This window comes from Capricornis sumatraensis, chromosome 2 (genome assembly GCF_032405125.1).
Source record: "Capricornis sumatraensis isolate serow.1 chromosome 2, serow.2, whole genome shotgun sequence".
In the NCBI taxonomy this organism is placed as follows: domain Eukaryota; kingdom Metazoa; phylum Chordata; class Mammalia; order Artiodactyla; family Bovidae; genus Capricornis; species Capricornis sumatraensis.
The window spans coordinates 72,717,462-73,205,048 of record NC_091070.1 but is presented as its reverse complement, the minus strand read 5'-3'; the positions used below and the strand labels follow the sequence as shown (position 1 = coordinate 73,205,048).

General features: G+C 40.7%; 1 protein-coding gene and 1 non-coding gene across 3 annotated transcripts; both read left to right on the top strand.

Moving 5' to 3' along the window:
* Window positions 1–21,323: 21,323 nt before the first annotated feature.
* FMN1 (formin 1) lies at window positions 21,324–455,777 on the top strand. Of its 2 annotated transcripts, XM_068965008.1 has the most exons (18): window positions 21,324–23,184; window positions 118,908–119,086; window positions 142,765–142,882; window positions 195,734–195,795; window positions 233,451–234,217; window positions 239,838–239,988; window positions 274,843–274,930; window positions 292,018–292,079; window positions 294,228–294,316; window positions 302,463–302,592; window positions 304,032–304,178; window positions 305,261–305,320; window positions 309,751–309,871; window positions 360,719–360,811; window positions 421,336–421,387; window positions 427,209–427,358; window positions 454,448–454,532; window positions 455,698–455,777. In XM_068965008.1, exons 1-18 carry the CDS (start codon window positions 21,324–21,326, stop codon window positions 455,740–455,742), a joined length of 4,260 nt encoding a protein of 1,419 aa, XP_068821109.1. In that variant the 3' UTR covers window positions 455,743–455,777. The 2 variants fall into 2 exon arrangements, with proteins under 2 accessions (XP_068821109.1, XP_068821110.1); XM_068965009.1 differs by lacking the exons at window positions 21,324–23,184; window positions 118,908–119,086 and adding an exon at window positions 139,926–141,281.
* LOC138074636 (U6 spliceosomal RNA) lies at window positions 69,703–69,809 on the top strand. The gene has a single exon (XR_011144468.1). It is a non-coding gene; the product is annotated as a U6 spliceosomal RNA (small nuclear RNA).
* Window positions 455,778–487,587: the final 31,810 nt, after the last annotated feature.

Below are 487,587 nucleotides of genomic sequence, written 5' to 3'. Positions count from 1 at the left end.
ACTTCCCATTATTTCCTGGAGCCTCATATGTGCTCGGCCATCAGACTAGTCATACTGTCCTCCAGCCTTGTCCTCACCGCACCTTGTCTTTATTCTGGCCTCTTCTGCAGGAACCCTCTGTTAAAATGACATCCTGTTGAGCACAGGAGTTTTCTGTGATGGTCTTTTTAAGTTCCCAGGCCACCGAAGGAGATGATGCATGAGAAAGGACAGCTCCTTCTCCACCCCAGCCATGCTCTCTCACCTGGGCCCTGAAGCAGCACTGATTGGTTTCATAGTCGTACAAAGTCTTTTATGAACACAAGGAATTTCCCTGCCTTTTTTCCTGTGTGTGTCAGATATTGTCCTTTTCTGTCCATTGTTCTCTTCTTTATCTCCACCTATCCCTAACCCACAATTTCCCCTCTCTCACCAGATTCCTGCAACTAAATAGGTCCCCTTCTTGCCTCTTGTCCTTCCAATCCTCAAAACTTCTGCTGTGTATCTACACACATAATAAACTCATGAAGGGTGCCTTGTCTGTCAGTTTCATAAAAAGGTAGACTAGATATTCTAGGCCAGTGCAGGTAGATCACTCTGCTGCATGACAACTTTAGACTGGTGTTCCTCAGCTGCTCCAGCATTTTCCTGTGGGATACACGATGTTGTTCTTTTATTGAAAAATCTCTGGGAAAGTCATTCTTGTACTATCTGCATTATTTCAGTGATGTGACTCCCCACCCACACCCTATTCTGTTCCTCCTCAAAGTCACAATCATTCATTCTCCATCCTTTATATTTTCCTCCAGCTTTATTGAAATGATTTGCTTTCTCTTTTCCTTTTCCACATGTTTGATATCCTTTCTAATAAGCTAGAGGATTGAGAGCCAGTCTTCAAGCCTCTACTACTCGAATTTTCTGTACTGAAAGGACTGTGGACTTGTGTTGAAGCCCAACTCTACTATGTCCTTCTGTGAACTTCCTTTATTATGATGTATAAAATGAAAAACAACAACCTTATGGGGCAGAAGATAAATGAGATAACAAAGGCAGAATTTCTAATTCAGTATCCAACCACATAACCAGTATCAGTCTCCTTCCCTGTGCCATCCCATCGCTTGGTGACGAGTTACAGTGTGCTGTGCGCTGGCTGTGGTCCATCGCTGCATGCTGATCCACAAAACACTCCTGGCAATACATCGAGTGCCTTCCTCATCTTGCCGTCCTCCTTCCAGGCTACTCAGTATACCAGTGGCCTCTGCATCAAGTTTGCCATGGAACCTCAAGTTAGTATGTGTCTTGATCCTTTGGTCTTTGTACCTTAGTTGTTATTGTTGAGTCACTAAGTCATGTCTGACTCTTCTGTGGCCCCATGTACTGTAGCCTTCCAGGCTTCTCTGTCCATGGGATTTCCCAGGCAGGAATACAGGACCGGGTTGCCATTGCCTTTGCCAGGGGACCTTCCCGACCCGGTGATTGAACTCACGTCTCCCGCTTGTCAGGTGGGTTCTTTACCTGGGAAGCCTAGGTGTATAATTCATGTCACCCATTTGAATCATTGTGTTTTGCACACTATGCAGATCCATGCAGTGTGATGACAGCTAGTGATATTAACACACAATTGTATACATGACCACACATCTAACTTTATTTGTGAATGTGTTCATCATACAGATTCTACGGAAACACCTTAGAATTGGAGAACTAGCTGTCGTTAAGGCTGTAAGAGTGACGTTTTGAGTTTGGAAAGGCAGTTGCCACTGGAGAAAAGGAACAGGGAAATGTATCTTGTCTCCCAGAACCATTGGTAGAATTAAATTTGCATGCCCAGAAGTTACTTATTATAACATGTTGGTGTTTACTGAAATATTTAAGGTCGCAAAACAGGCTTTTTAGAAGAAGAACTTGAATGCTGTAAATCTGTTTCGCTCACATCGGCCCCCAGGGCAGCCAAACAAATGCTTCTCCTGATGATGTCAGGCCCTTTAAGAAGGATTTTCTTGGTAAATCCTTATCTCTTAATCCACACAGAATTCTCCCAACTGAAAACTGACTTATCATGCAAGTACATGTCTACTTTAGAGTACGTTATTGCCTAATCTGATGATAAAGCATTTAAAAGCCTTATCTGATGCACAGATTCAGTCTGTAATTTGTATGACAGAAATGTGTGTCAGTTGCAACTTTCTATAAAAGGCTTTCAGATCATGGTGCTGGAGAAGACTCTTGAGAGTCCCTTGGACAGCAAGGAGATCAAACCAGTCAATCCTAAAGGAAATCAACCTTAAATATTCATTAGAAAGACTGATGCTGAAGCTGAAACACCAGTACTTAGGCCACCTGATAGGTAGAGCTGACTCATTGGGAAAGACCCTGATGCTGGGAAAGATTGAAGCCATGAGGAGAACGGGGCAACAGGGGGTGAGATGGTAGGGTGCCATCACCAACTCAATGGACATGAATTTGAACAAACTCTGGAAGGCAGTGAAGGACCGGGAAGCCTGGTATGCTGCAGTTCATGGGGTTGCTAAGAGTCAGACATGCCTGAGTGACTGAACAACAGCAAAAAATTACAGAAGCCCAGACCTTCATGTCCTTCTAATTCTGCATTCTTATTACCATCACAGGCCTGTTTGCTGTGCTTATTATATATTTGCTTTTGAAACTTGTCACAGACAACGTTAACTCTTTCTGACATCAAAACTGTGCTCAGAGTTCTTGAATTCCCAGGAGTTCCCTTGTGTGCTGGGAAGGGGGAGAGAACTATCACAGTTTCAGTTAGGAATCAGAACAATGGCCATTTGTTTCAAAATTCAATTCCTGTTTTTTTTGGTGGCATGTATTTATGTAGTCATTCTACCAGAGTTTTAGCCATCTCAAATTCAGGAATGGTCTTATTAAGTTGTTTTATGTTTTTCCTAGATAGTGAGGGACAGGAAGGCTTGGCGTGCTGCAGCCCATGGGGTCACAAAGAGTTGGACACAACTTAGCGACTGAACAACAACAAATATTTTTCAAAGGATTATTTGGGGATGTTATTTGAATTCTAGGAACACAGGAGATTTCTAGTAACAGCATGAGACTGCTATAACAGGGTATCTTGGGTAACCATCTGTACCTCAAAAGTTTGGCTTTTCCATCAATTTCATGAGTCTATACTTATCTTCACCTTTATTCTGTCTAAACCTGCCATTTGGATAGGTGCAATCTTTGACTTCTGATACACAATATCTTTTAATGTTTCTGCCTTTCAATTGAGGTCAATTAACAGAGTTTTGAGACGGAACTTGTGAAATCATCTGGAAATGCTTCTAAAATTGTGTGTAAATGGTGTGAGAACTGTTAGACACCCATGGACATATCCAGCTATAGGAATTGTGGACACGAGCATTTTGCATGAAGTAGTGATATTGTGAGTGGCAGTCAAGTGGGGAATTCTCAGAGCAGCCCAGTTTATTAAAGGAAGGCTTGTTTAGCGCCTGATACTACTTTCTTTGCCAAACCTTTGGGTCCAGCTATACCTGCTGTGACATGGAAGGTGTTTGTCTTAGGACCTGTTGAAATTAGGGATGAGACTTTAATTCTTTTCAATTCAGGTATCGGAAGGTAAAAACTAGTTAGATATTGTTTAGACATTCCCATTACAACTTTCAGGCTTCTGCCAAAGGTGGAATGGATTTCAGTGTTTGAGTAGACATAGTTCTAAGTGTCCATACCCACAACTAAGCTCCTGCTCACAGGGGGGCTGTTTCAAAGTCTGGGGGTGCTCTGATTTTTTTTGTTACACCTACAATCAAAGCTTATTTTTAAAAATTTATTTGTTAATTTATTTTTTTGGCCACACTACATGGCATGTAAGATCTTAGCTCCCTGACCAGAGACTGAACCCTCGCCCTCTACGTGGGAAGTGCAAAGTCTCAACCACTGGTGGTGGTGGTGGTGGTGGTTCAGTCACTCAGTTGTCTTGGCAAAGTAATATCTCCATTTTTTAATATGCTATCTAGATTGGTTATAGCTTTTCTTCCAAGGAGCAAGCGTCTTTGAATTTCATGGCTGCAGTCACCATCTGCAGTGATTTTGGAGCCCAAGAAAATAAAGTCTGTCACTGTTTCCATTGTTTCCCCATCTATTTGCCTTGATGTGATGGGACTGGATGCTATGATCTTCTTTTTTTTCATGTTGGGTTTTAAGCCAGCTTTTTCACTCTTCTCTTTCACTTTGTTCAAGAGGCTCTTTAGCTCCTCATTGCTTTCTGCTATAAGGGTGGTGTCATCTGCATATATGAGGTTATTGATATTTCTCCTAGAAATCTTGATTCCAGCTTGTGCTTCATCCAGCCCGACATTTCACATGATGTACTCTGTGTATAAGTTAAATAAGCAGGATGACAATATACAGCCTTGATGTACTCCTTTCCCAATTTGGAACCAGTTTGTTGTAACCACTGGACTGCCCAGGAGGTCTCCGAAGTCAAAACTTATTAATATTCAATCATAATTCTGTTAACTTCACTTAAGCAGATTTAATGGTGATGTCCAATTTTAACCATCCTCACCGCTCTGGGGCATTGTGAGACAAATCTTTCTCTAGGCCCTGGTGAAAACATTAAACTGAACCCTTGCATACTTTTAGAACAGAGAAGAATTCCTGGCAGGAATTTTGTAAACATTACATGTGCTTTTTCCTCTCTGCCAGATGGATAATTAACATGCTGGCTAAGGGTCATGTAGATCATGGCCTTACTTGCGTAATTGCCATAATGTTTTAGCCATCAACTGTCTTTGTGACCCCATGCACTGTCCATGGAATTCTCCAGGCCAGAATACTGGAGTGGGCAGCCATTTCCTTCTTCAGGAGATCTTCCCAACCCAGCGATTGAACCCAGATCTCCTGCATTGCAGGCGGATTCTTTACCAGCTGAGCTCCCACGGAAGCCTTAACCATCAAAGAAGAGAAATAATCCTTATGTAGAGGTGTTAGAGGTCTCCTGCAAGTGAGATTTATTTTCTCTCCCCAGTGTGTGCATGCTCAGTTGCTAAATTGTTTCTGACTTTCTGCAACCCCAGGTACTGCAGCCCTCCAGGCTCCCCTGTCCAGGAGATTTTCCAGGCAAGAATACTGGAGTGGGTTGCCATTTACTCCTCCAGGAGATCTTCCTGACCCAGGAATCAAACCCATGTCTCCTGCATCTCTCGTATTGGCAGGTGGATTCTTTACCACTGTGCCATCTGGGAAACCTCTCTCCCTGAAGTTTTTGAAAATGCATTGTTTTGTAACTTCTATGTGCAAATTTTTAAGATGTTTAGGCTTGGATTCTATTTCTAGTTCTTGTGACTTTGTGTAAGTTACTTAGGCTTATATGGTTCTCATGGGTAAAGAGCGAGTGTTGTTGGTACTCATCTCATAGATCTGTGAGAATTAAATATATGAGGCATTGGAGCAGTTAACAGAGGGCTAGCAATGGTTACGACTTCATGAGGTGTTGCCTCATCTCATCTTCCTCTTCCTTCTCTGCTTTCTTTCCTTCCTCCTTCTCAACTGGATATGAATCCACCTATTTTTAATATTCATAGATTCTTATTGTCTTTAAAATGTTACTTTCCTGGCTCCTAGTCAACCAAGGAAAATGAGCTTGCCAGACAGCAGTGGAGATTCCAGCTATCCTTGCTGAAACAGACATTGACACTGGGTTGGAGTGGAGTGGTGGGTTACCCTATCCCTTTCTTGGGAGATCCTTCTGTTTAAACATTGCTATAGAGAGAGTTACTGGTATTGTGCAAAATTCATTTCAAAATAACTAACTCACATGGCAGATTTTGTGAACTGACACTAGATTTAAGATGAATAAGGGCCTATCTTGATTACCATGGTAAGCATTAGGGTTTGTGAATCTTTAATACCAATATGTCTTCTTCAAAAGCAACAACACAAAAAGGAAGCAGATACACCTTATGAAGCCATTTCCTGTAAATTATTGACCTCTGTAGGATTCTGAATATTTAATCAGACATAGACCTCTTCTAAAGAGTTCATACTTACATGAGAAACCCTTACCAAAGACTGGCTTTGAGCCCACTTGCTTCATCCTGTGTAGTACGTACTACATTGCATTTAAAAGTCTATCCAGCAATAAATTTTTTATGGCACTTTTTAAAAATGGTTTTCAACTATAGTAGAATAGTAGAAAGGCCACCAAACTGGGAATCCAATAACCCGGATTTGAGTCCCACTTCTGTTCCTCACTAGCTATGTAATCAGGGGCAAGTCACTTTAAACTTTCTGGTACTCTTTAGCCTCTCTGTACTAAGCAACAATGACAACATCTGTCATACTGGCCTTGAAGAGTGGTTGTATGTTTCCAATGGAAATTGGAGCCACACAAATTCTTTTACAGAAGTTTATACAAATCTCATATTATGGTGATATATGCCAATGCAGGAGACAAAATAGATGCGGGTTCGATCCATGGGTCAGGAAGATCCCCTGGAGTAGGGCATGGTGACCCGCTGCAGTATTCTTGCCTGGAGAATCTCATGAATAGAAGAGCCTGGTGGGTTTCAGTCGATAGGGTCACAAAGAGTCAGACACAACTGAAGCGACTTAGCATGCACACATTCGTGGAAGTATTTGGGAATGTTTTATAAAATTAGACTTCCCTGGTGGCTCAGAGGTTAAAGTGTCTGCCTCCAATGCGGGAGACCTGGGTTTGATCTCTGGGTCGGGAAGATCCCCTGGAGAAGGAAATGGCAACCCACTCCAGTATTCTTGCCTGGAGAATCGCATGGACGGAGGAGCCTGGTGGGCTACAGTCCATGGGGTCACAAAGAGTCGGACATGACTGAGACTTCACCTCACCTATAAAATTAGAATGCATAATGTGAGACAGTTTCCCCCCCCCCCCCCATAACAGAGGGACTATAGGGGAAACAAGAGAGATGGCAAAGTTGCTTTATCTCTGAGAGTCCCCGTCCTTCTCCCTTCTTCCATGAGGTCTGTGGTCTCTGGTGGATCTTTAAACAAGAGAGTGCCCTTAAAGCCCCCTCCCAGGGTCTTTTCTCCTCTATAAAATGTAAAACTCTATTTTAAATCCTTTATTCTGTATAGTTGGAACGTCATTATTCGAGAGCAGTGTCCTTAATTAGGAAATGCAAATTTGACTTAACACATGCAATGACTGTTCCTGATTTAAACTTCTCATAAAAGCAAACTCCACATAATGGGTTCACATATTTAAAAAGACACTTCTGATTTTTTAAAAGAAAGCTATGCCTGTCTTAACCAAGAATGTGCCAAGCCCATCTTTATGGGATGCTGTGCAATCATACACTGACCTTTGAAACTTAAGTATTCAATATATAAGTATCTCATATGTACAGATTCTTTTTTAAAATCACAAGGAAGGGGTTTCTTCCCTCAATATACCCATATACTTCCAATAAATGGCTATATAAACCAAGTAGAGGCATGAGCCCAGATATGTGTTGAGGATCTCGATATCTGATATTTTCTTGGAGATCATGTGGTAGGCTGGAATTTATCTTTGTGTCATAAAGTTTTAAAGAGGTAAGACAGGTGAAGAAAAGATTCTCTGAAGTCTTTGGGAGAATCTTCAATGCTCACACCTTTTAGCACATATGGGTATCGCAGTGGCTTGGTTCATGGAAAAAAAAAAAAAAAAACCAAACAGGGTTTTCTGGGTGGCTCAATGGTAAAGAATCTGCCTGCTAATGCAGGAGACACAGATTTGATCCCTGATCCAGGAAGATCCCAATGCCCCAGAGCAACTAAACCTGTGCACCTTAACTATTGAACCTGTGCCCTAGAGCCCATGCTCAGCAAAAGAGCAGCCACTACAGTGAGAAGCCTGGGCACTGCAGCTAGAGAGTATCCCTCACTTGCAGCTAAAGAAAAGCTCATGCACAACGAAGGCCTGGTACAACTAAAAATAAATAAGTAAAATCATGTTTAAAAATAATTCACAGTACGTGAACTGTGAAATTCTAGATGTTCAAGCTGGATTTAGAAAAGGCAGAGGAACCAGAGATCAAATTGCCAACATCCGCTGGATCATCGAAAAAGCAAGAGAGTTCCAGAAAAACATCTACTTCCGCGTTATTGACTATGCTAAAGCCTTTAACTGTGTGGATCACAACAAATTGTGGACAATTCTTAAGATGGGAATACCAGACCACCTGATCTGCCTACTGAGAAATCTGTATGCAGGTCAGGAAGCAAAAGTTAGGACTGGATACGGAACAACAGACTGGTTCCAAATTGGGAAAGGTGTACATCAAGGCTGTATATTATCACTGCTTATTTAACTTATATGCAGGGTACATCATGAGAAACGCTGGGCTGGATGAGGCACAAGCTGGAATCAAGATTGCCAGGAGAAATATCAACAACCTCAGATAAGCAGATGATACCACCCTTATGGCAGAAAGCAAAGAAGTACTAAAGAGCCTCTTGAAGAAAGTGAAAGAGGAGAGTGAAAAGGTTGGCTTAAAACTCAACATTCAGAAAACGAAGATCATGGCATGTGGTCTCATCAGTTCAGTTCAGTTCAGTTCAGTCACTCAGTCATGTCCGACTCTTTGCGACCCCATGAATCGCAGCACACCAGGCCTCCCTGTCCATCACCAACTCCCAGAGTTCACTCAGACTCACGTCCATCGAGTCAGTGATGCCATCCAGCCATCTCATCCTCTGTCGTCCCCTTCTCCTCCTGCCCCCAATCCCTACCAGCATCAAAGTCTTTTCCAATGAGTCAACTCTTCACATGAGGTGGCCAAAGTAATGGAGCTTCAGCTTTAGCATCATTCCTTCCATAGAAATCCCAGGGTTGATCTCCTTCAGAATGGACTGGTTGGATCTCCTTGCAGTCCAAGGGACTCTCAAGAGTCTTCTCCAACACCACAGTTCAAAAGCATCAATTCTTCGGCGCTCAGCCTTCTTCACAGTTCAACTCTCACATCCATACATGACTACTGGAAAAACCATAGCCTTGACTAGACGGACCTTAGTCGGCAAAGTAATGTCTCTGCTTTTGGATATGCTATCTAGGTTGGTCATAACTTTTCTTCCAAGGAGTAAGCGTCTTTTAATTTCATGGCTGCAGTCACCATCGGCAGTGATTTTGGAGCCCCCCAAAATAAAGTCTGACACTGTTTCCACTGTTTCCCCATCTATTTCCCATGAAGTGATGGGACCAGATGCCATGATCTTCGTTTTCTGAATGTTGAGCTTTAAGCCAACTTTTTCACTCTCCTCTTTCACTTTCATCAAGAGGCTTTTTAGTTCCTCTTCACTTTCTGCCATAAGGGTGGTGTCATCTGCATATCTGAGGTTATTGATATTTCTCCCAGCAATCTTGATTCCAGCTTGTATTTCTTCCAGTCTGGCGTTTCTCATGATGTACTCTGCATGGAAGTTAAGTAAGCAGGGTGACAATATACAGCCTTGATGCATTCCTTTTCCTATTTGTAACCAGTCTGTTGTTCCATGCCCAGTCCTAACTTTTGCTTCCTGACCTGCATACAGATTTCTCAGTAGGCAGATCAGGTGGTCTGGTATTCCCATCTCTTTCAGAATTTTCCACAGTTTCTTGTGATCCACACAGTCAAAGGCTTTGGCATAGTCAATAAAGCAGAAGTAGATGTTTTTCTGGAACTCTCTTGCTTTTTCCATGATCCAGCAGATGTTGGCAATTTGATCTCTGGTTCCTCTGCCTTTTCTACAACGAGGTTGAACATCAGGAAGTTCACGGTTCATGTATTGCTGAAGCCTGGCTTGGAGAATTTTGAGCATTACTTTACTAGCATGTGAGATGAGTGCAATTGTGCAGTAGTTTGAGCATTCTTTGGCATTGCCTTTCTTTGGAATTGGAATGAAAACTGACCTTTTCCAGTCCACTGCTGAGTTTTCCAAGTTTGCTGGCATATTGAGTGCAGCACTTTGACAGCATCATCTTTCAGGATTTGAAATAGCTCCACTGGAATTCCATCACCTCCGCTAGCTTTGTTTGTAGTGATGCTTTCCAAGACCCACTTGACTTCACATTCCAGAATGTCTGGCTCTAGATGAGTGATCACACCATCCTGATTATCCGGGTCGTGAAGATCTTTTTTGTACAGTTCTTCTGTGTATTCTTGCCACCTCTTCTTAATATCTTCTGCTTCTGTTAGGTCCATACCATTTCTTTATCGAGCCCATCTTTGCATGAAATGTTCCCTTGGTACCTCTAATTTTCTTGAAGAGATCTCTAGTCTTTCCTACTCTGCTGTTTTCCTCTATTTCTTTGCATTGATCGCTGAAGAAGGCTTTCTTATCTCTTCTTGCTATTCTTTGGAACTCTGCATTCAGATGCCTATATCTTTCCTTTTCTCCTTTGCTTTTCGCTTCTCTTCTTTTCACAGCTATTGGGAAACAATGGAAACAGTGACAGACTTTATTTTCTTGGGCTCCAAAATCACTGTAGATGGTGACTGCAGCCATGAAATTAAAAGACACTTGCTCCTTGGAAGAAAAGTTATGACCCACCTAGACAGCATATTCAAAAGCAGAGACATTACTTTGCCAGCAAAGGTCCATCTAGTCAAAGCTATGGTTTTTCCAGTAGTCATGTATGAATGTGAGAGTTGGACTATAGAGAAACCTGAGTGCTGAAGAATTGATGCTTTTGATCTGTGGTGTTGGAGACTCTTGAGAGTCCCTTGGACTGCAAGGAGGTCCAACCAGTCCATCCTAAAGGAAATTAGTCCTGAATATTCATTGGAAGGACTGATGCTGAAGCTGAAACTCCAATATTTTGGCCAGCTGCTGTGAAGAACTGACTCATTGGAAAAGACCCTCATGCTGGGAAAGATTGAAGATGGGAGAAGAAGGGGGCCACAGAGGATGAGATGGTTGGATGGCATCAGTGACTCAGTGGACATGAGTTTAAATAAACTCTGGGAGTTGGTGATAGACAGGGAAGCCTGGAGTGCTGCAGTCCATGGGGTCACAAAGTCAGACACAACTGCGTAGTGAACTGAACTGATTTTGTAAAAATTGCAAAAAGGAGCCATTTTTCTTAGTCTTTGATTACCAGCTTTGACTTTGGCTAGAAATTTATTGACCAAAATAATTCTGCTGAACATAAGTTCGCCTCTATATAATTATTTCAGAGATTCTCCAGTATCTTTTAATAAGGCCCAGCTTGGAATGCTTTTGACTCTTAGTCAAATCAGAGTTTTAAAGGTAGAGGTTTTGCTTCTATAGAATAGTCTAGCATAGTGCTGTCCTTCTTGTGACATTGTAGGAATACAAAGAAAATCATAAAATTGTAGTTTTTATGAAGAAAAAATTCAATGAGGTGATACATGTGGCATGCATACGTACTCAGTCTTGTCCAACTCTTTAAGATCCTTTGGACTGTAACCTCCCAGGCTTCTCTGTCCATAGGATTTTCCAGACAAGGATACTGGAGTGGGTTGCCATCCCCTTCTCCAGAGATCTTCCCAAGCTAGGGGTCGAACCTACATCTCCTGTATCTCCTGCACTGCAGCCAGATTCTTTACCAGTTGAGCCATCGAGGGAAGGTGATATGTAAACTCTGTCAGTTTCACTACTTTCTGCTTGTCATTATCTTTTCCTTTTAACTTAGACCTACTCTTTGGCCATGAAACGATTCTCTTGCTTGTTGAGGCTGATCCTCCTCATTTATCCTCAGGCCCATGTCTTCATCCTTTGGGGCCTTCCTTCATCTATTGTTCCATACTTTATCCCATCTTTCACTTGTATCATCAATAGCTCCCTCTTCGCTACTACTTTTTCCTCAGCCTAAAAACATGCTCAAGTTTCCTTTGTCTTAAAAAAAAAACAAAACCAAAAGTAACCACAAAGCCATAATACTTGTACAGGTTATTATTTATTACCTTCCCTTAACTATCTGCCTATCTCTTGCTCTTTGCAGCATATTTTGGTGTTCTATTCTTTGCTGAAATTCCTATCTAAAGCTGTTCTTCTAATCACCCCTTCTAGTTGGTTTCTTTTTCAATTTCTTTGCAGAATTTTCTATTCTCCTGAGTTCCTCATTCTTGATGCTGTTTCTGATCTCTTTCTACTCTATTCTGTTCTGACAATAGTGCCAGATTCATCTTTCTTAAGTTGAACCCTGGGCATATTACTTTCCTGATCAAAACTCACCAGTGGTTTCCAATTTTTTTAATGAAGTTAGCATTAATTTCCTACCAATCTGGATTCAAATTTTTTTTAATGATGTGGCATCACTTCATACATCCTGATACACATCTAAAAAAGAAAGTCATTTTTCCCTTTGTGCATGTTAGCAAATTTCCCAGTCTTATATAATGCTTCTCCTCTTATATTTCCCCTTTCTTAATCTCTACTTGTTGAGATCTTACCCTTTATGAGAGGCAGTTTCAAATGCTTCTCCTGAGGGATTTTCTGATCCTACAAATCTAATGTACTTTCTCCTTTCTTTGACCTCCGATTTTTTGTTTGATGTCTATTGAATGGATCTCTTTCTGCTTAGTATTGTAGTCATTTGGTTGTGACTCCTGTACTCCTACTCTCGCTGTGTTTAGATTCTTTGAAGAAAAATTCCTTCAGGGAGAGAAGAGCTAGAAAGCTGTTGCAGACCTACCTTGAGTTTGTATCTTCTATCTGAAGAACAGTGACACTGTCCTAACCTAGGGTGGGTAGGAGGTAGACAGGCAGGCACTAAATGGTCCAAAATCACATGTGAGAGACAGAATTCAAAACTGCCTAGGCCTGGATGAGCAATGGGAGGGACCAGGAATGGTATCCAGAAGAAGTAACTGTAGCTGAAGGAGGACTCCCCAAGAGCCGCTGTGGTCTTCATAAGTAGAGGACCCACCTGTTAGAAAACCATAGTCTAGGAGGGAGGGAGCCAGGGAGTAGATATCCTGACCCTTTTCCCATTCTGCCTTCTAACCTGGTACTACAGTGGCTAAACCTAGTGGCTAGAGAGCTTGTTGATGTTGTTGCTGCTGCTGCTGCTGCTGCTAAGTCGCTTCAGTCGTGTCCGACTCTGCGACCCTGTAGACGGCAGCCCACCAGGCTCCCCCGTCCCTGGGATTCTCCAGGCAAGAACACTGGAGTGGGTTGCCATTTCCTTCTCCAATGCATGAAAGTGAAAAGTGAAAGTGAAGTCGCTCAGTCGTGTCCAACTCTTGGACTGTAGCCCACCAGGCTCTTCCGTCCATGGAATTTTCCAGACAAGACTGAGTCTGGAAAAAAGTCAGTCTCCTGGTGCTTAAATTGTTATGTAAAAGGACAGAGTGTGAATCTGTATAGAGATGGACAATTTCCAGTTAAAAAATGGAAGTTATAGATAATCTATCTTAGTAATATTGGACTCAGATGGAGTCACAGGGCATGGCTGGGCCAATGACTGAGCAAAAAACGATTTTCCATTGGCCTTTTAGGCCCAGAATCAATTAGGAAATCTACAGTAAACAGAATGACTGCAGCTAATTCTTGGATCTAATTTTAGGCATTGGTGAAATAATGTCATGAGCATTGACTAGCATCTGCTAAAGGCAATAATTTCCTGTTATGATGAGGCACAACAGATCTTTCCATTTGGGGTAGAGAAAAATCATGTACTTGCTTACTGGAAAAAGAGTCAGGGAAGAAATCAGCCCAGCAGTGTTGTTTTGGAGAGACTGCCTGGAGTTTGCGAGAGGAAATGAAAGGCCTGAAGACTTACCAGGGAACAAAGTGCTTTCACAGTGGGCACAGCCAGAGAAGGTCACTTGGTAGACCAGATTAAGATGTATAATTTAGTGTGTGGCACCTGCAGAGCTGCTGTGTTTTAGTCAAAGCAGAGTGAGGCATTGCTGCTTGAAATAGGCCTATGAACTCAGCATGGAATTATATATAATCCCACTTCATAGTCCTTTCTTTATTATTTTTTTAAATTTTATTTATTTTACTTTTGGCTATGTTGGGTCTTTGTTTTGCTTTGCAAAGGCTTTTTCTCGTTGCTGTAAGTGAGGGCTATTCTTTATTGTGGTGCACAGGCTTCTCATTGCAGGGACTTCTCTTGGGGTGGAGCTCAGGCTCTAGAGGTGCAGTCTTCAGCAGTTGTAATACACAGGCTGAGTTGCTCTGTGGCCAGGTTTAGCTGCTCTGTGGCATGTGGGATCTTCTGAGATTGAACCCATGTCCTCTCCATTGGCAGGTGGATTCTTATCTACTGTACCACCAGGGAAGTCCCTTTCCTTGTATTTTGCTTTTTTTCTTTTTTCCACTCCTAAGATTTACGGTTCCTTTTCTCTGGCTTCTCAGATGGAAAATACATGAAATGATTCAACATTGTACTATACTCTGACTTGTTAATGGATTGTCCCAGAGAAGCTTTTGCCCTGCTCAGAAGCCTTCTTTTGATGTGGAGCATCCTGGAGTGCTGAGGTTGAAGTTCATTTGTTCAGGGCAGACTTCTGCAAAAAGGAAGCATTTTGTAGTTTTTTGGTCCTCTTATAGGTATCACCAAGTAGTATTTTCAGTTAGTGGATTGGAAGCTTAGAAATTAAATCTTTCGTGTCACAGAGGATCTAAAATTTGAAGGAAGAAAGAACATGAGGTATGTTTATCCAGATCCAGACACTGGCAGGGATGCTAGACTAATGGCTGAATTCTGACAGTCTGTTCTTGCCTGAGAGAGGGAGATTTAGGGAGAACCACAGATAGTTTTTCCATGCTCCAGAGCAGTTCTATAATTATTCACTGATGATAGTAGAGGATGTACACAATGAGTTTGTTTGATAAAAATAATTTCAAACTGTGGAAGAGAATGGGGAGTAAGTTTGAAAATGTTTGTATTTCTTTGCAACAATCTATCTTAAATTTGGATGTTCCAATGATTCTAAAATTCATCCTTGGACCAGAAAACATGAGATTATCTTTTCTTTTCCATAATTTCCTCTATGCGCTGTGGCTTTTCCATAATGCTCTGTGGTTGCCAAATTCGAGCAAGTTGGATTGTCTTTGTGCCACTAGTATATCAAAACTTGTGTTCTTGTGCGTTCAGTGGAAGCACTTGTTCTTTTCAACTGATTCTCCCTTGTTATTAATCTATTGTTCTCAGTCCCTACCTTCCACTGCAGATAATGTTTTTCTGCTTGAAATTTTTTGTTAAATGATAAGGCCCAGAGAGAAGAAATACGAATACCTTCTCTATGATCATTGGAAACTCAGGAATTCTGAACACATGGTATGAACATTTGCATATGGATTTGGACCCCCAGAATCTGGTAGAATAGTATTTCATCTTGGAAGCAGCAACACCTCTGTGACACTAAAAAAAAATTTTTTTTCGGGACTCTAAGAATGGAATTCTTCTCTTTGACAATTCATGGGGACTTATTTTTGTCGAGTATCCTGCCATGCACCACAGCCAGTGTTGAGATCTATAACCTCAAAGTCACACCTTTCATTTTCTATGCCCTATGTTTTGGTCCCTGATTGAAATGGTCTCCATCATGGTATGATACCTTGTGATTTTTTACTAATTTTATGGTATTTCTTGCAAAAGAAATGTAGTAAGGATAATTGTAGCAGAAAATGTAGCAGGTCTTTGAGAAGGGATGATAGATAAAAGTTGAAGCTAAGAATTTATGGATGCAACTGGATATGTGACTTCTGTTACTCTCAAAGAAGGGAGAAAGAAATTTTGCCATTAATAGGATTGGGTGGCCAAAAATTCAGTCCGTATTGTAGATTTTTCCATAACACCTTAACAATATTATGGAAGCCCTATGGTTTAATATTGGAGAAGGAAATGGCAATCCACTCCAGTATTCTTGCCTGGAGAATCCCATGGACAGAGAAGCCTAGTATAGCTTTAGCTTCTGAGATGTGGGTTTTGGTCTCAGTTTGGCTACACTGATCGAAAGATTTAAATCTAGAGTTTATAAACATAATAAAAGCATAATAATTTAGACTATTGAACTTCAGTTTATTTAGATACAAAGTCTGGGGAGTTATCTTACTTCTTATTTCTTTCTCAGCCTCTTTTGAGGTTTCTTTTTCCTCCATTTATTTCTTTAATATCTGTCTTCCCAGTACTGTACTCCGTAACCTTTTCTCAGTCTGCATACTCTCCTTGAGTAACTTCATCCAAACCCGTGACCCATCCAGACTCCATACTGCTTGCATCCTGGTTCTTTGCATTGCTGAGTAGTTTCAAGTTGCATCCTGAATATTTGGAATATTATACACTCTTAGTAATGTTTTCCCCTTTACAGGCAGCCAGCCTGGTTTAGTTCAAGCTAGAAGTTCCGATCAGTCTTCTGTTGGTTGTGGTTTTAATGTCAACGTTCAGAGCTTTTGCAGTGTTCTTTGGGGCTTTCCCATGCATGTGCTACAGTTGCACCTGTAGGAGGGTAGCATGCAGGATCTTAGTTCCCTGGTTCAGTTCAGTTCAGTTCAGTCCAGTCGCTCAGTCGTGTCCGACTCTTTGCAACCCCGTGAATCACAGCACGCCAGGCCTCCCTGTCCATCACCAACTCCCAGAGTTCACTCAAACTCATGTCCATCGAGTCGGTAATGCCATCCAGCCATCTCATCGTCATCCCCTTCTCCTCCTGCCCTCAATCCCTCCCAGCATCAGGGTCTTTTCCAATGAGTCAACTCTTCGCATGAGGTGGCCAAAGTATTGGAGTTTCAGCTTCAGCATCAGTCCTTCCAATGAAAACCCAGGGCTGATCTTTAGAATGGACTGGTTGGATCTCCTTGCAGTCCAAGGGACTCTCAAGAGTCTTCTCCAACACCACAGTTCAAAAGCATCAATTCTTCGGCAGTCAGCTTTCTTCACAGTCCAACTCTCACATCCATACACGACCACTGGAAAAACCATAGCCTTGACTAGACAGACCTTTGTTGGCAAAGTAATATCTCTGCTTTTGAATATGCTATCTAGGTTGATCATAATTTTCCTTCCAGGGAGTAAGCATCTTTTAATTTCATGGCTGCAATCACATCTGCAGTGATTTTGGAGCCCCCAAAAATAAAGTCTGACACTGTTTCCACTGTTTCCCCATCTGTTTCCCATAAAGTTCCCTAACCGGGGATCAAATTGAGACCCCAGCATTGAAAGAATGGAGTCTTAACCACTGAACCACCAGGGAAGTCCTGGAGGTCTGTCTCCTAGTCCGAAGGTCTGTCTGTTAGTTTTTCGTTTATTTTTTTTCCCAAAGTCTTTTGCATGCTGCTTAGGATCAGGTCCACACATACATAGGGTGAATTCCGGAGTTCATAAATCACTGATTGGGTTATTTTCTAAGCTCCCTATATTTGGGGGACTCTCTGGGGATTTTCAGTCTTCTGACTATAAACCTGAGACTTATCCACCTCTACTTCAAACTTCCTGGAACTGTACTGACATCTGGGGCCAAGGAGGGGCAGAACAAAGAGACAAAAAGGTAGAAAGGAGCAGAGATTTGTCCCCACTGTCATGGGACTCCACTTTCTCTGATCAAAGAGGGACATTCTTTTCTTTTAGAGTTTTAGGTGCCAACGGGCTCCTACTGCTGCTGCTGTCACTGTCAGGAGATCTCTTTTCTACTTCTGATTCTGTACTAGAAGATTTCCTCCAGAACTTTCTCTGTTTGTGCTGTTACTCACTTTCATGTTGCAGGGTGATCTGAGTCTAGTCTAAGGGGCTGGCTACTGGAGGGGAAAATGGACGAATTTAACTGTGATAAAGCAGTTGGATGACACTTCAAGGTCCACTCTTCTTCACCAACTGGCTTGCTACTGTTGACTTTCCAGAGTACTCAAATAACTACTCCATGCATTCTGTGTAGATTTTAAAGGTGTATTCAGTGGTTGAATCAGGATGGAGTGTGATTATCTTGCATAGAACTTATATATGATATGAAAGTGAAAGTGTTAGTTGGCTCAGTTGTGTCTGACTCTTTGTGACCCCATGGACTATAGCCCACCAGGCTCCTCTGTCCATGGGATTCTCCAGGCAAGAATACTGGAGTGGGTTGCCATTTCCTTCTCCAGGGGATCTTCCAGACCCAGGGATCCAATCTGGGTCTCCCACATTGCAGGCAGATTCTTTACCATCTGAGCCACTAGGCAAGCCCAATAACCCTAGTCTTAGCCCTTCTTGGTCTAGTCTCCACTTTGCTTCTGGAGTGATTTTTCTATAATACAAATCTAAACAAGCAGCATGCCTTGCTTAGGATTCTTTAATGATTCGCCATGGCTCCTGGGATGTTCTAGCTCTTTAGCCTGTGTTCAGTACAGTCGTTTAACACACTTCTAGTCCCCAGTACCCAGATTGGAGAAAATGTAGTTTCCCAAGAACATGGGACGAACTCCTGTTTCCGGTTTTTTTTTTTTCCCCCTCTCTCTGTTCTGCGCCTCCCTGGCCTTAGACATGGGCACCAAAAAGAGCATTCTGTATTGAAATTTCTATGTGGAAGTGTTTTTTTAAAAAATAGTAGCTTCATGCCTTGAATTGTGGTTTTATTGCTATAAAATCCCATCTCATAATTTCCTAATACTTGGCTTTAGTTTCCCAACCATGACTAATATACATAATACTAACCATGACATTTTCTCCATGTGTATAATCAAGACTTATAAAGACAAGGAGAAAAAAGCAGTTAACCCTATAAAAGAGCACTATATGTCTATAACTTTCACAAAAGATATAGCCTTCATATGAGTCTATTCCTCCTTATTTTTCTGTATTAGAATTTTCAAGAGTTCTACTTGACAGATACAGATGCAGTGAGTTTCTGGTGCCCTGACCCTGAATTATATTGCTTAAGGGACAGCCTTAGAGAACAGCATTTTGTCTGATCAGACATGCCAAAACACGAGTTGTAAAAGTAGTGAGATGTGAGACATATTTGAAGAAATAATGTGAGTAATACCAAGCTAGCAAAATAAAGGAACTCTTCTATTCAAATTTCTTGAAAAATTAGTTCAGCATTAGGAGGCAGTAAATAAGGAGCCACTTTACCTACAAAGCCATGAAATGACACGGATCTAGGTTTTATTCATCCTTCTTTTGAGCCATATGGCCGTAGACCAGGGTCCTTAATCTCTCTGAATTTCAATTTCTTCATCTGTAAAAGGGAAATATGTTTGTTAAATGAGATAGCAAAATAAAAGTGAGCACATGTTTATATTCAATGCATAAAATTCCCTCTCTTAGGGCATAGACTTTTAAAATAGGCAATCATGGTTTCATCTGAAATCATAGCATGAACTTTGTGCTGCTACTCTGAACAGATTATATATATATAAAAAAAAACAACTTTGACTCTTCCCCTTTTCCCACATCACACACTTCTTCTAATCCAGGGAAACTGAGAAGATAAGAAGAACTAGAGGGGAGTGATGCTTGAAGGCAGGACAAGACCTTTCCCATCTTTGTGCAACTTAGGATAATAGCACTTCAGAAGCTTCACTTCAGTTTTTTTGACAATTCCTAAGTTGAACTCTCAATGCTTAGCATCATGAAGAGTGGGTATTGGCAGCTATGCAGTTGCTTTTATAACTGGTTGTTTATGACTGTTTTACCACTTCCAAACAAAAAAACCACCTCCAAAATGTGTTCTTAAATATATTCAGAGAGTTTGTACTATTAAGAATCTATACACATGGGCACCTTTAGGAAAGGCCAGGAATGAGCATTTTAGACAAGTTTTAGAGATATTATAGTTGAATTAAAACAATCCCATAGAAAGCTGTGAGAGAGGCAAGGCCTCAGCTGGCCTCCCATTTCTTCTCTGCTTCCTGTCTTCTTGCCCTTTAACCCCTGTGAGTACCCCGAGTCCTTCTGGAACTTCTGGGTTGACCAGATGGTTGCTTTTTTTTTTTCTTCTTTTCTTTTTACTTTCTTTTTATCCCTCTTATTTTCATATGTCTTCAGTAAGGAGTCTCTGTTAAAAAGCTCTTCTTCCTTTCTCTCTTCCTACTCTCAAAATGTAGTTTTATGTAGAGACCTGAGATATCACTGAGGATATCAATGGTTAATAAATGGTTATTATGTTACCCTCCCCAGGGGATTTCTTTTTAAGCTTGGAAGTCCTGAAGACTGGGCAGTGCCTTCATTTGAGAAATTAAGTGTCATAATATAGAATTCTAAGCTCATGATTGTGTGGAGGGATGTTAGCCAGAGAGACGCCCCTGGGATACTTCACATCACAGGAGGGAGCAGCTGCCTTCCCCATCGATGTGACATTTCAGCCACTTCAGCCACTTTGACGGTGAAGTCATTGATTGAAAGTCCATACAGGGCCAGCAATGGCTTACAGATTTTTCCTTTTTCTCTGGCATTCCATTTGACTTTAGATAGGCAAGAAGTAGGAAAACAAACAAACAAACAACAAAAAACAAAGAGAATCTGATTAAGATGCCTGAGTTACTTCTTTTAAATTTAAAATTAACCATTTTCACTTTTAGCTCTTTTAGCAGAATTTATGAATTGTGTCCAGAAGAGACATCAGATTTGTGCCTAATATCTTTCCTCCGTATTTCTTTAAGTTACATAGAGTGTGTGTTAGTTGCTTGTCATGTCTGACTATTTGTGACCCCATGGATGATAGCCCACCAAGTACTTTGTCCATGGAGTTCTCCAAGCAAGAATACTGGAGTGGGTTGCCATTTCCCACTCTAGGGGATCTTCCTGACTCAGGGATGGAACCCGGGTGTCTTGCATTGCAGGCAGATTCTTTACTGTCTGATCCATAATCTCAAATCTTAGAAGGTGCTTCTTGGAGAGTAAAAAGGTTTGACTCATTTTTGCAAAGTAACCTTCCAAATCCGAGTTACTAAAATGGCTATGTTTTCTAAGGATCTCAAAGTCCCCTCTCCTCAGGATTTCTGGGAGGTATGTTAGCTCTGCTTTATAGAAGAACCTAAACGAAACCTTGAGAAGTTGAGAGACCTGCTTAGGGTATACATTAAGTTCCCGCATAGGGCAAAGGGACAAAGGGACTTTTGTCTTGGGGCTAATATTAGAGCACTCTCCTATTCTCAGCTGTAGAAAAGCTTTGCTAGTCAAGGGTGGGCTGGGAGTGGGGAAGAGGTTACAGTCAGCCTTCTGGCTGATGTCTTGAGTTGACTGAGCAGCCAGAGAGGAAGAGTAAGACCTTTCTGTCGGTATGTGATTCCTGCAGTCTGTTAAGACTAGCTGCTTTCCTCCCATTTCCCTCACAGGCAGTCTCGTTGCTGGAGATGACTGTCAGCTGCTTTCCCCACACTGCCACCATCACATGCCCCACCACTGGAGCCTCAGAAGCCTGACCACAGACCAGCATCTCCGAGGCATGAATAATTAGGTAGGCATAATGGAAGGCACTCACTGCACCCTCCAATTGCGTAAACCCATTACCGAAGTCTGCTACATCAGTTTCTATCTTCCAAGGGGCGAAGTCAGAGGATTTTCGTACAAGGACACTGTAACTCTAGACAGAGCCAGTAAAGGGTTTCACAACTGCTACCAAGTCAGGGAGGGGTCCGACCTCCACAGCCTCAGTCTGCAGCCAAACGAACATCCAGGCGACATCTTTTTCAAGCCGACTCCCACGAAAGACATTCTGACTGAACTGTACAAACTCACTGCCGAGAGGGAGAGACTGCTGGCTGGTCTGCTGAGCTCAGGCCACATCCTGGGGATTACGATGGGGAACCAGGAGGGGAAGCTGCCTGAACTCTCTGTGAGCCTGGCCTCCGAGGATGACTGTTTCCAGAGTGCTGGCGACTGGCTTGGGGAGCCCTCCGTGGGCTGTCTCAACAAGAGGAGCTCCCATGGGAACAAAAAGGCCCGGAGGTTTGGTGGAAGGAGAGAGAGCTTTGAGGGGCTCTCTCAAAGCTCCCTGCAGAAGAGGACAAAAAGAAAGGGGCATGGAGGACAGGAATTGGCTCCTCTGCTGGGGAAGGACCAGGTCTATTTCAGCAGTTCTCTTCCTCTCTCTCGAACAAGGTCTCATCTTTGGCTTCTGGAGGAGAGAGGCAACTTGCTCCTCAATGGGGAGCTTACTTCATCCCTGCAGAGGAGAGAGAGATGCACCCTAAAGGTCCCCAGGACACTGGATGCTGACTCTGCCTTGGGAAGCATCAAGAAGCCTTCTGAAGATGCGGGGCTAGGAAGAGGCGGGCTGCCCCCTGACTGCAGCTCCACAGAGCCAGGGGATGATAGAGCTACGGAGCTGAAGAGAACCCCTCGCAGGCTGGTGCATCAGCAAACAGGCTTGACTGAAAGTCACAAGGAGCCTGAGAAAGAACCAGCGGTAGAGAGACGCCGGAGAGCGAAGGCTGCTGAGTGGACTCATAGGAAGAAGCCTGTCTCCAGAGTGGTGGCCAGAGTCCAGGATCTGTCCACTCAGGTACAGCAAGTAGTCAAAACGCATCCTGAGGGTGAGGGAAAGATTGCCCCTGGCCTAGCAGCCCCAGCTGAGTTCACACCAGGTGCAGACTTGCTCACCCTCCCGGGAGCTGAGGCTGCGGCCTGGGGAGCCAGGGGCCTGGACCAGGAACAGCAAAGGGACAGGTCATGGCAGCCATCAGCTGGGGAATGCCCCCCAGCCAGCACTGAGGGGGCTGTGAACAAGGTCCTCCTGAAGGTGATAGAGAGCGAGAAGTTAGATGATGCTGCTGAGGGCAAACGGCTGGGCTTTCCCTTTGGCACAATTGGCGCCCACACCCTCCCAGAAACCAGGAGCAGGAGGGGAGCTGGGCTTGGAAGAGGCAGCCGCAAAACCTTGTTTCTGGATCTGCCCCATGGTGGCGTGGACCCTGGAAGTGATGAGAAAAGGCTGCCCCCACTAGCGCTGGCTGCTCTTGGCACGGTAATTAATAATTCAGCCTTTCCACCCAGCACGCGCAAACGGATGTCACCTGTTCCCTCACCTCTCTCTCCAAGGCTCCCCAGCCCTCAGCAGCATCATAGGATCCTCCGGCTCTCCTCACCGCCTGGAGAGAGAGAAGCCGCTCTTGATGACTCTCTTTCTGGAAGGAGCCGTGCTTTCTCTGGGTCCCTCTCTGCCGACACCTTGGAGCCACCATCCTCTGCCAAGGTCACGGAGACCAAAGGGGCCAGCTCGACCTCCCTCAGAGTGGGCCAACCTCGGTTGGTGCCCGGGGAACCTTTGGAAAAGACCTTGGGGCCCGGGAGGACCACAGCTCAGCCCCAGCACCAGTCACCTCCAGGTTAGTCCCAGTTTAAAATGCTTTACGTGTGTTCACGGGCGACCCACAGGCAATCTGCTCATGCTATTCAGAGACTGGCTAATTAACAATGAATCGATATTCCTTGGCCAAGTCAATTCACCTTGTAACACTACAGCTGGGAGTGTTATTAAGGAGTGTGGAGGTGGTGTTGACTTATGGGGTTAGGGGTGTAGTTGCTTCTAGAAGCAATATTTTGTAAATGCCTTAAATTTTTTTCGTTTGTTTGTTTTGGCATGCTCTAAAGCTGCCTCCATGGTTGCTGAACACAGGACTCTCTCAAAGGAAACAGGACTGGGCAGAGGGAAGTAGCAACTTGTCACTGCCTTTGATGCTGATTGGCCCCTTGACCTAAATTCTGCTCTTCACACTGCTGGGGTAGCCTAGATTGGTTGGGATTCCCTAAGAGTGGAAGCATACTGTGTCTTTGCGCCTCTCTTGTCAGAGGTTTCAGGTTTTGGTTTTGCTTCTTTATAGTGATCACTTTTGTAAGTGGTCTTATTTTATGACAAAATAATTTTTTTAAATACTAGAAGAGGGATGAATTCCTTCTAACTTGAAGAAACTTGGTTCAGATTTTCTGGGTTTTTTTTTAACTCTTTTTTTATTTCTCAAATAAGCACAAAGTACTGTTTATCATGAAGTTATGTTTTATATATGGGTTTTTGCTGTTACTGGTATAACATCGTGTCTTATGCAGAAAGTGCTAAAGAGCTAATTTGGCTTGTATGTTCCATGTGATTTAAAATTTTACATGAAAATAGTTCTGGCAGTTCTATAAGTGGGTTCGATAAGACCCAAAAAGTTTATTAAAGTGCCACTCCTGAATTCACACAATATTCCAGTTCAGTGCAGCCAGGTACCCAGGGTATTGCATGCCTTTGTGTAGGTAATAGGTTCTTTTTCAGTAGTCATTTCACAGCATATGGTCAATGCCTTGTCTAGGCTTGTAATATAACACAGAGTCCCTTAAAGGTGAGAGGAAACATCATGTGAAATTTTTGAGATAAAAATATCTATCTAGGAAAGAGGAATTTAAAAAGCTTCTGTTCATTTTGGACTCTTGCCATTTTATAAATTTCTCTAAATCACTGATCCAGGGTGTGATTCTTTAAAGTGTAGTAAATGTTCTTCATTTTGTGTTTGTAGTATACTGCTCTCAGTTTGATGAAACTTGCTACTTCCTAATAGAACCAAACTGCTTCATCAGCGAAGTCATATAATTGTAGATTTTATGTCATGTGTCATAGAACCCTAGTGATGAAAATCCTTTCTCTGTGTGGATGCTGGAGCTTTCAAAATATGGAAAGGAAGCTCTCTGCAATTATTAGACAGAGACTTCTAGAGACTGGGCATACAAGAGCCACCACAACCCCAAAGGCTCTTTTCAAAAGTCACACTAAATCCTATGACTGGGTGTGCCACTTCTCCAGAAACTACAATAAGTACACTGAATTTCAGTAAATGTCCCCCCATCCCAACTTAGAATTATGTTTTTATTTTGTTGTCCTTTTTCTATTAAAAAAAGATGTTATAAAAGTTCTATTGCATCTGGGTCAAGGTAGGCACACAGAGGACATTCAGTTTCTCTGATGACTGACCTTGAACTCACTGAAGGGCCAGTTCAACAGATGGTCACCCTTTCACGAGACCTCTCCATACAGTTGCTCAGAACCATTCCCTTTTCTTTGGCCCAGCTTTCTGCTTGGATCTTCACAGCACTATAGGATCCAGTCATTAAAATCACGTGGATTCCTTGGCAGGAAGACTGCCTGTGCTCCTAACATTGTATTCAAAAAAAAAAGGCATTGGAAGGCAGAAAAATGGGAGCAGGAAAAACCTTGTTTTTCTGGCATGGGTAACTTCTCTTTTGCTGGGACCTTCCTCTGGGACATCCAAACATTGTTTCTTATCATCATCCTTCTTTGAAAAGTGTGAAGGGAGGGAGTTCTCCAGATACTATTTTTCATCTATATCTTGTGTTCCTGTCTCCTGTCTCCCATCAGTCCCCATTCTCGGTGGCCATGATCCTCATTGTTTTATGGATCCTTCAGTGACTTTCAGCAGCTGGTGGGTCCACACAGGGAGAATTTTCCTGCTTCCAGCTGCCTTTGTGTTTCATTTCACTTCTCCTACCTGCATATCCCAACGGAGGCCTCAGACAGCCCCATGTGAGGGTGGATCATTCATTTACCATCACCCAACAGTAGCCCTTTATCTGAGTCCAGTTCCCACCTTTCTCCCACGTTAGCTATTAACCAAGTTGAGTTTATGGTCTGTAGACATTTATTTCCTGTGGAAATAGCATCTGGGCATTTAATTGAAGTGATGCGATTAAGGTTATTGAAAGCGCTTATTAACTACTCAAGTAAGAGATTAAGTCTGGCAAAATAATGAGATCTGTTTCCAGTTGGAGGGCTTTTTAGTGTTATGGGCAAGTAGTAATTCCCAGGAAAGACTGAAACCTGGTTCTCCTTCTCACAAGACCAGGCAGTGAAAGCCAGCATTACCATCCACACAGGAAATGGCATGACCGCTCTTGGTCCACCTCCTTTTGGCTTTATAATTTTCCTTACTTTTCATTCCTAGGTCTGTGCACAGGAATTTCTTGTCTGATAGTGATATGATCAAACAGAGAATATGCTAACAATGGATGGTGGCCAGATTTGTCTTCTCTGGCCCTCCTCTTCCCACACCCTCATCCTCACCTCACTGCCACCCTGGTTTTATGGAAACTGCTGTATGTTATGTTCCCAAGCCTTTGTGGAATGTAATATTTTCTCAAGCCTGAGGGACTCTAGTTATGTTAACCTGGATAGTGATATCCTTGGGGCTGGGATTCCCTTCTGTTTTTCTGGCCTTCTTTTATCTTTGATCTGAAATAGACCCTTTTAATGCCGGAAGAATCACATGGAACTTGGGTTACCATACTCAGGAAGATCCCCAGTGCTGCAGTGCTCTGCTCAGCAATCTCATGATCTTTCTCCTTTGAAGTTACTGAGGTGGTGATGGAGCCACATGCCTCAGGCATAGTTCCTTTTGATATTGTGAATCATTTGATCAGTGCTTGTGCCCATCAAAAGATGTAATTAATGTCAACTGATTAAGGATTGAGAGGCATATTTATAGTAGATTTTGTTGTATTTAATGCTACTGTCAAAGCTTTGATTTCTCTTTGGACAGCATTATGGGAAGTAGATATCAATTCCCCCTGTATTGATATTGAGGTTTGATAAATCCCCAAAAAATTTTTAAGAAGCTCCACAACACTAATGGCTATATCCAGCCATTGAAGCTGACTACTAAAAGTATGTAACACTTAGAAAATTATCTGTAATTTATGTTGACAGAAAGTAAGATCAGGGCTTCCCTGGTGGCTCAGTGGTAAAGAATCTGCCTGCCAATGAAGGAGACACAGGTTCAATCCCTGATCTGGGAAGATTCCATGTGTAATTGAAACTATATGTAACTTTTACCTACCAACCCTATTTTAGGACTTTAGGTCACAGAAATAGATGCACTAGTAAGAATATATGTATAAGGGTGTTTATTGCAACATTATGTGTAGTAGCCAAAGCAGCTGGAAAAAAAAAATGAAGTGTCAATCAATAGAGAAATAGCTACATAAATTTAAATATATTTAATCTCTAAAGAATGGAACTAGATATTTAGTAAGTTGAAAAATAAGGTAGAGTATGCTCTGTTTTTCTAAAGACTGAAAATCACACTCCTTTCTATATATGAGTATATATGTTTGGTATGGGTTTGTATATCATGGAAACAGTGTAAAGAAAGATAGTCCAAGGTGTTCACATTCTATATCTAAGGGCAAGGCAAGGTGAAGGTGAGTGAGGGGAAGGGGAAGGAACCAGAAGTACTGGGGAAGAGCTTTGACTTTGCTTTACATATTTTTACACTGGTTGTAACAAATGTGTCACTTTTATGATTTTTAGAGTTGTTGTTGTTCAGTAGCTAAGTGGTGTCTGACTCTTTGTGACCCCATGAACTGCAGCATGTCAGGCTTCCCTGTCGTTCACTATCTCCCTAGATTTGCTCAAACTCATGTTCTTTGAGTCAGTGTTGCCATCCACCATCTCATCCTCTATTGCCTTCTCTTCCTTCTGCTCTCAATCTTTTCAAGCATCAGGTTCTTTTCCAATGAGTCAGCTCTTCACGTTAGGTGGCCAGGTTATTGGAGCTTCAGCTTCTGCATCAGTCTTTCCATTCAGGGTTGATTTCCTTTATGTTTGACTGATTTGATCTCCTTGCTGTCCAAGGGGCTCTCATGAGTTTTCTCCAGCACCATAGTTCGAAAGGATCAGTTCTTTGGTGCTCAGTGTTCTTTATGGTCCAACTCTCTGGAAAAAACATAGCTTTGGCTATATGGATCTTTGCTGGCAAAGTGATGTCTCTGTGTGTGTTTTTTTTAATTTATTTTTTTTATTGAAAGGTAGTTGTTTTACAGAATTTTCTTGTTTTCTATCAAACCTCAACATGAATCAGCCATAGGTATACATATATCCCATCCCTTTTGAACCTCCCTCCCATCTCCCTCCCCATCCCACCCCTCTAGGTTGATACAGAGCCCCTGTTTGAGTTTCCTGAGCCATACAGCAAATTCCCATTGGCTATCTATTTTACATATGGTAATGTAAGTTTCCATGTTACTCTTTCCATACATCTCACCCTCTCCTCCCCTCTCCTGATGTCCATAAGTCTATTCTCTATGTCTGTTTCTCCATTTCTGCTCTGTAAATAAATTCTTGAGTACCGTTTTTCTATATTCCGTGTATGTGCATTAGAATACAATATTTATCTTTCTCTTTCTGACTCACTTCACTCTGTATAATAGGTTCTAGGTTCATCTATCTCATCAGAACTGACTCAAATATGTTCCCTTTTATGGCTGAGTAATATTCCATTGTGTATATGTACCACAAATTCTTTATCCATTCATCCATCCATGGATATTTAGGTTGCTTCCATGTTCTAGCTATTGCTGCAGTGAACAATAGGATACTTGGTTTCTTCAGGATATATGCCTAGGAGTGGGATTGCTGGGTCATATGGTGGTTTTATTCCTAGTTTTTTAAGGAATCTCCATACCATCTTCCATAGTGGGTGTATCAATTTACATTCCCACCAACAGTGCAAGAGCGTTCCCTTTTCTCCACACCCTCTCTAGCATTTACTGTTGGTAGACTTTTTGATGATGGCCATTCTGACCAGTGTGAGGTGATACCTCATTGTGGTTTTGATTTGCATTTCTCTAATAATGAGTGATGTTGAGTATCTTTTCATGTGTTTGTTAGCCATTTGTACATCTTATTTGGAGAAATGTCTGTTTTTCCCACTTTTTGATTGGGTTGTTTGTTTTTCTAGCATTGAGTTGTACGAGCTGCTTGTATATTTTGAAAATTAATCCTTTGTCAGTTGTTTCATTTGCTATTTTTCTCGCCCGTTCTTAGGGTTGTCTTTTCACCTTGCTTAGAGTTTCCTTTACTGTGCAAAAGCTTTTAAGTTTAATCAGGTCCCACTTGTTTACTTTTGTTTTTATTTCCATTACTCTAGGATGTGGGTCATGGAGGATCTTGCTTTGATTTATGTCATCAAGGGTTCTGCCTATGTTTTCCTCTAAGAGTTTTATAGTTTCTGGTCTTACATTTAGGTCTTTAATCCATTTTGAGTTTATCTTTGTGTGTGGTGTTAGGAAGTGTTCTAATTTCATTCTTTTACATGTAGCTGTCCAGTTTTCCCAGCACCATTTATTGAAGACTCTATCTTTGCCCCATTGTATATTCTTGCCTCCTTTATAAAAAATAAGGTACCCATAGGTGCATGGGTATATTTCTGGGCTTTCTATCTTATTCCATTGGCCTATATTTCTGTTTTTGTACAAGTACCATAGTGTCTTGATGACTGTAACTTTGTAGTATAATCTGAAGTCAGGAAGGTTGATTCCTCCAGCTCCATTCTTCTTTCTCAAGACTCTTTTGGCTATTTGGGGTCTTTTGTGTTTCCATATGAATTGTGTAATTTTTTGTTCTAGTTCTATGAAAAATGCCATTGGTAATTTGATAGGGATTGCATTGAATCTGTAGATTACATTTGGTAGTATAGTCATTTTCACAATATTGATTCTTCCTACCCAGGAATATGGAATAGCTCTCCATCTGTTTATGTCATCTTTGATTTCTTTCATCAGTGTCTTATAATTTTCTGTGTACAGTTCTTTTGTCTCCACAGGTGAGTTTATTCCTAGATATTTAATTCTTTTTGTTGCAATGGTGAATGGGATTTATTCCTTAATTTCTCTTTCTGATTTTTCATTGTTAGTGTATAGAAATGCAAGTGATTTCTCTGTATTGATTTTGTATCCTGCAACTTTGCTAAATTCACTGATTAGCTCTCGCAATTTTCTGATACTATCTTTAGGGTTGTCTATGTACAGTATCCTGTACAGTATCTGCAAACAGTGAGAGCTTTACTTCTTCTTTTCCAATCTGGATTCCTTTTATTTCTTTTTCTTCTCTGATTGCTGTAGCTAGGACTTCCAGAACTATGTTGAATAATAGTGGTGAAAGTGGACACCCTTGTCTTGTTCCTGATCTTAGGGAGAGTGCTATTAGTTTTTCACCATTGAGAATAATGTTGACTGTGGTCTTCTCATATATGGCCTTTACTATGTCGAGGTAGGTTCCTTCTATGCCCATGTTTTTGAAGAGTTTTAATCATAAATAGGTGCTGAATTTTGTCAAAGGCTTTTTCTGCATCTATTGAGATTATCATATGGCTCTTACCTTTCAATTTAATATGATGTATCACATTGATTGATTTGCATATATTGAAGAATCTTTGCATCCCTGGAATAAACCCAACTTGGTCATGGTGTATGAGCTTTTTGATGTGTTGCTGAATTTTGTTTGCTAAAATTGTGTTGAAGATTTTTGCATCTATGTTCATCAGTGATACTGGCCTGTAGTTTTCTTTTTTTGTGTTGTTTTTGTCTGGTTTTGGCAGCAGGGTGATGGTGGCCTCATAGAATGTTTGGTAGTGTTTGGTAGTGTTCCTTCCTCTGCAATTTTTTGAAAGAGTTTTAGAAGGATAGGCATTAACTCTTCTCTAAATATTTGATAGAATTCTCCTGTGAAGCCATCTGGTCCCAGGCTTTTGTTTTTTGGGAGATTTTTGATCACAGCTTCAATTTAAGTGGTTGTAATTGGGTTGTTCATAATTTCTATTTCTTCCTGGTTCTGTCTTGGATGATTGAACTTTTCTAAGAATCTGTCTATTTCTTCCAGGTTATTCATTTTATTGCCATATAATTGTTCATAATAGTCTCTTATAAGCCTTTGTATTTCTGCACTCTCTGTTGTAACCTCTCCTTTTTCATTTCTAATTTTGTTGATTTGATTCTTCTCTTTTTTTCTTGAGTCTAGCTAAAGGCTTGTCAATTTTGTTTGTCTTCTCAGAGTACCAGCTTTTAGTTTTATTCATCTTTACTATTGTTTCTTTCATTTCTTTTTCATTTATTTCTGCTCAGATATTTATGATTTCTTTCCTTCTACTGATTTTGGGGGGTTTTTGTTCTTCCTTTTCCAGTTCTTTTAGGTGTAAAGTTAGGTTGTCTATTCGATATTTCTCTTGTTTCTTGAGGTAGGATTGCATTGCTATAAGAAGTTGTCATGTTTTCATTGTCATTTGCTTCTAGAAATTTTTTTATTTCCCTTTTGATTTCTTCAGTAACCTGTTGTTTATTTAGAAACATGTTGCTTAATCTCCATGAGTTTGTTTTTCTTACAGTTTTTTTCTTGTAATCGATATCTAGTCTCATTGAGTTGTGGTTGGAGAAGATGCTTGATATGATTTCAATTTTCTTAAATTTATTGAGGTTTGATTTGTAACCCAAAATGTGGCCTATCCTGGGGAACGTTCCATGTTCACTTGAGAAGAAGGTGTATTCTTCTGCATTTGGATGGAATGTCCTGAAGATGTCAATGAAATCCATTTCATCTAATGTATCATTTAAGACTTGTGTTTCCTTATTAATTTTCTGTTTTAATGATCTGTCCATTGGTGTAAGTGAGTGTTAAATTCTCCTACTATTATTGTGTTGATGTCTCTGTTTTTATTATGCTGTCTAGGTTTGTTTAATATGCTGTCTAGCTTTTCTTCCAAGGAGCAAGCATCTTTTAATTTCATGGCTGCAGTCACCATCCGCAGTGATTTTGGAGCCCAAGAAAATAAAATCTGTCACTGTTATGATTTTCAAAGTGTTACTCAACTAATTTTTAAAGAAAAATATACACGTATACACCTATAGGGGTTGTATGTGTGTATATATGTTTTGGGGTGGGTGGTGAACCTATACCACAATTTTCTGTGTCTTCCCCATGTTCTTTAAAGAAGCAAGAAGCTCAGTGTTGAGGGTAGAGCACTGTTACAAAGGCATATGCCCGTTGCTAGTGAGCTATGACAGCCATGCTCCAGAAGGATTAATCAGGAAAGCAGGATTAGATGAAAGGGAGCAATATCCAGAAACCAAGAGAAGAAGGAAGTTCAGAAAGGCTACTGAATCTCCTACACTGTTGGTGGGAATGTAAGCTGGCGCAGCCACTGTGGAAATACTATAGAGGTTCCTCAATTCAGTTCAGTTCAGTTGTTCAGTTGTGTCTGACTCTTTGAGACCCCATGTTCTGCAGCACGCCAGGCTTCACTGTCCATCACTGACTCCCGGAGCTTGCTTAAACTCATGTCCACCAAGTTGGTGAGGCCATCCAACCATCTCATCCTCTGTCATCCCCTGCTCCTCCTGCCTTCAGTCTTTCTCAGCATCAGGGTCTTTCCAATGGGTCAGTTCTTAGAATCAGGTGGCCAAAATTCTGGAGCTTCAGCATCAGCATCAGTCCTTCCAATAAATGTTCAGGACTGATATCCTTTAGGATGGACTGGTTGGATCTCCTTTCAGTCCAAGGGACTCTCAAGTCCAAGTCTTCTCCAACACCACAGTTCAAAAGCATCAATTCTTTGGTGATTAGCTTTCTTTATGGACCAACTCTCACATCTGTAATGACTACTGGAAAAACCATAGCTTTGACTAGACAGACCTTTGTCAGCAAAGTAATGTCTCTGCTTTTTAATATGCTGTCTAGGTTTTTCATAGCTTTTCTTCCAAGGAGCAAGCGTCTTTTAGTTTCATGACTGCAGTCTTCATCTGCAGTGATTTTGGAGCCCCCCAAAATAAAGTCTGTCACTGCTTCCATTGCTTCTCCATCTATTTGCCATGAAGTGATGGGGCTGGATGCCGTGATCTTTGTTTTTTGAATGTTGAGTTTCAAGCCAGAGGTTCCTAACAAACCTAAAACTAGATTTGTGGTATGATCCAGCAATCTCACACCTGGGCATATATCTGCACAAAACTGTAATTCAAAAAGATAAATGCATCCCTGTGTTCATAGCAGCAGTATTTACAGTAGCCAGGACATGGAAACAAGCTAAATGTCCATTGACAAGGGAATGGATAAAGAAGATATGGTATGTATATGCAATGGAATACCTTTCAGCCATAAAAATGAATTAAATAATGCTATTTGCAGCAACATAGATTTGATAGATTTTATCATATTAAGTGAAGTAAATCAGAAAGAAACAAATACCATATGATATAACTTATATGTAGAATCTAAAATATGACACAAATGAAGTTATTTGAGAAACAGAAACATACCCACAGATACAGAGAACAGACTTGTGGTTGCCAAGGGAGAGGTAGGGTAGGAGAGGAATGGATTGGGAGTTTGGGATTAGTAGGTGCAAACAAGTATATATAGACTGGGTAAACAATGAAGACCTATTGTATAGCACAGGAAACTATATTCCTAGCCTGTAATAAACCATAATAGAAAAGAATGTATATATATATATATATATATATATATATATATATATATCATATATATATATATATAATCTTTCCCAATTATCATATATATATGAAAAAATGTATATGTATGTGTAACTGATCACTTTGCTGTACATCAGTAATTAACACAACATTGTAAATCAATTATACTTCAATAAAATAAATTATTTTCAAAAAGAAAGTCTTCTGGGTTAGACAGGGTCCTGACAGGGAACAAATACCCAGGCCTGAAGGAGCAAGGGAAGTGGGGCTCAATGGAACCCAAACAGGGGAGCTTAAAGGGGAGGGCCACATGGCAAGAATGGTATCCTATTGCAGAGGTACTTAGCAGAGAGGAAGCTGTGGAATAAATACCATGGCCTCACTTTCTGTTTGTCTTCTGCCTGAACTTCCTCCAAGTGAACCACCCAGAGGGCAGAGTGTAAGGAAGTGGGTGGCAGTCTCCAAGCTCAGCCTTCCAGGGCCCAGGGGAGGATGGAGAAGGGTCCGAGTAGATCTGGAGGGCAAACGAGAGACAAGGTGATGCAGATAGGCTGCACCATGAAGACTAGGAAATGCAGAAAAACAGAGAGGAATTTTAAAAGGGCAACAGGATGAAAAAGAAGGTGTGTGTATGTGCGGTGTGTGTGATATAGAACCATGGTTATCTTCATAATAAGTGATTATTACAGCATTTCATTTCTTTGTCATATGACCTTTCTGCCTCTAAAGTACAAACTAGAGGAAGTGAAAGAAATAATTGAAAGATTTTGTGATACAGTTTTCAGTCTGTGGATTGAGAAAAAATCATCTAGGTTTTAAAAACAATTAACGTCAATTGATAGCCCATTGTGCTTGATTGCTTTCTATGAAAAGCACAAAAGGAATTTTAAAATATCTTCCCCAATTATCTCAAGTTAAGATTAGCCAATAACATATGAAATACAAAATGGATTTTCTACTAATGAATAATTTGTATTTTGAGGTCAGCTTCCTTGTAAAATAAATGCTGAGTGTTTCCTCTCATTTAAATTTTGTTTTTTGAAAGGGAATAAGTTTCCAAAGCCAGGACCATGACCATGATCTGATGTTTTAAAACCCCAAGCTAGTTCTATATATGTGAATTTTTTCCCAAATTAAAGTCCAATTGTGCTTTGAGGATAGCACCTTCTGTGAAGTTGTTTTTCACTTGTCTCTTTTCTATTCTTGGAGTCAGAGCACAATATTTAAAGCACGGGTGGTAATCTGTGGCCCTACCTAGGCCTTATCCATCCATCTAAAGTCATTCCTAAGATGTGGAAATGGCAGCATTAATAATGTGATAAAAAGTTACAGCTGCTGAAAAATCTTTATAAATAAATAGACACTAAATTTTGAAGAAAATTTTCTTTCTTCTGCCCTTTCTTTCTTTGTCCCTCCCTTTCTTTCTCTCTTTCTCTTTCTTCCTTCCTTCCTTCCCTTCCTCCCTTCCTTCCTTTTTATAACTCAACCATTCTATCTCATAGCATCATTGGTTGTGGGATATAAAAGACTCGAAATTTTTAAGTTGTAATTGGATTAGAAGCATTTTTATCAAATTGATAAAGCAGAATTCTGAATACTGAGATTCTGTGTTTTATTTCATTCCTCATGGGCTCTTCTGGAAGAAGGTATGTTTGGAAAACTGTGAAGGCTACTCTGGGCCACTCTCTCCCTCTTGATGGCTTTTATCAAGTAGATGACTGTTACTGCTCATCTTCTTTCATCAAATTCCTCATTATGTACAAGAAAGTAGCTTCTGTTAGATAGTTCTTAAATGTGCTTAAATCCATATTTAGTACATTTTTGTGGCCTTAGGCCTGTGATATTGGGCCATACCATCCTCCTGGAGTTCCTCTGTGTGGCCTGGCAGCTCAGCCTCCTGCCACAGCAAGGTCTGGAGTTCCTTCCTTCTCTCGTTCCTGGATTGTTCCACTGCACTGAACCCGGTGCTTTTTATCTGGCCCAGAGCCTTCCAAGACAGAACTAGAGTTGGGACTCAGATATGTATAGGGTGGAGAGGGACTTGTGGGAACCTTGAAGGCTATTGAACCATAGGGAGGAGCAGTGGACAGTGAAAGAAGTATCACAAGAAAACAAGTCTGGACCAAAAGTCTGTGTATAGACATTTCCTCGTTCTCCCGGACTTCCCTGGTGGCTCAGAGGTTAAAACGTCTGCCTGCAATGCAGGAGACCCGGGTTCAATCCCTGGGTCGGGAAGATCCCCTAGAGAAGGAAATGGCAACCCACTCCAGTATTCTTGCCTGGAGAATCTCATGGACAGAGGAGCCTGGAGTGATATAGTCCACAGGGTCACAGATTCGGACACGACTGAGCAACTTCACTTTCACTTTCACTATACTCTAGGAAGAAGGAGCTTTAGCATGAAGGGAATAAAGAACTTTGAAAGCAGGAGCCCAGCAGTTTCACAGAATGGAAGAGCTACTCAAGAGAAGCAGGACGTTTTTTGTTTTAAATATTTATTTTATTGAAGTATAGTTGATTTACAATGTTATGTTCATTTCTGCTTTGGAAAATGCAGAGTGATTCAGTTATTCATATGCATATTCTTTTTCATATTCATTTCCATTATGGTTTATCATAGGATATTGAATATAGTTCCCTGTACTATACAGTAGGACCTTGTGGTTAATCCATTCTGTGTATAATAGTTTGCATCTGCTAATCCCTAACTCCCAGTTCTGCCCTTCCCCGACTTCCCCACCAGCAACCACAACTTTGTTCTCTATGAGTCTAAAGAGACGAAGAAACTTTCTTGTTGGCCAGAAGCAGGGTAAAGCCCCAGCCTCGTGTCAACTCTTTATAACCCCATGAATTGCACCACACCAGGTTTCCCTGACCTTCACCATCTATCTCCTGGATTTTGCTCAAACTCATGTCCATTGAGTCAGTGATGCTATCCAACCATCTCATCCTCTGTCATCCCCTTCTCCTCCTGCCTTCAGTCTTTCCCAGCATCAGGGTCTTTTCCAATGAGCTGACTCTTTGCATCAGGTCCCCAAAGTATTGGAGCTTCAGCTTCAGCATCAGTCTTTCTAATGAGTATTCAGGGTTGATTTCCTTGAGGATTGACTGATTTGATCTCCTTTCAATCCAAGGGCCTCTCAAGAGTCTTCTCTAACACCACAGCTCAAAATGATCAATTCTTCAGCACTCAACCTTCTTGGTCCAACTCTCACACCCATACATGACTACTGGAAAAACCATAGCTTTGATTATATGGACCTTTGTCAGCAAAGCAATATCTCTGCTTTTTAATACACTGTCTAGGTTTGTCCTAACTTTTCTTCCGAGGAGCAAGCATCTTTTAACTTCATGGCCTCCATGGTCCCAAGTTATTAGCTAGCCAAAGGCACCAGAGTGACAGAGCAACAGAGCAGAAGGATGGCAAGGGCAGTAGGCCTCCACATGCAGAGATCTTGAGGGGCCTCTGGAGGGCATAAGTGGGGAGGAAGGTTCTAAGGAGAGACGGGGCTCCATGCCAAGTGAGTGAGGAAGAGCTTCTGCACGGAGGTCCAGATGTTTGTGCAGCATATGCCACAGTCTTACCCTGAGGCAGTAAGTTGGATCATCCAGGATTCACACATTTTTCCTAAGATATTCTGATGTGGGGTTTTTGTCTCTTTGAAACCTAAGTTTTGAGGTGGAATTTTGCATTTGGAGGAAGAAACCCCTAATAATCCTATGGCTGATGAAAGTTGTTGATTTCCAGTTTAGCCCAGAGGAATTGTGGAGAGAGTAAATACCACATGAGGCTTGAGTATACGCATGGTCTCCCCGGGATTCAGACAAGTCTGGGCATGTCCAAATCATCAGATGGTTAGAGCTGTCCTGAGTCTTTTGCTCGAGTGCCTAAAGGATGGTCACTGGGCAGAGCCCCTCCAGAGGAAAGCAGGATTCAAGGCACAGGAGAGGGTACCGAGCCCGGAAGAGGAACGGCGCTGGAAGTAGCATAATGTGTCCTCCTGATGCCCTGCTGACTTACACCTGGCTTGGAGGGAGAGAGGACAGCAATAAGAAAGTAGTGTGGAAATTTAAAGAGTAATTTTGCTAAAACATCCGTAAGACAGTGATGAAGGCAGGGTCTTCATAAGAGACTGTGTGTGAAGGGGCCCTGCTCCTGGTGCTGCTGAGGCAGGATGTGACCGGGAGCACAGTGTGGGGAACTGGATTTGAGCTGGTTTCAAGGAGGAGAGGGGAGGTGGGGAGGTGGGCAGGAGTGCGTAAACAATGCACCTGGTACCTTCGCTGCAGCACCCCAGCAACAGTTCTAGCAGCATCCAGAGGCACCTTCAGCCTCTAGACAAGTGAGGATGGTGGTGTCAGTGAGGGATGAGGGGGATTAGGTCCATGCATGCTTGTGCTTCCTGGAATGATTTGGAGACATTGGTGTCTAGGGGGAGGGGAGCCCCTAAATTTGTCGAGCCAGAGAAATACTGACTTTGCATGCATGCGTGTTAAGTCGCTTCAGTTGTGTCTGCCTGTCGGTGACCCTCTGCACTACAGCCGGCCGGGCTCCTCTGCCCATGAGACTCTCCAGCAAGACTACTGGAGTGGGTGGCCATGCCCTTCTCCAGAATATTGACTTTACACTCTGTTATCACTCCCTTGGCTGCATTTGAAGGATGGAAGAATATCAAATTCACGGGGTTCTTTTGAGAATCGAATGAAATAATGTTGATGAAAATACTTCCTAACATATTAGAAAATGTTAGCATTATTACAGATACAGACCATTACTGGTTCATTGGGCAGAAGGGATTTCAATAAGCTGCTCCCTCTGGTGTTTTCCAGTGATGAAATGATGCTACAATAATAGGTCACAATGGGTTATTCTATGTGAATTTCCCTATTTGCTCTCAAAGATTCTACATTTGCCTCTATTTCTTAAGCCACATGCTATTTTTAAAGTGACATTGTTCCCTTATTTTTTTTCTTCGTTTTATTGACATATAATTGACACTGTATAAGTTTAAGGTACACAGTGTAATGACTTGACTTACATACATTATAAAATGATTATCACATGAATTTAGTGAACATCTATGCAATGTTAAAGAAATAGAAAAAAAATTTTTTTCTTGTGATGAGACTGCTTAGGATTTAACAATTTTCATATATGATATACAGCAGTGTTATTAATTTTTATCAAGTTGTACATTATATCCTAGTACTTATTTATCTTACAACAGGAAGTTTTGACTTTGGCTACCTTTATCCAGTTCTCCCATTTCCCACCCCTCACTGTGGTAACCACAAATCCGGTCTCTCTTACTCGATTTTCTTGGTTTTTGAAGTGTAGTTAACCTACAACACTATGTCGTTTCCTGTTCCTCAGCATAGCGAGTCAGTGTGTCTCTGCATTTCAAGCTGATCACTACCCTAAGTCTAGTTATTATCTGTCACCATACAAAAATAATACATATTTACTGACTATATTCCCCATACTGTACGTTTCATACCCTGGGCTTATTTTGTACAACCTAATCTCTCTCACCTGTTTATTTCCTCCCCCATCTCCTTGCCGTCTGGGAATGACTTGTTTGTTCTCTGTATCTATAACTCTCTTTTGTTAGTTGGATTCCTTTCTGTTTTTTTGTGTATCTATTACAGATTTTTGGTTTGTGGTTATTATGAAGCTTACATATAGTTATCTGTTGATCTGTCAAGATCTATCTGATGATTTAAGCCAGTGATCTCTTCATTTCAAACACATTTTAACAACCCTGCATTTTACTCCCCTCAAACTACGTTTACTGTTTCCTGAATCATATTTTACATCTAATTGTTTTGTGTATCCCTTAACTCTCTATTGTAGTTACAAATTATTTTATTCCTTTTGTCTTTTGACCTTCCTCTTTGTACATGGGTGATTTATTCCCTTTACTGTGTATGTTTGTTTACCAATGAGCTTTTTCCTTTCATAATTTTCATGTTTCTAGTGTGACCTTTTTCGCTTAGAGTAATTCCTTTAACATTTCTTGTAAAACTGGTTTGGTGATGCTGCACTCTCAGCTTTTGCTTGTCTGTAAAATTTTCTATTTGTTCATCAAATCTGAACAGCAACCTTGGCAGGTAGTTTATTCTTGGTTGAAGGTTTCTCACTTTCATCACTTTTAAATACATTGTGCCACTTCCTTCTGGCTTGCAGTTTCTGCTAAACAGTCAGTTGATAGCCTCTGGGAGTTTCTATGTATAGTTGTTGCGTTTTCCTTGCTGCTTTTAATATTCTCTCTTTATCATTTTGTCGTTTGTTTATTTGTTTCTCTCTTTATCTTTGATTTTAATTAGAATGTGTCTTGGTGTGGTCCTTTTAGGTTAATCCTTCCTGTGCCTCTCTGTGCTTCCTTTGGTTAAATGTCTGTTTTCTTTCAGGTTAGGGAACTTTTCAGTTATTATGTCTTCAAATATGTTCTCTGCCCTTTTCTCTCTCTTTTCTTTCTGGAAAATCTGTAATGTGATGATCAGTATACTTGATGTTATCCCAAAGGTCCCTTAAACTGTCTTCATTTCTGTATTTCTTTTTATTCTTTTTTCTGTTTATCTTCAGTGATTTCCACTATTGTGTCTTCCAGCTTACTGATATATTCCTTTGCATCATCTAATTTTCTGTTGATTACTTCTAGTGTATTTTTCATTTCATTGATTGTATTTCTTGTCTCTGTTTGGGTCTTTGTATTTTCTAACTCTTTGTTGAAACCTTCTAATTTCTCACTCTGTTCATTTAGTCTTCTCCCAAGAATCCTTTGTACATATTTCCCATCATTGTCTTGAGCTCTTTATCAGGTCGATTGCCTGTCTCCCATTTCATTTAGTTCCTTACGTGTTCAGTTCAGTTCAGTCGCTCAGTCGCGTCCGACTCTTTGTGACCCCATGAACCGCAGCACGCCAGGCCTCCCTGTCCATCACCAACTCCCAGAGTTCACTCAGATTCACGTCCATCGAGTCAGTGATGCCATCCAGCCATCTCATCCTCTGTTGTCCCCTTCTCCTCCTGCCCCCAATCCCTCCCAGCATCAGAGTCTTTTCCAATGAGTCAACTCTTCGCATGAGGTGGCCAAAGTACTGGAGTTTCAGCTTTAGCATCATTCCTTCCAAAGAAATCCCAGGGTTGATCTCCTTCAGAATGGACTGGTTGGATCTCCTTGCAGTCCAAGGGACTCTCAAGAGTCTTCTCCAACACCACAGTTCAAAAGCATCAATTCTTTGGTGCTCAGCCTTCTTCACAGTCCAAACTCTCACATCCGTACATGACCACAGGAAAAATCATAGCCTTGACTAGACGGACCTTAGTCGGCAAAGTAATGTCTCTGCTTTGGAATATACTATCTAAGTTGGTCATAACTTTTCTTCCAAGGAGTAAGCGTCTTTTAATTTCATGGCTGCAGTCACCATCTGCAGTGATTTTGGAGCCCCCCAAAATAAAGTCTGACACTGTTTCCACTGTTTCCCCATCTATTTCCTATGAAGTGATGGGACTGGATGCCATGATCTTCGTTTTCTGAATGTTGAGCTTTAAGCCAACCTTTTCACTCTCCTCTTTCACTTTCATCAAGAGGCTTTTTAGCTCCTCTTCACTTTCTGCCATAAGGGTGGTGTCATCTGCATATCTGAGGTTATTGATGTGTGTTTGTATGTATTTGTTAGGTTGACTATGTTTCTTGACCACAGAGGAGTGGCTTTATGTAAGAGCCTGCCAGCAGCACACTCCCCTCTGGTCACCAGCACTGCATGATCCAGGGATACTCCCTGTGTGGGCTATGTGGGTCCTTCTGACGTGGCGGACAACTGTGGGTGGTCTAGTAGGCTTTCTGGCCCCCTAGTTTGGTTTGTTGCCAGGCCCTATCTTATATGGAAGGTGTTTTTACTGGGCTTCCCTGGTGGCTCAGCTGGTAAAGAATCTGCCTGCAATGTAGGAGACCTGGGTTCAGTCCCTGGGTTAGGAAGATCCCCAGGAGAAGGGAACGACTACCCACTCCAGTATTCTGGCCTGGAGAATTCCATGGACTGGATAGTCCATGGGGTCACAAAGAGTCGGACATGACTGAGCGCCTTTCCCGTACTTCACTTCACTTCTGCTGGGGGGCAGGGCTGGGTCATGAGGCAACTGGCTGCTGAGCCCTAAGGAATCCCAGGGTTTGTGCTGGCTTATTGGTAGGCAGAATCAGGTTCTGGGGTGCATAGCCGTGGGGCTGGTGCTTCTGGATCTGTTGTTGGCTTGCTGATGGGTAGGGCCAGGGTGTATGTATGGTGGAGGGAGGGTGTTGCAGGGTTAGTACTTGCTCACTGATGGGTGGAACTGGTTGGTTTCTTTGGTCTCTGCAACATGACCCTGAGGGTCCCAAACTTTGTGTTGCCTGCTGGTGGGTGGAGCTGAAGTTCAGAGGATTGTGGACCCCACGCTGGTGTGTGGTCCTCTGGTGGACCCAGGTCTTGGGTCGTCTGGTAGACAGGGCTGGGTCCAGGGGTTTCTGTAGGCTCAGAGAGTCTTAAGATAACAAGCCTGCTGGTAGATGAGGCTGTGCCTCTCCCTGGCTAGTTGCTTGGCCTGAGGTGTTTCAGTGTTGGTTCCTATAGGCTGGTGGGCAGGGTCAGGTCTCAGAGCTAACAAGCTGGAGGGAGGATTCCATAATGGTGCTTGCCAGCGCCAATGTCCTTGTAGGAGAACAAGCTCCCCCGAATGGCTGCTGCCAGTCCTCTTGTCTCCAAGGTGAGCTTCAGTTGCCTTCTGCCTCTCTAGGAAACTCAAAGATCACCAGGTAGGTCTGACACAAGCTCCTTTCAAATTCCTGCTTCTTCCCTGGGTCTTAGAGCATGTGGATTTTGTGTGTGCCCTTTAAGAGTGAGGGGCTTCCCTGGTGGCTCAGAGGTTAAAGCGTCTGCCTGGAATGCAGGAGACCAGGGTTCAATCCCTGGGTCGGGAAGATCCCCTGGAGAAGGAAATGGCAACCCACTCTAGTACTCTTGCCTGGAGAATCCCATGGAGGGAGGAGCCTGGTAGAGTCGGACACGACTGAGTGACTTCACTTTCACTTTTAAGAGTGGAGTCTCTATTTCATAAAGGCCTCTGGCTCTCCTCAAAGCAAGCCTCACTGGCCTTCAAACCAAATATTCTAGGGGTTCATCTATCTGATGCAGGACCCCAGGCTGCGGGTCTCAATGTAAGTCTCAGATCCCTCACTCCTTGGAGAGAACTTATGCAGTTGTAATTATCCTCTCATTTGTGTGTTGACTATCTGGGGATATGAGTCTTGACTATACCAGATCTTCACTCTGCCCACCCTTCTCATCGTGGTTCCTATTTTTAATCTTTAGTTGTAGAAGATCTCTTCTGCTAGTCTTCTGGTCTTTCTCACCCACAGTGTTCTGTAAATAAACAGTTGTAATGGTGATATGCTCATGGAAGGAGGTGAGCTCAGGGTCCTCCAGCTCTGCCATCGTGGCCGCTCCTCCAGCCTCTTATTGTTTTATGAACGTCAATCATGAATTTTCACCTAATTTGCAAAAGAACTTGAAGGTGGTAATCATGTATGATACCTGTGCTTCACTTCCCAGAATATAGCTTAAAAATAGTCCACTCAATAGCTTTTGAATTAGGGAAGTTTTATTTTGAAATTAATTAACAAAGAAGTTGAAATTGCATTTCCAATATTAATTGCACTCCAATATGAAATCAAAAATTAAAGAATGAAATCCAAAAGAAAACAAAGGTCCCCTTTCTTTCTACCAATTACTTCTGAATCACCTGAAGTCATAGCTTTCCGCTACTGAGCTTTTTTAGTTTCTGCAACTAATAGTAATCTTGTGCCTCCTGATTTTCATGTCATATTTTTGTGAAGACAGTAGGTTTTGGACCTCTATTATTTGCATCTTATTATGTTACTACATATATATTTCATAATATCTCTTATTGTTCTGTATATCAATCTTGAGTTCCCATCAGGATTTTTCCTATTGTATACTTTGGTTGGAAGATTTGCAGTTCCTTAAATAGCATGCCGCAAGGTAGTCAGCATGTATTAAATAAATTTTTATGGTTGTTGACTTTAATTAAAAGCAATTTTCAATTTACAAGTGACAAGCAAGTGACTGTGAGTGACAAATTTCCCTAAGACTATGACAAATTTCCCTAAGACTAGTTAGAATAGTTGGAAATTCCTTCAGCTGGTGTGTCATATAACATAGCAGAGTGGAGTGGGTTTGTCTATGCCGTTCTCTTGGTGTCTCATCTTCATTTGGAATCTGTTTCTGCTGATGATAGAACATGTCAGAATTAAAACAGATGTTTCCTTATTTTTATTTTTAAAAAAGGCTTCTCAAATTTAGGAAAGGATTCACATTTATCATTTCCCTGGAATCAGGTTTAGTAAATGACATATGGCATGTATTCAGTGAATGTTTTTATTGAATGAATGAATACATGAATGAATGAAAGATGGGAAAATTTGGTCTGAAAACTGGTAAGAGGGGTAAATTTTTCCCATTTATCTCAAGTTAAACAGAATGAAACTGGTTTCATACCCTATTTTGTGATTACTATCATATTATTTTGGTAGATGATTTTTTTTATTTTTAAAGTAACCTTAAAACTGCTAATCTCTGCACAGGTTTAGGAATCTGAATGTACTCAGAGGACAGGAATGAAATTAAATGAAACCTGGATCCTCAAAAGCAAATGTTTTTGTGAACAAATAGACTGTTATTTTTATTGGAATAACTTTACATGATCAGTTTTACCAGAACAGACCTTTTTTTGTTGTTTTAATTTTAACTGAGTCTTAACTTTATTGTCAGAACTAGTTGCTTAGAGGTGGTCGAGTGATCAAACCTGAAATGGAAGCCAGAGGTCGCTTACTGTTTCGTGTATTTTGCTGGTCACAGATTAACCATGTTTCATTGTGCATGATCAAAGGCCAGCACATTTGCACCAAGATACACTTTATTGCCTAATATATTGGTGAGCTAGAAGGCTGGACAGGTACAAGTCACTCTTCTAGACTGTGATCCAGGGCTCCTAAAAGACCTGCTTGCTGGGTGTCTGATGCCCACCATTGAAGTTTGCCTTAAAGCTTGAAACAGTGAAAACATTGTTGCTAGAATAGTTGTGTATAATACACATGTAAGTGGAGCCCATGTGATTGATTTCCAAAGCTAGGCACAAAACTGAAGAGATTAATTTGCCCATAAAGCTCCTGGTATCACCTAGCAAAACAGGTTTCTTAAAGGACGAGTTATAGAATGGGGTTCCAAAAATGGAAGCAGAAGTCAAGGCCAGAGAAGAAATGAACAGACCTAGAAAATGACATGAGAACTTGAGACCCTGAACCAGTGGGCAATATGATAGCACCAGGGACCTTAATTAGACGAGTAAATTCCTTTGCCTTTGCTATATAACTTAACTGAGTTGTGGATGTGATATGCCGTTATCGTCACAGGTTCTTTCCTCATTCAAGGAGAGGGGATTATTCTGGACAGGTCATGCAGGAGACAGAAATTCTGGAGACTAGTTTAAAATTCTGCCTACCACAGTATCCTTCCATTGTCTAGAAGCATCCGTTCCTGTCTCTTCTTGTCTCTTGCCTCCACTGTCAGAACCCTGTCCCTACAGCTTTCCCGCATGGAACCTGATCCATATCCACAATAGATTCTTCTTACTTCTGGGTCATAATAATCCCAGTATATTGGTTAAGAGTGTGTGTGCTAAAGTAGAACATTTTAGTTCTACAATCTAAAGGGCTTGGCACAGTGTCTGGCATATAATTTTCCAAAAATGTTTAGATATAGTTCTTAATATATCCTATATCAATGGTTTTATTCATTTATTATTTCTATACATTAGATACCCTAATAGAGTCCTGTGTATCCTTCAAAATTCATCCTAACCTTAACTATACAAAATGTCAATGTTTGCACAATGCTCGGAAGTTGAATGAAGTGTATAGGGGACTCTCTATTTTTCAACTTTTCTATAAGTCTAAAATTATTGTAAAATAGAATTTTTTTAAAAAAAAGTCCTAAATGTTACCTCCCTTATAAATCTTTCTGATCCCCCTCATTGTAGAATAAACACTTTCACTTTACTTCTATGGAACTTTACATATGATGTTTGTCACATTCTATCACATTATTTGTTTACATATCTTTCCAGAATGTAAACTCCGTGGACGCAAAGACTTAGCTTTATTCATCTTTTTTTCTCTAATGTATGGTATCACATCTGATATTGCTTAAAGCACAAATTACATAAATACCGGCTCAATAAGTAATTGTCTAATAAATTTTTATTAATTGTGTACAAGAAATTCACCAGTAGCAAAATGAGCTATGGTGATAGGAACTTACGGGAAGGTCAGCGTGGTGTAGAACAGTAGCAGGATTATTAGCCACAACTGGCAACTTGTTAAAATGCTGGTCCCTGGGTCCCAGACCTACTGAATCAGAAATTCTGAGAATTAGACCCAAGCTGTCTGTGCTTAACCACTTTAGTGGAAACCAAAATTAAAAACATAAATTATTTACTACTGTATTGCTACCATATGAATTCAAAATATTTTAGGTTTGGTCTTTTTAGAGGGAAATGATATAGATGAGTTACCCTTGAGAAATAACTGAATTCCCATTTAGCCATTTCTGTAATGGTTTTGAATAATTATTATAGAACTTATCAGATATAGGAGCCTATATACTTATAAACATGAAAAAATTCTTAATATTCTTTATTAGCTTCCTCACAAACCATTCTTGTGCATTGCTTTAATACAGAAGGGTAGAATGCTATTCTTGAATACTGCCCTGTCTGACATTTGTTGCTGTGATCACAACTTTTTTCCTGTTAATCATAATATTCACCATTATGGCCTCAATACAGATGTCTTCAAATAACTACTGATGCTTGCCAAGGACCAGCTGCTGTCATGCGGTCCAAGACGCTGTTTCTCCAAATTGTATTTAAGTGTCCATTAGATTTCAGTATAGAGCTTTTGTAACCAGTTTTATGATTTCAGCAAATATTTGTGGAGTTAGAGGGTTTCATCTACTGAGTAATTAAGATATTACAATCTCACATCTGCCACTTGATTCTAAAGAGAAGCACTACTATTTTGTTGCCATCTTTCTAATTCCTTTAAGAGAAAATGTCTGAGAAAATCATATGATAATGTATGACTAATCTCACAAAGAGCCTGAATCAGGAAAGCATTTGCCTCTTGGCGGCTAAGTCGTAGCCTCTGTGTTATTGGAGGAAAATCACTTCCTTATGTCCTTTGGGCAATATTTTCCTTTCAGAGACTGCCTGTTCAGGACTCACCTGCCTTTTGATGCCTTTTTTCCTTCTCCTGCTAAACAGACCATAATTCCCACAGCTATTTGGTTGAGCTGGGCTGGGGAAGAAGACCCTGCCTTGGAATCAGGAAACCGTTGTTGAAACCTTGCCTCTGTCGATTACTAGCAGTCTGACTGTAAGATACAACCTCGTCAAGTCTCATACTTAACAATGGATTAATAGCATCATCCTTTCAGACTTGCTGTAAGAATTAAGTGAGAAAGCATACATGGGAGTGCTTTATAATATAAGGAATTCTTTCTGTAATTACAAATAGCTGCCTTGAAAAGAGCAATCACTTTTCATTTATCCTTAATGAGCCTAGTAGTCTCTATGCCAAAGAGGCCCAAAGTTAAAAGGACATTCTCTGCTGACTACATCCTGGGAAACTGCATTTATTTTCTTATTCTCAGGGGCACAATTTACTGTCATTTCTTCCATTTAAGGAACCCATAAAAGGCCATAACTTTCTCAGTTCAGTTCAGTTGCTCAGTCATGTCCAACTCTTTGTGACCCCATGGACTGCAGCACACCAGGCTTCCTTGTCCATCACCAACTCCTGGAACTTGCTCAAACTCATGCTCTAACTTTCTCAGCTTTGTATTTTAAGGCAAATAGGCTTCTCAGTAGTGAGAATGCGATCAATTGAAAACAGGTAAGAATAAAAAACTATCAAACAGGTAAGAATCAAGGCAGAAAGAGAGGACACTGAAAGAGGAACTCCCCAGGTCAGTAGGTGCCCGATAAGCTACTGGAGATCAGTGGAGAAATAACTCCAGAAAGAATGAAGAGACGGAGCCAAAGCAAAAACAGCACCCAGTTGTGGATGTGACTGGTGATAGAAGTAAAGTCCGATGCTGTAAACAGCAATATTGCATGCTGCTGCTGCTGCTGCTAAGTTGCTTCAGTAGTGTCCAACTCTGTGCGACCCCATAGACAGCAGCCCACCAGGCTCCCCTGTCCCTGGGATTCTCCAGGCAAGAACACTGCAGTGGGTTGCCATTTCCTTCTCCAATGCATGAAAGTGAAATGTGAAAGTGAAGTCATTCAGTCGTGTCTGACTCTTAGCGACTCCATGGACTGCAGCCCACCAGGCTCATCCACCCATGGGATTTTCCAGGCAAGAGTACTGGATTGGGGTGCCATTGCCTTCTCCAGTTAGGTCCATGAATCAAGGCAAATTGAAAGTAGTCGAACAGGAGATGGCAAGAGTGAATATCGACATTTTAGGAATCAGCAAACTAAAATGGACTGGAATGGGTGAATTTAACTCAGAATGCCTATATCTACTACTGTGGGCAAGAATCCCTTAGAAGAAATGGAGTAGCCATGATAGTCAACAAAAGAGTCCAAAATGAAGTACTTGGATTCAATCTAAAAAATGACAGATGATCTTTGTTAGTTTCCAAGGCAAACCATTCAGTATCACAGTAATCCGAGTCTATGCCCCGAGCGGTAGAAGAAGCTGAAGTTGAACAGTTCTGTGAAGACCTACAAGATGTTCTAGAACTAACACCCAAAAAAAGATGTCCTTTTCATTATAGGGGACTGGAATGCAAAAGTGGGAAGTCAGGAAATACCTGGAGTAACAGGCAAATTTGGCCTTGGAGTATAGCATGAAGCAGGCCTAAGGCTAATAGAATTTTGCCAAGAAAATGCACTGGTCAAAACACCCTCTTCCAACAACACAAGAGAAGACTCTACACATGGACGTCACCAGATGGTCAATACTGAAATCAGGTTGATTATATTCTTTGTGGCCAAAGATCGAGAAGCTGTATACAGTCAGCAAAAACAAGACCGGGAGCTGACTATGGCTCAGATCATGAACTCCTTATTGCCAAATTCAGACTGAAATTGAAGAAGGTAGGGAAAACCACTAGACCATTCAGGTATGGCCTAAATCAAATCCCTTATGATTATACAGCATAAGTGAGAAATAGATTCAAGGAATTAGATCTGATAGAGTGCCTGAAGAACTATGGACGGAGGTTTGTGACACTGTACAACAGGCATGGATCAAGACCATCCCCTAGAAAAAGAACTGCAAAAAGGCAAAATAGTTGTCTGAGGAGGCCTTACAAATAACTGTGAAAAAAAGAGAAGTGAAAGGCAAAGGAGAAAAGGAAAGATATACCCAAAGAATACCAAGGAGAGATAAGAAAGCCTTCCTCGTGCATGAGACAGGGTGCTTGGGGCTGGTGCACTGGGATGACCCTGAGGGATGGGGTGGGGAGGGAGTTGGGAGGGGGGTTCAGGATAGGGAACACATGTATACCCATGGCAATTCATGCCAATGTATGGCAAAACCAATACAACATTATAAAGTAATTAGCCTCCAATTAAAATAAAGGAAAAAAAAAGAAAGCCTTCCTCAGTGATCAATGCAAAGATATAGAGGAAAACAATAGAATAGGAAAGACTGGAGATCTCTTCAAGAAAATTAGAGATACCAAGGGAATATTTCATGCAAAGATGGGCACAATAAAGGACAACAATGGTATGGAACCTAACAGAAGCAGAAGATATTAAGAAGAGGTGGCAAGAATACACAGAAGAACTATACAAAAAAGGTCTTCATGACCCAGATAATCACAATGGTGTAATCACTCACCTAGAGCCAGACATCCTGGAATGCGAAGCTGTGGGCCTTAGGAAGCATCACTACGAATAAAGCTAGTGAAGGTGATGGAATTCCAGTTGAGCTATTTCAAATCCTGCAAGATGATGCTGTGAAAGTGCTGCACTCAAAATGCTGGCAAATTTGGAAAACTCAGCAGTGGCCACAGGACTGGAAAAGGTCAGTTTTCATTCCAATCTCAAAGAAGGGCATGCCAAAGAATGTTTGAACTACCACACAATCGCACTCATTTCACATGCTAGTAAAGTAATACTCAAAATTCTCTGAGCCAGGCTTCAACAGTACATGAACTGTGAACTTCCAGATGTTCAAGCGGGTTTTAGAAAAGGCAGAGGAACCAGAGGTCAAACTGACAACATCCGTTGCATCATCAAAAAAACGAGAGTTCCAGAAAAACATCTACTGTTTTACTGACTATGCCAAAGCCTTTGACTTAGTGGATCACCACAAACTGTGGAAAATTCTGAAAGAGATGGGAATACCAGACCACCTGACCTGCCTCTTGAGAAATCTGTATGCAGGTCAGGAAGCAGCAGTTAGAACAGGACATGGAACAACAGCCTGGTTCATATCGGGAAAGAAGTACATCAAGGCTGTATATTGTCACCCTGCTTATTTAACTTCTATGCAGAGTACATCATGAGAAACGCTGGGCTGGAGGAAGCACAAGTTGAAATCAAGATTGCCAGGAGAAATGTCAATAACCTCAGGTATGCAAATGACACCACTCTATGGCAGAAAGTGCAGAAAAACTAAAGAGCCTCTTGATGACAGTGAAAGAGGAGAGTGAAAATGTTCCCTTAAAACCCAACATTCAGAAAACTAAGATGGCATCTGGTCCCATCACTTCATGGCAAATAGATGGGGAAACAATGGAAACAGTGATAGACTATTTTTTTTTGGCTCCAAAATCACTGCAGATGGTGATTGCAGCCATGAAATTAAAAGATGCTTGCTCCTTGGAATAAAAGTTATGACCAACCTAGACAGCATATTAAAAAGCAGAAACATTACTTTGCCAAAAAGGATCCATCTAGTCAAAGCTTGATTTTTTCCAGTAGTCATGCATGGATGTGAAAGTTGGACTATAAAGAAAGCTGAGCATCAGAGAACTGATGCTTTTGAACTGTGGTATTGGAGAAGACTGTTGAGAGTCCCTTGGACTGCAAGGAGATTCAATGAATCCATCCTAAAGGAAATCAGTCCTGAATATTCTTTGGAAGGACTGATGCTGAAGCTGAAACCCCAATACTTTGGCTACCTGCTGAGAAAAACTGACTCATTTGAAAAGACCGTGATGCTGGGAAAGGTTAAAAGTGGAAGGAGAAGGGGGCCACAGAGGATGGGATAGTTGGATGACATCACCAACTCAATGGACATGAATTTGAGTAAACTCCAGGAGTTGGTGATGGACAGAGAGGCCTGGCATGCTGCAGTCCCTGGGGTTACGAAGAGTCAGAGATGACTGAATGACTGAAGTGAACTGAACTGAAGAATCAAACAGCTCCATGATGACCTTGGTGTTAGTGGTAACAAGGAATAGATTCCAAAATAAGTGGACTCAAAACTAGATGAATTTGATTGGATTTGTAATTTAGGGAGGAAACAGAAGGATCACTAGAAGGTTCCTGCCCCAAGTGACACGGAAGATAGCTGCTCTATTGAAACTCAGTGGGTCTGCAACCAGATGAACAGTCATAGCGTATTGATGAATGCACCTATGTCAAAATGTAGAGAAATACCACTGTCATGTCATGGTCTCGTCACTGCTCCCTGTCCTGTTCAGATCTTTCCTCTTCAACATCTTGTTGGCATTCATAATCAACTTTGGAGACAAATGCAAGTGGAGAAAGGTTACATGACAGAATCAGGGTATGTTAAATTTTTCCTAAGTTAAATGGAACAGGATTCAGGAGGATACTGGAAACCTCCTCCATTTAAAGTAAAATATGCTTTACAAGTAAAGGACACAGGAGAATTCGGTTTCAGCTTTAGTCGACAACATATTGATGTTGAGCCTGTTGGGGAAGGTGGCTATTTAAAGTAAAAAGCCAGGCTACATTAGTGATAGATATTCGTATATATTTGTATCAAGGGAGAAAATGGGCTACCGTACCCTTTGCACGCGTGTGTGCTAAGTCGCTTTAGTTGTTTCCGACTCTTTGTGACTCTGTCGACTATAGCCCACTAGCCTCCTCTGTCCATGAAGATTCTCCAGGCAAGAATGCTGGAGTGGGTTGCTATGCCCTCCAGGGGATATTCCCGACCCAGAGATCCCACCCAGGCCTCCTGCATCGTAGGTGGATTCTTTGCCAGTGAGCCACCAGGAAAGCGTATGGTGTGATCAGATGTACATATTTGAAGGGGGCTTGTTTGAAGGAGGCTGTCGACATATTGGATGATACGCAGGGGACCAGGAGACAGACCTATCTGGAAATGTTTTCGTAGGAAAAAGAATCCAAAAGAAGAGTGAGGCAGTAAAATGGGAGAGGAAGTCCATGACAAAGGCCATCTAGTGAATGCTGTGTGTGTGCCACACAGATCCCCCTGTCAAGATCAAAGCCCTGGTTCCCTCAGCTACCCAGATGCTGGAATCATAATGGGGTGGATGACAGCTGAGTCCCTCCTCAGACCCTGCCCTCTGCCTAAGGGAGCTGCCTCACCAAAGACTCCACCCACTCCGCAGGGGCAGCCCCATCCCATGACGATGACAGGTCTGTGTGTGAGGGTACCAAACCCCAATCCTCGTCTCGTGCGGGAAATGACTCTGAAGAGCCATCCAGCTTCAGGGCTCGCTGTGTGACCAGCTGCGGCCTCTGCTGTGACTGCAGTTCCTTCTGCCCAGCCCTGCATCCTTCACTCTCTAATAGCACACTCACTAAAGTTTCGGAGAGGAAGTCTCCTCCCAGTAAATCCTGCCTGCAACAGCTGACGTTACAAAGACCGGGAGAGGATAAATTATTCAATAAACGTTGCTGGGCCAATTGGTAAGCCATATGGAAAGAAAAAAATAAATCTTGCGCCGTGCACAAAATCTATTTCAGGTGGCTTTAGAACTGAGATGTAAAAAGCAAAACTTGAGAGCTCTTAGTAGAAAATATGCAAAGATAGGGAAGGGATGCCTAAAAACACAAATCATAAAGATTATCAGTCAATTTGTATTAAAATAATCTGAAATTTAAAAATTTAAATGAAAATCATTTTACTATGACAAATGATATTATTTTAAAAAGTAGTATGGAAAGCTGTCAGAAGATATTTGTGGCACTTATGACTAACAAAGAGAATATATAAAGAATTCATGTAAGTTAGTAAATAAATGACAAACTAGAGAAGAAAATAGTCAATTCACTTAAGATAAAATTTGAATGATAAGTGAGTTTATGAATGAGTAGAAGTATGCTTAGTCTCATATGCAGTTAGGAAAATGACAACGAAAATAAGATCCTGTTTCATATATGTCAGATTGAAAAAATATTATTTTAAATTTATTACACTTTTCCTACTCCCCTTATTTTCCTTCCTCCCTTTGTTTCTTTACTTCTGGGCCTTTGCATGTGCTGTTTCCATGAAAACCTACCTACTCACCCATCAAGACCTAGCGCAAATGTCATCTTTTTCACAAAGCTCTTCTAACCTTCCTAGTTAGAGTTAAGCATTTCCTATTATATATTTCAGATAGTGCATTGTGTTTCTTTCATTTCAAAACACTTGGCATTGTCATGATCATTTGTTTGCATGTGAGTCTTGTGAGCCCCTGGATGGCAAAACTCATAGGATGTTTGTCTGTGTACCTCTCACATTTATGGTAGTGCCTGACACTTGACTGGTAAATATATATATATTTATTGTTGTTGTTCAGTTGGTAAGTCATGTCTTACTCTTTGCAACTCCATGGACCACAGAACACCAGACTTTCCTGTCTTTCACTATCTCCCAGAGTTTGCTCAAATTCATGTCTGTTGAGTTGGTGATGCTAGCTAACCATTTCATCCTCTGCTACCTGCCCTCTTCTCCTTTTGCCCTCAATTTTCCCCAGCATCAGGGTCTTTTCCAATGAGTCGACTCTTTGCATTAGGTGGCCAAAGGATTGGAGCTTGAGCTTCAGTCCTTCCAATAAATATTCAGGGTTGATTTCTGTTAGGATTTAATGGTTTGATCTCCTTGCAGTCCAAAGGACTCTCAAGAGTCTTCTCCAGCACTACAGTTTGAAAATCATCAGTTCTTTGGCACTCAGCCTTCTTTATGGTCCAACCCTCATGTCTGTACATGACTACTGGAAAAACCATAGCTTTGACTATGTGGACCTTAGATAAATGAATGAACCAGTTCCCTGCCCCACTGGCTTTCTCTGAAGATCAAAACCCTTCAAAATGAGGGCTGAGAAGTCAAATGCTCTGCAGTAGTTACTTTGCTTTCTTTTTGATGTATCCACTAAAGTGAATTTGAGATAAACTCTACTTTTGAAAAGACTTTTTGATTTCTCATTACCTGCAGTGAAGCATATGGTTAAATGTGGTCTCCACCCTCAATTTAATTGAAGAAGATAGCAGATAAGCTGGTTCTTTCTACCATACATAGAAAGTTGCACAGGGACAAACTAAATGTTATTATTGTTTGTTATTTATTGCTTTTGTTCTGAGCATTTTGCTGCTTTAGTGGTACTACCAGGACTTATTTTTCAGTTCAGTCACTCAGTCGTGTCCGACTCTTTGTGACTCCATGAACTGCAGCACGCCAGGCCTCCCTGTGCATCACCAACTCCCAGAGTCCACCCAAACCCATTGCCATTGAGTCAATGATGCTATCCAACCATCTCATCCTCTGTCGACCCCTTCTCCTCCTGCCCTCAATCTTTCCCAGCATCCGGATCTTTTCAAATGAGTCAGCTCTTTGCATGAGGTGGCCAAAGTATTGGAACTTCAGCTTCAACATCAGTCCTTCCAATGAACACCCAGGACTGATCTCCTTTAGGATGGACTTGTTGGATCTCCTTGCAGTGCAAGGGACTCTCAAGAGTCTTCTCCAACACCACAGTTCAAAAGCATCAATTCTTCAGCACTCGACTTTCTTCACAGTCCAACTCTCACATCCATACATGACCATTGGAAAAACCATAGCCTTGACTAGATGGACCTTTGTTGGCAAAGTAATGTCTCTGCTTTTGAATATGCTGTCTAGGTTGGTCATAACTTTCCTTCCAAGGAGTAAGCATCTTTTAATTTCATGGCTTCAATCACCATCTGCAGTGATTTTAGAGCCCCCAAAATAAAGTCTGTCACTGTTTCCACTGTTTCCCCGTCTATCTGCCATGATGTGATGGGACTGGATGCAATGATCTTAGTTTTCTGAATGTTGAGCTTTAAGCCAACTTTTTCACTCTCCTCTTTCACTTTCATCAAGAGGCTTTTTAGTTCTTCTTTACTTTCTGCCATAGAGTGGTGTCATCTGCATATCTGAGGTTATTGACATTTCTCCTGGCAATCTTGATTCCAGCTTGTGCTTCTTCCAGCCCAGCGTTTCTCATGATGTACTCTGCATAGAAGTTAAATAAGCAGGGTGACAGTATACAGCCTTGATGTACTCCTTTTCCTATTTGGAACCAGTCTGTTGTTCCATGTCCAGTTCTAACTGTTGCTTCCTGACCTGCATATAGGTTTCTCAAGAGGCAGGTCAGGTGGTCTGGTATTCCCATCTCTTTCAGAATTTTCCACAGTTTATTGTGATCCACACAGTCAAAGGCTTTGGCATAGTCAATAAAGCAGAAATAGATGTTTTTCTGGAACTCTCTTGCTTTTTCGATGATCCACCAGACTTATTTTTAATCCTGAAGAAATGAAAGAAATTTACTTTGCCTAGAGAGATAAAATATTTTGACATATTTTAAAAAATAAAATGTCTCCCTCAGGAAATCTAAGTCTTTGGAAGTATACACCCTCAAAAGATTTGAAAATTTTCTTATTTCTTTTATAAAAGCCAGCAGCAATTCTACAAACTCTACAAGGGTATGTAAGATTTAGTTGGTATTTGTCACCTCTAAACAGTGATTGTAAACTACTAACGCTGGGAAGGATCCTTGGCTTAGTGCGTTCATGGCACAGGAAAAGAAAGTGAAGTTCCATCTGAAGGGTGGAAGCTGTTTAGTGATAGAATAGTCCAGATCTTCTAACTTCAATTCTGGTTCTTTCCTTTTCTCCAAATGTTGTCCCCACCACCGATTTGAAGGTAACAAGAAACTTATTTGGATTTTCAGGGAATTTGAGTTACAATAGCTACTTAAGTATTTGCTTTGGACCCCTTGAAATTTCTCCAATAAGCAGCTGCCTGGTGACCTTTGTTCCATTAATAACTAACTTTCGTTAGCACCCAAACTCAAGGGGATAAAGCCACTCAGTCCCAGAGTACTACAATTATTTAGGCTCATAGAGTTAAGAAGTAAAAGTTGAAAAATAAATATATATATTTATTTTAGAAAAATATATAAATATTATAGAAATTATTTAGGCTATGGAGTTCAGAGGTAAAAGTTGAAAAATAAATTAAAAATTTACTTGCTAATTAAGGAACTTATAATAAAGAACTTGTTGCATATAATAATCTTATATGATAATTGAAATATAATTAGTAATGTCCCAGGAGTTCCATTTGCTCATTGATAAAAATGAATAACTTAGGATAAATCTCTGAAGACAATTTGAGGATCTTTTACCTCTAAATATTGTGATTCTCTGAGAATTCACCGAAACGTTGCTTGTCTTACAAAGTTAACTGATGCTTTAAGTGTTCTTTTGTTTTTGTGCTCAGTTGCTGAGTCATCTCCAACTCTTTGCAGCACCCATGGCCTGTAGCCCACCGGGCTCCTCTGTCCTTGGAATTTTCCAGGCAAGAGTACCGGAGTGGGTTGCCATTTTCTCCTCCAGGGTATCTTCCCAACCCAGGGATCGAACCCCAGTCTCCTGCACCTCCTGCTTTGACAGGGAGACTCTTTACCCCTGAGTCACCTAGGAAGCCCTAAGTGTTGCTTAATAAAGCTTTTCTTCATTTTATTGTTTGGAAAAGTGATTTATGACTACAATGCTGTCTTATCTTTCTGAAAGATCCCTAGGAATCTCATTAATCAATCACATATACATGTTTTCTGTTTTTCACATACTTGGTAAGACTATGATTTACAGAAACTAGATAAATTATAGTTGTTCAAACCATGTGGTACTTGAGTTGCTGGATGTACAGTTTGAAGGAGGCATCGTGGAAGAACGTGGGTAGCCACATTTATACTTGAGTCTGAACTCTGCTGCTGTGTTCTAATGAAATTATACTACCTCTCTTAGTCTCAGATGCAATTCACAGGGTTCTTAGGAAGAAGATTCCAGGTGCAATCAGGCATACTGTAAGCTATCATGGCATTGAGGTGTACCAAAAGAAACTTTCAGCTAGGAAAATTTTTCTTTTTGGTGCTGACATCTACCTTTCCTATTGATCTCACTGAAGCTTTACTTGCTATTACTGTCCTGTGGTGTGTGTTTTCAAAAACTTACTTTTTGATTGTATATTCAAAACAATTGGTCATAGTTTGATGTGCTGGTGGATAGGAGTGTATGGTTCCCAGTTCCACAGCAAATTCCTCTGCCTTTTTTCCCCACCACACTTCTTTATAGAAACAGCATAGCCAAAGGTTTGTTGGATTTCTATAAAAGTGTTCAGAAAAGAACAATGGGTAGATTCTTTAGAAGTTGGAATCAGTATACTGTGAATTTCTTTAGTACAGATTCTGTCTTTTTCATATTTGCGTTCCAGTACCCAACCAGCATGAATAAATCCAGTAGTGAGTGAGTATTTTATAGAGCATATGGGAGAAAGTAAACTTCCTTCCAAATTCTAGTAAAGATTTGGTACTTAACTGGCACTTTAATCAGTTTCATAAACAGAAACTGATCATTTTCTGCCCATATTTATAATGTTTCTGGTATAAAGGAGCAACTAAAACCAGTGAAGGCTTGTATGGGACCACAGCACTGCCGTGCTGGTGGTAGTGCTTACATGCACTGATCATAATACATGAGCAATGGGGAAAGTAGATTCCAAAGCAGATTTGACCATAACTGAGACTCTTCTCTTAGACACAGTGGTGATGGGTTTTCAAATGATTTTTTATAAAGAGGATTTAGAACTTTCCATCAAAACCCACTGTATCATTTATAATGTATTACGTATATTTATGCAACTGAATTGTATAGAGTTCTTCATTGGCAGTTAATTATTTTATTGTCACCACAAACTCATAACTTAAAGAGGAGCTCCGGCCCTGGGCAATGTTATAACAGATTGAGACCTTACGTAATTATTGTAAGTAATATTTTGATGCCTAAAACAAGTGAAACCAGAATAAACAATTGGTTTTATAGAATGCTGTTTTAACAAGGATTATTTCCAACCAAATATGTTATGCATTACATCAGTACCAATTTTTTGTTACCGCATATAAAAATATTTTTTAAATGCTGATAACAAAGTATTTTTTTCTCTAGAAGCACTGATTACTGGTTCAACAAATAGTGACCTTGCATTGCTGAAGGATTTTCATTCCTGCCCATGAAAATTCTTATCTAAAATGACATTTTTGATCAATGCCCCACTGCTGCTCAGAGTTGATTATTACAACTCAAGGTTATTTTTTTTAAATGACTGCACAAAATATCTCCAGCATACACAGTTTATTTTATCTCTGTTTACACTGACCAGTGTGTCCTCTCACCTCTCCTATTTCTCCATTTCAACAGAAGAGATTAGAAGAATCTATTTGTCAACAACCAATTGACAGCCAGAACCCAGTTCTTCTTTATCCCATCCCTAAACATAGAATTCTAGATAATTCAGCCATAATGTTCATAAAAATAGAATGAATGAGACATGGGGAATTAATGTTAATTACAGCATCCCTAATTGTGCTAGACTGATTACATAGAATTTCATTTAACCCTTAGGAGTGTGTGCTTGTCCCCCCATCTTACCTCTTTATGTGAAAAGCAATGAGCTTCACTGAAAGTACAGCTCTAGTACTATATAATATGGACTTCTGTGTATTTATCCTTTGAGTTTTTAAAAAACTGCTTAATTAGGTAAGTGTTCCTTCATGACTGAGAAGGTCATTTTGTCAGTAGAAAACATTCTGATAAATGTCTAATCTGCCTTCAAGAGCCATCTATGTTTTTTAGATGTTAGGAATCCAAATTTATTCTCAAGAAGAATTCTACTTGCTGGCCTATTCTCAACGCTTTTATTTGTTAGGTCCCTTTTCATCCCCAAACAGCCCGTTTTGTTTTTGCCTTGGCTCCGGGCACCATCAGAAGAGCCCCCTGCCTGTTGATTTGAGAGATGGGCTCCTCCTGTTTGGTGTGCCAGAGGACACTGCTGATGGCATCTGAGTGGCTTAGAGGTGGATTTCAAGACAAGTAATACCTACAGATAGCCACCTTGGTTGTTTAGCAACTAAATGATTTTCCTTGTCAGGTGGCAGGCATTTCATGGAATGCTTATGTACGGTTTTATTATACTTGGATTAAATGGACCAGAGTGGTCAAGAACTGGGTCCCAGGTGTGTGGCTTACTGAGGAGTCTGAGAACTTATTTCTTTTCTTCAGGGAAAAACAGGATCCATAAAGGAGTTTGCTTTAGTATAAAGAGCATGAATTATTATAAAGTGGTTTAAAAACAGATAAGGTGGGCTTTAAAATGTACGCTCCAAGTGTATAAAAATGTGTGTGCATTCGTGCTAAGTCACTTCAGTTGTGTCCAACTCTTTGCGACCCTATGGACTGCAGCCAACCAGGCTCCTCTGTCCATGGGTTTCTCCAGGCAAGAATTCTGGAGTGGGTTGCCATGCCCTCCTCCAGGAGATCTTCCCAACCCAGGGATCGAACCAGCCTCTCTTGCATCTCCTGCATTGGCAGGTAGGTTCTATACCACTAGCGCCACCTGGGAAGGCCCGTTAAAAATGTATGTGTATATTCAGATCTGAGTTTAAAGTGTAAACCTTGCCTTTGCCATGCATAGCCCTGTCTATGGGGTTATGCCATTTTCTTTCCAGGGAACTGCATCTATAAGTAATCAGACATTCAGGGCTACTTTCAGTTCACAGGAAATACGGAAACTAGAGGAATAAATTAAGCAACACCATGAGCAAGCAAACAGAAAAGTCCATAGGTGGGGCTATACTGGGTTCTTTATTTTTTTAAATTGAGATATAATTGACATAGAACACTGTGTAAGTTTAAGGTGTACAGCATGTTAGTTTGATATATTTATATACTGCAGTATGATTACCACTGCAGTATTAGCTAAGACCTCTGTCGTATCCTATAATTATTGTTTCTGTTTTGTGATGAGAACCATTAAGATCTGGTTTCTAAGCAACTTTGATTCGTTTATAAAGCAGTAAACAAAGGAGACAGGTTTAGTGGGGGAGGGAAGATTGATTGGTCTGGCAAATATATATAAGAAAGTTAAGAGACATAGCAACCAAATGTAATGTATGAACTTGGAAATATGATTGAAATAAGCCATCTGTAAAAAGGCATTTTGGAGACAAGCAGGAAAATTGAATATAGATAGATATTTGATAATACTGTGGTATACTGTTAAACCTGTTAGGTTTGACAATGGCATTGTGAGTATATAAAACAGTGGTTCTCATTGTGTGGCCTTGGACTGGTGTCTGTCAGCAGCATCACCCAGGAATAGGTTAGAAATGGAAATCCTCAGCACTGCTCCCAACTGAGTAAATAAGGAACTCTGGGGAGTGGGGCCCTGGAAAGCTCTGAGAATCACTGGTATAAGACAAATATGCATTTTTCTAAAGGAGATACATACTGGGGTGTGCAGGACTGAAATGAAATTATGGAATAGTTTTATAATATTTGACTTAAAATAGGTTAAAGGTTTGATGAAGCAAGTGTGGCAACATCTTCATAATGGTTTTGTCAGGGGTCGTGTGTTTATGTGGCTGCATTATTTGGTTCTCTACTTTTGTGTATATTTGGGAATATTCATTAGGAAAACTTTTGGAGACCTTACAACACACACACACACACACTCATGGAGGAATGTGAGAAAACAAACAAAAACTTGGTTTTAAATTTTTTAAAAGCTTCCAGTTTACCCAGCGCAAACTGGCTTTTAGTCTTGACTTGGCCACTGATCACTTTGCTGGGTGGTCTCAATAATTCAGTTTCCCAGGAATCTCATCAAACAGGCTCAGTATATGATCTGCTGTGAAGGCCCTCCCAAGCCTGCTGTTCTTAATTCTCTGAGCATTCAGGTGAGCAGTCGGACTCCTCAGTGTTTCTCAGGGCTGCACTGGGCTCCAGGGTGAGCTGTCTCTTCCTGCCCACCCTCCTCCCACGCACTCCCTTTCCTCTGGTTTCCATCCACTTGCCATGTCAGAGGACAGCGACGTTCTCTGGGATGACAGAAGCCCACCCTCTGACAGAGTAGATGAGGTGTGGAATTTCATGAAGAAGATCTCTGGGGACTTGCAGTGGCAGGTGCCCTTCAATCTAGGTCAGAGATGGCACAGGCCCAGAGCAGAGCTGGGACCTGCACTCCTAGCATTGGGCCTGAGCCCCTTCTCTTGCCTCCCCAACTGCTGTGGCTGTCACCTCCTCGTGCAGGGGCCACTTAGCCATAGTGAGGTAAACTCTGAGTGGATTTGGGAGCCCTAATTCATAGCTCTTATACTTCGAGAGCTCTGGGGATTAGAATATCAAAGCCATGTTCCCAGTTTGACAGACAGAAGTGGTGTCCTCACTGCGAGGTGGAGTCAGGTTACCCAGTAAACCATGAAAATGCAGAATTGCCAGGCAGATTCAAGGTCCTGTGTCCACTTGGGAGCTTGAGACAAGAGGAAGGCAGGAGGGAGGCTCTGGGTGGGAGGGTGGGGCACATGGGTTGATCTTGGGGAGGGGGTGGTAAAGGAGGGAGTGAGGGGAACATAGGAGCCTAATGTGTGCACAGGAGTGAGGGGAACATAGGAGCCTAATGTGTGCACAGGCTGCACGTTGCATTGGCAAGACGGAGGAGGACTGAAACAAGAGTAGCTCACGGGGAGAGGGAGCAACAGCTGCAGGGTCCACCGCCAGCCGAAGGTGATACATCCTCTGCCTCCTCCCCTTTAGACTGATTACCTGATAGAAACCCAAGTCCACAGTGCGAGTGATCAATAGATCATGTTCCCACCAGCTGAGCCATTCCTGGAGGTCTTTTCCCAGTATTGGCTTTTGCTTATTTTCTCTTCTCATGTTCCTCCATCCCTTTCATTTTCCTCTCATGGTCTTGGCCCTTCCTGGGCCATAGCAAATGGAACATGGACACTGGCTGAAAACAACGGTAACTGCAACAATAGTTTGGTTGAAAACTTAAGCACCAGCAGCTTCCCTGGTGGCACAGAGGGTAAAGAATCTGCCTACAATTCAGGAGACCCAGGTTCAATCCCTGGATGAGAAAGATCCCCTGGAGAAGGGAATGGCAAGAATGGAATCCTTGCCTGGAGAAATCCATGGACAGAGGAGCCTGGCTGGCTACAGTCCATGGGGTCACAAAGAGTCAGACATGACTGAGTGACTAATACTACTCAGCACCAACCACTGAACTGGATGCTTGATAAATATTACTTTTAATTCAAGCCACAATATCTACAGTAGCTGTTATCCCCATTTTACAGGTGAGGGACAGAAAGTCAGAGAAGGGAAGCCAATTAGAGTCACTCAGCCAGAAAGTGGCAGAACTCAGAGTTAAACCCAGATCTGACTGGCTGCCACTGTTGTCCCTCATCAGCCTCTCTCCTTTCTGGCCCTTCTGTCACTGGTGGCAGGGAAGGGAGTGGGAAACTGCAACCAGCACACTAGGGCAAGCTCCTGAGTGGGCCATGTGGTGGTGGTGGTTGGGGGGGGTCCTTTAAGAGGCTGCGGTACTGGGGCTCTGCTACTTTCCTGAAGACCTTGATCACGTGGAGAAGTCACCCCCAGTGTAAAGAAATGTGCGAGCATCTCACATGGTACGTGGGAAGGAAATGCTTTGTCTACCCTTAGTGAAGTGAAGTGAAGTGAAGTCACTCATTCGTGTCTAACTCTTTGCAACCCCATGGACTGTAGCCTACCAAGCTCCTCCATCCATGGGAATTTCCAGGCAAGAGTACTAGAGTGGGTTGCTATTTAGGGACATTAATTTCTGGAGTGGACTATGACCAAAAATCAGAATTTCCTCTGATTCTGATTCTCTGATTCCTCTGATTCTTTCCTTTCCTGGGAAGAAATATTGGATGCTAGGACAGTAAACATTGTCCTTGGGCTCATGAACCGAGGACTTTCCTGATTGGTGCCATACTCAGTCTTTGGGACCAATATTAGTTCAGAATCATGTTGGTTTCTTTTTTCTTCTTTGAAATGTGGAGCTATCCCTTCTCATTCAAAATGAGCAGAGAGAAAGAAGATAGAATTCTGGAATGCTTCTGAAACTCCTACCCTGCCTGTCTCTGCCTCTCACCCGAAAGAGGGAAGCAACTTCGGTGCAGGGTGGTGGTGACGGTGAAGGGGCTCACTGCAGCAGAGAAGGCAAGGGTGGAATCGGCTAAAGAGAGCTGAGAACAAGAACCACCAACTGCAGTCACCTCTGTGGGTACACGTGATTGCTTACACAGAATGTCCATGTGCGTTATTGTCAGAACCTCATAAAAGCCCCCATGAAATGGGTGGATACATTTTTGTCTTTTCTTGGTTTAAATCATTTTTTTTTCCTACTTTGTCCCAGAAAAGATTTAAGGGAGTTGCATTCAGTGTAGCAGATAAACTACATTTAGCATAGATGTGAAGAATCAGAGCGAAAGCACTTTTTTGATAGAATTGTATGCTCCTTCCCAAATTTTGAATCCGAAACAGTGTGGAACCCTTAACATGACCCTTGCTCTATTTTCAGAAGGAAATAACTATAAAATTGTTCATCAAAGAAATCAATTGCTTAGACACGTTCATCCTAAAATTTCACCGTATACAATTAGGAAGCAGCAGTTTACGATCTATTCCAGAGACTGAGAAGTGGGTAATTTTTATTCCTATTTGAAATGATTCCCAAACCCTTCCATCTTGGTTTATGCTCATGCTTCTGTCCTCGTCTATGTGGATGCACATTATGTGTGCATAAAATGTGTATTTTTTGTACATTCCCAAGAGATTTCAACCTCTTCAAGACTATGTGCTTGTGGTGTGATTCCTGACAGTCCTGTTCCCGAAGCAGGGAGTTTCTTCTCCCTTTGAATGAGGATGGAACTGGGACTCAGAGAGGGTAACTTGCTACGTAAATGGTACAGAGAAGACTTGGTGTTGAATCACCTGTCCTCCCGCTTCACCACATTGCTATGTCCCTTGTTGGCCATGGGCCCATCTTCTCTCAACTGCGACGGTGAACACGGCTCTGTCGCTGTGGTAGTTTGTATTTATATCTGGGAGGCACTCAAAAATCATTTGTTCACTCAACAATATTGATTAAATACTATCATGGATTCATCACTGTTCTAGGTAATGTGGACATAGCAGTGGACAAAAACAGACCAAAATTAAAAGCTAATTCCAGTTCTTATAGAGCTTGTATCCATCCTACAAAGGTGAGGACCCGAATATAAGTCATCAGTAAATTCTGTCCTATGTTTGCAGGGCCTGCGTGTGATGGGCAAAAACGAGGCACCTCAGGCAGTTATAGAGCCCAAGTCAGCTCCCTGTTTTTATGGTCCATAGCAGAGGAACTTAGTATCGGTATATAAAGCACCATGAAAATTCTGTCCAGTTTTAAGTAATATAGACTATTGCATCACTCTGGGAAGATAAACTAACTGATTGCAATACTGTTGCATGGAGAGAGTCACTTCTTACTGCAGCTAAGCTTTTCAGCTTCTCAGCTGCACTCACCTCTGCCAAGAGGCCTCCTTGTTCCTCAGGGAATTGCTTTCTCATATTTCAGAAGGACAGTGCAGGCTTGTATCAGGTGTGAAAAGAGTCTTTCCTGCTTGATGCCAAGGAGAAGAGGCACCAGGGAAGGCCGACAGACAGAGCACGCATTCTCCTCCCTAACTGGGTTATTCTTTGCTCTGCTTATCTTCCAATGAGATCTTCCTACTGCTGTTTGGTTTGTACCAACATTTAAAATCAATATTCTGATTTTTCAAGGACACATCCCTACAAAAGAGGACTTAAGGAAACAGGGGCAATTCTGAAAATTCTCAAAACTTGACACTGGCCTTTAGAAATGAAAAGTATATTGAGAAACTTCTAGGACAGGGTCCTCAAATAGTAAGTAGTTTCTTTAACATCTAAAGCGCTTATTGGTCTTGGTGTGTATGGGTCAAATAGCACATTGTTTGGATTTTAATACTTAAAAAAATTCCTTGGGAAAAGTTGGGGGGGTGGCAGAATTAGCAGTTTGGAATTAGCAGTTTGGAATTGACATATATATACTACTATATATAAAATAGATAATCAACAAGGACCTACTGTATAGCACAGGGAACTCTGTTCGATACTCTGTAATAACTTATATGGGAAAAGATTCTGAAAAATAATAGATACGTTTATCAGTTCAGTTCAGTTCAGTCGCTCAGTCATGTCCGACTCTTTGCGTTTATCAGTATAACTTAATCACTTTGCTATACACCTGAAACTAACACAACATTGTAAATCAACTATACTCCAATGTAAAATAAAAACTAAATTTAAAAAATTCTTTAAGGGATCAAAAAGAAGAGGGGGGAGCATCAGAAGGTAATTTGAAGGTAAAAACTTAGCAAGCAAGATATTTCAAATGCATAGGCTACCTTTATTTTAGTGTAAAACCTTGTGACTCAAATGTGTTTCCTTTCTAAGGTGTTTTTAGGACAAGCAGGATAACTGAATGTCAGAGGGTTAAGCAGTTCTTCCAGGGTCACAGTTTCCATTTTCCTTTCAGCGTGCTTCCACTTGACCTTGTGGCCAACAGTCCAGTAGTTGGTCATGAAGCTTTCTCCAGCCACTGCTGTTTTCCCTCATGTCCTCAGTGGATCCCAAAAACATGGATGAGAGTAGCCAGGTGCATGGTAGGCTGCTGAGGCTGCTAGAGAACTTGTTTAGTAACTGCACGTGTATGGCAAGCACACTCTTTTTATATTATTTATTGCATGGTTTGGGGTGCTGTGAGCTGGAACTCCTAGGTCAGTACTACCCTTTCCCTCTGCTTCCAGAGCCATATTCAGGCCACCCAGGCATCTTTACCATTGTTTGATTTCAACTCTTCTTCTAAACTTTGTGTCAATTCCTACAATCCCATTTAAAATGAATAGAGTTAGTGATCTGGTTTGATAATTTATTCAGTTCAGTTCAGTCGTTCAGTCATGTCTGACTCTTTGCGACCCCATGGACTGTGGCATGCCAGGCTTTCCTGTCCATCACCAACTCCCAGAGTTTACTCAAACTCATGTCCATTGAGTCGGTGATGCCATACAACCATCTCATCCTCTATTGACCCCTTCTCCTCCCGCCTTCAATCTTTCCCAGCATCAGGGTCTTTTCAAATGAGTAAATTCTTTGCATCAGGTGGCCAAAGTATTGGAGTTTCAGCTTCAGCATCAGTCCTTCCAATGAATAGTCAAGACTGATCTCCTTTAGGATGGACTGGTTGGCTCTCCTTGCTGTCCAAGGGACTCTCAAGAGTCTTCTCCAACACCACAGTTCAAAAGCATCAGTTCTTTGGTGCTCAGCTTTCTTTAGAGTGCAACTCTCACATCCATACAGGACCACTGGAAAAACCATAGCCTTGACTAGATGGACCTTTGTTGGCAAAGTAATGTTTCTGCTTTTTAATATGCTGTCTAGGTGGGTCATAACTTTTCTTCCAAGGATAATTTATTAGGTCTACATAATTATTCACAGGGGCTTCCCAGGTGGCTCAGTGGGTAAAGTATCCTGTAGTGCAGGAGAGACAGGAGACTTGGGTTAGATTCCTGGGTGAGAAGATCCCCTAGAGGAAGGCATGGCAACCCACTCCAGTATTCTTGCCTGGAGAATCCCATGGACAAAGGAGTCTGGAGAACTACAGTCCATAGTGTTACAAAGAGTTGGACAAGACTGAAGTGACTGAGTATGCAAGCACACAATCATTCACAGAAAGCAGTGGCTTCCTTGCTGTTTTGTAGCATGGCTTATATAAGCTCTGGGATTTGATGGTAGTGCCTTGGACTCATGTCTTGTCCACTGTACAGGTTGGAAGGAAGCGTATTTGCTTGAGCTCTTCTGAGCTCTAAACAAGAAGTTTGATGTATTTATTCTTAGCTATACTTATTATAAAACAAGTGGAAGGTTAATGGCTCCGTCCTTTATCCAAAGATGTATAAACACACCCCCATGGCTTCAGGATCCTTTGAAGAAAGTATCAGTGCCCAGTTATCATTACTCATAATTATAGAAACTTGCAGGTTGAGAAGCTATAATCTTCCTACTGAGATCATCTAGCTTCATCCTTATGCCAAAGACAGGACTCCAGAGAGATGAAGTGACTTTCCTATGGTCAAGTAGCTAGTTCCCAGACTCAGGATTAGGATGGGGTCTTCAGCATTCCGGTGAATGCATTTTTCCTCTATTTCTTGAATCCTGTTTGTGCTCTTTCACCTGCTTATGTACAGTTATAGACATTATGGGTTCATACTGTGAGAGACTCCTTTAGAGATCATCTCTTCTAACTCTTTCACACGAGGGCAGGGGAGCCCAGAGACTTTTACATGTCTTGCTTAGCATCACAGAGATTGTAGGTGCTAGAATGGGAACTAGAGACCAGCTCCTCTGACTCCCAGCCCAGGGCTCTTTCAACCAATACCTTGCTTCTTCACTGATGGCTGCACCTTGGAGAATGTTTCAACTCCGAGACCTCCATGAACTCAGTCATGCAGTCGTCTGTTCTTGTGAGTTGAACTGTTGAAGAGCACAGGATAACAATGGTGCAGAGTTAGAGTTGTTGCCTTCAGTTCCTTCTGTGATTCTGTTGGTTTTTGTCACGTCTTTCTCTTGTGCAGAGGTGAGGGTAGTGCATTGGATGTTTATACTGGAGAATTCTGTGATCCTTTCCCAACTGTATGTGTGTCTTAGTGTTTTGTCCAGTAGAGGGGGGTGTGTGCTCACAGACTAGCCCCTTGGGCTACTCCAGGTTGGATTATTGTGGAAACACCTAGAGGGTGTAGTGTAGGAGCTGCAGATCTGGGCAAGACATCATGTGGGAGGAGGTGGAGACAGTGATGGAAGAACTGGGAGTTAGCGAAGGAAATTAAAGGGATCCCTAGAAAATAGCTCTCCAGGGCCCCAGAAGTTCTTTTTATGATAATACCACCAGGAAGAATGATGAACTGAGAAGCTCCCGGTTTGGATATTCCCGTTGCCAAGTTATCCTCTGCTCTTAGGTATGGTGAGTACCCTGGGAGTAATGTGTGTGTCTCATGCTCGTTCTGGTCTACGGCTCCTTTTCCAAATGATACAATGAGGCTGCCTTAGGCGGAGATAGAAGATCTCCTTTGGACACCCAGTTGGACACAGGCAGCTTCTGCACCCCTGAAGCCTATGAGCTGAGGCCTGAGGAAGACCAGCTGATTCCTTCATGCTTAGTAAAGATGGTAGATGGCCATGGGTCAAGATAGAATCTCAAGAAAAAAAGATGAACACTACCGTCTTCCTTTAAATTTCTGCCTATTTATTACCGGTTATCACTGGTTATGATGATCCCATCATAAAGTGAAAAGGAAATAGAACTATGTAGCATGAAACTATTGGAGAAGGAAATGGCAACCGACTCCAGTGTTCTTGCCTGGAGAATCCCAGGGACTGGGGAGCCTGGTGGGCTGCCGTCTATGGGGTCGCACAGAGTCGGACACGACTAAAGCGACTTAGCAGCAGCAGCCGCAGCATGAAACTGTTCTCAGGCCCCTGTTGCTTTTATGTTTGTTGCCCCCATTTTCGTTCACTGCCTCTCAAAAGACAAGCAGTAATTTTTTTAAAAAACCTGCTTTGATATAAAAAAAAAACAACAAACTATGAGACACCTACTTCTCTTGAACAGAGTATGGAAGAGCAGGAAGGAGACTGTCATCTTAGCTGGAGAAGCTGAAGCTGTGGAATAATTTTGGAGAAGTGTCGTTTTATTGAAAATATTCAGCTGCTCACGTTTTGGGCTATCAGAATTGAAAAAAGTATTTACAGCCAGGAGAGAAAGAGGGAGAGAAAGGTAGAAAAGGAAGGAGGGGAAGTTTGAAAGTTAGAGAGGTAGTGGTGGTGGGGAAGAAAAAAAAGAAAAAGGAAACTCTAGACGTCCTTCTTCTGACCCAGCTATGGAAAATGTGATTGCAGGTCCTTGCCTCCGGGGTCTGGACGATGGCCCTGGATGCCAGAGGCAATCACAGGGCACTTCTGGGGTCCTGGATGTCCTTACCTCCATTATTTCTTTCTGAGAGGGTCTGTGAAAATCTTGATAGCATGCTACATCTGATCAGATCAGTATCTTTCTCCTGGGACCTGAAAGAGCTTTTCTCACATCTATTTAAATAACACTTAGCATTACAGTAGAGGTGTTTCTGTCACTTGAAGCTGGATTACCCCCAGGGGGCTTTTACCTATTAAATGTTGACTGCATCTTCCCCTTTTGTCCATGCTCTGACCTGCCAACCTTCATGGTTTTCCTGATGACCTGTCTTTTCTGGCCACTCAGGCTTTGAGGAGGTGACTTACAATGACTTATCATCTGCCTATATAACACTCACATTGGTCGTGTGTCTGTGGAGAGTATTTCCTGGGGTTGGCACTTGTGTATTCCATTCACAGACTATGAGAATTTGTATGGAATATATGTGACCGCTGCCCCATAAAAGTCTACCTAATGTGGTCTGGGCCACACTGACACGCACTGAACAAATACATTGATGACCAGTTATGATTAGAGGTTTTTCAAAACCTATTTCCATCTTCAGCTGACATTGACTTGTTCAGAAACAGCACCATCTAAGTCAGTAAAAATAATAACCCTCCTCATCCTCATTTTGCTATAGCTTTTTGTAGTTTGCAGTGTACTTTCCCGCACACCTGATTTCATCTTCCCACCCACCCTGTGATGGCCCCTGCAATTATTATTTGCCTTAAAGGTGAAGAAATTGAGGCCCAGAATTTAAGCAAATTCCTTTGAGAAATATGGCTAGTAAGAGATGGAACCAAAATTTGGATCTAGGTTTTCTCAGTACAAGTGTAAGCTTTTAAACTGATAACAGTTTGTTGATGTACGATAGAGCTAATGTGGGTAGTTTGGTTCTAATAGTGTGGTTGAAAGAATCAGATAATTTCCCAAGCCTTCTGGAAAAAAATATTGCTTTTCTCTCATTAAAAAATGTATGAGTGTGTATATATCTATAACTATAGTAATTATATTTATAATTCTAGAAAACTTTGGAAACATAGAAATTATTTTAAAAATGGATAATTAAAGCTGCATCAATTTTGTAAGTAAGCCTGTAGTAGCCACTTAATATTTTGAACTTTTAAAACTGCATATCTAGTGCTCGCTTCGGCAGCACATATACTAAAATTGGAACGATACAGAGAAGATTAGCATGGCCCCTGCGCAAGGATGACACGCAAATTCGTGAAGCATTCCATATTTAAAAAATAAAATAAAACTGCATATCTATGGTAACAAAATTATGAGTTTATATTGTATCACAACATTTTCCCATGCGATTAAATATTCTTAAGATCAACTTTAATATTTGCATATATTTCATTGAATAAATTCACCATAATTTTTTCAACAAAATTCACATTTTCTTTAGGTTGAAATAAACTATACAAAATTGATTTTCTTCACCATAATTTTTTAAATTACTCTTTTCTTAAGTTCTTAAGTTGTGTCACCCTTTACTATCAGAGACCAGTGCACCACACAACTCATCTAAAATTTTGTTTCCATTTCAAATACTTTCATAAAGCCCATTCCCGGACCCAAGTATTTAAAGGGCATATATGTTTAGTTTTTGAGGTAGAAACAAAATACTAGCAGAGCAGGAGCTGATTGGCGTAAGAGGAAGGTTTTCTGAATTTGGAGGAATTGCAATCAAGAATAGAAAGATTTTTGGTCAATGGAAAGTGGAGGCTCTTCTTTGACATCACCTTCTTTAAAGTCTTGCTGCCCCATCCTAACTCCGGGAGATAGTGGAGGATAGAGGAGCCTGGTGTGCTTCAGTCCATGGGGTCACAAATAGTCAGAGAGCACTTAACAACTGAACAACAACATACACACCGCATATCAGATTATAGGAGCGTCTCACGTGCCCCTGGCACTCGGCACCTGCTCTTGTTGTAGTGCTTACTTGGCTCTGTTCATTTTAATTGTTTGCTTCTGAGAAGCCCCTACAAGACTGCACACTCTTGAGAGTGGGGACCCTGTCTTACTTATTGTAGCGTTCTTGCACGGGCACAGTGTATGGCACATCGCGGGAACTTGTGTTAGTCTGCGTCAGGAGCCGTAACAAAATGCCGCAGGCTGTGTGGCTTAAGCAGCAGACAGTTTCTTCTCGCAGTTCTGGAGGCTGGAAGCCAAGATCAAGGTGCTGGCAGGAGTGATGTCCTCAGGGCTCTCTCCTCGGCTTGCAGATGCCTGCCGGGGTCCTGTTGCCTCTTTACATGGTCATCCCTCTGTGCCCCTGTGTGCCTCTAGTGTGTCCTTATCTCTTCTTATCAGAACACCAATCAGATTTGGTTAGGCCCCATGCCAATGACCTCTTTTAAACTTAATCCTCTCTTAAAGGTCCCATCTCTAAATACCATCCCATTTTGAGGCACAGGGCACAGGGGTGAAGGCTTCAACATACGAATTTAGAGAAGCATAATTCAGTCCCTTCCATTACTCTGTACATATGTTTATTGTAACATATTTGACATGCTTTGTAGATGCATAAGAAGATAACATTTACATTCCAGCATCCTACCTTCTGGATGCTAGTCAACTCCTGTCTGGCCAGAGGTAGGAACAGAGGCAGCCTGGTATGTTACAGAAAGTGCTAGACTAGAAGTCAGAGACCTGAATCTGCATCCTGGTCCTGCCAGCTCCCAGCTGTATGACCTTAACCGCCCCGAGCATCAGTCTCCCCATCTGGAAACTGGGATAATAACGCCTACTGCAGTAGACCATTGAGAGACTAGATGAGGTCATGCACGTGGGAGTGCCTAGAATATCGCATGCCACGAAGTAGACCTAAGAAAGTGTCGATTTGACCTAACAGTTGAAAGGTATGTTGGAAACAAGAAGTATTTCCATTTAGTCGTGAGGTGTGGCACAGATACTGAGAAATCTCTGACAGTTACTGAGTTTTCTAAAATAGAGTTGCAGTGATCTCACCATGGTTATTCATACACACTGCTACTCCAGCTTTACATTTATTTCAGCTCAGTTAAGATGTTTTATCTTTTATATCTTTGTAGTGTTAAGTCACTCAGTCATGTCTGACTCTTTGAGACCCATGCACTGTAGCCTGCCAGGCTCCTCTGTCCATGGAATTCCCCAGGCAAGAATACTGGAGTGGGGATCTCCAGGGGATCTTCTCAACCCAGGGATCAAACCCAGGGATCGAACCCAGGTCTCCTGCACTGTAGGAAAATTCTTGACCATCTGAGCCGCCAGGGAACAGTTCAGTTAAGATGAGTAGTTTACTAATCTTTTCTCATTTGAAAAAAAACGACAGATTATTTATGTGTAAAGCACTTATTTATGACTGACAGTTTCCAAACTTCACTAAGTAATCTCAATTCTTGCTCCAAAATTCTAGTAGCTCATTACACTGTGGTGTTGTCTAATTGCTGTTTTCACTGAGAGTTGTGTTACTCGAGCTTTAAAATATGTCCTTACATAAAATATGATGCCTTAGTGTAATGACCATGATGACTTCAGTGAGATGTTTTATAAATGGACTTTGAAATGTCACAGCAACATAAATTCTCCATTTAGGACGTGGAAAGAACATTTTCACTGATGAGCAAATGGAAGGCTGTGGGACTACAGACAGAGACTGGTGAATCTTTAGGGCCCTTCAAGAATCAATGGTCAAAAATCAGACCCCTCATTGCTGTCTTGTCTAAGCAATGGTCATGACCAGATTCTCCCTTGACCTACTTCTCATTGCCTGTCTCCGTGGTTGTTTGAAATTGTGGTCTTTATTTGTTCACTAATCTGCCCTTTACTCTCTTTTTCCAGGGCAAGTTGTTTGCTATCCTTGTTGCCCCATCCTACTTCCCTTATGCTTCTGTCTTGGTCCCATCACCGTGTCCTCCTCTTCCTTCTTCCTTCTGCCTCATTCCTGGATTCTGTTCCAACAAGCCTGCAGCCTCCATCTTTCCTTATTCCCTTTCTTCTGCCTCCAGACCTGCCTCCATGTCTGGGCATTCTGCCATCATCTGCTTCTCTCATTTTCTCTCTCTCTCCTGTCCTGTTGCTGCCTCTTCTCCTTTTCTCTCCAGCTCCTCCCCTCGAATGAGCAGAGGTGTGAGATCACTCCGCGGCACATCCTTTTTATCTTCAGGAGACCTGCGGAGAGGGTCTTGGAATTGTGGCACCTACTTCTCCGCAGACACTGCTAGTGGACCACTAGCATCACTATAATAAGACCTTTCTGAAATCATCTCCTGGGCTCGGCATAGCCTACATCCGAGGAGGAAGCTCCACAGCCCCAGTGGGGAGCTTGATCAAGTGAATGAGAAGGGAGTTTTGGTGGGAATGGAGCTGCGTTTGATTTGAAAATATTTTCATTTCCACTTTTATCCTGGTTGAGTCACTTTAGGATACTTGCAGATTTGGCTTCTATTTTAAAAGGTTCACAAGTGTTTGAAAAAATCTTTATTCCCTTTAATAGAGATGGTCACACTTGGATTTCATTTAGTAAGCAATAGTGATTTGTTTCATTATTTTGTTAACATATTTGGATTCACTTATTAACTCAGCTTATTAGTTGTTCTGGCCCCTCCCTTGAGACTGTGGTTTAAGTTGATGGTCCATGTGAGGACGGAATCACATTGTTAGGAGGTCTCAGGGTTTGGGTTGGACCCAGATGAGCATTGACCATGGCATTACTGAAAACAGTGGCTGTTTGTGGTTGGTTAATGATGGTCCAGCCAACCATTTGATACATTTTGAGACCATAGTCCCAAAGGAAAGCAGATCCAGCTTGACCTCCTATCTATTTGAGGGAATGTAAGAAATGAGAGTTGGACTGTGAAGAAAGCTGAGCACCGAAGAATTGATGCTTTTGAACTGTGGTGCTGGAGAAGATGCTTGAGAGTCCCTTGGACTGCAAGGAGATCCAACCAGTCCATTCTGAAGGAGATCAGCACTGGGTGTTCTGTGGAAGGAATGATGCTAAAGCTGAAACTCCAGTACTTTGGCCACCTCATGCGAAGAGTTGACTCATTGGAAAAGACTCTGATGCTGGGAGGGATTGGAGGCAGGAGGAAAAGGGGACGGCAGAGGCTGAGATGGCTGGATGGCATCACTGACTCGATGGACATGAGTTTGAGTGAACTCCGGGAGTTGGTGATGGACAGGGAGGCCTGGCGTGCTGTGATTCATGGGGTCACAAAGAGTTGGACACGACTGAGTGACTGAACTGAACTGAACTGAAGATGTCAAGTCTCCTCTTTGCCCCTTGTTGACAGGACTGTATTTTGCTTGCCTCTCCCCACCCAGCTCCTAATGCTCCACAAATCTTTTTACAACATGCGTCTTGGAATTTTCTTGAACTCCCACATGTAACCATGTAGGTAACCTCTCTGCAGAGTCAGCCAGTCACAGTTTTTCTTTGTCAGAAAAACCACTTTGCCTTTAATCAAGATGAAGTGTTTATCCCACTCTGCACTTACACAGCCAGTTATTTATGGGTATCAGTTTTCCTTCCCAAAGTTTCGGAGCCAGAGGACTCTCCAGGAAGGCGGACCCAGAAGAGTTCAGGTTTCACAGCCCTGCAAATTGGTGGTTGCAGTCATTTGTCTTCCTCCCTTTCCCTGGTCTCTGCTCCAACCTGCCTGCAGCCTACATGGCTCCTTTCTTGCCTTCCCTTCCTGTCTGCTGAACTGCCTCCAGTCTGGGCATGCTGCCAGGGTTTGCGGCTGTTTTTAGCCCATTTCCAGCTCTTCCCTTTCTGTCTCAGACCTGCTGCAGAATGAACAGAAGTGGTGTAAGAACCCTCAGCGAGATTCATGGACCTTTTTAATGAGTTTTAGAGGTTGATATATGATAACATTGAGTATAAGTAATATACATACTCAGTGAATAAGAGTAGATGTAGGGTAGATGTCCTGAAAGAACTCTGGACATTCTAGGCATCGACCCTTGATCATCTGTGCCCACCTTCCTTTCTAGCTTTATGTCACACTCACTTCCCTGGCGCAGACTGTGCCTCAAGGCTTCCTATTATTTGTGAATATTCTGTGCTGCTGTTCACACTGCCTGTCCATGGTACTCGTCTACTTCTCCATCCAAGTCTTGCCCATCGGTGAGGTGGAAGCCCCCACCCTGTCTCCTTCAAGGTGTTACTTCCTCGATCATTCTACCTCCTTGTCCTCCTCTGAATCTAGAACTGTTTATACAATATTTCTTCATGGTGCTTAATCACACCCAGTGTCTCTAATGAGGATGAGTGCTCCTTATGACCAGGGATAAACTCCTTTTAGTCGGCAGTTATTGCAGCAGCAGCTGCAAAAACATAACATTTACATGGTGTGTTATCATTTGTAAAGCCCTCTCATCTATGCTATCTAATTTGATTTTTCAGAATTGCACTGTGAGGTTGGTATTATTATTATTTTTGTCTTGTATACAGATCTTTACAAGCAGCTGTCCCAGCTTAGTGACTTATTGCAAAGGAGAGCCTTTTACCATGAATTATTAAAAAGAGATGGTTTTTAGGAAGAAATTTGGCATTTTTCAATGGGCTATATACATAACCGATCGATTGGACTTAGGAAGTTAAACATTTAAATGTTTAATTGTAATGAAACACTTCCTTGATAAACTCACATGAAGACAGCCTCAGCCACTAAACCTGTGGGAGCTTTAACAAAAATTTCACATATGAAGTTGGTTACTTGTCATCTAATGAACCCTGTTCTTACTTTTTAACTATAATTAATTAATTGCATATTTGCCTCTGACATGTAACAGCTTTTGGTACTGAACCTTTTTTCCAGACAGTTTTTTAGAGAAATTTTAGGTTCACATTAAAATCAAGGGGAAGATAGGTTTCTCATTAACTTGCTGCCCTCCCACATGTACCATCTCTTTCCCCACTGCCAGCATCCCCCACTGGAGGGGGACATTTGCTACAATTGATGAACCTACTCTGATACCTCATGATCACCCAGAATCCACAGATTACCTTAGTTCATGCTTGGTGGTGTACATTCTGTGGGTTTGCACACATGTATAATGATACATATCCATGATTAAAGTACCTTACAGAATAATTTTACTGCCCTAAAAATCTGATTTTTATGATGATCAGTTTGCCTCTAACATTTAACAGTGTTTCTTTAAAAAAATTTTTTTTAATTTTTGTACAATTTTAAAGGTTACTTTCCATTTACAGTTATTACAAACTATTGGCTATATTTCCCACATTAGATAATACATCTTTGAGCCTATCTTATACTCATTTGTTTTACTTATTTAAAATTTTTTATTTATTTAATTTTATCAAGAGCTGACTCATTGGAAAAGACCCTGATGCTGGGAAAGATTGAAGGCAGGAGGAGAAGGGGACAACAGAGGATGAGATGGTTGGATGGCATCACCGACTCGATGGACATGGGTTCGGGTGGACTCCGGGAGTTGGTGGTGGACAGGGAGGCCTGGTGTGCTGTGGTTCATGGGGTCACAAAGAGTCAGACACAACTGAACGACTGAACTATCTGGGCTGGGTCTTTGTTGCTGCGTGTAGGCTTTCTCTAGTTGCAGCGAGCAGGGGTTGCTCTGTAGTTGCCGTACGCAGGCTTCTCATTGCAGTGGCTTTTCCTGTTGCCAAGCACAGGCTGTAGGGTGCATGGGCTTCAATAGTTGAGGTGCATGGGCTCAGCAATTGTGGTGTATGGGTTTTGTTGTCCCATGGCATTTGGAATCTTCCAGGACTAGGGACTGAACCCATGTCCCTTGCATTGGCAGGTGGATTCTTAATGAACTTCACTGGACCACCAGGAAAGTCCCTCTTATACTCAATTAGCTATAATTTATATATTTAAATTCAAGAACTATTTGTTTGAACAGTAGACATTATTGATTTGTAAACCCCATTTGATATTTCCTTTGAATATTCATTTATATTTACAGTCCTAGTCTCTTGGTATTTACAATCCAGGAAGACTCTAACTTTCTTCATTTAGCACTAATCTTCAAGATTGGATTTTAAAAGAAAATTTCTTTCCCAAATGTAATAGCTAACAATTATTGACAACTGATTACATGTCAGATGCTTTCTATGTATTTCTAAAGCCTTCAGGAGCCTTTGAGAAAGGTTATTTATTGTTTCTATTTTATGAATGATAAAACTTAGGCTTAAGTTAACTTTCTTAAGCTGATTACCTATAGGTAGTCAATGTTGGATCATGGATTTAAATTTTACATTCCACCAAAGCATGCGACCTCCCTGGCTATAATCTTACTGTAGGGTGTCATACTGTCATGAGAATCCCATGGGCAGAGGAGCCTGGTGGTTGCCGAGTCAGACATGACTGAAGTGACTTAGCATGCACGCACACTGCTGTCATGCTGTTTTAGAAAGACAGTGATATAGGGAAACTTGGTCCCTTTAAATTATCTCAGAATCCTTTGATAGGGCAGAAGTGGGATTGAGAAGGCATTTGGTATATTCCAGCGATATAACCTCATTACATCACTTCTGATTTCAAAGTCAGAGCCTCAGTAGATGAGATAGGTACATAGGAACTCTAACAGTTTCCCTTGCTCCATTATTTGTTTCTCTTCCTCACCCCCTAAAAATCTAAGAAATAAAAACTAAGCCCACTTTTGTCCTTCTCTCTAGTACTGAATTGATATGGTGCAAAGACATAATGAGGGGGGCAGAAGAGTGCTGGTGAGTCCAGTGTCTGACTTATGGATGTTACTCCCTCACCCTCCAAACTTTGTGGATCAGTTTCTGAAAAGGGAAGCAACCATCTCAGATCTGTCTTTCAGAACCCAGATTATTAGACTAGATGCTAGTGGTGAAGAACCCACCTGCCAGTGCAGGAGATGTATGAGATTCAGGTTCCATTGCTGAGCCAGAAGGATCCCATGGAGGAGGACATAGCAAAACACTCCAGTATTCTTGCCTGGAGAATCTCATGAACGGAGGAGCCTTGCAGGCTACTGTCCATAAGGTCACAGTCAGACATGACTGAAGTGACTTAGTACACACAAGCAGATACTCTAAGAGTTAAGCACTATTTGTGTGTGTTGATGGTGAAGACCAAAGTCTTTATACTCCAGTGAGTCTCCACCCTGGCTACATAGTAGGTTCAGGGAGCTTTAAAGAATCCCAGTCAGCCCCAGGTGCCATGTCAGAAAGCCTCTGTACTGTGTCCTCGTGCCCCGTAGTGGGGCCATGGAAAGCATTGCTGATGTAGAAGCAAATGACGGAGGCGGTGAAGTGTGCAGAGAGGTGCCTTCATTGGTCGGAAGCCATGAGTGACACAGGGAAGCTGTAACAGCAAAGTCGGAAGCTGACTGACTCTGACTCCTGTCTGAGTGTAAGAACGTTTATGGTCAGCTTCAGTGTGCTTTCTCACACGGTATCCTTTGTCCATGTTTCCCCTTTGTCTAGTAATAGTACTCACTTTTCCTTTGTGGACCTACTTCTACTTTCTCATGTTATGTGGTAAGGACGAGGCTTATCTCCTGGATCTAGAATTTAGAGCAACATCTGGAAAGCATTTAGCTCAGTGTCTGGGTACAGTGTTGTTTAGTCATTCAGTCATGTCTGACTTTTTTGCAATCCAGTGGACTGTATCCTGCCAGGCTTCTCTGTCCATGGGATTTCCCAGGCAAGAATACTGGAGGGGATTGCCATTTCCTTTGCCCAGGGCATCCAGGGAATCTTCCTGAACCAGGGATTGAACCTGCATCTCCTGTATTGGCAGGCAGATTCTTTACCACTGAGCCAACTGGAAAGCTCCTGGTACATAGTGCATGCTAAATAAATAATTAGTTTCCTTTATTAGAATTAGAGAGCTTGTACCATGCCAATCTTTTACCATCCCTACATATAAGAAATATCAGCAATTTCCTGTCCTTTTAGATTATGTAGCAAAATTATGGCAGCAATTAGAACAAAGACTCTTCTTGACTCTTTGGAGAAGCATACTCAGAGTAGGACAGTCCAGTAGGGGTCAGTTTGGCATTTGTGGATTTGACAGAGACATTAAGATTGCACTCTCTCGTGTTGTGCATGTTGCTAGTGGCCATTAGATTTCAATATTGCTGGACTGTGCTTCCCCGGTGGCACAGTGGTAGAGACTGCTAATGCAGGAGATGCCAGGAGACCCGGGTTGAATCCCTGGGTTAGGAAGATTACCTGGGGTAAGAAATGGCAACCCCTTCCAGTATTCTTGCCTGGAAAATTCCATGGACAGGAGCACCTGGTGGACTACAGTCCATGGGGCTGCAAAGAGTCAGACATGACTGAGGGACTAAGCATGTGTACATATTGCTGGATTATTGAGCAGAACTATTTAGGTGATAACAGGATTTTGACCTAGTTGCTTAACCTGTTGTGTGTTATAAATTCAGGACACCTAGATGGCATGGAAGAAGTTTACTGTGAGATAAGCATTTAAAGAGTGAGCCTAATGTGTATATTCTAAAACCCATATGCATTTTATAAAACCTCTTCTGAACTACCTCACCTTCCCACTGTATAGTATGTACCTTTGGGGGAGAAATCTGTTAATAAATAACTACATTAAAACATCTTTTTTCTTCTCGAAGAGCACAATTACTTTTTTACTTGAACTTAGAGAATACAACAATATTTTAAGAAGGGAAGGAAACAAATAGAATTGGAATATGACAAGAATATTCATGTCTCAGCTTATTCACTTTTTTAATGAGAAGAGCTAAGGTTTTTTCAGAATCTTTTAGGCTTCAGATGACCAAAAACACTGTACTTCATTCTGTTGGCAAGACAGTTTTGTTTTGTTTTGTTTAGCTTCTCTGTGTTCAGTTCAGTTCAGTTCAGTTGCTCAGTCGTGTCCGACTCTGCGACCCCATGAATCGCAGCACACCAGGCCTCCCTGTCCATCACCATCTCCCGGAGTTCACTCAGACTCACGTCCATCGAGTCAGTGACACCATCCAGCCATCTCACCCTCTGTCGTCCCCTTCTCCTCCTGCCCCCAATCCCTCCCAGCATCAGAGTCTTTTCCAATGAGTCAACTCTTTGCATGAGGTGGCCAAAATACTGGAGCTTCAGCTTTAGCCTCATTCCTTCCAAAGAAATCCCAGGGCTAATCTCCTTCAGAAAGGCTTCTCTGTGTAGTTAGCTATAAAAGTTTCCAGGAACCCTTTACTGAACTTCCAGAATGTTAATTTTTCTTTTCTTTTCTTTTTTGCCTGTTTTGTTCACCTGACTCTACTGTCTGCTCCTTTAAAGCAGAAATTGTATCTTACTCACGCTGTTTGCTTGCAGTCCATATTTAGTAAGTAAATAAATAAATGAACTAACAGGAAAAAAGTGATGGTGACCTAGTTATGTTTTAGATTTTTCTTGTGGCTCTAAGTCTATTGATTTCTTTTCCTTCATCAGTTTTTAAAATAGAAATCCCTGTCGACTATGTACTTTATTGGGAAGTAAGATAACAGACAGGATATCTATGTGGAAATAGATGAGACACTAGTGTAAATTCCACTAGAAATGAAGGAGGAACGCACTCCTTTGGGCTCTCACTTTATGGGCAATCCAAAATGTTGAAATGATTTCAGTATTGAATTTCATATGACCCTGAATCTCCCATGTGGTCTGCGGGAGCAGAGGCACAAAGTATCCAGTCACATGAGCACTCAAACTTGGGCAGATGATCTAAGTCTTACTGGTAAAATACTTTTTGTTCCAAAACATAGGACCTACCACTCCATCTGTTGGTAAAAAGCCGCGTTTTAGATTTCTGTTGAACTAAGGCCTTGGAGAATGTAGGCTGTGAGTCATAGATGGGTCATTGTAAATTGTTTTCTTACAGAATCACCTGGCTCTCCTTCCATTTGCCCCACATGGATGTTTTCCAGTTTACTTTTTGGGGTCATATGGATAGAGGGTAGTATCCTGCAGATAAAGCCAAAACCTCTGCCAAGAGTGATAGGAGGAAAGAGGGAAACTGAGTTTTCCGTTCAAGGCTGCAGGCTCACAATTGAATCAGCAGCTCAGTGAACAGAGCTGAAACTGTTTGGTGGTGTTCCTGGCTTCTCAGGTGGCTCAGTGGTAACGAATCTGCCTGCCAACGCAAGGAGACGCGAGACTCGGGTTCTATCCTTGAGTTGGGAGGAGGTCCTGGAGAAGGAAATGGCCACCCACTCCAGTGTTCTTGCCTGGAAAATCCCATGGACAGGAGCCTGGTGGGCTACGGTCAATAGGGCCACAAAGAATCAGGCATGACTGAGCAGGCACGCACTAGGGGCTCCAAAGAACTCCTGGTACCACAGTCCTTTATGTCTCAGCATGGAAAGAATTCAGTGAGAAGCAAAGTGATAAATAAGAAGTGATTTATTAGAATAGGATGCTTGTGAAGCTTGCAAGAGGGTGGGCAAGAGAGTGCCCGATCCTGAGGGTTTACTGTGCTACAGTTTTATAATCAAAGGAAAAGTGGGAAGGGGGAGAAGAATTTCCTTGTCTTTCTTGAGTAGACATCATGTTTCCATCATCAGCTCCTCCTCCGGGTTGTGCAGGGGAGTTTGCTTGTCCCTACACTGTCAAGCTAGGTCCTCACATTATTGTATTTTTTTTCAAAAGACCAAATTTATTTATTTTAATTGGAGGTTAATTACTTTACAATGTTGCATTGGTTTTGCCATACATCAACATGAATCCGCCACAGGTATACACGTGTTCCCCATCCTGAACCCCCCTCCCTCTTCCCTCCCCATACCATCCCTCTTTATCTGCACAGAGAGCATGTCCTGGGGATCGTTAACTTATTGTGCCCACTGGGCACAACATGGGTCTCATGCCACCATTGTTTGATTGTTTAGGGGCAGGTCCCATGGTTCTGTTGCATGGTTTTGTTGCTAAGCAAGCCTACTTGGTTTTGTGGTTAAGGAAACCTGCTTTCTTGAGTAATCATTAACTTACAGGGGTCTCCCATATTTTTCCTACTTATAGTCTCCTAATGGGATTAACTAATCACCTACTTTGTCCCTTTACTCTGTCCCTATCAGTGTGGCATATATATTTTCATAAGTGAGAGTTCTGGCTCATGTAAAAATAGGTAGTAGATCCAAAAGACATATTTAAAAATTACATGAAATTATACACACAAAGATATTTATTACCATGCATAAGGTGGAAAAACAAAGGGTGTACCCAAATGTCCAGTAGAAAGGGAGTGAGTAAGTGCATTTTCGTGTGTTCTTGTGCATATTTCCGTAAAATGGACACGTAGCCACTTAAAGAATGATGTAGATGTGCATGCACTGACAAAGGGCAGTGACTGAGGAATGCTGGGAAATTAAAAAACAATCAAACAAGCTGGAGAACATTGTGTCTGGTATCACTACATGTGCCTATTTATACATCCCTGCACTTAACAATGGTAACCTCTGGAGGTGGCAATATGAGATTTTTTTTTCACTTCCACATTGAACAGTGCCATACTGTTTGACTGTCTTACAATGAACATGCACACAGTGGCCATCATCGACAACTTCTTTGCCCCAGTGCATGGAAAAAAATGCACTGCTGAGTAAATATTCTGTGTGGAGAGAGTGAGCACCGTCTGTGACCTGGTCCCTTGATGGGGAAGATGATGGTGGCCCCTGGAAATGATAAGGAGAGGAATAGAGTGACTGGAGTTAGCACATCTGCTGGTTTTCTCACCTGTGCCATAACTTGCAAACATAAAATAAGTTTTATTTGTCTTATTTTTATGTTCTGTAAAGCCTTAGAACAGAAGAACAGAGTCTTTCTGAGAATTGAATTCTCATTTCCTCATGAAGCTCTCTGTTGGTAAGTCAGGTATGTCCTTGGAAAGCAAGGTCAGAGTCCTAAATCAAACTTGTGGCATTGTGGCCTTAAATTGAGTCATTTAAGTGCTAACCTCTCAGTTTCCCCACCTGTTAAATGTGATAGTTGTAATCCTTACCATCACATTCTTGAGCAGGGTGTCATGAAGCTTAGTAAGACCATGTTAGCCAAATGCTTTGAGCTCTTCAGATAAAAATGTGATGCAAACATGAAGTCTCATTAAGATAATTATACAGTAATTTCTTTTTCATAGTATGGGTTTACATTCAAGGTCATTTTATGGAGGCAGGGAAGGAGCTTAGCTTTCAAAATTTGAAAATAAAATTCTTAACCCATGTTGAAGACAAACAGAATCACTAGTTCTAAGAATAGGAGGGCTTTGTTTTGAATAAAAAACTTAAAAATTAAGAAAGAATCGTTTCTGTTTAACTTTGAAATGTCTTTAAAAAGCAAAAGGATCACTTCTAGCCCCTGAAAGAAGAAAATTAAAGGAAGCTCTTCAAGAATATTGTTGTTGTTCAGTCGCTGAGTCATGTCCAACTCTTTGCAGCCCCATGGACTGCAGCACACCAGACTTCCCTATCCTTCACCATCTCCTGGAGTTTGCTTAAATTCATGTCCATTGAGTCAGTGATGCCATCCAGCCATCTCATCCTTTGTGCCCCCTTCTCCTCCTGCCTTTTGTAAAAAAAAACAAAACAAAACAAAACAGTATCACCCATACTACTGTAAGGTGGTGAGACCTGTCTGGCCCACTGTGTGTGGGGGCCGAATGCTGACTCATTCATGCTGGGCGGAGTTTCTTCCCGTGGCTCTGTACCAGTTGCTCCTACGATGGAGCAGGGGCAGTACTCCCTCTTCCCACCTGGTCCTTCTTCTCCAGTGTTCCTGAGAACCCATCATGTTTGCTGCAGGCTCCCCACCCTTTGGCACCATGGGTGCTTGCTACTATTATAACCCAAGACATGGACAGTCAATTTCAGTCCCCAAGATTTGGAAGTGCCGACACAGGAGGTCAGTAATCCCAGAAGAAGGTAAGCTTGCAAGCAAGAGCCCATGTTTTGGGTTGAAGGTGGAGAAATAGAGAGAGATCTAGTTAGATGATCAGAGCTGATGGGCTAAACTATGAAAGAAGACTTTTTGGTGAAGGGTCATTGTTTGGCACCTGACATGTTGGTTCAGGTGTCTTCCAGTTGTAACCTGCCAGGCTGCTGACCTCAAATTTTTAAAATCACGTAATCTGAATTTTACGTATCTATGTAAAATGTGAATATGTTCATTTAATTTATGTTGAACAAAACTAAGGATTAGCACTGTTTATTTTTTTAATTTTCTCAGTAAAGGAAGATTTAAAAATAGTGTTCCTCTAGATAAGTTATTTTCATCATAAGGGCTTTGGAGTATAAATGTGACAATTTGTATTTTTGAAATATGAAGGTTTCATAGAGTTCTTCAAAGATGGGTTACTGTAATAAAATGCTATGTAATAAAATGTCAGATAAATTTAATTTAGATTATTTAGCCAAAGTAAGTGAAAATACTTTGTATCTAATCCTTATTATGGACATTGTTTAAATAATTCTCTTTACATTTAAACTTTAATATGGACCTTGTTAGGATGTGAGAGGTTTTGACTTTCTTCTTTCCTACAAGAACTCTCCCAGTTTCCTATCAAACAAGTTTTGTGATAATGGGGTACTTTCTAATTTTATATTCAAATTAGAGAAGTTACTGAGGAAAGATAAGTTGTGTAAAACAAAGTAATTTCAGCCTTAAGGGAGATACTGACCTTTTTTTTTTTTTTCTTTTTCTCTCTCTTGTTTTTACCTGCTGGTGCTTAGTTGATGCCATGATCTCTATTTTTCTGGTTCATTGTAACCTTTTAGATGGACTTCTTAGTATGCCCTTGAGAATCTCTATCTTTAGATTTGGGATTATCAGTGTTTCCAAATGGAGTCAGTGCTAAACTATGAGGAAAGTTGTTAGTAAAGCAAATGAAAAAATTCTTTCATCATAATTGCTTAGAGAGAACTAATAATTAAAACAGAAATGGCTAAAGTTTCCCACAGAGGATATTAGGCAATGAATCAAATAATTTTAAGTTTGCAAGCTATATTTTGTGATACAAACGTTTCTTAAAGAGATACACACACAGGTATTCCCATTTACTCAGAATTCATATGATTTCATCTTACAAAATCAGAATCAGCTTTAGAAAAAGTCTGTCCAGATTCACAATATGTTATATCATTATTTTGATTTAGGATGGCAAAGATTTTCTATTTAGGAACAGGAAAGAGAATATTGTTCATTCTTCTTCCCCACTACCATCCCATCAGCAACAACCTAGAATAGATGAAGAATAGGCTTTGCAGTGCAGGGTAAATCCAAATTTTATTTCTACTTCAAACACTAATTTTATATTTGACCCTGAGTATGTTTTATAACTATTATTTGCTTTAATGGTTCTTCCTTTAAAGATATAAAGTGTGTCCTATCTCATCAGAATGGTACAAAAACACTATTTGTAGTGTGATGATTATTTTTAGTAGATGTAGGTGAAACACATATTAAATTAAGATTGTTTATGTATGAATCACTTGCAAAACATTAATTTCTTTTTCTACGAATCTATAAACTTTCGTCTCTGAAGTGGACTCAATAAATTTCTCCAGGTGCAAGAAGCAAACATTCAGCTCAATCCATAGCTGAGATTTTCCAACAGCAGTTTTCAAGGTTAAATCATTTGTTTGGGGGAAAAGAAGTTCAAAAGCATATCCTAGTTAAATAAGAATACTCCAAGAACTGAATGCACCTTGTAAGTCTCACAGCCTCTATATTTCCCAGAATGCCAGTAATCAAAATGCAGCTATGATTTCTTCAACCTCCAGATTTTAAATTTCTCTCAAGTAGATGGAAGATTCTGCATTGTCTTCTTTATGGCAGGAAATTACAAATGCTTTTGTTGTTATTGCCAGAATCTGAGGGCGTATAGCTTCCAGCAGTGGCACCTGGGTTTGTTTTCTTTCTCCCTCTTTGAGGGTTGGGGGTGGGGGCTGATGAGAGTTCATGGAGGGTAGTAAGCTCTTTGCCAACATTCAATAGTTAAAACATTTTTCATGTATTAATCATCCAGAAACTCTACTAGTAAAGACTTGTCCCCTTTGAGTGCTAGAATAGTCCCCAAATTAAATCTTCTGTTCTCTCCTAAGACTACAGTTACTCCTCCAGGTATAAATGATATACTGGGATCTAAGACTGACTTAAATTTCAAATAGAATATTTCTCAGTCCCTGTAGTATAATCCATTAACTTATCTTATAGTTGGGTCATTGACTTTAGTGCCATATTTCATTGTGGTAGTAAAAGTAATAGTAGTAGTATTGATGGTAATAAAAGTGTTAACAACCATTTATTGAATGTTCTATAAAGTACTTTAAATATTTCATCTTGTTTAATCCTCACAAAACTCTTGGAGGATCTCTGTTATTTCCATTTTATAGATGATGAATTTGCCCAAATGGATGAATAGTAACCTTTCTGAATCCAAGGTCTCTACTTTTCTCACTTTTCTATTTGAGAAAAAAAATCATATCTGGTATTATTTGTCTTTGCAGCTTATAGTCATGTTTGGACTTCAGTATGAATTCTCCCTCTGTTAACTGCTTTATCATAGGCAGTTTTTCTGGGAGAAGTGGAATGGAGTGCTGAATAGTGAGCAGAAACAATTAACCCTGGGAGATTTTTCCAAGTTTTATCCTTGGGTGAAGCAAGAATGGTGTGAACCAACTGCACTTTACAATAGCTAGAGGGTTTTCCCAACCAGATGTAAAGAAAAGTAGAAAGTTAGGCTTCCTATTCTATAGGTTGAACTCTAGTGAGAACGTTATTCTAGCTCTCCATTTTTTTTCTCTATAAAATGGGTTTTTAAATGATACTAATAGGGCTAAAGGGCTTCCCTGGTGGCTCAGACGGTAAAGCATCTGCCTGTAATGCGGGAGACCTGGGTTTGATCCCTGGGTCAGAAAGATCCCCTGGAGAAGGAAATGGAAACCCATGCCAGTACTCTGGACTGAAAAATTCCATGGATGGAGGAGCCTGGTATGCTGCAGTCCATGGGATCGCAAAGAGTTGGACACGACTGAGCAACTTCCCTGGTTCAGTGGGGCTAAGGAAGATCATAGCACCAACTAGACAACAGGGACAATAGCTAAAATGTGAGCTCCCCTTCTTTATGGTTAGATCTCTAGTCTTCCTGAATATCCCTTTGAGGTGAGAGCCTATAATCCCCATTTTCTCCAAGAAAGTTCTTTAACACACCCCAGGGCCACTAAGAAGCTTATTGATACTATTTTTGTAAGCCAAGTGGTGTGTTAGAGAATTCCTTGAAATGAATAGCAGTACAGATGGGTCGGCTTGGTAAGGCCACAGGTTAAGGTGGAGATGCCTGTTACCTGAGGAGAAGGCAAAGGCAACCCACTCCAGTACTCTTGCCTGGGAAATCCCATGGACGGAGGAGCCTGGTAGGCTACAGTCCATGGGGTCGCGAAGAGTCGGGCACGACTGAGCGACTTCACTTTCACTTTTCACTTTCATGCATTGGAGAAGGAAATGGAAACCCACTCCAGTATTCTTGCCTGGAGAACCCCAGGGATGGCGGAGCCTGGTGGGCTGCTGTCTATGGGGTCGCACAGAGTCGGACACGACTGACGTGACTTAGCAGCAGCAGCAGCAGCCTGTTACCTGAGGACTCCCCAGGTGGCTCAGTGATAAAGAATCCACCTGCCAGTGCAGGAGATGCAGGAGACTTGGGTTCAATCCCTGGGTCAGGAAGGTCCCTTGGAGTAGGAAGTGGCAACCACTCCAGTGTTCCTGCCTGGAAAATTCTATGGACAGAGGAGCCTGGTGGCTACAGTCCATGGGGTCACAAAGAGTCAGACATGACTGAGCAGTTGAGTGCCCACGCACACATGGTACTTGAAGCTAAGGTTGATAAAATCACCTGCCCACAATGAGCTAAGAGCAGCCGCAGTTTGTTCTCTACATCTGTGAATCTGTTTATGTTTTGGACATACATTCATTTGTATTATTTTTTAGATTCTGCATATAAGTGATACCATATAGTATTTGGCTTCTTCTGTTTGACTGATATCACTGTGGCTAATATTCTCCAGGTCCATCCATGTTGCTGCAGATGGCAGTATTTCACTCTTTGTTATGGCTGAGTGATACTCCATTATGGGTATAATACCAATCTCTTTAGCAAGGCTGTGTGCAAGGGCCTTGACCACCTGGTCCTTGCCTGCCTCTTCCATGAGCGGCACGTCTTCTAGTCACATTGAAACACGTGCTATCTGCCGAGCACATGTATTCCTTTACACATATTGTCCCATCTGGTTTGCTAGGTTAAATATTATTCATTTTTCAAGCATCAAGTATTATTTTCCCTGAGAAGTAGCCCATTCCTGATGAACCCTACACTACCCTTCCCTTTAGGACTGCGTTAATTCCCTTAGTAGTCTCCTTTGAATACTTGCAATCCAAGAATTTATTTCTTCTTTTTCCCTATGGGATACTGGACTCCTGGACTTGTCTTAGTTATCTTTGTATCACACAAGATTCAGTAGGTGATTATTCAGTATTTTGACTGGATAAATGTTTCAATGATAGTAGACATGTTACTTGTGAAATCTATACACTGATCATACATTGAATTAAAGATGAGTGCAGGTCACTTTCCTTCCAAAATATGTTCAGCAATCACATCCTTAAACTTTCCAGTGACTGGCTGAATGGTAACCATAGGGGTTTTGCATCTTTTTAACCTCACACAAATGGCAAAATAAGGGAGAGAAAAAAGGATAATTTCCAGAAGTGAAAGATCTTCCATTTAGCAGCTGATGTGGGATCATTTTCATTCTTTAATTGTTGTACTTTATGGGCATTTGGGATGTGCATTCAAGACAGACTTAATAATTTAGGTGAGACACTGCAGCAGCCATTACTCTTTATTTACTGGCTGTGTCCAAGAAAGGAAGCATTGTTGCTCACGTGGCAGGGAGGGAAAGCCTACATGCTTTTGTCATGAGACAGGGAGAGACTCACATTTGCGTGGTATCCTTAGGGTGTATACATACAAGCAGCTGGATGATTCAAAAGGTTGAACCAGCAATGATTTGTTCCAGAACAGATGTGACAGAGACAGACATCTGGGAGTCGAGGACCACACATTACATACTCAACTCTTTTCTGATCATTGCTTGAAAAATATTCAGTTTTTCATGATTTCTACTTATTTATGTCAAGGTCCAAATGTTCAGGAAGCAAGAGAGCAGTTATCTCTGCTTATGTCCTTGCCCTGACATCAGGTGCTTCGGATGCTTGATTTAATGTCTTGGGCCTCTTGATTCTCCCTCCTTAGATAACCAGGGACTTCCAGGGATAATAGCCACAGGCCTGGCATGGGCTTCCCTGGTGGCTCAGGTAATAAAGAATCCACATGCAGTGTGGGAGACATGGGTTCGATTCCTGGGTTGGGAAGATTCCCTGGAGAAGGGAGTGGCTACCCACTCCAGTATTCTGGTCTGGAGAATTCCATGGACAGAGGAGCTTGGCAAGGCTACAGTCGAAGGGGTCACAGAGTCGGACACAGCTGAGTGACTTTCACTTCACTTCACACAGAGCGGGAGAAGCCTCCTGTCCACACTTGCAAAGCATCGAGTTGAAGGGCAGGCACTAGCAGGAGTGTCCTTCGGGACTTCCAGGTTCAGAGTGAAACTAGGCTGACCTTCTAAAACAGAACTGCAAGAAGGGAAGGAAGGCAGGAAATCAGTTTAGGAGACCGTGTATGGAGAGCCTCGAAGGGAGGAGCTTGACTTGGTCCTGAGGGGCCAAGCCTGTAGCAATTCCTGAGCTGAGGAGCAGGCAGGTGGCGTTTATCTGATTTCTCACACTTGGCTGTCAAAGCGTAATGAGAGTAATTAAAGGGACAGTAGAAGCAGTTTTCTGTGGGCGTTTTATTATTACAGAAGCCTCTGCTTTGAAGTCAGCTGGTACCTCAGGGAGATGGTCTGGAAGGAATCCAGGCTGGAGGGACTGACCTGGCCGTGGAGCTGATTATGAGGTAGCGTGACTCGTGTCCAGTGTTAAACATAATGTGGCAAATTTGGGTTTGACTGTGGCTCGTGTCATTATCCAAGGGGCTCCCATCTATAAGGGAGAGAGGAGTGACAGCAGGTGGGCAGTGGTGCGATTTAAGTCGGAGTCGGGGATGGAGTGTGGAGGAAGGTCCCTTGGGGTATTGACACAGGGTGATTTTTCTATTTCCTGCAGAAGCGCAGGTATTGACTGGAGGTGGGGGAGCACAGTTGTGCTTCATGGAGATGCAAACTCTCACTGAAGACTGGAGACTTCAGAAGTGTGTATACCCTATGTTCCTAGCTATGTTGCTTAAAGAAATAAACAAGATACCAACAGAAATTTTACATAGAAAGAAAGCCTAGAATAAAGTCCACTGAAATACTGTGTCGCTCAGTTGTGTCTCTTTGTGACCCCATGGACTATATAATCCCTGGAATTCTCCAGGCTAGAATACTGGAGTGGGTAGCCTTTGCTTTCTCCAGGGGATCTTCCCAACACAGGTTTCGAACCCAGGTCTCCTGCACTGCAGGCGGATTCTTTACCAGCTGAGCCACAAGGGAAGCCCAAGAATACTGGAGTGAGTAGCCTATCTCTTCTCCAGCAGATCTTCCAGACCCAGGAATTGAACCGGGATCTCCTGCATTGCAGGCGGATTCTTTACCATCTGAGCTGTGAGGGAAACCCTGAAATAGTGTGATAGTCATTCCTAAATAGAGGGACTGTGACTGCCTGTTTTTCCTTCTACTCATAGATATTTTAAAATCTTCAATATAAGCAAATTCTACCTTGATAATGAAGGACAAAACAATACATTTAATAAAGGATAAATGGGAGGGATCTTAAATTCACCTGCCTCAAAGCTTTGCTTCATTTTTATTAAGTACTAGTTGAAAGGATAAGATGCTTGGGTAGTTAAAAACAACAGATGATTCGGTGTATAGTGGATGTAAGTCATAAGTACTTGGGAACGCTCATTTTGTTCAATTCCTTACTGGAAGGAATAATTTAATCCATGCAAAGGAGTCAGCTGTCCCTTGGGAAAGAATATGTCAGAAAGTAAGCAATCCATTAACAAATGATCACACAGGATACGGGTCAGGCTTTGGGACTGAGGCATGTACACCAGTACAGTGATCCTCAACTTTTTGGCACCAGGGGCTGGTTTTGTGGAAGACAGTTTTTCTACAGACCCAGGGGTGGGTTAGGGATAGTTTCAGGATGATTCAAGCACATTACACGTATTGCGTACTTTATTTCTATTATTATTACATTGTGATATATAATGAAATAATTGTACAACTCAACATAATGCAGAATCAGTGGGGGCCCAGAGCTTGGTTTCCTGCAACTAGACGGTCCCATCTGGAGGTGATGGGAGACCCTCCAAGTGTGTTGTTTATATTCAGTCTACTCTGTAATCTCATTTTGGTTGTTGTCACTACAGAAAACCCTGCTTCACAAAGATAGGATGTTAGAAATGGAAGCAGGCATTAGATTCTCATAAGGAGTGTTCAACCTAGGTCCCTTGAATGTGTAGTTCACTGTGGGGTTCATGGTTCCATGAGAATCTAATGCTGCTGCTGACCTGAGAAGAGGTGGAGCTCAGGCAGTAATGCAAGTGATGGGGAGCAGCTGTAAATACAGGTGGAGCTTTGCTCACTCACCTCCTGCTGTGTAACCCAGTTCCTAACAGACTACGGACTTGCACCCCTATACCAGTAAATGCAGGCATTTAAAACATAACTTACTTAACATTTGGATTGTACTTTACTCATAAGAATTTTGTTCCCTGGTGCCTTGTACACTCTGAGGCACTGTGACTATATATATGTGTATATATATACACATACGTATGTGTATATATATAGTCAATGTACTGAAAAACGAAAGCTCTATTAGTGCAGCTTTGTCTTCAGGTCATTTCTTGCATGCCCTGCTGCCCACCTGATGAGGGCAGCCGTGATGTGGAAGTTAAGCCTTTCTGACAGGGTAAGCGCAGTGTGATAGCCCATAGGATTGCTGTACGTCTGCTCTCACTGCGCTTGATTTCCTGCCGTCTCCACACACCACTTCCTGGCTAAGCACGTGCACGGCATCTTTGTGCATACTCCTATTACTCAAGTATTAATTAAGTATTATGCTATTACTTAACTTCAGGTGTGAGCCCTAAGAGAACGAGGATGACATCTTAAGTTTCTAGTGCTGGAGGAGTGATGACTGTTACCAGGTCCTGGAAACAGTCCAGATAAACACTGGCAAAGACGTTCCCAGATGGATAGCTGGAGTGTGTGTCAGTCACTTAATGAACTGGAGTTTCCGTAAGCAGCTTGTTGCCCTGAATATCACTGGATTGCTTTTTTGTTACAGTTTAAACATAGATGTCTGAAATTCTCCCCCACGTGTACCCAATGGTCTTTCATTCGGCATCTCCAAGGAACTTTTTAATTTTATTGTATTACTGTGCTTACCGCTGGCTTAATGGAGCAAAAACAATTTCAGGTTTTTTTTAAATTAAAGGGCTTATATAAGAAAACTACTATAGAAGACAAAAGGACAGCAATGAAAATCTTCCAATATCTAACCACCTCAACTCTTTTCATAAAGATAGGTATTTTTAAATGAGTAAGTCTATTTTAGATTTTACATACTTCCATATCTACCTAAGATTATTTTTGAACTTTTTATATTTCTGTACAATATTCTTAATTATAATTTTGTAATTTTAATGGATAATAATATTTTGTCATAGTGATGAACCATAATACCAAATCCATTGTTAGTTAAATTGTTTCCAGGTTGAAACTAATATAAAATACTGTGGTTAAAATCTTTCTTCACATAGCCTTTCATTTCCTTAAATGATTTCTTTAGTGTAAATTCATATATTAGTAAAAAGGGATAAAGACATGAATAAACTTGTTACTGCCACAGTTCTTTCCCCAACATTATATTAATATATCAATAAATCATGGGTGTTATCTTTTTTTAAAAAAAGCTTTATTGAGATGTAATATACATGCTATCTAATTCCTCAGTTTTTACTATATTTATGGAGATGTGCAGCTATCACCACAATCAATTTTAGGCATTTCATCATTCCCCCAAACTCAATTCTCATTAGCAATCACTTTCCATTTCCCACAGTTCCCTTCAGCCCTCAGTTCAGTTCAGTTGCTCAGTTCAGTGCAGTTCAGTCACTCAGTCGTGTCCAACTCTTTGCGATCCCATGAACTGCAGCATGCCAGGCCTCCGTGTCCATCACCAACTCCCAGAGTTCACCCAAACTCCTGTCCATCGAGTTGGTGATGCCTTCCAGCCATCTCATCCTCTGTCGTCCCCTTCTCCTCCTGCCCCCAATCCCTCCCAGCATGAGGGTCTTTTCCAATGAGTCAACTCTTTGCATAAGGTGGCCAAAGTATTGGAGTTTCAGCTTTGGGTCCAACTCTTTGTGACCCCATGGACTGCAGCATGCCAAGCTTCCCTGTCCATTACCAACTCCCAAAGCTTGCTCAAACTCATGTCCATCAAGTCGGTGATGCCATCCAACCATCTCATCCTCTTTCCTCCCCTCTCCTCCTGCCTTCAATTTTTCCAGCATCAGGGTCTTTTCCCATGAGTCAGTTCTTCACATCAGGTGGCCAAAGTATTGGAGGTTCAGCTTCAGCATCAGTACTTCCAATAAATATTCAGGACTGATTTCCTCTGTAATTGACTAGTTTGATTTCCTTGCAGTCCAAGAAACTCTCAAGAGTCTTCAACACCACAGTTGAAAAGCATCAATTCTTCAGCATTCAGCTTTCTTGATAGTCCAACTCTCATATCCATACATGACTACTGGAAAAACCATAGCTTTGACTAAACAGACCTTTCTTGGCAAAGTAATGTCTCTGCTTTTTAATATGCTGTCTAGGTTGGTCATAGCTTTTCTTCCAAGGAGCAAGTGTCTTTTAATTTCATGGCTGCAGTCACCATCTGTAGTGATTTTGGAGCCCCCAAAACTAACGTTTCTCATTGTTTCCCCATCTATTTGCCATGAAGTGATGTGACCAGAGGCCATGATCTTAGTTTTCTGAATGTTGAGTTTTAAGCCAGCTTTTTCAGCTCTAGGTTTCCACTAATTTACTTGTTGCCTGTGTAGATTTTCCTGCCTGATAATTATATATAAGTGGGATCATTCAATATGTGGTATTTGTAACTGGCTTCTTTGACTTAGCATACTGTTTTCAAGATTTATCCTTTTTATTGCCAGATAACATTCACTGTATAGATATAGCATGTTTTGTTTATCTATTTGGAAGTAGGTGGGCATTTGGGTTGTTTTCTATGTTTTGGCTGTTAATAATGTTTCTATAAACATTTGCAAATTTTTGTGTGGACGTATGTTTTCATTTCTCTTCTCTTAGTCTCTAAGTCATGTCTTAGCTATGGTGACTCTTGCTATCCCAAGGACTGTAGCCTGCCCAGTTCCTTGTCCATGGGATTCTCCAGGCGAGAATACTGGAGTGGGTTGCCATTTCCTTCTCCACTTGGATATATACCAGGAGTGGAATTGTTGGGTCATATTTAAATTCTTTATTTTACCTTTTGAAGAAATATCAGATTGTTTTCCAAAGCTGATGGCCATTTTACATTCACACTAGTGATGTATGAGTCTTAATTTTTCTACTCCCTTGTCAATACCTGTTATTATCTACATTTTTTATTATAGCCACCCTGCTGGATGTTAAAATGGTATTTCATTGTGGTTTGGTTTCCATGTCACAGGGCCTGTTAAATTTTTTTTTTGGTGTTTTAAATTACCTGTGTAGTGTTCAAAGCAATTTACAACATAGACTTAAAAAAAAAAAGTATAATTCATAGAGGGCATATACCATGCATATACCATGGGAAACATACATGAGTGAAACAGTTCATAGATTGGGAGGGAAATATTCCATCAGAAATACATAAAAGGGAGAAATGGCATGGCACAAGAAATTTAAAACTATTTGAATAGCAGTTTATAATTATATGGCACTTATTCATACATATTATCTCGTTTACTCTGAATAATTATTATTTTAGATGCCATACAAAGACAACTTTAAGAAAATATAAAGGGCTTATTTCTAAAACTTCATTAAGGTTAATAAAAATATACTGTATGGCCAAGGTATTAAAAATTATTTTAATATAGACAATTTTAATTGACCAAAAATACTGATAAGTTGTCTCTATATTCATTAATGGTGAATGGAAAATGGCTAAAGGTGTGGCAGAGGATTTTGATTGAGATTTAATAAACTTTAAAAGAAAAGAGTTGTTAATCATCAAAATGCCTGATTGATGTTTATTTATAAAAGTCTATCCAGAATATTCCACTGTATAATCATAAGGGATTTGATTTAGGTCATACCTGAATTGTCTAGTGGTTTTCCCTACTTTCTTCAATTTAAGTCTGAATTTGGCAATAAGGAGTTCATGAACTGAGCCACAGTCAGGTCCCAGTCTTGTTTTTGCTGACATTATAGAGCTCCTCCATCTTTGGCTGCAAAGAATATAATCAGTCTGATTTTGGTGTTGACCATCTGGTGGATGTCTGATAGACTAGATCTGATAGAGTGCCTGATGAACTATGGATGGAGGTTCATGACATTGTACAGGAGACAGGGATCAAGACAATCTCCAAGAAAAAGAAATATGCAAAAAGCAAAATGGCTGTCTGAGGAGGACTTACAAATAGCTCTGAAAAGAAGAGAAGTGAAAATCAAAGGAAAAAAGGAAAGATATACCCATTTGAATGCAGAGTTCCAAAGAATAGCAAGGAGAGATAAGAAAGCCTTCCTCGGTGATCAGTGCAAAGAAAGGAAGGAAAACAATAGGCTGGGAAAGACTAGAGATCTCTTCAAGAAAATTAGAGATACCAAGGGAACATTTCATGCAAAGATGGGCACAATGAAAAACAGAAATGGTATGGACCTAACAGAAGCAGGAGATATTAAGAGGTGGTAAGAGTACACAGAAGCACTGTACAAAAAAGATCTTCAAGACCCAGATAATCATGATGGTGTGATCACTCACCTAGAGCCAGATATCCTGGAATGTGAAGTCAAGTGGGCCTTAGAAAGCATCACTACGAACAAAGCTAGTGGAGGTGATGGAACTCCAGTTGAGCTATTTCAAATCTTAAAAGATGATGCTGTGAAAGTGTTGCACTCAATATGCCAACAAACTTGGAAAACTCAGCAGTGGCCACAGGACTGGAAAAGGTCAGTTTTCATTTCAATCCCAAAGAAGGGCAATGCCAAAGAGTGCTCAAACTACCACACAATTGCACTCATCTCACACACTACTAAAGTAATGCTCAAAATTCTCAAAGCCAGTCTTCAGCAATACGTGAACTGTGAACTTCCAGATGTTCAAGCTGGTTTTAGAAAAGGCAGAGGAACCAGAGATTAAATTGCCAACATCCACTGGATCATGGAAAAAGCAAGAGAGTTCCAGAAAAACATCTACTACTGCTTTATTGACTATGCCAAAGCCTTTGACTGTGTGGATCACAATAAAGTGTGGAAAATTCTTCAAGAGATGAAAATACCAGACCACCCGACCTGCCTCTTGAGAAATCTGTATGCAGGTCAGGAAGCAACAGTTAAAACTGGACATGGAACAACAGACTGGTTCCAAATAGGAAAAGGAGTGTGTCAAGGCTGTATATTGTCACCCTGCTTATTTAACTTCTATGCAGAGTACATCATGAGAAACGCTGGGCTGGAAGAAACACAAGCTGGAATCAAGATTGCCGGGAGAAATAGCAATAACCTCAGATATGCAGATGACACCACCCTTATGGCAGAAAGTGAAGAACTAAAGAGTCTCTTGATCAAAGTGAAAGAGGAGAGTGAAAATGTTGGCTTAAGGCTCAACGTTCAGAAAACTAAAGTCATGGCATCTGGTCCCATCACTTCATGGGAAATAGATGGGGAAACAGTGGAAACAGTGTCAGACTTTATTTTGGGGGGCCCCAAAATCACTGCAGATGGTAATTGCAGCCATGAAATTAAAAGACGCTTACTCCTTGGAAGGAAAATTGTGACCAACCTAGACAGCATATTGGAGAAGGCAATGGCAACCCACTCCAGTACTGTTCCCTGGAGAATCCCATGGACGGAGGAGCCTGATGGGCTGCCGTCTATGGGGTCGCACAGAGTTGGACACGACTGAAGCAACTTCATTTTCACTTTTCACTTTCATGCATCGGAGAAGGAAATGGCAACCCACTCCAGTGTTCTTGCCTGGAGAATCCCAGGGACGGGGGAGCCTGATGGGCTGCCATCTATGGGGTTGCACAGAGTCGGACACAACTGAAGCGACTTAGCAGCAGCAGCAGCAGCAGACAGCATATTAAAAAGCAGAAACATTACTTTGGCAACAAAAGTCCGTCTGGTCAAGGCTATGGTTTTTCCAGTAATTATATATAGATGTGAGAGTTGGATTATATAAAGAAAGCTGAGTGCCAAAAAATTGATGCTTTTAAACTGTGGTGTTGGAGAAGACTCTTGAGAGTTCCTTGTACTGGAAGGAAATCCAACTAGTCCACCCTAAAGGAAATCAGTCCTGAATATTCACTGGAAGGATTGATGTTGAAGTTGAAACTCCAATACTTTGGCCACCTGATGCAAAGAATTGACTCATTTGAAGAAATCCTGGTGCTGGGAAAGATTGAAGGCAGGAGGATAAGGGAATGACAAAGGATGAGATGGTTTGATGGCATCACCGACTCAATGGACGTGACTTTGATTATACTCCGGGTGTTGGTGATGGACAGGGAAGCCTGGTGTGCTGCAGTCCATGGGGTCTCAAAGAGTCGGACATGGCTGAGCGACTGAACTGATCCTGAATATTGTCAAACATTAGAATGAAAAAGAAATGAGAAGAGAAACCCCAATGTGATGGGTTGTGTGTACTCGTCCTCTTGATGTTATCTGGAGTACATGACTGGATAACTCCTCAGAAAGTGATCTTCCTATTCTGTTAAAATAGAATTTTTTTAATTTAAATTTATTTATTTTAATGGAAGCTAATTACTTTACAATATTGTATTGGTTTTGCCATACATCAACATGAATCCGCCACGGGTGTGCATGTGAATTTTAATTTTTACAAAAATTATAAAAATATTCTATAACCATTATAGGAAAATACTAAAAGATTTGTAGGCATTGAAGAAAAGAAAACCTTCTATCATCACAGTCCATAGAAAAATTACAGTTAAACTCTATGTTTCTGTTTAATTTTTCTATTACATAAATTCCTACACTTGATATATAGGTTTTTTTTTTTTGCTTAACATTTTATAAACCTTTTCCCATATTTTTAAACATTTTGTAAATATTGTTTTAATTATCATGAACTATTCTGTGTAGAGAATTAGGTCATCCATTTACTATCATCTACCTAATTTTGGATCCTTGGCTTATAATTTTTTGATGTTTGAATAATGTGACAAATATTTTTGCATAGCATGTTTGCATTCTTAAAGAATTTCTTTATAGTGGATTTCTACAAGAATTACAGTATCAAAAGTATGATTGTTAAATGTGCATTTTAATACTTATTATCAAACTGTCCCTCCAAGTTGTGTTCAGTATTCTCCCACCAGCAGAGTAGGCATGGACTTATTTCATCTATTTATTCAGCAAATACTTAACAGAAACTTGCTGTATCCAGGTGCCATGTGAACTATTGGGGCTGACCTAATGAATGTGGCAGGCACTATGCTGGTTTTTTAAGAGAGGAGTGCCAATTTTACTGCTCTGTTACCAACACTGAGTATTTTCAGAGTTTCATCTTTCAGACTTGATGTGAGAATGTTGTATTTTATTGTTCTTCTAACTTGTATTTCTTTCTTTACTGGTGATGTTGAACATTTCTCCATATTCATTGGTCACTTTTCTTATTTGCCATTTGCCCATTTATCCATTAAAGTCTTTTTTTTTAAATACATGAAAACTCATGGATTTTCATGTTGTCTTTTCACAGGGACTGCACAAGTCTTATTTACATTAGAGTGGTTAGAGACACATTAATTTAAATAAAATATTTTAGTCCATTTGTTGCTAAATCGAGTACCCAGCTTCATCTTGAAGGAAGCGCTGTTAAAACTGAGTGTTAGTACTCCTTGAATGATCCCTTCTTGACTTTGGGGGTAAGAAATGAGATGTAAATGGTGTTAGAGTTATGGCAAGTTTACTAGGTTATTTGGTTTTCTCCTTGGGCTAATTGTGGATCTTAGGACCTCTTCAGTATTAGACTAGATAACTCTTTCCTTGTTCTGAGAACTGATTGATCATCTAGAAGATTCGTATTGGGAGGCAGAAAGGGTAATCAATACTGTAGGCTGAGGTCACTGACAGGGGCCAAAGACGATAATCTGTGAAATTTAGGATAAATCGCTTTGGGGTTTTTGCCTAGATTTACTAAGACAGAGGAGTTGTCTGGGCAAGTGATGCCTCTTTGGCGTCTCTTTGAAGTGGCCATGTAATGAATCAAGAAGAGGGCAGTTAAATCCCTCTCGGTGAGAAGATCAAAAGAGGAATGGGATACAGTTACATGTTAGGAGCCAAGGGCTATCAGTTGACCTTTCTGAAACCTGGGGAGAGGAGTTTGGATAATTGGGAAAATTTTTTGTTGCCAAAGGGAGTTTTTTTTATCCTTTCATCCCTTTTTCCCTTTCTCCTTATCTTCAGTTTTTCCAGGCCTGTTGCTTAATTTTCAAAATTGTATCATAATTTCATCCTTGAATCTGGCTTTTCTTGAAGAGCAAGGAAAGTAAAATAATCACATTCTCTTATGAAAAAAATCTTTGAATTCATTCCCTTTTCTCCTGTTTGCCATTATCTCCTTTCCCTACTTACAAGAGTTAAAAGGTATTGGGGGGGGGGGTTGTGGAAAAAAAGGTATAGGGGTGATTCACACCTACTGATGGTTTCAGCATATCTTTTAGCTGTCCCCACCCCCATCAAATCTTTTACCAAAGACTGAGTTTCATATGTCTCCTGTTTTAGGTTTACAAGGACGCCAGTGAGTATAAGCTGCCCAAACATGAGCTGACAAAAGAATCAGAGGGCTTAGTCAAAGGATGGTCAAACATATGGCGCCCTTACCACCACTCTTCCCTCCCATGTCAGGAAAAGCAGTGCTAATCAGCCACAAGACCTTTTCCTACTGAGCCTGAACATGGCCTTAGAATTCTTGCCAATGTTGCACTCTAGTCATTCACTCCCAGTACCAGGGCACCCAAGCTGAAACCTGTTTTATTTTTTTAATGTAAGATCTGGCTCCTTAATGTAAGATCTGCTTTTGAACTGTGGTGTTGGAGAAGACTCTTGAGAGTCCCTTGGACTGCAAGGAGATCCAACCAGTCCAACTCAAAGAAAATCAGTCCTGAGTATTCATTGGAAGGACTGATGCTGAAGCTGGAACTCCAAAACTCTGGCCACCTGATGCGAAGAACGGACTCATTGGAAGAGACCCTGATGCTGGGAAAGACTTAAGGCAGGAGGAGAAGGGGATGACAGAGGATGAGATGGTTGGATGGTATCACCGACTCGATGGACATGAGTTTGAGTAAACTCCGGGGTTTGGTGATGGTCAGGGAAGGCTGGCGTGCTGCAGTCCATGGGTTAACAAAGAGTCGGACACAACTGAGCGACTGAACTGAACTGAACTGAATGTAAGATCTACAAACAAACCTCTAGGGCTTTAAGTGTTAACTAATTGAGAAGTAACCTACATAAAATATCTTTCATATACTAGCATTTCTCTTTTCTTTCTCTTAAAAGAAGGACTACCATAATGCCATCTGTAGAGAATAAAATCTGGTCTGAAAACTGGCGTTGCTAAAACCAACTTTGTCTGAGACTTACTTATATGGTTTCAGGAAATGCTAAGTGTTAAGGATAAAATATTTCAAAGAGAAAATGTTGGCCAAGGGGCAGTGACAAGAAATCTTCTCTGTTGGAAGTATATTTGAGCATATATCTGAACGATGTCAGGAAAGAAATGATGTGATGATCTGGGGGACAACATTCCAGCAGAAGAAACACCAAGTGTAAATGCCATAGGCAGGAATGTGGTTGGCTTATAGAATGGCAAGAAGGTTGAAATGGCAGAATGAATGAAGTGAATAGGGACAGGTGGGTGGAGAAAGAGGTAGGCAGGGGTCAAATCAGGTGAGGTCCTTTAAAGCCAAGAATTTGCCTTTTCTTAAAACTGTGATGGGATGCCATTGTAAGATGTTGATTTGAGGAACTGTATGACATTTTAAAAGATCCCTTGGATGCTTTGGAATAATATTATGGGGAACAGGAGTGAAGAAGTGAAAAGAGCTGGGAGATTATACCAGTTGCTCATATGAGAGTAGATAGTGGCTTGGACTGGTTGGTAATAATATGCCAGGTGATCAGATAGAGGGTACTATTTAATACCTGATCAGATAATTCTTGTTCCTAACAGTAATGTGGTATGTGGGAGAAAGAGAGGATTCAAGGATGAAGCAGGTTCTTAATTTTAGAAAGACTAGATATTGATGCCATTTGACTAAGTGTGAAAGACTGAGGAGGAGCACGTTTAGGATGAAAATCATGAGTTTGGGATCCATATTTCATGCAGTGAGTCATTGATGCCTTTCTGAGACAGGAGAGTGATAGGTCTGGCTGGATACATTAATTTGGGAGTCATTAGAATTTCAGTGGGCCTTCCCTGGTGGCTCAGATGGTAAAGAATCTGCCTTCAGTGAAGGAGACCTGTGTTCTATCCCTGGATCAGGAAGATCCCCTGGAGAAGGGAATGGCTACCCTCTCCAGTATTCTTGCCTGGAGAATTACATAGACTGAGGAGGCTGGCAGGCTACAGTCCATGGGGTCGCAAAGAGTCAGACACGACTGAAGCAACTAACATTTAAACTTTTGAGGCTAATTGAGGTGATCAAGGGAGTGGGTGAAGATGGAGAAGAGGGCTCAGTACAGATCTTTGGGATGCTGAAACATTTAGAGCTTTGGTTCTCAACACAGTAACATCTGGCAATGTCTGGACACATTTTTAGTTGTCACAACTGACAGGAGAGAGGAGGGCGAGGTGCTACTGGTAACCAGTGGACAAAGCCCAGAGAGTCTACTAAACATCCTATAGTGCACAGAACATTCTCCCACGATGAAGAATTATCTGACCCCAGATGTCAGTGGTACTAATGTTAATAACCTGGAGGTAAAGTGGAGGTCGGGGAGCAAGAAGCCAGCAAGAGTGAGTAGTGAACTAAGAGGAAAATTGGAAGAGGAATTTATTTGGAAAATACGATGGTATTTCATGAAGTTAAGGAAGATTTGAATAACTGAGGCGTGGGCCAGGTGGCAACCACAAAGCTCTGCTTGTAAGCAGGATTTCATAGGTCTTTCCTATCATTTACATAGCCCAGATCCAATGACTTTAAGTCTCTTTTAGTTTCTTGTTCCCTTTTTTTTTTCTTTTTGGCAAAAAAAGAAAATACATTGACATTAACTTGGGTCAGGTAGCTATTTGGGGCTTCTCTTGCAGCTCAGATGGCAAAGAATCTGCCTGCAATGCAGGAGACCTGGGTTCAACCCCTGGGTTGGGAAGATCCCCCAGAGAAGGGAATGGCAACCCACTCCAGTATTCTTGCTTAGAGAAATCCATGGTCTCAAGAGTCAGACACGACTGAGCAACTAACACACACACACAGGTAGCTATTTTATGACCAGTCATTTCTGAAAAATCTCGACCACAATTGCTGTTCAGAGGCTCCCCCTTAGATTCTGGGAGCTGTTCCCAGAAAAGGGAGAAGAGTGAAGGGACAGGCCAACCTTCTAGAGATGCCTTCTAGAAATCTCTCCTTTGTGCTATAGATGTAAACATCTGTACATCCAGGTAGGTCCTTGACAGCTTTGCTCTAGTTCTATCGTGTATAATCACAAACACTTCCTCCTTCCCTGGAGATAACATAGACCGGTAGTTACTGGATCCAGAAGTGATGTCATGGGAACCCTATTCTTTGAGTTCACAGTCACTGGATAGTGTTCATTTCTCCTCTTGTCCCGTCATACTCTATTTAAATGTTTTGCAACTTATGAATCAAATGAATATTTTTATTGCAATGAATATATCATGCATATAGAAAAGAAACCCCTCAAAAAGGAGGGGGGAGACAAATAAAAAGTTAACAGTATTAACTGAAAGGATAAATAGGAAGAATTAATCAGTCTCTAGATATCCCAACAGTATGTTAGAAAATAGAGGTTTAGTCAAGATTCCCTGTTTACCTAATCACAAGGTCATAAACTACACTGAGTCTTTCCCCATTCATTTCCTGTTTCAAGTTATTCTTGCCTTCAGCCAGCATTCCAGCAGGTCTGAATTCCTCTGGGGTCTGAACCTTTTTTTCTGAGGGGTCTCAACCTTTGCCAGTACAGCCTAGATAACATTACAAGAGTCACCTGCTAACCTGTCCCCCAGATTCCTCTTATACCCACAGAATCTCCAGCAATCCTGTTTCCATCTAATGGGATAAATCATGCTGGCTGTTAAGCAAAACCCTACCACCTTTTGCTTGTTTTTTTCCTGGTAGAAGCTTGAAATGGTCCAGAGAAAATATGTTTCTAATTCTGGGAAATGACTCCTGCCCCGGACACCTGCCTGGTGCATTTGGCAATGAAACAGTCTGAGCACTCAGACCTTTGGGCCTAGACTCATTTATTATGAACCCCTCAGTGCCTAGTCCCCTGTATGGGCAGATGTGAGGCAGCATTTTTTATCGATCATCAGAACAGAGCATGTACTTGGTGATTTTGGACAGCTCCCCAGCTTACAAATGCTGCCTCTTAGGGCAGCTCCACTGTCTGAGAATCTTTGGAGAGGGTCTCACTCATTTAATACAGAAACCATCACAATGAGATTTCTACATTCTTACTGTTTTTCTTTTCTTTTAATGGAACAAATATTAAGGCTCAAATTCACATTGTTTTAAAAATAGAAACTATTTTTTAAATTTCTGCAGAGAAAAACAGTATAAAATCCCATCAGCAGAGTAACACCTTTGTTAATCTAAATAAAGTTATCCAATTTTTCCTTTACTGTTTTCTCTTTTCAGTTAATTCACATTATCCTTGATTCCATGGCAAATTATAGAACTATTTGAGAATTAAATTAGCTGGTAGACATTGCTGCAGGAGTGAAAGTGAAGTCGCTCAGTCGTGTCCGACTCTTTGCAACCCCATGGACTGTAGCCTATTAGGCTCCTCCGTCCATGGGATTTTCCAGGCAAGAGTGCTGGAGTGGATTGCCATTTCCTTCTCCAGAGGATCTTCCCGACCCAGGAATCAAACCCGAGTCTACCGCATTGCAGGCAGACGCTTTACCATCTGAGCCACCAGGGCAGCAGATACATATTACTCGTTTCCCTAGTAATTGTGTTTTCATTTCCTTTTATTCTCAAAGGCTGACGCCATCATGGGTATATCTCATGTTTTAATCGTGCTGAATTTGGTTATGTATTATCTCACCTAACCTCATACCAGGGTGGTTGTGCCTTTCCCTAGGAATTTTCTGCATCACTATCATTGACAGATATGGCTGTCATTTCAAATGAAAGACAAGAAATGATTTGGTGCTTTTGCTCATTAGCAACAAGTTGGTGCAGTGCCTCATATTATTTTAAATCATAAATTGTGAAAATTTGTCAAGAAAATCTAGATCTGTGTTTGTAAATAAAATGCAAACCGCAGTAAAAACCTTACACCTGAAATACCTCTCAGCACAATTCAGTCTAATCCTCTTGTCCTTCTGAAGCCATTATTGACAACCTTGTGCTTATTTATAATTTCTCAGCAGTGCTAGACTCAGAGGTTCCAATTCTATTATTTGTTTGGTGGAATCATTCCAGGGAATATCTATCATGAACTTGAGTATATTGATAAGTTCTTCTTAGGTGAAAAATATATGGCGAGCTCAATTCTCTTCTTAATATAGATTTAGCCCACTTTATGGATCAATTGCTTTCCTGAAAGATTTGCCAATGAAATTAATTTTCTTCTATTAAATTGATTTTTCTACTGACATGTGTTTTAAATTGGAGCTGTGTTTTCTAGTAAACAATAGCCCTAAGGCATAGTAAAATCACATTTGAGATTATAACAGTCTCCTCGTTGGGGGGCGGGGAGGCAATTTTCAGATAGTGATAAAATATGAAAAACAAGTTATTAAATTGAAGATGATTAGGATTAATTTTGCCTGGAGAATCCCATGGACAGAGGGGCCTGGTGGGCTATAGTCCATGGGTTGCAAAGAGTCAGACACGACTGAGTGACTCTGGGCTGGGTGGGATTAATTTTATGTCTTAAATATAAAGGAAAAGAAACTATGATAACTTAGCCAAACAAACCATTTTGAAAAGACCCTGACTCCTATAATACTCCATTTGAAATTCTTTTCGGTGGCTTAGGTTTTGTTTGCTGCTGCATGCTTTTTTTTTTTAATTTTTTTTCCTTTTGGGCATATACTAGCTTGAAGGGAAAATGAGAAACAGCTGAAATATTTCAAAATGAATCAAATGGAACATGAAAACATATTATTGAACCATTCATTTGAATTTAAAAGTGAACCCTTTGGAGAAATGGAGTTCTGCCCCATTCTTCCTTTTTGCCTTGTGGGGTCTAATTCAGCACCAAATAAAGAGAAATCATTCTAATAGCAAGTGTGTATGTAGTGTTTACAGCATTTAGTTCCTCAGTTCTTAGAGACTGCCCTGGAAGTCCAGTAGATAAGATTCGGTGGTTCTAATGCAAGGGATGTGAGTTTGATCTCTGGTTGGTGAACTTAGATTCTACACAGCTTGGACAAATAAATATTCTCCTTTTTAAACTATAAATTATTCTTTGATGGATAATAGGTCTTTTGTCTATTTAGTTTTGGCTGTGCTGGGTCTTCGGTGCTGCATGGCCTTTTTTCTAGTTATGGAGAATGGGATTCTCATTAGGGCTTTCCTGGTGGCTCAGAGGTTAAAGCGTCTGCCTACAATGCGGGAGACCCGGGTTCGATCCCTGGGTCGGGAAGATCCCCTGGAGAAGGAGGTGGTTGCCGTGGTTTCTCTTGGTGCGGAGCATGCGCCCTAGGGCAGGCGGGCTTCGATAGTTGCATCACATGGGCTTGGTAGCGGTGGCTCCCCAGCTCTAGAACACAGACTCAGTAGTTGTGGCGCATGGGTTTAGTTGCTCTGATGCACGTGGGATCTTCCCGGATCAGGGATCAAACCCATGTCTCCTGCATTGGTAGGCGGATTGTTTCCCATTGAGCCACCGGGAATGCCCTCTAATAGAGCTTGAATAACAAAATCTATCTTCTAGGATAGATTCACACAAGTCAGGATTTAGTGATTAAACGATAAGGACGTGTTTAACATTTTAAGTAGGTAGCAGCTAACCTTTTCTGTCAAGAGTCAAGTAGTAAATATTTTTTGCTTTGTAGGCTAAGACTTCTTCTGTGCGGCTTCTTCCTCCCCCTACTCTTTTGCCCCATTCTCCTCCTCATCCACTACCTCCTCTCCCTGCCTATTCCTCCTCCTTCTCCCCCTTTAAAAATGGGGAAAAAATGCAAAAGCCATTCTTAGCTCACAGGCTGTAGGAAAACAAGCTGTGTGCTATATCTGGCCCTTGTGCCAGAGTTGTCCACCCCTGTTTCAGATACACATTGCCAAATAGCTTATCAAGGATGAACACCAACTTACTCTCTCACCACGGAATTTTTGAGAGTATTTGTTTCACAGTACATTCTTTGAATCATTTTAATATTGATGTGAGGACATTCACTGTAGACTATTTTTCAAAATGTGCAGCTTTAACATTGATTCCTGTTTCTTTGATTGCAGAAGTTTAATATTCTAGGCCCAGTTCAAAATATTCTATTGAAGACATTCACTTGGTGAGGCACTGAAATAAATTAGATGCATCTTTAGTGTGTGAAAACTTAAAGTGGTCAGGGAGCCTTCTTAGCTTTCTGTCCAATGCACCATGACTGAGTTCCCTTGTTGGAAGCCTCCCTCCTCTGGGCACTAAGATCTCTGAACCCAAGTCCAATGTTGCAAGAATAGGAAGTTAAAATTATGCAAGCAATTTATTAGGTCTAATAATGTGAGGGGGCCCCTCTCACTTCTACTTTTGGTCTCCAGACCCGTATGTTCTGGGAAAAAGAACACCAAATTTTTCCTTCTAGTTGAAAGCATATACTATATCTTTGGGGTAATTGCAGAGATTTGTGACACCATCAAAGCTTTGAAACATACAGGGGTGGTGACTCATACTGCACTTCCACTGAAATTCTCTTTTGGCTAGTGAGAAAACAGATGGTTTTAGAGAATGTCTGGATTATTCTAAACTTAATTACATGGGGATACAAATTGCAAGTGATATTTCAGATACGGTATACTTCCTGAGTATATCAACACAGCCTGTGGGAGCTAATATTCATTTATTGATATAGAAAATGGTATATTTTCATACCAACCAATTCATCTTCTTCTGGAAGGGATAGCAGTGTACATGTCCCTGCCTTACTTTAGGGTATGACAGCTTACCTTTTCTCTGTCATAAAGTCTGAAAGGAGTTTGATCATTTTGATAGCTCTTAAAATATTATGCTGACCCATTACATTGCTGCTATTATTTCATCTGGATATGGCAAGCATCAGATAGTAAGTGCCCTAAATGCCTTAATAATACAAAAGCATGCTAAAAGGTAGGAAATAAACCCCATTCCTGATTCTAATTACTCTATCAGAGTCCTGGCAGAAAACAGAGGGTATATATTCAAAAGTAAACTTAATAAAGAGATTATGTCCAGATCAATTAAGAAAACCAGCATGAGTTTGTGAGGTTCCTAGACACTAGCAAAAAACCATTATCAGCCCTAGGTGGATGAAGGGGGAAATGGCAGAGACAGTGTTATAGTAAGCTGGCAAGAACTGGAGGTATGGAACAGGGCCAGGTGGCAAAGATATGGTTGCTAAAAAAAGCAGCCACCTTTAAAAATCTTGATCTAGCAGGTCAAAAGTGACACAACCTCTTTCTCCTTTTGCTCCCACGTCCTTGCTATTTACATGAGATGTCCTCAGCTGTCTCACAGTCATTGGTTGTCCATGCTAAGATCTGGAGATGTAAAAACTTTTTGAAAGTTCTGAGTGCTCGTGAAAGTTAATTTTTCTTTAAATATATTCTGTCTCTCCTAGACCCCCGCTCCTAATTTTACATACATTAGACTACTTGACAATGTCCCATAGGCCACTGGGGCCCTTTTAATTATTTTTCAGTCCAAAAATCACCTCTTAGCTATGAGCCTAGACAATTTTGAGGCTCACTTCATTTGTTGTACCTCTCTCAAGGATTACAGTACTTGCATTGCTTGCTAGCAAATATCTAAAAATAGTTATTTCCTATATTTTGCTTAGTTTTCAGTTGTTTATGGCAGGAGGCTAATTCTAGGCTTTGGGTTCAGAACCTAATTCTCCTACTTGCTGTTTGACCCTGGGCAAAGTTAATGTCTGTATTTCATTAGTTTTACATCTAACTTGCAAGATTATTGTGAAGATTCTCAGTAATGTGCAAAATGTATAAAGTGTGTGATGCATAGTAAACACCCCATATGTAGGACATAGCTTACCCTAAGGAAAGTGAATTTTTGGAGAGAGAAAGTGATAATCAGGCCTCAGCTAAGGTTGCTGGGATAAAGTGCTGGGCTTCTCTTCAGTACTAATGCCTGGGGGAAGAAGGGAGATAGAAAAACTCTGTTTCCTAAGACACAGAAAAAGGGGTTCATTTAAACAAACCTGCTGTTTCTAGGATGCTGCTATTTAGCTGATCTGCTGAAAAACTCATTGCTTCAGTTCCAAATCATTGAGTGGTCAAGATAATCTCCAAAGCTTTCTGGCTAGAAGGACAAAGGTCACTGACAGATAACTAGACCAGCCTGATTAGCTCTGTGACGTCAACTATTGGTCTAACAGCTGAGATAGGGCTAAGGCTCAGGTGTTGTTGTGCAGTTGGTAAGTAATGTCCAACTCTTTGCGACCCCATGACTACAGCATGCCAGGCTTACCTGTCCTTCCCTATGTCCTGGAGTTTGCTCAAACTCATGTCGATTGAGTCGGTGATTCCATCTCATCCTTTGTCATCCCCTTCTCTTCCTGCCCTCAGTTTTTCCAGAATCAAGGTCTTTTCCAATGTGTCGACTCTTCGCATCAGGTAGCCAGAGTATTGGCAGTTCAGTTTAAACATCAGTCCTTCCTATGAATATTCAGGGTTGGTTACCTTTAGAACTGATTGGTTTGATCTCCTTGCTTTCCAAGGGACTCCTAAGAGTCTTATCCAGCACCACAGATCAAAAGCATCAATTCTTTGACACTGAGCCTTCTTTATAGTCTAACTCTCACATCTGTATATGACTACTGGAAAAACCACAGCTTTGACTATATGGACGTTTGTTAGTGAAGTGATGTCTCTGCTTTTTAATATGCTGTCTAGGCTTGTCATTGCTTTTCTTCCAAGGAACAAGCATCTTTTAATTTTGTGGCTGCAGTTAGTGTCCACAGTGATTTTGGAGCCCAAGGAAGTAAAAGCTGCCACTGTTTCCACTTTTTCCCCGTCTGTTTGCCATGAAGTGATGGGACCGGATGCCATGATCTTTGTTTTTGAATGTTGAGTTTTAAGTCAGCTTGTTCACTCTACTCTTTCATCCTTATCAAGAGGCTCTTTAGTTCCTCTGCACTTTATGTCATTAGAGTGGTATCATCTGCATATTTGAGGTTGTTGATACTTCCCCTGGCAATCTTGATTCCAGCTTGTGATTCATCCAGCCTGGCATTTCACATGATGTACTCTGCATATAAGTTAAATAAACTGGGTGACAATATACATCCTTGACATACTCCTTTCCAAATTTTGAACCATTGTTCCTTGTCTGGTTCTAATAGTTGCTTCTTGACCAGCTTATAGGTTTCTCAGGAGACAGGTAAGGTGCTCTGGTATTCCCATCTCCTTCAGAATTTTTCAGTTTGTTGTGATCCACAGTCAAAGGCTTTAGCATAGTCAATGAAAACAGAAGATGTTTTTCTGGAATTCCCTTGCATTTTCTATGATCCAACAGTTGATGACAATTTGGTCTCTAGTTCCTCTGCCTTTTCTAAATCCAGCTTGTACATCTGGAAATTCCTGGTTCATGTACTGTTGAATCCTAGCTAGAAGGATTTTGAGCATTACCTTGCTAGCATGTGAAATGAGCACAATTGTATGGTAGTTTGAACATTCTTTGGTATTCCCCTTCTTTGGGATTGGAATGAAAACTGACTTTTTCCAGTCCTGTGGCCACTGCTGAGTTTTCCAAACTTGCTGACATATTGAATGGAGCACTTTAACAGCATCATCTTTTAGAATTTGAAATAGCTTAGCTGGAATTCCATCACCTCCACTAGCTTTGTTTGTCGTAATGCTTCCTAAGGCCTACTTGACTTCACCCTCCAGGATGTGTTCTCTAGGTGAGTGACCACACCTTCGTTATCTAGGTCATTAAAACCTTTTTTTTTTTTTTTTTGTATAGTTCTTCTGTGTATTCTTGTCACCTCTTCTTAATCTCTTGTGCTTCTGTTAGGTCCTCGCTTTTTCTGTCCTTTATTGAGCCCATCTTTGCATGAAACATTTCCTCTGTATCTCTGCTTTGTTGAGGAGATCTCTAGTTTTTCCCAGTCTACTGTTTCCCTCTATTTCTTTGCATTGTTTACGTAAGAAGGCTTTCTTCTGTCTCCTTGCTATTCTCTGGAACTCTGCCTTCAGTTGGAGGTATCTTTCCTTTTCTCCGTTGCCTTTTGCTTCTCTTCTTTTCTCAGCTATTTGTAAGTTCTCCTCAGACAGCCACTCTGCCTCCTTGCATTTCTTTTCCTTGGGGATGGTTTTGGTCACCACCGCATGTACAATGTTGTAAACCTCCACCCATAGTTCTTCAGGCACTCTCTCTTAAATCTATTTGTCACCTCCACTATATAACCATAAAGGATTTGATTTAGGTCATACCTGAATGGCCTAGTAGTTTTCCCTACTTTCTTCAATATAAGCCTAAATTTTGGAATAAGGAGCTCATGATCTGAGCCACAGTCAGCTCCCAGTCTTGTTTTTTGCTGACTGTATAGTGAGTGAAAAGGCTTAGGTGGGAATTCTGTAATCTAGCAATTTCTTTCAGAATTTAATATTAGAAAAACTTTTGTCTGCCCACAGAATTAGTGATTCTTCTTTTTGGTAATAGAGGTGAGATAACTAAATAGTGCTTCATTCTTGCTTTATAAGGACACTCAAAACTATATTTTGTTCTTAATATCTTAAATGTTTACCTCTAGAATTAGCATATAGGCCTTCTTTTTTTCTTTGTATTGCTGTTTTATGTGTATTCTTTTTTTGTGTGAGTTTCTTAAGATCATTTCTTTTTAGAGAGATTTTTAAGAAACGTTGATTATATATTTTATCATTCAAGGCTTAGTTTTTGTATAACCTTGGCTATTAAGATAATTAGCAATTATGTCATATCTCTTCAAGAGTTGGTTTCCCACTGGTGGAAATATCCCCATAATAACTGGGGCAATGTGACTAAAAAGAAAAAAAAAAGGGTTATTCAAATTTATTTATAATGAATACTGTAAGAAACACATTTATTCTTGTTCTTCAGTAATTTTTTTTTTCAATAAGCAAGTATATTCCTCGTGACCAAGCAGACCAAAATGTATTGATAACCTAAGGCATTTGAAGTACCAATATCAGTTTCTTTAGCATTTACTACATGCGAATGGACAGAGGCTCTTAATATCTCAGTGAACCTTACAGCCTTCCAGATTTGACCCTTTCTTGATCTTTTCGGCACCAAACCTTACTTAGGTTCTCCTCCTCCTCCCTTGTATCATTTCTAAAGCAGAGTGACTCGGCAGCATTTGTGCTTTTTTAAATACACGTCGCTGTTTTCAGGTGTTAAAATATCCAGTATAACTATAGTCACGGTTCAGTTTCCTGGAGTGAGTAATATTTGCCTCTCATCTAACATTTGTATTCTCTACAGGAAAAGGTCACGGAAGGAGGTTAATGTAATAATCATAAAAATAGATTTGATGTGCCTCTTTAAAAAGCGATTTCATCTATGGCGACGCCTATACATAGTTTCATTCATGCTCTAGTCTCCTGTGTTTGAACTTCAGGAAAATGTGTCATAGTGTGTCTATGAAGTGCCCCGAGGAGCTGCACTTTCTAGAGATGGTCAGCCACTTTCTGAGAGCTATTGCATTTGATGATGTGAATTCTATTTTTAGAACTTGAACAGATTTGGGATCTGCTGCACTGGAGTGCTACTGTGAATTCTTATGAGCTTAATTTTTCTTCCCTGTATCTTCTTTGACAAAAAAAGAATAGTCCTTAACATAAGTATGTGATGTGTAATATGCTTCTGTTGTAAACAGCTTTCTTCTTCCTCTTCTTTTTAAATTAAAATAGGATCTTGTTTTCATACTCCATCAATTGATCACCCTGAGTCCATGAAAAGGTTTCCGCAGGAAAACGACTTTGAGCACAGCTCAATATTAGGCATATTTGTATTATGTTCATCTTACTAATGAGGAAATAAGGATTCAAGGAGGTCTCGTAGTTCCACTAACATCAAACAATTAGTAAAGGTCACAGTTAAGACTCGATCCCACCTATCAAACCATTCACATCTCCTTCTTCCTCAGACTTCCGTATTCCCATCTGGGAATTGACAATAATGCCCTCCTCTAAACAGCATGAAAGATTTCCCTGGAACCTGGATTTTAGTTCTGCCTTTCCCCACTATCTGGGTATGTCAGGAATGTTACAATCTTCCTGGGTTTCTATTCTCTCAACTATAAAATGAACAATCGGGAGGGGAGATAAATAACTCTAACTCTAAATAAATAACTCTAACTCTAAATTATATTTTGTTTGAATTTGCACATAATCTTAATGATCCAAATAACATTGCATTTGTTCGATGGAATTGGATGCTTCATAGATTCTGAGATTGATACGCCTACTCCTCCATCTGTCTAACTTCTGGATCTACCACAGCCTTCTCTGCCTCTGGACACTGTCCACCTGTCTGTCTGTGCTCATCATTTCTCTCTCTCTATGTACTTCTTATGAGGAGAGTTAGAGGCTGAGCTGGATTAGTAAGAGACTTTCTCAGAGTTGTGTCTGCCTGGCTGGTTTAATGACATTATATCTTTAAATATTACAAGGAATGAAAATTGGGACAGTGGGATTGCCTAGGGTTGATCTCTAATTGACAGATACCAGCCATGAGACTTTTGCCAAAACTCCATCTTCCTAGACATAGACATGAATAATTACACACAGGCACACACCTTCTTTACAAGTACTTAACAATGTCACTTTCCATTAGCTGCACATTTAGATAGCTGTCTTTCTTGCTTGTAAGTACATGTTTGAATAACATAACGGAAGACAATCTGTTTCTCTTTACATATCAGTTCTGATATTCACGGTTGAGAAAATTTCACCTCTTTGGATTTATTTTAAGTCAAGTATGATGGATTGCCTTGGGAGCTACAGCATAGGAACAAAACTAATGAGAGTTTCAGGCTGAGGGTTTTTTCTTTCTCCTCTCCTTTTGGAGGCATAATACTCCATCACTGCTGTCAAGTGAGGGCTCAGTGTGATGTGCAAATTAGAGGAGAAAGGCTGAAAGCCACTGTAATTTTGTTCCTTAGAGATTTTTGTCCAGATCTGATTATACAGTATGTTTGCATACTTCTCTCTGGACATTGGTGGGTGGGGGTGTGTGTGTGTGTGTGATAATGAAAACCAAATGCCTGGTAAATAAGGTTATCATTTTAATGAAATGTAGTTTGTGTGTAGATTGTGATATGAATAAGGATATGGGCATGCTGTGATTTTTCACTTGATATTTTCAAAACTTAATACAGTGAATATTTTCAGTACAAATTATAAAAGAAGCATATTGTAGCCTTTTAGTCCTCTTAGCTGAAATGGTTTGATTTAAAAAAAAAATAGGTATGGTGTTTCTGGTGGGGACAGATGATAGAGTGTATAAGGCAGCTATTTCAACATACAAAACTCAAATCTTGGTGGCTCAGAGCAAATATTTATTGTTTTCGTTCATTGGCCTAAGAGTTGGCAAGGTTCACTTGATCTGATCTGAATTCAGCTGTGCTGGCTCACAGGGTTTGGGTCTGCTCTGTGTCTAAGTCCAGGCCCCCTAGACGTGCTTATTTTGTGGTAATGGCAGAAACACAAGGCAGCGTGTTAAAACACACAACGCCTCTTCAGGTCTTGGCTCAGGACTGGCACACTGTCACATCGGCCACATTCATTTTCCCCAAACAAGTCACAGGGCCACATCCAGCATCCAGGGACTCGGTGTCCATGGACCTGGGGAAATATATGACATCTACATCAGTGGGAGAAGCTACAAAAGCAACTGGAAAGGCCTTGGGTGAATAATCACAGTGAAGTGAGAGAGTAAAAGATGTGGGAACAATAAACCAGTATGTCTTAGGTAGGGAGACTCACGCCACTGGGGAAGCTGGGCCGTGGAGACTGCCTCCAGTTTTAAATGGCACATCGCTTTTCCTTTCCGTCTGCTTCCTTTGTACTGATAATTGACAGCAAAATCCCAGTTTGATGTTGTAGGTTAGCATCAGGAAGTGCAGCTCATATGGGAAAAACACAGACTTTCAAAGTGGCCCCAAGGTAAGTTGCCCTTCCTGTATGGTGACTGTGCTGTATGTTGTATTAACAGACGGTCAATTGTGGAATTAACCTGTGTGTGTATGTGTGGCCCATCAAGCTGCTGAAGTGATTTTGAGAAACAAAATAACTAATAAATACTGAGGAAAAATTAGATTTATAGTCTGTGCACATGAAAGGGGGAAGACATGATTATGTTGATAAGGCTGTTTTAAGCTTTTCGTAAAATGTTCCATGAAAATCTAACACCTCAAAATCTATTTGCGTTAGAAATTTAAGTGATATTTGACTGTTGTGACAGAATATACTTACCTAATTTCAGATAATTTTTGTCTCTCTTTATTAAATATATTCAGTTGAAGAGAGTAGTATAGACGTGCCTATTTTAGTGGGCATAGACTTATGCTTTATTTTTGACTGTTCAGAAAATGAGTTGATATTATTAAAACTTTCCAAAGACTTAAGTCTAATATACACCACACACACATATATATATATTATTTTTTAATATTCTTTTTCATTATGGCTTATCATATTGACTACAGTTCTCTGTGCTATACAATAGGACCTTGTTGTTTATCCATTCTATAATATATATAATGAAATCGGAGGTTGGGGTTTGCAGACCATTATACACAGAATGGATATGCAGATCCTACTGTATAGCACAGGGTCCTTACTATATTCAATTTCCTGTAACAAACCATAATGGAAAAGAATATTTTCAGTTCTAGGCAATGAGACTAAAGCAGAAGCCTGACAAAAGATTTTTAGAAACGTTTCTCTTTCCTGCTAAATGGTAACAACAGCTCTGGCACTGACTTTTCTCCTCATGCCTAGAGATGGAACAGGCATCTTGGAGGCAAGAAACAAAATGCCAGCCTGTGATGATGATGTAATAGAAAGCCAGAAGGATGAATCCTTAAGCCGTTTATCAATGCCAGCAACCAACCAACCTCCCTGCAGTTTTCCTACTATAAAAAATAAATGGGCCATCCATGCTGGCTCAGCGGTAAGGGTTGCGCCTACAATGCTGGAGGTGTGGGTTCGGATCCCTGGGAGGAGGTGGCGACCCACTCCAGTATTCTTGCAGGAGGGTCACAGGGACAGAGGAGCCTGGCGGACTGCAGTCCATGGGGTCGCAGGGAGTGGAACACAACTGAGCGCATATACATAAATAAGAAATAGATACATGGCAGATTTGTGAGACATCTTAAATAGTGGTTCCCGATACTTGTAAGTAGATTCAAACTAATATAATTTTTAGAGTATATGAAAATGCAGTGTGTTAGCTGCTCGGTCGTGTCCAACTCTTTGTGACACCAGGGACTGTGGACTGCTGGGCTCCTCTGTCCATGGGATTCTCCGGGCGGGAGTGCTGGAGTGGGTTGCCATTTCCTCCTCCAGGGGATTTTCCAGACCCAGGGGTCAAACCCACCTCTCCTGCTTTGGGGGACAGGAGCGAATTCTTTTCGTCTGAACCGCCAGGGAATCCCCGGGGATATTATGCAAAAACAAATAAGCCTATAACCATAGAAGATAAAATCAGTGAGAATCTAATATCAATTAGCTGGACAGAAAACAGACATTTCAAGAGTGTTTTTATATGAATGAATAAGAAAATAGACGGTCCAAAATAAAAATTTGTTCTTCATTAAACTATTGTCTTCTTTGACAAGAAAAAAAAAAGAGAAAATATATACATATATGAATAACTCAATCACTTTGCTCTACAGCAGAAATTAGCACAACATTGTATATCAATTATACTTTGATAAAAATAATAGAATTTATTAGTTTATGTCCTTTCCAATGGTGAATTTGTCTTGTGTCCTCGCCTACTTTGTCAGACTTTTGAGAACTGTTTTGTTACCTATTTCTGCCGTTGGTCTTTCCTGTCCTAACAACCTTTCCCCAGATTACTACCCATCATAGTTTTACCCTGAGTGTTTGCTTCATAGGGATATTGTCTGGTTAAAATTAGGTATTAAAAACTGGTCCTTCATAATTAAAACTGTTTCTAATATGAACTTACTTTCCATTGTTTCTGCCTAAACTTCGCATTGTCTTTCCCTCTGCATAAAGTGAGCTAGATTGCACCCCACACCTGCTTCATGCAGTGGTGGACAGCCACGAAAGGTGTGTAGGTGCATTTCCATGGGCGTCTATATTTTATATAAGGACACGAGGTCCTTATCCTTGTGGGAATTTACCACTCTCATATACTTAAATGATGAACCACTCACCAGACAATGTGCCTTTGATGATCAAGGTGTCTTACCTTAGTTGTTGCACAGCATGTTCTTTGTGATGTATACAGCATGTTTTATGTTGTTTTGTCAAACTGTGTAAACTGTACCCAAAGCCAGAAGCTATTCCAAAATAGAAGTGGAAAGTAGAGGGGTTTGAAATGAGAGGTGTGATTAGTAATGAATACATTTCGAAGACAAAGGAACTAGGTTAGAGTACACCATAAATTTTAAAAGGCTTATTTTCTCTTTTCTTGCTAAAAATGAGGGGGGATGAGCTAAATAAATAGAACTTACCTAAACAGAAATATTCTAGGAGAGGGATAAGCTTTATAAATGGAAATGAAAAGGGGTCCACACTTTAGTCTCTTCATCTCTTAAAGCATGGCCGGCATTGCCCTCTTATTGGGGTCACCATGAGTATACAGGAGGAGCTTAGTAGACAGTCTCCTCTCTGAGGTTCTTTTAGGCATTATTCCTCCCTGTCTTCTGAGCAGGAGTGGGGGCCACTCTGGAGCACATGAGGCCCTCAACAAGAGCCCAGAAGAAAGTCTGTCTGGAGACACTAGGTAGGAAGAGGCTTGTGGAAAGAATGAGGCCAAGCTCCTGAAAAGACCCTCATTCTAAGACACCTAACTCAGGTGAAGAAAGAGCTTAGTTGTAGCCTTCTGGATGCACATGTCTGCAGAGTAGATGCCCAAGGCCCTGGACCTTCATTTTCTTGGTTTTCACTGCAGTGTTTTGGGGACAGCCTGCCAGAGGGCAACTGTAGAGACACTGTGACCTGTATCATCTTTCAGTTTTAAAGTGTGATTAGAAACCAACCGACCCAACAGGCAAACAGAAAGCAAAACCTTGGGTGTTTGCAAATTTTCTCCTGAAATGCTACTCTAATATACTCTAATATAAAGTGTGTTATCCCACAGTCCTTTTGTTTGCTGACTTACTCTTGGCTCAGATTACTTGTAAGTCAGGTGTTCAGCATGGCTGAAGTCATTGGGTGGCATTGGATCCCTGCCAAAGAGACACTGTTACAAGGATTATGTGTAATAAACACCCTATCACATATCCAGCAGTCATCTCTATTGCAAAAGTACACTGAGCCTAAACTCTTAACTTCTGCCTGGTTGCTTAATATTTTGCCAAGTTTGCTTACCAGGAACTAGAAGAGGTCTAGGAACCTGAGAGCCCTGTGGGACATTATGGCTCGTTTCCAAACTCTATTCAAATGGAACACTGGTGGCTTGTGACATGTTTAACGGGTGTCCCTTTAATTGGATTCTGTGGTCAACTAAGTTTGGAAAATGCTATTATATAGAGTTAAGTTTCTTTACTAAAGGACATCTCAAGGTCTTTAGTATTCTAACATGAGTCGTGGCTCTGGGGATAAAAGCTACATGCTCACTTGACCACAAAGTCCTTTTATTGTAGGATAGGTATCGCCATCTCAAAAATGTCAGGCAGAGACCATGGAGTCTAGTCATTAAGAGCACACCTGCCTGTATTTGACTGCCTGGGTTCAATTCCTGGCTTTATCATTTACTGATCTTAAGCAATTCGCTGAACATCTTTGCACTTCAGTTTTCCCATCTAAAATGAGAACCCTAATGATACCTACCTATAGAGTTATTTTGAAAACCAAAGAACAGGGTTAAGAACCGTGCCTGACACATAGTTGACTATTATCGCCCTAACATAATTCAAAGGAGAGCTAGCTTAATACTCTCATTCTGGAGATAGGAAAGTGAGTTCCAAGTAGTGCACTCACGTGGGTGTCACTCATTCAACACACTGACCAAAGGCCGGCTCTCCCCAGAAATGAAGATGAAGTGGATGCAGTGCCTGCCCTCGAAGAATACACACTAGTGACTTGGTTCAGGTGATACCTTTGCAAGTAAAGCCAGCTTCTAAGTCAGGAGCCCAGGACTCCTGACTTCTGTCCTGCAGCTCGTCCTCTGATTCTGTTCTCAGAGAGAATGATCTGTATAGCCTGACTGGTAAGCAGGAATAGGGAGCACTGAGTACAGCGAACAGACGTATTTTTTATATGCCTTGGATACGAGGGCATATATTTTAATTCATTCTGAGTGTCAATACTTAAGATAAGCAAGAATACTTAGGATAAGCAGAAAGAATACTTAAGCACTTTTGGAGGAAAGCAAACCCTAAAAATATAACCTAGAAAGGGAAGTAAGAGGTAGTATGCAGTGGCCCACATAAGAGTCCCCAGAAATGGCTGGCTTGATGTATTGTCACCACTGTGTCACTCATGGTCTTCCCTGCTTTGGTCTAGGCATCTCTTCTGAGGGCTTTGCCCGGGACGGCTTCAGTGAGCAGACAGCAGCTAAAGACCTTCCCAGCAAAGATGGAGGTGCATGGGTCCTGGCTTACAGAGCAGGGCCAGCCTGTCCATTTCTGCTCCATGAGGAAAGAGAGAAACCCAACAGAAATGAATTGCACTTGGATCTCCATGTGAGTAGAAACCTTTGTGTTTGTGCTATGACTCTTTGTATATAATAGAGACTCATTTAATACGCATTTAACATATGTATCTGCGAGACTGCTAAAGCTGTCTTTTGTGTGAGGGTCATTGTCTAAAAATCAATCAGCTGCAGAAAACAGATACACGTTGCTGATTTGAAATTTGTGCACTAGAAAGTGTAAATATCTGAGCATTTATAGAGTACTCTGCTAACACCACTTTGTGGCCTAAACCTTATTGTGTGAGACACTATTTGCCACTCCTAATAATTTTCTAAAAATTTGATAACATACAGTAACTGACTGATAAGATCTGGATCCTCCAGTGAAATTCAAATAGCCTGTCTTCCACATTCCTACATCTTCCTTTCTCTGCAGCCACTCAAATAACAGGTGAACAGTTTGGCAGGAAATCTGCCAAATACTGGATGACCTGTTAAAAAAACAGCCTTCTCTTTCCCATTCTTTTACGGATTCATTGACACAGAAGCGCTGACTGACCTATACAAACCAGAGGGCTGGGTTTTACCTACTTCCACATTGTTCAGTTCAGTTCAGTCGCTCAGTCGTGTCCGACTCTTTGCGACCCCATGAATCACAACACGCCAGGCCTCTCTGTCCATCATCATCTCCCGGAGTTCACTCAGACTCACATCCATCAAGTCCGTGATGCCATCCAGCCATCTCATCTTTGGTCGTCCCCTTCTCCTCCTGCCCCCAATCCCTCCCAGCATCAGAATTTTTTCCAATGAGTCAACTCTTCTCATGAGGTGGCAAAAGTACTGGAGTTTCAGCTTCAGCATCATTCCTTCCAAAGAAATCCCAGGGCTGATCTCCTTCAGAATGGACTCCTTGGATCTCCCTGCAGTCCAAGGGACTCTCAAGAGTCTTCTCCAACTCCACAGTTCAAAAGCATCAATTCTTCGGCGCTCAGCCTTCTTCACAGTCCAACTCTCACATCCATACATGACCACAGGAAAAACCATAGCCTTGACTAGATGGACCTTAGTCGGCAAAGTAATGTCTCTGCTTTTGAATATGCTATCTAGGTTGGTCGTAACTTTTCTTCCAAGGAGTAAGCGTCTTTTAATTTCATGGTTGTAATCACCATCTGCAGTGATTCTGGAGCCCAAAAAGAATAAAGTCTGACACTGTTTCCACTGTTTCCCCATCTATTTCCCATGAAGTGATGGGACCGGATGCCATGATCGTCATTTTCTGAATGTTGAGCTTTAGGCCAACTTTTTCGCTCTCCTCTTTCACTTTCATCAAGAGGCTTTTTAGCTCCTCTTCACTTTCTGCTATAAGGGTGGTGTCATCTGCATATCTGAGGTTATTGATATTTCTCCTGGCAAGCTTGATTCCAGCTTGTGTTTCTTCCAGTCCAGCGTTTCTCATGATGTACTCTGCATAGAAGTTAAATAAGCAGGGTGACAGTATACAGCCTTGACATACTCCTTTCCCTATTTGGAACCAGTCTGTTGTTCCATGTCCAGTTCTAACTGTTGGTTCTTGACCTGCATACAGGTTTCTCAAGAGGCAGGTCAGGTGGTCTGGTATTCCCATCTCTTTCAGAATTTTCCACAGTTTATTGTGATCCACTCAGTTAAAGGCTTTGGCATCGTCAATAAAGCAGAAATAAATGTTTTTTTTTCTGGAACTCTCTTGCTTTTTCCATGATCCAGCAGATGTTGGCAATTTGATCTCTGGTTCCTCTGCCTTTTCTAAAACCAGCTTGAACGTCAGGGAGTTCACAGTTCAGGTACTGCTGAAGCTGGCTTGGAGAATTTTGAGCATTACTTTACTAGCATGTGAGATGAGTGCAATTGTGCGGTAGTTTGAACACTCTTTGGCATTGCCTTTCTTTGGAATTGGAATGAAAACTGACCTTTTCCAGTCCTGTGGCCACTGCTGAGTTTTCCAAATTTGCTGGCATATTGAGTGCAGCACTTTCACAGCATCATCTTTCAGGATTTGAAACAGCTCAATTGGAATTCCATCACCTCCACTAGCTTTGTTCGTAGTGATGCTTTCTAAGGCCCACTTGACTTCCACATTGTAGACTGTCACAATTGTTACCGCCCCCCTTCACTTGCCCATTTTCTGTCAGAGATGGGAGTGAGCTTTAGGAATCCAAGAGACGCTTCCTCACCACAACCGCCCCTCCTACCCCTGCCATTAACTTTAATACTTACTACAGTTTTGTGTTCCTGATTTCATTTAACACCTTCCAATTCATTACTTTCAAGCCTGGAAGTATGTCTTTGACAAGTTGTGGCCTGTAATATTCACATGGGTGACAATTTTCTCAGGCATCCAAGAGCACAGGAACCTTGTACTTTTCATCATCATAAAGCCACAGTCATTGTATGTCATTTTAGAAAAACATGGGACATCTCAGTTATTGTAAAAGGAGGTTTGGAATGAAGCTGAGGGATGTAAAAACTACAACCCTTCATGAGATGAACTGGAAATTTGTAGTTTTTTTTAACCTCAGTTCAGTTCAGCCACTCAGTCATGTCTGACTCTTTGTGACCCCATGGACTGCAGCCTGCCAGGCTTCCCTGTCCATCACCAACACCCAGAACTTACTCAAACTCATGTCCATTGAGTCAGTGATACCATCCAACCATGTCATCCTCTGTTGTCCCCTTCTCCTCCTGCCTTCAGTCTTTCCAGCATCAGGGTCTTTTCAAATGAGTCAGTTCTTCGCATCAGGTGGCCAAAGTATTGGAGTTTCAGCTTCAGCCTCAGTCATTCCAATGAATATTCAGGACTGATTTCCTTCAGGGTGGACTGGTTGGATCTCCTTGCAGTCCAAGGAACTCTCAAGAGTCTTCTCCAACACCACAGCTCAAAAGCATCAATTCTTCGGCACTCAGCTTTCTTTATAGTCCAACTCTCACATCCGTACATGATACTGGAAAAACCATAGCTTTGACTAGACAGACCTTTGTCAGCAAGATAATGTCTCTGCTTTTTAATATGCTGTCTAGGTTAGTCATATCTTTTCTTCCAAGGAGCAAGCATCTTTTAGTTTCATGGCTTCAGTTACCATCTGCAATGATTTGGGAGCCCCCCAAAATAAAGTCTCTCACTGTTTCCATTGTTTCCCCATCTTTTGCCATGAAGTGAAGGGACCAGATGCCATGATCTTAGTTTTCTGAATGTTGAGTTTTAAGCCAATTTTTTTTCACTCTCCTCATTCATTTTCATCAAGAGGCGCTTTAGTTCTTCTTCGCTTTCTGCCATTACGGTGGTGTCATCTGCATATCTGCAATTATTGATATTTCTCCTGACAGTTTTGATTCCAGCTTGTGCTTCATCCAGACAAGGGTTTCCCATGATGTACTCTGCATAGAAGTTAAATAAGCAGAGTGACAGTATTACAGCCTTGACATATCCCTTTCCTGATCTGGAACCAGTCTCTTGTTCCATGTCCAGTTCTAACTGTTGCTTCTTAACCTGCATACATATTTCTCAGGAGGCAGGTCAGGTGGTCTGGTATTCCGATCTCTTTCAGAATTTTCCACAGTTTGTTGTGATCCACACGGTCAAAGGCTTTTGACATTTTTTTAAAACCTCACTTTATCTAAAAAGCAGTTGTGTATCTTGCTGCTGCTGCTGCTGCTGCTAAGTCGCTTCAGCCGTGTCCCACTCTGTGCGACCCCATAGACGGCAGCCCCCCAGGCTCCTTTTTCCCTGGGATTCTCCAGGCAAGAACACTGGAGTGGGTTGCCATTTCCTTCTCCAATGCATGAGATACACTCAAAGCAAGAAGTGTAACAGTGACATCTACTGGTCAGACTAAGTTGCGCTTGCTGCAGCAGGAGGTCTGGCATGTCACAGTGCTGAAATGAACTTAAAGTCTTTCTTTCTCTTCTGTGTTTTTAAAAAATTCTGGGTTTATGTGTTTTTTAAGCCATTGGCTAAACTATATATTCCTGGTTTTCCTTTTCCCTGTAAATTAAATTATTTCCTATTTTTACTTTATTTCAATTATAGAAATCATATATAATCCTTTTAGAAAATTTGAAATATGAAGTTAAATTGAAAGAAATTAAATTAAAAAGAAATAATTCATAACCTCAGCAACCAAAGACAGCAACTGTAAAAATTTGATAAATCATCTTTGTATTTTTCACCCTGTATGACTTATTTTCAGTGAGGAATTATTTTTAACTTGTAAGCATAGATTTTATACCTTTTTTTTTTTTCTCCTTTACTTATTACTCTTACATTGCTTGTTCATGGTGTTACAAATTCCTCTGGATGTATTTTAAGTTAATGTATAGTATTCTTGAACATTGTATCCTAAAATTTATTTAATCATTTCTCTATTATTGGAGTTAGAGTTGTTTTTTTAAAAAATTTGAATTAGTACTACAACTTGGAAATAAATAGCACTACCACATATATAAGTTTTCTTATACCCTTCCCTGCCAGTATTAGGGTAAACTTTGCTTTATTGTCTATAAGTATTTTTAGGCTTTTGAAACATATCATCACATAAACAAGGCCTTTATCTTGAACTAACCTTTAATGGGGTATATGTGTTTGTGTATATATATATATATATATATATATATATATACACACACATATATATATATGTGTATATATATGTATACACACATGTTTATACATATTATACTATAAATATATTCCTATATCATATATAAATAGCATGTATTTTATATAAAATTTATATAAACACACAATAAAATATATAAATATTTACATGCTTCTTAGTTTTTTAAATTATAATTTTTAAACATTGGGATAGTTCCTTTAGATTATTTTCTGCATGAGCAGTTTTTACACCTTGGGCCATAAGTCTCCCCACCTCCAATCCTCCCCCTTCCTTAGATGCTACAATTTGATTCCTATGTTTTGAATATTGTTATTCTAAATAAGATGTCCATTCAGGAGGAAGGTTCTACTGATTTAAAGTTTGCATCTTGTTACTGATTCCCAGCTCGCACTGGTGGTAAAGGACCCACCTGCCAGTGCAGGAGACATAAGAGACATGGGTTCCATCCCTGGGTCCAGAAGATCCCTGGAGGGGGGCATGGCAACCCACTTTAGTATTCTCGCCTGGAGAATCCCATTGACAGACGAGCCAGGTGGGCGGGCTACAGTCCATAGGATCACAAAAAGGCCGACTGAAGTGACTTAGCATCCACGCATGCGTGCACTGACCACCATACCAGCTCAGAAGGCTTCTTTCCTCTGGGGGTTGTGAACACTAAGGTCAGGGTCGAGGGCAGTGCTGCATGATATTTTGATCAGCCTTAAATGTTGCAGGACTGTTCTGTTTTCAGTTTTGAATCTGATCTGCAGTGTCACTCTCAAGAAGTTACTTTAATCAGGCTTTTTCAGTGGAGATGTAGCTTTTCATTAGTATGTAGGGGTGATAGCTATAACATTTACTAATTGGTGGAAATTTGGCATCCACAAATCAGAATGACCCCAGGCATTCAGGCTGGGACTGCTATTAAGGCCCTTATTGAGCTGCAGATTAATTTTTTTTTTTTTTTTTTGAGCCAAGAGCCAGAGAGGAAATATTTTAGGCTTTTGGGACCATACAGTCTCTACTGCAACCACTCTGTTGACAAAAGTAACCATAAAGAATACATACATAGTAAGTGTGCCTGTGTTCCAGTAAAAGTCTGTAGACACTGAAATTTGCATTTCATATAATTTTCACCTATCGAAAACATTGTTCATCTTTGATTTTTTTCCTCCACCATTAAAAAATGAAAGGATCATTCTTAAAGAAGTCATTCAAAAACAAGTGGTGGGTCAGATCTGGGCCCCTCTGCCTTGGACCAGGAGGTGGAAATCTCATTTACTTCACTTCTCCTGCTGACTCAACCACTAGCTATGGGACTCTGGGCACCGCCTTAAGTTGCATAGGCCTCAGTGTCTGTATCAAACGTGTGCTGATAGAATGGGACGAACAGGAACAGATAAAGTTCCTTTTTGTTATAATATTAAATTTCCTGATTCTATTAAAGGGGTATAAATCAACCTAAGCAATGTGATGTATGGAGAGTGGAAATTATTTAAAAGAAATGTAAAGAAAGAAATGGCAATTATTTAAATGGAAGACATGTTAATATTCTCAATGTGAATTATTTTAAAATGAGGAACAATGTCACCACTCCGATAGCAAGACCAAAATTTATAGTCTCCTAACTCTGAAGGCTCATACCACTTCTGTTTCTCCAATGCTATCCTTTTTTCCCCTCCCATTTTACTGAGGTATAATTAACATGTAATGTTGTATAAGTTTCAAGTGTTGATATACATACATACTGTAAAATTATCACCACGATAATGTCACATCTTATCACCTCATGTAGTTACAATTATTTTTCTTGCAATGAGAACTTTCAAAATCTACTCTCTAAGCAACTTTCAAATGTACAATATAGCATTGTTAGCTATAGCTACCATCCTGTACTTACATCCCCAGGACTTAAAAATCTTACACTGGGAGTTTGTACCTTTTGATCACCTCACCCATTTCCCTCCGTCTTCATCTGGCAACCACCGATCTGTCTTCTGTTTCTATGAATTTGGCTATTTTTAGATTCCACCTATAAATGAGAGCATACAGTACTCATCTTTCTCTGTCTTATTCCACTTAGCACAGTGTTCTCAGGGTCCATCCATGTTGTTGCCTGTCACATTCATCATTTAGTTACTGAACTGTGAGAAGGTGCAAGGGTTCCTTGGGAGAATGGCAGGAGGTGGTGCTGGTATAGGATAAATACCAGGGAGGTTCTGAGCAGCATCTTTTGCCAACCAGTATATATTTCAGTGTTTAAGTGACCATTGCTGCCAACATGGTGCCACTTGGCTGCATGTCAGCCAGACTGTTATGTAGAGAGGTTCTGTTTGGGTGATCATCTTGCTGTAGCAAACCATGTAGACCATTCTGGGTGATCTAGAAAGTTCTCAGAAGAACCTGTTGCTCAGTCAGTTCCACTTTTAGGTCATGAGGTTGCTAAGACTTAAGTATTATATAGCATATACTCATAGTGAAAAATTATTTATTGTTTGTCTGAAATTAAAATTTAACTGGTTGTCCTGTATTTTATTTACTAAATCTGGCAACCCTAGGTATCAATTTGGGAGCACCATCCAAATAAACCAAATGTGTGAATTGCCTTAAAGTAGTGTCTGTGCATGATAAATCCTCAGTCACCCAAGAGTGCTCATTTAGAGCAAGAACATTACACAGTTTGCCTTAAACGGCAGTCTCTTAAATTCCACTATAGGACTCTATCATTAGCTATGCTTCTCATTTTCTAGTGCACTTTGAGCCAGACATGTCAAGGCAACTGAATCTGAACAGACTAGAGAGCAAATGGAGTCTAACTTCTTATTACAGGTGCAGTTTCTTAAAGATTCCATTTGAGATGACTTTTCCCCATGAAGGATACTGTGTAAAATGTGTGTAAACAAGGATATGGGCAGGGTTGAAAAAAGATGCTGATAGAGGTGTGGCCTGAGATGGGCCACAAGGTACGAAAAGCAGAAAAGGTAAACAGTCCTCGAGATTCTGTATTGGTGGCATGAATTCTGAATGTAGGGTTTCGCATGCAGTTTTTAAAACACAGACCTTGCACTCTTCTTGGAGATACTGGTTTCCAAGGACCATCTCAGTCACCCCACCTGTGGGGCCTGGAGTTCTTGCTGAACTGGGTTCATTGTCTGGGGAGGACACAACATCAGGTTCCAAGTAGTTACATCTGACGAACAGAAGGATATAATTACCAACTCCACACCCAACCTTAAGTGTCTACACCAGTGACAAAACTGCCATGTATTGATCACTGGCTCAACGCCAGTCACCACCCTTTGTACCTATTGTACAAGTTAGGAGAGAGTAAAGTATGGTGCAAGGATTTGAACCCAAGTCTGTCCGAGTATGGACCCAGGTGCTTAAATGGTAAGCCTCTCCACCTCTCTATTAGTTGGATGCTTTGTTTGTTTCTGTTTTGTTTCTAATTGAAAAACCAAATTCATTGTATAGATATGAGTTAGTCCCCATAATCAGTGAGAAGGCTTGAGAATTAAAACCACAACCAAAATCACCCCACGGAACTCAGTCCAGTGAAGATGCTGTAACGTATCCTCACATGGAACACTGGATGCCTTAGACCTTTGGTCTTTACAGCTAATGGGGGAACACTGGTGGGAACATGAGCAGATTTCAGTCCCTCCACATTCCTTCACTCCTAAAAGACAAACTCCACAGCCATCAGTAGCTTCAACCACAAAGAATGGATGCAGAGGGCTCTCTGTATGCTGTCTTTGCAGTGCATGGGCTTCCCTGCTGGCTCAAGCAGTAAAGACTCTGCCTGCACGCAGGTGACGCAGGAGAAATGGGTTCGATCCCCGGGTCGGGAAGATCCCCTGGAGGAGGGCATGACAACTCACTCCAGTATTCTTGCCTGGAGAACCCCTCAGACAGAGGAGTCTGGTGGGCTATATAGTCCGTAGGGTTGCAAGAGTCAGACACAGCTGAAGTGACGGAGCATGCATGCACGCAGCACACGGAAAGGACCACGTCTTGGTCTCGTCTTTCATGGAAGCCAATGAGAGCCTACTGCTTAAAGCTAAAGGCCACAGGTGGACTTCCCCAAACCAGTAGCATGTTCATGACAGTGGGGCTTATATTTGCAAGTGAAGTGAATTCAGAATTAGCCATCTAGTTTGTTTTCTGGAGGAGTGTGTTTATTCACATGTGTGAGTACCTATGTGTGAGTGTGTGAAAGAGAGACAGAGATTGTGTATCTGTGGGCTGTATGATAAATGATCAAGAAATGATTTGGGCAAAAAGGACAGTTGGAAGGGATGAATTATTGATGGAACTGGAAAATTACACTTGCTTCTTATAAACTCCTCAGCACTTTAAGTCATGACAAAGCAGTTGAAAAAAAGTTATCTGGTTTTATTCCTAAAGCCCATGAAATTTAATCAGTTATCTCTTTCAAATTAGTTTCAGTTTTGCAACTGGTGTGGAAGGTTGGTATACATTTAAAGAGAAACCCTAGTTTATGCAAGTCATAAAGCTCAGTTCTCAGGCCATTTCTCACACTTCCCTTGACATGTACTTGTCTTCTCCATAAATGGGAAGATCACAACAAATCTAGTAACATCCCAGATTTCTTTATAAAACAAAAAGAGTAAGTTTGACTTAACCATTGGACACCTTCGTGGTTAATGGAATTGTGAAATTCACTGCTTTTTTATCTTGATAACACTTGTACTCATTTTCTCTGGCTGTTCTGACATTAAACAGAATAGCTGTTCGTGTAAAACTGGAGTCTTGAAGTATCTACATAGACACACTTATACTCTCAGACCCTGAAAGACCACAGATTAGAACTGAGTTTTATAAAATCTGTGAGAAATGTGTAGATGAATTTTATTTAAATGATTGGAATGTTGCATTGAGATAATTCATTTAGCTTCTCTAAAATTCAAATGATTGCTTTTTTTGTTCCCTTAGAATGGGTTCCATTTTTTTACGCCTCCCTTTTGTGCCCCCAAAACTGCAGTTTTGTGTGCATTGCTTAGATGATGAACTTCACATTATTTCTTTAAAGCTGGTCTCTCTACATGTATCATTTATGTTCCGTGTGTGAATTTTGGAAAAGTATTTTCTGTCCTTTCTCAGATAGAAATGGGAATTTGTGGTTAAAAAATTACATCCAGTATGACCCATTTAGAGTTCCCTGGTGGCTCAGAGGTTAAAGCGTCTGCCTGGAATGCGGGAGACCTGGGTTCAATCCCTGGGTTGGGAAGATCCCCTGGAGAAGGAAATGGCAACCCACTCCATTACTCTTGCCTGGAGAATCCCATGGAGGAAGGAGCTTGGCAGGCTACAGTCCATGGGGTCGCAAAGAGTCGGACACGACTGAGCAACTTCACTCACTCACTCAATGACCCATTTAGAATTTGAAACACAGAAGCCTTTGCCTAGAGAATGTCTGAGAGTACGCCTATGCTAACATAAGGCTCCAGTTTTTATGACCTGATTATTTTTCTCTTGCCTTTTGATTTTTACATGTTTTAATTAAGCCATCTAAATATATGATTATTATTGCTTCTGAATTTCATTAAGAACTGTAGCACTATAACTGTCCTGAGTATGAGCATTATAAATGTCCCTTTCGAGCTATAGGAAGTAAGTGACCGTGATTCTAGGAACTGTTGTAACATTTCTCCAGAATATTTCATGATAATTCTTAGAATGTTGACAATGACAGTAGCACTATATATACTTGTTTGGTTTAAGTCCCAAATTAAAATAGTGTACAAAATGGAGGCAACAGTGACTATATTTCAAAATTATCAAAATATGATTCTTTTTTCACTTTATTGATCTCTGCAGCTATACATGTCCCACAGTAATAATGGTCACTATTTATTGAGCGGCTGTGGTGAACTGAGCGAGCACTGGTTTAGGGATATTAACACATTTAATTCTTAGAACAATCCTATGAGTTATATATTTTTCCCTTTTTATATATGTAAATACTGATTCATAGAGCTAAAGAACTTGCCTAAGTCTCGCAGTTTGTGTGTAACTAGTAAGATCCTGTGTTGAACCCAAATGTGTTTCACTTAAAAGCCATGGCTCTGCTCCCCTCTTTTTTCCTTTGTCCTCTCTTAACTGTGGTTAAGAATAGGATCACAGTTGTGAAGATACCCTGGAGAAGAAAATGGCTATCCAATCCAGTATTCTTGCCTGGGGAAATTCATGGACAGAGGAGTCTGGTGGGCTATATAGCCCATGAGGTTGCAAAGAGCTGGACAGGACTGAGCAACTAGCACCTTCACTTTCGTGACAATGCTCAGCTTACTTTCTCCTTTGTAATTTTAATGCCTTTACATCGGTTTCAATATTTTTCTTTAAAAATGACTAAATGATGTGAGTATTAACTTCAAGGAATCAGTAATGACTCTGTGTCCTTTCTGCTCTCTGCCAACTCTTTCTAACTGCAGTGGCCAATGGGTCTGGTAACCAGGTGATCATCTATAGTACTTGCCCCCATTCTGATGTTTCAGTGTGAAAGAGAACTACTATGAAATTCTATTGTTCTTTGACTTATTGTAATGATGAGAAGGTATGTTTAGAATCAGGCTGATCCAGTGCAGATCCTGACTCTGCTACTCACTGGTTGTGTAATTTTAGAAGTGTCCTAATTTTTTCTGAACACTGGTGTTAACCTCAAAAGCAGTGACCAAACAGTAGTCACTAGCCACCTATGGCTATCAATTAAGATGAAATAAAATTTAAAATGTAGTTCCTCCGTTACATTAGGAACATTTTAAGTGCTCAAAGACCACCTATGGCTAGTATCTGCTGCATTGCATGACACAGATATAGGGCTTTTCCATCATTACAGAAACTTGCTATGAACAGCACTAATAAAATGGGGTCACTGGCACCTTTCTCCTAGAGTTACTGGGAGGATTAAGATACTAGAAAGCTTGCATAAGGAACCTAACATGGTGCCTACTTGGGACAATGACGCCCTAAAATAACGCATGTCCCTAATGCATGTCTTTGTTATCCACCTTTGTTTTGTATCGGGCAAATCCTCATCTTCCCTATTTTTTCTTTTTTCTCCTTTAAAATTTAAAAACATTTTAAATTGATAACTAGATCTTTGGTGTTGGAACAAGTATTCTCAAGATAACTTTTACTTCTTAAAAACTAAGGAAGGACAAAAAGATACCTTGTTATAGTGAAGCCAATGGCTGTCTAGCTTCATACCCAGAAAGAAGGAGAATAAAAAAGCATCAAGAGATGCATATGGTTTGTGAGAGTCCAGATCTGTATCTACAACTTGTATCATGAACAACCTTAGGTACAGCGAAATGCTTTCTCCACGGACCCCACGCCATCTGTAGTGGTTATTTCTGTGGGACAAAACTATTAGTCATTTGGGGAAAATACAAAACTCTTTGAAAACCTGTCCTAGAAAATTCTGTACCTTAAAGTTCTTTTTCTCTTCCTCTCCAGCTTCAGAAGTAAGTCACAGCCTTTCCTTTTCCTTACAGTATTTTATTTTGTCATGGACATTGAATCCATTTCTAAAGAGTCTTTGATACTGCTTATTGGAATCAATCTTAGAAATATCTGACAGTAAGACCCTAAGCAGGCTTCCCAGGTGGCTCAGTGGGTAGAGAATCCACCTACAATGCCAGAGACGCGGGTTCAATTCCTATGTTGGGAAGATCCCCTGGAAGAGGGCTTGACAACCCACTCCAGTGTTCTTGCGTGGAGAATCGCATGGACAGAGAAGCCTGGCAGGCTACAGTCCACAAGACCACAAAGAACATGCACACACACATACACATGCAAGACCCTAAGCAGTAATGCAATAACTATTTCAAACTTGATTTTTGTAAGAGTAAGGACATTTTCAATGAAGTCGGTACACCTCTGAAGTATAATGCGTTGGCCTAAAAACAACAACAAAAAAATGGTCCTTGCCCTGCTGTTGACACCTTGGGCAGTCTCCCTGGCCAGTCATTGTCTGGGAACACCCTTCCCTAAAGGGAGGGAAGTCTCAGTGCTAAGGGAACACACAGCATCAGCATGTGTCAACAGACTCTTAAGCAAAGGATCTTCTGGAAAAAATCCAAATTCATAGATTTTTTTCACCCTGAAATTATTGAGCTGATTTAAAAATCACTGTGGAACAGAGGAAAAGTATTATAATAAAAACAGGTGAACTTTGTCACCATCTAGAGTAGCCACCTGGGAATATTTCAAGCTAATTGTTCTCTTCACGTGGAAAAAAAACCAAAACCAATCCAGAGAGCACTGGCCCTGAAACACCCAGAGGGACCCCTTGAAAGAATTTTCTCTGGAGCTCAACTCACTCATGGCACAGATATGGTATGGGGAAGTATGGTATTTAGTAGGCCTATTTATAAGGAAAGACTAGAGATCTCTTCAAGAAAATCAGAGCTACCAAAGGAACATTTCATGCAAAGATGGGCTCGATAAAGGACAGAAATGGTATGGACCTAATAGAAGCAGAAGATATTAAGAAGAGGTGGCAGGAATACACAGAACTGTACAAAAAATATCTTCATGACCAAGATAATCATGATGGTGTGATCACTCACCTAGAGCCAGACATCCTGGAATGTGAAGTCAAGTGGGCCTTAGAAAGCATCTCTATGAACAAAGCTGGTGGAGGTGATGGAATTCCAGTTGAGCTATTTCAAATCCTGAAAGATGATGCTGTGAAAGTGCTGCACTCAATATGCCAGCAAATTTGGAAAACTCAGCAGTGGCCACAGGACTAGAAAATGTCAGTTTTCATTATAATCCCAAAGAAAGGCAATGCCAAAGAGTGCTCAAACTACCGCACAGTTGCACTCATCTCACACTCTAATAAAGTAATGCTCAAAATTCTCCAGGCTTCAGCAATACATGAACTGTGAACTTCCGGATGTTCAAGCTGGTTTTAGAAAAGGCAGAGGAACCAGAGATCAAACTGCCAACATCCGCTGGATCATGGAAAAAGCAAGACAGTTCCAGAAAAACATCTATTTCTGCTTTATTGACGATGCCAAAGCCTTTAACTGTGTGGATCACAATAAACTGTGGAAAATTCTGAGAGAGATGGGAATACCAGACCACCTGACCTGCCTCTTGAGAAATCTATATTCAGGTCAAGAAGCAACAGTTCGAACTGGACATGGAACAATAGACTGGTTCCAAATAGGAAAAGGAGTACGTTAAGGCTGTATATTGTCACCCTGCTTATTTAACTTTTATGCAGAGTACACCATGAGAAACACTGGGCTGGAAGAAGCACAAGCTGGAATCAAGATTGCCAGGAGAAATATCAATAACCTCAGATATGCAGATGACACCACCCTTATGGCAGAAAGTGAAGAGGAACTAAAAAGCCTCTTGATGAAAGTGAAAGAGGAGAGTGAAAAAGTTGGCTTAAAGCTCAACATTCAGAAAATGACGATCATGGCATCTGGTCCCATCACTTCATGGGAAAAAGATGGGGAAACAGTGGAAGCAGTGTCAAACTTTATTTTTTTGGCCTCCAAAATCTCTGCAGATGGTGACCCAGCCATGAAATTAAAAGACGCTTACTCCTTGGAAGAAAAGTTATGACCAACCTAGATAGCATATTCAAAAGCAGAGACGTTACTTTGCTAACAAAGGTCCGTCTAGTCAAGGCTATGGTTTTTCCTGTGGTCATGTATGGATGTGAGAGTTGGACTGTGAAGGCTGAACACGGAAGAACTGATGCTTTTGAACTGTGGTGTTGGAGAAGACTCTTGAGAGTCCCTTGGACTGCAAGGAGATCCAACCAGTCCATTGTGAAGGAGATCAGCCCTGGGATTTCTTTGGAGGGAATGATGCTGAAGCTGAAGCTCCAATACTTTGGCCACCTCATGTGAAGAGTTGACTCACTGGAAAAGACTCTGATGCTGGGAGGGATTGGGGGCAGGAGGAGAAGGGGACGACCGAGGATGAGATGGCTGGATGGCATCACTGACTCGATGGACGCGAGTCTGAGTGAAGTCCAGGAGTTGGTGATGGACAGAGAGGCCTGGCGTGCTGTGATTCATGGGGTCGCAAAGAGTCAGACACGACTGAGCGACTGAACTGAACTGACTGAACTACAAGGAGGGCTTCCCTGGTGGCTCGGTGGTAAAGAACCCTTCTGCCAAAGCAGGAGAAGATCCCACAGTGGGAAGCTCTCCTGGAGGTGGGCATGGCAACCCTCCCCAGTATTCTTGCCTGGAGGATCCCCATGGATAGCAGAGCCTGGCGGGCTACACCCCATCGAGTCACAGAGAGTCGGACATGCCTTAGCGACTGAACAACAATAACAATAGTGTGTAGGGAATAATCTTTTTCAGACCAAATGGCTCCTCTGTCCGGGAGCATAGGTAAGAACAAGCTGGGCGTGGCAGTTTCCTGCTTGGGCCTTCATTTCATGGGTAAATACTTGCTTCATATTGACGAAGTTAAAAAACATTGTTAGATATCAGTTGATGCCCTTAAGAAAGTTGTTCCTTTGTTCTGAAAACATATCACATCCATATGGGACTTACTTTGTGTCAGGCACTGATGGAATGCGAAACACATATTCATTTATTTAATCCTTCTAATAACCCACACAGAAGGAGCCTTTCTTATTCCAAGCTTTTAGGAGAGGAAGCTGAGACACAGGTTGCTTATATAACTTCCCAAGGTAAAGTTTCTTGCGGGAGTAGGGTAGGATGTGAGCCCAGGACCCAGGGCCAGGTTCTTAATTCTTCTACCACTTCACGAGTATGCCTTGGCCTCTCCTCTTCCTTTTCAGAGGAGAAGGGAATGTTTGTTACCAACATTCACAGAAACTTTGAATACAGCTCAGTGGAACCAGTCTTAGAAACATTTAGCACCAAGATGGCTCGACAGAAAAAGGCCTTAATCCCTGAGTCCGGTTGTTGCTGTCAGCAGATGCAGCCTGTTTTGTTTTCAATCAGTGAAAACAGCTGCTAGCTTTTCTGAGGCTGAGCTAGAGGGGCTGTTTGAAGCCCTGCAGTAGATAGCAGGGGGATTTCGTGTAGTGAAGCCTGACAGAGCGCTGCCTGAAATGGAAGAAGAAGCCTAAGGGAGGCCTCCAGTTCTGCCCTTGGTTTGGCCTCATAACTCCATTTTCAAGACGTAGAAAATGAACTTAAAGAAGATGCTGTATTCTGTGGTTGTACTTGAGCTTCGTGAACTGGTACGGTTAGCTAGCTTCTCTTGACTCCAAATGTCTCCATCTTTAAAACATGAATGTTGAGCTGATTGATTTCTAGTCCTTCTGAAGTCCTCTTAAGCCTCCCAACAATTTGATTCTACCCATCCTCTTCCATTATCTTATACTTCTTTCATCTGACACCTTGTATGTCCTTATTTCCTCAGAGCTCACTTGGTTAAGAGTCACTTTTTTAAAACATGCTTCCTGAACCTCCAAAACCCCGCCTCCACCCGTTACCTCACGTATCTTTCTTCACAGTTTACTTACTTACTTTTCCCAGTCATTGCTCTAAACACTTTTCTTCCACAGCAATAGTCTCTACAATCTTACATACTCTTACTGATTTTAACTTCTACTTTTCTTCAGCAGTCATTCCATGAACCTAGTTGAATCCCTCGAAGCTGGAAGCAGTCGTGAAAAATCAGGCCCAGAACTTGGAGCATATTGGATAAGCAGAAACATGAGAAATTTAGCCTAATACCATGAAATTAATCTCATTTTTCCCTTGCCTTTCTGGGAGAGCGCTCGGAGAGGGTTTTATGAGAATATGTGTGGGAAGGAATTCTCTAAGCTGAGTGACATGGGAGAGCGCTGCAAAGAGTGTGTGAGGTGGGGAGCAAGGGGCTTTACAAGTTTTTGCTTTAGACAGTGTGCCATTTCTGCAAATTGATTTTGAAAAAATTTTAACGCTCATTCCTTTCGTTGTTATTAGACTCAAGAAGCTAGGTTCTACTACTTCCAGGAGATGACATCCCTTCTTTTTTGTTTATTACCTTTTTTTAGGCTTATCTCACCAGGTGTTGTTTATTGGAATGATGTTCTTATTGCCATGAGGTTCAGTTAGCTCCAGCCTCAATCTGAGGAGATGGTGAGATGGGAGGAACATGGAGAATTCATTAGTAGTAAATTCTCCACATAAATTCTATATTCAGTTTTCACACGCTGGGTACCGATTGGTTGTAACAAATAGTTTCAAAGAGCAACATGTGAGTTATCCTACCTGATATTGCTCATGCCTATTTCAACTAGTTGTCCAAAGTAGGTAATTTTTAATCCGGCCTTTTGCACAGGTAGCTATTAGAGGACTTAAGTATCTTGAGGTTAGAACAAAAGAGAATCAGGTGAGGTTGTAAAGGAGAAAGTCTTGGCTGTTACTTGGCTGTTTTTGCATAGTAGGTACTTTAAAAGCATGTATCATAGAATAAGACAAAAATAATGTCCAACAGAGGTGATTCTTCTTCCCTCTGAGAATGTTAGAGCATTAAATGGATGAATTTTTCAAGACTGCCCAACTAAGATCAGACTTGTAGGCTACTTATTTGAAAATTACTATGGTCTGAAACATTTTTCCATTTCCTAAATGACCAGATAATGTAACATTTCTGATGGTCATGAGAATGAGTGTCCTGAAAGAGTCAATATTCAAAAAATCTCTTTAAATTACCATGCTGCTCTTTCTTACTTATCTTCATATTTTTATGGTCATAACTTGCTTTCATTCAAAATTGTCTTAGGTCCACCTATTGCTAATTAAACTGAGTCTGGAGTATAAAGTACTACGTTACAGTCTCTGAACAAGAACCACCTCTTTCTTGTCTGATTTCCCCTATTAAACTTCATGTTTCATCAAGGTGGAGGGCTGGAATTTCTTCATCTTTATGTCCCGGCAGCCTCGTACAGACTTAGTGCTTGACCATGATTGTTGGATGAACGAATCTTTGTGATAGCTCAGTTTCCTAAATGAAGGAGAATTGTACAGGTAAACTGGAAAGCCTCTTGATAAATCTGAGTCGTGAGGATTGTGTGTCTTGTCTGTGACCAGTAGACAAGCCAGCTAGGGAATTTTTGCTTGATTTTTCTAAGTAACCTGTCTAGATTTCCCCTCTAAATTTACAAGGGAAAAGAATGGTCCCGCTCATATTTTTTTCTTCTCATGAAGTCAGTCTTTGGTATCATTTCAGAGGGTAAAGTACAATACGTGCCCTAGTGAGACCCCACCACCTAACCGGGTTGACACGCCTGCACATTTTAAGGTTCAGGTGGATGTGGAGTCCTATTATGGCAGGAAGCAGGACTCAGAATTTAGAAGAGTGACTGTGGATTCTGCGGCCTGATTGCCTTGATTCAAGTTCCAGTTCTTCTTGTGAATATGAGCAAGTTACATCATCTTTCCATGCCTGTTTCCAAACATGAAAAAGAAAGTAATACCAACCTCATAGTAGATGTTGTTGATATTTTGTTGCTAAGTTGTTCAGTTCCTTTGTGACCCCATGCACTGTAACCTGCCACATTCCTCTCTACATAGTATTTCCCCTGCGAGAATACTGAAGTGGATTGCCATTTCCTTCTCTGGCGGATCTTCCCCACAGAGGGATCAGACCTGTGTCTCCTGCTTCATGGGTGGATTCTTTACCACGAAGCCATCAGGGAAGCCCATAGTTAGATGTACTAATCAGTTAATACACATGGAGCAACTAGAACAGTGCTTGTAAACACCTAATAAATGTTACGTATTATTAGCATCATCCACTTATTAGCTGTGTGCCTTTGCTTGGTTGCATTCTCTTGGCCATGGTTGCTTCATTTTTAAAATGAACCTAAGAATACCTTCTCCACCCTAAGCCAAGAGACTGGAATCAAATTGTCTCCCTGGGACCCAAGATTCCCACGACATTGTATTCATGTCCATGGGTATTGAGAAGGTGCTAGAACTTTGTATTTCCACTCCATGCTGTAGTGTAGAAGAGCTTTCTAGTTTATGTCCCATTTTGCCCGTATCTGCTGAAAATGCTTAGCAACTTATTTTGGAAATCAATAATTATGTCTGAGAAAATGGAGCTTTCTTGGTTAAAGAACAACAAATATAGGCCATGTCTCTTCCCCTCACCCATATGATGACTGGTCTACATGGTTCTTCAGAAGACAGATCTTATGATCTGATGTAATGATTCCTTTTTCTGTCCTGAAGAAGCAGAAGTATGATTTTATCAACAGGCATTTCCTTTAGATAGGAAGCTTGTTATGAGGCTTAAACGGCACGAATGAATTTTCCTGAGTGTTGTGGTGGCCTTTTGATTAACCATGCCCTATTTAATAATCTCAAAATATGCTGGGATCAGGAGCAACCAGAAAAGTATCCATTTAGATACAAGGTCAAATCAGGGATGAGGAAGCACTGTTTTAATTTTCCTATAAGAGTTGATGGGCTATAATCACATGTACGCTTTTTGTGTGAAGGTTTCTTTTGAACACATTGCACTAGAAATTTATTATTGTGATCTGAATTTCCCAGTGGAGAACACAATTCAAGTTGGCAGTGTGGAAGCCATAGCCATTCCCTGCTGCAGATAAAGAAAGACAGCTGTTTTGCTTATGGCTACAGCTTCTGTTCTGCAGAATAAATTTGTTTGCATTTGATCTTCTCGCAGCTTTGTTCAGAGAGCTGGTGATTACTATTAAACCATGATGACTATTAAGCCAGTTTGGCTGTCTTGATCCACATAGTGCCTTATCCATTCCAGGTGCTTACTAAATGCCTGCTGACTCAATACGATCTGGTAAACACTGAGACCTTCAGGTACAACAGAAAGCTGCCCCAAGAGGCAGGTATGCTGCTAGGAAACAGAGCTGCAATTTTTCCATGTCCTTCATTGCCAGGTTCCCAGCTTGTACAGCATTGGAAGCTACACTGAGGTGGTGTTTGGTGGTGGTTTTGTCTTTCCTGTTTTTGTTTCAGGCAAATGGGTCTGTGACAGAGCCCTGATAGAGACCTTTCAGATGTTTTTCCCTTTAGGGGAATGTGGCTCCTTGGGGATCTTTTTAATGAATCGCTTTGCCTAACAAGGCAGGTTGTGTGTTACTTTGTACCATGCTAAGTTTCAATTTGTTGGTTGGATGGCTGAGGCACAGAGGGGTGCCCTTTCGCCAGCAGGATTCCTAAAAAAGCTAGGAAGTCAGAGCTGCTGAACAGAAGCCCAGGGTTAGCCCAATAGAGTGGAGGGTTATCATTCCTCCCTGACTGGGGCTGTTTACTCTACCACCCAGAGGCTGGTGGACAGTGGGCGTGGTGAGCGTGCTGGCCTAAGTACCTGTTTGTAGAACACTATGACAGCAGGGCAGAGCTAAAACAGCAGTAATCTGAAACCAGTCCTGTTGGTTTTCCTTCCCTGGAAGCTAAAATCTGCATTCCAGATGAAACCTGCAGGGAAGCGGAAGAAAGCACTTAAAAAAAAAAAAAAAAAACCACGAAAGAAAAAGCTTCAAGGGTAGTAAATTAACAGCTTTTGCGAGTCCTTGGCGCTTTGAGATGATCTGTTTCTTTCTTTACTTTTAAATATTTCTTTGCTTCGGGCTTTGTAAGCGGCTGTCCGTCTGTGTGCAGTGCTAGTTTTGTTTTTGTTTTGTTTGCTTGGATGGCACAGGCTTCTGACCGTGATTTAGATGCTGAAAGAGAGCCCGCAAGAAGTATTTCATTTTCTGCTGATTCACTTGTGAACTTCCTGGGCTGCTCTGGGGTTGGGGGGCGGTGGTTGAAGGCTGTCAGGAACAGCTTGCCCGCTCAGCACTCTCTGGAGCCTCCCTTGCTCACCAATGAGGAAGTTGAAAGCCACCAGGAGAACCGCTGGCACTAGGGCGGAGCTCGTGGCAAATCCTGGGCTGGGATGAGTGGGGGCAGGCTGATTTTCCCTACGACAAAAAGCCTTTTGTCCCCGGGAATAAATACGGAAGTCCCAAAGGAGCAGCCTCCCAGTCCGTGTGTAGTAAGGTGCGCAGCCTCAGCTGCGTCTGGGCATAAAGCCCCGTGGACTTTTTACAGTTGCCCGGGGCACCCCATCCCCGCGCAAACCGGAAGGAGGGCTCGGGAGGGACCAGGGCCGGGCCAAGTGTGCTCGCGCTGCGGCTGAGTCCACCGGCCGGTCCTGTTGCTCTCCGTTCTGGAAGTTAGGAGCCGATGGAGTGCAGAAACTGAGAGAGCAGGGGAAGGTATCAGAAGTGAGAACTGCCACCCAGGGCACTGCTGGGACATGGAGGAAGTTGGAAACGCTCTGAATGGCAGCGATGGCTCGAAACCAGTACAGCCTGAAGCTGGACTTGACCCGGCGCTGTCGATCCTTACCAAGTTCTCTATGAAATCCCTCTTTGGGTTCACGAGTAAATTGGAATCTGTGAAACCCGAAGAGGAAGATGCGGTGCTGAAAGCCTTCCATAATTTAGTGGTGGAGCCCAGTAGAGGATCGGATCTGCAGGAGGCAGAGGCTCAGGTTCCACTTGACCATGGAAACGATGGGAAGACAAAAGTGGAGACGCAGACGGAGGAAAGTCCTAGGGGAGAAGCAGAGGTCGGGATTTCTCTCCCTGGACAAGAGCTGCTTCCACTTGCTGCTTTGAATGTGAGCCAAGACAATGTCATTTTGGTTCGAGGGACCCTGGTGAACACCACCAGTGATTCTGACTCTGATGATGGAGGCCAGGAACCAGAAGAGGGAAGCAAGAGCAATAGCCCCAGATCCCCTGGTGGAGTTTTATCTGAGCCATCTGAGGAGCCCCAAGAAAAGCCAGAAGATGGAAGGGAAAATACCGCCCCTGGTGACAGGAGTGATGCAGAGCTCAGTGGAGAAAGTCCTCAAAGAACTCTGCAGGAGATAAGCCACAAGTTGGAACCTGACAAAGGTGGCCTTCAGACAGAGCACAGCCATTGCCAGCGAGAAGCGGGAGAAAACGGCCCCATAGCTCCCCCTGTGGTAGCAGACCAGGACTCAAGTGTTGGTGTCACTGAGAACACCTCTTCTAAAAAAGAAGTCCCTGGAGAGAAGTCCTTCCAGCTTCCAGCTTTTTTCAGTGGGCTTCGTGTGCTGAAGAAGGGAGCCCCAACAGAGGGTGGGGAGACCATCACTGAAATTAAACCAAAGGATGGGGACCTGGCTTTGCTCAAGTTGACCCAACCAGTCCAGCGGTCCCTAGCACAGGCAGGGCCTCCAGCAGTGAAGACGGGAGAGAAATCAAGCTATCCAAAGGCCACTCCCACTCTCCTGGAGCAGCTCTCTCAGCTGCTCAACATTGACGTCCCCAAAGCCGAACCAAAGGCAGAAGACCCTGAACAGCCCAAGGGGGAAGAGATGGGCTGTGGTGCACCTCAGGAGAGCCAGAGCGACCCCGGAGAAGCCCAAACCCAGGGAGGAGAGGTCAAGCCAAAGCCGCCAGAGACTGCCTTGGAGGCCTTTAAAGCCTTATTCATCCGTCCCCCCAAAAAGGGGACCACGGCTGACACCTCTGAGCTGGAAGCTCTCAAGCGCAAGATGAGGCATGAGAAAGAGTCCCTAAGAGCTGTGTTTGAGCGATCAAGGTCAAGGCCTGCGGATGGCCCCTCAGATTCCAAAAGCGTACGTAGCAGTTGGGTTCTGTGATTTGTCATAAAGTGTGATGCAGCCAAGTTTCTTTTCAGGTTTCCTGTCAAAGAGGATCTTATTACCTACTCTTAGTGACCTTCCTCTAGGTGAAAGATAATATAATCAAGTGGTCCTTATAAGGAGTTTGGAGTTGGACAGCATTTTGGGGTTGGAGCATTTTCTTTCTTTCTTGTATTTCTCTGGGTTGTTGTAAGAAAAGTGTTTAAGTAAAGATGTGCAGATCAGAAAGGGAAACTGTCACTCTGAGTTTAAGCATTAATAGTAAATGTGCTTCTAAAAACCAGGCAGCATCAGAATCAATGCAATATGGAAATGTAGCCCAGACTTCCTTCCCACTTAATTATACCTCTGTGAAAACTATATTTTTCTTTTGAAAATTGGTCACTTGGCCAAATATATGTTTGTGATGTGATTAAAATGTTCTGTGTTGGTTACAAGGCATCCTGATTGAGACCTGGGTTTAGAATGAGACCTGGGTTTAGAATGAGACCTGGGTTTAGAATGAGACCTGGGTTTAGAATGAGACCTGGGTTATAATTCTAACTCCACCAGTTACTGGTTGGGGGACCTTGATCTTCTTTGAGCCTCAATCTCTTCATCAGCAAAATGATGAAAATAACCTTTATTTTATATGGTAGTTGTGAAGAATAAATGAAGTTAGCACATGGTAACCATCTAATTAGTGAAAACTGTTACAATTGTTTTAAAAAGTATTCAGGAAATTTGTAAGGATGAGCAAGCATTTGTTCAGTGGATCTTAAAAGTTCATAATGGCAGTGAGTAGAATTTTTTGCTTAGTTTCACCTTAAGAATAATTATCATTCCTTCATACATTTGATCAGTTAAAATGCTAACTTTAAGGTCTTTAGAAAAATTAGCTTGGGTTGCAGTTAAAAACTAAACACAATATAGCATTCTTCTGGTTGTAAAATCAACCTCTGTAAAAATAGCTTGAATGTGAAAGCCATCTCATTCTTTTTTTTTTTTTTTTTGTAGAAAAGAAAAAGAATTGATCAATGTGAATGTCTTAGAGAAATGTTATCTTGACCTGGAACTAATGTTCATGGAAAGTGCAAAGCTGGCTTATATTTTTAACCCTGGAGTTATTTGGCCTATATTTGTAAACATACCTATAAGTGTACCAAATTATAGTACATTTGTATCTTCAACTCAGAGTGTATTTATGGTTTTTTTAAAAGGAGTTACATGCTAAAAATCACTTATTGAAGGTTGTGTAATACTTGGCCTTAAGTTGTTTCATTTTTCCACTCCAGCTGATCACTTTACGTTTCTGGAAAAGGATTGTATTGTAGTGAGTTGTTTCAGTTGCAGCGAGTGAGAGCAATATGCAACTGGCGATTAGAATTCATTTTGGAGTGAGTGCATTCTCAGGGTTTAGTTGGCTGTGGTCACATTTTATTGAACTTAAACTTTTCTCTGCCCACTTTTCCCACAGCCTGACCACAGCCCCACTGAGCAGGATGATAGGATTCCTGGCAGACTCCAGGCTGTCTGGCCACCACCGAAGACAAAGGACACCGAAGAAAAAGTGGGACTGAAGTACACTGAAGCAGGTGATGTGAACAGAAGCCAGGTCTCACTCAGGAATGAATCTCTCGCTGCATTGGCTTTCAGTTCTAGCTGAGTGGACTCCGAGAATTGGAGTTTTTGTTTCATTATAAAATGCAATGCTTCGCTTTTCTTGTTGGTTTCGGTGTTACCCTGAACCCTGGCTCACTTATCAGGAATGAATCTCTTAGAGATGAAAGGTGAGCTTAGTGAAATGAATGAAAGGGGGCACTTGTGAAAAGGAGGAGAACCTTGGGGGAACTAACGGAGAGGGTAGATTACAGATGCTTCAGGAAGCAGGTGGTTGGCCCTCAGAGAGTGTGTGAGCTGTCAGGGCTTCTGGCAGAGGCAGAGTGTGAGTCTGCAGAGCTGGAATAAGATTTGGTTTTTGTCTTCAAGTAATGCTTTTGAGCCGCAGGAACCTTGTGCAGAGTGAATGTGCAGATGCCATCAGTTACTCTTTCACTTTTGTTAGACAAAGCTTCATTTAATGCATGGCCAGTTTCAAAGCAATCTAATTCCCTGGAAATCTTCCCCAGAGCTTTGCTTGAATGTATTTAAATAGAATGGGAATCTAGATATTTTTTCTTTTTAAGTGAAGTGTTCACATGAAATTTAAAAAAAAAAGAAAAGAATGGGAGGAGGTTATGTCTTAATTGTATATATATGTGTTTTTATGTATCTCTGAGGAAACCTCTTTGTCTTCTTCCTGATATTTGAAGATTTCTTACATAGGCTTACATTTTGTTGATTGTCTTAGGTATCTGTACATATTACCAGTCTGTATGGTTATGCAAAAGAAGTACTTCTTTCAGTTCTTATTGGTTGATTGGTCGACATAAGTGGATCAGAGTTTGGATGGTTTAGTAATCCACAGGCTTTTTGAAAGATGATCAAGTTACAATCAGTAAGTGATGGCACGAATGAATCTCAGTTCTAGCCTCCACGTACACAGTTGCAAACTTCTGACTACCCCCAAGACAACTACTTGATGACGTTTTTTTCTCACCTGCTTGACTTACAGAGTGAAAGCTATCATGCCTTGGTGAAAATGTATATTACTATTGCATTCTTCTTGACTACATTTGATTTTTCCAAAATCAGAATGCTATGACTGCAATACTGACCACCTACCCAGTTGTCTTTTCATAATCTGGCACAGTTTGAACAGTCAAAAGTCCTGAAGTTCCCATTAGTGAAAAACCAGAATCCTATGAGTTCTTATTCCTAGTATGTAATGGGGTGGCAGTCTTTCATCCTACGTGACTTTTCAGTCTATGTCAAATCGTATTTGGGGGCATTTATACTCTATAGAGATTCCCAAGTCTTTGCTTTCTCTCCTGTTCTGTTTCTAGAAGCTCAGAGGAGTCCTGTCATTACCTTGCTGTGTAATTACACCCAAAGTCAGTAGCTTTCCAAGCTCTCTCTCTTTTTTTTTTTTTTGTTCATGAAATGTGTGTTCTCAGAGCAACCTAAGGTCTGGGATTAGATGAGGGGAAAGGAGGGGGGAATCAATGAATAGTAACAGTCCTCTTGGGTGCATTGTGATGGCACAAGGACAGCTTGCTACAGAGAGAAGACTGACTGTTGTCTGGAGAAGGCATCTCGGTCCCCAGCTGGTTCCCATGGGTGGCAGTCCTGTCGCTCACTTTCTGTGCTCCCAGGTCTGGTGCTTATTTTCTTATGAACCTTGTAGCAGTAATTATTCTGCTGATAACACTTTACGGAGTATTAAAGCAGAATACCCTATGCCTGCAGGAAACTTCTTTTTACTCCATGACTCAATACCAACATATGGTTGCCTTGTCATTTATTGCTAATCTTAAGGAAGCTAACATTTTCCTTGTGATTTTAAGTTCTGTTGTTGAGAAATCTGGAATCTTATAAGCACGTAGTTTATAACTTAATACATTTTGTGGTATTTCCATTGGTTTCCCTGCCCTTAGGGAAGTAGGGAGCACAGAGATAGAAAAATTAGATCCAAAATATTTCAGGGTGTTCGAAGTGCTTTTAATTTTTCCTGGCATGTATAATTCATTAAGTTAGTGAAATGGGATAGCTGGAGTCTAGCATTCATATTTCAAGTATGCTATTGACTCAAATGATAAAGAATCTGTCTGCAATGCAGGAGACTTGGGTTCCATCCCTGGGTTAGGAAGATCCCCTGGTGAAGGGAATGCTTATCCTCTCTAATACTCTTGCTTGGAGAATCCCATGAACAGAGGAGCCTGATGGGCTACAGTTCACAGGGTCACGAAGAGTCAGACACAACTAAGCGATTAAGCACACAGATGTAAGAGTTCTGTGCTGTCAACATCGGAGCCCAGTACTCAGGAGGGCTGGCCCAGAGATGGGTTTTTTTCATCATGAATCTCTCACTGTCCTTGTGCTGCCCTTGGCTACTTTGGATGTGCCACAGCTTGTGTTTCCCTCTGTTCAGAGTTCATCGTCCAGTGATGTCTTTCTGAGGGCTTAGGCGGTCATCTGATATAGTCAGATCACTTTTGTTCAAGGATAAAAAGAAAGAGCTGATCTAAGGGAAGCTGTCCCTTTAAACTATGGCTTCTGGAGCCCTCGTAGCCATGTGAGAGAAGCTGACTGCTGTTGCTGGTGCCAGCTGTCAAGGATGCACTCTTCTGCCACTGCCAAAGCCATCAGCATCATGTATAGCTGCTGACACTGCAACAAACTCACTCCCTTGGCAGCTGAAGCTTTTGGCTCCCACTGGAGCCTCTGATGCCATTCTGATGACGCTGCATCCACCATCAAGGGCCCTTCCACTGCCAGTCTCTGAGCTCTCAGAGCCCAGGTGATGTGCCAGTTGAGAGGGGCACTCGCGCTCACCAGAGCTGTCACTCAAGGGACAGGTGCTGGAGTTAACCTCTACCAGGGAGGGTCCCCTGTGTTCACTCACACAGTATTTGAATTGCTCTGCTCAAATGAGAAAGAATCCCTTTTCCCAAGCCCTGTACTGTCCTTTTATACATTATTAGCAATGCAATTCTGCTTTGCGCTTGGGATGCCTCAAAGCTATTATGAGTGAAAAGAGCATTCTGTCTCCCCACCCCCAAATCCCCTCCCCTCCCCCAGCATTCCTTGGAATTGGACTGGGGACTACAGCCCTCATGTTCACAGAATTGTCTTTCCTCCTCCTCCTGAGTACAGGAATTTGCTCTCGAAACAGGCTTCTGGGATAGTCTGGCTTTTTTTTGGAAGAATTTTTCAGTGGGCTCATCACATTCTTAAATGGTTAAGTCACATTGAGTCCCTGCCACTTTCCTGCACTGCAGACCAGAAACATCTGGGTGGAGTAAACTTGATTACCTTGTGAAGCCCAGGGCTAAGTGAAAACCAATCACAACCAAGTGAAAAGGTGTGAAACAATACAGGGGGAGCCTAAAAGAAAAAAAAAGTCAGTGTCTACCTTTAATGCCTTTTTTTTTTTTGCATTTCTTTTCCATGGGGATGGTCTTGATCCCTGTCTCCTGTACAATGTCACAAACCTCAGTCCATGGTTCATCAGGCATTCTATCTATCAGATCTAGACCCTTAAATCTATTTCTCACTTCTACTGTATAATCATAAGGGATTTGATTTAGGTGATTGGTCTAGTGGTTTTCCCTACTTTCATCAATTTAAGTCTGAATTTGGCAATAAGGAGTTCATGATCTGAGCCACAGTCAGCTCCTAGTCTTGTTTTTGTTGACTGTATAGAGCTTCTCTATCTTTGGCTGCAAAGAATATAATCAGTCTGATTTTGGTGTTGACCATCTGGTGATGTCCATGTGTAGAGTCTTCTCTTGTGTTGTTGGAAGAGGGTGTTTGCTATGACCAGTGCATTTTCTTGGCAAAACTCTATTAGCCTTTGCCCTGCTTCATTCCGCATTCCAAGGCCAAATTTGCCTGTTACTCCAGGTGTTTCTTGACTTCCTACTTTTGCATTCCAGTCCCCTATAATGAAAAGGACATCTTTTTTGGGTGTTAATTCTAAAAGGTCTTGTAGGTCTTCATAGAACCATTCAACTTCAGCTTCTTCAGCATTACTGGTTGGGGCATAGACTTGCATTACCGTGATATTGAATGGTTTGCCTTGGAGACGAACAGAGATCATTCTGTCGTTTTTGAGATTGCATCCAAGTACTGCATTTCAGACTCTTTTGTTGACCATGATGGCTACTCCATTTCTTCTAAGGGATTCCTGTCTGCATTAGTAGATATAATGGTCATCTGAGTTACATTCACCCATTCCAGTCCATTTTAGTTCGCTGATTCCTAGAATGTCGACGTTCACTCTTGCCGTCTCTTGTTTGACCACTTCCAATTTGCCTTGATTCATGGACCTAACATTCCAGGTTCCTATGCAATATTGCTCTTTATAGCATTGGACCTTGCTTCTATCACCAGTCACATCCACAGCTGGGTATTATTTTTGCTTTGGCTCCATCCCTTCATTCTTTCTGGAGTTGTTTCTCCACTGATCTCCAGTAGCATATTGGGCACCTACTGACCTGGGGAGTTCCTCTTTCAGTATTCTATCATTTTGCCTTTTCCTACTGTTCATGGGGTTCTCAAGGCAAGAATACTGAAGTGGTTTGCCATCCCTTCTCCAGTGGACCACATTCTGTCAGACCTCTCCACCATGACCCACCTGTCTTGGGTGGCCGCATGGGCATGGCTTAGTTTCATTGAGTTAAACAAGGATGTGGTCCTAGTGTGATTAGATTGACTAGTTTTCTGTGAGTATAGTTTCAGTGTGTCTGCTCTCTGATGCCCTACCATCAGAGGCAACCTACCTCTGATGCAACACCTACCATCTTACTTGGGTTTCTCTTACCTTGGGCGTGGGGTATCTCTTCACCTCACCGCTATTTCAGCAAAGTGCAGCCTCTTCTCCTTATCTTGGATGAGGGGTATCTCCTCACTGCAGCCTCTCCTGACCTTAAACGTGGAATAGCTCCTCTAGGCCCTCCTGAACCCACGCAGCCACCGCTCCTTGGACGTGGGATTGCTCCTCCCGGGGGCCACCCCTGGCCTCGGGCGTGGGGTAGCTCCTCTCAGCCATTCCTGTGCTGTCGCAGCCTGGCACTCTCAGCCGCTGCCCTGACCTCTGATGTGGGGTAACTCATCTTGGCTCCTCGGGCTTGGGGTCCTCCCAGCTTCTGCCCCTGACCTCGGACTTGGGGTAGCTCCTCTAGGCCGTGCTATGTGTGCCGGTCACAGCTGCCTGCGCTTTTTTTTTTTTTTGCAAAAAACAAAATGGCTGTCTGGGGAGGCTTTACAAATAGCTGTGAAAAGAGAAGCGAAAAGCAAAGGAGAAAAGGAAAGATATAAGGATCTGAATGCAGAGTTGCAAAGAATAGCAAGAAGAGATAAGAAAGCCTTTCTCAGCGATCAGTGCAAAGAAATAGAGGAAAACAACAGAATGGGAAAGACTAGAGATCTCTTCAAGAAAAATTAGAGATACCAAGGGAACATTTTATGCAAAGATGGGCTCGATAAAGGATAGAAATGGTATGGACCTAACAGAAGCAGAAGATATTAAGAAGAGGTGGCAAGAATACACAGAAGAATTGCACAAAAAAGATCTTCAACCAAGATAATCACGATGGTGGGATCACTCACCTAGAGCCAGACATCTTGGAATGTGAAGTCAAGTGGGCCTAAGAAAGCATCACTACGAACAAAGCTAGTGGAGGTGATGGAATTCCAGTGGAGCTATTTCAAATCCTGAAAGATGATGCTGTGAAAGTGCTGCACTCAATATGCCAGCAAATTTGGAAAACTCAGCAGTGGCCACAGGACTGGAAAAGGTCAGTTTTCATTCCAATCCCAAAGAAAGGCAATGCCAAAGAATGCTCAGGCTACCTCACAATTTCACACATCTCATATGCTAGTAAATAATGCTCAAAATTCTCCAAGTCAGGCTTCAGCAATACATGAACCATGAACTTCCAGATGTTCAAGCTGGATTTAGAAAAGGCAGAGGACCAGAGATCAAATTGCCAACATCTGTTGGATCATGGAAAAAGCAAGAGAGTTCCAGAAAAACATCTATTTCTGCTTTATTGACTATGCCAAAGCCTTTGACTGTGTGGATCACAATAAACTGTGGAAAATTCTGAAAGAGATGGGAACACCAGACCACCTGACCTGCCTCTTGAGAAACCTATATGCAGGTCAGGAAGCAACAGCTAGAACTGGACATGGAACAACAGACTGGTTCCAAATAGGAAAAGGAGTACGTCAAGGCTATATATTGTCACCCTGCTTATTTAACTTTTATGCAGAGTACCTCATGAGAAATGCTGGGCTGGAAGAAGCACAGGCTGGCATCAAGATTGCCGGGAGAAATATCAATCACCTCAGATATGCAGATGACACCACCCTTATGGCAGAAAGTGAAGAGGAACTGAAAAGCCTCTTGATGAAAGAGAAAGTGAAGAGTGAAAAAGTTGGCCTAAAGCTCAACATTCAGAAAACGAAGATCATGGCATCTGGTCCCATCACTTCATGGGAAATAGAAGGGGAAACAGTGGAAACAGTGTCAGACTTTATTTTGGGGGGCTCCAAATCACTGCAGATGGTGATTGCAGCCATGAAATTAAAAGACGTTTACTCCTTGGAAGAAAAGTTATGATCAACCTAGATAGCATATTGAAAAGCAGAGACATTACTTTGCCAACAAAGGTCCGTCTAGTCAAGGCTGTGGTTTTTCCAGTGGTCATATATGGATGTGAGAGCTGGACTGTGAAGAAAGCTGAGCACTGAAGAATTGATGCTTTGAACTGTGGTGTTGGAGAAGACTCTTGAGGGTCCTTGGCCTGCAAGGAGATCCAACCAGTCCATTCTGAAGGAGATCAGCCCTGGGATTTCTTTGGAAGAAATGATGCTAAAGCTGAAACTCCAGTACTTTTGCCACCTCATGCGAAGAGTTGACTCATTGGAAAAGACTCTGATGCTGGGAGGGATTGGGGGCAGGAAGAGAAGGGGATGACAGAGGATGAGATGGCTAGGATGGCATCACTGACTCGATGGATGTGAGTCTGAGTGAACTCCGGGAGTTGGTGATGGACAGGGAGGCCTGGCGTGCTGTGATTCATGGGGTCGCAAAGAGTCGGACACGACTGAGCAATTGAACTGAACTGAACCTTTAATGCTGCAAAAGCCATTTGTCTTATCAGAGATAGATCCCAGGGATCTCTTCTGTTCATTCTCTAACAGGCTGTCCTATCTGTGTTGAGGTTACTTAAGGGTTTGTAACAGGCCCAATGTCTTCTATTAAAAAAAAAAAAAAAAGATTGGACATAATAAGGATCTAGGTATCACAGAATAGTCAAATCATAGAGGTAACATGGGGTTAAACTTCTATCTCAAACTTGAAAGAATTTTCTAGACCCTATTAGGCTACTTTTTTTTTTTTCTTTTCAGTTTGCTTTATGGAGAATAAATGCACTTAGCTATACTTATTTTGTCTTTGGATAATTCTGTATAGTATTACTGTATCAGCCAGGGTCTTGTCAAGGATCAAGTGGGATGATTTGACTGACAGTTTGTTGGAGATGGTTTACAAAGGTGTGGATGGGGTTTGGGAAAAGCAGTGAGAGATGGAGCAGCTCTCTGGGGCTAGTAATCATGGGAGGTGTTTACAGCCCAGGCAGGGTCAGGTGAAGCTGCTGGAAAACCCAGAATGTCAGAGGGAGGCTGAGTGGTGTCGAGGGGGCTACCCAACAGGAGCTGTGGCCTTCAGTGGAGGCATGCAGCCAGGCCATGGTGACCTGCCTGTGGCAGGGAGCTGGGGGAATAAATGCTCTGACTTTCTTCTCCCGCTCTCTGGTCTCCTGCCATCTCTCCTCTTGGCCAAATCCAAAGACAAGTTAGAGGACTGGGATCAACTTTAGGCCAGACAGCAGAGCCTGGAAAAAGACCCAGAAGGGGCGAGAGTGGATCTGGGAGGCAAATGAAAGATACCCAGCACAGTTACACTGCTGGCTGACTCCAGGTGAAGGAAGGTTCTGAGGCCCCACAGTCTGTGCAAAGAATTGGCACACACGGACCACATGGGGCGTGAAGAAAAGCTCCTGCCTTGTATCTGGTGGGAGGGTATGTTTTCTACTCCAATTAGTTCATAGAAACAGACAATGGCTGTTACTCAGAGCCTTGCCCTGTGCACACCTACTTCACCTTAGTGTAGAGGCTTTGTTTACTGATCTCAGAAAATCTTCCATAGGCTCTCAGTGGTTTCCCAATGTTACAAAATAAAACATGTTTGGAAATATCTAGAAATATCACAGAGTAAAACAGAATCTCTAAATTGTGTTTCGTAGAGATATCATTTCCACCATTTTGAATTGTGATAGTCCTGTGTGAATTTAATACTTAAAATTTTTTTTATCACACTGTACAGACGGCTTTTTATACTTGAAAATGTGACTTTGATTTCTGCATTGAACAATGATTAATTTGTAGATTTCATTTTTTGAAATATATAATGATGAAAACATAAATATTTTTATCAGTGTTTTCTTTATTTAGAATACATTACTTGTGCAATGGCTAAATGAAAGTACATATGCCTTTTTCAGGTTTTTAGGAATGTTAATTGCCAAACTTAATTTTCTCATCAAAAGTTGTTCAGTATGAAATCAGTACTTTTAAAACACTGAAATTATTTTTCCCTCTTATTTGCTTTCTATTTTACTTGTATTTTCTGGTGTATAGAAATTTTAGATGTTTATATAATCAAATCTACTCTCATTTTATTGTATGGCTTTTCTTTTGGCTTAAGAGGACTTCCCCTACTCAAATATCAGCTTTATATTTAAATTTCTTAAGTGATTTCTTTCTACCTCTTCTTTCCTTCTCTTCTTTTTGTCCATTTCGTATTGAAAACTTATTTCAGGGCCTAGCCTGCAGTAGAGAGCCAATGACAGCTTCTGGTTTTGTAAGCAGCTAATTGTACAGCAAGCTTCTGGAATAATTATTCCTCTCCAGGATATGTTTAGGACAGTCTTGAGCTTTCTGTTCTCTTTGTGTTTGTATTTTGTACCAGTATCTTCATTATTGTACTATTATAATACATCTCAGAATCTGTTCAAGTTCTCAGGCATACGTCCAAAAATTTTTTTGTTTCTTATTTTTTTCTTCCAGAAAACTTTAGCTTACTTAGTCTTATTTTGAAAGAATCCCTTTCGGACTTTTATTGGAATTGCATTATTTATAAATTAACGTGAGGGTGGGAATGAGAATCAAGATCTTTAAAATGCTTGGTATTTCTTACCAGGAACATATCTTATTTAAGTTTTCGTTTCTGACTTAATAAACTAAATACATGGATACATAGGGGTATATCTTATACTTTTCCTAAATGTATTCCCAGGCATGTTATTTTTTTTGGAAAAAAAAAACAAACAAAAACTTGATATGAAACTGTATCTTGTGATTACTTTTCCTTAAAGTCAAATGCATTCCTTCAAATCTAGTGAGTCACACATACTGAATACTCAAATCTTCCTCCTGAGGTCAGGGCTGGCCTGAGTGAAGGGCGTGTTTGGACCATCTGATCTCAGGGGTACTGTTCCTTAGTTTTACTCTGGTTGGTGATTTTTAGTATTCTGAGACTCCTTTAAAAGCCTAATGATGATAGAAAGCTATGGAAGAAGACACTGCAGTTAATTTTGCATCTACAGCCTTTCAGACCCTCCTCCTCACCCCACAACCATCTGTGGACATCCTCTCCCACCTCTTGTCACCTCCCCAGGCTTAGATGAAGAACCTTTGCTGCAAATGCTTAGCCTAGAGCTGGGCCTCCTTTCCTCTTCATCTCCTATTTTGTGTTATAATGAATGACCTGAAACATTTCATTCTCAATTACTTAAGTATTAGGATATTTAAAAAGTATACCGTCATACTGTGTACTTCAACATCCGAGGAGGAAATGAAGCTAATGTGTGTGAGATTAACATGGTACCATTTAGGAAACGGGCAGTCACTTAATTACCAAAGAAAAAAATGGAGAAAAAAAGGACAAAGAAGGGAAAGCCTTCATGTTTTCCCAAAATAAAATGAACTATGCTTCTTTAGTTTCTCTTTCAGCGTGCATCTGGAACTGCCCTTCTCTCCCCTGGCTGTGCCTCAGAGCTGGCCCGGGACTGGGGCTTGCCACAAGGACCACCATACTCAAGGAACACTGTGGCTTATGTAGTAAATAGAACCCAACAGCAGGCATCAGGATTACTGTGAGTGGGCAAGTTGTCAGTGTGTATGGCATCTCTTTAGGCTTATTCACACCACCCAGAACCTTGGAGTAGCTCAGGAGCGTCCCTATTTGGAGTAATTTAGGTAACCTATTACTCAGCTTGATAATAAAGATCCGCCTACTTTCTGGTTTGTTTCTAACTTAGGTTCCCTTGGTTATAAAGTGATAGAGCTGTTTGCCACCCTTCCTGGTGAGTCAGACATTCTTGTCTCCACCAGCCAGGGAGAGCTATAAATATCTTGGAATATTTCATTGGCCTCTAGTACTTTTAAAAACTTCATTCATAGCTAACAAGCTATGTTAGCCATGAATGGATTTTCCTTTAATATCATACGTCCATTCAGATTTTCCTAAGTGTCTTCTTTCATGGTCTAGGCAATAGGTTAATTCATTGTATATTTCACAGGACTTTGTGACATATTACCATCACTTGCATGGAGTTAGGGTGATGGTCCAGAAATTGGAAGCTGTGCCAATGGCCCAGGAAAACTTTGCATCTTATACTGAGAAACGAGAGGCGACACAAGTGTTACAGGCTTCTACTGTGTATCTGGGAGCTGTGGGGGAGGGAGACTGACTTCCTGAACACAGATGGGAACTAAGAATTGATATTAAGCAGAGGGAATTCCAAAATGTGGACCAGCGACTCAGGAATCATACGTTGTGTCCTAGGAAATATTAGTAAAGGTCTTTAGCTCAGAGGACTAAAAGCAAGAGATTAAAATATAGAATCTGAAATTTTAGAATATTAAAAATTTAGAGCTGCAAGCATCTCAGAAATTGTGTGATTCATCCTATTAGTTTTACAAATGAGAATCAGAGAGGTTATGACTTACTGAAAGATACATGTAATTAATAAGAGCTAAAATGACAGCAGAAAGAGAAGAACCACAGCTTCAAGTCAGGGATGGAGGTGGGGGAAGGCATTGGAGAGTGAGTGATGTTGGTTTTTTTTTTCCTGCCAACATACAGTAATTAAAGCTCCAGCAAGGAAAGGGAGCTTTTCTTGGGGTGGGGTGGGGGGGGGGGGCGGGGAAAGCTCCTGGGAACAGGAGCATTTAAGAATTATGCTGATTATTTAAAAAAAAAAAGTATTATGGCACTGGAGTGAGTCCATCTGAATAATAAAGGAGAGATATGGGTACCATGCCAGCTCACCAGACACATCCACAGAAATTAACTGGGTCATTTCATGCTGCTTTTTGACTCATAAAAATTGTTGACATGAATTTTAATGGTATCTTTAATACGATCTAGTCTCATTTAAGCAATGTAAAGTAAATAAAAATGCTTCTGGTTTGTGGATTCTTGCAAAGTTCAGGTGGGGCTCATGGGGCTCAGTTTGTATGCTGAAAGGCAGGGTGCATGTTATTTGATTTGAGGAGGTACAGGAACAAATGTTTTTATTTTAATGGTTGTGTATTTCAGTAGTCTTACGATGTTTTAGAGAAAATAAAACAAGCACTAAAATCCACTTTGAAGCTTCTTTTGGGGAGGTGAGGCTGAAGTTTGATAGGCCATATCCTGTGCCACATTTTCACAAATACCTCCTTTCACTATTTTTTTTTTCTTCTTTCTACTGAAAATTTCTATCCAGGTGACCTCGTTTTTCTTCTCTTCTTCAAATCTATTGCTGCCCAGTGCTTGTTCTCTGGATCCTCCACCAAGCACCACTCTACCATTCCAACCTCTGTACCCTCCCCCCCCACCACTCCCCCCACAACACACATCTTTATCTTTCACTTGCATCGAATTCTTTCCTTCAGGCCACCTGTACTGTTCTGGGATCCCCCACCAGCTCAGCCAAGAAAGGGCACTCGCTCTTTCAGATCCCTCCTGCCAGAAACAGCAGCTGGGACATGGTGAATGTTTTCCTCTTTGATAGAAAGGACAAGTGGCTGTATTTCTGACTAGTAACTAAAGCAAAGGTTCCATGGCTAAATTCTTGAGCACTCTTTCCCAGAAGAAGGAATGAGAATGTAAGATGGGATAAGTAGAAGATGATCTCAGAGAGAAAGAAACTCAACCAGGGAAATCTTAGGGATGTGCTTAAGTTTGGTATTTCCTTTACTTTGGGTTTCATAGGTTTGGGCATCCAATAGAGTTGAGTTTGAAGCTTGGCTCTTCCATCTACTAACTGTTTAAAAAGAGCAATGATGATAATTTAAAATAATTATTGTAAAGATAAAATGAGATAATATATGAAGTTCAGTGGCATCACAGCTAGCTTATTATGTTAGGTTTTGACCACACCAAGCAGCTTGCAGGGTCTTAGATCCCCAACCAGGGATTGTACCTGGGTCCATGGCATGAAAGCATGGAGTCCTAACCACTGGGTCACCAAGGGGTGTGTGTGTGCATGCGTGTATGCTCCGTTGTGTCTGACTCTTTGTGACCCCATAGACTGTAGGCAACCAGGCTCCTGTGTCCATGGAATTTTACAGGAAAGAATACTGGAGTGGGTTGCCATTCCTGCTCCAGGGGATCTTCCCGACCCAGGGATCAAACCTGCATCTCCTGCATTTGTTGGCGGATTCTTTACCATTGTGCCACCTGGGAAGCCTGGGTTGTCAAGGAATTCCCACAGTTGGCTTTCTAAAAAAACAGTTTATGTTGAAGTGTAGCATACATGTGGAAAATTGCTCATATTACAAGTGCTCATGAAAAAATCACTCAACCTCAGAAAGAAATGGAAAATTTTATTTGAGCCAAATTAAAACTTAAAACCCGGGAATAGACTTTCAGAACTCTCCAAGAACTGTTCTGCCCATTAGAAAGAGTACTGGATCTTAAGTCATGACCACCTTACAAGATTAAGGAAGGGTGTTCCTAAGGAGTAATCTTGTTGATGCTTGGAGAATGTTGTTTGTATGGTTGAGTAGTTCTTTCTTCTGATGGAAAGGTTTGGTCAACGTATAATGCATATACACAATATACAGTAGAGGGGAGAGAGGAAGCCAAAGTCCAAAGAAAAAATGTAAATTTTCCTTGACTTGCTTTAGAATACAGGTTTTTATTTCATCACAGATAATATAATGGCTCCATAAATTATAACAAAGTGAACATAACCACCATGCAAATCAAGAAATAGTCCATTGCCTACAACCCTGAGGCCCCTATCTTGCCCCCTTCCTATCACAGCTACCTTTTTCCTCCAAAGAAACCACAATTCTGACTTCTAACACTATAGTTTCAGTGCTTCTGAACCTAAATGGATTCATTTTGTGTCTGGCTGTTTTCCTTCAACATTAAGCTGTGAGAACCAAACATGTAATCGTAGGTACCTGTCATCTATCTGTTTTCATTGGTCTATACTCCTTCACTGTATGAATGTATTGCGATGTGTTCATTCATCCATGATGGACCTTCATGTTGTCCTCACTTTGGGGCTGTTACGAGTATGTTGCGGTTCATTTTCTTGTATGTGTCTTTGGCACACAAAGGAACACATTTCTCCTTGGTATATCCTGGGGAGTGGGATTTCTGGTCATAGGATATGACTGTATTCAGTGTCCGTTGTTGCTGGTCAGTTGCTGACTCATGTCTGCCTCTTTGCAACCCCATGGACTGCAGCACCCCAGGCTTCCCTGTCCTTCATTATTTCCCAGAGTTTGCTCAAACTCTTGTCCATTCTGTTGATGATACCATCCAACCATCTCATCCTCTGTTGCCCTCTTCTCCTCCTGCTCACAGTCTTTCCCAGCATCATGGTCTTTTCCAGTGAGTTGGCTCTCCACATCAGGTGGCAAAAGTCCTGGAGCTTCAGCTTCCACACGAGTTCTTCCAGTGAATACTTGGAGTTGGTTTCTTTTAGGATCGACTGATTTGATCTCATTGCTGCCCATGAGACTCTCAAGAGTTGTCCGCAGCACCACCATTCAAAACCATCAATTCTTCAGTGTTAGTTCAGTTCAGTTCAGTCACTAAGTCGTGTCCAACTCTTTGCGACCCCATGAATCGCAGCACCCCAGGCCTCCATGTCCATCACCAGCTCCCAGAGTTCACTCAAACTCATGTCGATCGAGTCAGTGATGCCATCCAGCCATCTCATTCTCTGTTGTCCCCTTTTCCTCCTGCCCCCAATCCCTCCCAGCATCAGGGTCTTTTCCAATGAGTCAACTCTTCGCATCAGGTGGCCAAAGTATTAGAGTTTCAGCTTTAACATCAGTCCTTCCAATAAACAATCAGGACTGATCTCCTTTAGGATGGACTGGTTGGATCTCCTTGCAGTCCAAGGACCCTCAAGAGTCTTCTCCAACACCACAGTTCAAAATCATCAATTCTTTGGTGGTCAGCTTTCTTCACAGTCCAACTCTCACATCCGTATATGACCACTGGAAAAGCCATAGCCTTGACTAGATGGACCTTTGTTGGCAAAGTAATGTCTCTGCTTTTGAATATACTATCTAGGTTGGTCATAACTCTCCTTCCAAGGAGTAAGCGTTTTCTAATTTCATGGCTGCAGTCACCATCTGCAGTGATTTTTGAGCCCCCCAAAATAAAGTCTGACACTGTTTCCACTCTTTCCCCTTCTATTTCCCATGAAGTGATGGGACCAGATGCCATGATCTTTGTTTTTTAAATGTTAAACTTAAAGCCAACCTTTTCACTCTTCTCTTTCACTTTCATCAAGAGGCTTAGTTCCTCTTCACTTTCTGCCATAAGGGTGGTGTCATCTGCATATCTGAGGTTATTGATATTTCTTTCTACAATCTTGATTCCAGCTTGTGCTTCTTCCAGTCCAGCGTTTCTCATGATGTACTCTGCATAGAAGTTAAATAAGCAGGGTGACAATATACAGCCTTGACATACTCCTTTTCCTACTTGGAACCAGTCTGTTGTTCCATTTCCAGTTCTAACTGTTGCTTCCTGACCTGCATATAGGTTTCTCAAGAGGCAGGTCAGGTGGTCTGGTATTCCCATCTCTTTCAGAATTTTCCATAGTCAATATTGTGATCCACACAGTCAAAGGCTTTGGCATAGTCAATAAAGCAGAAGTAGATGTTTTTCTGGAACTCTCTTGCTTTTTCGATGACCCTGTGAATGTTGGCAATTTGATCTCTGGTTCCTCTGCCTTTTCTAAAACCAGCTTGAACATCAGTGTTAGTAGATGATACCAAATACTTTTCCAAAATGATGGTATCAATTTATATTTGCATCACAGAACATCACAGTTCTGATTGTGCCATATCTTTGCCAACATTTGGTTTGGTTGATTTTTCTAATTGAAGCCAGTCTGTTGTTAACTGGTGTTTCCCATTTAAGCACTTTTTCATATGCTTATTGACCATTGGATATCCTGTTTTGTAAAGTGCCTGTTTGAATCACTTGTTCATTTTTAATAAGTAGATTCTTTTTTATTATTTTACACAGAAGTTATTTTTATGTGCTGGATATTAGCCATTTGGTTAAATATGTTTGAAGTATTTTCTCTTACTCTCTGGATTAGCTTTTCATTATCTTAATGGTGCCTTTTGATCAATAGAAATTCTCACTTTTATTATAACCATTCTTGTCCTATCATTAGGGTATTTTAAGCCTTCTTAAAATAATCCTTTCCTAAGTCATGAAAATCTTCTCTTATGAAGATATTAATGTTCTTCTTTTGTCTTTAAAGTTACAATATACTGGGCATTGATTTTTGTGTACAAGTTGAGGTGGAGATCAAGTTTGTTTTTTCTATATCAAAATTATCTGGAATTATTTACTGAGAAACCCACCTTCCTCCCCTGGACACTGTATTCTGTTCCAGTGTTCTCTAGATTTATCGAACCTTGCAACAGTGTAGCACTGTCTTAATGACAGCTATAATAAGTCATGATCTACTAGAGTGTGTCCTTTAACCTTGGTTTTTCTCAGCGGTTTGTATATGCATATGCATTTTAAAATTATTGACTTGGACATTATGGTTTTGATTGCATTGACATCTTTACAATACTGAGTTTTTAATTCCATATAGTACATATATCTTTTCTATAAATATTTATATATTGTCTTTTCTCATTTCTCTGTTCAGTTTTCTTTGTGGAGGTTTTAATTTCCCTTAGATCGTTTCCTCAGTATTCTAAAATTTTGATGCAGTTGTGCACATTAAAAAAAATTCCATTGTATGACTTTTTGTCAGAATATCTCTCTCAATAAATAATAACTGTAATTATTGGACTGTTTCCTTATTAATGAACCTTTTAACTTTTAGAATCACTGTTGCAAACAGTGCTTTAATGAAATTATTATATATCTATTTGTGCATACTAGTGAGTGTTTCAATAGGATAGAAATGGAATTTTTAAGAGTTCCTGCCCATTTTAAATGCTGATAGATACTACACAGCTGCCCTCTCAAAATATGAAACCCATTAATCCTCAGCTAAAACAAGAATGTCCTTACTCACATTTCACCAATATTCATTTAATTTATGCCAGTCTGAGGGGTATTTCTCTGATACTCGCATAGCTGGACGTCTTCTCATTGTCTTTTGTGACCTGTTTGCTTGTGTTCTTTGCCCTTTGGTAAACTGGGTCATTAGTCTCTATTCTTACTGATTTAATAGGAGGTGCTTATATGTTTATAAGTCCACCAGGACTTCCCTGGTGGCTCAGATGGTAAAGCGTCTGCCTACAATGCGGGAGACCTGGGTTCGATCCCTGGGTCGGGAAGATCTGGAGAAGTAATGGCACCCCACTCCAGTGCTCTTGCCTGGAAATCCCATGGACGGAGGAACCTGGTGGGTTACAGTCCATGGGGTCGCAAAGAGTCGGACACGACTGAGCGACTTCACTTTCACTTTTATATGTTAAGGGAATTAGTCCTTGATTTCCTTATATATACAAGTGTAAATATATATCATAACCCTAGTCTTTAGCTTGCCATTTCTTTTACCTTTTGCTGTCATTCATTGTTTGGAAATTTTGTTTTGTGTAGTCATATCTTTTCAGGGAGTTGTTGTTTTTATTGTTGTTGGTCTTAAGGAAGCCTTCCCCAACCTAAACTTGAACAATATATGTATTTTAACTCATATGCATATATATTTAGATTTTTATTCAGTCTGCAATTTATTTCTGTGTGTGGCATACATAAAGATATGTTATGGGTGACAGTGTGCTTAGCTTATAGAATCTGTTTTTTATTTTGCTTTCATCTTAGTTCTAGTGTTTCAGTTGAGAGTCTTAGAATTTGTTTTTATAGACAAATGATGACAATTTGAATTTGTTATAAAATAGATATAAAATTTATCTTAACCATGAAAATTTTATCACTTACTCAAAACATTTTTTAACACTCTATATGGAGCACATATGGTTTACCTAAGGGTGAATAGATGTTAGCCATTTTAAGTAGAGTTCAGTAGTGTTAAGTATATTTATGTTGTGTAACAGATACCTAGAACTTTTTCATTTTCATGCCTGAAACTGTACACTTTAAGCAACTGTTCATTTCTCCTTTTTTCCCCACACTCTGGCAACCACTATCTTATTTTCTATTTCTATGAATTTGACTATTTCAGGTGCCTCATATAAGTGGAATCATACAGTATTTGTCTTTGTGTGACTGGTTTATTTCACTTTGCATAATGTCCTCAAGATTCATCCCTTTGTTAGAATGTATCAGATTCTTCTCCATTTTTAAGGTTGAATAATAATCTGCTATATGGTCTGTACCACATTTTCTTTATCCATCCATCAGTAAACACTTGGGTTGCTTCTACTTTGGGTTGCTGCTATTGTTAATAATGCTGCTATCACCATAAATGTACAAATATTTCCTTGGGACGCTGCTTTGAATTCTTTTGAGTATATACTAGAGGTGGGATTGCCAGATCATATGGCAATTTTATTTTACTTTTTGAGGCACCTCCATACTGTTTTTCATAGCTGCTAAATGATACATTGCTACTGTATTGTGCAAGTTCCAAAATATCCACCTTATCAACACTTGTTACTTTCTGATTTTTTTATTTGTTTAGTAGTAGCCACCTCAATCAGTGTGTTGTCTCATTGGGTTTAGATTTGAATTTCTCTAATTATTAGTGCTGTTGAATGTCTTCTTATGTGCCTTTTGGTCACTGGTGTAACTTCTATGGATGAATGTCTATTCAAATACTACTGCCCATTTTTAGTCAAATTTTTAACTAGGAAAAAAAAAAACAGATTGTTGCCTATCTCTTTTTATGGACTTTTTCTATTGACTAGAGCCTCCAAAACAAAGATAGAAACGTAGCAATTAGTAGACTTCCTTGTGCTATTCCTGATTTTATTAGACTTCCATCTAATATTTTCCAGTTAAGCGTTATGTTGATTGGACATTTTTTGGTCAATAGCTTTTAAAAAGTTAAGGAATATTGTTTTTATATCTGGGCTTCTAAGTGTTGAAATCGCAAAAAGTAGTTTGAGTTAAATATGTGAGGGATATATTTATTGAAATGACTGTGTGATTCATGTTATTTTAAAAAATCGGAATATCCAGTAATTGCATTTTAAATTCATTAGTGTGGAATCTTCTCTGTACTGTCTCATGATGAAAGGCTGAATTTGATTTGCTGATTTTCTGGTCATTTTAAATAAAGAAAAAGTCTTAGCCAAATGTAATAAATTTTGTGTATTCACGATAAGGTAATCTAAAGGAAACTCTGGAGACATTCTTCATATTTTAAGTAGCAAAGTGTGTGGTGACTGCAGTGGAGCAATGGATTTGTTAAGATGAAAACAATAACAAAATGGGTTTTAGATCTGCTCCTTGTGTTTTTCTCTGATGTTATTTTTTCCTTAGCATTAAGATTCCTTCTTCAGTGTACTACCAATCAAACTAAGTGGAAGTGAACTTTGAAAAGCAGCTCTATTGTGTGTTAAGTTACATGGCACAGCTAGGACAACTCCTGGGAGATTTCCCTTGACTTAGTTAGAACACATGTTCTATCTTGTATTGTAATCTTAGAAGTTGCAGGTAAATGGCAATGAAATCAGAGTTACTGTTGCTTCTAGATCATATCTAACTCTTATTTAGTAACATCTAGCACATTGTAAGTGTCTAATTCATTATCAATTCCACTATTACAATTAATAATGTACGTGCATTTATTTAGCAAATATTTACTGAGTGTCTGTTATATACTGGTAAGTTTGATAGATGCTTGGAGTTCAAAGATGAATGAGGGAAGACCTTTCACTCAAGCAACTCGGGTAGTAGGTAGGTGACGGAGAGTAACCTAGGGGAGAGAGAGGTGAAATGTATACAAATAAGTGCAATAAAAGAGTCTAATGCTCTTATTGAAGTGTGTCTAACATATCGCAGAACACAAAGGAGAGCATGATCAATCCTATTTGGGGAAACTAGGACAGGCCTCTTGCGCAGACATGGAGAATAGTAGTCTGGATAAGTCATGGGGAAGCAAGGTAGAGGAAAGATGGAGCAGAACTTGTTTGAAGAATAGTGGATAGTTTATTTTGACTGATAGATAAGAGGTAAAGGGAACGATATGCAAGGACATTATGCCTGTAAACTTGGAGGAGGCCAGGTCTTTAGGGGAGAGAAAAATATGGTGTTATGCTGTGCTGAGGACCTCGGGCCATAGATCTGGGGAGAACTGTTGAAAGGTTTTAGGCAGCGGAGTAACAGAACCAAATGCAAATATTGTAGGACTACTTTAGAGATATTGAGGATGAGTATGGATCTGGGAAGGAGGTGAGTGGCTACTGAGGGAAGTAGGGAGACCAGTTTGGTGTGATCCTTGTAGTGACCCAGAAGATAGATGATAGAAGCAATCAATGATTTCTACTTTCTTGTGAACACATACATTTAAAAAAATGTTATTTTTGATATTCAGTGATAATGGAATCAGAGTTAATAAAAAAAATTCTAGATACTCTTGGTTGCATTTTTGGTGATGGCTTATACGTTTTGCTAAGCCCTAATAATTTGAATTCATTGCCTGCCCAGCCTGGAATGAATGTGTGACTTAGTAGCAATATATAGTTATCCTTATGGCTTATTTGGTGGCTCGGTGGTAGAGAATCCACTGATTATGGATTATCCAATACATGGATAAAATATGTGTTCGGCTCTAGGTCAATTTGCTTGAAACAAACATACAAAACCAGTTGTCTGAAACCAGTTTACCTGGATTAGTATTAGCAACCACTTATTTCTATCTTCGGGGCTTCCCTGGTAGCTCAGCAGTAAAGAATGCCTGCAATACAGGAGACTCAGGAGACATCGGTTGGATCCCTGGGTCAGGAAGATCCCCTGAAGAAGGAAATGGCAACCCACCCTAGTATTTGTGCCAGGAAAGTTCCATGAACAGAGGAGCCTGGCAGACTACAGTCTGTGGGGTCACAAAGAGTCAAACACAACTGAGCATGCGCACACACACACATTTCTGTCTTCAACAGCAAATAATTGTGTTTGTAACACTCAAGCACAGTAGCCTACTGCCGACCCACCAGGGACTCTCTGTGATGAGTCACTTACTTTCTGAGGACATCAATGCCTCCTTCCTGGTCAACAAAGTCAATACCTTACAATCAAACTTGGAAAACCGTTAACCTCTGCTGCTTTCTCTTCACATTCTACCCGTCCCTCCCCCAGTTCCAGAAAGCCTTTGACTATCCCACCCTATCATGAGTGCCTCTGAATTCCTTGGTCACTAGGTACTACCTGTGATAGGTCTTCTATTGTTGAATTTTTATTCAAATCATACATCATTTAACATTTTATGTGTTTGTTTTGTGTCCCAGTTTGTTTCTCAGTCTCTAGTGAGACAGGAAGTAATCTGGGGAGCCTGTTAATTCAGGTAATACCGATATCTGGAGTCGGGTCCACGACTCTGCCTTTTTCACGTGATGCACAGGTACTTTGAATATGGTGCTAGATCAGTAGTCTTCAAATGGGGGATGCAGAAGGACCCTCCAAGGGGTGGGGGAGGCATGGATAATTTTGACCAATTTACCTTCCATATCCTCAACTTTCCATAGTGTTTTCTTTTAAGTTTATCTGTCCATTTTCGGCTGCACTGGGTCTTTGTTACTGCTCAGGCTTCTGCAGTTGCAGTGAGCGGGGGCCACTCTCCAGCTACGGAGTGTGGACTTCTCATTGCAGTGGCCTCTCTGGCCACTGTGGCCATGGCTCCTGGACTCCCAAGTACAGGCTCAGTTGTTGTGGTGCACGGACTTAGTTTTTCCGTAGCGTGTGGGATCCTCCCTAATCAGGGATTGAACCTGAGGCTCCTGAATTGGCACATGGATTCTCTACCACTGAGCCACCAGGGAAACCCTTCTTAAATTAGTACTTTCTTAATTTAAATGGACCTCTAACCAGTTTATAAAGAGAGAGTATTTAACCTATTCCAAATTTTGCTCTACTTGCTCAAGTGTAAAGACCACCAGGGTGTCAAAGGATAATGCCAAGTAATGGTTTCCATGAAGCCCTCTTCATTAGAGCACCAAAAGTTTCATCCTCTCCATTCCAATAAAAGTTATATTTCCAAATACATTTTATTGTTTAATAATGATCATATTTCAATATGTTGTCATAGGTTAGATACTAAAAATTTTTGATAACTTAGTCCAGAAGTAACCATAAAACTGGACTTCTCAGATGACTCAGTAGTGAAGAATCTGCCTGCCAGTGTGGGAGACACTGGTTTGTTCCCTGGGTTGAGAAGATCCCCTGGAGAAGGAAATGGCAACCCACTCCAGTATTCTTGCCTGGAAAATCCCATGGACAGAAGAGCCTGGCAGGGCTACAGTCAGACATGAGTTAGTAACTAAACAACAAAACCTAAAACTGATTGTGATCAGAGGAAAGTTTTAAAATCATTTTTGTATTTGTATTCCTTGAAAATTATGAGGGTGAATGATAGTCATTCAAATATAAAAAAAGCTATTACTTTTGTTTTTTTTTGGGGGGGGTTCCTTTTTTATTGGAGGATACTTGCTTTATTACTAAATTCTGTTAAAAGTAACTGAAATATTTAAAAGGAAGAAAAAGAACCAGGTAAAATTTCTGAATGTTAAAGCCATTTGTTCACAGACTTTTAAAACAGATAATGCTGAGTGGCAAATTATGATATTATTAGATTCCATTAACTACATTTAAAAAATTAGTAGTTTTACTTTTCAGATCAGTATTTATAAATTGTCCTGTTTAAACTTACGGTGACAAGTTTCAAATGTCAATTTAGAATGTGTGAGTTTATTATTTTTAGAGAAATTGTAGTGGGTGCGTGAGCAAGAGTTTGAAGAGGACTGTTCTAGTTTGTACTTTGAAAAATGCTGCATCAGAATCACCAGTGACCATGTAAAAAATGTAGCTCACTGGGTCTGATCCAGGAATGATTATGTGTGTGATAATAGCTGACATTTATTTAGTTCTGTGTGCCAAAGCAAGTGAAAGCGGCAGGTTCCTTTCTACAAAACGTGTCAATTCTGTTTGCCTTTCCTGAGGGCATGGCAGAGCTCTATTCCTTGTGGCTTACTGCCTGGTTCTCAGTGGCTATAACCAGAGCCTAAGGTTACAGAGGACACAGCCAATTCCCTTAAGTATGAGCCTGCTCAGAGAACTTGCTCCCCTCCCTTCCCACCTGTGCCCTTGTGGAGTCAGCCCATCTTTAGACAGTCTCGGAGAAGAGGCTTCTGGACTCTTTCTCCAACCTCCTCGCACCTTTCCCCTTCTCACCCAAACTCAGACCAGCTGAAGGGTGTTTGAAGGAGAGTGGGATGGTCAATGTCACTACCAGGAACAAACAGATTCTGTCCTATTGTGCTGTACCTGGAGGAGCGTCCCGCTTCTGCGCCAGGTATGAGCTGAGCTTCCAGCACTCTGAGCCAGATCTCTGGGGGATCAGCGAGATCGGAGTGTGGTCTCTGTCTTGCTTTGTTCCTTTTCTTTCTTTAAAGTGGATCACTGCTTTTATTTATTTGTTTGTTTTGTTAATTTTTTGAAGTATAATTGATTTAAAACACTGTTTCAGATATACAGCCGTTATTCAGTTATATACATACATATGTGATTTATATATGTTGGTATATTTACTGTCTTTCATATTATTCCCCATTACAGGTTATTACAAACTACTGAATATAGTTTCTTGTGCTATGTAGTAGATCATTGTTGCTTATATGTTTTGTTTATAGTAATTGTTGTTGTTCAGTTGCTCAGTCATGTTTGACTCTTTGCAACCCCATGGATTGTAGCATTCCCGGCTTCTCTGTTCTTCACTGTCTCCTGGACTTTGCCCAACTCATGTCCATTGAGTTGGTGATGCCATCCAACTCTCCTGCCCTCAGTCTTTCCCAGCTTCAGGGTCTTTTCTGATGAATCAGCTCTTTACATCAGGTGGCCTAAGTATTGGAGCTTCAGCTTCAGCATCAGTCCTTGCAATGAATATTCAGGACTGATTTCCTTTAAGATCGACTGATTTGATCTTCTTGCTGTCCAAGGGACTCTCAAGAGTCTTCTCCATCACCACAGTTTGAAAGCGTTGATTCTTTGGTGCTCAGCTTTCTTTTTTGTCCAACTCTCACATCCATCCATGACTACTGGAAAATCCATAGCTTTGACTATACGGACCTTTGTAGACAAAGTGATGTTTCTGCTTTTTAATATGCTGTCTAGATTTGTCATCGCCTTTCTTCCAAGGAGCAAGCATCTTTTAATTTCATGGCTGCAGTCACCACCCACAGTGCTTTTGGAGTCCAAGAAAATAAAGTCTGTCACTGTTTCCACTTTCCCCCCATGCATTTGCCATGAAGGGATGGGACCGGATGCCATGATCTTAGTAGTTTTTTGAGTGTTAAGCTTTAAGTCAGCTTTTTCACTCTCTTCTTTTACCCTCATCAAGAGGCTCTTTACTTCCTCTTTGCTTTCTGCCATTACCATGGTATCATCTGCATATCTGAGGTTGTTGCCGTTTCTCCCAGCAGTCTTGGTGGCAGCCTTTGAATCTTTCAGCCCAGCGTTTTGCATGAAGTACTTTGCATAGAAGTTAAATAAACAGGGTTAAATATACAGCCTTGAGGTACTCCTTTCCCAATTAATGTGTATCTGTTAATCCCCAATTCCTAGTTTATCCCTCTCCACTGTTTCTCCTTTGGTAATCATAAGTTTGTTTTCTATGTCTGTGAGTCTGTTTTAGTTTTGTGAGTTCATCTGTATCACTTTCTAAGATTCTACATATAAGTGATATCATATGATATTTGTCTTTCTGTGATTTCCTTCACTTGGTCTGATAATCTCTAGGACCATCCATGTTGCTGCAAATGGCATCATTTCATTCTTTTTTATGGCTGTGTAATATTCTGTTGTATATATACACCATATCTTAAACCAATTATCTGCTTATGGGCAGTTGGGTTGTTTCTGTATTTTGGCAGTTGTGAATAGTACTGCAATGAGTGGTGGTGTGCATGTATCTTTTTTGGAGAAGGCAATGGCACCCCACTCCAGTACTCTTGCCTGGAAAATCCCATGGACGGCGGAGCCTGGTAGGCTACAGTCCATGGGGTTGCTAAGAGTTGGACACAACTGAGCAACTTGCCTTTCACTTTTCACTTTCACGCATTGGGGAAGAAAATGGCAACCCACTCCAGTGTTCTTGCCTGGAGAATCCCAGGGACAGCGGAGCCTGGTGGGCTTCTGTCTATGAGGTCGCACAGAGTTGGACACAACTGAAGTGACTTAGCAGCATGTATCTTTTTGAGTTAGAGTTTTTGTCTTTTCTTGATGTATTCCCAGAGATGGGATTATGGGGTCATATAATAACTGTATTTTTAGTTTTTTAAGGAACCTCCATACTGTTATTCACAGTGGCTGCACATTTTTACATTCCCACTAACAGGATAGGAGGGTTCCCTTTTCTCCATACCCTCCTCAGCATTCATTATTTGTAGATGTTTTGATGATGTTCATTCTTACTGGTATGTTTTGATCTTTGATTTCATTGTAGTTTTTATCTTGTCACATGCCTGTTAACCATCTCTCTGTCTTTGGAGAAATGTCTATTCAGATGTTCTCCTATTTTTTGATGGGATTGCTTGTTTTTTGATATGGAGCTGTATGACATGTTTGTCTGTTTTGGAAATCAATTGTCAGTTGCATTGCTTGCAGATATTTTCTCCTGTTCCATAGGCTGTCTTTTCGTTTTGTTTATGGTTTCCTTTGCTATACAAAAGCCTTAAGTTTAATTGAGTCTTATTTGTTTATTTCCATTACTCTAGGAGACAGTTCCAAAAATATATTGCTGCCATTTATGTTTTGCCTATGTTTTTCTCTGGGAATTTTATAGTATCCAGTCTTATATTTAGAATGTTCATCCATTTTGATTTTTATGTTTGTGTACAATGTTAGGGAACGTTCTAATTTTATTCTATTAACTGTCCAGTTCTCTCAGCACCACTAATTGAAGAGACTGTCTATTCTCTATTGTATATTCTTGGCTCCTTTGTCTTAGACTAATCACAATAAGTGTGTGAGTTTATTTCCGGGTTTCTATCCTGTTATATTGATCTGAGTGTCAGTTTTTGTGCCAGTGTCGTGTTGTTTTGATGAGCATAACTTTGTACAATAGTCTGAAGCCAGGAAAAGTGATTCCTCCAGTTCTGCCCTTCTTTCTTAAGATTGTTTTGGCTATTCAGTATTCTTAATGTTAATAAGGATCAGAAATAAGTCAGTTGCTACGAAGTTCAAAATCATTTTTAAAACTAGTTGTGGAATGGCTACAACCCTGATAAGATATACAGAACAAAGAATAGAAGGAGTACAGTGGTGCCTCAGAGGAGTGGATTTACCTGCCTCCTAAACGATAATTCTTAAATATAAGCATGCTTGTATTGCTTTTACAATTTAGAAATCTGTTCTAAATTATCCTTTCTAAGAGGTGGGATACCCGTCACTCATAAGTGACACAAATGACTACTCTGTCACTTGTTCTCCAAGAGAATATTTCCATTTCTCAGTGATAACTGCTAATAATGTATCTGTTTTACATCTGCCAAGCCCTATGGAAATGAACTAAATATTACACGCAGAGTAGATAACTATAATCCATAGTATAATGCTACGAGGTAGATCATTATTCATAGTTTATTAAAGAGGATACTGAAGCTTAGAAAAAATTATGTACTTTTCCTGGGCTTTGCATAGCTAGTAAAGAGAGAAGCTAGTATGTGAACCTTGGTAGCTGGTTCCAAGACTACTGTTTCGCATCATTAAATTGACAGACATGTCAGCTCACACCAGCTGACACCATGCTCCATCCTTTCTGAATAAATATAGGAACATTTCTAGGAACTGAAATGAGAGCTCAGTTTGAAATGAATGGAAAAATATATTGGATATGGCATGATGATGAATGGATAAAATCCTCTAACGTGTTCCTACATGAAACTGTGTTTAGAGGAGGTAATTCACATAATAAACATTCAACGTTAATTTTAGTTGAAATGCAACATTTATGTAAATGACATTGCCTGAACACCTCCTACATGCTGGGACTTGTTTGAGGTATTGAAATACATCAGTAAATCAAGAAGAAAAAAGTTCAGCCTTCTAGGAGCTTGCATCTGAGGGAGAAGGGGAGCATGTTAGTGGTGAATACAGATAGTGAAGACATAAAATAAGTAGATTGTGTACCTAGATGGTGATAAATGCTATGGAAAAGAAAAGCTGGATAAGAGGCACTGGGATTGTGGTGTAAGACTTGGTTACCATTTTAAATAATATGGTCTGAATAGGACTCCTTCAGACTGTGACATTTGAGCAAAGAAATAAGAAAAGAGAAGTAAGGGACTGCAGGGGAAGGGAACCACCAGTGCAAAGTCTCTGAGTACAGAATGGGTGTAGTATGGGCTGGGGAGCTGCAGCTGTTAGCCAGAAAGGGAAATTCAAGAGAAATGCAGTTAGAGGCTTTTAGCCTGGAGTCTGAGGACCTCTAAGGAGTTCAAGGATAAAATTCAGGGAGTCTGTTAATTTGGATGGGAAAACATTCCATCCAATTTTTTTCATAATAACATCTAACTGGAATTTAATGTTTTTCATCAGGTCCCAAACCTAGATAATAGAACTGATGACCTTGTCAGCAATGGAAGTCACAGATATTATCATCACATGATGGTTGTTGTATACCTCTTAAAATATGATTATTTTCATCACCATATCACATCAAAGTTTCATTAGTCATTAGACCTGCCCCTGGATCCTATTATTTAATGTATTAATAAAGGAGTACATGTATTACTATTATATATCACAATTAAAATAACACTGAGTTGGTTTCCTCTGTAATCTATGGTATTTCATTTTATGCATCTAAATATATTCTTTGCCTTCCTCTGGGGCATTTGCCCAACTCAGGGATTGAGCCCTTGCTTCTTATGTCTCCTGTGTTGGCAGATGGATTCTTTACCACCAGTGCCACCTGGGAAGCCTGAAGGGATCAGTAGGCATTGCCACTGCCAAAGAGGCCTGTGGCACAAAAGTCATGGAGGAACCTCTGATGAACAGCTTTGCAGGCCAGTGTTGAGGGTGAAATTCGGCCTCTTTGTTGAGAGTGAAGTAGGGAGCTGTGAGGGAATTTTGAGCAGAGACTTGACATGATTTTCTTTGTGTCTAGAAAAGCCCACTCTGGCTGCTGTATTTAATTAGGGACTAGGGGGCAGGGAAGGGGGGTGTGGGGCCCAGTAGACCCAGGTTGCAGATATCAGATTGTTATGTTATCATAACATAATATGCAGGGCAGGAGACCCCAGTTCAATTCCTATATAATATGCAATGCAGGAGACCCCGGTTTGATTCCTGGGTCAGGAAGATCCCCTAGAGAAGGGATAGGCTACCCACTCCAGTATTCTCGGGCTTCCCTTGTGGCTCAGCTGGTAAGGAATCTGCCTGCAAAGCAGGAAACCTGGGTTCGATCCCTGGGTTGGGAAGATCTCCTGGAGAAGGGAAAGGCTACCCACTCTAGTATTCTGGCCTGGAGAATTCCATGGACTGTATAGTCCATGGGGTCACAAAGAGCTGGACACGGCTGAGCAACTTTCAGTTTCACCTTCGTGGTGATCCAGGCAAGAGATTGTACTTGCTTAGGGCACAGTGGCATGGACTATGGTGGTAGAAAAGGAGGCAGTAAGAAATAATCAGATTTTGAATTTGTTTTGAAGGCAGAACTATTGGCATTTCTTGACTAGATGTAGGGGAGAGCAGTCAGGGATGACCAGACTTTTTGACTTGAGCCATGAAAGGATGAAACCGCCATTGACAGGAGGAGAAGACTGTTGGTGGTAGGGGAAGGATGATGAAGCATTACTTCTGAGATGTGAAACTCCAGGTATCAATTTGACATGCACAAGGAAGTGCTAGCAGGCCTTTGGATATTGTATGAGTGTGAAGTTGGGGTGAGGAGGGCTTCTGAGCTGCAGATGTTTATTGGGGAGTCATTTGCACATCTAAAAGTTGATATTTAAAACTCAGATTGGTGAGATGCTGAGTGGAGATAGAAAAGGGCAACCAGGAGGACATGACCCTAGGGACCTCCAGTAGCAAGAGATTGAGGTGAAGAGGAAGAATCAACAAAGTAAACTGAGGATGCGTGTCCAGTGAGGTAGCCAGCAAACCAAGAGATCGTGGAATTCTGAATGCTGAGTCCAAAAAGGAGTATGAAGGAGTGGGGGAAGTGTGACAAATGTTAGAGCAGAAAATCGTAAGCATTGAGCATTGACCATTGAATTTAGAAGCATAGAGGATCCTGGTGGAGGGGCTTGGGCAGAAGCCTCATTCTGAGTGGCTTTAAGAGAATGACAATCAGAGACAATATGTGGGCAAATTTTTGAGAAGTTTTGCAAAAGGAACTAAATTGGGGTAGTAGCTGGTGGGGCCTGTGGGGCCAAAAGAAAGGTTTCATTTTGTTCTAATTAAGATGGGAGATGTAATAGCTCTTTTGTGTGCTAGAGAGAAGGTTCTTGCAGAAAGGGGAAATTTGAGGTAAGAAGAAGGCAGGCTTCCTGGAATGGTATGTTTGAGAAACTGATGTGGATAGAGATCTTAGGTACTAGCAGAGGGGTTGGCTTTGATAGGAGTATGAAAAGTCATCTCCAGTAACCAATCCCAAGAGCAAAGAATATGGGTATCAATGCTGGTAGGTAGAATGATGTGGAGGTTCTTCCAGCAGCTTCAGTTTTGTCAGTGAAGTAGGAAGCAAAGTTATCAGTTTGGAATGAAAATGAAATTATTGAAAGTGAAAACATCATTTTTTAATAATAGTAATAACAGCTGAAAATATGTGTTATACACCTATGCCGCAAACAGTGCTATAAGTACTGTACAAATATTCACTCATCTTTTAAGCAACTTTGTAAGGTAGGAATCGTCATTATCCTTATTTAAGGATGAGAAAACAGGCACAGAAGGTGAAGTAACTTGGCCCAGATGCTACTGCTTGTGAGTGCCCAAGCTAGGATGCCAACTAGATATCCTAGGTGCAGAGTCTGCTCTCAGTGTCTATAGCGAAACTGACCTTCTCAAAGATAGTACCCACTTCACCTTCTTAACCAGTGACCCTCAGTGTCCTACAAAATGAAACACTAGAATGTCACCCTCTTAGGATGAGAGAAAGTAAGGCAAACCACTTGGCACAACACCCGATTCTCAGAAAACAGTCAATAAATGTTCTAACAGCAGTTCATTTTTGTTGATAAAGGTGTTAACGGTTTATGATTCTGTTGATTGCTTTTTAGACAACATTATATTTCATGGTTTGAAAATGATTTCCAACTAGAGGAACGAAAATGGTATCTTATGCTTTATTAATATTTATTCGATTACCAGCAAGGTTGAACATTTGCTCCTCCGTTTAGAGGACATGGAAACAGTGACTCTGACTTTGTATTTCTGTGACGTCTGTTGCCACAGTAACTAGGGCAGTGAACCGGAGAGGGAGTGTGTGACTCCACGAGCCTGGCCACCAGCTTGCTGGTTGAGTGAGCCAAAGCGGCTGGCGAGCTGGAAGCTGTAGAATCTGATGGCTGATGCGTCTTGGTACTTATTCAGTTGTGGCTTCTCTATTAGGAGCAGCTGGGAACGTGGCTCCGAAAGTCGCCCTCACAAAATGAAGCACATGATGGTAGTTGGAGGAGGAAGAGTCAATATTACTAAAGATGAATGGGTGTAGTAATGACCAAGTGGGAAAAAAACCTGTGGACGTGTGGGGATGAGTTCGTGCTGACTAGCTGGTACCATGAGGGCTGAATTTCAGGAAACCACTAACTGGGGTGGATCCTCTGCAGGAAACTGGGCCTGAGTCAGATCTGTTATGTGGGATGAGTCCTCCGAGGAAGTCCGTGTCTGCAGGCTGAGTCAGCAGCAGACCTTCCAGAATGCTGGCTCCTTCTGGTAGTGAGTGGAAAGCTTGGGTTGGTGTTATCATGATTAATTTTTGTCTTCATCAATGAATACTTACAGAGCTGGACTAGCAAACAGAGTATAGCCAGGCTTCCTGGGTTCAGATCCTGGCTCTATTCCTTATTATCCCTGTGAATGTGGGCAAGGACTTCACCTCTCTGGGTCTCAGTTTCTCTCTAAAATGGGGGTGTGCTTGTGTGTGTGTGCTAAGTGGCTTCAGTCTTGTCCGACCCTTTGCAAACCTATGGACTGTAGCCTGCCAGGCTCCTCTTTCCATGGGATTCTCCAGGCAAGAGTACTGGAGTGGGTTGCCATGCCCTCCTCCAGGGCATCTTCCCAACCCAGGGATTGAACTCACATCCCTTACACATCTGCATTGGCAGACAGGTTCTTTACCACTAGCGCCACCTGGGAAGCCCCAATATGGAGGCATTAATAATACATCTCACATAAAATACATATAACTTTATGAGAATTGAGTTAACATATATTACCAAATGTCTGATGGACATTATCTGCATCTAAAATGACAGTTTTGTAATGGGCATTATACAATCAAAACTGGCAGCATTTTTTTTCTTTCTTCAGTTCAGTTCAGTTCAGTCACTCAGTCGTGTCTGACTCTGTGACCCCATGGATTGCAGCACGCCAGGCCTCCCTGTCCATCACCAGCTCCTGGAGTTTATGCAAACTCATGTCCATCGAGTTGGTGATGCCATCCAGCCATCTCATCTTCTGTCGTCCCCTTCTCCTCCTGCCTCCAATCCCTCCCAGCATCAGGATCTTTTCAAATCAGTCAACTCTTTGCATGAGGTGGCCAAAGTATTAGAGTCTCAGCTTTAGCATCAGTCCTTCCAATGAACAATCAGGACTGATTTCCTTTAGGATGGACTGGTTGGATCTCCTTGCAGTCCAAGGGACTCTCAAGAGTCTTCTCTGACACCACAGTTCAAAAGCATCAATACTTCGGCGCTCAGCTTTCTTCACAGTTCAACTCTCACATCCATACATGACCACTGGAAAAACCATAGCCTTGACTAGACGGACCTTTGTTGGCAAAGTAATGTCTCTGCTTTTCAATATGCTATCTAGGTTGGTCATAACTTTTCTTCCAAGGAGCAAGAGTCTTTTAATTTCATGGCTGCAGTCACCATCTGCAGTGATTTTGGAGCTCAAAAAAGTAAAGTCTGACACTGTTTCCTCATCTATTTGCCATGAAGTGATGGGACCAGATGCCATGATCTTCGTTTTCTGAATGTTGAGCTTTAAGCCAACTTTTTCACTCTCCTCTTTCACTTTCATCAAGAGGCTCTTTAGTTCCTCTTCACTTTCTGCCGTAAGGGTGGTGTCATCTGCATATCTGAGGTTATTGATATTTCTCCCGGCAATCTTGATGCCAGCTTGTGCTTCTTCCAGCCCAGAATTTCTCATGATGTACTCTGCATAAAAGTTAAATAAGCAAGGTGACAATATACAGCCTTGATGTACTCCTTTTCCTATTTGGAACCAGTCTGTTGTTCCATGTCCAGTTTGAACTGTTGCTTCCTGACCTGCATATAGGTTTCTCAAGAGGCAGGTCAGGTGGTCTGGTATTCCCATCTCTTTCAGAATTTTCCACAGTTTCTTGTGATCCACACAGTCAAAGGCTTATAGTCAATAAAGCAGAAACAGATGTTTTTCTGCAGCTCTCTTGCTTTTTCGATGACCCTGTGAATGTTGGCAATTTGATCTCTGGTTCCTCTGCCTTTTCTAAAACCAGCTTGAACATCTGGAAGTTCATGGTTCACGTATTGCTGAAGCCTGGCTTGGAGAATTTTGAGCATTACTTTATTAGAGTGTGAGATGAGTGCAATTATGCGGTAGTTTGAGCATTCTTTGGCATTGCCTTTCTTTGGGATTGGAATGAAATGGAAAATAATCTGAAGACACATATGTTGTGTATATATAATCTGAAAAAAATATATGTATATGTGTGTGTATATGTATATAAAACTGAATCACTTTTCTGTATACCTGAAACACATGCAGTATTGTAAACCAACTAAGTACTTCAGTTAAAAAGCTGCACATTTCTGTCAATTGAGCTGATATCCTTTGCATGCTGCTCAGATTGTACACTTCTAGAACGATAATCTGGCAGGTTACGTTGGGTTTACTAGTAAAGTGGAATTGACCAGAAGACCTTGCCATTTTTATTCCCATCTGCAGTCCCTTCTATATCATCCTGCCTGCCCTTTGAACATTACTTCAGGATGCTAAAATTTCAGAGGAAATACGGGAGGGCAGGGAAGAACCCAAGTCCTATGCATTGGCTGTTTGCTCATCAGCTTGGATGGAGGAGAGCTTGGAGTTAGCAGCAGATGGAGACACATGCTTTTTACAATCTAAATATATGTGTTACCTTCTAGCATCCCCCAACAACAGTGTTTGAGGATAACCCTAACAATAGCTGTGGTTCTCAGCTTTGGCTGTCTGTCAGAATTACCTGGAAAACTGTTAAAAAATCCAATGCCTAATGTGCATTTCATACCAACAAAATCTATCTCTGGGCTGGAATTCATGCTTCAGTGATTTTTCAGCCTCCCTGGGTGATTCTGATATGTAGCCAAGGCTGAGAACCACTGAATAGAGGCTTTACAGGGAGGGATTCAATTGGTTGGCTGATGCAGAAGTTTGGCTTTTACAAGTGAGCTGGTCGTGTCTCCCATTTGTCTTGGCTGATTTTTGACTGTAGTAACACTGGAGCAAGCTCGTAGGTGGGCAGCCGGGCACAACTGACTTTTCAGAAGAGTGTGTTTGAGGGGTGCAGTGTTTTGCATGTTGAATCGCTGTATTTGTCTTCATATGCTCTTAACAATGGCATTCCTCTCTCTCTACAAGAAGGGAAAGAGGGTGATGTGTGCATTTGTGTTCTCTGTGTTACCTTCATTTCATGTCATTGTTTCTTGTGTTCACTGTAAAAAGTAGATATCTGACTTCCTTGTGATTTTCAGTGAAAAATCATATGAAAAGATCAGATTACTTGGGGGAAAAAACAAAACTCAAACTGCCATTATAAAACGAAAACAACAAAATCCAGGAGATTTTAAAGAAAGCAAGCTCAAAGGAAATGTCTAGAATCAGTGTTTCTAGGTAGCTAAAAGATTTCTACTATAATTCCATCTGTGTGCACGCACAATCTCCAGTTTTTAGAAATTCTTGACCTGTTGTGCATAGTTCTCCCTACGAGTGCCAAGAGATCCTGAAGTAGGGTTGCCAGACAAAATATAGGATGTCCCATTAAACATGACTGTCAGATAAACAATAATTTTTTAGTGTCACATATTGCCTGAGTGGAGAAGGCAATGGCACCCCACTCCAGTGTTCTTGCCTGGAGAATCCCAGGGATGGGGGAGCCTGGTGGGCTGCTGTCTATGGGGTCGCAGAGTTGGACACGACTGAAGCGACTTAACAGCAGCAGCAGCATTGCCTGAGACACATTAACACTGAAAAATGATCCGCTGGTTATCTGAAGTTCACTTTTAAATGAGTTATCTCGAGTTTTTATTTTACTTTTTTGTAATTATATATATGTATATATTTGTTTAAATTTATTTATTTGACTACATCAGGTCTTGCTTTTGCAACAGGAGGGATCTAGTTCCCCCACCAGGAGTCAAACCTGGGCCCCGTGCATTGGAGGTTTTTCTTAGATGTCTAATAGGTTTTCTCATCTTTGGTTTTAGAATTGAGAGAGACCTGAAAATAGATATCTACGTGAAAAGTCAGTTCTTAAATTCTGACGGGAGAAGCAATGCAAGTCAAGACTTTACACTTAACAGGCAATAAACACAGTGGCAGGTGTAGTGTGTTGCATTTTGGAGTACTTTTCCACCATATGGGAGAAACAAGTGTCACGTTGCCTTTAGAAACCCGGGCAGGTAGCCTGGCCTCCTGGGTACCTGTCTGGCCTGGTTTACTAGAAAATTCCACTCTCAGTCAAGTTAAAGCTGGCTGGCTTTCACCTGCCTCTCCAGGGACTGACCTTCCTCTCCCCTTCTCCTGAGGTTCCCTTTGTTGGCTTTAAAGGGCTCTGACAGCCAGAGAGTTCAGGCACACGCTGAAGAGTGAAGAACTTCTCCCAGAGTTTTCAGTCAGACCATCTCATGCTTGTATGCGCCGCGTGAGGAAGGTGTTTTCACTAGGACTCTGTGGATGCTTTCTAATTTTTCTCACTGACTTTAAACCAAGTTTTAAGTAGAAAAAGTGTATGTGTGAGGTTTGGAACACATTCGTTTTTATCTTTTGTCGAAGAGAGTCCTGCATAATTTCAGACTACTAGGAAAATAGAGAAGTCGAATGAGCAGTTATATATTAATCATCTATACTCAAACATTTTGCCACAGTTTCTTCAGCCTTGTGAAGCCGGGGCTGAGACCACTTTCATAACCCCTCTTAATCCAATTTCTCCACTTGTCTCCCCAGCCACTTTCTGGTTTGTGCGGGGGTCACCATCATTACAGGAAAGTCAGTTGTGAATGGCATCATCTGTGTAATCCTATACAGTATATAGCATGGGTTTTCTAAACCCTGTATAAATGGTATTGCTGTATATACTTTGACAATCATATCACTGTAAATAATACCAGTATTGTCTTTTCCTTTCCAGTTTTCACATATCATTTCTTACTGCATAGTTAGTCCCAGACCTCTAGTATACATAGGAAAACATGAGTGACTGGGTACTCTTAAGCTGGCTTCCTGAGGTTTTACTATGACATGTGAAAAATTGCTGAAAAATTCTTAATGTCCTGAATTTGATTTCCTTCTATTCTAAATTAGCTCAGAGTCTTTTTCTTTTTAAAATGGAGGGTGACTTGAGCTTTATCAGGATACTTTTTTGTTTCATTCTGTATCATTTTGAGATTTTGAGATATGATGCCTTTTCTCCTTTACTGTGTTAGTATGTTAGATATCACTGATAAATTTTCAGATGATATATAATTCGTACATTCTTAGAAGAAACCCTTTTTAGTTACATGGCTTATTTTCATATGTTGTCTAATTAGATTTGCTAATTTTAATTTTCCTTTTTAGTCTATCCTCTTATTGATTTTAATTGTAGTATAGAAAGTGAACGTGGTCTGTATAATAATATTTAAATGTTTTGGAGCGATTTTCTGTGATCAATTTTAGCAGATACATCATGTGTCTGAAAAGGATGCATGTTGTTTTTGTTGGGTTCTGGGATATAGATAGTAAAGTTTGTTTCTTGTGCCAGTCACTTGTGTTTTTATTTGCTTGATGTATAGTTTCTAATAGAAGGGCTCTGCTTATCTCCTATCATTTAATTTATTTTGTCAGTTTTCACTTTATGTATTTTAAGGCTAAGATGTTAGTGACATTCAAGATCATTACTATTCCCAATGCCTTAGTTAAGAAATAAAACATTGGAAATACATTTGCACCCTGCTGTGTGGCTTCTACCTTCTCCTTATGTGAAACTGCTTATTAATCCCATGTACTTCTTTAAACTTAGGTACGAAATCCCTAAATATGTATAATACAATTGTGTGTTTTAAAATTCTAAAAGTGACATCCAACTGTATTTTTTGGCAACTTTTTTCCTCTCAGAATTATAGTTGCTAAATTAATCTGTGTTGGTATGTATAGTTCCAGGTCATTCATTTTAATGTCTGTATAGTATCACTTTGGGTGAATATATTGTTCAATATTTATCTGTACTGCTGTATTGGAAATGTAAGTTTCTTCCTATTTTCCACTAGTGGAAATGGGGTTTCCTCAAGTGTGCTGTTAAACATTTGTGTTCATAGTAAACACCCCACTTGGGTTAAATTTTACAGTAGAATTTCTGGTTTTATTAATGTGTACCTTTCAGCTTAATAGATGTCAAAATGAATTTTAAAGTGATTGTGACAATTAATACTGTCATCAGTAGAGTGTGGAATTCTTATTTCTCACCAGTAGTTAGTATTAGCAGTCTTTTTAATATTTTCAAGTTTGTTAGGTGTGAATTGACATCCCACTGTAGTTTTAATTTGCTTCACCCTGAGGATAGGTTAGATTGCGTGTCTTTCTGTATGTTTAGCAGTCTTCCATGGATGTATTGTCCATTTTTCTATCGGTTGCTTTTCTTATTTCTTTCTACTTGTTTATTCTAGTCCTCGATTGCATCAATGCTCAACTTTTATTGTTCATATTTTGCAAACGTCTTCTCCAGGAGTGTGGCTTGTCACTTTCCAGTGGCATCTTTTAGCATAAGTACTTTTGGTAATTTTAATGAAACTGAATCTAAAACATGTTTTCCTTAAAAAACAGAAAGTCTTAAGAAATCTTTTCAAATTCCAATGTCATAAAGATATCCTAATGTTCTTCCAAAGTGTTTTTTCTGTTTTGGTTTTCATATTTGGATTTTTTAAGCCACAGGGATTTATTCTTGTGTATGGTATGAAATATAAATATTTTTCTTAAATTTGGATTTAGAAATAGTCTAGGCTTCCGTCACAAATTTCAAAACAGGCTCAGTTCTCACATTAAGTTTCCATATCTGCATGTCTCTATTTACAGACTTTGTTTTCTGTACTGTTTTATGGTCTAACTTGTTATTTATGTACCAGGGTCAGAGTTTCTTAATTTTGATTCTTTCTTATCCTTTTTGGTTTCATGCTGCATTTTTAGTTATATAGTATTATCTTTTATTCACAAATTCTTTCCTTGACAGTGCCAGACTTTATCCCACTCTTAAACTTTTCAATTACTACATTTTACATTTCTGTTATTTCTTGTTTGTTTTTTAATTGCTGAGTTGTGTTCGACTCTTTTTTGCGACCCCGTGGACTGTAGCCCACCACGCTCCTCTGTCCATTGGGTTTCCTGGGCAAAAGAACACTAGAGTGGTTTGTTATTTCCTTCTCCAGGGGATCTTCCCAACCCAGGGATCAAACCTGCATCTCCTGCATAGGCAGGCAGATTCTTTACCACTGAGCCACTAGGGAAGCCTTCTAAAGTTTGTAGTTACCTATAGTTACTTCTTTTTATATATTCTTTTCTTAATATTGTTTATATTACTTTTCTCATTATTGTTTATATTACTTTTCTCATTATTGTTTATAATGATTGTTATTCTTTTACCTTGGTAATAATTCTAAACACTGCTAAAATATTTTAAACATTTATGTTTAAGATTTGTATTAATGTAATTTTCTCTTCCAATTGTTGATTTTGTTGTCTGTCCTGATATTCGGGTTTTGTTTGGTTTGGTTTGAAGTCTCATGGTATATGGGATGCTTTTTTTAAAAAAGAAATTTTCCCTTCCCCATGACACTTGTCTGTTTTACAGTTGGCTTACCTGGTCCTTACAAGACTCCCAGACCAGAACCTAGTTTAACAATGGTGTTTTGGGGTCCCCAGCCCAAGATGTGGTTGGGACGTTGCAGCTCTAGTCATTCAGAACAGGGATGGATATACTTGAAATCTGGTCTCAATTCTTGTCTATAGCCTCCTATTTTAAGCCCCCAGGCAGCAGTTGACAGCAACTATTAATACTTCTGGATTCTCTTGACCATTTAGGAACACCACCCCTGTCCCTTTTTCTAAGCCACAAGCCTGGCCCTGATTTCCTGCCCCACAGAGGGCCCTGTTAGCCCAGCTTCTCTGCAATCACCAAACTCCAGGCCATCATGCCCGTCACTGGAACCTGAGCTCAACCAGCCCAAGCTTCAGGCCCAAAGCACTGCTGTGCTGCTCTAGTCCATTTCTGTTTCTCCAAGGTGTTACCCTGTTTTAGTACTCACCAGTGACTTTTAATTTTCTTGCTTTTTATTTCAGATGTTGTTGTTACACAGGTTAGGTCTGTGCTTAGTCACTCAATCATGTCTGACTCTTTGTGACCCCCATAGACTGCAGCCTGCTAGGCTCTGCTGTCCATGGGGATTAAGGTGGGAACTAAAAAACGTGAACCTATGACAACTGAAGTCTATTGGGTCTCTCAACTTTTTGGAATTGTTGTTCAGTCGCTCAGTTGTATCCGACTGTTTGCAACCCCATGGACTGTAGCATGCCAGGCTTTCCTATCCTTCACCATCTCCTGGAGCTTGCTCAAACTCATGTTCATCAAGTCAGTGATGCCATCCAACCATCTCATCCTCTGTCGTCCCCTTCTCCTCTTGCCTTCAGTCTTTCCCAGCATCAGGGTCTTTTCTAATGAGTCAGTTCTTTGCATCAGGTGGCCAAAGTATTGGAGTTTCAGCTTCAGCAGTACTTCTAGTGAATATTCAGGACTGATTTCCTTTAGGATTGACTGGTTTGAGCTCGTTGCAGTCCAAGGGGCTCTCAAGAGTCTTCTCCAAACCACAGTTCAAAAGCATCAGTTCTTTGGTGCTCAGCCTTCTTTATGGTCCAGTTCTCACATCCATGCATGACTACCGGAAAAACTATAGCTTTGACTAGATGGACCTTTGTTGGCAAAGTAATGTTTATCTGCTTTTCAATACACTGTCTAGGTTGGTCATAGCTTTTCTTCCAAGGAGCAAGCGTCTTTTAATTTCATGGCTGTAGTCACCATCTGCAGTGATTTTGGAGGCCAAGAAAATGAAGTCTGTTACTGTTTCCATTGTTTCCCCATCTATTTGCCATGAAGTGATGGGACTAGATGCCATGATCTTCATTTTTTTAATGTTGAGTTTTAAGCCAGTGTTTTCACTTTTCTCTTTCACCTTCATCAAGAGGCTCTTTGGTTCTTCTTCGTTTTTTGCCATAACGGTGGTGTCATCTGCACATCTGAGGTTGCTGATCTTTCTCCCTTCAATCTTGATTCTGGCTTGTGCTTCATCCAGTCCAGCATTTCCTATGATATACTCTGCATGTGAATTAAATAAGCAGGCTGACAATTTACAGCCTTGACATACTCCTTTCCCAGTTTTGGACCAGCCCATTGTTCCATGTCCGATTCTAACTGTTGCTTCTTGACCTGCATACAAGTTTCTCAGGAGGCAGGTCAGGTGGTCTAGTTTTCTCATCTCTTGAAGAATTTTCCAGTTTGTTGTGATGCACACAGTCACAGACTTTAGCGTAGTCAATGAAGCAGAAGTAGATGTTTTTCTGGAATTCTCTTGCTTTTTCAGTGATCCAGCGGATGTTGGCAATTTTTCATCTCTGGTTCCTCTGCTTTTTCTAAATCCAGCTTGAACATCTGGAAGTTCTCGGTTCACATACTGTTGAATCCTTGCTTGGAGACTTTTGATCATTACTTCGGTAGCGAGTGAAATGCCTCTTACTTGTTCTAATTTTTCTCATATAGGTACCATATCCATACTAGTCCATCTTTTATGGCAAAGAAGAATGTTCATTTCACAGTATTGACCCACCTTCATCGCCCCCATCCCCTGACCCCCACCAAATCTTTAAGGCATTATTTGTTAGCAGGTTTCAAGTTTCCATATGAAATATGACTGCCACCTAGTGGTACTCATTGGGTACTTTCAGTTGAATCCTAAGTTTTAGGCTGACAAGTTGGGAGCCTCTGGATTTTTTTTAATGTGTGTGTGTCTTTTAAAACTATAGAGATAGGAAGGGGGAAATAAGGTTTCAGGAGTTTGTGTCCCTGGAGTTCAAAAGAGCTTGATATCTCCATTTTAATAGAACAGAAAATAAGGGTAAGAGAAAAGGGCAAAGTGAAAAGGCAAAATTTCCAAGCATTGGCAACTGGAATTTGAACTGACTGTTTTCCCCTCGGTGAGATGCCTATGGTGCCTGGTACTAAATACCTACCTTGGGAACCCAGGTACTTATCAAAGAAACATAACCATAAATTTACTGACCTTTGTACCTATTTTACATTATCACCCAAAGACATAGAGACGCAAGTTGTCTGAGCTCATTTTTTGTTTATGAAAGAATGGAAATGTGTGTGTTCCTCCCCACCATTTATCTTTGCAACCTGAGCCCTCTTCTGTCTACGTTGGTCGGTAAGATTACATTCCAGTTACTCAAAGCTTCCAAAGTGGTATGAGCCTCTAAACGGTAAACTTGGCTGGAAACGTGTTCATCAGCTATTGGCGCAATACTGCTGTGTAACAGACCTTGCTGACATCCAGTAGTTTTCAATAATAAACATTTATTTGCATAGGTATAAAAGTCAAGTGTGGTTCTGCTAAGCTAGTCTGGGCTCTCTCAGGCTGTGCTTAGACTGGGCTTGGCTGGGGACTCTGGCAAGGGTTTAGGTCTGCACCAGCTCTCGCTCTCTGCAACCCAAGCTGAGTCAATAGTGGCTGTGTAGGGTGCGTCTTTCTCGTGAAATAGCAGGAGTGCCAGAAGCAAGCCAAACTGTGTGCCAGCAAATGCAAATACTCTTTACATCCTGTCAGTTCATGTTCTGCTCACCAGAGCCTGGAGCCCTGGGAAGTATTCTGCATCCCAAGCAGAAAGCGGAGGTGGAAGTGGATGAATATTTGCTGAATGCTACTCCAGTTTTCCACACCTACCTTTAAAATAATTGAATGAAATCAAATGAAGTCATTTACAAAAATAAAGTCTTAATGTATGAATACTGAAATTATAAGTGCTAGAAGTTTCTTAGACATTTCAAAGATGTACACCTTGAGAAGCTTTTTAAGGCTGGAAGTGTGTACCATTTGTTTTCTTTTACCTAATGCTTAGTTCAGGCTGGGCTTATCGAGATACTAAACACATGGATGAAAGAGTTCCCAAGCAAACTGGTGGGATTGAAGAATTGGGTTTTTCTCCCATTTTTTTTTTTTACTATTGGCATTTGTATATTTCTGAGAGATACTGGAAAATGATAATTCTAAGGTCATGGAATTTCTGTTGTCAAATCTTGTGTTTTTCTGACATAGGAACTAGTTGTCTCCCTTCTGTGTATATATAGAACAACATAATTACATAGATCCTTTGATTTACATGACTTCTACATGGCCTTTTTGTGGTGTCCCGTGGATGAAAGACCAGAAAAAACCAAGGACAGTCTTGGAATGCATGAATCGATAAAACCAAGGAAGGTCTTAGAATGCAGGAACAGAAAAAAAAAAAAAAAAACACAACAGACCCTTATTGTCCTTCTCTCCCCCTTGTTGTAACTGTTAAAGAATTTCACGTGCTCCTGAGCAGTATAACCTGTCTCCCCTTCTGCCCCAGACGGTTTCTGCCTTACTGTTCCCCCACCCAGTATACATGCCTCATCCAATCCGCAAATGACCCACAAGACCCCTATCCTGCTCCTTGTACCCTGGCTATAAAACTGGACCAAGGACCCCTGTTCGATGTCGGTTCTCCCTTGAGCTGGCCAGCGTTCTAACAGCGTCTCCCACTCTAATAAACTATTTTCCTCTCATCCTGTCTCATGTCTGGAAATTCTTTGCCAACTGACGCGGGGACCATGACACTCTTCCTTTTGAAAGAGGCAGGATGGATCTTCTGCCTGAAATTTGATTCAGATGCCAAGATGATTTTGCCTCTCTCTCTCACACACACACGCATGCACAGACACACACGTATGGAAAGGTTTATCACTAGCATAATGAAACTTTGGGGGAGAGTAGGGCCGGGCCTCTCAAGCTGACTGAGGAATGCCTTGAGAGAGGAAGGGCAGGACAGTGGCATGGAGTTTTATGATGTTCAGGGTTGGGGGCTAGGAGTGGGCTGAGGATTCCTCTCATGGGCAGTGGCTTGTGTGTTCAAATTTCTTGCCAGTCGTGAAAACTTAGTAACCAGAGTGCCAAGATATGGAGCACAAAGGAAGAGGCAGAGGTGAAGCTTAAAAACTGTCAGCAATTAAAGATTAGAAAATGAAGTTAGACTCTTCATTATACTTTTCCAACCACATGTGTGATTGTTGATGGCTCATTGATGGAAGGCGTTTTATTGACATTGTGTTGTGTGGACTGGCTGGCAACTGCAGAAGTTGATTTCACCCAACTTTGTTCTCTTGACTTCTATTTCTGACGAGTACGGGCAGCCATCCCTGCTCCAAATGGTATTGTTTGTGCGGAGTGCATTGTGGATGGGTGTCTGGTGATAAATGGATGTGGAGGATCTACTCTGCACCCAGAGCAGGTGGCACACTTTGCTTATTAAACATGAGAGCTCAAATTTGACTTTACTTTTATATTAGGGCTAATGATCTGTGACTTTGCCTTCCATTCATGTGAAGAGACAGTTGGAGGAAGTTCCTGCGTTTGTTCATGGATGAGTTTGAATGTTTATCAATCTGTCAGTAACCAGCATGTTTCCCCAACACATCATCTAGCATGTACCAGTGTTACCGACCAGGGTTCTTGGCCTCCTTAAATCAGTAGAAATTGATCAGAAGCCAGATGAGAAATTCAGGCAAGTCTTGACTGGGACACGTGCTACAACATGAGGGAGTGAGAACGAGTGACATGTTCCCTTGCTCTGTCTCTAGGGGTGGTGAGCTGGCGTCTTAAATAGGGTGAGGGAAGGGGTCGACTGGTGCGTCAGGCTGCAGGACTGGCTCGAGTGGTCTGCCCACCGCCTGATGGTTCCTGTTTTGTGCAGGGTACATGTACAGGGTCCTGCTTTTATTTCTGACTGTTTCAAAGTGGCAATTGGGTTTTTGGTCTTTTTGTATCTTGTTCATAATTTGCCCCAACTGGGCATGTTCACAGTTATTTTTAGTCCCTTATAGTTTGTTTGTATTCTGTTGCTTGAGGAGATGTTTGTCCAGGTATAAGCACCGTAGCCCGTCTTCCCAGGTGGCTCAGTGGTAAAGAACCCGGCTGACACTGCAGGAATTGCAGGAGACTGGGGTTCAATCCCTGGGTTGGAAAGATCCACTGGAGGAGGAAATGGCAGCTCACTCCAGCATTCTTGCTGGGATAATCCCAGGGACAGAGAAGCCAGGTGGGCTACAGTCCATGGGGTCACAAAGAGTTGGACATGACTGAGCGACTGAGGATGCATGTGCTCGAGCACTGCACTCGGGGGTCCCACATCCCAGCCTCTCCCCAGCTCCTTAATTTGGGGTATATCCTTAGACTAGTTTTATTATTTTTTAATTTCTTCTTTAACCCAATTGATTTTTTTGTTTTCTTTTTGCTTAAATAAAATTAACTTTATCTTAAAGCAATGATTCTCAAACTTTAGCATGCCTTATTACTTGAGGAGCTTGTTAAAGTGTTCTCTCAGTTTGTTAATCAGTAGGTCTAGGATAGGCCTAAGAATGATGATTTCTAAGAAGTTGCTTTCTAATTATGGTGCTGGAGAAGACTCTTGAGAGTCCCTTGGACTGTAAGGAAATAATCAATCCTAAAGAAAATCAATCCTGAATATTCATTGTAAGGACTGTTGCTGAAGCTGAAACTTCGATACTTTGGCCACCCAATGCAAAGAGCCAACTCACTGGAAAATACCCTTGGGAAAGATTGTGGGCAGGAGGAGAAGGGGGCGACAGAGGATGAGGTGGTTGGATGGCATCACCGACTCAATGGACGTGAGTTTGAGCTAACTCCGGGAGATAGTGAAGGCCAGGGGGGGCCAGGCATGCTGCACTCCATGGGCATTGCTAAGAGTTGGACACGACTTAGTGACTGAACAAGAAGTTCCAGGTGACACTGATGCTGTGGGTCCAGGGACTAAACTGCATCTTCTAACAGTGTCTTATGAATGAGCAGTGTCTTATAGCAGCAATACTCATAATAGCATGGGCTTTATGTGCTAGTTTGACTTTTTTCTAATGCACACGAAATAAGTATTCAGCTGTTAAAGTCCAGCTGTCTGTTACTGAAAATATGACCTCACTGGTGTGTGTGCAAAGCCTTGGAACACTGAATAGTTTCCAAATATAATTCAGAGGAAGCATCCTTTCTGGTTAAAACTGAAGATACGTACTTGAACATGTTTCTGAACAATATAAGACAGGGGGCAAAGCCACTGTGAGATACACGCAGTGCACACATTAGAGTCTGTGGGCAGAAACAGAGCTGTGTTTTTCATTTTGGGGGGAAATCAGAAAGTCTCCAATTCCCCAGCTGTGTGCATAATCTAGTTCTGTCTGTGTCATGTGCGTATGTTGGGGAGGGGCTGAGATATATTGGATGTGTGTGTACAGAGAGTATAAATGAAAACCAGATTTAACCACAAACTGGTGACTGTAGGCTGGGAAGTCCCCAAGGAGACGATGAACGGCTCAGTCATGTAACTTGATGGAACCAACCATTGTAACTCACACTGTTTATGTTGACCCCACACTCATCAAACCTCACTGTGATTAAAAAGACCCCTGCCTCTTTTAACAGAGAAGGCAATGGCACCCCACTCCAGTACTCTTGCCTGGAAAATCCCATGGACGGAGGAGCCTGGTGGGCTGCCATCTATGGGGTCGCACAGAGTTGGACACGATTGAAGCGACTTAGCAGCAGCAGCAGCAGCCTCTTTTAAAGAGTTAGGGAAAAATTGTCCCAATTTTACAAGTGATTCTTGAAATTGGATAATGTCAACAACCTTTAAGTTCTCAGGCATTTGGAATTTTGTTTATACCTGATGCTTACCCAACCATAAGAACAATAGTAACTCACAAATAAACAAAATAAGCAAACAAAACTCTGTTAAGGAAATAAGACAGGTTCTTTGGACTTGAATGCCATCATTGGTACTGACTAGCATGTGGTCTAAGGGTAGTTGTTCAACCGTTCACCTCAGTCCCTCCATCTGTAAAATGGTTATTGATATGATAAGATCTGCCTTGTAAGTGTGATGTGAGGATGGCATGAATTGTGTAAAGTGCTTAGAACAGTTCTTGAGAAATAGTACTCAATAATGTCACCTGTACTTGTGTATAATGTATGTGATTAAGAGAAACTCATTCAGTCAGTGATAAACTGTAGTAGTGGCTACTACCCCCATGTTAGAGAGGTCATCTTTAAATTTGTTCTTGGTGAGTTGAAGAATACACTCCTGTGATGGTACCTGCAGAAAGTACATTTTGTGGTTGGGAACTGATCAAAAAGAAAAGTCTGTATAGTAAAAGGGGTTACTACCAATTAGACAAAGTACTTGACTAGAAAAAGCTCTGTTTTTATGGACGGAAGTTCTTATCTCCTCCCAAAATGTTGAATCCTGCAAGTCAGGATCCTGTTTCTGTCTTTCCATATCATTATTCAGACATTATTCAGACTGCTGCTTTTGTGGGCTAGACTATTTAAATCCATTTGTTAATTTCCATTGAGGCTAATGAGGCTTCAGAAAAGTCTACCGTTTTCAAGCCCTGATAGTTAGAACCTCTATTCCTCTTTTTCACACATTGATTAGAGTCCCAAAGCTACTGAATTTCAGGGTCAAGTTCTCTTTTTAAGAAACAAAAACATCCTTTGTGTTGCACAGAGACCACTGCCTCCCTATTGTCACCTCCAAGAGACAGGGAAGATTTGCCTTGGTCTTCTACAAGGTGTTTGCAAACCCAAAAAATGTGGAGGGAGGGGACTGCCACCAACAGGGCACAGTTGAAAACCACCAACCATAATTCATTATTCTGTAACCTTTATACTCTCTTACCATTCTCTTATGAACCCTCAAAGGGAGTATTCCACAAGCAAGGGTGTTAACTTCCTCCTTCTGTGTGCCGCCCGCTTATTATATTTTATCATCTTTGTCACGAATGGGGATGTATTTTCTTGCCACCTGTCACACTGGGACTGTTGGCACAAAACTGTGTTTGATGAGGAGATGAATCAAGATTTACTGGGTGTTAGCTTTGCAGTGATCTTCATCAGTCTGTTGATTAGTCAGAACTATATGTCACGCCCTTCCAGGTACAGTTTACCAAAAAAGAATAATTTCAAAATATATTCTACATAGGTTCTCTTTAGGATGTAAATAGATATTATTCCCAAGGGGCATCAGTATTAAAAGAAGGTTGGTTTGACTAAGCTTCCTTTGCCTACTTTGTGGAGACTTGGAATTGATTCACGTTTAAATGTTGATCATCACTTTGGTTAGGGCTCAACACTTACACAAAACTCACACTTAAGTAAATTGTTCTTATTTGATCCACCTAGAAGACTCTTTTAGGGGCTTCCCAGATAGTTCAGTGGTTAAGAGTCTGCCTGCCAGTGCAGGAGACATGGGCTTGATCCCTGGGTCTGGAAGATCCTCTGGAGAAGGAAGTGGCAACCCACTCCAGTATTCTTGTCTGGGAAATCCCATGGAGAGTGGAGCCTGGCCAACTACAGTCTGTGGGGTCGCAAAGAATTGAACACGACTTAGCGACCCAACAACAACTGTCTTATACCTATATGATACTTTTTTATGACATGGTGGTGTTGTTCAGTCGCTCAGTCATGTCCAGCTCTTGGCGACCCCATGGACAGCAATATGCCAGGCTTCCCTGTCCTTCACCATCTCCTGGAGCTTGCTCAAACTCATGTCCATTGATTCAGTGATGTCATCCAACCATCTCATCCTCAGTCGTTCCCTTCTCCTCCTGTCCTCAATCTTTCCCAGCATCAGGGTCTTTTCAAATGAGTCAGTTCTTTGCAGCAGGTGCCAAAGTATTGGAGCTTCAGCATCAGTCCTTCCAATGAATATTCAGGATTGATCTCCTTTAGAATTGACTGGTTTGATCTCCTTGCAGTCCAAGAAACTCTCAAGAGTCTTCTTCAACACCACAGTTGAAAAGCATCGATTCTTCAGCACTCAGCCTTCTTTATGATCCAACTCTCACATCCATACATGACGACTGGAAAAACCATAGCTTTGACTAGACGGACCTTTGTTCGCAAAGTGATGTCTCTGCTTTTTAAAATTCTTTTTATGGCATGTGAAGAAGCTAATAAATATAACCTTAGCAATCTTTTTCTTATACTTTAATGCTAGGTATACATAAAGAAAATGATATAAAAGACATAGAAGCTAGTGCTAGTGCTAAGTCACTTCAGTCTTGTCAGACTCTTTGTGAGTCTATGGACCATAGCCTGCTAGGCTCCTCTGTCCATGAATTCTCCAGGCAAGAATACTGGTGTGAGTTGCCGTTCCCTTCTCCAGGGGATCTTCTCCACCCAAGGACTGAGCCTGCATCTTAACATCTCCTGCATTGGCAGGCGGGTTCTTTACCACTAAAGCCACCTCGGAATCCCTATGGAGGCTAAAGAAGATATTTTCATTGAAAGGCCTTCTCCCCTCATAACGCATCTCAACACCTCTTCTCCTGGATGGCACCATTATCCTGATTTTGTTAACATTGTTTGCTTTTATTGTATAGTCTTTCATTTGTGAACCTAGATATAGAATTTTGGGATAAGGAGGTATGGATATCTTCAACTTTATTAGAAGTTGTTGAACATTTTCCATAATGATGGCACCAATTTGCATTCCTACTGCAAGGGCTTGAGGGCTTCCATTGCTCCACATCCTCACCAGCAGTCAGTTCTGTCTAACTTTCTTACTGATTGCTAAATGAGAATAGGCACATATAATGTATCTGATAGACAGAGTGCCTGATGAACTATGGACGGAGGTTCGTGACATTGTACAGGAGACGGATCAAGACCATCCCCATGGAAAAGAAATGCAAAAAAGCAAAATGGCTCTCTGAGGAGGCCTCACAAATAGCTGTGAAAAGAAAAGAAGTGAAAAGCAAAAGGGAAAAGGAAAGATATAAGCATCTGAATGCAGAGTTCCAAAGAATAGCAAGGAGAGATAAGAAAGCCTTCCTCAGCAATCAATGCAAAGAAATAGAGGAAAACAACAGAATGGGAAAGACTAGAGATCTCTTCAAGAAAATTAAAGATGCCAAGGGAACATTTCATGCAAAGATGGACTTGATAAAGGACAGAAATGGTATGGACCTAACAGAAGCAGAAGATATTAAGAAGAGGTGGCAAAAATACACAGAAGAACTGTACGAAAAAGATCTTCACGACCCAGATAATCAGGATGGTTTGATCACTCACCTAGAGCCAGACATCCTGGAATGTGAAGTCAAGTGGGCCTTAGAAAGCATCACTACGAACAAAGCTAGTGGAGGTGATGGAATTCCAGTGGAGCTATTTCAAATCCTGAAAGATGATGCTGTGAAAGTGCTGCACTCAATATGCCAGCAAATTTGGAAAACTCAGCAATGGCCACAGGACTGGAAAAGGTCAGTTTTCATTCCAATCCCAAAGAAAGGCAATGCCAAAGAATGCTCAAACTACTACACAGTTGCACTCGTCTCACATGCTAGTAAAGGAATGCTCAAAATTCTCCAAGCCAGGCTTCAGCAGTACATGAACCGTGAACTTCCAGATGTTCAAGCTGGTTTTAGGAAAGGCAGAGGAACCAGAGATCAAATTGCCAACATCTGCTGGATCATTGAAAAAGCAAGAGAGTTCCAGAAAAACATCTATTTCTGTTTTATTGATGATGCCAAAGCCTTTGACTGGTGGATCACAATAAACTGTGGAAAATTCTGAAAGAGATGGGAATACCATCTCCTGACCTGCCTCTTGAGAAACCTATATGCAGGTCAGGAAGCAACAGTTCGAACTGGACATGGAACAACAGACTGGTTCCAAATAGGAAAAGGAGTACGTCAAGGCTGTATATTGTCACCCTGCTCATTTAACTTCTATGCAGAGTACATCATGAGAAACACTGGGCTGGAAGAAGCACAAGCTGGAATCAAGATTGCCAGGAGAAATATCAATAACCTCAAATATGCAGATGACACCACCCTTATGGCAGAAAGTGAAGAAGAACTAAAAAGCCTCTTGATGAAAGTGAAAGAGGAGAGTGAAAAAGTTGGCTTAAAGCTCAACATTCAGAAAACTAAGATCATGGCATCCGGTCCCATCACTTCATGGCAAATAGATGGGGAAACAGTGGAAACAGTGTCAGAATTTATTTTTTGGGGCTCCGAAATCACTGCAGATGGTGACTGCAGCCATGAAATTAAAAGATGCTTACCCCTTGGAAGGAAAGTTATGACCAACCTAGATAGCATATTAAAAAGCAGAGATATTACTTTGCCAACAAAGGTCCATCTAGTCAAGGCTATGGTTTTTCCAGTGGTCATGTATGGGTGTGAGCATTAGACTGTGAAGAAAGCTGAGTGCTGAAGAATTGATGCTTTTGAACTGTGGTGTTGGAGAAGACTCTTGAGAGTCCCTTGGACTGCAAGGAGATCCAACCAGTCCATCCTAAAGGAGATCAGTCCTGGGTGTTCATTGGAAGGACTGATGCTGAAGCTGAAACTGAAACTCCAATACTTTGGCCACCTCATGCGAACAGCTGACTCATTTGAAAAGACCCTGATGCTGGGAGGGATTGGGGGCAGGAGGAGAAGGGGAGGACAGAGGATGAGATGGCTGGATGGCATTATGGACTCAATGGACATGAGTTTGAGTGAATTCCAGGAGTTGGTGATGGACAGGGAGGCCTGGCGTGCTGTGATTCATGGGATTGCAGAGTCAGACACAACTGAGCAACTGAACTGAACTGATCTTTACACTGTGGAGTCATCCAAAACATGATTTGCTTACTTTCCATGTCTTTCTTTGTAATACATTTAAATACAGTGTTTCTATTTCCTCATATGAAGTCTTGCATTTTTCGGTTAGGTTCTTTTTAAGTACTTTATATTTCTGGAGGTACTTGTAAATGTCAAGTTTTTTTCTTTAAACTGTTGGTGATATCAAGATTTTTGTATTCTGATTTTACATCCATCAATTCTACTAATCTCATGTATTCTAATATTTTACCTGTAGAATCTTTTGGATTTTTAAAATATACAATCACAGTGAATAATGAGTTTATGTCTCCTTTTTATATGTGCGTGTGTGTGCGTGCACGTGTTTTTCTTTTTTTGTTGTCCTACTGCATCTGCTGGTACCCTTAGGAAAACAACGAATAGAAGTGGTAGTAACAAGTATTCCTGTGTTATGGTGACTCTCCTAGGGAAGCATTCAGAAGTTAAATATTTGTAAGTTTTAAAGAATTTTAATGTACTATAGAGTTAGCTTTTTCCTTTTTAGTATAAGAATTCTGATTCTGAGTTTTAACCTGATGTGTAGATTCATGTAACCACCACCATAATCACGACCGAGAATAGTCACCCTCAAAATTCCTTTGTATGCAGCTCCATTGTAGTCACACATTCCCCTTTGTCTGACTTCTGGCCGCTGCTGCTCTGATCTGTTCTTCATCTGTGTGGTTTTGCCTTTTTCAGAATGTTATATGAAATTAAACAACAGTTAACCTCTAAGGCTGACTTCCTTTACTCTGCATAAGAATATTTGTCTTTGTTGATGTATTGTTACTATTGTTGAGTAGTATTGAATTCTGTGGACATGCTGCAGTTTATGTATACATTAACCAGATGAATTATGCACGTTTTTTAGCTATGCACGTTTAGCTACGCACGTTTTTTGCTTCTTTGGATAATGAAGATAATGCACCTACATCATAGGGTTATTGTAAGGATGAAATGAATTAATCGCTATGAAATACTTAGATAATTCCTGATGTATAGTACGTGCTCAATAAATACAATCTGTTATTACTGTCCACATTATTAGTAAAGATTTTGAAGTAGAAAAGAACTTGACAAGTTCGGCGACTAGGAAGAGAGCCAACGTGCCTGGTGTGTAACGAGAGGGGAAGGTGGCATGTAGAAGGTGTGTAGGAGCAGGGTCAGACCTTATGGGCTACAGCCTGGAGTTTTTATTTTAGTCCAAATACAGTGGAAAGCACAGGGATGAGACGTGATCTGGTTTATGACTTTAGCAGATCATTTAGGCTGTGATGAGGAGAATGAGTTATGGAGGTGGTGGGAGTGAAAGCAGGTTACCGTGGTAGTCCAGAGAAAAGACGGTGGTGGCTTAGACCACAGTGGTGCTTATGGGGTTGGTGAGAAGTGGTTTGATTGAAGGTAGGGTTTGGAGGTATAGCCCACGGAACTTGCTGAGGGATTGTAGTTGAGTGGAACACATTCTGCTTCAGAGTAGTGGTGTGGCTAGTGGCTAGTCTTAATTATCAACAGCAACACTGTTTTTTCTTATGGCTTTCCTGAAGATTTTCCTCATCCATTAAAAAAAATACATTGGAATATAGTTGATTTACAGTGTTGTGTTAGTTTCTGCTGTTCAGCAAAGTGCATCAGTTATGCATATGCACATATATCGACTCTTTTTTAGATTCTTTTCCCTCACCAGTCATTACAGAGTATTGAGAAGAGTCCCCTGTGCTATACAATAGGTTCTTATTAGTTATCTATTTTATGTATAGTAGTGTGTCATCTACTTTTGAATTGAAACTTAAATTTTCTTGCCCGATTTCTGGAATCCACCTGAAGAAATAGCCTGCCTTTTCAAACACTTTTACATGACATCTGATTTCTTTCTTACTCATAATCACAGTCTCAAACACATTGGTAAAAAAATAAAGAATAAAAACGGAAACTTATCCCACAACAGTGTTTTCTCCGAGTGTTTTTCTTTGTGGTTCTCTACAGCCTGTGCGGTGCTGTGACCCCACATTCTAAGTCATCCTGCTGGAAGGAAATTTGATTCACCAGTGGGATGGTAGTTTTAGTGGTTGGCAGGAGTTCCTGTGTACACTTCGGACTGACTGTTGGAATAAACATTATTAGACTCAGACTAAAATTGGACCAGAAATTTATTTTCATCCTCCTTTCAACCTCAACTCACCCTCGAGTCTCTCATCCACATGACAAATGGTCTTGACTTCTTGAAGTGATCTTAAAGATTAAAGTCAGCCCTGGGTGCTGGCTTATTAGTCTTGCATTCAAATGGAGATTTTTTTTTTTTTTTTTGAAACAGTTAAAAATAGAGTTCTCTGATCTCACATGGAGACATTTTCTTTTATTTCCTGTGTGTCTCCTCTTAACATGACTATATTTGTTCTCTATGGGTCTTTAGCTTCCAACTCCTTCTTAAGACAAACACCTGATCAGTCTTTATCTGGAACACTCATTATGTCCTTTAAAAAAAAAAAAAAAACTCCATCCTATCTGCTTAATTTTGGACATCTCATATTTCAGGATTTGCTAAATCGGGGGGAAATCTCCCTTCTATCTTGAGTTTCTAGTTGTGTTTTGCCCCAGTTTTTATCATCTTTTGCCAGGTTAATGTCCAACTATGGTATTTATTTACTCAGTTGACTGGTAGGAGGGCTTATGGAATCTTACTCATTAGAATTTTGTGCATAATTTTGTGCTTCTTTGTAATTGACTTCTTTTGTGATCTTACAGAATACCAAGCTGCTATTTTACACTTGAAGAGGGAGCACAAAGAAGAAATTGAAAACCTGCAGGTATATTTCTTTGATTCTACTGAACTTGTTATTTGAGACTGATGCTTGGTTTTCTCATGTGTTGAAGTAAACACTCTGCTTTTTTGACACATTTACCCAGACAGCATCTCCACTTTGTACCTGCCACCAAGTCTTGAGTTTATCCTGGGGATGAAAGTCTTGAATGCCATTTTAGTAGAATTGATTTCCTATTTAAAAAAAAAATACCACATTTGGGGAAAGATTTGATTGGAGAAAATGATGGTTTTATTTGGAATGCAGGGAAGAAGATTGAGTATTTAGACTTTCATTGTAAATAAGAAAGCTGTGAAATATTGTTTCCTATGCACATTGCAAATTATTTTGTTGGGCGTCTTCCCAGCCTTGTGTTCGTTTCTGTGTGTTGCTTAGACATGTCTGCAATGTGATGTCAGGCAGATTAAGGCAGTTAAGGAAGTGGTCCTAGTAGGAGAAAGAATTGTGCTGGATCAGCCATTCCATATCCCCAGAGAGTGCTTGGACGCTGCTAACTTGATCTCCTTTGTGAAGTCCAGAAAGTCTGAGGGATCGTTTCCTTTGTCCCACTAATTATCATTCCCTGATGTTTGGTATTTACTTGCTGGGCCTGTAACAGGAAGTTTCACAGTCATAATTTCACATAACTAAATATTGAATCAGGCACTGATTCCAGTTTACTGATAACTGGGGTTGACCCCATATCTCAGGAGAGAGAACATTAGTGAAATTGAAATCAGACTTGGTAATTGTATAGTGCTAGGTCATTACATGCTAATTCAGTGAGTTTGTGGATCAAATAGTCTTTCCATTAGGTGATAGTATACTTTTTTAAATAACTGAGAAATAATTGAGATTGTATATTTGATTTTATATGAAACTACTGCAGGTAGCAAAAAGATGGCTTAATAAGTCATATGTGTGTGTTAGTCACTCAATCATGTCTGACTCTTTGCAACCCCAGGGACTGTAGCCTGCCAGGCTCCCCATCTATGGAATTCCCCAGGCAAGAACACTGGAGTGGGGTTGCCATTTCCTACTCCAGGGGATCTTCCCAACCCAGGGATCAAATCTGAGTCTCCTGAATTGCAGACAGATTCTTTACGGTCTGAGCTACCAGGGCAGCCTTATGGGGTATGAATTCAGGCCACCCCTGAACAGCTTGGTTTAAATAGTCTGGGGGAGGGAATAAGTCCATTTCACAAAGAAACAAAAAAGTGGAAAAGTACCTCTGACTCCTAGGGGACAAAGATGGGGGAGGGTGGGGAGGGGGGGCCATTATCTCCTTTGTTGCAAAATGCTCTACAGAGACCTTGCTTTTCCGCTTTGTTCTGATGTGTAAAAGATTGCCAGCTGTCTCAGAGAAGCTGCAGTGGGAGTATATTAAAGAAGCGGATTGCTGAAGAGGGTGGTACAGAAGTGAGCCCGTGAGCAGAAGCACTCTCTAACAACTCAGCCCTAAGAATTAACACAACCTTCCCCAAGTTATAGATCAGCCCTCGGAGTACTTTGACAGCTAATAATACTCACAGGGACCTCAGGTACTTGCAATCTTGGGGCTCTTCCTTTGTGCCAGGCATTTTTCTAGGCATGTTACATATATTCTTTCATGTCTTTTCATCTCCCTCCACAAAAAAGTCTCATGATCTTACATCTCAAGGTGGGAGAAGTTTTGAGAAGGGGAAGGATGAATAAGTGGGAAGGAAAAAAAGTATATTGTAATCGTGATCTCCATTTAAAATAAAGGTTAGACCAAGGTATGCTTAACAATAGTAAACATTAAAAAAATGTTCCTAGTTATACTTTAAGCTTTCTTTAAGTATATCTGAAATAATTATCTGTTCTTTTAATATGTCCCATTTTTTTTTCAATTTATTTTTTATTGAAGGAAATTGCTTTACAATATTGTGTTGGTTTCTGCCATACATCAACATGAATCAGCCATGGGTATACACGTTTCCCCTCCCTTGTGAACCTCCCTCCCCATCACGCCCAGCTAGGTTGTCACAGAGCCCTAGTTTGAGTTCCCTGAGTCATACAGCAAATTCCCTTTGGCTGTCTCTTTTATACATGATAGTGTATATGGAAACTGGCAACTCTTACTCCTCATCTGACCTAGAGACGTGTCTTGTTGGCAAATAGAACATTTTAAAGATTGAGTTAGAAATAGTTTAAAGTAGGGAGAGATTTCTAGCTGCGTCTACAAAAACAGTTGGAAAAACTGGTAATGGTGCACTTATTTTCCTGTCTGACTTGAACCTGCTGGGGTTGAGGAACAGACAGCGCTTCCACTAGGACAGATGGTCTCTAGTTTGCCGCTGTCCCCATTCTGGGCCATTTCCCCTGCCTGGTTCCTTTCACCCCTGGGAGATGCAGAAAATAACTACATGTATAGCAGCATAGACCAAGTCAGAAAAGATGCAAGTTCATAAATCTATAACCCCATTTGGCTGTACTTGTGGGCACTTGCTGAACATCATCCCCACCTGTTTTATTCCACTAAGTGACAAAGTCACATCTGTTGTCACGGGACTGGTGGAAGACAATTGGTGAGCAGCTCTTTTGTTGCTCATTTCTTTATATGGGTTTCAACTGGCAGCCTTCACGGCCTCTTCGATTTTCTTTCTCTGCTTACAGGTCACAGAGAAGTCAGATTTGTTTCAGGACCTCTTCAAAACACCTTTCTAGAGTAAGAAAGAGTCTGTGCTTAAGTACGTAGGGAAAGTGATTCATTCTGTCACCATATGTAAGAATTGATATGTGTCATATTTAGTTTTTTGAGATGTTTTCATAGACTTAAAAAAAAAAAAAAATGGCCTGACTCAGCAAGTGGAGAGCCTAATGTCAGCTTGCTATTCTGTTTTTGACTGTAAATTCATAGGAAGTCATTTAATTGTTAAATTCCCCCACCTACAAAATAGAATCCTTTTTGATTGGAAGTTGGAACTTTTAGCCCAGAGTCTCAAGGCTTATAAAAGTGGGGAGTTTTTATCTCAGACATGCTCTGTCGCCCACATTTGTGGAAGGCTATGATCTAGAAGGGGCTTGGTCCTGGGACTGGCTTTTCAAAATGTGTAGCAACTCAGATACATATCCTTCCTGTAATTCAAAAGCAGAACGTTATTGATGACTTGAATGAATTCATTTCCAAATTGCATCAATTTATATATACCTTTTACCCAAAGCCCTTGACTGACTTTTCTACTCAAATCTCCAGTAGGAGAGTTGTGGCAGGTCCAGCATTTTCCATGGCTTAGCTATCTCATTTATACTAAAACCAGCAAAATTCTTAAATTTTGTTCAAATATACCCTTCACTTAGCAAACTTTGCCCTAAGAGTTATTTGATCACTAAATGATATTTAGCATCATCTAGTTCATTTTTCAGTTCTGAATAAGTCTGTGTTACTGATTTTATTTTTGAAAGAGTGGCACCTTTACAGATATTTATTTGAGAAAACTTTGCCTGTGGTAGCCATTGCACAACAAGTTCATGATTTATGTAGAAACATAATTCACACCTGCCCTTTCAAGGCATGTGATAAAGCTAATTCTCCCATGGTGTAAATAAAGATTTTTTTGCTTTGAAATTGTCTAGGAACACGGTTTGAAAATCACCATCACAGCTCTTGTACAAAATCTTATATAGTTGGTTTTTGTCTTATTGTAGTCAGAGAACCAGCTGTGATGATATTTAATGCATGATGAGAGTATGAAAGAATTCAGGTTTTTGAGTTAGGATTCAGTTCAGCTCCTTGCACTGTGCCATTAGGAAAGTAATCAACTTCTCTGGCATTTGGTTTTCTCAGTTTCAGCATTTGTTCAATAATAATCATATTGATGCCCAAATAACAAGTATTGGAGAAGATGTGGAGAAAATAGAACCCTCCTACACTGTTGGTAGGAATGTGAACTGGTGCAGCTACTATGGAGAACAATATGGAGGTTTCTCAAAAAACAACAATAGAGCTACTATATGAGATAGCAGTTCCACTCCTGGGTGTATACCTGAAAAAAACAAAAACACTTAATTTGAAAGCTATATGCACCTCAATGTTCATAGCAGCATTATTCACAATTACCAAGATATGGATGAACCCTAACTGTTCATCAACAGGTGAATGGATGAATATAAATAAGCTACAAGGATATATAGTACCATGCAAGGAACATAGCCAATACTTTACAATAACTCTAGATGGAATATAACTTTTAAAAATTGTGAACCACTGTGTTGTACACCTATAACAGAATATTGTACATCAACTGTAGCTCAGTTTTTAAAAATGTAGTCATTTTGATGATGTCTCCATTCTAGGATTGTTCAATATGACATATACCCGATTATGAGCACATGTTCAGTAAATACCATTTCTCATTCATTTCGCTCTGCTCAAGTCTCCTTGTAATTAGGCAGCTTGAGTTTAGAGCAGTCCTCAGGTCCTTTTGATTGAGGACTTCTTTGGGACTTTGGCATTCTTTCCATGGTCTTCCAGCTGTCCACTAGCCTCTGTGCTCTATATCAGGGGGTCTAAACAGGCTTTCCCAGAGGTCATTATGCTGAACAGTGAGCCTCCAAAATGCTCCTTGACAAAAATATTTCATGGTCTAATAAGTTTGAGAAATATCTTGTTCCCCTGTTAGAGCATTACCGTGGATAGAGAGGAGCAGAGGGAGGGAGGGAAGAAGGGAGGGCTCTATAGCTTGTTTCTCGTAATTCTTTTCTTCCTCCTAGTAACCGATGTTTCTGAATACTGCTCTGTGTTGATCTGTATAATCTTATCTCAGTGTACAATCTACTTTCTTAGTCTTGAGTTCTTTGAGTGATGTTATTACCCTTTTCGTGCCACCAAGGTCCTGCTTATTAATCTGATTGTAGGTACCTGGGGGGAGCAGTTTTTTTCTCTGTTTGTGAAAGTACCTAGTAAAGTTCTTGGCACATCGATGATGCACAAATATTTTTTTAAAATAACCTATGATTGAAAAACAAGTAGTTTACTGAAAAAAAAAACAGACAAGTAGTGACTAAAATGTATGCCAACCTTTGTTCTGTGCATTTGGTACTAGTATTAGAAAGAGTAAATGTAGAAATGTAAACAAAGATTTGTCCCCATTTTCAGATTTTGCAACCTGAGGCTTTCAGAGTCTGTGAATTGTCAGAAATCCTAGATTAGTATGTGTGTGTGTGCTGGGTCTCTCAGTCGTGACCAGTTATTTGCAACCCAGTGGACTGTAGCCCCACTAGGCTCCTCTGTCCATGGGATTATCCCAGCAGGAATATTGGAGTAGGTTGCCAGGGAGCCTGAATTTGAATCCATCTAGATCTGTCTGACTTTGAAGCCAATGTTTTTCTATTAATCAATGCAACATTAATGGAAAGAACATTGGATCTAGAAATACAAGGTCTGGAGTGTGGTCTCACTTTGGGGACAATGAACTGTGTGACCTTCAGACAATTTTTTTGAATCATTTTTCTAATTTACAAAATGAAGAACCAGGCCGTATATTAATAGCAGCTTTGGATTTTATCACTGGTCCAACCACACTTTAAAAGATAAATTCAGTTTGTCCACCACATTGTCCTTTCAGCCTTCAGTTCAGTTCAGTTCAGTCACTCAGTCGTGTTCGACTCTTTGTGATCCCATGAATCGCAGCACGCCTTAGGGTTACCTAACTCAGCATCTGTAAACCCTGCGTTTTATACCTCTCCTTATTTTCCTCCTCCTTCTGGAGGTTCCCCTTTCTAACCAGGGGGGTCTCTTCTCAGCTCTCCTTGCTTCCTTGGGACACTGTCTTCTGTTCTCCCAGTGCTGATTAGGATGCCTGACTCAGTGAGGGAGCACAGCTCTCAGAATGGCAAATGCAGCTTCCATAGGAGGGCCAGCTCTGCTTTCTGACGGGAGGGAAGCATAAAGATGGGTAGGACTTCTTTGGCTCTCTACTTCCTCAATTTTGTAAGTGGAGGGGGGAAAAAAATGCATGCCCCATATCTGGCTTTTGAGGAGCTTGGATAATGTAAAAATCCTGTTTTTGACCAGCACTTTCAGCGGTGCAGAAGTAAGTGCCTTAGAAATGACACGTTGTTTTATCAGTTTGTAACGAATGTTCTTTGAGTTGTGAGATAGAAGAAAACTAGCCAACAGTCACATTTCCTTTACCGGAACCTTTTCCATTTACCCCATTCATCACAGCCACGGTCCTCACTGAGGGGAAGCTTGACTGAAAACTGGCCTCTAGCAGGCCCCTGCTCATTGTGCAATGCAGGCGCATTTCTAACATGGTAACTCCTACTGTGAAATGATCCAGGGATGGGTGCCAAACTGGAAATTAACTTACGTTGTACCTGTGGGCCCCCAGAGAACTAAATGGTATGTTGACCTCCACTAAGAGAAACTTGTAGATGTCCTTACTTTCCTCTCTCTAACCCACCCCACTGGTCCATTTCTAATAGTAAACACATTGCTGTTGAAACAAAATTGAGTACAAACTACACTTGAGCTGATACAGCTAAGTTTACAAAGACATGCACACCCTGATCCTAGCCCATTTGTTATGTTCTTTACTATCAACATAACACATTTAAATCTGTTAATTCCTGGCGAATACTTTGAGGGAAGGGAAATAATTTGTAGATTGATAAACAAAACTTTTGCAAATATGAAATATTTCATTAAACCCTTATGGCATTCCCCTAAGTGCTGATATTTCATTACTGAGATGCCAGGAAAGATGAGAGAGTGTTGGGAAATATCTTAATTTATTGTTTCATTGTGTGCATATAGTATAATGTTAGGAGTTTAGTGGATTTGCTGGTTTGCCCCTGGTGATGTGTCTTGTAGACTCCCTGGCTACATAGAAGCACGCAAGTAACTTTGGGACGGAACTTCGATGAAAAACAAAAAGTGATTAATTCCTTGGCTGACTTAGCTCAGGAGCCCTTTGTCTCAGCCTTCAAGATGCTGTCTCGCCCCATATAATTCCACTATTTTTTCAAGTTGCATTTGCTGATAGAGGGAAGCTGGTTGGAGAATGAAGACTGTGTGCTTTACTTGAATTCGTATCATTGTTTGCCTCCTTCAGGCACCATCGGCTCCAAACATCCCCACTGTGTCTTTTTTTTTTTTTTTTAATTGAAGCATAGTAGATTTGCAGTGTTGTATACAACCTCTGCTGCACAGCAGAGTAGTATTTTAAAATATTGTTTTCCTTCAGGGTTTATCCCAGAAGATTGTATATAGTTCCCTGTGCTATGCAGTATGACCTTGTTATTTATCCATTCTAAATGTAATTGTTTGCATCTACCAACCCCAAACTCCCAGTCCATCCCTCTTCTCACCACCCCTCCTTGGCAACCACAAGTCTGATCTGTGTCTGTGCATCTGTTTCTGTTTTGTAGATAAGTTCGTGTGTGCCATATTTTAGATTCCACATATAAGTAATATCATATGGTGATAACGTATGGTATTTGTCTCTTTTTTCTGACTTATTTCACTTAGTATGATAATCTCAAGTTGTATCCATGCTGCTGCAAATGGCGTTATTTCATTCTCTTTTAATGGCTGAGTAGTATTCCATTGTACGTATGTACGACATCTTTTTTCTCCATTCATCTGTCAGTGGACATCTGGGTTGTTTCCAAGTTTTGGCTATTGTAAATAGTGCTGCTGTGAATCCCTTTGAGTCTTAAACTCTGAACTTGAGTCACTCACGTGAGCCAAGATGATGATTCTTTTTTATAGTTTTTGATGGAAGGGGACAAGCAGATGCTGAAATGGTGACTTTTTGAATGTTGAGCCTTTGCTTTTTAAAAAACTTTAAAATTTGAAGTATAATTGATTTACAGCATTGTGTTAGTTTATAGTGTACAGCAACATGATTCAGTTATTGACCTTTGCTCTTTTGACTTTTCATGAAATATGAGAAAGTGAATGAAGTATGTTAGATCCCATGGGGAGTGCTTCCTTCTCCCTTGATATGTCTTACTTTGCTCAGTAATGCTGTGAGTTTGTTAGTCCTTGGGTGAATAATGGATTCTGTAGCAGTAAAGTAGGGAGAAGGCGATGGCATCCCCACTCCAGTACTCTTGCCTGGAAAATCCCATGGACGGAGGAACCTGGTAGGCTGCAGTCTGCAGGGTCTCTAAGAATCAGACACGACTGAACGACTTCACTTAAACTTTTCACTTTCATGCATTGGAGAAGGAAATTGCAACCCACTCCAGTGTTCTTGCCTGGAGAATCCCAGGGACAGGGGAGCCTGGTGGGCTGCCGTCTGTGGGGTTGCACAGAGTCAGACAAGACTGAAGCGACTTAGCAGCAGCAGCAGTAGCAGCAATAAAGTAAGAGTATAGAACTAGGTAGTCTATGTTTTCTTCTGAATTATTTCTGGCCCGGTGAGAGTGGGCCCATGTGTCTGCCTCAACTCAATCCAAAAGTCTTTGAGATACCCTGGCTCCACATTGCCTGAAGCAGTGCTGAACGGCGAGTCAAAATATAAAAAGTTATTGAGTGATCTGACTGGATGTTGCCAGAAATTGCTTCATGATTCATGGTATTTAAGGTTTATTTTATTTTGAAGATAGCAGTGGGAGGCCAAAGAGTTCTTAATTTTATGGCGCTGTCAAATACAATCCAAAGAAGTTTGTTTGATCATAATAATGCTATTTAAAAAATCACCCTTCAATCAATTTAAATGAACACCTGTGGTCTAATTTCCACAATGCTTCCCCCACTTCCCTGTCATCTTGTTGATGTTAGTTGCCTGATCCTGTAAACATCCATGTTGGTGACTCGATACTGAGCTGGGAGAAGCTGAGTAAGAATGTCCTCATCCTCTTTCTCCATGGCCTCATGAATAACAAGCAAACATCCCTTTTGCTTTTATAACTTCGTGGACTTTTATATTTCTTTTCTCTTCCCTCCTTTCCTTTCTTTCTTTCTCTTGTCCTTCTCTGAAAGTGTTATTGATGGAATAGAGAGGGCAGCTATGTTGGAAAGGTGAGCAAAAGATAGTTCTTAGGGCAGAAAATTGAGTATCATTGGTGTTCTATTACATTTTTAGGAATGTTCTACTACATTTTTGCTTTATTTTTCAAAATTTAAATGCTGAGTACCCTTTGCTTTCTGACTTTAATTGGAGAAGAATATGATCATCATTATTGAATATGAAGTACAAACTTCCAGGCATTCTGCTCGATGCTTTATTTGTATACATGGTATCTAATCAGTTGAGGCTCAGAAGTTAAGTGCTGTCCTGAGTTTTCATAACTAGCTAGTATAATGGCAGGGTCTCCTAACCAGGCCTGTCTGGTTTCTAAATATACTTTGTTTCTGCTGGTCAATTTATCAGCTGCTTTGATGCACTTTCTCTAGTACAATAGTTTTCTAACTCTTCAGTTTCCCTCTTCCCTTCATCCTGTGACAAACATCTCTGCAGATCATCCCTTATTATTATCCTATACAAGCTATTTATTGGGTAAGAAAGATGGAGACATTTCTATGATGTTTATAAACAAAAAATAGCAACAGAGTTCTCTTATCTCACAGGTTTCAGAAATGACAAGCCGTTCTTCCTACCTAAGTATAGAAGAAAATAGCACGTTGAAGATTGCCCTTTCTAACCTCATTTCTCATAGCACGTCCTGAATCCAGCTTGAGGAAGAGCCTCTAGTATTTATCACCATAATCTTGATAGTTGTCTATATTCGTCTTAGAGATCTGACACCTGAGTCTCAGACAAATTAATTCCTGAGACCATTGAGAAAATACAGTGGCAGAACTTTTCTGCTTCTTGCCAGCTACTCAATTCATTGATTTCTACAGTTTGAACATAGGAGTTCCTCAGCTGTTTTCAGACTTTGCCTTCCCCAGTGGAGTCCCAGCGTTACTGATTGGTTAAGCAAATGGGAGATGTGACTCTGCTCTGTGCTGTTATCTGTTTGTAGGATGGGCTCACGTGTGATAGGTGGTGCTTTAACCTCTTCTAACAAGCCCAGCCTTGTGTGGGCTTTGGAATCCAGAGTGTGAATTTATGACGTCTGTGTGTTTATGCATTTTGACCATTTCACTGCCACTGATTCTCATGAGGGTTAATAATAATCATAGCTGCTATTTAATGATCATTTACTATGTTCCACTCTTTTTGTATGAAGATTAAATGAGTTATTATATCAGCCTTACGAAGTGACACTCAACATCTACACTGAACCTCTGGAAGTTCTTCCACGTTGAACGTCCTTTCCTAGAAAGGATTTGTGACGTGACCTTGTTTCTGGACTGACTTTTGCCTTTGATCTCTCCTTGGGTAAAATATCAGTCCTTAAGAGCAGTGTACCTTAGCAGCAGAAATTGCTGAAGAACTAACCCACATAATGACTGTAAGTAACCATTCTCTGGATGAAATGTAATGCAGTTCTAGGCAGAAGAACTGAGTAGAAACAACAGAGTGGCTGTGCAGTCTCCCTCGGGTTGAATCCTGCATGTGTTCAGTCGCTCAGTCATGTCCAACTCTTGGCGACCCCATGGACTGTAGCACGCCAGGCCTCCCTGTCCATTACCAACTCCCAGAGCTTGCTCAGACTCATGTCCATTGAGTCAGTGATGCCATCCAACCATCTCATCCTCTGTCGCCTCCTTCTCCTCGTGCCTTCAATCTTTCCCAGCATCAGGGTTTTTTCCAAGGAGTCAGTTTTTGTCATCAGGTGGCTAAAGTATTGGAGCTTCAGCATCAGTCCTTCCAATGAATATTCAGGACTAGCTTTCCTTTAGGATGGACTGGTTGGATCTCCTTGCAGTCCAAGGGACTCTCAAGAGTCTTCCCCAACACCACAGTTCAAAAGTGTCAAGGACCTGTGTGTGTGGTCTTGAACAAATTATCTAAACCTTTCTGAGCTTCAGTTTCTCATCAGAAACTGTGATCATGGTGGCACTGTAACTTGGTTCATAGGATGCTGATGGCAACTGTAGTGATAGTTAAATGGAGGAGGTGCAATGGCATTGGTAGATGACCAATAAATAACTATTTGTTCTGAGGATCAGCATATTTAGTTCACTTTAAGTCAGTGGCTGTTGATGTGTATTTTTTGGCAGTGAAGTTTTTTTTTTTTTTACTATAAACCATGTACCTATATAAAGGAAAAATATTCTGTAATTAATGTCATAATGTTCCCAAGAGCATCGCTTTTAACATTTTTGTGATATAAGTATGATGCTCTTATTTCCATTCCTGCCTGCTAAGGAAAATATTGCTGCTGCCATGATTTAAGAAAAAAATATCATGTGGGAAAACATCCCAGGACTTAGGGCTCCTTAAGTTTGTACTCTGAGATACTGCATTTCAAATGTTTTATTGCCAAAAAATGAGAAACTTTTTGAAATACAACTTTATATACATAGCTGTGGTTTTTATACTTTTTAATAATACTCAATACTCATAGAGCACCTTTCAAATATGAAATATGCCAGAAATAAAACATTTAATAACAATAGCAGCTAACGTGTATTGCATATTACTATATGCCAGATACTCCAGTTAGCATATACCCTGGATTATTTAATACTTGCGTGGATTCTGTTCTCAGATGATTTACTGTTTAGTTAGAAAATAGAATTTATACCATAAAGGCTAGATAACAGGCCGTTTAAACTAAGTCCCTAATATTACCCAGATACTAATGAATGGAAAGATTCTGTGAGTGTTTGCATTTTAAATTATCTTCTTTTAATGGAGCTTGCAAATTTCAGATCTTAGATCTTAACTAAGAGAATGCTCAAGTTTCAGATGTTCTGATTGTCTTAAATGTGTTTAAGTTTAGATGAAATATTTTTAAATGTTTTAGAGATTGTTTTTGACTGTCTCTAGAAGCTGCTGTGGGTGTCTCTGTAATACAGTTCTGCTTATTTTCTGTTAACAGTCTGTGTGACATGACCCCTATCTGTTTAAAATATATATAATACACATAATTTAAAGTGTTAATTGAGAAAGCTGTTTCGTAGACTTGTGGATTTGTGTGATTGGTAACCTGTGTACACTGTACAGTTATTTTAGAAGTCATTCCCCAATTTTACCACTGGAGGTCAGCTTGACCCTTTTTCTCTTAATAAAGCTCCAAGTTTTTTGTTGATTATTGAAAGAGCTTTCCAGTTTAGAGCTTTGCCTTAAATACATGAATAACAATATAACTCTTAGTTTCTTCACAGAACAGCTTACACAGATATGTATGTATAGTTCTGTACTCATAGGCATACACTCATAGGTATGTATAGTTCTATACTGTATATAAATGTTTAATGTAATTATAGAAGCAGTATGTCATGTGTTTATGTCCATAAATATGCATGCATATTCCATATGTCAAAAGACAAAAAGCCACCAGAAAACAATGCCTTTTGAAATGGATCGTCCATGCTTCCTCTAATAATGGACTCAGCAAAAAGAAATTAGAGTCCTGCCACTTGTTCATTCACTATATATAAGTAAGTGGCTACGAGGTGTCAGGCACTGTACTAGGTGCTGGAGGAACCAGAACAGACATGGTCCCTACTTTCTTGTAGGGAAGCCTATAGTCAAGTTAGAGACAGATGTTGATAAAATAACCAGTTGATATAATATGATGGATGCTGTTAGGAAAAATACAGTAAGGGGTGCTACAGATAGGCTATAATTTAGATTTGAGGGGTCAGGGAAATATACTTTAAGGAAGTGGCATTTAAGCAGAGATCCGAAGGGTGAAGAGGAGTGTGGTTGGTTTGAGAACTGTGAGGAGGTCAGTGTGACCACAGGGTAGTGAGTGACAAATAGCAGAGACTTTGGGGGTGAAGCTCTGGCGTAGGATTTTTCAAACTTCTTCAGCTGCATCCTGGAATAAGAAATGAGTTTTATATCAAAATCCAGATTAAATGTTTGTGTGTGACTGTATGTGTGTGAAATAGGAGTTCTATTAAACAGAAATTATTTCATGTGATGTATTTTGGTATATTCAATACTCTTGTTTTAAATATGCTGGTGATAAAGCATAAATCGACTTGTTATCCCACTTGCGATCACACACCACAGTTTGAAAACTCTAGCTGTGGAGGAGAGCAAGAGGCCGGATTCTGGAGGGGCCTTGGCCTTGTTGGTCTCTTTAAAGTTTTCCAGTTTCACCCTCAGTACATTGGGAACCTACTAAGTTTGAGCAGAGAAGTGTGTGACGTGAATAGGTTTGTGTTCTCAAAAGACCCCCCCCCCCCCGGCTGCTGTTTCAGCAGATCGATAGTAGTGGGGCCAGAATGGAAGTGGACGGGATAGTTGCGAAGCATGGCCATCTTGCAGGTAGGAGGTGACACTGACTTTGATGAAGGCAGGGGCATGGGTGGGAGAAATCACACTCTGACAGAAAGCATTGACTTTCTCCCGGTGCTGATTGATTGTTGCTTCTGCTGAAACAGAACTACTAAAGCTGCCACTGTTGCTTCTCTGCTTTGTACAGCTTGATTTTCTTTTCCTTGGCTACCTAGACCACTATTTGAATGTAATGTGCTGTTCTTAGTCACTCAGTCGTGTCTGACTGTTTGTGACCCCATGGATTGTAGCCCACCAGACTCCTCTGTTCATGGGGATTCTCCAGGCAAGAATACTGGAGTGGGTTGCTATGCCCTCCTCCAGGGGATCTTCCCAACCCAGGGATCGATCCAAGGTCTCCCACATTGCAGGCAGATTCTTTCCCGTCTGAGCCACCAGGGAAGCCCCAAAATACCAGAGTGGGTAGCCTGTCCCTTCTCCAGGTGATCTTCCCGACGCAGGAGTCGAACCGGGGTCTCCTGCATTGCAGGAGGATTCTTTACCAGCTGAGCTACCAGGGAAGCCCCATTTGACATAATAAGTACACAATAAATATTTTTTCAATGAATTAATAGAGTGGGAGAAAGGTGCTGACACTCTGTTACCCTTTTGAGCATGACATGAGAAAGCTCTTTCTCGGTATCTACATACTCTTCTCTCATCTAACTCAATATATACATACAACCAGGACAATCACTTTTCTCAACAAGTCAGTGACAATTACCTGTATGGTCTTTGGAAGCTGTTATGGATTATCTATATAATGTTCTATTTATTAATACTGCATATAGCATGACCCCTATCTGCTGCAAATAGCCATAATACACATATTTAAAGTTTTCTCACATAATACAGAAAACATAGAACAAAGTGTTTTGTTTTTTCTTTTCCAAATTTAGATGGCGCGTATAAGTTGAATCATAGGAAACTGTTGATACTTGGTCACTTTTGACTCTAAAACAGCAGCTTTATATGGCTTAATCTGGTGTATTAGCATCAGAAGTCATGGGGGTGAGTGTGTGCTGAAGTGACATTGCTCTGGATGGGCTGTAGGCTGAGTTGCTCCCTGGGGTCAGCAGGGACTGTGAGACTACACTGAAAATATCCTAAGGCATTGCCTAAAGGATTTGTTGTTGTTAGTTCCCAAAGGATAGTGATCTGTATGTTCTATGGCAGTTGTTTTAAGTGAGACCCATTGTTGAGAAGTGTCATGACTCTAGCGCTCCTGTCACTTCCAGAATAATCTTGGTGAGCAATTTCCCAGCCTTCAAGCAATCCATGAAAAAAAAAATTTCTGACAACTGTTTATCCAACTTAAATTAGTATTTCCTGGTCTAGTGAACAGGCTAAAGGTATCATGATTCTTCCTAAGTGAGCCCAAACTGATGTTTTACTCCCTAAAAAAATGAATAAAGCTCCCCCACCATTGATCATGTTGGCCTCCATAATGCAGGTCTTTGAAGAGTTATTTGTATTTTGGCTCCCTCATAGACCTTTCATAGTAAAATGTTCACTTCTAAAATTAGAAGTTACAAGAATATTATATTGTGGTACAGACACGTTCAAAGGCAAATGATTAGAAGATTAGGAAGGGAAGTGAGTTAAACATCTTAAGTTTAGTTATTGCATGTCTTTTTCTTAAACAAATGTTTTGTTGACTGTTTCCTTAACCTCTTCCACAGATACCAGGTATTTTTTTTTTTAGGTAAATGAAATTTTAAAACCAAGATATGATCTATCACTCATTAATAAATAATCTGGAGGTTCTTTTGATTTTTTTTAAAAATTCATTTTCAATTAGTCCTGCTGGAAATTTATGGATACTAAAATCTGATCGTATTTTTCCTATTTTATGCTTGTAATTCTCAACCACATCATATTCTAACCCTCTTAGGTAATGAAAATCTGTAATCGTTTTCATGCAGAAAAGGGTTTTTCGTTTTGACATTTTCAGCACATAAAATGACATTCATTCCAATGTTCATATATTCATATTACAGAATCATTTTTTTTCCTGTGAAATTCCCATCCTAGAGTACTGTCTCAATTGTGAGGCTTTATTATTGCCAAAACAAATGGAAACTCCTTTGCTTTTGCTATAAAATAATGGTGGATGGGCCTAAAACTGAGGAGGGGAGAAAACAAGATTGCATTACAAATCTGGCAACATCAGCCACACTAGTAAAATCAAATCCAATGTTGTTTTATGACTGAATTTATGTGAGTGCCCAGGATCAAAGGGCTCGAATCCCACTGGACCACAAGGTCCATAGTTCATGGCAAAAACTCATCAAAAAGAGCATTTTAGTCGTTTAAGCTTTTCATTTTAATCAGCCACAGTCATAAAAGAGCCTTTAGGTGTCCAAAAACATTTTGCAAGATCAAGAGGTTGTTTTCTCGCTCGTAGAAGCAGCTTTCTTATTGGATCCATATAATGCCTGTGGCCTGAGCGTGTCAAAGGGCCACCGCCTCCACATTGTTTGCCCTTGTGGGATGGTTTCTTTTGGTTCTTCTAACTGTGTATTATGTGACAATAAATTACGGTGTCTGACGGAAGGACCATAAAATTTTCACACAATCTATCAAGCTATTTCAGCCATTTAAAATTTGGCCTCTGACAGCAAGCCAGGTACTTTGTAATGTTTGGACAAAAACAGTCTCCTGCCGGCATCTTGACAAGCGTGTAGAGACAGCTCTGCACAAGAGAAAGAACACAAGGCTTGAGAGTCAGACCCAGCCTTTAAGTCTTAGCCCGGATATATTGTAGGGTCGTGGCTTTGGACAGTCCGTAAAATGGGGATGCTGCCTTCACCATGGTGTTGCTCTGCTTATATAGGGGAATGGTTGTGGAGCTGATCTCCTGTGGTAAGAACAGACATGCACTGGGCATCGAGCATGTGGGGAACCAGTCTGAGCAGCCTTGCATTGTCAACAGGAGACCTGAGTAGGTAAAGGGAAGAGCCTGGCTGGAGAGCAGCAAAGGGATGAGAAAATGTTCCTGAGAATGTGACAGAAGGTGAAATCAGGGACCCAACAGGCTAAATTAGCTCTAGGGGTAAAGGGGGAACTTTTTTCTCTCTCAGAATCTCATTTATTTTAAAATTGATTGGAGTATAGTTGCTTTGCAGCATTGTGTTTCTGCTGGACAGCAGAGTGGCTCAGCCATATATATAGCACTATAGTGGCGGGAGGGGCACTTCTTTTAAGACAAGAGGAAAATAGAGATTGAATGCCTTTGTCTCTAGACTATTAATGCCTCTATTTCTTTGCCTTTTTTCCCCTTTTTCTTTTTAAATTTCGGCCACTGTAGCTAGGAAAAGAAACTGAGACCCCTGATATTTTTTCACGCAGCCCCACCTCCCACCTTCTGTGTTATTCTCTACCATCTTTTCTGCACTTTCTCTCCTTCATTGTCCCGTTTTTGGCAGGTGCCTTCCCCCATTTGTAATAATATACTCAGCTCTCCTCTACTTTAAAATCTCTTCACTGACTCCTACATCTTGGAGTTTCGATCTGTCCCTCCCGATGGCACAGTTCTCAAACACTGATTACATGTCTCAGGTTCTCTGCCACGTGCCTTCTGCTGCCCTTACTGAAGAAGCTGAGACCACGGAGAAGTGATCATGTTCCTGGTCGCCTCTGGGTCTCCATTGGCCTTGATTTTAGTGTGTCAGTGCTGAAATCCTCAATCTCTTCCCAAAACATCTAAGACACTGAATTCTCATTTTTTCCTCTTCCTCTGAACGTGTTTTCTTCATCTTCTTTGCTGCTGCCTTAGCCTTGTCTCTGCAGCAGTCCTAAATGTGATCCTCCAAAAGGTGGCCTTGAGTTTCCTGGCTTCCTGTATGCTGTCTTTAGAGATTTCATTAAGCTGCAAGTTTATATCTATGTAAAGGCTTTTCAGACCTATTATTCAGATTCAAGTGTTAACTCTAGTTCTAGCTCCAGGAAAGTTCTAGTCTTTGCTGGAAATCCTAGACTGGGAAATGTCTTTAGTATAATTTTTCAAAGTCTTAGCATCAAAAATGTCAATAATCCCAGTGTTGAAAGGACTCATCTCCTTGTCTGCTTCTGACCTCCCCCTATACAATGTATTCAGTAAACACAACACAGAACAGTCTTTTCTTAGCTGTCCTATTTAAGGTTCCACTGTTCTTAAAGTCCAGACTAGAAATCTTGGGTGCATCTTTGCAGCTCCTGGATCCTCAGTTTCTGCGTCCAGTTGATTGCCAAATGATGCTGATTTTTATCTCAATGATCCCTTGACACCATGCCGCCCTTGTCCTGATTCATCTTATCTTGCCTATATTCAGGCCGTATTATGAATTGCTTAGAGATTGTTGTTTCTCTCTTGTTGTTCAGTTAAGTCGTGTCTGACTCTTTCAACCCCATGGACTGCAACACACCAGGCTTCCCTCTCCTTCACCATCTCTCAGAGTATGCTCAAACTCATATCCATTGTGTCGATGATGCCATCCAACCATCTCATCCTCTGTCACCCCTTCTCCTCCTTCCCTCAATCTCTCCCAGCATCATGGTCTTTTCTAATGAGTCATTTCTTCACATCAGGTGGCCAAAGTATTGGAGCTTCAGCATCAGTTCTTCCAATGAATATCCAGGACTGATTTCCATTTGGATTGACTGGTTTGATCTTATAGTCCAAGGGACTTGCAAGAGTCTTCTCCAGCACCACAATTTGAAAGCATCAATTTTCTCTCATACATACCTTTAATGGCTTACTATTGCTAATTAAGTTGAGTTTAAGCCCTTGGCATGGTATTTAAGACTTTCTGAAGTCAGATTCAGTCTTACAGCTTTAGTTAGCTTGCTCTTCTACTCTTTCCTAATACTTTCCCATCACTCTGCCTTTTTCTTTCACTTTGATTGGTTACAAGCTGCCCCACTACCTTGTCAATCCTTTGTGGCCCAGCAAGAGTTCTTGTTATACATGAAACTTGTGTCTCTTAACTTCCAAAGGTTCCCTCTTTTGAAACCTGAGGATCTTTATCTCAGACTTAGCCAATTGGCAGCCTCTGCTGTTATAATCATGAAAGCATAGGTTCTAGCCCCTTCCCTCCAACCCCCAGTGCCAAAGCCCATGATAGAGAAAAACCTTCAATGAACAGCAAACAGTTGAATCTCCCATCACAGTGACACATACATCAATGCATATATTAACCACTGGTTGATTTTCTTTTTCCTTCTCTGTAGTGGAAACTGTGTTTAAACCAGAGTGATTTTACAGGCAATATTTTTCAGATTCAAAGACACAGGAGGACTCTAGTAGGAAAACTATGTTCCCACGAGGATTCTTAAAGATAGTTTCAAAAGTTTATGACTTTCTACTGGAAGAATGGTGTTTATTTCTCATCGTCTTAAATGAACATTTAGCAGACTTTGTATGTCTAGACAGGTTATGGTGATTGATCATTTGTAACAGTTTAAGTGAAAGCAAAATGGACTCATTTGAATTTTTGGTAATTCGTAAACCCCTTTCCTTTTATAGATGAGTCTGAAAGCCTGAAAGAACTGATCTTTGAATCAAGCTTAATGCTTTTCAGCCTTTTCTTCCATAATGCCCTTAAGGGAAAAACATGCTCCCAACAGGACAAGGTTCCTTATACCAAAGAAGCTGATCACCCATTGAGACTCACCTTCTAGGTAATACTTACTAGCAGTAATAGAGCCCAAGCCCATGAAGGCAGCTGATAGATGCACCTTGACTGGAAGTCAGGTATTTTCCCAATCCAATGGTCCATCACTTAATCCATACACAGAGCGCTCTGCTAAAGGCAGAGCAAGTGTTAATTGAAATTTGCGATAGGCAGTGTAAACATCATATATTCCACAATGGTGTGCAGTATCAAGCATATGCTCTGAGATTTAACATAGCTTGTTCAAAACCAAAATCTTTAGGCACATGAGCAAAATTAAACACAATTCTTTCAGAAATGTACAAATCAATTAGAGCTAAATAAGGCCACCTCTTCCAAATATTTTCATTCAATTTCAACTTTTTAAGTTGTTTGCTTTTTAAGTTCAGAAGGTTGTCTAATGCTTTTTTCTCCTGTCTTCATTCCTTATCTCTGCAAGGGTAAGAGTTGCATTCAGGATTTATAAATAGGAGCTTGAGAGAGAATTTTATTATTTTTGAATGAGATAGTCTAGTTTTGTAAGATATGGATCATTGTGTCCAGATGGACTCTGTTCTATTATAACTTAAACTCAAACGTTGGACTCCTACAGCATCACTCATTCTTTGCTCAGTAGCAACCTAATTACCAAAAATAATAATAATGATGATGATGATAATGATAATAATAAAGGTTGAAACATAGAGGCTACCAGCTGTCAGAAATACCTCTTGGAGTAATTTTACATTTTTTACTCTAAAACCTGCAACCATGCCCCACCCATACCAAAGGATTTTTAAAAACACCATAACTGTGAATGGCAGTTTTAAGTGTTACTAGAGGATTTTGTATGGCTAACTGCCCACCTCCGCCCCCCAGCCCAGCTTTTAAAACTGATCACACCCAGAAGTAAAGTTAAATATTTCCTCCTTTATGAGACCCCAATTTTTTAGTACTGGTCTGTTAACTGTTTTCCTTATAGGTACATTGTGTTTGGATTTAATTCTACATTTTTAATCTTACCTGTGCTGTTTTGATAGCAAAATCTGAAAAACATATGAGAGAAAAAAATGTAAAAAAGAAAATGATTCAAAAGAAAATAGGCATTTGCTTTTACATTTGGCAACTACAGTTGAGGTCAGAGTATGTTTAACAAAGTAAATTTGGACCAAGAAAAATGATCTTTGCGTCAATCTCTATCAAAATCAAAATTCCTTCCTTTCAAACACCTCAACCATTCTAATCCATTTCATATGTGTATTAATTTTATGTTCAAGGACATGCAATCACAAAGTCTTTCATTGCTCTGAAGTGCAGTGAAGGAAAGGTGATGGTCCAACACTGAGACTCCTAGTAATCTAAATATTTAGAATGTAAGTATTTTGTAATTATTTAGAATGGATGACTGGTATAGATACTTGAGCCATTCATTTCTTCACGAACGGTGCATGGCACAAAATTGGCACGTGTAAGCTCTTGTAGCAGACAGATTCCATGAGACAGCAGCATGTTCATGAAATACTGCAGCAGGTATGTGGTTTGATACAGATGTTATATAGCTGGTCCTATATCATCATTAACCTTCATATTTAGTTATTAACTTTGGAATGACTTATGTAGAAATTATGTATGCATTTTTAGGTAATAGTGCCCCTGTCTTTTCACACTTTAGATTGGAATAGCTGTAACATTTAACATGGAAAAATTCTTGGAGAGAAAAAATTATAGTCATCTATAAACCTGTGTCAAACTCAATTCAAAGTGACATTTAAACTTTGCGTAGAGTAGTTAAACATTTATTTTGAAAACAATTCGTGAATTATGTTCCACGTTTGATCAGCTAGGAAATAAGACTACTGATTTAAAGCTGTATCTTCCAATTACTGGAAAAAACTGAAAATGTAATTCTTGTAACAATTATCCTTTCAAAAAGCACAAATTACAGAGATGAGTATCAGTCAAAAGTAATATAGTTTAATCTAAGGGGGAGAATGCAGGAAGAAAACAAGAATGTGGTTTGTCTGTATTCCAGGAGAAAAGAATCAAGTCAAAATGAGATCTGATCCTTTCCAAGTTATTTTGTGTGCATCATACTTGAGTGTAATTTCACATGCATCTTGACGTTCCAAGTATCATTAAACATCTAGTAATCAGAACAAATGTTCTGCCAAATTCCATTTATTATCTTAACTGTTTAAGGCTTTGAGCACCCCAGATTTCTAAATATATAATTAAAATCCATATTAAAAAAATAAACCTAGATGGGGGATTTACATTTTTCCTAATTCATGTTTACACAAAGAAGAAATCTGTTTTTAAATATTACATCAGATCTTCGTGAGCTCAAATAAATCAGTGTGATGCTTTGCCAAAACTTTCCAAAAATGATGAGTATTGATGCCCTGTGGTCAGGAAACTTCCTTTGTGAAGTTTTAGAATTCTCTAGTTACTCAAAATGAATATTAGTTTGGGTCTCTCTGCTTTCAAAGGTATGGAGCTTAGGTGCTACAGACGAACTTTATCACTTGTATACTGCCAGTCCATCTACATCCTCAATTGCACATATTCCGAATGTGGAAAGCACAGTTCTAGAAATTTCAGCCTCTTTCTAGATGGATCTGTGACTGGAGATGTTCTCTAAGTCTGACTGCTTATATAGTCATCCTTTAGTATCTGAGGGATTGGTTCTAGCACCCCTTCAAAATAACAAAATCCATAGATGCTTAAGTCCCCTATGTAAAATGGTACAGTACACTCAGCCCTCCATATCCATGGGCAGATACAGGGGATGACTATACAGAAACTCAAAAAAGAGGCCTAGCCATTATAGAGAACAAACTGGTCACCCACATTATTATTGGTGCTGTTTCAAGGTTCTTTTTTGTTGATCAAGGCATTTCTGTGGACCCAGTTCCAACCATTTTAGTGTGTGTCCCAGTAAAGGAAGATGAGGAAATAACTTATAATACTTGGATACACATGGAATAAAACATGTTTGTGGGCTCCCCAATTATTTTGAAATAGAGATTTGTTTGGAACTACAAGAATCCTTTACTAATAATAGGTATTCACAATGATGGTATTATGAATGCTTTTGATGTAGAATGTTTGTTCTGACTCACTTGGGGTCAGTACAGTTGTTAGCTCTCATCTAGGCCCTGTGTGTATAATAAGATAACTCAGTTTGGAGGTCCACTGAATGAAAGAAACTTACCAGGTCTGAATGGAGATACACCTGTGACATTGGATTTACGAATGCTTGTGAATTTCATGAGAGTTGTTGGAAAGAATGTGGTCTCTAGCTCTGCCCTTGTCAGCTTGGACATCACTGAAGGTTTAATAGCAGTGATTAAAGACATCAGAAGGTTTGTAAGCATGCATGTCAATAGGTTTTATGTAGGTACTACTCAATAGCTCCTCCCCATTGTCTTCCTTTTGATAGCTGGACATGGTAATCACGGGCACAATAGCTTTAAGGACTTCTGAGAGTCAGTTGCGTGTGTGCCTGACTCTTTGTGACCCCAGACTGTAGCCCACCAGGCTCTTTTATCCATGAGATTTTCCTGGCAAGAACAGTGGAATGGGTTACCATTTCCTCCTCCAGAGGATCTTCCTCACCCAGGAATCAAACCCACGTCTCCTTCATTACAGGCAGATTCTTTACCACTGAGCCCCCGGGGAAGCCCTTGAGTCAGGGATCCTGAAAAAGGCATGCCTCCATTCATTCAACAGCTGTCTGGGGCCCTACAGGCCAGGTTATACTTACGGTTCTAGCAATGCACTGGTGAACAAGAGAGACAAAAACGTGAGCCCTCATAAAACTGACATACTTAGAGGAAGGAATGGGGAAAGCAGGTAGGTAGAGAAATCACAAAGGTGGGAAGAGAACTACGGAGTGATATTGTCAGAGAAAGCAAGAGAGGCCATTTTCAAGTTCATTTGCAAAGTCACAGAGGAAGAATGAGGACAAATTCTCTGAACTGGGTAACTTAGGAAGCCGTTAGTGATTTTGCCAGCATTTCCAGTAAAATGGTGGCAGCCTAAACCAGGTTTTTGAGAAATCACACAAAGGTATTATAAAGATGCAAAGTAGCTAGCTGCACATATTTTAGAACGATGTTTGTCAGTGAATATAATGGGAGATTTTTTCCTTGAGGAGGGGGGCAGAGTTAAGCCAATTATTCTGATTTTTGTTGGGGGGATTAGTTAGAGGTGAAAACAAAGGAGAACTTGAGCACTTTTCAGGTAGAGGGTAAAAAGGCAAATGAGGTATTTATCGATGACTATGTTTAAATTGCTTGAGAAAAATCTTGTCATAAATATCAATGTATCTTGTATATAAGTGATAGCCTAACTTTTATTGTATGATACCATGCTAGTTTATTTTTCTGTGTATTCTCGTGGTATATGGATCCCACTTAATGCAGTTTATTTAGAAGAAAGGTTGACTTTAACCACATGATATACACTCTGTCCTCTAAAGGTCATTTGAATGTAGATATATATTTACCATGGGGAGCTGTATGGGTTATGTTAGTAGTTTCCAACTGACAGTATGCTGTAAACCTGACTAGTTGCTGTTATTTCTATCCAGTGTCTTAAAATTCTACATTGTTTTTCAGTCAGCATATTTCTTAATTTGTTCTGAACGTATTATTTAGTTCCTTTTATTCCCGATGAAAAATATATTAGGAATAAAGACAGGTTATATCATCCTTATTTTACAGAATAGGAACCTGGAGGGTGATATTCAGCTTACAAACACTGATAGAATAAAAAAGGTCTCCTGTGTCTTGGAGACCCACTAGGTATAGGAAGAAACTGTTCTAATTGCACTGTGTAACAGACCATCTGTATCGATAGGTCGTTTCTCTGCAACTAAAGAAAAGAAAGAAAACTGTCAATATATTGCTTCAAAGAAAATGAAAATCCAAGGCAATACTTTGATCCTTGCCTTAGAGACTGGCTCATGAAAAACATAAAACTCTCATGGTAGCCTAGGAATAGATGTTAAGTACTTTTTTTCTTACATAAGTAAAAAACTTAGAACCCTGTTTCCTTGGACGTGCTTATTAATGAACAGCTATGAGGAAGTTGGACTCCTTATGAGTAATTAGATAGAAAGTAGGCTGTGCGAAAGCACCAGAGATGTGACATCACAGTGTTCAAGGCACCGTAACATCCTGCCTAGGACTGTGAGCTGTCAGTCATTCATTCTCCCCTGGCCATCTACTTCACAAGCTGCAAGTTTCGAATGCTGCTGAACGTGGCCATCTTGGATGACTGCTACTCACTCCCTCCTAAGCCTGACCTTGGGAGAGAAAGCTCTGGAAATTGGGCCAAAGAGGTGAAAATTCTGTAGCATCAGTGAAAAAAATTTAAACATTTGTCTTAGGAAATTTGGACACTTGTGTCTTGTTAAGACCTGGGCAACTCTTTGGACATTTAGGGGACTCATTTCACTCTACTGTCTGTTGACATGTGTTTCCTTAAAAGAGAAAGATTTGGTTACAAACAAAATCTTGTTTGGAAGTCCAGTTGATGAGTGGTGTTTTGTTTATAATGCATTTATTTTGCAGTTTTAAATCTATAGAAATGTGTGCATATGACTTACCATAATGTCAGTCTTCAAGATGCTTTTTTCATTGAGATAGAATTTTGTATACAATAAAAAATCACTCTTTAGTGTATGAGTTTTGACAAGGCATGCAGTCACATAACCAAACCACAATCAAAGCATAGAATATTCTCATTACCATAGAAAATTCTTCTGTGTCCTTTGGAAGACAGCTCCTCTTTTGAACTCAGAACCCTGTCCCCACTGCTGATACTTTTTCTGCCCTTACAGCTTTGACTTTCCCAGAATGTCAAATAAATGGAATCATACGGTTTGCAGCCTTTTGAGTCCAGCTTCTAGCACTTAACCTAATACATTTGAGATTCAACTGTATTGTTGCATTTTCCAGTGGACCATTCCTTTTGTTTCTGGTTAGAATTCCTCTTTGTGCAAGTGCCGAAGTCTGTTGACCCTTCAGCAGCCGAAGAACATTTGAGTGGCTTTCAATTTGAGGTAATGCATTAGTCTGCATTCTCCACAGAAATGAAACTAATAGGGTTTATATATATATAATGTGTGTATATATATATATATATATATATATATATATATATATATATATATAGAGAGAGAGAGAGAGAGAGAGAGAGAGAGAGAGAGAGATTATAAGAAATTGGCTTACACAGTCAGGAAGCCTGATAAGTCTCAAGATCTGTAGTGTTAGTTGGCAGTCTTGAGACCCAGAAAGACCCCATGCTGATATTTCAGACCTCAGGCAAGAAAATTAGCTGATGCCTCACTTTAAAGTTATTTAGGCTGGAGAAAGTTTTTCTTAATAATGTCAGCTTTGTATTCATTCAAGTTTTTAACTGATTGGATAAAAGAGAAGTCACTCAGTCTTGCTGCCCTATGAACTGTAGCCTACCAGGCTCCATGGGATTTTCCAGGCGAGAATACTGGATTGGATAAAACCTACCTGCATTAAGGAGAGCAGATTACTCAAGCTACTGATTTCAGTTGTTAATCTCATCTCAAAACACCCTCACAGAGGCACCTAGAATAATATTTGGCCAAATATCTGATCACCCCATGGCCTAGTAAAATTAACCATCACAGGCAATTAAACATAAAGCTGTTAAAATATTTGCATATGGATTTTCATGTTAACATACATTTTTATTTCACTTGGGCAAATAGCAGTGAGATTATTGGGTGATACGGAAAGTGTATATCTAACTTTCTAAGAAACAAACTGTCTTCCAAAGTAGTTATACCATTTTACATTCCTGTTTGCAAACTGAGAGTTCCAGTTGCTCCACGTGCTTCCCATTACTTGGTGTTATCGTATGGGCCAGTTTACCTCTCACTCTCTCTCTTCCTCCCTCCCTCCCAGTAAGTATGCAGTGGTATCTCATTGTGGTTTAATATGTATTTCCCTAATGACTAACATATTGGGCATCTTTTTATGTGTTTATATATCATCCATGTATCATTTTCATGAACTGTCCCTCATATCTTTTACCCATTTTGGGAGGGGAGGTTGTTTTCTTATTTTCATTTTAGCGGAGTTCTGTGTTCTGGGTACAAATCTTTTGTCAAGATACATATTTTACAGCTATTTTCTGCAAAAATTTGAGCACAAATTTATATTTAGGGATTTTCAGTGTCGACTCTTTTATTAGCCACAGCACCCAATTACTTTCTATGTTTTATTTTACAAACAAAATCTCAAAAACAACATTTTACAAAATATATAGTTAAAAAATGGAAACAGTTTTTGGAAAAAATTCCCTTACTATCCTAGGGTTGTATTCAATTAAAATAATCCCTAAGATTGAAACATGAATTGTAGGAAATTTTTACTTTACAATTGAACCAGTTCACAATTAAGAACTGTTGGAATTAGTTTTAATCATAAACATCACTCTGTCAGAAAGCCCCAAGTATAAAATTAAATGCTAAAATCATCTGTTACTCTGCCCATTCATGTGCTTGTCATATTTTTGCCAAAATAGGGTCCTACACAGAGCAGATTAGCCTGAGCCTTGGCCATGCACAGTGGAATATGATGCATGTGTGCCGTAGAGTATACTTACATGTATATGTGTGTGTGCGCTTAGTCTTGTCTGACTCTTTGCAACCTCATGGACTGTAGCCCACCAGCTCCTCTGTCCATGGGATTCTCTAGGCAAAAATACTGGAGTGGGTAGCCATTTGCTTCTTGAATGTGTACAAACCTGAATTTAAAACAAGGAAGGGAGGAAGAAAGGAAAGGAGAGAGACTAGTACAAAGTTATTACTTTCCTGATCAGTGAAACATTTTCAGATCATCTGAATAGATTCAGAAAGATGTCAGAGAAAACTCTGTATTTCAAAGGCTCTAAAAAACAAGCAAACCAAAAAACTAAGTACTTTAGTACTCAGTGTGCTGGTGGTATCCACATATGTAGGTTTTGGTGTAACTTTATGTATTTTTAAAATCCATTGTTTTTAAGGTTATTTAAAAATATCCTTTTTAAATTAAAACAACAACAACAACAACTGTTTGCAGAACTGCTGAAATACCTCAATGGATCCCTAGAAACCTGATTGGTAAGCTGTTGATCTTTTTCTGAACTGTTTGTTTTACAAATGAAGAAGATGGCCAGAGATAAGCAAATTTAAGGTCATACAACAGTCTTATGCTGAACTAAATCCAGTCATTCTGATTACTATTTTAGTGTTTTTTCCCCCCATTAGCTTGACCTGGCCTTTCCAATTGGAGCAGAAAATATTTCTCCTTAGGTCCATTACTTAGAGAAATGAAGATTATACTCAATTTTGTGAGCCCTTTTCTGGCATCTCAACTTATGTCTTGTATAATGAGTGCGTCTCTTGGCTGGGGTGAGCAATATTTGGAAATTTAAGCCATTTCCCTTCCTAGCTTCCTCCAAAGGAGGCGTCCTAGGCCAGAGCCCAGATCTTAATGAAAAACACGTAAACCATCTTGTTTGTTTTCCCTGTCGATTAGTCTATAATTTAAAACCCATTCAATGGCAGATTTATCAAGTGACTAATCCCCAGGAAGACTAGAAGTGGCCAGGAGAAGGTGATTGTGGCTAGGCACACATCATCGGTCATTTGTTCAAATATTAAGGTGGGAAGCCAAATGCCTCCTTACTTACTCATGAAAATACGTTCAGGGAGTGGGCCCTGAACTGACTCTTTACTGGGTAATAAAAGCAACACAGAGAACCGGGGATGTCTTTGCCGGATAAACTGGCCTCTGTGGTCGTTGGTTTTCTTCAGTTATCAATGAAAACGTCATGTTTGAATAAGAGTGTAAAATCCACACCAGCTCAGCTTTCCTGAAAATTAGAAACAACTCAGACGAATACCTTTTCTCAGCTGGAATTTGAGCCTCTCAAAGTCTGACTTGTTTCTATATATATATATATATATATACACACACACACACACACATTTGCAAGATTGAGTGCATTGTAGATGCTCATTAAATCTAGATTGAAACTTAGATGGTAGAGAGACCAGAGTCTCATCTCATTTGCTGTAGTGAAGACTTGTTCAGTGTCTCTCTAGTTCATACAACATCACTATGAAAATAAGCCTACAAATAGGAAATTTATTACAGCCACTCCCCTGAACTACTTCTTGCTAGCAGAAAGCTTTCTATTACATTGGTAAAAGATGTGAGACTATTTTTCTAATAGTAATCCTACAGTATTAGGCATAAATTTCACTTCTAATGCCAGAAAGAACTCAGCAACTAGCCCCTTCTTACTTGCTCCTACTTGGTAATGCAATTTAAATGACGTTTTTTTAAATTTCACCCCCCTTTTCAATTAAAACCAGAAAAAGACAAAGTTGAGTATATGTGAAGCAACCCTAGTTGAGGAACCTACTTCACAGTTACTTACAAAAATGATGCTAGTGGACAAATGGGCACTGGCCGTAGGGTAACAACTCCTCATAGACAGTGAGTGAATTGAGAAAGAAACAGTAATGTGATTGCTGTGATTACTTGAAGAACCTCAATTTGTCACAGTATTAAGGACCAGGGTTTAGCATCTGTTGCTTCTAAATGCATATGTATTCTGGAATGTGTCATACATACCTTATTGAGCTACATGTAACTTCATTAGTGACAATAATGAAGTGAAGTGAAGTGAAGTCGCTCAGTTGTGTCCGACTCTTTGCGACCCCATAGACTGTAGCCTACCAGGCTTCTCCGTCCATGGGATTTTCCAGGCAATAGTGTTGGAGTGGGTCGCCATTTCCTTCTCCAGGGGCTCGAACCCGGGCCTCCCGCATTGTAGACAGACGCTTTACCGTCTGAGCCACCAGGAAGGTGACAATAGTAACACAACATAAAACTCCCAAGTCCTCTTTCCTAGTAGAGAAGGAATTAGTATGTTGATTCTTTGCCTAAAAGTATGCAGTCTTGGATTTGGTTATTAGATTTCAAATTATTTTTTAGAGGAAAAAACCTTGAAAGCCATTTCCATGAATGTCCCAAGGTATACCTGTTCTGTGACTTACACTAATTTAGTGATATTAATAACTTAGGAAGAAAACATTATTAGAATCCCCCATGAGTCATGACTTTATTTCTTTTGTTTCACAAGAACACTCTAGCCATGGTGAGGTTTTATCTTGTTGCCTAGGTAGGAATTTGAGTACAGATTTCAAAGATTTATCTGTTTGACTTCCTATTTCCTTGGATGACTATCCATAATTTTATTTGCTTATTTTCAGAGTATATTTCAGAATCCTGTCTAGAATAGCTATCACATTTCAGAAGTAATGCCCAACTTTATCTGAACTGCAGGCTGAACCACTGGTATGATTTCAGAGCCCTAATGAGTCTGCTTGACCTCCCATGTTGATTTGCATTCATGAGAGCTGGAACTCTTTCTTTGTGTGGCTTAGATGATACTGTGCTTTGCCTCTTTATACAGCTTTCATGAGCAGGACTGTCTGTATTATGGAAAGTTGAAGAGAAAGAGATAGGGTGAAGTTGTGGCTGTGGAAATTGCTACTATCTTGGAACTTGCCTGAAGTGATGCAGTTTCATTGTGCTTCTGTGCAGTCCCTTGGAATTGCTTTCCTAACCTGGAAGAATTTAGAATTTCCAAGAGTCCCTGGGAAAAGTTGACTTAGATTGTATAGCAGATAACCTGAATTTTTAATGGCCCCTGGCAGCACTACTGGGAGAGGATGTTCATAACAACAAAATGTTAATGGGTGATTTTTGCGCAGTGCCCGGCACCACCATGATGTCTTTCATCAGTAGGTGCTTTTCCAGTTCTTTTTGGCAGACATATTTGTGGGGCCAGGCAAGCAAAGTCTCCCTCGTTGTTTGGGTTTCAGGACAGTGCGTTCCTTTGATGATATCTCTGAGCAGTGGTAATGTAGAGATATTTTTTAAAAAATGAGAATTTGGTAGGGGAAGGGAGGACCAGTCCCTGGGGAGACTGCAGGAGTTGCCTGGAGCCCAATTCCTAATCAGATTAGAATGACAAATACTCTTGGATTCTACTGCATAGTTCACTATACTTATGGGAATAACCTTTAAGCTTATTGTGAAGAGAACACTTATCGACCCTAAATATTTTGAATTGTTAAAATTAAGTAGTATCAATATTAATTTTTAGACCCGCACTTAAAAAAATCTTCAGTTCAGTTTAGTCACATCGCTCAGTCGTGTCCGACTCTTTGCGACCCCATGAATCGCAGCACACCAGGCCTCCCTGTCCATCACCGACTCCCAGAGTTCACTCAGACCCGTGTCCATCGAGTCCGTGATGCCATCCAGCCATCTCATCCTCTCTTATCCCCTTCTCCTCCTGCCCCCAGTCCCTCCCAGCATCAGAGTCTTTTCCAATGAGTCATCTAGAGGTTTTATTTGAATCTTCTAGGTAATAACAACAATGAAATCTCATAGTTTATGTTGTGCTTGTTTTAGTTGCTCAGTCATGTCCGACTTTTTTGCAACCCCATGGACTGTACCCCACTAGGCTCCTCTGTCCTTGGAATTCTCTAGGCAAGAGTCCTGGAGTGGGTTGCCATTTCTTTCTCCAGGGGATCTTCCCAACCCAGGGATCAAACCCTAGTCTCCCACATTGCAGACAGATTCTTTACTGTCTTAGCCACCAGGGAAGGACGGGGACCACATGTCTCTCTGTTTTTATATTTTCTTAGGCTTTTGAGTCTAGTTGGTTGGATAATACAGAGGTACAAGGAAATCTTAATATTTAAAGCTAAAGAAATAATTCAATTCAATAAGCATTTAAGGATCACTAACTAGCCAAGTTGTGCGCAGTGTTCTGAAAGTTCAAGCATGAATAAAGCATGGTCCCCAACTGCCTGGAGCTTTTAGATTTGCAAAGAAGATAAACCTAAGTGACTGTAATGTGATGTGAACCTAGGAAGTTCTTTGGCAACAGAGTCAAAGGAAAACTTTTGTCAGGAAGAATCAAGATTAGTTGAAGCCAGAAGGTTCAGTTGCAATGGAGTGAGTTTTCCTTCAGGGCTTTCACTAGGCAAAAATGGAGAGAAAGGGTGTTTCACAGAGAGGAAGCAGCATGTGCAAAAGCATAAAGATGTGGGAGTTAATGGGATGTTTGAATCTGTACTGGTGCAACATAGGGAAACTATAAAGAAATATCTGCAAAAGTAAGCAGAGGGCAGGTTTTAAAGAGCCATGAGTGTCATGGAAAGAATTTAGGCTTATCTGCTGCATGAAATAACTATTCTCAATATGGGTAATGAAGAGATAGTCTCTTTATAGGGATACATCAGAATTACCAAGGGACTTTTTCAAGTAATACGTATTCCTTTGGAGATTTTGCAATGACCCAAGTTAAAAGTCATTGCCCAAAAAATCCCACCAATATTGTAGTGCCATACTATCTCAGCTGTATTTGGAGCAGAATAAAGATTTAGAACAGTTATTTCTGGTTTCAGCTCTGGCTGCCCAGGAATCCTTTGGGGGAGCTTTAAGGACACCTGTGTAAGAGCACCATCTCAGATCAATTGAATGATTATCTTTTGTGATGGCCCCATCAGGACTTTTTACAAAGCTCTCGAGATATTTCTTTTTTTAATATAAATTTATTTATTTTAATTGGCGGTTAATTACTTTACAATATTGTATTGGTTTTGCCATACATCAACATGAATCCGCCACAGGTATACACGTGTTCCCCATCCTGAACCCCCCTTCCTCCTCCCTCCCCGTACCATCCCTGTGGGTCATCCCAGTGCACCAGCTCCAAGCATCCAGTATCATGCATCGAACCTGGTCTGGCAATTTGTTTCATATATAATATTATACATGTTTCAGTGCCATTTTCCCAAATCATCCCACCCTCTCTAGGTATTTCTAATAGGTAGCAGCCTGAGAACCATTACCTTAAACAGATAAAAAGTATCAATCAAGGAAAAGGGTGATTGGAAGTGTTTCAATTGGGATTGCTCTCTTAAAGATTGTGAATTTGCATCTTGTTTAGAAGAAAATGGATATAGACTAATAGACTATGGCAGGTGGGAAGAGAATGTGATTGAAAATGAAAGTAATTGAAGCAATCAAGTTAAAAATAATGGAAGATAGATAACAATGCAGGTGCAATTTGGAGATAAAACTTAGGGGAGATTGGAAAGATGTCAAAACTTAGACCTGCCTCCTTTCAAATGATGTTAGGGTAAATGGGGAAAAACAACAGACTTTTAGCAGAGAAGGTTGGGGAAAGGGAAACTTGTAATGCTTCCTGTGTCCTAAAGAACATTTATTTTAAAATGATTGGAAGGTTTGTAGTCATTTTGTCTACTGTGTATAAACAACATGTTCCGTGCAAAAGTAAAGGAGACTGAAAGGAGAGTCAGTAGGGTTTAAAAGCGTTATGTTCCCTTGATCCATCCTTATCTGTAATTCTGACTGTGAGGGTCTGAACTTGACATTTCATAAAGATTTCCAGGGTCATGCCTGGGAGTACATGATTATTTAACAGAAAATTCTACTCTGTGTATTTGATTCATCAAATCATTAACAGTCCTTCTAGCTATGGCTCTAGATAAAGGAGGGAAAACCGTATATGATTTCCAGGTAGAAAGTAAAAGTGGCACAGAAAGTAGAGTGAAAAAGTGTTAAAAGATACTTTTCCTGAAGGCTTGGTTTATGATATGCACAGATTTGAGATGCCTATTTGTAATAGTGCTTGCTTGCTCATTTGTGCGCAACTCTTCATGACCTCATACTATAGTCTGCCAGGCTCCTTTGTCTATAGAATTTTCTAAGTAAGAATACTGAGTGGATTGCCATTTCCTGGTCCAAGGGATCTTCCTGACCCAGGGATCGAACCTGCATCTTTTGCATCTCCTGCATTGGCAGGCACCACCTGGAAAGCCCCATTTGTAATAGAGCCAATAACAATTTGAAATAATTGATAGGATATGTATTACTATGTATAGGATATGTATTACTGAATGCAAGTTTGTGTGCCCAGCACACAGTGAGGCTAGACATGTTTAGATCAAAAGTTTAATGCAGGACCATGCAAGGAGACAGACAGCTCATGCCCCGAAAGCCCCAGATTCTCCAAAGGGTTTCAGCAAAGCACTTTTATAGGCAAGGTGAGGGAGGGATGATCAGTTGTTGCAAACTTACCGGTGTCAGAATCCTTTGTTCTTGCCTCTGTCCATGTAGATTAGGTGAGAATGTTCCTGTAGACCTCCAACAAGACAAATGCTATTCTTTGTTACTGCAAGTTTTTTTCTGTTTATGAATGGACTCGTAAAGGTCAGATCCCTGAGAACAAGCTGTCCTATATATTTCAGACTATAGACAGCATTCTTTTATAAAAGATACAGAGCCAGCATGACTAAGCACAGGCAACAGAGCACACAGGTTAAAGCAAAAGGAACCGATCCAATATGGAGTCAGATTTGTTCTTCCCTATTACATATGGAGGGGCTTCTCTGGTGTCTCAGTGGTAAAGAATCCACCTGCTAATGCAGGAGACATGAGTTTGATCCCTGGGTTGGGAAGATCCCTGGAGGAGTAAAAGGCTTGTTCTTCCCTATTACATATGGAGGGGCTTCTCTGGTGTCTCAGTGGTAAAGAATCCACCTGCTAATGCAGGAGACATGAGTTTGATCCCTGGGTTGGGAAGATCCCTGGAGGAGTAAAAGGCAACTCACTCCAGTATTCCTGCCTGGGAAATCCCATGGATAGAGGAGCTACAGTCCATGAGATAGCAAAGAGTAGGACACAACTGAGTGACTAAATGACAATTACATGTGGACAGACACAGAATGAATAAGGTGCTTATTACTTTAATCACTTCAAATTACTATGGCATGTTGAGCTTCTGCACACAAAATTGAAATGATCAAAACGAGTTGTGAAACAGGGAAGAGCAAAGGTAACTGGTTTCTTTATTTGGGCTATTTGGGCATATTGATATGGAGTACAAAGAAATTTAATGGTTCTTATTTGGTTATTCTTTATATTAGTAAGTACACTTTGTCAGGAAGCCAGCATGGAATCTCTGTTTGGTAATCTGTCCCCTTACCTTGGGTGTTTGCAGCAGACAGTAGAGGTGTTAAGAGAGGACAGTATTTGCAAAGGCCATGTGCACGAGTATGGTCCTGGGAGAGAGGTTATATAGAACTGGAATCTAGGGCATGTTTGGAGAAGAGGCAGGAGCCAAGAGTGGACAAAATGGGCAAACACAGAAGAGTTCTCAATGTGGCCATGCTAAACAATTTTAATGTTAGCTTATAAGTAATGGCTAGTTGTTGAAGGGATTTTAAGGAATAAAGATATGAATTTAAAAAATGAATGAATGTGTCTAAACCAGGATCAGGAATATTATTGAGGTGACTCTTGTCACTGTCCAGGTATCTAAAACCCAATGAAGAGCTGAGGCATTGGGGGTAGAAGGTAAGGAATGAATCAGAGAAATAAGTGAAACTCATCGATAATCTGTTAGAAATGAGAGAGAACAAGGAATCCATCATGATATCCAGATTTCTGAAAGGGATCGTTGATGCTGTTAATTGCAAAGAAAGAATTTCAGAGGAGGAGGAGACCTAGCTTTGACATCATGAGTTCATTTTCAGACATACTGACTCTGAGGTGCTGATTAAAAATATCCAGGTAGACCAGTTCCAGAGGATAGTTGGAATTATGGTTTTAAGATACCAGTTTGGAAGTTGTGATAGAGTCAATGACTGTCATTTACCTCATGAATATGCAAGATGACCAAGAGAGATTGTGTAGTGTGAGAAAGGTAAAATGGGAAGGAGCATGCCTGGGGAACAGCATTTAAGGGATGAATGGAGGGAGAGGAGTCCACTGATTGGCTGGAGAGAGCCAAGAAATAGGAAGAAAATAGGGCTGGGTGGAGAATTTTGACGATCAGGGATGTAGAGAGAAATTCAAGGCAAGGCAGCAGTCAACTTTAACAATGCAGCCGAGAGGGCAAGAGGGAGGGTGAGAAAAGAAAGAGCAACAGCTACAAGGGACTAAAGAAGGATTTTTGTATCTTTATTTTTTGCTTTGGAAGGATAGAGCGTGGTGCTGGAAGACATGCTGAGAGCTGAAAGCAAGGTGACATGGCCACTGGCCTCCGTGGTCTGTCCGGCAGCAAAGAGACAAAATAATACCAGTGTATTATTACTACTATAAGTGGTAATAGCATTGGTAGCAATACCATTAATACTACCATTGTAGCAAACTTCGATATTTCCTCTGAGACACTCCCCTCTGGTTTTACATATATTAACTCACGTACTTCTCGTAACCTTGTGAGGTTCTGTTATTACCCCCATTTTCTGTATGAGAAAACTGATGTACAGAGAGGTTAAGGAGCCTAACCAATTTGTGCTCTACCCACTACACTAAACAGATGAATTACAGAGCCATCAAAATGGTCTGTATAGATGAGTTCACCAGATTCAGCCAACTTAAAAGATCATTGGTTGAGAGGTGGGAAATGGGAGAGATGGGGACCTTTGTGTAGATATCATCCAGTTGTATGAGAGAAGAAAGTTGCCTTTTGGAGCATGTCTTTGTAACTCTTTCATATTATTAAGAAGGTGAAGATTGTATAAAATTATTGGCTCATCAACATTATCTGACTGCTGGGGCTTCCCTGGTGGCCTGGTGGCTAAGACGCTGCTCTCCCATCGACCAGGGTTCAATCCCTGGTCAGGAAACTGGATTCCACATGCCACAGCTAAGAGTTCATGTGCTACAACTGAAGATCCTACATGCTACAGCTAAGACCTGGCGCAGCCAAATAAATAATAAATGAATACTACCTGACTGTTCACCTTCTTAGGTGAACAGGTTCGTCAGGAACAACGTTCAACCTTTAGTTTGCTATGGCAGAACCAAAGTAGGCACTAAAATGAAATTTAAGTATTGGTGATAATTTAGGATGGTAATCAGGGCTGAAATATGGGTGGAGGTAGGCAGAAGAGGGAGATGGAGATGGGTAGAATGTCCAAACAAAGATGATCTTTTTTAAAAAAATTATTTTATTTTATTTTCTGGCCATGCAGCGTGTGGGATCTTAGTTCCCTGACCAGGTATTGAACCTGTGCCTGCAGCATTGGGAGCGTGGAGTCTTAACCACTGGACCAGCAGGGAAGTCCCCAAAGATGATCTTGATCACACAGTTGAATGAAGCTTGAAGTTCCTTTCAGATAGTAGAACTCATGAAAGATGGATGGACTTTTGTATTTGTAGGACATTGTTCATCCTGACTGCTGAAGCTTTCCTAGTTTTATGCCTATGACTCCACCAAAGATGGCATTGTTTGGAAATTCTTAAGAATGATTAGAAATCTATTCGTCTCTTCCTCTAATATTATCCTTAGCAACAGTAACACTTACTCAGAACTAATGTTCCAAACAATGCCACCGTTTGCTGTGTCATAACCTTGACAGACTAGGCCATTGAAAATATTTATGCACCTTTTTAATGTAAGATATAGCTGTACCTATATATCCTTTGGTGTTCTAGATATTTGTGGACTGAAAGTACAGTGAAGAATGTCTTATAAGCCATAACAAAGGCTTTTGGGACAGTGACTGAATGTAACTATTACAGTGGTTTTTTATCCATCCATCGCATCAGTACCGTGTATTTGCTGTTCTAGCTGCTAGGGTACAGAAATAAAGGCACAGATACTGCCCCTGATTTCTTCTTGTGGAGTTTGCAGTCTGATGTGGAAGAAAGAAGTTAAATAGGTTCACCAGAAGTATTTAATTACTATTAAATTGAATTTTAGAAAAACCAATAAACTTGTAAATGATTGCCTCCCAGTTAACTGTAAAAGGCTAAATAATTTTGAATGCTGGGAAATGGACTAGTTAAGAACCAAGAGTATGCTAGTTTGTGCTGGTAATGAAAAGGAATGGATTCAAGGCATTGACATAACTGAAAAGATAAGCATTAAAAAGACAGGTATCCTATAAAATACTTTAAAATATAGAGTATATTGATAGCAGATCTTAATAGGTTCATTTTCTTTGCACTTAAATTGTTTTTTTTAATTAGTATATTATGAATGATTATAAACAGACACAAATACTAATCATGGGCAGCTTTGATATGGAAACTTAAAAAAAAAAGCACATGTATCATAACTTCCTCCTGAGTTTTTTCTTTCTGCTGTGTTGTTTTGGAAACTCCAGAGGGGAGACATTTTATGGCTGACCCTGAGAGTACCAGCTCCTAGCCAAAAGGATCTCCAGACCTTTTTTTGTTCTTTTTCTCAAACCAAAAGTAATGAAAGGTATATTCAATCATGTTCAAATCTTTATTAAAAGTTTTCTTTTGCATTTGATACTAAAACCAGTAGAAATTCTTAGAAGACTATTTTACTTTTATCCTTAATCCATGGTTATTGTTGCCTGTGAGCTCAGATTGGATGAAATTGTTTTTTCTCCAGCTATTTAAATCCTGGGAAAATTCATAAGGTGAAATTTATATCCTGTAGGATTCTCAGAATGACTCTTGTCTTTCCACGTCTGTGCAGCCTTATGCTTTGGTGATATGGGGATGCTATTGAATATTTTATTTCTGATCATTGATTTTTTAAAATAAATTTTTTGCTTCCTTTCCCATTGATATCTCTACAGGCTCAGTTTGAACTTCAAGCCTTTCACATCCGGGGTGAGCATGCAGTGATAACAGCAAGACTAGAAGAAACCATTGAGAATCTCAAACACGAGATAGAACACCGATGGCAAGGAGGATGCGAAGAGATGAGAGATGTATGTGTCTCCACGGATGATGACTGCCCTCCAAAGACTTTCAGAAATGTGTGCATCCAGACAGACAGAGAGACTTTCCTCAAACCCTGCGAAGGTGAAGGCAAGACAACCAGAAGTAACCAAATAATACCTAAAAAGCTGAACATCTCCTCTTTAAGCCAACTCTCTCCCCCAAATGACAACAAAGACACCTGTGTACCACCTGCGGAAGGCAGCTCACTGAATCAGCAGAAAGCAGCTCCTTCCCCTCCCCCGCCTCCTCCTGCCCCACCACTACCAGCAGCCATCCCTCCCCCGCCTCCCCTCCAACCTGGACTTGGACCTTTGCCACCAGCACCTCCGCCACCACCTGTGAATACTGGACCGCCACCACCTCCCCCACCTCCTCTGCCTCCAAGTGCTGGACCTCCCCCACCACCCCCTCCCCCACCACCCCCTCCTTCCATCCCTCTGCCCAACAGCGGGGGTCCTCCTCCTGCTCCAGCACCCCCAGGACTGGCACCCCCACCTCCTCCTGGACTCTTCTTCGGAGTTGGCCCGTCTTCCGGCCAGTGTCCTCGGAAGCCAGCCATTGAACCCAGTTGTCCAATGAAGCCTCTGTACTGGACTAGGATACAAATAAGTGATAAGAGGTAAATTAACTCCCTGGTCCATTCTCAGCTTGTGAATTTGCAGGATTTTGCACAGGTGATGTTGTATTCTTACGAGTTCAGTGTCTTTGCAGTGTGGCACTCATTCTCAAACATGGTAGTGAATGCCTTGGATAAATGAGGCTAGAATGTTTTGGGAAGAATGTCCCCACCAGGTCTTCTCTGTGTTCTGTATGGACTGATGGCTGGGAGAAATGACATGTTCTATATTAGACCCTTCTTAAAGGCATATATTCATTTGCTAGGTTAGAGAAGAGCCCAGAGCTATGTTAGTGTTTCCTCCTGTATCCCTGAAATTAGTGAAAGATCATAAAGACACCGAGCCTGAGTCTATACTTCAGGTTCACTGAAGATTTTTAGAGTATCTGTCTTGTTTTAGGATAGTATCATCAGCCCTATGATGTGTATGGAGAAGGCAATGGCACCCCACTCCAGTACTCTTGCCTGGAAAATCCCATGGATGGAGGAGCCTGGTAGGCTGCAGTCCATAGGGTTGCAAGGAGTCTGACACGACTGAGCGACTTGTTTCACTTTTCACTTTGATGCTTTGGAGAAGGAAATGGCAACCCGCTCCAGTGTTCTTGCCTGGAGAATCCCAGGGATGGCGGAGCCTGGTGGGCTGCCACCTCTGAGGTCATACAGGGTCGGATACGATTGAAGCGACTTAGCAGCAGTAGCAGCAGCATGATGTGTATATTAAACAAATAGCTGTAATTTTTCATTTTGTATTCAAAGAACCAGACATAGCTGAGTCATTAACTCTTCAAGTCAGTTCAGTTCAGTTGCTCAGCTGTGTCCGACTCCTTGCGACCACATGGACTGCAGCGTGCCAGGCCTCCCTGTCCATCACCAACCCCCAGAGTTTACTCAAACTCCTGTCCATTGAGTCGGTGATGCCATCCAGCCATCTCATCCTCTGTCATCCCTTTCTCCCACCTTCAATCTTTCCCAGCATCACAGTCTTTTCAAATGAGTCAGTTCTTCATATCAGGTGAAGTTTCAGCTTCAGCATCAGTCCTTCCAATAAATATTGAGGACTGATTTCCTTTAAGATGGACTGGTTGGCTCTCCTTGCAATGCAAGGGACTCTCAAGAGTCTTCTCCAACACCACAGTTCAAAAGCATCAATTCTTTGGCACTCAGCTTTCTTTATAGTCCAACTCTCACATCCATAAATGACTACCAGAAAAACCATCAATAGCTTTGACTATATGGACTTTTGTTGGCAAAGTAATGTCTCTGCTTTTTAATATGCTGTCTAGGTTGGTCATAACCTTTCTTCCAAACAGTGAGTGTTTTTAATTTCATGGCTACAGTCACCATCTGCAGTGATTTTGGAGCCCCCCAAAATAAAGTCTGTCACTGTCTCCAATGTTTCCTCATCTGTTTGCCATGAGGTGATGGGACCAGATGCCATGATCTTAGTTTTCTGAATGTTGAGTTTAGAGGGCAGTATTAAATTATCAAGTATCTCTGTTTGAACTCTGATACCCCTCACCACTGAGTGCCCTCACGTTTTTATACTTTGTTGCCCTCTAGAGAAAGTGCCAATGGGTAGGTAGCTAAAAAGCATCTTCCATTTGTATAGGTTGTTATGGTGGGTCTGTAAGGCAGCAAGAGATGCTCACTTGAAAATTTCCACTCAAAAAGATCTGACTGGATTTCTTCTGCCTCATTTTGGAGCCCATCAGGAGGACAATTAGAAAGATATTGATTGGCTTCTTGACTATTCTTTAGATGTGAAGTTCATTTGTTGGCAAAGAACAGCAAATATAGAATAGATTTTCACACTTAAATTTTTGAACTTATTCCCCAAATTAAGATGTGGTTTTAAATTTTTCTATTTCTGTAACATTCTGCTTAGAAATGGCAGGATATTGAACAAAATAACATGCAATTCGGTGAGCAAGTAAATGGAAATCACTCTAGGAGGGATGGGGCACACCTTGACACTAGCGTATGGTGAACCAAGTTGATTGTACACTTTGTATTTGGCCCCTTTCCTCTCATCAAAAAATAAGAGCCACAAATGTTTTTTTTTAATGTTAATACTCTATATTTAAACTTCCCAAATGAATGATTAAAACACCATGAAATAGTCCTGAAATAGCTCCTACCATTAACCAATGTACTAGCATTCCTCTTTTCCCACTCAAGGCTCAGCTGACATTTCCTAAGAAACTATTTCTCAGAATATTTGGAGCCGTGTTCCCTTATTAGTGTTCTCAAATTAATGTGCAGTCATTCCAGGGTGATGAAGCTCACCCGTCAGCCCTGGCATTGTGTGTTCTGAGGGCACACAGAGCTGTTCCACACTTGGGTCTGCCTAACCTGCCTCAGCTTCATCCCCATAAGACTTCATGAACAAATAATAGCCTGGACCATATCAGTGGCGTAATAGTAACAACTAGGAGATGTGAGTCCTTCAGTGTTTAAGACAACAAAGACAAGCTGGAGGTAATCATTGCATTTTTCCTGTCCTTATGTAGTTGGACATTTTGAGAAAGAAAACAGTTGAATGCTCCAGTTCTTACCACCTTCACCATAAATCTAGGGCTTCCGTTTTGTTACGAGTTGAATTGCTTCCCCCCAAATTGATTTATTAATGGCCTCGACCCCTCCCCCTTACCTCAGACTGTGACCTTACTTGTAAATAGGCATGTTGAAGATGTGATTAGGTAGGTTAAGATGAGCTCAGCCTGGAGTAGGACCGACTTCTAATCCAAAATGACCAACTTTCTTATAAAATGGGGAAATGTGGACCCTGCCGGCTGCAGAGGAAGAGTCGGCTTATGGAGGTTGAAGTCCTGCTGCCCCCAGCAAGTCCATTTTGAGCTATATTAAAAGTTGGATGTACCCACTTTCCCGACCTGGGACTTCAGGAAATCCCTGCTTGGTGAACATGTCAGCTTTGAGCCTGAGTTCTAGCCACAGGGGTTTAGTCTCTTATTATGGGTCCCTCCGAATATCTTGGTACCTTGGAGCATGACTACATCTTTTAAATTAAAATGGTCTGAAGGTGCTGCGTACTACTCATTATGGACAGAAGTAAAATTATTTGGAAAGACATGCTATTTTGTATCACCAGAGGAGCAAGTACTTCATAATATACGTGACAAATTTTTATCTTGGTCTTCTGAGGAATTAGGAATAAAAAATGAATTTTCTCTATTATATACACACTGCCTCTCCTCCAGCTAATGGGATTTTAAACTTTCGCTGGTTTGCTTTCTCTGATGTCTGTTTTCTGTTTCTCGAGTAGGGAAAAGCCATTTATTTTATTTTTTTTAAAGAAAAACACTCATCCAGCCACTTTGTTGGGCTTCCTCATAAGTGCCTTCCTAAGGAGAAAGCATCTTTCCTCACCCTCTGCCCTCTTCCTGCCCCAGCCTCCTTCCTGCTTATGCCTGCATGCTTCCCCGCTCCATTATCGCTCCCCTTACCTCCTCCTCCTCCCGCCTTCCTCTTCCTCTTCTTTCGAGCTAAAATTGATTCAGTGGTCAGGAAAAAGTTGACATGATGGCAGACGGTCCGTTGTGAGAGCAGTTCCTTGTTACTGCCCCACCAACCCAGTTGCCTGCAACCTGCTAAGAAGTAGTATTCCGAAATTCTGTCATTCATTTTTGGAAATGCCTTTTCCCATAGAAATAATGCTGGAAATGGTCATGAGCTGCTAAACATGACTGCCAAAGCCAATTTACTTCAGTATATGAGTGAGGTACTGCCCTCATCATGCTGACCTGAGCTCAGAGTCCTTGGAGCTGGGGCCAGGTGGTACAGGTGCAGGAGATGGGGGGATGGGTCTGAATTATCTTCCTTGTGCATGACATTGCCTGCCGCCTGGCACCCTCTCCTTAGCTTCCCAGAACCTTGCTGAGGCCCTGTCCACAGTTCTGGGGCAGCATGCTCCACAGTTTCCTGGTTGTCTTCTCCCACCAAGAACCCCTTTGCCAAGAGCAGCTGAGAAAAGCATTTAACATTAAAGGTGTTCATGTTTTGAACTGAAGTTAAGTGAGTGTGGGCAGGAGCGGTGCTGAGGAAGGAGCACACGCAGATGGATGCACCTCACTGGGAGTGTTCTAGCCCTTGGGTGACGATTTCACAGGTACTCACTATCTGTCATACATTATAACTTACATATGTCACATATGTATTCTTACATGCCTCAAATATTACGTTAGAGAAATGGTAAGAGGAAAACAAAAAAAAAAGTGGAGAAAAGCAAATGTTCAGTTTTGTTATGGGCAAGAACCCAAATGTCATATTTCATAGGAAAGGCAGACACATAGCAAAATGTGAACACTCAGGCCTGAAAAGACAGGGTTGCCAACAGTTTCAAATACAAAAAAAATTGTCATTTAGTATCAAAAAACTGTACGGACCACACTATGTAATAGTGGTTTCTTTCCTTTTCATTCACTGGGAAAATATGTATTGAAACAAAGGTAAGTATTTTTAGATATTATGGATCATAACAAACATACACATTTGATGTGTCTATTTGATGAGTAGATAAGACTTTTTTTTTTTAAACCATCTTTGGGCATTAAAAGTGGTTTAAAATACGGTGAGAAAGTAAGTTAAGAAAGTAGATATTTAGAAAATACTTTCTGGCTAAAAGGAGCCTGAGTAGTAATCCATCTAAGGCCGTTCTCAGAGGCGGTTCTTTTGAACTTGATTTCCCATATCTTCTTTCCTTCCTTTGTTTCAAAACTAGGCTGTACCTGTTTTTAGAGAGAGAAAAAAGCAAACAAACAATACAGTCTCTGCATGGGTGCTTTAGCTGATCTCTGTGGGGGCTGGTGCATGGCATTGTTTGTTTTTAATAATACTATTGTTGAGATAGTGTATTTAAAATCAAATATGTCAAAATGAGCACAGCCTATTCATATATATGTATATATACATATATGGGTCCTGTACTTAGCTGATGTGAGCTAAACCCAAAAACCATATTTGAAATGAACAGAAAAAAATCTACAAGAGGATAAATCCTCGCTTTATCACTCCACTTTCGTTATATTTGGGAATTATCCCACGGAATGTCTCAGAATGGTGGCTCAGATGGTAAAGAATCTGCCTGCAATGCAGGAGACCATGGTTCAGTCCCAGGGACAGGAAGATCCCCTGGAGAAGGAAGTGGCCACCCATTCCAGTATTCTTGCTTGGGAAATCCCATGGACACAGGAGCCTGGCGGGCTACAGTCTGTGGGGTCACAAAGAATCGCAAAGGACTGAGCGACTAACACTTTCCCTTTCACTTCACTTTCAGCCTTTATACAAGGCCCATTTTTACCCATCATGAAAATGCCATAGACTGAGGGAGGGGCAGCTTACACACCCCAGGAGCTCTGGCCCCACGGGGTTTCTCTGGTTCTTTCTCGAAACAACGGGTACTCGCACAAGGACCATTCTGTTTTGGAAATCAGTTTGCTTTAATGCTTTGTAGTATATTTTGATTTTAAAATGTATAATCATAAAAAGCTTTTCTTCAAGCTTCATTAGAGTTTTTAAAGGAGTTAAAAAATGAATTAAGGATGTTGCTGTATTCTGTTCTATTTTGTTTGGTTCTTACCTTTAACTTCCCATTTTCTCTTTTAAGCCAAAATTCTACGCCAACTTTATGGGATTCCTTAGAAGAACCTGATATTCGGGATACTAGTGAATTTGAGTATTTATTCTCCAAAGACATACCTCAGCAGAAGAAAAAACCTCTCTCAGAGACCTATGAGAAAAAAACCAAGGTCAAAAAGGTATTGCCTGGCTATAGTAATCATAACTATGTCACTGTTTTTTGTCCTGCATGGGGTTTCATTGTGTGCTGCTGGTTTGCTTTCGCTCTGTTTTCAAAAAAATGTTTTGGAAGGTTTTGAGTCACGGATGACATCAAGGAGCCAATAGTTTGAGAAATCTGAACTTACTATTTTGGTCATATTGTCTGAATTTTCAAACTATTTTCTTAATCTGAACTTTTTTCCAGCTATTAATTCTATTGAAAAAAAAAAAAAGCTAATTTAGTGAAAAGTGGTCTGTAGGCTATGTGGAAAATATGCCTTACTTATTTATAAATTCATTCATTGAACAACTATTTATTGAGAGTGTATTTGTGCTAGCTTTTGTTTTAGGCCCATGCTATCCAGTAGGGTATTCCTGAGCCACATGTGACAAGGTTAAGTCATAACATTAGATAAATTTAAATATTTGGTTCTTCAAGTGGCATTTGCCACTTTTCAGTTTTATTCTTCTGGCTAGTGGCGCAATGGCACCCCACTCCAGTGCTCTTGCCTGGAGAATCCCATGGACGGAGGAGTCTGGTGGGCTGCAGTCCATGAGGTCACTAAGAGTCGGACATGACTGAGCGACTTCACTTTGACTTTTCACTTTCATGCATTGGAGAAGGAAATGGCAACCCACTCCAGTGTTCTTGCCTGGAGAATCCCAGGGGTGGGGGAGCCTGGTGGGCTGCCGTCTATGGGGTCGCACAGAATCAGACACGACTGAAGAGACTTAGCAGCAGTGGCTACCAAACAGCAGATTGAAGAGCATTTTTGTTTTTATAGAAAGTTCTATTGGATAGCACTGTCTGAGCACCTGGGTATGTTGGTGAAAAAACAAAACAGAGTATATTAACAATCAACATCAAAAACAAAACATTATATTAACAATAACATCAAAAAGTCAAGTCATGTGATAAGAGCAGCGTAAGGAGGATCATCTTTGGAAGGAGTGGGAGGATGGGTTACAAGTTTGAATACAGCGTGTTCAGAGTAGTCCTCATGGAGAAGGTGACCTCTGGGCAGGCTTGAGGGCTCAAAATCTGAGGCCATGAGCCACCCATCAGAGAGCAAGATCAAGCAGTCAGACAGGTGTGGAGCTGAGTGACCAGTGTGCCTTGCGCTGACTGTGTGGCCCAAGTCAAAGTCCTTTCACTTGCCTTGTCCCGCTATCCATTTCTCTAAGAAAGACTCGAGTGAGGTCACTTACACAGTGTGCCCCCACAGTGCCTGGCACCCAGGCAGCCCCCAGCCAGTGCTCGCTGCTCTCGTTCGGCCACTGTTGCTGCCACGGCTGCTGTCTCTCTGCCTTTGTGTCACGATGACAACATAGATGGTGTTGAGGAAAGTCAGTTGGCCCATGAGCAGTGTGAGTTCGAGCTGCACGGGTCCACTTGGATATGGATAGTTTTCAATAGTGAATAATAGAATCCCAAACAGTCCGTGGTTAGCTGAACCCATGGGTGCTGAGGGCTGACTCTAAGCTATATGCAAATTAACTCCTTTGTTCAAGGGTCAGCTTTGCAGTACTTGGTTCTGCTGTTGATTTACAATGTGATTTGGGCAGCTTGTCTCACTTCTTCAGGCCGTATTTTCCCTTCTCTTTAAGACAGGATTAACAATATCTGGGTCTACCTGAGCTGTCAGGTTGTTGTGAAATTCAAATCTAAGAGGATTGGAAGAAGTGTTTTGAGAGTGTCTAATATCGAATGAGAGTTTCATCAACTCTTCATTCTTAAATTATACACTGAGGTGCATACATTGGTATCTCAAATAACATTATGATTGAGAAATCTGCTGTGCCTCATAGTGGGGGAAATGGCAGAAGTCTGAATGCAATTTTCTGTTAAATCAAATTGGACCACTGACTTGAATTATACATGAGAATCATGATCAAAGTTTTTTACCTCTGAAGTTTGATGGAATTTTTTGTTTTGTTTGATGGAATTTATCAGTTTTCCTGATAAAAAATGTGATCCCAATTATAATTAAATATCAGAACAAATCTTTTAAGAGGACATATTGCATGAAACAACTTAGTTATAGGCAAGAAGTCAAATGATAGACTATGAAATATATACATGTGTGATTGGAATCCTATGATATTGAAATAATGTGCTTTAGCAGGCCGGCTTGCTTTTTAAATGCCATCTATAGGGACAGAAGACTACTTGTTTCTCTACAAAAGGCAGAACCAGAATCTCTGTATTCCAAAGGTGGCATCATATTGCCTCTTCCAGGAAGTTTTCTCTGACCATCCAGGAAATCCATTGAATGTTTTCTTACCCAATATCACATAAAATTTACTTTTGTTCTCTTTTTCTTTTAAGATTGCTATTACTCCTTGTGTTTTCCTCTCTCTGGATGCTTGATTACATGTTATTTATTCATAAAGCTAGTTCTTGCTATTTTGGTGAATGGGAATTTTTAAAACATTGAAGCGTTTGTTTTTTGAAACATGAAAGCATTATTTTTTTAGTTTATTCTTATTTCTTATAATTGGTTGCCTCGTCAACAAAGGATTTTTCACTAAGGCAGTTAGTACTTGATGTGTTTGCTTTTCTGAGGGGTAAAATATCCTTCATGCAAGCTCTTTAATCTTTCTGAACACTGAGGTTGCTGTTACCCCCAAAGAATCTGTGCACGTGTGAAGTCACTATTTTTTCTTTAAAGGTAGGTACTGGGCTTTCTTGGTGGCTTAGTCTCCACTTGCCAAGTAGGAGACATGGTCGATCACTAGGTTGGGAAGAGCTCCTGGAGAAGGAAATGGCAACCCACTCCAGTATTTCTGCCTGGGAAGTCCCATGGACAGAAGGGCCTGGCAGGCTACAGTCCATGAGGTCGCAGAGCCGCATACAACTTGGCGACTAAACAATAAAATGACTACAGGGTTTGATGGTCTTGAGGCTGCTTGAAGTCTGCAGAGAGCTTGTATCCCACCTAAGAGCTGAGATATTCTAAGTTTTAAAGAAAATAATGAGTTGAGTCAATGCCAGAAAACTCTGAACCTGCCCCCTATACGCCTTCCCTCTGTGCCCATGACCAGATCTCCAACATCAAGATGGGTCCCTCAGTCTCTTCTGAAAGTCAGATGTTTTTGTTTTTTTCTTTTCTCTGAGAATGAGGATGAAAGTGAATTTTAGCGATTGTGAGCAACTGGGACTTTGAGCCCTGGAGGCCAGCTTTGTTAGCCTAACCACAGAATGGTTCCCATACAATATGACCAGGAAACACTTGCCAGATACATCTTTTTATGGTGACCAAAGGTTGAGTATATGTTGGAGTTTCAAAAATTCAGCATTCTGAACCTTGGCCTCTGAGACTTTGCTAGAACTGAGACATATATGTGAGCATCTCTTAAGTAGAGCTGGTTTGCATCCATCTGTGTATCCCACATTTTTAGTTGAGAACTGTTCAGATTTTCATGGTTCTGCTAAACTCAGATACGAGTTTCTACTTCCATCTTTTATAACAGTTCCCACCACTGGCACTAGTTTTAAGTAAAGAGATATATAGCTTCTTTCCTTTTCTTTTTGATACATATCTTCTTAAACTGGGCCAGGATCCTGTTTTCTAGTTAAACACAATCTAAGAATTAGAAGAAGCCTTCCTGATCAACTGATTCGGTACCTTCATTTTGGCCCATAAGAAATGAGATCTAGAAAGATAAAGATGACTTCTAGGGTTTGTACGCTTTTCACAGGAAGTCATCGATAATGACAGAACCTTGGGAGGATGTAGAAAAGCCTCAGTATATATCTCCACTTTTCCTTAATTTAAACAGTAATTCGCCATACTTAAAGATGATAGATTTTACTAGGGTAATTGATTTTGACATTTATAAATGAGAATAGCCATTGTTAGAATTATCAACAGGATTCAGCTACACTTGTGCAAATCTAAGATGTGTCCTACATGGTGAAATTATCCAGGATTTTCTTCAGGGTCTTTCAATAGGAATCCAAATCTTTGAATAAAAAGACACTTTGGGTATAAGTCCAGCTATAAAATAATATGGAGAATTGGAACTGTTTTCCTTTGACCCTGACTATGACAAATTCTTCATTGCATACTCAGACATGAGCCTTCCTCATTTGTGACCTGAGACCATTGTGCCACGACAAACGTAACATTTACCAAATTGAGAACCAGAGCTCAAAACATCATCTCTTGTCTGTACCACCAATGCTTAATACCACCTCCTATTTTTTTTTTTTTGCTCTCTGACAGCTTTCAGGAAAGTCGTATAACTTGTACACACTAATTCTTTCTCTATAAAATAGGGAATAACAACCCTTCAGGGTTGTTCTGAGGATAAAATGAAATCATGATTGTGAAAGTACTTTTAAGTATTCTCTAGAAATGTAATAATCTGTTAGTTTATGAACCAATATAAAAACTTTGCAAAGAAATTCTTGAACATCACTGATTCCCACAACCTTGTAGAGCAGGCGTCCCCAACCTCCGGGATCTAATGCCTGATGATCTGAGGTGGGACTAATGTAATAATAATAGAAATAGAGTGCACAGTAAATGTAATGTACTTGAATTATCCCAAGCCCTGCCCCCACCCCCCACCCCCAGTCCATGGAAAAATTGTCTTCCACGAAACCAGGTCCCTTGTGCCAAAAAGGTTGGGAACCACTGTTAGAGGGCCTTCAAATATAAGTGTGTCCTTTCCTGAAGCTTTGCAAATGGTCATCTTTAGATCATTCCTGTTCTTCAGTATTTGTGGAAGAATTCCACAGCTTCCTTTAATGGCACATACTGCAGACATCTAATAGTTCATCTTACAGTGGTTGATATGTCTTTTTGCACTGTGAAGTAAGAGTTTTCACCGTCAGTATGCCCATATTTATACTATCTCTAAGTTACATGTATTCTGGGGAAAGGCAGGTCAGCGCCTTGACAAGGAGACAGAAAGCTGCTTTCATCGTCTGAGATTCTTTGTCCTGGTGCCTGTCAGAGAAGTAGCTACTCCGATAAATTTTCCAATTGCTTTCTAAACTTGCCCAGCTGCATTCAGAAAATCAGCATGACCTGCCAATGTTCTTTCTCTGCTGAAATGGCATGATCTTACTTTGAATTAGGAATAATGTCCGTGCCTGTTCCCTCCTCTGTAAGATGCATAAAGATCATTCCTCTCCCTCAGCTGTTTTAATAGAGATTTCTTAAGAATCAATGAGAGAGTGGCTATTCCCTGATCATTGGTGGGGGTGATGGTGTAGGGAGGGGTGGTGATGGTCCCTCAGAGGCTTGTCTGTTGAAACTTCCTGGAGCCAAAAGCTTTCAGTTGTAATTGGGTCACTTTGGCCAGGATTGTAGCTGCAACTCTCAAATCTCAGACTTGGTGTCTCAGTTTAGTGGGGAGGGGAGAATAGTGGAAGGAGAACATCATTTGGAATTCTGAACATAAATTTATAGGGTTTTCATAACCTGTTGCCTTCCAAGTTTATATAATTTCAGCTTTTGTGTACAAAGATCATTTCTCTGGACCGCCTTGGTAAGGTATGTGCCTTATTCCCCTCCCCGCCCCCCTCCGCCCAGGAATGGGAATGCATTTGCCCAGCCCTTTCCATTTCTCATGTGTTTGAAAAATGAGCAGCGAGGTTAGGGGTTATCATCTATAGCTGTGAGTGAAATCACTTGCCCCATGTGTTGATTACACCAATATATGACCTTGAGGTTATTAGTGCTATGTCCAGATTCTTTGAGTGATATCTGGAATGATCTGGGCTTTCCTGCTCTTTAGTTTAAAGACCCCTGACTGGCCAAATGTACTGAAAGCAAACGGGAGCTTCTATTCCATGGCAAGCACCAGCTTACAAAAATTCTGTCTTGTAAGTTTTATTTGGAAACAAGACAGCCCAGAAAGTTGAGTTGTACTTTTACTTTATTTACTTATTTTTTTTAATGGTTGTTAGAACTTGTCAAGTATGGATATCAATGATTCTTTCAGAATGTTGAATTTGAGTATTATTCTTGGAGTTCAGCTATGTTTCTCTTGTTGGCTGTTAAAACAGTCACTTAATCTGGGTTTATACCTCAAGCCAGCTCAAGGATTGTAGGGTGTTCAGTTCCTACCCACACCACAAGAGGGCACCTTCGAATGCTGAGCTCCAGAGCTAAAGTGGCTTCTATCCTAGAGCTGGGGCAGTAGAACCTACAAGAGTTAACTGCCCCTCAGCACTACCTTTCTTCTTGTTAAATTTCTTTATTTTGGACCATGAGGCCAGATTTCACAGCAAATTATCCACTCAAAGTATTGGGAGCCAAATGCATACTAGAAAGACTTATAGGTATTAGTAGAATAGAAATCGTTAGTAGGCACAGTTCCAGTACTTAGAATGAATGACAGCAGTATAAAAACTTATGAAGTATTAGACTTAGCCCCTTTGAGACTGATTCTGGGATCACCTTCCTTCTTCTCCCCCGCCACACACACAGCGTTCTTTACATTGTCCATATCTAAAGGGAGTGAAGATGTATTTAAATATAGACTCAGGGTTCTTTGATTGGAAAATAAAGAAATTGATTAGATGTTACAAGATGTACTATGAGAGAACACTTCTAAATATCTTTTTATTTTTTAAGTATGTTATCCTTTACTCCTAGTAGAGTAAAATTTTGGAAATCTCACCTGTATTTTTCTGGACCTCATTCATTTATACTTAACACATATATATATATATACTTAGACGTTTTCTAAGATTGTGACTGGCTGGAGCTAGACAGTGGTTTGAGAATGAGTGTTAGTGAAGGTACTTTGATGGTGTCAGTGATCTCTCTGGCCTCCAGTGCTAAGCTAAAAGTATGTGAGGAAATACCAAGAATGAGCAAAGATGTTATATGTGTGTTTAGGTCACAAACCCAAGTCACGTGGATGCTTGCAAAACTGAACACATAAATGCTTTGCAAAGTATACACATCTCTGATATAGTCAAAGGTCAAAACAGCCCCCATGCCACATGCACACACGTGTGCACATTAATAAATATGTGCTTAGTATGGACAGAAGCCTTAATAATCTTGTATTTATGTAGAATTTTTCAAGTGAAGGTGACAAGATTTCAATAGTAATAACAATGGTTAATGCTCCTAGCGTTTGTTAACTTATCCAGTTGTCGTAAGAACCCAGTGAGATCTTTCTATGATTATTCCCATTGTGTAGGTGAAGAAGCTGGAGCTTAGAGGTTTATGTAACTTGCCCATGATGAATCCACCAACCATCCCAGAACCTGTGCTCTTGATGACTTGACAAAAGGTCTGTTGGTCTGAATTTAACTACAAGTGCTGACTTTATATTCACTTGGAAAAGCCTGAATTGTATTTTCTAGTCCTTGTTTAGTGAAAAGAGTGCTGGCTTTGTTGTCCATAGACCTGATTTCTACTTACAGCTCTGAATTTAGCCAACTATGGAATCTTGGGCAAATTCTTTAGCTTCTCTGGATCTTAGGGCTTTCATCTGTCAAAAGATAAAGTTTGATTAGATAAATTTCAAAGATACGGTCATTACTTTTCCTTTGCAGATGAGGACATTATTAGAGGGCAAATGGACAAATGGAAAAGACCCTGATGCTGGGAAAGATTGAGGGCAGGAGGAGAAGGTGGCGACAGAGGATGAGATAGTTGGATGGCATCACTGACTCAATGGACATGAATCTGAGCAAACTCGAGGAGATGGTGAAAGACAGGGAAGCCTGGCATGCTACAGTCCATGGAGTCACAAAGAGTCAGACATGACTGAGCGACTGAACAAGACAAAGGCATGTGATTCAACATGTTTGTGCTCAGACCTATAGATCAAACTGGTGACACCATAAGCACCATGTTGTATGAGCCACAGGTATATGGGAGCTCAGGGAATAATTGTTAGGGTTTTAGTAATCCCCTAATCTTAAAGAGGGCCTTTCCGGGTGGTTAAGTGGTAAAGAATCAGCTTGCCAATGCAGGAGACATAGTTCGATCCGTGGGTTGGGAAGATCCCCTTGAGAAGGAAATGGCAAATCCGCTCCAGTGTTCTTGCCTGGAAAATCCCTTGGACAGAGGAGTCCGGCAGGCTAGAGTCCATGGGTTCACAAGGAATCGGACGTGACTAAACGACTAAACAACAACAATGGTCTTAAGAGACAGAAACGTACTGGAGAGTTATTTTAAAATAGTTTCTCTGTGTATTGGGGTTTTGAAGGACTGGAAATCTGATGGGGGAAAACTGCAGTGGAAGGGCTCCAGTGGTCTGGTCTTGAAGGTAACTGGTTAGCCACTGTGTCCAATCACGTAACCTCTCTGGCCTTAGTTTTGGTAACTCTCATGGCCTCTGGAGCAGATATTTCTAAAGATGCTTTCCAGATGCAAAGTATCAGGTCATACCTGTATGTGGACACTTTCACACATACATTTTAAAGCTGAGTCTGTACAAGTGTGTGAGTAGAATGAAACCATGAATTTGGACCTGGTTTAGTCAATGAATAACATGGATCTACTCCTCTCAAACACAATGTTTCTTCCCCCAAAGATGCAATATTTCCCTTCTCACACTTGTCTCCACTTAATAAAAAATATCTTTGGTGATGGTAGCCAGTGGCTGAACTGACCAGCTCCTATCAGCTGGTGTGGCCCTCCAGCCTCCCCTCCATCTTCTGATAGAGTTTCCAGAGTACAGAGGCCAAGCCCAGAGTTCAGGTTACACCAGACAAAGCCATCCACATGTTTCCTAGGACAGTCTGGCTTGACCCCAGGACTATGGCTACACTTATGATTTTTTATAAAATACCCTTTGTCCCAGAGCTTGATTTCCTTTAGCCTGACCAGATTTCTCTCCAGCTGAGGCTTATTTGCATGGCTGTAAACACAACCCAACAAAGCTCACCAACTGTGATAAAAGCAAAGGAAACCTGAGACCATTGGAAATTCCAAAATCTGCCTTCAGTATCTGAGCCTGACTCACAGTCACGCCTCAGCCCAGGAGGCTGCCAGCGTGCGGCAGCTAAAGAAATGTTATTCTGATTGATCTGATTAGGGCAACAAGGTTAGCCATGGTCAATTTACAAAGACAGTATGAGAAGAAATCATGTGTGTAGGCAAGTTATGGGTCAGCGAGGCCCCTGCCAGAAATTTTGAAAAGCCATGGCTCTGCCAGGACCATTATCAGATCTCCTCAGTGGGGTACAAATGGGATTGGAAGGCTATGCCCTTCCAGCGCAATGGATGGCAAAAGGGGTTGGGTTGGGAAGGGCTGGGGAGTGGTGCTTGCTTGTAGCTGATTTCCTTCACTGCCAAGCCCCTTACATGAAGTTCCCTGTACGCGGTGAAGAGGACTGCCCCAGCCCCTCGTCGCTGGGGAGAGAAGGTGGGGAGGCTATGGGGCTCTAGATTGACCCACAGGGGCAGCCAGATGGAACCTATTGGGCATTTTGATCCCTTCCTTCACCACAAGAGTGGTTTAATTGGGGTCTGGCTCCAGGCCCTGGTTACTAAATAACCTGAGTCTTAGTGTTTTCATTTTCATTCATTAACTTTTATGCTAGGTACCGTATTAGTCACATTAGACATTTTGCATGTGCAAAATATCCTAGGAGGTGAGAAGGTGGGAGGGCTCTTTAAAAATGGTATAGAGCTGCAAGGACCAGGGAGTTAATTCATGACCTAATTATCACATCACTTTTGACTCTCTTGTAGACCCTCTTGTACAGCTTCCTTAGTTTACAGCAAACACAAATACTGACTTTTAAACTTCACTTTCAAATGGTTATGGTGTGCGTACTGATTCTGAAGATCTTGGATCTTTCACTCTGGGTGTGGTTCTCTTCCTCCCTGCTCAATTCAGAAACATAAATTAGTGTTACTTACAACCCTAGGCTAAGGTACATTAATTAACAAAGAAAGATGTATTTACAATGAAGCCAACCAAAAGCCACAGTGCTTGAGCTGGGCCTCATCATAAATAGTTCACTCTGTACTATAATCATCTTACTAATGGAAAAAATGAGACACTGAGATGGTTGCTTAGAGAATGTAATTCAGAATAGCAGCAAGATGCCTAAAGCATGCAATGTTTAGAATGATTTAGGAAGCCATTGGAGAAACTAGGCCATGCAATGTTTTTGTTGTGTGTTACTTACGCTCTTGGGCTTAGAGGTCTGTCAACTTCAGCTGTGTAGGACACAGCCGTTCATTCACCACCAGTGGAAGGGTTGAGCCTCAGAGGCTGAAGGTATGTGGAAAAGAAAGTTCAACTCACAAACCAGCATAGTAGATCACACCAGTTGGCTGAGATCTTGGTGTGTGTTTGTCTCAGAGCCACCAAGAAGCCAGTTTCAAGGGTTTCCAATCAGTTGCTTCCTCCAGCAAACCCAGGGCACCAAGAGTCACAACTCATCTAAGTATGGAAGGTGGTAGTGTCATGGTTCGGCAGGGGTTTCTGGAAACCACATAGGCTTCACTTTTTCTTTTTCTTTGAGTCATCACTTCATCCATGGGGAAAGTCCCTTCACCTTTCTAAGCTTCCTCTTTTCAGCTCCCTCATCTGTAAAGTGAGAATAACAATAACAAATAATCTATTTCAACAGGTGATTGTGAGAATTAAAATAATCTGTGACGTGTTTAGCTGCATGTCTGATGCATACATATCTGCTGCTGCCACCGTACTATTGCCACCATCATCAGGACCATCAGGAGTAGGAATAAGAACAATGAAAACTCCCTAAAAGAGAAGGGGAGGTTGGATTCCAACCAGAAGCCTCATCTCTCCTGCAGGGATGACTCCTGAACCCCCAGAAGGCTGGGAGAGATCCATCTCATCCTCTCGTGTGTGTGTGTGTGTGTGTGTGTGTGTGTGTGTGTGTGTGTGTGTGTGTGTGTCCATGTCCTGTTGGGACACAGCTGTGTAATTAAAGTAAATGAATTTAAGCTAGATGCTCAGAGATGCCCATCCTCAAGATGTGCCAAGAGAAAACTATGCATTAGAACAAAAAGATGATACATTTGCCTGCATTTTCTAGTACTATTTTTATTTGGCTTTCAGAAGTATTCTATGTTGGTAGTACAGGTTTTCAGAGAAGGCAATGGCAACCCACTCTAGTACTCTTACCTGGAGAATCCCAGGGATGAGGGAGCCTGGTAGGCTGCCGTCTATGGGGTCTCACAGAGTCGAACATGACTGAAGCGACTTAGCAGCAGCAGCAATATACAGCCTTGATGTACTCCTTTTCCTATTTGGAACCAGCCTGTTGTTCCATGTCCAGTTCTAACTGTTGCTTCCTGACCTGCATACAGGTTTGTCAAGAGGCAGGTCAGGTGGTCTGGTATTCCCATCTCTTTCAGAATTTTCCACAGTTTGTTGTGATCCACACAGTCAAAGGCTTTGGCATAGTCAATAAAGCAGAAATAGATGTTTTTCTGGAACTCTGTTGCTTTTTCGATGATCCAGTGGATGTTGGCAACTTGATCTCTGGTTCCTCTGCCTTTTCTAAAACCATCTTGAACATCTGGAAGTTCACGGTTCACGTATTGCTGAAGCCTGGCTTGGAGAACTTTGAACATTACTTTACTAGTGTGTGAGATGAGTGCAATTGTGCAATAGTTTGAGCATTCTTTGGCATTGCCTTTCTTTGGGATTGGAGTGAAAACTGACCTTTTCCTGTCCTGTGCTCACTGCTGAATTTTCCAAATTTGCTGGCATATTGTTGGGGGAATGATAAATATGCAATTTAGAAAAATGGTCCCTTTAGAGGAAAACTGTAGGGGAAAGTAGAGGGCCTTCAAAGGCGTTAACAGTTCTGTTTCTTAAGGTGGGTGTCCATACATTGTTTACTTTCATAGTCCTTTAAACTATGTATGGTTTCTCTGGTGGCTCAGCAGTAAAGAATCCATCTGCCAATGAAGGAGACTGGGGTTCAATCCCTGGGCTGGGAAGATCCCCTAGAAAAGGAAATGGAAACCCACTCCAGCTCTTGCCTAGGAAATCCCATGGGCAGAGGAGCCTGGTGAGCTACAGTTCTTGGGGTGGCAAAGAGTCAGGCACAACTTAGCTATTAAACAACAACAATAACAAACTATGCGTACATAAACATGCATGTGCTCAGTTCAGATCAGTCACGCAGTCGTGTCTGACTCTTTGCAACCCCATGGACTGCAGCACACCAGGCTTCCCTGTCCATCACCAATTCCCAGAGCTTACTCAAACTCATGTCCATTGAGTCAGTGATGCCATCCAACCATCTCATCCTCTGTCATCCCTTTCATCTCCCACCTTCAATCTTTCCCAGCGTCAGAGTCTTTTCAAATGAGTCAGTTCTTCGCATCAGATGGCCAAAGTATTGGAGTTCCAGCTTCAGCATCAGTACTTCCAGTGAATATTCAGGACTGATTTCCTTTAGGATTGCCTGGTTTGATCTCCTTGGAGTCAAAGAGATTCTCAAGAGTCTTCTCTAACACCACAGTTCAAAAGCATCAATTCTTCAGCACTCAGCTTTCTTTATAGTCCAGCACTCACATCTGTACATGACTACTGGAAAAACCATAGCTTTGACTAGACGGCCTTTGTTGACAAAGTAATATCTCTGCTTTTTAATATGCTATCTAGGTTGGTCATAACTTTCTGTCCAAGGAGCAAGCGTCTTTTAAATTCATGGCTGCAGTCACCATCTGCAGTGATTCTGAAGTCCAAGAAAATAAAGTCTTTGTTTCCATTGTTTCCCCATCTATTTGCCATGAAGTGATGATGCCATGCAGACAAGGCAATGGCCCCCCACTCCAGTACTCTTGCCTGGAAAATCCATGGATGGAGGAGCCTGGTAGGCTGCAGTCCATGGGGTCGCAAAGAGTCGGACACGACTGAGTGACTTCACTTTCACTTTTCTCCTTCATGCATTGGAGAAGGAAATGGCAACCCACTCCAGTGTTCTTGCCTGGAGAATCTCGGGGATGGCAGAGCCTAGTGGGCTGCCATCTATGGGGTCGCACAGAGTCGGACACGACTGAAGTGACTTAGCAGCAGATGATGCCATGATCTTGGTTTTCTGAATGTTAAGTTTTAAGCCGACTTTTTCACTCTCTTCTTTCACTTTCATCAAGAAGCTCTTTAGTTCTTCTTTGCTTTCTGCCATAAGGGTGGTGTCATCTGCATATCTGAGGTTACTGATATTTCTCCCAACAATCTTGATTCCAGCTTGTGATTTGTCCAACCCAGCATTCCCCATGATGTATTCTGCATGTAAATTAAATAAGCATTTTGACAATATACAGCCTTATATTAGAATACCATATCCTTTCTTGGATTGTCACTAAGAAAGCTACAAGTCAGAATGACACCCAGCCCCCAGAGTCAGGGGCCTGGAGAAATTCCACCTGGAAAAATACATACTCCTTTCCCAGTTTGAAACCAGTCTGTTGTTCCATGTACAGTTCTAACTCTTCCTTCTTGACCTGCATACAGATTTCTCAGGCAGGTCAGGTGGTCTGGTATTCTCATCTCTTTAAGAATTTTCCACAGTTTGTTGTGATCCACACAGTCAAAGGCTTTGGTGTAGTCAATAAAGCAGAAGTAGATGTTTTTCTGGAACTCGCTTGCTTTTTCTACCATCCAGCTTGATCTCACGTTCCTCTGCCTTTTCTAAATCCAACTTGAATATCTGTTAAGTTCATAGTTCACATACTGTTGAAGCCTGGCTCGGAGAATTTTTAGCATTACTTTGCTAGCGTGTGAGATGAGTGCAATTGTGCGGTAGTTTGAGCATTCTTTGGCATTGCCTTTCTTTGGGATTGGAATGAAAACTGACCTTTTCCAGTCCTTTGGCCACTGCTGAGTTTTCCAAATTTGCTGGCATAGCAAGTGCACCACTTTCACAGCATCATCTTCCAGGATTTGAAATAGCTCAACTGGAATTCCATCACCTCCACTAGCTTTGTTTGGAGTGATGCTTCCTAAGGCCCACTTGACTTCACATTCCAGGATGTCTGGCTCTAGGTGAGTGATCACACTATCGTGGTTATCTGGGTCATGAAGATCTTTTTTGTATGATTTTTGTATGCATGTGCTACACTTCTCTAAGTATTTCACAGCTTTTAAAAGTGTTAAAAAAGATTTCCTGTCCACCTCCCGCCACCATTCCACTCTCACCCTGCCCCCTGCACACCGGTTTTCAACACCTTTGGGCGTTGCTTTGATACTCTGCTATCTGTTGTGAATAGAGTTTTAGACAGTCACCATGTGCTTCCTATTTTGGGAGACAAGGATTTTTGTATTTCAGAATTCTCTATGATTGCATAAAAGCTCATTTTTAAAAGAAATACAGTTACCTTTCTGAAGTTATCAATTACAGTTTCTTCATATTTTGTTTTGCTTACTACTTTCCTTCTGTCCCTTTTTCCAAGTTTCTTTTGTATATTTCTTGGTTGTGACCTCTGTGTTTCATGTTAGAGGATTATCTCAAAGAATTGGTAATCCTTAGCTGCTATTTTATATACAGGATCGAAGCATGATAAACTCAGCATGGATTAATGATATATGCCCAATGATGGGGCTCACAGTGGGGTAAACAGTTGCAGACCAGCCATTTCATTTGGGTAGGCTTTGAATGACAGGATCTTTTTATCTTTGCTCTTAGATTGATCTATTTTTCCAGGTGGAATTTCTCTAGGCCCTTGACTTTGGGGGCTGGGGTGCCATTCTGACTTCTAGTTTCCTGAGTGACAATCCAGGAAAGGATATGGAATTCTAAAAATGACTCTGGTTCAAGACAGTGTCTGATGTCTGAGTCCCGAATCTGTCTCATTGAATTTGTCTAAAAGTATACACTTGGCACTCAGTTGCACTCATGAACCAACTTTTAAATAATCCCCTAGGTTTTAGCTCCTTGTCTCACCCTTGCCCAGCACATGGTGACTCTAATTTATGTGTGCAAGGTTGTGCCTTCCCCTGCAGATTATTACCTTTGTCCTTCTGTCACTCTGCCATGTAGTTTACCATTCTTCCAATGACTTCTGCCTTCACATTTCTATTTTGAAATTAAGAAGAGTCTGCGAGTTTCACTGGGCTTCCCAGGTGGCTCAGTGGTAAAGAATCTGCCAACCAATGCAGAAGACACAGGTTTGATCCCTGATCCTGGAGAGAGAAATGGCAACCCACTCCAGTGTTCTTGCCTGGAGAACCCTATGGACAGAGGAGCCTGGAGGGCTACAGTCCACGGGGTCACAGAGAGTTGGACATGACTGAGGAACTGAACAACAATAGCTAGTTTCACTGCAGGTAGATTTCTTGTTTCTGAGTCTTATCATTTGAGGTGGATTTTTTTTAAGAAAAGGAAGTGAACAGGCCTTTACTTTGCTGCTTTAAAACTCAGAGTAGTTGTGATCTTCATATTTGAGAGGCTGTTGCCTTGTTGTAACGTGATTGATGAGGCAGGCACATCCTTGCTGGGATGAGAGGTATTGCTACGGAAAGAACACAGGACTGAGGTAGGCCACCTGGAGGACTTTGGGCGAATCACTTACCGTGTGCTTGTTGCTGTCATACTTTCAGAAGGTGACTTGTCTGTATGAGAGAACCTCAGGGAACATATTTATTTTCTCGATTCTAGACAGGATGGATGTAGAGGCTTACTCTTCATAGATGATGGCGAGTAAATAGTTTGGATCACAGGGTTACTCTATTCCCATGGATGACTGAAGAAGATAATATGCATTTGCTTTCCATGATAGATGGGCTGTGAGAGTAAGGAGGATGATAAAGACTAATTATAGGGGAAATGTGCTGGGGTATAGACTAAAAGCCCTAACAAAAACTTGTAGCAGTTTTAAAATCTGTGTATACAGTGCTCTTTCATCTTTCCTTTCTTACTAACATTTCCTGGAATCGTCATTTTATGTTTATAGAAGGAGCTCAGGGAGCCTCCTTGAAACAATGTGGTACTTAAGTCAAATGTTGTTACTCAGAAAATTAACAGGGTAGAATGACTTAGGTTGTAAATAGTATATGTTACAGCAATGGCTGCCAATTAGAACTATGTGCGAGGTTGTTCTGGATGAAGTATGCCCGTAAAAGGAAAACTGAAAGTAGCCTTAGGTGTCTTTAAAGAGGAAATGTTTCTCTTTGAGTTTTGTCACAGATTATGCCATCCAGTGGCTCTAGGCCCTGAAGCTAGGAGTGCCCACTGTCACTGGCTGTTCACCTTCCGAGCAGGAGTGAGAAAGAGCCAGGTAATTTGCATCATGGTACATGCAAAATCAAAGGCCATCCATCATTTCTGATACCTTGAATGCAATGATTATCATTTCAAAGACATGCGATGACATTGAAGATAATAACTTTTCTGTTGCCCATTATCTCTAACCAGCTTGGAGTAATTATTAGCATGTGTTCTTTTCAAAAGCCTAACACTCTAAATTTTGGAGAGAGAAGCCCTATTTGAGCCACCAAGTATATGTAACAGGCTAGATTCAGTGGTTTAATACCAAGTGAGAAATTACATAGATAAGGCAGGAAGTCCATATGCCTGATAAGTTTTGTTATTTATAATCCTTCAGAGGGCAATATGGCTATCTGTATACCTGTGATTGGCCTTATATGAGAAAGCTGTACTCCATGACTGAGCACATAGCTTTGAGAGAGGATTCCATGAATACTGATAGAAAAAGGGTACATTTTCAGTTAGTTAGCAGAAAAAATTCTAGGAATTAGGGATTATATAAACATACAAGCATATATCAGGCACTGTTCTAAATGTGAGTGATAATGAACAAAGTACTTCATTCATTTTTTTGCAGTCACCTGACTACTCAAAAGTGTGATCCATGTACCAACAGCAGAAGTATCACCTGGAAGCTTATTAGAAATAAAACATTCTCACTCCTTTTATTAGTTTCCTAAGCCCAGCTTAAATTACCACGAACTGGGTGGCTTAAAGCAACAAAAATTTATTGTCTCCACAGTTCCAGAAAGTCTGAAATTAAGGTGTTGGCCAAGTCATTCTCCTTCTGAAACCAGCAGTGGAATCTTTCTCCATTTCTACTGGTGGTTTGCTGGCAACCTTTGTTAGTCTCTGGCATATAGCTGCCTTCATCAACACATGACCTTCATCTTCACCTTGTGGGTCTCTGTGTCCTCACATAGCCATCTCTTAAAGGGATGCCAATTATACCGGATTAGAGCTATACTCTACTCCAGCTGGGGCCTTCCCTGGCGGCTCAGACAGTAAAGAATGCTGCCTGCAGTGCGAGAGACCCGGGTTGATCCTTGGGTTGGGAAGATTCCCTGGAGAAGGAAATGGCGACCCACTCCAGTATTTTTTCCTGGAGAATTCCATTGACAGAGGAGCCTTGAGGGCTACAGTTCATGGAGTCGCAGAGTCAGACACGACTGAGCAACTAACACTTCACTACTCTACCCTAGTATGGTCTTCATTACATCCGCAGTGACCCTATTTCCAAATAAAGTCACGCTGTGAGGTGTTGGGGGTCAGGACATAAACATCTCTTTTTAAGGGGGAATACCATCTCATCCATACATAGTGAATGAAATTTTGTATTTTTATTGAGGGCTCCAGTAATTCACAGGCACACTTAATTTCCAGGAGAATATCCCATGAGTTGTTCATATGTACCATAGACAGTTTTTTTAGTGTCTCCACCAGAATTCTCTGAGGGCTTTGCCTACAAGATGTAGAGGTATGTAGGATAGAGATGTTTCCCATGCAACTTAGAGTACTGGAGAGAAAGCTTTCCCTTTGCTCCTCAGTGGTAGGTTCAGTAGGGTGGAAAGGGGAAGAGAAAGAACATTTCCTCTCCCAGTCTTCGATAGTCACGCAGATTGATTACTGAGCCAGGAATTTGAAGTGAGATTGTAATAAAGAAATGTAAAATAGAAAACAAGTGAAACACGACTCACAGGTCCCATAGCATCATACCTCTGGTCTATCTGGAGTAATGAGCCACTGTGCTCCCATCCCTCCTAAAAGAGAGTACATAATTTCTTCCTCCTGCTGTTAAAGTGGGAGTTACATGTATGGAATAAGTTCCTGGCTTTCGGAAGGTTGAGTCATGATGGTTGGAGACCATGTGAAAGTGTGGAACTGAGTTTTTCCAGATTATCCTGGTGTTACTGTTTATTCCAGAAAGTTCTTATTTCCCCCCACTTTCTGACCACCATAGCTTAGTGTTCACACTGTCAGTTTCAAAGTCGAACTTTTGAATATTTAGTTTTGTTTTTATGTTTTACCAAAAGTCATTATCTTCATACTCTTCTGTTTTTTTATTTTTTTTCCTGCTCTATAGCCCTCTATCTAGATGCTTCTCAGTGGTTTAGAATTTTCATGTTCATCATACACATGCACTCTTTCAGGGACCTTGAGCACTAAGAAATACTAGGCAGATGTTTCTCATCTGTACCTTGGGTATAACAGTAGCTTTGGTCCTGTTGGAAGACTGGACAATGAATACACTGATGTCTCTTGGTCATTTTCTCTCCAGAGTCTCTGATCAAGAGAAAATGCATGTGGTTTTATCTTTAGAATTTGTTTTCTATAGGTCACGAAAACTCCCAAACCAACAGAATTATGTCTTGCCGCACCCACCCCTGATCCCATGTGCCTCCTCTCCCAGCCCAGCCTCAGCCTTCACCTGCTGTGGCCTTCTCTCCATTTGCTTTCTGAACAGAATTCACTGGTCTGAAAAGCAGTAAAAGGGTTTTTCTGTCTCATCAGTAAGGGAACAGGATGCCAAATATGTTCTCAGACGCAGGACAGGATGACAATTTGCCTTTTCACATTTCTTGGTGAAGAGCCTAAATCCTTAAAGTAAACTTCATCTGAGCAATTTTACATGTCCCCAGAAATGAGGCCATGGAAGAGGTTCAGACCTAACAGTCTGACAGAACAGTGAAGCTTAGTTTTCGTTGAAACATTTGGTGGGACAGATAATCAGGCTGCATGTGGAAAGCTTACTTTAATGCCATTTATCAGGCCAGTTGACAGAGGCTACTACCCAGCAGTGTACCTGGCCATGCTGGCCATCAGCAGCAAGGGCTTGTTTATACCAAGTCAGGTGACATTTCATAATATGGCACCATGGAGCCAGCCAGCCAGCTCCTGTGGGTGTGATGCCAGAGAGTGGCAGGGGTGGGAAAGAAGGGACAAGGAGCCTGAGTCAGCATTCATTTTTCCCAGGCACCTGCCAATAAACAAATGCATGCTCATTCTCCCTGAGGAGAGAGCAAGACGGCTGCCAACTGTGGCCTTGCTCTTCCCCTCCAGCTGGCCCTGGCTCTTGGTACTGGATGGGAAAGTAATTGCTTACCTGTCCCATCTCCAGTCTTTGTCACACTAGCAATGTGTAGGAGAGAACAAGGATGGCCACAGTTATGAAGTGGGGTTGAGTCAGTTGCTGATTTCTGTGATTTGGGGTGGGGAGGAGGTGGCATATAAGGCCTGCATCCATGGGCTACCACGCCCCATGGCCCTGTTTTGTCTTGTCTTGTGAGTGAGTGTTGCATGCTCAGTCATGTCCAATTCTTTGCAACCCCGTGGACTGTAGCCCACCAGGCTCCTCTGTTCATGGGATTATCCAGGCAAGAATGCAGGAGAGGGTTGCCATTTCCTTCTCTAGGAAATCTTCGCAGTCTAGGGATCGAACTCATGTTTCCTGCATTGCCGGTAGATTCTTTACCATCTAAGCCACCTAGGAGGCCCATCATCTTGTGATGTTCAGTTGCTTAGTTGTATCTGACTCTTTATGACCCCATGGACTGCAGCACTCCAGGGTTCCCTGTCCTTCACTGTCTCCCACATTTGCCCAGGTTCATGTCCATTGAGTTGGTGATGCCATCGAGCCATCTCATCCTCTGTTGCCCCCTTCTCCTCCTGCCCTCAATCTCTCCCAGCATGAGTCTTTTCCAATGCATCTGCTCTTTACATCAGGTAACCAAAATATTGGCGCTTCAGCTTCAACATCACTTCTTCCAGTGAATATTCTAGAATTTCCATTGGGAAATACTCTTTTCCAAATTAGATTTCCGTTTCTTGTAAAAATAAGGATTTCCAATGTAGGAGGTATGTGAATGGGTGAGAATTAAATGAGAATAAAAATTAAGCCTAGAGGTTCCTCAATCCAGCCAAAGTTCAGATTTCATACTATTTATATTTATGGTTTGGAGGAATCTGGAAGAAATGATCAGCTCAATCATCTGAGCTTAAAGCCCCTAGGATAGGTACATCAATTTCTGCATCTCCAGTGTAGGGCTCTGCCTGCTTTTCAACCTAGTCTTCAGGGTAAATGCAACAGTCATTATGAAAGCACCTTGGTCCCTTTGGAAGATGGTGACTTAGAGATTCGAAGGATCACTGTTAATGAGACAAGCTGACTCGTCATCAGTAACGCGTGTGCTACATGCCAGCCTCCTAATATCTGTAGTTTTGCCAAGCAGTGGAATTTGGTGAGTGTTGATATGAAGCATAAGCAAAAGATATGGCCAGTCTGAAGACGCAAAAATAGAAATAATGTTTTTCCAGAATTTTGCTTTGGAGAGTCAGCTTGTCTCCTTTCTGTGTATTCTCCATTGTGTTGTTTGATCTCCCTGAGAGAGGCAGCCACGTACTCATTTGTGCTCTACAGTTGAAATGTCATCCCCGTGGATGTGGAGATTTGATATATTTCATTATCTTGAAAGTAACTATTACCTATGTATATGGATCCTTCATTTATCTGTTCATTTTTGATGGAGGAAGGAAAAGGCAGCAAATTTCACACGTACTTAATTTATGGGAAATGACCAAATTTTGATGTTCATGGGTGATAACACATGAGGCTCTATTTAACTAGACATGGGGCCTGTCCTCTGGCCTCTGTGATAAAACCGAGTTCACTGAAGATGGAGATCTTGTGACTGAAATGGAGAGTTCACATGTGAGGACTAAGCCAAAGAAGAGAATACCCACCTTCCTCTGCCTTAGGTTTCGGCATGTTTGGTGTTTAGCTAAGGTGTAAGCATGAAAATGAATCTTTTTCAGACAGGGAGAGAGGGCTCCCTGGAAGAAGGCTTCTGTGATTCTCTTTATTTTGTAGCTGAGCCGAGCTCACGCAGCCAAGCGTGCTTCCAACATTCATGGCCTATCCAGACCATTTATTTTTATTTTTATTTCTGGCCACATCTGCCAAGCCCAGGCAGAAAGCTGAAGATATATATGGATTTTATGTAGATGTGAAAATCCCAGTGGACCTGGCAGGAATTCTTTCTCGGTCAGTCTGGCAAGACTTTTCTAGCCGAGCAGCCAGGGTGTGGTTTTTCCACTGGAGCAGATCTGTCTTCCCATTCCTGTCTTCATTCTTATTCAGAGAGGCAGGTTTTTCTTAAAATCCACATATGTAAGAAATAATGATCATTTGGAGGCACAGGCTCAAGGTGCGGGCTTAGACAGGGTGGGATATGGGCCTGCCTTCCCCTCTCTGGAAGGCATGGCGAGAGTTCCTTAGGTGAGGTGATAGCGCGCATGTGTGACAGGCCTTAATCCTAGCATGCGGCGGGGGTCTGGAAAGGCTTTGCCTTAAACTAGGCATGTCTAATAGGGTTTAATGCAACCTGTGAGTTTGCCCCTGCGCGAGGTCAGCTTGTCGGTCAGCGGAATGCTGCACAAATTGCATTCTCCTCCAGACTGTAATTACACCTCGGAGAAGGCCAGGGGCTGCCAAGTTCAGCTGACTTCAGATAGGACCAAGATAAACTCAGAGCTTGCTAATGCTTCTCAAAAAGTGATTTTTAAGGCTTTGGCATAAAGCATCTCTTGTTTGAAAAAAAAAAAAATGATGGTCTTGAAGTTTATGAAGGAGCTTTGTGTAGGGGATGGTGAGACCAGCCATTGTCTGCCTTCCCTGAGAGCAGAAAAAGGTTGTTTGAAATGGAAGCATGAAGAATTCAAGTCAGACACAAAGTGAAATGCTTTGGTGCCAAAAGTTACTTCATCCTAGAAAATGATTTTGAGGATTTATAACAAATCAAGTAATATGCACCTGAGGACAAAGAAGAATAAAGAACGGGTATTGGGAACAGTCATAGAATAGGAATAGGATGAAAATTTTAGATTGTGTTGACAGTTAGCTGAGGAAGGATTGTATTTTATTTGTTTGATGGAAAATGGCTATAAATATGTATGTGTTACAAGCCTTTAACAATAATTTCTTAAAGTATGAACTTTCCTCTAAAGTAAGTGTTAGTCACTCAGTTGTGTCTGACTCTTTGCAACCCCATGGGCTGTGGCCCACCAGATTCTTTTGTCCATGGAATTCTCCAGGCAAGAATACTGGAGTGGTTGCCATTTCTTTCTCCAGGGGCTCTTCCTGATCCAGGGATTGAACCCACATCTCCTGCATTACAGGCAGATGCTTTACCATCTGAGCCACCAGAGAAGTAAAAGTATTAGTTTCTCAGTTGTGTCTGACTCATGTGACCCCATGGCTGGAGCCCACCAGGCTCCTCTTTCCATGGAATGCTTAAGGCAAGAGTACTGGAGTGGGCTGCCATTCCCTTTTCCAAGGGGTCTTCCCAACCCAGAGATTGAACCTGGCTTTCCTGCATTGCAAGCCAGTTCTTTACTGTTTGAATCACCAGGGAATCCTGGGAAAGTAAGGTCCATCCTTAAATATCTGGGCCATTCCAAAGAAAGAGGATAAATCATTTGCAGTTTTCTTCAATGCCAACAGCTGAGTGATTCCAGAATCCACTTAAAGCAGAATATTCATTAGGTGAGCAAACTTTTATAAGTACTCATACTCTCTTATAAATGTTTTCTAAAATGTCTTTCTCAAACACCCTGAAATGGGCATTTTATTCCAGGGACCCACTTGGAAGGAAGTCACAATGAGAGCTTCAAGGCGTAATTCTGCCTACTGGCTCCATATCCACATAGAAAACTATTAATCTGACATTCACGTTATGAAACTATGGACTAGTAAAGTCAGGATTCCTACCAGTATCCAAGAGCCAAATGTGGAAGACTGACCTAAAGGTCTTGAGCTTGAAAGCCCCTCTGTGGATGGTGCTCATGCCTAATGCAGAGCTTTCTCCTAGTGGCCACATAGAACGGAAGGAATCCTTTCTGTATAGGTAGATGAAGTTTAAGTTACAGTGTCATTTCCGCAGAACTTTTCATTTCTCAACTCTCCCTCATGGAGAGGTTTTCCACAGGTGAGACCTGGACTTTTGTTTCAGGAAGAAGGTAGCAGAAATGCTTTTCAGTTTACCTGGAGGAAGACTATGCGCCAAACAGCCGTTTCACTTAAAACCTCCACTTTCAAAGAGCTCTGGCATTTTTTAAGGGATCATACACATAAGAACAATTAGAAATTCTTCATGTTAACTGATTCTTATAAATAGCTCCCTTATGTCGGAGTTATTTACGTGAGTTTCTCTTTTAAACTCATCTTTGAACTCCCATTGGACAAGTATGTGTGTATATATGTATTTGGGTGTGTTATATACATAATGTATATCTGTTATTTTTAATTTTGTACCCCTGCAGTGCACCAACATAGGAGTTTGCATTTTGTGAGTGCTGCTGAATTGGACTGTGTCTCAGGGTAGGCGTGTGAAGGCAGGCCTAGAAATAGAAGGCTGGTCTCCTGATTTTTCTCTCAACAACTAGTCATTGGTGATGATGCCTGTCACTTTCTATAGCTAGCCAAGGGACTATGACAGCTTGGAAGGCTAAAGCTAAAAGCTAGAGGGAAGGACCGTTGTATTTATGGCTCAGGTTCTTAGTTTTCTTTGCATTTCTGCTTAGATTGTGGAACTGCTGGGAACCTTTGACTTGGGCCAGACAACTTTAAAGTTTTAACAGGATAATAGCAGCCAGGATGCTTAAAGACGAATGCTTAATAATGGGTTAAATTTTGGAGTTAATAAATGATTTGACGTGTTATGGATTTTTTTGTATTTAAAGTCATGTGGTAATTTTTTAAATGTATTAAATAGTAAAGTATATAAGACTGAATAAAAGACTGTTGAATATCTGACAGCCTCAGGCAATTTAGGATTGTAAAAGTTTTCCAGATAACCATTATTATCGTCAGTTCATACTATTCAGTAAGGCAGATACGGAAAGTGTAGGTAGGTGATTGTGGTTTCTTTCAAGCCCAAGATATATTAGAGAAGCTAGTGAATGGGGAAGGATACACAAGATTAGTTTATCTTCCTGTCATATCATCTTTCTCTTCAAAGAGGAACTTTGAAGTTGGCTTTAACCTGTGTAGAAGCTAGCTTATCAAGACAACATATAATAAAAGAAAAACGAGGCGTTTTCAGTTGGTGAAAGGTTCTACATACAATGGATCTGGTTATTGGAAACTTGACCATGATTATAAAAAATATTTTAAGAGCAATGTAATAATCGTTGGTTGATAACTAACTGAACCTCTTTTTTAAAAAAATCTCTGTTCTCTTTCCCTCCTTTGTTCTTTCCATCAGTTTTCTCAATCTTGTCTTTTATTCCATGTTTTCTTCTTACCTACTCTGCTGTGAAGGTAAATGCGTCAGGTAAGACGCAAAAATCTTGAGTAAGAAGTTAATGAGATTTGACCACAAATCAGAGATTAACCAGAAAGGAGAGCTGGGTAGCAGAACAAAGTGTCCTTCTCTTTCTTTGCCCCTTGCTTTAATGCCCTAGCAGTGAGGTGACCGCACTGACTTTACAGGGCTGTTGAGCATGAAGTATTGTTACTTTTCTGGAAATCCACGGGGGGCCACTAAAGGAATAAAAGTTTACAATATCGTGGTGCTCACCACCCCCAATTCACAACTGTCCATTTAGATTGGCTCGTGGGCAGAGGCACATAAAACCTTAGTAGGGGTGCAGTAAAAGGTGAGTCCTTTCCGTCTTCTTCCCTTAGACAGTGCCTCTTACCACCACCATCTCTGTGTAAGTCTTACTTCCTGCTATTCAGCCATGTTGTTATTTAAATTTCTTTGCATTGAACCAGTCCAATAGATAGTCATTGGAAAACATAGCAAAAAGGACACAGAGACAATTCACAAGAACATATGACCAATAACAAAGTGTTTAACCTTACTATTAAATCATTAAAAATGCAAAATAGTGAAAAAAAATCCTACCTATCCTATGGGCCAACATTTTTAAAACCAGTGTAGGCAGCGATGTCACTCTCAAATACTTGGCAGCGGTGTAAATTGATAGTTCTTGTTGGAAACAATGTGAGAATATTTATCAAAATGTAAAATGGACATGGTTGAACAATTTCTGTAAGTCTGTCCTATAGAAATACAACCTCAAGTGACCTCAGGAATAATCTAAATAGATACTGAACTCAGACCAGACGTTTTTAGTGGACTGAACTCTCAGTCCAGACGTTTTAGCGGACTGAACTCTCAGTGAGTCTGTTTATTAAATCTAATGTGTCGTTTTCCTCCATGTGTTTTATTTTTTAAGTCTTTTTGCATATTGCAGTTAAAGGTATTTTAAAATATTGATCTATTCTACTCTCTGTGGGGTTTTTTAATCTCCTTTTTACTTGTGTTTTTTTTTTTTTTCCTTATAATTTGTTTGGTAGTGTCCTCTGCTTCCTAAATTGAGAGCATTACAAACCACAGGCACCCTTGATTTATTGTGCTTTGCAGATACGGCATTATTTACAAATTGCAGAATCGTAGCAACCCTGCATTTAGCAAGTCTATCAGTGCCATTTTTCCCCATGGCGTTGCTCATTTCATGTCTCTGTCAAATTTTGGTAATTCTCACAATGTTTCGAACTTTATTATTATTATCTGTTATGGTGACCTGAGACCGATGATCTTTGACATAACTCTTGTCGTTGTTTTGGGGCACCGTGAGCCATACCCCTTGAAGGTGGAGAGCTGAATCAGTGTTATGTGTGCTCTGAAACTGCTCCACCAGCCAGCCACTTCCACCATCTCTCCTCACCTCCTTAGGCCTCTCTATTCCTTAAGACACAGTATTGAAAGTGGGTCTGCTAAGAACCCCACCATGTCCTCTAAGTGTTCAAGTGAAAGGAGGAGTCATACATCTCTCATTTTAAATCAGGAGCTGGAAATGATTAAGTGTAGTGACGAAGGCATGCTGAAAGCTTAGATATGCCCAAAGCTAAGACCTTTTGCGCCAGTTAGCCAAGTTACGAACGCAAAGGAAAAATTCTTGAAGGAAATTAAAAGTGCTACTCCAGTGAACACACAGATGATAAGAAAGTGAAACAGTGAAAGTTTCAGTGGTCTAGATAGATCAGATCAGCTGCAACATTCCCTTAAGCCAAAGCCTAATCCAGAGCAGGGACCTAACTCTCATCAATTCTGTGAAGGCTGAGAGAAGAGAGGAAGCTGCAGAAGAAAAGTTTCAAGCTAGCAGGGGTTGGTTCATGAGGTTTAAGGAGAGAAGCCATCTCCATGACACAGAAGTGCAAGGTGAAGCAGCAAGCTATCTGGAAAACCTAGCTAAGATAATTTATAAAGGTGGCTATTCTAAAGGACAGATTTCTGTTGTAGCTGAAACAGCCTTCTGTTGGAAGAAGATGCCATCTAGGACGTTCATAGCTTGAGAAGGAGAAGTCATAGCCTGACTTCAAAGCTTCAAAGGACAGCCTGACTCTTTTGTTAGGGGCTAATTCATCTGGTGACTTGAAGTTGAAGCCAGTGCTCATTCACCATTCCAAAACTCCTAGGGCCCTTAAGAATTGTGCTAATTCTTTTCTTCCTGTGCTCTATAAATGGAACAACAAAGCCTGGATCACAGCACATCTGTTTACAACATGGTTAACTGAATATTTTAAGCCCGTTGTTTGGACTTACTACTCAAGAAGAAGGTTCCTTTCAAAATATTACTGCTCGTAAACAATGTACCTGGTCACCCGCGAGCTCTGATGGAGATGTACAGTGAGATTCAGTTTGTTTTCATGCCTGCTAACACAATATCCATTTTGCAACCTATACATCAAGGAGTCATTTCTCTCATTTCAAGTTTTATTCTTTAAGGAATACATTTTATGAGGCTATAGCTGCCATAGATAGTGATTCCTCTGATGGATCATGTCATAGTCAATTGAAAACCTTCTGCAAAGAATTCATCATTCTAGATGCCATTACGAATACTGGTGACTCATGGTAAAAGACTAAGATACCAACATGAGCAGGAGTTTGTGAGAAGGTGATTTCAACCCTCATGGATGACTTTGAAGGATTCAGTTTGGACTTCAGTGGAGGAAATCACTGAAGATGTGGTGAAAATTGCGGGAGAGCTAGAATTAGAGATGGAGCCTAAAGATCTGATTGAATTGGTGCAACTTTATGATAAAACTTAACAGATGAGCAGTTGCTTCTTCTAAATGAGCAAAGAAAATGGTTTCTTGATATGGAATTACTCCTGGTGAAAATGCTGTGAAAATTGTTGAAATGGCAACAGAGGATTTAGAATATGACAGAAACTTAGTTGATAAAATAGCAGCATAGTTTTAGAGGATTGACTCAGTTTTGACAGAAGTTCTACTCTGGGTAAAATGCTATGAAATAGCGTTGTATGCTACAGAGAAATTGTTTGTGAAAGAAAGAGTCAATTGACATGGCAGACTTTATTGTTGGCTTATTTTAAGAAGTTGCCGCAGCCACCCAACCTTCAGCAACCACCACCATCATCAGTCAGAAGCCATCAGTGTTGAGGCAAGACCCTCCACCAACAAAAATATTATCACTTGCTAAAGGGCTCAGATGATAGCATTTTTAGTAATAAGTTATTTTCAATTAAGGTGTGTGTGTGTGTGTGTGTGTATATGTGTGTGTGTGTATATATATATATGTATATATATATATACATATATATGTATATATATGTATATATATATATATTGCTTTTCTAGGGCTTCCCTTGTGGCTCAGCTGGTAAAGAATCTGCCTGCAATGTGGGAAACCTGGGTTCAGACCCTGGGTTGGGAAGAACCCCTGGAGAAGGGAAAGGCTACCCACTCCAGTATTCTGGCCTGGAGAATTCCATGGACTGTATAGTCCGTGGGGTTGCCAAGAGTAGGACATGACTGAGCAACTTTCACTGCATACTGCTTTTCTAGGCATAATACACTTGTACATTTAATAGGCTACAGGGTAAATATAATTTTTGTATGCACTGAGAAGCAAAAAATTTGCATGACTCACTTTATTGCAGTGGTATGGAACCAAACCTGTAGAATTTCTGAGGTGTGCCTGTACAGTGTTTAAAACAGGATGGTACTGATATAAAGACAGACAGAGACCAATAGAACAGAATAGAGAGCTCAGAAATGAACCCACCCATACATGGTCAAACGATCTTCAGCAGGAGTGCCAAGACTAATGGGGAAAGGATAATCTCTTCAACAAATGGTGCAGGGCAAACTGGACATCCAAATGCAAAAGAATGGACTTGCACCAGGATCTTTGAGCATAAACAAAATATCAGTTCAAAATGGATTTAAGACTTAAATGCAAGATACGAAACTATAAAATTCCTACAAGAAAATGTGAGGAAAGCTTCATAATATTGGCCTTGGAAGTCATTTCCTGTATATGACACCAAAGAACAGACAACAAAAGAAAAAAAAACAAGTGGGATGATATCAAATTAAGAAGCTTCTACACAGCAAAAGAAAAGAGTGAAAAGGCATTACGTGAAATGGGATATTAATATTTGCAAAACATATATCTGATAAGGGGTATAGTATCCCAAAATAGGTGAGGCACTCCCACAACTCAGTTGAATAAAAACCTGATTTAAAAATGGGCAAAATCTTGTATAGATGTTTTTCCAAAGAAAGCATACAGATGGCCAACAGGTACGTGAAAAGATATTCAACATCACTAACATCAGGGAAATGCAAATCAAAACCACAATGATGTATCTCCTCACATCTAGTAGGATGGCTATTGTCAAAAACAAAAACATAGTAAGTATTGGAAAAGACGTCCAAAAATTAGGAAAATAGAAGTATGACATTATCCAGCAGTCCTATTTCTGGGTATTTATCCAAAAGAATTAAAAGCAAGATCTCAAAGCGATATTGCACTCCTCTTTTCATTGCAGTATTATTCAAAATAGCCAAGAAATAGAAATAAGTTACATGTTCATTGACCTATGTATTTATATATATGCACATACACATATGCAATAGGATATATATATATATATATCTCCACCTATGTGTGTGTTGTTTTTGTTTAGTCACTCAGTTACGTTCGGCTCCTCTGTGACCCACGCACTGTAGCCTGCCAGGCTCCTCTGTCCATGGGATTTCCCAGGCAAGAATAGTGGAATGGGCTGCCACCTCCTTCTCCCATATATGCACGTGTATACACACCCAAACACAATGGAATATTATCCAGCCTTAAGGAAATTCTATCACACACTACCAACGTATATGAACCTTGAGGACATTATTCTAAGTGAAATCAGTCGGTCACATAAAGACTAATACTGTGTGATTCTGCTTACATGAGGTATCTAAAGTAGTCAGACTTGTAGAAGCAGAGAACTGCGTAGGGGCTGGGGAGAAGGGAATGGAGTAAAGCTGCTCAAGGGGTCTAGAGTATCCATCCTGTAGGATGAAAAACTTCCAGCCATCTGCTGTACAGCCACGTGCATATAGTTAACAGTGCTTACTGTACATTTAAAATTGTGTTGATATGGAAGATTTTATGATTTTATTTCTCCTTTTTTTTTACTGTAATAAAAGAAAACCTTTTATTTTCAATTGTGGTCTTTCAAACCATAATTTCAAAGACCAATTATGGTCTTTCAAGGTCTTTCAAACCTTTCAATTATGAAAATGAAGAGGGCTTAGAGCATATATCCATTCTATGTCCACCTTGTTCCTACCATTTCAGCTGGTTTTGAGAAACATGGTTGTTATTCCACAATTGAAGAGAGACTACATGGAAACATATATAGGTCCATTTTTAAAGGTCTAGTTAGAGATAGATAAATAATTTGACACAAATAAGGAAGAGAATACAAATGCTCTGACTTGCACACTGCTGACCCCCTTTTTAGGAAGTAGCACCGCATTTCAAGAAATTTAATTTTTTTAGTCCAGCTAGCTGAAAGTAACAGACACTTTTCTTCCAAACAGCTGCTGTGCCTGGTTAATAGAATTGCGGGGGTAGTAACATTGTTTCCACAGGTCAGCCTGGTTGAACAATGAAGTGAGAATGAATTTGCTTGCTTTTGTTTATTTAAAAAATTTATATTTTATATTGGAATATAGTTAATTTACAGTGGTGTGTTGATTTCAGGTATACAGCAAAGTGATTCCATTATACATATACCCATTCTTTTTCAGACTCTCTCCCATGTAGGTTATTATAGAATATTAAGTGGAGTTCCCTGTGCTACATAGTAGGTCCTTGTTGGTTATCTGTTTTACATATAGTATGCATATGTTAATTCCAACTCCTAATTTATCCTTCCCTACATCTTTCTCCTTTGGAAACCATAAGGTTGTCTCTGACAACTGTGAGTCTGATTCTGTTTTGTAAATTATATCTTTTGTTTAGATTCCACATATAAATGATGTATGATACTCTTTCTCTGTCTTACTTTACTTAGTATGGTAATCTCTAGGTCCATCCATGTGCTGAAAATGGCATTATTTCACTTTTTATGGCTGAGTAATATTCCATTGTATATATACACTATATCTTCTTAAACTGATCATGTGTTTATGGGCACTTGGATTGTTTCTGTATCTGGCAATTGTAAATAGTGGTGCAATGAACATGGGGGTGCATGATTCAAGTTAGAGTTTTTGTCTTTTCCTGATATAAGTCCAGAGATGGGATTACAGGATCATATAGTAACTGCTTTTTGTTTTTTTTTTAAGAACTTTCACACTATTCTCCATCATGCCAGTACCAATTTACATTCCCATCAGCAGTATAGGAGGGTTCCCTTTTCTCCATGCCCTCTCCAGCATTTATTGTTTGTAGACTTTTTGGTGGCAGTTGCTTGTTTTTTATCCTGTGACAGAATCTCAATTTCAGGTTCAGTCCTTCCCTCTCTGTTCTCTTGTGGTTGCTCTCTCTTGTCTTCTTTTAATTAACTATTAGAAAACCTTGAATTTGAATCTTGTTTTTGCTGTAGGAAGACCGTGTTATCCAGGGTTTTCAGAACCCTAACTGGATAGCATGGTGAATATTTGTCTGAAGACATTTTTTTACAACCAAATTGTCCTCTTGTCTTACATTTGACTCCTGTGCCTGTCTCCTTGACATTGATGTGTATGCCACGACCAAGGCTGTATCTCAGTCACTATCTTGGACTTTTAAGGGTAAATCCAGTCCATTCTCAAAGCTTTACTTCCTTTGAATTTGCTCTGCAGATAGTTTTATTTGCCTTTTTAGTTCTTCTCAACAGTATTAAATCATTAAGCTTTACAAAATTTATCAGATCAAGGACATGATATGTCTTGGTCACCTCTCTATCCTCCGAATCCAAAGCAGTCACAGGCACATAACAGGTGCATGGCAGATGTTTGTTAATAAATGAATACATGCCTGAATATGTACACAAAACTTTGGACTTTCTTAATTTTGTGTTGGACTTTAATGATGGTTTCACCTTAAATTTGTGTCCTCTAAGAAAAAGCCAGAAATTTCATTTTACAAGAAGATGTTTGATTATATATAATCTCTTCTTCCTTTGCTTCTATATAAAAAAATAAATGAAAATACCAAGTACCTTCTTTATTTCTTAAAAACAGAAATTCTGTATCCTCCAAGAATCTTTCTCTAAGGCTAATGTTGAAATGATTAAACACATTAAGCTGATCATCAGTTTTTACTTTTATCTTGATGAAAGCTTAATGCTTACAGTACTTTTGGCCTAACAGTATATGAAAGAGTAGCCATGCTGAGCAGGGGACGCTACGGGGCTGGCAGTAATTGACTCAGCATTGATTGATAGATAGGTAGACAGTAGTTTTGGTTGGAACAAACTAATGTTATCCCTTATTGTTCAACCAGCAAGCAACTCAGCTAATTAGTACCAGTATAAATGTAGATGTGTATTACTATTTAATCTTATCTTCATTATATTTTTAATAAGTTTATATGCTCATAGGTGGGAGAGGAAGCATAGCTTTTTAGTTTATACTTCACCCAACAATATGGATTAAAGACATATGATTTGATGATGTTTTATGTGATTTCATATTGATTTGTGTAGCCCTGCCACAAGAAAGAAAATTTTTTCCCTTAGTAGTCACTGTGTGATATATTCTTTGGAGCTGATTTGATTCACTAGATTTAGAGAGAAATGAAACTATAATGAGCTCTCTATGGAACATTCATAGAGGGTTGAAATAATTGTCAGTGAGGTATTTAGAGCTTCTAAAAAGATTATAAAAAAGTTTTTATATACATATATAATATTACTGATATAAAAGAGTACTTCTAAACAACTTCAAACTAAAGTTGTATGTACAAAGTATTATTAATCATAGCACAACCACAGAGCAACCTAACCCTCTTGAATAGAGAAATTTTATTTAAATAATATCTATGTCAGGAACTATTTTAGGTGCTTTATGTATGTTATGTCATTTAATGTTTAGAATAAATACACACTCTCAGTACAGTCAAACCTACTCGTGATAAAAAGTTGAATTCCTAGAATTTAAGTCACTTTCCCAAGGTCATATGACTGGTCAGCAGTGGAGTCCAGATCACAGTGATCTTTCCCCTAAGCCACTCAGTGGATGGTCCACAGCCAAGGAGGTTGGAGGCCATGAAGTGACTTACAAAGTCCAACATGGAAATAGGGCAGTGATAAGTGGAAAAGTTAGATTAAAAACTTGCATATGTGGTGCAGTTATACCTTAGTTAAAGTGTGTTTGAATAAAAAAGATCAGAGTAAATTAAATATTATATAGGTTTACATGCTTGTACTAGATTGGTGGAATTTGGGGTGGTATTTTTCCTTTATTTTCTAGATATCTTTCAAGTTAAAGTTTTTTTAATTTATTCATTTTAATTGGAGGCTAATTACTTTACAATATTGTAGTGGTTTGTGCCATACATAGAAATGGAACAGCCATGGGTGAACATGTGTTCCCCATCCTGAACCCCCCTCCCACCTCTCTCCCCATCCCATCCCTCAGGGTCATCCCAGTGCACCATCCCTGAGCATCCTGTCTCATGCATCAAACCTGGACTGGCGATCTGTTTCACATAAGATAAAATACATGTTTCAGTCCTGTTCTCTCAAATCATCCCACCCTTGCCTTCTCCCACAGAGCCCAAAAGTTTGTTCTTTACATCTGTGTCTCTTTTGCTGTCTCACATATAGGGTCATCGTTACCATCTTTCTAAATTCCATATATATGTGTTAATATACTGTATTGGTGTTTTTCTTTCTGATTTACTTTACTCTGTATAATCGGCTCCAGTTTCATCCACCTCATTAGAACTGATTCAAATGCATTCTTTTTAATAGCTGAGTAATGTTCCATTGTGTATATGTACCACAGCTTTCTTATCCATTCATGTGCTGATGGAAATCTAGGTTGTGTCCATGTCCTGGCTATTATAAACAGTGCTGCGATGAACATTGGGGTACATGTGTCTCTTTCCATTCTGGTTTTCTCGATGTGTATGCCCAGTAGTGGGATTGCTGGGTCGTATGGCAGTTCTATTTGCAGTTTTTTAAGGAATCTCTGTACTGTTCATAGTGACTGTACTAGTTTGCATTCCCACCAACAGTGTAAGAGGGTTCCCTTTTCTCCACACCCTCTCCAGCATTTATTGTTTGTAGACTTTTTGATAGCAGCCATTCTGACTGTGTGAGATGGTACCTCGTGTTTTGATTTGCATTTCTCTGATAATGAGTGATGTTGAGCATCTTTTCATGTGTTTGTTAGCCATCTGTATGTCTTCTTTGGAGAAATGTCTGTTCTTTGGCCCATTTTTTGACTGGGTCATTTATTTTTTGGAAATTGAGCTGCAGGAGTTGCTTGTATAATTTTGAGATTAATTCTTTGTCAGTTGCTTCATTTGCTATTATTTTCTCCCATTCTGAAGGCTGTCTCTTCATCTTGCTTATAGTTTCCTTCATTGTGCAAAAGCTTTTAAGTTTAATTAGGTCCCATTTGTTTATTTTTGCTTTTATTTCCAGAATTCTGGGAGGTGGGTCATAGAGGATCCTGTTGTGATTTATGTCAAAGAGTATTTTGCCTATGTTTTCCTCTAGGAGTTTTATGGTTTCTGGTCTTAAATTTAGATCTTTAATCCATTTTTAGTTTATTTTTGTGTATGGTGTTATAAAGTGTTCCAGTTTCATTCTTTTACAAGTGGTTGACCAGTTTTTCCAGCACCACTTGTTAAAGAGATTGCCTTTTCTCCATTATATATTCTTGCCTCCTTTGTCAAGGATAAGGTGTCCATAGGTGCGTGGATTTATCTCTGGGCCTTCTATTTTGTTTCATTGATCTATATTTCTGTCTTTATGCCGGTACCATACTGTTTTGATGACTGTGGCTTTGTAGTATAGTCTGAAGTCAGGCAAATTGATTCCTCCAGTTCCATTCTTCTTTCTCAAGATTGCTTTGGCTATTCAAGGTTTTTCATATTTCCATACAAATTGTGAAATTATTTGTTCTAGTTCTCTGAAAAATACCATTGGTAGCTTGATGGGGATTGCATTGAATCTATAGATTGCTTTGTCAAATTAAAGTTTTAAAATGCAGTAACTGTAGCATCAGTTCAGTTAGCCAATCAGGGTATCTAAAGCTATGAATGTTTTCATTATGCTTCTGAAAGACTGCCTGGTTATTTAGGCTTATATTGATATATATTTTTTTTAATTCTAGATCATCAAGTTATTGGATGGAAAACGATCTCAAACTGTGGGAATCTTGATCTCTAGTTTGCATTTAGAAATGAAGGATATCCAGCAGGGTAAGTCTTATTCATACTTTTTCCCCCGACTTTAAAGCTTTTCAGCTTTTATTGTGAGAAATGTCAAACATATACAAAAATAGAATGGCCACAGTGAATACTATGTAACCACTACCGAGAGGCAAAATCATTAACTCATTAACTAGATTGTTTCATCTAAAACACTCCATCTACAAGATTATTATGAAGCAAATCTTAGATATTTTACAATTCCTCCTTTAAAAATGGTAATATACCATGAAATATACCATGAAAGATAAGGATACTTTAAGCATAATTCTAGTGCCATTATCATGCATTTAAAATCATTTACAATAATTTCCTAATGTCATCAAGTATGTAATTCTAATATCACTGATTGTAAATTTATCGATTCTTGTACAGTTAGTTCAAGCGAAGATTCATACAGATTTCATGCGTTGCCTTGAATGTGTCCATCTCTAAGGTTTCTTTTGATTTAGAGGTTTCTATCTATTTTTTTTTCTTTGCAATTATTGTTTTTGCAAAGAACCCAGATCACTCATCCTGTGAAATTTCCCACATTTTAAGTGTTGCTGATTGCATTGCCATGTTTTTATTTATTATGTTCTTCTGTCTCCTGTGATTCCTGCAAACTTTTACTTTGATCTGGAGAGTTAATCTCAGCCAAGAGAGAATAGTCCATAGATGTTACTGTATATTCTCTCGAGAAGTACATAATATTCTGTAATATCACGTAATATTCTCTTTATTCTCTCAAGTACGTAATATTCTCTTAATGATGTTTGTGGGCACTGATGATCTTTGCCTAGGTTCATTACTTCATTAGAAGTTTACCAAATAATGATCTCGTAGCCCCCTCATTTCTTCTTTAGCGGAAATGCCTCTACAGAGAAACACTCTCCATTTTCATACATTTAGTTATGTCATTGTTTCTTAGTCTCCTGTTTGTTATGGTTTTTTTTTTTTTTTTTTTTGAGTGGCACTATTTCAACTTGGCCCAGTCTGAAAGACATTTAAAGCAAGGACATTTTACTTTTATATCTATTTTTAGCCCTTGGGAAAGTGAACCCAAAATCTTCTGACATTTTTTAAATCTGTGTCTTATGTGAAGATATGCTGCTCCTTTCTCAGCCATCAATTAAATGTAGATCTTCATTTTGACATATCACTGATAATATTTTCTAAGTGGTAATACAATCTCTCATAGATGGTTTCAGGAAATTTAGGTTCAGTGTAACAGTGGAGACACTCTTAAGTCACACTTGTCTTCAGGTTTTAGTTGATTATGTCTTCAAGTTATCTCTAGGACACAGCAGAAGGACCCCACCCCTCCCCCCAGAGGTCCTAAACTGAAAGGCACTTAAGAAACTTGCGTACATTATTTTTCCTCTGAAATAAGCTTTGTTAAAGGCTTAAAATTTTGCTTTATTGCAAACATTTAAAATTCCACATAAAACTAAACATATACTAAATGGCAGTCGCAGAATATTCAAATAAACTTGTCTTTACTATTTTAGCTTAGTAGTAGAACTGAATACATAAGTGTGAAATATTAAACCTCAAACAGCGTTGCAGTAGTTGGTTTGAGATTGGAGCAGAGGGTGGCTGGAAAGGTCCACTGTCAAAATTAGAAAAGGATATGTCAGTGTCTTTAGGTATTAGATCCTCTAGGATGGAATTTCTGAAATTCACACAGAAAACTGTGAGACTAAGGCAAATGAAAAAAATAAAACACATACTGGCAGGTAAGTTTATAGCCTTTTGTCAAGGAGACTCCCTTTTTTGATGCAATCATTGAAATTAGAAAGGAATTTTTCAGATATAGTAGCAGAGACTTATCCTAAACCACAGTGCTCTTTCTAAGCCTGGTGAAAATCAAGTATGCTTGGTTTCATTACCATAACAAGTAGCACTATGGATGTTAGTCTTTACAGTGTCAACGGCACTTGATTCATTTCTCTTTAGGCTTGTCCAGTTGTAGTGTACTTCAGATTGCCATATGGGTAAGACTCATTCCAACAATGTGCTATTCCAGTTATCAACCCAGGACTATAAACCTTCTTCCCTTGGTACTGTAACGTTTAATGTTGAATGAATGTTGAATGTTCATGGTGAGTTGAATAAGAGATTAGCTCACCCAGACCTTTTTCAGCATTCTACTCTGGATAGGAACGTGCTCTCATGAAGAAGACGTGAACTTAAATTTTAGGGTTGGAAATGTTGATTGTAGCATCACAGACTTTAGGACTCATGGGCACTATTTTAGTTCTTTCTCTTGCTTCAAACATCTCTGTTATCCACCAGAGCTGGATCCTAAGTTCTAGAAAACAATTATCTCCACTTCATGTTTTCATTTAGTAATACATTCCAGATGAATCTAACAGTATAACTCTCACTTAATTTCTTTTTAGAATCATTTGACACTGGCATCTGAAGGTCACTTAGGAGCCTGAGCTGTGTCGGTTACTTTCATTCAGAATCCATATCTGGTCATGAATGGAATGCACTTGGCCTTGTGTTCTCATCCTGATGAAAGGACTGCTTGTGCTGACCTTGACCTAAAACATTTGTTTTAATGTGAGAGAAGTAGCTGTCATGAGATCTGATGGGAACAGACCAGCTGGCAGGCAGGCAGGGTCACACAGCGTGTTAACCAGGGTGAAGTGACCGCAGCCAAGAGACTGTTCTCCAGTCTTTTGGGCGTATATTCAGCTTTGTCAGTGTGCAGAGGCAGGTACACCAACTTGCGCTTCATGCAGACTCATAAGAAGCTGATGCATAAACCAGAAAGCTAGTATATTCACTCGGAGGAGAAGACAGAATTTTCCTTCAGCATGACAAAATGTTTATATTATCTATTCACTGTTACTTCCACCCCACTTATCTCTCTTGGCATTAGATATTTGCTTATGGCATTTCTCCTCTTGCTAAGATAACAGCTTGGTCACCTTAATAACAGTTCTGGGTGTTTCAGCCCACCATTACTTCCCACAGAGGTAATGGATAACCCAGTTTTTACTTGTTCAACTCTTAAAAAGCAACCTTATTTTCTTTGTAAAGTGGGCCCCTCTCTGTTGTCTGTCACTGCCTATAGTGTATATTGAAGAAGTGGAATTTGGGGGCTCAGTACCTCAAGGTCTGTTAACTGATAGCAAGTAACAGAGCCAGTGTGTGGTCCTTTATCACGTGTAGCATTACTTTGCTTAGAATTTCTCTGATAATTAAGCATTGTTTACCATGAACTGGGCTAATTTATGCTATCTAGAAGTCATTCAGTAAAGAATTTTTTAAATTTTAATTTGGTTTTAAAGAATAAACCTTAGACTAGATGACGTCAGAATGTCATAAATTTCATTCTGGTGCATTTGGACAAAACGTCTTCCTGCCTGCCTACTTCCTCCCTTCCTCTTTCCCTCTCTCCGTCAATAAGCATGTACTGAATGCCAGCTCTGTTTCAGACACCATGACTACCACAACACATGACATCCTGAATTTCACATTCTCAAGAGTGCACAGGATGGTGGGAGAGAAGTACAGAGTACCGTAAGATCACAGAATAAAGATACCTGTGAAATAACAGAGATCAATGTATCGGCTCCTCCTGTAAAACTTCAGATGAGTCTCAGAGGATGAAATGGTGGTCATCACACAGAGAAGGAGCTTTTCCAGTTGATGAAAGGAGGCGTGTGAAGAGGAGGCGCATGTAAAGTGTGCAAGTTGCACGTGAATGAGGGTGGCTTCAGAGCAAAGTACTCGAAGGGCAAGTACTGTCCAGACCAGGAAGGACCCTGACTGTCATCAGATGAAATTTGAACATTATCCTACCAGTAACATGGAGACAGAAGTTAAAGGGGCAGTGCTGTGACCTTCTTTTGAGTGCAGAAATACTCCTCCAGTCACAGAAGGCTGGCCCCCAAGCCCTTTCATGCTCTGGCAGCAGCCCTATCCTCTCCTGCACTTGACTGTGCTCATTTCTCTCTCACTCCAGTGTAAGCGGTCCTCTGATTCCTTAACAGGCCAAGTTCTCTCCTTCCTCCGTGTCTTTGAAGGCATAGTATGTTCCCTCTGTTTGAAATGCTTTTCTAGCCCCATTCAATAGCACACTCTTTTTCTTTGCTCCTAAGTCACTTCAGTCATGTCTGACTCTTTGCAATCCTATGGACCGTAGCCCAGCAGGCTCCTTTGTCCATGGGCTTCTCCAGGCAAGAATACTGGAGTGGGTTACCATTTTGTAGGGTTCAGCTAAACATCTCGAAGAGGTCCTCCCAGATCCTCCCCCCTAATTTAAGTCACTCTAAGTTAATTCTCTTATTTTCTACCCAGAACTTAATATTTTCTTTGTTCATGTACCTCTCACTTACATCGCCATCAGAGGATAAATTGCAAGAGGGATAATGCTCACTGATGTGTCCCTCACACCTTGTACCTGGCGATGAGGTGAGGATCATCAAGGGTCTGTTGAATGAATAAATAGAAATCGTCATGTAGGTGACTAGATCTAGGCTCCCAGGTGGTGCTGGTGGTAAAGAACCTGCCTGCCAAGGCAGAAGACATAAAAGGTGTGGGTTCGATCCCTGGTTTGGGAAGATCCCCTGGAGGAGGAAACAGCAACCCACTCCAGTACTGTTGCCTGGAGAATCCCATGGACAGAGGAGCCTGATGGGCTACAGTCCATGGGGTCGCAAACAGTCAGACATGACGGAAGCAACTTAGCATGTATGCATGGTTAGATCTGATAGAAAGGGATTGTGATTGTTGACATAATAAATGACAAAGGCCAGAACTAAGGCTGTGTTTGTGGAAATGTAGAGGAGACCACGTACAAGGGATGTTTGAAGAGCAGATTTTTATGGTTAGCCCCATGAGATTCATATGATGATGGAGAAGTTTGGGGTTGCTGGTTTCAGCAAGAATGGGAATAATGGTGCCAAAAGCATAAAATGAAAATAGAGGGGGGGAAAGCGTGGGTAGAAGCTGAAAGGTCAGTTCTGTTTTGCATGATTTGAGTTGGAGGTGACTGGTGACATTTCAGCTGAAGTGTTCAAGAATGTCTGAAAATTCCAGCTTGATACTAAGGAAATAGGGCTAGGTTAGAGACCAAACATCCCCGCAAAGGTAGCCATCCATATGTGTTTCTCTCCACCCCAGGTGGTGTGCAGGATCTTTTAGGGGAAACCTAAATCTCTGTTCTGACTGAAGTTTAAAGCACTGCATGACTAAAGGCAAGACCTTGGTTGTGGAGGAAGAATGGCTCAGGACACTGACCATAATACCACACCACTTGTATTTGGTCCAGGAGATATCCTGAACAAGTGATTTACCCCTTGCTGATTTTCCATCTAGTTAACTAGGGTGACTTATGTTTAAAAACATTTGGCATCCTTGGCTACAGTGACTTCCTAAATGATTGCAAATTAGTGTTTTCATTCCACGTTAGTGATTTCCTCTTATTCTTTTTCCCAGGGGAGATGGAAAATTGCTGTTGACTATTCTTGATATAAACCTCCATATGCATTGCAACAGATTAGGTGCCAGAAACCTCCTGGCATCCATTTGGAATTTCCCGTAGACTCTCAGAATTCATATTTATAATATTTAATCTAACATCAAAATAAAACATTTTTCACTTTAGTTCTAACTAGTTCAGAATCTCAGAGTTCAGCTGTATCAAAGACCATCTTTCTGTTTAGGAATCTCTAATCAAAATGTAAGTTAGTTGTGTACCCAGAGTCTAAAACTCAGATCTGAGAATGCTGACTGGACTTTGCTCCTTTTTGCCTAATAATTTATAGAAATCCCTGTCACGGTTTATGCCAGTTGTCTAAAATATAATGAAATTCCAGGCATCTGAAATTCACTGTAAATTGTCTTGGGCTTTCCTCTTGTTCCGTCACTCATTGTGTCCAACTCTTTACTCCCCATGGACAGCACCATGTCAGCCTTGCCTGTCCTTCACCACCTGTTTGCTCAAACTCATGTCCATTGAGTTGGTGATGCCATCCAACCATCTTCATCTTCTGTCGTCCCATTCTCCTCCCTTCAGTCTTTCCCATCATCAGGATCTTTTCCAATGAGTTGGCTCTTCTCATCAGGTAGCCAAATTATTGGAGCTTCAGCTTCAGCATCAGTCCTTCCAGTGAATATTCAGGGTTGATTTCCTTTAGGATTGACTGGTTTGATCTCCTTGCTTTCCAAGGGGCTCTCCAGAGTCTTCTCCAGCACCACAGTTAGAAACCATCAATTCTTCAGTGCTCAGCCTTCTTTATGGTCCAACTCTCACATCTGTGCATGACTACTGGAAAAACCATAGCTTTAACTATACGGGCCTTTGTCAGCAAAGGGATGTCTCTGCTTTTTAATACACTATCTAGGTTTTTCATAGCTTCTTTTCCAAGGAGCAAGCATCTTTTAGTTTCATGGCTGCAGTCACTGTCTGCAGGACCTTCCTGAGGAACATTCTAATTCTGGTCTGGAAGACCTATACTCAAAGGGCAAAATTTTTATTGTGCACCTCTGCCAGTAAAAATTTTAGAGCATGCTTCTCAAGATATGTTTTTAAGAACTTGTACGTCATGTAAATGTGTAACAGAACTAATAGTCACATTATAAAATGAATACAAAGATATAAATTAAATTGAGATTAATATTTTTAAATGTGTTACTGATTTTGATAGCTTTAAATTCTCAACAGCTAGTATCTCATGGCTCAATATATACATAAAATGAAGCTTATTATTAAAAATAGTGGATTTAAACCCACATTTCAAACAGTCTCTTGATAAATTCTGCTATAATGTATGGAGGTCAGCATCTTGGCAGATCTAATTCAACTGTCCCCGTTTCCAGTTCATTCCACAATTGATGAAGAACTTATACTAGCAGTCAAGCCTGTGCTGTGCCGCTTTTCTTATTGTTGATGGATTATCTTCAGTCTGGGGTTTCTCTTCAGGAATCTTTTGAAACCAACTGGTTTATTTTGTCAAGTTTAGTTAAAACTAGATTTTATAATCAGAAAATGTTATTTAATCCCCACGACCCACCCCCCGCCACCGCCACCACTGCTACCAAATCACAGTACATTGGAAGGAAAGGAGCAAGTGAGGAAGCCACGTGTGAAAGAGTTTGTCACCGATGGTGACAGGTAGTCATGACCTACTGATATACCAAAGGAAGGCATCAGGGTCAATCAACTTATTAAGCATGGGCAGAGCTCAGTTTGGGGATGAATATAAACAGTAGCTCTAATGCTGCCATATGTCCTTTCCCAGCTCTCGTTTCTTCCTGCTGAGTCTAAAACACCTGAGCGGCAGGGTCCCACCCACCTCTCTCTGAACCCCTGTGCATTCCTCCCCTCTCAGAGCTGGGTCCAGAAAGCCAAGGGTGGCGTTTCTTTTGTACTTTACCTTCAGGCAACTGGCTGAGACCATCCAATCTGCCTGGAATGTAATTTTGGCTTAAAAGAACCAGAACTAATGGAGGGACAGAAGCAGCTTAGCCCAGACTGTTTCTCATTGCACTGCCCACTGCCCTGCAGAGAGGAGAGGCAGTGAAGGCGCGGAAGTGCTGTGAACTCTACGCTTGTGCCCCTCTTTGAGGTTTGAACCATGGACAATTTTAATTGCACCTATAAAAGGCACCTTGTGGGCGAGTACACGCCTCAACTTAGACAAGAATTGGGATTTTTGCTTGATGAGGTTGAGTGATTTGGAGCTTTGGGGACAGACTAGACGTGTCCCTTTTGGGGTGGTTATTTCTGTGACCTGCTAGCTGGCTCCTGTTTACACTGTTCATTTACACTTGCCTCCTGTCTCCAACAAAGCTTGAATAAAGGTCTGTACCAAGTCACATGATGCACCAGCAAGTGTTTGGCAATGCAGATAAGATCGTAAAATATATTCCCTTGATAGTTGCTATTCTTTATGGGTCTGGAGGCAACTTTTGTTTGTGTGTCTTCATTTTTTGTGCCTTCGCTGCCCTTTTTAGTCAGTTCTGGCATGCAGTATAAAATTGCAGTTAGTAATATCTTTTTAAGTAAAATGGATTTTATATTACTGTTGATTTCTTTTTTAGATTTTCTTTTCTTCTAAGATAATGCCTTTTCAAGTTCTGGGTTTCCTTTTGTTTTTAGACATTCTTTTTTGCTATGATTGGGAACCACAATACTGATTATTGTCAGTAACTGTGAATTATTAACAAAGATTGAAGTTTGATTGTCTTATGACGTATATTAAGATAGCATATTTGAGGGGTTTCTCTGGTGGTCCAGTGGTTAATTCTCCACCTTCCAATGCAGGGGGCTCGAGTTCAGTCTGTGGTTGGGGAACTAAGGACCCACATGCCCATGGGATGTGGCCACAAATTTTAAAAAAGGACCATAGAAGTGAATTAAGTATTAGCAATAATTAAATAATGGTGGCATTATGGATGTGTATAATACACAAATGACATTTTTGTAGCCTGGGCTATCTATAGTTCCTACTGGGAGACTGCTGATTGAAGTATAAAACATGTGATGCCATTCAGAGGCAAAGGTTTCTGTGTAGACTTTTAATAGGTAGTTGGTTAGCACTTTTGTATGTGTGTGTGGTGAGAATTTTGAGAAGTGAAAGTGTTAGTTGCTCGGTCGTGTCTGACTTTTTGTGACCCCTTGGACTGTACCCCACTAGGCTCCTCTGTCCCAAGAATTCTTCAGGCAAAAATACTGGAGTGGGTAGTCATTCCCTTCTCCAAGGGATTTTCCCAACCCAAGGGTCAAACTCAGGTCTCCTTTGCTGCTAAGTTGCTTCAGTTGTGTCCGACTCTGTGTGACCCCACGGACAGCAGCCCACCAGGCTCCTCTGTCCGCAGGATTCTCCAGGGAAGGACACTGGAGTGGGTTGCCATTTCCTTCTCCCAGGTCTCCTTTCGGTGAAGTGATTATTTCTAGACTGACACTTACAAAGGCTAAAAGAAGTACAGTCATGGTCCAGTCAATTTGGTTATGGAACTGAGCTTGGGAAACCATTCTTCATGCCTTAGTTTCATTGCCTGTAAAACTCAGGGCAACAGTAGAATCTTCCTTGTATGAGTAAATGTAAAATGGTTAGAACAATGCCTTGCACACAGCAAGTTCCCAATAAAAGCAAGCTACTAATTAAGTATTCATCTCTAGTACTGCCCGTCTGCTTTCCCCACTCTCTGGTAGAGTGCACAGAGATGCCTTTAAGCTGCTTAATAATTGCTGCCCTCAGCATTTGCTCTGGATATGTGTGTGGAATGAGGCACAGGTGGGCCTGGTGCCATCGGAGGAGAAGCATGGTGGTCAGTAGGGAAAGAGTGAGACATATGGCGGAAAGGTTATAGCAGTGTTCTGGCCGTTGTGGAGAGACCTGGGTACTGAGCTTTCTGTGGGGCAGGTTCTGTGCAGCTCTCGTTCTGGCCTCTGTGTGGTTCTTTGACACTTTTCTCTGCCTGGCCCCCTTCTTTTCACCTCTTGTCCAGTTTCGTTACAAGTTTGGTCTTCATTCTCAGTGCTGGCCTCATTGGGAGGTGAGACTGTGGGGAAATAGTCCTGCTTTGCCTTTCCTCAGCTTCCAGATTCTGCCAAGACTACCTTCTTTCTGGGTCAGAGGAATTGGTTTGTGGGAATTTTGAGGGTTAGATTACCTGAGAGTTTAAAAACCCCAGGGCTTGGGACTTCCCTGATGGTCCAGTGGTTAAGACTCCATGCTTTCAAGACAGGGGGCATGAATTTGATCCCAGGTCAGGGAACTAAGATCCCACACGCCATGATCAAAATGGCCAAAATAAACCAACAAGACAAAAAACCCCAAGGCCTTCCATGTTGCTTTCTCCATTCCATTCTCTTTTCCTTACAAATTATTTGTCAAGCCCTAAAAAATCATAATTTGGTTGAAAGAGCTGAGTTTTATGTTGGCTATTTGGAAACTAAGATTGCTAACAAAATAATTTCTATTGATAATCAAATATTCACCTTTGCTTTTCTTGGACTGAGAATAAATCTATTCCACTTGAAAAGGATCTTTAAACACCCACTTGTAAAAGGTGTCAACTACTGAAGGTAATGCAAAGAAGCATACAATGGGCTACATAGAGGCTGTTTTTTTTTTATTTATTCATTTAATTGGAGGCTAATTACTTTACAATATTGTAGTGGTTTTTGCCATACATCAACATGAATCAGCCATGGGTGTACATGTGTTCCTCATCCTGAACCCACCTCCCTCTCCATCCCATCCCTCAGGGTCATCCCAGTGCACCAACCGTGAGCACCCTGTCTCATGCATCAAACCTGGACTGGTGATCCGCTTCGCATATGATACTATACACGTTTCAACGCTACCCTCTCAAGTCATCCCACCCTCGCCTTCTCCCACAGAGTCCAAAAGACTGTTCTTTACGTCTGTGTCTCTTTTGCTGTCTCGCATATAGGGTCATTGTTACCATCTTTCTAAATTCCATATATATGTGTTAGTATACTGTATTGGTGTTTTTCTTTCTGGCTTACTTCACTCTGTATGATAGGCTCCAGTTTTAAAACTAGCAATAGCCAAAGCCTGCTAAAGCAACCCAACCCTACCCATGTGACATGTTTCACACCATGGACAACCAGATTTACTTGGTCTAACCCAACAAACTAAGAATAGTTAGATAGCATCACTGACTCAATGGACATGAATTTGAGCAAACTCCAGGAGATAGTGAAGAACAAGGAAGCCTGGTGTGTTGCAGTCTATGGGATCGCAAAGAGCCAGGCACGACTTAGCGACTGAACGACAGTAAAAGGAATATTTCCTGCCTCAGACTGTCATATGTTTCTTGCCCAAAGATACCACTTTGATCAACAGCTCTCTTGAGTGAGTACATGTTTTTTACTGATTAGAAACCCTTCAGAACAGCAAACACAACCATTCTTTATTCGGACAAGGTGCGCTTTGGGATAGAAAAGCATTCAGGGTTAAAAATGGCTGGAGAGCTGTGAGAATTCTTGCCTGTTCTTTCTCCTTACCCCGCTCTTGTGAAAAAGCTGTCTCCAAAGTGGAGAGGGAATTTACCTATTGTGTGAGACCTTGACCCCCGTCCCTGCGCCTGAAGCAGGCGCATAGTTTTTATGTGCGCCTGTTAGTTTGAATTTGTGATACTGATCTGCTTTTTGTCCCTGCTGACGGTTATTATATCTTAATGGGCGAAACCCTACTCTAATGATCCTTGTGTATATAATTCTCGGAGTACAGAGCAGGCACCAGAGGACCACATAAAAATGTTTGCCTCAATTTCCCTGCAGAAAAGGAGCCCAGAAACCAGACTTGACCAAGTAACAGATTTTTAAAGGTAAAGGAACCCAATAAAATTACCAGCTTTTCACAGCGTGTGTCTATTTCCTCTCGACATATTGTGAGGTGTAGGTGAAATATTCTAACTGAACTGACAGTGGGAGCAGGGGTAACTAAGGAGAGAGGGAGATAAAAGTAAAAACCACCAGCCATGATTGATATCACAGTAGCAATGAGTTGTTGGGGTCTCCCCTTTGTGAATTTGGCACTTCACCTTTCTGACACCATGTGCGGAAGTGTTGGTATAATGAGCCTGATACAGATGGGAGCAAAAGCTAGAGAATTACTTGAAATACTGTATAAGGGCTTGAAGATGTGCTGGAGAATTGTGTAGGCCGGTATTTGCTTATTCAACTTATATGATATAAAGGGTTTTGTGTGTATGAGAGAGAGAAATAGAGTATGTTTTTGCAAGTATAAAGTGGAGGGGGCTACCTGGTCCTAGGTAACTCCAAAAATATTTTAATCAATTACTGATTTCTTTCTTTGATGTATTTGTCAATTAACTAACAGAATAGGTCCATAGACTGCTTCTAAATTTGATAGTGAGTGCTTTCAAGAATTAATTCTGTAACACACTGTCCCGTATCTGGGGACTAGCAGGATCACGTATAGATTCTGACCCTTGTAGGAACTTAAACTGTTCATGGTAAATAGAAGGCAGGAGTATGTACATCCAAGACGACTCTCCTGTGAGTCACGGGACTTTGGCTTTTTTTTACTTTTCACCCCTTTGGCCAATAGCCTAACCTTCCCTGGCCACCCTGTAAAATAGAAATAATAGAAAGTGTTTAATTTCTTAAGTTCCTAGGCTCAACCAGATGATCTCGTTTCAGTGCTGCTTCCACCTCTGAACTTTATTTTACTTTTTCAGTTTTAAGCTCCTCATGTGGAAGAGGAGAAACCTCAGCGGGATACTTGGCATTGAGCCTAAATTAACCTCTCCATCGACTTCTTCCTCTCCCCAACTGCTCCCCCGGGTCCTAAGGGGACAGCATCAGACATAATCACCTTGTCAGCTCCTCTGCCTATTTCGTGGTGGCCCAAGCCCTCCCTCCACACCTAGATGGAAAACCTCAGGCTGATTTGACACCAGACTTGCTTCCCTGGGCTCAGTTGATGGCAGCACTCCCCAGGGCTCTGCAGTCTTTCTCTCCTGTTCTGTTCTTTCTGTCCACAGTACTCTAGCTTTCACTACCTCTGCCATGCTGAGCTAAGTTCTAAACCATTCTTTCCAAATTCTGCTCTATCCTGTGTACTAGAACTCTGTCCCATTGCCTCACCTGCTCATCAGTGCTCATGGCATCCCTGCGATGTACCACAGGCTCTTGACCTTGGCCTTCAGGATTCCACAGGACCTTGCTCCAAACTGTATGTAAGGAATACTTTCTTCAAGCCAGACTTGGGCTCTCCACCGTTGCCTGTGTGTTCTCTGAGCCTGTATGTGTCTGCTTCTTCATCCTGGGAATGTCTCACATCTTTCCCATTGACATTCGCTGGCACTTGTCCATTTACAGATTATGAGTGCTTGGAATGGACTTGGCTTGATTCATGATGATTAATAAATGGGTGCTTTAGCTGTCTGCCTAAAGCAGTATAACAGTTGGATTTCCACTCATAGCTTTTTGCCTATGGTGATACCACTGTCTAAAACATCTTTGAAGGTTAAGAATGAGAGGAAAGATAGTTTCGTTATTCTTTCTTTTAAAATGAGAAGATTTGCTTGTAAAATTTAGTGATTTTGAGGTATGGAGTATTCAGGCCAGCGTTGTATCTGTACTGAGTATATGGATGGGGCATGATTGTACAGCTTTACTCACCATACTTGGATTTTTTAAATGGAAACAAACAAGGGTGGGCAACCAACCTTAATTCAGATATGCATAGTATATTATTTTTATTCGTCAGTCCTATCCCTTTTAAAAGTCTATGTTTTTCTTTTTCAAAACCCCATGCTGTCTTTATCGAGGAACTTTTCCTGACACATAGCAGCAAGACTCACTCTTTGGGATTTCTGGGACACCTGTCTTATCTATAGACATTTATCTTATTCCTGTTACTACCCCCAGGACTATGCTGGAGGCTGGGATTATCAAGATGTGTAGAAATAATCCCTGACTACAGACCTTCCACGATCCAGTGTTAAGCAACTTACGGCTTCTTAAAATAGACTCTTTTACCCAATATAAAATATGAGTGGTGCCGTGGAAGAGGTAAAGAATCAGTACTTAATGATCCAAAGGTCAAGGAGCATCCTTCCAGGGGAGGAAACTTTTCACCAAGGCCTAGGAGGGTGAGGGGCAGGAAGGGAGAAAACTGTGGAATGTTCAGGAGTAGAGAGGTGTGTGGCTGGAGCTCAGGGGGCCTGGGAACAGTGGAAATGGTAAAGGATGAGATTGGAAGTGTCACTCAGGGCCAGGAAAGGAATGGACTTAAAAATTAGGCCTATGTGGCTGGACTTTACCCAGTATTTAAAGGAAAGACATCTGAGGTATTTCAAACATCAAAGTAAATTTTTGATTGAAAAAATAGTAACTTGGGTGGTACGAAGAAAAGTGCTTTGATGGGAAAGATGGAAATGAGAAATTAAGATTAGGTTAGCGTTCTAAATAGACCCGAAAAGTGAAAGTGTCAGTCACTCAGTCATGTCCAACTCTTGGTCAACCCCGTGGACTGTAGCCCTCCAGGCTACAGGCTATCCATGGAATTCTCTAGACAAGAACACTGGAATGGGTAGCCATTCCCTTCTCCAGGGTATCTTCCCAACCCAGGGATCAAACCAAGGTCTCCCACATTGCAGGCTATTTCTTTTCTGTCTGAGCCACCAGGGAAGGCCAAATGGACCCGAAGTTATCTTTTATTTCCCTTAAGACATTCAATACATTTTTTTTCATAATTAGAGTTATTCACACATATACCTTTTCTGTTAACACTTCTGAAGGTGGGCCTTGAGTGGGGTTTTAAAGGACCAAAAGGGTTTAAATAGCAACTGCTCCTACCAGAAACACTCAAGTATTCTAGAAAGTGGTAGTCTTCTTTCTCTAATTCTTTCCAGATGTTAAAGCAGATAAGGCATTATCAAGCATTAAAACATGTACAGTGTGTATAGTTAACATCACAGTAGTCACTATTTGTAGGTACTATTTTGATTTCTCATAATGTTCTATGAGCTCAGTTGAGCATGCGTCTTGTTTTAATGTTTTCAGTAAGTGAAATTAGACCCATCCTATGAATGTGTGTCAGAGAAGGCAATGGCACCCCACTCCAGTTCTTGCCTGGAGAATCCCAGGGACGGGGGAGCCTGGTGGGCTGCCATCTGTGGGGTCGCACAGAGTCGGACACGACTGAAGCGACTTAGCAGCAGCATGAATGTGTGTGTGTGTGCTCAGTTATATCCGACTCTGTGTGACCTCATGGATTGCAGCCTGCCAGGGTTCTCTGTCCAGGGGATTTCCCAGGCAAGAATACTGGAGTCAGTACGCTGAACCTAATAGAACGGAATGTGCCAGGATCATGTAGTAAGTTTTGCTTCCATCCATAATAGTCATCTTGGTCTTTTTCTGAATCTTGAGCTTATTCCTTCATCAAAATAAGAAACCTCTTTCTGTCCTTACCTCTCACTGGAAGGCTGTTCCCCCAGACACTCATAGAATTTGACCTGCTCAGCTCTTAGCTTAAATATTGCCTCTTCAAAGAAGCCTTCATCCATCAGCCTCTCTAAGGTTGCTTATTGCTCTACTCTTTCTTTACATCATTATCTGTAACTATTTACTTGTTTATTTTCTATCCCCTAAGCTGGAGTATAAGTCTCATGAGACCAAGTGCCTTCAATGTCTTAGACACATTTGATTTATATAATCACAGCATTTTAGAACAGTTTCTAGAACTGGGTGCGCATTCAACAAATATTTATTCGAGGGCTGGGTGAATGAATAAATGAATGTTGCCAGAGCCCACGCCCATTCTCCAGTCCCGTCCTCCCTACGTGTTTTCCTCCATTTCCTAGCACACTGGAGGGGAATTGGCTGAGGATATAACCCATCAAATTGTATACCTGGTACCCAGACTGATTAACTTTTGAAACTCAAATATTTACTCACCAGGAAAGGAAGCCAACAGATCTTTCTCTTTCCCATTAGTTAAGATCACTTGATTATATGTAAGCTTGCAGTTATATGTAGTACCTAGTTTAGAAATGAACATCTCTGATAAATTATTTTTAGAATTTTGCCTTGTCTTACTGCATTTTCATTGGCTGATTTTTATAGGAAACTATTAGAATTTACATAAAATAGACATTGTTCCTGGCTCTTTTTTGTTTCCTTCAAGTATCAGACATTTAAAAATGCCTGGTCCTTCTAATAAGTTAGCAAAATCATCTTATCTCCATGCATAGTATAACAGTCCTGGGAGGGTGAATTCTTTCTTTCTTTCCCCAAAGGACATTCTTCTTCTGTGGTTTTAGATTGGCCTCTTCAGGAGTGTAATTTTCCTATGTCTTGGTGGAGTCTGAGATGACTGACTTTGTCACTTGCCTGTTAATCGCTTCTTTTCTCACTGCTCCATGTAGCTGAGGAACAGCTTGCTGATTAACTCCTGAATTAGAGAAGGTGCCCTGTGAAGGAATTTTAAGTACATTTCTCAGTATTCTGTGAAGTTACATGATCTTAGCTCAGTTAATTAAGTTTATTAAAATTGTATGAAGGGGTTCATACAATTCTAAACCACAGAAGAAGCAAAACAATTTGAAAGCAACCTGCCCTTTACCTTGATCCCTACCTTTTCCAAAACCATGGTATAATGCCAACCAACAGAGTAATGGTTGATGAGCAGAATTTTAAGGCATTCTAAATATCACTGGTTGGTTTAATAAAATTAATTAGCCTGCCACGGAGAAAATTTACTAGCATGCTGGTTAATTTCACAATGTAAAGTCAGAGAAGGGTGGTGGGGTTGAGGGAACAAACCTTATTAGTTTTGAATAATTATTTAAAGATGTGGAGCTGCCTATTTCAAGTACTTTGATTGCCAAATCCATTAAGGCTTTAAAATCTCCATGTTTGTATGCTGGTATATATGGGAAGGAATCTCTTTAGATGAAATCACAGGCATATTAGTTAACAGCTAAACGACTTATTTAAGATACAGAACAAGTAGAATCCAAATAAAACCATGGGAACGAGAACTTGCCTTAAGACTTGCTCATGGGAGGTTTCCATAATCTTAATTTGCCATTGATGCAATTATTTCTTTTTCTTGTCTTTTTAATCCAAACAAGATGTTTGCAGCAGCCATGGAAAGGTGCTTGAAATCACATGCCTGAATTCATTTAATTTGCCAACATCGTCTTTTTTCTCTCCCTCTTCCTGGTAATGGGCAAGCGTCAGTTCTGGTGCATTAGGTATTAAATCTCTTCAATTACCAGGCGGGAAGAAAGATTTAAAATTGTGTTTCAAACCTACTAACTGATTTAGTTTTAAAACACAAACACTTCTCCTGCAGAGCCTAAATTAAACTGCAGAAAGGATGCGAAGCTTGAGGAATTAAAGCAGGCAGGGCCAAGGCTTAGGCCAGCAATCAGAACCATTTTGGTTTCTTTCACAGGGCCCCCCTGGTGCAGAAGGAAAGGGGGCAAGAGCATGTCAGAAGACAACCTGTGTGAGAGAGGGCAGACGTTTACATTGCTTGGTAGCTGGACATGGAGTAAATGTTAGTGCAGCAGAGTCCGGTCTAACCTCATATCCTTTCTCTTTCTCTTTGGGTGCTCGGCAGCCATTTTTAACGTGGACGATTCTGTGGTTGATCTGGAAACCCTGGCAGCCTTATATGAAAACGTGAGTATCAGAGTTTCCAGATTTCTGTATCTTAACTAACTTTAAAAAAATATGTTAATGTCTAAAAAATCATTGTATGTGACTCTTCCCACCCAAAAAATCACTGATCCTTTCATATTCTTTGATGGTGGGAATTTTGACATTGCGTGGAAGAGAGTAAGGTACAGAAAAGCAAGCTCAAATGAGAGTAAACATGAGGAAACACTAGGTTCTTGACATCCCTCCCCCACACTGTGGTATCTGGCTTAGTAGATTTCTTTTACAGGAGAAGGTGGTTCAATGGGGAGGCCACATCTGTGCCACAGAACGCAGTCCTGTGATTTGCAATCAGAGTGAATGAAGCTAAGTTACCAGCTTAATATTGGTGTATAACCAGTGTTATCTTCTGAGGAATGGGGATGTGGTCTCCAGCTTGGATGATTACTTTTAGTCCAAGTAAGCTGATGGCATTGAATGTGGGAAATAGTATCGGATGGTGAGTGTGTGTGTTGAATTTAGAATGAGATACTCAGGTTTGAGATCCAGCTCTGTCATGGACAACTGAGTGGCCTTGAGTCAGTTAAACTCCTAAACCTGTTTGATCCTCAGTACAATGGGGATTATAATAGGCTCTACATGATTTCTGTGACTATTAAAATAGAGCTCGATATATATAGCAGTAGCACTGTATTTTGAAAATGAGCAACACTGTATACATATATGGTCTTTAAATGTGGATTGTATGTGTAAATAACCAGAGTAATTGACAGACTTTCTTGAGAATATGGCACAGGAGAGTCCCAGTTCCCATAATTGTTAACTGCTCTGGTTCACTGACTCCTTTTAGATTTGAATATATAGATTGAACCAGATTCTTCTTTACTGAGTGATGCTATTTCCCAGAGCTCTATAGCATGCTTCGGTTACCAAGCTCAAAAAATGATTCAATACTTCGATTCCCAGGGACTTTAAACCTCTCACAGAAAATTTCCATAGTGTGATAATCCAGTCTAGCAGGATTTCCAATTCCCTTCATGTTTTTACATCCTTCTTGTATATCAGAAACTGTTTAGTATCAATATAATATTATGGGTGGGAATGTCCCGTGTTTCTATTAGGAAGGCTTTCATTAATAAATAAGAGGATGTACGAATCCTAGGCCATCCTGGCACATGTGTGGAATACCTGGAGGGCAGCATGGAATTACGGAAGAAAGATGTTTCACGTCAAGCTCTTTACCAGGTGGTTAGTCTAAGCCTTGGTGGAGTCCTCTATAACACAAGGATGCAGTGCTTGATGTTGGAGGACTTCGTAAAAGGCAAAATGCCTTTTAGGGGCTTTTAGTTGTTGCCTCAGGCTCAGGACTGTGCATGTGGTGGGTACTTGTTAGCTTACAGTGGCAGTAAGCTGCATATAACTGACATAGGTGGATAAATTGAGAAAGTATGAGACCAAATGGCAAAGTAAGTGGTGCAGACAGAAAATACTTAGAAAAATCAGAGAGAGCCTGCTGAGCAGAAATTTAAAAATCAGGATCCTATGTAAGTTAGGAGGGCTGTTTTGAGGATGAGGAAGCAAATGCTAAGGAGAGCTTGAACCATATCCAGTCTTACAGGGAAAGACACTAGGCATTTAAGGTAGCAATTAAATTCCTGGCTTGTATATCCAGCTCAGGTTACTTATTTGACCATTGGGTTTTAGCCAGTGATTTTCAAACGTTAGCCTGAGAATCACCTGGGTGGCTCTCTGAACCCCTCTTAAGAGTGTTGGCCCTGCTTCCTGCATAAAGTATGTCCAAGGTGTGCTCAGTTGCACTAAGTCATGTCTGACTCTTTGAGACCCCATGGAGTGTAGTCCACTAGGCTCCTCTGTCCATGGAATTCTTCAGGCAAGAATACTGGAGTAGGTTGCCATCTCCTCTTCCAGGGGATCTTCCTAACCCAGGAACTGAACCTGGATCTCCAGCATTGGCAGGCAAAATTTTTTTTTTTTAAACCACTGAGCCACCTGGGAAGCCCTATACCCATGATAGGGCCAGCAATTGCAGTTGGCATTTCTAATTAGTGACAGGTGATGCTGATGGTCCAGAGACCATACTTTGAGACGTATTGCTTTAGACAGATTCTCACTGCTCATTTTTGTGTGTGTTTTGCTTCTATTTCAACACAGAGAGCCCAAGAGGATGAACTCGTTAAAATAAGAAAGTATTATGAGACATCCAAAGAGGAAGAATTGAAGCTGCTGGATAAACCTGAGCAGTAAGGATGCTTGAACACTTTTCTGTTAATAAAAGGAGAAGGGCCTTCCCTATCTTCCTGCCTCCAGCTCCGAATAACCACATCTAAGCTGTGCCAAGCTCAGTCACAGCAGCGTCATTCCCGTGACCTATTGCATGCAGCAGGATGACCTGACTGCCGGGAAAGGCAGCTGGGAGATTTGTGCTGCTGGGTAGCATGTCTCAAGCCCTCACCCCACCCCTCATGACTCCCCTTTTCTTGTCCTAGCAAATCGTTAATTCCTCCTAGACTAAACATTCTGGCCAAAAGGGTAACTGAGGAAGGAAGAAGTTACTGCTCCGTTTAAGGTTCTGCTGATGCAGTTGAAAGAGATGATGTCAGAGTCACAGGATTTAAATTGATTTTCCTAAATATCGTATCCAGTAAATGTTGCCTGCGTGTGCCAGCTTTCTCCCCACACTCTCCACCTGCTCTGCCCAATTTCACTGTGACTTTTCATCCTTCATTTGCACGTGCTTACGCTGCTTTCCAGTCACTGTTTAGCGATGTCTGCTCTCTAGTTTGAGGTGTTCCACACACTCTTGTTCTTTGCTGGGCTCTTGGGATCTACAGCCCCCCAGGTCCACCTAGGACTCTTGAGAATGTGGGTCCTAAGTGGACAGAGGGCTCCTTTGCCTGTTGCTCCTTTGAGTGCTTCCTGCCCAAGGCAGGGTACCCTTCTCAGCTTGGAGATGAGGGGAGGGATAGGAAACAGAGGAAATTGATCGAGTTTAGGGTAAGTGGGACTTCCCTGGTGGCTCAGTTGGTAAAGAATCCACCTGTAATACACGAGACCCAGGTTCGATCTCTGGCTGGGGAAGATTCCCTGGAGAAAGAAATGGCAACCCACTCCAGTATTCTTGCTGGGAAATCCCATGGACAGAGGAGCCTGGTGGGCTACAGTCCATGGGGTCACAAAGAGCTGGACATGACTTGATGATTAAACCACCACCAGAGTTATAAGTCAGCCCCAGAGACAGGTGAACGGCTTGTCCTGAAACCTTCATACCTTGCCCTTGATTCCTCTAAAATGCCCCATTTCCTTTGGATTCCAAGGTCCAAAAATCATCTCCCAGTGACTGGGTGGGGGATTTTTAGGTTTGCTCAGTTACTGACAAACCTTTATGGTAATTTGGGGACACTTCAATGATTGGCTCTCATGTGGAGCATATGCCAGGACTCTCCCCCCAAAACACACCCAAAGTTAGTTCATGAAGCCTAGGAATTTTGTGACTCAGTGGGCTCCCCTGCCCTTCAGTTCCATCACCCTGAGTCCCCATCCTTACCAACGCTACCCCTTACCCATCACACAGTCAATCCCATGTCATGCTTTCTAATATAATGAGTTAATTTCCATTAAGGAGCTAATGACTGAAAATGAAAAGACTAATAACGGATATTTAGGCACAAAGCCATGGAAATATTTGAGGACTGACTTAAGTCAGCTCTAACAAGATACCTTCAACTGGGTGACTTGCCAACAACAAAAATGTTTATCTCACAGTTGCTGAAGCTGGAAGTTTGAGATCCAGCTGCAGCCATGGCTGGGTTCTAGTGAGAATGCTCTTGCATGCTGTGGACTGCCAGCGTCTCTTTATATCTTCACATGGCAGAGAGCAGAGAGAGGAAAGAAGCTGTTGTGTCTCTTTTCTGCAGGGAACTAACCCCACTCATGAGGGATTAACCCTCAAGTACTCATTACTGCCCAAAGTCCCTACTCCTTAATACTATCACATTGAGGGTCAGGATTTCAACATATGGGTTTGGGGGGACACAAACATTCAGTCCATAATAGGGACAGTAGGACATATCAAACATTTGTTGTTCTTATTCAGTTGCTAAATCATGTCCGACTCTGAGACCCTATGGACTGCAGCATGCCAGTCTCCTGTGACCTCCATTATCTCCCAGAGTTTGCTCAGATTCATGTGCATTGAGTCAGTGATGCTATTTAGCCATCTCATCCTCTGGCCCTCCTTCTCCTTTTGCCTTCAGTCTTTCCCAGCATCAGGGTCTTTTCCAGGGAGTTGGCTCTTTGCATCATGTGATTAAGCATTTGGGTAGTGCTAACTATACCACATTAAGCAATGATCTTCTAAGCTCAAAGTTGGAAAACTTTACCTATAAAGGACCTGGCAGTAAGTACTTTAGGCTTGGTGGCCATTACAGTCTGTTGGAACTATTCAAGTCTACCGTTGTAGTCCAGAAGCAGCCATAGATGATGGACGTGCCTGTGCGCCAATAACATTTTATTTATGGATGCTGAAATTTGAATTTCCTATCATTTTTACACGTCATAAAATATTATCCTCTGTTCACTTATCCCCAGCCATTTAAAAATGTGAAAACCATTCTTAGCTGATGGACCATACAAAAACAAGTGATGGGCTGAATTTGGCCTGGGGTCTATAATTCACCAACCCCTGCTCTAAGCTATAGGAAAGCCAACCTGGTGAAATGAACAGTGGGTGTGGCTCCTGGAAGGGGTCCCCTTTTCCTTCTGTGTTAATGCCTTTTTGGTATTATTTTACAAGATTAATTGCCAAGACAAAAAGTAATGGTAGCATGTAATTAACAAAATGACTTCTTGTTCTTGCTTTCTCTACTGAGGATCTGGATAGAAGAGCATTTTTATTATTTTAATTTATTAAAAAATTTTTATTGGAATATTATCACCCAGAGTGAAGTAAGTCTGAAAGAGAAAAGCAAATATATCAATACACACAAGTGGAATCTAGAAAAATAGTACAGATGAACCTATTTCCAAGGCAGAAATAGAGACATAGATGAAGGGCATTTTTAAAGTTTGTAAGTGGTCATTTTAATGGCTTCCTTATCATGCTAAGCTCTTACTGACAGCAGAGAAGATGGTCATATTGTCCTGATGATGTGTTTGGACTCAGTTGCTAGAGGGTAAGGCCCAGAGAGGTAGGGCCTCCAGCCCTAAGTGAATTTCACCTTTGCTCCCAACCTCCTGCACAGCACAGCATTTGTTTGATTTATGCCAGAGTCTGATTTTTTGGCCACTTACTTGCCATTAGCTCCAAGTGAGTTGACTATAAGCATGTTTTACATACTGGAAAATATGAATCATTTATAGTTTCAACATTGCAGTTTCCTAAGATTCCTGTGGTGCCCAGTCCCATAAATTCGAGTCTGGAGAGCCTGGCTTCATCACTCACCTCATCAGCTTTCTTGAACATGGGGCCAGATGTAGGAAGCCATTTCCCACAGAGATGTCATCTGCTTGAGACTAGGCTCTCTGAGAACCACTCTCTCCAGCGATGGTCCTCAACTCTGTTCACACTCTGCTTGGGGTGGTAGTGAGGCATTGGGAGCTTCTATTGCATTTGATTAGGCCTGGTGTGTGCTTTTTCTGGCCTGAAGTGAGGATACCATATATAGCCTTTTGGGATGCTCTACTTATGGGCTTCCCTGATAGCTCAGTTGGTAAAGAATCCACCTGCAATGCAGGAGACCCCAGTTCAATTCCTGAGTCAGGAAGATCCCCTGGAGAAGGGATAGGCTACCCACTCCAGTATTCTTGGGCTTTCCTGTGGCTCAGCTGGTAAAGAATCTGCCTGCAATGCAGGAGACCTGGGTTCGATCCCTGGCTTGGGAAGATCCCCTGGAGAAGGGAAAGGCTACCCACTCCAGTATTCTGGCCTAGAGAATTCCGTGGACTGTATAGTACATGGGATCGCAAAGAGTTGGACATGACAGAGTGACTTTCACTTTTTGCTTATGCCCATAGCTGCCTTGCCCTCCTGCCTCCCCAAATGAAGACACATTGACTTTTTGAAACAAGGCTCTGTTAGCATCTTCTCCTGTGGAGGAACATAGGTTACAACATGCACAGACAGAAATGTTATCATTCAGGGTTCCGAGGGATCATTAACCAAATATTAATCCCTTGAAAACAGTGGGCCTGTTGCGTCATTCCTGCTATGAGCTGAGTTACTGTGAGGTGCAGAATATCTCTCCTGTATACAGACTCTAGTTACAGTCCACCCTGGCAAGACCATCTGGCCTTAAGGACAGAAGGGGAAGGTCTCTAGTCTGTGGCTCTTTGGGGATATTTAGTCCTTCCTATCTATGGCCCTAGCGTAGACTAGTCCTAAAGGAAATCAGTCCATAAATATTCATGAGTACCATGAGCTAATAATGCCCAAGACGCCCTCCTTGGGGATGGGTAAAATAGTGCTTATCCCTTCCCTTATGGGTAGAGTATAAAACCCAGTTGAGAAGAGGGGATAAGATGTTAGACATTTCATAGCCTTGAGGTAACATTCCCTGGTGGCTCAGACAGTAAAGAATCCTCCTGCAAGGCAGGCAACCTGGGTTCGATCCCTTAGTTGGGAAGATACCCTGGAGGAGAGCGTGGCAACTAACTCCAGTATTCTTGCCTGGCGAATTCCCATGGACAGAGGAGCCTGGTGGGCTAAAATCCATGGGGTCACAAAGAGTCGGACATGACTGAATGACTAAGCACAACACAGCACATGCTTCTGGTACTTTCTCAGATAAACGGGAAATGGTGCTTTCCTCAAGTTTTCATTTTTCCCATATTTGCTACTCTACTATTTATCTTCACCTTCTGCTAGGTGACCAGGCCCCAAACCCACAAATCATTCTGGACTCTTCTCAATATCTCACGGGCTGGGTCAGCTTCTCTGGGTCTGGCCACCTCAATTGCTTTCTAACTATTTGCCCCTGTACATCCACACTGGTGGCCCTATCACCTACCCATTAGAATATTCCAGCTATCCCCAGCCTCAGATCCACTATAGCCTCCAGTCAATCATCCAAGCCTTGCCAGGACAGTTTTCTAAAACAAGAAGCTGGAAGTGTCACTCTTCTGTTTCCAATCATTCATTCATTCAGAAAAAGCTTGAAATCTGTGTTTTAGAACATGAAGCTCCATTTTAGCTCCTTCTCACCTTTGCCCATGAATGTCAGGCAGCCTATCTAGGCTCTCACTGGCAATTTCTCACACACGGCCTGCGCAAGCACCAGAAGGCTCCCAGAGACCTGGGCTGATGTGGTCCTTCCAGGGCTCTGACTGCGATGCCCTGCATGTGGCATCCATAGCTCCTGTTCCAGGTCCCATCACCAAGATCACTCATGAAACTCCATAGTAATTGTGGATTTATTTCTCAGGTGATCAAGAAGCAATTATATATAAGTTAAATTAGGTTCTCAGGTCTTAGCATGGTGCCTGGCACACTGTAAACGCTTCATCTAAAAACAGTAAAATTCTTGGTGACTGATGCTATAGTATTTTTGGTGACACATTTCCTAGAGTCCAATCTAAAAGTAATGTGAAATTTCTGAATTCCTTTCCTGAGTCAACTCTGGATATGTGTTTTGGCCCCTTCTCCATACACATTGGGTCTTTAAGGTTCTCTGAGAGCCTTCCTAGTGCCAACCCTAATTCCAGTAAAGCTTTGAGCCCAGGGAACCTTATAGTTCTATTTCATTTTTTTCTGGGTAACACAAATTAGTTGAGCCTATGGGCTCATCTCCTTCTGTGGATCCTAAACCTCCTTTCTGGACACTAGTTATGAATGATTGTTTAGCCAGCATTTCCTTCTTCTCTTCTAAGTCCTTGCTGGTAAGCTGGGGTGTTGATCTGTGTATTCTTACCATCAGTTCTTCACTCACTGTGTCCACTTAAACAAGGAAGTGTACCTTCTCTGGGATATAGGTCCTACTTTGGGAGTAGTGTTTCATGGTTGTATTTGGAAAGGGAGAAATGCAGGGTGCTATTCGGCAGCATTTGAATATGTCAGACTTCCCAAGATTCACTTACAGGACCAGGTGCCTCCCGGCCCACAAGCTTTTTACTGCTCACGTTTGTGAAAACTGGTGATACCCCTGATTTCAGTCATAAATGAATCAGTGGTTTGAAACTAATTTTAGCAAAGAAGCAATTTACATATAGTGTGTAATTTTTTCATCTTGTTCTGATTCAGAATTCTTTTGGGTTTTCATTTTTATATCCCATCACATGGTTTTCATAATAATCAAAAGTTACAAAACCTTAAAACAAAGGTATGTTTTCTTTTATGAGCATTCTTTGCTTCATCTCAGTGCCGTTAAAAAGAAAAAGGATTATGACCTGGTTGTAGAATAAATAAGAAAAACCGTTGATTATTAGAATTATTATTAAAACCCAAGTGTCCCTAAAAGAGGCACAGAGTATTAACTAAGAAACGTTGGGGGGTTATGGAAAAAAGGGGGCTCCAGCTTTGCTCCTATGTAAAAGTATTCTTGGTAAGAGGTTACAAAATGTCAAGGTATTGATGTTACGATTTGACGAAGACTTTCAGAACTATCAGTTAATCATCATTTCAACCCCAGAATGGATTTAATAGCTGTTAGTGGATTCTCTCCTCTTCTGGATTCATTTCCAACTCTTTCCATCCATTTTAGTTTATACCCCTTCCTCGGGTGGTTGGCTTCGAGAATATGTAACTCTTCCAACTTAATTTTGCAAGGGGCTTCAGTGCCCAGCTGCTCAGACAGTGAGCTTCTGTGTGTAGGTCAGGACTCACCTTTAGCTTTTAAGATCTGTCTTGCTGTAATTTTTAAGAAACTTTAGATTGTTTTCGCTTAATGAGTGCCTGCCTTGTTCCAAGCATGGATCTATGAACTCTTGTCTGTGTAAGTAAGTCGATGTGGAAAAGTAAACACCTGTAGAATAGAATCATTATGACTATTACAATTGATTGAACAGGAAAATAATAGTAAGCTCATTTCAGAAAGAGATTTCTTTTAATCACTTGCCTGTCGACATTTGCCTCGTCTTCACTTAGCCTATGTTAATACGCCATTAGAAAATACTGCATTATAAAGGGAGTCGATTGCATTGTTTTCTTTTCTTTTTTTTCAGACTGTAAAGATTAATGCTTCCCATTTGGGTTTTAGTCTTATTTGGGAAGCAGGAGATAGATTAAACGTGACGTGGTTCAGTATACTTGCATTAACTTTTCTGTTCTTAACTTATACATCATACGTTTGTTCACCAGTATAGAAACCCATTAATATATTTTTAATTTTTAAAAATTCTATACAGTTTTTAAATATTACTTTCCATTTACAGCTATCACAAAGTAGCTGTGTTGTAAAGTGTATCTTTGAGCCTGTCTTATACCCGGTCGTTTGTACCTTCCACTCCCCTAGCCCTATATTGCTGCTCCCCCACTGGTAACCCCTGGTTTCTTGTCTGTATCTGTGAATCTGCATCTTTTTGGTTATATTCATGATTTGGTTATATTTTTTAGATTCCACATATAAGTGATATCATATAGTACTTGTCTGTCTTTATTTCACTTACCATAGCATAATACCCTCTGGGTCTATCCATGTTGCTGCAGATGGTAAGATTTATTCTTTTTATGGCTGAGTAGTATTCCATTGTGGAGAAGGAAATGGCAACCCACTCCAGTGTTCTTGCCTGGAGAATCCCAGGGACGGGGGAGCCTGGTGGGCTGCCGTCTATGGGGTCGCACTGAGTCAGACACGACTGAAGCGACTTAGCAGCAGCAGCAGTATTCCATTGTGTGTATATGTGTATAGCATTCCATTGTGTGTACATCTTCTTTATCCATGTATCCATTCATGAACACAGATTGCTTCCCTATCTTGGCAGTTATAAATAATGCCGCTATGAACACTGGGGTGCATATATTTTTTCAAATTAGTATTTTCAGTTTTTTTGGATGTATACTCAGGAGTGGAATTTCTAGGTCAAAAGGTAATTCTGTATTTAGGTTTTTGAGAAACTGCCATACTGTTTTCCACAGTGGCTGCAACAATTTGCATTCCTACCAACAGTGTACGAGAATTCTCCTTTCTCCACATCTTTGTCGACATTTGTTAGTATTCTTTTTGATGATAGCCATTCTGATGGGTGGGAGGTGTTATATGGAAACCCATTTTGAAAAGTGGCTTTGTTGTCCACAGTAGAGCACATCCCTTGAGTTTGCTTATTTGATACCTTTTATGATGGTTCAATTGACATTGTCAAATAAGGAATGCTCTCATGGTGAATCTTTTTCTGCTGTCTTTTTATTTTCTGTGTGACTGTATATGAAGTCAGCTGATTCATTCTTAATTTTTACAGATTTTTGCATGAGTTAGCCCAGATCCCTAATTTTGCTGAACGTGCCCAGTGCATAATCTTCAGATCTGTCTTTTCTGAGGGTATCACCGCCTTGCACCGAAAGGTAGAGATCATCACACGAGCTTCTAAGGTATGTTTGCTGCCTAATTCAAGGATAACTTTGCCTTTCTTGGGGGTGGAGGAGGGAGTGGAGAGTGGGAAAGATCAACTTGAGTCCCTTTGTAGAAAACTTTTTGCCTTAAGATTATGTATTTCCCTGTGACGATTATCCCATAACTTTGTGTGCATGTAGGTGAATGAATAAGAAAGGAGATGCAGATTGATAGAGGATAAAGAGGAAGAAAAAAAGAACACTTCTACAGATTTCTCACATATTCCAAATACCTCCCAATATACATACTGGCCACTTAAAACCAACCTTAATAGTATAGTGTGTTTTCTACTCTGTCCAAGATTGCAAGAGATTTGCCTTAAACCAATGCACTGGATCATCTGAAATGTGTTTACATAGTGAAATATTGTAAGAAGATTCCAGAGACTTGATAAATGAAATAAATGATTATGGCAATGAGTGATGGGCCAATAAATTTTGCTGGCTTCATCCCACTGGTGTTCTTTAAAAATTCTTCAGCTTGGCATTTTCTCCCAGTGACCTGCATCCTTAACCACATGATGATCCTTCATAAACACTGTAGTGTTTAGTTGCTTATTTGAAGGCATTTTTTTTTCCCTTCTAAAACATAAAAAATTTCAATAAAGCGTAAATATCACCAAGGTATATAATATGCACCTTCTGATAATGCCCTAAAAAGCAGGAGCAGAGGTCAGCTTGGAGCTGCACTTGGTTTTCTGTCTTTACCCTGAAATAAAGGAAAATAAAGTCGACTGAAATTATAGAGAAGGGAGAAAAGTATCAATTTGAAAATTTGCACTTGGAGCAAAAGAATGAGAGAGAAAGAGGTGAAACAAATGAGAGAGGAAGCTGAAGAAAACCCCAGGAAGCTTGAAATTGTAAAAGGTAATAGACAAATCAGCAAGCGCTTAATAAACAGAGCCTGTGACCTCAAAATACATTATTGTAGTTCACCTCTGAGGGTTATTTCCAGGGATAAGGAAGCACAGGCATGCTGTTGTATCTACCCGACATTTAACTATGCTGTTTATATAGAGACAGTGTCCAAAACCAGATCCTCAAATGATCTTAAAACCTTTTGTATTTAGAAGCCATCAAATACAAAACCTAACTGTAACAACTCTCATTTCAATTTCTGAATCCTTTAAAATAAGTATTTAAAAAATAAAATTGGCTCAAATAGAAATGTAATATTTAATATTCAGTGTTAAAACATGTAGTTTGTAATTCACTGAAATGATAAAAAATGATGGCTGTTAACATAGTTTTTTAAGACACTTATGGCTTAATGAAGTGTATTTTCTGTTTCACCAATTGTAAATCCCGTTGGTAACAGGCCAGCAAACAGACTATCAGGCGCTTGGTGAACATTTGTTGTTGAATGAACATGGGTGCATTTGGATTTCAGCCTCATAATAATTATTATTTTTTTCCAGGGCTTGCTGCACATGAAAAGTGTAAAAGATATTTTAGCTCTCATTCTGGCTTTTGGAAATTATATGAATGGAGGAAATAGAACTCGGGGACAAGCAGATGGATATAGCTTAGAAATTCTGCCCAAACTCAAGGACGTCAAAAGTCGGGTACTTATTTTTCCTATGAGTTTCTGTGATCTGCCATCATTCTCCTTCTACCCCTTCAATTTTTTTTTAAAGTATCCCTAGTTGTCCATTTCATCTCTGTCTTCCTCCTAGCAGTACATTTTTTTCTTTGCTTTCTTTTGAATACAGGTTTTTCATGTTTGATCTTCTTTTGATGAAAAATTCCCAACATTCATTTGCTTGAAAGCACACAATTAGATGTTGAACTACCATGAGAGGATAAAACAGATAGTGTACAGTATTAGCCATAGCACAAGACTTGAATCTGTTTGAATTTGGTCTTAGCCACTTGTAATTTACTCACCCCTGAGTAGGGAGCCATGCTGAATCACCAAGGGAGCTGAGCGTTTGAATTATCCTTTGGTCCACAACAATTGGACTGGGGGGTCCACTGTCAACCCCTCTGAGCCTGATTATCATTTGGCTCCACACCCCTGCAGAGCTTTCTTTAGAAACAGGCAGCCCATAGCTAGGCGTCCCCGTCGGGGGGCAGGGAGGGGGCATGGAGGGAGGGGAAACACACAGGCAAATTAGAGTTAGACCCACGTGAACAAGACACAAAGGCTGCCTTGTGGGAGGGCTTGCTCTCCCCTGGAGTCCCAGGGTCATAAAGTGGCAGGGTGTTCCTTTTAAGCCATCTTGATTGTTTTTCATGCCATTAAGAACACGCATTTTTTGAGAGGTGGGAAGGGAGGGGTGGTTTTTCTGTTCTGCTCCCTGGTTCTCTAGCACTCCCCTTCCTCCTCCTTTTTTGGCTTTATGCCTAAAAATATTGAGACAGTCTTTTGGTTGGTTGGTTGCGTGTCTTAGCCATTACCTCAGAGGTCTTATGGATTATCTGTTTGGGTTTTCTCCCCCTCAGAGGAAAAGTGTAGTGTCATTTCTTTCTATAGATGCCATTAAAAATGAATGGGACAAGGAGAATTTCACCAGTATCAAACAGAATCCAGACTAGGTATCACAAAAGTATAAGAATTACAAAATGAGATTTCAGTTCTTTGACTGTATGCTATGGCAGAGTCTCATGTGAAGGATATTCATTTAAGCTTCTCTTTTAAACCTAGGATAATGGGATTAATCTGGTGGACTACGTGGTGAAATATTACCTGCGTTACTATGATCAGGTAAGAAATGGCATTGTGTGGAAAACTGTGCCTAATGGGGTTTCAGCTCCTTCCCATTGTTGGCATTCAGAAATTGGATGATGGCTGGATGGATGAATTTCAAGTCCAACATAGAATTTGAGAGCTCTCCAGCCTCCTTGGTTTACAGATGGGAACACTGGAGCCAAGAGAATTTAGTTGACTCTTGTGAAGGGAAGCATTATTCAGTGGTACAAATCTACTGCCTGCTAATCCACCATGTAACACTGCTTCAGAGAGATCCCTAGTCATCTCAGTGCCTTCTGACCAGATTGTGAGGGTTCCTGTGAAACCTATATCCGTTCAGTAATTGGTTATATTTGAAACTAGATTCTGGGCTGCAGACCAAAATTTAGGAACTTAATATGCAGTAATACTCAATACTTTATCGGCAATGTTCATTGGTGAACAAGTTAAAGATGTGGAATTTAAATCCATCTTCCCTGCTTAAATTACACTGGCCATTAGAAATAAAAATTTCTGTGAGAATCCACCTGAGCACCATTTTCTATGTTTTATTCCTTCTCATTAAATCGAGAACAAGGAGTCCTGGCTTTGAGAAGAAAGAGGTACTATTGTAAGTTGTTGAGAAACTTAGCAGTCAATAAATGGGAAAAGTCTTGGGAAAATGTTGTCAGGAGTCCCACTTAACTATCCACAAAGGCAGAGTTTTTCCTCGGTACCGAGGGAAGAAAAGTCAAGATTCCAGGGCGTCCTTTGCAAAAAGCCTGCAGTTTCATGCAGAGGACAAGCTAAGCACTGATCAAGTCTTTCGTCATCTCTCCTCCCCTCCTGGTGGGTTTATCTGACTGTCTGTAATGTAGGTGCTTGACACATACTTACTGAATTGAATGTACTGTAAATATCCACAAGTGTGCAGTCAGTAGCATCTGTGAAGAATTAGATGAGTGGAGGTGACAGATGCTTTCTGGTAGAGCAGTACAGGGGTGTTGAGCTTGAGGCAATGTTTGTGTACCCACAGTTCTGACAATAGGTACCAGAGTGGCAGAAGAACTATCCTGAAGAATCTTGGGGTGACAATTCAAAGCTGACACGAGCAGATTTGTGCATAGTCTCTATCTCAGCCATCCTTCCTACGCAGACACACTGTGTAGGAAGGATAAAATTTGCCTATGGAATTTGACTCCTGTTGAAGAGAGCTGAACCCAGTGGAATCAGCTTCACAGAGGAAAATGTTAAAATACAATAAGATTAGTTTCAGAAATCCTAAAGGAAATCAACCCTAAATACTCATTGGAAGGACTGATGCTGAAGCTGAAGCTCCAACATTTTGGCCACCTGATGTGAAGGGCCAACTCATTGGAAAAGACTCTGATTCTGGGAAATATGAGGGCAGGAGAAGGGAGTGACAAAGGATAAGGTTGCTGAATGGCATCACCAACTCAACAGGCATGAGTTTGAGCAAACTCCAGGAGATAGTGAAGGACAGGGAAGCCTGGTGTGCTGTAGTCCATGGGGTCACAAAGAGTCAGACACCACTTGGCAACTGAACAATAGGATGGTCCAGTTTAGGAAAAATAAGTCAACAACTGTGTGGTGTTCTCCAGGTTTTTCACTGGGCAGAATGAATTTCACTAAAGAGTGTAGGATTATGTGATTTATAAAATGATCCCTTCCCTCTTAGGAGCCTAAGTGATGATGCTTGTGGTTAGTGGTGAAGAGCAATTAGCAGAAGAAAGGTGACTCTTGCTCCAAGCTTCCTTCTACTCATGGATGATTTTTGGTCCAAGTTGAGGTCTATGTGAAGGTTAAAGAAACCCCTCTAGGGCCATGCCTTTTGAACTCTTAACTGAGCAACTTTCATAAGTGCTACTGCTGCTGCTGCTAAGTCACTTCAGTCGTTTCCGATTCTGTGCGACCCCATAGACCGCAGCCTACCAGCCTCCGCCATCCCTGGGATTCTCCAGGCAGGAACACTGGAGTGGGTTGCCGTTTCCTTCTCCAATGCATGAAAGTGAAAAGTGAACGTGAAGTCGCTCAGTCGTGTCCGACCCTTCGCGACTCCATGGACTCCAGCCTACCAGGCTCCTCCGTCCATGGGATTTTCCACGCAAGAGTACTGGAGTGGGTTGCCATTGCCTCCTCTGCATAAGAGCTACTACTAAGCTGATTTGCTCATCAGCATTTTCTCTTTTTCTACCTTAAAAAAAAGAAGAAACTGAGACTGAATCTGATAAAAAGTTTTAAAGACTATAAAAGAGATATGCATGAGTTCTTCCAATGCTGATTACTGTGGAATTTTGTGGCAAGCATCTTAGATGTTGTTCCATCTTGGCACTCATACTAAAATACTGCTTCCATTGTTTTTTAGAGCAGTAACATAAGTAAAGGAAAGTGAAAAATAGTATACTGATCATGTAAAATAATGTTCTGATCAAATGAGGAAAACTACTTTCTTCTAGCATTACAAATGGGGCCAGATGTCTTAAAGGAAGAGGGAAGGACCCAGGGAATTCTTGAAATCACAAGAAAAGAGGGTAATAAGGTAGATGACCCCTGTCCAAGATGCAAACTTCCCAGAACAGTGTTCCATAAACTGTCTGTAATAGTGCCAAAGTTTATTGGTAGACCTGATGGTGAGTACTCAACTGAGAACAAGACATAATTCCTGCCTTCAAAGTGTTTATCGTCTAGTGGGGAAGACACCAAGCTAACAAGACAATTTTTAAATTAATGTTGATAAGTGCTGTGATACGGGAAGAAGCAGGGGCTCTTGGAAACATCCAGGTGCTGGAGTTCTGGGGAGAGCTTTAAAGAAGTGCTGTTTTGAGACTTGAAGAAGTATGAACCAGGACATGTGAGGAGGGCCTGGGGAAGGATTTGGAAAGAGACAGTTTTGTAGACAAAAGTCTACAAGCAAGAGATTGTGGCCTGTTCTTTTATTTTCTGAAAGTCTGAGAGTGAGGGAGTTAGAGATAGGAGAAGGGAGAAATCAGGCTAGAGATGGAGACAGAGGCCAGATCATAAAGTGCCTTGTAAAGCAGTTGTAGAGTTTGGAATTAGTCCTAATGGCAGTAGGGAAGATGGAATGTGAAGGAGAGCTGGCAGAGTAGCCTGTGTGGAGAGAAGCATAAGCGAAGACAGCCTGAAACATGTAAGACACAAAGCTCACGTTGAACAACTTGGGGAGAAAGCAGGCTGGACTGGAAAAGATAGCTGAGGCTCTGCTCTCCCTGTGTGCCGACAGGCTGTGCACCTCTGGATGTTTCTCTGCTGAGATCCTCTCTTAGCTGTAGTTGTGAAGTTTGTCAGCACTCTACACAGCCCTGCTTTTGTAAATACCTACTAAGATAGGTCTTGGCTGATGGCTCAGACGGTAAAGAATCTGCATGCAATGCAGGAGACCCAGGTTCGATGCCTGGGTTGGGAAGATACTCTGGAGAAGAAAATGGCAACCTACTCCAGTATTCTTGCCTGGAGAATTTCGTGAACAGAGGAGCCTGACAGGCCACAGTCCATGGGGTGGCAAAGAGTTGGACATGACTGAACAACTAGCTTTATACTTCCAAGGCAAGCAACATGAGGAGAATCTTTACAAATATGTGAGGAATTTGATCACACAGGCACACACAAACACAGGCACGAGCTTTAAAGTGCAGAGGAAGGTAGGTAAGAGCATAAATGAGTGCAGCTGCTCCTCCCACTTCCGTGCTGCCTAGTCCAGTACCTTCTAATTCACAGCCATGCTGCTGCTGCTGCTGCTGCTGCTGCTGCTGCTGCTGCTGCTGCGTCACTTCAGTCATGTCCGACTCTGTGCGACCCCATAGACGGCAGCCCACCAGGCTCCGCCATCCCTGGGATTCTCCAGGCAAGAACACTGGAGTGGGTTGCCGTTTCCTTCTCCACCCATGGGCATACCCCAAAGATGAGTTATCTAATTGCTACCATGTGAAGCTCAACAGGGACTTTCAGTTTAAGCACTTTCATGTGTTCTTCCTATACCTTTTTCCATGGGAATAGAGCGTCTAAGATTAGGACATATCTGACTATTTTCTCTTTGATTCAAGAGTCAAATTAAAACCCAACCCAGGGACTTGCCTGGCAGTGCAGTGTTTAGGACTGCCAGGTTCCACTGCAGGGTGTACAAGTTTGATCCCTGGTCCAGGAATTATGAGCCAACATGCTATGAGGCACAGCCACAAAATAAATTAATTAAAAAAATTAAAACCTCAGCCCATGCCATAGCCATAGCCTTGGCCTCAGTGCCAGTAAGACCAAAATGACAGTACAAAAGACGCAGAAGCACTTCAATGTAACCAGTCCAAAGTTAGGAATAGCAGGGGGTCTTTGCTATGATTCTTATCCGACTGTCCAAAAAAAGATGTTTTGGAATTTCAACTGAAAGTGACGATTGGGAAGTATAATGTACTTTTGTTTACCATATATTCTAGGAAGCAGGAACAGAAAAGAGCGTTTTCCCCTTGCCTGAACCACAGGATTTCTTCTTGGCTTCTCAAGTCAAATTTGAAGACCTTACAAAAGATTTGAGAAAACTGAAGAGGCAACTAGAAGGTAATGGGAACTGTTCTGTTATTATGAGCATAGATATTTTTTAAATGGTTGAAGAGGGTGATATCTCTCTGGCTCATGGAATGGAATTGGTGAGAGTTCAGTAACTACAGTCTTCGGGACACTCCCATCCCTGTGTACTATCTGGAGTCACTTTATTTACTCATCTTTCTCTTTTGTTAGTGTTAATCAGTGCTTGCTAGATATGTATCTTGTTACCTGTATTTTCCAACATGTAACAGATATAAGTGCAACTCTTTTTTTTTTTTTAATTCTTACTGTGGTCTTATATGATTCTTCTAACTAGGGTAAGAAGGTAAAGGCAACCCAAATAAGCAGGAACCGCACTAACTCCATTTTATAGATGAGAAAAATGAAGCTTAGTAAAGCTATATTCACACAGCCAGAGAGAGGCAGATTAGATCTAACTAGAAAATCTCAGTGTTTTCTAAACTAGTTTACTATGCTGCCTTATCTCTCTTTCTCTTACTGCCATGCAAAATGCACACTCACATTCCTATATATTTTGTTTATGTATATAAGTCTAATAGTGATGGCCAGATCCATAGTAAACAGTCTATTTTCATTTACATTTTTAATTATCCAAAGCAAAATGCTGAAAGCCCTTTTTGGCTTTTTTAAAAGGTGAAAATATGTCTCTGTTGGGCAGGAATTTTCCTTTGGCATCTCTCAAGTCTTGTGTTTTCACAGTGGAGACATCTCCTTGTCCAAGAATATAAATACTTGCCTCAGAGCTTGTATAACTCCTATTGAAGAGCTCTGCAGAGGATTTAGGGAGCGTGTTAATGTGGAAATGGAGCCCAGAGCGCCAAAAGCAGAGCTTGAGGAAATGAAGAGCTTGCACCAGGAATATTTTTACACTAAGACATAAAATAAACATTTTTAAAATGTTTATTGTGAAAGAGTACTCAGAAATCTAAGTCTTAGATGGAGGACAGCTTGGAAATGCAAGTAAAGTGGGAAAGATCTGCTCCCGGTGGCAAGGCGAGCCATTTATTTTTACTTTAGGCATAAAACTTACTTAAATAAGGATGGTGGTTACAACTGAATATTTTTACCTTGTAAATGATTTTTAAAGGAACATGTGGAGTTTCTTTTTCCTCCTGTTGATGTGGTCAAGAGCGTGAATTCAACCAACTGGATGTTTTGTTCAGGAATGTGATCTGTGAACACATGATCGTTCTTTTTCCTCTCCTCAAAAACAGTTTTTTTCCTTGACTGAGATGAGCTTGATTCTTATTGTAAGAAAGTGGAGTAAGCCATCACGTATCAGTATTTTTCTGTCCCTCTTCAATGGCAGAATTAGGGCCAGGCCAGGCTTCAAGGTAGCTGATGCAGCAGCAGAGAGGACCTGTGCTTGTCCAGTACATGTGTAAGATATTTAGGCTCCTCTGTCCATGGAATTCTCCAAGCAAGGATACTGGAGTAGGTTGCCATTTCCTTCTCCAAGGGATCTTCCTGACCTGGGGATCGAACCCCCATCTCCTGTGTCTCGTGCATTGGCAGGCCAGTTCTTTACCATCTGAGCCACCAGGGCTGTCCCTAACTGCCCATCCGCTCTCGTCTCTTGGTCCTTGTGAAACCACGGTCTCCCCTCTCGTGTAGTCTTCGAGCAGAAACCTGATCTGTGTTGGATCTTTCCTCTTCGCCTGCTTTCCCTCCATGGGCTCTCTTTTATCAGGCAGCCTGGCTCGGCCCCCTGCCTTTGATGTCTCTGTGTGTGTGATGATAAGTAACAAAGGGAAAAGAGGAGTGGATTCGGAGGACAGTGGAGAGACGTGAACCGTACTTTCTCTAGGGTGATCTGGGGTGTCATTCCAGATCTCTGAGGACTTAACTGATAGTTTCCTCAGGCAATTTTAAGGATATACAGGAACTTCTGAAGCTGGAAGAGCTGCCTTATACAGGAAAACTGAACAATACCTCAGCTATTTTTCTTCTTTGCGTGGCATGTCATCAGAAGACATGAAGTTCACCACCCAGGCAAATGAGGAAACCGGGGCTGCCCCACACACATTGAATATTTAAACAAAAATGCCCTGCTAATCTTTAGAGATGCCAGTGTTTTTAATACATGAAAGGTACCTAGTAAATATTTAAAGAAAATACAGACCATCGGTTCTCTAATGAATTTCTTGTTCTTCCAAATCCCATCTGGCAAGATGGCCAGAGTCGTGGCGGCCCGTTTCATCTCCCGTCCCCATTCAGGCTTCAGCTCCGTTTCCATAAGGCCTGGGTGTGAGCCGAGATTGAATGTTTAATTGAAAAGGACATAATTTTCACACATACAGCAAAGATTTGATGAGGCTTTGAGGTTTATTGTAGCCATTAAAATGTCGTGGCTGCTGGCAAAACCCCAGAAAATGTCTAAAGCTAAACCAGATGTGATTAGCAAATTTCAAGAAGGCTCAGGCCCTAGTTCTCTGGGCAGCCATAGACTTTGAAAAGAAAATCATCTTGGGTTGCAAGAACCACACCTTAACAATGGAGTGGAAGTTAAGTGATGGTTTTTGGTTGTATAGATGTTGCTGATGGCAGTAGAGATTGGCAATGAGATTGTCTCTTTCCTAGAGACCAGCACTTTTATGTAGGAAGACATAGCAGGGAATTGAGGACAGTAGTATCCGCTACAATTTATTGTGTGATTATTATCAGGCACTTTCCATAGCATCTCTGTAAGTCTTTACAATGATATTGTGAAGCAGATACCATTATACAGTCCTCACAAGAGGAGGAAATGGAAGTTCATGGTGCTCAGGTGACCTGCCAGGTTACTTCACAGCTGATGACCTAGTCGCATTTTGAAACTAGATATGACTCTAAGGCCTGTTACTCATGACTTATCCTGCTGCAGCCCCCAGAAGTCTCCATAATCTGACCAGAGGTCACAACAGAAAGATACATATTCCTAGAAAATGCATAGAGCCTCATAAGGAAACAGATGACAGAGTTAGTGTATGAGTGTGTGTGTGAGCCCAAGAACCTGCTCCGACTATGTATGTGTTGATAGACCCTCAGATCACTTAGGTCGCTGAGAGTTGGACACGACTGAGCGACTTCACTTTCACTTTTCACTTTCATGCATTGGAGAAGGAAATGGCAACCCACTCCAGTGTTCTTGCCTGGAGAATCTCAGGGACGGTGGAGCCTGGTGGGCTGCCGTCTATGGGGTCGCACAGAGTCGGACACGACTGAAGTGACTTAGCAGCAGCAGCAGCAAATCACTTAGAGACATGGGAAAGAGCTTTGTGTGTGGGGTGGGGTTACATGGTTGGAGGAGATAGAGGAGAGATGGGTTACCAAGGTGAATGGTACTGCACAGGATTAGGAACTCAGACTTTAGAGTCAGAGATATACTTTCTACTGGCAATCCACTCCAGTATTCTTGCCTGGGAAAATCCCAGGTTTGCAACTCCAGGGAGTGTAGCCCTGCCAGGCTCTCCTGTCCATGGGATTTTCGCAGGCAAGAATACTGGAGTGAGTTGCCATCTTCTCTTCCAGGGGATCTTCCCGACCCAGCGATCGAATCCACACCTTTTGTGTCTCTTGCACTGGCAGGCAGTTTCTTTATCGCTAGAGCCACCTGGGAAGCCCAGATAAACAGTATCATTTCACCTGATTTTTTTTAAGGGCAATTATAACACCTGCATCATCAGAGGTAATGAATGCATAGTCCGTTAGTAAGGAAAGTTTCAATATAGCTGGTTAACAGTACACACCTTTTACTGGAAAACACATACTTTGTGGAATCAGGCCCATAGTGTTGAGGGCCAGCTGACTGTATTCGTGGAGAATGTAATTCCCAGAGCACTACAGAACAAGTTCTTGGTGATTGTGAATGTATTCTTTGTCTTATTTATTGTCGTACATCCCTTAATCAGATAGTAAATTTTATTTCCCTGATACTTTGGTGATATAAGTCATACCTGGGAGCAAGCAACAGGAAGAACTGCTCTCTGTCTCATCCCTTGACCTTGTTTGCTAGCTCACACTTTGAAGGTACTCTTACAAACCCATCTCTGGTAGGCAGAGTAACGGCTCCCAAAGATGTCCAAACCCTGCTCCCTATAGTCTGTGACTTTATTACCTTACATGGCTAAAGGGGACTTTGCTGACCTTGAGATGGGGAGATTATCCCAGACTGGCCAAGTGGGCCTAATCTAATCACGCAGATCTTTAAATGAATCTTTAAAAGCTGACAACTTTCTCTGAGGTCAGCGGGAGATACTCCAGTAGAATGATCAGAGAGATGCAGTGTTGCTGGCCTGGAAGATGGAGGAAGTGGGCAGTGAACCAAGGAATGTGGGAAGCCTCTAAGGCTGGAAAAGGCAAGGAACAGATTCTCCCTAGAGCCTCCAGAAGGGAATGCAGCCCTGTCAACACCTTGATGTCAGCTCAGTGAGACCCATGTCAGACTTCTAACATACGAAACTATGAGGTAATATATTTGTATTGTTTTAAGCCATTTAAGTCTTCTGTAATTTGTCATAATAGCAATAAGAAACAAACACGCCATGAAATGCATTCTTTCTGATTGTGCCAGTTAAAACCAGTCACACACACATGCACGCATGCATGCATGCACGCACACACACACACACACACCCCATTGCTGAGGCCCTAGATGTAGGATTCCCCAGCTAGTGACTCTCACCAGTATTGCATGAAATGTGAACTGGTGCTCTCTTAAAAAAAAAAAAAAAAAAAGGCTGTAGCCGCACAAACCTGGAAATGCTGTATACTGAAAACAAATCACAGGGATACAGTGCACATGAACTTATTCAAGGTTCTTTGAAATCCTGCAATTTTCAAAAAACAAACAAAAGCAAATAGGTTTAACCCTGCTTGAACCAAGATTTCTCAAAACATCAAACATTGTTTTCTTTTCTATCACTGAACGTATTTAGTATATGTCATAGAATATGTTTTCCGTTAAATACAGTTTAAGAAGAAGGGATGTTGATATTGCTGTTAATTCTTAATATAAAAAACACAGCTGTTGGTTAAATGGTCATTCCTGGATGATCTTCGTAGGTGTAACTGTGATAAAGAGCCTTATTCGAGCACGCTTCATACTCCCTAGCTTCATTACCCTACATGGGTTTGTTATCCACATAAACATATATAGTAGAATAAGTCACATCCTCGCTGATGTCTTGATGCTTGAAAGCCAAAATGGGCAACTTTAGTGTTACTCAAAATTATTCTAGTATGATGTCATTGCCCCCCAAATCCACATTTGTGTGACATGATCCAATTTTATTATTATTATTTAAATAATTATATTATTATTTAAATAATTATAAAAATTATTTCTGGGTTTCAAAGTAGAACAGCCAATTTTTTTGTTGTTGTTGGAAAGGGTAGGAACTCTTCAGATAGGTGTTGAGAAGTCAGCCTATTATGAAAAGCTTAAGGATAAAAATAAATTGCCCTTAATAGCTAAGAAAACTTACTTGGTACCCCCTATCATTAAGGGTAGGATATTTGATCAACTAACTGTGTACTAAATCTTGACTTGAAAATGATGCATTATTAACCCTGCTACTGCATATGTAAATTGGGAAAAAGTAATCAGTAGTTAGGGCTTCCCTAGTGGTTCAGATGGTAAGGAATTTGCCTGCATTGAGGGAGACCCAGGTTTGATCTGTGGGGCAGGAAGATCCCCTGGAGAAGGAAATGGCTACCCACTCCAATATTCTTACACTCAGGATAAGATAATCTAACTTGTTTGAGAATGTTGGCAGAGATGCAAGTGAGTATGTGTGTGTTCATGTGTGTTTTAAGATAATTCTGATGATGTTCTTTTCTCTAAACACTTTAGACTATATTTGAACATGTCCTTTCTTATGTATCATTTAGAAATATTTTGGAATACACTTACACAGTTTCAGAGAGGCAAAGAGTCTCTGTTAACTTTTTTGATATCTGTTATCACTCTATAAATGTTTATCCTTCAAATGTTTATCCTGAAATGTTAACTCTTTTAAGCCTTCTGTAAATGAGATGCTGTGTGAAATGTGTAGTCCAGGCATTCAATAAACACTGCAGGCTTTATTCTAAATTTGAATAGTAGTAAGATCTCTAACTTGACATTGAAATATATTCATCACTTCTTCTGACATTTTCAATCCCCATGTCCTTATTTTAGTAGAGAGACCAGATTAGCCCAGAAGAATCCAAATGAACCTCTGTTTTGTATGAAATTAGTATCTGAATATTCTACCTCTAAAAGCTAAGTTACAGAAGGATGTAAATTCATACATACATGAAAGTAACAGCTTAAAAAGGAAATGTGTTTTGTTTTTGGTAGTTTTTTTTTAACTATAGTCAGCATGTCTTCCAGATGAAGTTGGTAGATTGAACTCATTCAGTTAGCTTCACTCCTTTCTAAAAGCCCACAAAACAAAAACATTTAGAGGCACACAGTCAAAACCAATATAGTCAGCTACAAGAGGAGGAATTAGGGAGGAAACACACACACACACATATAAACAGGAAATGAGAACATTTCCACGTGGTAAATTGCTTATGGCCCTGGACACAGACTAGTGTGGTGGCAGTAGGTTTGGATGTGAATATAAAATCATACAATTAAAACTAGTTTCAAAAACATAAGTTATAGTCAACTGTCAACTATAGGTAGCTAGATTAGTGAGGTTGAGGATCAGTGATAGTCCATTAAACATTAATGCGTCATTTTTAACTGTAATCTCTATGAGTCAGCTATACTATTTACATGTTGGAAGACCTTCCCTGTTTGAAACAACATAGTAAGCAGTAGACCACCTACTGTTTCCCCTGCAAGGTGGAAGCAGTCCTCATCTTTAACTCACTTAACTTCATAAACAAATTAGTGTCTGGGCAAATACATTGATGAGATAGTATTAGTGAGGTGATGAGGGTGAGATGAGTTTGGAACTCTGAACACTGATAGCATCAGGGAGGGAACCTGCCTGCAGGAGAGTTGGTGTCCCCAGAGATGAAGAGAGGGCAGACGGTGAGTTACCAGAACTTGTACTTCATCTTGCCCTTGACCACTTTTTAACTTGGTAGATGTTTAACTTGGAATTTTGTGTGGTATCCATCCCTCTTCCTTACTATAGTTAATGAAGAATTGACTGAGAGATGAAGAGAAATGCTAATAACCGGTGTTGCTAATCTAATGAACATTCAAGTTTGTTCCACTGGAGGCAGGAGGAAGGATCCTGTCTCCCTCATGGCCATGTTGGCACCTCCCCAGCCGGGGTCTGTCCAACTCTTGGATGAAAGTGTGGTATTTTGCAATCAGTACTGTTGAGCCCCACACAGAACTTGAGAAAAGTGATGGCCTATTGATATTATCTCAGGAAGCAAAAAAAAAAACCATTTAAAGAAGATCTGAAGTGGCTGTTCCCTTGAATCTGCAATAGACAAGGTTGGGAGCCTACCAAACAGTGGTGGAGGGGATTTCAGTGGAGCATTCTGCACTTTATACATATAATATGGGGGTACCCTTAGTGTTGCCAAACCTAGTAAATGAAATCCAGGAGGCCCATTTAAATCTGAATTTCAGACAAACAAGACTTTTTAAAAGTGTGTTTTAAATAATGCACAATACTTATACTAAAAGAATTATTCCTTGATTATCTCAAATTCACATTTAACTTGGTGACCCAGCTTTTATCTGACATTTCTGTAGAGAATTTAAAAGCAGTAATAAAACCAACTGAAATTTAGTTCCTTTTATTGAAGTATAGTTGATTTACAATGTATTAATTTCTGCTGTACAGCAAAGTGATTCAGTTATATAAATGTATATTCTTTATCATGTTTTTTTAAAATTATGGCTTATCAAAATATTGAGTATAGTTTCCTGTGCTATAAAGTAGGACCTTGTTTTTTTATCCATCCTATGTATATTAGGTTGCATCTGCTAATCCCAAACTCCCAATCCTTCTCTCCCCCATTCTCCCTCTCCCATAACAATCACAAGTTTGTTCTCTATGTCTCTGAATCTGTTTCTATTTCATGTATGTGTTCATTTGCGTCATACTTTAGGTTTCGCATATGAGTGATATCATACGGTATTTGTCTTTCTCTTTCTGACTTACTTCACTTAGCGTGGTAATCTCTAGGTCCATCCATGTTGCTGCAGATAGCATTAGTTCACTCTTTTTGTGACTGAGTAATATTCCATTCCAAGCTGGAATCAAGATAGTCAGGAGAAACATCAACAACCTCAGATATGGGGATGATACCACCCTAATGGCAGAAAGCAAAGAGGAACTGAAGAACCTCTTGATAAGGGTGAAGGAAGAGAGTGAAAAAGCTGACTTAAAACTACATATTAAAAAAACTAAGATCATGGCATCCAGCCCCATTACTCCATGGCAGTAGAAGGGGAAAAGTTGGAAGCAGTGACAGATTTCTTCCTATTGGGCTCTAAAGTCACTGCAGGTGGTGACTGTAGCCATGAAATCAGAGGACACATGCTTCTTGGTAGGAAATCTGTGACAAACCTAGACAGTATTTTGAAAAGCAGAGACATCACTCTGCCAACAAAGGTCCCTGTAGTCAAGGCTGTGGTCTACCCAGTGGTCATGTATGGTTGTGAGAGCTGGACCATAAAAAAGGCAGTGTGCCAAAGAATTGATGCCTTTGAACTGTGGTGCTGGAGAAGACTCCTGAGAGTTCCTTGGATAGTGAGGAGACCAAACCAGTCAATCTTAAAGGAAATCAACCCTGAATATTCATTGGAAGGACTGATGCTGAAGCTGATACCCCAATACTTTGGTCAGCTGATGAGAACAGCTGACTCATTGGAAAAGTCCCAGATGCTGGGAAGGATTGAGGGCAGAAGGAGAAGAGGGTGTGAGAGGATGAGATGGCTGGATGGCATCACCAATGCAATGGACATGAACTTGGACAAACTCTGGGAGATGGTGAGGGACAGGGAGGTCTGGTGTGCTGCAGTCCATGGGGTTGCAAAGAATAAGACACGACTGGGCGACTGACCAACAGTATTCCATTGTACATGTATACTATATCTTCTTTATCCATTTATCTATCAGTGGACATTTAGGTTGCTTCCATGTCTTGGTTATTGTGGATAGTGCTGCTGTGAACATAGAGGTGCATGTGTCTTTCTGAATTATAGTTTTGTCTGGATTTATGCCCAGGAATGGGGTTGCTGGGTCATACGGCAACTCTACTTTTAGTTTTCTAGGAAACCTCCATACTGTTTTCCATAGCGGCTATACCAGTTTACATCCCCACCAACAGTGTAGAAGGGTTCCCTTTTCTCTACATGCTCTCCAGCATTCGTTATTTGTTGACTTCTTAATGATGGCCATTCTGACTGGTGTGAGGTGGTACCTCCTTGGAGTTTTGATTAGTTTTTCTAATTAGCGATATTGAGCATCTTTCTATGTGCTTATTGGATATCAAAAAACACATCTCCCATGCATCCATCCTCAGGATGCTACCAGAGAATGTGCCTTACAATGAAATAGGAATGCAAAGGTGATAGGAAATGAAAAGCCCAGCAGAGAAGGGAAGTGATGGGATACTCCAGAATAGACAGAAAGCCTAGATGGCAGCCAGGCATGGAGAACATAAGTTAGGAGGGAGATCATTCATTCTGAGGATGAGAGAGTTGGAAGGGGGATGTTTAGGACAGATACATAAATAAAAATTTACATAGCTCAGCTGGCACTGGAAGTTTTTTTGTAAGTTTATAGTAATGGCAAAACTGAGTATCAGTCTAACCAAGTCATGGTAGTACTACATTGAGAGGAAGCTCGTGTGTGTGGTGGATGTGAGGGGAGGAAAGAGGACCACCCTTTACAGTGCATAAAGAGAAAAATCAAAAGGTGCCAGTAGCAGCTTGTTAGAGACATGCAGCTAAATGCTCAACTAAGCAGGTAAAATTGGTATAAATGGTTGCCTCTGGAGAGGAAGAATTGGGTGAAGTCGGTGGGCTAGATATTCATAGAATGCATAGCATCCATTTATTCTTTTAACTCTGTGCATATATAACTGATAAATGTACAGAACCAAAGATAACAATAAACCAAAGCATTTGTGGGTGATAGTTTAGTTCAATTTCAACAGCAAAGGCTGGTGTGTTGAAAGTAGTCCTGGCCAGGGTTTAAAAGAGATGCAGTTGAAAATATTATTTCTGCCTCTTCCTAACCATGTGATCAGTCCTGCACCTGTGACAAATCGCTTAACCTCTGTGAGCCTCCCCTGGAAAAAGCAGAGCTGCTAACCCAGCCTGCCCAACTCAGAGGGAAATCGGAAGGGTCAGAGGAGCAGATGGGTGAGGAGAATACTTGGGAAGGTGTGGGAGGTACTATTTGAACTCTTTGAGAAGCCAAATAGTTTGCAATTTGCTCAGTTTGTGTTGGTGTGTCCTAGTAGAGTGAGGGGAATTGATCCATTAGGACAAGCCTGGCTAATTTATCACTCTTTAGGAAGCTCCAGAAAATGCGACTGGACTGATTATTGACCATGCCTAATTTATTAGCTCTTTCCTCCTTCGAAGCCCATTTGTCTGCAGCAGGAGTTTGCGAAGTCTGAACTCTGGTACAGGCCTGGATACATTAGCCAGAGTCCTGACTGTGTTGCCATGGTGTTAAAAATATTTAGTTTTGCAAGCAAAGTCTTTGAAATAATAAAAGAAAAACTTTGATATGATTTATTTTTGTAAAATGATTTTAACCAAACAGACCCAGGAACTGGGGTAAGGATTTCAGAGAGGCACTGGGTGTAAGATGTTGATCATCATGGTGACTTCTGATGCAAAGCATTCAATTAAGCGCAGCACCGTGGGTAAAGGTCACGCATTTCCCAAATGGAATGCCTTCAAAGACAAGTTGTGCAGAAAGGAGAGAGGATGCGGAAACTGAAACCTGATTCATCCGTGTAATTAATGGAAGAAGTCTGTGTTGTCCTTTGAAGCCATGATTGTGACATCTCTAGGTGGGAAGGATGACTTATGTTGTCCTGGTTTGTTCTTCTCAGTTTTCACTCTTGTTTCTATCCTTTATTTATAAATCAACACTGTTAATAAAATTCCTTTTCCTTGGACAAGCAATGAAATACTGAAAGAAGTCTGAGTCATCAGTCACGAATTCAAATCCTTGCTTCAGAAGCTGTGTAAGCCTTGGCAGGTTTCACCCTCCCGTTTCTGTGTCCTTGCATAAGGAGGAGAGTATCCCGGCCTTCCACCCGGGTTGCTTGAGAGGGTTAATCAGGATCATATGAAGGAAATCCCTTGGCAGAGTATAAGCAAGATACATAATACTTATTCTTGGTTCCTTTTGTGTCCTCAAATCCAACATCCAATCCATGACCAAATCCTGTTGACTCTTCCTTCAAGACATGCCTTGAATCAGTGTAAGGCTGTTCATCTCCACACCACAATGTTAGCCCAGACTACCCCCTTCTCTCACCTGGCCCAGTGCAACAGACGCTCTTACAGGTTTCCCTGCTTCCCTGCCTGCCCTCCCTTTAATCCAGTCTCTGAACAGCAGATGGATCAGGCCATTTTTTTTTTCATGCATGTTGCTCTCGGAATAAAATACAACCTCAGAACGTGTCCCTGGGCCTTGCAAGTGTCACCAAGATTTGACCACTTCTACCTCTCCTGTCTCGTTGCTTGCAACACATCCCTGCCTTCCCACTAAACCCCAGTCTCATGGGCCTTTGTCTTCCACCCAGGGAGCTCGTTTCTGCTTTAGGACCTTTGCAGTAGCTATTCATTCTGACTAGAGTGCCCTTCTGGATATTCCCATGCCCTGAGCCTTCCCTGACCACCCAGTCTACAACAGCTACTTGGAACAGTCACTGTTCAAGCCCTCAGTTTTGATATTACTATTATTTCTTATTTCTTTGTAAACCCCTCCCCCTCCACCTATCAAGGCAGGGATCTAATGGCCTTTTTGGTGTTTCTGTCTACTGTGTTGATCAGTAGCTATCACGTGGTTGTTGCTCAGCCAATAATTGTTGAATGAGTGAATGAATGAGCAAATGAATGAGTGGTAGAAAATATTCAGCTCACTTATGTCTTTCTGGGTAAGATGCCAAACAATCAAATAAGTAGAACCTTTAGGAAGTCATTTGAAAGCTACTCACAGGAGAACCAATGGCCTTGAGAGAACGTGGGTCCTCCACACACTTCCAGTTGGAAGACTGTGTTATGGTAGATGGGTAGGCTAGGTGCCATGCCAAAAAGGGTTTATGCTAGGTGATTTTGAAAGCACATTTTAACTCAGGGTTTCTAAGATAATAATACTGTGCTATTTTTGTGTATTCTACTATTCTCTTTATTTAGTAAGAGTTACTAAGTTCTTCCTTAGACTTAATTAGAACAGCTGAAAATCCTTGGGCTTCTGACCGTTTATAGGATATAAAAGTCAACTGTAAAATTATATGAAGTTTGGGTTTCAGGTATTCTCTGTCTAAATGATACTCAAAGATCAGCTCTCGAATTAAGCCATGCCTCAAAAATTCTGTCATTGATATCATCTAAAAAGAGTAGAACTCTTATTCAGTGTGGGTACTTAATATAAAAAAAAACATTGACCCAAATCAGGAATCACAGAAAATGATACTTCCATCCGTTAACTTTTCATTTAAAACAAGCTAAATATATCATCATTTGTCTTTTGATGCAGGACTGAGACCTTCTTGAATTACAGATCTGTTGAATAGAGTTTTGTGGGTCTTCCTACATCTTCCACATCCATAAATAGACCACCTGTGGTTTCCTTTTCATATTTTTAAAGTGGAGTCATGGCTCTCAACAATATCACCACTGAATCTTTCTAGATATTTATAATTGTTCTCAATCTTTTAAAACTATCTTGCCCACATCTTTTAAAGAATGAACATTTTCTTTTGAGTCTGACATAATTTTAGATTTACAGCCAAGATAGTATGGAGGTTCCCATATAGCCTTTCTTAAGTTTTCCCATTATTAATATCTTAAGCTCTTGTGACATATTCATTAAAACTAAGAAAGCACTTTCTTAGTTTTAGCACCATTTCTGTTAAATAAACTCTAATGTTTATTTGGATTTCATCAGTTTTTCCATTAATGTCCTCTTTCTGTTACAGAATCCATCCCTGGCTTCCACATTGCATTGAATTACCATATCTGTCCAATCTCCACTAGTCTCCCACCCTGTATGTAACAGCAGTATTTTAACCTCTTCTACTTAAATTTATAGAAATAGTACTTTCTCTCAGTCATATTTCTACAGTTTACCATCAAGTAATTGAATTATGTAATTACAATAAAAAGAACCACTAGAATAAAGAGGTTTGGAAACAGCACAACTCTTCTTAATAGGGATTCTTCTCTGTGGTGGGAAGAATTGCCCAGAGAAACCAGAGAACAGCCTTTCAGCTGCAAACTTCCAGCACACTGTAGGAATCTGTAGGAGGGATAGAGAAGAACATGGACTTGGGAAGTCCATTAATGGAGTGTTTTTTGTATTTCCCATTCCAAAAAAAAAAAATGAAATTAATGTATCAGTGGTCCCTTATGTGTACAGAACTCCATCCTTTGGAGTGTGTAAGGCAGGCCTAAGTAGTAGAGAAGAGAGGTCTCCAAGTAAGAAGAGAGTGGTCAGGATCGCCCAGCCAGGCCTGCAACTTGAGTTCTTTGATTGCCAAGCCAGCGCTCAAGCTACGTTACCATAAACTCATGTCAGGTCAAAACATTTTCTTCACAGAAATAGATTTGTGGGTGGTTTTGTGAATATCAAAATATTTTCCTGCCCAAGTAAATTGTGTATTTTGGACCTTGTGGAAGAGTCACAATTCACAAATGGATTCTTTCGGTGTCAGACAACCAAGTGAGTGAAGTCAGAGGAAGACCTCTCTAACTCCAGGAAAGGGGACTGGAATTTTTGCCAGTCTCCATATCTCTTTCAGATTTCTTCCCAGATTTCTGGGCCTCGATGTGGCCCATAGGCAGACAGGGGTCATGGACTAATGACTCTCCTTTTTAGGTAACCCATGCAAAGATCAGTTAACCCCCTGGACAGCAGCAGCCCTGGTTGCTATCCCCTTCATGCCACTTAATAACCTGACCTTCATCTGACCTCCGCTGACCTTCTGTTTCTCCATTCAGAATAAAGCAGTGGCACTGGTGGCGTTTAGCCTTCCTTGCCCTGTCCCTTACCTTTTACAGAGCATTTTCATAGGTGCTCCACATTGTTCCCAGAACTCTGCCACACCGACAGCTCTTATTTTACATGTCCCCTTATTGTGTTTTGCAGATACTGCACTTTTTGCAGATGGAAGTTTTGTGGCCATTTTTGTGCCACTTTTCCAATAGCATTTGCTCGACTTCATGCCTCTGTGTCACGTTTTGGTAGTTCCCACAATAGTTCAAACTTTTTCGTTATTATTATATTTCTTACGGTGATCTTTGAGCAGTGATTTTTGATGTTTGTTTTGGGGTGCCATGAACCATGCCCATATGAGACGGGAAGTTAATAAATGTTCTGTGTGTTCTCACTGCTCCAACCAGACGTTCCCCATCTCATTCCCTCTCCTCGGGCCTCCCTGTTCCCTGAGACACAACAATACTGAAGTTAGGCCAATCAGTGACCCCTCAGTATCCTCTACGTGTTCAAGCGGAAGGAAGAGTCTCTCTCTCTCTCTAACTCAGTAGCTAGCAATAATTAAGCTTGGTGAGGAAGGCATGTCAAAAGCCAAGATGTGCCTGAAGCTAGGTCTCTTGCACCCTACAGTTAGCCAAGTTGTAAATGCAAAGGAAAATTTTTTGAAGGAAATTGAAAGTGCTGCTCCAGTGAACACACAGATAATAACAAAGTGAGAACCTCATTACTGATAGGGAGAGAGTTTTAGTGGTTTGAATAGAAGATCAGTCTCAGCATTCCTTTAAGCCAAAGCCTAACCCAGACCAACGACCTGACTGTTTTCAGTTCTAAGAAGGCTGAAAGAGGTGAGGAAAGAGAAAAGTTTAAAGCCAGCAGGGGTTGGTTCATGAAGAAAGGAGCCGTCTCTGTGACACTGAAGTACAACATGAAGCAGCAAGTGCTGATGTAGAAGCTACAGCAAGTTATCTGGAAGACTTAGCTAAGATCAGTAATGAAGGAGGCTGCACTAAATAACAGATTTGCAGTAGATGGAACAGGCTTCCATTTGAAGATGCAACTAGGACTTTCATAACTAGAGAGAAGTCAGTGCCTGGTTTTAAAGTGTCAAAGAACAAGGCTCTTGTTAGGGACTGATGCAGGTGATGACTTTAATTTGAAGCCTGTGCTCCTTTACCATTCCCTATATCCTGGGCCCCTTAAAAATTGTGCCGATTGTACTTTGCCTTTACTCTGTGAGTGGAACAATAAAACCCTGATGATCGCACATCTGTTTACAACATGATTTAATGAATATTTTAAGCCCACTGTTGAGACCTACTGCTCAGAGAAAGATGCCATTCAAAATACTACTGCTCATGGACAATGTACCTGGTTGCCCAAAAGCTCTGATGGAGATGTACAATGAGATACAGGTTTCCATACCTACTAACACAACACCCACTCTGATCAAGGAATAATTTCAAGTGTTACCATTTAAGAAATAGATTTCATAACATAGATGCCATAGATAGTGATTCCTCTGATGGATCTGGGCATAGTCAGTTCAAAACGTCTGGAAGGGAATCAGTCTAGATGCCGTTAAGAACATTGGTGACTCATGGTTAGAGCATAAAATGTTGACATGAGCAGGAGTTTGGAAAAAGATGATTCCATTCCTCATGGATGACTTTGAGAGGTTCAAGACATCAGTGGAGGAAGTCACTGCAGTTGTGGTAGAAATAGCAAGAGAACCAGAATTAAAGATGTGAAGCCTGAAGATCTGACTGAATTGCTGCAATCTCATGGTGAAACTTGCAATCTCATAGTAAATCTCATGGGCTTGCCTGGTAGCTCATTTGGTAAAGAATCCGCCTGCAACGCAGGAGACCCCAGTTCAATTCTGGGTCAGGAAGATCCCCTGGAGAAGGGATAGGCTGCCCACTCCAGTATTCTTGGGCTTCCTTGGTGGCTCAGTTGGTAAAGCATCTGCCTGCAGTGCGGGAGACCTGGATTCGATCCTGAAGTTGGCAAGATCCCTTGGAGAAGGGAACACCTACCCACTCCATTATTCTGGCCTGGAGAATCCCATGCATTGTATAGTCCATGGGGTCACAAAAAGTCAGACAGAACTGAGTGACTTTCACTTTCACTTTTTCATTTTTCATGGTAAAACTTTAACCTATGAGTTCCTTCTTCTGGATGAGCAAAGAAGGTGTTTTCTTGAGATGGAGTCTACTCCTAGTGAAATTGCTGTGAATGTTATTGAAATGACAACAAAGGATTTGCAATATGACAGAAGCCTAGTTGACAAAATAGCAGCATGGCCTTAGAGGATTGACTCCGATTTTGAAAGAAATTCTTTTGTGAGTAAAATGCTATCAAACAGCATTGCATGCTACAGAGGATTTGTTTCAGGCGTAGTGCCATTCCACACTTACTAGACTACAGTATACTATGTAAACATAATTTAAATTTGTACCGGGAAACCAAAAAATTTTTGTGACTCATTTTATTGTGATATTAGCTTTATTGCAGTGATCTGGAACTGAGCTTGTAGAATCTCTGATGCACACCTGTAGATGGTTAATGTAGGAGACAGGATAGCACAAAGCCAGCAGATCTGACACCCCTGGGTTCAGATTCTGGCACAGCCACTTACCATTTGTATGACTTTACCTACCATGACCCGAATAAATGGCAACAACAGCAGGGCCAAACTCATGGCCCTTATGATGAGTAAAACGAGATAACAGGCATGAAACAGGCTGAAGTTCAAGACACTCTTGACCATTAAGGGCCATTTGTTTTTCATCATGTAGGTTGAGAGCTTGATAGTTTTCATGGATTACTGGGTGCAGAAATAAAAGACAATTACGTCCAACTCGGTGTAGATAACCAGGCACTGTTAGACCAGTAATTTTCCTTGTGCTATAACTTACAGAAAGACAAAAATCTAAGGAAAATCTATAATGGCTAATATGCTAAAACAGCTGATTTTACTGTGTTTTTAAACTGTTTCTCTTGAGTATTTTGATGGCCTTTAAAAACACCATCAAATCTCCAGGTATCCAAAAAGAAAAAATTCTCTAAAATGTGAGAAGGGCCTTGTTTGACCTTTTCCGTCAGTTCATTTGTTCAGCAAATATTTATTCAAAGCACTGAGTTAGCTGCTGATTTTAAATAAACTCACTGAAATATCAACTCATTGGTAAACACATTTTAAGAACAAGTGTTACCCTCATTTTCTAGAGGAGAAATTTATTCCTGCTTATTCTTCTGATTTCTCTTCTGCCTAGGAGCACGAATCTGTTCCTAAGGACAGTGATTAAACTTTCCTGGTGTCTGATAGAGGTGAGAAGTGAACGGAGTTTGATGTCCCATAGATTCACAAAAGTATTTGTGAAACCCTTCCTGATTATGATATTATAAAAAGAATCAACAGATATTTGCTATGATACCTTCTGTTCAAGGCACTATACCTTGAAATTACAAATACCTCATTTATTGTTGCAGTACAGGAAACACTTCCGGTGAATTCCTTAAACCTGCCCCCAGTATTGAGTGTTTTAAGCTGGGGATGAAGCTTTTTAATTATGTTTCAGGTGTACAGCATTATGCACTCTACAGTGAGCATCATCACAAATCTAGTTATTATACCATACATGACCATGCTATTGATCCCCTTCACTTATTTCCCCTACTTTCTGCTCCCTTCCCCTTTGATAATCATTAATCTAATCTCTGTATTATGAGTTTGCTTTTTTATTTTGATAGCTCAGTTTTGTTTGTTTGTTTGTTTTTTAAGATTCCACGTATGGGTGATATCCTATGGTGTTTGTCTGATTTCTTTTCACTTAGTGTGATATCCTCAAGGTCCATCCATATTGTTGCAAATGGCAGAATTTCTTTCCTTTTTATGGCTGAGTTGCATTCTTTGTGTGTGTGTGTTTATGTGCACACGCGTGTATTACATTTTCTTTATCCTTTCATCCACTGATGGACACTTAGACAGTTTCCATGTCTTAGCTGTTGTAAATAAGGCTACCATAAGTATCAGTTCAGTTCAGTCGCTCAGTCGTGTCCGACTCTTTGCCACCCCGTGAATCACAGCATGCCAGGCCTCCCTGTCCATCACCAACCCCCGGAGTTCACTCAGACTCACACCTGTCGAGTCCGTGATGCCATCCAGCCATCTCATGCTCTGTCGTCCCCTTCTCCTCCTGCCCCCAAATCCCTCCCAGCATCAGAGTCTTTTCCAGTGAATCAACTCTTCGCATGAGGTGGCCAAAGTACTGGAGTTTCAGCTTTAGCATCATTCCTTCCAAAGAAATCCCAGGGCTGATCTCCTTCAAAGTGGACTGGTTGGATCTCCTTGCAGTCCAAGGGACTCTCAAGAGTCTTCTCCAATACCACAGTTCAAAAGCATCAATTCTTCAGTGCTCAGCCTTCTTCACAATCCAACTCTCACATCCATACATGACCACAGGAAAAACCATAGCCTTGACTAGACGGACCTTAGTCGGCAAAGTAATGTCTCTGCTTTTGAATATGCTATCTAGGTTGATCATAACTTTTCTTCCAAGGAGTAAGTGTTTTTTAATTTCATGGCTGCAGTCACCATCTGCAGTGATTTTGGAGCCCAAAAAATAAAGTCTGCCACTGTTTCCACTGTTTTCCCATCTATTTCCCATGAAGTGATGGGACCAGATGCCATGATCTTCATTTTCTGAACGGTGAGCTTTAAGCCAACTTTTTTACTCTCCTCTTTCACGTTCATCAAGAGGCTTTTTAGCTCCTCTTCACTTTCTGCCATAAGGGTGGTGTTGTCTGCGTATCTGAGATTATTGATATTTCTCGGTACATTTATCTTTTTGACTCAGTGTTTTTGTGTTCTTCAGATAAACCCCCACGCATGGAATACCTAGGTCATACAGTATTTCTATTCTTAACTTTTGATTATCCATGCAGAATCTCCAAACTGTTTTCCATAGTGCCTATAGCAGTTTATAATCCACCAACAGTGTACAAGTTTCTTTTATTTCCACATCTTCTCCAACATGTATTATTTCTTGTGTTTTCCGAAATAGCCATTTTAACAGGTGTAAAGTTTATCTCATTGAGGTTCTGATTTGTATTTCTCTAGTAATTAGTGGTGTTGGACATCTTTTCATGTACCTGTTGGCTATCTGCATTTCTTCTATGGAAAAATATCTATTCAGAATCTCTGCCCATTTTTATTTGTTTGTGTTCTTGTTATTAAGTAGTATGAGTTCTCTATATATTTTGGCTATTAAGCCCTATCACATATGTGATTTGCAAATATCTTTTCCCATTCAGTAGGTTGTGTTTTCATTTTAATGATCTTACCTTGCTGTACAAAGGTTTTAGTTTGACATAATCTCATCTGCTTGTTTTTATTTTTGTTCCCCTTGCCTTTGCAGTCAGATCCATAAAACATAGCTAAGACCAATGTCAATGAGTTTACCACCTATATTTTCTTCTAGATATCAGGTCTTATTTTCAAGTTTTCAATTTTGTTTGAATTAGTTTTTGTACATGATATAAAGAGTCAAGTTTCATTCTTTTGTATGTGGCTGCTCTGTTTTCCCAACACCATTTTTTTTTAAAGACCATCCTTTCTCCATTGTGTGTTATTTGCTTTTTTTGTAAACTAATTGTCCTCATATGTGTGTTTATCTCTGGGTTCTCCTATCTGTTTCATTGATCTATGTATCTTTTTTTCTGCTAATACCATACTGTTTTGACTACTGTAGCTTTGTACAAGTTTGTGTCAAGGACAAATTGGTGCTTACCAAGCACATTTGCCATCTGCCTCTGCAGGGATTGAATCCAGAGCTGCTGTAGCTGTTGACTTTTGACATGCCCTGAAGGGAGTCCAGGGTGGAGAATGAGGTACTCCAGGAAAGCTGGTAGAACAGGTCTTTAGATAGATATTTTTAAGAACTGGTCCCTTGAGCCCAATCTCCTCATATCTGGAAAAGCACTAAATCCCTTCATGGTGACATCAGCTCCTTGTGACTGTAACAGAAAGCCTTTTGTAAGATAAGTGCTTGATTGCATGAACTCTCTGTTCATCAGAATCACATATATTGACCTTCTCCTCCTACCTCTTTGGAGTAGTTTCTCATAGCTATCTGAGATGCTGTCTCCTGGGTGTGTCTTCATTTTGACCCAAATAAAACTTAACTTGCAACTCTCATGTTGTGCATATTTTTTAAGTCAACAGAATTGTGAGTTAAGTTTTATTTGGAGCAGTTTCTTGGAGCTATCTGAGGTACTGTCTCCTGGGTAGTACCTCAGGTCCTTATTTGCCCCAAATAAAATTTGCAGCTTTCACACTGTGTATCTTTTTTTAAGCAACAGTTAAAATCAGGAAGCATGTCACCTTCAACTTTGTTCTTTTTCTCAAGATTGTTTTGACTTGGGGTTTTTTTATAGTTCTATGTAAATTTTAGAATTTTTTGTTTCAGTTCTAGGAAAGGTGCCATTGGTATTTTGATACAGACTGCACTGAATATGTACATTGCCTAGGGCAGTAGGGTTATTTTTGACAACATTAATTCTTCCCATCTATGAAACCAGTATATCCTTCCATCTGTTTGTATTGTCTGCAGTTTCTTTCATCAGCATCCTATAACTTTTTGAGTACAGGTCTTTGAACTCTGGGGGTAGGTTTATTCCTAGGTATTTTATTCTTTTTGATATGATTATAAATGGGATTATTTTCTTAATTTCCTTAATTTCTTTTTCTCATAGTTTGTTGTTAGTGTGTAGAAATGCAACAGATTTCTTACGTTAATTTTGTATCCTGCAACTTTACCAGATTCATTGATGAGCTCTAGTAGTTTTCTGGTAACATCTTTAAATTTTTCTTTTTTTTTTTTTTTATGAAGAGTATCATGTTATCTACAAACAGCCACAATTTTACCTCTCCCTTTCCAGTTTTTATTCCTTTTATTTATCTATCTTGTCTGATTGCTGTGGATACGACTTCCAGTACTGTGTTGGTTTACTCTGGTGAAAGTGGGTAACCTTGTCTTGTTCCTGCTCTTAGAGGAAATGCTTTCAGCTGTTCACCATTGAATATGATGTTACCTGTGGTACTGTCATATATGGCCTTTATTATGTTAAGGTACATTTTCTTTATATCCACTTTGTTGAGAGTTTTTATCATGTATGGATATTGAATTTTGTCAGATGCTTTTTCTGCATCTATTGAGATGATATAGTTTTTATCCTTCAGTTTGTTCATGTTGGTGTATCATGTTGACTGAATTACAAATGTTGAACCATTTTGCATTCCTGGAATAATCCCACTTGATCACAGTATATGATACTTTTAATGTATAGTTGTATTCAGTTTGATGATATTTTGTTGAGGATTTTTCATCTGTATTCATAAAGGATATTGGCCTATAATCTCTTTCTTGTGTGGTGTCTTTGTCTGGTTTTGGTATCAAGGTAATGCTGGTTCCATAAAATATATTTGGAAAGTGTCCATTCTCTTTGATTTTTTGGAATATTTTGAGAAAGATGATCATTAAATCTCATTTGATTCTTTTGTTTGTTGGAAAATTTTTGATTACTATTTCAGTCTCTTTACTAGTACACAGTCTGTTCAGCTTTTCTATTTCTTCATGGTTTAGCCTTGGAAGATTGTATGTTTTTAAGATTTATCTATTTCTTCTATCTTGTCTAGTTTGTTGGTGTTGTCTCTTACAATCCTTTGTATTTCTCAATATCAGTTTTAAATTTCCCTCTTTCATTTTTGTTTTATTGATTTGAGCCCACTCTCTCTTTTCCTTAATAAATTTGGCTAAAGGTTTATCAATTTTGTTTGTCTTTCCAAAGAGCCAGCTCTTGGTTTCCTTAATTATTTTTGTTGTTTATACACTGTCTTCCATTAATCTTGAGCTTCGTTTGTTTTCTTTTTCTAGTTCCCTTGGGTTTAAGGTTAGATCGTTTTATTTGGGACTTTTTTGGTTCCTTGAGGTAGGCCTCTATTGCTATGAACTTCCTTGATAGAACCTCTTTTGCTACGTTCTGTAGATGTATGTCATATTTCTGCTTACATTTGTCTCGAGATATTTTTAAATTTCTCCTTTGATTTCTTTGATGACCCGTTCTCCAATAGCATGTTGTGTAATCTCCACTTTCTTTGTAGTTTATCCTATCTTTTTTTCCCTTGTGACTGATTTCTAGTTTCATGCTGTTGTAGTCAGAAAAGATCCTGGATATGATTTCAGTGTTTCTGACTTACTGAAACTTTTTCTGTGACCTAACATGTGATCTATACTGGAGAATGTTTCATGTATACTTGAGAAGATTGTGTATCCTGCTGCTTTTGGGTGGAATGTTCGTATCTATTAAATTTATTTGATGTAATGGTAACTTAAGGTCAGTGTTTCCTCATGAATTTTCTCTATGGGTGATCTATCCATTGATGTACATGGTATGTAAAAGTCTCCTGCTACTATGGTATTATCATCAATATCTCCCTTTATGCCTGTTAATGTTTGCTTTATGTGTGTGGATGCTCGTATATTGGGTGCATAAATATTTACAAATTCTACATTATCTTGTTGGATTGATCCATTGATTATTATGTAATGCCCTTCATTGTCTCTTATTAGTTTTTGTTTTAAAGTCTCTTTTTCCGATATGAATATAGCTACTCCAGGTTTCTTTTCATTTCTGTTTTCATGGAATATTTTTTCAATGCTTCACTTTAGGGCTGTGTTTGTCTTTTGAAGTCAGGCTCACATAGGCACCATATAAATGGGTCTTGTTTTTTAATTAATTCAGTTTCTCTTTTTATTTTTATTGGTAAATTTAGTCCATTTACATTTAAAGTAATTATTAATGCTTATAAAATACCATATAATAGGGACAGTTACACGCTGATGTTTTGTTACTAGTTTTCTTGTTGTTTTTGCAGTTCCTCTCTGTTCCATTCTTCTCTTTGTCTTTTCCCTTGTGTTTTGATGTTTTTCTTTAGAGTTATGTTTAGATTTCTTTCTTATTTTCTTTTGTGTATTTTCTGTAAAATTTCTCCTATGGTAATAGTGAGCTTCACCTAAAATATCCAAGTAGTAGCCTGCTTTAATTTCATAAAAATTTAAATTTGAACGCTTGCTAAAGGTTTAACTTTTTACTCTGCCCCACATACACATTTTATACTTTAGATGACACATTTAATGCCTTTTTTAATACTTCCCTTAGCTAATTTTGGTAATTTTAGTTACTTTTATGGCTTTTGTCTTTTAACCTTCATGCTTCTTTGTGATTGGCCCACTACCTTTGTTACGTATTTGCCTTTTCTGGTGAGCCTTTTACTTTCCTGTGTTTCTTATCAATTACTGTCATTTCTTTCCAGTTTAAAGAAGTCCCTTTAATATTTCCTGTAGGACCAATTTAATAATGATAAGATCCTTTAGCTTACTTATCTGGGAAACAGTCTTTCCCTCATTTCTGAGTGATAACTTTGTGGTATAAAGAACGCTTTGTTAGAGGTTTTGTTTTTGTGTTTCCTTTCAGTGCTTTATCTTATGTCATGCCTTTCTGGTCCGTGGAGTTTCTGCTGTAAAAATATACTTATTGTCTTATGGGTTTCCCTTGTATATGAAAAGCTGTTTTTTTCTTGCTACTCTATAGAATCCTTTCTTTACCTTTCAGTGCCGTTCAGTCGGTCCATCGTATCCGACTCTTTGCGACCCCGTGAACCACAGCATGCCAGACCTCCCTGTCCATCACCAACTCCCAGAGTCCACCCAAATCCATGTCCATTGAGTCGAATATGCCATCCAACCATCTCATCCTCTGTTGTCCCCTTCTCCTCCTGCCCTCAGTCTTTCCCAGCATCAGGGTCTTTTCAAATGAATCAGCTCTTCGCAACAGGTGGCCAAAGGATTGGAGCTTCAGCTTCAACATCAGTCCTTCCAGTGAACACCCAGGACTGATCTCCTTTAGGATGGACTGGTTGGATCTCCTTGCAGTGCAAGGGACTCTCAAGAGTCTTCACCAACACCACAGCTCAAAAGCATCAGTTCTTTGGTGCTGAACTTTCCTTATAGTCCAACTCATATCCATACATGACTACTGGAAAAACCATAGCCTTGACTAGACAGACCTGTGTTGGCAAAGTAATGTCTCTGCTCTTTAATATACTGTCTAGGTTGGTCATAACTATCCTTCCAAGGAGTAAGCGTCTTTTAATTTCATGGCTGCAATCACCATCTGCAGTGATTTTGGAGCCCAAAAATAAAGTCTGACACTGTTTCCACTGTTTCCCTATCTATTTGTCATGAAGTGATGGGATGGGATGCCATGATCTTAGTTTTTTGAATGTTGAGCTTTAAGCCAACTTTTTCACACTCCTCTTTCACTTTCATCAAGAGGCTCTTTAGTTCTTCTTCACTTTCTGCCATAAGGGTGGTGTCATCTGCATATCTGAGGTTATTGATATTTCTCCTGACAATCTTGATTCCAGCTTGTGCTTCTTCCAGCCCAGGATTTCTTATAACGAACTCCGCATATAAGTTAAATATGCAGGGTGACAATATACAGCCTTGACGTACTCCTTTTGCTATTTGGAACCAGTCTGTTGTTCCATGTCCATTTCTAACTGTTGCTTCCTGACCTGCATATAGGTTTCTCAAGAGGCAGGTCAGGTGGTCGGTCTGGTATTCCCATCTCTTTCAGAATTTTCCACAGTTTATTGTGATCCACACAGTCAAAGACTTTGGCATAGTCAATAAAGCAGAAGTAGATGTTTTTCTGGAACTCTCTTGCTTTTTCCATGATCCAGCAGATGTTGGCAATTTGATCTCTGGTTCCTCTGCCTTTTGTAAAACCATCTTGAACATCTGGGAGTTCACGGTTCACATATTGCTGAAGCCTGGTTTGGAGAATTTTGAGCATTCCTTTACTAGCATGTGAGATGAGTGCAATTGTGCAGTAGTTTGAGCATTCTTTGGCATTGCCTTTCTTTGGTATTGGAATGAAAACTGACCTTTTGCAGTCCTGTGGCCACTGCTGAGTTTTCCAAATTTGCTGGCATATTGCGTACAGCACTTTCACACCATCATCTTTTAGGATTTGAAATAGCTCAACTGGAATTCCATCACTTCCACTAGCTTTGTTCATAGTGATGCTTCCTAAGGCCCACTTGACTGCATATTCCAGGATGTCTGGCTCTAGCTGAGTGTGCGTGATCACACCATTGTGATTATCTGTGTTGTGAAGATCCTTTTTGTACAGTTCTTCTGTGTATTCTTGCCATCTCTTCTTAATATCTTCTGCTTCTGTTAGGTCCATACCATTTCTGTCCTGTATTGAGCCTATCTTTGCACGAAATGTTCGCTTGGTGTCTCTAATTTTCTTGAAGAGATCTCTAGTCTTTCCCATTCTATTGTTTTCCTCTATTTCTTTGCATTGATCCCCGAGGAAGGCTTTCCTATCTCTCCTTGCTATTCTTTGGAACTCTGCATTCAGATGCTTATATCTTTTCTTTTCCCCTTTGCTTTTCACTTCTCTTCTTTTCACAGCAATTTGTAAGGCCTGCTCAGACAGCCATTTTGCATTTCTTTTTCTTGGGGATGGTCTTGATCCCTGTCTCCTGTACAATGTCATGAACCTCCGTCCGTAGTTCATCAGGCCCTCTGTCTATCAGATCTAGTCTTACAGTGTGTATTCATGTGTATCTTTTTTCATCTTACTTGAAACTCTGGGCTTCCTTGGCCTAAATGTCTGATTAGGTAAGTTTTTAGCTACTAGTTTGTCAAGCAATTTTTTCTGGTCCTTTATCTCTCTTTTTTCCTTCTGAAAGCCCTGTAATATGAATATTATTACACTTGATATTATCCAAAAGGTCTCTTAAGGTATCTTTATTTTTAAAATTCTTTGTTTTCATTTTGCTGCCCTCTTTTTATGCGTTTCCTATTTTGTCTTACAGATTACTGATTCATTCTTCTGCCTTACCCAATCTTTTATTGAACCCATCTAGTGTATTTTTCATTTCAGCAAAAACTTCTGTTTGGTACTTTTTTGTATTCTTTGTCCCTTTGTTGAAGTTCTCACTGTGTTCATACATTCTTCTCCTGAGTTCTGTCAGCCTTTTAATTACTTTGAATTCTTTATTGAGTAGATTGCTCGTTTGTTTCATTTAGTTTAGTGGGGTTTTTTCCCAGCAATTTTGTCTTATTTTCATTGGAACATATTTCTTCGTCTCCTCATTTTGCCTAATACTTGTGTATGTTTCTTTGTATTGGTTGTATCAGCTATCTTTCCTAGTCTTGAAGAAGTAGCCTTATTTAGGAGGTGTCCTGTGGAGCTCTAAAGCACAATCCCACCCTGCAAGCATAGTCTGATACTCAAGGGGCATCCTGTGGGTGGGCTGCGTGCACCCTCCTGTTGTGCTGGGGCTGCAGCTGCTGGTGGGCAGGGTTATCACTCAGCCAACTGTGAAGCCTGTCTGAGGCCTCACCAGGGAGTGCTCACTGGTGCTTACTGGTTAGAGGGAGAATTCCAAAAATGGTAGCCATCAGTGCTGGCATTAGCATGGTAGCCTGAGTTCACAGAAATGACTTCTGTCGGTGTCTCAGTCCCAGGGGAACATTTAAACTGGTTCCTCTGTCTCTGGAAGACACTTCAAGTTTAGTACATGGGTTTCACCTGTGGTCCGTGTGCTACTGAGTCTGGTGTGTTTTCACTGATTTTCGGGTCCTATGAGTCTGCATGCAAATCCCTTAAGAGTAGGTTTTCCTGTTCCATGTGGTCGTGTAGTTTTTTGGACTGTTTCCCCACTGATTTTCAAAGCCAGATGTTTGGGGGCTTGTCTGTCCTATGCAAGATCTAGAAGTTGGAATGCCTGACGTGAAGCTCAGATCCCTCAGCCCTCGGGGAAAAGATGCTATCTTGATACTCTCCTTTTACCCTTTGTTGTGGAGACTGTGGTAATTCCATTCTTCATGTCCATTTCCTAGAGAATTATTTTTCTTGTAGCTATAGACTGCTATATTCATGGGAAGAGGTGAGTTCAAGATCCTACACTGCCATCTTGAACCTTCTCCCTGAGACTAGGTTTTTAAACTGATGTGTACTTTTAATGTATCATTTTTCTTCTTTAAAGCTATTATAAAAGTATGAATCATACTCAGTGACATGTTCAAGTCAGTGACATGGAATAAAAATGTATTTAATCTGATAGGAAGAATTAAATGATTGTTCACTTTGTTCAAACTCTTATCACAAGTACCTGACTCATCTTGAAGGGAGGGATAAGGGATAAGATCCTGCCACTCCCCAGGCCAGCAGGGGATCGTTCACATGGGCCTCCTTCGCCTTTGAATTTTATCTATTAGGCTTCATTAACATCAGGACTGAAGATGCTGGGGAGTTTAATAGACATTTTAAAACTTTTTATACCCAGCCTCTCCCAGAGGATACTGTTTTTTTGTTACCATTCAGCTGTCTTGTTCTTCCCTGTGCTAGCTGTGGTCAGAATTCCCCCTTTCCTCTAAGTGTCCCCCATCCTTCCCCCTTAACACACACTCATGTCACATGTAACCATATAGTAGTCTCCTGTGACAGCCTCACCAGCTCACCTTCTCCATCTTGACAGGCCCTGGGCTGCAGACGACCAGGGCTGCTGAACTAGTAACTTTCCCTGGGCCATAACTCAACAGAGAGGTAGGATCAATGACAGGTTTATAGGAGAGCGGGGCTTTAAATAGCTGAGGTCAGTGTCTGGAGGCTTCCCGTTAATACCACTAACAGCATCCCACCAGCCGAGACGGTTGGCCACTTTGTTACCCACTCTAAACTATTTCTGATTTTCAGCTTTATTTTCAGACACATCCTAAGAAATCTTGACTCCCAGCAAATTGACGATGCAGCCTTCTTTATATGAAGCCTTGTTTATAGGCCACAATTCTCCCGACAGATTTACAAGTGTCTGCGGAGTTTTAAAAGATGATTGCTTAACCGGCATTAAGTGAGACACATAGGACTGTGTAAATATTTTAGCTGGAATAGGGAATTTAATTTTTTAATGTCTGAGCCAAATATTGCATTAAATCTGAAGACAGTGGCTAACTGATTAGCAGTAGTTGCCAGCTTCATGCTCTGCCAGTGATTCTCGTAGCCAAGATTAGATATGAGAATTCATCTACCAGTTGAGGTTGTATGTTTTAAAATAACTTTCCCTCTCTCTCTCCCTTCTCTTTATTCCTTTCTGTCTTTTCTCTTTTATTTCTTCATGATTTATTTAGATGTAAACACTTTGCAGAGTAAAAAATTACAGTTAGTGTGACTAACCAGTGAAGGCTGAAATGGGAACGTGGGTCTGGAGGTCAGAGAGGCTGTAGAAGGCTCACAGCTGTCCTCGTCGAGCGACATGGAAACAGGTTCCTCTTGGCTAGTGGGCTTGTGTATCATCATCACTAGTCTCTGTAGCCAGCTGATTGTTGTACTGCTGGAAGAAAATAATCCTAAGATCAGCAAGCATTGCTACCTCTTCCACATACTAATCTCTTTGAATTGCTGTTACCTTCCAGAATTATATATGTGAGTGAATTCATCATTTAATTTTAATGAAAATTGCATCCACTCAGCGTTTTGCCTCCAGAGGAAGTTATCTTTTATTTAAACAGTTCCATGGAAAAGCATTTTCCTGAGTTGAGCACTAAGTGAAATGGATGGTTCCATCTCAAGTGTCACTGCTTTGAGGGTTAGGCATCCTACCCACCAGGACTTGGCTCTTCCTTTCCTTATCCCATCAACAACCTGTTAATTTGCATCCACTGATTTCCACTTAAAGATGCTTCTTAGAGCAATACTCACTCAGTTGCCCCAAAATATAGATTCCATCTGTTCTCCACAAATAGCTTGAACTGTAATTAGTTTTCCAGATCATTATGTGAAATTGTGGATCTACGGGTCTGAGCATCTTAAATTTATGTGTTCATAATTATATAACTGTATGCATGCATGCTAAGTCGCTTCAGTCATGTCCAACTCTTTGTGACCCTATAGACCATAGCCCTCCAGGCTCTTCTGTCCATGGGATTCTCCAGGCGAGAATACTGGAGTGGGTTGCCATGCCCTCCTCCAGGAGATCTTCCTGACCCAAGGATCGAACCCACATCTCTCATGTCTCCTGCATTGGCAGGCAGATTCTTTACCACCAGCACCACCTGGGAAGCCCAGATAAATGTATATTTCTCCCAAAATGTGTTTTATGTAAATTTTAAATTTGCTTGTAGGCACTCCCCAAATTCAGATAGTTCCACTGGCATTGACAGCAGTATAATTGATATTCAGAATAAATGTGATACAGAGGGCCTTTCAAAACTGCTGACAGGGACAGGCCTCAACCCCAGTCTTATTCTGTGATTAATTCCTTACTAACTTCTGTATGTCACCGATTATCTTCACCTTTGAGTAAATTGCCTCAATGGGTGGATCGTCATCTCACTGTTTTCCAGCCGAGAGTATAATCACTTCAAATGCAAGAACCATAGTCTTTATATTACAGTGACAGACATAATTCTAGATTATATATAAAACCACCTCTGCAGAGTGATAGAGAAGGTACAGTTTTACTTTCAAAATCTCTCTCCTTCATCTTTCCCAGTTTGATACAATCCATGTTGTACCAAAAGCAGCTTGGCTGCTATGTATTATATCATGGACTTAAATTTTTGTTTTTAATTTTACCCATAATTTCACTTCTAAAATCTATCTTAAAGAAGTAATCTTAAACTCAGAATAAGTTTTTTTGGGCACAGATGTTACTTACAACCAGAATAATTCACTCTAAGGATAAGTAGAAAGGACTCTGGTATTCAACTGTAGGGGAATTGTTACATGAACTAGGGCACATCCATTTGATGAAATTTTATGTGGCCGTTAAACACAGTGCTTGTGAATTTTGTGAAATAATATGAGAAAGTGTGCCTGATATGTTTAATAGAAATAATAAAGGTACATAAATTTCTCTATCAAGTAAAAGTATATAAAAATAACATATAAAAGCAACCTCTGTAAACTTATGGAGGTGGGAGGGCGGTGGTGATGCCGAGACTGAGATACTGAAAAACAAAAGGAGTAAGAAAGTTTTAAATGGTGATTGTTGTGTTCATGATACCACGAATGATTTTTTTCCTACTTCATTTTTTATAAGTGTGTTTTGCCTTTGTTTATATGTGTTTACCTTCATAATACTTGAAGTGAAAGTGAAAGTCACGTCCAACTCTTTGGGACCTCATGGATTCTCCAGGCCAGAATCCTGGAGTGGGTAGCCTTTCCCTTCTCCAAGGGATCTTCCCAACCCAGGGATCAAACCCAGGTCTCCCACATTTCAGGCACATTCTTTACCAGCTGAGCCACAAGGGAAGCCCAAGAATACTGGAGTAGGTAGCCGATCCCTTCTCCAGTGAATCTTCCCAACCCGGGAATTGAACCAGGGTTTCCTGCATTGCAGGCAGATTGTTTACCAACTGAGCTATGAGGGAAGCCCTCATAATACTTAGTTGAAGATAATTGCCTCTCTCCTCAAGTTCCCTTCCCCTTCAGATGCTCAGAAACTTCGTGTTTGCTGCCTGAGACTTCCATTAGGCCATCTACTCAGAGATGGAACCCTGCTGATGGTGACTTTTTCTTCCATTATAATATACCTTCCTTGTCTCTTGTTTGAAATCTACCCTTTCCAAATTCTTCTGAGAAATTAATCTTTCTTGTTAATATTAATGAATTCTTGTGTGATTGTATTTGCTGCCTCAGCTAATATATATATGCATTTCTTCTGAAGTTAGCATCTTTAGTTCAAGGGAAGACTTCTCATGTTGGCAATTTTCATGGAGGTCACGGGAAGGGATGTTTTCAAACAAATGGATCACTTAACACTCTATAAATCAAAGCATGCCCAATCCATCTATATTTAGGCCTAGTCATGGGTAGGTGATTAATGAATATTTTTCATGCTAATGTCTCACAGGCCAAGGCAGCGTCTATAACCACATAATCATTGCAGTGGAAATTCTGACTCAGCTGTGATGTTTGATAGGAGGGACCTTTGAATAGTGCTTGAGACAATTCCGTGCAAAAGCTGTAGCTGGTGGTGCAGCTTTGCAAGTCTTTCCAAAAGTCCTAAAGCATGTTGGCATGTCCTAACTTGGCCTTTTCACTTCTGCTTAATTTTTCTCATGGAGAATACTCGTGATCATGGGACATTAAGGTGAATTTGATCTTGGGCAGCCTCCCTCTGTGAGGTGAATCAGCATCATGGGATTCCCCTGAGCCCAAGCTTCCTGGTGCGTTTATTTTTACAGAGCATTTCTCTGAGGAAAGGGACACCCACTCCTGGTCTGAGTAGACCTGAGAAAATATCTTCTTGGATGAAAGGATCTTCCTCATTTTGCTATTCTTTTTTTTTTCTCTAGCTTAACTTCTTCAACAAATGGCTATAGAATCTGTCTTCCCTTATTTCACCCCTCTCCTATTTAGCTTCTGCCCTCCACTCCCTGGCCCCCCAATACCCTAAAGCTGCTTTTGAGATGACCAGTGACCTCCCTATTGCTAGAATCAGTGGTCCCTTCTCTATTTTCAATAGTATTGCACAGGGTTAACTGTTCTTTCTTGCAGTAATGGTTTCCTCTTATATCTTGTGACTCCCCACTCCTGATTTTCTCCTTTCCTGCTCATTCTTGATGCTGAAAGTTCAGGCTCTGTACACCAGTGCAAAATCAAATCTCAGAAACAGGGTTTTGGGTGAAATAAAAAAGAAAAGCTTTATTGCTTTGCCAGGCAAAGGGGGACACAGTGGACTCATGCCCCCGAAAACTATGTCCCAACCCAGGAGGCTCTGATGAGGAGTTTTATAGCAACAGTTCAAGGGTGGGATTGCTAATGAGATTGGGGTGTGTGCAGGGACTGCCTTCTTCTAATCTGGTCTCAGCTCTTCTTGATGAGCTTCTCTGGTTCCTAGCCTCAGGTGGTCTTCCTGGTATGAGGAGTTTAAGCTGCCATCTTAAAGAATCTAAAGATATTATTGTGTGTGTCCCTTGTGGGCTTACCTCCTTAGCTCAGTCAGTGAAAAATCTGCCTGCAATGCAGGAGACCTGGGTTTGATTCCTAGGTCAGAAGATGCCCTGGAGAAGGAAATGGCAAGCCACTCCAGTATTTTTGCCTGGAAAATCCCATGGACAGAGGAGCCTGGTGGGCTCCAGCCCATGGGGTCTCAAGAGTCGGGCACAACTTAATGACTAAACCACCACCAACACTGTGTGTATCAGGTGTTGAACCAGAATCCTGCCCCAAAGTAGCACTATTGTTTCTTGGCTGCCCTTCCCTTCCTTTCCCTTCCCAGATGAGCACTGTTCCAGATCTGCCCTTTGGCACTCAGGGAAAGTCACAGAGGCTATAGCAGGGCAGAAAGGCTTCTCTGCCCAGTGCCCAGAAGCTCCACAGCATCCTGTTTGGTTCATTCTCAATCCTTTACTGACCTCTCTTCTGCTTGCTTGTAACCTCTTCTCTTTTTTGCCTAGCAATTCAACTATTTCCATGGTTTCAAATACTAGTGTTATGCCTGTGACTCACTGGTGTGATTTGTATCCCAACCACATAGCCTGGACTGCAAACTATTATGTATAATGTGGGTGTGTAATTGACATCTCAAACTTCACTTTAGTTCAGTTCAGTCACTCAGTCATGTCCGACTCTTTGTGACTCCATGAATCGCAGCACACCAGGCCTCCCTGTCCATTACCAACTCCTGGAGTTCACTCAGACTTAAGTCCATCGAGTCAGTGATGCCATCCAGCCATCTCATCCTCTGTCGTCCCCTTCTCCTCCTGCCCCCAGTCCCTCCCAGCATCAGAGTCTTTTTCCAATGAGTCAACTCTTCACATGAGGTGGCCAAAGTACTGGAGTTTCAGCCTCAGCATCATTCCTTCCAAAGAAATCCCAGGGCTGATCTCCTTTAGAATAGACTGGTTGGATCTCCTTGCAGTCCAAGGGACTCTCAAGAGTCTTCTCCAACACCACAGTTCAAAATCATCAATTCTTCAGCGCTCAGCCTTCACAGTCCAACTCTCACATCCATACATGACCACTGGAAAAACCATAGCCTTGACTAGACGAACCTTAGTCAGCAAAGTAATGTCTCTGCTTTTTAATATACTGTCTAGGTTGGTCATAACTTTTCTTCCAAGGAGTAAGCGTCTTTTAATTTCATGGCTGCAGTCACCATCTGCAGTGATTTTGGAGCCCAAAGAAATAAAGTCAGCCACTGTTTCCACTGTTTCCCCATCTATTTCCCATGAAGTGATGGGACCTGATGCCATGATCTTCGTTTTCTGAATGTTGAGCTTTAAGCCAACTTTTTCACTTTCCACTTTCACTTTCATCAAGAGGCTTTTTAGTTCCTCTTCACTTTCTGCCATAAGGGTGGTGTCATCTGCATATCTGAGGTTATTGACATTTCTCCCAGCAATATTGATTCCAGCTCGCGCTTCCTCCAGCCCAGTTTCTCATGATGTTCTCTGCATATAAGTTAAATATTCAGGGTGACAATATACAGCCTTGACGTACTCCTTTTCTTATTTGGAACCAGTCTGTTGTTCCATGTCCAGTTCGAACTGTTGCTTCCTGACCTGCATATAGGTTTCTCAAGAGGCAGGTCAGGTGGTCTGGTATTCCCATCTCTTTCAGAATTTTCCAGTTTGTTGTGATCCACACAGTCAATGGCTTTGGCATAGTCAATAAAGCAGAAGTAGATGTTTTTCTGGAACTCTTCTTGCTTTTTTGATGATCCAGCAGATGTTGGCAGTTTGATCTCTCGTTCCTCTGCCCTTTCTAAAACCAGCTTGAACATCTGGAAGTTCAGGGTTCACATATTGCTGAAGCTGGCTTGGAGAATTTTGAGCATTCCTTTACTAGCGTGTGAGATGAGTGCAATTGGCGGTAGTTTGAGAATTCTTTGGCATTGCCTTTCTTTGGGATTGGAATGAAAACTGACATTTTCTAGTCCTGTGGCCACTGCTGAGTTTTCCAGTTTTGCTGGCATATTGAGTGCAGCACTTTCACAGCATCATCTTTTAGCATTTGAAGTAGCTCAACTGGAATTCCATCACCTCCACTAGCTTTGTTTGTATTGATGCTTCCTAAGGCCCACTTGACTTTGCATTCCAGGATGTCTGTCTCTAGGTGAGTGATCACACCATTGTGATTATCTAGGTTGTGAAGATCTTTTTTGTACAGTTCTTCTGTGTATTCTTGCCACCTCTTCTTAATATCTTCTGCTTCTATTAGGTCCATACAATTTCTGTCCTGTATTAAGCCCATCTTTGTATGAAATGTTCCCTTGGTATCTCTAATTTCTTGAAGAGATCTCTAGACGTTCCCATTCTATTGTTTTCCTCTATTTCTTTGCACTGATCACTGGGGAAGACTTTCTTATCTCCCCTTGCTATTCTTTGGAACTCTGCATTCAGATGCTTATATCTTTCCTTTTCTCCTTTGCCTTTCACTTTTCTTGTTTTCACAGCAATTTGTAAGGACTCTTTAGACAGCGATATTGCTTTTTTGCATGTCTTTGGGGATGGTCTTGATCCCTTTCTCCTGAACAATGTCATGAACCTCTGTCCATAGTTCATCAGGCACTCTGTCTATCAGATCTAGTCCCTTGAGTCTATTTCTCACTTCCACTGTATAATCGTAAGGGATTTGATTAGGTCATACCTAAATGGTCTAGTGGTTTTCCCCACTTTCTTCAATTTAAGGCTGAATTTGGCAATAAGGAGTTCATGATCTGAGCCACAGTCAGCTCCCAGTCTTGTTTTTGCTGACTGTATGGAGCTTCTCCATCTTCGACTGCAAATAATATAATCAATCTGATTTCAGTGTTGACGATCTGGTGATGTCCATGTGTAGAGTCTTCTCTTGTGTTGTTGGAAGAGGGTGTTTGCTATGACCAGTCCGTTCTCTTGGCAAAACTCTATTAGCCTTTGCCCTGCTTCATTCTGTACTCCAAGGCCAGATTTGCCTGTTACTCCAGGTGTTTCTTAACTTCCTACTTTTGCATTCCAGCCCTCTATAACAAAAAGGACATCTTTTTTGTGTGTTAGTTCTAGAAGGTCTTGTAGGGCTTCATAGAACTGTTCAGCTTCTTCAGCATTACTAGTCAGGGCATAGACTTAAATTACTGTGATATTGAATGGTTTGCCTTGGAAATGAACAGAGATCATTCTGTCATTTTTGATATTACATCCAAGTACTGCATTTCAGACTCTTTCGTTGATTATGGTGGCTACTCCATTTCTTCTAAGGGCTTTCTGCCTGCAGTAGTAGATATAGTGGTCATCTGAGTTAAATTCACCCATTCCAGTCCATTTTAGTTCGCTAATTCCTAGAATGTCGATGTTCACTCTCGCCATCTCCTGTTTGACCACTTCCAATTTGCCTTGATTCATGGACCTAACATTCCAGGTTCCTATGCAATATTGCTCTTTACAGCATCGGACCTTGCTTCTATCACTAGTCACATCGACAACTGAGTGTTGTTTTTGCTTTGGCTCCATCTCTTCATTCCTTCTGGAGTTTTTTCTCCACTGATCTCCAGTAGCATATTGGGCACCTACCGACCTGAGGAGGTCATTTTTCAGTGTCCTATCTTTTTGTCTTTTATACTGTTCATGGGTTCTCAAGGCAAGAATACTGAAGTGGTTTGCCATTCCCTTCTCCAGTGGACCATATTTTGTCAGAACTCTCCACCAAGACCCATCCATCTTGGGTGGCCCCACACGGCATGGCTTAGTTTCACTGAGTTAGACAAGGCTATGGTCCACGTGATTAGAGTGGTTAGTTTTCTATGCTTGTGGTTTCAGTCTGTCTGCCCTCTGAATCCATCTCTTAGTGCCTACCCTCTTACTGGAGTTTCTCTAACCTTGGCTGTGTGGTATCTCTTCACAGCTGCTCCAGCAAAGTGCAGCCGCTGTTCCTTATCTTGGACGTGGGGTATCTCCTCACGGCTGCCACCACTGACCTTGGACATGGGGTATCTCCTCTTGGCCACTCACTGCTCCAGTGCCGAGCAGCTGCCGCTCACCCAGTATGTTTGGTTAAATGTTTGTCTCCAACATTTACCAGAAGCAAAAGTGCAGATACTCAATAGTTTGATGGTATGCTGCTGCTGCTAAGTCACTGCAGTCGTGTCCGACTCTGTGCAACCCCATAGATGGCAGCCCATGAGGCTCCCCCATCCCTGGGATTCTCCAGGCAAGAACACTGGAGTGGGTTGCCATTTCCTTCCCCATTGCAGGAAAGTGAAAAGTGAAAGTGAAGTCGCTCAGTTGTGTCCAACTCTTCGGGATCCCATGGACTGCAGCCTACCAGGCTCCTCCATCCATGGGATTTTCCAGGCAAGAGTACTGGAGTGGGTACCATTGCCTTCTCCATTTGAAAGTATGAGTATTTGCAAAACCCCTAAAGGTGTTTTGTAGGGCTAGAGACCACCCTGTCTCCTGTGATTGATGTGCAGCTCACTCTAAAATCCCATCTCTGTGGAAAAAGAAGGGGCTTCCTAGGTGGCTTAGTGGTAAAGAATCTGCCTCCAATGCAGGAGATCCAGGTTCCATCCCTGGGTGGGGAAGATCCCCTGGATTGGAAATGGCAACCCACTCCAGTATTCTTGTCTGGAAAATCCTGTAGACGGAGGAGCTTGGCAGGGTACAGTCCCTAGGGTTGCAAAGGGTCAGACATGACTGAAGCGACTTAGCATACATGTTGAAAAACAAAGATGTCCATAGGATTGGAAGGCCAGGGAATTGGAGAGTTGCCTTCCTGTGAAATGTCTGCTCTGCACTAGGTCCAAACTTTGTGAAAATTGAGCTCCTTCTTCATTATTCACAGGCCACACTCTCTCACGATTGCAAGCACTGTGAGGTCAGTGAGGCTCTACTGAAGCTATGGGGATGCTCCAGAGGCCAGACTTCTCCAATTCACTTATATGCTTTTCCTACCCATAAAGGTCTGCATCCATCTCTCCTGAGAGAGATCCAAACTCCTCTTCCTCTGTTAAAAAAGACAGTATCCCATTTCCCTGAAGCCAGAATGTTCCTGAGGCCTCATCTGGAGATCCTGAGATGTTTGACTCCAAGAATGTATCAGAGACTTGTTTCTAATAATGACTATCCCCTTTCCAAGAATTCTGAATCTAGCTTTTGAGATGTTTTTTAAAAAACATATATCTCATATCTGAATAAATGAATAGTAATGAAAATGACATGGTATCCAGTCTCCATGTGTTTTCCCTAGCCCCTGCCTCTATCTGTCTAGGTTTATTATACATATAAAGATGAATTTTTGTGTGGTTGTATATGTATATACTAGAGACAGATTCTATCAGGGCACTAATAACTGTACTGTGCATATAAGTGTATTCATTTTGTAGTTTACTTGGTAGTTTATTCATTTATTTAGCAACTACTCTTTGAGTGTCTTGTTTGGACTAGACATTATATCAGGTGCCAGGGAGATAACAAAGTACACTGCTTCTGCCTAATGGAGAAGACAACCAAATAATCGTGAAAATCATAGTTACAAAGGGGAAGTACACCATGCTGTGAATTGTGTAATGGAGAAGACCTCATTCATATAGAGTGGAGAGTCAAAAAGAAATCCCAATGATGTGCCCTGAAAGCTGAGATGAAAATGATGACTAACCACTAATCAGGCCCCGGTTACCCAGAGGATAGAAGAGAGTGTGTACATAGGCATGCATAATAGGTTGCCTCAGTCATGTCTGACTCTTTGTAGCCCCCCAAAAATCCCCTCTCCATGGTATTTCCAGGCAAGAATACTGGCATGGGTTGCCATGCCCTCCTCAAGGGATCTTCCTGTCCCAGGAACCAAATCTGCATCTCTATTGGCAGGTGGGTTCATTACCACTGGCACCACCTGGGAAACCTAGAGGAAAGATCCCTGGCTAAAAATACACCCTGATGACGGGAAGGAACTGATGGAGTTTGAGGAACTGAGAGAGGGCCACTGTGGCTGGAGTACAGAGTGAGGCTGGGGAGGGACAAGAGTCAGCTTATGCAGGGCCTGGCAGTGGCCAGTCTCTAAGAGCTGGTGGGTTTAACCAGGGGATTGGCATAATCAGATGTGTATTTTATGAAGATCACTGTGACTCCAGTGTGAAGGACAAATCTGGAGGAAGCAAGGGTGTGGGAGAAACAGCCAAGAAGGCGTCTCAGCAGTCTGGTCAGAGTGATGGGCTGCAGGGCTCCTGTGGAGATGGAGCTATGGGATAGACAGGTACATGCAGGAGTTAGAGTACCACAGATGGGACTGAAATGTCGATGCAGATATTGTCTAGCAAGAGACCACCACATAAGAAAAGAAATGTTCAAAACTTTGAGCATTTAATGGCTGAGTATAGAAAGATGAGACTGCAAAGGAGACAGAGCAATTGAGGTAGGAAGAAAGTCAGGGATGCTGGACCCAGAGCCAAGGGACAGATTATTTCAAGATGGGAGCATGGGCGACAGAGTGGAATCCTGCTGGGCGGTGAAAGTTTTTTTTAAGACAGTGACAGTAGGGGGGATTCACTGGTAACTTGAGGGTGTTCTTTCCCTTGTCACAATTGGGGTGAAGTAAATTTCAATGGGTCTGGGACTAAGTGGTAAATGAGAAACAGAAAAAGTGAGTATGGGCAAATTTTAAAGATGGTTTGGCTGTGAAAGAAATCAAACTATTTATAACAGTGATTTGTTGTTTACTAAACACATAAATATTAGGAAAGTCAACTTGTTTAAATAATTTGTGGGCCTGTTATTGTTTCATTGTTCCTGGAAATGAGAAGAATAAAGCCATGTACAGTATGTATTCTAACTAGGCTTAGGACTGTTGGAATAGTTTAAATGGATAAAGAATAATTTGAATAGCATTTTACTGCTCAGTATACAAAATGCTTTTTCATGTACATCTCATTTAATCCTCAAGAATTTTATATATCAGAAACCAAGAATCAGAGAGGTATTAAATAACTTTCCAAGGCAATAAACAGTGAGGAAAACTAAGAATAAGTGAATGTATCTTTAGATTAAGACTAGTTCAAAGAGAAAAAAATTTAATATATTAATTATCTATATGTGTATATATTACAGATATGTATACAGCAGTCTACCACAATTAAAAAATATGCCAAAGCTCTTGTTTTAATTTGTTAAAAGTTAACAAAATTCTTTCAGTCCCTTGCTTGTATTTCTCTTAAATACAACTATTTGTTTACTAAGTCTTTCATTTTTATAACATTTAGTGATATTTCTGAAGACTAATATGTTTGATTTCTCAAATACGTGTGTATTCCAAACTCATTTTCCACTTCACATCCATGGTTTAATAAATATTATTGTAACAGTTATAATGAAGATATAAATGGACCTGAGATTTGAAAAATGATTCTATCTTGTAAAAGCAGCACAGATTGGATATTCTTTACTTACACGCTCATTATAGTTTCAGTTTACGGCTCAGACTTTCTATTTAACTTTTCTTTAATAGGTTTATTGAGATACATGTAGATACCATCTAATTCACCCTCTTAAGGTGTGCAATTCAGTGATTTTTGTTATATTTGCAGAGTTGTGCAACACGACTGAGCGACTTCACTTTCACTTTTCACTTTCCTGCATTGGAGAAGGAAATGGCAACCCACTCCAGTGTTCTTGCCTGGAGAATCCCAGGGATGGAGAAGCCTGGTGGGCTGCCATCTATGGGGTCGCACAGAGTTGGCCATGACTGAAGCGACTTAGCAGCAGCAGCAGCAACCATCAACACACTCAATTTTAGAAAATCTTCCTTACCCAAAAAGAAGCCTCGTGTCGTTTAACCATCACCCCAGTAATCTTTTTATCCCTCCTTCCCCCCATTCCTGGACAACCCCATACTCTGGTTTTCATCTTATTTGTTTTTCCATGAGTCACCAGGGAAGCCATCAATTCAATTCAGTTCAGTTCAGTCGCTCAGTCATGTCCAACTCTTTGCGACCCCATGAATCGCAGCACGCCAGGCCTCCCTGTCCATCACCAACTCCCGGAGTTCACTCAGTGCTCCCATTTCCAGCATCAGAATCCAAGAACATGAAATAGGCACTTTCTGTTTGCAGCTTTTGTTTATTTTTAGCTTGTTTATTTTAAAACGTTCGACTTTAAAGTATAAGCTGATACTTTCCTTTATGTAGCCTTCTTTAAAAAATGAACATGCAGAAAGTAGCCACAAAATAGCATTCTCATTTGTGCCAAACCTTTAACAAGCAAATTTTTTAAATTACTGATTTTTTAAATTTACTGATTTTATATATGATTTGCCTCCCCCATAGAAGTCCTTGATTTGAATTAGCTCAAAGTGTTTTTTAATATCTTTTTTAATGCATTGGATGTAATATAATCCTCCAGCCATTTAGTTCAAGGCCAATACCGTGAAAAGATATTGTATAGGTTCATCACGCTAAGACCGCTATTTTGATTTCTGAATTTGTTTTTAAATTTATCTTAATAAAAGTATGTTTGGGGCTAGATAACTTAAAGCTCTTTGTGTGTATATGTTGCTTGATGTGAAATGCACTAGGAAGAACACTATATACTGTCTTGCTGTTACTAAAAAAGCCTTGAAGTACAGTATGTTGTTGTTCAGTAGTTCAGTCGTGTCTGACTCTGCGACCCGTGGACTGCACAATGCCAGGCTTCGCTCTCCTTCACCATCTCCCAGAGCTTGCTCAGCACGTGTCCATTGAGTCAGTGATGCCATTCAACCATCCCGTCTTCTGTTGCCTCCATCTCCTGCCTTCAATCTTTCCCAGCATCAGGGTCTTTTCTAACGAGTCATTTCTTCGCATTAGGTGGTCAAAGTATTGGAGCTTCAGTTTCAGCATCAGTCCTTCCAATGAATATTCAAGATTGATATCCTTTAGGATTGACTGGCTTGATCTCCTTGCAGCATTAAAGTAAATAACCCATATGTTTACATGCAATTCAGATTATGAGAAACAATAGTTACTGTGTTCCATTCCCATTAAGAAATTTTTGTTGGGGATCCATTCACTACAATGTCTGAAGGCAGAGATTTTAGTCTTCCCCCTGCCCCCACTGATGTATCCCTAGTATTGAATACAGTTTGTGGTAGACAGTTGGTATACAGTGACTGTTTGGTGAATTGATGTATTTATTGAATGAATTTCTTTAGAATAAACTCCTTAACCCAGCAGTCTATGCTCTACATAATCTAACTCTGACTTGTATCTCTCACATAAACCTCACTGGTGTAATATAAACATTTGTTTTAGTTTCTTAGTTCTTTTTTAAAATCACTTTCTTTTTATTGAGCTATAGTTGATATACAAAGTTGATACGCAACATTCACAACATTTAAAGGTTATATCCCATCTCTAGTTGTTATAAAATATTGGTTATATCCCCTATGTTGTACTATATGTATATCCTTGTAGCTTATCTTTTTAAACATAGTAGTTTCTACATCTTAATCCCCTACTCCTATATTGCCAGCCCTTGTGTCCCTCTCCACACTGGTAACCACTAGTTTGTTCTCCATATCTGTGAGTCTGTTTCTTTCTTGTTATAGTCAATAAATTGTTTTACATTTTTAGATTCCACGTGTAAATGATATCATACAGTATTTATCTTTCTCCATCTAACTTATTTCACTTAGCATAACCCTCACCAAGTCTGTCTGTATTGTTGCAAATAGCAGGATTTCAAATTTTTATTCTTTTTATGGCTGGGTAGTATACCACTGTGTATATATAGCACATCTTCATTCATCTGTTGATGCACACTTAGGTTGCTTCCATATCTTGGCAATTATAAATTATGCTGCTTTGAACATTGGGGTGCATGTATCTTTTAGAGTTAGTGTTTGGGTTTTTTTTTTTTCTTTTTTTTTAGATAAATGCCCAGGGGTGGATTGCTGGGTCATATGGTAGTTCTATTTTTAGATTTCTGAGGGGCCTCTATACTGTTGTCCATAGTGGCAGCACTGATTTACATTCTCGCCAACAGTATGAGGGTTCCCTTTTTCCCACATCATCACCAACATTTATAATCTGTGATCTCTTTGATGATAGCCATTCTGCCAAGTGTGAGGAGGATGTCTCATTGTGGTTTTAATTGCATTTCTCTGATGATTAACAGTTTTGAGCATCTTTTCATATGCCTGTTGGCCATCTGTATTTCTTTTTGAAAAAGTGTCTGTTCAGATCTTCTGCCCATTTTTAAAATTGAGTTGTTTGGGTTTTTTGATGTTGTTGTATGAGTTGTTTATATATGTATCTATAGATAGATAGATACAGATATTAACCTTTTATCAGTCATATCATTTGCAAATATTTTCTCCCATTTATTAGGCTGTCCTTTGGTTTTGTTGATGGTTTCCTTTGCTGTGCAAAAGCTTTTAAGTTTAATTAGATCTCATTTGTTTATTTTTGCTTTTAATGCCTTTGCTTTAGGAGACAGATCCAAAAAATATATAGTTGTAATTTATGTCAAGAAATGTTCTGCCTCTGTTTTCTTTTAGGGGTTTTGTGGTTTCCAGTCTTATATTTAGGTCTTTAATCCATTTTGAGTTTATTTTTGTATATGGTGTTAGAGAATATTCAAATTTATTTCTTTACATGTAGCTGTCTTGTTTTCCTAGCACAACTTTTTGAAAACAATGTCCCTTCTCCATTGCATATTCTTACCTCTTTTGTCTTGGATTAACTGACAATAAGTTCATGGGCTTATTTCTGAGCTGCCTGTTCTATTCCATTGATCTATGTATCTGTTTTTGTGACAGCACTGTAATATTTTGATTACTGAAGCTCTATAGTATATAGTTAGACAGCATGATTCCTGCAGCTTGGTTCTTCTCTCAAGATTATTTGGCTATTTGGGGTCTATTTTTGTTTCTGTACAAACTTTAAAATTATTTGTTCTAGTTCTGTGAAAAATGTCCTGGGTATTTTGATAGGGATTGCATTGAATTTGTATATTGCCTTTGGTAGTGTGATAATTTTTAACATCACTAATTCTTCCAGTTCATGAACCGTCTATCTTTCCATCTGTTTGTGTTGTCTTCAATTTCTTTTTTCAGTGTTTTATAGTTTATCCCAGTATAGTTCTTTTACCTCCTTAGTTAAATTTATTCTTAAATATTTTATTTTTTCCAATGTGATTATAAATGCAGTTGTTTCCTTAAATTTCTCTTTCTGAGAGTTCATTGTTAGTGTGTAGAAATTCATTAGATGCCTGTATAAGAAATTTTTTTATGTATTGTTGAATTCAGTTTGCTGTTTTTTATTGAGGATTTTGTCATCTATATTCATCAGTGATTTTGACCTGTAATTTGTGTGTGTGTGTTATGTCTTTGTCTGATTTTGATATCAGAATGATGCTGGCCTCATAGAATGAGTTCAGAAGCATTCCTTTTCCTACCTTTTTTTTTTTTTTTTTTGAATAGTTAGACAAGGATAGGTGTTAGCTCTTTTATAAATGTTTGGTAGATTGCTGTGGCCAAAACTTCCAGAACTATGTTGAATAGTAGCGGTGAAAGTGGGCACCCTTGTCTTGACCCAGCAATCCCACTGCTGGGCATACACACCAAGGAAACCAGAATTGAAAGAGACACACGTACCCCAATGTTCATCGCAGCACTGTTTATAATAGCCAGGACATGGAAACAACCTAGATTTCCATCAGCAGATGAATGGATAAGAAAGCTGTGGTACATATACACAATGGAGTATTACTCAGTCGTTAAAAAGAATACATTTGAATCAGTTCTGATGAGATGGATGAAACTGGAGCCGATTATACAGAGTGAAGTAAGCCAGAAAGAAAAACACCAATACAGTATACTAAGACATATATATGGAATTTAGAAAGATGGCAATGATGACCCTGTATGCAAGACAGCAAAAAAGACACAGATGTGTATAGCAGACTTTTGGACTCTGAGGGAGAGGGAGAGGGTGGGATGATTTAGGAGAATGGCATTGAAACATGTATACTATCATGTAAGAATCGAATCACCAGTCTATGTCCGATGCAGGATACAGCATGCTTGGGGCTGGTGCACGGGGATGACCCAGAGGGATGTTGTGGGGAGGGAGGTGGGAGGGGGGTTCATGTTTGGGATTGCATGTACACCCATGGTGGATTCATGTCAATGTATGGCAAAACCAATACAGTATTATAAAGTAAAATAAAGTAAAAATAAAAAGTTAAAAAAATAAAAAAATAAGTGTTTGGTAGAATTCATCTGTGAAGCTGTCTAGTCCTGGACTTTCATTTGTCAGGAATTACTTTTTATTACTGATTTACTTTCATTACTGGTAATTGGCCTGTTCATATTTTCTGTCTTCCTGGTTCAATCTTGGGAGATTATACATTTATAAAAATTTGTCCATTTCTTCTCAGTTGTCCACTTTATTGGCATATTTAGTAATTTTTCATACTGTCTCAGTTTTTGTGTCGCTTTAGCAATTCTTTGAGTTAGTTCTTTAAGCATGGGGCTCAGAGAAAGGCTAGGGATCTTATACAACTGAAGAACAAGTAGAACTGGCCCAGATCCAAGGAAAGGTTGAGTAGGAATTAGGTAAACAGAGAGGGGGAAAAAGAGGGAATCCCAGATTTAAAAAGCAAAGCCTAGATGCATCTTTCTTTTTCTCTGAAACTATATTCTGACCATTACAAAGACCAGAGGTCCTTCACACTCATACAGAAAAAAGTGTATTCCCTATTTTCCTTAAAAATGCCCATGTACATTTGATCTGTTAAAATGATTAAACATGTATCAGATTTTGATGATTGTATGTCAACCTTGCCTCTGTATCCTTATAACCTACCCATGCTATTTAAGCGACTCAATAAGCTTTATTCCTTGTTCTTAAAGGTTAAAAAACAAACAAACAAAAAAAAACAGACAACCACTTAGAAACTTAACAGTCTAATATTTGAAATCTCAAAATATTCAAAGCTATATCTTTCCTTCCTCTAAAATATTTGACAATCAACCTATTTTTTTAAGTTTTTTTTTAAATAGAGGGATATTTGATGTGCAATAATATATAAGCTTTGAGTATATGACATAGTGATCCACAATTTTTAAATATTACACCTCATTTATAGTTATTATAAAGTAATGACTATACTTTATATTTTAAATGCTTTACAAGTACTTAACCTTTAGTTAGTATCTCAATTTAGCATCAATAATTTTATTATATAATATATACATATATATTTAACCTTGGGAGATTATACATTTCTAAAAATGTGTCCACTTTTTTCTTGGCTGCCCATTTTATTGGCTTATATTAATAGTTTTTCATACTGTCTCAGTTCTTTGTATTGCTTTAGCAATTCTCTGAGGTAGTTCTTTGAGCATGGAGCTCAGAGACAAGATAGGATAGGATATTATAAAGTATTTTAGAGAATGCTTTCAATATTTCATCTCTCCCAATGATCTATTAGTAACTAACTTCAGGAATTGATATATTCTTTAATTCTGTCAAATTAAATAGAAAAAGAAGAGAGAGAGAAAGAATCCTGGGTGACTTTGGCTTCTAATGGAACTCCTGGCACAGCCCTATGTGCGGCAGCCTTGGTGGTCTAGCAATATTGTGTAAGTGTCTCCTGGTTGGACAATTAATGACACTGGGGCTTTGTCAGGGACCTCTCTCCTTCATGCACTGCCAGACTCCAGTGTCAGTGTTAATTAGTCTTCAGGTCTGTTGGTCTGCTCGAATGCATCCTGGATAAGCCAAATTAATAAGTGGGAGCCAGCCAGCTGCCTGGCCATGGAATATGGCACTGCACTCAGACAGTCAGAGGGCAGCCCTGTGCTTTGATCGTGTGGAAAAGTTTAATTCTAACAGGCCACATGGGAGGCTGTGCCCGTTGGGGTGCACAGAGGACCTCAGGGCCCAGCAGGGAAGCTGCTGTCCTTTGGACTGGTTTCAGTGTTTCTCATTTCAAACCCAGGAGGCTCGGAGGCCCCAGACACTTACTTCACATTTTGCTTCATCTTTCCCCAGTAGTTTCTTCCTTGAATTCTCATAGTGGGTGGTAGATCATCAGCAAGGAAACAAAAATCGTTATCTCTTTGTTCCAATCAGGAGATTTGCACTGAGGTGTATTTTCATAAATAGAGTGTGTAGAATTTGTAGGACATAATCTCCAGCCATGACTCTCTTGCTGTTCTGCCTATGACATGTTTCCCAACCAATTTTACAAAGTTATAAAAGTGACAGATTATAATATATTGGATGCCACTTGCTAGTGCCAGGCGTTCTGCAAACCACTTTACATGCATTGGCTCATTTAATTCATGTATCTTGCCTGTAGGGCTTCCCTGATTGCTCAGTGGGTAAAGAATCTGCCTGTCATACAGGAAACCCTGGTTCGATTCCTGGGTTGGGAAGATCTGCTGGAAATGGAATAGGCTACCCCACTTCAGTATTCTTGGGCTTCCCTTGTGGCTCAGCTGGTAAAGAATCTGCCTGCAATGTGGGAGACCTGGGTTTGATCCTGGGTTGGGAAGATCCCCTGGAGAAGGGAAAGGCTATTGTGCTTGTGATTAAGGGGGTCCCCGTTTTGCAAATGAGAAAAGCCACAACCCACCTGCACTCAGGTAGCTGTGGCTCCAAGCACCAGCCTTTTACCGCACCACCACCTGGCCAGTCTGGGGAGTTTCATGGACATCATGGACTCTTGTCACCTCAGCCAGCACAAAGGGAGGACCACAGTGATGAACCCTTTTAATTCAGGCAGACAGAGAGGTTTCATTTGTGTAATTGGGAAAAGAAGCTCTACGCTGGGCTTTGCTTTGCCTAGGAAGAAGTAACCTTGAAGAAATTACCATCCTGGCTTCAGTTATGTCCTTTTACCAAAATGCAGGCCTGCCTCACTGTGTATTATTTGTGTTCATGAAACATAGTTCTCTATGAATGAAACTGTTGGAATATGAATGCAGTAGAAGCCCAGTTAATTTGAAACCCTCTCCCAGTTTATATCGTGAGAATAAATATGGCTTCATAATCATAGTTTGGTATCATCAGAAAAATTTATGTGGCCATAAAAGTTCATTGGAAAATGTCAGTTCTTGAAACTAGAACTCTTCCAAGGTGTGTCTGATCAGTCTCCTGCATCTTGGTCTGCTGCCACAACTATTCAATCAGGAGGATAATCTTTGCTACTTTCCTGTGCCTTCCAGCATGAAGTGGTAGTTGTTTGGGGCTCAGAGGTTAAAGCGTCTGCCTGGAATGCGAGAGACCCGGGTTCGATCCCTGGGTCGGGAAGATCCCCTGGAGAAGGAAATGGCAACCCACTCCAGTATTCTTGCCTGGAGAATCCCATGGAGGGAGGAGCCTGGTAGGTTACAGTCCATGGGGTCGCAAAGAGTTGGACACGACTGAGCGACTTCACTCACTCACTCACTCACTCAAAATACACTAAGCACTTTCAACATCAGCTTGGGACAGTCACAGTGTTTACAGAATAAAGAGACTGGGACCTGTTGATGTACCTAGGGAGGGAAGTGAAAGTGTTAGTCGCATCTCTTTGTGACCCCATGGACTGTAGCCTGCCAGTCTCCTCTGTCCATGGGATTCTCCAGGCAAGAATACTGGATTGGGTAGCCATTCACTTTTCTAGGGGATATTCATGACCCAGTGATTGAACCCAGGTCTCCCGCATTGCAGGCAGATTCTTTACCATCTGAGTCACCAGGGAAGCCCTAGGAAAGAAGGAAAAAGTAAAGAGACAAGGAGGTCATATTACACCCCTGGAGAGCCCACTCAGTCTGGGTCAAAATTGCTAATTTTTTTTTCCACTTTCCTTCACATAAGAATCTTATTGAGGATATCTGATGCTTTGGCCAGATGCATGGAGGTCTCTGGACAAGTTTGGGGATGAGTAAATGAAACCGTGGTGATTTTGCAGGGATTAATATAAATAGACAAATATAATAAAAGGTAAAACATAAATGCTCTCTGGAAGATAGATGTTCAAAAGATTCAAAAACTTTGGATTGGAAGGGTTTTATGGTGATGGTAGCATCTCAGAAAAACTTTTTTAGGATGAATAGGATTTTATCAAATGCACTAGAAAGTATGTAGGGAGTGAGGGCAGGGTGGACAAAGAACCACATGAGTGCAGGCATGGAGCTGGCAACACTGGTTGATATAATTTGGAAACGTTGTGTAATTTTGGTCTCATTAGTCAAATATATGGGAAAATGTAAAGCTGAAAAGGGGAAAGGCCTTAAATCTCAGCCTGGAAGTTTGAATTCATTTCAAAGAGCAACAAGAATCCATTAAGAGTTTCATCTTTTTTTGTCCCTTTGCCTCTTTGTTTTCAGTGGATGATCTTGCATTTTAATCCATAGAGACAAGATAAAATTTAAGTTTCAAAGTTAAGTTTTGATCACCTCTCCCTTAAAACAAAAAAGAATAGAACAAACCCAATACATTCACCTCTTCCAGCTCTATCTACACTATCCCTCTTCCCTCTCTCTCTGATAGCTCTAGCTCAAAGTCATTATTTTGATAATAGAACAGTGATGGGAAGGGAGATACTTATCATTTTGGTCACAGTATAAATGGAGAAAGGAATGGACATACTGATAAAGCTTTTAGGACTTACGTGACTAGATAACCTATGAGAAATACAAAAACAGAGTAGAAAAGGACAACTCTCCTTTTTCTTGCTCTAATAACTGGCTGGATACTGATGTAGAGGACCCACTTGGGATAAAATACAATCACATACTTCCCTGGTAGCTCAGTAGGTAAAGAATCTGCCTGCAAGGCAGGAAACCCGGGTTCGATCCCTGGGTCAGGAACATCCCCTGGAGAAGGAAATGGCAACACACTCCAGTATTCTTGCCTGGAAAATCCTATGAACAGAGGAACCTTGTGTCCATGGGGTCGCAAGAGTTGGACACAACTGAGCAACTAAACCACCACCACCACACATTTTGGACTTGTTGATTTAACATGCATTTGGAAAGCACTGGTAGAGTGTTAGGTTCATAGGAGAGAACTAGCAAAGAGGTAAAGGAAAATCATACAACAGTAGAAAATTATTAAGTAGGTATTGTGGAGAGGACAAGCATGCTGACAGATAAAGGTGAAAAGGTGGGAGGAGAGGGAGGAATGTTTTGAAATAATGATTGACTGGTTTTAAGGTATTTGTTCCAGATAAGATGGATCATTAAAAAGAAAAAAGAAACAAATCTTTGCATCCCAGTGGACAGAGGTTTCCTAGATAGCACTAGAGTGATTATCAGAATAGTTCACCATAGATATTCAAAATAAACTCGATGAAAAACTTTTGGAAAATAACTATGTCAATGGGAAGAGCCTGCATTTAGGCCCTTGTGTCCTGCGATCAGCCTCATGATCCCAGGAGGAAATCCCTGGAGGTGATTCTGAGATTGCAGCTGATGCTGAACTAAACAGAATTCCCTGCTATCATGCTTTCATCTGCAGTACAATCTGATAGTCTCCCAGAGTCATCTAGGATTTCGGCAATCTAGGTGGCAATATTGTAAGAGAAAATGTCAAGTAACTAATTTCGAAGGACCTCTTTTGCCGTTTCTGTGTTTCAGGGCTGTTGTGCTTGTGGATTACTTCACATGTTCATAGTAAACATTCTGGGATGCTGGTTTTGGAAACACCAAGTTCTTGTATATGAATTTCCTGACATAAATAAAAGCATCCTTTCTAACCATACTCTTCCAAAATACCTTCCTTTGTGCTTCTGTAAATTCCTCCAAGAATATACCTTTCTCTATTTTTTTAACCATTTATGGTGATTTGTTTATGGTGAAAATCTGGTGCTTTAATATATTCTTTTGATCAATGGCATGTCAGTAATTTGTGGCCGTGATCAACAGACAAAAGTGATCATGGCTCAGCTCTAGCTTGGGAGAAATGAAGCCTTTTTTTCTACCTAGTGCATTTCTGCCACTGTGCAAACGTATCAAAACTTTGGGAAAATGACTCTTGCCTGGGTTAACTGCCTTTTGTGACAGATTTGTTACAGGTAATCGTAGTTTCCATGTCACCAAATGAAAACTATCTGAGGGGTCTTGATTACCAAAAAACAATATGTGGTAAATTCTGGATATCCTGTCTATAGTAAATCATATTTAAAACGATTTCACATGTTTTAGTAAAATATCAATGGGAAGGGTAGGTGAACAAAAGTGAAGAGAGGTTTGATTCTCCCCAACCTGGCTTCTCATGCTGTGCAGTGGTTCAAGACCTGGGAATTTTTGCAACATCTATTTTAAGCTTTTGGACTATGAATCTGGAGGATCTGGGCTCTTAATTTGCTAGGCCTAGTCCTTACGTTGCTTTTGCCTCTCTTTTCGAGAGACCAAAAAGCAGAGTTTTTCACCTGTGCCAAGTCGGAAGTTTTGCTGCGTTTCTTTAAAAAAATTAAAAGAGGTTGAAGGTTATGCATTTCCCTGTTCCTGAAGAAAGGTATAGAATGAGTAACTATTGGTTTTTTTTGGTTTTGCTTTCTGCCCTGTAATTTGGATAAATAGTGATGGGTAAGGATTTCCCACTTAATGCCGAGCACAGAGCATGAGTTCAGCAAATCTGTGTTCTTGAGGAAGTCTGACTGCCACCTTCTCTTCACAGCAAGTGAGAAGCAGATGGCAGTCGTGTGTAAGGAGTCGCCAAAGGAGTATCTGCAGCCGTTCAAGGACAGCCTGGAAGAGTTCTTCCAGAAAGGTAGGAGATGTGACATTCTGAAATGTCCTCCTGTCCCCCATCGTCTCTGAGCCCCACCACCCTGCACATCCTGCCCGAGCCCTGGCAGCGCCAAGGATTCCGTTAGACCATCTTCCCATGGTGGATCTATACTCAGCGTAGATGAAGCTGTGCTGTAACCTTTATGTCACCTCTCAAATGTGCTGTAATAGTTTAAACCCTTTAACATTACTCCTGTTTCTATAAACTTCGCGAGGGAGAGCTTTCTCTTTGTCTCTTGATGGTTCCCCAGAGGATCCTCAATACCTGTGAACTGACAGGTGACAGCCGTGCAGCCTTATGCAGTTGTGTGGGCGGATGGTGATTGTCTTTCTGGTTTTATGAGCGTAGCAACTTGGAAACTGGTAGTGTAGTTTCCATTCCTTTTCAGAAAGGAAAATTGGGGCCAGGTGAATGTCACACATCCAATCACTTGGCACCCATCGGCCCTCGGGGGTTAGCAGATGGAAGTGATATACATGAGACCCAGTACTGACTTAAAAATCGTACCGAATTATGTTCCTTCCTCCATGGTGTTGGCAGGACTGGGGAACTTTTGTTGAGCCCTGGTAGTGAGTATGAAAGTTTAATGCCTTTTGGATATTTCCTATTCTGGTTTCTCAAATCCAACTTATGATGTGAAACAAAAATAAGTGTGGGGTGCAATTTTCAGTTGTAAAAGAAATAATTCATGGGGAATGTAATGTACAGGATGGTGACTGTAGTTAATAATACTGTACTGTGTATTTGAAAGTTGCTAAGAGAGTAGATCTTAAAGCGTTCTCATCACACACACAAAATTTGTAACTCTACATGGACGGATGTTAACTGGACTTACTGTGATGATCATTTCACTATATATATATGTGTGTGTGTGTATAATCATTATGTTGTACACCTGAAGCTAATATAATGTTTTATATCAATTATATCTAAATAAAGAAAAAAAAGTGTGGAGTAGTAAGAGGGGGCTTTTGTCTTTGCTCAAAAGCCAGGGGAAATGCATGTAGGAACATTTAGTGGTTTATTAGCATGCTATTTCTATTTATTAATAAGGGCACATGATACCAAACTATCAACAAAAGACCTTTAAGCAGAGTAAATCCATAAAGTATGGCCAAACCACCTTGGGAACTGGCAGGGAAATTCTCAGTCCATGAGTCAGAGAAACTTCATTCCAGCTGGCCCCTTGGTACAGAGTTCATTGCTCCCTCCTCCTGGATAAGGTCTCATTTGTGCTGAAGCAGAAGTCAGAGTTCTCTCTTGGCCGCAGCTGAACCTCAAATATGATGGAAGTCCTGGCACCAGGCCAAGGTATCATTTTGAGAACAGACAGTAATACCAACATTTATGAGTTATATGGCTAAAATTAGATTTTATATGTGATTTATAAAGTAGATGCATTGCTTTTTTTATTTTTTTAATTGAAGGATAATTGCTTTACAGAATTTTGCTGTTTTCTGTCAAACCTCAGCATGAATGAGGCATGGGTATACATATCTCCTCTCCCTTTTGAATCTCCCTCCCATCTCCCACCCCATCCCAACCCTCTAGATTGATACAGAGCCCCTGTTTGAGTTTCCTGAGCCATATAGCAAATTCTGGTTGACTATCTACTTTACATATGGTAATATAAGTCTCCATGTTACTCTTTCCATACATCTCCCCCTCTCCTCCCCTCTCCCCATGTCCGTAAGACTATTCTCTGTCTGTTTCTCCATTGCTGTCCTGTAAATAAATTCTTCCGTACCATTTTTCTAGATTCTGAATATATGCGTTAGAAAATATTTCTCTTTCTCTTTCTGACTCCCTTCACTCTGTATAATAGGTTCTAGGTTTATCCACCTCATCAGAACTGACTCAAATGTGTTCCTTTTTATGGCTGAGTAATATTCCACTGTGTATATGTACCACAACTTCTTTACCCATTCATCTGTTGATGGACATCTAGGTTGTTTCCATGTTCTAACTATTGTAAATAGTGCTGCAATGAACAGTGGGATACATTTGTCTCTTTCAATTTTGGTTTCCTCAGGGTATATGCCTAGGAGTGGCATTGCTGGGTCATATGGTGGTTTTATTCCTAGTTTTTTAAGGAATCTCCATACCATCTTCCATAGTGGGTGTATCAATTTGCATTCCCCACCAACAGTGCAAGTGCATTCCCTTTTTTTCACACCCTGTCGGGCTTTTATTGTTTGTAGACTTTTTCGTGATGGCCATTCTGACCTGTGTGAGGTGATATCTATTGTGGTTTTGATTTGCCTTTCTCTAATAATGAGCAGTGTTGAGCATCTTTTCATGTGTTTGTTAGCCATCTGTATGCCTTCTTTGGAGAAATGTCTGTTTAGGTCTTTTTCCCCACTTTTTGATTGGGTTGTTTTTCTGGCATTGAGTTGGATGAGCTGCTTGTATATTTTGGAAATTAATCCTTTGTCAGTTATTTCATTTGCTATGATACATTGCTTTATGTTTATTTCATATATAGCTTAAATGGCCTAAAGAAGAGGACACAACATTTCCTTTTGCTGACCTCAAATTAATAATTTCTACTTTTGACATATGTATAAGGAAACTTGAAATGAGGCTCGCATGCGCTTAAATTTCATTCCTTTTTTCCCCATTTCTGGATTTTTTAAAATTCTTTTATTGAAGTCTAGATGATTTACAGTATTGTGTTAGTTTCAGGAGGGATATATATGTGTATGTGTATATATATATGAATATTGATATTCTTTTTCAGATTCTTTTCCCTTATAGTCTAGTATAAAAGATTGAGTATGTTTTCCTGTGCTATGTAGTAGGTCCTTACTAACTATAGTAGAGACGGAGGAGCCTGGAAGGCTACAGTCCATGGGGTCGCTAAGAGTTGGACACGACTGAGCGACTTCACTTTCACTTTTCACTTTCATGCATTGGAGAAGGAAATGGCAACCCACTCCAGTGTTCTTGCCTGGAGAATCCCAGGGACGGGGGAGCCTGGTGGGCTGCCATCTATTGGGCCGCACAGATTCAGACACGACTGAAGCAACACAGCAGCAGCAGCAGCAGAGTGTATATGTTAAGCTCAAACTACTAATTTATCCCTCTCTCTACCCTTCCTTTCTCCTTTGGTAACCATACTTTATTTTCTTTGTCTGTGAATCTCTTTCTGTTTTGGAAATAGGTTCATTTGTATCATTTTTTTAGATTCCACATATAAGTGATAACATTAGATATTTGTCTTAACCTGTCTTATTTCACTTAGTATAATAATCTCCAAGTCCATCCATGTTGCTGCAGATAGGATTTTTCACTTTTATAGCTGAGTAATATTCCATTGTGTGTATATGTATATGTATGTGTATATATGTGTATATGTGAGCTTCCTGAGTAGCTCAGCTGGTAAAGAATCTGCCTGCAATGTGGGAGACCTGGGTGGTTGGGAAGATCCCCTGGAGGAGGGCATGGCAACCCACTCAAGTATTCTTGCCTGGAAAATCACTGTGGACAGGGGAGCCTGGCAGGCTAGAGTGCACGGGGTCACAAAGAGCTAGACATGACTGAGTGACTAAGCACAGTGTATATATATTGTATATATATATATGCACACACACACACCCCACATCTCTCTATTTATTTGTCTGTCAGTGGACATTTAGGGTGCTTCCATGTCTTGGCTGTCCATTTCTATTTTTAATTGCTCTTATTTTATATCTGAAAAATTCTGCAGTGAGAATGCCTGGATATTATCGGTCTGTATGCTATAATGGCCTTATGATCTTTTCAAATTAGCTACACTTCAAAACACATTGCGAACTTTATTCCTTTTGTTGGCAAAAGATAAATATGAATAGATTTAGAACACTGAAAATCTTCTTCAATGCCTTGGAAAAGGATTTGCAAATCACTCTTGGCCATTCTGTTTTAATTTCTTCTCTACAAGGTTTCTTCAGAAACTTTTGATCTGTTCTGAGAGTAGGAATGGAGCTGAAGCAAACTGAACCTTGTGTCAAGAAAGCAAGGATGTGGCCAGAGTAAGCTGTCCTAAGAAAGCCCTAGAGCAGTGGTTCTCAACCCTGGCTGCATACTAGGGTTGCCTAGGGGAGATTTTTAAAATTTCAACACCCAAGCTAAATTCCAGACCTACTTCCAGGATCTCTGGGGGTGAGACCAGGCATCGGCACTCATTTTTTTTTTAAACTCCCCACATAATCCCAGTGTGCAGCCCAGGTTGAGAACCACTGTTGTCAACCTTAGTTCACCTTTTAATGTTTATTCAAAAATATTTCTTCAAAGCCCCCTATGTGTTAGGCATTGTGACAGAAGCTGACAATCCTAAGATGAACCATAGACTCCTTGTCCCTCTCCCAGGGATCGACTCACTGGAGAAAGGTCTATAATTGAATAAAGAAGTCACCTCCTCTTTAACCAGCAGAATGAAGGGAAGTTGGGAAGGACATAGGAATAACCTCAAATTATGGTTAAAACAAAGTCAGCCAAAATGAGACACGAAAAGAATTTGAAGGAAAATTACTATTCTAAAAAGAATTTTAAAATATAAAAATAAAGCTTAAACATTCCCAATATCATGTGGTGAAAAAGAGCTGCTGTTGAAATACCTGTTACTGTTGACTCATTACTTAACTGAGTTGGTCAAAAAAGCAGTCTAGATCTGTGTTGGCCTGGATGGTAGGCACTGGCCACGTGCAGCTGCTGAGCAACTGAAATGTGGCTGATCCAAACTGAGACATGCCATAGGAATCAATCATACATCAGATTTTGAAGACAGTCCCCCAGAATATTTCTTCTTTTTTATATTGATTTCATGATAAATAGCATTTTTTTCTATGTTGCATTAAACAAATAAAATATATTTTTAATCTTGATTGACTTGTTTTCATTTTAAAGCATGGATACTAGAACATTTAAAATTGTTTCTGTGGCTTGCTTTGAACTCGATTGGACAAGCTGTCGAGAAGCATGATCCCTTGGCCTTTCCCACCATATTCCTTCATTCTCTTCTCCAAGTAATTGTTTTACCTTCTGAGCTTATTAAATCCTGGGTTACTGGGACCCAGTATCACAAACTCGCCTCTCCCCACTCATTCTCTGGATCTGGCTGCTGTTTGGCTCTCAGATGTGACTGCTTAACTGAAGGAGGTGATAGCATGCTGCTTTATCAGGCTGCCTCTCTGTGGTTCACGGCGTGGGGCCTTGCTATATTGCAGTATATAGAAATGAAATAGCTCTTGGCTACTGTAGAGTTCCACATAGCAGTCCCTTTCTTCTGGAGATGGTTCATTGATTCACAGAAAATGTGGGATTTCCTGTCTACTATAAATATGCATTATCCACCCTGGATAATCATGTTTTTATAGCAGTTATTAGAAGTTTAGGTGCCATCTACTATGCTACTCATTATAAGTAGCAACATTATTCCAAGTGCTACTCAGTTCAGTCACTCAGTCATGTCCGACTCTTTGCTGCCCCATGCGTGGACTGCAGTACACCAGGGTTCCCTTTCCATCACTAACTCTCAGAGCTTATTCAAACTCATGTCCATTGAGTCAGTGATGCCATCTAATCATCTCATCTTCTGTCGTCCCCTTCTGCCTTCAATCTTTCCCAGCATCAGGGTCTTTTCAATGAGTCAGTTCTTCACATCAGGTGGCCAAAGAAACAAAAATTGCTGCAAATTAAGCCAGGACTTGTCATAGATTACAAGATGTACCCCAGTATCAAAGATGCTAAAATATGAAAATTCAATCAATTTTGAAACTGTTGTAATATGGTACTATAGTTCAGTTCAATCGCTCAGTCCTGTCCGACTCATTGAAACCCCATGAACTGCAGCACGCCAGGCCTCCCTGTCCATCACCAACTCCTGGAGTCTACCCAAACCCATGTCCATTGAGTCAGTGATGCCATCCAACCATCTCATCCTCTGTCGTCCCCTTCTCCTCCTGCCTTCAATCTTTCCCAGCATCAGGGTCTTTTGAAATGAATCAGCTCTTTGCATCAGGTGGTTAAAGTATTGGAATTTCAGCTTCAACATCAGTCCTTCCAATGAACACCCAAGACCGATTTCCTTTAGGATGGACTGGTTGGATTTCCTTGCAGTCCAAGGGACTCTCAAGAGTCTTCTCCAACACCACAGTTCAAAAGCATCAACACTTTGGTGCTCAGCTTTCTTCACAGTCCAACTCTCACATTCATACATGACTACTAGAAAAGCCATAGCCTTGACTAGACAGACTTTTGTTGACAAAGTAATGTCTCTGCTTTTTAATATGCTATCTAGGTTGGTCATAACTTTTCTTCCAAGAAGTAAGTGTCTTTTAATTTCATGGCTGCAGTCACCATGTGCAGTGATTTGGGAGCCAAAAAATAAAGTCAGCCACTGTTTCCACTGTTTCCCCATCTATTTCCCATGAAGTGATAGGACCAGATGCCATGATCTTCATTTTCTGAATGTTGAGCTTTAAGCCAACTTTTTCACTCTTCTCTTTCACTTTCATCAAGAGGCTCTTTAGTTCTTCTTCACTTTCTGCCATAAGGGTGGTGTCATCTGCATATCTGAGGTTATTGATATTTCTCCCGGCAGTCTTGATTCTAGCTTGTGCTTCTTCCAGCCCAGCATTTCTCATGATGTACTCTGCATAGAAGTTAAATAAGCAGGGTGACAATATACAGCCTTGACGTACTCCTTTCCCTATTTGGAACCAGTCTGTTGTTCCATGTCCAGTTCGAACTGTTGCTTTCTGACCTGCATACAGGTTTCTCAAGAGGCAGGTCAGGTGGTCTGGTATTCCCATCTCTTTCAGAATGTTCCACAGTTTATTGTGATCCACACAATCAAAGGCTTTGGCATAGTCAATAAAGCAGAAACATATTTTTTTGGAACTCTCTTGCTTTTTCCATGATCCAGCAGATGTTGGCAATTTGATCTCTGGTTCCTCTGCCTTTTCTAAAACCAGCCTGAACATCTGGGAGTTCACGGTTCACGCATTGCTGAAGACTGGCTTGGAGGATTTTGAGCATTCCTTTACTAGCATGTTCACAGGACTTCTATGGTGTTCCAGTGGTAAAGACTCCACCCTTCCAATGTAGGGGGCATGTGTTCGATCCCTGGGCAGAGAAGTTCTGCATGCTCTGTGGTGCTGCCCAAACAAAGAAATAAAACAGGGGTTGGCCACCTTTTTGTGCTTCCCTGGTGGCTCAGATGGTAAAGCATCTGCCAGGAGTGTGGGAGATCCGGGTTTGATCCCTGGGTTGAGAAGATGCCCTGGAGAAGGAAATGGCAACCCACTCCAGTGCCTTGCCTGGAAAATTCCATGGACTGAGGATCCTGGTAGGCTACAGTCCATGGGGTCCCAAAGAGTTGGACATGATTGATGACTTCGCTTTCACTTTACTAGAGTGTGAGATGAATGCAATTGTGTGGTAGTTTGAGCATTTTTTGGCATTGCCTTTCTTTGGGATTGGAATGAAAACTGACCTTTTCCAGTCCTGTGGCCACTGCTGAGTTTTCCAAATTTGCTGACATATTGAGTGTAGCACTTCCACAGCATCATCTTTTAGGATTTGAAATAGCTCAACTGGAGTTCCATCACCTCCACTAGCTTTGTTCGTCGTGATGCTCCCTAACGCCCACTTGACTTCACATTCCAGGATGTCTGGCTCTAGGTGAGTGATCACACCATCATGATTATCTGGGTCATGAAGATCTTTTTGTACAGTTCTTCTGTGTAATCTTGCCACCTCTTCTTAATATCTTCTGCTTCTGTTAGGTACCATAGTTAGGCATCAGATCAGAGAGAAGGAATGATTAATGCTTCCAGGTAAGTGAGGGGACACTGAATGAAGGAGATATATTTGTTGAGATTTGAAAAACAAAACCAAACAAAGATAACAAGGATGACAGGGACAGCAGTGACAGTGATTGCTAATATTTGGTGATTGCTTCTACAAGCTAGGCACTGTGGGGAGTAGATCATTTTACTCAGTCTTCATGACAACCCTCTGAAATAAACACTATTATCACCCTGTTGTACAGATGAGGAAATTAAAGACTAGAAATTCTCTGCAGACAAATTATGAAGGGCGCTCCAGGCAAAGGAAAACACTGCAAATTTCAGGATGAAAAACATGCTGTGTTTGGGCAATGGCAGAAGACTTGGTGTGATTGTATCACAGGGCATATGGCAAGAACTCAAGACCCCAAAGGAGAGGAGAATCTCAGTGACTTGCTTAAAATATATAAACTTTGTCTTATGGGCAAGTGAGAGCCCCTTGAAAAATTATGTGTGTGGGAGTGACATGTTCTGTTGGGCGTGTTTGTTGTGATGTTGGTGTGTTGGAATCATTTTGCTTTTTGTTGTTGTTAAATGCATTATAGAGAATTCCCTGGTGGTCCAGTGGTCAGGACTTCACTCTCTCCCTGATGAAAGTGCAGTGTGCAGTTCAGTAAGATCCTACAAGCTGTGCAGCATGGCCAAAAAAAAAAAAATTTTTTTTTTAGAGCAATACATTGCAGTTAAGAGCAATATAAAGAAGAGCTGGGATAGTAAATAATTGGAAGCCAGTCTGTCAAGTTCTTCTGTAGCTGTCCAGCCAAATGATGGTAAGAACTTGAGCAAAAGCAACCACAATAGAAATAAGAATGGAAGAAACATAATGATAAAGCTTTTAGGAGTTACAAAACTAGATAAGACTATGAGAAGTACAAACACAGAGGGGAAACAACGACTCTCCTTTTTCTTGCTTGAATAACTGGCTGGATACTGATCTGGAAGTCCCACTTGAGGTAGAATACAGTGACATAAAGTTTGGACACATTGACTTGACATAAATTTGAGACACAAATAGAATATTGGGCTCAGGGGAGAGCATTGGGTGAGAGACTTCAGAGGATGGCAGTTTAAGTCATGGGAATGAAGGAGATATATCCCCCAAGAAAGGGTAGAGAATGAAAAACTCCTGGATTATCAGAATATCTGAGTACAAGGTATAATATAGTAACCATAATTGAGAAAACATGCTTCTATACTTCTGTAGTATTTGAGTATTTCTGGCAGGAAAGGCAGTTTTCTGTTAGAGCTTCATCACTCGTAAAGCCTTAAGCAATTACGTCCTCTACACCTGAACGGTAGCGCACATGCACTGGGACTCAGTTGGTCCAGGGTTAGGCTAATTTTCATATGAGCTGCAGTTCGTTTCTTTTTGCCCTCATGATGGCTTAATTTTCTTTTGTAAATCAGATCCTGTTGCCGCACTCAAGTGGAGATGACGTGCCTGTCCTCCTATCTTTTATCATCCTTCCCTTCTCCAGATGCCCTTAAATAGTGTTGTTTGACAAAGTGTGTTCTTAACTAATTTCGCTTTCCACGCAGAATCGAAAGTGCTTTTAATGGCACCCCTTTTCAGAGTTGCATCGTCCACAGTATCTGAGCCCTTTCCCTGACTTCGTTTTTCTTTTCCAGAGTAGGGTCTTATTGATTCCAGTTTACAGCTCCGTTCAGAGTGACCTTGTGCAGGCATTATTTGAGCTCATGTTTTCCCACCCTCAGATCAAACATGGTCATAATGATATGGCCTTCAAAAATGTGATGCTTGTGTTAAAAGTCCCCATAAACGTGGCAGGGATCCTGTAATTGAAAGAAGGCGCAGAACAACTGATTAGATCTCAGGTATAGATCTTTAGGGTGGTCTTTTCATGCTGTTAAATTGGTCATTTGTATTTATAGCTTTGGCAGGGAGGGCTGGAGCCTAAGCTGGTGCTAATACCAACACTCTCCCACACTTGGCCTTATCTCATTCTCCATTAGTTTTACTTGGCATCCATGAGTGGACTTAAAGGGAGTCTGAATGAACCGTGCTAGTCTTAATTTACCCAGCTATCTTCTGAGGTTCTTTGACCATCTGAGATTAAAGAGACACTTAATGTCAAGAAACTGTGTTCTAATAAAAACTAAGTAGATAAGTTTACCAAGTTAAAAAAAAAACAACAACAACTCTGATTTTAAGCATGGAAAGCAAAAAGTTTATCTATTAAGTTGCAGACCCAGTGATAGCGGGAAATACGTCTGTCTGGTTCTGTTCATTTTCTTGTCTCAATGTAATATAGGCTTAGCCTGGCCAATAATAGGTGTTAATAATTATCTTTTTAATTAATGAACAAAGAACCTGTGTCTTGTAAAGTGCCTGCAGACTTTTTTCCCCCTACGTGCGTTTCCTGTTTAAGTCCTTTTAGTGTTGGTAAATTGTGCCAGGATCTGGTAAGATACGTTTTTGTTCTACATCACACACCTGTGGTTAGGTCTCCTGGATATCAAAGCATCTTTCTATGTTGCAGATATGCATATATCCATTTTTTCATAAATGCTTAGAGTAGATTGATAAAGGCTAAAATTGAACCTCTGGAAACTGTAGAATAAGAGCAGGTTATTAGGTAATCTCTTCACTTCAGCCCCCAAAATATAGAAAGAAAACCATCTGAGCCACTATATTCAAATTTTAAGGTTACAGAGATCAGGACAGATCACTGATCTGGACTGTGAGACCTGTGAAAGGATATAATTCTTATATTCTTTACAGAACTTCCAGAAGGAAGGACCGCAGCAGGGGAAACACACACTCTGCATGGGCCAAAATGAGTTCTTGTATACATCACTACTCAAAAAAGCACCCATGGGGTGACTCCAGAGAACATTAGATGGCCGAGAATTAAGACAGTCTTGTGATTTCCAGGTCACTGAAGGAACAGAGCAGTAATCCTTGGAAGGTGGAGAAAACCTTACAGAGGTTTATCAAGTAGACTCTTATCTGACAGGATTAATTTGAATCCATTTTTTCCCAGAAATTTCTGTCAAGGGCATCTATTTCCCCCACCCCCCAAGAGTTTCTGTATCTCTTCTTCTCCATCCTCTCTGCCTGTCTCCCTACCCCTACCCCGTCTCTGCCTCGTCTTCCTCTTCTCTTCTCCCTTCCACTCAGCCCCCTTTAAATATTTAATTTACTCAAGTATTTACTCAAAATTTAATTTTCTTTTTGGCCAAGCATCCAATAAATTCTCTTTTCAGTAACTTTTTTCCCCTTTCTCTCCAATGAAAAGTTTTGCAAAAAAAAAAAGTCTAAATTCTTTTTACTGATATAAATACCTGAAAAATATTGCCCCCCCCAAGAAGAAGAAAACTGATAGTTTAAAACTTGTAAATAGCACATCTCATGACCAAATGAAATTTATTCCCAGAATGTAAAGATGAGACTATATAGGGAAGTCTCATCTTGCTAATATAGTGACAGTTAATACAACTCATCAATTAATAGCTCTAACAAGAAAACTCACATGATTATCTCTTTGTTGTTGTTCAGTCACTAAGTCTTGTCTGACTCTTTGTGAACCCATGAACTGCAGCACACCCAGCTTCCCTGTCCTTCACCATCTCCCAGGGTTTGCTCAAACTCATGTCCATTGAGTTGGTGATGCCATCCAATCATCTCATCCTGTGTCTCCCCCTTCTCCTCCTGACCTCAATTTTCCCAACATTAGGGTCTTTTCCAATGAATCGGCTTTTTGCATCAGGTGGCCAAAGTATTGGAGCTTCAGCTTCAGCATCAGTCCTTCCAATAAATATTCAGGATTATCTCTTTAGATGATAAAAAATGCAGGTGACAGAACTCAACATCCATTCTTCATTTAAAAGCTCAATAATAATTAACTAGCACATACTTTCTTAATAATAATAAAAATAAATCCATCATAACCCCAAATTTGCAACTCTTAGCATAGGTGAGAGCTTCTAGACATTGAAGGAAAATAACCAGCACCCATTAAAAAGAAAAATAATATGAACAGAAACTGCTTTTTTTTTTTAACATATGACAACACTCTCGAAAGGAGAGAAATGCGAAATAAATTACCTTGAAATTCCATTTTCTCACATTCAAGACTGGCAAAATTATAAAAATTCAATAACAGACTATTGGCAGTACAGTACGATAGGAAGGCTTCACTCTTCCTGGTTAAAAGCTTCACGTTGTACATCTGTTCTTTCCCTAATCCATCTAACATTTTTACTACCGATGCTTTGAACTCCTTCTGGTAAATTACTTATTTCTATTTCACTGTTTTGTTTTACAGGAGTTTCTTTCTTGCTCTTTCCTTTGAGAGCAGTTCCTCTGCCTTTTCATTTTACTTTCTCTGCCTCTGTGGATTTAGGTGAAACTGTTACGTACGTCTTATATGGGAGCATCCCTATACAGACTGCATGTGTCCGATGCCTTCAGTGGGAGAGTGGGATTTGACATGGACAGAAGTTCATGGAGTGTGCTGTTGGCTCTCACCTTGGTAGAGGGTGCAGCTGGAGACGGAGGAACTAGAGCTGGAGCCAGGTATGGGGCAGGACACCCCTCTGCTCAGTGACCCTCACTGCCCTTTTAGGGACAGGGTCGGATCCCACGCTGCTGGAGCAGAAGTCCTGAGGTTCAGGCTCACACTGTCTCTGGTCCTTTGAAGTGTGTGTTTTCCCCATCCCTGCATGGAGACCCTTGCCTCAGAGAGGGGCATTGCTGAAGCAAGGGGGGGCCCATGGCAGGCTCTAAGCCCATGTCAGCTGCAGAGGTCCAAGCTGTTTCTGATGCTGCACTTGTGTTGTTTTTTAGTTGCTAAGTCATGTCCAACTCTTTGGTGATCCCATGGAGTGTAGACCACCAGGTCTGTCTGTCTCAGGCAAGAATATTGAAGTGGGCAGCCATTTGCTTTTCCACGGGATCCTCCCAACCCAGGGATCGAACCCGCAACTCTTGCGTTGGCAGGATTCTTTACCTCTGCACCACCTGGGAATCCCTGTTCTTGTGTAGACGCCCTGAATTGTTTCCCTCCCTCCACTCAGACTCAGTCTTGGGTCCAAGTCCCAAGACTGGCTTTTCCCTCACAGCCAGTCACTGACCCTAGTCTCTGGCACCCTGTTGTGGAGCCACAGTGCCCGGAGACTGGAGCCCACAGCAGACTCTCAGTGTGTGCTGTTGGGGAGTGAGCTGTGCTAGAGTGTCTGCCATCAAAGATAGGGACTGCTGCTGATTCACTGCTCAAGTAAGCGCCAACAGTGGGCTCTCCCCTGGGACCAGGTTGCCTCTGCATCTCACAGTTGAGTATTCCCAGTTGTGGCTGCCCCAGATCTAGTGCCGAGCTCCTGTTATCCCAGAAGTCCTCCAGTGAGCCCAAGGGGACTCATCTCCCCAAGTGGGACCCTAGGAGTGGGGCATCGAGTTTGTGGCTCGACCCACTCCCTTCCCAGGGTGAATGTCCACCTGTGAAACCTCCCTTTTCCCTCTGCGTCCCCTAGGTACAGGTTCCCTACCCAATCACTTTTCTTTACTTCCTACCCGACTACACAGGTACCTTTCTTTCCGCCTTGGTTGTTTGTACAGTAGTCTTCCCAGTTTCCAGTTAGTTTTCGATAAGAATTGCTCCACAGGTATATGTACTTTTGATGTGTTCTTATCAGGAGATGAATTCCATGTCCTTTCACGCCACCATCTTGATTGATCTCTAGAATGCATCATGACTTCCAACAGTTAAAACAGTGCTTCATTTAATGCAGCAGTCTTTTGAGGCTGATTTTATTATCCCTAACTTTCCAGGTAAGGAGACTGAGTCGGAGCATTTCAGGAACTTACTCAAGGTCAGTGTGATCTGAATCCTAGTGTTGGTATTGTGCCATTGTAATAACTTGGAAAATAATTTCTTTTTTCTGTGTTCCAAGACCCTGGTCGCTAACCAGAAATAAGCATTTTCTCTTACCATCTGAATGAGACAAACATGAAAATCGCAGACTTGTCCACCATAGTTTAATGCCAGCAACTCCCATTCCTGGAGTCCTAATACAGACTCCATTCTAGGCGCCAACCCCCCACCCCCAACTCCCACCCCAACCAATAGTAACAACAGAAGTTTCATTTGCACTTAGGAAAGAATTGCAATGACAAGTAGTTCAGTACTTTATGGAATCAGTATTGAACTCTACATTCTTGCATAATAGTGTTTTCATGATAAATTGCTTTGTGTAATTGTTGGCTCAGCCACCACTTCCTCTTTGGATTCTTGACAACTATCATTGAGGTTTTCATCAGTGATTGATTGCAATTGCTATCAGATGACTTCTCTTTGAATTCCTTAGTTATTGTCTTCATGTTGGAAGAACCTAACACCTATACTGCCTTCTGGGAGTTATTGTCCAGAATACATATTATATAATATGTGATTTTGCAGATAATGTACAACTCTGGAGTGATCTCTTCATTCTTTCAAATAATTGTTGTTTTTGTTCAGTTGCTAAGTCGTGTCCAACTCCTTGGGATCCCATGAACTGCAGCATGCCCGGCTTCCCTGTCCTGGAGTTTGCTCAAACTCATGTCCATTGAGTCAGTGGTGCCATCCAAGCATTTCATCCTCTGTCGTCCCCTTCTCCACCTGCCCACAGGTCTGTTTCTTCCGTGAGTTCATTTTGCTTTTGAAGAATTGTGACAGCCAATAGGAACCCAGGACTGAGTGATATAATGTAGGTGGAGAGCTTAGCACAGAGCCTGGCACTATATATATGTCAGCTACTGCCATATTCTCAGGCAATTTATCACAATCTGATCAAAAGCGTCAGAGGCTGGAACTCCGAAAATCAATCACACAAGTGTTACTTCCTAATGATTCGAATAACTGCAATTCCAAAATCAAATGGCAAATAGTAAGTACAGTAAAAGGTCTTACGGACCAGAGGGAAAATCATGTTCAACTTGTCATCTTTTCTAAAATTAAGTCAAAAGCAATTAAAATAAACTGAATTTCCCTAGGACATGAAGCTTTATTTGTTATAATTTGTTGTTGTTCAGTCACTAAGTTATGTCCAGCTCTTTGTGACCCCATGCACTGCAGCACACCAGGGTTCCCTGTCCTTCACTGTCTCTCAGAGGGTCCTCACACTCATGTCCTTGGAGTTGGTGATGCTATCCATCTCATCCTCTGTCTCCCCTTCTCCTTCTACCTTCTGTAGTTCCCAGCATGAGGGTCTTTTCCAGTTCATTGGTTCTTTGCATTAGGTGGCCAAAAGCTTCAGCTTCAACATCAGTCCTTCCAATGAATATTCAGGGTTGATTTCCATTAGGAATAATATGTAGATCACTATATATGTGATTAGAGGAAAAATCAGGTACCAGATATGCCTGAGCTTTTCTACAGTAGTGTATTTTTACTATAATATTAAAATATTTCATTGTAAGTTATAATTGTAATGTCTATAGTTATACCTTAATTATAGAAAGTGTTTCCATAATTCTATTAAATATGACTTGCCTTATGCATCTAACTTCTTGGCTACTCAAGTCAACAATAGCACCACCTAGTGGCCACCAAGTTGAACTGCAAACACATGATCCCTGGGACTCACAAAGAGTCTGATTGCCTTGTTCCACTGGCTAAAAGTAATTGAAAATGACACTGAGCACCACTAGAGTAAATGATTTTAACTATCCCTGATCACTGTTAATTACCGGAACATTCAAACTCTGCTTTCTAGCAGATGGGAGAAAGATGAGACTTTGAAAGGTTGCAAGCTGAAGCATGAGAATGTGATCATTCAATTCCTTGGTCCTTTTATTAATATTTTGAATTGAGAACTGTATCTACCTTTCTCCACCAGTTTTTACATTCAAGTTTTGATTTCTAGTAGTTTTCTTCTGCAAATAAAAAAAGTGTGTATTTGAGTAGATCATAACTGTTTCTAATAGGGATAAACAAGGGTTTTTCCACTATAGAAAATATGCAGTGTTGGTTTATGTCCTTTAATAAAATTAGCAAAAGCTAAGTGCCTAACTTCTTGAAGTGCTGATCCATGATAGCACATCCTCACCCCATCTCAGAGTCTGGCACCAGGACCTTTTTTTACTTACCACTTCCCCTCTCTCCCTGTCATCTACGAATGTGTTGACATTCAAATTATTCATTGAAATGAACAAACCATCTGCCTACTGAGATCATCACTCCATCTCAGTTCCTTGCTGAAATAAATGAAACGTAGGATGAGTAATTGTAATATAATAATTCTAAGGGAGTGTAATATATTCAAGTAGATTGAATGCGGAAATCCACTAAAAATATATTTGAAATTGCTATTCTTCCCAGGAGGGCACTGTTCTTTCCTTAATATCTTCCCTTTGGTTTCATGATTCTAGGATTAAGCCTAATTGCTAACATAATATACGTGCGTGATCATCTGCTTTCTTAAACTTAAGCTTCCTCTGGCATTGGTTTCCAGTTTGTAGTCATGGCTGTGGCATTAACGGTAATTGGTCTGAGCTTCATGTGGTGAAATAGGTTCCAGCATGTTGACAGCAATTAATGAAGCTAGTTGGTCCTGGGTAAGATTCAAGGGATGGGGTTTGCATCTCTTTCAAACTGTTTTCTTATTGTTTTTGTTGTAGTCTCCTGGGAGACTGTAGTGACAAGAGGGCTGGCTTTGGAATTACACAAACCTGAGTTCAAATCCTTTCCCTTTCTGACCCTGAAAGTTATTGTATCCAGACAAGGCTGAGTTGTCTCATCTCAAAGATCGAGGTAGTAACCTCAACACCATAAGGTTTCTGTAATGATCAAGTCAGCTTGCATAAGTCAGCCACCTAGTACAATATCTCACCAAGTAATATGCATAAATATTTGCCCTCTGCCTTCCCTTAGCCCTCCCATTTTGTTCCCTTGTGTCCTTGTGTTTTGTTGTGACTTAAATTTCTTAAACAGAGTCAGATTTAGTTCCATCTAAGACACTTTGTTGATAACAGGTCTTTTTTTTTTTTTTTTTTTTTTTGCCATACTAGTGTAGATATAGCTGTTCAAATTGTTCTTTCAGTAATAAGGTCTTACTACGTTCTAGGCACTGTGCTACTTGCTAATGATGAGCAAGACAAACACAGTCTTTGCTTCTGGAATTTCTGTCTGCACGTGGAGATTATAGCTTACCGGCATTAAGAATCCACATGCTATATTCTGGCTATCTGTAATAGATAAACTCAAAACTGAGTAGGTTTATTACTGTCTGCCCCAGTTCTGTGGGTTGACTTGACTCATCTGGGTCGTTCTTACTCTGTTTTCCATGAGGTTGAAGTCAGAAAGTAGCTGGATTTGGAATCATCTGATGACTTCTTCATATACATGTCTGGATCCTGGGCTGGGATGGATAGCACAGGTGGGAGGTACTGACCGTCTCCTAGTCCAGGCAGTCTCCCCGCTTGGCCTGGGCTTCATCATAGCACAGGGTCTTGGGGGTGGTTAGATGTCTTACATAGTGGCTGACTCTTTCCAGAAACAAATGTTCCCCCTCAAAGCAGAAACAACTAATCCTCTTAAAGGCTAGGGATAAGACATCTTGTCACTTGATCAAAGAAGTCACAAACCAGCCCATTTTCAACAGAGCGGAGCAATAGACCCCACCGCTCGGTGGAGAACAGTGCATATATACGAGGAAGGAGAGAATTGATGGTGGCTTTCCTGGAGGCAAGCGACCACAGAGTGTCATTGATTGTTCTCCAGTTTTATGTCCCTTGTTGTCTAGACTCTTAACTAGTAGGTTCTGGCTTTTACTTAACTGAGTCCACCAAGATTTGTAAACTGACTACCAGTGCTTGCCCTGAGAACAGGAATCAGTATTCCCTTTAGGAGTCAGACAGTTGGCAAAATAGAAATATGTTTCCTCTGGTCCTTTATAAATTCTTCAGGACAGATGGTATTTCCAGGGAATAAGATTTCATCACTCTCCTCAGTATCCTTCTGAAGAAACACCCTTATTTCTATGTGTTACTACAAGGGGAGAAATAGCCTCAAAAACAGTAGCCACACAAACCCACCTTACCAAGTGATGCACGTGTTCTAGCACTTCTTTCAGCACATGAGAACCATCACCATCAGGATGTATTTCCTGGGTCTCAGTATCAATTCCCATTGGTATAGTTTCTACTCCACACTGTTTATGGTGTTTTCATTGGAATTGGAGCCTTAAAGCATCAGTCCTCTGAGAACTCAACACTTCACGCTATTGACGCTGTGAAGATTGTCCTCCTTCCTTGCCCCAGGGACAAATGACCTGTAACCTACTCTCCTAGACCTCTTTCCTACAACCTTATCATCTTTTCATTTTAAATATGGTTCAGTGCACTAAAATAAAAACCAAGAAGTCAAATTCCCCAGCACAGACATGAGAGAGGAAAGAAAGTTGAAGCTGCCATATTCTTGTCAGTGTAATTGCCGCTTGATTTAAGGTCTGAATTTAACTGTTACAACTTTTAAGGAATAAACTATCAGAAAATTGACCAAATTGGGAACTTGGGTATTTCCTTTCCTGTACGCTTGTCTTCTTTATTTTCCTGGGCTTCAGAATCACTGCAGATGGTGACTGCAGCCATGAAATTAAAAGATTCTTGCTCCTTGGAAGAAAAGCTATGACCGACCTAGACAGCATATTAAAAAGCAGAGACAGTACTTTGCCAGCAAAGGTCCATCTAGTCAAAGCTATGGTTTTTCCAGTAGTCATGTATGGATGTGAGAATGGACCACAAGGAAAGCTGAGCACCAAAGAATTGATGCTTTTGAAGTGTGGTGTTAGAGAAGACTCTTGAGAGTCCCTTGGAATGCAAGGAGATGAAATCGGTCCTGAATATCCATTGGAAGGAGTGATGCTGAAGCTGAAACTCCAGTACTTTTCTTTACCTGAGGCAAAGAACTGACTCATTGGAAAAGACCCTGGTGCTGGGAAAGATTGGAGGCAGGAGGAGAAGGGGATGACAGAGGATGAGATGGTTGTATGGCATCACCGACTCAATGGACATGAGTTTGAGCAAGCTCCGGGAGTTGGTGATGGACAGGAAAGCCTGGCGTGCTGCAGTCCGTCGGGTAGCAGAGTCAGACATAACTGAGCTGAACTGAACTCTTGTCTTTAATAAAATTGTCCACTCTGAAAGCCCAGTGATAGGTTCTGTATGCCTTTCTCTAGTGAGTTATGTTTTGCTCTCTGGTCCCTCAGTGGCCAGGTTAATGATGCTGTCTCTGACAGAAGATTGAGTGGTCCACCACTGCCAGAAAAGCATCTGCTGGAATATTTTAATCTAATATGAATCCATAGAGTTTCACTTTTTCCCTAAGAAGGTAAACAACCTTTTAAAGACAGACCTAGGAAGACTTTTCCTAGCTACCACAGGTAATTGTGGTCACATGGGGTCAGGATTTATCCTTTGTACTCAATGAGTTCTTTCTGTGTTTATTGGAGTTGTCGTCATTTACTGTCTTAACTATGAACTTCTGAATAACAGACAAATTACACATGACCATTTGTGCTCTGCCTAGATATGCTTAAAAATGCTTAGATTCCATATATATGTATTAATGTATGATATTTGTCTTTCTCTGACTTACTTAGTATAAATGGCTCTAGGTTCTCTATGTCAACCTAGAGAGGCGGGATGTGGAGGGAGGTTTAAGAGGGAGAGGACACGTCTACCTATGGCTGATTCACGTTGATGTGTGACAGAAACCATCACAATATTTTAAAGTAATTACCCTCCAGTTAAAAATAAAAGACTGTAAAATAAAAAATCAATAAAAATGCTTTCCACTCAGGACAGGATGGAATATATAGGTTTAAGAGCCACTTCTAAAGATCACATTGAAAATATTTTTGCTATTGCTATTTTATCTACCAGTTTTCTGTTCCCGAAACTATAGATGAGAAACCAAAAATCTGAAATTTATGCTCAAGTTTATGAGTTTTGATTACGTGTTCCAGGTGGATTGATTTGCAACACTACTTGTCTTAACTTAAAATAATGACATTGTTCCCCTCGATTCATATAACCTCTTCTTCCCAGGACACACTAGGTATACTCGGAGATTAGAATACCACATAATGTGTATGTTTGTATTTCTCATAAGAAGTAAGTGGACAGCATCCAAGAGGCATCTAAGGAGGAACAAGCTAGAAAAGTAGTCTAGATTGTTTCCCACAAACTGTGATAATCCAAACTCAAGCAAGATCAATGAGCTGCCGGGAAACAGGAAACAAACATTCCAAGCAGAAATATCTCAAGTAATAGCCAAAGGGATAAAGAAAACCACTGGCTGGATAAACTGTGATAAATGGCGGTGGTTTGTTTGTTTTTAAATTTTGTTCCTATGTGTAAGTCCCTCTTTGAGCAACAGTTTCTGTGTAATACAAGCCCTTTGTGCTGTGTGACACTCCTGTCTATGTGTATCTTCCAAAGATGGGGAGGGTGGAGTGAGGAGTCATCTTTTCTTCTTTAAACAGCTATTTCTCACACTGTTTAGAACTTAGCCAGTTCTAAACTGGTTACTCTCTAATCCAGTACCCCAGTTGTCAAGTTGCTGTCCACTCACTGCTCTGTATATGTGGGGAGTGCAAACCCCTGACACACGTCCTCCTCGTGTTCGTACCATTTTTATACATCCCACCTTGCTCTTGGGGTGTTGTCCCCGTCATCCCGAGGATCGCTGTGCTCCCCACATCTGCCTTTCCCCAAAAGCAGCCATCTTTGCCTCGGTACTGAAATGACAAAACCGAGCCTCCAGGATTCCTGTAACTTGCCTGCGTGTTGATCCCACATGATCTAAAATGCCTTTCACCTGGCTATTATACTTTAGAAGCTAAATGGTTTTAATCATTTACAGGTAATTATCTGCAGAGATGAGAGGCTCATGCCATGCTGTTAACTCCTTAGGAGAATCTTTAAGGTGATGGTATCAAATACTACCACCTTTCTGATGGTGATCTGGGGACAAGAGAGCTACCGCTAGCTACATTTTCAGATAGTCTCATGGTTCCTCCTGAGGATATGTTAATCCTGAAGGTGACCTACTTGTCGACCCTCTCCAGAAAAGAGGTATCGCCTGTTCTTGCTTTTTTCTGCCCCTCTCCTTCGCTGCCACAGCTGCTCCAGGGACAGGACGTCCCTGAGCCACAGAGCTGGGGCGCAGCGGTGACACACAGAAGGTGAGTAATGTGCGAAGCAGGGACCCTAAGTTTCTCCCACAAATCTCAGGTTGTTTTTCACCAGCCTCCCCGTCTCCCACAGTCTGTTTTGGATGACAGGACTGCGGTTCTCCTCCCTTGGGTGTTTGTTCAACGTGAGTCTGTCAAGTTTCTAAGTTGTGTTGCCCTGATTGTTCAGAGGGCAAAATCTGAAATTTGATTGACTTACCAGTATTTTTCCCCACGTTACACATACAGTTCTCCATGTACCTATAGAAAGTTCCCAGTAATTAGAGGCAACATTTTTTACTGTTGCTGTCCGCTTCATGGCGCTATCACTGCATGTTAAAACAATACCTAGGGCTGCACCCCACTCCAGTCCTCTTGCCTGGAAAATCCCATGGATGGAGGAGCCTGGTGGGCTGCAGCCCATGGGGTCGCGAAGAGTCGGACACGACTGAGCGACTTCACTTTCACTTTTCACTTTCATGCACTAGAGAAGGAAATGGCAACCCACTCTAGTGTTCTTGCCTGGAGGATCCCAGGGACAGGGGAGCCTGGTGGGCTGCCGTCTATGGGGTCGCACAGAGTCGGACACGACTGAAGCGACTTAGCAGTAGCAGCAGGGCTGCACAGTAGAGAGAATTCTTTTTTATGCTTATTCTCATTTTGAGGAGGAATAGGTTCTCAAGAGAATCCTTTCAGTTCTGTTTCTGGGACTCTGATAGGCACCAGGCATTATTGATTTCCATAGTCAGCCCAAGTCTGGGTCTCTTGATGGAGACCTTCTGATGGAGACAAAGAGAAAAATACATAAACCACACTAGGAGTTGCTCATCACCTTTCACCACCATGGCGTTTCCCAGTTAATAGCTCTTCACATATGACATGTTCTGCTGTGGAATCCAGGGGGCTTCCAGTCGTTCACCTCAAGTAGGTCACTGTCTAGATTAGGAGACAACGAAGACACTGAAATAGTGAGCAGTTGTCCAGTGTGGCCAATGCTGTGTCCAGTGAAATCTGAGAGGGCCCAGAAGTTCACTGGAACAGACTCTTCTTAGCTGCAGAAGCCTTGGAACTTTGCTTACAATTGACTGTCTCCAGTTGATTCTTACATGTGAGTATCTCCAAATCTCCCAACCCCAGGGAGTGGTGACCTGGGGGAGTAGGATGCAGAAAGAGCTGTTTGGGATTAACATATATCCTCTAGTGTATATGAAATAGATGACCAACAGGGACCTACTGTATAGCACAGGGAACTATACTCCATACTTTGTAATAACCTATAAGGGAAAAGAATCTGAAAAAGAATACACACACACGTGTGTGTGTGTGCATGTGTTTGTAACTGAATCACTTTGCTGTGTTCCTGAAACTAACACAATATTGTAAATTGACTATACTTCAATTTGAAAAAATAAAAAGAAAGTGACTACTCAGGGAAAGCCGGCTGCTCGAGCTGGGCTCGCTGGTCCCTGGCTTTGATCTGGAGTCATGTTCCCATGAGAGTTCTGCCCGCTCCTCCTCTGTCACATATGACAGGCTCCCCCCAGTTTGGTCCCATTTCAAGGGAAATGAGCTGTTTGTCCAGTCACCATCTCCAGGCTATGTAAACAAGCAGATGGGCAATTAGTGGCTCTGTGAGGCTTTGGCCCGCCACGCCGCTGGCACCGATGGAGAACCATCCCTCATCTCTTGGACGACAGTCGTGCAGGCATGAGATAATGGGGACTGCCCAGCTTTCGAGATTTCTTCATGCTGTTTAGATTTCAGTCTTCGTGTCAAAATCCTGTTGTTCAAGCATCTTTGGCAACAGCAACCACTGCCACTCAGCTAATTTTGGGGGGAAAAAAAGAATAATTTAGATTCTGTCGCCTTGATTTTTTTTTTCTCTCATTAAGCCATTTTTTAACGAGCAGGAAATAGAACCAAGACATGGAGATCTGTAGGTAATATCTTTCCTTAATTAGCCAAATGCTGACAGAGAGGTCACCCAGTTGAGCACAGTTTACTCCTTGCTCCTTGAAGTCGCTGTATGTGTGATGCATACAGACCAAAGGTTGGGGGAGTGTAGGGAGGATGGGACTGGGGCCTCCTGGGCTACTTGGCTGCCCGTGGCCTTGTCAAACATGCAGTCAGGTCCCTTGTAACCCCGGGGCTGCTGTCATTCATGTTTACTTGAGCATTTCACTTTGGCCAGAGTGTTTCTCCTCAGATTCAAAATGCCCAGAGGCTTTGTGGAGGCTCCCCATCCCCCGCCCCACGATTTACCATTCGTCTCTTCTTGAGGTGCACAGAGATCAGACACCGCTCCCTCGGTGCCCAGGCCGTCCTTAGCCTGAGCCGATGGCGCTGTATTTCCTTTGTTCTTTCCCCAGACATTGGCATCACCTCCTCAGGTTTTTTTTTTCTTTCTCTGCTTCTGCTTTTAATTTTCTTTTCCCTCTTACCTCAGCTTTCTCTGCCTTCTTTCGTAGCTTTCTGTTTTCTCTCTGCACCCCTCTCCCCTCTTATGCTTTTGGTTTCTGATAACACACTTTCCAGATTCTTTCTTATTCAGGAATTCCTGTCTTGGCCCAGCATCATTCCAGTCATTCTGGTCTTTTTTTCTCACTGCTTGCAGTCTTGCTTTCATTCCTTTCCCAACCCTCCACTACCGCCTTCTAGAACCTTTGAAGTCCTCAGTAGGGGTGTCTCTGGTCGTACTGTGCTGTGTAGAGGGAACAAGGGCACTGAGTGATGTTTTCAGCGTGACGACTGTGAAAGTGACCATCTTTCCCCCATTTTGTTCTGGACATTTTGCTCATGGGCAACGAAGTCCTCCGTGACTGATCGTAACTATTCTCTTCCAGTTGTTCAGCATGTATAGGCCTTACTGTGGGTAGACCCAGAGAAAAAATGATGAGTCGGTGATGAATTTCAGTTTCAAGGGCCCTGTAGCTTTAACAAAATCTCACTCGACATTTCAACAGCATTGGGTAGAACTGAGCAACTCATGCTTTAGAAAATGCCCCCTTCTTCTTCTTCTCTTTTTTTTTTTAGCTTGCAGCCAGCATTCTCTTTTGTCCTCTTTCTATTGGGTTGGCCAAAAAGTTCTTTATGGAAGATGTCACTGAAAAATCGGAACAGAGTTTTTGGCCAACCTAATACTTCACAAATGCTCCTGAGTTTTCTATGCTGTTCATCACCTTCCTGATCTCTGAACTTCAGAGGACTTTATGACTTGGTCCATGGAGGTCTTCTCTCTCTAGCTCTGTTCATGGAACCAGGTGATCTCATCAAGCCTTTAAATAGCTGTTATCTTTATTCTGATGGCTCCCAAATTTATGTCTCTAGGCCATACCCTCTGGACTCCACATTTGCATGTCTCACTGCTTGTTGGTGTCTTCACTTGACCGCCAAATAAGGATCTCATAGCTGGTATCCAAAACCAAACTTTGATTTCCCACTCCACCCCATCGCCTTCAGACATCTGCTTTCCTCTAATAAATAGAACTGTCATTCTTCAAGATGCTGGAGCCAGAAATCTTGGACACTTACACCCTTTTTGATCTCTCAATGAACAACCAATCCATCAGGAAACCCTGTCACCTCTTCCTTCAGAATATATCCAGAACCTGACAACTCTCTATTTCTGCTGCTACCGCGTTGGTTCAAGCCATCATTCTTTCTTGCCTGGACTGTTGTAATACTTAAAATTAAATGTAAGATTATCACTCATTTAAAACAAACAAACAAACACCCTCCAGAGACTCCATTTTAATCATCATGAAATTCAGAGCCCTTATTAAACCCTTTGTCATCTGACTGCAGCCGCATCACTGTCCTCAGTTTTTATCATTCCTTGCCTTGTTCTTTTTAGCTCTAATGCCCTTAGCTTTCCTGCTGACCTTTAAATCTGGTCAGCATAGTCCTGGCCTGACCACTTCCTTGGGATGCAGGAAGTATCGTGGCTGTTTCTCCGGTCAGAATGTACTTCCTTCAAATATTCACATGGCTTGCCTCTCTCACTTCATTCTGGTCCTTGCACAAATTTTAAAGAGAATATCCTGGTAAAATAACAACTTTTCCAACCCTAGTGTTCTCTCTTCTCTTTTCTGTGCTTTATATAGCTTCTTAGAACTTGTTTGCATTCAAACTATGATGTGTTTCATTGTTTTCTGTTTGGTCCCATAAAATGTATGTTTCTTTAAGTCAGAGATTCTGTTCTCCTCATGACTTACAGTGCTTGTAAGCACCCTATGGATATTTTTGAATTAATGAAGAAAAGAGGTCCTTTCAAGAATATGCATAAAAGGTGCCATGTAACTCAGAGGAGAGAGAAATCAGGAAAGAAGGTGGATTATGAGCTAAGAATTTATGTGTAGAACATTAAGAATATTTCAGGGGGATTGGATTGACTCCAAGCAGCATATACGGATTGCAGTAAATAGATTGTAGCTAGCGCGTTCTATACCCAGTGTCTCAGTTGCCCAGGAGCGATCAGGAGGCAAGGCAGTTCTAACCATGCCCCTAACCACTCTGCCCAAGTTACACTTGTCTTGTTGAGGTCAGATTTCTGGTGAGCCAGTGCTAGACCCAGAGGAAGGTGACAAAGTGAGAGGCTGCTTGTGGAACTGGGGGACGTTCTTGGTAGAGTCACCTGCAGAATCACTTTGGGGAGAGTGTGAAGAAGATACTAAGTAAGTAGATGAAGAGAAGCAGTAAAGATTGCATCTCCTGGTGGAGATGGTTTGTAGTCATATAGTCTAAAAACTAAACTCAAAAATGATGCATTACAGCTGGATGGACCAGGCGTCTTCCATCTACCACCACCTCTGAGCTCCATTCCACTTTGAACTTTCCTTCCATTGAAACTCTTAGACATTTGACTTCTTTGGGCATTTATGGTGGTTTCATTGCTAAGTGAAAGTGAAGTTGCTCAGAATTTAGGCACTGGTTGAATCTACAGTCCATGAAGGCAGAGCAGAGACCACCTCAGTTGTATTCATTGCTGTATCCCCAACACTTGACATGTAATAGACACTAAATATTTGTCAGTGAATGAATGTGAGTCATTGAATGTGGCAGGTTCAGATGACAGTGAAACTCAGCTTTAGTTGTGGAAAGAAGAGAGTATCGCAAAAATTTGAAAAAGTGAACTCTGGGAGATGAACTTGGACCACACATCTTGATTTCATTCTGGAACATATTGGGAATATACCTGAATAATATGTCTAGCAGGTGATGGATACTTGAGTCTAGCGCTTGTCTGTGGAAAAAAGTCACATCAAAATACTGGCTTGTAAAGCTGTAATGACGTTGAAAATGGAGAACGAGAGGAGAGAAAGAAAGCAGTGGAGTAGGTTTTGGGAGGGCAGGCGACGTACTATAAGAGATGTGCTCAGTTGTGTCCAGCTCTCTGTGACCCCATGGCCTGTAGCCCACCAGGCTCCTCTGTCCATGAAATCTTCCAAGCAAGAATACTGGAGCGGGTTGCCATTTCCTACTCCAGGGGATTTTCCCAACCCAGGGATCGAACCTGTGTCTCTGGCATCTCCTGCATTGGCAAGAAGATTCTTCACCTCTGCACCACCTGGGAAGCCCACCATAAGAGATGCGGCGGGGGGGATGATGCAACCTAAAGTAGTATATGACACTTAAGCTAAGGGAAGAGAAGTCCAAGGAGCTGGTATAAGCACTGTGAACTATTGTAAAGAGGCTGAAGAGGATGAGTATTGAATGTCAACCAAAGCTAATCTACACATAAAGTGGATGGAGACAGGGGATCAGAAGTGGCCCTGGGGCAACAGATTTGCCGCTGCAGGACTGAGGGTAGCTTGAGGAGGAGTCAGACCTCTGTGTTTAAATCACATCATTTCTTACTACTTCCATAGCCATTTTCGTGTATCCTGGTCAACCACATGTTTATGTCAGACCCAAGCTTGCCCAGAAGACTGTCTCTCCACTTGGAGAGAGAAATAAATCTCAACACCTATTTTTTACAACGTTAAAGCGTTTGTCTACTACTGTTGTGTGTTATTTTCCAGCCCGGGCCAAGGGGGTTGTGAGGAGAGCAAACCAAGTTGCCATTTGATTTAGTTTTGTGAGTGCTCTCTTCTGTGAGGGGCTTAGTAGGGGATTAGAAAGGCATGAAGTGTTCTGGAGCATCGCCCTGCAGCCTGGGCACTGGCCGCACCCTGTCATTGCTCATCCTGTGCCCACAGTGCCCTAGCGCAGCAGGACATACACAGCTCTTCTGCTCCTCATGTTGCTTCGCTGAAGCTCTTTTGCCTTATCATCAGAATTTCTCTTCTTTTTAACTGATGTATAGTTCATGTAGAATACTATATAAGTCACAAGTGTACGATACAGAAAGCCACAATTTTTAAAGTATATTCTCCCTTTGTCGTTATGATGGGGTTTCTCTGCTGGCTTAGCGGTAAAGAATCTGCCTGCCAGTGCAGGAGAGAGGAGCTTGATTCCTGGGTCGGAAAGATCCCCTGAAGTAGGAAATGGCAACCCACTGCAGTATTCTTGCCTGGAGAATTCCATGGACAGACAAGCCTGGCAGGCTACAATCCATGGGGTTGGGAAAGAGTCAGACATGACATAGTGACTAAAAGCAAAAATAGCAAACAAAATAGTTTTTATAAAGTAATTGGCTATATTCCCTGTGTTGTACGATATATGCTTGTAGCTCATTTTATGCCTAATAATTTGTACCTCCAAACCCCCATCCCTATCAGACTCCTCTCCACCTCCCTCTTCGCACTGGTAACCACTAGTTTGTTCTCTGTATCTGCATCTGTTTCTTTTTTGTTTTTTATTCACTAGTTTGCTGTATATTTTAGATTCCACATATAATATTTGTCTTGTGATATACAATATTTGTCTTCCTCTGTCTGATTTACGTTACTTAGCATAGTGCCCTTCAGGTTCATCCACGTTGCTTCAGATGGCAACTTTTAGTTCTTTTTTTCTGGCTGAGTAATATTCTACTGTATGTGTATTATATTTGTAAGCCACATCTTCTTTACCCACTCATCTGGTGATGGACCCTTAGGTTACTTCCACATCTTAGCAACTGTAAATAATGCCACTGTGAACACTGGGGTGTATGCATCCTTTGGAATTAGCATTTGGGGGATTTTTTGGATATGTACCCAGGAGTGGAATTGCTGGACCGTATGGTAGTTCTGGGGCTTCCCAGGTGGCACTAGTAAAGAACCCGCCTGCCAGTGCAGGAAAGTAAGAGCCATGGGTTCGATCCCTGGGTCAGGAAGATCCCCTTGAGGGAGAGCACGGCAGCCCACACAGTTATCTTGCCTGGAGAATCCCACGGACAGAGGAGCCTGGAGCGCTGCAGTCTGGGGTCGCAAAGAGTCAGACACAACTGAAGTGGCTGAGCACGCGCACACACATGGTAGTTCTATATTCAGGGTCTTCAGGAACCTCCATGCTGTTCTCCCTAGTAGCTGCACTGTGGAATGTACATTCCTTCCAACAGTATACAAAGGTTCCCTTTTCTTCACACCCTCCCCAGGATTTGTTATTTTTGTGTTCTTTTTGGCGACAGCCATTCTGACAGGTGTGAGGTAATATCTTACTGTAGTTTTGATTTGCATTTCTCTGATGGCTAGTGACGTTGAACATCTTAGTACCTGTTGGTCATCTATATTCCCTCTTTGAAGAAATGTCTATTCAGTTCTCCATCAGTATTTTTGAGGTGGATAAAAGCTTGAAACTTTCTTATTAAGTGTACAATAAACAGATCAGGAGAGATATGTCTCAAACAATGGGTGCGTCATCTTCTTTACCAAACAATAGATATAGTTTTATTTTCATTAAGTGCAGAGTTTGTGAGATTTTCAATAAGTCCAAAGTTTGTGATCTGGCCATTTGTAATATTGAAGCCAAAAGTGAGGAAGAAAGAGTTGCTGAAGTAAAGCTAAGTTGGAGTACGAATTATTGTTGCTATAAATTACAATAAGTAGAACCAGTGAAATGGGAGAAGATGTGAACATCACTCCTCAAAAAAAAAAAAAAAACAGTGAACAGAACAGCATGTGAAAAGCTTTGATTTCTCTTTCCATCATTTTGCAGGTTTCACTTTATTCCTTCCCCCTTTGCACCAGACAGACTTTTACCACTGGGAATCCTCCTTGTCTGTGTCCCAAGGTTATCTGAACACCAAGGTCACACTTAAGAAGGAAAGGTTATCAACTCAGGGGGATTGAAATAGGAGTCCTGTGGAATTACCCATAATATCTATTTGAAAACAAAACCCTTACAAACCATCACAGCATGGAAATCACAGCCCATGATAAGAAAACTGCCAAGTTTTTTGAGGTTGCAACTTAGACCACACAAACAAAATGTGTCTGCGTCTCCAAGTGAGTCTGGTTTGGAAACTGGAAGAATAGGGCATTCGATCAACTTTCCTCACACGATCTCTAGTACTTTCCCCACTTCCGGTGGCAGAAACCTGGTTGGTGGTCTGAGCCAGGAAGGAAAGTGATATTTCAGTTTGGGAGAGAAAAATAATTCTAAGTTTACTGTTTTAGAGTCATGGTTTAGAAAAAATAAACCAAAAGAAGGGATGCCTTTTATTTAAAGTCAGTCGACTTACATTTTCTCTGAATGATTTGCTTCCCTTGTGCTTGAGTGTCTGTGATTACGTGGTAAGGACCTGACATGCATCCCCGTCAGGCTGGTTGACGTCCGTGTGTCCTGCCCTCTCCTCCGGTTCTTCTTCATGGGCTTTCTAGCACCCATAGATTTTAGGAAGAAAGGGAATGGATTCCCTGATTCTATTCTGCTTCCAAACCAACCCTACATAATTCAGATTCTCAGGCTTGAATTAAGGTAATGCCTTTCTTATGAGGATGCCCAAAAACCACAATACCAACTGCATGGCAACTTTGTGTACAGCAAAACTTTTAAGTATTTTTGGTACCAGTGTTATCATTTTGAATGGTTTAAATGAGTAAAAGCTTCAGACTTCTCTATGCAGTAACCATGAGACCTCTGTCCTAACGTTAACAAAGTAATCAGTGATGACCACCATTCTGCCTTTGAATGGTCCTTTAGGATCAGTTTTTGTTGTTCAGTTACTAAGTCGTGTCTGACTCTGCAACCCCACAGACTGCAGCGTGATAGGCCTCCCTGTCCTTCACTGTCTCCCAGAGCTTGCTCAAACTCATGTCCATTAAGTCAGTGATGCCATCCGGCCATTTCATCCTCTGTCATCCCCTTCTCCTGCCTTCAGTCTTTCCCAGCATCAAGGTCTTTTCCAATGAGTCAGCTCTTTCCATCAGGGGGCCAAAGTATTAGAGCTTCAGCTTCAGCCTCAGTCCTTCCAGTGAATATTCAGGGTTGCCTTCCTTTAGGATTGACTGGTTTGATCTCCTTGCTGTCCAAGGGACCCTCAGGAGTCTTCTCCAACACCACAGTTCAAAAGCATCAATTCTTCAGTGCTCAGCTTTCTTTATAGTCCATCTCTCACATCCATACATGACTACTGGAAAAACCATAGCTTTGACTATACAACAGAAAGATGCAAGAGTGTTTTTTTAAGGAGAGGTGCTACCTGGATTACCTTATCTGCTTATGCTGCTGCCTTTTCTTTAAAGAAAAAAAAGGGGGGTGGGCTCAAATAACAATGATGGGAGTGGGGGAGGGCCACAAGGGAAGTGAATCTCAGACATATTTGGGGGAGAGGGGGAACCAGCCAAGTAGAGCCAAAGTAGTGGTCATTGGGTTTCTTTGGGGTAACTAATAATAATCCTGATTTGAGCCTTTGGCTTCAGTGTTTCTTGATTTGTTTTGTATAGCTTTTCTCTTTGAAGCAGTCTGAAATAAAAAGGCAAGGGAGCAGAATTAATACAGGATGAGAAACATACCTGTATATGATTAAGGTCTTGCTTCCTCAGTTTGCTACTACCAAACCCCAGTGGAGGCCAGAGCCAAGTCGGGGGAGGAGATGATTCAGATGAGTCAGGCAGCTTCATCAGTGTATTGGTCAAGGGTCAGAGGCTCCTGAGCTGGACTCAAGATCATGGTTGATGTGGTGTCAATATAACTTTTCTAGTTTTCCTGTAGGAAAAAAAAAAAAAAAACAGGAATTTAAGGAGAGGAGTTGACCATCTAAGGGTTTAATTTGGTTTTCAACAGAGATGGCAAAAACAGGTGTGCTGGGGTCTAAGCACAACTAACAGAGATAGAACTGGGTTGGGAATAAATCTCTGGAGGTTCTAAAATCCAAGAAAGCATGGGAAAGTTCAGAAAGGAGATTACGGAGGGTTTTCACTCTCAAAATGCTGCTATAGCATGAGAAGTATCTGCTTCTTAGTATAAGATCTGGGCTTATGGAGAAATTTGAGAAAATGAGAATGGAGGGGAAAAATTCATATTTAATTAAATGAAGATGCCCACATTTCTTTCCTTACTGATTTCAGAGGATGAACTTGAGTTAGGCCTTTAATATGGTTAAAGTCTAAGATTATTCACCCAAAGTTTCTTTTTTTTCTTTTTTAAAGCAGTTCCTTTATCACATTACACAGAGAAGTAGGAAAATTCTGCTTTGTACTAACTTCCATAAAGAAGATCTGGAGACCTTCAGAAAGGAGATGCTCGGATAATTCATCAGGTTTTAGAGAAAGATTCAAACTCATTAATCATTTTAACTCACAAATAATTATACAGCAAAGTCCTTTACATATTTAGATCATTGATGTGGGTGGCAAACCATTCTCTGAGCTATGGCATTATCTCTTCTATAGGGTAATTTCAGAGTGTATTGGATGATCTGGATCAGAAGGTTCACTTCTTCTGCCCTTGGCTTTCAAGGCTATTTTGGCTTTCTGTGGGTCTTCTCCATCACCAATATGGGATATGTCCCACACTTCCAGATGAACCCCTTACAAAACAGCCATTGTTTCAAAAGCCATTCCTGTAACCCAAGCCTTTTCCTTGCCATCAGTTACACTACCTGAAGACTCAAACTTATCTTTTCCTCACTATGTTTTTTCTACTTATCCCCTAAGAGAAGAATTATAGAGTAGGATTGTTCTCGAAGGGGCAGCAGGCATTAGAGGAATGACGAAGTAATGTTTTAGAAGGAAAACAGAATCAAGGCAAAGCAGTATGTCCCTTGCCTTTTCTCCCATTGACCAATCTAAATGGGATAAATTGCTTTACCTTCTGCTTTTCACACACACACACACACAGAAAGCATCCCATATTCAGGTAACTGAAACAGAGTTGAGAGATGGAGAAATGGAATCTTTAGCAAATGACTTACTTACCATTAAGCCTCGAATTATCTGCAGTTTTAAACACTGATTGAGTCATCCTCTCAAAAAGGCCTCCCCTTCGCTTTGAAAATATGCACATTATCATCTCAACAGCCACCCTTGTGAAACCCCTCTCCACACGGAAATAACAGTGAAGAAAATTTAGGGAAGCCATAGAGGAACAATAGTTCCTTTACAAATTGCTGTACATCAGAAGGAAAGCTGAGGCAGGCATATACTATTTTATTTTACACACCACAAACAGACAAACAACCCCCAGACTTGCAATCCAGAGTTAACAAAAGCATTAAATCCATCGGGCTTTGAGAAGGGGCAATGTTTTTTCATATTTCTCCTCTGCTACCATTATTTACATAACAAATCACTGCGAAATGCAATCATGTCAGATGTTGGAAATAAACTCTTTGGGGTATAGCTATTTTTAAACAACCCATAGTTGTAGGGATGTTTTAAAAACATGCAAAAGCTGAGTTTGTGTTTTAAATTGTAAGTGGTCTCAGGAACTCTTGAAATTGTTAGGCTAACCTATGGAACAGAAAAACTTTTTGAACAGAGCCCCAAATCCCTCAGGAATGATGTTGTTTTAAAGAGTTTCAAAAATTCAAGTTGGCCATAAATTGAGGTCCGGCATTTCCAGATAGGTACATGGAAATCCCTGGTGCTGGTTTTTCCTGCATTGGAGAGTATTGAACTTCTCTTGCAAATGTATTCAAAACATTTCCCCACCAGACTGTATTTACTGACACCAGGAACCAGCCTCCCTTCCCTACCCCCTTCTTCACCCATCCCCACCCTCAGGGAATCAGAAGTCAGTACCAATGCTGCATTCTTGGGGATTAGTTGCATGAGTGGATTATTTGCGTCACTCTCTGAAAGGTTATATTCATGGTTTCCATTCCACTTGTCCAAGCTTCCTGCTCCCACAAAAGGTTTTTCCTCTAGTCTAGTGAGCCCCATGCTTGTCCCCGTGACCCCTGCAACACCTGGCAGACACCCCCATCAGCCACTCTTCCTCTCCAACCTCATCTAGGCACTGGCTTATGAAGAAATAGAAGCTTCAGCCTGAGCCTGGAGGCATAGCTCTGTTTTTCTGCTTCCTTACCTTCCAAAACTCGCCCTCAGGTCCTCCCTCTCCTATAGAAACTTCCCAACCTCCTCTGATATTTGTGATATTAAGAATAATAGAAACAATATTAACTAACATTTAATGCTCTCATCCTAGATTTGATATTAACTGTAGTCTTCTCTAGTTCTCATTAAAAAAAGAAAAAGAAGAAAGAGCTATTATTAACTCCATTTTACAAATGAGGAAACTGAGCTCAGACAGGCCAGGTTTGTTTGATGTCAAAGGAGGACCCCAGTGAGGACAACTTAAGAATTCAGTGTGGGGGTTTGCTAGCTTGGACTGGAGGGGTTGAGCAAGTAGAAAGAGAAAACAGAGATGAAGAAGTATACGGGTGGTGTCTTCCCACCACTGAGGTCTCAGACCTTTGACAGCTGGGTCTAGATGTAGAACCTGATTTTATATGCGAGCAACAGAAAAGTTGTAACTATTCCCATCACTCGTGGATCCCAGCTTTTAAGCAGATAAAAGGGTGAGTTACGTGGCTTGGCAGGGGTCTAAGGATCCTTATTGCTTCTGTAAGCTGAGACAATAGGCCCAGTCCGTAACACAGCAAATAAGGTATCTTGGAATGTGATTGCATCCATCTGCTTTCAGCTCATGCAATACAGGCACACACCCACCAAAAAAAAAAAAAGTCCCAGGAAACTGACTTCAGAGAAGGCATAGTCTGCTGACTTGGTTCCCACCAGTCTTCTCCAGTAGCCATGTATGGAGTTCTTAATGAAAGTATTCGATTAGAAAGAAATTTTCATTCTTAGAAGATAATTCCCCACTCCCCTCTCCCGGAACCTGTGTTATTCACCAGCTAGAAACACTAGCAGCTGGAAAGCAGAAACCTAGTCCTCCTGGTTCCTTGCTCTGAAGAGCCAGAGGTTGACAGAACTTTCACCTCAGTCTCTTTTTTAACTTAGTGGGAAGAATTGATGAGTCTCCGAAACTGTGTAGTTTTAGACTAGATGTTGCATGACAAGTTTTTGTTCTGGGATATGTGACTAGTTACATCAATACTAAGTTAGAATAAACCTTGAGGAAGCAAAGACGTTTTCTTCAATTTGACTGGAGTTCTGTTGCCCTCCTTGTGTTCTTGCAAATTGTGTTTTGAGTTTGTGACCATGTGGCAAACTATTGGTACAAGAAAGTAATTACTGGCATGCTTGCTATCATCTACTAGGCCTTTCCTCTAAGGGACGACAGATCATTTGATGCTCAACACATATATAAAGGTGCCAGGCAATAAAAAAGTTTGCTTTAGGTCACCTCCCAAGAAATAGTAAGTTTTACCTGTCCAGTTCCCTCTTCACTGGAAATGCCATAAGTAGCATAGGGAGGAATTCTGAAATCCTTAAAGGCCAAAATAAAATTGTGAAATTGTTCCCTTTATTGTGTCGATATTCCTAGTAGTCAAAGAACATGCTTTCTCTCCCCAGAATGTTATTAGGTTACTGAAAAATTGTGGTTTGGTTAGGAGGGAGCATGAGCCAAGTGGTAGACCTAAATCCTGCCTTTTATCTGAGAATCGTGACACTATTGTAACCACAAATATTTATCTTTGATTCTCAGAGGAGATGGCTAGCCTCTTTGGATCATACTCTGCAGAATTCAATCGATGCTGAGGAACTGTTGGCCAATTTGTTAGATCTTGCAGCCAGACTAGACCCCGTTCACTGTTGCACAAACAGTAGAAAGAAAATCCTAAATGATAAAAGTTAAGACATCATTTTTGTTGTTGGCTGCATTCACTCAGAGAATTGAACTTCCCTTTGGATGACTTTTAGTGACCAAAATTTACCAAATGAAGAGTAAGGAATAAGAAGAATCCTGACTTTGTTCAGGAAGACAGTAAAAGAATGATGGAAAGGATGCCTCATCCTAGGTTTTTTTTTTTTTTCATTTCAAATTGTTTTATTTAAGGAGCAAATTTCTTTTTTTTAATATAAATTTATTTATTATAATTGGAGGTTAATTACTTTACAATATTGTATTGGTTTTGCCATCCATCAACATGAATCCGCCACAGATATACACGTGTTCCCCATCCTGAACCCCCCTCCCTCCTCTCTCCCCATACCATCCCTCTGGGTCATCCCAGTGCACCAGCCCCAAGCATCCAGTATCATGCGTCGAACCTGGACTGGCAATTCGTTTCATATATGATATTACACATGTTTCAATGCCATTCTCCCAAATCATCCCACCCTCTCCCTCTCTCACAGAGTCCAAAAGACTGTTCTACACATCTGTGTCTCTTTTGCTGTCTCGTATACAGGGTTATCGTTACCATCTTTCTAAATTCCATATATATGCGTTAGTATACTGTATTGGTGTTTCTCTTTCTGGCTTACTTCACTCTGTATAATAGGCTCCAGTTTCATCCACCTCATTAGAACTGATTCAAATGTATTCTTTTTAATGGCTGAGTAATACTCCATTGTGTATATGTACCACCGCTTTCTTATCCATTCATCTGCTGATGGACATCTAGGTTGCTTCCATGTCCTGGCTGTTATAAACAGTGCTGTGATGAACATTGGGGTACATGTGTCTCTTTCAATTCTGGTTTCCTCGGTGTGTATGCCCAGCAGTAGGGTTGCTGGGTTATAAGGCAGTTCTATTTCCAGTTTTTTAAGGAATCTCCACACTGTTCTCCATAGTGGCTGTACTAGTTTGCATTCCCACCAACAGTGTAAGAGGGTTCCCATTTCTCCACACCCTCTCCAGCATTTATTGCTTGTAGACTTTTGGATCACAGCCATTCTGACTGGTGTGAAATAGTACCTCATTGTGGTTTTGATTTGCATTTCTCTGATAATGAGTGATGTTAGGCATCTTTTCATGTGTTTGTTAGCCATCTGTATGTCTTCTTTGGAGAAATGTCTATTTAGTTCTTTGGCCCATTTTTTTAATTGGGTTATTTGCCTGGAATTGAGCTGCTGGAGTTATTTGTATATTTTTGAGATTAGTTGTTTGTCAGTTGCTTCGTTTGCTACTATTTTCTCTCATTCAGAAGGCTGTCTTTTCACCTTGCTTATAGTGTCCTTTGTTGTGCAGAAGCTTTTAAGTTTAATTAGGTCCCATTTGTTTATTTTTGCTTTTATTTGCAATATTCTGGGAGGTATAATATTCTGCATCCTGATTTTTCATTCAGGATTGTTTGAAAATCTATCCATATTAGTAAATACGGATTTAATTCTTTTAGCTGTTATGGACTAATTCCAGTGTGTGAATGAACCACGTTTTATTTATCCACAGCCCTTTCCCTTTCTGTCATAAAGTCAGTCACATCCATTTGGAATTTCTCTTAAAAAGAGCCAGGAATTTGTATATCCCTTCTTCCTATTCACTGGGACTTTGGGAAAATAAACAAGATAATAGCATGAAATGAATAAGATTCTTTAGTTATGAAGTGGGACAAACATTAAAACTAATTCTGTGTTCATATACATTGTGTTTTACATTTGGAAAAGAAAAGATTCCTCAAGTATTCTTTTTTTCCTGTTTAAATAGTGTAATCGCTGTCATCCATATGTGAAAGTGATGGGAATGTAAAATTAGATAATTGTGATTAGCGAGAATCTTCAGGCCATAAACTCAGCCCAAAATAATACTGCTGAGACCCGAGGACAGCCATTTTTGTGGCTCATAAATAGTAGTGTAAGCAGTTGAGTGGATGAGGTCCAGGATTCTTCTTGGTCCCTCGATGGACAGTAATGCTGCTTGGGCCATAATTTTCCATCTTTCTTCTTGGAAAGATTGACTACAGGCCACTCAGTAAAGTGAACCTTGGAAATAAGACTTCTGTCTCACACCATTTATTCACAAAAGAGAGCTATAAAAATAAACACAAACCCAGAATCTAATGGAGATATGGCAACAAGCCTGAGGCAAATGCCATGCCTTCAGCCTCTCCTTTCATTCTCTTTTCACTTTTATTTAGCTTTAGGACAGAGCAAATGCATTCGTTATAGGCAGACATCTGGGTTTTCTGAACTTGTTTCTCTAGAAAGTAGTTGAAAGAGATAAGAGGGAGTAACTTTGAAAAGAGCTGGCGCTAAAATGACTGGGATGGGCATACAAAATGGTATTTCTATATGTGTTCATCCTCAGTCCAACTCTTTGCGACCCTATAGACTGTAGCCCGCCAGCCTCCTCTGTTCATTTTCCAGGCAAGAATACTGGAGTGGGTTGCCATTGCCTTCTCCAGGGAAGAGTTTATCAAATGAAAATGACATGACTGTATTTGTGTTTTAAAAGATGATCCAGATTGCTCTGTGGAAAATAAATGGAAGAGTTACAAAGAGTTACAAAAGTAATAAAAAGTAACTCAGGTGACAAACAACAGCCCTGTGGACAGGAGTGGTAGAAGTTGAGATAGAAAAATAGGGATGAACTTAAGATATGTGCCGGAAGTAGAAAAGACAGGGATTTGACAACAACTTCAGCCTCAGAGCAGAGGGAGGAGCCAAAAATAATTCTCAGGTTTTGATCACCTTCAAGAATGGCAGTGCCATTTACTGAGATGTGGAAGACTATGAAAGGAACAGGTTTGTGTTATGGTGGGGCTCATTTGAATTCCTAGGCAGCTACTCATGTCATGGGGTCCAGCAGGGCAAAAGAAATACAAAACTGGTGTTGATAATGTAGTTTGGAGTTGACAGTATAAACTTGGGATTCATCAGCAGCTGAATGGTAGGAAACTGTGTCTCTAGTTTATTCTGTCAAGATAGAATAGCAGAGAGCCAAGAGACAGTCTTGGGGGCTGAATATATTTAGTATGTAAGAGGAAGAAGAAGAAAAGCCAAGGGACGGAATGGAGAAAGTGATCAGAGTAGGTGGGATATTGATCAGTATTGAACATGAATCTGTCTAGCTTGCCTCTGATACGTACTTTCTCTTTCATGATAATTAAAGGGGGGGAGGGGAACCTGTTTCTGAAACTATGTGTATAAAGCATTACCTCTGTATAGCTAATGAGTCAGTACTGTATGATATTTTGCAACTACCATGTAGGAATCTGAGCCTTTACAAATCATTGCTGGATTCCAGATCCAAGGACACTTACATTTCATGGCATGAAGAAAATGGGACATGTCCCTTTTAAAATAGTACTCACGTTTATTTAATGATATAATTAATAATAGTGTGGCCAAGGCCTTTTTTTTTTTTTTTTTAATTCTTGCCTTACTCCTGTCCCGGTCTCCCTGCAAATGCAGTATGGTATCTGTTGGTGACGGTGTGTGCTGCCATCCCCAAACTCTTGTTTTCCAACTGTGTGTGGCTTCCAGCACTTAAATGAGGTCTTATTTATTCACAGATGCCATTTTATAGAACTGTAAAAAAGGAAGCACATGGGTTTTGGTCGGGACACATAGCTCCAGCATAGCCTTCCACTGTTTTTGCAGTAGAATGTTACAGCTCCAGGCTCTCTGCCTTCTCTCTTCTAAGTCCAGAAAAGCTCATTCTGTGAAGAATATTTTGCAAATGTGAAAGTTACCAGCAGAGTATTTTGTACTATCTTTGTGAACAGACTTCCAGTTGTAAGCCTAGAGTAGAACTTTTGTTTCAGGGGCTTTGTTTCCATGTAGCGCCTTTAAAATAGGTATTATTTTCACATGATTAATTATGATTATTTACACTCCCACGTCATTCCCTATAGTAATAATCCTAGAATTGCTTCTTTGGCATATTATTTGGTTTTAAAAAATCTAAGAACAGCATGCATGAACTATTCTGTGGTCATAAAACTATGGGGGAAGAAATGTAAAACTTTGAGTTTTAAAATGTAAACAGTTGCTGCAAACTACAACCCTTGGAGGAATTTTCTCGTTCTGCATAGGCAACCCCTTTGACCGCACCATGGAGGAGGATGTATTTGCCTCTGAGACAGGACCAGGAAAGGGGCTTGTGGGTGGGAGAGACAGAGCAGTGCCCTGAGTAACTGATGATATCTCAGAACATGAAGATACACTTACCCTGTTCTGTGTATCTCTCCTCAAAACAGCTAGAATACAAGCTGGAGCAAAATAATCCCACTCTTGCGCCCAGTGGTGAGACTCAACTACAAAGAATGGATTTTTATCTAGAATCAGCAATTAAGGAAAGGCAGCAAACTCAGTGAATAGAACTGGCACCTAAGAACATAACACACGTAGGCAGAACAGGTCTTCCAGAGCATGTGTGCTCTATAATCTCAGAGAATTATGAGAGGCCACCACTCCATTAAAAAGAATCCAGTAGAGAACATAGACATGAAAGTTTTGGTTGATGGAATTTTTTTTTAAATCAGTAAATGCACACAGTGGAAGAATAGTCAGGACTGAGGAGCAGTCAGTGAACTGAAAGAATCAAATGAAGGAATTTTTCTGGAGTATAACATAAAAAGAAATGTATAAAAAGTATTTCATGGGGTAACAACTTAGACACTGAACAACAGCAATGAAAAGTATGCATAAATGTTGAGATATGGAAAATGTATTTTAAAATTGCATGTTTAATCTTACATCTATTTAATACAAGTTAAGAGAGGAAGAAATAATGTGAGATTACTCCCTAGAAATGAAGAAAGACATTGCATTTTTGTTTTTTTTTTACTGAAAGAGCTCTTCAGAGCAACAGAATATAAATGCACACATATATTCACAACCTTTGTTTTTATAATTAACCCTGAGAAACAAGGATTTAGAAAAATTCTAAGCACTAAACAACAAACTTCTCAGCAGCAACACTGGATACAAGAAAACAATGAAATAATACATTTAATTCTGAAGGAAAATACTTTTAAAGCTAGAACTCTACATTTAGCCAAACCATCATCAAAGTGAAGGACAAAAGTAAATTTTTTGAGAGATACAGAGTCTCAGAACTTTACTCTTCATAAATCAACTCTTGAGGTTGCACTTCTTCAATAAGAAAATGAATCCAGGAAGAAGTGGAGTGGCAAGGGTATGATGAACAGATAGATTTGTAAAATGATGATTAAATATTAATTGTAAAAACATTTCTTTTTTGGTAATTTGGAAGTAAAATTTTAGATGATATCATCAGGGGATTTGGCATAGCATGTGGTCATAGAGTTTGGCAGGGGGAAAAAGGAAAAACAGCCACTTTCATATTGTTCAGAGTTAGGGTGCAGAGCTATAATAAACTCTGAATACTCTTAGAATCACAGATACTTCTATTATGGGTATTGAAATTTAAACATAGTCACCCATCAAAAAGTTAAAATTAATCAGTTTCAGACCAGTAAAGGAAAAATGAAAGTTTGATGAATCCAGCACAAAAGTCAGGAAAGGGGGAAAAGGAAATAGCTAGCAAGTTTGGTAAATAAAAGTACAAAAATAAATATGACAGAGATAAATCCAAATACATCTGTACTCACAAGAATCATGACTGGGTTAACTCTACCCGGAGACTGAAAACTCTAACCTGGGCAGTATAAAGGAAAAAGAAATGGCTCATCTAAATATAAGAGAAGACAAAGCAAAACTACCATTATTTGCATACGCTGATTATCTTTTAGGAAGTCAGTACTATTTGAACAGTTTCTAACTATCTCCAAAATAAGAGTCCTGCCCTACACAAGTCCAGATGATTAAGGGACTAATCTAAAAAGACAAAAGGCAAAATATATATAAAGAAATATAGGGCGGCTTTTTGACCTTGAGAGTGGCAAAAGTCTTTTTTTAATTTAAAAGGCAAACGATATGAGGAAAATATTCATTTGACCTCTTCAGAATTAAATTGATAAATGAAAGGTATTGTAAACAAAGTCAAAAGGCAAGCAAAAGTATAAGAAAAAGTATTTCCAATACATATCATAAGGATTTGTACCAAAACCTATGTGACTTGCAAAAGATAGTCACAAAGATATGAGTTCAAAGATATGAGTTACTGGCTATTAGGAGCATAACATGGTACTCTCTCTGTGGAGGACTGTTTGACAGTCTAATTAAAATTAGAACCATGCACACCTGATGTGTAGGCAAGTCTTGTCTCTGTCTTAGAAAAATCTTGTACTCAAGGTTTTAGAAGGATATACTACAGATCAATAACAGTAGTGGAGTCTCAGAAAGTAACAAAAATAGAAGGGGTGGGGAGGGACTGAGGATGGGATGCAGGGGCTCTCAAAGAGGACTTTATCTTCAGTGTTTAATATTTTTACAGGGAGAATGCTTAATACCGAAAGCAATTAAAAATTAATTTTTCAAAATCTTTAGGACTGAAAGTTTTCAGTTTTGCAGTATACAGAATTAAAAGCTCTCTAGTCACAGTTAAAAGAAAAAAGTAGCCTGTCTGTTAATACAAGGCTCCAGGTTGAGCCCAGTGTTTATGTAATCACAAATCTCTGTTATGGCACTCACTTGCTACAATGGGAAGAGTTTCTAGAAGACGATGAAGTTTACATATGAGCTTCACATTGTGTTGATGGATTTGGGTTGGAAATTGTCTGCGTTTATCTTTAAGCATATCCATTTTAAATGTTTAAATATCTGCAGTTTTTTTGGTAACACCAACGTGGTTGGACTTTTATTATTTAGTCCACCATTTGAAATGTCGAAATCTTTACAAGTACATCAAAGGCAGATTATTCTTTCTAGTCGTGTTTCAAGTATGCAGAAAATGGTAGGTTATGCACTTTAATTTTTAACTTCATTATATAAATGGCACTAAACCAACCATAAAATAATTGCCAGTGATAACAGCATTGTTTCACTGAGCTTTTATTTGTGACCATGAGTCATTTTTCCCACTCCAAATGAGAAGTGGGTTTTTTTTGTTGTTTTTTTGCTTTGTTTTCTAAATCAGCTCCTAAGCACACAACTTTTGACCATATTTTTCTTCTGCTTTTGGAATTCTTTTTTTTCTATCCGTCATTATATTTCTTTAGAAAACTTCTTTAAATTTTTTTAAGGGAAGGAACAAAGCAAGCAAAGAAACAGATGTGTCCCATATAAAATATGCAATAAATCTTGTCCCACAAATTCTTTGCTCTGAACTTTCTGACAGAAACTGTCAAATATCCACTTTAATTCAGGTATAAAATGTTCACTCCGTGTCATGGCGCCAGCCGCCATATGCCAGAATAAAGTTAGTGACCAGCCATAAAAACAGCAGCATAAGCACCTTTGAAACGGGACAAGTCATCGTGGGTGAGAACGACCCTTATAAATCCATGGGGAATTAATCTCGGCTTTGCTACTATCCTGCTGCGCATTTACAATGAGCTTCCACTCCCACACAGCAGAAGTAGTAATACTTTTAAAAGGAGAGAGAGAATAAGAGAGCCGTGTGCCTACCTAATGAGCTCGTGGGAGGGAAGAAGGGGGTTCATGGATCAGAAAGCAATAGCTTTTCCTCCCCCTCTGATGGGCCCTGGAATCCCCTTGAAGAAGGCAGATCCCAGCCTCAGTGGAAGATGTGGAGCTCTTCTTCAGCTTGCATTGCCTGGCTTCCCAGCTCATGTGAAACCAATCTCCCCTGAATGCAATCACAAGAAATGACTTCAGCTTCATAAATCATTATTATCATCCCACAGGAGGAGGTAATGCCATGGTTTTTCTCCAGTAAAACATTTCAAGCCTCTGGTTTCATGATCTCTCTTCTCTTTTTTTCCCCCTTTTTTCCTCCTGTCATGAAATGAGCTTCATGCCAGTGGCATGCCTAGCTTCAGACTAAGGCAGACAGTGGCACTTCTTCAACTGGCCAGATATTTGAACATTCCCTTTCTGTCAATGTTCAGGGAGACCCCTTACTTAAGGGCTGTCTGTGTGTCTCTTCATGTGCCAAGAGGCCTCTCGCTTGCTTCCGAGCATATACTGACCCTCAATATTTTTTCCTATTGAGGATATTTTCTTTCTCCTGTATTTTCCAAATACAGAATAGGTATATTAGGTTTAAGTACAGTGGACAGAAATTTTAACTTACTTTGCAGCATTTGACATAATTTTACTACTTGTGGCCATCTAAAACATTTCTCTAATGAGCCACGAAAAGGGGAAGACTAAAGGGTAAAGCAATAGATTATTTCCAAGTTGAATCAAAAGATAAGAATTTGCTTCAATTGTACTTGGTAATATTCTAATAGTGCTTCATAAACCAAACATTTTTCTCCTACACTATCTTATATAAGAGATACTGTAAGAAAATTATCTTGAAATGTTGTCTTGGGTTTCTAGAAATTTATTTGATTTTATTTGAATAGGGTCCATACCTGCTTTAGAATAGAGACTTGTTTTTTAACAATTAATTTCAATAATCACAAATTATCTGTAAAAATGTTCATTTAAAAGTTACCTATGTTTTGACACATTAAATGGAAGAGCAAGCAAGTAAACTGTATATTCAGTATGATCTCAGCTATATAAAAAAGCACAAATGAGTACATGTGATCATAAATATATACCTACATTTATGGAAAATGAATATCAGTAATATCTCACTTAGAGAAAGGCTTACGTACTATTCTTAATTTTCTTTTTTTTTTTCCTCAAATGTTCTACAATGAGGATTTATTAATTTAAAATCTCAGGAAAATATAAAGATTTGTCTAAAACTAAGGGAAAGGAAGGTAACAGTTATTGTTGAACGATGACTCCAGGGGAACCACTTGGAATTCTGCTGACCTCACCCATCAGCACTTTCACCTCAGCAGCCTTGTAAGTGCTGTGATCAGTCTTAGAACCAAACCTCATTTCTTTGTTTGCTTCTACTGACTCAGGCTTCCCTGGTGGCTCAATGATAAAGAATCCACCTGCCCGCACAGGAGACACGGGTTCGATCCCTGGGTTGGGAAGATGCCCTGGAGAAGGAAATGGCAACCCGCTCCAGCATTCTTGCCTGGCAGATCCCATGGACAGAGGAGCCTGTTGGACTGCAGTCCATGGGGCTGCAAAAGAATTGGACATGACATAGCGACTGAGAAACACCGCACTGACCTTGATAGTGATTACTTGTGCTGATGGTCCTTCTGGGTAACTTTTATAGGTAGAACAAATTAAATGTGCTTTAATATGAAAAAATATCTTCTGCAGTATCTTTTTAGGGAATCCTAGTTCTCCAAGTATTTCCTCTTCTTAGAAATCTCTCTCAACAGACAGACTGTTGCTTCCCTTCCCTGCACCTCTATTCTTGGTAATGTCACAGCTGAAGTTACGGTAGTTCTTGGGTACCATTTCTAGTGGGTCAGTTTATATCCCCAGCTAGGACAAATTCCTGACCATATGATAGAAAAGTAGATAAGAAAGTATTTTAATGTTCAAAGCAATAGAAGTTATCAGGGAAGTGAGCCTTTTTTTCAGCTAATGTGGCCCTGTAAATGAGACTCCCTAGTATACTCAGCTTTGCCAAGGTTCTAAAAGAAGACCGGCTCAAGAGTAACAATGGGTGCTTTGTGGTGATTACTGGACATTCTGGTGGTCCATTCATGTTCATAACTAAACATCTAAGCATTTATTTTTCTAGAGGAAGAGTTTCTATTCTTTAACAAACATCCGTTTTTTGCCATAAAGATGTCAGAGGTTCCATATAAATAAATCTAGACAAAGAGAAAATATCTTTTGTAAAGTTATGGGTACCATGTTATATTTTAGCTGATAATATGAATATGGGTTTTTTTTCCCTCTCTTGTTTTTGATTACTTAAGATCAGTCTTAAGCTGTTAAGCTCTCTGACTATGCATAACAGTTTTTTTATCTGAGTTTTAGTCTTTAAAATATGATTAAAACCACTCTTTATAGTGGATAGATTTCTGGACAGTTCATAAAAATATGTAGGATGGTTACTTTATAGAGAAGGTAAAGTTTCACATTTGTGTATGTGTGTATAAAATATAAATAAATGACTTTAATGTAGGTGATTATACATTTAAATTTAACTTATTCACTCAAATGCTGCTTTTCCAGTTATGACTTCTTATTTCTCTCTTTCCCACTCTGTAGTGATATAACAGTTTTATAGTTTTTAAGCAGGAACCTATAAGGAATAACAGTGTGAAATAGTGGAAAAGAAACTGTAATAAGGAAGTGAATTGTTTCTTTTTATCCCCCAAACCATCTGTAAGACCTTAGGCAAGTCACTTACTTTCAGTGTGTCGTGCTTCCAAATAGAATCTATTGTTACCATATCCGATTGTATTAAGTGATGCAAATTCTTTTTTAAAAAATTAAAAACAAAGGAAAAACAAAAGAAGACCTGTCAGCCAGAGAGGCAGAAATAGCAACTGTAATATTACTTTCTGATATTTTTACTAGGTATATATTTTAATATAATTTTAGTCATAACATATTTACTGCTTTATATTCTGAATTTCTTCACTTGTAACCATGCCACAGCTTTTTTCCATGATACCCTTTGAAAGCATGATTTTGGTGTTTGAATCTAGTCCCTTTGCCTCAGGTCTTAGGGAGCTTATTGTGGGTAACACAAATGTCACTAAAGAAAAAACAGGATGTTTACCTATTCAGACAAGTCTCACGGGAACCCAAGAAAAGTTGAACAAGCAAGTGTCATTTGGGCAAATAATTGTTGTGGTGGTGATAGAAATGGTTGTAATAACTGTCATTTCCCAAGCTAATATGCCAGGTGCAATGGCTAAGTACCTTACAAACGTCTCATTTAATTATTACAACCGCCTAATATAGGTCCTATGATTACCTCCGTTTATAGATTAAAAAACTCATTCTTATCCGAGTTAAACAATTTGCCCATGGCTAACAGCTCATAAGTAATAGGCTCCAGTATTGTCCAGTATTGTCCACAGTATAGAACCCATCTGATACATGAAGAGGTTTAATGATAAATGAAAATCCCTTGGAGCACACTGAATATGCCTCAGTGAATATTCATCATTATCACCATCATCACTGCCACCACCAGTCCGTTGTATTAAACTGCTTCCTCAGCAGCTAATCAGCCAGGGGATTAACTGTCCTTGGACCCCACTAGCTGTGGTTGGTGGGCTGATGGGGTCACAGTCCTGTACACTATTTGCATACAATCCAATTTTTTTTATTCATTATCCTCTTGTTTTAACTTAGCTCACTTTTAAACTATAGCGTGAGAGGCTTACATGAATTTCTTAGGTTTCTCATTGCTCCAGGGTTCTTAAGTATAAAGTTTCATTTTATCCAGTGTACAGATGGGCAAGCTGAAGTACAAAGAATCAAGCGATGACTTTTAAGTACATAGATACTCATCAAAGGAAGTTACAGGCTAGTCAAAGAAGCCAGTTGATGAACTTTTTCCCAATTTGTTAATGTGGGCTTAAAGAAAGATTTGTTGAAAACCAAGTGTGAAAATGCTATGAAATAAATAAATGAGGCCCTTGCTTTTGAGCACAATACTTTTAAATCAGGAAGAAAATAAGCATGGAGCCTGTTCTCACATTGCTCACAAATCTGCTTACAAATTCAAACTAGCATCTGCTTTTCTAGTCATTCTCCTTCTCACCAGTTAATGGAGCAAAAAAGTTGTTGATTTGTTAACACTAAGCTTATAGTCTCAAGTGCTAAGCATTTTGACTACAAAGTTAAACACAGACACACACACAGTCCATGTCTTCCCAAAATTATGCATCTTTCAGTCAGTTCAGTTCAGTTGCTCAGTCGCATCTGACTCTTTGTGACCCCATGGACTGCAGCACGCCAGGCCTCCCTGTCCATCACCAACTCCCGGAGTTTACTCAAACTCATGTCCATTGAGTCGGTGATGCCATCCAACCATCTCATCCTCTGTCGTCCCCTTCTCCTCCTGCCTTCAATCTTTCCCAGCATCAGGGTCTTTTCCAATGAGTCAATTCTTCACATCAGGTCACCAAAGTATTGGAGTTTCAGCTGCAACATCAGTCCTTCCAATGAATGTTCAGGACTGATTTCCTCTAGGATGGACTGGTTTGATCACCTTGCAGTCCAAGGGACTCTTTCAAGAGTCTTCTCCAACACCACAGTTCAAAAGCATCAATTCTTTGGTACTCAGCGTTCTTTATAGTCCAACTCTCACATCCATACATGACTACTGGAAAAATGGTAGCTTTGACTAGACAGACCTTTGTTGGCAAAGTAAAAAGCAAAAAGTCTCTGCTTTTTAATATGCATCTTTAGGTTAGTGCTAATACAAAGATGGGACAAAGTTGAAAGATCTTCTTCCAATATTAGTACACCTGCATTTTGTCACCAGATAGTTATTTAAAGGCTTGAAACTCTGGACCCCAGTGTCTTTGAAATATCACCAAGGTTCTTGAGGAAACAAAACAAAAGAGGGACAGCCTCTTTTACAAAGCTAACATCTTTGTAATTCCTAATGGTTCCTAAATAATAATTCATTTAGCGTCTGCTCCCCAAATGACGAGCCCACAGGAGCTCACTATTCCTCCATGACCCCTAAAAAATCCTAAAGCATTGTAGAAGGCCTGAGCCTTCCCGTTGAGAATGAAATTTTAGAGAGTCAAGGTAGATACTATGGGAAACAGGATTTATGTATAATTATTCTCTTAAGTAAGAATCATATTATATACATGGTTAAGTATCCATGAAAAAATAACAACAAAAAATCCTTACAATAGACTCGTCACTTCTTTTAATGTTGATAAGTTAAAGGTATTGTATGGTCCCCGAAGATGAGATAACATGGAGAATTTCAGGTCATGTTAAGAATGCAACCACCTGTCTCCCATTAATGTTAATGAGCCTCTCAGATCATTCTAAAATTTTACCCCATGGTCTGTTTTAAAATATCAAGAGTCAGGAAATTTAGAGTGAAAGCTAAAATTTCATCTTGGCACTTCCTCTCTGATATATATATTCCTGTGGAAAATGTACAATACAGTGCAGCCCCTATATACCTTGGTATTCGAAAATTCTGGAGAAATACATTGTCTACCATCTTGGGAAGCAGCAGGGGGCACTGGGAAGTATATTGGATTATGAATCGAGAGACTTGGATTCTGCCACTATCAGCATGACCCAGGAAAGTAACTTTGTCAACTCAGGTATCCATTTTCTCACTTCTGTAAAATTAAATTGTTGGAGTAGGTTATATCTAGGTTGTAGGTAATACTGCCTTATCAACTTTCTCAAGTAATTGCATCTGTAACACACTGAAACAGAAAAATTGCTGTGTACAGATAGTGTGCAGTCTTTAGGGACTTCACTAAACTACAGAGAAGTGGAGGAAAAAAGATAGTAGAATATTAGCAGCTAATTAAGTGGTTGCCTTTAAAAATAATAAGCAGAATTCCTTCTAAAGTCTAAAGTTGAGTATTGTGTCAGTATTGTGAGTGGTGAAAGACTTACCTGTTGGGGCAAAATCTCATCTAAGATGGATATATATTGAAAAAAAAAAAAGTATCATAAAGCTTTCACAGTGAGTTGACTCATGAATTGTGGATAAATTTATTTCATTTAGATCTCGGTGATACTCATAACCTAATTCCTAGAATTGTAAATGGATAAAACGTTTACTATTGCAATAGTTACTAGAGAAAAAAAACAGATACATAATCTGATGAACACTTAGATTTACATTGTGGTCTGTTAAACTGTACTCATCACCAATACAAATAATTATTAGAGTCATCATAGAATGTAAAATAGTAGTATAATTCTTATATAACAAGGGAGATTTTTCTAATTCAAATTCTTACTCCAGTATGATATTTTATGAGGTATTTGAATATTATATTGCCTGGGTTTAGAAATATTAAGATGTAAATGACTTAAAATCATGAGTCATCTGTAATCTTGATTTCATCAAGACTATCTCTTTTCCAACCATTGATGAGACAGTTAAGCCCTATTGACCTAAAAGGGCACCATTGTGTGTAATGAATTTGCATATCCCTATTGCCACCACATTTTACTGTTGTGCACAAGACATGAGGGGTGGGGAGAGACTGAGAAAATAGCTTCCCAAATCACTTTCCACGTTCTGCAGTTCAAGTGAAGAACCTTGGTTGAGAAAAGCCCCAGGTACCTGAGGAGTGACATGAAAGCCCTATTTTGCTTTCCTTTGTCCCCCATAAAGATATTCAGATTTAGTTGTAAAGGCAACTGAAAATGGCAGATCAAAATGATGAAGAAGATGAGATCTGGCAAGTCTAATTGAACACAAGAGGATCCCAGCTCAAACATAAGCCTGAGGGTTAGACTAGATGATTTTTCACACTCTTTTTATCTGGGTCTCTTTGATTTTATGACTCTCCAGACCTCTTCAATGCCTTCTTTTCCAGTGTCTTTTACTTGGTACTTTCATCACAAGCCTGAATTTCCTAGTCAGCTTTAGCCTTAGATATCAAATTATACCTAGAAATCAAATTACACCCATCTATCGAGAACCTTCATACCATGCCTTTGCACAGCTCATACCAGATTACACAGAAAATCTTCTAAATGATATCTTAGGCACTTCAACTTTACCAACCAGCAGGACCTTTGCAAATGTAAATTGTGACAGCCCCAAAATGATTCTTCTTTTAGTTTAATCACAGCCAAGAAAACTGATAAAATAGGAAGACCGAATAGGAGGATATCATCCTCTGTGGGCAAGCACGCCAAAAGAAAAAATGTAAGGCTGAGACCTCTCCATAACTCAGTGATTCTATATATTTATATTTTCCCCCTCTCTCATAAATGTTAAGAAGCTATCCCTCTTTTCCAGTGTCAATGTGCTGTTGTTGTCTCTGTGGGTGAAAGCATTCTTTTCTCCTAGAAAGTACATGATGGGCTGATTTTCTAAGAAATGAAAAATGACTGCTGTGCTCACATCAGATGGATACCACATGAAGTGGAGTGCGGTCCCTTTGTTTCCTTATTAGCATCCCCAGCTCCTCTATTTGTAGAGCGGTAATAAAAACAGCTTCTTTACTGTGTGTCCTGTTGGTTTATACCAACCATGTCGGGTCCATAAACCATGGTATATTAAAGTGTAATAGACTGTGTAAAGAATACCAAGGAAGATATTCCAACCTCTGTCCCTTCCCCTCGTTTCACAATTTACTACCTCCCAGATGGGCATCCATAAATATGACTTAATTATGTTTGGCATAAAACTCCCACTTTCTTTGAAGAGTGCCCTCCTCCTTCTGCCACTTTTAGTACATGAATGCAACCCTCTTGAGGATAAAACTTCGGATATTTCAGTTATCTAGATGATGAATGTTCTCAGTCAATTTTTGGAAGGGTCATTTTCTTTATAAAACCTTTACATTTTTTGTAATTACTGTATTCAAAAAATTCAGTCCAATATAAATAAAACTCAGAGTTAATGTTTTTTGTGCCTGTGATGTATCAATCTCAATAACGGATCAGTCTAAAACAGGATTTAACAGGATGAAAAATAGTCCTCTCTTACCCTTTGATTCTATTGCACTCTTCTCTTTTGCTGCAAAAAGAAAATGGAAAATTTGAAATTGCTGTGCCAGGGAATGGGATGTGGTCCTGCAGTGGAGAGACAGTGAGCAGGGAGTGTATTCTGTTCGCATGGGTTCCTTGCTCTCAGATAAGTGGAGTACCTCCTAGGTAGTTGAGAGAAACACTGTGAAATAGCTTAGGTCACGGTCCTGAAGAAGCACGGAGTCTGAGATAGTAAGCAGACTGCCAACCAAGGACCCCCGTACCGTGACCCACATATGTGAACACAGTGCTGTTAGAGCTCCACAGAAAGAGCGTTCACCACTCCATGGAGGAGAGGCCCACTTGGAGGGCTTCACAGTCAAGGTCATTTTAAAGCTTGGTTTTTGAAGAGAGAAAAAGATACTTATAGTGGGTGTGTTTGGGAGGGAGAAAGGCAGGAAAAGGAGGCGTTCAAATCAGAGGAAACAGTTTTCCCAGCACTACTAATTGAAGAGTCTATCTTTTCTCCATTGTATGTTCTTGCCTTCTTTGTCATAGATTAATGACCATAAGTGCATGAGTTTATTTCTGGGCTCTCAATCCAGTTCCATTGATCTTTGTAGACTCAGAGATCAGTATGTGCCTGATCATACTATTTTGATTCCTGTAGCTTTGTAGTATTGTCTGAAGTCAGAAAGCATGATTCCTTCAGCTCTGTTCTTCCTTCTCAAGATTATTTTGGCTGTTTGGGGCCTTTTTTATTTCCATACAAATTTTAAAATTATTTGTTCTAGTGCTGTGGAAAATACCCTTCATATTTTGATAGGGATTGCATTAAATCTGTAGATTACCTTGAATAATATGTTCATTTTAACAATATTCTTTCAGTCCAAGAACATGGTATATCTTTCCCCATCTGTTTGTGTCTTCTTCAATTTCTTTCATCATGTCTTACAGTTTTCAGAGTATATATCTTTACACCTTTGTGTAGGTTTATTCCTGGATATTTTATTATTTTAGATGTGATTGTAAAGTAGAATTATTTCCTTAACTTCTCTTTCTAATAGCTATATATAAAAGAATGAAATTAGTACATTTTCTCTCACCATATTAAAAAATAATCTTAAAATGGATTAAAGACCTAAATGTAAGACCAGAAACCATAAAACTCCTAGGTAGAACTCTTTTTAATGTAAATCACAGCATTTTTTAAAATCTATCTCCCAAAGCAAAGGAAATAAAAGCAAAATCTAAAAATAGGACCTCATTAAACTTTACAGCTTTTGCACAGCAAAGGAGATCATCAACAACAAAAAATGGCAGCATCAGCTTTGTGAGTAAAGTGGGAAAACAGGTTTGAGCAGAGGATACCTGAATGTGGGTTTGAACTCTGGGTCTAGAGGATCCCCTGGAGTAGGACATGGCACCCCACTTCCCACTCACTCCAGTATTCTCGTCTGGAAAATTCCATGGACAGAGGAGCCTGGTGGGCTGTAGTCCATGGGGCTGCAAAGAGTTGGACGTGACTAAGCACCTGAGCACACCTGATCTGATGTGAAAATGACGTCAAGGAAAATTAACATCTACTGAGAATGGTTGTTAACATTCTCAAGCAAAAAAACATTTTGCTTGAAACTGTGTACTGTTCATCCCAGTGTCAAAGAGCTGGAGTGGTGACTACTAGCATTTGCTTCTAGCCAATTAGTAATAAATGGCAGCCATCCATGGGTGCCTGGCGTGTGTTAGTCACTGTGTTCATCTCTCACGTTCAGTGTGTCCAATACTCGCAACCACCTTGCAAGATCTTATCATTCTAATTTTATGAGCAAGGTTAAGTGCAGTCAGGTGACTTCCCCAGGGTCTCTCCATTCATAAGTGGCAGAGCAGAAATTCAAGCCAAGTCCACCTAACACCAAGCCCAAGTGCTCTCCATTCTACCACACCTGTATTTAACTTGGTCAAAGCAGCCATCCAGCTGGAAGCTTGGATTCCCAGCAGCCTCTGCTTGGCACTAAGTCATTGAAGATCTGACTGCAATGATTCTGATTCAACCAAGAACTGTGCTCTTTTCATGTAGCCCTCATAACTGTGTGGGAGGCAGGAGGTAGGTCATTATTTCTAGAGGAGGAATCTGGAATACAGGATATGTGCATCTTGTCCATGACATTACATGGCAGAGCTGGGCTTGAAACTTGGCCTTTAAGTAGCTTGAGTTCTGATTTGCATTCCTTGGGCCCGCAACCAGTGAATAGAAAAGATCATTTCTGCTTCAGTTGGTCGACCACAGCACTTATGAATTTCAGAATCGTTATCGTGGGGCGACTTTATGAAAACTAATGAAACAATGGCCATCCAATGAACCAGGAAACAAAATGCCAAGGCATTAAATATTTACACAAACACAAATGGCCTTTATTCAGTAAAGGCTGCACTAAATAAAATCCACAAAATTATCTCTTAAATAAAAAACTTCCAGAGAAGCTGTGTTGCTTTCTCTCTGGGACATAGAGTTACATAAGAAATAAATATCATTCTTTAAGGGAGAAAATTAAAACATAAGAAAAGCAATACAGTTCTATCTGTGATAAAGAAATTATAGGATGCTGTAGGCAAGTCACCAAGCAAAAACCACTAGACTCTCTCCTGGCCCCTCCATTAAATTACCATCATCACAGTATATACCTGGTCTTGATAAGGAACTTTGGAAGACAGAATTGATGTTAAGCAAAATGTCTCATTTTCAGTACTCTGGTTTGTTTTTCTTGTGAGACTGTTATCATTCTAAGCAGTTGTTTTAGTCCCTTGATTTGAAAAAAAATTAATGTGTTGAGACAATGAGACAACTTTTTGCAAAAGCGAAGAGAAGAGAAAAAAGGAGGGTCGGGGATGCCTGTTATTTCTCTACCTATCTGACAGTGTCTCCAAACTTACTCTTCTGGAAGCCTACCCACCTTCCTCTTAGCTACATGCATGCATGTATGCTCAGTCATGTCTGACTCTTTGCGACTCCATGAACTGTAGCCCACAAGGCTCCTTTGTCCATGGGATTTTCCAGGCTAGAGTACTGGAGTGGGTTGCCGTTTCCTACAGTGGATCCTCCTGACCCAGGGATCAGACCTGCATCTCCTGAATTGGCAGGTGGATTCTTTACCACTGAGCCACCAGGGAAACACCCTCTCCCATAGCTGTTACCAAATTAAACTGAAAAAGAAGCATACTTATGCTCTATCCGTGGAATTGTACGATAGAAAACTCAGGAAATTCCACACCTGGATTCAGGACCACTACTCGTCTTATTTGTAGGATAAGGACAGTTTCTGTCTAAGATGTGCCATCTTCAATTTAAACTTTGTCTCTCCCTTTTTGTGTGGGGTACCTCTGTGGCATGCTGTGGCTGCCTAGGCACCCCTAATTGAGTAACCCGGGTAGAAAGTCTCCTACTATAGGGAACAATCCATGCTCTGGAAGTTTTTTTTTTTTCTTTTTTCTTTTTTTTTTTTTTTTTTGCCAACTCTCATCAAAACTTACTTACATTGCTTCTTACCCTCTCAGGTGCAATTGTCTGTCTTGCCCAGAATGAAAGTTCTATAGGATATTTGTCTGCTTTCTTCACTGAGGGGTGCCGTGCACCTCAAACAGAGTCTGGCAAATGGAATGAAAGGACAGACTCGTCTATGTCATGACGTCTGTAGCTACCAGAGCTTGCAGAGCCAGGTACGGCCAACAGGAACGTGCTCTTTGTCCTACAGACCGTCGGAAAAAATGTTTTTTTAATTTGGGAACATATGTTTAAAAATCCTAGCTTCTCTGGAAAAGGTGGAAGAGGATGGAATAGCAGTGGCCAGTGCCTTGAAGGGGCCTGGCCTTCCCATTGCTCTCCCACTCTCTGCAGACTTTCTTGCACTGAGACTGTCAGTTCTAGTATTGAGAAGCTAGAGATAGAATTTGGAAGAGTATGATTCTTACACCTGGCCTACAATTACCTTATTTGTTGGTGATGTTGGAAGTTGAGTTTGTGACTCCTGTCTTTAAACATTTTCCTTCTGGGTAATTTTCCTTTTGTTTTACTCAGAACATTGAGGACTTAAAGTGTATCATGACATGGTTGGAAATTTCACACATTGTGGCAGGAGAAATGCTTTAGGCTGGTGGAGCTTCAGGGTCACACCAGGGAAATGGCTGCCTTTTCTGTCTGAACAGAGGCCCTTGACTTAGGAAAGCTTGAGATCTCTAGGTTCTTCTACTTTTCCTGCAGGCTCTCATCCCCCAAACCCTCAGAGGTTCTGCAGTGTGCTTTGCCACTTAGCAATACCTCTTTTTACATTTGCATACTGTTTTTCCCCCCCAAATAACTATATTCATAGAGCTCTTGCACAGTCTTCACCTCATGCTTAATTCAGTTTGGAAAGGATATTTCTCATGACTCAGTTTATATGCAGCAATGGGGTTGACCACAGTCTGCTTAGCACAGAGTGGAAGTAGCCAGTTAGAAACACCTAGTGACAGAGAACAGCACCCATAAGCTCCAGGAAGATCACTCAGGCCTCAAAGGAATTTTCCCCCTTATTTGGTCATGTACATAATCAATAATCACTGGATAAGAACAAACCACTAGTCAATTTCATATTTGGGGGAACTTGGTAGCCTAGGAGAGATGCAAGCCACTTCTCTGTGTCTGATTGTCTAAGAACTCAACTAATTCACAGAGATTCCTGCTTGAAGAACTTGAGAAATCATAGCACAAAAAAATGGCAATGAGTGTGACTTTACCTAAAATGATGTAGCTATCTAAATCATTTTAATATAAAAAATTTTGTTGAAATTTGCTGAACTCAGAGCTACTAGTATACAGTTTTAGCCTGACATTCTTCTTTAGCCTCTGTTCATACTCTGAATATAAAGTCTCATGTTCAGGAAACTTAGTATCTGTCTATTTAAGCAATTATTGTCAAGCATATACATTTTTAGCTAAAGTAAATTATTTAACATGTGGACACCTTTCCATGTTTAAGGCCAGATGAAGGGGCTGCTCTCCTGAAGCTTACATTCAATGCTGTGTGATAAATGAGTAAATGGATAGTCTGTTGGGTAGATAGAGGCTCTAAGGGAAAGAGGCGGGGCGTGCATGGCAAAGGATAATCTTTAATGTGGCAAGATCAGAGAAGGTGATATTTGAGCTGAGACCTAATGCAGAGAGGGAGCCAGTCACACAGGGGCTGCGGGCAGTGTCCTCCAGGGAGGAGGAAAGGCAGGTGCAGTGGTCCCCAGCCCACACACTCGGTGTGCTCCTTCAGCGATCCTGCCAGCTAGGCTGGAAAGGAACGAGTGTGAGAAGGAGGAGATGACATCACAGGGGAGCCAGGGGGCAGGCTGGCAGTACCTCTGGGCCATTGTAAAAGCTTCAGAGGCTTTGTCAGGAGAGATGGCATGCTGTTTTGGTCAGGGAAATAAATTAATAAATTTACATTGACTAAGTGAATAATGATGAGATGCCAGTAATACCTGTCCTGTCATTTATCAAGCATACCTTAGGTGCTAAGGGCTTTACATGTATTATCTCATTTAATCTTTATCATGTCTGTGTGATGATAGCCTCTGTGGCTCTGCTCATAGTACAGATCAGGCCATAACTACACAATGCATCATGAGGGACTTGTCCAGTCACACAGGTAGTAAATGACAGAGCTAGGCTTATTAAATAGCTTAGCTATTTAATATCCTTTGAAATATCTTAGCTATTACAATCTTTTAATATCCTTTTAAATATCCTAGCTTTTAAAATCCTTAATACCTTTCATAAGGTATCACAACATAGCTTGTTATGATTGATTTTCTTTTCTCATTCATTTTAACATCATAAGCATTAAATGAAAAGATTCTTTTTCAAGTTGAGGTATAGTTGATTTACAATGTTGTGTTCGTTTCTGCTCTACATCATAGTGATCCAGGTATACATACGTATACATTCTTTTTTTTAATTCTTTTCCATTATATTATCACAGGATATTGAATATAGTTCCTGAGGCTACATAGTAGAATCTTGTTGTTTATTCATTCTGTCGTATATATACTAGTTTGCATCTGCTAACCCCAATCAAGATTGCCGGGAGAAACAATCAATAACCTCAGATACACAGATGACACCACCATTATGGCAGAAAGCGAAGAAGAACTAAAGAGCCTCTTGATGAAAGTGAAAGAGGAGAGTGAGAAAGTTGGCTTAAAACCCAACATTCAGAAAACTAAGATCATGGCATCCGGTCCCATCACTTCATGGCAAATAGATGGAGAAACAATGGAAACAGTGACAGACTTTATTTCTGGGGCTTCCAAAATCACTGCGGATGGTGACTGCAGCCATGAAATTAAAAGACCCTTGCTCCTTGGAAGAAAAGCTATGACCAACCTAGACAGCATATTAAAAAGCAGAGACATTAGTTTACCAACAAAGGTCTATCTAGTCAAAACTATGGTTTTTCCAGTAATCATGTATGCATGTGAGAGTGGGGCTATAAAGAAAGCTGAGTGCAAAAGAGTTGCTGCTTTTGAACTGTGGTGTTGGAGAAGACTCTTGAAGAGTCCCTTGGACTGCAAGGAGATCAAACCAGTCCATCCTAAAGGAAATCAGTCCTAAATATTCATTGGGAGTACTAATGCTGAAGCTGAAACTCCAATCCTTTGGCCTCCTGATGCGAAGAACTGACTCATTGGAAAAGACCCTGATGCTGGGAAAGATTGAAGGCAGGAGGAGAAGGGGATGACAGAGGATGAGATGGTTGTATGGCATCACAGACTCAACGGACATGAGTTTGAGCAAGCTCTGGAAGTTGGTGATGGACAGGGAAGCCTGGCGTGCTGCAGCATGCGGTTGCAAAGAGTCAGACACGACTGAGCAACTGAACTGAACCCCAAACTCACCCTCCACCCTCCTCATCCCCAGCTCCGCCTTGGCAACCACATGTCTGTTGTCTGTGCCAGTGAATCTGTTTCTGTTTCATAGACAAGTTCATTTGTGTCATATTTTAGATTCCACATATAAGTGATACCATATGATGTTTGTCTTTCTCTGAGTTACTTCACTTAGTAGGATAATCTCTAGATCATCCATGTTGCTGAAGATGGCATTATTTCATTCCTTTTTAAGGCTGAGTAGTATTCCATTGTATATATATACCACATCTGCTTTATGCATTCATCTGTGAATGGACATTTAAGTTGTTTCCATGCCCTGGCTACTGTGAATAGTGCTGCTATGAACATAGAGATGCATGTATCTTTCTGAATTATAGTTTTGTGAGGATGCATGCCCATGAGTGGGATTGCTAGATCACATGGCAACTCTGTTTTTAGTTTTTTGAGGAACCTCTGTACAGTTTTCCATAGTGGAAAACTGCACCAACTTATATTTCCACCAACAGTGTAGAGGGGTTCCCTTTTCTCCACACCCTTCTGCTGCTAAGTCACTTCAGTCGTGTCCGACTCTGTGCGACCCCATAGATGGCAGCCCACCAGGCTCCCCTGTCCCTGGGATTCTTCAGGCAAGGACACTGGAGTGGGTTGCCATTTCCATCTCCAATGCATGAAAGTGAAAAGTGAAAGTGAAGTCGCTCAGCCGTGTCCAACCCTCAGCAACCCCATGGTCTGCAGCCTACCAGGCTCCTCCATCCCTGGGATTCTCCAGGCAAGAGTGCTGGAGTGGGGCGCTGTTGCTGTCTCCGCCACACCCTTTTAGCACTTGTTATGTTTAAACTTTTTAATGAAGGCCATTCTGACCAGTGTCAGGTAGTTTTGGTCTTTGATCTCGTTGCAGTTTTTATCTTTTCACGTGCCTGTTGGCCATCTGTGTGTCTTTATTTGTAGAAATGTCTGTTTAGGTCTTCTTCACTTTTTTAATTAGGTTACTTGTTTTGTGTTGCTGAATTGTATGAACTGTTTGTATATTTTGGAAATTAAGCTCTTGTTGGTCACATCTTCTGCAAACATTCTCTCTAATTTCATAGGTTGTGTTTTCATTTTCTTTATGGTTTCCTTTGCTATGCAAAAGCTTGCCAGTTAGATTAGGTCCTATTTGTTTCTTTTTGCTTTTATGTTTATTGCTTTGGGAGGCTGACCTGAGAAAACACTGGTACAGTTTATGGCAGAGAATGTTTGGCCTGTGTTCTCTTCTAGGACTTTTATGGTATCATATATTTAAGTCTTTAAGCCATTTTGAGTTTATTTTTGTGCATGGTGTGAAGGTGTGTTTTAACGTCATTGATATATATGCAGCTGTCCAATTTTCCCAACACCACTTGCTTAAGAGACTTCCTGTCCATTGTATACTCTTGCCCCCTTTGTCACAGACTAATTGACCATAGGTATATGTGTTTATTTCAGCCACTCTATTCTGTTCCATTGATATGTCTGCTTTTGTGCCAGTACCATGCTGTTTTGATTGCCATAGCTTTGTAGTAGTGACTGAAGTCTGGGAGCATTATGCCTCCTGCTTTGTTCTTTTTCCTCAGGATTACTTTGGCAATTCTGGGCCTTTTAAAGTTCCATATAAATTTTAAGATTATTTATTCTAGCTCTGTGAAAAATGTCATGGGAGATTTGATAGGGACCATGTTAAATGTGTAGATTGCTTTGGGTAGTATGGCCATTTAACAATATTAATTCTTCCAATCCAAGAGTATGGCATATCTAAATGAAAGAAATCTTAAGGCTCACAGAGATTGTCTTGATGATTTTTCTAGATGTATTTAAAGTGTTAAGAGTTGTATTATCATACATGACAGTATTATCTTCTGATTAAAGAGAAAATATACAAAAGAACCACTCCAAAGTGAAACCTCCCAGTTTCCCTGTGGTCCTTCAGAACATGGGTTCTTTTATATATAAATACAATAGGTTTTTGTTGGCTAATCATTTTATTTTTTAAATTTTATTTTATAACACCAAGAACATTTTGTATTGGGGTATAGCCAATTAACAATGTGATAGATTCAGGTGAACAGTGAAGGGACTCAGCCATACATATACATATACATATATCCATTCTCCCGCAAACCCCCTCCATCCAGGCTGGCGCATAACACTGAGTGGAGTTCCGTGTGCTATACAACAGTTTTTTGTTGGTTGTCCATTTTAAATATAGGAATATGTATATGACCTTCCCAAAAGTTCTTAATCTGTAAATTCAGAATTCTATCTCGCTATCATTTATTTCTTTAGTAATAGTATTTTTTTCCAATGCATTTAACACATTATTCTAAGAAAAGAGACCATAGGCATCCTTAGACCATGGGTATAGAGAAAACGTATGCAATGATTCCAGTGAATTCCTTTGAATTTGAACAGAACTGCTACAAATGGTACTGAGTTTATGTTGTTGTTTTGAGGGAGTGGGGTTGCTGAGCACTTGCCAAAGGGTCACAAAGGGGCCAGCTATAGCGTGGATGACTGCATGTTCTAATCTGGCCAAGATCATTCCACTTTTAAGCCTTTGTTCAGCATAATTAACAATATCACCCCTTTCAAAAGTATTCCAGAGAGAAAAATGCATTATATTTATGGTCACCATTAGCTATAGCTGTTAACAAGAAAGCAGTGATAGTGGACATAGAGAATTGAGTACAATCACCAGGACATGTGGCAGGGGCTGCCAACCCCTGAATTTGGGCTTATTTTGATTATAACTGAATGTAATAGAAGTCAGATTACACAAAGGATATGATGGAAGAAAATGCTGTTCTAATTCATGATTAATTCTCTTTCACAGCCAAAAAGGAACATAAAATGGAAGAAAGTTACTTGGAGAATGCACAGAAAAGGTAAGCAACTCTGACTGGCCTCAAGCCTCTCTTTGACCATCCATTCTTTTTTTTATTATTATCAAGAATATTCACACTGCTATGCAACCATCAACACCGGCCTTCTCCAGAACTTTTTCGTATTCTCCGAGGGTAGACTCTGTACTCATTAAACCATCTCCCCCATTCTCTCCTTCTTTCACCCTGGCAGTTACCATCCTACTTCCTGTCTCTGTGACTTTGACTACTCTAGGTACCTCATGCAAGCAGAATCGTACAGAACTTTTCCTTTTATGACTGGCTGATTTGACTTAGCATAATGAATGATTAGCCATTCTTTTGACTGCCTTCCCCCAACCCCATGAAGACTGTGCATCCAGGAGCAGTTCGAGTCTAAGGAGAGCTGGAGTGAAAAACTCCAGGAATAGCCCCTGGGAACAGTGTTCCTCAAGAATCAGGGAATCATCCAGAAGTGACCCACCTGCCTCACGAGGTCTGACACTATTTCCATCTGTTTGCCTCTCCCCTGTTACTCTGCTCCTAAAGACTCCATGGGTGCTGGGAACAATGGGACCCTTCTTAGCAGTACAACTAAATTAAACCAATTATTACAGGTACCTAAGAGACGTACGTCTCTCCTCAGGGTCTGGAGGATGTGGTAAACAGGGGGCAAGTGGAGAGTAGGGACTCATCTCTGTGTGCCCAGAAAACTCCCCGAGCAGTTGGGAAAGAGACCTCAGTTCAGTTCAGTTCAGTCCCTCCAGTCGTGTCCGACTCTTTGCGACCCCATGAATCGCAGCATGCCAGGCCTCCCTGTCCATCACCAACTCCCAGAGTTCACCCAGATTCACGTCCATCAAGTCAGTGATGCTATCCAGCCATCTCATCCTCTGTCGTCCCCTTCTCCTCCTGCCTCCAATCCCTCCCAGCATCAGAGTCTTTTCCAATGAGTCACCTCTTTGCATGAGGTGGCCAGAGTACTGGAGTTTCAGCTTTAGCATCATTCCTTCCAAAGAAATCCCAGGGCTGATCTCCTTTAGAATAGACTGGTTGGATCTCCTTGCAGTCCAAGGGACTCTCAAGAGTCTTCTCCAACACCACAGTTCAAAAGCATCAATTCTTCGGCACTCAGCCTTCTTCACAGTCCAACTCTCACATCCATACATGACCACAGGAAAAACCATAGCCTTGACTAGAGGGACCTTAGTTGGCAAAGTAATGTCTCTGCTTTTGAATATGCTATCTAGGTTGGTCATAACTTTTCTTCCAAGGAGTAAGCGTCTTTTAATTTCATGGCTGCAGTCACCATCTGCAGTGATTTTGGAGCCCAAAAAAATAAAGTCTGACACTGTTTCCACTGTTTCCCCATCTATTTCCCATGAAGTGATGGGACCGGATGCCGTGATCTTCATTTTCTGAATGTTGAGCTTTAAGCCAACTTTTTCACTCTCCTCTTTCACTTTCATCAAGAGGCTTCTTAGTTCCTCTTCACTTTCTGCCATAAGGGTGGTGTCATCTGCACATCTGAGGTTATTGATGTTTCTCCCGGCAATCTTGATTCCAGCTTGTGTTTCTTCCAGTTCAGCGTTTCTCATGATGTACTCTTCATTTCTATTCAACCTCTCACCTACTGCAGGCCTCTTCTGTGTTCTTGTTTCTCTTAATAGGCACCCAAGTGAAACTATCCGCCTTACCTGTGAGAGCTCAGTAATGATCGGCTGTGGTGTCTTAGAGCCCTCGCTTTACGATGGTTTTTCTTTCTGGCAGTTGACCAGCATTAGTCAGCTTGGCCCTCTCCCATTCTTAGAAAGGTGAGGGGGAATACACTTAGGCTTTCTCATACACAGAGCTGAAAAAACTGAGATAAATTGTGCTGGAACCCATTCTAAAAAGTACCAGAAAATTAAATAAGAGATAAGGACAGGAAACAGTATATAAGGTAAAATGAACTTTACAAATGTGTGAGGAGAAGAGTTCACTAAATGTGAGTGAACAAGCTCTAGAAATGAACCCTTTTCCTCCTGTTTCAGCACAATTTCTGAGAGTTCTGAAAGTCAGTATTCAGTGCTGTTTCTGCTCTGCATTGACGAATGCTGACATCTTGCCCTTCTTCCCACTTAAGTGCCAATAAAATTAAAATGCAGATAAAAGCAAGGTGAAGGCTAATCTCATGATTTTCTAAGTGCCGACATGTTCTTGAATCATGATTTTTATCTTTGCATGATAATTTTAACAACCAAGATGATCACATGGTTCTGTTTATAGATTTTTAGATTGTGCCCCTTTATTGGCTTTATCCCCTAAGTATTATATATATTTTACATTATCCCTGTATTAAGCTTCCCTTCATCAGCATGTCAAACTGGTGTGTCTGTGTTATATAAATATCCCACAACCATAAAAAGAGACCATACACAAGGGCACATGGGTATCAGGCCAAACAAAATTTCACTTTCTAAGGTGGATGTCAAATATCTGATCCTTCTTCAAGATTCTCACTCCAGGAAAAGGGGGCCCTTGTGAGAGGGGCTGATGTTGCTGCTGTGCATTAGCTATGCTGAGGGGGGGGGTCATAAATTTTGGTTGTCAGCGTTTTCCGTGACTTTGTGGTGAAGGTAGTCTAGCTTTCATGTCATACATGAAATATGTTAGATCCCATCTTTAATGTAGAAACCACAGTTGTTTGGTTACACTCTTGAAGGAGGTTGGTGGTCAGTGTTGCAACATTCGTGTGAGATTTAGGAAATTCTTATGTTGTATTCTCAAGAGAAACAATTTACTCTGAGGCTAAGGAATATTTGCTTTTCCTCAGCAGTTTCTGAAAGCATGCATGAGGGGCAATAAGCAGATATGTTCCACCCTGGCATCTCAATGCTGCAAAAGAAAACCCGTTCCCTTTGCCACAGGCTCTTTGATAGAATCATTGTCTGAACTCTCAAAATGTTTAGCTGAGTCAAAAAAGATGGAAATCAGTCAAGGAGTTACAGCAATTGAGAGTGGAGTAATTGCAGGGAGCAATTGAGAGTGGAGTAGAGAGGTTTTACAGAACCTAATATACAATTAGAAACCTGTCTTTTAAAAGTTGAAAACTGTTAGTTACTTGCTGAGAAACAAAAGAAAATTCCAAGATTGTTGTCAAAGAGGAGCAATTTTCATGCACAAATTACAGAAGGTTTTCAATAATCAGTCTTCTGTGGATCAGAATTGAGTTTGAAAGGAAGACAGTTGTGTTTGGGGACGGGAGAGGGTAGTCTAGACCTTATCAGATAGCTGTGGGTTCATATTCTAGCATTTGGCTTTTCCTGGAACAAAGGGATCACACTGAAATCCAATAAGGCACACTCTCAGAGTGGCTTCGTCTTCGTTAAACTTGCCAAGTGCCAAAGCCAGGCCATCCTCTGCAACTCTGTTTGCGTTGGTTCTTCTGAAGAAGTTCACTTGCTTTCTTAAACACATAGGGGAAAAGCTGCTGAAATTCATTCTTTCCTTTAGTTTTCATCCTCTTTGAGGGTTAGCAAGTCAGGCTCCCCGTCCCGGGGGAAAGGTGGTGAGGGTACATGGTTAGCTTCATTTCAGAGCTAGGAAAAGCAAGGCCCACAGGATGATGAAATGCTTTTCTCAAGCCTCTGTAATAACCCACCAAACAATGCTGTCATTCTCTGAAGCAGCATCATACTTGCAGTGTCTTGATCTCACCGTCTACCCTCCCAAGAATGCCAGAGTTGGGGTTAAAGCACAGTGGTAACTGGAGTTTCTGTGCTCTTCTCTATATCCTGCTGGAAAAGTAGGAAGATAATTTGCCCCTCTGAATACTAAGCATGAAAGACTGTCTTCTCTCTTCAGTGCACAAGTAAATATGTTTCTGTGTAGAAGGTCTGCTTAAGGAAGAGAGAAAAATAATGATGTGTTCCGCTGGGGGTAACGCATGTTTTGTGTCATATAAGCAGCAACGGTGTCAAAAGTGGAAACAAACTAAAACTTGACTGTTTTATTTCTTAAATGCATGTATCAGTGAGTATAAGTATCCAGAAGGCTGGATAGAGCAGAAAATGCATTTCACCGAGAAACGATTCTGTAGACCCAATTCTGCCAATGAGTAAGGTCATTCAGTCTTTCTAGGTCTCTATTTTCTCATCTGTAAGATGGGAACATTGGACAGACTGACCCAAAATCCCTTCCAGTTTTAAAGCCCTGTGACTCCATAAGAAATTCATGGACTATTCCTTTAGGTTGCAGAACTCTCTCCGTACATATTTCCATGCTATAAAACAATCAATGTAGTTTACATTTTGAATGAAATAAAAGTATATGCTGTAGAGTGTACATTGGGTTTTATCAGTGTTTTGACTGCCGTAGAATTAGGAGTCATGTCTGAGCAAAAGTGGACATTGCTCCTTTCTGGTTTTGCTCTGAAATATGTGTGTTTGGAATTATAAGAGAGTCCCTTAAGAAATTACTGCAGTTATTGCCTTTCTCCACCTATGCACTTCTAGTCTTTTAATAACTGAGAGCCAAAATTCCCTGACCAGTAGTTTTAATTTGCATTAAAAACAGATTTATTATTTACAGAAGCACAAAGAATTTATGGGACTCAGAGCTGCAGCTCCAGCTTGGATCTCGCCTAATCATAGCCATGGAATCAATTAACAGTTCATCTGTGAAATGTGATAAAATCTTATGAGATACATATTGCCCAATAACTGAGAACGAGATGAAAGTATGCTCCATAATAGTAACGGGGCTTCAGGGTTTTACAATCATTGTTGAATAGAGTTCCATTAGAAACTCCGTATTCGGGATGGCCACAAGAAAAAAAAAAACACTGTGTCTGAACAGATGATAGAGCATTGAGTAATAAACCCTGGCCAGTCATTCTTGCTTTGATTAGTTTCCAACACCCTAGAAAAGGGGGCCATTTATTTAAGTGTTCTTGCTCATGGCAAATGAGCTTGTGGGGCTTGGAGTGGGTGGGGGGAAGGATTGAGTGCAGAGCTATAAATTGCTGCAAAGCTGGTGGCTCCAAGAAGGGCTGCTTGGGGGGCCTGGGTAATCATCTGGGAACAAGCCTCCATGGGGTTGGTCAGGAGTTTCTTGGTGATATCTGGGAATCACCCTTATAAAACCTGGGTTCTTTTCCAACCCAGATTAGAGATCATTTTTAAGACCAAAAATGGTTTTTCCTCCAGTCCTTACTACATCCTCAATTATATGTATTTTTGTACATTGGTGATTTGTATTCTTATATCATGATAAGCTTTAAAATGTAGCCTTCTTAAAGATCATATAGTCTAAGTCTCTTATTTTACCCTTGAGAAAATTGAGAGTCAAGTGTTGAATGATTGACCCAAGATTACAAAGCCAGCAGATGCCAGAATAAGGATAAAATAGTCTCTTTATCTTCCATGAAGCACTCAACAGATCGAGAATTCCCTGCAGGCTCTCTCACTATTCACTGCTAGCAGTACAGAACCAACATGGCATCAATGTTTCGTGTAATCCTTCAGCATAACACAGAGTGGGTAAATGACACGGATTTGAGATGAAGAACAAACCCAAGTTTTTACCTATGTACACCCTGAAACTATTCATGCTGATTTTATGCAGATAAGATGTGTCCAAGAGCATCCCCAATCATGTTGAGTTTCTTAGAAAATTGGCTTCAATACTTAGGCTTAGCATAAGCCACCATGACTGCTAAGCCTGGGCTTCTGAGCTAGAAAAGATATTGGGGTGGGGGGGGGGGGTCGGCGAGGAGTTCTGTGTGTCTTCTCTCCTAATGGGTTTTGGCATTGACAGCTTCTCACCCTCCACCTCACAGTTTATTATTCCTCTACATTTGCAGTTTTGAAACAACAGTAGGATATTTTGGGATGAAGCCAAAGTCTGGTGAGAAGGAGATCACACCCAACTACGTGTTTATGGTGTGGTACGAGTTCTGCAGTGACTTCAAGACTATCTGGAAACGGGAGAGTAAAAACATATCTAAAGAAAGGTAAGGTTCTAATAGGCTGATTAACACTGGGAGTCTAGGGAACCACCCTCTCAACCCTAACGAAGCGTGTACATTTCACCCGTGTCAGTATTGCCTTTCAGATCAAGTGGACGTCAGGGAAGGATTATTGAAAGTTTATAAGGAAATGTGGGGGTGGGAGGGCTTGCTGTCCACACAGGCAGATACTCTCACGTGATCTGATAAGTTACACTTTCTTAACCCCTTCCAATTACTAGCTAGTAAATGAAAGGGGAGCTGTGCTAATTTGCAACAGATTGCTTCTCTGTGTATTTTCATGTCGGCCCAAGCTAAATGAGGCAGCCTTGCTGTCGCAGACAGTACAGACAAATAAAAGTGAATGCTTTTCCCATTAATATACTGAACTTGCATCAAAGGGAAGTCTCTGAGAGTCGGGCCACACTTAACACGGTGTGGAAGCCCCGCTCTGGATTTACAGCGCCACTTCTGACTCCCCGCATCCTGCTGAGGACATCAAACTGCGTGCCGCTCGCCTCATTGCAGCCTCCTGATTTTATTAGTTGGGGGTAGAAGGAAAACCTCAGCACTGAATATAGGGAGAGTGTGTGTGTTCGTTCTCCTTAGAGAAAGACTGCATTTGGCCCTGTTGATCAGGAAAAAAAAAAAAAAGCATTTCTGCTTGATCAGTGTTTTGATCAGGTTGCCACTGTTCTACAAAGGGTGTCATGGATTTAAACTTCAAACAGGTCTTGCTACTACTCCTGCAGAACAGATGTATGAGAGTGTCATTCAGAGTGAAGTTGGAGACAAAAATTCAACAAATGAAGGGAAGTGGTTTAATTGTAGCATCTCTATCTCACTAAACATTGAGACCCTAAAGTCCAAATTTTAATACTTTTGTTCTTTACTTTGGAATCAGAGAAAAGGTGTATATATAATATAGCTATACACATACAGACACACACATACAGTACACCAATATTCTTTACCTTATAAAGCTACCTTAAAGGACTCATAATTTAGAGATTTCTTGACTCAGTTATACTAAATCTGTAAATATTTTCTCCAGGAATTTTTTTATATGCTTGCTTTCTAAGGAAGTCACAGAGCTTTAAAAATGTGTATCAACATATCTTCTTCCCACCATACCTCTTTTGGAACATGGGAATTAAACCAAGTATATCCATTATAGAGTGGAAGCAGAAAAAAGTTAAGTGACATTGTTAAGAAAATAAATTATTGATAACAGCATGAAAAAAATCCTAAAAATCTTGACATCCAACCCATTGTTCTCACCCTGCAAGCTCTTGTTTAGCCCTTTAAGCTAAAATAAGCTTCTGTGGAATGCATTCTATTTTGTGAGCCTCAGAAAAGTGACAGAGCCAAGTTCTTGTGTCTCTAACAAGGTAGCAGCAGGCCAGTCAGCTTTCCACGTCCACACCCGAAGGCCAGGGAGTTCCTTAGCGGCCCCTGAATGTCATGCCTTTGCTTGAGATTTTACATCTTAGGTTTTGATCATAGCCCTTAATGAATTTATCCTTTTCGTTGGAGCCCTGAAAATAGTCCCAAAAAACCAGCAGAGAGGGTAATGAATCGCTTTTCACTTGAATAAACTACTATTGAAATACTGAACCATATTCCAAATGGAGTTTTTCCCTAACACAGAAGTTGGACCACACTCACTCTGGGCCTGCGGAGGTTCCAACTGCCCTTCAGAATGACCTGTCCTCCTAGTGATGGGCACTTGCTGTGCTGCTTCCTGGGTATAGCTGGTGAATTGCCCACTTCACACTCTGTAAACCAACACCTTTAAAGGGTCATGACTTCCCGGGACCCTTTTCAGATCTCATCTAGCCGTTTCAGGGGTTTCTTCATTCCAGCCGTGCTTTGTGAGATAGATCACCAAGGTTTCCAACCTAAAACAACATCTCTGAAAGTTAATGGTGGCTCATAAAATATTTGTGGAAGCAGCTTGTTTACAAAAATCATTATGTTAAGAAACCTTAGCACATCATATGTATTATTGCTCATCCAGTTTAAAACAAACTTGGTAATATCTGGGGTTTTCTCGTGAAATGAGGGATTTTTCAGTTGTTCTCTATATCTGCTAAGGGTTTTAGCTTTCAAACTATTGACATCACATTCATTATGGTGAAATAGGAGAACTAACTGGAATTCTTCTATTATAATCAAATGAGAAGCAATATGACTGCTTTAATGATGGGAAACAATATGATTGCTCTAATATTATATTTAATGATGTTTGATGTTATCATTTTTATAGTACTTTTCCCAGAAATCCAATAAATCCTAACAACACTAAATGTCAGGGGGCTTCCCTGGTGGCTTAGACAGTAAAGATTCTGCCTACAATGCAGGAGACCCAGGTTCAATCCCTGAGTCAGAGAGATCCCCTGGAGAAGGAAATGGCAACCCACTCCAGTATTCTTGCCCAGAGAATCCCATGGACAGAGAAGCCTGGCAGGCTACAGTTCATGGGGTCACAAAGAGTCGGAAATGACTGAGCAACTAATACTTTCACTTTCAGCATAACGTAATATGAAAACATCCTCAAAAATTAAGTTCATAACCAAATGAAAACTTGATAGCTTGTAATTACTAGGGAAAAAAACTATAGTTTGGGATCCAATAACTTCATCCTACTTCATTTTCAGATGTGTTTGAAGGCCAACTAAAATCCCCAAAAGTCATTGGGAAAACTTAAGGATCGATAATAGTATTTTCAAAGGGACAAAGTCACTTCCAAATGAAATGGAAATTTTGAAACCGACTTTAGGCCACTTGAAGTCGATTTTAGGTGACAGACGATATTTGCTTCTTGTTCTGCTTAACATGGTCTCCTTGAATGCACATTAGTTTGATGCAAAACTGAATGCTGCAACTCCATTGCAGGGTAACACGTACTCTGCATGAGGCCCAGAACAATGTCTAAACCACAGGTGACTGATTGAAGCATTCAGTATGCTTGTGCCTTACAAATGAATGACAAACCCTATTATAAAGCTGATGTCAGGACACAATTCGGTATTTTAGTAGAAGAGGCAGTACTTAACTGGGGGTATGGTTTATCTGTCGATTAACTCTGTCAGTGGAAGAGCGAGCTACTATATGATGGTATATAATGACATTAAACTTTGCTTGTCATGCAAGCCATTATTAGGCCGAAATGGCAAGCTTCTAAGACTGGACACAGGTTCAGAGTGCCCCGCTCCCTAGACCTCAGTCTGTGACCCACCCAGTCCTCATGCCGCCCAAGTACTAGAACTTACCCTCTAGTGAAATGTGCCAGGCTCTTCTCCCCTTCCTGAGTACTGGCAGTGCTCCATAGTATAAAAAGTGACTTCTTTTATGCGATTAGTCTACTTTATGATCTTGGGCCAGTTGCTTATTGCCTGGGGGACCCAAATATCACATTTGTAAAAGGTGTATATTGGGATGAGGCAGGAACTAAATGCTTACTAAGATCTTTTCTGGTTTGAAATCTCTATGAATCAATAAACTATTTTTTTTGTAATATTCTGAGAAATTGTGCATTTTCTTTCTGAGATAATGTCCTTTACCTTTGTTCCTGAGCTCATAGGGGACTGGACCAAAATATATTTCAAGCCAAGGTCTGGTGGTGAGTTGGGGAGAGCTTTGGAGACGGGCAGAGTTTCCACTGTCCTCTTGGCCTTAGTGACTGTCAACAGCTACCTGGGCTCATACCTTTAGCTCCTCCCCTAAACTACTAAGGTTGGTCTTGAAGACCACATTTTTGTCATTAAAAGTATACACACACAAAATTTTCCTCTGCTTATCTGCATCCGACATTGCATTTGCTGGTTTATGAAAGTTCATCAAGATTTTTATTCTCAGAAGCAGCTTTGGTTCAATTTTGCCTTTTCATTCACTTTTGTATTTGTGTCTCTTGACATGCAAACATTCAGTGACTTTTTGTAACACATGTTTCTTCCACTTATTAAATCAATGGGTTATCTGAACCATATGCATAGTGGCACGGATGTAACTTAATTTTTGCTGCTACCTTCATTGACTATTCTTTACTCACTTTCTGCTTTTTTTCTTTTTTCCTGTTTAATTACTCTGGCATATACAACTCTTCCTTATGAAGTTTCCCACTCTCTAGGATATGTTAAGACTGCTCCCCACATATGCCCACACATGCACACATAGAGGCCACAAACCACTGCTACCCACAAAATGAGCTATGAATTTGCAAAAGGTAAAGACGTCCCAGGGGAGTCATGACTCCAGGAATAAAGTCTTGACAAATAATTCAACCCTGAGCCAAGGCAAACTTTAAAAGTACCATTTAAAAACCCATAATGGCTGAGTAATGAGTGAATAAGGAGTTTGGTAAATTTTACATGAAATGCAAATAAGACATTTTGTTATATACATAACTATAATTTACACCATGGGGGAATGGACTGTTAGTTGGGGTGTTTTAAGTTCAGCTAAATAACAACAGAATTTTTGTTTTAAGTGTACTAGTTGCAGCAATTATGGTTAATTATGCAACTGCCATACCCTTGGCAGCAGATGGTTCAGAGCTGTTGTGGGGTTATCCCAGAGCTGTTCTCAGGGCCCCACTGCTCAGGTCACTTTAGGACCAGGAGCTGGGGACTTGGAGTGGCCATCACTCAACCCACAAAGAAGCTGTTGATTGCAGTGTAGACATCACAAGAATTCCTCTCTTTATATGATAAAGTTATTCCTGGAAAAAGTTCCATAAACTAAAATTTTTATTTATTGAATCATGATCATTACAGTAATGTCTAACAAGTTAACTTTCTTTTCCCCAGCCCTCTGTTATGTGGTTAAATGATTTATATACACTTAACTGCTATAAAGGGGCTTCCCAGGTGACGCAGTGGTAAAGAATCTGCCTGCAATGCAAAAGACCCGGGTTCAATCCCTGGGTTGGGAAGATCCCCTGGAGAAGGAAATGGCAACCCACTCCAATATTCTTGCCTAGAAAATTCCATGGACAGAGGAGCCTGGCAGGCTACAAGGGGTCATGGGGTCGTAGAGTCAGACATGACTAAGTAACTGAACACGTATACACAACTGCTAAGAAACTTCATATTTTAAAGGACCCCTTTTGTTTACAAATACACAAATGGTAAATGTGGGCTACAGTCCATAGGGTCTCAGAGTTAGACACAACTGTAGTTACTTAGCAGCAGCAGCAGCATATGTCCCAACAAGTTAACTTATAAACAGAATGTGTGATTATCCTAATCACAAAGAATTAAACCTGCTTATTTCCCAAGCTAAAACATTAAAACCACTATGCAAAGTTAAAGATATGTCATGAATAAGGAGAGGAGAGTGTAGATTTTTAAATGGTAAAAATTATGGGATCATTGATTCTCAAAAACTAAAACACCTCTTTTGATCCTCTTTCCTCTGGAAATTAACCATTTCCTGTTCCTTCCAGCTTCTTAAAAGAAGAGTTTATATTCATTTCCTCACTTTCTTTTCCATAACACTCCTTTCTGTGTCAGTAAGGATGAAGCCTCTGCTGCCATAACAAAGACCAAAGTAAATTTTACTTTTGCATAACCATCTGAGTGTAAATTGTTTAGAAATCCGGGTCCAGATTGACCACCGTCATTAGGTGGGGTCCTTATTCACAAGGCCAAAGGCAGCTCGCATGATGTCCACCAGCTCTGAGTTCCTGTCAGTGGGAAGGGGCTGGCACACCCTTTCCTTTAAAGGGTGTGGCCTGAAAGGTACGCAGATTTCGCTAGGCAGAACTTAGTCTCACAGCTCTATGCAAGGGAGACCAGGTAATGCAGGTTTTTCTAGGAGCCAGGGCCCAGCTAAAGACTGATGAGTGTTAGTCACGCAGTCATGGCTGACTCTTTGTGACCCCATGGACCCTAGCCCACCAGGCTTCTCTGTCCATGGAATTCTCCACACAAGAATACTGGAGTGGGTAGCCATTTCCTTCTCCAGGAAATCTTCCCAACCCAGGGATCGAACCTGGGTCTCCCACATTGCAGGCAGATTCTTTACTGTCTGAACCACCCGGGAAGCCCTGATTTCTGTTACTGAAGAGAGCAGGAGAAATGAATGTTGAGACCGTTGGCAGACTTGGCCACCTTTCCCATTTGTGGAATCGAGCAGCTGCCTTCTTGCCACTACTAGCTTTTGGCACTGATGCTCTTTTCTCCCATCTTGAAGGTGGTCTCAGGGTATTCTGGGGCTCCGTCTGCAAAGCGCCCACCCCTCTTCCATCTCCTCCATCAGCTCCTCTTTTCCTGCTGTGGATCTTCCCCAGGGTTCGGATCTCTGTTCCTCTTTTCTTCTTTGTACTCTGTCCCTAGTTAATCCCAATAATTCTCACAACTTCACTGATTACCTCTTTGCCCAGTCATCTTACCCAGAACCAACCTTAGTTCTAAGTCTTGGACTCAAACCTCCTACTTCACACTGAGCGTTTCCACAGGCTGCCCAGCCTTCATCTGCAATTCAGTATGCCTACTCCTCTGAGGCTCCCTTTCTTTGGTTAGGCAACAAATTCATTTCCCTCTCTCTCTCCCACTAGTTCAGTGGCAGGCTGGAGACTGGAATCGTACTAATACTACAAGATTCACTTTCCACCCATTGCAAACTTCTCAGCTTTGCCTCCTCAGTGGCTTCTTTTCCACCCTGTTTTCTCAGTGACTTTGCCCTAGTTCAGGACCTTCTGTCTCCCTGGATTACTGCTACATTCTCTGACTCGCCTCTCTGCCTGTAGTTTCTCTATTTCCTCTTCATTGGCGCATAGTATTGTATCCAGTTATCTTTTTAAAACAGAAGTTAGACCATATCTATTTCTTTTTATTTATACTTAGCTGTAACATATCTATTTTTAACTTTTTGTATTGGGGAATAGCTGATTAACAATGTTGAATCCACATCTGTTTCCTTAAACATACTCCTATTTAAGCATATTCTGTTCTGAAATAAAAGGAAGAAAATCAGCCATGATTGGTTCTTATATGTATTAACTTTGGGAGCCTTACAACAGCCCTGAAAAGGTATATTACTGTTGTACAGCTAAGCAGAGAAGAGAGTAAATGAATTGCCAGCATCACAGTTTCACTCCTAAGGTACAGGATGCGGATAAGAACCTAGGTCTTATGTGACAACTAAAGCTTGAGCTCTTTCAATAATTCTATATTTCTCCCAACTTAGAGCATGAGTGTCCAAAACTTACCTTAGCCTATTTTCCAGCCTCATTTCCCATACCCTCATCTGCCTCATTCAGGGGCAGGGGGCTAGGGGGCACTTTGGGAAGATGGCTAGCCATCAAAAGGGCCACCCTCTGCAAAAGTTGTAGAAGAGATTCAGAAGCCTGTATGGGAATGCTGGGTATCAGTCACTTCCAAATTTGGCACGTCTTCTAAATCGCCTGGAGAGCTTTGTCAGATCTACCAAATCAGAATCCCAGAGGGACAGAACCTAGGGACTTGCCATTTTAGCAAGCTCCTCATAGAGAGGACGAGCAAGAACACAGTTTGTGTTTGGTTGCTTCAGTAAATGCCTTGGCTTCATCCCCTGATGAAATCTGTCAGGTCAGCTTTGGAGATGGGAGGAAGAAGTTCATATTCCCAGGGAGTCCCACTATGTTCAATCAATCCCCTAACATAAACGTGCACCACTTAATCAGCTTGATTTAAGCACATATTTTTAAAATATCTGTTCCTTCTTAAGTGCTCTGAAGCTTCCTATTCTGAAAGAATTTAACCTGGTGATCACATAATGCCTCCTTCATAAAGCTTTCTCTGATCTCTGTGAGCTATCTTTCCTCCAAAATTTGGGAGGGAGGAAAGAGATGGTTACTGTCTCTTTAATTTGGGTATTAGTGATTTCTTCTCCATTCATTTTGTTATAGACATTTTCCCCTCAAATAAATCATAAGCCCTAAAAGACAATGGAGAAGGGAATGGCAATCCACTCCAGTATTCTTGCCTGGAGAATTCCATGGACAGAGGAGCCTGGCAGGCTACAGTCCACTGGGTCTCAGAGTCAGACACGACTGAGTGACTAACACACACACAAGACAAGAGCAATGCCTCCATACTTATTTGTTCTCTCTTAAGTCTCTCGCTCATTCGTGTCCGACTCTTTGTGACCTCGTGGACTGTAGCCCACCAGGCTCCTCCGTCCACGGGATTCTCCAGGCAAGAATACTGGAGTGAGTTGCCATTTCCTTCTCCAGGGGATCTTCCCGACCCAGGGATCGAACCCAGGTCTCTCGCATTACAGGCAGACGCTTTAACCTCTGAGCCACCAGGGAAGCCCCTGTTCTCTCTTTGGCGTCTTCTATTCCCTCATATATAGTGAGTGCTCAATTAATATTTGTTGAACAAATAAACAATCACTGTGTTTTCGTTTGGCATGTTGAAATTGATTACAAAATTTGCTGTCGACTGCTGATAGATGAGAGATCTTATTTATTTAGACTTAGGTGGTAGAATTCCCCAAACATATCCCATATGGGTTGCTTTTGCTCAAGTATCTAAAATCTTTATAGCTTGGTTAAAGAGGATAGACATGTTCAAAACAAGAAAGACCAGTTATTAGGGTAAAACAATCACCTTCTCTGTTCTTGACTGTATTACTTTCAATTTGTCTTAAAAAAAAACTAGGAAAAAAAAAGGAAGTGAAGATCTTTAGGATTCATGGCTGTGCCAAGCCTCAAACCTCTTTAGCGCTCACATAAGAACCTTTGAGAGCATCTGTCCACACTCTATTTCCCTGGCTTGGCAGACAGCAATGGAAACCCAAAGTAAATCTCCTTCATTCAGCTAGAATATTTCTAAATTGCTTATCTGTGGGACTCCTGACAGCTCCTGCCTTGGGCAGAGAATGGATGGAATGGGGGGCTGCCTGGGTAGTATAATTTGAGGGGCGCCAGAAAGGCTGCCTGCTCCACCCAATCTCCCCTGCTTCCTTCCCTTTTTGTTTTAGTCACCCCTGCAAACAGGCTCTGATCAGTTCCAGTTTTTGGTGAGACTCGGTTGGTGGTAAAGGTTTCAAAACCAAAGGAGGAGGGGACATCTACAAGCACGTGCATGTCTTCATTATCAGGACTGGAAATGTCTTCCAAGGACTAGCAGTGCATTGCAATTAAACTTGCAGATTTATGTCCCAGGGCCGGTTTGAGTTTCCAAGCTGTCTCCCAGACGCCTCTCCCTGAACAAGGAAACACAATGCTGTTACCTTTCACTCTGCACCTAAATCACCCCAGCGGCTCAGGGTGTTTCGTCTACCAAGTGCAGAGTGATTGGCTTTAACTGATCATTGCATTCCAATGCAAGTCCAGGACCCCCCTACTTCCACTCCCCTGTGTCTTGGGGGAGACACTCTGCAAACGGAAGCGGCCTTTGTTCTGCAATTAATCATTTGAAGTCAAAGTGTGTTTGGGTACTACTAGTGATAACCCACAAAAGCTATCAAGTGACTGATTGTGTAGCTGGTGAAATGCGGTGTCTAGGAGGACTTCCTTCATTGTAAATAGAAAAATATCTTAGGAATGAGGTAGAGAAAGTTGTCAAATGTAGGAAGTGGAAGTGATGGGCTCATTTATCATGGAATCACTGAGAGGCTAGATTCTGATGTGTAAGGAGCTGTCTTTTAAGTCTAAGACCTGCCTTACTTTCTGGCTGGTCTGTCTTACCATGGCTGCTAGTGAGACTGGCCTGGGGACCATGGAGATAGAAGGGTTAGTCAGGGTCAATGGTCAGACTCTGAAGAGGGAATGAGCATAGAAGGGTATGTGCCTGTCCCAAGTCTGTAGCCCTGCTTGCCTGCCTGAGATAAATGATTTTGAGGCTACCCTTTATTTCATATGAGTTCCTAGTTCTCTGGTGGCTCAGATGGTAAAAGCGTCTGCCTATAATGTGGGAGACCCGGGTTCGATCCCTGAGTTGGGAAGATCCCCTGGAGAAGGAAATGGCAGCCCACTCCAGTATTCTTGCCTGGAAAATCCTATGGACAGAGGAGCCTGGAGGGCTCTAGTCCATGGGGTTGCAAAGGGTCGGACACGACTGAGCGACTTCACTTTGACTTACTTTCATTATTTCATATTGTCTGTGGCTGTACTCTTGGAGTTTTATTTTCTTACCCTTCGGAAACATTCCACATAGACGAGTTCATGATGTTGCCATCAGCTGTTGCAGTGAGGGAGAAATATCTGTTTACATTGAGGAGATGATGAGTTTACTCTTTGTGTTGTAGGTTTTTTTTTTAAATTGAAGTATATTTGATTTACAATATCATGTTAGTTTCAGGTGGAGTGTGCTTCAGTTATACATATATTGTATTTTTGGTTCTTTACTGACAATAAAGAGTGACTTTATTTCATTGGCTTTCATAACTATTATCTCTGTATAGTAGTTTTATCAAGAATTCAGAAACACACTTCATGGAGTGTTCTCAAGGCAGGTAGAAATAGGGCAGTTCCTACAACCCCTACGCGGATTTCCCCAATTGCACTTACTTATTTAGAACCCAAGCTGGACCTTTGCCCTCTCCTCCTCCCTCCTACCCACCGTGTGGAGAAATGTCCTGACTCAGTGAACTGAGGACAGTACCTATGGACACTTAAGGAGTATCAAAAGATGTAGAGAAATCCCACAGAGTGCCCATAAGCTAAGCTAAGCTAAGTCACTTCAGTCGTGTCCGACTCTGTGCGACCCCATAGACGGCAGCCCACCAGGCTTCCCCATCCCTGGGATTCTCCAGGCAAGAACACTGGAGTGGGTTGCCATTTCCTTCTCGAATGCAGAAAAGTGAAAGTGAAGTCGCTCAGTCGTGTCCGACTCTTAGCGACCCCATGGACCGCAGCCCACCAGGCTCCTCCATCCATGGGATTTTCCAGGCAAGAGGACTGGAAAAGAGTACTGCCATTGCCTTCTCCATAGAGTGCCCATACCTTCCTTCTAATGTCCAGGCTACTAGGCAATGGCTGGAAGGAGCAACACCTAAAATCATGTTAAAAACAATCCCTATGATGTTAATACCATCTGTGCTGCAGGGAAGCCTAATGAGGAAAATATCAGGATGTTGCCCTCAACCTTCTCCATCTAAAGTACCAGAAACTATGTGCAACTGAACTTTCTTAGCAATCAAGCCACTCCCAGGCTTCCCCAAAGTCTCTTTGAATAGTATTCTTTGCTCCTTGACCTGACGCTACTTAGTGCAAAGCTACAAGGAGATCATGGCAGGGGAGTGAATAATCTGTTGGTATTTCATCTCTGCAGCTTCTTATAGTGTCTCTTGTTTCTTTTCTCCTAAAGGGAAACCATAAAAATAGCACTTTATTATAATAGCGCTTTACTTATAGAAGAAGGTGTCCCTAATAATGACTGGTAAGGCCAACCCACCTTGGGAAGCCAGACTGGCAAGACATTTATTTAGAAGCATGATCTTCAGTAGGTGCCAATACCTTTTCCATCCCACAAAAACCTTATCCACCCTTCAAAGAGGTCCAGGCTGGAATTTACGAGGCCACAGACAAGGGAATGTTTTTCTCACGTTCCTTTGCTGATCGTGTTCTTCTGTGTATTTCAGAATAGCCACCAGAATGAAGAACGCTCATACTTGGTAGATTCTGGTTCACATGTTTTTGAAGTTTAGCATAAGCCTAGTGACATAGTTGTTTGGATCTTTAGTTTTTGTTATCCTGTCTTTCTGGGTGTTATTCACGGCAGCACACTGACTCAGACACCCATTAATTACTACACATACTGGCGCTCAGAGCCTGCTGTGTTCCCTTTCTAGACTATTTTGACCTCTTTAGTGATGAATGATATTAAGTCTTGTTTAAACAGGTTTACTTTACAGCTGGTCAGATTTCATGCTTTTACCAATGTGCATTTCAATTTCATGAACTATGTTCCTGTAATGCCGCTCTTTTCTTTGCCTTCATCCACCCATGTTCCCAGAGCCATTGACTTGGAAAATCTTCAGTGAGGATGTGTAGATGGTGTGAGTCATGCAGTGGTTAATGTTTCTAGGTCACACCATCCTGGATGGATAACAGAGCTTCCTCTTTGAAGCTAGCGGCACTATAAGTAAAACTGTACCCCTGTAATCCTGCATCACTTCCTCAGTCCCATTGTTAACATTACAAGAGTTGAATGAGTTATTAACAAGTATGTCCTGCTAATATAACCAGGCTATCTATTTTCTACTTGCTGAAATGAGTTCATCATCATCATCTAGAGAATTTCTAACAAATCGCACCAACAAGTGTTTAAAACAAAATGGTAATTTGTGGGAGCCATCTACCTTTTTATTTTTTCATTCTTTTGGAGCAGTTCTAGGTTTTCAACAAAATTGAGAGATAGGTGGATTTCCTATAGAGATCTCCCGTGTATTCTCCTGTCCCCACACATGCATAGCTTCCTCCATTATCAACGTCACTCATCATAATGACATTTTTTTTTTTTTTACCAAAGATGAATATATTGACACACCATAACTACCCAGAGTCCATAGTTTTTAGCTTAGGGCTCACTGGTAGTGTTGTCCATTTTCTGAGTTTTGACAAATTGTGTAGTAATATAATCTATTATAACATCTGACATCATACAGAGCGCTTTTCACTGTGCTAAAACCCCTCTGTGCTTTGTCTATTCAGATCTCCTTCTCGCCCCACAGCCACTCATCTTTTTATTGTCTCCATGGTTTAGCCTTTTCTGGAACATTTACTTATTTTTAAGTACTGAAATTAACCCCACTCTTTAGAGTGTAGATTTCAACCTAAGCTATGATTTGAGATCAGTTATGTCCAGACACCAGTGAGTTGCCTATGTGACTTTTTAAATTAAAAATATAACCTAGGTTTATACATAAGACTTATTCAGAGGTTAATAGGCTGACAGTCTTGTTACGATTCAGACAGTTATTTGTAATGGGAAAGAAAGGAAACAGAGAAGTACAGATGACCCAAAGAAAATGTTAATTGCAGTCAATTAAATTGGAAGGAATCTTAGGGTATAATCTATTGGATTCATTTCATCTCCAGTCTAAGGTATTAAGAGCAAAGGAAGTGAACAGAAATTGAAAAGTAGAATAGGGCTGAAATCAGGAAGATCAGTTAAATTTTCCAGCACAAAAACACAAAGAAAATGAATCGTAATGAAATGTAATGTCTTTATTACAGGGAAGTAAGTGGATGCTCCCATGGGCACTTAATTTTCCCACATTTCAGCTCCTCTGAATCTGTCCCCACAATGCCTGTCTGTGAGTCTTTGTCAGAGGCTGTTGATCTTCTAGGCTTAGAACATTTCTGGAAAGTATCAAGTAGGGGAGAGTGCAGAACTGGCTGTGTTTTGATTTTTAAAGCTTTGATATTTTATTGAAGCCCCAAAGCTGGAATCTGGTGGCTATGGCTGTCAGAAGAATCATTCTTTGGAGAGGCCTTGTCTTCTTAATCAGCTCTTTATCTCCCAGAGATCCCTAGACAGTTCTTTAAGAAGAAGACTTTTCTTGGCTCTCATTCTCCTGGACAAGAAGGTCGTTTTTTTCCCCTTCTCCCAGGAGATTCAGTGGGTTCCACTGAGTTCCATACATTAGGGTTTTCCAACTTTTCATTTTTTTTAAGAGCTTTTTCGTTTTTTATACAAATGAAAACATTCATGGAACCTCAATATATTAAATAAAATTTTCTGGTTGAAGCAGTCTTGCAAATGCTTGGGTTAAGAGAATCCTTCACTTTTCCTTCTTTTCCTGAGGCACCTTTGCTGAGTTTTAAGGTATTTTGGAAGACTGTTTGGAAATGCTACTCTAAGTCATTGGTTATTCCATTAGTGACATGGAGTATGAAACAGCCTAACACTCTACCCCATCTTCTGTATCTCATTTACTTCTTGGTTGGCTAGTATGCCCAATCCCTATGGTTAAAAATGAAGGCACATCTGTTATTATAAAGTTCAGGACGATTTCGGTGTGTTCTGCCTTGTACGTTGTGAACCAATGAAAAATTAGATGTCAAAAGAATAAAGACATCTTCTTCAGTCTCACGGAAGTCTGGGTTCTGAGTTGGTTTCATTCAGCTGTAGGAATACACATCTAGCCTGTGGAAACTCCAAAGTATGTCCAGTTTTAAGATCTCCCAGAAAAGGAGGCTGTAGTGTGGAGAATCTGAGCCTTTGAATGGAAAGACATATCACTCTTTGGAATATAGTTCCGTCAACTGCCTTGTGAACCCAGCTGTCTGATGGGTTAAAGAAAAAGTGTGAAATTGTCCATTATTCAGATCTTTTCATTTAGGATGGGAGTAATATTTTCTTGGCGCTTTCTACATGCAAGCAGAAGTTCCTCTGCAACCAAGGAGTAGAAACAGAATTCCCTCCCCAACTATCCAAGGTTGTGAATTATTTCTATGGAATTAAGACTGAGCAGGACTGTCAGAGGACACATGTCACTGCCCTGTCTCATATTCACGTCTTTCCCCAGTAACCTTTGACAGCAACTGAAATTTACTGTGGCCCTCAATAAGTCTCTAGAGATACATTACAACAAGAAGGAAGAAAAGGTTTTCAAAAATCAATTTTTCTAAAGCATTTGTAAATTCATAGTTCTTTTCTTTCTCTAACTTGTTTGTATGTTTTTCTCCCTATATTTCAGATGTTTTTTTAGAGGATGTGAGATGTAATCTTTGAAATCAAGTCTAGGTATTCTCCTATGAGTAATCATGAGCAACTGTGTGTGATAGTGTAAATATTTAGACAAGAAACAAAAATAGAACCAAGATCTAGGCCAGGACCAAAAATAAGTCCATGAGCAGTGGAGCCGGGGAGGTTAGAAATTGTTTAACCAGTTCTTTGACTGAATGCAAAAAAGTTCTTACCTCATAAGTGAGAAAGGCAGATGCCAGACTTGGGAAAAGTTGTATAAGCTCACGGAGCCTCAGTCTCCTTGGGGACAAAACAGTGTGATACTTTCAGGAATCCTGGAATGTGTACATAATCTGATATGTATAAATATTTAGCACATTTGGGTGGCCTTGAGCATCCTTTCCTTTTCCGTATGTAGGACCCAACCACCTAGATTTACTGGAGCTAGATTTTTTAATGCTTTTATGTGTTATTTTCTTCCCCAAAGCTAAATGCAGAAAATAATTTCTCTACAACTTTTGGGTATTTACTAAACAGTTAGGCTTGTTTAAGGAAGGGGGTAAAAACTGTCAGTGCAAGTCATTTGTCACCTAGACATTTGCTAACAACTGACTGGCGCATGGCACTGCTAAGTGTGGGATCAGGGGGGACACTCAGATATGCAGAAGGCATAATGACTGTCCTCAAGTGGTTCCAGTAGTTTAAGGGAAATAAGACACCTCTACAGTCCTGAGAGGAAAAGTTCCTAAGTGCCTTAAGAGAGGGGCAAAGTGCCCCTTTGCTTGAGAAAAGAGCAATTACTTCTGACTAAGAGAGATGAAGGGAGCTTTCATGACACTGGCACTTAAGCCGGGACTAGAAGAATGGGAAGAATTTGAACACATGGAAGTGAGTAAAAAAGTCATTGAGGGAACAGTCAGAGCAAGATGCAGGGGAGAGAAGAGCCTTGGTACAAAGAAGAGTGAGAAGTTTGACCAGGACAGGAATACATGGAGTGAAGTGAAGTGAAGGAAAGGATGCTTGATCAGGAATCATAGAGAATATGTTTCTTCAGTTTTCATAGCAATTATGCTTTTTAGGTGTGATATTATTTCCACTTAAAAAGAAATTTTTTTTTTTGGCCCGCTAGATCTTAGTTTCCCAACCAGGGATCAAAACTGCACCCCCTGCAGCGGAAGCCCCGAGTCTTAACCACTGGTCCTCCAGGGAAGTCCCTATTTCCACTTTTAACAGATGAGGAAATTGAGGCTCTGAAGGGTTAAGTGATTTGCCCAGGGATAGTATTAAACTAGATCTGGGTCTGAAAAGGTAAGATAGACCAGTAAACTACATTTAAAACAGGAGGAGTGTTGAGTGTCAGAGTAAGGAATTTTCTGGATCCTATACTGTAGTTCTGGCTTCCCTGGTGGCTCAGGGATAAAGAATCCACCTGCCAGTGCAGGAGATGCAGGTTTGATCCCTGGAGAAGGAAACGGCAACCCACTCCAGTATTCTTGACGTGAGAATTCCATGGACAGAGGAGCCTGACAGACATTAGTCCTTAGGGTCACAAAAGAGTTGGACATGACTTAGTGACTAAACAACAGCAGCAACATACTATGGTTCAAGCGTCAGCGAGCTACTGCCTATGGGCCAAATCCACCTCACAGCCAGCTTTTGTAAATAAGTTTCTTAGAACGCAGCATTGCACTGCCGTTCAGTTGCATCATTGTAGGGCTCCTTTCACGCTACAACAACAGTGTAGTCCCAGAGACCCTATGGCTCACAAACTCTAAAATATTGACTCTCTGGCTCTTTACAGGAAACCTTTGCTACCCTGGCTGTGGGCGTCACTGAGACTTTTTTGAGAAGGGCGATGACATTCTTAGAGTGATGTGTTATTCATTGATATCATTTTCATCAGTAGGATGCATCGGAGGGAACTAGATAATTTCAAAGACTATTTTAGTAATCTAGGCCCTCACCCCTGTGCTCTCAAACTATCACAGTAGCGTTCCAGCAAGTTTCTGACCAAAACTTGGAAGCTGAGAGAGTCCAGGCAGGCAGCAAAAATGACTGAAGCGTGCCAGGTATGTGCAAACAAGCTGGTAGCTGGCAGCACCTCACAGCCTCAGCGCTGAGCACAGGACGGGCAGTGATGGCAAGTGCTGCAGACTGAGGTGTGGTCACAGTCAAATGCTGCTCAGTGTTACGGTACCTTCTAGTTTTCTAAGGGAGGCCAGAACTTTGGATTCTATGTGAAGTCTCTGCATTACCCACGCTAGCTCACATTTGTTTAACCCTCCTGGAGTTGATGGAAACTGGGTTTACATTGGTTTAAATCCCCCTTGGCCAGTCACACTGCTGGCCTCTTCTCTTCAGTTCCTTCCCACGTGATTACCAGAACACTGATGTTGAAGTGAACTTAGTATGATCAGTGACAGCAGCTGCTGTCACTTCTTCAGCAGGTATAGGACACTTTGACCAGAGTTTTTAAAGGACATTTTTGAGAGACAGACAGGCAAACTGACCAACTGACTGACCAACCAATTATCAAAAAAAAAAAAAAAAAATCGATCTCTTGTCAGGTCAAGGCAGTTTTCAAGACCTTCCTACATGCTCTGTTATGACAATGTATGTAACATAGCCAGCTGGTCAGAATTTTTAAGTGTTTGTCTCTTAGCATGCATGTATAGGTTTCATGTCATATGATACAAAAACTATTGACAAATAGCCTTGCCCTCCACCATTAACATTGCCCTCTAATGGAAAGGCTATCTAGAGAATCTCATGAGAACTTGTTGGTCTGTATTTTGCAGGATTGGCTTTGAGCATTGTTGTTGTTGTTGGACATGACACTCAGTCTTGTCCAACTCTGTGAATCCACGGACTATACAGCACACAGGACTCCCTGTCCATCACCAGAGCTGGCTCAAACTCACGTCCGTTAAGTCAGTGATGCCATCCAACCATCTCGTCCTCTGTTGTTTGCTTCTCCTGTCTTCTATCTTTCCCAGCATCAGAGGTTTTTCCTGTGAGTCAGTTCTTTGCATCAAGTGGCCAAAGTATTGTAGCTTTAGCCTCAGTGTCAGTCCTTGCAATGAATATTCAGGCCTGATTTCCTTTAGAATGGACTGGTTTGATCTCCTTGCAGTCCAATGGACTCTTTAAGAGTCTTCTCCAACACCACAGTTCAAAAGCATCAGTTCTTCAGTGCTCAGTCTTCTTTATGGTCCAACTCTCACATCCATACATGACTACTGGGAAAAAAAATGTAGCTTTGACTGTACAGTCCTTTGTCAGCAAAGTATGTCCCTGCTCTTTAATATTCCGTCTAGGTGGTCATAGCTTTTCTTCCAAGGAGCAAACGTCTTTTAATTTCATGGCTGCAGTCACCATCTGCAGTGATTTTGGAGCCCAAGAAAATAAAGTTTGTCACTATTCCATTGTTTCCCCATCTGTTTGCCTTGAAGTGATGGGACCCAATGCCATGATCTTCGTTTTTTGAATGTTGAGTTTTAAGCCAGCTTTTTCACTCTCCTCTTTCACTTTCATCAAGAGGCTCTTTAGTTCCTCTTTGCTTTTTGCCATAAGGATGGTGTCATTGAGCATTGAGCATTGGTGATGTTATGGTGAGAGAAAGTGACTTTATATTTTCATGTGCCAGAATGGACTTGAATATTTTCCCCATAACCATTCTTGAGACCTAAGTTTTTATAGTTTGGAGGTTAATGACTTATAATTATTTATTAATTCATTAACTCAGTTTATGGTCACATACTATATGCCATTTTACAGCGTAAAATGTGAAGGAAAGAAGGTGAAGTGCTATCCCCTGCTTTTGAGAAGCTCTGGTCTTGTGTAACAGCAGGTGCATAACATGATTGCAACACAGTGAAATAAATTAACCTTGACAGGAGGTATGAACTTTATCCAACCAGATTTCTTTCTTTATGTAATAAATGTGCCGTGGAAAAAATGATTGGAAAACATTCTGTTTTATTAATACAGTAACCTTAAATGTCCTAGAAAGTCTTAGACAGGACCAACCTTATAATTTATAGGGCTCCTTGTTCAAAAACTGGGGATCTCAAGAACCTGGTGGGAGTGCATTAAATGAAGAAGCCCCATGCAACTGTGCATGTGTGTGCCCAGGCAGCTTCGAGGGCTCAGCTAAAACTTCAGATGAGCAGTATTTTAAGGAAGTAAAGGATTTTTTAAAAAATTTGTTCTGTAGGTCTCTTTACGGCATGTAAATGTGTGCCAGCCTCTGTATCAAGGGCTAGGAACACAGCAATAAAAATGATAGCCTTCATGTATCTTATTGTCTAGCCTAGAGATTTGTATGTGATAATTTTCCTTAATTGCCCCATTGTGTCTTAATTACATTCTCAGAAAAGTATTTAAATGGCTAGTAAGTCTTGCTTTTTTTTTTATACTTATATAGAACACTTTGAATATATAATCCTTCCATGTATAAATATAGAATTTTCCTATAAGGAACAAGTGTTATTTTGGTTATGAGATAAATAAGGTTAACGTGAAAAAAATATATTTACTCACAAATTCTATAATTTGAAATGTAAATTTTATTTATGATACTTACATCAGAGAAACTTGGGGAAATTGTGAGGAAATAGATTCAATCTTCTTTTGAAGTTGAAATAGTTTCTTACTTATTTATCTGGAAAAGGTCAGTTTTCATTCCAATCCCAAAGAAAGGCAATGCTAAAGAATGTTCAAACTGCTGCACAGTTGCACTCATCTCACACACTAGCAAAGTAATGCTCAAAATTCTCCAAGCCAGGCTTCAACAGTACGTGAACCATGAACTCAGAGATCACATTGCCAACATCCACTGGATCATCAAAAAGGCAAGAAAGTTCCATAAAAATATCTACTTCTGCTTTATTGACTACACCAAAGCCTTTGACTGTGTGGATCACAACAGACTGTGGAAAATTCTTCAAGAGATGGGAATACCAGACCACCTTACCTGCCTCCTGAGAAATCTGTATGCAGGTCAAGAAGCAACAGTTACAACTGAACATGGAACACAGACTGGTTCCAAATCAAAAAAGGAGTGCATCTGTCACCCTGCTTATTTAACTTACATGCAGAGTGCATCATGCGAGATGCCGGGCTGAATGAAGCACAAGCTGGAATCAAGACTGCCATGAGAAATAAGAGTAACCTCAGATATGCAAATGACACTACCCTTATGGCAGAAAACAAAGAGGAACTAAAGAGCCTTTTGATGAAAATGAAAAAGAGTGAAAAACTTCACTTAAAGCTCAACATTCAGAAAACTAGGATCGTGGCATCTAGTCCCGTCACTTCATGGCAAATAGATGGGGAAACAGTGGCTGACTTCATTTTCTTGGGTTCCAAAATCACTACAGATGGTGATTGCAGCCATGAAATTAAAAGACGCTTACTCCTTGGAAGGAAAGTTATGACCAACCTAGACAGCATATTAAAAAGCAGAGACATTACTTTGCCAACTTAGTCACAGCTATGGTTTTTCCAATAATCATGTATGGATATGAGAGTGGGACTATAAAGAAAGCTGAGTGCGAAAGAATTGGTGCTTTTGAACTGTGGTATTGGAGAAGACTCTTGAAGAGTCCCTTGGACTGCAAGGAGATCCAACCAGTCCATCCTAAAGGAAATCAGTCCTGGGTGTTCATTGGAAGGACTAATGTTGAAGCTGAAACTCCAATCCTTTGGCCACCTGATGTGAAGAGCAGACTCATTGGAAAAGACCCTGATGCTGGGAAAGATTGAAGGCGGGAGAAAAAGGGAACAACAGAGGATGAGATGGTTGGATGGCATCACTGACTCGATGGAGTTGAGTTTGAGTAAGCTCCAGAAGTTGATAATGGACAGAGAGTCCTGGCATGCTGCAGTTCATGGGGTCACAAAGAGTCGGACACAACTGAGCAGAACTGAACTGATTTATTTGGTTGAGAAATGTATGTCATGTCTCCATCAAAGTATAGCTTCTCATTATGACTTTTAAAATTTGTGTTCAGATCAGAAAAAGTTGAGGTGAGTTCCTTGGTTTGCTGAATCTCTGGATAATAGCATTAGTTGATTCAGTTTGCTTTCAGAACACATGTAAATAATATTATTGCAAGATAGTATTTAGCCAGCAGCTCCATTAGTATTATTTATAGTCAGAAACTGTTGTCATGCTTCTTCAGGAGTTGCTTTATCTCTGTGATGGAAGATTCCATTATGCTTATCCTTTATTAGATGTTCAGTTCAGCGGCTCAGTCATGTCTGACTCTTTGCAATCCCATGGACTGCAGCATGCCAGGCCTCCCTGTCCATCACCAACTCCCAGAGTTTACTCAAATTCATGTCAATTGAGTCAGTAATACCATCCAACCATCTCATCCTCTGTTGCCCCCTTCTCCTCCTGTCTGTATCAGCATCAGGGTCTTTTCCAGTGAGTCGGCTCTTTGCATCAAGTGGCCAAAGTATTAGAGCTTCAGCTTCGGCATCAGTCCTTCCAATGAATATTCAGGACTGATTTCCTTTAGGATTGACTGATTAGATCTCCTTGCAGTCCAAGGGACTCTCAAGAGTCTTCTCCAACACCACAGTTCAGAAGCAACAATCCTTTGGCACTCAGCCTTCTTTATGGCCCAACTCTCATCCATACATGACTATTGGAAAAATCATAGCTTTCACTATATGGAGCTTTGTCAGCAAAGCGATGTCTCTGCTTTTTAATACACTATCTAGGTTTTTCATAGCTTTTCTTCCACAGAGCAAGCATCTTTTAATTTCATGGCTGCAGTCACTGTCTGCAGTGATTTTGGAGCACCAAAAAACAAAGTCTACTACTGTTTCCATTTTTTTCTCCATCTATTTTCCATGAAGTGATAGGACTGGATGTCATGATCTTAGCTTTTTAAATGTTGAATTTTAAGCCAATTTTTCGTTCTCCTCTTTCACCTTCATCAAGAGGCTCTTTTGTTCCTCTTCACTTTCTGCCATTAGGGTGGTGCTACTGCTATTGCTAAGTCGCTTCAGTCGTGTCCGACTCTGTACGACTCCGTAGACAGCAGCCCACCAGGCGCCCCGTCCCTGGGACTCTCCAGGCAAGAACACAGGAGTGGGTTGCCATTTCCTTCTCCAATGCATGAAAGTGAAAAGTGAAAGTGAAGTTGCTCAGTCGTGTCTGACTCTTCGCAACCCCATGGACTGCAGCCTATCAGGCTCCTCAGTCCATGGGATTTTTATCATCTGCATATCTGAGGTTATTGATATTTCTCCTGGAAATCTTGATTCCAGCTTGTGATTCATCCAGCCGGGTATTTTTCTTGATGTACTCTGCATATAAGTTAAATAAGCAGGGTGATGATATACAGCCTTGACGTACTCCTTTCATGATTTTGAACCAGTCCATTGTTCCATGTCCAGTTCTAACTGTTAATTCTTGTCCTGCATACAGGTTTCTCACGAGGCAGGTAAGGTGGTTTGGTATTCCCATCTCTTGAAAAATTTTCCACAGTTTGCTGTGATCCACACAGTCAAAGGCTTTAGCATAGTCAATGAAGCAGAAGTTTTTCTGGAATTCCCTTGTTTTTTTCTATGATCCAACAGATGTTGGCAGTTTGATCTAGATATGTTAATTAATTTAATCCTCACAGTAACACCATGTAATTAATGTTATGTATATATGATTGTTGTTTTTTTGTTTGTTTGGGGGCTTCCCTGTGTGGCTAAGGCTATAAAGAATCTGCCTTCAGTGCACAATATCCAGGTTTGATCCCTGAGATGGGAAGATCCTGAAGAAAGGAATGGCTGTGCCCTCCAGTATTCTTGCCTGGAGAATTCCATGGACAGAGGAGCCCAGTAGGCTGTAGTCCATGGGGTCGACATGACCATGCAGCTAACACACACACACACACACACACACACACAGACACACACATGATGAATATGTATATCATGCCATTTTATATATAAAGAAACTGAAAGTTGATTAACTCACTTCAAGTTGTCTAATAACTGGCAGAGTTGGAGTTAAAATCAAGCCTCACTGATGCTGAAGCTACTTTGCACCAAGCTTTGATTCTTCTCAGTCCTTTCTGATTTTCTAGAGTGCCCTGTGAAAGGGAGACATCATAATTGAATGAGAATCTTTACAGAAAAGCAAGATAGAATCACCAAGATCGGAATTGTCCTCAGAAACCTGGGGTGTGCATTAGAACCTCTGTCTACAGAACAGTCACAGAGCAATAGGAGACGGTTAGCAGTGGGAACAGGACATTAGGTTATCTCCCTCCCAGTTTACCTAATTCCCCTTTTCCAATCACCATCCCCTGCCCCTGATACTGAGAGAACATGGAAAGTGACTACAGAGCTACTAAGAAATATGGGAATCGAGGGAGGCAATGCTGAGCCTGGATCATGGTAGAAGACCACTTCTGGAAGAAGAGATCAGAATTCTAAGACGAAAAGGAACTAGTTAAGCAAAAGATGACCCTCAGATTTCCTAAAAGTTAAGGAGCTGCAGGAGGAATAGTAATTCCAAGCGATTCCATTGGAATTGAGATTAAAGGATGAACAATAGGTGCTTTTGTTGAAAACAAATCTTCCTGGAGAAAACCAAGGAAAGAAGGTGCTACAAGCTATGGCCTCATCTTGATTGCAGATCCCTTACTGATTGGTCTCCAATGCAGTCTGAACAGGATTTGCTCCTTCTAGTACATTCTTTTCTTATGTGAGTATGGTGACAGTTACTGCTGCAAGCAGAAAAGTCTAGTAGGCACTGTGGTATATTTGTCAGACCTATGCCAGAGCTTGTTCTCACGGCCGCTCTGCAGATGCATTTCTTGGGTTACATAATTCATTGCTCGTCTTTGTCTCATTTTTCTTTTCTGATGCGCAAGTCACCATGTTGAGTTCATTGAACTAACTTGTGTATGTGGGCAGAGAGGTTGGATTATGAAGTGTGTATTTCAAACAAATTGTGCAAAATTAAGTAACAAGCTAAGGCGCTCAGCCACTTCTTCAGTATTAAGCAAGTATGGGATTAGTAATGAGTGAAAGATTCAGATTTGAGGCCCTGAAAAAAAGCATGTTCATTTTTTTATGTCTTTGATTTGAAGACATTTTTAAAACACAGACATTTAAAACAAAGACATTCAAAACCATAAAATATTTTTAAAGAAATTTTTAAGTAAACATATTAAAGATAACACAACACACCCATATTCCCACCAGCTAGAATTGTTAACATTTTGCCACATATTCTTTAAGATTTTATAATTGAAAATGAAATATTGTGGATAAAAATGGAATTCTGTTGACATTTGCTGTTGTTCAGTCGCTAAGTTGTATCTGACTCTTTGCAACCCCATGGACTACAGCACGCCAGGCTTCCCTGTCCTACACTCTCTCTAGAAGTTTCCTCAAACTTATGTCCATTGAGGCAGTGAAACCATCCAGCCATCTCATCCTCTGCCACCCTCGTCTCCTTTAGACATACTGCCTCCCAAAGTCATTCTCTTCTTGCATCTTTCTAGCAATAACTTCTATCATGAAAATAGTCTCTTTCCAGTCTGCATATAAGTATAAATAGATGTTTACATACAGGTGCAGGCATCTGTGAACAGTCTTTTGTGGGCACTACTCCCCAGCATTTATACAAGGTAGCATAACGCACACACAGTAACGGGAGTAGTGAACATATGTCGCGTGATTACACTGTGCCTGGAGCAGCACTTTCTCAGTCCTTTCAGTGACTCAACATAGCTCGCACTGTTGCATCTCCTTTTCTAGGTGCACAGAGAGGTCACTTGCCCAGGGTCACACAGCTAATAAGTAGTGGGGCTGAGAATTAATCCCACAGTCCGGCTCTGGAGTTGAGCACTTGACCACCAGGCTAGATGGCCTCTTCACTCTCTCACCCTGCAGAGTTTGTCACTCTTTCAATATCATGTTTCCAATATCCACAATTGTCATTCACAGATTTAGTTTCTTCATTTTCACAGTATTACCGTATTCTGTTAAATTAATATAATATATAAGCATCACTGCACTGTGCTTGGGCTTTCCAGGTGGCTCAGTGGTAAAGAATCTGCCTGCCAATACAGGAGATGCAAAGACTCCAATTCAGTCCCTGGGTTGGGAAGATCCCCTGGAATAGGCAGTGGCAACTCACTCCAGTATTCTTGCCTGTAATATTCCATGGACAGAGGATCCTGATGGGCTACAGTCCATGGGGTCGCAAAGAGTTGGACACGACCGAGCACACACACAACACGGTGCTTAAGACCTATAAAATGCAAACAGTGAAAGTTTCTATCTCACAGGGTTGCTGGGAGAATTGAATGGCTTAATTCAAATAAAGCAGGGAGAAGAGTACCTAGCAGAGAGTATGCACCCTGTAAATGTCAGCTGTTACTATTTGCTCTTATCATCTATCCTGTATCCTCTTGAATCTGATTATTAGGTTGTTTCAATTTTTCATTATTGCATACATTGCAACAATGAAAGCCCTGTATCTAATTATAAAATTTTCTTTTGGGTATCTCCCTAGAAGAGGAACTGATAGCTCATAGGGTATGTATGCATTCAGTTTCACTTGATGCTGCCAAAGCTTGCTGTGTACATTCACACACCCTCATACATGTTTTGGGTTCTATCACCCATTATTGTCCTCAGTGTCAGTTGACATTCTCTGTTAGATTTGCCAATCTGATGGTTGAGAAATACTGCCTTGTTGAATTGATAAGCTGAGTAAGAAATAATGTCTTGTTGTGGAATTGGGTTTTTTATAACAACTTTATTGAGATATGATTCACATGCTGTAAAATTTACCCCTTTGAAAGTGTTCAATTCAGTGGTTTTCCATATAGTCACAAGGATCTGCAACCATCACTGATAGCTAGTTTTAGGAGAAACCCCTTATTCATTAGCAGTCACTCCCACCTCTCTACTGCCCCCAGCCCCTGGCATTGCTAATCTACTTCATGTTTCTTTTATTTGCCTACTCTGGACATTGCATATAAATGGAATCATATAATATGTGGATTTTTGTAGCTGGCTTCTTTCATTTATCTTAATGAAATGGATGTTTTAGGTTCATCCATGATATAGCTTTCATTCAGCACTTCATTCCTAAATATGGCCCAGTACTTCATTCCTTAAAATATTCTGTTGTGTTAATATACTACCATTTGTTTATTCATTTATCAGCTAATGCAAATTTGGACTGTTTCTACTTTGGCTGTTTTAAATAATTTTAAATAATGCTGCTATAAAAACCCATATGTATATTTTTTATAGGCAAATATTTTCATTTTCTTAGTATACATATATTAATATACCAAGTAGTGGAATTGCTGGGTCATATGCTAACTATGTGGATAAAAATGGAATTCTGTTTGACGTTTGTTGTTGTTCAGTCACTAAGTTGTGTCTGACTCCATGGACTGCAGCACACCAGGCTTCCCTTGTCCTTCACTCTCTCTAGGAGTTTCCTCAAACTTATGTCCATTGAGGCAGTGAAGCCATCACTGCCAGTTTAACATTTTGCCCCAACAGTTTAACATCAACCAGTTTAACATTTTGAAAAGCTGCCAAACTGTTTTCCAACGTGACTATACCATTCTCTAGTTCCATCAGCAGTGTAGGATTCCAGTTTCTTCACATCCTCATCTCCAATGCTTGTTATTGTCTTTCTTTTTAATTCTGTCCATCCCTAGGGGCTAGAAGTGGTATCTCCTTGTGGTCTTGCTTTGTATTTCTCTGACTGATGATATCGAGCATCTTTTCATGTGCTTATGAGCCATCTGTCTGTCTTTGGAGAAGCATCTAGTCAAATATTTTGCCTATTTTTTAAGTTGGGTGATTTGTCTTTTTGAGTTTGTAAGCTATCCATGTAATCTGAATGTAAGTCCTTTGTCAGATACATGATTTACAAATATTTTCCCCATTCTGTAGGTTGTCTTTTGACTTTCTTGATGTGAACTGGTGGATTTTTTTTTTTTTTCCTGTGCTACATAGCTTGCAGGATCTTAGTTCTCTAACCAGGGATTGAACCAGAGCCCCTGACAGTGAAAGCACCAAGTCCTAACCACTGGACAGCCAGGGAACTCTCTGGTGGATTTTAATATTCTCAGTTTTGTATGTTTCTCCAAAATTTTAGTTTTTCAGATTGTCTTTATCCTGTCTGCTGAGTGGTTCACAAGCCAGATAGCCTTGGGGTGTGCCCTTAGAATAACAGGGAGTCCATTCAGTATTCCATAGATCAGTTGTTTTGATACCCCAGAGGAGATACCCTCACAGAATCTGAATTTAATCATGAAAAGCACTGGAAAAGCCACCCTTTATATTTCAGACTGCTAACTGATTAACTTAACAGCATTTGGATTTCTATTTAACCTGACCTCTTTCTTCTTTCCTTTTTTCTCCTCCTTTCTTTTCCTCCTCTCTCCTCCCCACTCCCTGTTTTGATTTCAGATTGAAAATGGCTCAGGAATCAGTCAGCAAGTTAACAGCAGAGAAGAAAGTGGAGACAAAGAAAATCAACCCCACGGCTAGTCTGGTGAGATGTATTTTTCATCACAACCTCAAGACTTTTCATTATACCTGAGGTGCACCCAGAAGTGGGCCTAAATTTAAAGGATAAAACCCAGAGGGATGAGTAGTATACATATTCTCTGTTCCCATCCCAGGATACCACATGGTGAGAAAGGACATAGAGGAGGACAGAGTAAGGAGCAAAACCCAGCCCTGTGTGCTCTTCCAGCAAATTCAAACAGGGTCCTTTCCCGATAAACCAAATGTAGTCACTTGCCATTTCACACCCTTGCCCATCGCACCTCACACCAGGATCCCCTTCATCTCAAAGTACCCTTCTCCTGAACTTGTTGAAGCATTTTACCCTTACCAGTTCCTTTTTCTTGTTAAAGAAAGGGGTAGGGAGTAGCCTCTTTTGATAGTTGGTAAAACTGAAATGCAGAAAGATACAGCCTACCAAGATCACTTCTCAGACTGCTGGCTGGTCCCCTGACTGCTCGCCCTAGGATAGAAACTAGCAGACTACTGTTTCTTCCTAGCCATGAAGGGAAGCTGTCCTCCACAGTCCCATTTGCAATACTGATCGCAAGGAATCTCCATGAAACAGCTGGAATAGCTGAGTGGTTAGGAAACCAAGGTATAGAGGTTCAAGCCCCAGCTTAGCCACTCACTAGTTATATTTTACTAGTTGTGAAGTTACTTCTTTATTCTTCACTAGTACTTTTGCCAGTTGCTTTAAATTCTTTGACCACCTAAGTGGGGTATAAGTGAGATGATTTCTGTTAACCAACAATGATGTTCTCCTAACAACCCCATCAGCAGCTCAGCAAATGTTGAGTGAGAAATGGGGAAGTCAGGGCTGTACGACTTCATCAGGGACAGCCATGGTTGGCTTTCAGAGCTCCTACCTGAATGGAAACATTCTGTGCCCATTTGGTGGTGTATTCGGTACACTCATCTTTATATGGTATATCTATATTTTTGGTGGCAGTGGGCTCAACTCAGATTTTTGTCTTCTTCCCTCATTATCCACTGCTCCTTCCCCAAGCCTCTATCCTCTCATTTCTAGGGCATTTGGTACAACTCTATTCAACATCATAGACCAACATTTGAGACATATCAAAATTTGAGAAAGGTGAAAATTTAGGAAAAGGAATAACAATAAACTCAATTTTTGTCTCAAATAACAGAAGGAAAGACTGCGTCAGAAGGAAGCTAGTGTGAGCATCAACTAACACAGAGACACAGGAGAACAGTGTTGGTGAGGCATAGCACCCGCATGACCCTCTGTAACACCAGTGCTACGAGAAGTCCTCAAAAGATACGTCACTCAATGTTTCTTTTGCTCATCTCTTTCCGAGCACCCTGTGCCTTCTTGAAGAAGTCCCTTATTAAGCCATAGGAACAATGAAATGCTGCTGAAGAAGTATTTGAGAACTGTTTCTTCTAGAGGTCCAAAATTTGCTCTGCTACAAGACCAGAGAATTACCAAGATTTTTGAGTTTTTCTTTAATCAGGGACCTTAAGCTTTCAAACCCAAGCATGATACATGTAAACTTGTGAAAGAAGAAAAGATGGATTTTTTGTGACAGCTGCCTTGAGCTAGTTCAAGCCTTGATCTTTACAATAATCAAGCCTGCTGGTTTGATTATTGATCTTAATTTTGATTCTATTGCAGCAAGATCCTGAAGCACCCTTCTTGCCAAAAATGTTGAGACTTAACCAGAATTATTTTAAGAGGCCCAAGACTGTATGCCCCATACTCAAGAAATCGTTATTTTTTCGTTGTTTTTCATGTGCTAGAGAGAACAGAACATGGATGGAGAAGGAAGTTCAATAGTCATAAACTTCTTTCTGGAGAACAAATTATAATACAGGTAGTTGGCATCAGCCATTTAGCAAGACCCAGTCTTCTGTTTTTGTATCAGTTCATTGAGGTTTCCTAGGCCACTAGGAATTCTCTACCCCTTCTTTAAAAAAAAAAAAAAAAAACTATGATAACTGAGCAGCAACAGACTTGGGGTCAAAGCATCTGCTTTGATGAGTGACGCAGTATCAGTCAGAGTACATTTCACACCTCAAATCGTCTATGAGTGGATATACCATGTTGAACTGCAGCTGAGCTGTACACCAGGTTCTGGGACTGAATATGGCTGGACCTCTCCCACGCACCCTGGGAGGCAGTGTCTAGACAGGAGAGTAAATGCTACTTGCAGCTGTTTATCATGACCTTGACTGACAGACATGTGGCTTATGGTTGAAGCAGGGGGGTTTAATGTCCAAAAAAGAGAGGGTAGTAAAAAATTTCTTTACGTCAAAATGGGAAGAGGGTGATTACATTGATATTGAATGATATTGAATTTTGAGTTCAATAGGCAGTTTTTTCTGACCCTGGAAGCCCGTGTGATTACTGCCTCTAGAGTCACAGGAAAACCACCTTGGACCTCTCGCCTGACATTTTTTCCTTAAAGCACTCTCCTGTGCTGTGAGAGGAGAAGAGAGGAGACTTGGGGTGAAATGAGGTAAGGATCAAAGCTTATCAGGTTTCAGTGTTGAAAGGAGAGAGGTCCAAGCTTTCTCCTCCCAACTGATGGAAGACCATCCAGAGAAGAGCAGAAACCTTAACACCCTTCCCCATCTGCTGGTCATGTGTGAGCTGCCCCTTGCCCCAGCATCTTGCCAGAATCCCTCAACTTGCCAGGTACCTGAGTGTCTACCCAGGACCTGCCTGCTAGTTACCAGCCCCCACGGGGACCCCATAATAGATATAGCCCATTAAAGTAGCACCATATCCTAATACAATGCCCAGGAATGCAGAGTCAGGATCAAATCTAGTCACAAAGCCATATTCCTGCAGGTACTAGCCACTCTTTCTAATAATTTTAAAAAAAAGGAATATAATAACGTGTTTTTTTTTTTCCCAAAAAAATAAAAGAATGAGACAAGCAAAACAGAAGAGCTGGTAAGAACTTACATGACTAATAGTAGTTGCTTGTGAGCAAGCCTTTCATACTGCTTTCTTAGATTGTTTTTCTCTTCATTTTCACTTAATGGTGAGGACCTAAGAAATTCCTCAGTTTGAAACAAATCCTACTTACAGCTACCCTGTGCTCTGTTGACAGTCCTAGTGTTAACAGACAAAAGAAAAAGCACCTGTTTTACCCATGTTCAAGTTGGATTTCCTTCTAGTGGACAGACCAGAAGTTGGCAGCAAAATAAAACCTTTTCTAAAGAGCAGAGTTTGCCTACCTTTGTTGGGAAAACCTAGTGAGTCCAACATACTGTTAGTGTGTGGAGACACCATGGCAGGAGCCCCCTGACTCTCACCCAATTGGCATCCTGCTTTAGGTATCCGGACACCCCTCCCAAGTCCGCACATGCACTGCAGTGTGACAGTGCCCTCATTTGTAACTTGACCTGATGCTTGGTAAAAGTTCACAAGACTTTGTCCAAGGTGGACCATCTTAAATAACCCAGAGGCCCTGAGAGAATGACCTATCCAAAATGCAGCTGAGATTGTGTTAACTACAGCAGGTGTCGCTAAACTTTTCATGAGTAAGTAGTTGGGGTACACTTAGCAGCTGGGGCATGTCTGGCTGTTCTTAGCACAGCCTTGCCTGCACAAGAGGGACAGTGGCCAGTATTTCTACTCTGCATGTAACCAGACATATTTGACTTACTAATCAGACTCAGAGAAACCTTAACTTGTAACAGCACCATCTCTGCCTAGTTAAGATTCTTTAAAGCTGAGGACACAGTGGATAGCAGTTCAGATTCTTGCATAACCTGCGTAATCGTCGAGCACACAAGTATATCATATATGACATGAAAGCGTTATATAAACGTGTTAGGTAAAAAACACAGGCCTATGAAGTATTGAGGATCAAGTGAGGCGGAGGTGTGCTATATGGCTTTCTAACCCAAGAAGAGGCAGTTTATGGGCAGAGGCATGGTGAAGGGAAAAGGTAGCCAAGAAGAACGATATGATGGTAGTCAAGGCCCCAGGAGTCACAGGTGATAGACCTGCTGCTCAGAAGTTACCTTTTGAATCCTTGGGTTGATGTCTATGAAATCTCTTTAAACATTCATTGCAACGACCCAGGAACTATGAAGAAAAAAGTCTGAAATCTGGGAAGTAGAATAAAGAGATCCAATCGTGCTCTTCCATCTTTAAATGTTTTAGCCAAAACAGTGGGCAACATGATGAGAAACTGGTTGCCACATTGGACTCCGGTCTCCAGTCCTCTTTTCTTCCCGGTTAGAATAGTAGACGCTGCACACCTGCTCAGCTGCTCTTAGGCACCTCCTTTTCTCATAAGTACCATAAGGAAAGGCATTTCCCTAAAAGCTCATATGCTGCTGGTGGAGAAACTAAAGGAAGGTGAAGAAGTCATTGGTCCAGTTCTTCCAAGACCATGATCAGATGTATCAAAAGATATGTAAGTGTATTTTTGGTGAAGATTTGCTTGTTGGACTGGGATTGCATATATCTCTCTCTAGATTATATCACCTGCATGGGGAAATTTTAATTTTACTTCTTTGTTGGACATCATATTTTATTTCTATTTCATTCTTGCCCGGTGTCACTGACATAGCTCATTGCACACAGCAGACAGCACCTAGTCAGCCAGAATCTGAAAGGGAATTAGCAGTGCAGACCTGTGGGCTCTTTCCCAGTAACCAGACTGTAACACTGACATGGGAACTTTATTCAGACCAATCATTCTAAATTGGTCTGTTCTGTAGTACTACCGCCCTTGCCAAACAAAGATAAAACCAATTTGAAGCTTTCTGTGTGGAGAGGAAGGAAGAAGTCAAAAAAATATAGCTTTTCCCCCCAAAATAACTGATGCAAATATCAAATATCCAATTCTATAGTTAGTTTAAATAGTCTAAAAATTGCTAACAAGGACTCCGCTAGATTTGAGCTTCATTTTTCTTTGATCTTGCCCGTTCTCATCATTTAAAAACAAAAAGATCAAAAGGTAGAAGGGGAAAAGAAGCATCAGCAGATTTGGAAGGCGACAAATTAATTAGTTCCTAAATCACAAAAGAAGGACATATTGTGAAACCCAGTGTTGTAGAGGCCCTAAGCATATAAGAATTTGAACAGCTGTGAGGGCTGATGAGTGTGGACAAAGTAAAAGCCCTTAACTGCCCACTTGAGACTTCAGCCTAAACCAGGCAATTTTCAGAATAGATTCAAGAGAGTGAAGTATTGCTCTGAACAATTTATTTTTGGAAAAATCACATACAAAGAGAAGTGGTATGTAAAGAAAGAAGTGTTAGACAATTAAAATTTCCTTTCTCTGATTCTCTTGTAAGAGCAGTTCATAAATGGATGGACCATCCAGAAAACCATGAATACCACACTTCATATATCAGGTTTTCACCACAGAAACACAGCAAAAGAGGGTGGACTGAATAAAGAAATGAACTTTCATTCATGTCAGCTACTTTGTTATCATAAAGAAATCTACAAGAGAAACAAGTCTGTGCAGACAAGTTTACAGTATTTGGAATGAATGTCTAGTTTTTAACTTTTCCAAAATGTAAATAACTTTGTTGAACATATTTCCATTTTCCAGCCATGGAGAGAGACAGTCTGGCTGGTTGGAACCTTGTCTGTTATTGGTGCAGAAATCATTTAAAGGCACCTTTTGGCACAGGCCTTAGCGGGTCTGGCTCCTCGAGACTCACATAACTGTGTTTATAACTCCATTAGTGACTGAATCCAGGCATCACTGGGCTCAGTTACACCGCTGTAGGTGACTCGGAGGCTCATTTTGTGTCATTTCTGCACACCCGTCAGTTGTTGACACCTTGTTAGAGGTATTGAAATTTAGTGTCACAGTTCTTCATTTCCCCTCCCAGGGAGCAGGCAATCTACTAAACCTTCCCAGATCAGTGCTTTGCTGGGAAGTAGTGAATTCCAGAGTATTAACATGTCAGCCTGGAAGCCAGTTCAGTAGTTTTATTTCTTCCAAGACCCTTAATCAACCCTGTGATATAAACTTCGCATTTGGGAAATTTTTATAGTTGACAGCTGACCTGGAAATGTGAAGATATGCAGATGTCAGCAAGGTGCCTGTCTCTTAAGGTGCCAATGAAGAGACTAGTAGGGCAAATCAAGCCACATCCAGTAGGTCAGACTGTCCTCACTGGAGCTTCTGGATTCATTACCTCTCCAGCCCCAGCTCCTCTCTCAGTCATCCTGGTGATAAACAGGAACACAGAGGACCTTTTTCTTCTTGTCCTCCCTTCTCTGATATGATGGTTCACTTTAATCAGAGCTCAAACTCATTCTTGTGTATTATGTCTCTAGAGTACTTGTTCATGAATATCTTCTTCACGCTATAATCTGGGAAAGACTGGTTTAATCTCAAGTTTTTATATACAGTGGTAGCTAAAGCTGTTCGTTTATTTTACATTCCATCTCATCTAACTTTCTGTTTTTTAATATTTTCTTAAATATACTAAGACTCGTCATTGTATCTCCTTTTCTGAAAGCTTATTCATAGACTTCTGTGGGCTGTTGTTTTGGGTTTTTTTTTTTAATGCTTTGTGTGAAATTCAGTGGCACTGGGTGAGCGAAATGCAAATGAGCCCAATTTCCCACAGCAATTTGGCCGCCTTCTCCATGGAATAAACAACCTTCTACCACCCTTAAGCTGTTTTGTAGGCTGTTTGCCTAAATTCTACCTGGGCAGACACCAAGGGGTTCTTCTGTCTTTGAAGCTGCAAAAATGTCTTAAAAGAGAATGAGTACTTCTCCCCATATAAAGTGTGAGCTGGCAGTGTTTTATACTTAGTATATCAAGTAAGAAATCTAATGTTTTCAGGCATGCATTCCCAGAGGTCTATCAACATCTTTGGCAAAATCATACGTACTTTCCTTTCCTGTTCTCTTCTAAGACTTGCTTCCATTCTTGTCTCATGAAACAAATGTATTTTTGTTTATTCATCTGGGCCAGCTTTCTAGAATGAGAGGCTAGTCCCATGGACCACTGAGTATAAAGGAGGTTACCCTCCACTGCCCCATGACATGGTTGATAGGTATGTTTAGGAATGCACAGCTTTCTGGGATCTCATGGGATGGATTTTTGAATTCTAGCTTTCTATGAAGTATATAAAATTGGGTACATAGCATACAAAGATTATACTGTTGTCCCCATAAGAGATTTATAATCTATACATCTTTGATATATTTCAGCAAACTCTAAGTAGCTCATTTTACCCCCTTTGTTCTTGGCAACTTGTTCCTATCTATAATCTTATTCCTTCACATCTGACCACCAAGGCATGAAGTGTCAACCCACTCATATTGCCCCCTGCAAAATCCTCTAAAGATGTCCATTTCCTTTAGAAACAAGTCCATGGGTAAGAGGGGTAAGTCTAGTGACCATTCTTTTAGCCCAGGGTGGCATACATGGGATTTGGGGCTAAGTCTATACCAAATATTAATTTTACAATTCTTTAATTTCTCAAGATGCAAATAATGTGATTATTATTAGTAGGATGTAGAATCTTTGAAGAACATAAGCATTAAGAAAAAAGGACTTCTCTTTAAAGAAACAATCGAAGATATTCCTCAAAAGACAGAAACTTTTAAAATTAGAAGTTGAAAAATTTTTAAGATTCTTTGGAGAAAACATGTCGTTGATTCATCATAGTCTTTTCCTTTTCATTGAGTTTTAATTTGGACTAGCATGGGAAGCAGAGTGCCCCTGGACTTTGATTTAGGGGATCGTGCTTTGGCCTGGAAAGTCAGTACTGGCCTGCATGCCCAGAACCCAAATGAAGTCAGTCAGTGTCCTAATGAGAATCAGGCCTAACAGAAATGTAAATTATTTCAAGACCTTTAGGGTTTAATTTTCTTAGCAACACCCTTGACCCTGTTTCCTAAAATTAATTTGATCCATGCAGTTATGTGTCTTCATTTTGCCTTACGAGATTGCAAGCAATGGGATGATAGTAGAAAAGGAAAATTTGAACAAGGCCAGGGTGTAATGTTTTGCTGATATAATGCATTGTTAGGGAGCTGGTGACTGTTGCCATGGTTGTATCATGGGCAGCCTTTCAACAGAAGCTCAGGGCATATGTATGAGGGCAGTGGGACTGCTTGGTATCTCCTATTGGTCCATGCTTGACAGTGTGCTGGAAAAGCAGATACATACTAGTGGACTGGCCTGTGCTTGCTGAAATAACTTCATTGAATTTCAGATTAATTTCCATGGGATCAGTTGTCCATGAACCTTCCTGTTTCCTCTCTGCCTGTTTAAAATTCATTTTGGCATCAAGCTTCATTTCATTTTTCTCCTTTCAGTACTTCTGCATTGCCTCCCCTTCCTTCACATCCCACAGTGACATTTGCCTCTCTTTACTGTTTCTCCAGGACGCAGCTTTCTGTCCCTCTTTCCCCCACAGACACCTGAAGTGCCCCTCAGCCCTCACTCCATCGCTCCACACCCGTCCTCCATCCCCCAGCCCTGTGGACAGGGAGCTCTGCTGTCACCAAGAGAGACACAGCCTTGTGACTGCTTCTTGTTAATGTCAGCACCACCTCATCACTTAAGCAAAGAGGGAAAAATCCATAAAAGAGATGGAAAATACATTTCTTTTTTTATTATTATTCTACTTTATTTTAAGAACCTTGAGGAGAGGGGTGGTTCCAGTCCTTCTCAGTTTCCCAGAGAGTTTTACTTTAAAACTGTCTAATGAAGGACCATTCTTTTGATAAATGTATAAATCATCAGTCCAGGTCACCAGCTATGATGTGTAAGACTCAAGTGTTGAATCTCTGTGCTGCTGGACAAAGTGACTAAATTATGTGCAAATATTTTGAATCAGGCTTTTTATTGCCCCTCAGTTCTTTACTACTACTCAAGATTCAAACATCTTCAGGAGGCTGGGTCAGGATGTTGACAATTTGTGGTTATTTTCAGATCAACAGTAACTGTTACCCTCTTGAAAGCACTTAAAAAGAAAGTTTGAGCATATCTTAAATATTCAACCATTTGACCTGGAAAAAAGTTGGCTTTTCTGTTTAATTATTAGGCCAATCTGTAGATGTAATCTTAAAGGATTTTTTATGCAATAATGAAGACAGTTTGAGAAATGAGAAGGCACTTTAAAGACGTGAAACCTTATATTACACACTCGTGGATATTTTTTAATAAGCTAATTGGATTCAGGTATTTTTTTCCCTTTAAATTTTTAAAAATATGTATTTCTAATTTTTTTGCATATTTAATTTTGTCAAAACTGAGAAATGCTCGCTAGTTGAACTTGTAAATGTTATTTGCAAACCAAATAAAGTATTTATTTTTAAAAAGAAAAGGTGAAGGAATCAATACTGATTTGTACATAATGAATATATGTGTGTGTATATATATATTTTTTTCCTTCCTGACACTACTTGGTCCTCACATCAACTGTATTTTTGTACATAGTATATACATATTGGTTAGAAAATGTGGATTGTCTGTTCAAAGACTTCTATCTCTGATAGATTATATTTATCCTATTGTTGATACCTCTGTTAATTTAAGAGATAGAATTCTATTTTTTTGGAACTTGCAGAGAACTGCATTCATGGCTTCCAATTGTAAATATGCTAAGGGTATTTTAATAAATTTTGGTTTCATGTCTGTCTGGTGTGCAGTACAGATCTGTTTCCATGAGGCATTTAAGATATCCCAACAGTGCTGTAATGTGGAGAATACCAATCATTTATAACTTGCATTATTGCTCAAGGGCAGCATTACTACTGAACTACAAAAGCTGGATCTAGGTAAGTCCATCATTCTCATTTTCTTCTTTCTCCTCTGTCCTCTACACCAACAGTGGGAAATCTGGCTAGGCATTCAAGGCTAACACCAGACAGACAAACCCAGCCAAGCATGGTCTCAACTGTACTGACCTGAAAGCAACTCTGCTTGAACACAAATTACCCAAGGTTGGGTGTGGGGTGGAGAACCACAAGGATTGGTGACTTTGTGTTATGAATTGGTAGAGTATGGAAACAGAACAGAAATATAATTGTATTTTAACACTAAACACAACATTCAAATTCTTTTCAGGCAGATGATAAGATAAATGCAGGTATTTAAGAAAAAACTAAAAGACTTTCAGCAAAACACTGCTCTGTGAAATAGAAGAGCAGTCTTTGTGATTGCATGTTTAACTGATTCATTTGTTCAGTATACCTGAATGCCATGCACTCTTGAGTTCTAGAAGTTTGTTGAAATATGCCCTAATGGGTTTAATGAATACACATAGTTATCATCTGGGGAGATATTTTATCACTAGGAGAGCTTTAAAATCAGAATCATAGAGCTGCAAAAATCTTCAACACTGGATAAAAATCTCCATTTCACAGAGTTGAAAACCACTGTAATTCAAGGGACTTGTTGAAAGTTATACTCAGCATTAGTAAATACATCAAGACTAGAATCCATATCTCTTGACCCTAAGGCCAAAGCCCTTCCCACTGCTCAACTCATTCATCACATTAAGTTCTATTCTTCAAAAGACCCCATTATGGAGAAATGTTCTAGAACTGTTGTTTGGAAAGTAGAGTCCAAACGCTCCTAAGGGTTTGGAGAAACCATTATTAAAGTTGTACCCTGAATTAAAGCACTTAGTAGAGGTTGGAGACTTCTGTATCATAAAGCCCTAGGAAAAATATTCAGAAATGTTTGTCTTATTCCTCTGAATACAGCCATTCTTTCCCATTATTATTGAAGTATATTGATTTACAATATCATGTTAGTTTCACCTGTGCAACATAGTGACTCAGCATTTTTGCAGATTATATTCCATTGTAGATTATTAGATAATGTGCTATACCTTAAATCCCTCTTGCTATTTTAAATTTTTAAAATTATTTAGGTATTTGGCCACGTCAGGCCTTAGTTGCAGCTCTTTGTTGTATCACGTGGGATCTCTTGTTGTGGGGCATGCACTCTTTAGTTGTGGCTCACAGGCTTAGCTGCTCCATGGCACGTGGGACCTTCGTTCCCCAACTAGGGATCAAATCCACAACCCCCAAATTGGAAGGCAGATTCTTAGCCACTGGACCACCACTTACCTATTTGATATGCAATAGTTGTTTATCAATTCCATAACCCTAATTTGTCCTTCTCCCACCTTCCTTCTCCTCTTTGCAACCACAAGTTTGTTTTCTATGCCGGTGAGTCTGTTTCTGTTTTGTGTGTACACTTATTTTGTATTCTTTTTTAGATTTCACATAAAGTTATATCATAAAATATTTGTCTTTCTCTGTTAGACTTACTTCACTAAGCATCATATTCTCTAGGCCCGTCTATGTTGCTGCAAATAGGACTATTTCATTCTTTTTATGGCTGAATAATATTCCATTATGTGAAATATTTTTTTAACCCAGTCCTCTGTTGATGGCACTTGGGTTGCTTCCATGTCTTGGCTATTGTAAATAGTGCTGCTATGAACATTGGAGTGCATGTATCATTTCAAATTAAGAGTTTTCATTTTTTCCAGATATATACCCAGGAGTGGAATAGCTGGATCATAAGGTAGTTCTATTTTAGTTTTTTAAGGAACATCCATATTATTTTCCATAGTAGCTGTACCAATTTATATTCCTACCCCAGTGTACAAGGGTTCCCTTTCCTCCACATCCTCCCCAACATTTATTTGCAGACTTTTTGATGACAACTATTCTGACCAGTTTGAGGTGTTATATCACTGTTAATTTGCATTTCTCTTGTAATTAGCAATATCGAGCATTTTTTCATGTACCTACTGATCATGTGTATGTCTTTTTTGGAAAAATGTCTATTCAAGTCTTATACCCATTCTTTGATTGGAATTGTTTTTAATATTCAGTTTGTGAGCTGTGTATTTGGGGTATTGTTCTTGTCAGTCATATCATTTGCAAACATTTTATCCCATTCTGTAGGTTGTATTTTCCTTTTTGAAGGCTTCCTTTGCTGTGCAAAATCTTTTGATTAGGTTCTATTTGTTTATTTTTGCTTTTATCCCCTTTGCCTTGGGAGACTGATCCAAAAAATATTGCTGCAATTTATGTAAAAGAGGTTTCGCCTATGTTCTCTTTCAGGAGTTTAATGGTTTCAGGTCTTCCATTTAGGTCTTTAAACCATTTTTTGTATATGGTGTGGTGTGAGGAAATGTTTTAATTTTATTGTTTTACATGTGGCATTCAGGTTTCCCAACACCACTTGTTGAAGACATTTGTCTTATCCCAATAAATATTCGTGCCTCCTTTGTCATAGATTAATTCACCATAGATGCCTGGGTTTATTTCTGTGATGTTCTGTTCCACTGATGTGCATGCATGTGTGCTAAGTCGCTTCAGTCGTGTCCAACTCTGTGCAGCCCTGAGAAACCCAGTACGTGTGCACTTACTGTCATTTAATTTATTGTTTTCTAGCTCTTTTTGTAGTTCTGTTCATTTCTTTTTTCCCCCATTGAGGTTTAATGTGATATGTGTTGACCCATAATTATATCTACTTGCTTTAAACTGATGATAATCATTTAAGTTCAAACACACTCTAAAAGATCTACATTGTGTTTTTTATTTAATTGGAGGGTAATTTTACAATATTGTGATGGGTTTTGCTATATATCAACATGAATTGGCCATAGGCATACATGTGTCCCTTCCCTTCTAAACCTCCTTCTCTCCTCCCTCCCCACCCTGTCCCTCCAGGTTATCACAGAGCACTGGCTTTGGGTGCCCTGCGTCATGCATCACACTCCCACTGGCTGTTTCACATATGGTAACGTATATGACGATCCTATGTGCAGGGCAGTGAAGGAGACACAGACATAAAGAACAGACTTCAGGGCTCAGAGAGGGAGAGGGTGAGATGATGAGAGACTAGCACTGAAACACACACATTGTGTTTTTGATGACCTATTTTACATCTTCATCCTTATCCCTTTACTGTTTATTAGTCATTTACAATTTTTTTAGAAATCTACACACTGGCTTATTTAAGTGATCTCCAATCTTACTATATTTTTGCCTTCCTATTGGGATTTTCCCTTTTCTATAGATTCTTGCCTCTTTCCATTTAAAGATGACTTTTCAGCATTTTCTCTAGGGTAGGCTTAGTATTGCTGAAATCTCTGTTTTTGCTTGCCTGAGAAATTCTCTGTCCTTCTATTCTAAATGATAATCTTGCTGGTTAGAGCATCCTAGGTTGTGGGTTTTCTTCCTTTCAGGACTTTGAATGTGTCATGCCACTCCCTCTTGGCCTGCAAAGAAATCAGCTGGTAGCCTTATGGTGTTCCCTTGTAAATGATTTTCTCTCTTGCTACCTTAACTTTTGCTATTTTAACTATGATATGTCTTGGTGTGAATCCATTTGGAACCCTGTATGCTTCCTATACATGGAAATTCATTTCCTTCTTTGGGTTTAGGAAGTTTTTAAGCCATAATTTATTCAAATTCAGGGTCCCCTTCTCTCTCTTCTTCTGGACCTACTATGCATAGGCTGGCACATTTTCTATTATCCCGTAGATCTTATATGTTGTTTTTTGCTTTGTCTGCTGTCCTGATTGTGCAATTCTCATTTTTCAATCTTATACAAAAGAACACCTGAGTGATGTATAATTTAGTCAGCTATTCATTGCCTCTAGATTGCTTTTTATCTCAGAAACTGAATTATCTATTGTTGACTGGGCCATCTTTATAATTTCTAGTTCCTTGTTTAAATGATGTAGGTTTATTTTGATAATCTTATTAAATTCAATCAGCATTTTTCAAACCAACCTTGTAACTCACGATCTCAAAGACTTGTTTCATTACTTTTCAGGGAATTTCCTTTTGGATTTTTATGTGGGAACATTCCTAGGTAAACTGTGTGTGCCTTATATCTTTGGTGTGAGGGCTAGATTGGTTGTGGATGCCAGTCATGTCTTTCTTCAGGGGGTGTTAGTGCCCACTATCCCCTTGAGAGAGTGTGGTTGGTGTAAGAAGGGCTAAAGCCTACACAGGGTGTAAAGCAGGACTTCCTCTCTACTCCGTGGCTGTTGTCATGTCAGGAGCAGAACCTGTTCCCCAGTTGCTAGAGGAGAAGTCCTGAGGGTTGGGCTCAAGCAGCCTCTGTTTCCTTTAAGTGTGTTTTCCCTTGTCCCTTGGCTGTGACCTTTGCCCCAAAGGAGGTGAGTAGTGAAGTAAGATTCATGTGCTCATCCACGTCTGATACACTCCCTTTGTAAGTGTCTGTGACTCTGCTCAGAATCTGCTTCACAGTGGCATCCTTTCTCTTCAGTGGTCAGCCCAGATCTAGTGTTCGGATTGTGCCAGGCAGTAGGCGGAGCCAGAGCATTCGTTAGGCTGGGGGCTGAGGGTCAGGGTGTTGCAGCTGCAGGAATTAAAGTGGCTGTGCTGCCACCAGAGGCCTGGGCTGCTTCTGGGTCTCTGTTTGAGCAAGTGCCAACACCAGCTGCTCCACCTGAACCACATCCCAAGCCTCCTCTCCATACTAGATCGAGTCTTTTCTGCCCCAGATCCAGTGCAAGGCTATGGCCTGAAGTCAGTGTGTGCTATGTAAGCTCTGCTGAGAGTGGGGACTGTGGTGTGCTGGAGACAACGGTTCAGATGGCTGCTCTGCCCTCCAGGGTTGGCCCTGCTTAGATGGCACTGCCTAAGCATCAGCCACACTCACTGCTGCCACCCGATCTGAACCACACTCCTGGCCATCTCTGCATCACTAGAGCGAGTGTGCACTCAGGTTGGAAAGTGTGGGGAGGTAGCCCGCACCCGTGCAGTGTTCACACTGGCTTGTCTGTTGGTAAGCCAGTGCGTCCATGCTGTTCCAGTGCGTCTAGACTTCTCAGCCCTTCTGTCTGTCACAGCACTATCCTAGCAGCCTATCCTCACATGAGACAGAGATACCCAATTGTGGCTTAACCCACTTGATCCCCAGGGTGAGGGTCTGCTCCTGGGATCTTAAGTCTCCTCTCAGGGGCCCAGGTCCCAACCCACTGTTCCCCCACCCCCGCCTTATCTGGTCACAAGGAAATCTTTCTTGCAGCATCGGTTGCATAGGAGTTCTGCTGGTTTCCAGTTTTCCATGAGAATTGTTCTACATATAGATGTGTTTTTGAGGTATTGGGAGTCAGATGAGGAGGTGAGCTCCACCATCTTGATCCCCCTCTCCAGGCACTCTTTACCTTTGAAGAAAGTGAGGACATCCTAACTGGGAGATTTTGTAAACACTGATAGAGAAAAGGAATCAATGGTGAGTCTGGGAATTTACTCCAAAAGTGTAAGCCTGCATTTTTTATTATAGTAGTAGAGATGCTGACCCTCACTAAAGCTATGTCTTAGCAAGTAAGTGAAATCACTTTTTAAATAGCTGTAATAGAGCTTTGACTCTTATAATAGTATGTACATATTAACACAATAGAATATTATTCGGCCACTAAAAAAGAAAATTCTAACATGCATGGATAAATGCTGAACCCAAGATGCTAAGTGCTCTTCAGTCACAAAAAAATAAATAGTATAGGATTCTATTTACATGAAATACGTATAGAATGATGGTTGCCAGGGAATAGGAGTAGTTGTTTAATACAGGGTTTTGATGGAAAGATTATGAAAATGAAAGGTGCCAGTGGTTGCACTATATGAATGTACTTAGTGCCACAGAACTGTACATTTACAAGTGGTTAACGTGTAAGTTTTATGTATATTCTACAATGAAAACTAATTTGTGTGTTAGGGCAGCTTATATTACAGGTGCTGTATTTAATGTATTATATGAATAGCTTTGTTTGAACCTGATAATACTATGAGTTAGAGATACTGCTTTCCTATCATTTTACAGAAAAGAAAACTAACTCTTGGAGAAGTTAACTTTCCCATGTAATTTTAAGTGGAGAATTCAGACACTCCAGGGAAAGACTGCCAACGACAGCCCTGTCTCTATAATCACAGAATTAGCTGATACTAGAGAAAGGGAGGTGTACAAAGAGGTTATAATATATCACTGCTCTTTCAAACCTGACGAAAAAATAAAGTATCTAGCCCAAAAGCATTGGAGCCAACAGCACTTCTAGAAGAGTCAAAGAATCTAATGGAATGGAGCTGTATGTATAACCTTCAAGGCACTGCTAACAGGTACCTTCTGGAATTTTCTTAATTCTGTAGTAGGGTATAACACAAGGCAGAAATGAGTAAGAGTTGGTGAGAACCATATGAGGAAATAGTATAAGATGAAAAGCAGCATCTATCTGAATAGTTACCCTAGAGTAACCTTGCAATGAGTAAGTCTGGAAAAATATCCGACAAGATGAAGTGTCCTAGCCACAGAAAAGTCTGCTTAAACAAACGATCATATAGTGCTAGAATTTCTCAGCCTTTTACTGATACTGTGGTATGTCCATTGCTTGATTTGAGGTCAAACTGAGGCCCAATTGGACCTCATTTAAACCATTTTGAAGAAATTTACTGTTGAAATTAAATCCTTTTGTTCAGAGTATTATATTGTTAGTGAAAGAACCACTAAATGATTGTACTCAGTTTTCTAATGCTGGCCAGAACCAGAAGTAGAAAGAAAATGTCCTCACTCACACCTCAGGTTCTAGAAGACATCCAGAGTTACCAAATTATCCATTCCTTACCTGATCTTCTAAGACTTCCAGCCTAATTCCAAATAATAGAAGGGTTTAGCCACCTTTGAGGATTACTGAATTTAGGAGAGTCTGTCCCACAGATGAAAGCATGTGGGTGTAAGAAGTAGAGAGTGCTAACCTAGCAAGCAGAGCACCTCAGCTTTTCAGATCCTACTTCTGGTTTGTGTGGCAGGTAAGAGAACGCTGCCCCCACCAAGGCTTTCCAAGTGGTCATCTTACTTACAGTCCCACCACAGAGGCCTTTTCTGGGACTTCACTGATGGTCCCATGGCTTAGTCTCAGCGCTCCCAATGCAGGGGGCCTGAGTTCAATCCATGGTTGGGGAACTAGATCCCACATGCTGCAATGAAGATAGTGGACACCACCTGCCACAGCCAAATAGATATACAAAGAGACTTTTTCTGAGATGAGTCCCTCTTTTCACTGGCCCCCCACCTAAGAGTCAGTGGTAACTTGGATCATCATTTTATACATATTTTAATCCACAGGTCCTTGAATGAGAAATCATGACCCTAAGAGAACAGCAAACCATAAAAAAAAAAAAAAAAAAATCATGGGCTTCAAGGTTTGACTCAGTCTTCTAGCCTGATGACCTGAAGCAAGTTATAGCATGCTAAACCTCAGATCCTCCTCTAAATATGGACATTAAAGAATCTGGCTGCCTAAGTTTATCAAGGATAAAATTAAATAATGCAGAAATTCCTGATACAAAATAAATATGTTCCTTCTCTCATAAGAAACATCAGGTTAGCTTTACTTCTCTTGGGACCATCGCCTGTTGGATTCTACAGTGGGGTAGAAGTGTCCCACCTCCTCAACCCCAGCCTTGTTAGTACATGAGATTCATTTTGGCCCTTCTCATTTCTCTAGAGGGGACACATTTCTGCAGTTCTGGTTATCACAAGACAGTATAGTTACACAGACTTCCTGTGCTTCACTTTCTATATCTATTTGGACTAGGTGCTTTTTAGGATTCCCAATTTTAAATCCCAGAGAGTTTAGGAATCTCTGAGCAGCTGCCATAGAAAGCACCCTCTAAGCCCTGGTCTTCAAGACACACAAATATGCCAAAAAGGAAGTACTGCATTTGTGAAAATGGATGGGCACGCACAGTCAACAATCTTTGAGACTCGGTCATTGAGTTTAGAACCAAAGACTTGATGCTTAAAATATTCTTCAAGACAAATGTCTCAATAGCATAAAGCATACTGATATGGCAAAGAAAAAGCCTTTACAATCAGCGGGATGGCCCATGTGAGAATCACGCAGTATTGACAGAACTTACCTGCAACTGTGGATACCGGGATTCTAAACAAACGTGGCTGTCCAGGCAGCATAAATGGGTGTGTGCTTATACATCCCCATGTCAAATGTGGATCTAGTCTCCACTGAGGACAACTGGAAAAGCAGGATAGTACTAGAATTGGGACAAAAGTAAAGATCAAGGACTACTATATTTAAACCTGATAAAATTCTCTTGTTTTGGGTTAAGACAGTGGTTTAAGTACCAGAGAGCATTTGGCAAAATCCGGAGACATTTTAACTGTGAAGAAATAGTGTCTAGTGGAAAGAGGCCAAGATACTACTGAACATCCTGAAAAACACAGGACATGCTCTCACAATAAAGAATTATCCAGCTTGAAATGTCAATAGTGCCAAGGTAAAACAATACCAGCTTGCTAGCGCTCTCAGGGAACTGCAACAGATTGCTCCTGAAGAGTATCATTGTAAACCTGTACAAACAAACCCATTTTAAAAATGAAGTCTTGAAGTAAGTCAGACAGAAAAAGACAAATATACTATGATATTGCTTATATGTGGAATCTAAAAAAAAAAGTACAAGTTAACTTATTTACAAAACAAACAGAGTCACAGAAGACGAAAACAAACTTATGCTTACCGGTGGGTAAGGAGTGGGAGAAAGCATAAATTGGGAGATTGGAACTGACATATACACGCTACTCTATGTAAAACATATCTAACAAGCGCCTACTGTATAGCACAGGGAACTCCACGCAGTGGTCTGTGGTGACCTATCTAGGAAAAGAATCTAAAAAGCAGTGGCCATGTGTATACATACATATATAACTGATTCACTTTGCTGGCCACCTAAAACTAACAACATTATAAATTAACTATACTCCAATACATTTTTTGTATTTAAAAAATAAAGTCTTGTCACACGAGGATAAACCAGAGACAATCATGCATGAGAACCAGGAAAACCGTCAGAAGCAAAAGAGGTGCAGAGGCTCCAGATATTGGGATCCTTAGCTTACCATGTTCAGGAAGTAAAAATAAGATGGCCAGCATTTGCAAGGAACAGGAAATCACAAAGTTACAGAGCAGATTTGGTGAAAAGAATACTAGAACTAACATAGTAGTATAGTAATCCCAATTAAGAATGCAATGACTGGGTTTAATAGCAAATTAGAAATAATTTAAGAGTTGGAAGGCAAGTCAGAAGGAAGTATTCAAAATAAAACTCAAGAGATTCAACACTGGCAAGAAACTAAGAAAAAATAGAGGACACAATGAGAGCAGAAGTAATAAAAAAAATACTGGGGTCAATGACAATTTTCTAAAGCTAAAGATATGAACTACCAGATCTGAGAAGGTGTAAGAAACCAAAGCGATTTATTCCTAGATATATCATAATTAAACTTCAGGGAAATTTTTAAAATCTTACACACACACAATAGACAAAAGACATGAAAATAAAAAGGTCATTGTGGTAGAATGGTTCAATAATAGTCCCTCCTTATTTGCAGGGAATATATTCCAAGATGCCCACTGGATTCCTGAAACCACAGATAGTACCAAGTTCTATATATACATGATATTTTTTCCTCTATACACCTATGATAAAGTTTAATGTATGAATAAGGCACATTAAGACTTGTTCACTCAGTCACGTCCGACTTTGCGACCCCATGGACTGCAGCAGACCAGGCTTCCCTGTCCTTCACTATCTCCTGGAGGTTGCTCAAACTCATGTCCATTGAGTCAATGATGTCATCCAACCATCTCATCCTCTGTCACCCCCCTTATCCCGCCCTCAGTCTTTTCCAGCATCAGGATCTTAGTAAAATAGAGAAGTTGTACTATAATAAAAATTATGTGGATGCAGTCTATTTCTCCCTCAAAATACCTTATTGTACTATACTTACCCTTCTTGTGATGACATGGGATGATACAATACCTTCAGGAGGAGATGAGATGAAGTGAGATGGGAAGTCAGAGGGAGCATCATCCACTTCAGGTGATCCTGGATCACTGATCCATGACAATGTCAATGGTTGGGGAATCCTGAGAAAAACAGAACTGGACGGTGCAGGATTAATGTGCTACTCAGAACAGTGCCTACTTTAAGACTTATGCTTTATTTCTGGAATTTTTCATTTAAATATTTTCTGAACATGCTTGGGTAACAAACCATGGAAAGTCAAATCACAAATGAGGGGGGTACTAATATTGCTTTAAACTTACATTAGTAATTATAAAGTGAATAGATTTACCCTATTTAAATTCTGTCACTTGAATCTCTTGGGGGAAAAAAGTAGCCCTTGTAGTTATTGACAGGATATATAAGGATTCCAAAAGGGTGAAAGTCAAATAATGTTAAAATGTACAAATATATTATTTAAAGTTTTAGGAATTAGCTAATTTCTCAAGCAAAGCAATGAAATCCAAAAGATAAGGACATGCTTTATTCAGTATTCAAAAAAATGCACAAGAATTTTCACTGGAAGCCCTGACCTAAAATATATGTAGCTATATTAGTATCATTTAAAGCAGGGGTCCCCAACCTCTGGGATCTAATGCCTGATGATCTGAGGTGGAGCTGATGTAATAATAACAGAAATAAAGCTCACAATAAATTTAATGTGCTTGAGTCATCCTGAAATGATTCCCCCAACCTTGATCCATGGAAAAATTCTCTTCCACAAAACTGGTCCCTGGTGCCAAAAAGGCTGGGGACCACTGATTTAAAGAATGCTTGAAGGTGAAAAGCATTACTGTAGATTAAAACTGACACTTCACAATGATCAAAGGCTTGACTTACTGGGGAAATAAGACAATCTTAAATTTTAGTCCTCTAATGACACAGCCTCAGAATATTTAAAGGAAACATAGAACTATAAGGAGAAATAGATTCATACATTGTGGGAGTGATATAACACAGAAGAAATACAATTTGAACAAAACATTTTTCAAAAATTGATTGATGTCTTGGGCCATAAGGCAAGTTTCAAAAAGTATTGAATCTATTGAATGTGCTTTGTGAAAATGCAATTAAACAGAAATATAATTCAGCTAGAATATTTCCATCAATGTAGAAATTCACTTCTAAATAACCGGTAGGTAGAAAGAAACCATGATGGAAATTAGAGAATACTTTGAGCTGAGTGTTTCATGAAAAGAACTTGTGGGATATAGCAAAATCAGTATTATACATTTAAGATATTCTAAATATAAGACAGATAGATATTAATGAGCTAAATATCCATCAAGAAATTAGGAAATGGTGAATAAAATTTAAAGGATTAACATATTAAGGCCAAAATTTGATTCTTTAAAATGTCTAATCAACATTTTAAAATTTGACAAGACTGAATCAAATCAGAGACAGACAAGCAACCAGTAGAATGAAAGAAGGAAATCCATGCACCTATGGGCACCTTATCTTTGACAAAGTAGGCAAGAATATACAATGGAGAAAAGACAGTCACTTCAATAAGTGGTGCTGGGAAAACTGGACAGCTACATGTAAAAGAAGGAAATTAGAACACTTCCTAGTACCATACACAAAAATAAACTCAAAAATGGATTAAAGACTTAAATGTAAGACCAGAAACTAAAAAACTCTTAAGTGCAAAACTTAGGCAGAACACTCTTAACATAAATTGGAGCAAGACCATCTATCACCCGCCTCCTAGAGTAATGAAAATAAAATAAACAAATGGGGCCTAATTAAACTTAAAAAGTCATGCACGATGAAGGAAACCATATACAAAATGGAAAGACAAGCCTCAGAATGGGAGGAACTAACTGAAATGAAGGAATGGACAAAGGATTGATCTCCAAAATATACAAGCAGCTCAATATCAGAAAAACAAACAACCCAATCAAAAAATGGGCAGAAGACCTAAACAGACATTTCTCCAGAGAAGCTATACAGATAGCTAAGAAACACATGAAAAAATGATCAAGATCACTTATTATTAGGGAAATGCAAATCAAAATAAGGTATCACCTCACATTGGTCAGAATGGCCATCATCAAAAAATCTACAAACAGTAAATGCTGAAGAGAGTGTGGAGAAAAGAGAACCCCCTTGCGCAGTGGATGGGAATGTAAATTGATACAGCCACTATGGTGAACAGTATGGAAATTTATTTAAAAACTAGGAATAAAACTACCATATGACCCAGCAATCCCACTACTGGGCATATACCCTGAGAAAACCATAACTCAAAAAGACACATGTAGTCCAAAGTTCATTGCAGCACTGTTTACAATTGCAAGGACATGGAAGCAACCTAGATGTTCATCAACAGATGAATGGATAAAGAAGTTGTGGTACATATATACAATGAAATATTATTCAGCCATAAAAAGGAATGAATTTGAGTCAATTCTACTGAGGTGAATGAACCTAGAGCCTGTTATCCAGAGTGAAGTAAGAAAAACAAATATCATATATTAACATATATATGTGGAATCTAGAAAAATGGTACCAATGACCCTATTTTCAGGGCAGGAATAGAGACACAGATAGAACAGACTTGCGGACACAGCAGTGGAAGGAAAGGCTTGGATGAACTGAGAGAGGAGCACTGAAACATATACATTACCATCTGTGTAACAGATAGCCAGTGTGAGTTGCTATATAACATAGGGAGCTCAGCCTGCGCCCTGTGACAACCTAGAGGGGTAGGACGGGGTAGGGGATGGGAGGAGGTTCAAGAGGGAGGGGAAATAGGTATACTCATGGCTCATTCACATTGTTCTATGGCAGAAACCAAAACAACATTGTAAAGCTATTATCTTCCAATTAAAAAAAAATTTTTAAGTATTCTAGTAAAATAAGAATCTAATTTGGCAAACACTAAGGAACAAAATATGGAGTTCGAAAATAGACTCACATATATTTTCAACTGATTTTCAACAAAACTACCAAGTAGAATTCAATGGGAATAGGAAAGTATATTTTTATTTGTATATTGGCTTACAAATAATGAAGTGTGAAAGTGAAGTCACTCAGTCGTGTCTGACTCTTTGTGACACCATGGACTGTACCCTACCAGGCTCCTCCCTCCATGGGATTCTCTAGGCAAGAGTACTGGAGTGGGTTGCCATTTCCTTCTCCAGGGGATCTTCCCAACTCAGGGATCGAACCTAGGTGTCCTGCATTCCAGGCAGACGCTTTAACCTCTGAGCCACCAGGGAAGCCCCATGAACTATACAGTCCATGGAATTCTCCAGGCCAGAATACAGAATGGGTAGCATTTCCCTTCTCCAGGGGATCTGCCCAACCCAGGATTGAACCCAGGTCTCCTGTATCACAGGTGGATTCTTTATCAACTGAGCTATCAGGGAAGCCCTGCTTACAAATAATACTAGAACAAATAGACATCAATGTGGAAATAAATGACCCTCAATTTCTCACCAAAATCTATATACAAAAGCTAATTTGAAATTAATCACTTGAGTGAAACAACTGAATTTTTAGAAGTGAGTGAAGCAATTAAATTTTTAGAAGAAAAATTAGGAGAGAAATATCCATAACCCTACAATAAAGACATATTTCTTAGATAAGACATAAAACATACGACCCACAAAAGGAAAGTATTGATAACTTGAACTTCAGCCTTTAATATGTTTGTTTTTTTAAGGACACCATGTAGAAAATGAAAATGCAAGTTACAGACTGGGAGAAAGTATTTCTAACTCATATATAAAAAAAAAGAACAGGTATCTAAAATGTATTAAAAATGCCTATAATACAGTGAGATGAATAATCCAACAAAATATGACAAAATATTTAAAGAAATCTTCACAAAAGATGGCATGTGGATGGCAAATAAACATATAGAAAAGATCTTCAAAAGATAAAAATTAAAGCCATAATGAGATATAACTAGATACTCACTAGAATGAATAAAGTTTAAAAGACTGACAATATCAAGCACTCTGGAGGGTATGCAGCACCTGGAGCTGTCATACTTTGTTGCTAAAATATGTCAACAAAGTAAAATGTAAAATGGTACCACTTTGGAGTATAGATCTGTGGTTTCTGTTAAAGTTAAACCTATACCTACACCACGTGATCTACCAATTCTACTCCTAGACATTTATCCAATAAAAATTAAGGTCTCCCAAAAAAATTTCATAAGAATATACACAGCAGTCTTATTCATAATCACCAAATAATTTAAAGTCGCTTGACAGTTGAAAGCCTTCCTCAGCGATCAGTGCAAAGAAATAGAGGGAAACAACACAATGGGAAAGACTAGAGATCTCTTCAAGAAAATTAGAGATACCAAGGGAACATTTCATGCAAAGAAGGGCTCGATGAAGGACAGAAATGGTATGGACCTAACAGAAGCAGAAGATATTAAGAAGAGGTGGCAAGAATACACAGAACTGTACAAAAAAGATCTTCATGACCAAGATAATTATGATGGTGTGATCACTCACCTAGAGACAAATATCCTGGAATGTGAAGTCAAGTGGGCCTTAGAAAGCATCACTATGAACAAAGCTAGTAGAGGTGATGAAATTTCAGTTGAGCTATTTCAAATCCTGAAAGATGATGCTGTGAAAGTGCTGCTCTCTATATGCCAGCAAATTTGGAAAACTCAGCAGTGGCCACAGGACTGGAAAAGGTCAGTTTTCATTCCAATCCCAAAGAAAGGCAATGCCAAAGAATGCTCAAACTACCGCACAGTTGCACTCATCTCACACGCTAGTAAAGTAATGCTCAAAATTCTCCAAGCCGGGCTTCAGCAATACATGAACTGTGAACTTCCAGATGTACAGGCTTGTTTTAGAAAAGACAGAGGAACCAGAGATCAAATAGTCAACATCTGCTGGGTCATCGAAAAAGCAAGAGAGTTCCAGAAAAACATCTATTTCTGCTTTATTGACTATGCCAAAGCCTTTGACTGTGTGGATCACAAGAAACTGTGGAACATTCTGAAAGAGATGGGAATACCAGACCACCTGACCTGCCTCTTGAGAAACCTATATGAAGGTCAGGAAGCAACAGTTAGAACTGGACATGGAACAACAGACTGGTTCCAAATAGGAAAAGGAGTACATCAAGGCTGTATATTGTCACCCTGCTTATTCAAGTTATATGCAGAGTACATCATGAGAAACGCTGGGCTGGATGAATCACAAGCTAGAATCAAGATTGCCGGGAGAAATATCAATAACCTCAGATATGCAGATGACACCACCCTTATGGCAGAAAGTGAAGATGAACTGAAAAGCCTCTTGATGAAAGTGAAAGAGGACAGTGAAAGAGTTGGCTTAAAGCTCAACATTCAGAAAACGAAGATCATGGCATCTGGTCCCATCACTTCATGGGATATAGATGGGAAAACAGTGGAAACAGTGTCAGACTTTATTTTTGGGGGCTTCAAAATCACTGCAGATGGTGACTGCAGCCATGAAATTAAAAGACGCTTACTCCTTGGAAGAAAAGTTATGACCAACCTAGACAGCATACTCAAAAGCAGAGACATTACTTTTCCAACAAAGGTCCATCTAGTCAAGGCTATGGTTTCTCCTGTGGTCACGTATGGATGTGAGTTTGGACTGTGAAGAAGGCTGAGCGCTGAAGAATTGATGCTTTTGAACTGTGGTGTTGGAGAAGACTCTTGAGAGTCCCTTGGACTGCAAGGAGATCCAACCAGTCCATTCTGAAGGAGATCAGCCTTGGGATTTCTTTGGAAAGAATGATGCTAAAGCTGAAACTCCAGTACTTTGGCCACCTCATGTGAAGAGTTGACTCATTAGAAAAGACTCTGATGCTGGGAGGGATTGAGAGCAGGAGGAGAAGGGGATGACAGAGGATGAGATGGCTTGATGGCATCACTGACTTGATGAACGTGAATCTGAGTGAACTCTGGGAGTTGGTGATGGACAGGAAGGCCTGGCGTGCTGCAATTCATGGGGTCGCAAAGAGTCGGACACAACTGAGTGACTGAAATGAACTGAACTGAACTGAACTGGTGTTCTTCCAGAGAACAAAAAAAAAAGGACTGAGATGGACCAAGATAACAGAGTAGATGACCTTGAGCTTATCTCTGCTCATGGACACACCAAAATTACAAATATTTACAGAACAACCATCTATGAAAAAGAGCAGAACCTAACCAGAAAAGATTTTCTACAGCTAAAGATATAAAGAAAGAGCCAAAATGAGATAAGAAGGGCCGAGTCACTATATAGTCAAGTGTTTTACACTCAGGTGGGTGACCCACAAACAGAAGTTTTGTTGCAGAAGTCCTCCCCAAAGAGTGAGGGATCTGAGTCCCACATCAAGCTCCCCAACCCCAGCGATCCTGCAGCAGGAACACAAGCCCCCAGAATGTTTGGCTTTGAAGGCCAGTGGGGCATACTCTGGGAGTCCCAGGGGGCTGAAAGAAAGAGACTCCACTCTTGGAGGGTACACACAAATCTCATTTGTTTAGGGATCCAGGAATGCATTAGCAATTTGAAATGAACCTGGATTAGACCTACCTGCCAATCCTTGAGAGCCTCCTGGAGCGGCAGGAGGGAAATGAAGCTCATCTTGGGGACGCCAACACTGGTAGCAGTCATTCTGGTGAAGCTTGTTTGATTATGTGGACATTGGTGCTGGAAAGCACCACTTGGAATCCTCCCTCTAGCATATTAGCCTCAGAACCCAGCTGCGCCCTCTCTAGACAGCATATAGGCCAGGCACCAGGGCAGAAGCCTGGCCCCAGGAAACAGTAGCCACAGTCGCAGACCTAGCCTACCCACCACAAAGCCAGCACCAGTGTTGAGACCAACCACCATCAGGCCAACACAAGCTTCAGGACACTCTGAACCCCACAGCCAGCTGTACTGGGAATCAGCCCTACCCACCAGCAGTGTAAAACCAGCTCTGGGTCCCCTGAGCCCTACAATCAGACCACAAGACCCAGTTCGGCTATCTGGTGGCCAGACACTAGACCTCAGGACCAGGCTTTACCCACTAGTTGGGGGGGGGGGGGACCAGTCCTAGGCTCTCCTGGACCCCAACTTTGCTCACCCAGGAAACAGCACTAGTCCAGGGGTAGCACAGTCAGCCAACTTGTGATCCCAGCCCTGCCAGCCAGTGGTCAGCAGCCTCTGCAAATGTAAGGCACATCAATCAACTGGACAGGGGTACCAAGCAAACCTACCAGACTGCCCACAGTCATGAGCCCACATAAAGGGCAGCCCTAGAGCAAAAAGCTCTGGTGATAAGAGGGAAGTGTGATCTTGGGACACATAGGTCATCTTCTGGAAAGGTCACCTCCTCCAAAGGCCATTTCTGGAGGACTGGAAAATGTAACCAACCTACCAGATAACTAGAAATAAGAAAAACAAAGTTAGGCATAATGAGTCAACACAGGAACACATACTAACAAAGGAACAAAACAAAAACTCAGAAGAAGAAAGATTATTGAAGAACTCTGAAGACTGGATGCACAGATATACAAGTTAGAAGTTTTTAAACAAAGAGTTGGGAATAAAGAATCAAACATATGAAGAATAATTGAGATGAAATAGACACTAGAAGGTAATAACAAACGAAATGATATATTCTTTTCTATTAGCAAGCTGAAAGACAGTAGTGGATATCACTATTCCTGAACAGAAAGAAAAGGAATGGCACTTTAAGAGACCTCTGGGATAGTATCAAGCATGCTAACATTAACATTTTAGGGGTCCCAGAAGAAAAGATATAGGCATGGGGCAGAGAATGTATTTGGAGACCTAATTGCTGAATACTTCCCTAACCTGGGTAAGGAAAGAGACATCCAGGTCCAAGAAGCACAGAGAATCTAAACAAGATCAATTCATAGAGGACCACACCAAGACACACTGTAATTAAAGTGACAAAAATCAGGGTCAGGAACAGGATGAAAGGATAGAAAGACCTGAGTTCACCTGCTGTCGTGAAAACACCAAAATCACAACTAACTACTAAACCGTTAGCTGTAAAAGACTGAAACCTACCAAGAAAGATATTCTACTTGCAAAGACAAAGAAGCCACCACAACGAGAAGGCAGGAGGGGTGACTTTTCAATACAAATCTCACACCCAGTCGGTGGGTGACCCACTAACTGGGAAATAATCATATCACAGAGGTTCTCCTACAAAAGTGAAAGTTCCTAGCCCCAAGTCAGGCTCTCTCAACTGGAGGTCTGGCATCAGGAGAAGGAGCACCTGAGCATTGGGCTTTGGAGGGCTTGATTGCAGGAACTCCACAGGACTGGGGGAGACAAACTCCACTTTTGGAGGATGCACACAAGGTCTCCTGTGCACCAGGACCCAGAGGAAAAAGCAGCGACTCCACAGGAGCCACAACCAGACCTACCTACTGGTCCTGGGGGGTCTCCTGGGCAAGCAGGGGGTGGTTGGACCTCACAGTGGACAAGGCACAGGTGGCAGAGGTAAATTTTTTTAAATTGCAATCATATCAAGCATCTTCTTCAACCACAACACAATACGGTACTAAATAACCAGTTGGATCACTGAAGAAATCAAAGGAAATACAAAAGATACCTAGGGACAAATGAAAACAAAACACAACAATCCAAAACCTTTGCAATGCAGCAAAAGCAATTTTAAGAGGGAAGTTTATTGCAGCACAATCTCAGGAAACAATGAAAATCTCAAATAAACAACCTAACCTTACACCAAATGCAACCAGAGAAAGAACAAACAAAACCCAAAGTTAACAGAAGGAAAGAAATCATAAAGATTAGAGCAGAAATAAATGAAATAGAGATGGGGGGGGAGAAAAGATCAATGAAAATAAAGCTGGTTCTGTGAAAAGATATACTTGATAAAACTTTAGCCAGACTCATCAAGAACAAAAGGGAAAGGGTTCAAGTTAATGGAATTAGGGTTAAGTCAGTGGACACAACAGAAATACAAAGAATCACAAGTGACTACTACAAGCAACCATATGCCAATAAAATGAACAATTTTAAAGAGATGCACAAATTCTTCAAAAGGTACAATCCCCCAAAACTAAACCAGGAAGAAATTCCCTGGTGGTCCTGTGGTCATGTCTCAGCATTTTCACTGCTGGGAGCTTGGGTTTTGCTTCTGTTCAGTAAACTTGGATCACACAGGCGGTGCAGCACAGCCAGGGGGAAAAAGAACACGCACACAACCCAAAAACAAAAAACTCCCAACAAACAAAATTCCTGGACCAGACGGCTTCACAGGAATATTCTACCAAACATTTAGAGATGAGGTAACAGCTACCCTTCTGAACCCATTCCAAAAAAACTGCAGAGGAAGGGACACTCTAAAACTCATTCTATGAGGCTATCATCACCCTGATACCAAAACAAGACAAAGATATGACAAAGAAAATTATAGGCAATATCACCAGTGGACACAGGCACAGAAATCTGCAACAATATACTAGCGAACTGCATCCAACCACACATTAAAAGGATCATACACCGTGATCAAGAGGGATTTATCTAGGAATGCAAGGATTTTTCTATATCTGCAAATCGATTGGTGTGATATACACATTAACAAGTTGAAGAATAAAAACTGTATGATCATCTCAATAGATGCGGAGAAAGCTTTTGACAAAATTCAACAACCATTTATGATTAAAAAAAAAACTCTAGAAAGTTGTCATAGAGAGAACATACCTCAATATAATAAAAAGCATATATGACAAACCCACAGCTAACATAATACTCAATGGTGAAAAGCTGAAAGCATTTCCTCTCAGATTAGGAACAAGATAAGGATGTCTACTCACACCACTTTCATTTAACATGGTTTGGAATTTCCTAGCCAAGGCATCAGAGAATGAAAAGAAATTAAAGGAATCCAAATTGGAAAAGAAGACACAAAACTGTCACTGTTTGCAAGGGACATGATTCTACACGTAGAAAATCTTAAAGATGCTACCAGAAAACTATTAATTAATTCAGTAAGTTGAAAGACACAAAATTAATATACAGATATCTTTTGAATTTCTATTCACTAACAGTGAAAGAGAAAAATAAACAATTATGAAAAGAATATAATACCTAGGAATAAAACTACCTAAGGAGTCAAAAGACCTGTACTCCAAAAACTCCATGACACTAATGAAAGAAATAGAAGATGACAGAAACAGATGGAAAGATATACCATGTTCTTGGATTGGAAGGATCAATATCATCAAAATGACTATACTCCCCAAGGCAATCTACAAATTCAATGCAATCCCTATAAAATTACTAATGACATTTTTTGCAGATCTAGAACAAAAAAAAATCTTAAAACTTGTGTGGAAACACCAAAGGTCCTGAATAGCAAAAGGAATCCTGAGAAAGAAAAATGGAGCCGAAAATCAGGCTCACCAACTCTAGACTATACTATAAAGCCACAGTAAGCAAACAGTAGGGTACTAGCACAAAGACAGAGTTATAGATCAGTGGAACAGGATAGACACCCCAGGAATAAACCTGTGCAACTACAGTCAATTAATCAATGACCAAGGAGGCAAGAACATACAATGGAGGAAAAAAGACAGTCTCTTCAATAAATGGTGCTGGGAAACTGGACAGCCACATGTAAAAGAATTAACTTAGAATATCCTCTAACACCATATACAAAAATAAACTCAAAATGGATTAAAGACGTAAATGTAAGACTGGATACTACAAAACTCTTAGAGGAAAACATAGAACACTCTTTGACATAAATTGCAACAGTATGTTTTTGGATTCACTTCCTAGAGTAATAATAATAAAAACAAAAATAAACAAATGGGACCTAATTAAACTTAAAAGCTTTTGCACAGCAAAGAAAACCATAAGCAATTAGAAAGACAACCCACAGAAACAGAGAAAATGTTTGCTAATAAGGTAACGAACAAGGGATTCAGTTCAGTTCAGTCGCTCAGCTGTGTCCCACTCTTTGCGACCCCATGGACTGCAGCACACCAAGCTTCCTTGTCCATCACCAACTCCTGAAACCCAAACTCATGTCCATACAGTCTGTGGTGCCATCTAACCATCTCATCCTCTGTCGTACCCTTCTTCTCATGCCTTCAATCTTTCCCAGCATCAGGGTCTTTTCCAATGAGTCAATTCTTCACATCAGGTGGCCAAAGTACTGGAGCTTCAGCTTCAGCATCAATCCTTCCAATGAATATTCAGGACTGATCTCCTTTAGGATTGACTGGTTTGATCTCCTTGCAGTCCAAGGGACTCTCAAGAGTCTTCCCCGACACCATAGTTCAAAAGCATCAATTCTTTGGCACTCAGCTTTCTTTATAGTCCCACTCTCACATCCATACATGATTATTGGAAAAACCATAGCTTTGATTAGACAAACCTTTGCTGGCAAAATAATGTCTCTGCTTTTTAATATGCTGTCTTGGTTGGTCATAGCTTTTCTTTCAAGGAGCAAGTGTCTTTTAATTTTATGGCTGCAGTCACCATCTGCAGCGATTTTGGAGCTCAAAAAATTGTCTCTCACCATTTCCATTGTTTCCCCGTCTATTTGCCATGAAGTGATGGGACCAGATACCATGATCTTAGTTTTCTGAATGTTGAGTTTAAAGCCAGCTTTTTCACTCTCCTCTTTCACTTTCATCAAGAGGCTCTTTAGTTCTTCTTTGCTTTCTGCCATAAGGGTTGTGTCATCTGTATATCTAAGGTTATTGATATTTCTCCCAGCAATCCTGATTCCAGCTTGTGGTTCATCAGGCCAGCATTTCTCATGATGTACTCTGCATATAAATTAAATAATCAGGGTGACAATATACAGTCTTGATGTACTTCTTTCCCAATTTGGAACCAGTCTGTTGTTCCATGTCTAGTTCTAATTGTTCCTTCTTGACCTGCACACAGATTCCTCAGGAGACAGGTCAGGTGGTCTGGTATTCCCATCTCTTGAAGAATTTTCCACAGTTTGTTGTGATCCACACAAAGGCTTTGGTGTAGTCAATAAAGCAGAAGTAGATGTTTTTCAGGAATTCTCTTGTGTTTTGATGATTCAGTGGATGTTGGCAATTTGATCTGTTTCCTCTGCCTTCTCTAAAACCAGCTTGAACATATGGAAGTTCACAGTTTACATACTGTTGAAGCGTGGCTTGGAGACTTTTGAGCATTACTTTGCTAGCATGCAAGATGAATGCAATTGTGTGGTAGTTTGAGCATTCTTTGGCATTGCCTTTCTTTGGGATTGGAATGAAGACTGATCTTTTCCAGTCCTGTGGCCACTGCTGAGGTTTCCAGATTTGCTGGCATATAAAGTGCAGCACTTTCACAGCATCGTCTTTTAGGATTTGAAATAGCTCAACTGGAATTCCATCACCTCCAACTAGCTTTGTTCATAGTGATGCTTAAAGCCCACTTGACTTCGGATTCCAAGATGTCTGGCTCTAGGTGAGTGATCAGTCTCTCCCATCACGAACTTCCAACAAGGGATTAATCACCAATATATACAAATAACTCATGCAGCTCAATATCAAAAAACAAAACAAGCCGATCAAAAATGTTTGCACTAGAAAATGTGTTTCAGTGCTCCTCTCTCAATTTATCCCACCCTTTCCTTCCCCTGCTGTGTCCTCAAGTCTTTTCTCTATATCTGTGTCTCTATTCCTGCCCTGAAAATATGTTCATTAGTACCATTTTTCTAGATTCCATATATATGCATTAATATGATATTTATTTTTCTCTTTCTGACTTACTTCACTCTGTGTAACAAGCTCTAAGTTCATCCACCTCACTAGAACTCAAATTCATTCCTTTTTATGGCTGAATAATATTTCACTGTATATATGTACCACAACTTCTTTATCCATTCATCCATTGATGAACATCTAGGTTGCTTCCATGTCCTTGCTATTGGAAATAGTGCTGCGATGAGCATTGGGCTACATGTCTTTTTAAACTATCGTTTTCTCAGGATATATGCCCAATAGTTGGATTGTTGAATCTTATGGTAGTTCTATTTTTACTTTTTTAAGAATCCTCCATACTGTTTGCCATAGTGGCAGTGTCAATTTTCATTCCCATCAACAGTAAAGGAGGGTTCCCTTTTCTGCAGGCCCTCTCTAATATTTATTGTTTGTAGACTTTTTGATGACTATTCTGACTGGTGTGAGATAATAACTCATTATAGTTTTGATTTGCATTTCTTTATTAACTAGTGATGTTGAGCATCTTTT

Bases quoted from the DNA above. Each gene is read 5' to 3' on its own strand.
- FMN1 (XM_068965008.1), top strand. From the start codon at position 21,324: ATGGAAGGCACTCACTGCACCCTCCAATTGCGTAAACCCATTACCGAA. The intron at 292,080-294,227 runs GTGAGTATCAGA...ATTTCAACACAG, and splicing joins TGGCAGCCTTATATGAAAAC to AGAGCCCAAGAGGATGAACT. The intron at 421,388-427,208 runs GTAAGCAACTCT...CTACATTTGCAG, and splicing joins TTGGAGAATGCACAGAAAAG to TTTTGAAACAACAGTAGGAT.